General features: G+C 42.1%; 5 protein-coding genes, 1 long non-coding RNA gene and 1 pseudogene across 41 annotated transcripts; 5 read left to right on the forward strand and 2 right to left on the reverse strand.

Annotated features, from left to right (window-relative positions):
• Positions 1 to 63,134: 63,134 nt before the first annotated feature.
• On the forward strand, positions 63,135 to 131,005 carry SOAT1 (sterol O-acyltransferase 1). Of its 2 annotated transcripts, none has more exons than XM_003357556.6 (16): positions 63,135 to 63,338; positions 73,680 to 73,805; positions 92,171 to 92,229; positions 111,851 to 111,999; positions 113,714 to 113,773; positions 115,382 to 115,489; positions 116,416 to 116,698; positions 118,287 to 118,365; positions 118,907 to 118,988; positions 119,746 to 119,791; positions 121,183 to 121,312; positions 123,278 to 123,375; positions 124,370 to 124,468; positions 126,158 to 126,293; positions 127,327 to 127,472; positions 129,301 to 131,005. In XM_003357556.6, exons 2-16 carry the CDS (start codon positions 73,688 to 73,690, stop codon positions 129,355 to 129,357), a joined length of 1,650 nt encoding a protein of 549 aa, XP_003357604.3. In that variant the 5' UTR covers positions 63,135 to 63,338; positions 73,680 to 73,687; the 3' UTR covers positions 129,358 to 131,005. The 2 variants fall into 2 exon arrangements, with proteins under 2 accessions (XP_003357604.3, XP_020919395.2); XM_021063736.2 differs by having other exon boundaries at positions 63,135 to 63,180.
• An 8,219-nt stretch (positions 131,006 to 139,224) lies between these two features.
• AXDND1 (axonemal dynein light chain domain containing 1) lies at positions 139,225 to 228,492 on the forward strand. Of its 8 annotated transcripts, none has more exons than XM_084977805.1 (26): positions 139,225 to 139,270; positions 139,634 to 139,825; positions 141,108 to 141,280; positions 141,686 to 141,789; positions 153,961 to 154,081; positions 155,173 to 155,414; positions 157,872 to 157,928; positions 160,721 to 160,823; positions 162,587 to 162,708; positions 170,462 to 170,602; positions 171,861 to 171,965; positions 179,695 to 179,815; positions 181,554 to 181,655; positions 182,473 to 182,636; positions 184,825 to 184,900; positions 186,024 to 186,258; positions 187,485 to 187,686; positions 189,383 to 189,476; positions 196,821 to 197,020; positions 197,961 to 198,057; positions 207,929 to 208,039; positions 219,107 to 219,220; positions 220,118 to 220,222; positions 222,959 to 223,041; positions 223,918 to 224,147; positions 228,195 to 228,492. In XM_084977805.1, coding segments are annotated over exons 7-26 (2,478 nt in total). In that variant the 5' UTR covers positions 139,225 to 139,270; positions 139,634 to 139,825; positions 141,108 to 141,280; positions 141,686 to 141,789; positions 153,961 to 154,081; positions 155,173 to 155,414; positions 157,872 to 157,926; the 3' UTR covers positions 228,266 to 228,492. The 8 variants fall into 8 exon arrangements, 7 of the variants coding, with proteins under 7 accessions (XP_084833931.1, XP_020919396.2, XP_084833929.1 ...); XM_021063737.2 differs by having other exon boundaries at positions 155,173 to 155,258; XM_084977803.1 differs by having other exon boundaries at positions 155,317 to 155,414.
• LOC106505013 (glutathione S-transferase kappa 1 pseudogene) lies at positions 144,017 to 144,816 on the forward strand (annotated as a pseudogene).
• A 1,440-nt stretch (positions 228,493 to 229,932) lies between the features above and the next one.
• Positions 229,933 to 356,521, forward strand: TDRD5 (tudor domain containing 5). 14 transcript variants are annotated; one of them, XM_084977792.1, is made up of 19 exons: positions 229,933 to 230,108; positions 230,899 to 231,735; positions 265,136 to 265,373; positions 266,728 to 267,135; positions 268,944 to 269,137; positions 294,991 to 295,074; positions 297,217 to 297,273; positions 310,364 to 310,517; positions 312,612 to 312,820; positions 315,219 to 315,439; positions 318,176 to 318,388; positions 318,884 to 318,950; positions 329,278 to 329,478; positions 330,267 to 330,425; positions 332,440 to 332,604; positions 337,694 to 337,876; positions 338,598 to 338,741; positions 347,111 to 347,321; positions 352,182 to 356,521. In XM_084977792.1, the coding sequence occupies exons 3-19, from the start codon at positions 265,142 to 265,144 to the stop codon at positions 352,427 to 352,429; spliced, it is 3,150 nt and encodes a 1,049-aa protein (XP_084833918.1). In that variant the 5' UTR covers positions 229,933 to 230,108; positions 230,899 to 231,735; positions 265,136 to 265,141; the 3' UTR covers positions 352,430 to 356,521. The 14 variants fall into 14 exon arrangements, with proteins under 14 accessions (XP_084833918.1, XP_084833925.1, XP_084833915.1 ...); XM_084977789.1 differs by lacking the exons at positions 229,933 to 230,108; positions 230,899 to 231,735 and adding an exon at positions 263,984 to 264,119; XM_084977791.1 differs by lacking the exons at positions 229,933 to 230,108; positions 230,899 to 231,735 and adding an exon at positions 263,986 to 264,032.
• Positions 237,023 to 255,519, reverse strand: NPHS2 (NPHS2 stomatin family member, podocin). Of its 6 annotated transcripts, none has more exons than XR_002335953.2 (8): positions 255,198 to 255,519; positions 251,068 to 251,171; positions 249,708 to 249,780; positions 247,435 to 247,517; positions 244,900 to 245,103; positions 242,306 to 242,365; positions 239,090 to 239,168; positions 237,023 to 237,935 (listed from the first exon to the last, which is right to left on the reverse strand). XR_002335953.2 is itself a non-coding variant. In XM_003130341.5 (8 exons), the coding sequence occupies exons 1-8, from the start codon at positions 255,457 to 255,459 to the stop codon at positions 237,657 to 237,659; spliced, it is 1,140 nt and encodes a 379-aa protein (XP_003130389.3). In that variant the 5' UTR covers positions 255,460 to 255,519; the 3' UTR covers positions 237,023 to 237,656. The 6 variants fall into 6 exon arrangements, 2 of the variants coding, with proteins under 2 accessions (XP_003130389.3, XP_020919400.2); XM_003130341.5 differs by having other exon boundaries at positions 242,310 to 242,365; XR_002335954.2 differs by lacking the exon at positions 242,306 to 242,365.
• Positions 356,522 to 399,979: 43,458 nt separating the features above from the next.
• On the forward strand, positions 399,980 to 479,123 carry LOC100524515 (protein FAM163A). 8 transcript variants are annotated; one of them, XM_084977806.1, is made up of 6 exons: positions 400,905 to 400,981; positions 441,217 to 441,451; positions 470,391 to 470,482; positions 474,335 to 474,355; positions 475,453 to 475,567; positions 475,994 to 479,123. In XM_084977806.1, the coding sequence occupies exons 5-6, from the start codon at positions 475,475 to 475,477 to the stop codon at positions 476,399 to 476,401; spliced, it is 501 nt and encodes a 166-aa protein (XP_084833932.1). In that variant the 5' UTR covers positions 400,905 to 400,981; positions 441,217 to 441,451; positions 470,391 to 470,482; positions 474,335 to 474,355; positions 475,453 to 475,474; the 3' UTR covers positions 476,402 to 479,123. The 8 variants fall into 8 exon arrangements, with proteins under 8 accessions (XP_020919404.1, XP_084833932.1, XP_020919405.1 ...); XM_084977807.1 differs by lacking the exon at positions 400,905 to 400,981 and adding an exon at positions 440,204 to 440,248; XM_084977808.1 differs by lacking the exons at positions 400,905 to 400,981; positions 441,217 to 441,451 and adding exons at positions 467,380 to 467,611; positions 468,822 to 468,967.
• Positions 468,032 to 483,582, reverse strand: LOC146400161 (uncharacterized). 3 transcript variants are annotated; one of them, XR_014816358.1, is made up of 6 exons: positions 483,474 to 483,582; positions 483,133 to 483,337; positions 482,853 to 482,952; positions 474,208 to 474,345; positions 472,274 to 472,413; positions 468,032 to 471,988 (listed from the first exon to the last, which is right to left on the reverse strand). It is a non-coding gene; the product is annotated as an uncharacterized LOC146400161 (long non-coding RNA). The 3 variants fall into 3 exon arrangements; XR_014816359.1 differs by lacking the exons at positions 468,032 to 471,988; positions 474,208 to 474,345 and having other exon boundaries at positions 472,305 to 472,413; XR_014816360.1 differs by lacking the exons at positions 468,032 to 471,988; positions 472,274 to 472,413; positions 474,208 to 474,345 and adding an exon at positions 481,789 to 482,054.
• Positions 483,583 to 496,510: the final 12,928 nt, after the last annotated feature.

A 496,510-nucleotide genomic window follows, 5' to 3' on the forward strand; every position in this document is an offset into this window, starting at 1 on the left:
ACTCGCCTTGGTTGTCGGCACTCTACGGTCTCATTGGAGAAGCAGTTATGACCCCATTCCTCATATTATATTACCATGAATCCTCTTGAGCTCCTTTACCGTCTAACCACATGTGTGTTTCTGTTTTCCTTACATTGCTTGACAGTAAAGCTAATCTTCCTTCTGGCATGCTTTATATACCGTGCACGTGGTCAGGTCTTCTTTTGATGACAAAGGAGAAAAATAAAACTACCTTTGACCCTGTTTCTGAGTCAGAACTTACTCATCTTTAACTTATGTTGTCTAAAGAGACTCAGGCAGAAGTGTTTTTAATGTGCACATACACACGCAAAGAGAGTATATTCACTTATCATTTCCCCTCTACTGTGCATTCTTGTACCTTAATATTGATCCAGTTTTTCACATTCTCAGAGAACTTGATAATTATTCTTTAGCTATTCAATTAGCTTCCCTATTTCCTTTATAAAAAGTATCCATCTTGGAGGTACAACAGCTGAAAATTTGCTTTAAATTAAAGCAGAGAGTATGGGAGCCATTGCAAAAAAGCAGCAGAACAATTGGGAAGACAGGTTTTGGGGGAAAGGTAGATGCCGCTGTCCTTTACATGTCTTTCGTAGAATCAGGCTGACCTTAGATGAACCATCTACTGACATTGATACTCACCCCTATAAGAGTAGTATGAAATTATTCCATTGCCATGCAGGATATGACCAGAAATAACTGAAAATGCTCACCAAATGGGAACAGAAACACTATGCTTTAGCATTGGCTGCAATATAAATTTTCCATTCAGATCAAAGTTTTCCTATGTTTAAAATACTGTTTTCTCCTTTTAACTACCAAAGTGTTTGTAACTACCCCAAAAAAATCACTGATGAGGGCTAAAGTTGACCATAGAACCAGAATTTGACTTGTTGGGTTTTATTATCTGAGAGAATTTAATTTGGGGCTTATGTTCTGGTGTCTCTGCTAATTCAAGCATAGCATAAAATGGATGAGTATAGTATAGCACAGTGGTTAAGGGCAGGGACTTGAAGCCAGACTGCTTGAGTTCAAAACTGAGCTGCGGTACTTAACCTCTTGCTCTTGAGCAAATACGCAACCTCTTTGTGCATCACCTCCTCGTCTGTGAATTGATGATAAGAATACCTACTTTATAAGGCTGTTGCAAGAACTAAATAGGTTAATGTAAATCAAGCACTTAAAACAGTATTTGGCATACAATAAGGGTCATACAAGCACTTACTACTAGTGCAAAAAAAAAAAAAAAAAAAAAGAAAGGTTTTTTCAGAAATCCATCAACATTTCCAGGCCTCATTTTTTCAAGTGGTATATGCTTAGATCATGGAACAAATTCTACAGAATTTATTCAGGTGATTCCCCTCCACCACCTGTCACCTTGTATTTAACCAAAAACACCAATCAACCAATAAAAATACTTGTAATCATATACCGCTTTACTAGTCATTCCTACCTGGTATCACCAGTTACCTGCACATGTGAACTTTTTTTTTTTTTTAAGGGCTGAACCCCAAGGCATATGAAAGTTCCCAGGCTAGGGGTCAAATTGGAGCGTCAGCTGCCAACCTACCCACAGCCACAGCAGTGCAGGATCTGAGCTGCGTCTGCAATCTGCACCGCAGCTCTTACATGTATGAACTATTACATGTGAAATGTTACCTCTCTTTAGCATCTGATGATTCCTCTACCACAGTTCCTTAAAATTCTGCCTAAAACAAATATCCTGTAAGTGAAGACTTCGGATACACGCATTATCTTATAGATGTTTTTCAAAGTGAAGTGGGAATTTTCAGAATGGGGACAGAAAGTGGTAGACCCAGGAGAACCTACTTAATTAGATGTGGGACACCTTCTTTCATGTCAATATAACCAAGCCAAAGTGACTCACCTGATTATTACAATTAAACATTAAAACAGTCCCAAGTAGGAAGGGCTCATTGAGTTAAGGATCAATCAGTCAATCCCAAGTAGTACTAGCTCAAACTGAATTGAGGGCAGCTATGAGCTCCAGGCAGGTGCAGAAACCAGATGAGAAAAAAAGGAGCAGGGATGGTGCCCAGTAACATGGGGTCAGTCTCATCTGAGTAATGGCCTGTGAATGGCATGAAAAATCAAACATGTTATCAACACTAACAAGACACATTGAAGACATGGATGCCCATCCTCTTTACTTTCCCTATAATATCAGCAATATCACTATTTCCCAAAGCAAGGAGCCCATAAGCAATGCTTCGCTGATCCCCGTCTTTACTGACCTGGATTTCCAAGCTATTGCCATATTCTTACCTCATCTCCTAGCTTGACTTCCTTCTCTACATCTAAATGGATATGCTGTTCATTTAGACTCAGGTCACCTCTCTGCCAATTCCCTTGCAACTAACCTTTTCTTTCCAGGCTCCTCACCTTTCACACCAAGCCGTTCAGTAAAGTAAAAATACTTCTTCCTCTTGTTGCTTTGACTGTGCTTCCCCTCCCATTCATTATGTACAATGTCTACATTTTTCACCTAATGTTCCAAAATTATTTTCCAGGATACCCTGGGTGGTAACTGCCTAGTGTTCATCAGCTCCTGTGCCTCCAAACCCCAGCCCTTCTATGGCGAGCATAAACATAGACTTTTATCCAATAAGCCTAGGTCTAGGATGTCTTCTTTTTTAGCTCTGACTTTTGCAATACTCAGAGTCTCCCCACTATGGTTCCCAAATGACTCCCTTTACAGTATTTTACTCAGATCCCGCTTCTTAGGAAAATCTCAGACTTATCCGTAGAGACACAATAGTTTCCCTGTACTCCACTTGGTCCAAACCTAAAACAACCACAGCTGGCAACAATTCTTTGCCTATAAAATTCAATTGCCTTCCTCTATAGCCCACAAATGTGATTAATTTTGACTTATGGCTCAATGTCATAGGATTGGAAAGAACCTTAGAGGTCATCTAGGATAAGCTTTCGGAATTCTCTCTACAATAACTCTAGTGAGGGAGCTCATTTATTTTGAAGGGTTCTAATTGTTAGAAAGTCCTTCCTAGGAGTTCTCGTTGTGGCTCAGTGATAACAAACCTGACTGGTATCCATGAAGATGCAGGTTCGATCCCTGGTCTCACTCACTGGGTTAAAGGATCCAGCCTTGCCATGAGCTGTGGTGTGGGTTGCAGATGAGTCTCGGATCCCTCGTTGCTGTGGTGTAGGCCAGCAGCTACGGCTCCAATTCAACCCCTAGCCTGGGAACTTCCATATGTTGCGGGTACAGCCCTAAAAAGACCAAAAAAAAAAAAAAAAATTCTTCCTAACCATAAACTGACACATGCCACCCTATAACTTGCACATGTTTCACCTCTGGTCCTAGTTTTACCGAGTAGCGACAAAGAACAAATCTCACTTTTTTTCTACACAACCCCCTTCAAGTATTTGGGAGCTGTCATATTTCTCAAAATATATTTTTTTAGCTCTGTAATGCATATGCTTGTATACTTTTATTAACCTCTGTCTATATTATCTACATGGACTCAAAATGTTTATGTCGATAAATTGAGAGAAAAAGTAATTTTATATGTAGCATTTTTCCTTTTTCTTTTTTTAGATTTACTGAGATTTAATTGGTATATCATTAAGGCATACACCTTGATGATTTGATACACTTAGTTTTTTTGTTTGTTTTTGTTTTTGTCTTTTTGCCATTTCTTGGGTCGCTCCCACGACATATGGAGGTTCCCAGGCTAGGGGTCCAATTGGAGCTGTAGCCACAAGCCTACGCCAGAGCCACAGCAACGCGGGACCCGAGCTGCATCTGCAACCAACACCACAGCTCACGGCAAGGACAGGTCCTTAACCCACTGAGCAAAGCCAGGGATTGAACCTGCAACCTCATGGTTCCTAGTCAGGTTTGTTAACCACTGCGCCACGATGGGAACACCAATACACTTAGATATTGCAAAATGGTTACCACCATAGAGTTACCTAACACTTCCAGCAGGTCACATAATTGCCTTTTCTTTTTTATGGTAAGAGTTCAGGATCTATTGTCTTGGCAACATTCAAGTATATAATTCAGTATCATTAGCTATAATCACGATGGTGTACATTACATCCCCAGAATTTATTCACCTTGTAAGCAGAAATTTACCATTTACCCAATACCAATTCCTCTCCCCACCCCTCTGGCCCCTGCTAACCATCATTCTCGTCTCTGTTTTTATGGGCTTGGCTTTTTAAGATTCCATACATAGGGAGTTCCCATTGTGGCGCAGCAGAAATGAATTTGACTGGGAACCATGAGGTTGCAGGTTCGATCCCTGGCTTAACTCAGTGGGTTAAGGATCCGGCGTTGCCGTGAGCTGTGGTGTAGGTCACAGACGTGGCTTGGATCTGGCATTGCTGTGGCTCTGGTGTTGGCCGGCAGCAGCAGCTCTGATTAGACCCCTAGCCTGGGAACCTCCATATGCCACAGGTGTAGCCCTATAAAGACAAAAATAAGTAAATAAATAGGGAGTTCCCGTCGTGGCTCAGTGGTTGGCGAATCCGACTAGGAACCATGAGGTTGCGGGTTCGATCCCTGGCCTTGCTCAGTGGGTTAAGGATCCAGTGTTGCCATGAGCTGTGGTGTAGGTTGCAGATGCAGCTGGGAACCCACGTTGCTGTGGCTCTGGTGTAGGGTGGTGGCTACAGCTCCGATTCGACCCCTAGCCTGGGAACTTCCATATGCCGTGAGAGCGACCCAAGAAATGGCAAAAAGACAAAAAATAAATAAATAAGTAAAAGGATTCCATACATAAGTGATATCATACCATAATTTTCTTTTTCTGGCTGACTTATTTCACTTAACACAGTTCCCTCAAGGTCAATTTATGTTATTGCATATGGCAAGACATCTTCTTGCCATTTCCTTCTTTCTCATGGTTGAATAAAATTCCATTGTACAGACAGGCAAACTTCATTTTATTGCACATGCCTTTATTGCAATTCACAGACATTGCGTTTTTATAAATGAAAGGTTTGTGGCAACTCTGCAACACACAAAACTCTTGGCGCCATTTTCCCAACAGCATTTGCTCACGTTGGGTCTGTGTATCACATTTCTGTAATTCTGGCAACATTTCAACTTTTTTCATTACTATTATATGTGTAATGATGATCTGTGATCAGTGGTCATTCGTGTTTCTACTGTGACACTGAAGGCTCAGGTGATGCTTAACATTTTTAGCAACAAAATATCTTTAAACTAAGGCATGTACATTGTGGCATTTTTTAGATAAAGTGCTATTGCACAGTTAAAGGACACCGGAGTATAAACATAACTTTTCATATGTACTGGGAAAACAAAATAACTGACTCTCTCTTTTGCAATATTTGCTTTATTGCAGCGGTCTGAAAGGAACCCATAATACCTCTGAGATATGCCTAATTATACCACATCTTTTTTACCCATTCTTTTTAAGCTGTTTGTGCATGCAGTACTTCGGGGTTTGTTTATGTATGGTTTGTCTCCACATTGTTGCATTAAATTTTTAAAGGCTTATAGTGTGCCAAATATAGTTCCATTTACAGATTGACATTTTAAAAGTTTTTTTGGATGACAATGAGGAGGAGGATTCTTATCTGGCTGGAATAGAATGTCATTCTCTTTGAAGATAAGGAGATGGATTGCATAAGTTCTTGCTGTTCCTTTTAGCCCCAAGGGTCTATGATTCAATATTTCTTTGATTTAAAAACTTCATAAATTATGAAGAGATTATTTCAAATAATTGGTAAAGTGCTATATAAATGTTAGTAGTAGCAATAATATCTATTCATTTTAAATTAATAAATTAGAGATTTTCTCATGTGGCACAGAGGGTTTAGGAATCCATGTTGTCTTTATGCAGGTTCAATCCCCTGCCCAGGGCGGTGGGTTAAGGACCCAACATTGCTGCAGCTGCAGCTGTGGCTTGAATTTGATCCCTGGCCCTGGGAACTTCCGTATGACATGGGTGCTGTCGCCCCAAAAGTAAGTAATCAATTAGCATTCTTTTTTTTTCTTGTCTTCCCTTTTGCTTTTTTTTTTTTTTTTTTTTTTTTTTTTTTTGCTTTGTAGGGCCACACTTGCAGCATATGGAAATTCCAAGGCTAGGGGGCTAGGGGTTGAATTTTGTAGCTACAACTTCGAGCCAACATCACAGCAGAATCCAAGCCACATCTGTGACCTACAGTGCAGCTCACATCCCTGACCCACTGAGCAAAGCAAGGGATCAAACCCACATCCTCATGGATACTAGTTGGATTCGTTTCCACTGCACCACAGTGGGAACGTCCTCACTCCTTTTCTATAGTGACAATGAAATCGCTCACTAAACCATCCATTTAACATGTAGCCTATCACTACCTAGTGTGGTGGAACTAAGCCTGCTTTATAATTTATGTGAAATGGGTTTTTTTTTTTTTTTTTCAGTTAGCAATTGCTGAATAAGAAACTATCCCCAAAACCTAGTGGCTGAAAACAACAGTGATTTATCAGTCCTTGCAATCTTATGGATTGTTTGAATAGTTCTGCTGCTGATTTCGCCTGGGTTCACTCACGTAACAGCATTCAACTGGAGGCTCAGCTGAGCTGGAAAGTTAGCAATGGCCTCGTTCTCATATCTGGCAGTTGGCGCCACTGTCTCAGTTCTCCTCCACTGCCCTCTTGTTGTGGGATGAATGTTGCCCCCCTCCCCATTCACATGTTAACACCCTAAGCACCAGTACCTCACAATGTGACTGTGTTTGACTTCGGGGACCTATAAAGAAGTAAATAAGTTGAAACGAGGCCCTTAGGATGGATCCTAATTCAATACAACTGGCGTCCTTCTAAGAGGAAGTTTGGATTTCACACTGTGGTACAACAGGATCAGCAGCTTCTCTGGAGCACTGGGACACAGGCACAGTGGGTTAAAGGATGCAGTGTTGTCACAGCTGCAGTGTAGGTCACAACTGTGGCTTGGATCTGATCCCTGGCCTGGGAATTCCATATGCCAAAAAAAAAAGAAGTTGTGAAGACACAAGGAGAAGACAACCATTTACAAATCCAGAAGCCTCAGAAGAAACCCACAGTGCTGACACCTGGGTCTCAGACTTCCAGCCTCCAGAACACCGAGAAAATAAATTTCTCTTAACTCACCCAGTCTGTGGTACTTCGTTATGGCAGCCCTAGCAAACAAATGAAAACAATTTGCCCTACTGGATAATGAGAGATGTATTAGGTTGCTAGGACTACTGCACCAAAGTACTATAGACAGAGTGACTGAAACAACAGAAATATATTTTCTCACAGTTCTGGAGGCTAGAAGTCCAAGACCAAGGTGTCAGCAGGGTTAGTTCCTTGTGAGGGCTATGAAGGCAAATCTGTTTTCTGCCTCTCTCCTAGCTTTTGGTGATTTCCTGGTAATCCTTGGCGTTTCTTGGTGCATAAAAGCATCATCTATCCCCTGCACCACAAGGGGAACTCCAACACCATCTTAAGTGATCAAAATAAATAACATCAGGAAGTCCCGTCTTGGCTCAGTGGTTAACGAATCCGACTAGGAACCACGAGGTTGTGGGTTCAATCCCCGGCCTTGCTCAGTGGGTTAAGAATCCGGCATTGCCGTGAGCTGTGGTGTAGGTTGCAGATGCTGCTCAGATTCCACGTTGCTGTGGCTGTGGGGTAGGCCAGCGGCTATAGCTCCGATTCGACCCCTAGCCTGGGAACCTCCATTATGCCAAGGGAGCAGCCCAAGAAATGGCAAAAAGACCAAAAAAAATAAATAAATAAAATAAAATAACATCATAATGACTAATCAAAATCATGCTTCCACTGGAATTCCCTTTATGGCGCAGCAGTTAATGAACCTGACTAGGATCCATGAGGATGTGGGTTTGATTCCCGGCATTGCTCAGTGGGTTAAGCATCCAGCATTGCCATGAGCTGTGGTGTAGGCTACAGACATGGCTTGGATCCCAAGTTGTTGTGGCTATGGTGTAGGCCAGCAGCTGTAGCTCCACTTCGACCCTTAGCCTGGAAACTTCCATATGCCAGCGGGTGCAGCCCTAAAAAGCAAAAACTAAAAAAGAAAGTCGAAGGAAGACTGGGGAACTATTTCAGAATGAGAGAGACTAAAGAGGCATTACAACCAAAAGATGACACAGGTGTGCAATAGGGTGTGAAGTAGAAGGTACCTATGTTAATTTTCTGTTGTTGATGGTTGTATTGTAATTATCCAGGAGAATGTTTCTAGGAAAGGCATACTAATGTGCAAGGACTAATGGCACATTGCATGGGCAACTTACTCTCCAAGAGTTCTGTGGGCAAAGAATGTCCCCTGTCTTTTCAGTAAAGAAAGAATGTTGCAGCCATAAAGCCCTCAGCCACTGTATCCACTCCTGCTCCTCGCCCCAGGGGCACACAGAGGGGAATTCGGGATGGCCCTAGAGAGTTAAGATGCATATCAAAGAAATACTTTTAACAAGCCCAGACTCTTGCAACTTCCCATACATAGAAAAGCTCTAAAATCATTAACTTGAGATGTCTGTTTCTTGTGTATGATTAACAGTAATCTTTGGATGTTCCACTACTTTTTTTTTTTTTTTTTTTTTCAGCAAAAATTCTGCTCTATCCTGGCTCCCCCCCTTACCTCTTTGGAACCGTCACTCAGAGCTGTCTGAGGTCTTCCAGAGCTATAGTCCTTGGTCATGTCCTCAAATAAAAGCTACTTCTCAACTTTTAGGCTGTGCGTTTTTTTCCCCCCAGTGGACAGTTTAAATGCCTTACCCCCAGCATCCCAAAAATCAAGATATATAGATCTATGAAACTGCCCTCACTGACTAATCTAATAACCTTATCAAGAAAAGAAACAAGGGCAGTTTAAAATGAACAATGGTACATTAGAATTGTTTGAATGAAAATTGGCTGTTGGAGTTCCCGTGGCTCAGTGATTATCGAATCCGGCTAGGAACCATGAGGTTGCGGGGTAAATCCCTGGCCTTGCTCAGTGGGTTAAGGATCCAGCGTTGCCATGAGCTGTGGTGTAGGTGGCAGATGTGTCTTGGATCCTGCATTGCAGTGGCTGTGGCATAGGCTGGTGGCTACAGCTCCAAATAGACCCCTAGCCTGGGAACCTCCATATGCTGCGGGAAGCAGCCCTGGAAAGGGGAAAAAAAATTGGCTGTCTTCAGTGGTTACTGCTTTATTTGATATATGCTGACAAGTTATCTATTAATTAGGGTTTTTTTAGAGATTGATATTACGGTCTCAGAGGAACACATTTCTGAAAATTGATCATTGCCAGTCTTTTTACTTATGTCTCTCTGACATTTTAGGGAATGCTGCCAGTGGAGAGGGATCAGTTTTCCCAGTTTGCAGGGGCTCATCCCCATTCTAGCACAGAAAATCCCCCTTGATGTGATACCCCTCCCCAAGACATGAAGTTTCCATCCACACTGGTGCAAAGTAAAAGCCTGCAAAAATAGAGGCTAAAAGCAACACTGTTTTTAGTGTCAAATAGCTCTGACACAAATTACCCCACTAGTGTGGTTGTTGGCTGTTGTTTTCACACCTGAAGGTGATGTTGGCAAATTTGATTAGCAGTTCGCAATAACAGGTTATCCATTAATACTTTAATCTGAGTGGGCAATGCAAATACCTTGTAACAATCCACTTTCGGCTTTGCCTGTTAACTAATTATTACGCTTTATATCAAGAGAGTACTAGTTTAACTTTTACAACTGTGAATTGTGGCCATATTTTGTAAAAATTCCGATAATGAAAAAGAATAATTAGTTTATTTTTTTTTTTTTTGGTCTTTTTGTCTTTTTAGGGCCACACTCGTGACATATGGAGGTTCCCAGGCTAGGGGTCTAATCAGAGCTGCAGCCTCCGGCCTGCACCAGAGTTACATCAATGGGGGATCTGAGCCACATCTGTAACCTACACCACAGCTCATGGCAATGCCAGATCCTTAACCCACTGAGCAAAGCCAGGGATCGAACCTGCAATCTCTTGGTTCCTAGTAGGATTCATTAACCACTGAGCCACGACAGGAACTATGAAAAAGAATAATTATAATACCTACACCAGCATGACCTAAACATCACTGAAAAAAAGAAAAGCTAAACAACTGTGTTATTTTAATGGAGGTGGTAGAAGGACCCATATAATAGGATTAAGAAGGTAAATAACCAAAACAGAGCATAATGCAAAATTTGCAGAAGTTGGGATTGAACATGTAAAATGGAAGTGAAAGTTCTGATTTTGAGAGTCTCACAAATCCCGAAAGAGAAAGGCAAGTACTTCTAAAGCACCAAAAGATTTCTTATCTCCCCCAATACACCAATACTCAATCTAAAATGGGCTGCGCTGAATGAACTTGGCCATCCCAAAACAGCTCACATAGATTAACAAGCATTATTGTATCTTTTCCTTGATTGCTCTGTGAAACTGAGCAAGTTATATTTCCTAATTCAGAAATGTCTTGGCAAACAGAGAAAATCTTGATAACAGATACATTGGTCTGTACAGGGTAGAGCTGATTCTGACAGGTGCTACCAAAGTCATCCTGTCTAGAGTATATCAAGTGATGCCTTAAAAGTCACAAGAGCAGCAATAACCAAAAATGTTCTCCCTGGCTCTTAAGAATTTTGAAGTTTCTTTTCTTTTCTTTTTTTTTTTTTTGCCTTTTCTTGGGCCGCTCCCGCGGCATATGGAGGTTCCCAGGCTAGGGGTCCAGTCAGAGCTGTAGCTGCCGCCCTACATCACAGCTCACAGCAATGCCGGATCCTTAACCCACTGAGCAAGGCCAGGGACCGAACCCGAAACCTCATGGTTCCTAGTCGGATTTGTTAACCGTGACGGGAACTCCAAAGTTTTTTTTTTTTTTCTTTTTAGGGCTGCAGGTGTGGCATATGGAAGTTCCCAGGCTAGGGCCGAATCAGAGGTACAGCTGCCGGCCTATGCCACAGCAACATAGGATCCAAGTTGTATCTGCAACTTACACCACAGCTCATGGCAATGTCAGATCCTTCAACCACTGAGTGAGGCCAGGGATCAAACTCTCTTCCTCATGAATACTAGTCAGATTCATTTCTGCTGCACCACAATGGGAACTCCCAGGAATTTTGATTTTTAAAAAGGACTTTCAAGTGCTACCCACCCACCAGAATGGCTACAATGAAATATGACAAAACCAAGGGTTAGCCAAGGTGTGGAGCGACTGGAACTCTCAGGCACTGCTGGTGAGAATGTAAGTTAGTGCAACTGCTTTGGAAAACTGTTTGGCAGTGTCTGCGGGAGCTAAACATATGCATATTCTATGAAATAATTCTACTCCTGGGCATATTCCCAGCAGAAAAGTATACATTTATCAACTGAAAGACACGCCTAAGAATTTTCATAATAGTCCATAAGCTGGAAAAGACCCAAATGCCCCTCAACAGAGTGGATAAACTGCATGACTATACAGCAAAGGAAATAAATGAACTGCTGTGAACCACTGTGACATACTACACACATACACACACACACACACACACACACACACACACACACACACACACACACATGGGTTTCAAGTCATCTTCCTGATTTGGATAAAGATTTTAATGGGGTGGGAGGATATATATACATATAAAAAGATTATGTCTTATCCAAATAAAAATTATACTCTGATAATCCTATCTGCATGTTCAGCAGATAGTATAAATGTATATATTGGCAAATTCCAGTCTATAAACTTCTTGCCAAAGAAAATTAAAAAAAAAAGTTACCTGCTAAGTATCCTGCACTGTATATCTTGCACGTGGCACTGCTTTTTCTTTTAAGTGTGATTTGTATACCTGTGATATTGAGGCTTTTGGGGGGCGGGGTGAGCACAGCATATGGAAGTTCCCAGGCTAGGGGTCGAATCAGAGCTATAGCTGCCAGCCTACAGCCCAGCCATAGCAACACAGGATCTGAGCTGCTACTGCGACCTACACCACAGCTCATGGAAACACCTGATCCTTAACTCACTGAGCGAGGCCAAGGATCAAACTGGCAGCCTCATGGATATTACTCAGGTTAATTGCTGCTGAGCCATAGCAGGAACTCCCCTTGAGGATTTTTTAATACAAGTATTTTGTGATTTTTCAGTTTATTTAAAACATGCAGAAGCAATTAATGAGATATTAGACATGGAAAGAGACAGTGCCTTAGACATAGGCTTTCAAGATGACTGTCATTGATGCCTGCCCTAGAAAAGATGTTGGCCTGCTATAATACATTTTCAAAATGTAGGACAAGAAGAATATCCTCTAGTTTGCAAATTCATTAAGGATGAGAATGGAGAAAAGGATTATATTAAAATAGAAATGTTTATGCTATTTCTCCAAAAATGTTTGATGATCTTTATTTATTTTTGCCTTTTTAGGGCTGCAACCACGGCACATGGAGGTTCCCAGGCTAGGGGTCCAATTGGATCTACAGCTGCCGGCCTACGCCACAGCCACAGCAACATGGGATCCAAGCCACATCTGTGACCTACACCACAGCACATGGCAATGCCAGATCCTTAACCCACTGAGCAAAGCCAGGGATCGAACATGCAACCTGATGGTTTGGATTTGTTTCCACTGTGCTACAGCGGGAACTCCATGATGATCTTTAAATAAGCCATAAAGAGCTCTAAGAAAAGGATAAACTGACTACTCCTGAGTTGTTCACTGTTACGTGTAGGTTGCAACAATAACAACCAAAAATCACGCAGTATAAAAAGTGATTCTTTTTTGGAAATAAGACTGCTTCAGAACAATAAAAAAGTAAACAGAGGAGTTCCCGTCGTGGCACAGTGGTTAACGAATCCGACTAGGAACCATGAGGTTGCGGGTTCGGTCCCTGCCCTTGCTCAGTGGGTTAAGGATCCAGCGTTGCCGTGACCTGTGGTGTAGGTTGCAGACGCTGCTCGGATCCCGAGATCTGTTGCTGTGGCTCTGGCATAGGCTGGTGGCTACAGCTCCAATTAGACCCCTAGCCTGGGAACCTCCATATGCCGTGGGAGGAGCCCTAGAAAAGGCAAAAAGACAAAAATAAACAAAAAAAAGTAACCAGAAAACAATAGCCAAGTGAAACACAAGTTTCTAAATTTCATTGCTAACACCGTAATTTATTTGGAATTCCACTTTCACTTCCCAAGTTAAATTACCTTATTTTAATTTTCTATTATAGTTGATTTACAATGTTGTGTTAATTTTTGCTGTATAGCAAAGTGATTCGGATATGTATTATACCCACACAAACACACACACACATTTTTTTCCGTAAGGTTCACCACAGGATACTGAATGTCGTTCCCTGTGCTATACACTAGGACCTTGTTGTTTATGCATTCAAGGCATAATAGTTTGCATCTGCTAACCTCAAACTTCTACTCCTCTCCTTACCCTCTTCCCTCTCCCCATTGGTAACTACGAGTCTGTTCTCTATGTCTGTGAGTCTGTTTGTATTTCGTAATTAGTTCATTTTTGTCATATTTTAGATTCCACATGTAAATGGTATCGTATAGTATTTGTCTTTCTCTTGTTGACTTACTTCACTTAATATGATAATCTCTAGGTCGTCCATGTTGCTGCACTTGGCATTATTTCATTCTTTTTTATGCCTCAGTAGTATTCCATTGTATACGTACTGAATCTTCTTTATACATTCATCTGCTCTGCTGATGGACAGTTATGTTGTTTCCATGTCTTGGCTATTGTAAACAGTGCTATGAATATTGGGGTGCATGTACCTTTTCAAATTATAGCTTTGTCCAGAGGTATGCCCAGGAGTGGGATTTCTAGATCATATGACAACAGTATTTTTAGTTTTTGGAGGAACCTCCATACTGTTCTCCATAGTGGCTGTCCAATTTACATTCCTACCAATAGTATAGGAGGGTTCCCTTTTCTACCTGTCCTCTCCAGGATTTATTATTTTTAGATAGCAACTAAAAGAACTCCTAGAATCATTTTTAAATTGTCTGATCTGTTGTTAATTAGCTTGATTGTGGTAATCATTTCACAATGTATACATATGTCAAAACATCATGTCAGAAGTTCCTTGGTAGCCAAGTGGATTAAGGATCCGGCATTGCCACTGCTGCAGCATGGGTTCTATCCCGGGCCCATGAACTTCTCCACGCAGGTGTGGTCAAAAAAAAAATTAATGCAGCAAGTTAAAAAGGCTAGATATAAGTAAGGGTACATAGGAGTTCCCATCGTGGTGCAGCGGAAACGAATCTGACTAGGAACCAGGAGGTTGTGAGGGTTCGATCCCTGGCCTTGCTCAGCTCAGCTCAGTAGGTCAAGGATCTGGCATTACTGAGAGCTGTGATGTAGGTTGCAGACGTGGCTCAGATCTGGCATTGCTGTGACTGTGGCGTAGGCTGGTAGCTACAGCTCTGATTAGGCCCCTAGCCTGGGAATCTCCATATGCCATGGGCATGGCCCTAAAAAGACAAAAAGACCAAAAAAAAAAAAAAAAGTAAGGGTACATAAACTTAGCAGCTTTCCTTTATGGGAGTGATAATGAGTTAGAAATAGAATTATTTCTAAATAAATAAATACATACACACCCACATATATATATATAAAATAAGTTGATTAGAAATGTGTTAAATAGGAGACAAATATAAAGCTATAATAAAGAACACAAAGATTAACTTGATAAACAGTTCTTTTTGAGGAGGAAGACATTATTACAAGGTATATAACTTCTTTCTAAGAAAGTGTTTTACCCCAATTCTTTTTTTTTTTTTTTTTTTTTCTCCTTCTCTAGACATCAGCTGCCCTAAGACAGCTGCTTTCAGTATAATTTCTCCTTCCATTCCCAGGCTAGGTGTCAAATCTGGGAATCTGAGCTGTAGCTCCGGCCTATGCCACAGCCACAGCAACACTAGATCCAAGCCACGTCTGCAACCTACACCACAGCTCATGGCAACCCTGGATCCTTTAACCCACTGAGCAAGGACAGGGATCGAACCCCCGTCCTCATGGATACTAGTCAGGTTTGTTACCGCTGAGCCAAGATGAGAACTCCCGTTTTACCCCAATTCTAATAGAAAAAGCCTTTGATATAAAATAAACACCTATTTAAAGATGTTTTATATGAAATGAATAACATATTTGCATAGCTTACACACACACACACACACACACACACACACGCATTTGGGGAGGGGGCAGTCTGCCATAGCAGTGTTCCATTTTGACTCTCTAAAGAGCTGGTCATGACTCTAGCCATTCATTCACTAAATATTTATTAAGTTCTTCCTATGGGCCAAATGCGGTATTAGGGTCTCAGTTTACAGCTGTCAAAGGCCAACAAAATTCCCTTCTCAAGAAAACTACAGTTGAATGGGGTATTCAGCTGAGATAACAGACACTATCATATACTGTGTGCTAAGTGCTAAGAGAGAGGAAATGGCCTAAGAGCACAGAGACAGGGCAAGGAAGGCTTCCCTGGGAATCTGGAGGATGACGATGAGTCAGACAGGGGTGCTAAGGGTTGGGGAAAGGGCAGAAAGAAGCATCCTCCACGCCCTAAATAAGGTCAGTGAGAGCAAGCACAAGCGGGAGCTGTGACGTTTTCCATCAGACTCCCCCCCTTGCATCAGCAAATATTTGTGTTTCCTGTGTCCCCTGTGAGAGATACAGAGAGCAGTGGATAATCATGTGAGTGATTATAACATCGTGGGAATCTGAGACCTAAAAAGTTGAATATCAACCCAGGAATAAATCAGCAGAAGAGATGTCACAGCTTGTTGAGTACAAATGCAGTTAACTTTTTAAGAGACATAGCTCAATGCTTTTATATTACAATTTGATTCTTTTTTTAATTTTTATTAAAAACATTTTTTTTGCCTTTTTAGGGCTTCACCTGTAGCATATGGAAGTTCTCAGGCTAGGGGCCAAATAAGAGCTGTAGCTGCTGGCCTATGCCACAGCTACAACATCTTCGACCTACACCACAGCTCACGGCAATGCTGAATTCATCAACCCACTGAGCAAGGCCAAGGATAGAACCCAAATCCTCATGGATACTCGTACTAGTCAGATTTGTTCCCGCCAAGCCACAACAGGAACTCCTACAATCTGATTCTTTTGAAAAGAAAAAATTAAATGTGCAAAGTGAAAAAACAACATAATGAAAATCCATATTCTTCCCCACTTAGATTCACCAACCATTGACATCTTGCTACACCTGCTTCATCTCTCTCCATGTGTTTCCCTTTTGCCTAAACATCTGAAACTAGGTTTCAGACATCCTCCTATATTACCCTTGAATATATCAGCCTGCACCTAAGAACAGAAACATTATCTCCTACAAGAGCACAGGGCCCTAACTACACCGAGGAAAAGCATCATGAACTGAATCACATCACCCAATATCGACTCAGCACTCAAATATCCCCAGCCCCCAAACGCCCTTCATAACTGCCCCCACGACCTATCACATTTAAAAGTTCTTCCATTGGAAGTTTTCTTCTTGGCTCAGTGGTTAAGGATCCTGACTAGGATCCATGAGGATGTGGGTTTGATTCCTGGCCTCACTCAGTGGGTTAAGGATCTGGCGTTGGCATGAGCTGTGGTGTAGGTCACAGTCGAGGCTCGGATCCCGTGTTACTGTGGCTGTGGGATAGGCCGGCAGCTACAGCTCCGATGAGAGCCTTAGCCTGGGAACCTCCATATGCTGCAGGTGTGGCCCTAAAAAGCAAAAAAAACAAAAAAAAAGTTCTTCCGTACTCTGCAATGTACTTCTACTGTGTCTGGAAAACAAATGTAACCACTTTGGGCCTGTTTCCTCCCCCATAAAGATTAGTGACACATTAACATTTATTCGTTTTGGACTTACCGGATCTGTGATGAATGGTTTATGATTGGGTCTGTGAAGAAAACAATTTGGAAAGCATTTCAGGATAGGGAATCACGTCCCAAAAGCAGCCTCTAGGTGTCCTCCTTGGATAGAGGAAACCTGTAGCTATTTGCTTTCAAGGACTTTTGCAGAGCAGTTATTATTTGAAGAGATACATTTTCCTTTAGTCAACATAGATTAAAGAGTCTAATAATGCCTCCAAGTTTTATTTTATTTTATTTTTATTTTTTTGTCTTTTTGCCTTTTCTAGGGCCGCTCCCCTGGCAAATGGAGGTTCCCAGGCTAGGGGTCTAATTGGAGCTGTAGCCACAGGCCTGTGCTACAGCCACAGCAACGTGGGATCCCAGTCCAATCTGCGACCTACACCACAGCTCATGGCAATGCTGGATCCTTAACCCACTGAGTGAGGCCAGGGATCAAACTCACAACCTCGTGGTTCCTGGTCGGATTCGTTAACCACTGAGCCACGACAGGAACTCCTCCAAATTTTAAATAGAACATAAATAAGCTACCTTTATATGGTTCCACAAACATTTGGGACACAAACGAACTAGGTTGCAAATTGGGCAATGTGAGGATAATAAAAAAAGTCGCAGAACAAAAATAAACCAGTCTAAATATTCAGACTTGTTTCCCCCACTTCTGTCCCTTTTTTAAATGATTTTTTAATTGCTCAATATTGTGCTTTTGTTATAATTCCTCAGTTAAACGGGCAGATGAGAAAATGGAGGCAGAGAGAGATTAAATCGCCTGCCCAAAGGTCGCGTACCTAGTAATTAACAGAGCTAAATTTGACTTTTTTTTTCTTTAGGGCCGCACCTGTGGCATATGGAGGTTCCCAGGCTAGGGGTCCCATTGGAGCTACAGCCACCAGCCTACGCCAGAGCCACAGCAACGCCAGATCCAAGCCATTTCTGCAATCTACACCACAGTATATGGCAATGCTGGATCCTAAACCTACTGAGTGAGGCCAGGGATCGAACCTGCAACCTCATGGTTCCTAGTTGGATTAGTTTCCCCTGTGCCACGATGGGAATCCAACAGAGCTAAATTTGAACTCAGGGAGTTTGGTTCTAGAGGTCATGGATTTCTGCTTGTAATGATGCTATCAAGCCATTACAAAGCGATGTGATCATCTTCAATTGTCCTCTTTTTCTTCAGAAATACTACAAAGTCATAATATAATATACGAATAAAACAGTGTGAGAAGTCACTTACTCTTCCTGTGTTAGATAAATCCAAAGCACTTGAGTGCATTTTAAGAACTTTTCTTCCTAATTTGCTAAAATTTCATGTCACTGTACCTGAGCCCGAACGTGAAGGTTCTTATTTATTTATTTAGTCTTTTGTCTTTTCAGGGTCGCACTCATGGCATATGGAGGGTCCCAGGCTAGGGGTGCAATCGGAGCTGTAGCTGCCAGCCTAGGCCACAGCCATAGCCATGCCAGATCTGAGTTGTGTCTGCGAACTACACCACAGTTCACAGCAAAGTTGGATCCTTGACCCACTGAGCGAGGTCAGGGATCAAACCTGCAACCTCATGGTTCCTAGTCAGATTCGTTTCCACTGTGCCATGACAGGAACTCCAAGGTTCTTATTAAAAATGGAGTTGGCCCCCAAATCCGAAGTTGGCCCTAGCAACCCCAGGTTTTTAATGAGTTTGAAGCAGGTAGGATTTACAAGCCAGTCAGAGCTCCTGCACTAGCTCACTGAGGGGAAGGACTCCAGGGAGTCGGAAGGAAGGGGCTTGGAACGAGCAGAGTTGATTGAACTGTCATTTACCCATCTGGATTCTTTCCCCCACTGATAAAAATGTTTTAAAATCAGAAAGTAAAAGTTAAATTTACCAGAGTTCCCATTGTGGCTCAGTGGGTTAAGAACCAACACAGAGGTGGTGAGGATGTGGGTTCAATCTCTGGCCTTGATCAGTGAGTTAAGGCTCCAGCATAGCTGCAAGCTGTGGTGTAGATTGCAGCTCAGATCTGGTGTTGCTGGGGCTGTGGCACAAGCTGGCAGCTGCAGCTCTGGTTTGACTTCTAGCCTGGGAACTTCCATATGCTGCAGGTGTGGGCATAAAAAAAAAAAAAAAAGAAAAAAAAAGATAAATTTACGGTATTCAAAGTCAAAGCAAAATAAATTATTTTGATGTCCATTTTTTTTTTAGAAGAAAAGAGGCCTTCAGGAGTTCCCATCGTGGCACAGTGGTTAACGAATCCGACTAGGAACTATGAGGTTGCGGGTTCGATCCCTGCCCTTGCTCAGTGGGTTAACGATCTGGCGTTGGCATGAGCTGTGGTGTAGGTCACAGACGCGGCTCGGATCCCGCGTTGCTGTGGCTCTGGTGTAGGCTGGCAGCTACACCTCCGATTAGACCCCTAGCCTGAGAACCTCCATATGCCGAGGGAGAGGCCCAAGAAATGGCAAAAAAAAAAAAAAAAAAAAAAGAAAGAAAAGAGGCCTTCAGGACTGGATCAGCTCCAGTTTTGTTTTTTTGTGTTTTTTTTTTTTTTGTCTTTTTGCTATTTCTTTTTTTTTTTTTTAACTTTATTTTCCCACTGTACAGCAAGGGGGTCAAGTTATCCTTAGATGTATACACTGCAATTACAGTTTTTTTCCCCCACCCTTTCTTCTGTTGCAACATGAGTATCTAGACATAGTTCTCAATGCTATTCAGCAGGATCTCCTTGTAAATCTATTCTAGGCTATTTCTTTGGGCCGCTCCCGCGGCATATGGAGGTTCCCAGGCTAGGGGTCAAATCGGAGCTGTAGCCACTGGCCTACACCAGAGCCACAGCAACGCAGGATCCGAGCTGCGTCTGCAGCCTACACCACAGCTCACGGCAACACTGGATCGTTAACCCACTGAGCAAGGGCAGGGACCGAACCCGTAACTTCATGATTCCTAGTCGGATTCGTTAACCACTGCACCACGATGGGAACTCCGGATCAGCTCCAGTTCTTATCACTTACATCTCACATAGACTATAGCATTTTTTGTTTGTTTGTTTTTGTCTTTTTAGGGCCACACCTGCAGCACATGGAAGTTCCCAGGCTAGGGATCGAAAATCAGAGCTGTAGCTGCCAGCCTAAGCCACAGAGAGCAATGCTGGATCCCAGCCATATCTGTGACCTACACCACAGCTCACGGCAATGTTGGATCCTTAATCCACTGAGCAAGGCCAGGAATCAAATCCAGATCCTGATGGATACTAGTCAGTTTCGTGTCCACTGAGCCACAATGGGGAACTGCTGACTATAGGGTTCTTTTTGGCTTATTTCTGGGACATTCTGAACATGACCGAGACAAGATCATCTTTTTCCTGGAGAAAGGACATCAGTATACGTTACTTACAAGGACCTGTACAGTCATATGGACTTTTCCATCCACATTTAACACTAGCAATGCTTTCATTCATTTTTTCAACAAATATTTATTGTTTGGAGTTCCTATCGTGGCTCAGTGGTTGGCGAATCAACTAGGAACCATGAGGTTGTGGGTTCGATCCCTGGCCTCCATCAGGGGGTTGGGGATCCGGTGTTGCTGTGAGGTGGTGGCTATAGCTCTGATTGGACCCCTAGCCAGAGGCTATAGCTCTGATTGGACCCCTAGCCTGGAAACCTCCAAACGCCACAGGCAAAGCCCTAAAAAGGTAATAAAATAAAAATAAAAATAAAGTTGGGATACATATCATATCCTTTACTAGGCTTAAATATGTAGGAGATTTTTTTTTTTTTTTTTTTTTGGTCTTTTTGCCATTTCTTGGGCCGCTCCCGCGGCATATGGAGGTCCCCAGGCTAGGGGTCTAATCGGAGCTGTAGCTGCCAGTCTACGCCAGAGCCACAGCAACACGGGATCTGAGCCGTGTCTGCGACCTACACCACAGCAACGCTGGATCCTTAACCCACTGAGTGAGGAACCGCAAACTCATGGTTCCTAGTTGGAGTCGTTAACCACTGCGCCACGACGGGAACTCCAGTAGGAGATGTTTAATCAGTAACTGTGAGTCCCTGCCCCTCCCCCCTCACTTTAATGAGGTAAACACTGGAAAGTTATCTTGGTCACCTTTTCTAATTGACCTTGAAAGTGACCCCACCCAGCAATCACACATCCACCAAAGACAGTGTACAGAGACCCCAGGAGGCAATCAGGGCATCTGGCTTCAATGGTGAGTAGGTCAATAATCTGGAAAAGATAGTGTAATTAGGACTTTTGTGTTTGGGAGTTGAAAATAAAAATATTCCTGGCCTGGAATTCCTGTCGTGGCGCAGCGGAAACGAGTCTGACTAGGAACCAAGAAGTGTGGGTTTGATCCTTGGCCTCGCTCAGTGGGTTAAGGATCCGGCGTTGCTGTGAGCTGCAGTGTAGGCTGGCAGCTGTAGCTCTGACTAGACCCCTAGCCTGGGAACCTCCATATGCCGTGGGTGTGGCCCTAAAAAGATAAAAGACAAAAAAAAGAAAAAAAAAATTTCTGGCCTGTTGAGCTATGGCTCACCCTTGTAAGAGAAAAGCTCTGGGTCACAAGTGGTGAACATTTCAACCCACTCTGACTAAGGTGACCAAACATCCCAGGTGGTCTGGGACGGGGTGAGGTCCTAGGATGAGGGGTTTCCAGTACGAAAACCAGTCAAATTCCAGGCAAACCAGGACAAGTCAATCATCCGGATGCAGTGTCCTTGTGGTGTCTGGCCTATGAGGTCATGGATCTGGGAAAACCAGACACCAATGTAACTCTGTTTGTGTGTTTGTTTTGTCTTTTTGCCTTTTCTAGGGCCACACCTGTGGCAAGTGGAGGGTCCCAGGCTAGGGGTGTAATCAGAGCTGTAGCCACCGGCCTACACCAGAGCCACAGCAACGCAGGATCCGAGCTGCATCTGCAACCTACACCACTGGTCACGGCAGCACTGGATCCTTAACCCACTGAGCAAGGCCAGGGATCAAACCCACAACCTCATGGTTCCTAGTCGGATTCGTTAACCACTGCACCAGGACAGGAACTCCAGGAAATCTTAACTATTTTGAGATAGTCCATCTGTAAGCCATAGAGACACCATGGCCACACGAACACACAATGGTTACCTTACTTGCCAAATCACACCCTTGAGGGGGAATGAGGGGAGTGCTGCTCAAAGTCTCAGAGTGTGCGCTGTGGAGCAGAGTTCCTTCTTGAACCTGGATTACTTGCCTGTGTCCAGATGGTCATGGAAATTGAGAATGGGCGTGTAGAAAATTTTATAGCGGTTGGACAGAATAATTTGTTGAATTTAATAATAAAAACATCAGCTTGTAAAAAAAAAATCAGGGACTGCCCAATCCAATGTGCTATTAGTTAACACCAGTGGTTTTTTTTTCTTTTTGCTTCTTAGGGCCGCATCCACAGCATATGGGGGTTCCCAGGCTAGGGGTTGAATCAGAGCTGTAGCCTCTGGCCTAAGCCCCAGCTATCAGATTCGTTAACCACTGCGCCACGACGGGAACTCCCCATCGGTTTTCTTATATGAGTTAAGACTAGCTATTTCCTTAGTAGTTTTCTAACTTCAGTGTATTTCAGGATCACCTGGAGGGCTTGTTGGGCCCCACTCCCCGTGTTCTGATCTGGGGTGGAGACTGAAAATCTTGATTTCTAACAAATTTCCAGGTGATACTGATGCTGCCGGTCTGGGGCCATACTTTGAGAGCCACTTAGTCTTAGATGAATCCTCTAAATCTCAGAGGTTTAGGGAGTTCCTGTTGTGGCTCAGCAGTAAGGAACTTGACTAGCATCCATGAGGATGCAGGTTTGATCCCTGGCCTTGCTCAGTGGGTTAAGGATCCAGCATTGCCATGAGCTGTGGTGTGGGTCGCAGATGAGGCTCAAATCTGGCATTGCTGCAGCTATGGTGTAGGCCAGCTGCTGTAGCTCCTATTCGACTCCTAGCCAGGGAATTTCCTAAAATGCGTGGCCCTAAAAAGAAAAAACATATATATCAGAGGTTTAGCATAATATTCATTCACCCAAGAGCAAAGGGTCCTTTTTTTTTTTTTTTTGCCTTTTCTAGGGCCACACCTGTGGCATATGGACGTTCCCAGGCTAGGGGTCGAATTGGAGCTGTAGCCGCCGGCCTACACCATAGCCACAGCAACGCAGGATCCGAGCCTTGTCTGCTACCTATACCACAGCTCACAGCAATGCTGGATCCTTAACCCACTGAGCGAAGTCAGGGATTGAACCCGCAACCTCATGGTTCCTAGTTGGATTTGTTAACCACTGAGCCACCACAGGAACTCCCAAAGTGTGCATTTGTTGTAAAATGGTTCTCTTAGGCAGCTCTCCTCTGAGTGGTGACTCAAGGACCCAGGTCCCATCATGTGGTTCTGCCATAGTCAATCCTGTGTGCCCAAGGTTGCTCGGGGAATCATTACCTTCCTGCCATCAAAAGAGGGGGTGGGGGTACCAGCAGGAAGGATCCCTCCTGGGTGGTTTCTGGGCATCAAGCCTGGAAGTTAGCTTATTATTCAGACACATGGCCACAGATAACTACAAGAAAGACTTGGAAGCGTTGTCGAGCTATGTGCCCAGAAAAAAACATGGGTTTGGTCTCTGCCACAGTCCTTTCTTCTGGCCATCAAATATCCATTTCACCCTTTTTAACCATACATAGAATACAATCCTCTTTCTCCACCAAGGGAAACAACTCAAAGCCCCTTTCAGTCATCACATCAAGCTCAAAGGCCAGGATCTCTGGGTGACACACAATTTTCCTCTACATCTGGATGTAGCTTCTCAGGATCTCATGACTTTTGAGTCAGGAAAACAGGTTTTCTATAAATTGTCCTCTCCCTTCCCCTACATTCAACGGCAGAGCTGAAACATACCATCCACAGTAACACAATCAAGCAAACAAAACTCCCATTCAGGAAAAGGAAAAACAGGTGATACACACAGCTGCTAGAGAGCAACTGTGAAAACCAGCTGGGCAAAGCATTGTGACGACCTCTGTCTTGGGGTGGGGGAATTTCCTTGATTAGACCTTGGTCTTGCTTTTTTGGAAGAATTCCTGTTCTCCTTCTTCTCTGTAGACGCTGGCTCCGTATTCTGAGAGGCTCTTCCTCTTCCATCGTCCTTCATGGTCACATCTGAAGTCCACGTGGGGGAGCTTGTCACCTCTGAGGGCTTTCATGGCATGCTCCCTGCCCATGCAAAGGTGGAGACTTCGGCGTTGTTATAAAACTTCCTGGTGGAGTTCTCACCATGGTGCAGTGGGTTAAGACTCCACCTGAGGAGGCCTCAGGTCGCTACAGAGACATGGGTTCGATCTCAGATCGGCAAAGTAGGTTAAGGATGCGGACACCACAGCTGCAGCTCAGATCAATTCAAGGCCCAGGAACGTCCATCTGCCACAGATGCAGCCATAAAACACACACACACACACACACACACACACACATACGAACACACACTTCCTGGACAGGCAAAAGTTTTCATAGACTAGGATTGTGGGTTCTTTGTCAATACATTTTCCTCAAAAACCTGGATATTCTGACCTATTTGCTTTCAGAAAGACTTAGATGCCACTAACTATACCCGAAATTATTTGCTAGACTGAGGGTTCCCAGATAAATTCTTGGGTGTCCTGTATTTTCATTTGCTAAATTAGTCAACCACATCTAGGTCCAGCTCTCAGGGCTGTTTTATTTCTCTGCTTCTTCAACCTCATGGTTTGCTCTTTCACCTAAAAGGTGGTTACCTTAAGGCTTAGCAGAGAAGAGAACATCCTTAATCCATTTGCCACACAGCTGTAGTTTTGTTTACTTAGCAGTCTTAGCCTTTTCACTCAAGGCTTTTTTTTTTTTTTTTTTTTTTTTTTTTTGCCATTTCTAGGGCCACTCTCTCGGCATATGGAGGTTCCCAGGCTAGGGGTCTAATTGGAGCCGTAGCCACCGGCCTACGCCAGAGCCACAGCAACACGGGATCCGAGCTGCGTCTGCAACCTACACCACAGCTCACGGCAACGCCGGATCCTTAACCCACTTAGCAAGGTCAGGGATCAAGCCTGCAACCTCATGGTTCCTAGTTGGATTCGTTAACCACTGAGCCACGATGGGAACTCCTCAAGGCTTTTTTTAAATCTTACCCCTTACCACTCAGTTCTAGAGTGTGTTCATTTCTGTCAAGAATAACCCCTAACTGAGAGCAGAGACCTCATCTCACACGCACTAGCACTCAAACTCTTTTCGACCACCTGCCCTCAGCCAAGATTCTTCTTTTTTTTTTTTTTTCTTAAGGGCCACACTCGCAGCATATGGAGGTTCCCAGGCTAGGGGTCTCATTGGAGCTGTAGCTGTTGGCCTACACCAGAGCCACAGCAATGCCAGATCCGAGCCGCATCTGTGACCTACACCACAGCTCACGGCAATGCCGGATCCTTAACCCACTGAGCAAGGCCAGGAATCGAACCCGAAACCTCATGGTTCCTAGTCCGGGTTCATTTCTGATGCGCCACCACGGGAACTCCCAAAGATTCTTGGCCCGAGGGGTTCTATAGCTTGGATGATGTATTAGGTCAAGTTCTCTGGAAGCAGACCCTGAAATGAGGATTCCTATGCAAGTGACTTATTAAAGAGGAACCAGGATTGAGGAAACAACAGAATAATGACAGGACGCAATTTTACGTGAAGTTCCAATCTCAGCTTGACCCCACAGGGGACAAGTTACACCTCAAAGCAAAGAAGCCAGGCTGTTGGACATCATTACCAGTCAGTCATTGGCCATGACCTGCCCTCTAAACACCCATGTATTTCCAGATTTCTGCATCTGTAGACAAAGGGCTGGAGTAGTCCGGGGTAGTACTCGGAAAAAAGTCTCAAGTGAGAGCTGATAAAGCAAAGGTAATAGGAACTATATGGTTGGCAGATGGAAGCCCTAGAAAGGATCGGAGAGGATGGAGCAGAGCATCAGCAGTGTCCACCAACATAGGGAATAAATTAGCATCTTCATTTTCACTAGCCCTCAATTGACAGTTAGCATTTCCTTTATTCAGTTATGAATGGAGGCAGCAAATCACAGTAGTATTAGCAGTTCGTGATACTTGTATCTCATATTATAGTTGTTGCATATGTGTCATAACATATTTCAAGGTACTGTTTGCACTCACATGCACATCACTACTTTGAAATTGTGATGGTCCCCAGATTTGCAGTCGGCAACCTGTTGACCCAGCATAGCCTCAGGTCTGATCAGACTCTAGAGGCCTGAGACCTGGAAAGCCAATGATGTAAGTGCCAGCCTGAGTCCCAGGTCCAAAGACCAATGTCCCAGTTTGAAGACAGTCAGACAGAGAGTGAATGAATTCTCAGTACCGTTGACTTAAAAAGTACAACCTGAAAGTTTGTGAGTTAAATTTTATTGGGGGCAAAATTAGGACTTAAGCCCCAGAGACAGTATCTCAGGTAACCCTGAGAAACTGCTCCGAGGCAGTGAGGGATGAGCTAGGATGTACAGGAGTTTTTGCAACAAAGGGCAGAGAGCAGGAAGAAAAGCAGCCTAGGCTCACCGAAATCATTCCTTTGAAATGCACCTCAGCTCTCGGGGCCAGTTTCTTGAATTTTTACAGCCTGCGGGACTCACAAGCTCTCTCCCTTGGAGGTGACGGCATGCACGGATGACTGTGACCGTGACATTCTTTGTTTTATCCTGAACTACAGACAGACCCCTTTCCAAAGAGGAAAAGAGGAACTATCAGGATATGATAAAGGTGATGGAGAAGTGTACGCAGAAAACACATATTTTACGAAAGTTTTTTTGCTGATCTCCTACTAGTCATTAGGAGCAAACATAAGCATGAAGGATTTTGTGTTTTTCTAGAAAAGAGGAGATGCAAGAATTGGACACATAGGAGTTCCTGTTGTGGCGCAGTGGTTAACGAATCCGACTAGGAACCATGAGGTTGCGGGTTCGGTCCCTGCCCCGGCTCAGTGGGTTAACGATCCGGCGTTGCCGTGAGCTGTGGTGTAGGTTGCAGACTCGGCTCGGATCCCACGTTGCTGTGGCTCTGGCGTAGGCCGGTGGCTACAGCTCCGATTAGACCCCTAGCCTGGGAACCTCCATATGCTGTGGGAGCGGCCCAAGAATAGCAAATAGACAAAAAAAAAAAAAAAAAAAAAAAAGAATTGGACGCATAAAATCTTCTCCTAAAAATCTCTGACTATCTGGGGGCTCCCGTCGTGGCTCAGTGGTTAACGGATCTGACTAGGAACCATGAGGTTGCGGGTTTGATCCCCGCCCTTGCTCAGGGGGTTAACAATCCAGCGTTGCCATGAGCTGTGGTGTAGGTCGCAGACGCGGCTCGGATCCCGCATTGCTGTGGCTCTGGCGTAGGCTGGCAGCTACAGGTCTGATTAGACCCCTAGCCTGGGAACCTCCATATGCCTCGGGAGCGGCCCAAGAAATAGCAACAACAACAACAAAAAAGACAAAAAGGAAAAAAAAAAAAAAGAAAAAAAAAAACCTCTGACTATCTGAAGACCTATTCTTCCAGTTTTCCCAGAGCACAGAGTGACTCTGATTTTCACCCTGAGCTCTGCTCAGGGGGGTGCTGTGGGTCAGCAGCTGCACTGGCTCATAATTTAATCCATGTAGAGGCTGATGGCAGGTGCTAAACTTAATTTTTTTTTTCTTTTTAGCAAGGGTAATCTTTTCAGCAAGGGCAAGCTCCTTCACTCCATCCATTACTTCAAACACTAATCTCAGAAACACCCTCACAGACACACCTAGAATGTTTAATCAAATATCAGGGTACCCAGTGCCCGGTCAAGTTAACACATAAAATTAACCATCGCACATTCCTAGCTCTTATTATTTAATAGATTAATAAAGATGTAAATATGGTACTCTATCACGTTTGCTTTTTGAAAGTATTTTGCTAAGCATTTGTCAGTAAGATTGGTTTTCTAACAGACGTTTTATTTCATTGATTTAAAAATATTACTCTGGAAAGGTGGGGTCGTTAAGTTTCAGCCAAACTGCCAAAAGCATACATGGCACCATAAATAAAAAAGGAAAGGAAGGAAGGAAGGAAAGAAAAGAGATAAAAAGAAAGAGTTAAAAAAAAAAAAAGGAGTTTCCGTCGTGGTGCAGTGGTTAACGAATCCGACTAGGAACCATGAGGTTGCGGGTTCGATCCCTGGCCTTGCTCAGTGGGTTAATGATCCGGTGTTGCCGTGAGCTGTGGTGTAGGTTGCAGACTCGGCTTGGATCCCATGTTGCTGTGGCTCTGGCGTAGGCCGGTGGCTACAGCTCCGATTCGACCCCTAGCCTGGGAACCTCCATATGTCGCGGGAGCGGCCCAAAGAAATAGCAAAAAAAAAAAAAGAAAGAGTTCCTGTTGTGGCACAGTGGAAACGAATCCGACTAGTATCCATGAGGATGAGGGTTTGATCCCTGGCCTGGCTCAGTGGGTCAGGGATCCAGCGTTGCCATGAGGTGTGGTGTAGGTCACAGAAGCAGCTCAGATTCCATGTGGCTGTGGCTGTGGCATGGGCCAGCAGCTGTGGCTCTGATTTGACCCCTAGCCTGGGAACTGCCATATGCCACAGGTTGCAGCCCTAAAAAGAAAAAAAAAAAAAAAGATGAAAAGAAGAGATTAAACCTCTCCACCCCACAACTACGAATTCATTTGGGTACACTGTCATCCTCCTAAGTTATTTCAAGTGACATCAAATCTTTTGTTATTGCATAATACACATCTCCATTTTTCTAGGTTTTCTATCTGATTCCTTACCTGTCACTGCTGATCCACTAAGCTAATGCCACCAATTTTAGGTTTTGGTTATGGTAGCTTACAGGGCTTTATGAATGGATTTATGCCCTTTTAAAAGAGATCCCAGAGAAATCCCTTTTCCCTCTTGCTATGTGAAGGCACAGCAAAAGATGGCCGAATATGAACCAGAAAGTGGGGCCTCACCAGACATGGAATCTGCCAGCACCGTGATCTTTGGCTTCCTAGCTTCCAGAGCAGTGAGAAATACATTTCTGTTGTTTATAAGCCACTCAATCTATGGTAATCTGTTATAGCAACCAAGCAGGCTAAGAAAGTAGCACTCCATCCACTTCAAAATACCAATGCTTGGAGTTCCTGTTGTGGCTCAGTGGTTAATGAATCCGACAAGAAATCATGAGATTGTGGGTCCAATCCCTGGCCTTGCTCAGTGGGTTAACGATCCGGCATTGCTGTGAGCTGTGGTGTAGGTTGCAGACTCGGCTTGGATCCCATGTTGCTGTGGCTCTGGCGTAGGCCGGTGGCTACAGCTCCGATTCGACCCCTAGCCTGGGAACCTCCATATGTCGCGGGAGCGGCCCAAAGAAATAGCAAAAAAAAAAAAAGAAAGAGTTCCTGTTGTGGCACAGTGGAAACGAATCCGACTAGTATCCATGAGGATGAGGGTTTGATCCCTGGCCTGGCTCAGTGGGTCAGGGATCCAGCGTTGCCATGAGGTGTGGTGTAGGTCACAGAAGCAGCTCAGATTCCATGTGGCTGTGGCTGTGGCATGGGCCAGCAGCTGTGGCTCTGATTTGACCCCTAGCCTGGGAACTGCCATATGCCACAGGTTGCAGCCCTAAAAAGAAAAAAAAAAAAAAAGATGAAAAGAAGAGATTAAACCTCTCCACCCCACAACTACGAATTCATTTGGGTACACTGTCATCCTCCTAAGTTATTTCAAGTGACATCAAATCTTTTGTTATTGCATAATACACATCTCCATTTTTCTAGGTTTTCTATCTGATTCCTTACCTGTCACTGCTGATCCACTAAGCTAATGCCACCAATTTTAGGTTTTGGTTATGGTAGCTTACAGGGCTTTATGAATGGATTTATGCCCTTTTAAAAGAGATCCCAGAGAAATCCCTTTTCCCTCTTGCTATGTGAAGGCACAGCAAAAGATGGCCGAATATGAACCAGAAAGTGGGGCCTCACCAGACATGGAATCTGCCAGCACCGTGATCTTTGGCTTCCTAGCTTCCAGAGCAGTGAGAAATACATTTCTGTTGTTTATAAGCCACTCAATCTATGGTAATCTGTTATAGCAACCAAGCAGGCTAAGAAAGTAGCACTCCATCCACTTCAAAATACCAATGCTTGGAGTTCCTGTTGTGGCTCAGTGGTTAATGAATCCGACAAGAAATCATGAGATTGTGGGTCCAATCCCTGGCCTTGCTCAGTGGGTTAACGATCCGGCATTGCTGTGAGCTGTGGTGTAGGTTGCAGACTCGGCTTGGATCCCATGTTGCTGTGGCTCTGGCGTAGGCCGGTGGCTACAGCTCCGATTCGACCCCTAGCCTGGGAACCTCCATATGTCGCGGGAGCGGCCCAAAGAAATAGCAAAAAAAAAAAAAGAAAGAGTTCCTGTTGTGGCACAGTGGAAACGAATCCGACTAGTATCCATGAGGATGAGGGTTTGATCCCTGGCCTGGCTCAGTGGGTCAGGGATCCAGCGTTGCCATGAGGTGTGGTGTAGGTCACAGAAGCAGCTCAGATTCCATGTGGCTGTGGCTGTGGCATGGGCCAGCAGCTGTGGCTCTGATTTGACCCCTAGCCTGGGAACTGCCATATGCCACAGGTTGCAGCCCTAAAAAGAAAAAAAAAAAAAAAGATGAAAAGAAGAGATTAAACCTCTCCACCCCACAACTACGAATTCATTTGGGTACACTGTCATCCTCCTAAGTTATTTCAAGTGACATCAAATCTTTTGTTATTGCATAATACACATCTCCATTTTTCTAGGTTTTCTATCTGATTCCTTACCTGTCACTGCTGATCCACTAAGCTAATGCCACCAATTTTAGGTTTTGGTTATGGTAGCTTACAGGGCTTTATGAATGGATTTATGCCCTTTTAAAAGAGATCCCAGAGAAATCCCTTTTCCCTCTTGCTATGTGAAGGCACAGCAAAAGATGGCCGAATATGAACCAGAAAGTGGGGCCTCACCAGACATGGAATCTGCCAGCACCGTGATCTTTGGCTTCCTAGCTTCCAGAGCAGTGAGAAATACATTTCTGTTGTTTATAAGCCACTCAATCTATGGTAATCTGTTATAGCAACCAAGCAGGCTAAGAAAGTAGCACTCCATCCACTTCAAAATACCAATGCTTGGAGTTCCTGTTGTGGCTCAGTGGTTAATGAATCCGACAAGAAATCATGAGATTGTGGGTCCAATCCCTGGCCTTGCTCAGTGGGTTAACGATCCGGCATTGCTGTGAGATGTGGTGTAGGTTGCAGACACAGCTCGGATCCCGCGTTGCTGTGGCTCTGGTGTAGGCTGGCAGCTACAACTCTGATTCGACCCCTAGCCTGGGAACCTCCATATGCCCCGGGTGCGGCCCTAGAAAAGGCAAAAAGACAAAATACAAACCCCCCCAAAAAAAACAAACACCAAAAACAAAATACTAATGCTCTGTATTAGTTACGGTAAAACTCTGCTATAATGAATACACACTTAATCTCAGTGGCTTAACAATAAAAATAAGTTTATGTAGTGTTCATGGTTCATGGCACATGGCCATTCTAGCTGATTCTCCTGGGCAGCTCCCACTCAGGTGGTGATGTGGGTACCAGATCCCTTCCATCTTGTGGCTCCGTCATCTTTACCAGATGGATTTCCTTAACCAACTAGAAAGAAAAAGGAAAGAAGATTGTGCTTGAGAGGTTTTTATAACTAAAATTCAATCTTATCACACCACCTAACTGCTAGAGAAGCTGGGAAATATAGTATAGCTCTATGTCCAGAGAGAAGAAATGGGTTTGGCGTAGGATTGCCCGATGAAATATAGAACACCCAGGTAGATTTAAATTTCAGATAGTAAAAAAGAAAAAAAAATAAATTTCAGAGAGTAAAGAATAATTTTTTTTTACTATAAGTATGTCGCATGTAATATTGGGACCCTCTGTATTTTTACATGCTAAATCTAACAATTGTAGCTTGGTGATCTGCTAACAGTCTGTCACAGGAAGGATGTTAGATGGAGCTTTTGAACTGCTTAAGGCCTTGTGTTAATTGAAAGCTCAGGGGGGGGAAGGAGCCTGAAGAGAGGGCAATTGTAGACTTCCTAATAAGTGGGATTGGGACTAGGGTAATTTATTTGGGAAGATGAAAAGGTGAGACAATATTTGTATTATGTGTTCATGGGGGCAATAAATTATATTACCAGGAGACTTATCCTGGGATATTTATGAATTTCCACCTAGCACATACTAGTATTATGGATTAATGGAAACTTCCCACATGGGAAGTGTTGAATTTTTTTTTTGGACAATGGTTATGATGCAACAGAGAGGCTAGAGCACGGGAATGGGTGTAGATACTTTTAAAGATCTGCTACTGTGGCAGATAGAGACTAGTGGTCTGTGGTGAGCCTGACCAGACAGAGGAAGTTCCCGTCGTGGCACAGTGGTTAATGAATCCGACTAGGAACCATGAGGTTGCGGGTTCGATCCCTGGCCTTGCTCAGTGGGTTGGGGATCTGGCATTGCCGTGAGCTGTGGTGTAGGTCACAGACGCGGCTCGGATCCCGCGTTGCTGTGGCTCTGGCGTAGGCCGGTGGCTACAGCTCCGATTCGACCCCTAGCCTGGGAACCTCCATATGCTGTGGGAAGCAGCCCTGGAAAAGGCAAAAAAAAAGACAAAACCAGGCAGATATAAGGTGGTTGGCAGAATACCCAAGAGAGAAGACACGATAATATTAATTTCTTCTTTGTGCTCTCCATCCCTGGTGAGTTTTGTATAGGCAGATATAGAAAAGATAGTTTCTTAAGTTTCTTTCTTTCTTTTTCTTTTTTTCTTTTTTCTTTTTTTTTATAGTTTCTAAAGTTTCTAACCCAGGATCCAAAAATTTCTAAAACTAACAGCACTCCTCCTGAAGCATGGACTGGGCCAAGTCTTGGTGTACGTGAAAACTCGAATTACCCCAAGCCTGGGCAAGCCATCAGAGACATGCTCAACATGTTATGTTGCAACAGTCTGTGGGAAAGGCCATTCAGCCTGTGATAGAAATAATGATTTCCAGAATCGGAGGGTATTATCTGGAATGACCTTTCCATCCCTGGGGAAAAAAAAAAAAAGAAATACTACTTTAGGACTGGAGTTCCCATTGTGACTCAGTGGTTAACGAATCCAGCTAGGAACCATGAGGGTGCAGGTTCGATCCCTGGCCTTGCTCAGTGGGTTAAGGATCCGGCGTTGCCATGAGCTGTGGTGTAGGTCGCAGACATGGCTCGAATCTGGCGTTGCTATGGTGTAGGCTGGCAGCTACAGCTCCAATTAGACCCTTAGCCTGGGAACCTCCATATGCTGTGGGAGCAGCCCTAGAAAAAGGCAAAAAGACAAAAATAAATAAATAAATAAGATTTTAGGACAAATGACTGAAATCCTACAAAAGAAGTAGATGGTAGAAGGAGACCAGATCTCAATATAGTGTTCCAGGGGTGGTGCCCTAAAAATTATTGATGATGACCCTGTGTAGAAAATATCTTTATGAATTGGTGAAGAATTAGGTTCTTTTCTTTCTTTCTTTCTTTTTTTTTTTTGTCTTTTTGTCTTTTTGCCTTTTCTAGGGCCGCTCCCATGGCATGTGGAGGTTCCCAGCCTAGGGGTCCAGTTGGAGCTGTAGCTGTTGGCCTACACCAGAGCCACAGCAACACGAGCTCTGAGCCACATCTGCAACCTACACCACAGCTTGAGGCAACGCCAGATCCTTAGCTCACTAAGTAAGGCCAGCGATGGAACCTGCAACCTCATGGTTCCTAGCCGGATTCATTAACCACTGTGCCATGACGGGAATTCCAAGAATTAGGTTCTTAAAAGTATTTGGGAAAGCAATTTTTTCCATTAAAAAAAATTGGGATTGGCATTCCCATTGTGGTTCAGCCGGTTAAAAACACGACTAGAATACATGAGGATTCAGGTTCAGTCCCTGGCCTCACTCAGTGGGTTAAAGATCTGGCATTGCCATGAGCTGCAGTGTAGGTTGTAGACACAGCTCGGATCCCACCTTGCTGTGGCTATGGCGTAGGCCACCAGCTGCAGCTCTGATTTGACCCCTAGCCTGGCAACTTCCATATGCTGCAGGTATGGCCCCAGGAAGACCAAAAAAAACCCAAAAAAACAAAAAAAAATTAAGATTATATACAGTAAAACTCACCTTTCACTGAACACTGTATGCTAGTATAATTCTGTGAGTTTCGAGTCATTTAACTTCCACCAAGTTCAAGATACGGAAGTGTTCCACCTCCCAAAAAGCTGTGTCCATTTGTAATCAATCCCTGCCAGTCTCTGGAATGTACTGAAATGTTTGCTGTCCCTACTACTTCTGCCTTTTCCAGAATGTCATATAAATGGAATCATATAATGTGTAACTTTGGGAGTCTGGGATTGCCATGAGCTGAGGTGTAGGTCGCACGCAGACTTGGCTCAGATCCCAAGTTGCTGTGGCTCTGGCGTAGGCCGGTGGCTACAGCTCTGATTAGACCCCTAGCCTGGGAACCTCCATGTGCCATAGGTGCAGCCCTAGAAAAGGCAAAAAAGACAAACAAACAAACAAAAAAGAATATAGAGTATCATCAGCTCTCTCTGGTCACAAATTTAGGACTAGACTCATAGAAAGGCATCTCCAAATTCGAAAATAGTAAGACAGGAGCTCCTGTTGTGGTGCAGTGGAAAGGAATCTGACTGGGAACCATGAGGTTGCATGTTCGATCCCCGGCCTCACTCAGTGGGTTAAGGACCCTACATTGCTGTGGCTGTGGTGTAGGCTGGTGGCTATAGCTCCGATTAGACCCCTAGCCTGGAAACCTCCATATGCCGTGAGCGCAGCCCTGAAAAAACAAAAACAAACAAACAAACAAAACTTAAGACATCAAGAGCAGTTAGAGGCATTGCTCCAAAAACTTTCTCCAATGGATACCATTGAAAAATCAAGTCAGCTGCCAGCCACAGCCACAGCCACAGCCATAGCCACAGCCACGAAGGATCCAAGCAGTGTCTCTTAATGAAGGGGAGAGATGTAGGCTAAAACTGCGATAACTGCCTCCAAGATTTCTAAAATTAAGGAGGCTTCTGAAAGAAGAAAAGCTCTAGTCCTCTTGAAAGGGCCATCAAGGCTCACTCTAGAATCCCTGCAGTCTGTTAGGATTGTTTAACCACAGTTCTGAACTTTGGGAGTAATCCTTAAAAATTCAAGGCCAGAAGGAACTTCCCGGCTATGTTGATGCTTTTATTTGCTCTGGAAAAGATGAGTATTTATAGAAGGCTGCACAAAGGAGAACCATAAAAACTAAGGTATGCTTTGGAGTTTTTAAGAAACAAGAGTGAACCAGACAAAAGAAGATTCCCAAGGCTGCTATATGCTTTTCCTCCCCTCAGAGACAGCAAAGGACCCAAGATGAAGAGAAGTGGCTGCAACGCTCACAAAATAGTAGAAAATAGTCAGTATGGGGACTGGCCACATCCAAACTAAATATCTCCTACTTGGCTGTCTGAAGGTATTTACTGTCCATTCTTTAAATCCCATGGCAGGAACCAAGGAAAGTACAGAAAGGAGTGAAACCGAACACTGCCTGTGGGGCTTCTGGGTGCAAACGCCTTTCAGTGTCCATTTCTTTTTTTTTTTTTTTTTTTCCTTTTGTCTTTTTGCTTTTTCTAGAGCCACTCCCGCGGCATGTGGAGGTTCCCAGGCTAGGAGTCTAATCGGAGCTGTAGCCACCGGCCTGCACCAGAGCCACCACAACACAGGATCTGAGCCACGTCTGCAACCTACACCACAGCTCATGGCAAGGATGGATCCTTAACCCACGGAGCAAGGCCAGGGATCGAACCAGAAACCTCATGGTTCCTAGTTGGATTCGTTAACCACTGAGCCACAATGGGAACTCCCTGTCCCCCACTTCTTGTTCTTAGGAACTGAGCCTCATTCAGCCACCATGACCTTCCCAGGGTTCCTAGGGAGAGGTTCAGACAGTTGCTGATCCGAGAAGGGAGAGGATGCAAAGGCAAGAAAGGAAGGGTCGGAATTCCCATTGTGGCACAGCGGAAACGAATCCGACTAGGAACCATGAGGTTGCGGGTTGGATCACTGGCCTCACTCAGTGGGTTAAGGATCTGACGTTGCTGTGCCTGTGGTGTAGGCTGGCGGCTACAGCTCCGATTTGACCCCTAGCCTGGAAACCTACATATGCTGCAGGTGCGGCCCTAAAAGGACAAAAAAAAAAAAAAAGAGAAAGAAAGAAAGAAAGAAAGGGTCAGGGACAGTTTAGAGTCCTTCCTTGTCCTCCCTGGCTTAACTGTACCCTAAACACAATCACCCCTAAACTAAAGATTAGGCACCGTGAGAAAAATTGCCTTTGGGTTAAAGATGATGAGAACATGTTTTTCAGGAACTTTCCCAGTTTGTTCTAATCTCTGATCAATATGCCCTTTTCACAAGTACTGTTATTCTAGGCAATAACCCAGAAAACCATCCTCATGATCATACTGAGATATCCTGACTCTAGGGGTGTGTGTGTGTGTGTGTGTGTGTGTGTGTGTGTGTGTGTGTGTGTGTGTGGCTCATTGGTAGAACAACACTAGTATCCATGAGGACATGGGTTCCAATCTCTGGCCCTGCTCACCGACTCTAGTTTTGATGACTAAATTCCCCCAAGGAAAGAAGAATGCATGTTTGTCCTAATCCTGCTTCCTATCTGAAAACATGATTTTTCTCCTTTTTACTATAGAACTCCTCACAATTCTAAGGGGGGGTGGGGGTACAGTCTTTAGGGCTTTAGCCTGCTGTGACCTTCCTTTGCCTGGCAAAGCAATAAAGCTGTGTCTCTCTCCTTTACCCAAAACTCCGTGTCTGCGTTTCAACTCGGTACCAGCAGAGAGAGGCGGAATTCCAGCAATAGGAGGACAGACAAATATAAATAAGGAGATATTTTTTCTCTTCTATGGGGGCCAGAGGCTTAAGCAATGGTCGTAACTCTGAGGATGGAGGCTTGGTTGGAATTTCAGGCTAGAAAAACAATGTATTTGTCTGTTTGGAGTTACATTTAGAAGTAAACTTCCAGGGAGTTTCTGTTGGGGCTCAGTGGTTAATGAACCTGAGTAGCAACCATGAGGAAGCATGTTTGATCCCTGGCCTCGCTAAATGGGTTAAGAATCCGGCGTTGCCATGAGCTGTGGTGTAAGTTGTAGACACAGCTCGGATCCTATGTTGCGGTGGTTGTGGCGTAGGCTAGTGGCTGCAGCTCTGATTCAACCCCTAGCCTGGGAAGCTCCATATGCTGTGGGTGTGACCCTAAAAAGACAAAAGACAAAAGACAAAAGACAAAAAAAAAAAGAAAAGAAAAGAAGAAGTAAGTTTCCAGGCTTCCAAAGAGGAAAAGAGAAAAATTATCCAGAGCCTTGGATCTGTAAAGTGGTAAATATTTGAGCACATCCTGATTCTGGATCCTGGGCCAGATTACAGCCCTTAAGGCAGCAGTGCCTATGAATGGAGGAGATTATTATGAACAAACATCTTGCTAGTGCCTTGGCAGAAGCCAGAACTGAGGATTAGCCAGCTCACTGGAAAGGCCAGCTGCCTCTTGCTATTAGCATTCCATTTCATGATAGCAGCAAGAAATTCTGTCCACAGGTTACCCTGGATTCTCCAAGCATCCTAGACAACAGGGATCCAGTATCCAGGATCCAGGAAAAAGTAGGGCATGAATGAACCTCAAATTTGGAGACTAGGGAAGTTGGAACTCTGGTTACATTTTTTTTTTTTTTTTTTTTTTTTTTTTTTTTTTTTTTTTTGCTTTTTAGGGCCGCACCCACGGCCTAGGGAAGTTCCTAAGCTAGGGGTTGAAATGGAGCTTCGGCTGCCGGCCTACATCACAGCTACAGCAATGCCAGATTCTTAACCCACTTAGCAAGGCTACGGATCAAACCTCAAACCTCATGGTTACTAGTTGGATTCGTTAATCACTGTACCACAGAGAGAATTCCTGGTTACATATATTTTTACAAAACCATGTTATTTGAAATTGGATTGTGATGATCATTATACAACTACAGATATGAAAAAAAAAAAACGTTATATGTAGCTCTGTACCCTCAGAATGTTTTTTTTTTTTTAATTTCTGATTTAATTAAATCTATTGAGTGCCCATTATATACAAAGGACTGTTGGGAAAAGTCAAGTTCATGTAATAATCACCTATACCCTAGTAACTCAAAACATCATTACCATCAGTAATACACTTATGAAGTACTAATCACTGTGATCTATCCAACAAACCATTCCATTATTTCTTTTTTTTTTTTTTTTTTTGTCTTTTTTTTTGTCTTTTGTTGTTGTTGCTATTTCTTGGGCCGCTCCCGCGGCATATGGAGGTTCCCAGGCTAGGGGTTGAATCGGAGCTGTAGCCACCGGCCTACCCAGAGCCACAGCAACGCGGGATCCGAGCCGCGTCTGCAACCTACACCACAGCTCACGGCAACGCCGGATCGTTAACCCACTGAGCAAGGGCAGGGACCGAACCCGCAACCTCATGGTTCCTAGTCGGATTCGTTAACCACTGCGCCACGACGGGAACTCCCATTCCATTATTTCTTTAAGAATTATTCCGGGGAGGGAGTTCCCGTCGTGGCGCAGTGGTTAACGAATCCGACTAAGAACCATAAGGTTGCAGGTTCCATCCCTGGCCTTGCTCAGCGGGTTAAGGATCCGGCGTTGCCGTGAGCCGTGGTGTAGGTTGCAGACTCGGCTTGGATGCCAAGTTGCCGTGGCTCTGGTGTAGGCCGATGGCTACAGCTCCGATTAGACCCCTAGCCTGGGAACCTCCATATGCCGCAGGAGCAGCTCAAGAAAACGCAAAAAGACAAAAAAAAAAAAAAAAAAAAAAAAAGAAAGAATTATTCTAGGGAAAGTGAAGTCAGCCATACAATGAGACACCAACATCAAATGCTTTCACTGACAGGTGGAATCTGAAAAAAGGACAGATTGAACTTCTTTGCAGAACAGATGCTGACTCACAGACATTGAAAAACTTACAGTCGCCCGAGGAGACAGTTTGGGGGGTGCGGGGATGTGCTTGGGTTGTGGGATGGAAATCCTGTGAAATTGGACTGTGATGATCATTATACAGCTACAGATGTGATAAATTCATTTGAGTAATAATCATTAAAAAAAAAAAAAAAAGAATTATTGCAGGGAGTTCCTGGCCTCACTCAGTAGGTTAAGGATCTGGCATTGCCGTGAGCTGTGGTATAGGTGGCAGATTTGGCTTGGACCTGGCATTGTGGGGGTTGTGGTGTAGGTCAGCAGTTGCAGCTCCGATTTTGACCTCTAGCCTGGGAACTTCCATATGCTGTGGTACGACCCTAAAAATAGACAAAAAAATAAAAATTATTCCAAACAGATTTAATGAGATCATATGTACTAAGTACCAGCCATTGGACTTGGCTCAGGTTCAGAGGACAAAAAAGTGGACAGACAGCCTTTTTTTAAAAAAAATTTCATTGAAGTATAGTTGATTTACAATGTTATTTTCTGCTGTATAGCAAAGTGACTCAGTTATACATATAAATATATTCTTTTCTATTATGGTTTATTTATTGAATATAATTTCTGAGCAGATAGTCTTTTACTTCAAGGAATATTTTATAACCATTATATTTATATTTACATATATGAAATTTAGAGCCTTGATTATAAACATTGTACACACTGGATTGGCTTTATAAAAGGGAGGAATGCATATAGTAAGAATAACAAAATGTGCTTATACACATTTAAAACCACATGGCCCAGTGTCTGACACATATTGGTTGCTCAGAAATATCTATCTATTCTATCTATTCATTTAGAGTTCCCGCTGTGGCTCAGCAGTAATGAACCCGACTAGTATCCATGAGGATGCAGGTCAATCCCTGGCACCACTCAGTGGGTTAAGGATCCGGAGTGGCCGTGAGCAGCTGTGGCATAGGTGGGCAGCTGCAGTTCTGATTTGACCCCTAGCCCAGGAACTTCCACATGCTGTGGGTGTGGCCCTAAAAAGACACCCCCCCCCAAAAGAAATAAATAAAAGGAAAAAATATCTATTCATTTACCAAATGATTGTATTTGAAAATACTCTGGTGAAAAAAGTTTTAGAGGCATATTTGCCAGTTTTAGAGGCATATTTGCTTTTTTTTTTTTTTTTTGCTTATTAGGGACGTACCTTTGGCATATGGAGGTTCCCAGGCTAGGGGTCGAATCGGAGCTGTAGCTGCCAGCCATAGCCACAGCCACAGCAATGCAGGATCTGAGCCTCGTCTGGGACCTATACCACAGTTCATAGCAACACTGGATCCTTAACCCGCTGAGCAAGGTCAGGGATGGACCTGCGTCCTCACTGGATGCTAGTCATATTCCTTAACTGCTGAGCCATGATGTGAACTCTTGCTTTTTATTTTTTAAAATATGAAAAAGGATGGAGTTCTCTTGTGGCTCAGTGGGTTAAGGATCTGGTGTCGTCACTACAGCAGCCTGGGTTTCTGCTATGTCACAGGTTTGATCCCTGGTCCAGGTCCAGGAACTTTCACATGCCATGGGTAGGGCCAAAAAAAAAAAAAAAAAAAAAAAGGACAGATTTCAACATGCTTTGGTCTGGCTCTCACACTGAAGGGATTTATTTTATACTGTCTTATCCTTGATCTGTAAAAAGGGATTACAAATACTATCAGAAAAGGGACTTCTCAGATTTCCCATCATTGCTCATTGGTTAACAAACTAGACTAGTCTCCAAGAGGACACAGGTTTATCACAGGTGTATCTCATTTGACTCTAACTTCTTTGCATCTGCCTTTGTCTATCCAAATCCAGACGTGGGAGTAGACATATAGTGGGTGGGCGAATTGCAGGATAGGAGAGTATGTTTCACTGACTTAACAAAAGAAGGGCTCTTGGTTACACCTGGAATATGTTCAGAAAATAGATGAATTGGAATTCCCGTCGTGGCACAGCGGAAACGAATCTGACTAGGAACAATGAAGTTGCAGGTTCCATCCCTGGCCTCGCTTGGGGGGTTAAGGATCTAGCGCTGCCGTGAGCTGTGGTAAAGGTCGCAGATGAGGCTTGGATCTGGCGTTGCTATGGCTGTAGCGTAGGCTGGAAGGTGCAGCTCCGATTCAACCCCTAGCTTGGGAACCTCCATATGCCGAGGGTTTGGCCCTGAAAAGATAAAATAAAATAAAATAAAATAAAATAAAAAATCAAGAGTCAAGTCCAGACTATTTAATTAACTACCTGAATGAAGTTGAGTAATCCCTTTAAACCTGCTTGGTTTTGGTTTTCTCATTCATGAAACAAAAAGGCTGGGCGATGTCTGTCTCATTTAAGGGCTATCATTCTGTGTTGTCAGTCACTCACTTGTCACCACGTTAGCTCTAAATTCTATCTTGGAATCTTTATTTTTTTTAGAAGACATTTCCTATAGTCTCAACTAGCATGCGCATTTAGCAAACTAACTTCTTGCATTTCACAACTGCATAAGCAAATTGAGAAAAAGCAGTGGTCCTTTATAGATTTTATTTTATCATATAGATAGGATATATACAGGCATCATATTCTCTTTCTATAAAAAGGAATTCCTGTTGTGGTTCCAGTTGTAGTGCTCCTGGGAGCAAATCTGACAAGTACCTTTGAGGATGAGGGTTTGACCCCTGGCCTCCCCTGGTGGGTCTGGGGTCTGGCATTGCCATGGAGCTGTGGTTTAAATCACAGACGCGGGCTTGGATCCCTCGTTGCTGTGGCTGTGTTGTAGGCCGGCAGCTGGAGCTCTGATTCAACCCCTAGCCTGGGAAGTTCCACATGCAGGGGGTTCAGCCCTAAAAAGAAAAAAAAAAAGTAAGGAATAGAATTGCTATTTTTATTAAGATGAGGTTTTCTCAGACTGACCCAAGGCAAGACTTTTAAAACTATGAGGTTCATTATAAGCAGCCTCTCACCTCTTTCTTCACCTCCTCCCACTTATTAATACTGCCTTTGTCATAACCCTAAATGCTCCTGCTTTCATAACACTCTACAGGTGCCTAACACCCACTTCTCTTCCTAACTTCTCATGTTTCACTTTATGTTCACCCTTTAATACCATACCTCATTACCGAATTCCTTATTACTTACCCAAAAGATCAATGTCCATTCTTAAAGTTCCTAATTCAGTGGGAATGGTGAGAAAAACTCTCTGATTAAAAGAGTTAATGTTAAGTTGTGAATAAACCCGCAATTTGTTTCAGAAAGTATAATTGGCAGACTTTCAGACTCAGCAGCAGAATAAAATAATTTTAGGGAGTGGAGGGAAATTTAGGCAAGTATAAGTGGCAGAAAGGGCTTTTCTCCTTCACAACCTTGTTAAGTATGGTCCTAGGACCAGCAGCAATGGAATCAGCTTGGTTCTTATTAGAAATTCAGAATCCCAGGCATTCCCAGCCCTACTAGTCAGAATCTGCAATTCTTACAAGAGAGGAGAAGGGGTGAGAGTTTCTTTACACATTCAATCTTGGAAGCATCAGTTTACAGTATTTCACATAAGTGAAAAACGTCTCCCTTCTCTAGCTCAAAGTTGGCCAACTGTTGCTTACAAGAATCTGTATTCAAATGAAGACCCATTTTATATTTCTAAGTGGGTCTTCCCTTTTTTTTTTTTTTGTCTTTTTGCTGTTTCTAGTGCCGCTCTCACGGCATATGGAGGTTCCCAAACAAGGGGTCCAATCGGAGCTATAGCCGCCGGCCTACACCAGAGCCACAGCAACTCGGGATCCAAGCCACGTCTGCAACCAACACCACAGCTCAGGGCAATGCCAGATCGTTAACCCACTGAGCAAGGGCAGGGATCGAACCCGCAACCTCATGGTTCCTAGTCAGATTCGTTAACCACTGCACCACAACGGGAACACCTTTTTTTGACTACCCTGAGGCATGTGGAGTTCTCTGGCCAGGGATCAGATCTCAGCTTCAGTGGTGACCTGCACCTCAGCTGTAGCAATGCCAGATCCTTGACTCACTGTGCTGGTCCAGGGATGGAACCTGCATCCCAGCGCTCAAGAGATGCCTCCGTTCTCCTTGCACCACAGCAGGAACTCCCAGTCTAACTTTTGACCCAAGGATGGGATTGCCACCAGTAAAGTCTCCATTATAATTTAGTACATTTGAAGAGGAGGAGGTATTACGAAAAGCTCTCATTTAACACAGTATTGAAGGGAAGACGTATAGCAACTGGAAATTAGAAAACTATGTAGGACATGCAGATGCAATCGTGAAAGCAGAAGCCAGTGGCTGATAAAAGGTTTTAATCCACATGACAATCAAAAGAGAATAGCTATGCAATTGCTAGGGTTGCTATTGGTAAGAGAGTAGAAGTTTAGCTTGTATATATGGCAAAGGTATAAATGAAGGTAGCCAGTCCAATCCAACTAATTCTACAGGGTCCTTTTCCAATTGCATCTCCTGTCCTCTGAAAGGCCTTCTCTGACTCCTCCAACAATGCTGCCATTGTTAAGGTTACCAGCTGGCCTGTTTGCTCAGGACTATCTTGGATTTCTCTCTGAAGATTGTGTGTGCCAGGAAGCCTTTTAGTCTCCAGAAAATCAGGATCGTTGGTGGCCCTTCCCCCAGTCCAAGCTGGAAGTATGGCTCCCAGTTTTGAACTTTTACAGCTCTTGGAACCGCTCACCATTTTTTTGGCACTTCTTTTGTTTTACATTGTAGTTATTTATACACAAGAAATGTTTCCCAGAGAAGCATTCTCTTATAAGTCACTTAAGGACAGAACGTGTCTTTCATGATTTCTTTTACTTGACACAGCATGAAACTAGTGTCAGGCAACATGAACCACTTAATAGTGTTAATGGAGGAGTTCCCATCATGGCGCAGTGGTTAACGAATCCGACTAGGAACCATGAGGTTGCGGGTTCGATCCCTGCCCTTGCTCAGTGGGTTAACAATCCGGCGTTGCCATGAGCTGAGGTGTAGGTCACAGATGCGGCTCGGATCCTGCGTTGCTGTGGCTCTGGTGTAGGCTGGCAGCTACAGCTCCGATTGGACCCCTAGCCTGGGAACCTCCATATGCCGCAGGAGCGGCCCAAGAAATGGCAAAAAGACAGAAAAAAAAAATAATCTATAATAGGAATAAAAAAGGTTTATTGGGAGTTTTCTCATAGAGCAGTGAGTTAAGGATCTGGCATTGTCACTACAGTGGCTTGGGTCACTGCTGTGGCTCAGGTTCTGTCCCTGGCCTGGGAACTTCCACCTGCTGTGCGCATGTCCCCCCTCCCCCAAAAAGAGTTTTATTTGAGGCAAACTGAGGACTATAGTCAAGGAGATAACCTCTCTGATAACTGGGAGGAACTGCTCCAGAGACGCATAATTTCCAACATGGTTTTATGTCTTGTTGGAACAAATCAGGGATACATTCCTTCAAAGTATAAAAAAAAACAGGTCAGTATGTTCACAGTGAGTTAGTTTGATCTTGGCACTTGGGAAGGGAATCTTCTCATTGAAGGAATACCAGCATTGATGTCCAAGGAAGGGAAACATTTAATCTTTATTTATTATTCATTATTTTTATTACTGTTTTGGCTGCCCCCATTGCATTTGGAAGTTCCTGGCTGGGGATCAAACCCGTACCACAGCAGCAACTCAAGCCACAGCAGTGACAACACCAGATCTTTAACCCACGGCACCACTAGAAAACTCCCTTAACCTTTATTTATTTGTTTGTTTATTTATTTATTTATTTTTGTCTTTTTGTATTTTTAGGGCCGCACCCACGGCATGTGGAGGTTCCCAGGCTAGGGATCCAATCAGAGCTGTGGCTGCCGGCCTACACCACAGCTCACGGCAACACCGGATCCTTAACCCACTGAGCAAGGCCAGGGATTGAACCCTCAATCTCGTGGTTCCTAGTCGGATTCATTAACCACTGAGCCATGACAGGAACGCCAATCTTTATTGTTAACATGACCATTCTTCTGGTCAGTGCACTCTTTTCTTTCTTTTTTTTTTTTTTTTTTTTTTGTCTTTTTGTCTTTTGTTGTTGTTGTTGTTGCTATTTCTTGGGCCGCTCCCGAGGCATATGGAGGTTCCCAGGCTAGGGGTTGAATCGGAGCTGTAGCCACCGGCCTACGACAGAGCCACAGCAACGCGGGATCCGAGCCGCGTCTGCAACCTACACCACAGCTCACGGCAACGCCGGATCGTTAACCCACTGAGCAAGGGCAGGGACCGAACCCGCAACCTCATGGTTCCTAGTCAGATTCGTTAACCACTGTGCCACGACGGGAACTCCTCTTTTCTTGAATAATTAAAGCAGATGTACAATGCATGTTTGATAGGCCACAAAAAGACTCTTTTAGTTAGCATAAAATTCAAGTTAACTCATGTATAAGCCATGATTCCCTATGTGAAAATTTCTTTCAGCATTTTTGCCTTTGATTGCAAGTTTTCAATAGAAAGCATTAAGGATCAAAATACTTGTCTGATGTCAGAGTGGTTACTGACTGTCCTGTGTTCATCATGTCCCTCAGGCCTCTTTTTTTGTTGTTGTTTATATGTGTATACGGATTTACCTAGTTATTCACACTGGGGGAAATAATCAGATACAGTGAACAAACACTATATGCCAATGGGGAATTTTTTTTTTTTTTTTTTTTTTTTTTTTTTTTTTGCTTTTTAGGGCCGAAGTTACAGCATATGGAGGTTCCTAGGCTAGAGGTGGAATTGTAGCCACAGCTGCCAGCCTACACCACACCCATAGCAATGTAGGATCCAAGCTGAGTCTTTGACCTACACCACAGTTCACAGCAATGCCAGATGCCCGACCCACTGAGCGAGGCCAGGGATCAAACCTGCATCCTCGTGGATTCCTGTCAGATTCGTTTCTGCTGTGCCACAATAGGAACTCCTGGGGAAATATTTTATAGGCTGTACATTATCAATTGTATTGAATTGTCACACACATTGTATGCATGCTTTTAGCAGTAGACTTAAAGCAATTAGTGATACATATTATGATAGCTAGGAAAGGAATAATAACACATACTATGACAATGATAATCATCTGTAAAACCAAGCAGAAAAAATTGTCTATTTCTGAGGGGAATCAACTGCACAGAGCCTTTAAAGGGTTAGTTTTTCTTTCTTTTTTTTTTTTTTTTTTTGGTCTTTTTGCCTTTTCTAGGGCCACACCTGTGGCATATGGAGGTTCCCAGGCTAGGGGTCTAATTGGAACTGCAGCCGCCGGCCTAGCCACAGCCACAGCAATGCCAGATCCGAGCTGCATCTTTGACGTATACCACAGCCCAGGGCAACGCCGGATCCTTAACCCATGGAGCAAGGCCAGGGATCAAACCCGCAAGCTCATGGTTCCTAGTCAGATTCGTTAACCACTGGGCCATGATGGGAACTCCATAGTTTTTCTTATATCTTGTAACCATTTTGCTTTTTGAGAAATTTTTTCTTAGGGATGTCAGTTTCTCCAGAGGTATTGATATAAGTGCAACAAGTAGTATGAGTAATATCACAAATACCTTCTGGTTTATCCAGTAGAAAATCTAAAGCAACCCTCTTAGCTAATATTGCTTGTGCTAAGGAAACACAATAACACTAGAACTTACTATCCATAAAGGTATATCGTTGCAACATAATTTTTATCTATAAAATTATCCTTATTTCTATCACATATAGTCAAATTAAAACTAGTTTGTTTGCAGGAGTTCCCATGTGACTCAGTGTTGTCACTACAGTAGTTTGAGTCACTAATGTGGCATGGGTTTGACCCCTGGCCTGAGAACTTCCACATGCCATGGTGTATCCAAAAAAAAAAAAAAAAGAATGAAAAAAGACCAATTTGTTTGCAAAATAAGTCTAGTGGCAATAAACTTGGCCTGATTATTTATGTAAGTGTAATTGATCATATAGACTCATTGGTTAATTGATATATTGATACACAGCCACACAGAATGTGTAAGTTCCTAGGCAAAGGATTAAACCCATGCCACAGCAGATGACTCAAGCAGCTGCAGTGACAATGCTGGATCCTCAACCCGCTGCACCACAAGAGAACTCTAGGTTCTTTTCAATTTTGCTATGCTAAAACTTTTCATAAGGAATCTCAAACTGAACTTTTTTTTTCCTCCAATTTTGGCTGCCCAAAATCATACAGAACTCCAGGGCCAGGGATCAGATCTGAGCCGCAGTAGAGAGAAATGACAGATCCTTAACCCACTGTGCCAAACTGAAGATCGAATCCACGTCCCAACACTCCCAAGACACCACTGATCCCGTTAAGCCATAGCAGAAGCTCCTAAAATATAATCATTCCAGTTTGTTTGGTTTGTTTTGTTTTGTTTTTTTAGCTTTTCAGGGCCGCACCCATGTCATATGGAGGTTCCCAGGCTAAGGGTCAAATCTGAGCTGTGGCCGCCGGCCTATGCCACACTCACAGCACTGCCAGATCTGAACCACGTCTGCAACCTACACCACAGCTCATGGCAATGCTGGATCCTTAACCCACTCAGCAAGGCCAGGGATCGAACTTGTCAACCTCATGGTTCCTAGTCAGATTTGTTTCTGCTGTGCCACAGCGGGAACTCCAAACCTAAAAACATTTATCCCATTTATCTCCATTTCATTATTTATGAAAATATCATCATACCAAGTTAATTTTCTTGGTGACAAATTTTGTAGCAGAGATAAAATGAACTCATTGACTTTTAGTAAATACAGGTACAATAAAATATTATTCTTAATTTTTTAATAAAATTTTTGAAGTATAGTTGACTTATAAAGTTGTGTTGGTTTCAGGTGTACAGCAAATTGAATCAGTTATACAAACACATATATCCATTCCCTTTCAGATTCTTTTTCTATATAGGTTATTATACAGTATTGGGTATATTTCCCTGTGCTGTACAGTAGATCCTCGTTACCTATTTTATGTACAGCAGTGTGTGTATATGTCAATCCCAACCTCTTAATTTTTCCCTCCCCCATTAGAGTTAATGTTGATGACCGTGAAGGTATGTCTGTATTAATCAAACCAACAAGCTAAGCTTGTTTCATTCATTAAAAATTAATCCTAAATTACCCAATCCTTGAAAAAAACTGGGTTAGTTTTTTGTTTTTTGTCTCTTTGCCTTTTCCAGGGCTGCTCCTGTGACGTATGGAGGTTCCCAGGCTAGGGGTCGAATCGGAGCTGTAGCCTCCAGCCTATGCCAGGGCCACAGCAACGCGAGGTCCATGCCATGTCTTCGACCCACACCACAGCTCATGGCAATGCCGGATCCCTAACCCACTGAGCACGGCCAGGAATCGAACCCACAACCTCATGGTTCCTAGTCAGATTCGTTAACCGCTGCGCCACGACAGAACTCTGACTAGAGCTCTTTTATAAATTAATTTAGATGATATCATTCAGAGGTAGAAATATATTTATAACTTAGGCAAAGATACAAATACATCCTTATAGAAACAAAGATCTCACAGTTTTCCTGGCTTCAGTTTTAAAAGGCTTCTTTTTTTTTTTTTTTAAACTTTTCTTTTTTTTCCGGTTGTAGGATCTACTAACTGAGCCAAGGCTGTAGTCTCAGGCAGTGTGGACTATGTTTGCATTTCAAGGACATGCTAAGAGTTTTTAAAATTTTATTTATTTTTTGTTTTTTTTGCTTTTTAGGGCTGCACCTGTGGCATATGGAAGTTCCCAGGCTAGCAGTCTAATCAGAGGTACAGCTGCCGGCCTATACCACAGCCACAGCAACTCAGGATCCAAGCCACATCTTCGACCTATACCACAGCTCATGGCAATGCTGGATTCTTAACCCACTGAGCGAGGCCAGGGACAGAACCCCCAACCTCATGGTTCCTAGTCGGATTTGTTTCCACTGGGCCACGACAGGGACTCCTAAGACTGTTTTAAATGTGATCACAACTTGGAGTTCCTGTCATGGCTCAATGGTTAACAAATCTGACTAGGAACCATGAGGTTGCGGGTTCGGTCCCTGCCCTTACTCAGTGGGTTAAGGATCCGACGTTGCCGTGAGCTGTGGTGTAGGTTGCAGACACGGCTCAGATCCCGCGTTGCTGTGGCTCTGGTGGAGGCCGGCGGCTGCAGCTCCGATTTAACCCCTAGCCTGGGAACCACCATATGCTGCAGGAGCGGCCCAAGAAATGGCAAAAAGACCAAAAAAAAAAAAAAAAAAAAGTGACCACAACTTAACTTTTCAATCAAATCTTTCACTCCTCCGCTGTGTTCCTGAAACAATGGTTGATGCAAGAATGTCCAGAAGGTAAAAGAAGTCACAGAATGAACATGGTACATTTTCCCAGAGACTAGGGTTTACTTAGACTTTTTCTGAGAGTCAGGGTAGGATGTAAAGTGTGAACTTCTGCACAAATGTGCTTTGTCAGATTTTTCATTTCCGGCATTATGGTGGATTAGGTGTCTAGAGAAATCCTACTAGTATAGAACACATCTGTATACACACACACACCTACACACACATATATACATATGGCTGAATGGTAGGAAAACTTGAAATCAGCAATGCAATCAAACAGTCGTGTTTTCTACATGGGTGGCCTAAAGCTCGAGTTCTAATAGGTGTAGTGGGCAAGAGAAAAAACTAAGCCTTGCCCCCTTATGGTGGAAGATTGGATAGAAAACCCTACATCGATCTGAGAACCCCAAAAAGATACTTTCCTTCAGCTTTTAAACAAGGAAAAACATTACCACACAGAAAAATTTGTCAGTGTCTCTTGTCTGTCTCAATCTAGGTTTTTTGGAGGAAAAACTTGACTTTGGTGGAATTTCTGAACGATGCAAAACACAAAATAAACAAAAGACTCTAGCTAAGAATGTAGTTTAAAGTGTGCTTGAAAATAAATAAAAAATAAAAAGGGAGTTCTTGTTGTGGCTCAGTGGGTTAAGAACCTGACCAGTATCCATGAAGATGCAGGTTCAATCTCTGGCCTTGCCCAGTGGGTTAAGGCTTGGATCCTGCATTGCTGCGGCTGTAGCATAAGCTGGCAGTTGCAGCTCTAATTCAACCTCTAACCTGGGAACTTCCATATGCTGCAAGTGTGGCCTTAAAAAAATAGAAAAAAAAAAAAAGAAACAGAAAAAGAAAGTGCACTTGGATTTCTGCTTCTCCACCTGGCAGAAGTACTTGCAAAACAAATTCAAATACTCTCCGGGGAAATGCACTTTGGTGATAGCCATGCTGACAGGGGTGAAGTGACATATCTCAATGTGGTGTTGATTCGCAGTTCTCTGATGATTGGCGATGTTGGGCATCTTTTCATGTGCCCGTTGGCCATCTATATGTTTTCTTTGGAAAAACATCTATTCAGGCCTTCTGGCTTTTTTTTTTTTTTTTTTTTTTTTTTTTTTTTTTTTGCTTTTTAGGACCACACCTGCACCATGTGGAGGTTCCCAGCCTAGGGGTTGAACTGGAGCTGTAGCTGCTGGCCTACATCACAGCCACAGCCACTCCAGATCCAAGCCGCGTCTGAGATCTACACCACAGCTCATGCCACACCAGATCCTTAACCCACTGAGCAAGGCCAGGGACCAAACCTACATCCTTAGGAATCCTGGTTGGGTTTGTTAACCCTTGAGCCATGATGGGAACTCCTGCATTCATTTTATTTATTTATTTATTTGTCTTTTTGTTGTTTTAGGACCACACCTGCAGCATACAGAGGTTTCCAGGCTAGGGGTCCAATTGGAGCTGTAGCCGCCAGCCTACTCCACAGCCACAACCATGCTAGATCCGAACCGAGTCTGCAACCGACACCACAGCTCATGGCAATGTGGGATCCTTAACCCACTGAGCAAGGCCAAAGATCAAACCTGCAACTTCATGGTTCCTTGTCGGATTTGTTTCCACTGCGCCACAACAGGAATCCCCTGCATTCATTTTAAAGATAAAACATGAGGCATTCCTGTCTGTGGCTCAGCAGAAGCAAATCTGACTAGCATCCATGAGAATGAAGGTTCAATCCCTGGCCTTGCTCAGTGGGTTAAGGATCCAGTGTTGCTGTGAGCTGTGGTGCAGGTCGCAGACGCAGCTTGGATCCTGAGTTGCTGTGGCTGTGGTGTAGGTGGGCAGCTGCAGCTCTGATTCGATCCCTAGCCTAGGAACCTCCACATGCTGCAGGTGCCACCCTAAAAAAAATACTAAATAAATAAAGATAAAATATGGGATTTCGCAGACATTGAGTGGAGACATGGGGACAAATGCTTAAATTTCTTGAGGAATAGGACATTCAGGTTTATTCTTTCTCTGTAAGGAGCTATTCTGGCAAAACAGTTTGGAGAGCTCTGGGTCTCTTGGCCAACTTGATGACTCATCATTTCCTGAACACATCCTATGTCTTCTTTCACACTTTTGCTTCTCCCAAACTTTTCAAGTCACAACATTTACTTGGCACAAAGGAGGAGGTGACAGCCAACTTGTTCTTGCCCAGAACCAGCACGATTTTGATCTACATTCTGTCTTCCCACAGAAGGGAGGTAATTCTCTAAAATCTGTGCAGGGTTGCCATTTGACGTGAAATCTGAAGACGTGAATCCATTGTTTCATACTGACCCTGCAACTCAGCTGATTAGGGTGATTGTTTCCAGTTTATAGCTGTTTGGTGAAATTAGTTGTTGCTTAATATTTGTTATTTAAAATGCATTCAGGAGTTCGTGTCGTGGCTCAGTGGAAATGAATCTGACTAGTATCCATGAGGATTCAGATCTATCCCTGGCCTCACTCAGTGGGTTAAGGATCTGGCATTGCTGTGAGCTGTGGTGTAGGTTGCAGACATGGCTTGGATCTGGCATTGCTGTGGCTATGGCCTAGGCTGGCAGCTGTAGCTCCGTTTGGACCCCTAGCCTGGGAACTTCCATATGCTGCAAGCGTGGCCCTAAAAAGCAAAAAAAAAAAGTAGTCAGCTTTGTTGGAGACCACTGAAACTGCTGAACTCTGCAGTAAACAAATTTGGCGCACATGCAAAAGCACAACCACTAAGATGGCTTTATCATTACCTGCCCCTGATTTTGCTCATTAACCACCATCCCTTTCCTTAATAGAAATCATGTGGGCTAAAGCCTAGGGTCTTTGTTCTTCGGAACAGAGTGCCTCCTGGTCCCCCCACTTTCTCGATGGAGAAGGGTCTTGTGTGTTTTATTATGTGTGCCGCCCCTCTTTCAGGGTCTCCTGTTGTCCTGCAGCGCTGGATGCGGCAGAGTGGTGCCCAGTGTGGGGCTGGAAGAGAAGGGCCGCCAGGAACAGGAAAAGGTGAAAGGGCGGACGGCGGAAACGGTAGCCTTGCACTTGACGGAGTGGCGACCGTGAGTGGCAAGTAGAAACCTGAAACCAGGATAACAGTGGGGAAAAAGCAATCACAAGAAACTAAACATTATATTCAGTTACTTAAATGTATGACAAAACAGTTAGGGAGTCAGGTAATAGAGTCTAAGAGAAAGGAATCGTTAGGAGCCGGGGTCAAATATAATCCTTGGTTTGCAGCCGAAGGTACTGTGGACCCAGAATATTGGGTTCGTGTAGGAGAAAATTTAAAGCGCCCCCATCAGTCTGCGACCTTTCTCTTTCCGTTTTCTCTGCATGGGGACTAGTAAAACACGTTTTGGAACCCCTGCGAGAGCATAAATTTGAATCCAATCTCTCTTGTAACTGACAGGTTTTACACAGCTGTACCTTATCCACAGCTAAAACTTCAAAATGGGAAATATGACGTCTCTGTTTTGCTAGTTTGTGTCTTTGTGTGTGTGTTGTGCATGTATGGCATTGCCAAAATTAATTCATAAAAGAGCTCTACTTGATTGGCTTAAAGGAAATGAAGCGCTTACATCAATTCTCAAAATACCTAAAGTAAGCTAATTTTTGGTTCATGTGAACTGCAAAAAATTCAATACTCAAGACTTTTCTTTTGTCCTTTTTTTAGGGCCGCACCTGCGGCATATGGAGGTTCCCAGGCTAGGAGTCTAGTCGGAGCTGTTGCTGCTGGCCTACACCAGAGCCACAGCAATGCCAGATCTGAGCCCCATCTGCTATCTACACTATAGCTCACAACACAACTGGCCACAACAGGAACTCCCCAGTATTCGAAATTTAATATTAGGTGTTAATATTAAAGTTTGTTGATCTAACTAATATAGACATGTCTTTAAAGTCATCAACATTAAGTATAATACCTTGCTGTACCTAGGTTTAATGGAGGAATGTAACTGCATTTTATTAAGAGAAAAAGTCTGTCTTATAGCTTATTTTGAATAGAAAGAGAGGGGACAGAATAATATGTATACAAAAAGTGATGGAAGGGTTGCGGGAAGTGGACAATGAGAAGAGAATTTTGTGCAGGGTTGGGATTAAGTTTAAAATTTCAGTAAACTAATTTTAAAAGTAAGCAAGTGCAAAACTTGAATTTGGATTCAGTCTCTGTTAAAAGAAGGTTTTCTTAAGTCAGGGCTATGGGAAATCCAAGATGGCTCCTTGGCAATGCCGATGATGCAAAAGTAATGGTTCAAAAACGTGTTTTCCATTTGGGGTACACTTTCTACAGTCCTAATTTGGCTATATTTGGTAAAACTGAGGGTAATTTTAAAGAAAAACTTTTGATTCATATTCTAGTTTTGTGTATTGAATTAGTGTTTATTGTCTAAAACTCACCTCCCAGATAGTTCTGTGCCACTGTTACATTATTAGAAACTTTAGGGTTTTTTTTTTTTTTTTTTTTTTTTTTTGTCTTTTTGCCTTTTCTAGTGTGGCTCCCGAGACATATGGAGGTTCCAAGGCTAGGGGTCCAATCGGAGCTGTAGCCGCCAGCCTATGCCAGAGCCACAGCAACACGGGATCTGAGCCGCGTCTGTAACCTACACCACAGCTCATGGCAATGCTGGATCCTTAACCCACTGAGCAAGGCCAGGGATCGAACCCACAACCTCATGGTTCCCAGTCGGATTCGTTAACCACTATGCCACGATGGGAACTCCCATTATTAGAAACTTTAACTGAGTTACTGAGAAAAATGCTCTAAGCTTGTTTAGAGTATTGTTAAGCTGAAGGCTGTAATCTGTCTCTGGGCGAATATCAGATGTCCCTTGATAAGCAGGAGAATAAATACATACATTCTGAAAAAGTATCATTTTTTTTGTTGTTGTTGTTGTTGTTGTTGTTGTTGTTGCTATTTCTTGGGCCGCTCCCGCGGCATATGGAGGTTCCCAGGCTAGGGGTTGAATCGGAGCTGTAGCCACCGGCCTACGCCAGAGCCACAGCAACGCAGGATCCGAGCCGTGTCTGCAACCTACACCACAGCTCACGGCAACGCCGGATCGTTAACCCACTGAGCTAGGGCAGGGACCGAACCCGCAACCTCATGGTTCCTTGTCGGATTCATTAACCACTGCGCCATGACGGGAACTCCCCTGAAAAAGTATCATTTAAAGCGTTGTCTTCAGTCTAGATAAAAGGTTTCTTAACAGTAATTGTTAAGTGCCATATGCACAAAGTGAAGAAAATTAACTCAAATTTAGATTTCTCACTCAAGAAGGGCCTCTACATTGGACTAGTCTATAGAGAAAACTACTGACTTCAAACTCACCTTAAAACAAGGCTCTTATAAGAAAAACACCAATGCATGGAGAAAAAAGACATTGGAAGTAGACCACTATCCCAAGATTGTCACACTGGACTGGTATGGTTATTTGTTTTACTTCTGATTAACCCTGATGGGTTTCTCCCTTCCAAGGCTCTTATTATTGTTACTGGGTGGGATCCCCCACATCTGGCCAGTTGATAACCTGCTCCGACCGAGGCCATACATGTTTTTTTCTAATGTTACTCAAGTTTAATCAGCAACAAGTGAGACATCAGCCAAGGGCTATAACTTTGCCAGGCTATATTAATTTAAATCTAAAGGCTCCTTTATGTCTTAATACCACAGCAAACATTAAAACCTACTTAGAGGAGTTCCCGTCGTAGCGAAGTGGAAACGAATCCGACTAGGAACCATGAGGTTTCGGGTTCGATCCCTGGCCTCACTCCGTGGGTTAAGGATCTGGCGTTGCGGTGAGCTGTGGTGTAGGTCACAGACTTGGCTTGGATGTAGCGTTGCTGTGGCTGTAGTGTAGGCCGGCAGCTGTAGCTTCGATGAGACCCCTGGCCTGGGAACCTCCCTATGCCGCGGGTGCAGCCCTAAAAAGCAAACAAACAAACAAATGAAAACAACAACAACAACAAAAAAACCCTACTTAGATAAAAAATACCACATCAAACATTAAAACGTACTTAGATAAAACTACACTCTTCCTTCAACAGTACCGATATCAACCTAAATTCCAAACCTCTGTTTAATCTTATTTTTCTTTTTTTTTTTTTTTTGTCTTTTTGTCTTTTTATCTTTGTTGTTGTTGTTGTTGCTATTTCTTGGGCTGCTCCCGAGGCATATGGAGGTTCCCAGGCTAGGGGTTGAATCGGAGCTGTAGCCACCGGCCTACGCCAGAGCCACAGCAACGTGGGATCCGAGCCGCGTCTGCAACCTACACCACAGCCGGATCGTTAACCCACTGAGCAAGGGCAGGGACCGAACCCGCAACCTCATGGTTCCTAGTCTGGTTCGTTAACCACTGCACCACGACGGGAACTCCTAATCTTATTTTTCTTTTCCTTCCCAGTCTCCATACTAGAAACCCATCACGTCCAGCCACCCAGTACTCGTCCCCCTGGCCAGCAGGAAGTAGCTACAGAAGAGAGGATCGTCGCCCCATCCCATACAACCAAAGGCTGGAATACTAGGTTCCCAGGAGGAAGGAGACAGACCCCCAGCTCCCAACAATGACTGTTCAACTTGGAGACCTGCTGTGGACATGGTCTGACAATCAGATTGATCCATAGAAACCAGATGAACACTCTGCCCTCAAAATGTGCTAGGACTGTTCTTATGCAGCAAATAAAAAAGGGAGGAGTTCCAGTCGTGGCTCAGTGGAAACGAATCTGACTAGCATCCATGAGGACACAGGTTCAATCCCCGGCCTTGCTCAGAGGGTTAAGGGATCTGGTGTTGGCGAGAGCTGTGGTATAGGTGTGCAGCTGCAGCTCCAATTCAATCCCTAGCCTGGGAACCTCCATATACTGTGGGTGTGGCCCTAAAAAAAAGCCAAAAAAAAAAAAAAAAAAAAAGGGAGAGATGTTGGAGACCACTGAAACTACTGAATTCTGCAGTAAAATTTGGCGCACATACAAAAGCATAACCACTAAGATAGCTTTACTCTTACCTGCCCCTGATTATGGTCATTAATTCCCATCCCCTTCCTTAATAAAAGTCAAGGAGGCCAAAGCCTAGGGCCTTTGTTCTGCGGAACAGTGTGCCTCCTGGTCCTCCACTTTCTTGATGGAAAAGAGTCTTGTGTGTTTCGTTATGTGTGCTGTCCCTCTCTCAGGGTCTCCCGTTGCCCTGCGGCGCTGGACGAGGCACAGCTCTGACAACCTATTAGGAAATAGGGGTCAAATTTCTAACAGAGGCTATTGATTATATTGCTAAAACCACCACAACTTTTACTTGAATTTTTACTGGTAACTTCTGTAGATTTAGGTTTTGGTGGGAAAAAAAAAAAAAAAAAAAAAAAAAAAAGGAAGACTGTTAGAACATGGCATAAAGAATCGGATCAGTTTTAGAGAATGGCTTTTTTTTTTTTTTTTTTTTTTTTGTCTTTTTGCCATTTCTTGGGCCGCTCCCATGGCATGTGGAGGTTCCCAGGCTAGGGATCTAATCAGAGCTGCAGCCACCGGCCTACGCCAGAGCCACAGCAGCGCAGGATCCGAGCCTCGTCTGCAACCTACACCACAGCTCATGGCAACGCCGGATCGTTAACCCACTGAGCAAGGGCAGGGATTGAACCCGCAACCTCATGGTTCCTAGTCTGGTTCGTTAACCACTGAGCCACGACAGGAACTCCCTGGATCTTGTTTATTACTGTTCTCTGTTCAATTCATTTACACGTACTGTTATCAGTATTGATAGAGTCCAGTTTATGTCTACCATTAAAATTGTTTTCGACGACTCATTTCCAGGCTAGGGGTTGAATTGGAGCTGTTGCTGCCAGCCTACGGCACAGCCACAGCAACTCAGGATCCGAGCCGTGTCTGAGACCTACACCACCACTCACAGCAACGCTGGATCTTAACCCACTGAGCAAGGCCAGGTATCGAACCTGCATCCTCATGGATACTCAGGGGATTCGTTTCCACTGCGCCTCACAGGAGCTCCTTGCCCACCATCTTTATATTTCAGTTTGCTTCATTAACTTTTCAACATATTTATCAGTTGGCTTTTATTGTGCTGAGTGCTTCCAGAATTCATAAACAAGAAAGGAGGCCCATTGTCCAAGAGTTTTCAGGGAGATACCAATCAAGGTCATCCTGATTTACACTCTTGCCTCTTTTGTTCTTATCTTAGTCACAAAATCTTAACTCTAGATAAGACTAACTACGTTCATTTTTTGTTTGTTTGGTTTTTTTTTTTTTGGATTTATGCCTTTCCTAGGGCCACACCTGCGGCATATGTAGGTTCCCAGGATAGGGGTCTAATCAGAGCTGTAGCCACTAGCCTGCACCGGAGCCACAGCAACACCAGATCTGAGCCGCATCTGCGACCCTACACCACAGCTCATGGCAACGCCGGATCCTTAACCCACTGAGCAAGGCCAGGGATCGAACCTGCAACCTCATGGTTCCTAGTTGGATTCGTTAACCACTGCGCCACGACGGGAACTCCCTATGTTTTTGTTATGCCTCAGTGCCAATGGAGAAATGACACTTGGAATGGGATGTTTATTGCTTATTTGGTAACATTAAGGAAGAAGTGCCCCTTTGAAGAAATTAGATGTTTGTACTTTAAAACTTGGGAGTTTTCTTCTGGCACAGCGGGTTAAAGATCCAATGTTGTCACTGCAGTGGTTTGGGCCACTGCTGTGGTGTGGGTTTGATCCCTAGACTTCGAACTTCTACTTGCCATGGGTTCCCCTCCCCCCACCCAAAAAAAAACAACTTGATTTGGTTCTTGTTCACTTTTCCTTTCTGCCCCCCTGCAGACCCCAGTGCCTTCTTGTGACAGGGCTCAGTCCCCAGGTGCAGGCCATTGTTATTTTCCTTCCCCACATCAAAATTTAGCCACATCCCTTGGAGTTCCCGTCGTGGCGCAGTGGTTAACGAATCCAACTAGGAACCATGAGGTTGCGGGTTCGATCCCCGCCCTTGCTCAGTGGGTTAACGATCCGGCGTTTCTGTGAGCTGTGGTGTAGGTTGCAGACGCGGCTCGGATCCCACGTTGCTGTGGCTCTGGCGTAGGCCGGTGGCTACAGCTCCGATTCAACCCCTAGCCTGGGAAGCTCCATGTGCCGTGGGAGCGGCCCAAGAAATAGCAACAAAACAACAACAAAAAAAGACAAAAGACAAAAAAAAAAAAAAAATTTAGCCACATCCCTAGGTGGTAGAACATTAGATGGCTTTTATCTTTGTGCTTTTTTGGATTTGATGATTTTCTGCAATAAGCCTACATTATTGACATAACTAGCAAAAAAAAAAAAAAAAAACAAACAGTACAGCTGTTTTATTGTAAAACTGCACAAAATTTGATTGCTTCTTGTTCAGTTACTTTATGTCTCAGTGGAGGTGGACTAGTCCAGCTTAAATATTAACCTGAGTAAAGCTTACTCTTCCTTCTTCTCCAGGATGCATTTTCTTTCTTTCTTTCTTTTTTTTTCCTTTTTCTTTTCTGGCCACACCCAAGGCATACAGAAGTTCCTGGGCCAGGGGTCGATTCCAAGCCCCAGCTGCAACCTACACCACAGCTGCAGCATGCTGGATTCTTAACCTACAGTGCCAGGGATCAAATCAGAGTCACACAATGTGGGATCTTTAACCCCCTGGGCCACAATAGGAACTCCAAGGATGCATTTTCTTTTTTCTTCTTCTCCTTTTTTTTTTTTTTTTTTTTTGCTTTTTAGGGCTGCACCCTGTGGCGTATGGAAGTTCCCAGGCTAGGAGTCGAATCAGAGCTACAGCTGCTGGCCTATGCCACAGACACAGCAGTGCCAGATCCAAGCCTTATCTGCGACCTACACCACAGCTCATGGCAATGCTGGATGCTTAACCCACTGAGCGAGGCCAGAGATCGCACCCGAATCCTTCTGGATCCTAGTCGGTTCATTAACCCCTGAGCCATGAAGGGAACTCCAAGGTTGCATTTTCTTACTGCAGTCAGCACTAACTCCAGCCCCCCAGCCTAAGCTGGAAATCATGAACACATCCTGGACCACCACTTCCAAACACTCTAATTATGTCAACTATTTCTTTAAATATCTCTCAAATATGTCCCAACCTTCCATCCCACTTGCTACTGTCTTCTTCGTTTAGGCAGGTATCATCTCTCACCTGTATTGCTGTAATACCCTTCTAATTGGTCTCTCCACCTCCAGACGCACTTCGTCTAGTTCCATGTCCTAAATCCTGTTCCCTACTTAACTTCCTTCACTGGCTCCCCACTGTCTATAGGAGGCTGCCTCAGAATGTCTCAGCATGGTCTCCAGATTTCTTTCTTTCTTTCTTTCTTTCTTTCTTTTTTTTTTTTTTGTCTTTTTGCCTTTTCTAGGACTGCTCCTGCACCATATGGAGGTTCCCAGGCTAGGGGTCTAATCGGAGCTGTAGCCACCAGCCTGTGCCACAGCCACAACAATGCGGGATCCAAGCTGCGTCTGCAACCTACACCACAGCTCATGGCAACACTGGATCCTTAACCCATTGAGCAAGGCCAGGGACTGAACCCGCAACCTCATGGTTCCTAGTCGGATTCGTTAACCACTGAGCCACAACGGGAACTCCATCTCCAGATTTCTTAAACCCTGAAACCAACTTTGTCACTTGCCACTTCTTGGTTAGTAGCACACACTTCAACCATGTTCAGCTACCTTTCTGTATCCCATATGGCCCCGGCTCCCTCTTGTTTTATTGGTCCTTGACCTTGTTTTTCTTTTACTTGGAATGTCCCTCCTCCAACTAAACGCCTTGCCTGCCAACTAAATGCTTCTTCCTACTGGTTCAGAAAGCTGCAGTCAGGCTTCCTCCATTCAATCTTCCTTCAAGAGTAGAAGAATGTGATAATTATTCCATCTGCTCCCACTGTATCCAGAAGATAACAATGTCAACAATAGCATAGAAACGTGTGAAATAACTGTTAATCATTATCGAGCACTGTACTTAGAGCTTTGCGGGTATTAACTCATGTCATCCTTACATTGCCTCTGTAAGGCAGGCACTTTTATTACATTTTTTACTATGATACTTGTCCTATTGTCTTGAAATGGCTTAGTTATTATCAATCTCCCCCGCAGACAGTGGTTCTTATTCATCAGCATAACCCCTAGCAACTAATCTAAGTTCTGTAACACAGCTTTTGGAATGTAATGAAGTCAGCGTTCGCATTTATTTATTTATTTATTTTTGTCTTTTTGCCATTTCTTGGGCCGCTCCTTTGGCATATGGAGGTTCCCAGGCTAGGGGTCTAACTGGAGCTGTAGCCACCGGCCTACACCACAGCCACAGCAACTCGGGGATCCGAGCCACGTCTGCAACCTACACCACAGCTCACAGCAGCGCTGGATCCCTAACCCACTGAGCAAGGTCAGGGATCGAACCCGCAACCTCATGGTTCCTAGTCGGATTCGTTAACCACTGAGCCGTGATGGGAACTCCGAAATCAACATTTGTATTTAATCCAGCCTTGACCTCAAGGATTGAGTGATATGAGATTCTGACCAGTAGTGGGAGAGGCTCGGAGTTTGGGCGGAGGCTTTCAGGGTCCCTCCAGTCATATTAAATGGTCTTCCCCCTTCAGCTAGATGACATTGCCATCCTCCTGCTTTGCTTAAACAAGCCAACTGGGAGTCACCTTGTTCCTTTCTTCACACATGAACCTCAGGAAAATATTCCGAGATGACCCAACTTCTTTTTTTCCTCTATCAACCACCCTAATCCAATTACCTTCGCATATCCCATGGACTGGTCCAATAGCGCCTGACTGGAGCTCTGGCTGCTTTCTGTTCTCGTTCAGCCCCCCTCCAAGTCATTCTCTAGAAAATAGGTTGACTTAAAAATAAGACTTGAAATCATTTAGCAACCAGAAAATCCAAACAATATGATTAGGCTTCTGCTTAACTGGCCAACCTCAATCTCATACTCTCCACAAAAGCCTTCTGTTCCTCAAAAAAGCCAAAGCTGTTCAGCATCAGCACTTTCACACCCCTGTCCTCTGTCTAGAATCGCTTTCTCCTTCCCCATAATTGGCGTAGCTGGCTCCTTCTCCTCATTAAGTCTTTGTTCAGATCTTCTTTTCAAAAAGTCCTTTCTTTTGTTTTCTTCCATCACTTAACACTATTATCAATTATTTTATCAACTTTTTTTTTTTTTCAATTTTAGCCACACCTGAAGCATATGGGAACTCCCCAGACAGGGATCAAATCCACAACTGCAGCTGCAACCTATGCCACAGCAGTGGCAATGCCTGATCCTTAACACACTGTGCCACGTCGGGAACTCCAAAACACAATTTTTTTTTTTTTTTTTTTTGCTTTGTAGGGCTACATCCACAGCATACGGAGGTTCCCAGGCTAGGGGTTGAATCAGAGCTACAGCTGCCAGGTTACACCACAGCCACAGCAACGCCAGATCCAAGCAACATCTGTGACCTACACCACGGCTCATGGCAACACTGTGTCCTTAACCCACTGAGGAGGCCAGAATGGAACCCACAACCTCATGATTCTTAGTTGGATTCATTTCTGCTGCACCACGACAGGAACTCCTCACAATGTTTTGTGTTTTTTTTTTTTTTTTGAATGAATGAATGAATAAATTGAACAAAAGAAAAGACAGGAATCTTCTTGGTACACATGTATATAGTGGCCATCAGTCTCAAAGAAATGAGTCCCTGTGTTCCTACTGCTCTTAAACTGGTGGGGAGAGTGAAGGACAAAAGCCATTGGAATTTGCCAGATCCTATTATCATCCAGTTGGCAGAATTAGCAATCATGACTGTAGACATATATAAACTGGATGGGTCGGCCCAGCCTACACTGATTCAATGCTGAGGCCCATTCTGCTTTGGGATGAACAGTGCTGGCCACTCTGGGTGTCCAGGGGAATTTATGCAAATCTTCCCCTTGTTTTTGTTTGTCTTTTCAGGGCCACCCCTGCAGTATATGGAGATTCGCAGGCTAGGGGTCAAATCAACTGTAGCCTCTAGCCTACACCACCACTCACGGCAATGACAGATCCTTAACCCACTGATCAACACCGAGGATCAAACCTGCATCCTCATGGATGCTCATCAGATTTGTTTCCACTGAGCCAGGGATGGGAACTCCTACAAATCTTCCGTGTAAAATGTGCAGAGTGTAGTCAGTACAGGGAAACTTGATCCATTTGTGCAGGGCAGTCTGATGGGGTCCTGGGAGACATCTCATACAGTTTGCTGTAGGGCTGGACTGATAAGGCAGGATAGGGTAGCTTGCTGGCTGTGAGTGTGGCACTCCAGTCTCTGCTGCCCTCATCACCCCCTTTTTACCTATCTTTAGTTTCACCCACACCTTTGCCTTCATAAAATCTAAGGGACCTAAACAGATACAGTCTAACTATTGCTTCTAATCTATGTCCCAAATCTCTCGGCAACATAGTTTTTCTTTGATTATGAAGTCCCCTTTTAATTTATAATTGGCCCATTTCTCTTATCTTACTGTCTCTTTATCTAATTTGCTGAAGGACACAGTTAAGAACAGTATACAAAGCATTAAAGCATTCCATGACTAGCCTCTGGCTAGTGCGCCTAGGTGAGGTCAGCGCAAACTACAACGATCTACATACGGTCTCAAGAAGGGCACCGAGCTCGCCAATCCTGCGCAACCACGCAGGGTGCATTTTCGGACCTACAGCTTCTAATCTCCGTCGCATTTCTGCTACACATTGGATTGCAGGGGCAGAAATGGAAAAAAAGGCTGCTGCGGCCGGCGTCACGTTCTGTTGGCCCCAAGCGCCTCTTGCAGGGGACCCCTTGAACCCGCGAGCCGAGGAAGGGGCGGGGCGCCCGTGGGCGGTGGGCGGAGCCTGGAGGCCGCCCGGACCACCAATAAAATCCTGAGCCGGCGAGGGCCGTGCGCGTTACGCTGCGTAGCGGGCTGCGAGGCTGGGGGCGGAGGGGCTGGTGAGTTGGAAGCTTATTCTTGGTCTGCGGTTGGTTGCGTTGCCGGCCTGGGGCAGCCGGAGTTCGGCTGCGAACTGACCTTCCTGCAACCCACGCTGTGACGGTTTCCCGGCTTTGCTCTCCTTGCTCAGGTCCCTGTTGTCGGGCTCCGGCCCCAGGTAATGCTCATGCTCCCCGGCTCCCTCCTCACTTCCCGCCTCGGTCCACCCACTTCTGCCAGAGAGGAAGGGGACAGAAGTGGTGGCTGCAACTCTGGCCGGGCCGGCCTGGCCTTGTCCCGGGCTCAGGGGCGGGGGAGCCGGGGGAGCGGGAGACTGCTTGAGTCCTGGGCAGTTTGGGGGATGGGACAGGCGGGAAAGTTAGCTTCGGGAGCCGGGTTTGTTTGGTGTCCCCCCCGGTCTTGTGGCATCTCTCAAGGCAGTAGTAAAGAAAGTTATGAATTAGAACACATATTATTCCTTAAAAAAACGAAACCAAAAACGCCCTGAGGAAGTCAGCTTTTGATTGATTTTAGGAAAAACGTGTGTTGATGGTACTTCAGGACATCCGAAATCTGGGTACCAAAATCTTAATCAAGCTCATATTTTATCTTAGTAAATATTAGTAAATATCCTTAGTATTAGGATGTAATTAAGTTTCTGTAGTTTTTAAATGTTAATAGCCGTGCAGTTTAAATGATATATGTGTTTAGATGTTATTTGTAAGCGAGAAACAGCTGTAAACTATGCTCTCCATGTTTATATATAAAGTTTATTATCACTTAATATTTAAGGGGCTGCTATCTGTTTAGACTACTTTTCTTCAGAGTGCTTGCCTTTCCCTTGAGTAGAAATCAACTTGAAGCATTCGTCTTTTTTCCCTTGCTTCAAGTTGAGCGGTATCAATGGATGAATGAATGGCTACGGAAGTTGTGTGCTGTCTGGGCATGAAAATGGATTTTAGAAGGAGCTCTGATGCATTCAAGAGTCACCATTTAAAAATGAACGTTTCTCATTGCATGATGTGCTGAGAACTCTTCGAAGACTTCACCTTCTTAGGATAAAGATCAAAACGCTGCTGCCATGCTTGTCTTCAGTTCAGTTTGGGTTGCTATTTTCCTGGTTCTCTAGGGTCACTGGTTTTATTTTTATTTTAAGAAAGCTTCTTTCTCTTTACTATTTTCTGGTTTTTAAAGGTTTCCTCCATCTTTAATTCACTCTTCTCTCCTTCTCATACCTTTTTCCTCAGTATCAACCCAAACAAATGTCACTTCTTCAGTAAATGGATACTCTGCCTGTTCATCTCTCCTAGCACTCTATTTTCTTTAGCTGCATTAATTGTAATGGGCTCCATTAGTTACTTAGATGCTTCCTTTTCTCTAATGGCATGTAAATTTCATGAAGGCTGGGCTAGTCCTAATTTAGGTCTTCATTCTCAACGCCTCAACCAGCACCTGGCACAATGAAAGGATGAATGAGTTGGAGGACAGTGGAGGGGAATTTTGAATGGAAAATGTTAATTGGGGAAGGTTCCTGTTTCCTTTGGGAACGAAATGGAAAATAGTTTTTAACAAAGGCGGTTAACAAAATTTACTTTTGGAATTTATCCTCTAGGAGAAATGATTATACGGGCCATACAAATGCACGTAAGAATTTGTCTGGGTTCCTTGGGTTTGCTAATTGACATATTGACCTAGTTCTTTTTGATATGTAAATATTGTAGGTTGTACTAGACCAAATTGTTGTTTGGAAGCCAGAGGGAAAAGTTTGTTTTGGATTGTTGTCTTTATCTGCAAAGTATCCTCTCTCCCCCCCCCGCCCCCCCCCAAACATAGCAAGAAGGCTTTAATAGTAGGTATATGGCAGGCTGAAGTGGACACTTCTTTCTAACATCATTCACTTCAGTGGTTCAATCCAGTTATTTTCATTTTGCTTCTTTTCCTTCTTTTTTTTTTTTGTCTTTTGTCTTTTGAGGGCCCCACCTGTGGCATATGGAGGTTCCCAGGCTAGGGGTCTAATCTGAGCTGGCCTACGCCACAGCCACAGCCACAGCCATGCAGGATCCGAGCTGCATCTGGAACCTACACCACAGCTCACGGCAACGCCGGATCCTTAACCCACTGAGCAAGGCCAAGGATCAAACCCGCAACCTCATGGTTCCGAGTCAGATTCATTTCCACTGCACCACCATAGGAACTCCAGTCATTTTGCTTTCTTAAGGCAAGTTAGATACCACCACACTGAATATTCTGAAACCAGTGAACTGATTGGATTCTTAAGAAATGATTGTTCAGGAGTTCCCGTCATGGCGCAGTGGTTAACGAATCCGACTAGGAACCATGAGGTTGCAGGTTCGATCCCTGGCCTTGCTCCATGGGTTAAGGATCTGGTGTTGCTGTGAGCTGTGGTGTAGGTCGCAGACTTGGGTCGGATCCCGCGTTGCTGTGGCTCTGACGTCGGCCGGCAGCTACAGCTCTGATTAGACCCCTGGTCTGGGAACCTCATATGCCGTGGGAGCGGCCCAAGAAATGGTAAAAAAAAAAAAAAAAAAGATTGTTTGGTGTGTGTACAGTTCCCCCCCACCCATACCTGCGACATGCAGAAGTTCCCAGACCAGGGATCAAACCCTAGCCATGACATTGACCCAGCAGTGACAACACCAGATCCTTAAACCCCTGAGCCAAAGGGGATAGCTTTTTTTTTTTTTTTTTTTGGCATTTAGGGCCACACCTGAGGCATATGGCTAGGGATCAAATCTGAGCTGTAGCTGCCGGCCTATGCCAGAGCCACAGCAATGCCAGATCAGAGCCGCATCTATGACCTACACCACAGCTCACAGCAATGCTATGTCATTAATTCACTGAATGAGGCCAGGGATCGAACCCACAACCTCATGGTTCTTAGTTGGATTCGTTTCCGCTAGCTATTTTTAAAATAGCCATCTAATCAGCTTGGTCACTTTGGGTGTAAATGTTTCTACTGCCACTTACTGGCATATGACTTTGTGTTTAGTAGTATTTCCAAGTATTTTAGATCTTTAAAATGGAAGTGTTAAGTGAGGTATGATGTGTACTCACCCTGGCGCCCAGCACTGTAGATATTACTGGCTTGGTAAACATTAGTGCCTGGTTCTTTTATTTCTGGACATCTTGAGAGACTAGTCTTATGATCATGATTTTTACTTCCTCAATTCATTTTGCAACCCAATCCAATTTATTTCTTTGTCCTTCTTCCTGAAACTGTGCAAGTAAATGGTAGCTATTAATGTCCCCAAATTGTGAAATATTCCCTGGCCCACCCTCTTTTTTTTTCCGCTCCTCTGCTTTTTTCCTTTTATCTGTGATATCTGTGATATTGACAGATATTGACTTTTTTTTTTTGGTCTTTTTGCCATTTCTTGGGCTGCTCCTGTAGTATATGGAGGTTCCCAGGCTAGGGGTTGAAATGGAGCTGTAGCCACCAGCCTACACCAGAGCCACAGCAACGCGGGATCCGACCCGTGTCTGCGACCTACACCACAACTCACAGCAACACCAGATCCTTAACCCATGGAGCAAGGCCAGGGATCGAACCCGCAACCTCATGGTTCCTGGTCGGATTCGTTAACCACTGAGCCACGACGGGAACTCCAGATATTGACTTCTTGAATCCTCTAACTTTGGAACTTGCTTGTTCCTGGTTTTCCTTGAATCTTGCCTAGGCCTTGCTTTTGTTGTTGTTATTGTTGTTGTTGTTGTTTTTGTCTTTTTAGAGCAGCATCCGAGGCATATGGAGGTTCCCAAGCTAGGGGTGGAATCAGAGCTGCAGCTATAGGCCTGTACCACAGCCACAGCAATGCTAGATCCGAGCGACCTACACCATAGCTCATGGCAACGCTGGATCCTTAACCCACTGAGCAAGGCCAGGGATAGAACCTCTGTCCTTAAGGTTACTAGTCAGATTCATTTCCACAGAGCCATGACAGGACCTCCTTGTTGTTGTTGTCGTTTTGTGATTTTTGCTTTTTAGGACTGCACCTGTGACATATGGAAGTTCCTTGGCTAGGGGTCGAATCAGAACTATACCTGCCAGCCTACGCCACAGCCATAGCCATGCAGAATCCAAGCCGTGTCCGCTCTCGGCAGTGCTGGATCCTCAACCCACTGATTGAGGCCAGGGGTTGAACTGGATGTATTATTTTGAAGGCAGAGAAAAATGGACTGACTGTTGGATTGGTTAAGGAAAAGTAAAGTATCAAGGATAACGCTTAGGTTGGTGTGTTTGTTAAAGAGTTGTTAAAGTTTGTTTCTTAAAGAGCAAAGAGTTAGTGCCAGTCTCATTAACTGGGTTGGGAAAGACAGAATGGAGTTGGAAGGAACATCAGTATTTCAGTTTTGGTCACGTCAAATTTGAGATGTCTGGGAGTTCCCGTCATGACTCAGCAGTTAATGAACCTGACTAGTATCCATGAGGACGCAGGTTCGATCCCTGGCCTAGCTCAGTGGGTTAAGAATCCGGCATTGCCCTGAGCTCTGGTGTAGCTCGCAGACATGGCTTGGATCCCTCGTTGTTTTGGCCGTGGTGTAGGCCCCCAGCTGGCGCTCCAAATGGACCCCTAGCCTGGGAACCTCTGTATGCTGTGAGTGCGGCCCTAAAAAGACAAAAGACAGAAAAGGAAAAAAAAAGAAAACATTTGAGGTGTCTGTAAGATCTCTACCTACATAAAGGCATCAGGTAGGCCTTTGGATAGGAGTCTGGAGCTCTAGGAGGTCTGGGCCTGGTTAGGAGAGGAAGGGTATCAAAGAATTAGTGAGTTGGTGGAGGTCAGAGGGTTAGATGAGCTGGAGCTCAGAATTATGGACATGGTGCAATTATTGGTAACAGTAAGTTCCAGGAGAAGACGTGACTGGGAACAGCTTTGTGGAGAAAGGAATAAGTCGAGAAGCTTGGAGGCCATGGTTTGGATCATTTTACATGGATGTTGAAGTGAAAGAGGTGTGTGTGGGGGTGGGCAGTGAACGAGGTGTCCGCGTCCTCAGTAAACAAGGGAGTGACCGGGAAGGCAGTGCATACTTAGAAGGAGAAGCATCAGATGTGATAATCTGACCGAACTATTTAAGAAAAGGAAGGGGAAACAGTGACCTGAAAGTAAGCGGATAACTCCCCTTCCTGTCCTAATGGGATGGAAGAAAAAACTATGGTACTATGTTCGTCGGACATACGTGGCGTATGGAGGTTCCCAGGCTAGGAATCTAATCGGAGCTACAGCTGCCAGCCTCCGCCAGAGCCACAGCAACTCGGAATCTGAGCCCGTCTGTGACCTACACCACAGCTCATGTCAATGCCAGATCCTTAACCCACTGAGCAAGGCCAGGGATCGAACCCGCAACCTCACGGTTCCTAGTCAGATTTGTTTCCACTACGCCACGACCAGAACTGCTATTTATTTATTTATTTTTATTTTTTATTTTTGGCCGTACCTGTGGCACGTGGACGTTCCTGGGCCAGGGGTTGAATCTGAGCCACAGCTGTGAGCTACGTCACAGCTGCGGCGACCCCAGATCCGCAATCTACTGTTCTGACCTGGAGATTGAACCCCTGCTGCCACAGATAAACAGCAGCCAGACCCTTAATCTGCTGTGCCACAGCAGGAACTCCTCATGTTCCTATTTTAGACGAGTGGTCAGAAAGTTCCGCTCTCCTTCATCTCACTTGGGTGATTTCAGGAGTCTTAGGAGGATGATTGCAAAGGAGGTTCCTTGCACACATGCTTGCCCTCACTGTGATCTGCTGTCCGCAGAGGCCAAAGTGATCTGTCGGTGTAGAGAGGGAACAGATGAACTGAATGCTGCTGTCATTTCCTTCTGTCTTCTGCCACAACAGCCATGTACTGTTGGCTGATACGCCCGGCAGGAGGAGTTCGATTCAGATGTCATCTCATGATCTCAAGATTTACCTAATCGGAGAATTTGGTCAAAACTGAGTTGTGATATTTTAAGTAGTAATCTTTCCTAACATCTGTGTCATAGACAATAATAAAATTTGTTAATGTTTTCTCGGAAGCCACGTGGTGCTGAAGCAGCATCTGAGAAAGTATCTAATTACAGCATTTTATTTACCCTCAGCTAGCACATTGTGAAAGCAAACACAAGTAGAATTTGAGGGATGATAAGGCTTATGTTTATAGTGTCCTGTAGCATACGGGAGGTGGAAATGTAGGGATCAGGCCATTTAATTTTTAAAATTTGGTTCTTAAGAATACAAAGTTGGCATTCTAGTATTATCTTGCTCTCTTGGCTGTGGGAGCTCTGTGCAGTGGTATTTTTTCATTTTCTAGGTGATGCACCAGAGTCAGAGGTTGGAGGATTTACCCGAGGACACAGTATGGGAACAGAGATGGAAACTTAACTCTCGGTATTCTGATGCCAAATCTTGTGCTTTCCCTACTGTGTTATGGTTTTGTCTTTCTGTGAAGTGGAGGAAATGGATGCCAAAGATATTAGTATAAACTGTGTCATGGAGATTTTTGTGACGTGTTGGTGCTTTTTTAAAATTTTATTTTTGATAGGCAAGAAATAGATTTATGAAGATAGGATGCTTGTGAGAGATGCAAACAGGTAGGCAAGGAGGTTCTGCCAAGAACTGGCGCTTTCTTTGGCTCACGTCTCAAATGAAACTATGGCAGTGTAATTGTGCAAACTCAGTACCTGTGCTTTAGTTTGGTTTTTTTTTTTTTTTTTTTTTTTTGTCTTTTTGCCTTTTCTAGGGCTACTTCTGCGGCATATGGAGGTTCCCAGGCTAGGGGTCTAATCGGAGCTGTAGCCACCGGCCTACGCCAGAGCAACAGCAATGCCAGATCCAAGCTGCATCTGCAACCTACACCACAGCTCACTGCAATGCCGGATCCTTAACCCACTGGACAAGGCCAGGGACCGAACCCGCAACCTCATGGTTCCTAGTTGGATTTGTTAACCACTGCGCCATGACAGGAACTCTTTGTGCTTTAGCTTTTGAAGTCAGGTTTATTCTCTAAACTAGGTTGATGGTTCTAAATCTTATGACCAACAACTCCTTTAATATTTTCATTATTTTATAAGGTACCCAGATTTAAGTTTTTTTTTTTTTTTTTCCTTTCCCCTATAGGCCTATTTAACAGCACTTATTTGTCTATTAAACTTGATTTATTAAGGCATCTTTTCACCTTAAAAAAAATCAGTGTATGGAGTTCTCTTGTGGAACATTGAGTAAAAAAAAGGACAGAGGAGAAACAGCTTTCCAAAGACAGGAAAGAGTACATGGGACGATATGGTGACCGAAGATATTATTGGGGGGATAAAATAATAGTACCTACCTTAAGGACTGTATTGAGATAAAAATACATGACAAGCACATAGATACTCAAAGTAGAGTCCCTGGTTTTTTTTGCTTTTTAGGGGCACACTCGGGGCGTATGGAGGTTCCCAGGCTAGGGGTCCAATCAGAACTACAGCCGCTGGCCTTTGCCACAGCCACAGCATTGCCAGATCAGAGCCGCATATATGACCTACACCACAGCTCACGGCAACGTCGGATCCTTAACCTCCTGAGCGAGGCCAGAGGTCAAACCCTCAACCTCATGGTTCCTAGTCAGATTTGTTTCCACTGCACCATGATGGGAACTCCACCAGAGTCCCTGTTTTTAATTCCACACTGTTAACCCCCGTATAATCCCTTTTTGAAACATCTTGATTATTTGTGCATCTTTCTTTCTCTGTTCTGATTTCTTTTCTACTTCTTGATGTCTTACTTGAGGGCATCCCCGAGTTCATTTGTAAGTTCTCACTTCTCTAATTTTTTTCCGCTGGAGAATTTGATGTGCTTCTGGCTTCCTCTGTCACCGTTACACAAATGACTTTCCATATGAATGAATTGCACTGATCTCTTTCCTAGGTTCCTCCTTTTAAGTGGATCTTATTGGTCTAAAATTTCTACTTAATATGTTCATCTACTGTTCCATAACTGTTTCATTTGTGTGATTTCAGAAAAAATGAGGGAGTTCCCGTTGTGGCTTATCAGTTAATGAACCCGACTAGTATCCATGGGAACATGGGTTCGATCCCTGGCCTCGCTCAGTAGGTTATGGATCCAGTATTGCCCTGAGCTGAGGTGTAGGTTGCAGACACAGCTCAGATCCTGCGTTGCTATGGCTGTGGTATATATAAGCTGGCACCTACAGCTCCTATTCCACCCCTAGCCTGGGAACTTCCATATGCCATGGGTGTGGTCCTAAAAAGACAAAAGAAACAAAAACAAAGAAACTAAAAAAATGAAAGGTAACTGTTCCAGATGTATCAGATTTTTACTTTGCTAAGCAGTGATATTTAAGAAAACAAACTCGTCATGTGCTTATTTCACACAGGAAAGGACATTTTAACATAAATGTCCATAACCTTAGAATTGAAAAAGTGTAGTGAGTACTTCATTATTGTTCATTTTATTTCAGACTAATGAAAACTTGATAGTAAAACACTACTTTGGCATAAACCTTCTCCTGTCTTGTTACTGATCTGCCTAAAATTTGATTTGGGGCCTATTTTTCTTTTTAGGACCACACCCACGGCATATGGAAGTTCCCAGGCTAGGGGTCTAATTGGAGTGTAGCTGCTGACCTACACCACAGGCACAGCAACACTGGATCCTTAACCCACTGAGCGAGGCCAGGGATCAAACCTACAACCTCATGGTTCCTAGTCGGATTCATTAACCACTGAGCCGCAATGGAACTCCCAATTTTGGGCTTATTTTTCAATGCATACAATGGCTTACCACTGCCCAGGTGATAGAAGCCCTAATTCGTTAGTCCTTGACAGTTTGATTCCAGCTCTCATTTCTGGTCTTTGCCGCTCATCATATTTCTCTGTTACCAACTTAAAAAAAAAAAAAAAAAAAAAAAACCTCAAATAGTGGGTGGTGTTTGTAGTTTGGATCTGACGCAGGTTCAGATCTGGCCCTGTCCGTAGCTGTGTGGTCTTGGGCAAGTTACTGTATGAGCATCAGCAAAGCAATCCTGGGTCTCCTGGAGCTGCACTGGTACAATCAACACCCATTAGGTCTTGGTGTTGCTGTGAGCCAGCCTGACACTTAACAGCTGGGTCTTCTGGGTGTTCTCTTGGACACAAACCGTTTCACTGAACGTCAGCATCCGACAAGACTACGACAGATCATGGAGAGAGCATAATCCTGACTTAACACAGATAAAAACATGAACCACATGAATATCAACCAAGTCATGAAGTAGCCAGCATCCTCCTCTCCAGGCTGCTGGGGATGATGGTTGCTGGTTCATCAGTTACAGCTTTAGCCTCCGTCTAGTCGGTTCCCCCATGGAGAGACCTGGGTGGTGTAGCCTGTCATCCCATTGTCCTCGCTTCTGATGGCCCTCAAGCCAGAATGAACCCCTGCTTCTTTGGACCCTCCTCCAAAATCGCTTAGCCACATCCCCAATCCTAAATAAGTCATTTCTAATACTCTCTTACTGAGATGCCCCCCAGTGGCCCAGAGTATGTGTTCCTAATACATGCAACTCTTTCAGCCATGGGTATGTTCCTGGTGTGTGGGTGGGGAGCCTTGACAGTAATTACTTGGAGCCTTAGTTTTCTCATACATGAAATCTTTTTTTTGCAGAGTTAGGAAGATTAGAGGAGAAAACTTACTGTACCTAGTAGAGTCCTGGCAGTTAGTAGATACTCAACAAGTTTCTTTTTCCGTAGTGAAGGAGCCTGATCAGTCATGGTTGCCTGAAAGGGCTTATAGGGACCTTGTTTTCATTCACCCTTTCTCACCCACAGAGTGAGTGCTCTGCTCTCATCCCCAGGGCTCAGTTCACATACTTTTTTTTTTTTTTTTCTGTGAAACCTTTACACCTCTTAGTGATCTCTTCTGTCTCTGAACATGAGGTACATGTTGTTTTTACCATTGCCTCAACTTTTTTTGTTTGTTTGTTTGTTTGTTTTTTAGGGCTGCACCCGAGGCATATGGAGGCTCCCAGGCTAGGGGTCCAGTGGGAGCTACAGCCTACGCCAGAGCCACAGCAACATCAGATCCACGACACGTCTGCGACCTACACCACAGCTCATGACCAACGCTGGATCCTTAACCCACGGAGCGAGGCCAGGGATCGAACCCGAAACCTCATGGTTCCTAATTGGATTCGTTCCCACTGCGCCACAACAGGAACTCCCCATTGCCTCAACAATTGATTATACTCTACTTTGACACATCTTTGGATTTACTTTTTATTTAATTCTTAATTTTTCAGGTACTTACTATGCCTTATTTGTTCAAGAATGGGGCCTGTGTTTTGAAACCTGCCCGTTACTTTACAGGGACTAATTTCTTCATCTTCGTTAACAGTATCTTGTACTCAGAAAATGCTTAAACATGATGAAAGTAAAACAAAAAGAGGAGAATATATCATTTGCCACCTCCCCTGCATATGGTGATGTTGTGAGATATGCCTAAGCCAGGTACTTAGTTCGGGGCTTTTTCTGTCTTCTTTCCTAGACACCACGATGGTGGGCGAAGAAATGTCTCTGAGAAAACGCCTGTCAAAGTCCAGCGAAAATGCTGAGGGAAAGGAAGGCGACCAAAGAAACCGTTCAGAGGAGTCCCTAGAGCCCCGCAGCAACGGTGAGACTTTTACTTTTTTTTTTTTTTTTTTTGGTCTTTTTATCTTTTCTAGGGCCACTCCCTCGGCATATGGAGGTTCCCAGGCTAGGGGTCTCATCGAAGCTGTAGCCACCGGCCTACACCACAGTCACAGCAACTCGGGGTCCGAGCTGCATCTGCAACCCACACCACAGCTCACAGCAACGCCGGATCCCCCACCCACGGAGCGAGGCCAGGGATCGAACTGGCACCCTCATGGTTCTCCGGATTCGGTAACCCCTGCGCCACGACGGGAACTCCGAGGCTTTTACTTTTTGAGGTGAACGACTGAAACAGAGAACAAATTCAGTGTTCTAGAACAAGGATTGCCATCTCTTTAGCTCTCTTTGTTGCAAATGGATATTCGGTAGGTACTGTTGAGGTGCAGAGGAGAAAACTGAATTGGAGAATACGTGCCAGTCACAGACACCTCAGTGCCAGTGACACGGGTGTGTAAATTGCTGCACTTCTCATAGAAGTGAACTTTATTGATGTAAGTGGTGTTTGCAATGTATGCTTTAAGATTTATGCTAAATATCTGGTGGTGAAGGAGTTAGAAAAATAAGCCCTTTTAAATTAATTCAGTGAACATTTTTGGGGGGGGGTATCTGCTATGTTGTAGACTTCCTTCCTTCCTTCAACTCCCTAACTTGTCAGTAATTATGGGTGCCCTGCTAGATGCTAGGGGTATAGCAGTGATCCAGTGCAGATGTATTTGCCTTCAGGGAGCTCCACGTAATGAGAACGCCCCTCCCTCTCATTAGCATAATTAGGTTCATACAAATAATTGTTGCTCATTACCTTTAACAGATATAAGGGGCATAATTAGCAGGGTATCTAGCCTCGGTAGTTCAGTACTCCGTTATAAATCTTGGGGGAGAGAGAGATTAGGGAGTTTTACTAGTTGTCCTGCCTAAGTTGCTCAACATAAGAATGCAGAGAGGACTGTGACACGAGAGGACTGTGACACCGGGCTTGTTGTTAAGGTCAAGGTTTATGCTTAAGATTCATAGACATGTAACTGATGTCATTTATTGCATCAGGCTGTTTGTTTTATGCAGTGACATTTGTATAGGTTTGATTTCAGCAAGGGTTTGAAATTTGAGACTTATTTAGTTAACAAATAGGCGTGGAACTTGCTAAGATGGGTTGTCTTTGGCATCCTGAGACTTTGCTTTTCCTACTTGAACTGTGAATACAGCAGCTGGATATGGGAATATAGATGTTGCTGCTTAAGTTAGCATGATGAAGTTTATTCGTAGACTCTTAATTAGCTAATTGTGAAATATTTATGTTGTTTATGGGCTAGTTTTAGTGTGACATAAGATGTGAAATTTGTGCAGAAGGGTGAGCCAGCATTGGGTAGCCTTTGCCTTCCATGATTTAGGGACTGGAGGCTAATTCATGTTGTTTTTTAACTGAAACGTTTCTGTTATCAAATACGATTTTCTCTTTACCTCTTTGTCTTTTTTTTTTTTTTTTTTTTTTTTTTGCGTGGCATGCAGCAGTTGATGTGGAATCTCAATTCCACACCAAGGATTGAACCCAGGCTGCAATGGTGAAAGTGCTGAATCTTAACCACTAGACCACCAGGGAACTCCCTACATCTCATTAAAAAGAAAAAAAAACAACAACAACTTTTCAATTGTTCTAATGTCTATATGTTTTCAGTACTCCTTATTGTCTTAATTCATTAAGGTTTTTTAGTTTTTTTTATTATAGTTGATTTAATTCATTAAGTTTTAATCATTCCAGGCTTTAATGCAGTTAATAAAAGTCAGATTGTTTAGCTTAAAACAAGAAGTAGGACATTGTCCTTGGTTTAGTGTAAGTAATACTGCTCTGAAATAGAATGTGTTTTTCCTTTTTTTTTTTTTTTGGTCGTTGTTGTTGTTGCTATTTCTTGGGCCGCTCCCGCGGCATATGGAGGTTCCCAGGCTAGGGGTTGAATTGGAGCTGTAGCCACCGGCCTACGCCAGAGCCACAGCAACGCCAGATCCGAGCCACGTCTGCAACCTACACCACAGCTCACGGCAACGCCGGATCGTTAACCCACTGAGCAAGGGCAGGGACCGAACCCGCAACCTCATGGTTCCTAGTCGGATTCGTTAACCACTGCGCCACGACGGGAACTCCTGTTTTTCCATTTTAACATTTGTTCACTTTAGGGAGTAAGCAGATGAGTAAAATGTGACCTTTGAGTATTGAGGGCTTAAAGAACCCCACCATGCCAGTCATTATGGCTTACCAGCTGAGACCAGGGGCATCAGCACCACCTGGGAGCCTGTTAGAAATGCCCCACCTCAGGAGTTCCCACTTCGGTGCAGTGGGCCGATGATCTGGCTTGTCACTGTGGAGGCGCTGCTTTGATCCCTTGCCTGGTGCAGTGGGTTGAGGATCCGGTGTTGCTGCAGCTGTAATGTAGGTCATGGCTGTGGCTGGGATTCAGTCCCTGACCTGAGAACTTCCGTATTTGGTGGCCGAAAAAGGGGAAAAAAAATAAATGCCCCACTTCACACTTGCTGAATAAATTTCATTTTAAGGAGTTCCCCTTGTGGCTCAGTGGTAACAAACCTGACTAGTATTCATGAAGATGTGGGTTCCATCCCTGGCCTCACTCAGTGGGTTAAGGATCTGGCGTTGCCATGAGCTGTGGTTTAGGCTGCAGTCGTGGCTCGGACCTGGCGTTGCTGCATCTGTGGTATAGGCCAGCAGCTGTAACTCCAGTTTGACCCCTAGCCTGGGAACTTCCATATGCTGAAGGTGTGGCCCTAAAGAGACCAAAAAAAAAAAAAAAAAAAAAAAAATCGTTTTAATAAGATTCCCAGGTAATTTATATGCAGGTTACAGTTTGAGACACAGTTCTTAGTGTGGCAGTTCTCAACTGGCACGTGTATTAGTCAGGGTTCTCCAATGAAGCAGAACTAATTGGATGTATATAAATATATAGAAAGATTTATTATGAGAGATTGGCTCAGATGGAGGCTGAGAAATCCCACAATTTACTGTCTGTGTGCTGGAGGCCCAGGTACTTTAGAGCTGCTTCCACCTCTTGGTTATTGTGAATAATGCTGCGGTTGTGAATGTAGGTATCAAGTATCTCTTCAAAACTCTGCTTTCGATTCTTTTGGATATATACCCCGAAGTGGGATTATTGGATTATATGGTAGTTCTATTTTTAATTTTTTGAGCAACCGTCACAGTTTTTCCTGGCAGCCATACCATTTTATAATTCTACCAGTGGCACACAGGGCTCCAATTTAACCACCTCCTCACCAACACTTGATATTTTCTGTTTGTGGGTTTCTTTTGGCTGCCCCCACAGCATGTGGAAAGTTCCTGGGCCAGGGATGGAAGCCATGCCATAGCAGCAACCTGAGCCCCTGCAGTGACAACACTGGATCCCTAACCTGCTGTGCCACAAGGGAACTCATTTCGTTTAGTAGTAAGCTGTCCTAATGGGTGTGGGGTGCTAACCTCATTGTGGTTTTGATTTGCGTTTCTCTAATGATTAGTGGTGTTGAGCACTTTTCACAAGCCAATTGGCCATTTGTACGTTGTCTTTGGTGAAATGTCTATTCATGTCCTTTGGCCATTTTTTTGGTTGCATATTTGATTTGCTTTTTTGTTGTGAGTTGTACTTCCTTATAATATTCTGGAAATTAACCCCTTATCAGATGATTTACAGATATTTTCTCCCATTCTATAGGTTGCTTTTTCACTTTGTGTGGTTTTTTTTGTTTTTTGTATTGTCTTTTTGCCTTTTCTAGGGCCACTCCCACAGCATATGGAGGTTCCCAGGCTAGGGGTTGAATCAGAGCTGCAGCCGCCGGCCTACACCAGAGCCACCGCAACATGGGATCCGAGCCGCATCTGCGACCTACACCACAGTTAACGGCAACACTGGATCCTTAACCCACTGAGCAAGGCCAGGGATCGAATCCGAAACTTCATGGTTCCTAGTCGGATTCGTTAACCACTGCGCCATGATGGGAACTCCAGCCCTTTCACTTTGTTGATTATGTTCTTTGATGTACAGAAGTTCTTAGGTTTGGCATGATTAAATTCATTTGTTTTTCTGTTTATTGCCTGTGGTTCTGCTCTCCTATCAAGGAGATCATTGCCAAGCCCAGTGTCACAAAGGTTTGCTCCTATATTTTCTTCTAGGAGTTTTACTGTTTGGAGTCTTACATTTAGGTCAGTAATCCATTTGTGTTAATTTCTTTTTTCTTTTTTTTTAGGACGGCATTCGCAGTGTATGGAATATCCCAGGCTAGGGATCAAATCAGAGCTGCAGCTGCCTGCCTACGCCACAGCCATAGCATCACCCGATCTGAGCGGCATCTGTGACCTACATTGCAGCTTGTGGCAATGCTGGGTCCTTTAACCCACTGATCGAAGCCAGGGATTGAACCCACATCCTTGTGGACACTTATGTTGGGTTCGTAACTTGCTGAGCCACAGTGGGAGCTCCTTGAGTTAATTTTTGTATACGGTGTAAGATAAGGGTTGAACTTCACCCTTATGCCTGTGGATATCCACATCAGTTTTAGGAGTATTGACATCTGTGGTAGGCGGAAAAATGACCCCTCCCTCCAAAGGTCCTAAAACCTAGAACCTATGAATGCTACTTTATATGGCAAGAAGAGGGGCAAAAAGGTCTTTATAGAAGTTTTTATTTTATTTATTTTATTTTATTTTGCTTTTTAGGGCCGCCCCCGAGGCATATGGAAGTTCCCAGGCAGAGGATTGAATAGGAGCTACAGCCGCCGGCCTATATACCACAGCCACAACAACTTGGGATCTAAGCTGCACCTGCGACCTACACCATAGCTCATGATGATGTTGGATCCTTAACCCACTGAGCAAGGCCAGGGATCAAACCCTCGTCTTCATGGGTTCTAGTCGGGCTCGTTATTGCTGAGCCACAATGGGAACTCCAAGTTGCGAATCTTGAAATTTACCTTGAGTATCCTCTGGCCCTGAATGCAGTCTGTGTATTGTAAGTGGAAGACAGGAGTTCTGGTTTATTTCTAAATATTTTGTTCCTTTTGCTGCGATTGAGAGTGGTATTGTTTGCTTAATTTTTATTTTCTGATTATTTGTCATTAACATGTTGAAAATGTAGCTGGTTTTTGTATATGGATATGGTATCCCGCAACCTTTATTAGCTCTAAGGTTTTCTTGCCTAATGGCCCTTGCTTGAATTTCTAGTACAATGTTGAATTGAATTGGCAAGAGTGGACATTGGACATTCTTGTCTTGTTTCTGATCTTAGGGAGAACGCTCTCAGTCTCTCTGTTACTTAGGTTAGCTGTGGTTTCTGTAGGTGCTCTTTATCAGGTTGACGAAGTTTTCTTTCTCCTAATTGATAGGCAGTACCTATTCTTGACTCCCTTTTATTTTGCTGCATGGTTCATTGGCTAGCTAGTTAATAAATATAATAATAACCGCAAATAGTTTATCATGTGCCAAGTACTGCTTTAAATGTTTTACATCTATTAACTCAGTTAATATGCTTTTAGTTCTATTCAGTGTTCTTTGAGCTAAGTATGTAACTGAACAGAGAGGACATGTGTTTTATAAAAAACTGGAGAGTTCCTTGGTAAAAATTTATGAAAAACAAGTTCACATATTTGTTATTCTGCTTTAGCCCCTTCATCCCGTATATGCATCTAATTCTAAAACTGACACGTACGGAGTTCCCGTCGTGGCGCAGTGGTTAACGAATCCGACTAGGAACCATGAGGTTGCGGGTTTGGACCCTGGCCTTGCTCAGTGGGGTTAAGGATCCGGCGTTGCCGTGAGCTGTGGTGTAGGTCGCAGACGCTGCTCGGATCCTGTGTTGCTGTGGCTCTGGCATAGGCTGGCAGCTACAGCTGCGATTTGACCCCTAGCCTGGGAACCTCCACATGCCGCGGGAGCGGCCCAAGAAATGGCAAAAAGACAAAAAATAAATAAATAAAACTGACAAGTCCATGTAGAGCTTTGATCAGCTGAGTAGATTGAGAATACATCCCTTGTTTTCTTAGGATAAAAGCAAAACATGTTTGGGAGTTCCTCTCGTGGCGCAGCAGAAACAATCCAACTAAGAACTATGAGGTTGTGAGTTCGATCCCTGTCATGAGCTGTGGTGTAGGTCACAGACATGGCTTGGATACTGCATTGCTGTGGCTCTGGTGTAGGCTGGCAGCTGTAGCTCCTCTTCGACCCCTAGCCTTGGAACCTCCCTACGCCATGGGTGCAGCCCTAAAAAGCAAAAAAAAGCAAAACATGTTGGTTCTAGAAAGTGCAGATAAGCCAAAGTTCAAGTGTTTGTGATATTTCCTTGGATATATTCCTAGAAATTGTTTTTAGTTCAAAGAGAATACATGCTCATAAGATTTTTGGGGGTAGGTATTGCCAAATTATCCTCTGGAAGTATTGCTCTCCTAGTAGGAATATGTGCCTGTTTCTTCAACCTTTCTTCAGTCATGGAAAATGTGATCTTTTGAATAAACTCTGGCATTTTGAGAGATGATAGAGTTCAATTTACTTGAACAAGGCTTTGTACAATGAGATATAATTTAATTACCAGCAGCAATAAAGTTATTGAATATTAATTGGTACTTTTTATAGCTTTTAAGGTCAAAAGATTGAGTTTGAATATCTTACAGAAAGACTTCATTTTAGAAAGAGATTTCTATCTTCCATTATAGAAAGATTAGTTAAAAGAAATGGGAGTTGCTAGCTGAACTTGCTTTGACAGCTTTTTAACTTTTTTTAAAGGATTGTTCTAAAAAATAACGCTGGAGTTCTCTGGTGGCCTAGTGGTTAAGGATTCAGCATTCTCACTGCTGTAGCTGGGATTCGATCCTAGGCCCAGGAACTTCTAGGTGCCACAAGCATGCCCCCAAAATAAATAAGTTAAAAAAAAATTGTGAAAAGATTTCACATGCTAAGAGGGTAAACAAAGTATGATCAGTGGTTAATTTTTTCTGGGGTGTGATATATTTGAGGCAAATTTGTGTATTAGGATTGCTAAAAACCATTTGAGTAGTTTTGCGCAGGTATAATGGGTACATTCATTTTTAAATAATAAGACATAAAGGATAACTTGATTATTTTAAAGAAAAGAGGGCCTGTCGTAGTCTTTTGCTTCTAATGGTTTGTCTTTTGTCTTATCCCGTTGTATGTCACCAAGCCTTGGAGCAGGAATATAACTGCAAATTTTAAGTGTTCGATGGGGAAAATAAACAATCAGCTTTATTTATTTATTTATTTATTTTCATCTTTTTTTTGCCATTTCTTGGGCCGCTCCCGTGGCATATGGAGGTTCCCAGGCTAGGGGTCTAATTGGAGCTGTAGCCACTGGCCTACACCAGAGCCACAGCAACATGGGATCCGAGCTGCCGTCAGTGACCTACACCACAGCTCACGGCAACGCCAGATCGTTAACCCACTGAGCAAGGCCAGGGATTGAACCTGCAACCTCATGGTTCCTAGTCAGATTTGTTAACCACTGCACCACGACAGGAACTCCAACAAGTCAGCTTTATGACACTTTTTAGGGTGGTGTTGCTAAGGAGTATGTGGGGATATAAAACTTGAAGAGCTCATGTTTTTTTAATCTTTGTTTTATCTAGAACATTCTGGAATTTAGATAGTTTTAATAACTTTATTAAAAGTTGAATCTTAGGAGTTCCCGCTGTGGCACAGAAGAAGAGAATCTGACTAGGAACCATGAGGTTGAGGGTTCAGTCCCTGGCCTCGCTCAGTGGGTTAAGGATCTGGTGTTGCTGTGAGCTGTGGTGAAGGTTGCAGACACAGCTTGGATCCCGTGTTGCTTGTGGCTGTGGTGTAAGCCTGCAGCTGTGGCTCTGATTGGACCCCCTAGCCTAGGAAACCTCCATGTGCCGCTAGTACGGCCCTAAAAACTAGGGGGGAAAAAAGTTGAATCTTGTCATTCTAGGCTCTTAGAATAAGAATTGCCTTTAGCAGTCTTTTAATTATGCCCTTACTTGCAACACATACATCTGAGATTAAAGTCTGGTTTACTGCCTTTTAGCCAACAGGTTATTCTAGTGTTAGTTAAGCCTTCCTGGTTATTCTAGTGTCAGTCTAGTTGCTTTTGATCCATATAGAAGGCATTGTAACTCGTTTACTACTAATAGGGTTCAGGGATTAAGACAGCTATCTTATAAATAGGAATTAAATAAATATAGCAACCAAATGGTATAGGAGACCAGCTGGGGAGGGAATAGGGGAATATTGCTTTAGGGTTTTTTTTGTTTGTTTTTGGGTTTTTTTTTTTTTTTTTGTCTTTTTAGGGCTGCACCTGTGGCATATGGAGATTCGCAGGCTAGGGGTCGAATCAGAGCTCTAGCTGCCGGCTTACACCACAGCCTCAGCAATACCACATCCGAGTCATGTCTGCGATCTACAGCACAGGTCATAGCAACGCTGGATCCTTAACCCACTGAGTGAGGCCAGGGATCAAACCTGCATCCTCCTGGATGCTAGTCGGATTCGTTTCTGCTGAGCCACGACAGGAACTCTGGAATATTGCTTTAGAATGGAGGGAAGTGACTCACTGCGGAAGTAGAAGTTGCATTTGGCCTTGGAGGAAAAGCCTGGAAAGGGGCTTTCAAGTAAGCCGGGACAAAAGGTATGGGTTTTCAATGGTATGGAGTTTAAGTCACTGCTGTGTTATGTGTATGGTGTTTTGTTTGTTTTTAGAGAGAATTGGGAGGAAGAGGGGGAAGATGGTACAGAGATGGATTTGTGGTTTTTTTCACAGATAGGAAGACGAAAGTAGAAAGGCAGGACAAAGTCAGAAAATGGGGCTTGGTGTCTTAGTGTGTATGTAGTCACTACCAATATGGATGATTTATAGGCTGTCAGATGTGCTCAGATTTTTTTTCTTACACAAAACCAAGGAGAGCAAATGTGAAAGCGCTCTGTATGAGTCTGTAGCGCTAGGTTTACTCGGAGTATTCATTTGCCATCTCACTGTGGTGTTGGCAATTCTTCTGCTAGATCCTTTCTGGTTTCCTGCTATATATAGTACATCAACTGAAAATTTTATAATCTACATCAGACCTTCTGATGTTTCCATAAAACATTATCTCTGTTGATTTTAAAATAAGATCATAGGATATTGTGAAAGTTTAATGGTAGTAAGGATAATTCTCTTATTGCATATCTGGTCAACCTGCACAGTTGACACAGGTAGGATGGTAAAACAACACAACCAAAATTAACTCTGGTTGAGTAATATAGTTCTGGATTATTTTGATTATAGAATAGAAATAGGTTTATAGCTTAAACTTGTAGACCAGTGGATGTACCAATCACAGTTTATTGCTTTTATAGATTACTCATACTTTTACGATTTTAATTGGTTGTCCTCATGATAAATAGATTGGGGCTCTTTCCTCTTCAGTTGTCCTTGTTCAAGAAAGAGAAGATTGGTTTCATTAAAAAACAAATTGCTGCAGTTCTCTTGTGATGCAGAAGATTAAGGATCTGATGTCGCTGGGTCAAGGCTTGGGTCAGTGCTGTGGCGTGGGTTTGATCCCTGGCATGGACCAAAAAAAAAAAAAAAAACCACACCCAAATTGCTGAAAAACTCTTACAGATTTTACAGTTCAAAGTAATATATGCTCTTTGAAAAGAATTCAACTACTATAGAAAGTCATAAGGTAATAAGGAATCATTTTTTGTACATTCGGGACCATATTTGGGACCTCTTCTGTAACTTGCTTTTTCTAAACTTCGTAAATCTTAAATATCTTTTTATCCAATATATGTAAATGTGATTCTTTTAAAGGTCTCTGTTTAGCAATTCTGTTGCACAAATGCTTGGTAATTTAACTCATCCCTTATTGATGTGCATTTGGGTTGCTTCCAGGGTTTCAGTATTATAAACAGTTGCTGCAGAGAACATCCTTGAAATAGTATCCTTGCTTAAGTGTGCCAGTGTGCTTATAGAATACATTCTTAAAAGTGAAATTGCTGGATCAGAGAGTTTTGCATCTGAAAATTCAGATATTACTAAATTTCTTTTTAAAAATGTTATACCAGTTTACACTCCCACCCATATTGTTTCCCTGTGGGTTTTTTTTTTTTTTTTTGGTCTTTTTGCCATTTCTTGGGCCGCTCCCACGGCATATGGAGGTTCCCAGGCTAGGGGTCGAATCGGACCTGTAGCCACTGGCCTACGCCACAGCCACAGCAGCGCGGGATCCGAGCCGTCTGCGACCTACACCACAGCTCATGGCAACGCCGGATTGTTAACCCACTGAGCAAGGGCAGGGATCGAACCTGCAACCTCATGGTTCCTAGTCGGATTTCGTTAACCACTGCACCACGGTGGGAACTCCAGTTTCCCTGTATTTTTGTCAGTGTGTTTTAACAATCTTTTTTTTTTTAATTGCTAATATGAGGGGTGCAAATTTGTTCCCTTTTCCATGTATTTTTTTAATTGCTAATTTAATTGCTAATTTGAGGGGTGCAAAATAGCATATAGCATAAATTTGTTCCCTTTTCCATGTATTTTTTTAATTGCTAATTTAATTGCTAATTTGAGGGGTGCAAAACAGTATAGCATATAGCATAAGTTTGTTCCCTTTTCCATGTATTTACTGTATTTTTTCTTCAGAAGCCCTGTGCATTTCCTTTGCCCATTTTTGTTCCCTATCCGATGGCTATTATTTTTCTTTTATTCTGTGAAGAATTCTCCCTTCCTTCCTTACCTTCCTTTCCTCCCTCCCTTCCTATTTGCCTTCCTTTCTTCCTTTCTTTCCTTTTCTTTCCCATGCCTGCTGAATGTGGAGGTTCTTGGACCAGGGATCGAACTTGTGTCACAGCAGCAATCGGGATAGCTGCAGTGACAAGCTGGATATTTAAGCTGCTACACCACAAGGGAAACTCACAAGAGTTCTTTCTTTATTAAGGAAATTTCTTCTTTGACTATCATATACTGTGAATATTTTTTAACCAGCCATTTGTCTTTTGACTTTGCTTATAGCGTGCCTTAACATGTTTAATTCTGGAGTTCCCGTCGTGGCGCAGTGGTTAACGAATCTGACTAGGAACCATGATGTTGCGGGTTTAGTCCCTGCCCTTGCTCAGTGGGTTAAGGGTCCGGCGTTGCCGTGAGCTGTGGTGTAGGTCACAGACGCGGCTCGGATCCCTCGTTGCTGTGGGTCTGGCGTAGGCCGGTGGCTACAGCTCCGATTGGACCCCTAGCCTGGGAACCTCCATATGCCGCGGGAGCGGCCCAAGAAATAGCAAAAAAAAAAAAAAAAAAAAACATGTTTAATTCTTAGGTAATCACCTAATTCTTTCATTGCTTTTAGATTTTTGTTATGCTTAGAAATCCATTCAAGATTATGAAAAAGGAAATGGGTGAATTTTTTTTAGTTTTATGGTTGTCTTTTAGATTCAGATATTTGAGCCATTTGAAATTTACGTTGGTAAATTTAAGTGATAAATGATAAGTGAGTTAGGAATCTAATTTTTACAGTTTTTCAAAATGACTAGCCAATTGTTTCAACATTATCTATTAAATCTCCTTTTCTTCTTGATGGTCTTTATAAACTGACCCTCATTTCTAGTTCACATTCCATTTTTATGTAGTATTGTAGCTTTGTGATTAGTAGAGAATTTTGAGAGGTTTTTGAGGTCAGTGGAACTATAGAGGATGTACATGGATTATACTTTTTTTTTTTATCTCCCCTTTTGCTTCTGAGATCAGTAAATGATTGACTGTCAAGGGCTACTCTTAAACCTGCCATTCAGTGGACATAAAAGACGGCTTTCCACCAAAAATAAATAAATAAATAAATAAATGAGGATGGCTTTTACTTGACACTTTTAGATGACTTGTATCTCTGGAACAAGGTGAAGCTGGGATAAGGTCTTCCAAGGCGTGGTCAATGAGAGTTTTTTAGAAAATAATCAGTATTTTAAAATGAGTTAGAACTTCTCTAGGCAGTAAAAACCTGCTAGTCAGTGCCTACACATTAGCTAATTCTGTACTTGCCACAAGGAGACAAAGACAATGCTAGTTAAAAAAACTGAAACTTGAAAAAAGTAGTTATTTAGTCACTGCCTGGTACTCCTTAGTCATCTTTAGGAAATTCCTTCTTTTTTTTTCTTTTTTTTTTTGGCTGCATCCTTGGCCTGTGGAAGTTTCTGGGCCAGGGGTCAAACCTAAGCCACATCAGTGACAACCTCTAGGCCACCAGGGAACTCCATCTTTAGGAATTTAGTTACTATAGATAAAGCCCTGATTTTTTTATTTGTTTATTTTTTGTTCTTTTAGGGCCACACCTGTAGCATATGGAAGTTCCCAGGCTAGGGCTCTACTAGGAGCTCTAGCTGCCCGCCTATGACACAGCCACAGCAATGCAGGATCCCCGCCACAGCTGCAACCTACACCACAGCTCATGGCAATGCCAGATCTTTAGCCCACTGAGTGAGGCCAGGGATCGAACCACGTCCTCATGGATACTAGTTGGGGTTCATTAACCACTGAGCCATGACCATAACTCCAATAATGGGCCTATTTTCTTAATTATTTCTGTGGTGCATGGCAATTTAAAATCAGAGAAAACAGATAGCAGTCAGTATCTGGGTTTGGGATCTGGCATGGTAGGTCCAGGAAATTGGTGATAGTGATAAATTAGGAATAGAAGTATTGACAGGGAGTTCCTGTCGTGGCGCAGTGGAAATGAATCCGACTAGGAACCATGAGGTTGCGTGTTCGATCCCTGGCCTTGCTCAGTGGGTTAAGGATCTGGCGTTGCCGTGAGCTGTGGTGTGGGTTGCAGATGCAGCTCGGATCCCATGTTGCTGTGGCTGTGGTGTAGGCCGGCGGCTACAGCTCCGATTGGACCCCTAGCCTGGGAACCTCCATATCCTGCAGGTTCGGCCCTAGAAATGGCAAAAAGACAAAAAAAAAAGTTTTTATCCAGTGAGTGAATGTATAATTGAGAGAATAAATGAGTTAACTTTTTTTTCTTTTTATGGCCACGCCTGTGACATAAGGAAGTTCTTGGGCCAGGGATTAAATCCAAACCTCAGCTGCTACCTGAGCGAGCTACAGCTCCAGTGATGCTGGATCCTTAACCCGCTGTGCAGGGGTTGGGGATTGAACCTGTGTCCCAGTGCTCCTGAGACCCAGTGCTCCCAAGATGCCTCCAGTCCTGTTGGAACTCCTTCAGTTGGATTCCTAACCTATGGCACCATGGCAGGAACTCTGAGTTACCAATTTAATAAACTTGGTTATTTGTCTTTTCCTTCTGGGTGACACTGGCAGTAAATCTGGCACAGTAGGATAGTTACAGAAGCAGATGTGGTGAAGAGCCATGAAGAAGCAGCCCGAGTAGAGAGGTCCAACTCCCGGGGCTTGTTTAGTAGGCTGCATTGCTTTCATTTCAGTTCTACTGAAGGTATCAGTTAGTAGCACAGTACAGTAACTGATCGCTCTTACTTGACATAAAGATTATGTATGGAATAGACTCTCTTTTTTTTAAAGTGGTAAAGCATGTGATAATTTTGCCAAGGTCTTCATCAAAATGGTTCAGATTAGATTTCTCATACTTCAGGAGTTCCCATCATGGCTCAGTGGAAACAAATCTGATGAGCATCCATGAGGACGCAGGTTTGATTCCCGGCCTCGCTCAGTGGGTTAAGGACCTGAGCTATGGTATAGGTTGTAGATGCGGCTTGGAGCTGGCGTGCCTGTGGCTGTGTTGTAGCCCTGCAACTGCAGCTTCCATTCAGTCCCTAGCCTGGGAACTTCCATATGTGGCAGGTGCAGACCCCCCTGCCCCCCAAAAAAGATTTCTGATACTTCAAAACGTAATTTTTTTTTTTTTTTTGGGGCCATGTCTGTAGTATGCGGAAGTGCCTGGGCCAGGGGTGGAAATTGTGCCACAGCTATCACCAGAGACACAGCAGTGACAATGCCAGATCGTTAACTCACTGAACCACAGGGAAACTCCAAGGAGTAAACTTTTTCTTTTTGGGGCCACACCTGCAGGATATGGAAGTTCCTGCTCTGGGGTCAAATTGGAGCTGCTGTCACTGGTCTATGCCACAGCCACAGCAACGGCAGATCCAAGCCACATCTGTGACCTAAGACGCAGCTTGTGACAATGCTGGATTGATTCTTAAGCAAGGCAAGGGATCGAACCAGCATCGTCATGGATGCTAGCTGGGTTCTTAACCTGCTGAGCCACGACTGGAATTTAGGAGTAAATTTTTAAATATTCAGTTCAGAGTTATAGACTTGACAAGTGTGAAGGAGTGTTTCTGAGGATAAATGTTACAAGCCTGATTTCTTGGAGATCAGAGAGTTAGGAAAAAATGAAATCTGGTTTTCTTTAAGGATTTACCATTGGGTCTACTAATTAGATATTGCCAGTTAACTATCAGTGATCTTAGTGGATGGAGGTATAAATTGCATGACCCTCACTCAGTCCTGGCTTATCACTATTTCAGGGTAATTATTTTAGAACTGTAGAGACCTTGTGGTGACTTAGTGGTTGGTGTATATAGTTCTTTATATCATTGAATGTTACCTTTTAGGCATTATTCATTTGATTTTTATAACATTAAATTTAATTTAAATTTGGGGGGTTAGCAAGAAAGTAATTTTTTAAAATACTGTATGAGATTAATTTTAAGGTCACGGAAAATGAGTTGAATTGGCTTTTTTTTTTTTTTTTTTTTTTTTGTCCTTTCTAAGGCCGCTCCTGCAGCACATGGAGGTTCCCAGGCTAGGGATTGAATTGGAGCTGTAGCCTCTGGCCTACGCCGTAGCCACGGAAACGAGGGACCCGAGCTACATCTGTGACCTACACCACAGCTCATGGCAACACCAGATCCTCAACCCACTGAGTGAGGCCAGGGATTGAACTCGCAACCTCATTGTTCCTAGTTGGATTCGTTAACCACTGAGCCCCGACGGGAACTCCTGAATTGGCATTTTAATATATTTTTCTTTTTGTTGTTGTTGTTGTTTTGTTTTGCTTTTTAGGGCCGCACCTGTGGCATATGGACGTTCCCAGGCCAGGGGGTGAATCAGAGCTACAGCTGATGGCCTACACCAGAGCCACAGCAGGGCCAGATCCAAGCCACGTCTGAGACCTACACCACAGCTCACAGCAACACTGAATCCTTGACTCACTGAGCAGGGTCAGGGATTGAACCCGTATCCTTGTGGATACCAGTCAGATTCCTTTCTGCTGAGTCACAACGGAAACTCCAATATATTTTTCTTTGACTTATATTAACTTTACTGCCCTTTGGAGTGGGGCCTTCAGAAACTCTTAAGTGAGAAAAAAACTTGTTTTGTTTTCCAGTCCCTGACTCGGTCAAAGCCAGTTCATAACAATGGTTATGTTATTTATGGATAGACAGATTCTTTTTGGAAATGATGCACAAGTAGTGAGAATTAATCTGATTTAATGTCTTCTTCCCCATCCCCTTATGGTTATGAATGGGAGAAGCTTATGTATTCTTTTATTTATGAAGTAATAAATAGCTTATTTATGAAACCCTGGTCTCATCATGGATAGTAGAGAACTAAATAAAAAAAGTCAAATAAGTATTTGTCTTACTCTCATTTCCTATCTAATAAATCACCAATTTCTGAATATCTTCAAAATATATCCTCCCCTATCCATTCTCATCGCCATTGTTTTGGCTTATAGCAACATCATTTTTTTTTCTTTTTTTTTTTTTTTTTTTTTTAGCTGCTGCAGTGACTGACAATGCCAGATCCTTAACCCTCTGCCGCAGGAGAATTCAGGCAACGTCATCTCTTGTCTAGACTTACTGCATTTCTCTTACGTGATCCCGTCTTCCTCTCCTGCCAGGGAGTGGGATTTGCTAATATCAGATCAGTTACTTTTCTGCTTAGAATTCCTAGTTTCCTCAAAGCCCTTGAGATACACACAGATGCTTCATAATGTGACCTCCAGCCTCCTTCCCAGTCATAAACGCTAAATGCCACCACTTTCAACAGTTGAAGATACTATTTCACTATCTGTAGGCTTCTGTTGTTTATGTTGATGAGTCAGATATTCAGCATAATTGCAGTTCTCTTGAAGGTGATATTTTCTTTCTGGCTGCTTTTCAGAGTTTTTTGGTTTGTTTGTTTTTAAATCTCTGTTACAGAGTTTCGCTATATATCTTAGTCTGCTTGGGTTTCTTTGGTCTTTATTTGAGGACTGGCATTTTTTAACACTTCTGGAAAGTTCTTAGCCGTTATTACTTCAACTTTTATCTCTCCTTAGCACTCTTATCAGATGCATTTTAAACCTTCACGTTTTCCATACTTTTTTTCCAAGTGATATATTGTGAAAAGGTACAGTCTAAATGTCTGTTAGAAGATTACATTTCTATTTCAGCCATAAAAAAATAGAGTGCTAGACCAATAAAAATGATGTAGAAGGATATGTAATGAGGAATTCCCGTCGTGGCTCAGTGGAAACAAATCTGACTGGTATCCATGGGGACGCAGGCTTGATCCTTGGCCCCACTCAGTGGGTTAAGGATCCGGCCTTGTTGTGAGCTGTGGTGTGGGTCAGAGACACAGCTCAGATCTGGCGTTGCTGTGGCTGTGGTGTAGGCCGGCAGCTACAGCTCCGATTGGACCCCTAGCCTGGGAACCTGCATGTGTCATGGGTATAGTCCTAAGAAGCAAAACAAGCAAACAAACCAAACAAAAAAAAACCCCTGTTTTTATTTGTACCAAGCATGTGTGTTATAAACATCACTGTTACCAGTGTTTATAAACACTTCTCTAATTGTATTACAGAAAAGCTATCATACCCAATCCCTGAAATAACACTCTTCTCAATTTCTTGTTTGCACAGCTCTTTTTTAACTTTATTGAGATAATTGATACATAACATCCTATAAGCTTAAGGTGTACAGTGGCCAACACTTGAAAGTGTTTTTGATTAAGGCCGTCTTAGTGGATCTGAAGTGATACTTCTTTGTGGATTTGATTTGCATTTCCCTGATGCATTTCCCTTTTGAAAGACTGAGCATCTTTTCAAATGGTGTGACCATTTGTCTATTTTTTTTGGAGACATGTCTGTTTAGATACTTGCATTGGACTTACTTGTGTTTATTAGTAAGTTTTAAAAGTTCTTCACATTCTGGTTGCAATTTCCTGATCAGATTTGCAGTTTTTTCCCTTCATTTTGTGGGCTGTCTTACTTTCTTGATGGTGTCTTTTGCAGGAAAAAAAAAAAAAAAAAATTTTTTTTAAATTTTCATGAAATGCAGTTTTTCTAATTTTCCTACCATTGCTTGTACCCTGTACCTATCATAGGTGCAGAATCTCTTCAGAGAGTCTAACTTGCTATACTATCAGGAGTGGATCTTACAGCATCCTATGATTTATATAGTTGTAATTACTATGTGTACATATAGTTTTGGTTTTTTTCCAACTAAGCATTGTCATGTATAAATTTTCTGTTAATATTGGTCATACTTCATTTTTAAGAGCTGTGTCATGTTTTGTGGTTGTACTGAAGTTTATTTACATAGTCATCATTTTTGGCTTTTTTTTTTTTTTTTTTGTCTTTTTGCTATTTCTTGGGCCGCTCCCGCGGCATATGGAGGTTCCCAGGCTAGGGGTCCAATTGGAGCTGTAGCCTCCGGCCTACGCCAGAGCCACAGCAACTCGGAATCCGAGCCACGTCTGCAACCTACACCACAGCTCATGGCAATGCCCGAATCCTTAACCCACTGAGCAAGGGCAGGGACCGAACCCGCAACCTCATGGTTCCTAGTCGGATTCGTTAACCACTGCGCCACAACGGGAACTCCATTTTTGGCATTTTTTTAATCTTATTTTTTTTATTCAAACTTTTTTAAATTAAAGTGTTGTTGATTTACAGTGTTGTGCCAATTCTATTCGATCAGGTTCTATCCCAGGGATTGGATATAGTTCCCTGTACTATACCGTAGGACCTTATTTATCCATTTTGCTTATTATTTTTTTTTCTTTTTATGGTCACTCCTGCGGCATATGTTCGTTCCCAGGCTAGTGGTCAAATTGAAGCTGCAGCTGCCAGTCTATGCCACAGCCACAGCAGTGCTAGATCTGAGCTGATCTGTGACCTATGCCATAGCCTTTGGCAATGCTGAATCCTCAACCTACTGAGGCGAGGCCAGGGATTGAACCTGCATCCTCACAGACACTATGTTGGGTTCTTAATCTGCTGAGCCACAGTGGGAACTCCCATTTCGCTTGTTTTTCACCTTCATGATTTAGATAATTCTGATAGGTAGCTGTCTCTATCAATTTAAAAATTACGTTTTTTTTCTTTCCTTAGGTCAGATTAATTTAAAACAGTTGATAGCAAAGAAGATACAATTGACAGCAGAGGCAGAGGTAAGTAACTCCCTTTTCCAGAAACAAAAGTATAGAATTGTAAAGGAAAGAGTTTCATTCAGTACAGTTTTTGTTTTTTATTTTTTTACTTTTTGTATTTTTGGGGCAACCCCATGGCATATGGAAGTTCCTGGGCTAGGGGTCAAATCAGAGCTGCAGCTTCCAGCCAGCGCCATAGCCACAGCAATGCCACAGCCACAGCAAGTCAGATCTGATCCATATCTGTGACCTACGCCGCAGCTTTTGGCAACGCCTGATCCATAACCCACCAAGCAAGGTCAGGGATTGAACCTGCATTCGCTTGGATGCTAATCAGGTTCTTAACCTGCTGAGCCACAACGGGAACTCCTATTCAGTACAGTTTTTAGTGGTATATTATTTAAAAGATGATTTACCTTTTTTATCAGTTGATACTACCTTACTATGGAACAGGAAAATAAGGTCTGCCGTCTTGTCACCCTACATAAGAACTAGATTGTTTTCTTCTGTGCTGTCATCCATCACTCATTTTCTGGCTTTTTCCAGTAAAACTCGGTTTTAGTGAACATGATACAGTTGAATGCCTGTGCAGGTGCCTTATGAAAGTATCTGTCATGATTTATAGTAAATAATAGGCTCCCACTAAACATTGAATCTGATTCTGGAAGTAGATTTCCTGTTAGGGATGTGGAATAAGTATCAAGTCACAAATAACTAAATCAAGTCATTTCAGGCAAACAGTCTACAAGTCAGAATTAAGCAGTACCCTCAGGAAATTCTGGAGGACAGAGCACTTAAAAAAAAAAAAAGAAATCTAGGATTTCCCATCGTGGCACAGTGGAAACAATCCAGCTAGGATCCATGAGGTTGCGGGTTCGATCCCTGGCTTCACTCAGGGGTTAAGGATCCGGCATTGCCGTGAGCTGTGGTGCAGGTCGAAGACGTGGCTCCGATCTGGCATTGCTGTGGCTGCGATGTAGGCTGTTGGCTACAGCTCCAGTTAGACCTCTAGCCTGGGATCCTCCATATGCCATGGGTGCGGCCCCTGAAGAGACAAAAAAAAGCAAAAAAAAAAAAAAAAAAAATCAAATGTAATATTGGCTCTTTCTGAATGTAAGTCAACTTCAGATGGAGGGCAGCCTCTTTTTTTTCCCAATAAGAAGTTCACTCCCAAAAGTTATTGGGCAACTTGAATATGTAAACATCTGATGATGTAGATGAAATAGCCCTGTTTTGTCTTTAGTTACATGTGCATGTGTGCATATATACATTTATATAGAATACTTTAAATTTAGATTTTTTTAGTTATATTTCATGCACATATGCAGGATTGTTTACACTCACTTTGATATTTGTGTCTTTGTTATTGGGAGAGCTAGTTTTTCAGTTTTTTTCCAATCCTGAGGTATAATGATTTTTGCTGTCATCTCATTTGTGGGAGATCCAACACTGTTTTGTTATCCAGCCCTTTTCGAGTCCAGGGATGGTGCTCTCACTGGAAATTTTAGTACAAGTACCTGTTTTCATAACATTGAGATAACTCTCCCCCACCCCCAGTGTCAGAGGTATAGAAATATGACTTCTCCAATGTAACCACTTTACATTGCTTTATAAAGTGGTATTCAAAAGGTGTATTTATACACTTGAAATTGTGGGTCTAGATTCCTAGTTAATCGTGGGTTACATTTTGTTTTACTTGTTTTTCCTGATTCCACTAGGTCACCTGTGTAAGACTTTAATACAGTGATCACGCTGTTTTCTGGTGAATGTCTTTTCCAATTAGTAATTTGTCTTTTCCAATTAATAATTATCAAAGGTTGTGTATTTATTTACTTACTTGGGCTGCACCCGCAGCATATGGAAGTTCCCAGGCCAGGGCTACAGCCATAGCCACATCAGACGCGGGTCCAAGCCGGGTCTGTGATGTATGCAGCTTAGTCCGCTGAGTGAGGGCAGGGGTCGAACCCGAATCCTCAGGGATACTAGTCGGGCTCATTACCGCTGAGTCACAATGGGAACTCCAGAAATTTTTTAAAGACTTGATTATTTGGTAAGTAGTACTTGTACTTATCTGAGGGATAATTTATAATTTCAGCTAACAAAAGAAAACGTCTAATATATAGGTACGTGTGTTGTTTTTAAGGACCCATTCTGGTAAATGTAGTCATTAAAACAAGGAAATTTTGCTTTAATGGCTTACTAGCATATTCCTGACCCTTGCTCCTCTAAACAGCTGGGCACCCCCGATTCCTGTTCTGATTCTCCTCTGTTCCCCTTTTGCTTCTTGTCCCTTTCCCAGCAAGAATACAAAGGCCTTACTGTGTTCTGCTTGGAAGGGGAATTTTCAGATAAGTTTAAGGGCAATCCATGCCTGCTATCCTTGCTATTTATTTAAAAAATCCGAGGTACGAGGGGAATTTTTTTTAATAGAGCATCACAAACCCAAAGAGGAACAGAAAGTAGAGGGGGAAACAAAGGGATGGGGGCGGTGGGGAGGGACGGAGGGGGCATGGAGGGGACGGTTGGTTCCAGGATTTAAGTAGAAACTTTGTTTTGAAGAGAATATCCTACTACTCTGCTTTCTATATTGTGACTCAAATTATTATATGATTTAGTTGGGTCAGTTGGAAAGATGGGGAGAGAGAAAGAAATGGATGACGTAAGGGAAGAGAAGCTGCGGGAAAGGTGGAGGTTGGTTTAGCTACTTATTTATTACTCTGTGCTGGGTAAGATGTGTTCCTGGTATGGAGGGGGGACCCCAGCTTGAACAGAGGGATGATGCTTAAACGGTTAAGAAACTTCCACTGTTTCTTGGAAATGATACTTGATTGGCATCTGTGCCCCTTGGGGTATGATAGAAAGGAAAACAAAATTTGGGCCAGGTTGTAAAGCACTGCGTTGCTATAGCTGTAGCTCTGATTCGACCCCAAGCCCAGGAACCTCCATATGCCACAGGGTTCGGCCCTAAAAAGCAAACAAAACAAAACAAAAAATACCCAACTTGTAATGACGTCCTCCCTACTTTATACTTCTAAGTTCTGAGTTTATACCCTTGGCATATGCTTCACATGTATTATACACTGCTTTGATCTGCATGAATCACCCAAATTCCTTTGATGAGCTCATAGGTGATTTGACTTAGGAGAGTTTTAACTGGCAATTTGATATTTAATGAGTTTGAACATCTTGCCATTATTAATTAATTAGAATGCTTTTGAGGGGAGTTCCCATTGTGGCGCAGTGGTTAACGAATCCGACTAGGAACCATGAGGTTGCGGGTTCGGTCCCTGCGCTTCCTCAGTGGGTTAACGATCCGGCGTTGCAGTGAGCTGTGGTGTAGGTTGCAGACGCGGCTCGGATCCCGCGTTGCTGTGGCTCTGGCGTAGGCCAGTGGCTACAGCTCCGATTAGACCCCTAGCCTGGGAACCTCCATATGCCGTGGGAGCGGCCCAAAGAAATAGCAACAACAACAACAAGACAAAAAAAAAAAAAAAAAAAAAAAAAAAAAGAATGCTTTTGAGGGAAATAGATTTGGAATGCTATGCTGATAGCAAAATTGAAGATACTTTATCGAGTTCGGAGACAAAGAGACTAGATAGGAAGCTACTGTAATATTTTAGTATTCTAGACAGTAAACAGAGGGGCAGGGAGGAGAAAGGAAGTATGTTTAAAAAGTCCTGTTATGGGAGTTCCTGTCGAGGCTCAGTGGTTAATGAACCTGACTAGCACCCGTATGGACGAGGGTTCAATCCCTGGCATGCTCAGAGGATTAAGGATCCAGCATTGCTGTGAGCTGTGGTGTAGGTTGCAGATGAGAATTGGGTCCCGAGTTGCTGTGGCTGTGGTGTAGGCCGGTGGCTACAGCTCTGATTCGACCCCTAGCCTGGGAACCTCCATATGCCACCAGTGCAGCCCCAAAAAGACAAAAAGACCAAAAAAAAAAAAAGTCCTATCATGGGCTACCCCTTCTACTAGTTGATTTATGTACATAATCTTATTTACTTAAATTATCCCATTTACAACAGTGATATCTGGTTACATTTTATTGTTGTTTTTATTGGTTACATTTATTAGTGTGAAATGACCACTGAAGTGACAGGTACGTGAATATTGTTCAGAGCCACGAAACTTACTTGTTCTGTTCTTTTGTGGGAAAGTAAAGCTGTATAAAGTAATTTTAAAGACACATGAATGTCAGAATTCTTTCTCTTTATTTGTAATTTGGCATCATGTTCCAACCCAACTGGACACTCTTCCCTTAATGTTTTTGTGTTTTTTTTTTTGTTTTTTTTTTTTTTGTCCTTTGTCTTTTTTTGTTGTTGTTGTTGTTGTTGTTGCTATTTCTTGGGCCGCTCCTGAGGCATATGGAGGTTCCCAGGCTAGGGGTCTAATTGGAGCTGTAGCCACCGGCCTACGCCAGAGCCACAGCAACGCGGGATCCGAGCCGAGTCTGCAACCTACACCACAGCTCACGGCAACGCCGGATCGTTAACCCACTGAGCAAGGGGCAGGGACTGAACCCGCAACCTCATGGTTCCTAGTCGGATTCGTTAACCACTGCACCACGACGGGAATTCCTTCCCTTAATGTTTAAAGTGAGAACGCTGGACTAGGTGTCTCCAAATTCCCCTTCAGCTCTTAACAGTCTGCGTCATAATTGCCTAGCTAACTTAAACTTCGGCTTTTAAGTCTCTACTTTCAGTTGTAAAGAGTAGTCTACAGATCTTATCGAACAAGTCTTTTGGCACAGCAACCCTCGAGTTGTCAGATAAAATACAGTTACTTGTTAAATTTGAATTTGAGATAAACAGCAAAACGCTTGTTCCTCATCATACAATGTTTGAGCCGTACCTAGTCTTAAAAAGTTAGTTGTTTATCAAATTTAAGTTTCACTGGATGTCCTAAATCTATTAATCTGTTTTTTTAGGGGGTCCTATATTTTTATTTGGTAAATACGGCCACTGACAAAGAATGCAATGAACATCTGTAAATGCAGATAAAGGAGCTTATGTTAAGGAAGGGTGCATGGAGAAGGTTGTCAAGTATTGGGCAAGCTTTTTGGTCTGAAGGGAGGAGAAATGAGAGAGGTGATGACATTCAAGGGTTGAACTGATTGAATCTCTCAAGGTCACTTCTAGGCCTACATGCCGTCATAAAAAACGTGGAAGTGATTAAAAAAAAAAGTCTGCTTCGGGTCATCCGGCATTGCGTAACTCTGCATCATGACCTTTTGAAATCCTTAGAATTGTGTTGTAACACATCTTTAAAGATCTTGGAACAGTTCAAGGGAGATTCAAATGATTAGGTTCCAACCAACTGCATTGGAACTAAATTCTCAACATTAGTAGAGGAATTAGCTGTATTTAACATGGTGTCCGTGATGTATTTTTTCTTTTGGTGGCACATAACAGAAAACGACTTTGCCTTATTTAAATGTACAAGGAAGTGTGTTTGAAAGATTAATAATGTATCTCACAGACTCCTCAGAGAAGCGAACACTCAGGCTTTGGAAAGGTTTTCGTTTTTTTTTTTTTTTTTTTTTTGTCTTTTTGCTATTTCTTTGGGCCGCTCCCACGGCATATGGAGATTCCCAGGCTAGGGGTCCAATCGGAGCTGTAGCTACCGGCCTACACCAGAGCCGTAGCAACGCGGGATCCGAGCCGCATCTGCAACCTACACCACAACTCACGGCAACGCCGGGTCGTTAACCCACTGAGCAAGGGCAGGGACCGAACCCCCAACCTCATGGTTCCTAGTTGGATTCGCTAACCACTTCGCCACGATGGGAACTCCTGGAAAGGTTTTCTTTTAGTGGCCGCATTTCAGCTCTTTCTGATTTTTTCAGTTAATAAGGTTTCCAGTCCCACTTTCTAAGCTCAGAATTTTTGATCTATGAGGGAGAGAATTGGATTTTATCCAGAAGGGCAGGGCCATATAGTACAGCCCTAACCTGGACACTGGCTACTTGTCCTCACCTTTGCAGGCTGTTTCCAGAGAAAAGTGAGTATGTTAAGAAGAGAAAAAAGGGTTTCTTTACTCTCAATATTTGTAGAACGCCTGTTAATGTATCTTTTTATAGAGGAAATGCTAAGTCTAATGTGAAGATTGAAGGGATGAAAAATTACTTTTTATTTCTACTTCTTTTTTCTTTTTCTTTTCCTTTTTTTTTTTAAGTGGCCACACCTGTGGTATATGGAAGTAGCCAGGTCAGGGGTCAAAGCAGAGGTGCAGCTGAAGCCTGCGCCACAGCAACAGCAACACCAGATCCATGCTGCATCTGTGACCTTCTTTGCAGCTTGCGGCAACGCCAGATCCTTAACTCGTTGAGCAAGGCAAGAGATTGAACCCACATCCTCATGGAAACATCAGGTCCTTACTTAATCTGCTGAGCCACAGTGGGAACTTCTATTTCTGCTTCTTAAAAATGCATATTTGGGGAGTGCTGGTTGTGGCACAGCAGAAATGAATCTGACTAATATCCATGAGACTGTTGGGTTCGATCTGCCCAACCTGCCAAGACTGTAGGTGATAAATACAGTTCCAGACAGCTTTTGAAACCAACTCCTGGCACCAAAACCCTTACTCATGTCACTGCTCACTGTATTCAATGTGTGTTATAAAGCAGAAAGTGTGTATCTAAGAAAAACTGCATAGCCTTGACTTTTCAAGGGAAAGAGACTAAAGATTACTATGAGTGACTGCCTTATGCTAGATACTCTATTAAGAGCTTTTATATATTATTTCTAGTCTTAAAACAATCTTTGAAGTGAGCAATATAATTCCTATCTGACATACGAATAGTTCTCGCTATGGCACAACAGGATCAGTGGCGTCTCTGGGGCTCTGGGACGCAGGTTTGCTCTCCGGCCCAGCACCGTGGCTTAAGGATCCGGTGTTACCGCAGCTGTGGTGTAGGTCGCAACTATGGCTTGGATCTGATCCCAGGCCTAGGAACTCTGTATGCTGCCAGGTGGCCAAAAAAGTAGGGAAAAAACAAAACAAAACAAAAACACTTGGGAGTTCCCGTCCTGGCTCAGGGGAATCTGACTAGCATCCACGAGGACACAGGTTTGATCCCTGGACTCGCTCAGTGGATTAAGGATGCAGTGTTGCTGTGAGCCGTGGTGTAGGTCGCAGACACGGCTCAGTTCCCACATTACTGTGGCTGTGGCAATAGGCTGGTGGCTGCAGCTCCAGTTCAACCCCCTAGCCTGAGAACTTCATATGCCGCAGGTGCCTCCCTAAAAAGACCAAAAAAAAAAAAAAAAAAAAGCCCAAATAAAAAAAAAACTTCAGGGAGTTCCCGTCGTGGCGCAGTGGTCAACGAATCTGACTAGGAACCATGAGGTTGCAGGTTCAATCCCTGCCCTTGCTCAGTGGGTTAAGGACCTGGCATTGCCGTGAGCTGTGGTGTAGGTTGCAGACTCGGCTCGGATCCCACGTTGCTGTGGCTCTGGTGTAGGCCGGTGGCTACAGCTCCAATTAGACCCCTAGCCTGGGAACCTCCATATGCCGCGGGAGCGGCCCAAGAAATAGCAAAAAAAAAGACCAAAAAAAGTAAAATAAAATAAATAAATAAACTTAAAAAAAAAAAACTTCAGTTTATCTGACCTCAGTTCACATTTATATTATATGGCTTTTCACTATAATTTATATGAAATATTTTCTATGTGGTTATTAGCACTGTAAGCCAAAAAAGTAAAACAAACCAAAAAAAAAAAGTCTATAATGTACGTGCATATAGCCTGGAAATGACAGGTAATCTAACAGAAAGGTGTTGTTTAGTTTTAGTTCTATTACAGACATTTCATTTGAAGGCATCAGTGTAGAAGAGGTTTACAGCACTAAGCAGTGCACTATAATAAACTCCTCTTCCATAGTCAAAAAAGTCTTGAGTATAACTGTTACATAATCCTGAATACAGGAAATCAAAGGTTCAGGCTAAACTAGCAACTAGTGAAATTAGAGCTCTGAATTTTAATCCCTTTTTGTTTAAATTAAAATCCATTCTGGGCTATCTGCAATTTTAATTAGACTACAGTATCTTTAATATCATGTTGTTATCAGTCTAAACTGAGCTGAGACACATCTGCCTTAATCGACTTACGTAGCTCCCGCATCGTAACTATCCAAATGGTATATTTTACTGTTTCTCATCAGCATTGCCTACCTCCTTCACTTTATTATCAGCCACTATTAAATGCTAGAAAATTAGAAAGGAGTAAAAATACCTTCCTAGTAGTTAATATATGATACATACATACAAATGACTATCATGAAATCATTTTTTTAGGAGTTTCCTGGTGGCTCAGTGTGTTAAGAATCCAGTGTTGACACTGTTGTGACTTGGGTCACTGATGTGGCACAGGTTCGATTCCTGGCCCAGAAACTTCTGTGTGCCGTGGGAGTGACCAAAAAAAGAAAAGAAAAGAAAAAAAAGAAATCATTTCCAGAACAGTAAATGTTAGAAAAGGAAGTGCATTAGTATGCAGAATATTACCAATGAGTACTTTTGATGTTTTGGATTCTTATTAACTGTAGAGAGTAACTATTACCTGTAAAATCTTCAGTAGAGCTCTAAAATCATGTACTCTCTGACGTGATTCACAAGTACCAGTGTACGATGACATCATTTTATAGCTTTGAACAGACATTTTAAAGGGATCTAATTCAGGTGTTCCTCATGCTTAGCCATTTTATATATAGTATTCTCAACATGAGAACAGAAACAACGCCTTCACAATCTCAGCACCTAACACAGTGCCTGACAAAGGAATGAAGTAGGTGTTCATGGAACTAAATGACTGAACATTTCTAAGGGGCAATACGGTAGCACATGTCTTTATTCTGCAAATACGTGATGAAATCATAAAGAACAATGGACTCACTTTCCCAAGTAGATGAGACACTAATATGTCTATGTATTTAAGTAAAATGAGAAAAGGCAGAAAGGGAAATAGAATGTAGTCACTCTTAAACAGCCAAAAGAAGGTAACATTTGACCAGAAGATCGGGGGTAGCAAACTGCAATGGACAGTTGTTTTAGTGACTGTTAATTGTCAATGTATCATTTCCCACCCCCATTCTTAGTACTAGAATCCCTGATTTTCATTTGGGCACTTAATTACCTAGAATAAATAAAATTTCCCAGTGTCCCTCTGCATGTAGGTGTGGCCAAGAGACTAAGTTCTTGCTAACGAGATACAAGAAGAATTGGTTTAACAAAACTTCCATAAAACATTTCTTGCCAATGAGATACAAGAAGAATTGGTTTAACAAAACTTCCATAAAACATTCTTAAAGTACACCTGGTACCTTTTCCTTGTCTCCTTTCTTTCCCTACATCAATTCTTTTCCTTGAAACTCAGATGAAATGATCTGAGCCATTTGGACAATGAGAAGGATTACAACCGACAAGTGGTTAGGCAGGGAGTAGTAGAATCAGTCACCATAGGAGCTGTGGGAGTTCCTCTCGTGGCTCAGTGGAAATGAATCTGACTAGTATTCATGAGGATACAGGTTCGATCCCTGGCCTCACTCAGTGGGTTAAGGTTCCGGCGTTGTCGTGAGCTGTGGTGTAGGTCGCAGACACAGCTCAGATCCCGAGTTGCTATGGCGGTGCTGTAGGCTGGCAGCTGCAGCTCCTGTTAGACCCCTAGCCTGGGAACCTCCATATGCTGTGGGTGTGGCCCTAAAAAAAAAAAAAAAAAACCCAAACATATGAGCTTTGGACATCTCACCTGGAAATCATTTACCCAAGAGGAAAATACGCTTCTGTCTTGCTAAGCCGCAATTGTTTATGTTCATCTTGTGCCACTGTTGCAACACAGTCCTAATCTCAGTTTATACAACAGTACAAGAATTTCTGGGCAGAAAACATTTTGACTTCCTTTCTAGGAGTCTGCCGACAAATCAAATAAATTGGCACTATCCAAAAACTTTTATTTTTTTGGCTGCGCTTATGGCATGTGGAAGTTCTCAGGCCATAGATGGAACCCGCACCACAGCAGCAACCTGAGCCACTGTAGTACCAACCCCAGATCCTTAACCCACCCGCTGCAAAAACTCCTTTAGTTTACTCAAACAAGTGATAAACCACAAGAAGTCCTCATTTGCGGACGTGCCATTTGAGTCTTACTCATTACAGGTTGCTCATTTAATGGTGGGGCATTAGTGATGTGAAAAGCAATACTAGAAATGATATGTATAAGAAGCAAACAAAAGATAAATATGTTTTGGACTTCACGTGTGGCTCACAACGTAACTACTCGGCATTGCTTCTGCAGTGGCTGTGGCTCGACCCCTAGCTCAGGAACTTCCCTATGCCACAGGTGTGGCTACTTGTTTAAAATATTTATATATTTTTGTTTTGTTTTGTTTTTGCTGCACCTGTGGCATGTGGAAGTTCTGAGGCCAGGAATCAAACTTGGGCCTCAGCAGTAACCAAAGCCAAAGCAGTGACAACACTGGATCCTTAAGTCACAGAACTCCAAATATGCATTTTTTAAATAGCTTTTATTTTTATCTGCTTATTTGTAAATATTTTTGCATTTTAGGCAAATCTAAAAAAAAAAAAAAAAAGCTAAGAGCTGGCTGTACAGTGGTTAACTAAAAGACATGGTTTTACGGTCCAGTGGAGGAGGCAGACGTTAAGACAACAAAAAATAGAATACGTAGCATTTCAAGTGCCATGAAGGAAAAGAACAAGATGCAATAACTTTAGATTGAATTGTGAGGGCAGACCTCTCTTGGGGAGTCAATTTAAACAGTGTGTTCTCTATTCTATTGTGTTCCCTGCTTTACCCAGAAAGGTCAGGTTTCTGGTTCCATGGCACTGTGAGATTAAAAGATTTTCTGTGCAAAGCTAGGAGGTGAATCAGAGAAGGAAACAAGTAATTCATGGATCAGCAATATGTCCTGTGGAGTCAATATATTAAAAATGATATTTAAAAAAATTTTTTTAATCAAGCCAGGTGGAAGAGCTGCACAGGGCAAGGTATGGGGAGAGGGCTTGGAGCTTCCATGCTCTCTGAGCCCTCCGTTCTGCCTGCATCGCCATGAGTATACATTTTCACTCTGTTTTTCTTTCTCTCATCCTCCTTTTATTTTTTTCATGCCTCTGTGCCTTTGAAAAGATTACTTTATCTATTACCCAGCCAGTTTTTTTCTCATCTTAAGACTCAGTCCCCCCCCCCCCAAAAGACCCAGTCCAAAGTAACCTGTTTGGAAGCTTGTTTACTTTATCTATTACCCAGCCAGCTTTTTTCTCATCTTAAGACTCAGTTCCCCCCCCCCCCACCCCCGCAAAAAGACCCAGTCCAAAGTAACCTGTTTGGAAGCTTGTTTAGAAGCATTTTCTTTCCAAGGTGCAAATCTGAATATGTTTATAAACCTTGTGCTTAAAACATCATCAGTTTCCAGTTGCCCTTAGGATAAAATGAAAAGTTCTGTAAAATGACTTCGAGACCTGTCATGAACTAGACCCTGTTTGTTTCTCTAGCCTCACCTCTGATCACCCGTGTGTGCCTTCACCGTGTTCCCACCGTAGGGTCTTTGCCTATTGGTGGTGGGTTCCCCCGTCTTAGAATCTTAGAGATTGTCTCCTGCAGCTGCTTCTTTTAAAAACGAGATTCTCTGATAGATGATCTAAGCACCCTGCTTTTCTTGTTACCTGCCGGCCTCCTTCCTTCTGTTATGGTGCTGAGACCGTCATAGTCCATGGGCTGGGTGAGATGAGATTGAGAAGATAAGCAAATTAGAAGGTCTAACCTTCAATCTCCTTTTCAGTTTACTGAGATGAGACATTTTTTGACAGGTTTATTGTGCTCACCTTCTGAAGTTCTAATGAGTGCCCATTTCCTATAATAAAGAACTCGGAAGGCGGCGGGGGTGGAGTAGTCTTATCCTGCATTTTCGAGTAATTCCCTCTTACAAGGGGGTTGACAGTAATAAGCAAGCAGTCACTCTTTATTTCCTTCAGTACTTGGATACCTGCAAAGAAGAGGCTGGAGAATCTTAATGGTGTCCACAAAGTTTTTCTTTGTTTCCAAGTGGCAGCAGCTTTGATCAACTTTAATTCCTCAGAGAAAGAGAACAAAGGCATGGGTGACGAGAAGAACTAACAAATCCTTCTAAGAAAGAAATGGGAAACTCTTTGAGCCAAGTTGAGGATTATAACCTGGGAGCAACCTCTCGGAAAGTGCTGAGAACTGTTCTGCCTGTGAGAGCACAAAGACAGTGAGATAAGATTTGGAGGCAGAGGGCTGTACATGGAGTGTGTAAACGGTTGATAATCTGTCATTCAATGTACACTTCCAAAGCAAATAGTGGGTCATCGGGTCTCTTACAAGATTAAGAAGGAAGGTTATCTCCTAAGGAGATCTGGTTAATGCAGATGCACAATACATGCTAAAGGGGAGGGAGGAGGTCAAAACAGGCAAAGAAAAATTCTGTGTTTCAATCTTGCCATAAAATGTGCATTTTATGTCACTAGCATTAAGAAATACCTTCGTGCTATTGTGGTTGAACGTGCCTGATATACTACTCTAAGGCCAGACAAGGGAAAACGTGAGACTTAGGAGCGGAGAAAGGTTTATTGCAAGGGCCCAGCCCAAGTGTCACCTGAAAAAATAGGTTCAGCTCATGATGGGTCTCCAGCCAAAAAGACACAACCCAGGCAAAAAGCAGGAGAAGGAAGGATGTGTTCCTTGGAGCACGTGAGGATCTTTTCCAAAGGCAGTGTCCTCCCGACAGCAAAACAGGGGACATTTAAGCCAAGGGTATATGCATATTCATGAAGGGGCTAGAGCAGAGCATTTAGCATAGAATTGGGGCAAAGACCAACAGAGGCGAAGCTTTCGTTGCTTGAAGTCACAAGGGTTAACATCATCATTCCATTCTCCACCTGGATGGAGGCCTTAGTTCCTGCAATTCTCAGCAGTATTACATATATGCTTGAGAAAGAACTAGGACCATTTTATGGCTGAGCTGGTGTTGCTTGACTCCTTTTCCTTTGTTTCTGTATTCCCTCACTTCTGTTAAGATCATTAATTCCTGAGATCTCTTCAAGGGCAAGCATGGTAGCCAGGCTTGTCTGTTTTTGTCTTTTTAGGGCTGCACGTATGGGCACGCGGAGGTTCCCAGGTTAGGGGTCGAATCTGAGCTACAGCTGCCGGCCTACACCACAGCCACAGCAACTCGGGATCGAAGTCACGTCTGCAACCTACATCACAGCTCTCAGCAATGCTGGATCCTTAACCCACTGAGCAAGGCCACGTGAGGGAACCTGCGTCCTCATGGGTATTGGTTGGGTTTGTTAACCACTGAGCCACGACTGGAACGCCTCTTTGTTTTATGGCCACTCCGGTGGCATATCAATCCAGGGGTTGAATCCTGTCCACCGCTGTGACCTACAACCCTGTGCCTCTACAGCAACCCAAGCCACTACAGTCGGATTCTTAACCCACTGCACCATAGTGGGAACTGCCTGTGGCCAGGCTTAGATCACAACAAAAAGGCTCGGGCCAAAAATGGCTTCTTTGTCAAGAAATGCCTGCTTCGTTTTCTCCTCTTACACTGTCTGCTTACAGTAAGGAGAATGGGTGGCTTGTGCCCCAAAGACCTGAACTCCTGATGGTTTTGAGAAGTTTTAAAGGCAGCATTTGGGTTGATGGCTGCAGGGTGTGTGACTTTCTTCTGATAGGGTGGTGGTGAGGAAACAGGGGAGCTGTTCCAGGAATCTCAGTCATCAGCCTTCTGGTTGAAACTAGTCCTGGGTCTGCGCCTGTAGGTATGACCATCCTCCGCCTGGGTGGGGGCCTTCGTTCCTGTAGAACTTAAAGATCCAGATTGTTTGGTATACCCCTTGAGCAGGAACTCTGTTTTACTGTTGAGCTATCTTTCTTGACTGCTTTTCCTTTATTTCTGCATTCCTCCCTTAATAACTGCATGAGTCTGCCCTTTGGGATTCAGGGAAGGTCTCGGAAGGTCTAGGAAGCTGAAGCCTTCTTCCTACAGACAAAGAAAGGGATACAGAAAGGCTTATGTCCTCAGAAGGGCTCCCCCCTCTTCTATGTCCTCGGTTTCACTGTCACTGAAAGAATAACTCGCAATGTCAAGGTTGTGAGTTAAAAGTTTTATTCAGGGACCTTACTGAGAACTCTAGGCCAGGAAGTAGTCTCTCAGTGGCTCTGAGGGGACTCTTCCAAAAAAGGCAGGAAAGGAGCCGGGATATGCATGAGATTTTTTGCCTGGGAAAAACATGTGATCAAGCAAAGAAAAATGACTGCTGATCACAAAGAACAGACCTCTCCAGTTAATGATTTTAGTTCTTTGCTGCATCTGAGAAGATGCAGGAATCTGGGTTCACTGAAATTCGTCCTTGGGTTTTCAGTACACATCTTAACTGTCTAGGGGTCTGTCTATCCTAAGCTCAGAACGCTTCCTTTTTTTTCCATCCTTAACTCCCCTCGAGGTGCACTACCACTTAGTCCTTAGGATAACGGGGTGGTGTGCACCTTTTTTTGTCCTTTACAATGCTCTGGAGATGCCTGTGATTTTTATTTTACTTTCTCTTTTCTCTTTCTCTGTTCCCCTGTCACTCTGAACTCTCCTTTCTTGGCGGCATTCAGTGCAGCATTACTAATTAATGTCTTTCTTTGTTGGACAGTAAGCTTGGGAGGTATATGGCTGTGTGTATCTTGTTCACCACCAATAGCTACTGAATAGTAGAAGTACTTCTTGTTATTCAAATCTGTATGGTCCCTGGAGTTCCCGTCGTAGCTCAGGGGTTAATGAATCTGATTAGGAACCACGAGGTTTCGGGTTCGATCCTTGGCCTTGCTCAGTGGGTTAAGGATCCGGAGTTGCTGTGGGCTGTGGTGTAGGTCGAAGATGCAGCTTGGATCTGGCGTTGCTGTGGCTCTGGCATAGGTTGGCAGCTACAGCTCCAATTCGACCCCTAGCCTGGGAACCTCCATATGCCGTGGGAGCGGCCCAAGAAATAGCAAAAAAAAAAAAAAAAAAAAAAAAAGCATAAAAAAGGATGACTGCTAGTCAGAGACACCTCAAGTTAATAATTTTAGTGCCTTTCTGTGTATGGGAAGATGCAAGAATCTGGGATTCTTTGGCAATTTTCCTTAGATTTGCATCTGAACTATGTAGGGGTCAGTACGTCCAAAGCACAGAATGCTTTTTGTTTTTCTCCACCGTGGATTCCCCTGAAGGGTACACAACTGTAGAACCAGAATGGTGGGCCGCATTCTTTGTTTACCTGAAGTGTTTTGAGGATGAGGAGAAAAGTCAGGGAAAAAGAGAATGGTCCCCTTGATAAGGAGGGTGAGGTCAAGGAGATTGCTGCTGGTTCTGGAAATTCCAGGTGTTTTGGAATGTAAGTCAAAGGCTCATCTGGGTGAGTAGCAAGTTAGACACAAGAGCTTGTGCCTTAAGAAGTTGAATATATTGGAGTTTCTGTCATGGCTCAGTGGTTAATGAATCCGACTAGGAACCATGAGGTTGCAGGTTCAGTCCCTGGCCTTGCTCAGTGGGTTAAGGATCCGGCGTTGCTGTGGCTCTGGCGTAGGCCGGCGGCTACAGCTCCGATTCGACCCCTAGCCTGGGAACCTCCATATGCCATGGGAGTGGCCCTAGAAAAGGCAAAAAAAAAAAAAAAAAAAAAAAAAAAGTTGAATATATTCAGATTGAACGGAGCAGATTAAGTTCTGATTTCAGCAGCTTTTACTAATATTGGTATAAGGTTCATTATGTGATTTTTTTTTTTTCCCCCTGCTTTTGGTCTTTTTAACCTGATCAGTAATTAGGAAGGGAACTGGTCCACAATCTGAGGAATCCTAAAAAAGTAGTGAGTTGATTCTCTTTTCCACATCTTGAGATTCCAGGTTACTTTTTTATTTTTGGGGGGCTGCACCTGTGAAGTGTGGAAGTTCCTGGGCCAGAGATTGAACCCCTGTCACAGTGATCTGGGCTGCTGTAGTGACAATGCCAGATCCTTAACCCACTGTGCCACAAGGGATGTCCTCCAGGCTTCTTTTTATTCTTTTGTTTTTTACTTTAATTTTTTTCCTTTTGGGCTGCACCTGCAGCATGTGGAAGCTCCCTGGACAGGGATCAAATCTGAGCCACAGCTGTGGTAATGCCAGATCCCTAACCCACCGCGCCCAGCTGGTGATGGAATCCGTGTCTCCATAGAGACAACATCAAATCCTTAACCTGCTGCGCTACAATGAAATTCCCAGGCTTCTTTTTGATGTTGAGTAAAATTTCAGTGGACTGATGTGAATAAGGGGTCACCTGTTAAGACCTTACATTGTTTATTTAGCCCCTCTCCTGCCACCCTCCCCTTCTTTCTTTCTTTCTTTCTTTTTTTTTTTTTTTTTTTGTCTTTTTAGGGCCACACCCGTGGCATATGGAAATTCCCAGGCTAGAGACCGAATCAGAGCTGTAGCTGCCGACCTACACCACAGCCACAGCAGTGCCAGATCCGAGCTGCGCCTTTGACCTACACCACAGCTCATGGCAATGCTGGATCCTTAACCTACTGAGAGAGACCAGGGATCGAACCTGCAACCTCATGGATGCTAGTCAGATTCATTTCCACTGCGCCATGACAGGGACTCCTCCCCTTCTTTTCTGACCTCAACTCTTGCTTCAGCTCTAATGTCCAGTTTCCTTGCATTTTCTCAAACATGCCAAGGCCGTTCCTGCCTCGGCTTTTTACACTCAGGCTTCTTCCTCGTACTTTCCCACAGAGACTGACCAAGTCGCCCTCTTACCTTCTTCAGATCTTCTCAAACTCCCATCTTTTTAAGACTTTTCCCTAACCTCTCTCTGAGGTTCCCCCAGTCCCTCTGCTTTATTTCTTTAATGAGGAAAAAACTTTTTTTTTCTTTTCCTTTTTTTTTAGTCCCCCCCCTTTTAAATTTTATTTATTTATTTATTTATTTTGGGTCTTTTTGCCTTTGCTAGGGCTGCTTCTGTGGCATATGGAGGTTCCCAGGCCAGGGGTCCAATTGGAGCTGTAGCTGCCAGCCCACGCCACAGCCACAGCAACTCAGGATCTGAGCCGCGTTTGCGACTTACACCGCAGCTCACAGCAATGCTGGATCCTTAACCCACTGATCAAGGCCAGGGATTGAACCCACAACCTCATGGTTCCTAGTCGGATTTGTTAACTACTGTGCCACGATGGAAACTCCTTTAGTGTCCCTTTTTTGGAGGTTTTGCTTTGTTTCTTTGAGTCTTTTCATTGATGGTTATATTGTTCAGGTGACACTGAAGGTAATCTACTGTGTATTGTTTATATGTGTATATCTTGTATTTTCCATCTCTATCAGCTGTCTTCTGAGGGCTGGAATTCTTAGTGTGTTCTCACTATTCAGGACCCAAAAGGCATTTAGAAACTCTGGGAGATAGCAGGGTTTTTTGGTTCTGTGTTTGTTTTTGGTTTTGGTGGTATACGGAAATTCCTAGACCAAGGATCAAACCCACATCACAGCAATGACAATGCCAGATCCTTAACCCACTGCACCGTAAGGGAACCCTGGGGATATTTTATTACTATTATTTTTTTAGCCACACTTATGGAAAGTGGAAGTTCCCGGGCCAGGGATCAAACCTGCACCACAAGCAGTGGCAACACTATATCCTTAACTCACTGAGCCACAAGGGAACTTTGGGAGATAGCAGTTGGAAAAGTCTCATATAGTTCTATTAGAAACATTGATATTTTTAAATTTTTTCTTTCTTTCTTTCTTTTTTTTTTTTTTTGCTTTTTTTTTTTTTTTTTTTTTTTTTTGCTTTTTAGGGCCCCTCCTGTGGCTATGGAAGTTCCCAGGTTAGGGGTCGAATCAGAGCTACAGGTGCTGGTCTACACCACAGCCACAGCAACACCGTATCTGAGCCACATCTGCAACCTACATCACAGCTCACAATAGCACCAGATCTTGAACCCACTGAGCAAGGCCAGGGATTGAACCCAAATCCTCATGGATCCTAGTTGGCTTCCTAACCGCTAGGCCACGAGGGGAACTCCTTTTTAGGCTTTACTTTTAAAGGACTTGGTCAAACTCATGTTGAAACAGAATCCAGGAGTTCCCTAGTGGCTCAGTGCGTTAGGATCCAGCGTAGTCTGTGCTGTGGCTTGGGTTCTTTCCATGGCCTCTGAACTTTTACATGCTGCAAGTACAGCCTAAGTAGGTAAATAAACAAAAAAAGAAAAACCAGAATCCAGAAAAGATATAACTTCATATGTTTTAGGTTCAATCCAAATAATATTGTTAGAGGAAAGAGCATGTTTTTTCCTTGAAAAATTAATAAGTAAAAAAAGTAACACTTCGTTTTCCTTTGTGTAGAGAAGTCTTGCCGATTAAAAAATACCCAGATTTACAGATTTCCCATTGTGGCTCAGTGGGTTAAGAACCCACCTAGTATTGACAAGGATGGGGCTTTGATCCCTGACCTTGCACAGTGGGTTAAGGATCTGGCATTGCTGTGAGCTGTAGTGTTGGTCGCGACATGCCTCAGATCCCAAGTTGTTGTGGCTGTGCTATAGGCTGGCAGCTGCAGGTCTGATTAGAGCCCTAGCCTAGGTAATTCCATATGCTGCAGGTGTGGCCCTAAAAAACCAAAACCAAAACAACCCCAAATTTGCAATTTGAGCATCCATGAGGTGGCCTAATATAATTTTTAGAAGTATATATATTTTTTCTGCTTTATACTTTTCAAAAAATGTTTTTAAAGAAATGTTAAAAATTGGAATTCCCTGGGTGGCCTAGCAGTTTAAGGGTTTGGCATTGTCACTGCTGTGGCTTGGGTTCAATTCCTGGCCTGGGAAGTTCTGCATGCCTTGGAAGTGACAAAAAAAAATAGCTGTAAAAATGTTGGTATCATACAAAAATGACATTACTTGGAATATAAACACTGGATACTTGGGGCTAAGAAAGGGGACTTAAAATTATGTCATGGTGACGTATTAATGATTTTTATTTTGTTTTCCAGATAAAAAACTGAAGAGAAAAAAATAGACTCTCATGTTTAGCGGTTCCGTTGTTTCGTTTTTCTGTATCATTTGTTGGAGTTTATTTATTTATTTATTATTTATTTATTTATGTCTTTTTGTCATTTCTGGGGCCACACATGGGGCATATGGAGGTTCCCAGGCTAGGGGTCCAATTGGTGCTGTAGCCACCAGCCTACGCCAGAGCCACAGCAACGCGGGATCCGAGCCACGTCTGCAGCCTACACCACAACTCACGGCAATGCCAGGTCCTTAACCCACTGAGCAAGGGCAGGGATTGAACCTGCAACCTCATGGTTCCTAGTAGGATTCGTTAACCACTGAGCCACGACAGGAACTCCTGGAGTTCGTTTAGTAGGTGATTACTTTGATTATGCCTAAAAGGGTGTAGAATTTTGAAAAGACAAATCATCATGTTGCTTTTTCAGTAGCGTTTACTGAAACTACAGGTCAGCTATAGAATAATCTTTTCTGTTTTCACTCTTGAGAATTCACTTAACATGCACTCCTTTTGATCCAGCTCCGTTTCAGGGAACCCTTTAGAAAATTGTTAATAACCGTAAGCTGGTTCGCTCCTAACGTTTTCCCGTGTTTGTTTTAAAATTCTAGGAATTGAAGCCCTTTTTTATGAAGGAAGTTGGCAGTCACTTTGATGACTTTGTGACCAATCTCATTGAAAAATCTGCCTCATTAGACAATGGTGGCTGTGCTGTCACATCCTTTTCTGTCCTTGAAGGAGAGAACAACCACAGGGCGAAGTAAGTATGAGTATTCCTTTCTCTCTTTTTTTTTTTTTGCTGCAGCATATGGATGTTCCCAGGCTAAGGGTCGAATCAGAGTGGTAGCCTCTGGCCTACGCCACAGTCATGCCAGATCCAAGCCGAGTCTGTGACCTACGCCACAGCTCACGGCAACACTGGATCCTTAACCCACTGAGCGAGGCCAGGGATCGAACCCAAAACCTCATGATGCATAGTCGGATTCGGTTCCGCTGCGCCATGACGGGAACTCTGAGTATTCCTTTCTTTCTTAATGCACCCACTTACTCCAGCATAGATCAGTGGTCAGACTATGGACTGCACTAAAAATGCCTGAGTTCACATCCTAGCACCACTTTTTCTTAGCCGTGTATTGCCTTGGGCAAAAATTATTTTAACCACTTGAAGAGTGTGTTTCTTCGTCTTAACATGTGAATTATTACAAACATGCATACCTCATGTATGACTGTGCTGTCTTATAACAGCCAACACTTGCTGAGTGTTTTGCATTTAAACCAAAAAATGACCCTATGAGGCAGATCCTCTGTCTGCAAATTACAGATTAGGAATCTGAAGCAGAGAGCAGTTAAAAGTTGCGCAAGATGGCACAGCAAGGGTTTGAGCCCAGAGTCTGGCTCCAGAGTCCATGCTCTTTACTCTGGTTATACTGCCTCTTCCCTCTCTGTCATACTCCATATACTACTTGCATTAAAGTACAGTATGATTAGTATATTGTCTTTTTGCCATTTCTTGGGTTGCTTCTGTGGCATATGGAGGTTCCCGGACTAGGGGTCTAATCGGAGCTGTAGCTGCCGGCCTTCACCAGAGCCACAGCAACACAGGATCCAAGTCGCGTCTGCACCTACACCACAGCTCACGGCAATGCCGGATCCTTAACCCACTGGGCAAGGCCAGGGATCGAACCCAAAACCTCATGGTTCCTAGTCGGATTCGCTAACCACTGAGCCATGATGGGAACTCCAATTAGTACCTGTTTTTTAAATTGGTCAGTTATTCAGAGCAGTAGAGGGAAGGCTGTCAAAGGCCACTCTGTGCTAATTTGCCATTTGCTCTGTGGTTCCCTGGGGTTATGCCTCTGTGGTCTCTGTCAGTCTCTGCTGTTCTGGAGGACAGTTTTGACCAGAATAGCCGGCTGAGGTGCAAGTGGTACTGCAAGAAGCCCGAAAGAAGGTGATAACATTAGATGTTAAAATGGGAGGTTTTAATAACCGAAGTCAGCCTTTTAGGTCAGGAGGCTGTTGAGGGTGATTGGAAGGGCTTAGGGGAGGGTATGATAAGCATCGATGCAGTTTTGAAGGGGAGATACTATCAATAACAGTATTGATCCAGTGAACTGGAGTAAAGTGTGGCTGGAGGCTTGTCCTTAGGGGTGTTGAGAGAAGGAAGTGTCATCAGCCTGTGATGCCAGGAATGAATTCATTTCCCCACAGGCTGAGCAACTTCAAATGCTCCTCTGGTTAGGTTTGTGAATATCTCTTCCTTCCTAATCAGACATAGCTGACTCATATCATAGCATTGTTCAGAAGGAGTGAGTGAGATGACATGCACAAAACCCTTGACACAGTATCTGGGTCATAGTGAGAAGATAATTATAAGCTGTAGTTGGTTATATTCCTTCTCTTAACCATAGGTTTAAATTTCTTGTAATATTTGAAATCCTCGTATTTTGTGGTAATTTTTGTGTTTTCCCCAGAGATCTGCGAGCACCTCCAGAACATGGAAAGATTTTTGTTATAAGGCGATCTCTCTTAGAGTGAGTATTTATAGTTGCTTTTGTTCATTATCTGTTTGAATTTTTAAAAAATCAAACTACCTGGGAATTCCTGTTATGGCTCAGCGGGGTGATAACTCGACACAATGTCCATGAGGATACAGATTCAACCCCTGGCCTCACTCAGTGGGTTAAGGATCCAGCATTATCACAAGCTACATCGTAGGTTGCAGATGCTCCTTGGATCTGGTGTTATTGTGGCTGTGGTGTAGACTGCAGCTGCAGCTCTAATTCAACCCTTAGCCCAAAAAACTTTGATATCCTGCCAGCATAGCCATAAAAAAAAAACAAAAACGAAAAACAAAAACCTTCTGATTGTTAGAATTACTGTGTAATCTATGACCGTTTTTAACCAGCTTTCTCTGTATTCATATAATCTATTTGTTTTGATACTTCATTTGGTACATTTGCTTCTCCTTTGTGATCTTTTGTTCAGTCATTCAGATCCTATTTCTTTCTGATTTTGGGGTTCTGTATCTAAGGTCAAAGGAGGAGTTAGAGTTAAGAATGGTTACTGGTTCTCTGATAAATTCCTTCAATTTATGCTGGAGAGAACTGGTTACCAAAGAGCTACTCATTAGATGAACCACTTAGAGAGTTTTGGTGCTGCAGCCCTCTTTTTTTTTTTTTTTTTTTTTTTTTTTGGTCTTATTAGGGCCACATCTGAGGCATAGGGAGGTTCCCAGGCTAGGGGTCAAATAGGAGCTATAGCTGATGGCCACAGCAACTTAGGATCTGAGCTGCGTCTGCGACATACACCACAGCTCCTGGCAATGCCAGATTCTTAACCCACTGAGCAGGGCCAGGGATCAAACTGGAGTCCTCGTGGATACTAGTCCGATTCGCAAACCGCTCAGCCACGACAGGAACTCTGCAGCCTTCTTGATATATACATTGTTTCATCTCTTTGGTGAGCCAGTTTAGAGACTTGATAGTCTTCTCAGATTTCCTTATTTTAGAACCCTAATTGTTGGGATTTTATGGGGAAAAAAAAAAAAGGCAGTGTCAATTAATTGTGGTAACCTCATTTGCAAACTGAAAATTAAAAGCTTTTTGAGTAGGAATGGATATTTCTTTTCACCTGCTCGCTGAATAGCTCATTTACTCAGTCATTTATTCATTTGAACACTGATACTCATTCGTAATATTCTTTTTTTTTTTTTTTTTGTCTTTTTGTCTTTTGTTGTTGTTGTTGTTGTTGTTGTTGCTATTTCTTGGGCCGCTCCCGCGGCATATGGAGGTTCCCAGGCTAGGGGTTGAATCAGAGCTGTAGCCACTGGCCTACGCCAGAGCCACAGCAACGCGGGATCCGAGCCTTGTCTGCAACCTACACCACAGCTCACGGCAATGCCAGATCGTTAACCCACTGAGCAAGGGCAGGGACCGAACCCGCAACCTCATGGTTCCTAGTCGGATTCGTTAACCACTGCGCCACGACGGGAACTCCCGTAATATTCTGAGTTGACTGTTTGACATGTTTTTGGAGCATGGACTTTTAAACATCTTCTCAACTGCTTTAACAGTAAAGTCTTTCATGTGTGGTGTTTTAATATTAAATTTCTCTTAATCTTATTTGAACTACATTTACAGTGAGCTGTTAGAGGTGGACCACATCAGAACAATATATCACATGTTCATTGCCCTCCTCATTCTCTTCATCCTCAGCACACTTGTAGTAGATTACATTGATGAAGGAAGGTAAGACAAAGAAAAGGGATCTCTGCGCAGTTGATCCATGGGGTGTTGGGAGTTTTCACTGTATTTAAATTGTGGCAAAAGGTGATTTGGTTAAATTTGCTTCAGACAAATCCCCGAGCAGCTGATTTGAAGGTCAGCTTTCTCTCTCCTGAAAAGTGCAACTAAAAAGAATATGAGTTTTATTTTAACTGCTTTTATTTTGTAAATTTTACTTTACTTTTATTTTTAAACTGTTCCGTTTTAATGGACCATATCAGTAGTTTATAGGTCACTTTAATATAAAGAATCAGAGGGCAGCTAAAAATGAAGTAGAGTTGCTTTTCAATGTTGTGTTAATTTCTACTGAACAACAGTGGTTCAGTTGTAGGTATACACATATCCATTCTTTTTCAGATTGTTTTCCCATATAGGTTATCACAGAATATTGAGTAGAGTGCCCTGTGCCATAAGCAGGACTCTTTGACCATCCATTCCATGGGTAACTGTGTGCATATGTTGGTCCCAACCCCCAATCCATCCCTCTCCCCAGCCTTTCCCCTCACTATTGGAATATTTCATTTTTTTAATTTTTATTTTTTCCATTATACTTGGTTTACATGAATATTTTAAACAATAACTTTGTCATATTTTCGAGTTGACAATGTGTGAATATGATAACTTAATCTTTGTGACGTTTAGGGTCTTATTTTAGGTTCTTTTAGGTATCTTATGTTTAAAGACCCTATCATCCTGGGGCTTTTGGAAAATAGCTAAGACGTGCCACTGAGGCTTAGGAACACAACTGTTATAGCCATGATTTCAGTGTATGAGTGTTGTTGTATTTCCCCGGCGTGAGAGTTTCAGGTCTGAAAAGTTTTTCACTTGACGAATCAAATGCAGATTAAAAATCCACGTCCGTGTTCTTTCTCTGTGCTTTTTCTCCCCAGGCTGGTGCTGGAGTTCAATCTCATGTCTTACGCTTTTGGCAAACTGACTGTTGCCATGTGGACATGGTGCACCATGTTCTTATGCACCCTGACAGTTCCCTACTTCCTGTTTCAACGCTGGGCCAGAGGCTATGACAGGAGTTCTCATCCGCTGGTCTATTCTGTCTTCCATTGCTTCCTTTTTGTGGTCTTCCAGGTTGGAGTTCTGGGCTTGGGGCCACTTTATGTTGTCTTAGCATATACACTGCCACCAGCTTCCCGCTGCATTGTTATATGCGAACAGGTAAGGTTTCGAGTGTTGCCCAGTGCAATGCTATGCCTGGTTAATAACAATAATAATGATGATAGTAAAAATTCTGGTTTTTTTTTTTTGGCTTTTTGCCTTTTCTACGGCCGCTCCAGCGGCATATGGAGGTTCCCAGGGTAGGGATCTAATCAGAGCTGTAGCCACTGGCCTACATCAGAGCCACAGCAATGCGGTATCTGAGCCGTGCCTTCGACCTACACCACAGCTCACGGCAATGACGGATCCTTAACCCAATGAGCAAGGGCAGGGATCGAATGTGCAACCTCATGGTTCCTAGTTGGATTCGTTAACTACTGCGCCACAACGGGATCTCCCAAAATTCTGTTATTTTTGTTGTGTGTAGTTTTCATATCTAGCCCTTCATGCCATTATCTATAAATTTTTTTTTTTTTTTTTTTGGTCTTTTTGGTCTTTTTGCTATTTCTTTGGGCTGCTCCCACAGCATATGGAGGTTCCCAGGCTAGGGGTCTAATCAGAGCTGCAGCCGCCGGCCTACACCAGAGCCACAGCAATGCAGGATCCGAGCCGCGTCTGCAACCTACACCACAGCTCACGGCAACGCCAGATCGTTAACCCACTGAGCAAGGGCAGGGACCGAAAAAAGAACAAACAAAAAGAACACCTTGACTTTTGTAGTGTCAGACTCATTGTTTTGTCATATAACTGTCTAAAAGATTTATTTTGGGGAGTTCCTGTTGTGGCTCAGTGGTAGTGAACCCGACTAGTATCCATGAGGGTGTGGGTTCAATCACTGGCCTCGCTCAGTGGATTAAGGATCTGGCATTGCCGTGAACTGTCTCGTAGGTCACAGACATGGCTCAGATCTGGCTTGCTGTGGCTGAGGCATAGGCTGGTAGCTGCAGCTCCAATTTAACCCCTAGCCTGGAAACTTCCACGTGCTGTAGTTGCGGCCCTAAAAAAAGATAAAAAAAACAAAACACCACAAAGGTTTGTTTTGTTAATATGCCCTTCAAAATTTTCTGACTTACGTTGGCTGTCTGTAATACTCTGACTGATGGAAAGAACAATTTCCTTGAACAGCCTTTTAATTTCTTTATTTTGGTCTTTTTTGCCTTTTCTATGGCCACACCCATGGCATACGGAGGTTCCCAGGCTAGGGGTCTAATCAGAGCTGTAGCCGCCAGCCTATGCCTCAGCCACAGCAATGCTAGATCTGGGCTGCATCTGCAACCTACACCACAGCTCACAGCATTGCCGGATCCTTAACCCACTGAGCAAGGCCAGGGATCAAACCCGCAACCTCATGGTTCCTAGTTGGATTTGTTAACCACTGAGCCACAACGGGAACTCCGCCTTTTTTAATTTCTTAATTTGTAACATGCCTGTAATTGATGGTGCTGTTAGAGGCAAGATAATTTGAGTAATAAGGACATGTCCTTCTTTAGAGTTTTACATTTGCGTTAGTTCATAAAAGCGAGTTTGTGTTGGTATATACGAATTTCACAAGTTCGTTATGTGATTATAATCGAGTGCTGTTCAGTGGTTGCTTATAGGAGACAAGGCAATGATAGAAAATTCATCTTTTTTCCTCCTTCCTTTGTAGATTCGTTTGATAATGAAGGCTCATTCATTTGTCCGAGAGAATGTGCCTCGGGTACTCAACTCAGCCAAAGAGAAATCACGTATGTAGTTCTATAAGTCAAAGGATTGTTCATAGAATATTTCAGCCTTTGAAATAATACATGTTTGATTTTAAATATATGGGATCTGAAAAAAAAAAACCCCACAAAACCTGTTGGGAGGGGGAATACACACACACACACACACACACACACACACACACACACACACACGATCTGTATTGATTTGGAAGACTTTGTTTCCTCATTGTTCCTGTTTTTTGTAAGAGGTTTAAAAGCATTGATCGTTTGATTCGTGCAACTTGGCATTATTTTATAGAATGTTAGTAGACTCGTTATATACCCTTCTTAATTTGCTGCCTCAAACTCTGAACGTTTTCTCTAAGTCACAGGAATAACTTAGTTTACAGGGATTGGTAATGTTCAATTAATTTAGGAATAAGAAGTCATCATTTTGGGAGATCAGAAAGAAACACTGTGAGCTAAGAGATGCAGTTTTTTGTCTTCCCTATCCTGTGCTTATTTTTCCCCTTTCAGTTTTGCAGAAAGCGCCTTCAGTCTGAGTATAGTTTTCCTTTTCCAGGCTCTGTTCCAGTCCCCACAGTCAACCAGTACTTGTACTTCTTGTTCGCTCCTACCCTAATCTACCGTGACAACTATCCCAGGTAAAGGCCCTGTGAAGTAGAAATGGGGCAGCATCAGCAGTGTGCCATGGGTGGGGCGAGGTAGGTAGACAGGTACCAGTTCATTCATGTAGGGCTACAGAGCAGATAGTGGGGGTTTGAATTTTTCTGCTGGCATGGCAAACCCCAAATTGTGATTCTAGCAATCAGATTTGATATTAGTAATTTCTGGCAGTATTATACAAATATTTCCTGTGTTAAAAATGATGTTGTTGGAGTTCCTGTCATGGCGCAGTGGTTAATGAATCCAACTGGGAACCATGAGGTTGCAGGTTCGGTCCCTGGCCTTGCTTAGTGGGTTAAGGATCCAGCATTGCCGTGAGCTGTGGGGTAGGTTGCAGATGCGGCTCGGATCCTGCATTGCTGTGGCTGTGGTGTAGACTGGTGGCTACAGCTCTGATTAGACCCCTAGCCTGGGACCCTCCATATGCCACAGGAATGGCCCAAGAAATGGCAAAAAGACCACAAAAAAAAAAAAAAGTTGTTATGTATGGGAAAATATTGTGATGATTTCTCCCCTTTTTTAAAAAAAATTATTTTTTAATTGAAGTGTAGTTGATTTACAATGTTCTGTTTGTTTTCAAGTGTACAGCAGAGTGATTCAGTTATATATATATATATTTTCAGATTCTTTTCCCTTATAGGTTATTAAAATATATTGAGTATAGTGCTCTATGAAGATTTTTCTTTAAGTTCATGTCTTTATTTAGAAAAGTTAATTTTGTTTCTTCCTTTTCAGAACTCCCACTGTAAGATGGGGTTATGTGATTATGCAGTTTGCACAGGTAAATTTGTTTTTAACTGCCTAATGGTTGCTTGTTGGTGGGGAATGGGTGTTTGAATATAATAATAATTTAATCTCTTTAAGGTATTGGCAAATTCATGTCTGCAGGGAGCTCTAGAACTGTTACTGAAGTCTTTAAACTATTCCCAGTACAAGAGTTCCCATTGTGGCTCAGTGGGTTAAGAACCTGATGTAGTGTCCCTGAGGATGTGGGTTCAACCCCTGGCCTCGCTCATTGGGTTAGGGACCTGTTGCTGCCACAAGCTACAGCATAGGTTGCAGATGTGGCTTAGATCTGGCTGTGGTATAGGCTCTAGCTCCAGCTCCAATTCAACCCCTAGCCTGGGAACTTCTGTGTGCTCTAAAAAGATAAAACTATTCCCTGTACAGTAAATGTATTTGCTTTACCAACACATCAAAAGTAATTTTGTACAATAAAATCATTTATTTTAATTAAAATAATGTATGCATCTACATTAATTTGCCCCTGTCTGGAGTTCCCATTGTGGTGCAGTGGAAACAAATCCAGCTAGGAACCATGAGGTTTCAGGTTCGATCCCTGGTCTTGCTCAGAGGGTTAAGGATCTGGCATTGCTGTGAGCAGACACAGCTCAGATCTGCTGTTGCTGTGGCTGTGGTGTAGGCTGGCAGCTCTGGCTCCGATTTGACCCCTAGCCTGGGAACCTCCATATGCTGTGGGTGTGGCCCTAAAAAGCAAAATAAATAAACAAAGAAATAAAATCCCCCTTTCTACTTTTTTTCTTTTGTTTTTGGGTATATATCTGTGTGGATGTGATCTAACACTTCTCCAGCCCCTTATTAGAATTATATATTTGAAGAAGTTCCCCTTGTTTTTTTTGGCCGTGCTCTAGACATTCAGAAGTTCCCAGGCCAGGGATCGAACCCAAGCCACAGCAGTGATGATGCTGAATCCTTAACCGCTATGCTACCAGGGTACTCTAAGAAAATCCCATTTTAAAATCCTGTGTTACTATAGCGGCTTGGGTTGTTGATGTGGCACAGATTCAGTCCCTGGCCTGGGAACTTCCTCATACCTCAGATACGGACAGGGGAAAAAAAAAATCCCTTGTTAATCAAATACCCATTTATGAAGTTGGTTCTTTTATTATGTGTTTTATGTAGCAGGAAAAGCAGATTCCAGAGTCTGATCTGTTAAAAATACCCTTTGGTAAAGGATTGGGAATAGGTATGGTAGAAATTGGGCTTGAGTACCATCTTTGAAGGATTGTAGTTGCTTACTAGTGTTCAGTGGAGTATCTATGTCAACTTTTGTTTATGGGTCACATGTGAATCTTCTTTGGAAGGTAAAAATCACTTTTCATCTTCCCCTGTCAAGCCATCATTAATCTAATTATCTTTGTTATGTTCCAGGTTTTTGGTTGCTTTTTTTACGTGTACTACGTCTTTGAAAGACTCTGCACGCCCTTGTTTCGGAATATCAGACAGGAGCCCTTCAGCGCTCGTGTTCTGGTCTTGTGTATATTTAACTCCATCTTGCCAGGTAACATGGGTACTGGTTCAGTTGGCCATTTGTAGAATTGCAAGGAAGACAGAAAGCTGTTGCATGTGAGCACCTTTGATTTACCTGCTTTTCGCTATAAACTCTACAACGCATCTCTACCCATCTTTGGCCTCTTTCCATCTATCTCACGTACTTCTGGTCTCTGGCCTATTTTCCCATTCATCTTCTGCCTTCCACTCAAGTTTTGCTTTCTCTGACAGTAGATAGTCCACATTTATGCTTTATCATCCCATTCACTCTTCCGTCATCATTGTCTTGCTCCTGATCGGACCAGGCTCTTGAAATGGCCCTTATTAAACTCACTAATCTCTTCCAGTAGTTGGTGTAGCTCTGTTTGATCAAACTCTGATCTCCACGACACCTTCGATGCTGTTGACCACATTTTGAAATCTCTCTTGCCACTCTCTTCCTTTTCTGCCTTTCTGGCCATACCCCAGTCTCCTAACTTCATTCATTCTGTTCTTTTTTTCTAGAGATACCTGATTACCTGTGCCAGGTGCCGGGGTCATAGCAGTGAACCAGACAGACATATTCTTTATTCTCTAGAAGCTTGCAGTTTAATTACATGTACAGTTTCCTTTACTTAGTCTTTCTCTTTTCTCTACCCATTAAATGTTGGTATTGTTTGCTGTCCTGCCATGGTCTCTCTTCCTTACCCTCTCTCCCAGACTTCTAGGCATCCTCCCTCATGGCCTCTCAGGATTTACTCTGATAAGTTCTTTTTTCTCTTCCTCTGATAGAATGTATGTTACATACATGTGTCTTTCTAACTGTGCTGCAAGTTTCTGACGATCCAGGATTGTGTCTTAGCGCCAGTGAGCCAGTCACCGTGTCCTTTATTATCTTACACATTTTTTGGAATAAATAAGTAAATAAAAGAGATGGGCATGTGAATGGATGTTTTACAATATAGTATGATATCTACTAAAGTGCTGATGAACTTTGTCTCCTGCTGGAGATGACATGTAACATTGTGTCTTGAAAAACAGAGGACGGAGTTCCCATCGTGGCTCTGTGGTTAACGAATCCGACTAGGAACCATGAGGTTGTGGGTTCGATCCCTGGCCTTGCTCAGCGGCTTAAGGATCCGGCGTTGCCGTGAGCTGTGGTATAGGTTGCAGACACAGCTCAGATTCTGTGTTGCTATGCCTGAGGTGTAGGCTGGCGGCTACAGCTCCGATTAGACCCCTAGCCTGGGAACCTCCATATGCTGCAGAAGAGGCCCTAGAAATGGCAAAAAGACAAAAAAAAAAAAAAAAAAAAAAAAAAAAGGAAAAGAAAAGAAAAACAGAGAGGTGATTGCCTGGCAGAGAGACGGTGGAAAGTTGTTTTCAGGCAGTGGGATGGGTTCAAAGGCTTGGAGTATTTTATTTCGAATGGCAGAAGTCCAGCCATGGATGGTGTCCACAACCCTGCGAGGAGAGGCAGCAATTAGTTCACCTTGTCGCTGTTGACATTCTGGGCTGGATGATTCTTTGTTTTGGGAGGCTGTCTTGTGCATCGTATGGTATTAGCCACTTCCTGGCCTCTAATAACAAGATAACCATAGCACAAGGCTATTTTGAATTACGAAAATCAAAAATGTCTCCAGAATTTTCAAGTCTCCCATGGGGCAAAATCGCCCCCAGTTTTAAACCCCTGGTTTAGAGGAATGGATGAAGGGCAGATTTTTAAGGGCTTTTCATACCAAGTTAAGCCACATATCTAGGCATTTCTGTTAAAAGTAGGTTGGGTCATTTGCCATCTGTAAAACCTATTGGAAGTTATTTCTTTATAAGATTGAAATAATTAATGTTACAATTTCACTATTTCTGGAATGAGTAAGCTGGAATAATAACTTATTTTGTAGACTAATTCCAGCTAAGCAAATGGTGACAGATAATGAACTGATTGGCATGTGAGCTGTTTGGAAAGACTCTTAATATTTATTCGTCTTATTTTTAGCTGCGCTGATACTGTTTCTTAGTTTTTTTGCCTTTTTGCACTGCTGGCTCAATGCCTTTGCTGAGATGTTACGCTTTGGTGACAGGATGTTTTATAAGGTAATGTGTGCTCGGACTCATCTTTCTTTTATTTGTGACCTTATTGTTAAGTATTTGAGCATTGTTGGTTACTAGCTTTTTAATGTAAGCATTGTGAAATCATTTTTATCCCCACAGGTTTACCAGAATTAAGTCTGAAATTGTATTACTGATATAATTGGCACCATCTTGTCTTTTCTTCTACCTCTGATATTTGCTCCCTTATTAGTAACACATTTGATTCCTTCTGGATCCTGTTTTGGTGATTACAGCAAGAAAACCTGTGTCGTGAGGGCATTCTGAGATGTTGCTAACTTTTAATTAATTTGAAATTGCCCATCTGATGCTGTAGTAATGATCTCAGCAGATTTATTCAGTTTAAGCTTGTTGAACAGGAGTTCCCTTGTGGCTCAGCAGGTTAAGAACCTGACATAGTGCCTTCAGGATCTCTGGCCTTGCCTAGTGGGTTGAGGAGCCAGCGTTGCTGAAAGCTGTGGCATAGGTGCAGATGCGGCTCAGATCCGGGTTGCTGTGGCTGTGGTGTAGGCCAGCAGCTGCAGCTCGGATTTGACCCCTAGCCCGGGAAATTCCATATAATGCAAGTGTGGCCCTAAAAAAAGAAAAAAGAAAAAAAAAGAATCCAACTGCATTGGCTCAGATTGCTGTGGAGGTGTGGGTTTGACCTCCAGCCTGTCACAGTGGCTTAAAGGATCTGGCATTGTTGCAGCGGCAGCATGGGCAGCAGTTCTGCCTTGGTTTCAGTCCCTGGGCCAGGAACTTCCATACGCTGTGGGTGTAGCCATTGAAAAAAACAAAAAAAACACCAGGGAACTTGATCATACATAGAATTAATGTCACATTGAACACTAGTAACCAAAATGCATTTTAAGATTTTTCTGATGTCAGTGTATAACAATTTATCATAACAAATACTGCAAATATGTACATATATTCTTTGGGGGTTTTGCTTTGGTTCTGTTTATATATGGTTTTATACCTTTGCTTTTTAACTCAGGATTGGTGGAACTCCACATCGTATGCTAACTATTACAGGACCTGGAATGTTGTGGTCCATGACTGGCTGTATTACTATGCTTACAAGGACTTTCTCTGGGTAAGCAGCAAGATTTAGCTGGTGGTGTTCAAGAAACGGAGATTCTTTTCTGGAAAGTATTAGTATCGTGCAGCTGGAAGAAGTTAAATTTAGTTGTTCTCAGTTCTCTCGTGAGGTGTTGCTGTCATCGCGCAGCAGAAACGAATCCAACTAGGAACCATGAAGTTGCAGGTTCGATCCCTGGCCTCTATCAGTGGGTTAAGGGTCTGGCATTGACGTGAGCTGTGGTGTAAGTCGCAGAGGCAGCTTGGATCGCGTGTTTTGGTGGTTGTGGCATAGATTGGCTATAGCTCCGAATTGACCCCTGACCTGGGAACCTCCACGTGCCGCAGGTGCGGCCCTAACAGAGGAAAGAAAACAAAAAAATCCTCTTGTGAGTCATTTATGTCAGAGAAACCTTCTGCTTTGAATAGTACTGCTTAGAGACCAGGATACAGTTACTAGGACTAATGCCATGTGTTTTACCCTGACTTTTATTTTACATAATTAGAAAGTAATGCACGGAGGCATTTGAAGAAGTTGAACAGATCCACCAGTAATGAAAAAAAAGTTTTTTTGAACCTCATTGTCAACAAATAATCTTCCTTTTGTTTTATTTGCTTTTTTCTTTTGTTATTTACTTTTTGTTTTGTTTTGTTATTTGCTTTTTTCTTTTGTTTTATATTTTTGTTTTTTATTTGCTTTTTTAAATTTTATTTGCTTTTTTTTGTTCTTTTTGTTTTGTTATTTGCTTTTTTCTTTTGTTTTTTATTTTTGTTCCTCTGTTAGAAGTGGAGAAACTACCTATGTTTGAATTTACAACTGTTCAGTATAGATTGACAGATGTCTTCAAGACATTCTTTAGAGCAGAATGTATTCAGACTGACGGAAAATGTGATCTCGAGGCTCGTGGTTGTTTAAGGCGGCATGTCTGGATTGTAGGTTTCAATTCTTAGGTAAGGGCACTCTGGCTCAGTGACAGCCGGTTATGGTGCAGATAGCACTGGTACTCGAACGTTGTTTCATTTATAACTGTGGTTTCACATCTTAGTTTTGTTACCTGTAAAAATGATACCTGCCCGGTCTACCATTCAGTGTTGCTCTAAAGGTTAAGATTTGATGTGTCCATTTATAAATGAAAATTGTGTTTTGAAGTTCCCATTGTGGCTCAGTGGAAACAAATCTGACTAGGAACCATTAGGTTGCGGGTTCGATCCCTGGCCTCACTCAGTGGGTTAAAGATCCCATGTTGGCGTGAGCTATGGTGTAGGTCACAGACGTGGCTCAGATCTGGCGTTGCTGTGGCTCTGGCGTAGGCTAGTAGCACAGCTCCGGTTAGATCCTTAGCCTGGGAATCTCCAAATGCCACAAAAGACAAAAGACAAAAAAAACCCACCATTTTCTTTTCTTTTTTTTTTAATCAACCATAGTGAGTTACACATAGAAGTTATTAATGTTTTTGAAAATATGCCCAATCTTCCAACATTAATGGTTTCGAAATGCCTTATTTTAGTAAAATAATGATTTTTAAGGATTTTTTTTTTGGTAATTATTTTAGTAGGTTAGGATTAATTTAAGGAGTAGACGTAGAAAATCAAATATGAGTAGAATTAAATAGGTGCCTTTAGTGTGTATTAATTGTAAGACTTTTGTAGCTCATGTTTAATTACATTTTTAAAATTGCTTTTTAATATTTTCCTTTTATCCTAGTTTTTCACAAAGAAGTTCAAACCAGCTGCCATGTTTGCTGTCTTTGCTGTGTCTGCTGTAGTGCACGAATATGCCTTGGCTGTTTGCTTGAATTTTTTCTATCCAGTGCTCTTTGTGCTGTTCATGTTCTTTGGAAGTAAGTATCTTGACATCTCATGAATATGGAATATGACACTAAAAGTGAAATTTAGTGGGGGTCCCTGGTGATCTAGTTAGGACTTGGCACTTTTACCACTGCAGCCCAGGTTCAGTCCCTGGCCTGGGAACTGAAATCCCGCATCAAGCTAATGCATGCCATAGACAACCCCCCCCCCCAAAAAAAAGAGAGAAATTTAGAAAATAAAACAGAAGATTGATGTAGAAAACTAGATGATAAACAGTAATACCATTTTGAGGCAGTGTTTGTTTATTAGATGGTAAGGCCATCAATTTTGAGTGATTATGCACAGTTTTGTGGCCAGGTGCTTACACTTTGATGCAGGGAATGAATAACCCCTTGAAGACTATTGGTATCAGTGATGTGATAGCTGATAAAAACTACAAATAATTGGAGTTCCCGTTGTGGCTCAGTGGTTAACGAATCCAACTAGGAACCATGAGGTTTCGGGTTTGATCCCTGGCCTCGGTGAGTGGGTTAAGGATCCGGCGTTGCCGTGAGCTGTGGTGTAGGTTGCAGACTCGGTTCAGATCCTGAGTTGCTGTGGCTCTGGCGTAGGCCAGTGGCTGTAGCTCCAATTCAACCCCTAGCCCGGGGAACCTCCACATGCAGCAGGAGCGGCTCAAGAAATGGCAAAAAGACAAAAAAAATAAAACTTTGTCATTCTTAGACTCTGTCACTGTTCACCTCCTGAAAAAAACAAAAAACCTAACCTTTTTTTTCATGGAGTGGAGAGGGACAATTAGAACATGAATGATTCCATGAAATATGTTTTCACCTGTTCTGAATACTGTCTGATTTCCAAATAATCACTGATTAATACATTTCAATGCTGAAGCTTTATTACTATTTTTTGTTTATAGAACCAGTAGCCAGAATCAAACCTGTATATACACAGTTGACGCTGTTGTGATAATTAAGCAATTATTTATAGCAGATATCTGAGAACCTTCACCTCCTGGTAGGTTGTGTTTTGATGACGGTAATTTTTTTGTTATCTTCCTTACTTTAGTGGCTTTCAATTTCATCGTCAATGATAGTCGGAAAAGGCCGATTTGGAACATTCTGATGTGGACTTCCCTTTTTGCTGGCGTTGCCGTCCTCCTGTGCTTTTATTCTCAAGAGTGGTATGCACGGCAGCACTGCCCCCTGAAAAATGTGAGTCATCAGCCAGGCTGGAGTAGAAAAGTAACCAATTTGTCCCCTGGTTGGGAGGGTTGGGGGGCAGTGTTAACAGGAGGCGTAGGGGGCATTATGATGAATTAATATGAAGGGGAGAGAAATGTGGAGTAAAAGCATTGACTTAGAATCTAATATTGCTGCGCTGTCCTTGAGCGTTTCTTTGATTTTCTTCCCATTGAGCTCTCCTCGTTCTTGGTTCACGTCTTTTTTTCTTTTACTGGTTTTTCTTGAGCTCCTGTGTACTGAAAATGGAGGTCTCCTCCAGGGTTGTCTCAGTGGCCTATGTATTCACTCCCAGCCCCAAATAATCTGTTTTTTCTTCTTCCTTTTTATAAAAACGTCCAGCTAGACTCACGTGCCTAAGAACCCATTTACCTTGATTCTTCTGTTGTTGTTGGCTCTTTTGTAGTTTCGTAAGAGTCTCATTCTTCAAGCTATAGCCTTCAGCTGCTTATGGATAACTCCTAAATATTACAGTGTGTGGGGACGGCCCTTCTTATTTTTTTGTTGTTGTTGTTTGTTTTTTTGTTTTTTTGCTTTTTAGGGTCACACCCAAAGCATGTGGAGGTTCCCAGGCTAGGGTCACATCGGAGTTATAGCTGCTGCCTACATCACAGCCACGGCAATGCAAGATCCAAGCCACATCTGCAACGTACATGAAAGGTCACAGCAACGCCAGATGCTTAACCTGCTGAGCAAGGCCAGAGATTAAACCTGCATCCTCATGGATGCTAATCAGATTGGTTAACCACTGAGCCATGACGGGAACTCCAGGAGTGGGCCTTCTTGATATATCTACCTGGGTATTTCTTGCAGGTACCTATAAGATACTTTCTAATCAGATGAATCAATTTCTTTCCCACAGCTTCTCCCACTGTCTACCCTGATTTTTTGGTGCCTGCCCTAACGCCCCTTCCTTATTTCCTGTGACTCCCTTGGTGCTCTTGAACTAACTGTTCTGAACTCTGACTCTGGTCACTCCACTCTCTGCACTCAAATATTACCTGTCAGGTTTTATTTTTATTTATTTTATTTATTTTTTGTCTTTTTCTAGGGCTGCATGTGCGGCTAGTGGAGATTCCCAGGCCAGGGGTCGAATTGGAGCTGTAGCCTCCAGCCTACGCCAGAGCCCAGCAATGTGGGATCCGAGCCTCGTCTGTGATCTACACCACAGCTCATGGCAACGCTGAATCCTGAACTCACTGAGCAAGGCTAGGGATCGAACCCGAAACCTCATGGTTCCTAGTCGGATTTGTTAACCCCTGAGCCATGATGGGAACTCCTGTCAGGTTTTATTTTATCAAAATCCTATTTGGATACAAGATCATCCATAAAGCTTTTTCAAATTCTTGTTCCAGTGTCTTTTCTATTTCTGAACTTTGGTTGTATTTCTTCTGTTCCTCATTTAGGTAATTCAGTAATTTTAAACCTTGTATTGTAGTAAGATGTATATATTAGCATCCCGAACCTACCACCATATGGATTTTGAGCTGCTAAAAATAGGGCTAAGCCCTGCTTTTAAGATAAATAAATAAAATGCGAGACCAGAAAAAAGGTAGTGCCGATTTGGAATTTGGTCAGGAGTCTGTGCAGTTAGTAGAGTTAGTAAATCCATAACCATAGATAAAAATGGTGACCATCATTTGACTCAGTCAGCTGCTTGTAGCTTAAATGTTCCTGAAATGCGGGTGGGGATTTGGGAGCTGTGCAGTGTGCAACACTAACAGCCTCTGTCCGCCTCATAGCTCGTGCATACAGTGCACACACACAAACCGCTCTTCCACTATGTTTTTTCCCCTTGAAGCCTACATTTCTGGATTATATCCGGCCACGTACCTGGACTTGCCGCTACGTGTTTTAGAAGCTTGGACTTTGGTTCCATCCTTGACGCTGAAGATTGGGTATCCTGCCTGATTTGAGGCCAGCATCTGTTTCCAGCTATTACTGAAGTTATCTGTATTTTTTGGACCACGCCACACCTTCCAAATGGCTCACTCCACTCCTAGGCCATCTGCAACTGAGCTATTAGAAGTTGACTGGACGCTTGTACAGTTCTTAATTTTTTACAGCTGTCTCATAGCTGATGTAATGACAGATTTTTGCTGGATCACATCAGCTTAAGCCTCGGTGATTCTGTTTTGTTTCATGACTCCATCTAATTAGAGACAGAAATATCATGTTTTCTTGGCCACTGCCTTTAGCCAAAACACTGATGAAGAAATCATTTAAATACCTCTGGCTTAGAAATTTTTTCATTACACTGTTGAAATGTATGCTAATGAACCATTCAGCTGGGAAAGAAAATAATGTGGAATGTTTTGCTGTTTCTAGTAGAAAGAGAGAAAATACCTATTTTTCCAAAGATAATCTTGTTACACATCCTAATTTGTATTTTTTTTTAAGTTTAGCTCTATTCAGTTTTTACCTTCTTTTGCTGTACAGTAAATGTCATGATCTTTGCGAAGCAACATTATCCCTTTCACCTTGAATTTGAGTTTGCGTCAGTAATGTTATATATTACGGGGAACCTAAGTAGAAAGGGAAGAAGAAAGAAGTGGCACAGAATGAAGAAAAATGTTTCCTCTTATAACTTCCAAAGTAATTTTTTAAAAAGAACTTGTGCAGTCAATTGTCTAAGTTATTTTATCATGGAACTTAGGTGGAAGATAACTTTTTGTTTCAACTTTAGGGTAATAACTTCTTTGACGTTTTTTAGAAGTAACCTTTGGTACAGTTACTTCAGTGTCTAATAAATCCTGACTTGAATTATTTTGCAGGCATATAAGTAGTAATCCCCACCACCATTATTATTAAAGGGAATATAAAAGATCCAGAAGCTGGCTTCTGCCTTTGCTCCGTTGTTAGACTTTTAATGGAGCTTACCTTAGGTGCAACCAAATATAACCATTTCCAAGAAAACATACTTTATTGTGTAGTGTTCCCATGTTATAAGATGCCTATAACACACAGTACGGTGTGTGGGAATTACTTTGGTTGTTTGGATGATGTGTGATTATGCTTGTAAAGATTGAGCTGTGGAAAGGCTGTTGGAGGCCAAGAAGGTCAACTTTCCATCCAAAGAAGTGAGACTTATGAATTACCCAACATATTACTGTTATCGGGAGGCGCCTACTTGAGAAGCTATCTTGGTATTCTAGCAGCCCTGCTGCTATCCATAAAGTTTTGGGAACTCTCTTTCAAATTGTTTTCAAAGTCAGTTTGAATCTCACAAGAAGGTAAGTAGAGTTTCTTAATAATCACAAGTTAATTTGTACTGCAGGAACCCAGCTAGTCACCATACCTTTGGCCCAGTTGAGTTTAGTTAGGTATGTCCAAAAACCTCGGCAGACAAAAGCATACCTCAAGTATACCTTACTGTTCCCAAGCACTGATTATCTGTATAGTGGTTATTATAATTGTCATGGAATAACCTCCAAATAAGACTGCTTTAATACAGCTCATTGTTTCTAGCACTTTTATTAAAAATTAAAATCAATCAATGATTTGAATTTATAAGTACGTTATTAATACAATGAGAGAACTGAAAAATTCCCTTGTGGTCTGGTGGGTTAAGGATCTGGTGTTGTCACTGCAGGGGCTCAGGTTGATACTGTGGTGCAGGTTTGATCCCTGGGAACTTCCACATGCTGCAGTTGTGGCCAAAAATAAAACAAAGCAAAAAAGGCTTTAAATACAATGAGCGAGCAGAGAAGAACAGATTGGTCTAAGATCTGGTTATGAATAAGCCAATCTATTGAGGTGAGAGAATGGAATTCTTTTTTTTTTTTTTTTTTTTTTGCCTCTTCTAGAGCCATTCCCATGGCATATGGAGGTTCCCAGGCTAGGGGTCTAATCGGAGCTGTAGCCGCATCTGCAACCTACACCACAGCTCACGGCAAAGCCAGATCCTTAACCCATTGAGCGAAGCCAGGGATCAAACCTCATGGTTCCTAGTCGGATTCATTAACCACTGAGCCACGATGGGAACTCCTCCCACCCTAAATTTAATGCCCAGTTTGGAAATCAATAGATAAAATTGATCGTCTTATGCTAGTAGGGAGGCTGTCCAATCTATATAATTTACTAAATTCTTAATAACATTTCCTTTTTCCCCTATAAAATATGAAGGCTTTTTAAAACATCTGTAACTTGTTTCTATACTGCTTTTTTTTTTAAAATGCTTTCCTCATATCTACATTATGACATTCACATTTTTGTTGTCAACATACCCTTCCCAGTGGAGTTTAGCCTTTAAGCTAGCAGATACTTGACCATGCTTTGTGGTGTTCTTTTGTTTGTTTTAGTGAAGTGATAGGTATACTTGGTTTTAAATAACTTTGAAACCTGGGGCAGTTTACTGCACCCAGTTGCTTAGGGATGCAATTTGAATTCCCATGTGCAAACCTGACACTTGCCCAGTGGGAGGAGAACTCAAGCCTTAGCCAAGGCTCTGCCATTTGGGCCAGAGCAACAGCTTCCTTCCTGTGGCAGTACCTTTCCAGCAGGTCCATTGAATTCATAGTGTTCTGAACGCTACAGAGAAGTCACAGGAGTCTGAAATTATTATAAATTTTACTTTCTAATTAACGACCTTTTTTCCTAATTCATTCTTGTTTGCCCTTTCCCTACATTCTTATCCTTCCCACCTCCTGTATCTTCATCAGATTGCTGCTATCATCAGTTTGTTTAGGTCATACTGTATTAGCATTAACTTCACAGTTTTTTAAACTTTAAAAAGCAAACATGCACACAGAAGGGCAAAATATTGCCTCTGTGAAGAATGTGGTAAATAAAAAATATTTGGAAAAAACCTAGTCTCTTGGTGTTTTTTTGTTTGTTTGGTCTTTTTAGGACAGCACCCACAGCCTATGGAGGTTCCCAGGCTAGAGGTCACATAGGAGCTGTAGCCTCTGGCCTACACCACAGCCATAGCAACGCCAGATCTGAGCCTACACCATAGCTCACGACAATGCTGGATCCTTAATCCACTGAGTGAGGCCAGGGATCAAACCTTTGTCCTCATGGATACTAGTCCGATTCATTTCCACTGAGCCACGACGGGAACTCTGGAAATGGATATGGGTTTCTAATGAAAAGTGAAAATCTGTTGACTGGGAAGTGTGCCTTTTCAGACAAGACTTAGAGAAACATTTTGAAATAAGATAGGTTTCCTCCCTTGCCTCCAAAGAATCTCATTATAGGAAACTTTTATGAGTAGGACTTGATGTCACAATATTCTTTACTAGAATATGTAGAGTAGTAACAGCCAAGAAGTACTTGCTAGTTTGTGTTCTACTCACCTACCTCTGCAGTGTCAGAAGAGTTAGAAGGGGGAAGACCCTTCAGAAATTAGATGTGCCTCTATTTCTTGAACCATGTGGCTATTTGCCTCTAGGGCTGAAGCCACAATGTGATTTTTCTTGATAGATTTACTAAAGTTTAGGGTCCTGTTGTCCTTTTAGGTTCAGCTTGTGCTTGGACCCAAGTTAGCTACTACGTTCATGAGTCTGGTTTATAAAACCGAAACTCCAGTTTGTAAATATAAGAAGTTGCACATGGGGTGGCACGCTCAGATGGTCACTGAATTTGCTCTCTATAGCAGTCCAGCTTATTATATGCTGGGAATTATGAATTTTTTGCCTCGATGTCAATACCATGTACTATGCACTGAAGATGCACCGGTGAACTGGACAAAAAGCACTTTTCTTCCTCTGGACATGTCTGCTTGGAATCTGAAGGGAGGCAGTGCTGGAGAAATTGCATAATGACCTAAAACTAAGACAATCATTTCAGTTTTAGAGATACCATTGTTTTATGAAAGGAATACTAGAAGCTACTTTACACCTGGGAAGTGTTTGGCTGAATAGTGTCTAGGTTTTTGTCTCAGTGTCTCCTTTTAAACATTTGTGATTCATACCTTCGCTTTTTAGCTCTACTAAATACAAATGCTGGCCCACTTCCCACTCAGACGCCTTCAGGGAGCTTTGCATGCTATATTTAAGTGCCCACAGATGTGTGTATAACCCCTGCCCACACTTAGAAAATGAGTTGGTGATAGACTGGTACATGAACACACCCAGTGTTTGTTTATTCCCAGTTCAGGACACCTTTGGTGATTACACTCAGTGGCTTTTTTTTTTTTTTTTTTTTTTTTCTTTTTAGGGTCACACCCAGGGCATATGGAAGTTCCCAGGCTAGGGGTCAAATCAGAGCTGTATCCTACAGCAGGATCCGAGCCGCATCTGCAACCTACACCACAGCTCACAGCAACACCAGATCCTTAACACACTGAACAAGGCCAGGGATTGAACCCGTGTCCTCATGGATACCAGTCAAGTTCATTAACCACTGAGCCACGACGGGCACTCCTGACTGGCTTTCTTCTGAGATGTTTTGTCCACCTAAAGTCCTGGAAGACCCTACTGCTGAGAAGGTGTTAAGCTGCCACAGAAGTCAGCTGACTTCAAGAAGCAGTTAGCCTTGTTTATAACTGTCACTTTTACTACGTCTTGATAGTTTTTATTTAGAAAAATTACCTGCATTTTGCCATGGTATTTTCCATCAAAGACCTCAATAGTCTTAGAACATTTTTTGTTTTATGTTGTTACCTGACAACATTTTTGCATTCCCTTGGTATGATTTAAACTTTTGAGAGGAGTTTCTCAAGAGTAGCAGTTGTATTCTTCAGTAGCTCTGGTCTTACTGTAATGGTCTTATGTTATCTCTTCTTGTGCTTACTTACTACTTCATATACTTCTACAACTTTTTTTTGTCTTTTTTGTCTATTCTAGGGCCGCTCCGACGGCATATGGAGATCCCCAGGCTAGGGGTCTAATCGAAGCTCTAGATGCTGGCCTACACCAGAGCCACAGCATTCGGGATCCGAGCTCTCGGCAACGCCGGATCCTTAACCCACTGAGCAAGGCAGGGATCGAACCCGCAACCTCATGGTTCCTAGTCAGATTCGTTAACCACTGAGCCACGAGGGGAACTCCTGACTGGCTTTCTTCTGAGATGTTTTGTCCACCTAAAGTCCTGGAAGACCCTACTGCTGAGAAGGTGTTAAGCTGCCACAGAAGTCAGCTGACTTCAAGAAGCAGTTAGCCTTGTTTATAACTGTCACTTTTACTATGTCTTGATAGTTTTTATTTAGAAAAATTACCTGCATTTTGCCATGGTATTTTCCATCAAAGACCTCAATAGTCTTAGAACATTTTTTATGTTTCATGTTGTTACCTGACATTTTTGCATTCCCTTGATATGATTTAAACTTTTGAGAGGAGTTTCTCAAGAGTAGCAATTGTATTCTTCAGTAGCTCTGGTCTTACTGTAATGGTCTTATGTTATCTCTTCTTGTGCTTACTTACTACTTCATATACTTCTACAACTTTTTTTTTGTCTTTTTTGTCTATTCTAGGGGCCGCTCCGACGGCATATGGAGATTCCCAGGCTAGGGGTCTAATTGAAGCTCTAGATGCTGGCCTACACCAGAGCCACAGCAATGCGGGATCTGAGCTCTCGGCAACGCCGGATCCTTAACCCACTGAGCAAGGCAGGGATCGAACCCGCAACCTCATGGTTCCTAGTCAGATTCGTTAACCACTGCGCCACAACAGGAACTCCCATACTTCTACAACTTTAACCCAGATCTTTGCTCAGGAAGTGGTAGGTGTAATCACCACACCATCGTACCTGATAAAAAATGAGAATTAACTGGAGTTCCTATCGTGGCTCAGTGGTGAACGAACCCGAATAGTATCCATGAGGACACGGGGTTTGATTCCTGGCCTTGATCAGTGAGTTAAGGATCCAGCATTGCCACGTGCTGTGGTGTAGGTTGCAGACAAGCTCAGATCCTGTGTTGGAGTGACTGTGGTATAGGCCATCAGCTACAGCTCCCATTGGACCCCTAACCTGGGAACCTCCATGTGCCACGAGTACAGCCCTAGTAAGACCAAAAAAAGAGAAAAGTAAACTTTTTTTGTTTTGGGTTTTTATGTCTTTTCTAGGGCCGCTCCGGCAGCATATGAAGATTCCCAGGCTAGGGGTCCAATGGGAGCCGCAGCCACCAGCTTACGCCTGAGCCACAGCAGCGTGGGATCCGAGCCACGACTGCAACCCACACCACAGCTCACGGCAACGCTGGATCCTCGACCCACTGAGCAAGGCCAGGGATCGAACCCGCAACCTCATGTTCCTAGTTGGATTTGTTAACCACTGCGCCATGACGGGAGCTCCGAGAAAATAAACTTCGATGTCTTTTTCTTCCATAGATCCAATCACTTCCCAAATCTTACAGGTTTTACTTTTCTTGTATCTCAAATCTGTTCACTTATCCCCATCTTATCAGTGCCCTATGTTAGGTTGTGGTTAAACTTAAGAATATGAAAAATGAGTTACTTTGTTCTTCTAATACTTAAAGGCTTGATAAACCATATATAAGCCAACACTGGAGTTTTGGCACCTTGACTTTCATTCTTCTGGTTGTAGTTTCAAACTCTAATGTGGAGTTAACATCAGTGAGGAGGGAGGAAAATGAACTTTGGAGCAAAATTACCTTCTACCTGCTGTGCATTGCTTCTGCGCCTTAGATTTCGATGGTTGCCAGGCCTTAAGGTGAACTGTATGTGTGCTATGTGTGTGTATTTTAGTTCTTGGAAAATCTAGAGAAATATTAGAGTGATGGGAGATAGGGCTAAAGGCTAACATAGACTTTTTGTGTGTCTAAAAGAATTAAAAGGGGCCATCGAGATTGTTGTTTGTTTTCAACAATTTGCCTGTTTTTATGAGCTATTACCCTGAAAACCAGAGACTTAAGCCTATAAACGCAGAAGCAATAGAACATTTCAGTTGATTTTCATACATCATGTATTGAAGGTGTTTGTGCCAGACACTGCCTGACTGAAACTTTTCTTCCCTCCTGAAATTAATTTTTTAGACTAGAGGCATCTGGATGCTGGGATTCCACCAGCATTACTTGGCATCAAGGTTCCATTCCTAAGACGAAATGAACCTAAAACTGAGCAGAACCCTGTGAAGCCTCCTGGCGGACAGATACCACTCCCTGCCCCCCCCCCCCCCCAGTTCCCCACGTCTTATTTGTAGAAAAGCATTAGCCTTATAGGCCTTCCTTGGGTTCCAAAGAGCAAATTTAATCAGAGAAGTGAGAAAGTACAGAAACAAAGGAAAACTGTCAAGTAAGGTAAAATAGTTTAAAACAAAAGTCAAGGACCCTGAGTTCCTACTCAAGGGCTGATAATATTCTGAGCCATATCTAAGTTGTTTTATAGATACTCAACCCCCTGCCAGATAGAAGAAGGTGACCCCTGCTGACGGAAACACATAGATCCCAAATAGTTTTGAGGCCAAATAATAACTCAGGTCATCAGTGTAGGAGCTTGGGCTTCGATGCCTTCTTTGATATGGCCATTGATTAACATTTGTGGCTTAAGGGCTCCAGGGAGTAACATCCCCACAGGCCTGGTTTACTATAGGGAGTGTACCTACACCCAGATGGACATTAATCTCTAATCCCCTAGGGGTCGAGAAGGGCAAAGAAACGATGAGACTTATGGGACATCCCCCCACCCCAAAACCCCTATTGGACAAGGACTGATAGAGGTAATTGGGCAAGGCCAATGGGGGACCCATTGGACCCCACGTTGGTACCCCCCATCTTTAAGGGATAAAAACCCCTATAAGACAATAGAGAAGGGGGACTCTTCTTCCCCCTCCCAGCTGTCCTGGGAGCTATTTGCTTTCCTGTAACAAAGACTTTGCTTGCTTGATGCCTGTGTGTTTTCGAAGTTCATGCTTCAGCTTCATGAGCAAGAACCCAGATTCCGGTAACATCTTTCCGGCAGCAGTTTGAAATTACAAGGGTGATGATGTTGACTCCTGAAACATCACCCAGTTACCTCACTGCCAACCAGAAATCAATCAGAAAAATGCTCATAAGTTGATCAGTCTTCCTGTGACCCTCTCCCTCATCTGGCCTTTAAAAACACTTCCATAACAGCCATCAGAGAGCTTTTGAGCCTGTTCTTTCTTGGCACCTGGCAATAAACAGGGTGCTTTCTTTCACAACCGGTCGTCAGTAAATTGGCTTTGCTGCCAATTGGGTGAGCTGACCCAACTTCAGTTGAGTAACAATCTGGGTGGTGGAAAGAGGGGGGTTCTCAGCTCCTCCATTTGAATGTATTTATCTCATTATTTCCTGAGAGCAGATATTTAAGCAGTAGGACCCGACGATTTTATTTGGAATGCATCTGCCTGAAGTGCCATCTCCTGACCAGCCTCCAGCCAAAAAAAATGTCTGGACATAAGAATGCCTTCTGCCTGCCAGGGGAGTTTGGTGAGGGTGTGGGGGTGGGGAGGGCAATGCTTAAATATCCAAAGAAGATGCCAAGGACACGGGCAGCATCTGCATTTAATGCCTCTGATCTCAGAGAGACAGCAGTGAGTGGTATCTTGGAGCAAGATTTTAATTCTTTGCTCAGGAATCGAACCTGGGCAGCATAAGTGAAAACCAGGACTCCTAGCCACTAGACCAGCTAGAGGGTAGAATTACCCTGATTCTTGCCCCCTTTTGAAAGTGTTGCCGAAATTCAGCCTCTCCACTGTTGCTGAAAAGAAACACAGAGCGTTTGGGGTGAAGGAGAAAAATACAGCTTTATTGCTTTGCCAGACAAAGGGGGCCCCAGCAGGCTAATGCCTTAAAGACTGTGCCACCCCCTTGGGAGAGATTAGGAGGTGGTTTTATAGTTTGGAGAGTGGCAAATCTATAGGGCTGTAGATAAGGATCAGGGTGGATGGCCAGCTAGCATTGTTTCTCAGGGCGGGTTAAGTTTAGTGGCCCCAGGACTGGTTCTGGTGGTCCTCCTTCTTCCCAGAATGAAGAATGCTTCATCAAGTAGTTCTTCTACTTGCTGGGGGTTTTAGTTCTACCGAAAGGTTCAAAGGTATTGCTATGTATATTCCTTGAGGAGGAACCAGGACCCTGCCCCAGGGCTGCACTACTGTTATCTTGTCTCCCTGGTCTCTGCATCCCCTTCCTTCCCTAATTAGCAACGACCCTTTGGAACTGAGGGAAGGTCATGAAGGCTGAGCCTTATTCCCTAAAAACAAGAAATGGAGGACACAGGAAGGCTTGTGTGCCTAGGAGCCTCACAGGGCCCTGCTCCGTTACACTGCTTCACCTCAACTGATGGGAACCCAGAGTTTTTCAGTATCCAATTTCCCCTTGAATTTAGCTTTTAGAAAAATAGGCAAAACAGCACAAAAAGCACGATAGAGCGACGTGAAAAAACTTTTCAGGGATGCTTGCTCAAGTCCCAGGGCGCCTGGGGTCAGGAACCAGAGAGGTCAACAGTAGAGGTCCAGAAGCAGGTGCCTGCGGGAGAGAAAGGGCAAGATGTCGTGGGGGTGCAGGGAGCATCCCCAGCCACCCCTAGCGCGTGCGCACTGGTGCAGGTCTGCGGTCCAAGCCCAAGGATTCACTTTCTGACCCTGTGAGAACGGTCCGATTAAACATTTTTATTTTCCACGGCTGCCGAACTTAATGCTATGATTTAAAACACATAGGCTCCCCGAGAGATTGTTGCGATTCTTAGCCGGCTCCCTCCGCCGCCGCAGTGGGCGCGGACGCCGGCACCGCCGAAGGCAGCCCCGGTTGAGGGTTGCTTAGGCGCGGGGTCCTGGGTTTCTATGACGACGCGCACGCGTTTGGGGAGAGGCGAAGCGACAAGGTGTCCGGCGGGAAACACAGTTTATGGGTACGGCTTGCAAGTGTCCGTTTTCCATCATTTCTGAGGCAGTAACATTGCGAACTCTGCCACCCTCGAGTCGGTGGGGCTGCATGCACGAGGCGCGGCCTGTGGGGGAGGCCGGGGTCGGAGACCACTCGCCTCGAGCGGGGGGCGCCCTCCGTGGTTGGAGGGGTGGTAAGAGCACGTCTCTCCTGACTCTGATCCACCCACAAGCTTCTTTGTTGCCTTGGGAGAGCCCAGAAGTGTCCCCACAGAGGGAGAACCCATTGTAGATGAATTGTAAACGCCAAGGGTAACATAAACACTTGTTTGGTGGGGACGGGGGTACTTGTCTCACTTTGGTGGTTTTTTTTTTTTTTTTGCCTTCAGGTCAACGTGGCAGCCCTGCCAAGTCCCAGGATGCCGCTGATTAAGTTTCTAGGTTAGCTTTCTGGAGGGATATTTCAAATTACGAAAGAGAGTGATAGGAGGCATTGCTTATTATGTCGCTTCCGAAAACGCCTTCCACATCAGCATCTGAGGGCAAACATTTGAAAATCTCTACATCCAAGGAAGAGAGAGGTAAAGTGCTTCAAGGATCTCACAGGGATAAATAATCATGGTCCTAGACAGAAAGCACAATACGTTGTGTGCCTTAATCTGAGATTTCAGGATACCTTTTTAGCTCCGTTTTTCAATACAGTTGTTTTAAAAAAATCAAAAGCCATTTTATAGTATTTTTGAGTCGGAGTCTTGTTTCACTGCTCCCCAGAAGGACTGTGTTTGTAGTTTTTTTTCACATGCTGATGAGTTTTATGTATATATACATACAAACACACACACATATATATATTTTGGTCTTTTTGCCATTTCTTGGGCTGCTCCCGCAGCATATGGAGGTTCCCAGGCTAGGGATCTAATCGGAGCTGTAGCCACCAGCCTACGCCAGAGCCACAGCAGTGCGGGATCTGAGCCACGTCTGTTACCTACGCCACAGCTCACGGCAATGCCGGATCCTTAACTCACTGAGCCAGGCCAGGGATCGAACCCGCAACCTCATGGTTCCTAGTCGGATTCGTTAACCGCTTCGCCACGATGGGAACTCCTATATTGTTTTAAATTCAACTTATTTTAGGAGTTCCCGTCGTGGCGCAGTGGTTAACGAATCCGACTAGGAACCATGAGGTTGCGGGTTCGGTCCCTGCCCTTGCTCAGTGGGTTAAACGATCCTGCGTTGCCGTGAGCTGTGGTTGCAGATGCGGCTCGGATCCCACGTTGCTGTGGCTCTGGTGTAGGCCGGTGGCTACAGCTCCGATTCAGCCCCTAGCCTGGGAACCTCCATATGCCGCGGGAGCAGCCCAAGAAACAGCAGCAACAACAACAACAAAAAGACAAAAAAAAAAAAAAAAAAAAATTCAACTTATTTTAAATACCAGCAGTTTTGTGAAACTATATATATATATATATATATATATATATGTTTTGGCATTTGATACCTAGGTTTGCTTATTTTGCTAGCTGCTCCTGCAGCATGTGGAATTTCCCAGGACAGGAATCGAGCCTGACCTGCTGCAATGACAACACTGAACCCTCAACCTGCTGCACCACAGGGGAACCCCTATATCTGTGTTTTTGAACTGATGTCTGATATAAGTGTGAGTAGGACAGACAATATTAGTTTTTTTTTTCCCTTGACTAGATGATTTTCAGTGTTTTAAATATTGTTGCTATTCTTGACAACCAGAAGCAATTTTTTTTTTTTCTTTCTGTTAGTGACAGATAGATGGGATTGATGAGGCAGCCTGGGAATCTCTTAACTCTCAAAAAAACTATAGTAAGCTTTTCTTTCCCATTCTTTTCTTAGGACTTCCTGAACTAAGGGAGAAAAAAAGTCTGGTGGATTGGTCAAAACCCCTTCCTCCTTCCCTTCAGAACCAGTTCATCCCTGAAGAAGTTCTACTTTCTCTGACCTGTGCAGCCAATGCTGGTCCTTGTCCTGAGAACTTACTGCCCCCTAAGAAAATTAAAACCCCAAAGGTGTGTATATACATTTATAAAGGACTTGGGAACATTACCTTTTGGTGTCCAGTTCATCAGTTATTTATTGAGCCTATGTTATATGTTCCAGATTGTCTTAAGACAATTTTAAAATTAATTTCCTAGAATGAAAACTCTTTTGCATGAATATTTCCAAGGAAATGCTTGAATATTTCTGTTAACCTGTGTAATTTTCATAAATGATCACTACTCCTCTCAGTCTTGATATTCTTCTTTCACTATTGAATTAGCCTAGTTTTGGTCTTTCTTCCTAGTACTGAATAAGAGTTCCGCTCTCTTTTCCATAATGTATCCAGATGCCCTTGTAAATACTTAAAAAACAATTAATAATAGATTTCACCGACTACAGCGCCCTCTGCTGTGTGTTCATGTTTTTCTTCTTAGGTTACTCTTCCACGCCGTGCTGACCATGTTTGGCATAACCCTATTCGAAGAAATAAGTTCAAATATCTGATTGACCATCCTGTTTCCCTAACGGGAGCTGGAAGGTAAAGAAGGAGGATAGTGGGGTAGAAACAAATGAATAGGGTAATGATCTCATTTTGTATGATTGCCTTAGGAGGAGCAGAATTGGATAAAAATCAGAGAATCATAGATTTTTAAAGATTGCAGTGTCTTTGGAGTTCCCGTCGTGGCGCAGCGGTTAACGAATCCAACTAGGAACCATGAGGTTTCGGTTCAATCCCTGGCCTTGCTCAGTGGGTTAAGGATCCGGCGTTGCCGTGAGCTGTGGTGTAGGTTGCAGACGCGGCTTGGATCCCAAGTTGCTGTGGCTCTGGCGTAGGCCGGCATCTAGAGCTTCGATTAGACCCCTAGCCTGAGAATCTCCACATGCGTGGGAGCGGCCCTAGAAGAGGCAAAAAGACCGAAAAAAGAAAAAAGAAAAAAAAAAAAAGATTGCAGTGTCTTTGATGAATCTGAATACAATCTAAAGAGGGCATGAGATTGCCTTTTTGTGTATGGTTATTTTCAGGATGGTAATAGGTGTTGGCTCTTCTGACTTTTCACTTGTTTAAACTTGTTTTTGCATGCCTTTGTGTCCTTGTCCCCTTACTCTCCTATTCCTTGTTGTACCCTAGTAGAAGGGACAGTATATGCTTTTAGGGCCTGTTATATTGGCCCATCTGAGAAGAGCTAAGTAATATAGCTTCATGATGTGAAAAACCTTGAAAAGCAATTGCTTAATCTGTGGTTTTCCTCAAAGCGAACCCTTAAACTTTACACTGTTTTTTTTTTTTTGTTTGTCTTTTTAGGGCCACACCTGCGGCATATAGAAGTTCCCAGGCTAGGGATCAAATCGGAGCTGCAGCTGCCGGTCCACAGCCACAGAAACATCCAAGAAAGATCCAAGCTGCATCTGCGACCTACACCACAGCTCATGGCAACACCAGATCCTTAACCCACTGATCGAGGCCAGGGATTGAACCCGCATCCTCATGGATACTAGTGGGGTTCGTTATTGCTGAGCCATCATGGGAATTCTCTACACTGTTTTGTATCAACCAGCAAGTTCTATTGTTGGGTTCTCTTTCCCCCACCCCGACCCCTGGCCAGGGATCGAATCCAAGCTATAGCAGTGACACAAGCGGCTGCAGTGACAATGCCAGGTCCTTAACCCACTGTACCACTAGGGAATTCCTATTGTTGTTTTTATATAATTTCTAAAAATATTCAAAATGTCAGGAGTTCCCATTGTGGCACAGTGGAAACAAATCCGACTAGGAACCATGAGGTTGGGGGTTTCATCCCTGGCCTCGCTCAGTGGGTCAAGGATCCGGCGTTGCCATGAGCTGTGGTGTAGGTCGCAGATGCGGCTTGGATCTGGGTTGCTGTGGCTGTGGTGTAGGCCAGCAGCTGTAGCTCCGATTCAGCCCCTAGCCTGGGAACCTCTGTGGGTGCGGCCCTAAAAAGACAAAAAGACAAAATAAATATTTACAATGTCAACATTTCCCCTGTGAAGATTATGATCTGCTAATTTTCCATGTGTTGTTCATTTATCAGTTTACTCCCTCCATGCTTCTTGCTGAAATATCACTTATTAGTAAGTTCACAGTTAACTAATACTTGGGTAGGTTATTTAGTCTTGCTGAGTTCCATTTTCTCATTTGTAAAAAAAGAATGATAGCCTTGCTCTCTTTTGTGTACCTCCTGGGGATATAGAAAGCACAGATGAGATAATGAGTCCAAAGCACTTGTAAAACTTTACGGTGCTATTTAAATATGTTCTTACTCAGCCATGTCTCAGTCCTAGAAAAGGTGGCAGAAATTCAGGCTGTTGACTTTTGTGTCCTGGGGCTTTGGTGTTGTAAATATCTGTATTTTACTCTATGCCTTCAGATATGGCTATAATTATTAATATCATAACTAGTGACTATAAGCCATTCGAAGTACTTGGAAAAAATAATTAGCTATATCTGAATGTGGCGATAAACTGACATTAAAGTTTTAACGTCAAATGACCTATGACTTGGAATTTTTAAAATGCGAAGACCTGTCATGCGGTAGAGAGGATAACGGCCTCCCTGAAATGTCCTCCCTTCAATCCTCAGAACCTATAGATGCATGTCTTATGTGGCGAAAGGGACTTTGCAGATGTGATGAAGGTTAAGGACCTTAATCTTGAGATTATCCTGAATTATCAAGATGGGCCCCCAAAGGAATCGCATGCTGCCTCACTTCCTGGGCTGCGACTGCTTTGCAGTTGTCCTCTGCAGCATGGGGCCCCTACTGTGACCCCTGGAGCTCTTCTGTGATGTGCTATCCCCCTCCTCCTGGCTGGCCTTCAAGGCTCTGTGCTGGTACAAGAACATCTGGAATGTCAGCCTCGAGCTTAAGTGCAGGGATCATGAAAGACAGCAGAAACCAGCTGCCAGCTATGCCTCCCCGCAAAGCTCTGTACTTGAAAGGTGACATTAAGCTCCTGGGACTGCATCTCCAGGTTTCCCTCCACTTCCCGAGAGATTTCTTCTCTGTGACCCTTGAAAAAGGAAGTTTGACAGCCATGCACTTCCTCATCTCAGTAAAACTGGAGCACCCGGCGATGTTGGAGAAAGTGTCCGGGGAACAGTGGATGCACATCTGGTCACGGGACGAAGACATCACAGAGCCCCAGAGCTTCCTGTCCACAGAAGAGAAGGCTGGCATGTCCACAGGACAGGCCCAGGACTTCCGGAAAGGGTCTCAACACCACAGGTGAAGAACCAGCTCAAGGAGACCACTGGGGCAGCCCACAGACCTGGGGTCTTTGGGCTGCCCATCCCTGTGACCCACCTGTATGACAGAACCCACATGCTGTCTGGCTCTGACCCGATGGAGTTGCTGGCACACCTGCTGGAAGAGAAGTGGATGGCCCTGTGCCTCCATCTGTAAATGCCAGACTTTAAGGAGCCCAAGGAAGCAAAGCTATTGGTATGAAACAGCAGACACATCTGCTCACCCCTTCACTGCAGGGCCCTGGGACTCTGGTTTCCTATCTGACAGGTTCTTCTGGGGCCCTGGGAGAGGCCAGGGAGGGGGCTCTGGTACATCATCTACTGTTAGTCTCATGGCTGCTGTTACTTCAGTGGCTCATGAGAGCTCCAAGCTCTGCTTTCCACAAAATAAACCTAACGCCATTCAGCAGCCTGTTAAAAAAAAAAAAAAAAAAAAAAAAAGATGGGCCCAACCTAATGGCCTGAGTCTTCAAAGTGGAAAAGGAAGGAAGGCGAATGGGACAGAGAGAGGAGACAGAAGACAGGACAGATTCGAAACATGAGAGGAGTTAAGTCTGCCCCTCCTGGCTTGGAAGATAGAGGAAGGGAGGACACAAGCTAAGAACGCCATTGGCCACTAAAATCTGGGACCAGCTTTCAGCTGACAACCAGGAAACAGCAATTTCAGTCTTAGACCTGAAAGGAACGGAGTCGTGGTCACCCAAACAGGCACAGAAATGAATCTCCCCTGGAGCATTCAGGAAGGGACACAGCCCTGCCAACAGATTTATTTTATCCTAGTGAGACCTGTGTTGGACTTCTTACTTCCAGAACTGTAAGATAATAAATTTCTGTTGGTTAAGTTGCTGATTGTTATGGCACCAGTAGAAAATCCACGTGGACACAATGAATAGTATTCTTAACAAGGGGTAACTTGTTCACCAGCCTTAAATATTCAGAGCACAGCCGTAAAATGCAAAGCGATCAAGCACATAGGCTCTGAGTAATATTTTTTGATGGCTCTATCAACCAGAATTCAGTGCAGAAAATAAATACTCTAGATATTTTAAGCAAAAAATTGAGTATTTACAAAGCTGTTGGAAGGGCTGAAGGAGCAGGTGTGAAGTGATGCCTTTGGGAATAACTCTCAGAAGAGGATGGAATTAATGCTTCATGGAGGCTGCTGCTTCTGAGGCTGTCACAAAAGTTTAAGGGTATGCTCCCTTGATTAGACATTTGTGCAAAGAAGATAAAAATGCCCAATAAGTACATGAAAAGATCTTCAGCATCATTAGCCTTAAGGAAATGCAAATCAAACCACAGTGAAATACTATTTCACGTGTAGTAGGATGGCCATAATGAAAAAATAGACAATATCAAGTGTTGGTGAGGATATAACAAAATTGGAAGTATCATACATTACTGATGGGACTGTAAAATGACATAGCCTCTTTGGGAAATAATTTGGCACCTCCTCAGAAAGTTAAACAGAATTACCATTTGACCCAGTAATTCTACTCCTAGGTATATACACAAGAGAATTGAAACTTTATGCCCAGAAACTTTTACATGGGTATTATTGGCAACAGTATTATTATTATTATTACTTTTCTTTTCCTTTTTTTTTTTTTTTTTTTTTTTAGGTCTGCACCCGCAGCATATGGAGGTTCCCAGACTAGGGGTCGAATTGGGGCTGTAGCTGCTGCTCTACACCATAGCCACAGCAATGCTAGATCCTAGCTGCATCTACAACCTACACCACAGCTCACGCCAATGCCAGATCCTTAATGCACTGAGCAAGGCCAGGGACTGAATCTGTGTCCTCATGGGTACTAGTCGGATACGTTTCCGAGAGCCATGACAGGAACTCTTCATTATTTTTGTTTTTTGTTTGTTTTTTTTTTTTGGCCGTGCCTACAGCATGCAGAGGTTCCCGGGCCAGGGACTGAACCAGGGCCACAGCAGTAACAACACCAAATCCTAAACCATTAGGCCGCCAGGACACCCCAGTAGCATTATCTGTATAGCCCCAAAGCAGAAACAACCCAACTGTCCATCAGTTGATGAAAATATAAATGTGGCACATGATGGAAGATTATGCAGCCTTAAAAAGGAGTAAAGTACTGATACATGCTATAACATCAATGAACTTTGAAAACATTATGCTAACTGAAAGAAGGTATTCCCCAAAGGGCATATATAATATGTTTTTGTTTATATGAAGTGTCCAGAATAGGCAAATCCATAGAGACAAAACGTATATGAGTGGTTTCCAAGAACTGGGAGTGAAGAGATTGGGGAATTATTGGTAATTGCTAAGGGGTTTCTTTCTGGGGTGATGAAATATTCTGGAATTAGATACTGGTGATGGTTGTACAACTTTGTGGATATACTAAAAACTTTCACGTTATGAATATACTAAAAACATGTAAATATACTTTTTAAAAGGATGAATTTAGTTCCTGCTGTGGTACAGTGGGTTCAGAATCCCTCATTGTCACTGCAGTGGGTCAGGTTGCTGCTGTGGCACGGGTTTGACCCCTGGCCCAGGGTTTTCCACATGTGCGGCCAAACAAGAAAACAAATAAAAACTAACCCCCAAAAGGAGTTCCCTGTGGTGCAATGGGATCAGCCATGTCTGTGCAGCACCAGGACACAGGTTTGATCCATGGCTGATGCAGTGGGTTAAAGGATCCAGCATTGCCACAGCTGCGGCCTGGGTTGCAGCTGCAGCTGGGATCTGATCCCTGGCCCGGGAACTCCATATGCCTCGGAGTGGCCAAAAAAGAAAAAAATTAAATGATTTTTTTTGGTATGTGAATTATATTGCAATAAAAAATACCCCCTTAGCTGTGATCCAGGGATCAGGAGACTAAAATCAATAAGCTGTCACTGCTGGCTGCTGTTACTACACTGCTTCTCTGGAGCTGGGTAGCAGAAGGATGAATCCTGAATTGCTGCTCAGGAAAATTACTTTGCCATGATGTTTCTGGCAGAATCAGCTAAAACTTGGCAGGAAATTGGCTTCTGCCTCACTTTTATGTCCAAAATCTTGAAAAGTGTGTCTACTCATGGAACTTAGTTCATACTCAGGTCCTCCAATCTGGGAAAGCATTTCCTTCCTCTCTGGTCCAAAGAGGGTATCTAACACACAAGGGCCTAATGTATTCCGGTACTGTACTATGGTTCAGAAGCAACCAGGCAGTCCTCAGGAAACTTCTAGCTTCACAGAGTTCCTGTCATGGTGCAGTGGAAACAAATCTGACTAGGAACCTTGAGGTTGCAGGTTCAATCCCTGGCCTTGCTCAGTGGGTGGAGGATTTGGTGTTGCTGTGCCCTGTAGTGTAGCTCGAAGATGCAGCTTGGATCCCGTGTTGCTGTGGCGGCTACAGCTCCAATTGGACCCCTAGCCTGGGAACCGCCATATGCTGCAGGTGTGGCCCTAAAAAGCAAAAAAAGAAAAAGAAACTTGTAGCTTCATAAGTCATTACCAGAATTATTGAAAGATTATATTATGTCATAGGTTCTGACAGAAAGGTGCAGAGTTTTAAATACATTTTAGGAAGACTTAATTTTGCTTAAAAAGGATACCTCAGTTATTTGGAAAATTAGTATCTCTAAAATACCTTATTCCCTGATAACTTCAGATCAAACCTGTGTTTATTGATGTATGTATATAAGTCAACCAGTGATGATTTGGAGAACAGTTTGAAGTATGAACTCAGTTTGATAATCGAAGGGGTTGGAGAAAGGGATGAAAAATGTCTTTTTTTTCCCCCACCTCCCCCCCCACCCCCATTACCTTGGCTAGAACCTCCAGTACAATGTTAACTAGAAGTGTTAAGAGTGTATGTCTTGTCCTATCCTTGACCTTGGAGGGAAAGCTTTTGTTCTTCATTAGAAGTATAATGTTAGCTGTGGGTTTTATCAGGCTGAGCACCATACCTCTGTTCCTGGTTTGAATGTTTTTGTTATGAATGGATGTTGGATTTTGTCACATTTGTTTTCTCCCAGTATGACTGTGCATTTGTTCCTTTTAATCTATTGGCATAATGTATTTTTTTCATTTTATTTTATTTTTATTTATTTTTCCACTGTACAGCATGGGGACCAAGTTACACACACACATATACATACTTTTTCCTCCCATTGTTGTGTTGCGATGTAAGTATCTAGACATAGTTCTCAATGCTACACAGCAGGATCTCATTGTAAATCCATTCCAAGAGCAATAGTTTGCATCCGGTAACCCCAAGCTCCTGATCCCTCCCACTCCCTCCCTCTCCCCCTGGGCAGCCACAAGTCTATTCTCCAAGTCTATGATTTTCTTTTCGGTGAAAACGTTCATTTGTGCTGTATATTAGATTCCAGTTATAAGTGATATCATATGGTATTTTCTTTCTTTTTCTGACTTATTTCACTCAGTATGAGAGTCTCTAGTTCCATCCATGTTGCTGCAAATGGCATTATGTCATTCTTTTTTATGGCTGAGTAGTATTCTGCTGTGTATACATACCACATCTTCCTAATCCAATCGTCTGTCGATGGACATTTGAGTTGTTTCCATGTCTTGGCTATTGTGAATAGTGCTGCAATGAACGTGCAGGTGCATGTGTCTTTTTTAGGAAAGTTTTGTCTGGTTATAAGCCCAGGAGTGGGATTGCTGGGTCATACAGTAGTTCTATGTATAGATTTCTAAGGTACCTCCATACTGTTGTCCATAGTGGTTGTACCAGTTTGCATTCCCACCAACAGTGCAGGAGGGTTCCCTTTTCTCCACAACCCCTCCAGCACTTGTTACTTGTGGATGTATCAATGATGGCCATTCTTACTGGTGTGAGGTAGTATCTTATGGTAGTTTTGATTTGCATTTCTGTGATAATCAGGGATGTTGAGCATTTTTTCATGTGCTTATTGGCCATCTGTATATCTTCCTTGGAGAACTGTCTATTCAGGTCTTTTGCCCATTTTTCCATTGGGTGGTTAGCTTTTTTTGCTGTTGATTCTTTTTTTTTTTTTAACTCAATGAATTTAATTAATTAATTAATTAATTAATTAATTTTTGTCCTTTTGCCTTTTCTAGGGCCGCTTCCTGTGGCATATGGAGGTTCCCAGGCTAGGGGTCTAATCGGAGCTGTAGACGCCGGCCTACACCACAGCCACAGCAACGTGGGATCCTAGCCTTGTCTGCAACTTACACCACAGCTCATGGCAACACCAGATCCTTAACCTACTGAGTGAGGCCAGGGATCGAACCCTCAACCTCATGGTTCCTAGTCGGATTCGTTAACCACTGCGCCATGATGGGCACTCCTTAACTCAGTGAATTTTATTACATTTATAGTTGTACAATGATCATCAAAGAATTTCTTTTTTAAAATTTTTTTATTAATGATTTTTATTTTTCCATTATAGCTGGTTTACAGTGTTCTGTCAGTTTTCTACTGTAGAGCAAGGATTTCTTAAAAGTCTAATAAAATCAGGTTTTTATGTTATGGCTAAGAATCAGGTTTTTGTTTTCTTTGTTTTTGTTTTCTCCTTTGGCTGCACTAGTGGCATGCGGAAGTTCCTGGGCCAGAGATCAACCTGAGCTGTAGGAGGTCCTGCTGTGGCACAGTGGGTTAATGATCTAGCTTATCTCTGTGAAGATGTGGGTTTGATCCCTGGCCTGGTGTAGTGGGTTAAGTAAGGATCTGGCTCAGATTCAGTCCCTGGCCAGGGAAGTTCCATGTGCTGCAAGTGCCCCTGAAAAAGAAAAAAGAAGTAGTTGGAGTTCTCGTTATGGCTCAGCTGGTTAAGTAGCATGGATAGCACCATGGATACTACCCAACTAGTATCCATGAGGATGCGGGTTCAATCCTTGGTCTCACTCCAGAGGGTTAAGGACCCAGCATTGCTGCAGGCTTCGGTGTAGGTTACAGATGTGGCTCGTTTCTTGAGTGGCTGTGGCATAGGCTGGCAGGTGCAGCCTGGGACCCCTAGCCTGAGACCCCTAGCCTGAGAACTTCCATGTGTCTCTGGTGTGGCCCTAAAAACCAAAATAAAACTTAAAAAAAAAAAAAACAAACCCTGCCATAGCACAACCTGTTGCATTGACAATACTGGATCCTTAACACACTGAGCCACATGGGAAGTCCAGAATCAGGTTTTTTGTTTTTATATTTTTTTGTATTTATTTTTTCAATAAAAAATATTTTCTAGAAGAGTAGAAGCACGTGACTTACCATGAGAGTTTTATGAAAAATATGTCTATTTTTGACAAAAATTATATTCTAACAAATAAGATATTTCCTCTAAAAATAAAGATACCAATAATTCAAGAATAGAAATATAAAAGGCTTCTAAAATTACTCTTTGAGAAAATTTGAATGACAGTTACAAAACCAATATTTCCTTTATAAAGAAGTAGATTATGGAGTTCCCACTGCGGCTGAGTGGAAACGAATCTGACTAGCATCATGAGGATACAGGTTCGATCCCTGGCCTTGCTCAGTGGATTAAGGATTCGGTGTTGCTGTGAGGTGTGGTGTAGGGATTGCAGACACAGCTCAGATCTGGCATTGCTGTGGCCGTGGCATAGGCCAGTAGCTATAGCTCTGATTAGACCCCTATGCAACCTCCATATGCCCGAGGATGCAGCCCTAAAGACACACACACAAAAGTGGATTATGTATATATATATAGATGAAGCATTCAATGTTTTTAGCTAACAAAACAGTCATATTGGCCAACCTCTCCAGCAGTTACTGGTGTGGTAGAAACTGATGTCCCAAGATTCTGAGAGTAGCTTAAAAAAAATAACTTTATGCCATGTCTTTGACACATAAAAACTGTGTGTGTACACATATAAGGTGTACAACTTATGTTTTGATAAATGTATATACATTGTAAAAGATCACTACAATCAAGCAAAAAGAATCCATTATCTCTATATAGTTACCATTTGTGTATGTTGAGAAGATTACGATTTATTCTTGGCAAATTTCAAGTATACAATGCATATTGTTAACTTATTATCACTATGCTGTACATTGGATTTCCATTTTACATAACTGAAACTTTACTTGTCTTTTGTCTTTTTAGGGCTGTACCCACGGCATATGGAGGTTCCCAGTCTAGGGGTCTAATTGGAGCCACAGCAATGCAGGATCTGAGCTGTGTCTGCGACCTACACCACAGCTCATAGCAATGCCGGATCCTTAACCTACTGAGTGAGGCCAGGGATTGAACCCACAAACTCATGGTTCCTAGTCGGATTCATTTCCGCTGCTCCACGACGGGAACTCCCCTGAAGCTTTGTACTTTTGACCCAGTTTCACCCTTTGCTCCTACTTCCCTCCTCTCACATAAGCGTGAGACCATGCAGTATTTATCTTTCTCTGTTTGGCTTATTTCACTTAGCATAATGGTCACCAGTTTTCATCTGTGTTGTCACAAATGGCAGGATTTTCTTCTTTGTTAAATCTGAATAACATTGCATTGTAGGGAGTTCCCATTGTGGCTCAGTGGTTAACAAATCTGACTAGGAACCATGAGGTTGCGGGTTCGATCCCTGGCCTTGCTCAGTGGGTTAAGGATCCGGCATTGCTGTGAGCTGTGGTGTAGGTTGCAGATGCGGCTCGGATCCCTTGTTGCTGTGGCTCTGGCCTAGGCCGGCAGCAACAGCTCCAATTAGACCCCTAGCCTGAGAACCTCCTATGCCGTAGGAGCGGCCCTAGAAAAGGTGAAAAGACAAAAAAAAAAAAAAAAAAAAAAAGAAAAGGCAAAAACATTGCATTGTTTAAGTATGTATTCCACATTTTCTTCATACACTTATTTGTCAGTGGGCGTTTAGGTAGTTTCCATGTCCTAGCTATTGTCAATAATGCTGCAATTTGGAAGTGTAGTATCTCTTCAAGATCCAGATTTCCTTTCTTTGGAATATGCATCCAGAATTGGGGTTGTTGGATCATGTGGTAGTTCTATTTTTTATTTTCCTTTTTTGAGGAACCTTCATACTGTTTTACATAATGGCTGTACCCATTAAAGCTGGGGGGAGAGGCAGAGAGAGTTGAAAACTATGTGCAGTAAGTGGCATGATTAAAACTTCTATAGGGAGGAGTTGCTGTTGTGGCGCAACAGAAACAAATCTGACCAGGGACCAAGAAGTTGCAGGTTCAATCCCTGGCCTCGATTAGTGGGTTAAAGATCTGGCATTACTGTGAGTTGTGGTGTAGGGTGCAGACTCGGCTTGGATCTGGCATTGCTGTGGCTGTGGCGTAGGCCAGCAGCTGTAGCTCCAATTTAAACCCTAGCCTGGGAACCTCCATATGCTTCAGGTGTGGCCCTAAAAAGCAAAAAACAAAAACGAAAACAACCCCTGCTATAAGCAGGTAAATCTGGCAGAAGGATGTAGAATATACTAGCGAGACACAAGAATCCACATAAAAAGCAATGACAGCTTCGACTAACGATTTGGCATTGGCAAGAGACAAGAGGACTAACCACTGGGATGGTGGAGGAGTGACTGTGAAATTAATAAATGTTAGTGAAAGGTGGATCTTGAGGACAAAGGATGGGATCAATTATGGATGCTGAGATTTTGATGAGTAGCGTGGTGGTGTTGACAGGATTAGTGAATACCGAAGGGTGAAAAGTTGGAATGGAGGAGAATTATGGAGCTGTACCCAGAGGTAATAAATGTGAGATTTGTTAGCATTGCCAAGGGAAAGAAGAACAGAGGGATGAGGACAGAAAGTTGTGGCGCATTTCCATTTAGAAGGCAGGAGGTCGCAGAGGTGCCCGAGAAGGAGTCATTGGGACGAAAGAACTGGGAGAATCCAGTCACACAGAGGATAGAGGAGAAGAGGGTGTTTTTAAAAAGAGAGGGGATCAAGCCTGGAAAATATTCCAAGAAAACAGTAGACCATGAGAACTGATGACTTCGCTGTAGGAAGTCATCGTCAGCTTTTTGGAGTGTGATTTCACAAGAGAAATAGGGATGAAATCGGATGGCAGGGAAATTTTAAGAAGTCTAATGTTTCGCAGCAAGTGAGTCATAGATCAATCAAGGTAACTTGACCACACCATGTGGTCAAGGGAAGATTTTTTAGAAGGAGAGACTTGAGTTATAGACCAAGGGGAATGTTCTGAGAGAGGGGGAAATACACAGAAATTATGATTGGGGAATGAGACCCCCAAGGATGTGGGCGAAGATGAGATCAAGGACAAAGGGAGGAAATCATTCCAGGAAGAGACTGCATCCGAACCTGACATTGAGGGAAAGGCGGCTGGGAAATTTGAGGTGGAGAAGAGGAAGAATGTGGGAGAAAACGTCTAATGCCTCAGCCTTCGTGGTAAAGTATGCGGTAAGGGGACCCGTCTTGTGTCCCTTTTTACCCACCAGAAGGTTGTGGGTGTGGACCTTACCACTTTTATGCAGGAGCCAAACAAAATTTATTTTGTCAATATCTTTTTCTTATCTTTTAGGGATATTTCGTTTCTGTATGATGTTAAATATGTGAAAGGAGAGACGAGGGAGAGCGCGGTTTGTCCCCCGCAGATGGAACGTTCGTCACAGTCACACGATGGCGTCATTGTGCCTCATAAGGTAAATAAAGTACTTAACAAATTATTTCCCCATCCTCTCTCTGCTTAAAAAAACCCATCTCCCCCAGATATAAGTCCATGTTATAAGGGCCTGCATTATGTTTTCATAGCGCTTCCTAAGTATTTCCAGACAAGGGCATTTAGCGAGAGAAGATCAGATATCTTATTTTAAGCCATTCTCCAAACTACAGTTACTTACTGTAATCTAGAAAATGTAGTATAGGAGACAGTGTTTTTTAAAAAAGAAACCCACAGTTTTAAGTTGTAGAATTCTTGAAACTAACACAACATTGTAAATCAATTATATTTCAGTTTTAAAAAAGGCAAAAAATTGTAGAATTCTTATTTTTGGCATATTGCTAAGGTGAATTTTAAATTCTCATTAAATTTTAAAGTCAGGGAGTTCCCGTCGTGGCGCAGTGGTTAACGAATCCCACTAGGAACCATGAGGTTGCGGGTTCGGTCCCTGCCCTTGCTCAGTGGGTTAACGATCTGGCGTTGCCGTGAGCTGTGGTGTAGGTTGCAGACGCTGCTCGGATCCTGCGTTGCTGTGGCTCTGGCGTAGGCCGGTGGCTACAGCTCCGATTGGACCCCTAGCCTGGGAACCTCCATATGCCGAGGGAGCGGCCCAAGAAATAGCAACAACAACAACAACAAAAAGACAAAAGACAAAAAAAAAAAAAAAAAAAAAAAATTTTAAAGTCAGTAGATTTTTGTGTAACTAATACTAAAACCAAGACTGTTCTTAAATTTGTGGGTTTTTTTTTTTTTTTTGGTTGTGCTCACAACATACAGAAGTTCCTGGACCAGGGATCGAACCCATGCCACAGCACTGACTCAAGCCACAACAGTGACAATGCCAGATTCTTAATTGCTAGGCCACCAGGAAACTCCCACGGTTGATTTTTTTAATTTGCGCTCTGCTAAAAGTTACTGCTCTCTGCCATGACCCATATGAATATTGTCATTTCTCTAATCAAAATCTCTTAATAAATAGTATCCCTTTAGGGTAGGAATTAGAATTTGTGCACTTCAGTTTTTTTTTTGTTTGTTTAATCGACTAATGTTTTTATTCTTATTGTTCTTTCTAAGCCAAAGAAACTAACAGATACTTTGATTCCTGAAGAATTTCACATTGTGTCAAACACAGGCGTTTCAGGTTTGGAGTGTTACGATGAGTGAGTACCATGCTATATACGGAATGTCTGAGAAGTTGAACTGTTTCTTATTTCCCAGACACAGAGAAATCTGAGCGGTTCATTCATGTTCCCAGGCAATATCTACACTGAAATGGGTAAACATTTGGCCTGTCATCCTCATGCAATTTAAGAAAGGTATCAAACACTAATGAAAAAAATCTTAAAGTTTGACACAACAAGGATTTCCTGTATAATGCAAGAAACTATATTCAATGTCTTATAATAACCTATAATGGAAAAGAATCTGAAAAAGAATTAAATGGATATAGTTCACTTTGTTGTATACCTGAAGCTAACACCATATTGGCAATCAACTATATTTCAGTTGAAAAAAAAAGAGTTTGGGATTTCCGCGATTAAATGGTTCTCTGTCTTTTCCTGTTGTTTACTTTTGAATTAAAAAAAAAATAGACCTTTGTTTTGAATGCTTGCCATGCCTTTTTAGGAATGGTTTTGAGCCGTGATAAAGGAAAGTATTCCTCTAAGCTGGAATGTTAGAATGCATACCCTAAGGCTTAGCTCTAGACTTCAGACTAGGTATTTCCAGTTTTCTTTGGTTTCTACTTATGGGACTAAGAATGAGACCTTGCTTTTCTTTTCTGAAACAGCACTTAAATGTGTCCTAGTTTAAAAAACTAGGAGTTCCTGTCGCAGCTCAGCGAAAATGAATCTGACTAGCATCTATGAAGATTCGATCCTTGGCCTCACTCAGTGGGTTAAGGATCTGGCGTTGCTCTGAGCTGTGGTGTAGGTTGCAGATGCGACTTAGATCTGGTGTTGCTGTGGCTATGGCGTAGGTCAACAGCTACAGCTCCAGTTTGACTCCTATCCTGAGAACTTCCATATGCCCAGGGCGTGGCCCTAAAAAGCCAAAAACAAAAACAAAAAACAAAAAACCCAGAAAACAAAACTAGAACTTTGGACTAGATTTTATAGTAAAATATCTAGAAACTGTCACTGCTTTTACTTTATCTGACATGTATGTTACATGGCATTTCTTTCTGAACATGAATTTCAGAACAATGTTTTGCCAGAGGGACTAAATGGAACTCATTTTTTGGGCAGCTTTTAATTTTTATATAATTTCAAAATTCTAAAAAATGTTACATAAATAGTACAAGGGCCTCTCATATACCCTCTATCCTGACTCACTGTTTTCATTTTGCCTCATTTGCTCAAATACACACACGCTTAAACTATTCAAAAGTAAGTTGGAGACATCATGACCCTTTGCCACCAAATACTTTAGTATATATTTCCTAGCAACCCACTAGTTTTAGATCTTTTTTTTTTTTGTCCTTTTAGGGCCACACCTGCAGCATTTGGAGGTTCCCAGCCTAGGGGTCCAATTAGAGCTGTAGCCTCCGGCCTACACCACAGACAGAGCAACGCCAGATTGAGCTGCATCTGTGACCTACACCACAGCTCACAGCAATGTTGGATCCTTAACCCACTGAGCCAGGCCAGGGATCAAACCTGCGTCCTCATGGATGCTAATCAGATTCCTTTCTACTGAACCATGACAGGAACTCCAAGTTTTAGATGTTTTTAATGACTTTTTAGCTCCGTCATTTCTTAAATGTTTATCAGTTGCCATTTTATAATACAGACTCACAGATTTCTATTATTTTCTGTGGGTTATAATTCCTTGATATCATTGACGTTCAAGTTTTTCCTGGTTTTGCCAATGTGAGCCCCTTTGAGCTGGCTCTTCTTTTCCTTAGGCATGTCCCCATCATTCTTTGAATGTTTTCTTGTTTTCTGGCTCAGTATGATTTTTCAGGTTCATGTTATATTTCCCAACTCCCGCTCTAGAATGAGCTGTGAGTCCTTTCTCCAAGGGAGTACCATTTCCTCTTAGTGGACAAGGACACTTAGAAACCAAGATCTGGGTGTTGGGTGTGCTCTTTGCTCCTAGGGTTTTATTGTTTCTAGGCGCTCACGCACACTCCTTTTTGAAACTTTATTTTGAGTCTTTATATTCCCTGGAGATTTTTCACTAATACAAATTCTGAAAATTCACCTTATTACCCAATACCCAACTGTGTTCCATTAGGGGGCAGAATCAGAGGAACTATTTTTAACTAGGGAGAGAAAAAGGTATATAAATAATAATGAATTTGAAGGATTATTATGAGGTTCTCAATGTGATACCCATTTAGGTACAAACAAATACTTCCAGAGGACAGATACATATGCTGCACGCCAGGAAAACTGGGTTCTCCTTCTATCTCTGCGTATTAATTTTATAAGCTGTTTAGTCACCTAACTTTGTTGGCTTCAGTGTTCGTACAATACTCTTCCACCTTTGATTTTTCTTTTTTTAATGAATCGGAGAAACTTTTGTATTGTGAAATATTGAGGAGTATGATCAAAGCTCTTTAAAAAATGTTTACTATGATAAGTATCATAGCTGTATCTGGAGATATCTAAGACTCTTTAGTTATAATCTTATGGGTAAAACGATGGGCCTTTCTGATGGCCTCCAAGGTTCTCAGCTCTATGAGGTCTTAAGTTTTTCATGTTGTGTTATGTGATAAACAGGCCAGATAATTTTCTTACAGTAACATTTACCTGTCTTGCTCATTGCAGCAAATATACTACTCTCCTCACAGACAGTGAAAATAGACTATTGCTCTTCCCGTCCATGTAAGTACAGTTTGTTTTTGAAAGTGTTTCTTAGAAAGAATAACATATAAATATATATTCCTTTTTTTCTTTTTGGCTGCTATGGCACATGGAAGTTCCTGGACCAGGGATTGAACCCATGTCACAGCAGTGACATTGCCGGATCTTTAACCTCCTGAGCCATCAGGGAATTCCTGTCTTCTTTCTTATTGGTAGTTTATGACACAAAAATATTAAAAATTACAGCAGATACCCAAGATAATAAATGCCCACAATTCTACCATCTAATCATTGTTTTCATTTGTCCAATTGTGTATTGATTTTCTACATATTTAAAATTTGTAGTAATATTGAAGTACTGTAAAATGCTTTCTTAAACGGTCTTAAATGGTTTTTTTGTTTTTAAATTTTATTTCATTGTGGTAAGAATACTTAACACGAGATCTGCCCTCTTAGCAATTTTTTTTTTTTTTTTGTCTTTTCTAGGGCCGCACCCGCAGCATATGGAGGTTCCCAGGCTTGGGGTCTAATTGGAGCTGTTGCTGCCGACCTACGCTAGAGCCACAGCAATGGAGGATCCAGGTTGCGTCTGCAACCTACACCACAGCTCACGGCAACGCTGGATCCTTAACCCACTGAGCGAGGTCAGGAATCGAACCCGCAACCTCATGGTTCCTAGTCGGATTCGTTAACCACTGTGCCACGATGGGAACTCCCTTAGCAAATTTTTAAGTGTGTAATACAATGTTGTTAATTATAGGCACACTGTTGTATAGAAGATCTGTAGACCCTTTTGCTTAACTGAAATGTTATGCCCATTGACTAGGAATTTCCCATTTCCTTTTTCTCCCCAGTTCCTTGAAACCACCATTCTACTTTCTGATTCTATGAGTTTGAATATTTTATTTTATTTGTTTTTATTTTTAAATTTAATTTTATTTTTTTTTTGTCTCTTTGTTATTCTAGGGCCTCACCCACGGCATATGGAGGTTCCCAGGCCAGGGGTTGAATCAGAGCTATAGCTGCCGGCCTACGCTAGAGCCACAGCAATGCGGGATCCGAGCCTTGTCTGCGACCTACACCACAGCTCATAGCAACACCAGATCCTTAACCCACTGAGCAAGGCCAGGGATCGAACCCGCAACCTCATGGTTCCTAGTCAGATTCGTTTCTACTGCGCATGACAGGAACTCCGTATTTCTTTTTCTTTTTTCTTTTTTTCTTTTTAGGGCTGCACCCACAGCATATGGGGGTTCCCAGATTAGGGGTCCAGTCGGAGCTGCAGCTGTCAGCCTATACCACAGCCGCAGCAACAAGGAATCTGAGCTGCATCTGCAACGTACACTGCAGCTCATGGCAACGCCAGCTTCTTAACCCATTGAGGGAAGCCAGAGAAGGAACCCGCATCCTCATGGATACTAGTCGGGTTCGTTAACTGCTGAGCCATGAAGGGACCTCTGAGTTTGACTATTTTAGATTCCTCATATAAGTGGAATCAAGCAGTATTTGTTCTTCTGTCACTGGCTTATTTCACTTAGCATAATATCCTCCAGGTGTATCCATGTTGTTGCATATTGCAGAATTTCCTCCATTTTTTAATGGCTGAATAAAGTGCCTTTGTATGTGTATACCACATTCTCTTTATCCATTCATTCATCGGTGGATATTTAGGTTATTTCTACATCCTGGCTCTTGTGAATAGTGCTTCAGTGAACATGGGAGTACTAATATCTCTTCAACATTCCTGATTTTAGGTCTTTTGGATAAATATTCAGAAGTGAGATTGTTGGATCATATATAGAATACTCTTGCATTCTACATTTAACCACTGTTAGTATTTCTCCATTTTGCTATAGGCTTTTCTTTTTTTTTTTTTTGCTTTTTAGGGCTGCACTAGCAGCATATGAAAGTTCCCAGGCTAGGGGTCAAATCAGAGCTATAAGCTGCAGGCCTACACCATAGCCACAGCAACATGGGATGTAAGCTGCATCTGTGACCTACACCACAGCTCACAGCAGCACCAGACCTTTAACCCACTGAGCTAGGCCAGGGATCAAACCCACATTCTCATGGATACTAGTTGAATTCGTTTCCACTGTGCCACAATGGCAATTCCTGCTATAGGCTTTTTTTCTTCTTATTGCTACTTTGTCCCTTTTCTTTTTTTTTTTTTTGTCTTTTGTCTTTTTGTTGTTGTTGTTGTTGTTGTTGCTATTTCTTGGGCCGCTCCCGCGGCATATGGAGGTTCCCAGGCTAGGGGTTGAATCGGAGCTGTAGCCACCGGCCTACGCCAGAGCCACAGCAATGCGGGATCCGAGCCGCATCTGCAACCTACACCACAGCTCACGGCAACGCCAGATCGTTAACCCACTGAGCAAGGCCAGGGACCGAACCCGCAACCTCATGGTTCCTAGTGGGATTCGTTAACCACTGCGCCACGACGGGAACTCCCCTTTTCTTTTTTATTGTGAAGTAGGCAGTATGAACAGTTTAGTGTTTATTGCTTCATATTTTTCTATGTTCTTATAATCCTACACAGTAGGTGTATAGAATTTTTTTTAATGGGGGAAACTAATTTTTTCATGAAAAAAAGGATCATACTGTTTGCATTTTTCTTGTTTTGTTTTGCTTTGAGTTTTGTTTTACTGTGTTATTGATATCTCGCTAGATTAGTATATGCAGGTCTAATGCCTTAACATTTCATTACTTGTCCATAGTATGTGCACTTTCTTTTATACATATTATATTCATTTTGCCATTTGAACATGACCTATTGTAACACTAATTACATGTCTTCCATCTCAATCTTTTAGGAAACCTAATAAAAGAATAGAAGTGGTCCAGCTGAATGACGTGATGGATACTATGCTGGAGAGGGCTGGTGTAGACAATCAGGACTATATAGGCCCAACCAAGGTAATTGCAAAGATCAGTGTAAACTAGTGGTTAAGAGTATGTGTTTTGGAGGTGGAGTGTCTGGATTGGAATCCTGGCCCTGCTGTCATTTATCAGCTGGTGACTTTGGGCAGTTCATTAAATGTATTTGCGCTTGTTTTCCTCATCTATGAATTACAGATAATATTAATTACCTCATAGGGTTGCTGTGGAGATTAAATGACATAATGAATTTAAAATGCTTGTAACAGTGCTTGGCATATGGTAAACACTGTATAATTAATTGTTAGTAGTATTATTACTGTATTTAATTAAATAGAAGGCACCATTGATTCTAAGATTCTTATTTAATATCCCACTGAAAAACACTGCCAATTAAATCTTCTTACTACTTAAAATTTTTATTTTGCAACTAATGAAAGAGCTCTTTTAGTCTTACATAGATATAGATTTTTTCTTCATGGGGCTGTTTCTCTTTTGTTTTGTAAATTCTTATTTTTATAGAATTTGGAACTTATAGGCAAGTTCAATATAAGGTGCTCCTATGTAACCTTTACATAAATTCACTAATTGTTTACATTATGCCCTGTTCACTTTATCATTCTCTCTCCTTCTCTGTGCATCTCTACGTATATGGTTTTTTTCTGAACCATATTTTATAGTAAACTGGTAACCTCATGCCTCTTTACCACCAAATATTTCAGGGTGTATTTCCTATGAATAAGGACATTCTCTTATATAATACAGTTATCCATAATGCAGTTATCCAAATCAGGAAATTTAACATTGCTATGATACTATTATCCAATACAATTCATATTCAAATTCCAAATTTTATCATTTGTCCTTCTAGTGGCTTTATGGCCATGTTTCCCTCTATTTGGGGATCCTAGGGTCACACAGTACTTTTAGTTGTCATGTTCCTTTAGACAACTGTAATCTGAAATGGTTCTTTGTTTTTCTTGACCTCGACATCTGTAGAAAGTTCCTCAACCTTGGTTTGTCTTATGATTCAATTCAGGTTTTGTACTTTTGACAAGTATAACATAGCAGTGATATTGTGACTTTCTCAGTGCTTCATATAAAGAGGGGCATGCTTTAACATAGCTTTTCTTTTTCCCCATTTTTTTTTTTTTTTGTCTTTTTGCATTTGCTAGGGCCACTCTCTTGGCATATGGAGGTTCCCAGGCTAGGGGTCTAATTGGAGCCGTAGGCACCAGCCTATGCCAGAGCCACAGCAACGCAGGATCCGAGCCACATCTGTGACTACACCACAGCTCATGGCATTGCCGGATCCTTAACCCACTGAGCAAGGCCAGGGATAGAACCCTCAACCTCATGGTTCCTAGTCGGATTCATTAACCACTGAGCCATGACGGGAACTCCTTTTTTTTCAAATGTAAAATAATTTTTATGGCAGCAGGAGCAGCGTATGGAAGTTCCCAGGCCAGTGATTGAATCTGAGCTGCATTTGCGAACTGTGTCACAGCTGGGGCAATGCCAGATCCTTTAACACATTATGCTGGGCTGGGGTTTGAACCCACGACTCTGCAATGACCTGAGTTGCAGCAGTCAGATTCTTAACTCACTGCACCACAGCAGGAACTCTTAGACATAGATTTTTTTTTAAAAAAGTTTCATTTTTATATATATTTACAAAGGAAAATGTAAGTGAACAAAGTGGTATCTAAACCTTATTCACATTCAGAGTGCTTACCTCCTAAGATTTTTTTCTACTGACAAGACTATAATAAATACTAGTTATCTTACTCATCTTTTACCAGATGCACAAGCTTCTTCACATATTGAAAAAGGAGCAGACCATTTACAATACAGTATTTCATGAACTTATTCGACAAGTCAGTGTGGACTGTGCAGATAGAGGAGAACTACTGTCCAAAATCAGGTGAGAGCTGTTTTTGGAGTATCCTAGTTTCCTAATGAATTTTTTTTTACAACAGAATATAATTTATTGCAAAATAGTGATACATCTTACTTTCATAGGAAACAAAACCCTTTATGACTGCTTTAATACTCACTTATGCTATTTCTGTACATAAATGGCTATTAGATTTATCAGCCTGTTTTGTAGCATAATTCTTTTTTTTTAAGTTTTTAAAATTTATTTGATTTTTTATTTTTTTGCTTTTTTTAGGGCCGTGCTCACGGCATATGGAGGTTCCCAGGCTAGGGGTCTAATTGGAGCTGTCGCCACAGCACAGCAACACGGGATCTGAGCCATGTCTGTGACACCACAGCTCACGACAACACCGGATCCTTAACCCACTGAGCGAGGCCAGTGATCGAACCCACAATCTCATGGTACCTAGTGGAATTCGTTTCCACTGTGGCACGATGGGAGCTCCATGTAGCATTATTCTTAAATAGGTTCAACAGTTGGCCTACCTTAGGGTCCACTGTAACCAACCAATTCTGAAATCACATGCCAAGGTTTTACTTAAACCGGTGAATCACTTTTCCTATTGAAAATCCTTAAGAATTTTATATTAGAATTTTTTTTATATCTGCTGTTAAGAAAATCACAAAAGTACGCTTCTCTATTCTGTTGTTAATAAGGGCCCTAAGTGCATTTCTATTATATATTCTATAATAAAAATATATTTGTTGAAAACTTCCTTAAGGTGATTTCTAGTCAGATGTTTGACACCATATTCTTTTACGATTGGAAGTCAAGTGCTGTGTGAAAAAATGGAATAAGTGTAGATTCTGGAGACACACCAGTGTGGTTTTAAATCATTATCTAGGTGTGTGACCTTGGAAAAAAATCTATACCTTGGTTTTCTTATCTGTAAATGAAGATAATAGCGACTGTGAAAATTTTCATTTATTTGTCCATTTGTCAGTCAATGATATTGAGTGTGTACTCTGTGTCAGGCGTTAAGATACTTCATAGAATTGTGCTGAGGTTTAAATGAGAGCACAGAAGTAGGTGCTCAAGGCATATGATGATTTTAGATGATGATGTAAATTCTATTATTAATTACTATAATTCTTCTTCTTATGACTACGGTACTTTCCAAAAAGCTGAAAGGAATGGTGGAATTAAAATACGGAGTTCAAATTATACATCTGCAGCTTATTTGCTATGGAACCATAAGCAAATCATTAGATCTCTCTGAATGTCTTTTGTCCTGAATGGAAATTAATAGTGTAAATTTGCTCTATTTTCTCACTGTCTGATTTATGGAAACAGAGTTCCGATATCTGACAGTGCTGAGAAACCAGGAGCAAAGCAAACCAAGAGACTGGTCATGATTAGATACGAAGGAGTGAGTTGTTGGAACAGCATCCAGAGCTACAGAATACCAAAGTAGGATGAAGATAGAGACAATTGAACACTGAGTTGTCAATCTGAGAACAAAGCCAGGAGGGACAGATGAGGAATCATTGCGAAGGAATGAAATGACTAACTGTGTATCCAGACCTTCCTTTTATGAGGAGTAGGTGTGAATGGGACTCTTCCAGTTGCTTTCAGCCTTTGGTTTCCAGGGGCCAAAATAAGGTGAAGCCCTATTCCAAGAAGTCTAGGCAGAAAGAGATAGGCAGGAAAATAAAAGCCAAAATCCTTTAAGAAAAATTGAGCCAGACCCCAGGCAGACAAAAACACTAACTTCCAAGTGTTAGAGGTAGGATCAAAACAGGGCTTCAAAGCAAAGGATTTAGGATGAGAAAAAGTTGGAGTTAAGAATACACCTTGCTCAGTGGGTTAAGGATCCGGTGTTGCCGTGAGCTGTGGTGTAGGTTGCAGACGCGGCTCAGATCCCGAGTTGCTGTGGCTCTGGCATAGGCCGGTGGCTATAGCTCCGATTGGACCCCTAGCCTGGGAACCTCCATATGCCGAGGGAGCGGCCCAAGAAATAGCAAAAAGACAAAAAAAAAAAAAAAAAAAAGAATACAAAGTAGGGGGTGGGGGGGCAGCAATGAGGTTTCATGGTGGTTGCTGCAAACACTCATGATGTGCTTATAAAATGGTGAAATACTCAGTAGGTTGAGAATAATCTAGTGTCCAGCATTTCATTGTGGGAGGAGCTTTTTATTTTTTTATTTTTTTGTCTTTTTGCCATTTCTTGCATCATATGGAGGTTCCCAGGCTAGGGATCGAATCGGAGCTGTAGCTGCCAGCCTATTGCAGAGGCACAGCAACACGGGATCCGAGATACATTTGCAACCTACACCACAGCTCACGGCAATGCTGGATCCTTAACCCACTGAGCAAGGCCAGGGATCGAACCCGCAACCCCATGGTTCCTAGTCAAATTCGTTAACCACTGAGCCATGACGAGAACTCCTGGGAGCAGCTCTTTTGAAGGCCCAGGGTCTGCCTTCAATGAAGAAGAAGGAGACCTGAGCCTTCTTACAGAGTCCTCCCTGCTTCACAAGATTGTTGAGAGGATCTAACAGACCTCCCCAGTAAAACGGTAACACTGTGCATGTCCTGGAAATAACTATCAGCTCCTAGTCTCCCCTGTGTTTGCTTGTCACACTAGTTTTCTGCGCTGTCTCATTGAGTGCTTTTGGATCAGCTTAGCGTGTCTCTGCTTTTCAAGCAACTGTCTCTGAGGCCTGTTGCTCTAGAAGGAGGATTTCAAATGAAACAGAGGTTCATAATAACCATTTTTTTATAAGGAGGCGAATAACTGCCAGATTGAGTATGAGCTGAATAAGACTTTCACATTGCACAGAAATAGGGCTATTGCAGTAATTCTTTTTGGTTGACGCTATAAATATCTTTGGGTGCAGGCAGCTAACTTTCTTTCAGTTGTTATTTTAATTTTTCCCAATATTTTATTATGAGAATTTCCAAATACCTACATAAACATTGAAAGAATTTTACTGTGAGCACACCTATATCTAGATTCTGCCATTTACTTTATTTTTATTTTATTTTATTTATTTATTTTTTGTCTTTTTGCCTTTGCTAGGGCCGCTCCTGCGGCATATGGAGGTTCCCAGGCTAGGGGTCGAATCAGAGCTGTAGCCGCCGGCCTATGCCAGAGCCACAGCAACGCAGGATCCGAGCCACATCTGTGACTACACCACAGCTCATGGCATTGCCAGATCCTTAACCCACTGAGCAAGGCCAGGGATAGAACCCGCAACCTCATGGTTCCTAGTTGGATTCATTAACCACTGCGCCACGACGGGAACTCCTAGGTTCTGCCATTAACTTTATACTCTACTTGCTTTATTGCTTGTCTGTCCATATAGCCATCTTCTGTTCATCCACCAATGTCACGAACTTCAAAGTAAAATGCAGACATCAGTGTATTTCCCTCAAATACCTCAGCATGTATATATTAACCAGAGTTCCTTTTTTTTTTTTTTTTTTTTTTTTTTGCTTTTTAGGGCCACACCCATGGCATATGGAGGTTCCCAGGGTAGGGGCTGAATCGGAGCTACAGCTGCTGACCTACACCACAGCTCACGGCAACGCCAGATCCTTAACCCACCAAGCAAGGCCAGGGATTGAACCCTCAACCTCATGGTTCCTAGTCAGATTTGTTTCCGCTGTGCCACGACAGGAACTCCTTTTTTCCTTTTTAGTGTAAATTTAACATGTAATAAAATGAACAAATCTTGTCTGTGTTTGTTGACTTTTGACAGATCCATACACTTAAATAACCCCAAACCATATCAAGATATAGGGTATTGACCATCACCCCACAAAATTCACTAATGTTCTTTCCCTGTAAATTCCCATCCGTGCTTCTCCAGAATTTCTGACGTCTTTGCGTCTTAGACCAGTTTCACCCACTTAGGAACTTCATACACATGGGATCGTACTACTTTTTGATGAGTAGTATGAGAAATCACATGTACTATTTTATGTAAGGCTTCTTTCATGTAGCATGTTTTTGAGATTCATCCACATTGTTGCATATATAGGTGGTTTGTTCCCTTTTGTTGCTGAATATTATTCCATGGTGTGAATGGAACAAAAAAACAGCTTATCTGTTTTCCTATGGTGGATACTCGATTGTTTCCAGTTTGGGGCTGTTGTCAATAAAGCTACTGTGAGGAGTTCTCTTGTGGCTCAGTGGGTTAAGGATCCAGCGTTGTCCCTGCAGAGGCCCAGGTTGCTGCTGTGGCATGGTTTGCTCCCTGGCCCAGGAACTTCCACATGCTGTAAGCGCAGCCTAATAAATAAATAAATAAAGCTACTGTGAACATTCTTTTAGGAATCTTTTTATGTAAATGTGTTTTCATTTCTTGGGTAAATACCTAGGAATGGGATTGCTAGTTTGTAAAGTAAGGGTTTTTTTAAAATGAAAAAAAAAAAACTTATTTTTATAAAACTTTACAAGGTTATTTTCCATTTGTAGTTATTATAAAATATTGGCTATATTTCCCATATTATACAGTATGTCATAAAGTAGGTTTAAGTTTATTGTTAGAAGAAATTGTCATACTTTTCCCCAAAGTGTTCGTATCATTATTTACTCCTACTTGCAGTGTATGAGAGTTCTGATTGCTCTAAGTTTCTGCCAGCATTTGATTATTTAATTCTTTTTAATTTGGGCCCTTCTGGTGGGTGTGTAAGAGTGTTGTTATGGTTTTAACTTACATTTCCCTATCACCTCTTGATGTTGAGCACTCTTTTGTGAGCTTATTGACCATTTGTTATTTTTCTGAAATATCTGTTCAAATTTTTGCCTAATTTTAAATTGAGGTGCTTTTTTGAATTTTTTTTATTAAAGTAGAGTTGATTTTCAGTGTTTATGCCAGTTTCTGCTGTACAGCAGAGTGACCCCGTCATACATATATGCACATTCTTATTCTCATACTATCTTCCATCGTATTCTCTCCTAAGAGATTGGATATAGTTCCCTGTGCTCTACAGTAGGACCTCATTGCTTATTTATTCTGGGTTGTCTTTTTATTATTGAGTTCAGGAGTTCTTTATATATATAATTTTATGTTTACATTTAGTGTAAATATTAATGTATTTAAAAATACATATACAGTTGACCCTTGAATAACACACGTTTGAACTGTATGGGCCCACTTACACATGGATTTTTTTTTCTCCAGTAAATACAGTACTACATGTTCCACGGTTTATTGAATCCATGGATTTGGAACCTTGGATACAGAGGGCATTCGAGCATCCTTGGATTTTGGCGTCATAGTGGGTCCTAGAACCAATATCCAACAGATACCAAGGGATGACAGTTCACGAATTTTTGACTGTGCAAGGGTGGGCACCCCAACCCCTAAGGTGTTCAAGGGTCAACTGCATTTAGTATTTTCTCCCAGTTTGTTACTGGCCTATTCATTTTTTTAATTTTTTAAAATTGTATTTAATTTTTTGTCTTTTCTAGGGCCGCTCCCAAGGCATATGGAGGTTCCCAAGCTAGGGGTCTAATCGCAGCTGTAGCCACCGGCCTACACCAGAGCCACAGCAACGCGGGATGCGAGCCGCATCTGCGACCTACACCACAGCTCATGGCAATGCCGGATCCTTAACCCACTGAGCGAGGCCAGGGATCGAACCCGCAACCTCATGGTTCCTAGCCGGATTTGTTTCCCCTGTTCCACGATGGGAACTCCCTATTCATTTTTTAAAAAATGTGCTCACATGACTTTCTTTTGAAAAATGAAAGTTTCATTTTAAGAATAGTTTTAGATCTACAGAAGAATTGAACAGATGATATAGAGTTTCCGTATACACCCCTCTCTCCATGTATAGTTTCCCTTATTATTAACACCTGTGTTAATGTGGTACCTTTGTTATAATTAATGAACCAATATATCAATATGATTATTTAAGTTCATAGTTTACATTAAGATTTATTCTTGTGTTATACAGTTCTCTGGGTTTTGACAAATGCTTATTTCGACCATGAAAAGGAGTGAAGTACTGTGATATGTGATGTTTCATGGGAGAACCTTGAAAACATTATGCTAAGTGAAAGACGCTACTCACAAAAGATCACTTCTTATATGATTCCATGTATATGAAATGTCCAAAGAGGCAAATCTAGACAGAAAGTAGATGAGCAGTTATAGGAACTGAGAGAAAGACTGGAGAGGTGTTTTGAGGGAGTTCCTTCCTGCTCAGAGAGTTAAGGATCTGACGTTACAGCTGCAGTGGCTTTGGTTATAGCTGTAGCACAGTTTGATCCCTGGCCCAGGAATTGCTGTATGCTGCAGGTGCAGCCAAAAAAAAAAAAAAGTGTTTTGCGATGATAAAAATACTCCAGAATTAGATAATGCTGAATGTTGCACAACTTTGTAAATGTACTAAATACTTCATTATACACTTTAAAAGGGTAAATTTTATGGCATATAAATTATAAATCTCAATAAAAATTACAGTATTCCCTGATAGTCATTCCATCAGTGATTTCTCATTTATGTTGCCCCGGTTACTTTGTGTATCAAATTTCACATAATAAAAAGTTTAAGCACCTTCGTTTTTTTTTTTGGAGGGGGCATGCCTATGGCATGTGGAAGTTCCTGGGCCATAGATTGAAACTGCTCCACATCAGTGACCCAAGATGTGCAGTGACAATGCCAAATCCTTAACTTGCTGTTCCACAGGAGAACTCCTAAACACCATTTTTTATATAAGCATAATATCTACTTTCCTATAACTTTTACTAGCTAATCTTAATTTTATACTCTAAAAATCCTCAGAATAAGTCCGTTCTTTCCTTCTCATTTATTTATTTATTTATTTATTTATTTATTTATTTATTTATTTTTTTAATGGCCGTACCTGTGGCATATGGAAGTTCCCAGCTCGAATTGTAGCTGCAGCTGCTGGCATACACCACAGCCACAGCCATGCCAGACCGCTGACCTGCTGAGTGAGGCCAGGGATTGAACCCAAGTCCTCATGGATGCTAATTGTATTTGTTTCTGCTGCACCATAACAGGAACTCCGAGGCTTTGTTTATTGTTTATTTTTAAATAGTTGGTCTCTTTTTACATTTTGGTCAATTTGAGAAAAATGATTTTATACATGAATTTATTTATAAAAAATACTATTTATAGGCATTCCCGTCATGGCTCAGTGGTTAACGAATCTGACTGGGAACCATGGGATTGTGGGTTCAATCCCTGGCCTTGTGCAGTGGATTAGGGATCCAGCCTTGCTGTGAGCTGTGGTGTAGGTCGCAGATGCAGCTCGGATCTGGCGTTGCTATGGCTGTGGTGTAGGCCGGCGGCTACAGCTCCGATTGGACCCATAGCCTGGGAACCTCCATATGCTGCAGGTGCGGCCCTAGAAAAAACAAAACAAAACAAAACAAAAATACCATTTATAAAAATTCCACTATGTTCAAGGCACTCTGTTAGATGGTCTTAAATGTATAAATATATGATATAGTTTATATTTTCTTAGAGTTTATAATTTAGAAGAAGAAATAAAAAAAGTCCTTATTTTGTTTTACACCTCAGACATTATATTCCAGATAATCATGACTAGTTCAAGTTCTCCACAGTTCATTCTCTTGTATGAACATGGCAGGAATTCACAGCCTGGATCCTTTTCTTTTTCAGCCTTGTTTTTTCCCACATATCTTTTGTGAGTGTCTATTCATTTTTTCCCTAACAGTACTTTCTCATGTATTTTCTGGCTCCCTTTTCCTTTTCTTCTGCGTGACACCTTGTTTTCCTTCTTTCTCACGCAGAGAGCGGTATGTGCAAATGCTCGACCAAATCGCCCGGCAGATGATTGACTTCTACAAAGACATGGTAACTCAGCGAATGATGGACCAGCGCATTTTAGAAGAATTGTACAATTTTAAGAATGTTATTGAGGAACTGACCAGGTAAAAACTGTGCTTATCAAAGGTCTTTTTTTTTTTTTTTTTTTCTTGCTTTTTATGGCTGCACCTGCTGCATAGGAAGTTCCCAGACCAGGGCTCAAAATGGAGCTCCAGGCCTAAACCACAGCCACAGCAACGCAAGATCCGAGCTGCATCTGCGACCTACACCGCAGCTCACAGCCGTGCCTGATCCTTAACCCAGTGAGTGAGGTCAGGGATCGAACCCTATTGTCCTGGATATTGTTCAGGTTCGTAACCCTCGGAGCTACAATGGGAACTCTGTATCAAAGCTCTTCTAAAGAGATTAAAAAAATATTCAGGGAAAGTAGAATGGTCAAATGTCAGGACTTTCTCATTCTCTTTTCATGTTTAGCAAGAGAACAGAAAGGCCTGAATAGAGATGTGGAGACATGGGTTGTGCAGGTCCACACAAAACTAGAGTTCTGTGTGTATTTGAAAGGGAAAAGTCTCTTGTTCTTCCTGCCAGGATAGCGAAGTTTATCTTAATCTGGTTTACAGAGCAGTACTGTGATTATGGCTGTTGAGGTTCAAATCCCAAAGAGAATAAGCACTAAATAGCAGTCACGTTTAGTGATCATCTAACCTTGTGGCAAGATACAGTGGCAAGAATGAAGAAGATAGGCTGTGTCAGAGGGCAGGGTAGAGGGGCCTTAAGGCTTTGCCTACGAGCATCTGCCTTCAGTCCACTCTAGAGAATCCTCCAGATCCTCTTTCTGCCTGTTCCTAGCCAGTCTTATTCCATTGCCAAACCTGGTTAAGAGTCCATCTGAATGAACACTAGATTTCAGTTTGGTTTGTAAGGTTGAAAAACTTGGCAGAGATCTAAACGTGATTACTAAGAAGATTCCTGTATATAAATCTGATTTCCTGGGTAGAAACTTTTTTATTTTTTATTATTACTATTATTATTATTATTATTAGTCTTTTTGCCATTTCTTGGGCCGTTCCCGCGGCATATGGAGGTTCCCAGGTTAGGGGTCCAATCGGAGCTGTAGCTGCTAGTCTATACCAGAGCCACAGCAATGTGGGATCCGAACCTCGTCTGCGACCTACACCACAGCTCCTGGCAACGCCGGATCCTTAATCCACTGAGCAAGGCCAGGTATCGATCAAACCTGCAACCTCATGGTTCCTAGTCGGATTCGTTAACCACTGCACCACGATGGTAACTCCTTTTATTTTTTAGAAACTTTTTTAAAGTCTTCGATTATGAATGTAAAATTTGTTTGCTTTATTTCAGGGAGCTGTGTCTGGTTCGGGCACATGATGTGAAATTAACAAAGGAAGCAGAGAAGGCCCACAGGGATTTGGCACAAGCTCTTTTAGATGCTGAAGAGAATGCCAAGTGAGTTACCAAATGTTAGCCATTATGTCATATTTGCTTCATACCTTATTTCAAGACGTAAAATTTTATAGGAACACTTAAAAGTTTTTTTCTTTAATTATAACAGTGCCTGAAGGAGTTAATATATGTAAAGTTGATTGCATATATTAACTCCTCCATGTGCTGTTGCACTACAGTGCATCTTGTGTCTCCTTGTGTGAGAATTTTCCAGTGGGATATACCTAGGAGTGAAATTACTGTGTCATAGGATATGCATAGCCTTGTCTGGCTGGATATTACCAAAGCCCCCACAGTGTAGTGGTGTCAGTACATATTCTAATCTGAGTATGAGCTTTCTCTTTTGCCCATATAGTATATCAGTGTTTGATACAAAAATGTATCTGATTTTTATTTGCATTTTCCTAGTTAGTAGTGTGAGTCTAGTTCTTTTTTAGATTTTAATTCATTTTTTTGAATTTACCATGGTCCTAATGTTTTTATGCTATTTTAGGGGTTAGCAGACTTTCTATAAAGGTGAGATATGGTTTATAATAACAACTACTCAATCAACTCTGCCTTTGTAATATGTGCCATTATAGTGCAAAAGCAGCCAGGGACAATACCAGAACATGGCTGTGCTCCAATAAAACTTTATTTATTGACACTGAAATCTGAATTTATAACTTTTTTTGGGACGGTCTTTTTTGTCTTTTTAGGGCCATATGGAGGTTCCTAGGCTAGGGGTCGAATTGGAGCTATGGCTGCCAGCCTATGCCAGAGCCATAGCAACACATGATCCGAGCCGCATCTGCAACCTACATCACAGTTCACGGTAACCCCGGATCCTTAACCCACTGAGTGAGGCCAAGGGTCGAACCCGCAACCTCACGGTTCCTAGTCAGATTCGTTTCCACTGTGTCATGACAGGAACTTCCTGGATTTTTAACATTTCTATGTGTGACAGATTATTCTCTTATTGTTTTTAATCATTATTAAATATAAGAAGTAAATATGTAAAAAATTAAAAATTAAAATTCTTAGCTCATGTACTATACAAAAACAAGTGGTGGGCCAGGTTTGACCTGTAGGCTGTAGTTTGCTGACCTTTATTCTATTTCATTTTCATAATCTATTTCATTTTCTGTTAGAGTTCTGATTACTAGGAAGCTCTTGAGTGTATAGCAAAAGATATGTTTAATTGCAGTTTAATTTCTTATTTAGTTGATTAAAAATATTAACAGAAGCAGCACATGTGCCTTATAAGAAAATTGGAAAATGCAAGGGGAGTTACCATCGTAGTGCAGTGGAAACAAATCCAACTAGGAACCATAAGGTTGTGTAGTCGATCCCTGGCTTCACTCAGTGATTTAAGGATCTGGTGTTGCCAAGAGCTGTGGTTTAGGTCGAAGACGAGGCTCGGATCCCGAGTTGCTGTGGCTGTGGTGTAGGTCGGCAGCTGTAGCTCCAATTCAACCCCTAGCCTGGGAACCTCCATATGCTGCGGGTGTGGCCCTAAAAAGCAAAGAAAAAAAAAAAGAGAAAATACAGACAAGCAAAAATAATTTAAAAATCACAATTTCACCGTCTATAGATTACTAGTTAAATACTTCACAGTACTTAAACTTTGTGTATATTCTTGTGGATCTTTTCTTTGTGTACATGTGCACACATGCATTTTTTTCTCTTTTTTGACCATGCCTTTGGTATATGGAAGTTCCAGGGCCAGGGATTGAATCTAAGCCATGGCTGCAACCTACACCACAGTTGCAGCCATGCTGGATCCTTAACCCACTGTGCCAGGCCAGGGATCAAACCCATGCTGCCTCAGAGATGAGGCCAGATCCTTAACCCACCGTGCCACAGCAGGAACTCCATACATGCTTTTTAAAAAAATTTTTTTTAATTTAAATTTATTTATTTATTTATTTTTTTAGGGCCACATCCATGGCATATTGATGTTCTCAGGCTAGGGGTCTAATCAGAACTACATCTGCTGGCCTACACCACAGCCTCAGCCATGCGGGGTCCCAGCCACTTCTGTGACCTACACCACAGCTCAAGGCAATGCTGGATCCTTAACCAACTGAGCAAGGCCAGGGATCACACCTGTGTCCTCGTGGATACTAGTTGGGTTTGTTACCACTGAGCCATGATGGGAACTCTGCATTTTTTTAACCAAAATTGTATTGTACATACTATCAGACTCCTGTTTTCTTAGGTCAACAATCTATACTTATTTCAGCAAATTTTTACTTCATAAATTATCCAGCTTATATTTGAATTTTTAAAATTATTCCCAAAAGGAATTTTACATTGAGTTGTCCAAACTAGTACCCAATCTAGGACAACACAATTGCATCTTATTTTATGGCCTGATTTATTTATTAATTTAATTTAATTTAATTTATTTTTTTTGTCTTTTTGCCATTGGGCCGCTCTTGAGGCACATGGAGGTTCCCAGGCTAGGGGTTTAATCAGAGCTGTAGCCACCGGCCTACGCCACAGATATACCAGCGCAGGATTCGAGCTGCATCTGCAATCTGCACCACAGCTCAGGGCAAAGCCGGGTCCTTAACCCAGTGAGCAAGGGCAGGAATCGAACCCACAACCTCATGATTCCTAGTCGGATTCGTTAACCACTGAGCTACGACGGGAACTCCCTGGCCTGATTTAAAATCTGGCATTGTCTTTTGCTTTTTAAAAAAATTTAATTTAATTTTTTTGTTTTTTAGGACTGCACCCATGGCATATGGAAGTTCCCAGGCTATGGGTTGAATTGGAACTACAGCTGCTGGACTATGCCACAGCAATGCAGGATCTGAGCTGCATCTGTGACCTACACCACAGCTCACTGCAGTGCTGGATTCCCAACTCACTGAGCAAGGCCAGGTTTCAAACACGCATCCTCATGGATTTGTTTCCACTGTGCCACAACAGAAATCCTTGCCTTTTTAAAAAAAATTTGCTAAAGAATGACTGTATTTTCTAAATGTCAAGAAAAACACACATGAATACAAAATATAAATTCAAACATATATTCTCAGTTCTATTTTATTCCTTGCTAGAATGACAAGGGTAACCTCATCATTTTTTGCCCACTGAATGTACTACTGTTTTCCGTAGGTGATTCACCCTTGTTGTCTTATTTAGTAAATAACTATTCTGTAGTTTATCTTCTGTCTTCTTACCTCTAATACTATCTCTCTGTGCTCTTTCTGAGCTGATGATCTTGCTTTCTAAAACGTAGAAGCAAACTGAAGAAAACTCAAGCTCTCACCCCTCCATCTACCCACCCACCTGCACCTGTGCTCATGCGTTCTATCTCTCTTTCTCTTACAGTGGATGAACTGTTTGCTTTCTGAGGCTGATCTCTCCATTTGTACTATTACATCTGCTCTTACCTACTCAAGATATTTTCAGCAAATATTCCCTCTTTCTCCTGTTTCAATTTTTCTCTCTCCATTTCATTTGTCCCATCAGTAGACACGTATGCTATAATCACTCTTAAAAAAAAACAGCAAAAGGAAACAAAATCCTCCAAACCCAAAAACCAAACTTAAAGACTCTCAAGTCTCTTAGGACAACACATCCTCTTCTAGCTATGGCCCCCTTTCTCTGCTCCTCTAACAACAGACTTCTTGAAAAGTGGTCATACTCATTATCTCTGCTTTCTGTCCTCCCATTATCGCTTGAACCCCCACCTTTGCACCAGCCTGCACTTGTCAAAGTTGCCAGTGACTTTCATATTGCTAAATCCAAGGGTCAGTTCTCAGTTCTCATTTCACTTGACTTAGCAGCAGCATTTGTCATAACTGACCAGTTGCTTTTACGTAAGACAGTGTCTCAGTATTTTATGCTCTCCTAGTTTTCTTTCTGCTTCACTGTTGGCTCTTTCGTAGTGATGTATCTCTTATAGTTTCCTTTCATCTCATCAATTTCTATTTATTTATTTTTAAGTATATTTATTTCAGTATAGTTTATTTATTTATAATGTGTTAGTTTCTGGTATACTGCAAAGTGATTCAGTTATACGTGTATATACATATTATTTTTCATATTTTTTCCATTATGGTTTATCACAGGATATTGAATATAGTCCTATACAGTAGAACCTTGTTGTTTATTTTACATATAGTTGTTTGTACCTGCTAATCCCAACTCCTAATATATCCCTTCCCTACCTCCTTTCCCCTTTGGTAACTGTAAGTTTGTTCTTTATGTCTTCATCTCACCCGATTTCTAAATGCCGGTGCACTTATTCCCTGGATCTTTCCTCTTTCTATATTCACTTCCTAAATGAATCCATTCAGTTTATATAGTAGGCACTAAACAGATATTTGCTGAATGAACTTAAGAAAATAAACTAGAACCTCTTTTGTGTTAATCACCGTAACAATAAAACATCTTCAATTTTTTTTTTTTTTTTTTTTTTTTGCCTTTTCTAGGACGTCTCCACGGCACATGGAGGTTACCAGGCTAGGGGTTCAATCAGAGCTGTAGCCGCCGGCCTATGCCAGAGCCACAGCAACGCAGGATCTACACCACAGCTCATGGCAATGCCGGATCTTTAACCCACTGAGCAAAGCCAGGGATCGAACCCGAAACCTCATCGTTCCTAGTTGGATTTGCTAAGCACTGAGCCACGACGGGAACTCTTAAAACATCTTCTAAAACCAGAGAAAAGTGGAAGAAAAGAGAGGGGAAAAAAAATCTCTTTTTCTTTAAACATTGATTTTGAAGTAGGATGGTTCAGTTTTTTTCTGTGTGATTAGAAATTATAGATAATACCTTTTTTTTTTTTTTTTTTTCTGTCTTTTTGCTCTTTCTTGGGCCGCTCCTGCGGCACATGGAGGTTCCCAGGCTAGGGGTGTAATCGGAGCTGTAGCTGCCAGCCTACACCAGAGCCACAGCAACGCGGGATCCGAGCCGCGTCTGCAGCCTACACCACAGCTCACGGCAACGCTGGATCGTTAACCCACTGAGCAAGGGCAGGGATTGAACCCGCAACCTCATGGTTCCTAGTCGGATTCGTTAACCACAGTGCCACGACGGGAACTCTGATAATACTTTTTTTCTTTCTTTCTTTCTTTTTTCTTTTTTTTTTTTTTTTTGCCATCCCACAGCATATGGAGTTCCTGAGCCCACGATCAGATCCAAGAAGCAGTTTTGACTGATGCTGCAGGTCTGGCAACATCAGATCCTTAATCCACTGGGCGAGGCCAAGTATCAAACCTGTGTCCTGGTGCTCCAGAGGCATTGTCAACCCCATTGTGCCACAGTGGGAACTCTAATATTTTTTTTAAACTAATTATTTTGTTGAAAATTTGGAAAATGTAGAAGCATATCAATAAGAAAATAAAGAACATTCATAATTCTTTCTTTTAGAGTTAACTACTATTAATATTTCACTTTATTTGCTTTTTAGTGGCATATGGAAGTTCCCTGGCTAGGGGTCAAATTGGAGCTGCAGCTGCTGGCCTACACCACAGCCACAGCAATGCAGGAGCTGAGCTGCGTTTGTGACCTACACCACAGCTCATGGCTGTGCAGGATCCCTAACCCACTGAGCAAGGCCAGGGATTGAACCCACATCCTCATGGATACTAGTCGGTTTTGTTTCTGCTGAGCCACTCTGGGAACTCCTACTATTAATATTTTAATATATTTTTCTTTTATATACATATTTTTAATAAAAATGAGATCAAACTAAATAAATGCTATTATCATTTGGGTTTTCTTATTTTATGTTGTACACACATTTATTTTTTTCCTATGTTTCAGAATATTAAGAACATGATCTTGAGTTCCCGTTGTGGCACAGTGGAAACAAATCCGACTAGTATCCATGAGGATGTGGGTTTGACTCCTGGCTTTGCTCAGTGGGTTGGGATCTGGCATCGCCGTGGGCTATGGTGTAGGTTGAAGACATGGTTTGGATCCTATATTGCTGCGGCTGTGGCTTAGGCTGCCAGCTACAGCTCCGATTTGACCCCTAGCCTGGGAACTTCCATGTTTTGTGGGTGTGGCCATGAAAAGCAAAGCAAAACAAAACAAAAACATGGTATTTAATTAGCTACAGGGTATTTTCTTCATAGAGCTACATTATGTATTTTATTTGGCCAATCACTTGTTGTTGGACATTAAGGTTGTTTCTGAATTTTTTCTTTTGTTATTATAAACAAGGGTCAGTAACGCCCTTTTTAAAATTGAGGTCTTTCAGGGAGTTCCCATTGTGGCTCAGCAGAAATGAGTCTGGCTAGCATCCATGAGGATGCAGGTTCCATCCCTGACCTTGATCAGTGGGGATCCTGTGTTGCCATGGGCTGGGGTGTAGGTCACAGACGTGGCTTGGATCCTACATTGCTGTGGCTGTGGCGTAGGCCGTTAGCTGCGGCTCCTGTTCAGCCCCTAGCCTGGGAGCCTCCATGTGCTGTGGGTGCGGCCCTAAAAATACAAAAGACATAAATAAATAAATAAATAAATACATAAATAAAATTGAGGTCTTTCAGATAGTAAGGTACATAATTCTTAAGGTTGTAGCTTATTGAAATTTTATACATATATTTATCTATGTGCTACCTAGGGTGATTAATTTTTTCTCAGTTTTTTTTTTTTTTAACAAGTGAAAGCCTCTAAATAGAATAAGCTTTAAGAATTGATGTTGGTGGTTCATGGCTTTCACCAAAATTAGAAGAATTTTATGTCATTGACCTTTAACTCTTACAGAAAAGTTAGTATTACTTAGGAGGAAGTGCTTCAAAAGGATTATGAAAGGCTACCAGTTACTTTACAACTTCTGTGTTTGCATTTAATCTCAGAAAGGCTTTTAATTCTCGGAGTTCCCATCATGGCTCAGTGGTTAACAAATCCGACTAGGAATCATGAGGTTGTAGGTTCGATCCCTGGCCTTGCTCAGGGGGTTAAGGATCCAGCGTTGCCGTGAACTGTGGTGTAGGTCACAGACGTGGCTTGGATACCATGTTGCTCTGGCTGTGGCGTAGGTCGGTGGCTGCAGCTCCAATTCGACCCCTAGCCTGGGAACCTCCATAGGCTGTGACTGCGGCCCTAAAAAAAAAGCAAAAAAAAAAAAAATCTTTTAATTCTAAAAGAAACTTCAGTGTAAGTTAGAAGGAAAAGTATATTCTGGTAGGCATGAAGAAAAATGGTTTAAGAAAAAAAATTATATTTAAGCTTTTGATTGGTACAGAATTTCTTTAAATCTTATACTAATTACATATTAAAATTTAAAAATATAGTGGCTCACAATTCTTGGTCTTTGTGCCATTGTACCTTTTTAATAAAGAATTCTGAATTCTATGACATAAAAGTCTAAAAGCAGCTATATTACTGCTACTTGTATTCTAAATTTTTCATTAATATAGTGTTATACCATTAGAATGCCATTGTATAATTTATTCTAGTAAATAAAGAATATGATGAAAAGTGTTTGGAGCAGGGAATGATATATTGAACCTTTTACTTTAAGACCTTTGTTAGATTTATAAACGAAACGTGAATGTTTTATCTTCTTTTTCATTGTATATTAGTTTTACTAATATATCGAGCAATTATACCATAATTACTCTATGATGAGTTTTAAAGATGTAAAACTTATACCATAATTACTCTATGATGAGTTTTAAAGCTTTAAAACTTATTTTAAAACAAAGCTATTTTCTAAAATGCTTATTTTAGAACAAAGTTATTTTTAATAGGTATTTATGTAGCTGTTTATTAATTTTTCTTTCAGAATTGTAGAAGAATATCATGACTTATATACATTACAAAGAGGAAGAATGGAGAGTGATATTAAACAATTAATGATGGAAAGAGATGTCTGGAGCTCAGCCACATATGACTTGTCCATAAAGGTTAATTCATCTGAAATCAAAATTTCTTTTTTTCTTTTCTTTTTTTTTTTTTGTCTTTTTAGGGCCACACCCATGACACATGGAGATTCCAAGGCTAGGGGTCAAATTGGAGTTGCAGCCACCGCCTATTCCACAGTCACAGCAATGCCAGATCCAAGCTGCATCTGCAATCTACACCACAGCTCATGGCAACGCTGGATCCTTAACCCACTGAGCAAGGCCAAGGATCAAACCCACATCCTCATGGATGCTAGTCATGTTTGTTAACCGCTGAGCCAGGACAGGAACTCCCAAAATTTCTTTTTTTGACTGAATAAAGTTTCATTTTACAATTGTCAATAATCTAGATAGAAAATTAAAAGATGAAGATTTATATTTAATTGATGAATAATGCAGCTATTCTATTATGGGCCTTGAAAAAAAGTTAAAATTTTTCTTTGTTTCTTCTCTATTGCCCAATTAAGGGATCTTTTTTCTTTTTTTCCATTAGAACCTATGAAGTATGAGCAGGAATTCTTTTTCTGTTGCATATGAACGTGTTTCAACTTTATACTGTTAATAAACTAAGAAAAACTTTTTTTTAAAAACATAGTCTAAGCATATTAAGATCATTAGATAACTTACTTTGGTTCTATTGCCTTGGTACCCAGTATGACAACCGTATTGAAACATGGCAGCCTGTGGACCATTCTAGTGATGCTCTAGGAAAGTAGCAAAGTTGAACAATATTCTGTTTTTCTAAAATGTTTACTGGTTGGGTGCCTGATTTCACATCTGAGACTTATAGTATTAACAGCAAATTATGACCCTCTGCAGATTCATTTTTTGTCCTGTTTTCCTCTGGAATGGTCAGATATCATCTAGGACACAAATATTCCGTTCTGATGATTTTTTTTTTTTTTTTGGTCTTTTTCTAAGGCCACATCTGTGGCATATGGAGTTTCCCAGGCTAGGGGTTTAATTGGAGCTGAAGCCACTGGCCTACGCCACAGCCACAGCAGCACAGGATCTGAGCCAAGTCTGCAACCTACACCACAGCTCATGGCAACGCCAGATCCTTAACCCGCTGAGCGAGGCTAGGAATCGAACCTGCAACCTCATGGTTCCTAGTCGGATTTGTTAACCACTGAGCCACGACAGGAACTCCCATTCTGATGAATTTTTAAAGGGATATTGTTGGGAGTTTCGTCGTGGCATAGTGGTTAAGGATTTGGCATTGTCGCTGCTATGGTGCAGGTTCAGTACCTGACCCGAGAACTTCCACATGCCATGGGTTCTGCCAAAAAAAAAAAAAAAGAAGAAAGAAAGGAAATAGTTATTTTTTTCATAAAAAACTATGTTATGATATATAATGGGTTTACTAATGTTTAAGTGAATTAAATGTATTTTAAATCATCTCAGTTTTAATTTCCAATGCAATAAATAATAATAGATATAATCCATATAAACAAAAGCTTTTTGGAGTTCTCTGTAATTTTTTAGAGTGTACAGATGTTTTGAGATAAAATCGTTTGAGATCCTCTGTTATATACTGTATTCAATTTCGTTCCAGTTCAGTAATTTTAGAAAACATGAATTTGTGATTCAAATTAGTTCATGACTTAAATAAGAAATTGTGATTGAATTGATGATGCACTGAAAAAATTGATATGTGATATTGGTTTAGGTTTAGTTTACTATATATCATAGTGGTTTGTTAATGTTTTAGGTTCCTAATTTTTGTACTTTTTAAAAATAGGTAATTGAAAGAAATAAAATCATATTGGCTAAAAGACTTTACCTCAATGAAAAAGGCTGGAGTAAATATGCTAAGCATTTCATCATATTGCTGTCAACTAAGGTAAAGCTCAGTTCACCTAAGTCTGTTACGGGTTGAGACTATAAGACACCTTTGTTAATTTATAGATTAAATTTTAAATATAGTTTAATATTTGTGCTTTATTGTGGGAAGAATGAAAAATCCAAGGAAAAGCAAATAAAGTCTCTTTTTTATGTTTGTCTTCTATCCTAATTAGAGCTATTTAAGCAATTTAATAACATCGTACATGTTACAGAGTTATAGTGCTTAAACAAAAATAGAGCTGTGTTCATTGAAATAGTTGCATTATTGATGCATTCTATGCATTTTTATGGGAAAAAACAGTGAGCCTACCAGGTTGAAAAAGAAGGACATGGCATTTAGTATGTTTCTAGAACCAAAGCATTTACACTGGCCATTTCATTTAATTCTGATAACAATCCTGTGGGATATAGATTAGGGTCTTTATTTTATGCATAAGAAAAATTAATCTTGAGTTAAATAACATCCCCCAAGTTTAGCTAGCCAGTGAATGGCAGGGGTTTACTTTTTGTAGTTTGGCTTTGAAATTCCTCCTCTTTCCAGTTGCTGTACTGCCTGCCACATCCTATGAGGAAATTGGCTCATGTTGCAAAGGAGAAAATCTTGTTCCTAATACTCTTTTTACTGTGGAAAATTCACCACCAAAGGAACTGTGTAATTGTGTCACTGATACTTTGCAGGAGGAGTATCTTTTCAAGTTTTGGATTTATTTTCTATGAATGTCTCTCATATTATTAATAATGGCCTGGTGTATGGTAGTAAATGTTTGTTACATGAATAAATTAATAAGTGGTTTAATTCCATGCATTTTGTCCAGGATACTGCAGACCTTGCACTGTTGCAGAAATTGACACAGAAGTGGAGAAACTTGGTTAATAAATTTAAACAAGAAGTGGAACAAAATGAAGAGTCTGTAAAGAAGACCTTGCAAAGCATTAAGGATGGCCTTGTCAAATGGCAGCACTTCTTCAGAAATGATAGGTGGGTCTCTAAGAAACTTGTTTTTCTGGTTATACTACATCATGTTTGATAACTCAGTTCAGTTCTTCCTCTCACTCTTTTTCTCTATCTCTCTTACCTTGTAATTACTTTGACATTGATTTTGGCAAGGTAATCTGCTGTCATTGCAAGGACACAGTCCTGCAGGGGCTTGAATAGGAATATCTAGTTCTTTTTTTTTGCTTTTTTAGGGCCGCACCCTCAGCATATGGAAGTTCCCAGGCTAGGGGTCGACGTGGAGCTACAGCTGCTGGTCTACGCCACGGCCACAGCAGCACGGGATCTGAGCCGCATCTGCGAACTGCACCACAGCTCATGGCAACTCTGGACCCTTAACCCACTGAGCGAGGAGAGTATCTAGTTCTAATCATTTCCAATCATCTTATCCCTCTACCCAACTGCTGCTGCCTCCATTTAAGTCCAACTCTTTTTATCTTTTCTTTCCTCTCTTTTTGTTTTTTTATTTATTTTTTATTTTTTTTGTCTTTTGTCCTTTTAGGGCTGCACCTGCAGCATATGGAGGTTCCCAGGCTAGGGGTTAGATTGGAACTGTAGCTGCCAGTCTACACCACAGCCACAGCAACACAGGATCCGAACCGCATCTTCGCCCTTTACCTCAGCTCACCGTAATGCCGGATCCTTAACCCACTGAGCGGGGCTAGGGATTGAACCCACATCCTCATGGATCCTAGTTGGGTTTGTTAACCACTGAGCCATGATGGGAACTCCTCCTCTCTTTTTATTTTATTTTATGTATTTATTTTTTTTGTCTTTTCTAGGGCCGCATCCGCTGCATATGGAGGTTCCCAGGCTAGGGGTCAAATCAGAGCTGTAGCTGCTGGTCTATGCCAGAGCCACAGTATTGCAGGACTTGGAGCCGCGTCTTCGACCTACACCATAACTCACGGCAATGCCGGATCCTTAACCCATTGAGCAAGGCCAGGGGTCGAACCCCCAACCTCATGGTTCCTAGTCGGATTCGTTAACCACAGCGCCACGACGGGAACTCCATCCTCCTCTCTTTTTAAAAATCAATTTATGAAGGTCCCTGTGGTGCAGTGGGTTAAAGATCTGACATTGTCACTGTAGCATCTCAGGTCACTGCTGTGGTGACGATTCTATCCCTGGCCTGGGAATTTTCACATGCCATGGACACAGCCAAAAAAAAAAAAAAAAAAAAAAAAAAAAAATTTAAGTCATATTATTGCTTTTGGCAAACTTGAATATCAGGATCCATTTGCAAGGTCTGTAGCATAGGGCAGGTGCAAAGATGTGGAATCAGTGGCTGGCACTTACAAGGGTTGGATTGGACATTATTTATGCTTTGTAACAGTTAGAAAACTGACAATAGAAGAGGCTGCTTATAAAGTATTTAAGTGGAGGCTGGATGACTAAATCACAGCCAAGGTTAGTGGGAATTTATCTATACTTTGAATGCAGGCTGGACCCTGCGATTTCTACAAATTTATTTTTTAAATTTAAAGATGCTTTCTCTGTTGAGAAATCACATTTAGGTACCATTCCCATCTCAAATTGAGAACAGTGGCCTCAGTTTTTCATCCTCTGAGAAGTTTCCCAATTAGTAGATTTGGAAGGTGTGGGAGCTGAAGTGGTACATTTTCCAGGCTGGTTGCTGTGCCATTGCCCGCTCTGCCAATTGTTGATTCTGCTGGGAGGGGAGCACAGGTGGCAGTGGTTCTTTTCTTTTCTCCTCAAGAACTTCTTTACCAAGAGCTTTCTTCATGTGATACTTCCAAAGATATTAAAGGAAATGCTTTCTTACCAGAAGGTGGGGCTCCTGAGCTAACTGTTGGGTCTTGATTATTCTTTGGGCTTCCTCTCTATTTACATATTGTTTTGGCAGCTGTGTTCAACAGGAGTTACTCTTATGATGACCTAATTTTGAATGCGAAGGACTCAGAGACCACCTTTTTAATACTTTCATGGCCTCTGACCCTGTAACTTGCTTACTCAGGTCTGATTTTGGTCTGAATTTATATTTATAAATTTCAAGATGAATGCCCAAGAGTGAGAGGCTGAACCTAGAAGGCATTACTGGGAGATCATTGGTGAGAAACATAACATTAGTTGTTATATATGAGTGGATTCATAATTTTCTTTGTTTATATCTTATTCTGAGGCCATGTTCTTGCTGTTTTTCCTTTTTTAGTGGAAAAAACATTTTATCCCCTAATAAAGAAAATGTATCTGAATCAGTTGTTCTAGACTTCAAACAGTGGCTAGAGGTAAGACTTTCTAATAAACAATCGGTAACCAAAATGCTGTCTGTAAACTTGCCACTCCTCACTCCTCACTGAGTCACATTTCATTCTTTGAAAATGCCAGACTAAGTCTTATAAAAGACAAAGAAGCATCAGGACTACAGGGGCTTTTTAAAAATACTCTTGGAGTTCCCATTGTGGCGCAGTGGTTAACGAATCCGATTAGGAACCATGAAGTTGAGGGTTCAATCCCTGGCCTTGCTCAGTGGGTTAAGGATCTGGCGTTGCCGTGAGCTGTGGTGTGGGTCCAGACTTGGCTCAGACCCCTAGCCTGGGAACCTCCATGTGCCTCAAGGAGCAGCTCAAGAAAAGGCGAAAAAGAGTTCCCATCGTGGTGCAGTGGTTAACAAATCTGACGAGGAACCATGAGGTTTCAGGTTCGATCCCTGGCCTTGCTCAGTGATCGATTTATTAGACTTCAGGTTAGACAAACAAAAACCTATACAATCTAGGAATTTTCATGGGAATCATGTAAACAGAAATGTTACATCCTACCAAAGCAAATAGTAATTAAACATCCTCTGCTCTCTGAGACTTAATGCTTGTCGATTTTTTTTTTTTAACCTACATAGGATCTAATATAATTATTTTCATCCTGGGGAGTTCCCGTCATGGCTCAGTGGTTAACGAATCCAACTAGGAACCATGAGGGTGTGGGTTCAATCCCTGGCCTTGCTCAGTGGGTTAAGGATCTGGCATTGCCCTGAGCTGTGGTGTAGGTTGCAGACGTGGCTCAGATCCCACATTGCTGTGGCTCTGGCATAGGCCAGCAGCTACAGCTCCAAATAGACCCCTAGCCTGGGAACCTCCATATGCCGCGGGAGCAGCCCTAGAAAAGGCAAAAAGACAAAAAAAAAAAAAAAAGTTATTTTCATCCTGGTATACTATGGGTTGGTTATATAGAGTATCAAAATTAATTTAAATTCACTTTAATTTTGATAATAAAATGTGTGTCATATAAAGGAATGGTATGAAAAATAACAATAGGATATGTAATTTCAAAATAATTGGGAGTCACCTGAATAGACTTTGATGAAATCATTAGTGAATAATGTGCTAATTTCCTCATCTCTCTTTCACTCTCTAGATACTGACTGAAGACAATGACAAGTTTTTTGGGGATCTTCTAGTGTCAAAATATGATTCTCTAAACATCATTAAGCATTTACAGGAAAACTGGGCAGATATTGGGCTTGGGATATTTAATCGCCATAAAAGTATGGAGGGGAAGATACCATCAGAGCAGAAGCACATGGAGGAAATTATGAAAAGCATAGCAAGACTCTACAAAGAATTTGAAATAAGAATAAATGGTGATAATGGTAAAAAAAAATGATAATGATAATTAGATGGCTTGACAGCATAAAGCATTTTATTTTATTTTTTGATTTTTTTTTAGGGTGCACCTGCAGCATATGGAAGTTCCCAGGCTAGGTGTCAAATCAGAGCTACAACTGCCTGCCTGCACCATAGCCACAGCCACACAGAATCTGAGCTGTATTTGTGACCTACACCACAGCTTACAGCAATGCCAGATCCTTAACCCACTGAGTGGGGCCAGGGATTGAACCCACATCCTCATGGATACTAGTCAGGTTCATTCATTACTGCTGAGACAAGACGGGAACTCACCATAAAGCATTTTAATAGTAATTATTCTTTTCAATACATTTAATATTTAAAATCAATAATATAATTTTAAAAATCAAGCAAAATAAGGCACCGAGCATTACACACAATACAATTCATTCATCTATAGTATACGATTTGATGAATTTTAGTATATTTACGGTCGTATGCAACCAGGTGGTAAATGGTTTAAAGTAAATGAGGAAGTCAAAATGATGAATGAGAGTGAAATTAATAAATCATTTTGAATAGTCCTAAAAGATTCAAGTTTACTGATGAAGGCAGTGAAAATATTTTTATCAAGGACAAGACAATGTTTGCTTTTTAATTATTTCTCTTTATGTGTCTCTGAGATGGGAGCATTTTCATTTCTTAAATGCAAATTGACATTAGACTAAGATATAGAGAGGGTATTTTGCCATGCTCTTACAGGTAATCAGTCAAAGATTAGGATCTAGACTTGATCTTTATTCAACCAAAACAAACGTCATGTAAACCTGGAAAATGACCTAAAACATGACTCAAGAACTATGTCTCTTCTTGTTTCTGTTACTAACTATCTTATAATCACCAAGAAACTGTTTTTCATCCTTGTCTTAATAGGATGACTCACTGACCTTTAACAGAAAATTTTAGTTCATAGTTTCTGGGTGTAATTCATTTCAGTCTCAGCTGAGAAGACAGAGTAAAAACTGTCGTCATAGAAATAGTCCATCAGTCAGAAAGGCACTGATTACAGTGTTTATTCACTAAATATATATTTAGGAACTACAGTTTGTAAGATTCTCCGCTAATTAAGCTGTAGGATAATAAGAAAAAGAAAAAAGATATGCCCCTGCCCATTAGATTTCATAACTTACTACAGAAATAGTAGACTTAGAAATACTTCTAAAAGTTAATGCTTTTCTCACTTTTCTAGGTCTCTCTAAAATTCTTCCAAGTTTGATTAGTTCTCTTGAATTCTGTTCTTTGAAGCTGGGAAGCCTTGCGGAGGTTCCTGAAATGCTTCTTGAGGAATGGGACAGACTTAATGAAAAAATTGATGAGATGAAATCTCAGTTGGATGTATTGTTAAACATTATTGGTGCTGTCCCACAGTACATAGATGTGGACTCTGGCTTGTAAGTTCCTATAGCTCTCTGCTGGGTGGGAGAAGGGAATCCCCACTTCTCAGCTGCATTTTCTCATACCCAGTCCCAGCAATGGGTATTTGGGGTCAGATAAGAAACCATAACATCCTATTCCTCCCAGGAAGAAAGCCCTCTAACTGGGAGCTGGAGGGCGAAGGAGTCCTGCATTCTTTTTTTTTTTTTTTCCAGGGTGACACCCGCAGCATATGTAAGTTCCCATGTTAGGGTCTGAATTGGCGCTGTAGCTGCTGGCTGTGAACTGAAGTTGGCACTCGCCATCAGCCTCTACGTGGGTTAAATCATGAGGCACTACAGCTGCTGATCCGCGGCACCCCCTGAGCAGAGCTCTGTGCTCTGGGGAAACTGGAAGAACAGGTCTTCAGATAGTCAGAGATTTTTAGGAAGAGAATTTATGTGCCCAGCTCTTGCATCTCCTCATGTCTCGAATAACACGAAAGCCCTTCGTGGTGATGTCTCCTCCTTGTGACTCGTAGTAACCCTCACGAGCCTAGCAACAAACTTTTATAAAGTGTGTGCATGGCTGCACGCACTTCCCCCTCACCTTTATTGTATATACTGATATTCTTTCCCCCTGCCTCTCTGGGGAGGCATTTCACCGTCCTCTGCGAATGCCGACACCTCCAAGGGTGAGAGCCTGGGTCCTCCTACAGGTTGTGAAAACTCAGGATACTGGCCCCATAGCTGAGGTGCATATTAAAGGAATGATTTCAGTGAGCCCAGCCCTCTTCTGTTCCTGCTACCTCCCCTTTGCTACAAAAGCTCCTATATATCCTTGCTCCTCCCTCACCGCCTCGGAATGGTTTCTCAGGGCTACCTGAGATGCTGTCCCCCGGGCTTAAGTCCTGATTTCCCCCCAAATAAAGTTTAACTCTCAGCTTTCAGGTTCTGCATTTTTTTAAGTCAGCACAACCTACACTACAGCCATAGCAACACCAGATCCCAGCTGCCTCTGCAGCCTATACCGAAGCTCAGGGCCACTGGATCCTTAACCCACTGAGCAAGGCCAGGGATGGAACCCCCGTCCTCATGGACACTCGGGTTTGTTTCCACCGAACCACAGTGGGAACTCCTGGGAGTCCTGTATTCAGTCTAGAGTGGAGTTTCTGCCTCACTGAGCTGAGAAGGCGAGGAGTCAAATTCTATAGACTCTTGCCTTTTGTCCTGAATCTTCATAAATTGTGTTGAATAGATGCTTCTTCAGCTGTCCTTAGAACCATTTCCAGAGGCTTTCAGTGGTTTGGTTGGTTGTTTGTTTGTTTTAAGTAATTTTCACTAGTTTCGCTGGGGAATGGGTGACCTTTTCTCCTCACACTGTCATGTTGGAATTTGATCTCTTGAGAGGTTTTAAATTCATTCTCACTCTGTAGCCTCAGTGGTTCTAGAAGTGAATGGGAAGGGTGTGAGTGTGAGTTTTTATCGCGTGGACCAAACACTGAAAATAAGATCTACATTCCCCAAGTGCATTATACCACTGGCTACCTACCTGGGGTTAGGAAGGCTGTCAGGGAGTAAGCCATTCATTCCACTAGGTAATTCGAGGCTTTGATTCACCTTTCTCTGAATTCTTAAAACAGTTGTCAACCCCTAAGTTTACTAGGCTCAGGCAAATAAAACTTTTATCTGATGGCTACTTTCATACCTTTTTTGGACTTGCTTTTTCCTTCAGGGTACTCCAAGCACATGTATCTAACGCGATTCAACAGTGGCTTTTGAAGATAAGCAATGAGATTAACAACGGTAACATGGAACTTCAGCGCCAAGTATGTACTTGCAGGAATTTGTTAAATTGTTTTTCGCCTTAACTGGGGCTTTTCTTCAAGGAAAAACAAAGTCATGCCAATCCAATTGAAGCAGAAGGTTGGGAGGGCAGAATGGGTCCTAATGTAATTACTCAAATAATTTTCAGTAGATTTAAAAAAAAAATTTTTTTATTGGAGTATATATAATTGATTTTCAATGTGTTAATTTCTGCCATATAGCAAAGTGATTCAGTTTTATATATATATATGTTCTTTTTCATTAGGTTTATCACAAGCTATTGACTATAGAGTTTCCTGTGCTCTATAGTTGGACATTATTGTTTATCAATTCTATATATAATAGTTCACATCTGCTAATTCCAAATTCCCACTCCATCCCTCCCCCACCCCACCTTTCCCTCGGCAACTACAAGTGTGCTCTCTCTGTGAGTCTGTTTCTGTTTCAGAGATATGTTCATTTATGTCATATTGTAGATTCCACGTATCATATGGTTTTTGTTTTTCTCTTTCTGACTTACTTCACTTAGCATAGTAATCTCTAGGTCCGTCCCTGTTGCTGCAAATGGCATTATTTCATTCTTTTTTTATGGCTGAGTAATAAAATGTGTCTATCTATCTATATCCATCTATCTGTCTATACACAAATATATACACACACCCACACACACACCACATCTTCTTTATCCATTCATCTGTCAGTGAACGTTAGGCTGTTTTCATATCTTGGCTAATGTGAATAGTCCTGCTGTGAACATAGGTGTGCATGTATCTTTTTGGATTATAGTTTTGTCTGGATATGCCCAGGAGTGGGATTACTGGATCATATGGCAATCCTTTTTTTTTTTTTTTTTTTGTCTTTTTTTTTTTTTTTGCCATTTCTTGGGCCGCTCCCACGGCATATAGAGGTTCCCAGGCTAGGGGTCTAATCCGAGCTGAGCTGCCAGCCTACGCCAGAGCCACAGCAACATGGGATCCAAGCCGCGTCTGCGACCTGCACCACAGCTCACGGCAACACCGGATTATTAACCCACTGAGCAAGGGCAGGGACTGAACCCGCAACCTCATGGTTCCTAGTCGGATTCGTTAACCACTGCGCCACGACGGGAACTCCGGCAATTCTATTTTTAGTTTTTTGAGGAACCTCCATACTGTTTTCCACAGTGGCTGCACCAAATTACATTCCTTTCCATGGATTTCTAAATGTGGTATGTTCCTGCCTCTGGAATGAAGTTTCAGAGATGATCAAACGTTTTTGAGTTTTAATTATTATCTTTATCCTTTATTCAATATACTGAAACTTTTTCCTTACGTAACCTTAATCATTTTAAGAATTCATCTTGGTGCCCCTGACTGGCTAAAGGGATGACAGAAGCCTGTTTCTAGGAGGAGAGGGCTACAATACTATTGGTCTGTAGTTATTAGAAAAAATAAGAGAATTGTCCTGCAATTCCGAAGAACAACCTGTAGACTTCTTAACTAGCACAACATGAAATAATAATTTCCAAAGGATATCTTGATTTATTCTATTTAGTTCTACCTCTAGTCTTATAGTTAAATTTACAGACGAGTATTACAAGTAAACAATATGTGAGTATTTGATCTTACAAAATAGATTAAATTAATATAGGGTTTTTTTGTTTTGTTTTGTTTTTTGGTCTTTTTAGGGCTGTACCTGCAGCATATGGAAATTCCCAGGCTACGGGTAGAATTGGAGATGTAGCTGCTGGGCCTACACAACAGACACAGCAACTCGGGATCCAAGCTGCATCTTCGACCTATACCACAGCTCACGGCAACACTGGATCCTTAACCCACTGAGCGAGGTCAGGGATTGAACCCGAGTCCTCATGGATCCTAGTTGGCTTCGTTAACCACTGAGCCACGATGGGAACTCCTAATTAGTTTTAGTATTGCTTAAATTAGGAATTTAAAATGCATAGATCATCATGTCATATGGACATATTACTTATGAAAAATTATCTTGAAATTTATGTGCATGTTGTAAACATAGAGATACTAAGAGTTGAGGAGCAAATATATTAAGACTGGAAGTATGAATCCGGCGATCCCCAGGCTTGGGAAAAAATTCTATGATTTAGAAAACAACCAAAATTGAGGAAAATGGGGTTGGCATATGCACATTGTGGTATATGGAATGACTGGCCGACGGGGACCGGCTGAATAATACAGGGAACTAGGCCCAATGTTCTGTGATAATCTGTATGGATAAAGAATCTGAAAAAGAGTGGATGTGTATACATGTAAAGCTGAATCACGGTTGTACAGCAGAAATTATCACAACATTGTAAATCAACTATACTTCAGTAAAACTTTAAAAAATGAAAAAAAAAAAGAAGAAAAAGTGTAGCAGAATGCCTGTCACATAGTGGGACTCAATAAATATTTTTTGAATGGAGTAAGGAAAATTATTCTGGCATTGTTGGTGTTCTATAGTGTTGCTATATTAACCCCTTCTTTGGTAAAGTACTCAGTTTACCATTGGGAATTATCTCCAAAGAATAAGATTTTTAATTTTTAATGTTATGGAATTCAGTTTTTATAATACAGAACTATTGGAAAGTTTCTTTATATGCTTCTTGTATTTTATATACTTCTCCATTTTAACACTGTAGGATTATAATGTAATTAAACTGCAAGATTATAAATTCCTCAAGGACCTGTGTATATTCATGTTAACTGGTATAAGTATTTAAAAATGGGAAAGTTGGTTTTTTTTTTAATCTTTTTTTCACCCACCATTCATTTTCCTTTCTGATCTATTTTCTTACTAACAGGGTTTTAAATTTTTGTGTTTTTTTTATTTTTTATACTTTATGCCTTTACTCCATCTAATCTGTATTGCTTGGCAATATAAAACAGTGATTTTCAAAAAAAAATTTTTTTTGGCCACACCCACAGCATATAGAAATTCCTGGCCCATGACTCAAACCCGCGCCGCAGCAGCAGTCCAAGCCACTGCAGTGACAGTGCCGGATCCTTAACCCATTGCTCCACAGGAGAACTCCTCCTATTCAAATATTTCTTAAAATGTACCTCTGTCAGCAAAAAAATCTTTGAGTGAATTATATCTAACTTACCGTTTCTAACTTCTATGAAAGAATTACTCTATTGCCCTTGTTTTGTACATTGTAAAATATACACAAGTAGTCAAAAGAGAGGAAATGAACAGTATTTTAAACTAATGTTTAATAATGGTTAAAGAAACCGGTGTGATTGAGCAGACTTTATAATTTTCTATCATTTCAGGTTGATACTTAGTGATAAAGCCATTTGAAGGTTGCTTCCAAGTTCCATTTACTTTAATACTTGTTAAGGACTGTCATTGTTGAAATAATAGCTCACAAAGAATCAAAACTGAAGAAGTGCATTATTGGCTGTATTCATTAAATAACAATACTCATTTTCCAGTTCTATCAAGCTGTTATGTAAAGATTTAAAAAAATTGATTAGTAAATATGTCCATCTACCATTATGTCAGTCAGTTGTTCTTATAAACATTAGGCAGTGTAGCATTTCTTTATTCCAACAAAAGATTCCAACCAATTGAAATACTTTATTCGTAAGATTTTGAAACAATTAGAAACTTACTTTCAGATTTTCAGGTTTATAAATTTGAATTTTAAAAAGAGAGCTATGTGTTGTATTCAGGAGTGAAATCACACCAAGATGGAAATCCTTCCAACTATCCATTTTCAAAATCACCTTCCAATAACATAATTTTTTTTATTCATTGTTAACCATCAATTATATTTTGAAAGGACAAATTAGCTGTCATTTTTTTTTTCACATAAACTAGGAGATGGCTAAGTTGCTACTTACCATCCCTAAGAAGTTTAGTAAATTTAGAAAAAATCTTTTTATAAAAGAGAAACTGTTACTCATCTTAACATTTTTCTGGAGTTCCCGTTGTGGTTCAGTGGTTAACCAATCCGACTAGGAACCATGAGGTTGTGGGTTCAATCCCTGACCTTGCTCAGTGGGTTAAGGATCCGGCGTTGCCATGAACCGTAGTGTAGGTCGCAGATGTGGCTTGGATCCCACATTGCTGTGGCTCTGGTGCAGGCCAGCAGCTACAGCTCCAAATAGACCCATAGCCTGGGAACCTCCATATGCTGCGGGAGCGGTCCTAGAAAAGGCAAAAAGACAAAAAAAAACCCATGTTTTTCTTAAGAATTTTTTTATCAGAATCACAATAAATCTATGGTTTATTATAAAAATTATTTTAATGAAAGAAAATGATTACATATCTTTGTGAAAGTGAAAGATATTTTTCTGTGTTTAATTTGATTCTAATTTTAAATTCACCAATGACCTATTGCATGACCTTGATTCTACCATTTAATCTCTCTACTATAACTTTGTTTTTTATTTTTTATAATGATTTTTATTTTTTCCATCTAATGTAACTTTGAAATGAAGATAATAAATTTCTATTTATTTTATTGGGATAGTCTAAGGATTTACTAATATTTTATGTAAATAAAATGAGTTCTTCCAGTGACAATATCATCCAGGCCACTGGTATGAAAAAAATAATTTAGGGACTTCACTAATTCTCTAAAAGGAATTAATTTAACTGAGAAGCAGCAGGGGCTTAACTAGTGGGGGAAATATCTTTGACTTCTGTAAGAATCTAGTAGGATTTTTAAACTCTTTCTCAGGAAGAGTTGCCTTTACCTGATGTGTTAGTTCAGGTATAAAAATACACTAGTTAAGATTGTTTTAGGTCATTTTCAACCTTTCCTTTTGAGGTGGGAAGTTTGGGTTTTATTTTATTTTATTTATTTTTTTAGTGCCGCACCGCAGCATATGGAGGTTCCCAGGCTAGGGGTTGAATTAGAGCTGCAGCTGCCAGCCTACACCACAGCCACAGCAATGCTGGATCTTTAACCCACTGAGCAAGGCCAGGGATTGAACCTGCGTCCTCATCGATGCTAGTCAGATTTATTTCCACTGAGCCACTATTGGAACTCCAGGTTCGGGTTTTAGTACAAGGATAGACTGCCAAGCTTTATTTATTTATTTATTTATTCACTCATTCATGCATTCTTTTCATGGTTGTACCTGCGGCATATGGAAGTTCCCAGCTTAGGGGTCGAATCGGAGCTGCAGCTATAGGCCTGCACCACAGCCATAGCAATGGCAGCACCAGATCCAAGCCGCACCTCCAACCTACACTGCACCTTGCAGCAATGCTGGATCCTTAACCCACTGAGTGAGGCCAGGCCAGGGATCGAACGCGCATCCTCAGGGATACTAGTCAGGTTTGTTACTGCTGAGCCACAATGGGAACTCCTCAACAAACGTTGACTTCCTCCCAGCTAAGTGCTGTGTGTGATTTGAAGGATAAAATGATGGTCCATGCTTTGAAGAGACTCACAGACTAAATGAGGAGACAGATATGCAAACAGTTACGATAGAGACATGTACAAAGTACTATAGAAACATGGGATAAGGAGTAAATTAAAGCCAGTGGAAGTTAAAAAGTATTTTCAGAGTTGATCATATTTAAGCCACTTAGGAGCTCAGCAGAGAAAGGCGGTGGGATATTGAAGAGAAGGTGTCGACATTCACATCTCATAAAGTTTTTTGCATCTTATTTCTGAGACCCAGCTTTAGCAAATGCCATTTGCAGATTCCCAAACTTTCTCTGTTCTCATTGCCTTTTGTGCTCCAGTATTTTCACACTCCTAAGCCGAAAAAAAAAAAAAAAAAAAACCAAAAAACCCACACAGTTCATTTTTACATAGGTAGGTTCAAACAACATACTAAATGTCCTAAACATTAGTAACTTTTAAATAAGTTACACATGTTAAAATAGTTAAACAAGCAGGCCATTGGGCTGGGGTAGCTCCAGTGCCTTTGGTAGCCTGTGTAAACAAACTAAGAAAATGAAACTCAAGAACAACAAATTCTAAACTGTCAACTAGATCTCGAATATGAAAAAAATGAAACTCAGGAACGCTATCATAATAGCCAAATAACTATATTTTCCTAAATAACGCAAACATTAAAGTTACAGCTTTAATTGCTTTGCTTCAGTGTCTTGTCTATAGAAATCTCTGTCTTAACTCCTGCCCACAGGGAGCTTCTAACCATTTTTCAGTTTTGGCACTGCCTGATGGAAATTAGTGTTTGCTCAAGAAACTTTGTAAAATTTGTGTCTCAGTTTAACTTCATTGAAAGAAAAAACTTTTAATTAATTATAAATTGAAGTATATTGACTTATTAGTTTTAGGTATACAACATAGTGATTATATATTTTTGTACATTGCAAAATGGTCACTGTGATAAATTCAGTTACCATTTGTCACCAAAGTATTACAATATTATTGACTGAATCCCCTATGCTATACATTACATCTCATGATTTATTTGTTTTATAACTAGGAGGTTTTTTGTTTGTTTGTTTGTTTGTTTGTTTTTTAGGGCTGCACCCGCAGCACATGGAGGTTCCCAGGCTAGAGGTCAAATTGGAGCTACAGCTGCCAGCCTGTGCCACAGCCACAGCAACACAGGATCCAAGCTGCGTCTTCGACCTCCACCACAGCTCACTGCAACGCCAGACGGATCCTTAACCCACTGAGCGAGGTCAGGAATCTCCAACCTGCAACCTCATGGTTCCTAGTCAGATTCATTTCCGTTGCGCCATGGCGGGAACTCCCAATAACTAGGAGTTTTTCCCTCTTAATCTCCCTTGCCTATTTTACTTATCTTCTCATCTCACCTTTAAAAAATCCTTTATTCTCATTTAATCAGAATTATTTACCAATGTAATGTATGTGCTTTTGATCCGTACAACCTCTCCAGCCTTGAAATCAGAGGACATCTCCATCCTCATTTCCAGAACTGCCTTAATTTTCACACAGTAATAGTTTTTACCCTGCAACTGCAATCAAACCAGCTTTCAGAGATAGGATGTCATCACAAGTGGTATAGTGTAAGGTTGAAACTGTGAACCACTTCATATTCATCCTGTGTTTGGCAGTTGACACATATAAGTACTGTTTCCTTTAAGAATTTAAAATCCCTTGGTATCCTTGAGTGTTCCTTGTGAAGCCCTGGGATGCCTGGTGCACATTTGTGGAAACGGCGGCCCTAATTGATTAATACCCTTGACCAGGCTAAAGAAGAGGAAGAGGATAGAGGATAGCAAAAGAAAATAAGGTTACATTAGTTGAGTAGTGATGATTTGATTTCATTAAGAATGATAGTTTGTTGAAAATTGGACGCGGGTATGACAAGTCCTATGTTTAAATTTATGTGTCTTTTACTGTTTAATTTCTTTTAAATGGGTCATTTATATAGTAATTTTTTTAACAGATGGATGAATTGCATATACCCATGATCCAGTGGATGGTAAATTTGCTTATTTTAATGGTACCTGACTTTCCTGATCCAGACACTGTCATAAAGTTGGAGGAGAAAAGTGCTGAACAACGTGACCTAGGAATTGCAAAGCTAGAGCTAGATGCAATTGCCCTGACGAAAAAGTTGTCTCAGTACTCCAGCTACTTGAGCAGGTGAAACTATCTGGTTATTTTATTACTGCCCTTTTGAAGATTAAATGTGACATAAAGCAGAAGAGGAATTGGCAATTAAGTAGTAGCAATAAGGGATTGTTTTAAAATCTTGAAAGAAAGGCTAGTTCAGTTTTTAAACAGCTTCAACCCTGTTGGAATATGAGATTTTGTTGTTTCCTCAATGTTTCTAAAATTCTTTTGAAAACAGTGTTAGCATTGGCAGGCTGGGAATTGTGTATATATGTGGGCTGAGAAGTGAAAAACTGAAACAAGCCACTTACTTGCATAAGTAAATTGCATCTTGCATTTTTGCACATACCATGGGGAGCATATTATGAAGAAGCTTGTAGTTTCCTCTGTAATTCCATGCAAAGCTGAGTGTATCCTTTTATATGTTTCACTACACACCAACCAATAAACATCTCTTAAAACAAAAAGTGGGAAAAAAAAGTGAAAAAAAACTTCTATCTGAAAAACTAGAAGATTCTTGTCAAAGAGAACATCTATAAAGTTGTAATTTATTATCTAGAAAGCATTCTGTCACTATGCTTCAAATTCAGTAAGTAGCTTTTACAGTCTAGCCAATTTCCCCTTCATTTCCATTCAGTGTTACCAGTGGTCAAGAGTGGTGGGAATGGGGAGTTCCCTCGTGGTGCAGTGGGTTAAGGATCCTGCATTGTCACTTAGTGGTCCGGGTCACTGGTGTGGCACAGGTTTGATCCTGGAAATTTCCACCCACGAGTGAGGCAAAAAAAAAAAAAAAAAAAGGTGGGAATGGAGGGGAGGAAGAAGAGAAACTGAGCAACAGATGGAGTATTCTCTGGTGAGTCAGTAACTTAATTATTATGGTAAACTTCCACTGTATCTGGATTTAAAACACTTAGAAGAGGAACCCACAATAAAAAGTTCATGTTCTGTATGTGCACTTTTTCCCCCCCAGTTGTTGCAAAGACATGGTAGCAGCTATGACACCGAGTAAAGCAAGTCACTCAGGAAAACATCCTAGCAAGGAGCTTAATGACCTGGATGAGATGAAGGTAATAATTCTGTATACCCCTTGTTTTGTGTGTTTTAAGCAGACTTTTTAGGTTTAAATGATGTACCACAATGGTGCATATTTAAATGTGCAATTTGATAATTTCTCAAATGTACATACACCTGTAAAATAATCGCTATGATTAAAAAGGAACATATCCAACAAAGTTTCCTTGTATCCCTTTATAATCTCTCCTTGCAGTCTCATCCCATTCCAAGGCAATGTCTGATCCACTAACACCAAAGATTATTTTTCATTTTTTAGAGTTTATATAAATAGAATCATACAGAATGTGTACTTTTCTTGTCTGACTTAGAAATATACACTGATTTGTCTGAATACAGTGGTGGTTTGTTACCACTGAGCACAATGGGAACTCCTTGTTGACTTGTTAATGATGGGAATTCCGACTGGTATGAGGTGGTACCTCATTGTAGTTTTGATTTGTATTTCTCAGATGTTGCGCATATTTTCATGTGCCTACCGGCCATCTGGATGTCTTTGAAGAAATATCTGTTTAGGTCTTCTGCCCATTTTGTGATTGGGTTGTTTGTTTTTTTGTTGTTCAACTGTATGAGCTGTTTGTATATTTTGGAGACTAGGCCCTTGTTAGTTACATCGTTTGCAAAGATTTTATCCCATTCTGTGTGTGTGGTTTTTTTTTTTTTTTTTGGTTTCCCTTGTTGTACAAAAAGTTTTGAATTTAATGAGGTCCTGTTTTTTGTGTTTGTTTTTATTTGTTGTTGTTTTGTCTTTTTGCCTTTTCTAGGGCTGCTCCTGTGGCATATGGAAGTTCTTAGGCTAGGGGTCTAATCGGAGCTGTAGCCACTGGCCTGTGCTACAGCCAGAGCAATGTGGGATCTGAGCCACGTCTGCCACCTACACCATAGCTCACAGCAACACCGGATCCTTAACCCACTGAACAAGGCCAGGGATCGAACCAGCAACCTCATGGTTCCTAGTTGGATTCGTTAACCACTGAGCCACGATGGGAACTCCTATTTTTGTTTCTATTGTCATTTTTTTAGGAGATGGATCAAACAAGATGTTGCTCTAATTTATGCCAAGAGTGTTCTGCCTATGTTTTCCTCTAGGAGTTTTATAATATCCAGTCTTATATTTAGGTCTTTAACCCATTTTGAGTTTATTTTTATGTATGATGTTAGAGAGTGTTCTAATTTCATTCTTTTACATGTAGGTGCCCAGTTTTTCCAGCCCCACTATAAAAGAGTCTCTCTTTCTTCCCGTATGTTCTTGCCTCCTTTGTCATAGATTAGTTGACCATAGGTGCTTGGGTTTTTTTCTGGGCTTTCTATCCTATTCCATTGATCTATAGTTCTGCTTTTATGCCAGTTCCATACTGTTTTGATAACTGTAGCTTTGTGGTATATTCTGAAGTCAGGGAGCCTGATTTCTTCAGTTCTCTTTTTCTTTTTTCAATATTGCTTTGGCTATTCAAGGTCTTTTGTGTTTCAATACAAATTTTAAATATTTTATTCTAGTTCTGTGAAGAATGTCATTGGTTATTTGATAGAGATTGTATTGAATCTGTAGACTGCCTTGGGTGGTATAGTCATTTTGACAGTATTGATTCTTCCTATCCAAGAACATGGTATATCTTTCCATCTGTTTGTGTCATCTTTGATTTCTTTTATCAGTGTCTTATAGCTTTTAGAGTAAGATCTTTTGTCTCTTTAGGTTGCTTTATTCCTTATCATTGATTTTTAAAGTATATTGATTTCATACCCTGTGATCTTGCTAAACTCACTATTCCTGCTAAGATGTTTTATTTTTTTCAGATTCCTTAGAATTTTCTTTGTAAATAATTATATCATCTGCTGATAGGGGCAGTTTTATTTCTTCCTTTCTAATCTATATGCCTTTAATTTCTTTTTCTTGCCATTATACTAACTAGACTCTTCAGTACCAGATTGAGTAAAAGTGGTGAGAGCAGACTTCCTTGCCTTATTACATCTTAGAGAAAAAATATTTATTCTGTCATTGTTAAGTATAATGGGAAATGTAATCTTTTCGTAGATATCCTTTATCATATTGAGGAAGTTTTATTTTTATTCCATGTTGGCTGTAAAAACTTTTAAAAGTAATGAAGGAATGTTGAATTTTTTTTTTTTTTTTTTGTCTTTTTGCCATTTCTTGGGCTGCTCCTGTGGCATATGGAGATTCCCAGGCTGGGGGTCGAATCAGAGCTGTACCACCGGTCTACACCAGAGCCACAGCAACTCAGGATCTGAGCTGCATCTGCAACCTACACCACAGCTCACGGCAACACCGGATCGTTGACCCACTGAGCAAGGCCAGGGATCGAACCCACAGCCTCATGGTTCCTAGTCAGATTTGTTAACCAGTGAGCCACGATGGGAACTCCTGAATGTTGAATTTTATCAAATCCTTTTTCTGCTTCTACTGAGATGGTCAATGAGTTGTCTTTTTTAGTCTTTTAATATGATATCTTAAAATGATTGATTTTTGAATTGAATGTTAAACCAACCTTGTATTTCTGGGATAAACCCCACTTTATCATGAAATATCCCTAAATTCAGTTGGTTGAATTTTAAAATGTTGGTATTGAAGTTTATGAGGGATATCGATTATATTATTTTGCTTTGTTTCTAATATCTTTGTTTGGTTTTGATATTATAGTAGTGTTAGCCTCTTAGAATGACTTGGGAAATGTTTCCTACTCTCCTATTTTATACAGCAATTTGTGTAGAATTATATATTATTTCTTCTCTTTGTCTTGAATCTTGGTCAGTTTGATTAATATGTGTCTGGGTGTATTCCTCCTTGGGTTTATTTTATATAGTATTTGTGTGCTTCCTGGATCTAAGTGAGTAATTCCTTTCCCATGTTAGGGAAGGTTTTGGCTTTTATCTTCTCAAAGATTTTCTCTGGCTCTTTCTCTCTTCTCTTTCTGGCACCCCTCTAATATGGATATTGGTGCATTTAAAGTTGTCCAAGAGTTCTATTAGACTGTTTTCATTTCTTTTCAATCTGTTTTTTCTTTTCTGTTCTGTGTCAGTGATTTCCAGCAGCCTGTCTTCCACCTTGCTTATCTGTTCTTTTGCCTCCTGTATTCTGCTGTTGGTTCCTTCTAGTGAATTTTTTATTTCAGACATTGTATTTTGCATTTTTGTAAATATTCTATTTCTTTGCTCAGTGTTTCTCATAATTTATCAATTTTTGTTTCCAGTTTATTTCCAAGATCTTGAATCATCTTTACTATCATTAGTCTAGTCTTTTTTGTGAAGGTTGGTAATCTCAAGATCACTTAGCTCTTTTTTTTTTTTTTTTTTGGAGGGGGTTCTTATTCCTTTATCTGAATCATAGTTCTCTGCCTCTTCATTCTATATAGATTTTTTTTTTGGTATGGTCTCCTTTTTTTGCAGGCAGTACGGTTGTAACCTCTCTTGCTTCTGATGTCTGCCCCCTTTGTGATTGAAGTTGGTACAAGGGCTTGCTGCAGGCTTCTGATGGGAGAGACTAGTGCCTCTTCAGTTCTCTTTATTTAAAAAAGTTAGGAGTTCTTTTGCTGTGCAGTGGGTTGAGGATCTGGCGTTGTCACTCCAGTGGCTTGGGTTATTGTTGTGTGCGTTCAGTCCCTGGCCTGGGAACTTCCCCATGCCATAGGTACGACCAAAAAAAAAATAAAAATAATAATTCCCATTTCCTTAGGGTTATCTTTATTTCAAATTCATTCCCATCCTGAGTACTACTGTCTTCCTCTTATCTCCTGGACAACCTCTGTGGTACGTGAATCTTTATGACATCAGACTCTGGGACTTGTATGGCCTTATCCATATCCCATAAGGTGAATGGTAGAAGATGGTTCTCCCTAGAAGCCTTGTCTAATCTATACTGTGATGCTGTATGGCTTGTAGCACACCCCAGCTATATTCTAGCAGTTGAAGAATCTTGCCAACCTACTGAACTGATATTTGGATGACATTAACTATAGCTTCCCACAATCTAATATTTTCTGGGCTCCCTTCTGATAAATGAGAGTTACATGATGCTGGACTGCGTTCTGGAGTGGGAACCTCTTAAGTAAGCATCCTTTGGAGTTTGATCACTCTTACTGATGGTTCTTACTCCACTCTTCCACAATAACCACCTAAATAAATTACTTCTTCCTGAATTCTTGGGGATTATTTAGTTCCCCAAGAGCATCAAGGCAGTTCAGTATAACTAACAACCCTATCTACCTCCCACCTGATTCTGGTGTATTCAGTCTGACCTCACACAGCTGTGCTGTAGTTAATGCTGGAGGCCATTTTCCAAAAGGACTCAGTTCTTGGGATCCACACCCTTGTCCCTATTTCTCTTTTTTTCTTTTTCTTTTTAGGCTCTACCTGTGGCACATGGAAGTTCCCAGGCTAGGGGTTGAATCAGAGCTGCAGCTGCCAGCCTATGCCATAGCCACAGCAACACGGGATACCAGCTGCATCTGCAACCTGTGCCACAACTTGTGGCAACACTGGATCCTTAACCCACTGGGCAAGGTCAGGAATCAAACCCGCATTCTCATGGATCCTAGTTGGGTTCTTAACCCACTGAGCCACAAAGGCAACTCCAGCCCTGTGCCTCTTTCTGAAAGAAGTTGATCTCAGTTGCATAACATTTCCTGCTTCCCTTGGGAATGAGAAGTGCTTAAATCTTCATTTGAGGCTTAGAAGCACTATGTCAAAGAGTCCTGGCATCTAGTGAAAGTATACTGGGACCACTACAGCCAAACCAGCTGCTAAAAACCCAGAAGAAACTTAGCCCCCAATAAACTGGATAGATGTCTTTTTTCATGTACATGAAGGTTGATCATCTGTAATGTATATGGCATCCAGATTTACAGCCACTGATACCCTGGAATTTGGTCATAATCTGAGCAAATGGCAGACTACTTGGTCATTTCAGAAGGCCTAGATTGGTAAAAGACACACGTGGATCAGCACTTGATCTTGCTGAGGATGTGTAGGAGGATAAATCTCCTCTCAATACCAAAGAAATATCTACCATGATGGAAACAACAGGACTGCTAGCTAGAGCCCTTCAGTCCAGCTTCTGGCTGCAATTGACTCCCTCCATGCCATTCTTTCCTGTCTCTGTCCTGTGTAATCTGTCAAGACCCTGCCATCCACCTTGGCCTACAGTAACCTCCTATGTGTTGCCCAAGATAGTATTTCCAGCTTGAGGATTTGGCCCTCCAAAAGAAATATGACTTTAAAGAGTGGTGCTAGGGATTTGCCTTAGTGTTCCAGCAGGCAACTCAGGGAAGTCCCAGCTTTCCCACCATTTTGGGGGGACGTAGAATGGATGGGTTCATTACCACCATAGTCTCAGTATTCATAAAAGACTATCTCTTCTCCTGTTTTGTGTGTGTGTGCGCGCGCACGCACCTTTTTTAGGGCCACACTCCAGGCATTTTTTTTTGGAAGAGCTACTTTTTTTTTTTTTTTTTTTTTTGTCTTTTTAGGGCTGTACCTATGGCATATCGAGGTTCCCAGGCTAGGGATCGAATCAGAGCTGCAGCCACTTGCCTACACCACAGCCACAGCAACGCCAGATCTGAGCCGTGTCTGTGACCTACGCCATAGCTCGTGGCAATGCTGGATTCTTAACCCACTGAGCGAGGCCAGGGATCAAACCTGCATCCTCATGGATGCTAGTCAGATTCCTATCCGCTGAGCCACGATGAAAAGCTCCTTCTCCTGTTTTTGATCCACTACATTAGGCTTAACACTTAGGACCATCCCCTCTTAAATCCTCCTTTACCCCAGGCGTGAATTTTAGTCCTTTTACTTCACATCAGAAACATTTATTTACACAGCCCTGAATCAGACTTTATCAGAATTAGAGTACTGATGGTAGGAGATTCATATGTATCGACTGGTAACAAAGCTATCCTCATCTATAGCTGGTCAAAAGTGATGTAGAAGGTTTTGAAGAAAAACTTACTTCTATGGAAAACTTGCTTGACTCTATAGATTACCTTGAGACGTTCATCAAAAGAGTCCTACTGATATTTTCTCCATCAGAAGTCCTATGATAATATTTTCAGTGTCTCGGAAGTTTGTAAAAAATGGCTAGGATCTACTTCATAGAATGCAGATTCAGTTAGAGAATAGTTTATTTCTCATGAATGGAGAATTAACTCTGAAGAAATAAAAATTTTTAAATGCCATTACTATTTTCAAAATTAATGAATGCTTTTGTTCTGGGTACAATAAAGTTAAATAATATATGGATCAATTTTTGTAGCTGGAAGGATCTTTAAGGGCAGTGTTGTGATGGAGGTTCATGCTGGCTCACAAGGGCTAACTGTGCAGAGTGCTTCACAACTCTGTATTCAGTGATAACACACTTAATTGATGAATACCATTGAAATTGTCAAGGCGGGAGCATATGCTATAGAAATTAACAAACGCTACACATTAGGGGTTCCTCCCACCAGAGAAGGTTTTCACCAGCTCCCCAGTGCACAGAGGTCATCCAAAGTACATCAACAACCTCATTTTGTTGTTGTTTGTTTTTTCTGTTTTGGCCACCCCGATACATATGGAGTTCCTGGGCCAGGGATCAGATCCAAACTGCAGTTGTGAACTACTCTGCAGCAGTGGCAACACTGGATCCTTTAACCCATTGTGCCTGGCTAGGGATTGAATCTGGTGTCCTGGTGCTGCAGAGACACCACTGATCCTATTGTGCTACAGCAGAAACTTCCCTCGTTTGTTTGTTTTTGTTTGTTTGTTTTTAAATAATTTTATTTTTTCCATTATAGTTGGTTTACAGTGTTCTGTCAATTTTCTACTCTACAGCAGTGACCCAGTCACACATACATATGTACATTCTTTTTCTCACGTTATCCTCCATCATGCTGCATCACAAGTGACTAGATAGAGTTCCCAGTGCTGAGCAATAGGATCTCATTCCTTATCCATTCCAGATGCAATAGTTTGCATCTACTAACCCCAGATTCCCAGTTCATCCCACTCCCTCCCTCTCCCTTTTGGCAACCACAGGTCTGTTCTCCAAGTCCATGAGTTTCTTTTCTGTGGAAAGGTTTATTTGTGCCTATATTAGATTCCAGATACAAGTGATATCATATGGTATTTGTCTTTCTCTTTCTCACTTACTTCACTTAGTATGAGAGTCTCTAGTTCCATCCATGTTGCTGCAAATGACATTATTTTGTTCTTTTTTTATGGCTAAGTAGTATTCCATTGTGTATAGCTAGTATATCTTCTTTTTTTTAGTCAATAATTTATATCAATTATTTATTTTAAGATAGTCAAGAAAGTACATACATAGTGATTTTGTAGAAGTCACCATATTTGACAAAAACCAATCCTGATGAGTCAAAACCAAAGATAAGTATTTATCATTGGAGTAAGGAACTTAACAGGCAACCAATATACATGGAAATTCCTGACCTATGTAGCTCAAGTGATTGCTTATACCCAGCCCTGTGTCCCATCTCTAGCACCTACACAAACACACTTTGTCCAAGAAAGAAATTTTGAAAACTTACCTCTTCCAAGATTTTTTTTAAATTTTTTAATTTTTAAATAGTTATTTCCCCAATACAATTTTTTTTCTACTGTGCAGCATGGTGACCCAGTTACACATACATGTACACATTCTATTTTCTCACATTATCATGCTCCATCATAAATGACTAGACATAGTTCCCAGTGCTACACAGCAGAATCTCATTGCTAATCCATTCCAAAGGCAATAGTTTGTATCTATTAACCCCAATTCCCAGTCCATCCCACTACCTCCCCCTCCCTTTTGGCAACCACTAGTCTATTCTGCAAGTCCGTGATTTTCTTTTCTGTGGAAAGGTTCACTTGTGCCTTATATTAGATTCCAGATATAAGTGATATCATATGGTATTTGTCTTTCTCTTTCTGACTTACTTCACTCAGTATGAGAGTCTCTAGTTCCATCCATGTTGCTGCAAATGGCATTATGTCACTCTTTTTTATGTCTGGGTAGTATTCCATTGTGTATATATACCACATATTCCTAATCCAATCCTCTGTTGATGGACATTTGGGTTGTTTCCACGTCTTGGCTATTGTGAATAGAGCTGCAGTGAACATGCGGGTGCATGTGTTTTTTTAAGGAAAGTTTTGTCTGGATATATGCCCAAGAGTGGGGTTGCTGGGTCATATGGTAGTTCTATGTGTAGATTCTAAGGTACCTCCATACTGATCTCCATAGTGGTTCTACCAGCTTACATTCCCACCAGGAGTGGAGGAGGGTTCCCTTTTCTCCACACCCCTTCCAGCGTTTGTTATTTGTGGACTTACTGATGACGGCCATTCTGTTTTTTAATAGGTGAAACCTATTAAGAGTTTATTGAAGAAGTCACAACCAATTAGGTGAAATTAGGACTAGAAGCCAGTACTTTCATCTCCTTTATTTGATCCTCTTTTCTGCTATTCAATAAGATATCATCCTAACCCTTTGAATGCAGAATTTAAACTTACCAGTGACATTTGCAAAGCTGTAGTAAACTTACTTTACCGCTATAGACTTTTATTCCTTGTCTGTAACACAAGGGTTTGGATTTTTTTTTTTTTTTTTTTGGTCTTTTCCAGGGTTGCACCCACAATGTATGGAGGTTCCAAGGCCTAGAGGTCGAATTGGAGCTGTAGCCGCTGGCCTTCGCCAGAGCCACAGCAACTCGGGATCCAAGCCGAGTCTGCGACCTACACCACAGCTCATAGCAATGCCGGATCCTTAACCCACTGAGCAAGGCCAGGGATCAAATCCGCAACCTCATGGTTCCTAGTCGGATTCATTAGCCACTGAGCCATGATGGGAGCTCCACAAAGGTTTGGATTTGATTTTTTAAAATATTTGGCTCTGACATTTTACAGTAATCCCACAATTAAAAATAAATCTAATGAGAAAAATATGAGACATATTACTGCTTTTTATGGTTTATTTCAGGAACCTAACCTGTGTAATTATTTCACCACATGGTACAGTTTTTGTTTTTGTTTTTTTTGATGGTGTAAGTGACAAAATCACCTTCCCCAGAGAAATAACCTTCCCTAGTTCCCTCTGCTTTTACTCGCTAATGAGGACTAATGCATCTTTTAAACACTGAAACCAGATCTTAGCTGTGAGGAGATCTCAGTAAAGTTAATGTAGTTTCGCTATCCACTGTAGGGGGATGAGACCTGCTGTAGACCGATACTGTATCTCAGTAGATAAGGGGTGAGCGCCTTTTCCAAAAAATGTTTCAAATCTTTAAACATTCACTTTATCAGGGACAGGAGAAGTAATATTTTTGTAGTGGTAGAGCCCAGGCTACCTGGACTATAATCCAAGCACTATGCATAACTGTTTATGTGACCCTGAGTGAGATATTTAACTGCTCTATTCCTTAATATCCTCATCTAAAAAAATGGGATTAATAATAGTCTCATAATGAGGATCAAATGAATTAATAATGCACAATCTTTAGAACTGAGTCGGCATATAATTAAATGCAACTAAGTGTTTGCTGTTGTTATCATTATCCAACTTATAGTTGACCCTGCTAACATTTATTATGCCTTGGTAAATTCAGCCAGCTTTCTGCATCTAGTTTTATAGCACTTCACTACTCTTTGTCCTATTACAACTCAGATCCCAGACACTGCCAGTAAGAGATGATATGATTTGGCTCTGTATTCATAGAAAATCACTTCTTCATAAATCTTTGAGCTGAACTGAAACAAAGTTAATTGAATGGAGCTGTATTTAGAGGAATTGTTCTTAGCAGCTCCTGGAGAGAATGGATAAATGAGTTGGGGTAATCTGATTTTTTTCCTCTTAGTGATTTACCTTTTATCTCTTCTCAGAGAGAATGTTATGAATGGATCACCACGTGCTCTCACCTCCTTTCTGGCCTCAAAGGCAGAAAAATAAAGTTATTGACACCTGAAGAAAAACGTCACCTACTTGGAGAAGGGGTATTTGCCATGTGTTTGCACTGGTCACTATTTATGCTTTTCCTGTATTTCAGTAGATAAGGGTACAGCAGCTCCCCCAGTGTTCTGCCTCCTCACTCATTTACTCTATCGGAAGAGATTCCAGGGGAGGGTAGCATCACCCAGACGTCCCTCCTCACTTTCTTGGAGGATGGTTTGTCTCCTACATTATGGAGGAAAGGATGACTTTCAGAGGGGAGCCGCCTGCCGCTCCCTGAAGCATATCCTCAGACCCCTCTGTTTCTGCTCGCACCCTTCCCCCTCCCTTCCGTCTCAGTCTTCCCGTCCAAAGTCATTGCTTCCTTTGAGTTCTTAATCCCATGCACATTGTCCTCTCTCTTTTGCGTCTTTAGTGTCTTCCTCTCTAGTGGTTCCATCTAGCAGTGCATAAACAATCTATAAATATGGTCTTTCTCCCATGCAAAAAAATGTCTCTTGATTCTCTCTCTTTCTTTACTATTTCTTTCCCCCTTTCCTGTCACAATCACTTTTCTTAAAACTCTGCAAGTACTGTAAGGTCACTGATGATTCCTCATTACCAGATCCAAATATCTCCAATCCATATTTAACTGATTTCTCTGTAGCATTTGATCCTATTAACCATTCACTTTTTTTGGTAATCTCTCCTTACAAGACAGAAATTCCACTTTTCTCTGTTATTTCTTTTCATGCTCCTTCTTGTAGTCTTCCACCTCTGCCTGTTTCTTTTCTTTTTTTTTTTGTCTTTTGTTGTTGTTGTTGTTGTTGTTGTTATTGTTGCTATTTCTTGGGCCGCTCCCGCGGCATATGGAGGTTCCCAGGCTGGGGGTTGAATCGGAGCTGTAGCCACCAGCCTACGCCAGAGCCACAGCAACGCGGGATCCGAGCCGCATCTGAAACCTACACCACAGCTCACAACAATGCCGGATCGTTAACCCACTGAGTAAGGGCAGGGATCGAACCCGCAACCTCATGGTTCCCAGTCGGATTCGTTAACCACTGCGCCACGACGGGAACTCCTCTGCCTGTTTCTTAAATGCTGACAGTCTGTCCTTGACTTGTTTTCCCTTCTCATTCTACACCCTACACATTACTGTGTTAATCCCATAGTTTTAACCACCACCTGCCCCCTGAGGGTCCCACGTCAATGAATATCTTTTACCTACTGGCAGTCACAGATGTTTACTTTTACTTCAGTCTCTTTGAGGGAGTTCACCTCTAACAAAGTCTGAAGAAGCGCCCATTGTTGTCAGAGCCATAAGCTGTACAGGTATGATCTGACGGCATCCGTGGTCTAAGAGGAAGGTTCTGTCTACACACGTGCAGGACCTTTATTTCACATTTAAACACTGAAGAAACATCACCTTTCTAAATTATATACCTTTAACAAATTCTTGTTTTTCCTTGCTGCCCAGATCTTGGCCAGAATTATTTTGAATTAACCACTGAATTATTTCATCGACATTATACATCTTAAATTACAATATACGTTTGAGAAATTAATGAAGTACACTAGAAATGAGCGTGGCTGCACATCAGCTCTAGGAAAAAATTGAAGAACTGTGCAGAATCACAGGGACTTAAGGGAAAGGATTTTAAAGGTGTTTGACTTCACCCAACCGTCTGATGCATGAATCTTACTGTAACACCTACACTTCATCATTATGCCTGTGTTCGAATATCTGAGATGACAGAGAACTCCTTCAGTTAGTCCATTCAATTTTGATGAGCAGTGGCTATTAGAACATCATTCTTTTATTGAACTAAATAATATATATTTCCTTGTAGCTTTTTTTCTACTCGTCCTAGTTTAGTCTTTTATGTTGATATGAAAAGCGCAATTCGTCTTCTACATTATAGTATTTCCAACCATTTGAAAATAGCCACATTCAACCCGAGTCTATTTCTGGGTTTTCTATTTATATTTACCTGTCTATTCAGGAGTCATCACCACAGTCTTTTAATTATTGAGGCTTTGTGGTATATTTTTATATCTGGTAAGGCCAATGCTCCTTACTAATCTTTTTCAGGTATTTTATGGCTATTCTTCTGTATTATCTACCTCTAGAAAATATATGATTCTTAAAAACTGGGATGATATTAAATTTATCTTTTTTTTTTTTAGGGCCACACCCATGGCATATGGAGGTTCCCAGGCTAGGGGTCGAATCGGAGCTGTAGCCACTGGCCTACTCCACAGCCATAGCAACACAGGATCTGAGCCATGCCTGCAACCTACACAACGGCCCGCGGCAACACCATATCCTTAACCCGCTGAGCAAGGCCAGGGATTGAACCTGTGTCCTCATGGATGCTAGTCGGGTTCCTTAACCACTGAGCCATGACGGGAACTCCTAAATTTATATGTTAACTTGGAACAGATGTGTTTATGATGTTGAGTTGTCTGGTAAAGAATATGGGATATAGAATGTCTACTTTTATACCTTTCAGTAATGTTTAATAGTTGACTCATTTTGTATTTTGCACATTTTTGTAACATATGCTTGAGTATTTTATTTTTTTCAGATTTTTTTTTTTTTTGGTCTTTTTGCCTTTTCTAGGGCCACACCTGCAGCATATGGAGGTTCCCAGGCTAGGGGTCTAATTGGAGCTCTAGCTGCCAGCCTACTCCAGAGCCACAGAAATGCGGTATCCGAGCCATGTCTGCAATCTACACCACAGCTCACAGCAATGCCATATCCTTAACCCACTGAGTGAGGCCAAGGATCGAACCCGCAACCTCATAGTTCCTAGTCAGATTCGTTAACCACTAAGCCACGACAGGAACTCTTCAGATTTTTAAGTGAGATCTTGTTTTCCGTTTTACCTCCTAATTGGTAACTCTGTATATATTACGGATTTCTGTATTTTAATTTTATATATGGTGACTGTACTAAATTAATTTATTGCTTTTAGTAGTTTTTCAGTAGATTGTTTTGGGTTCTCCAGATATTCAATCAAATCACCTATGCAGAGATAGTTTTTTAAATCTTTCTTTCAATTATTATGCCTTTTTTTTTCTTGTCTGTTTGCATTGAATAATTCCTCTCCTCTTTCCTTCTGCCTTAACTTTTAGAATTTTCATTAGTGAGGATCTACTGAAAACTCAAATTTTGTTTTTCTGAAAATATTTTTATTTCACCCTCATTCTTAAATTTGTTTTGTTAAGTATATAATTCTAGGGTGATACTAATTTTTCACAGAACATAGATACTATTTCTACTGTTTGCTGGGTTTGTTACCAAACTAACAATTGAAAATTCAGCTGCCGGAGTTCCCCGCTGTGGTGCAATGGGTTCAGCAGCTTCTCTGCAGCACCAGGACACAGGGTCCGTCTCCAGCTTGGCACGTGAGTTAAAGGATCCAGCATTGCCACAGCATAGGTTGCAGCTGCAGCTCAGATCTGATTCCTGGTCTGGGAACTCCATATGCCACAGGGCAGAAAATTCAGCTGTTGCTTCTTCTTTTTTTTTTTTTTTTTTTTTTTTTTTGTCTTTTTGTCTTTTGTCTTTTGTTGTTGTTGTTGTTGCTATTTCTTGGGCTGCTCCCGCGGCATATGGAGGTTCCCAGGCCAGGGGTTGAATCGGAGCTGTAGCCACCGGCCTACGCCAGAGCCACAGCAACGCGGGATCCAAGCCGCGTCTGCAACCTACACCACAGCTCACGGCAACGCCGGATCGTTAACCCACTGAGCAAGGGCAGGGACCGAACCCACAACCTCATGGTTCCTAGTCGGATTCGTTAACCACTGCGCCACGACGGGAACTCCCATCTGTTGCTTCTTTCAAAGTTAATCCATCTCTTCTCTTTGTCTACTTTTAAGATAGTCACCTTGGCATTTTGCAGTTTCACTCTGATACATGTAGGTTAAAATTTTCTTTTCTTTTCAAATTTTGCTTGGGATTTTCTTGGTTTTCTAAATCTTTGGCTTGGTATCTTTCATTAGATCTGGAAATTTCTCAGTCATTACCTCTTCAATTACTGTTTCTACACATACAATATTTGCTCTCTTTTTTTCCTTCTAGAACTCTGAATGGATAGATATAGGAATCTATCTCCCATGTATTTTAATCTTCTTTCATATTTTCTATTTCTTTGCCTCTTTGCATTGCATCCTGGATGACTTCTTCTGGCTTACCTTCCAATTCACTAATTTGCTCTTCAGCTGAGTTTAGTCTGTATTAAAGCTTTCTATTGAGTTTTATTTTTTTAACTTTTTTTCATTTTATAATGATTTTTATTTTTTCCATTATAGCTGGTTTACAGTGTTCTGTAAATTTTCTACCGTACAGCAAGGTGACCCAGTCACACATACATGTATACGTTTCTTTTTTATCACATTATCATGTGCCATCGTAAGTGGCTAGATATGGTTCCCAGTGCTATACAGTAGGATCTCATTGTTTATCCATTCCAAATGTAATAGTTTCATCTATTAACCCCAGATTCCCAATCCATTCCACTCCCTCCTTCTTCCCCTTGGCAACCACAAGTCTTTTCTCCAAGTCCATGAGTTTATTTTCTGTGGAAAGGTTCATTTGTGCCATATATTAGATTCCAGATATAAGTGATACCATATGGTGTTTGTCTTTCTCTTTCTGACTTAACCTCACTTAGTGTGAGAGTCTCTAGTTCCATCCATGTTGCTGCAAATGGCATTATGTCATTCTTTTTTATGGCTGAGTAGTATTCCATTGTTTATATACACCACATCTTCTTAATCTAATCGTCTGTTGATGGACATTTAGATTGTTTCCATGTCTTGGCTATTGTGAATAGTGCTGCAGTGAACATGCAGGTGCATGTGTCTTTTTCAAGGAAAGTTTTATCTAGGTATATGCCCAAGAGTGAAATTGATGGATTATATGGTAGTTCTATGTGTAGATTTCTAAGGTACCTCCATACTGTTCTCCATAGTGGTTGTGCCAATTTACATTCCCACCAAGAGTGGAGGAGGGTTCCCTTTTCTCCACACCCCTTCCAGCATTTGTTATTTGTGGACTTATTAATGATGGCCATTCTGACTGGTGTGAGGTGGTACCTCACAGTAGTTTTGATTTGCATTTCTCTAATAATCAGTGATGTTGAGCATTTTTTCATGTGCTTGTTGGCCATCTGTATATCTTCTTTGGAGAACTGTCTATTCAGGTCTTTTGCCCATTTTTCCATTGGTTGGTTGGCTTTTTTGCTGTTGAGTTGTATAAGTTGTTTGCGTATTTTAGAGATTAAGCTCTTGTCAGTTGCATCGTTTGAAAAACTATTTTCTCCCATTCCCTAGGTTGTCCTTTTGTTTTTTTTTTTTTATGGTTTCCTTTGTTGTGCAAAAGCCTGTCAGTTTGATTAGGCCCCGTTGGTTTATTTTTGCTTTTATTTCTGTTGCTTTGGGAGACTGACCTGAGAAAATATTTGTGAGGTTGATATTAGAGAATGTTTTGCCTATATTCTCTTCTAGGAGTTTGATAGTGTCTTGTCTTACATTTAAGTCTTTAAGCCATTTTGAGTTTATTTTTGTGCATGGTGTGGGGGTGTGTTCCAGTTTCATTGATTTACATGCAGCTGTCCAATTTTCCCAGCAACATTTGCTGAAAAGACTGTCTTTTTCAGAGTTCCTGTCATGGTGCAGTGGTTAACAAATCTGACTAGGAACCATGAGGTGGTGGGTTCGATCCCTGCCCTTGCTCAGTGGGTTAAGGATCGGCATTGCCGTGAGCTGTGGTGTAGGTTGCAGATGCGGCTTGGATCCTGCGTTGCTGTGGCTGTGGTGTAGGCCAGCGGCTACAGCTCCGATTCGACCCCTAGCCTGGGAACCTCCATATGCCAGGAGCAGCTCTAGAAAAGGCAAAAAAAAAAAAAAAAAGACTGTATTTTTCCCATTTTATATTCTTGCCTCCTTTGTCAAAGATTAATTTATCATAGGTGTCTGAGTTCTCTGATTATTCTTCTTCTAATTCTTTTAGGTGGTGGGTTGTTGATTTTATATTTTTCTTCTTTTCTGAAGAAGGCCCGTATCACTATGAACTTCCCTCTAAGGACTGCTTTTGCAGCATTCCATAGATTTTGAATGGTTGTGTTTTCATTATCATTTGTCTTGAGGTATTTTTAAATTTCCCTTTGATTTCCTCATTGACTCATTGGTTTTTTAGTAGCATGTTGTTTACTCTCCATATAGTCAGTTTTTTTCTCATTTCTTTTCCTGTGGTTGATTTCTAGTTTCATGCCACTGTGGTCAGAGAAGATACTTGAAATAATTTCTATAGTCTTAAATTTGTTGAGGTTAGCTTTGTGCCCCAGTATGTGGTCAGTCATTGAGAATGTTCCATGTACACTTGAAAAGAATGTATATTCTGATTTTTTTTGATTAGATGTCTGAAAAACATCAATTAAGTCTAACTGTTCTGTCGTGTCATTTAAGATCTCTATTGCTGTGTTGATTTTCTGTCTAGAGGATCTGTCCATTGATGTGAGTGGGATGTTTAAGTCTGCTACTATTATTATATTCCCATCAATTTCTCCTTTTATGTCTGTTAGTATTTGCTGTGTGATCCTTCTATCATTAGGTAGTGTCTTTCTTTGTCTTTCTTTATGACCTTCATTTTAAAGTCTGTTTTATCTGATATACGTATTGCCACTCCTGCTTTCCTGTCTTTTCCATTTGCATGAAATATCTTTTTCCATCCCCTCACTTCCAATTTATATATGTCCTTTGCCCTAAGGTGAGTCTCCTGTAGGCAGCACATTGTAGGCTCATGTTTTTTATCCAGTTTGCCATTCTGTATCTTTTGATTAGAGCATTTAGTCCATTGACATTTAAGGTAATTATTGATAAATATGTATTTGTTGCTATTTTGAACCTTGTTTTCCAGTTTATTATATATGTCTCCTTTGTTCCTTTCTTTTTTTTTGTTGGATGATTTCCTTTTATTTTATGCTATGTCCTCTTCTTTTTAGTTTTCTGAATATATTGTTTGGTTTTGATCTGTGGTTGTCCTGTTTTTCAAGTATGTTAATCCCTTCCTATTCCTGCTTGCTTTTGCTTGATAGCCATAAAGGCTCAAACACATTCTAAGAAAAAGAATCTCAATTTTCTTACTTTCCTTCCCCACATTTTACGATTTTGATATCCCTTTTTAACGTCATCATGTTTATCCTTTTGCTGTTCTTTACGCTTATGGTCACTTTTTGATCTGTATACTGGCTTATTTGAGTGAATACTTTCCAGTTGTGATCTCCTCCATCCTATTTCTTCTACTTCTTTTTTATTTAGAGGAACCCTTTCAGTGTTTCTTTTAGAATGGGTTTAACATTGCTGTACTCCTATAGTTTTTGTTTGTTGAAGAAATTCTTTATTTCTCCTTCTATTTTAAATGATATACTTGCTGTGCAGAATATCATTCTAGGCTGCAAAATTTTCACTTTTAGACCTTTGAATATATCTTGCCACTATCTTCTGGCATATAGTGTTTCTGTAGAGAAATCAGATGGTAGCCTTTTAGGAATTCCTTTATAATTAATTCTTTGTTTTTCTCTTGCTGTCTTTAGAATCCTCTCTTTATCTTTTAACTTTTGCCATTTTATTATAATATATCTTGGTGTGGGCCTATTTGGGTTCAACTTGTTTGGGGCCTTCTCTGCTTCCTGTGTCTTGATATCTGTTTCCTTTAGATTTGGCAAGTTTTCAGCCATAATTTCTGCAAATATATTTTCAATCCCCTTTTCTTTTTCTTCTGCTTCTGGAATCCCTATTGTGTGTAGATTGGCCTGCTTTGTATTATCCCATAGATCTCTTATATTGTTTTCATGTTTTTTCTTTTCTTTTTTTTTTTTTTTTTGTCTTTTTTGTTGTTGTTGTTGTTGTTGCTATTTCTTGGGCCACTCCCGCGGCATACGGAGGCTCCCAGGCTAGGGGTTGAATCGGAGCTGTAGCCACCAGCCTACGCCAGAGCCACAGCAACGCAGGATCCGAGCCGCGTCTGCAACCTACACCACAGCTCACGGCAATGCCGGATCGTTAACCCACTGAGCAAGGGCAGGGACCGAACCCGCAACCTCATGGTTCCTAGTTGGATTCGTTAACCACTGTGCCACGATGGGAACTCCTTTTCATGTTTTTTCATTTGGTTTTCTGTCTACTGTCCTGACTGGGTGATTTCCATTATCCTTTTATCTTCCAAGTCACTGATTTATTCCTCTGCATTATTCATTTTGTTCTTCAGTGCCTTTAACTCAGCTTGTGTCTCTGCAAATGAATTTTGTAATTTTCCTTGGCTCCTCCTTATATTTTCTAGTTCTTTTCTTTGTCTTTTTTTTTTTTTGTTGTTGTTGATATATTGTTGCTATTTCTTGGGCCGCTCCCGCGGCATATGGAGGTTCCCAGGCTAGGGGTTGAATCGGAGCTGTAGCCACCGGCCTACGCCAGAGCCACAGCAACGCAGGATCCGAGCCGCGTCTGCAACCTACACCACAGCTCACGGCAACGCCGGACCCTTAACCCACTGAGCAAGGGCAGGGACCGAACCCGCAACCTCATGGTTCCTAGTCGGATTCGTTAACCACTGCGCCACAACAGGAACTCCTCTAGTTCTTTTCTAAAGTGATCTGCATTACTGTTCATATCTGCTCTTAATTCCTTCAGTATTATCGCTATCTCTTTTTTTTTTTTTTTTTTTTTTGGTCTTTTTTGGGCTGCACCCATGGTATATGGAGGTTCCCAGGCTAGGTCGAATCAGAGCTGTTGCTGCCGGCCTACGCCACAGCCACAGCAATGCCAGATCTCAGCTGGGTCTGCGACCTACACTGCAGCTCACGGCAATGCTGGATCCTTAACCCACTGAGCAAGGCCAGGGATCGAACCCCCAACCTCATGGTTCCTAGTCAGATTTGTTTCTGCTGTGCCAAGATGGGAACTCCACTATCTCCTTTTTGAACTCAGTGTCTGTTAGACTGCAGAAGTCTGTTTCACTGTTTGTACCTTCAGGGGAATTTTCCTGTTATTTTCCCTGGGAATAGTTCCTGATCTTCATTTTGCTTATATTTTTCTTGTTCTGTGAGTTTTTGGGAAAACAACCACTGTAATCTTGGAGGGCTAGTTATATGTGTGAGCACCCTTAGGTATTTTATAGCACCTCTGGCTTATTATTTATTTTTAGGGTATTGTGTGGGCTTCCAGGGAGATGGAGGCAATGGACAAAGCTAATAGCCAGTGCCTGGTTGCTGGGCCCTTGACAATGGCCCAGTAATTTTTTTTCCTAGGAAAATCTTTTAATTAAGTTTACATAGCAACAATTGGTCGTGACTGTAGACATTAGTCAATTAGAAGATACGAGAGAAGGAGATGGAGCAGGAGGTCGAGTGGGGTCCCAGGGTGCAGTGTGTGTGTGTGTGTGTGTGTGTGTGTTAGAATCAGGGAGATTGAGGGTTGTGTGCAAGACTTGGAGAGAGGGAGGTGTGTCTCTGTTGCTCGTGGTGGCTTGTGGGATGAGAAGGGTCTGGTGCTCCTACTGGAGCCCTTGAACCTGCAGGAGGAGGGCAGCTGGCAGCGACTCAGAGAGGGCTAGCCCTCTGCATCCCCAAATTGCGCCTCAGTGGATGATCAGAGGAGCGTAGTGGGCCGGGAAGACAGTTGGCAAGTGAGAACACTGCCTTGAGAGAGGAGATGGCCCGCAGAGAGGCCACTCACTGCAGAAGGCAGAAGGCTGAGCCTCAGCACCAGCCCAGTGATTTTTGAATGCATTTTTCTCTTGTGAGCATTAAGCTTATATCTAGCTTTTATTTTATAAACATTGCTGCAATACACATACGAAGGGCTGTCTTTAGGCAATATCTGTACAGACTCCATTGAGGTAGTCAACATTGTTGGCTCTTTCTCACTTCTCTTTTTCTTTCCTGGTAGTCCTCTCACACTTCTGAGTCCATTTAGAGCCTGCTTTGTAGGCTCCTCTTTCTTCCCTGGCCCTTTATGTGATCTAGGTTCCTGTCTTAAGGCCTAGTCCTCTAGTCATTTCATAAGTTCTCCTTTGGTGATATAATTTACTTCCTTGGCTTTAAATGAATGCAGATTGCTATTAAATCTATATCTTTAGCCCAAATCCCTCCAATCTAAACTCCAGATCCACAAATTTAGCTACTTACTAGGCATTTCCACTTGGCTATCTTAGTGGTGCCTCACACTCACATAGCCTAATCTGAATTGATCTATCTTCCCAAACCTGCTTATCCAACTTTGTTCATTATCTCAGTGAGTGGCATTATCATCTGTGCAGTGGCCTAAATCATATACCAAGTGACATTTAAGATGCTTGTTTTCCCTAACCATCTCATATCCATCTAATCAATTGATTACTCAGAGTTACTTCCTAAAAATCTCTTGAATCCTCCTCTTCTTCCTACAACCCTGTGTTGTTCATTCCCTAGTGTTGTCTTTTTCTTCTCCCTTCTCTTCCTCTTGCATTCCCCACCTCCCTTCCTCCTTTCCTTCCGCCTTCCCCTCTTTCCTCTTCTTTCAGTCTACTCTCCTGTTGGTAGAGTGATTGTTTTAAAATACAAAACAGGCCAATCAGTTTATCTGTACCTCACTTCCTTCAGGATAAATTCCAATCTCCCTGGCAAAATATTCTAGCCTTTCCTCTGTGATCGTGCCCTTAACCATCTGCCTCTTAAATTTCTGTCCTATTGAGCGACTTTTGTTCTCAGAGCCAATCGTGCACAAATAACATCCTCTGCCTAGAACTCCCTTGTACCATCTTTTTTCCCCCTCACTCATCCTCCAAGAAGAAACTCAGACATTAGGTCCTCAGGAAACCTTCCTGACAAACTCTCTCTTTCACTCCCACCCTGCTGGATGAGGTGCTCCTACTCTGTCACTGTATGTATCCATAGCATTTTCTTGTTCATTAAATTATAAACTGCTTAAGGGCAGGGACTGTGGTTATTAACCATTGTGTCCTTATCACTAACTCAGAGCCCATTTGCAAAACAATGGTCATTAAATATTTTTGAATGGAATAATTGCTAATATTGTGCTAAAATATTTACATCCACTGAACTATAATATGATATTGTTTTATTTCACAGGACACTGCAAAAGAATTACTTGAGTCTGAAGCAGACAAGCCCCTTAAACATAAAGAAGAAAATATGGAGGATAAGAAACTTGAAGTGGAAAAGGAAGAAGAGAAAGCAGAAGAGGTAACATTATTTAGTATTTTTTCCCTTCTCTCTCTTTCTCTCTCTCTCTCTCTCTCTCTATATATATATATATATATATATGGGTTTTTTTTTTTTTTTTTGTCTTTTCTAGGGCCACACCATGGCATATGGAGGTTCCCAGACTTGGGGTTTAATTGGAGCTGTAGCTGCCAGCCTACGCCAGAGCCACAGCAATGCAGGATCCATGCTGCATCTGTGACGTACACCACAGCTCATGGCAACACCGGATCCTTAACCCACTGAGTGTGGCCAGGGATCGAACCCGAAACCTCATGGTTCCTAGTCGGATTCTTTTCCATTGCGCCACGACGGGAACTCCCCTCAAACTTCTTTTGACCAGAAGTTTCTGTTTTACTTCTAGTACAGTACTTGGCATAAAGAAGGCAAAATAAATGGAAAACCTTATTGTTTGGCCACTAAATCTGTCATACCTTTTAAATCTCCTTCCCTTATTCTGTGACCTTAATTCAGGGCCTTTCCTCTCTATTTGATCATTTCTTTTTCAGCTTTCAAATATCATTTTCTTTTGTGTCTAGACAGAATGCAGGGCCCGTTTCTGGGTGCACATAGTCTTGGCGCACACCTCCGTGCCAACAGTGGTCATATGCACCCTAATTATGTTACTGCTCCTCTTTCCTGCTGTTCTGTGAGTTCCTGACTCTGGAAGAACCCCTCTTTGTTTTTCTCACAGATCTCCCCCTTCCCCCTTCCCCATCCCCCTTAATCTCCTACAGTTTCCCGTGTGTCGTTCAAAGTGCTCGTTGAATGATTAAAGCAAATGGAAAACCAAAAGCTTCAGACATGGTGTCAGGCACCTTACTGTGCCACTGTGTCACACCAGCTCACTAACAGGTCCTTGGTGTTTCTGTGCCCTAGAAACCTTCCGCATCCACAGAGAAGGAAAAACTAATTCGATACATTGGAGTAGATGAGAATATTCATTCGCAACCTCTTTTTGGAACAGATATATTGTCTTCCTGGGTACGTATCTGAAACCCAAAAGGAAATTCAAAACTAGAGGGAAAAAAGCTAGGATATATAACATTACGTAAAAATTATAAGGATCTAACATAACCTTTAGCTTCTCCAAAATAATTCCTAAAGATATATTTTCCAGATTTTTTTTTCTCTCAGCATCATCCCTAGAAAAACCTTTGTTTTTTTTTTTTAAACTTAGCTTTACAAAAACTCCTCATTCTCCTCTTTAAATGTCATTTTAAAATCAGCACATAATCCCTTTCCTTAACTTAACAGTATCTTGATAATAGTTGACCAATTTTTAAATATATTCACTCAGCAGACTCTGTTGATAACTGTGAAAAGCATGTACCCCCAACCACAAGACTTAATGGGAAATTGGAAACTTTTAGACAGTGGCTATGGAAACTCAGCAGGAAAGCAGATTTAAAATTCTTTCACACGGAGTTCCTGTGGTGGCGCAGTGGTTAACAAATCCGACTAGGAACCATGAGGTTGCGGGTTCGGTCCCTGCCCTTGCTCAGTGGGTTAACGATCCGGCGTTGCCATGAGCTGTGGTGTTGGTTGCAGACGCGGCTCGGATCCCTCGTTGCTGTGGCTTTGGCGTAGGCCGGAGGCTACAGCTCCAATTCGACCCCTAGCCTGGGAACCTCCATATGCCAAGGGAGCGGCCCTAGAAATGGCAAAAAGACAAAAAAAAAAAAAAAAAAATTCTTTCACAGAAAGTTCTAGGACCATTGAGACTTAAGTCAGCTCTAGATTGGTATCTCTCTGTGAAGGATGCCATGATTTTAGGAGTCTAGGGGTGGGTTTCATTCCACTAATCCCCTGAAATATGCAACATTTTGTGTGTATGTTCATACTGTGCATTTTCTTGGGGAAGGTGGGGGATGCGCCGGAAATGAACAGACATCATCAAATTTCAGAACCATTTCACTGCTGGGGTCTGATCCAGCTGAGTAGGTGCTGGTGTGTGTATATGGGTGGGAGTTGTGGTGAGGGTACTGGTGGATGGCAGCTAGATCATTCACATGGCAGCCTGGTCCAAAGCAGAAGCGCAGATCACAGGGAGGTATGTCTAGGGAGGTCATAGGAAATAGGTGCCAACTCTGGGAGGAAGAACTGGGAGATACCATGTGGAGGGTCAGGTAGGAGCCGGCACAGTTGGAGTGAGAGTGGTATATGGGGGCGCACAATCCCATTCTCCCAAAGTAATGCCTTTCCAACACATTTTTAAAGACTGTGTGTTGGAGTTCCTTGATAGCCCACCTGAGGACAGTGTGACCCAGAAAGTCTATCTCCAGGATTTTTTTTTTTTCCCCTTGTCTTTTTAGGGTTGCACTTGTAGCATATGGAGGATCCCAGGCTAGGGGTCAAATCGGAGTTGTAGCTGCTGGCCTACACCACATCCACAGCAACACAGGATCCAAGTGGCATCTGCAGCCTACACCACAGCTCACGGTAACACTGGATCCTTAACCCACTGATCGAGGCCAGGGATCAAACCTGAGTCCTCATGGATACTAGTTGGGTTCGTTAACCACTGAGCCACAACAGGAACTCCTATTTCCAGGCTTTGAGAAGTTGCTAATACTCTACTAGAGATCTGTGAAGACCAAACTGTCTTAAAGTGCCATCCAGATGTATAATTACTTGCAAGTTCCTGGAGGTAAAGAATCAGATTCATCCTGTGGGGGTGATGTCTGTTTGACACAGTTTCTTTTCTCTGGTTTGCTTTTAGAAGAAGCTAGCACAGTGCAGTGGGATGTGTGAGTGAGGATGAAGAGGCCTAGATGGGGGTTTTGCTTTCACCCACTCCATCATTCGGTGACTATGGCAGCTTCCTATCCTCTCAGACCTCCTTTTCCATCTATAATGTGGGGATTCCTTTTACCTGCCTCTGTTTAGGAAACATGGGTAAATGACATTTTTAAAAGTACTCCCTTCTGGGGAAACGTCCTTATTTTGTTGTTGTCTTTTTAGGCCATACCAGAGGCATGTGGAAGTTCCCAGGCTGGGGATCCAATCCGAGCTGAAGCTGCTGGCCTACACCACAGTTCACAGCAACACTGGATCCTTAACCCGCTGAGCGGGGCCAGGGATGGAATCCGTATCCTCATGGATAGTAGTCGGGTTCATTACCACTGAGCCACAGCAGAAACTCCAGAAATGTCATTTTTAAATATGCTTATAGTTTTTGTCTTCTAAATTTTCTTTTTATCCTTTTCTTTTTATCCTTCTAGAATATATTTAGAATCAAAATAAATAAAAGAGGTTCTTTTTTTTCATATTTTCACCGCTTTGCTATTTATGAAATTCCCCAAGGAACTGAAAGATCTTTTTGGATTTTGTAATGTTAAGTGATTAGTGAAATAAATTATTAATAAGTGTAGTTAATTTCCTTGACTTAATTTTATTTATTAGAGAAACATGTTTACCTTTCTCTTTATTTTTTAAACCTTTTCTTCTTTCCCTATTTCTTTTTGTCATTATTTTCCCTGTTTCTTCTTTACAACTCTCATCAAATTTATATCCACCCAAGTATGAATAATTTGCCAGCTGGTATGCTCTTTGGCCATAGGAAATCCCTATTCTTCTCTGGTTTTAAGAGTGTATTTAATTATCTACTACATAAATATGAATAAGAGGAAAGAAGGCTTGGTCCAGAGTATTCTGAAGAAGAAGGCCATTTACTTTGGGGACTCTCAATTCATTCAAAGTACATACTTCCTTTGTCAGAGAGAATCAGCTGATCAAGGTACATTGGCCCCAGAATATCTTGAAGTAATGGCTATCATTGAACACATGCAGGAGAAGATATTGTAAGTATTGAGACACCACAATGGTAAGAAGATACAGACTGCTGGCCAGGAGGTCTGGCTGAGAAAGGTGCACTTATAGGCCTACCTTTGGCTTCCTTTTTCCTGCTAGTTTAGTGGGAAGGGTATCTTCAAATCTTCTGCTAGGGGCAACAAACTGTGCTGCTCCAGTAGAGACAAATGTCCTCCGTGGAGATGGAGGAAGTTGTGTGTGTGTGTGTGTGTGTGTGTGTGTGTGTTATGTGAAGTGGGGGATAGAGGGTTAGAAGTGATCCACTTCAGTATGTTTCTAGGAGAGGAACTAGAAAAATAAATGGAAACTGGGAGAAACTATTGTGTGCAAGAAACGAGGTTGCATAACCCCCCAAAATAGGAAGAGCTGTAGAGCTAAGATGACTGAGAACCCCAAGAGAGCATGTATGGATATATAACGTGTGCTCTAGCAGTTGAGAAACACACTCCAAACTGGTTTTCTTGATTGTAAGATTTGGTTTTGAAGGTGCTGAAAAAGCAGGAAGACTATTGGATTTAGTTTGTTGGGTCACATCCATAAAGAGAAGCCAAGGTTAACTACTGAAAAGGGGTTCCTTAGCTATTGATGGAGAATTCCAAATATCGCAAAGTCGCATTTCACTGAGAAATGAAAAATAGGTTGTGTTCTTAAGTCACACCTTGACGGCAACTCTGATGTTACTCTCAGAGTGGCTTCTACGCCAGTTCTTGGCTAATCATTGAGGCTGATGCTCCCCTTATCTTTGTTGTTCCAATACATTCTTCTAAGACCATTGCCTTCTTTTAGACGATGAGTTTCTAGATATGAGAGATACTTTTTCAGACCTTTCCATTTTATTGTGTTTCTCCGGACTTGGTCCACATCAGAGAGGTTGAAAGCAGAGCCAGGGAAGCAGAGGAGAAGTTCGATGATGTAAACGAACAACTTCATTACACGCTTATACGAAATAAAGAACTGGAGAAAGAACTGGAGGAAGTATGGATGAAGTATAAAGAGAAGGAGTCTGAAGGAGAAGAAGAAGAAAATGAAAGAGAAGAAGAAAAAGAAGAAGATGAGATAAGGCCAGGAGAAAGAGCCTCAAAGTCTCCAAAGAAAGGTGAGGATTGCTTTCTTATTTTGCTTTATTTAGATTGTATTTATGAGCAAAAACTTGATTGGGTCATAAATATTTTAGAAAAGGATCAATATCTTTAGCAGTAATCTACTAGTTTATACTTCTCCTAGGAATGTACTTCTAGGGTTAGGGTTAGGGTTAGGGTTTAGGTACTTCTCTTAGGAATAATCAATATAATTATTCTATAATTTTTGTGTTGAGACAGCTCACAAAAAGGAAAACCATATAAGTAACAGTGGGAGACAATAAACAAATGAGAGATATAATATTTACTTATAAAACTGACAAAGATTTCTAAAGACAATACAATACTGGCCAGAAGAGGTAAAGTAGTTAGTTTTACAGATAATACCTGTGGGTAGACAAGCAGATACAACTCTTTTAGAAAATAATTTGAGAGTATACATGGATATGCCTTAAAAATATACATATACTTTGATTTAATAATCTTACTCTTGAGACTCTAGTCTAAGGAAATAATTCTTTTTTTGTTTTGTTTTGTTTTGTTTTGTCTTTTTGCCTTTTCTAGGGCCGCTCCCAAGGCATATGGAGGTTCCCAGGCTAGGGGTTGAATCGGAGCTGTAGCCATTGGCCTACGCCAGAGCCACAGCAATGTGGGATCCGAGCCTCGTCTGCAACCTACACCACAGCTCACGGCAACGCCGGATCGTTAACCCACTGAGCAAGGCCAGGGAAAGAACTGGAAACTTCATGGTTCCTAGTCGGATTTGTTAACCACTGCGCCATGATGGGAGCTCCAAAGGAAATAATTCTAAATACAGAAACAAAAATTAATGCACAAAGATGTTCAGTGTATCACTGTATCTGATAGGAAAAAATAGAAACAACCTATCTCTTCAATCATGGAAGAAAAAAGAAGAAAAAATAAAATTTGCCATATTGAAATACCTGAATATTATACAACCATAAACATGGTATTTACAGGAAGTTTGTAATGACATGAAAAATTCTTATGTTAAAATATCAAATGCAATGGGAGTTCCCATTGTGGTGCAGTGGTTAACGTATCCGACTAGGAACCATGAGGTTGCGGGTTCGGTCCCTGCCCTTGCTCAGTGGGTTAACGATCCGGCGTTGCCGTGAGCTGTGGTGTAGGTTGCAGACGCGGCTCGGATCCTGCGTTGCTGTGGCTCTGGCGTAGGCTGGTGGCTACAGCTCCGATTCGACCCCTAGCCTGGGAACCCTCATATGCCGTGGGAGCAGCCCAAAGAAATAGCAAAGAGACCAAAAAAAAAAAAAAAAATCAAATGCAAGAAACAGGACATGACACAATTTTTTAAAGCCAGAGAAGAGACCAGAACAAAATATTCCCAAATGTAGCTAAAGATTGCCTCTGGTTGATGCAGGTTTATGGGGAATTTTGTCTTTAATTTTTGGTACTTAGTAGATTTTCTGTGATGAAAATAATTTATTCTACAGGAAAAGCAGTTCAGCTCTTTGTTTTCTTATCTCTAATTTGTAATCTGCCCTCAAATAGTTCTTTTTTACAAGAAATTATTCACTTATTCTTTTTAGGGCTGCTCCCACAGTATATGGAAGTTCCCAGGCTAGGGATCAAATCTGAGCCACATCTGTGACCTACACCACAGCTCATGGCAACGCTGGATCCTTAACTCACTGAACGAAGCCAGGGATAGAACCTGCATCCTCATGGATACTAGTCGGGCTCTTAACCTACTGAGCCACAATGGGAACTCCTTCAGGTAGTTCTTAGTATCCCCAATATTGGAGGCTATTTTATTTATTTATTTATTTATTTATTTATTTATTTATTTTTGTGTTTTTAGGGCCGCACCCGAGGCATATGGGGGTTCCCAGGCTAGAGGTCTAATCAGAGCTGTTGCTGCTGGCCTACACCACAGCCACAGCAACTCGAGATCTGAGCCTTGTCTGAGACCTACACCACAGCTCATGGCAATGCGGGGTCCTTAACCCACTGAGCGAGGCCAGGGATTGAACCCGAAATCTTATGGTTCCTAGTCAGATTCATTTCCACTGCGCCACAATGGGAACTCCAGTAGGCTATTTTAAAATGTTTGCTTTCATCTATAACCTGTGGTCTATTCCAAGGACAACTCCTAGTGCCAGGATAGTACTGGGAAGATACCCTCTTTGTTTCTCTCTGTCCCCCCATCTCCACCTGTGCTCCCAGCAAAGGCATTGAGTTACCCAGCCCCTCATGGTCTCCCACCACAGCTGCAGTGTATCCTATCAATACTGGAGGAAGCGTCTGAGCCCGTTTTCTCTCCTATAAACTCTAAACTGGTGAAATATTAATTGTTCCAGGTGTGAAAATCCTTTCGGTTGAGGTTCAACTGTATGTGAGGTAGTTTTCATCAATTCAAACTACTGGAATTCTCTTCGTGGCTTAGCGGTTAAAGGTTTTTTTTTTAATTTATTCTGGATATAAATTAATCCTCAAGACTTTTATGGAAATGAACAAAACTAAAATCACTCATTCCATGTTGAGGTAAATTATTCCACGACTGGAGCTCAGCAATTAATAAATCTGACTAGAATCCATGAGGATGCAGTGGGTTAAGGATCTGGTGTAGGTTGCAGACGCGCTTAGATTCTGCATTGCTGTGGCTGTGGGTAGGCCGGCGGCTACAGCTCCGATTAGACCCCTAGCCTGGGAACCTCCATATGCTGCGTGTGTGACCCTGAAAAGTAAAAAAAAAAAAAAAAAAAAAAAAAAAAAAAAAAAAAAAAAAAAAATTATCTTCTCATACTATGGTGTAATTTTATCTTGATAATTTGAGAACTAGACCTTTCCCAGATTACAGAAGAATAAATATACAGACCACACAAAAGGCTTACATGTTAAACTGGAGGGATTATCTCAACATGGAATGAATAACTTTAGTTTTGTCTGTTTCCATAAAAGTCTTGAGGATTAGTTTAAATCCAGAATAAAAAAAGTTTTAATGATTTTAGGTAGCAGTTAACTATGTGCAGTTAGGCCCCAACACACAAAGAACAACCTACACAAGCACATAGCTACCCTTCTCCCCATCAGATCCACCACCCCATCACAGTCATTGCTGGGAGCTCAGAAGGAGAGCCTTGCAAAGCTTAGGGGAACCGGCTGCTAAGCAAGGCCATCCCTGTGCCATTCAGGTGATCTGAACCTTTCTCCAGAAAATCCACAAGTTAGACATTCCTTAGGGTTAGCAGGCAGCTCCTTTAAAAACTGCAGACACCTCTGGAGCAATCTGAGACTCAAATGGGTCTATTTGTATGTGTTAGTATAGGAAGATCACGTCTCTCCTGAGAGTTGTGCAGTGAAGGAAGGCAAAGTCATATGGTAAAGGAAGGAGCCTTGTGAATGCTGAGTAAAGAGAAGATGTGGATGGAGTAGGGAGACGTTTATTTATGTTTCATGTCATTTTTAGCAATTATTAAGTCACTGTGTTCTGAGCTGTGAATGGAGACGAGGGTTTACGAAGATGAGTATGGCTCAGTCTCTGACCTCAGTGAGGCCTGTAGTTAGGAGTGGGGGCAGAGAGGGCGTGAATAAAGTGACCAAATGTGGGAGGGAGATGGCAGCTGCCAGTCGGAAGGATTCCAGGTGTCGTGGAGCCGCTGGGGAGAGCAGGCTTGCCAGCAGAGGTCCTCCTGCTATAGAGTCTGCACATGGGAGACTGCAGAGAGGGGCCAGGTACAGGGCTGGATTTGGGAGGATTCTGCAGACTGGCTCTGTTTGAATGTCTTCCCCACCAAGCTTGGGGAATGTACAGGAAGGAAGGAGGATATATTCTTGCTCTTCTCCTTCTCTCCTTGACCACATAGTGCTCTTTTCCAGGACCACTAACGGACTACATCTAAACTTTGAGAAAAATGCATTCTCAACCCCAGTAAGCAACATAGAGTCAAATTTGGGGCACATAGTTTTAGCTTGGAGTTACTCATCTAGAACAGAATTTCTGAAAAGCTTCCTAAAGTCAACAGTTCTTAGTACACGGGTATAAGATACTGTTACCACAATAATTGTTTTTGTCTTTTCAGATTCACAGAGGAAGGAGAGTTCTAAATCCAAAACCCGAACTAAACCCCCTTCCAGGATGAAATCCAAATAGCAGCCAGATGCTGGGCTTCACCACAGCTCCCCTCACTGAACTTAGCCCCGATATCTCTGCACTTTTGAGCTGACAGTGTGGCCTGATTGGAGGGACTCCCTTTGCAGCAGCTTCCGGAAAAGCCATGACAGACAAGTCAGGGGCATTTTCTCTTCAAAAATCACAGTGATGGCTGTAGGGAATGGGTGCATTAGTTTATTTCCAAGATTAAAAATAGCTTGTGCAAAGCTTTTCTAGTCTCTGCAATTGATTTCCCAGCAGAAGTCTATAAAAAGTATCAGTTTCTGTCAAGGAAATAATGCTTTTTGAAGACTTGGAATTCTGCAGAGAAGAGTAGCAAATAAAAAGCATTATTTTTTCAATTTAGAAGGATCATGATAATGCTCTAGGTTCGGCAGCATTTTCAGATTTCTTATTTCAGGCATTCTTAAGATTTATCTGGTCTTCTCCTTAACCCTGCAAAGTAGATGGAGGAAACAATATCATCCCCATTTCTCAGAAGATGAAATTAAGGTCCCAAATGGTGTAAGATTCCCCAGGGTCACAGAGCTGATGGATATCAGAGCCTTCAGCTTGCCGAACGTGTATCTGGATTGTCTGACAACGGTGATGGGCCTCCAGGCCATTGCTCAGATAGCTTCCTTTACAGGGGTCAGTGTTGCTGAAGATTCATTCAGAGTCTTCTTTGTTTGCTGTTATTGCCTCGTTTGTCTGTTCTGTTTGTGACTCTGGATCTGTCTAGGCACTAGAGATGGACTGAGCTACAAAAATATGTTGCAAATGACAAATGGACGTTCTGGGCTATCACTTAGCAAGGGGTCCCTCCTGCCTCCCTGCTCCTGGCTCCCTTGCCTTTGCTTTCTCTCTCCCTGGCTCCAGACACCTACAAGATTTCTGCACCTGCTTTGCTTCCACATGTTTGATATTTCTTTGGATTTATCTCCTGGAATTTTAGGCCTCTGCCTGCTCCTTAATCCTCAGAAACCCTCTGACTTAAGAGCCCTCAGCCCTCTTTAAGCCCAACCCATGGTAAGGCCTGCCTTTGCCCACACATCATCAAAGTGTGTGTAGGATGGGTTTCAAAAATGCTTGGATGCTAAGCCTACTGGATGACTCCTTAATTCTGGAGAAAGAAAACATGAAATTCTCTGGACAGGTGACTCTATTCACAGCGCAACTGAAAGCCACAGCTTAGGCTTCTTGGCTCACGCTTCCAACTACCACTTGCTGGGGCAGAGCTAGCCCTATGCTTTCACTTTCCTAAGAGATTCTTGGATAATTTTAGCAAATTTGGGGGCTTTTGGTGGGATTTCAGAATACTTAAAAAATTAATTTCCTACTTTCAGGAATAAGTGGTCTTTTCTATATAAATCAGCAGCCCCGATCCCTGAACCCGCAGTCTTGCTCCACAGAGCATGTCAGCTCCATTGGGTAAATGGCTGTCTTCGAGGTCAGAGTTATGCCTGATGCCCCTACAAGGAGAATGAGGTGTTGGTACCATAGACCTAGTTGGGGTGGTTCGGTTGTGAGCCACAGAAACCCATTCTTGCAAACCACAAGTGAAAAGATAATCTATTGAAGGCATGTTAGGGAGCTCAGGGTATTTAAGGGAAGTCTTAAAAGAACCAGGCTAGGGACAGATGGAATCAAATGGTTTTAAATTTCAGAAGCAAGAATTGCTTCACCAGTTGCTGCCACCAAAGAACTCCAGTCATTTTTACCATCCTTACATTCTTCTTAAATGCCCCGTAAGGGAGAAAATCTACCTTATAGTCACAGACCACCCCATGGATATGCCAGAGGTGATGAGAAGACTTCAAGGATCTCTCCAGCTTCCTTAAAGGTAAGAAGCACACCTTGTACTATTTCACCAAGATGGAACACGGGATGGGGGAAGGAAGTGCCCAAAAGAAAATTGGGGCTAATGTTAGGAAGGCAGAAGAAAAAGGATGCGATAAGGGAGGTACCTCTACTGGTGCTCCCTGAAAGTTATCACGGGCAGCTCCACTTTCCCAAGTAGCTGATTCGTGGGAGGTTTTTAGATAGACCTTGGGGCACTGCCACACCTTCTCAAGGTGACCCCGAGGTGGTCTCCTGAGCAGAGTGGAGGGAGGAGTTCTTGCCACACTTCTCCAGCAATCGGGTTGTCCTGCTTGTGCTGAAAGAGGTCAGCCACTCTGTACTGTCAGATGTCCAGACAAAGAGGTGCTGACCTCACTTCCAGAAAGCTGGCCTGGCCCTCCTGGAGAGGAAACTGGATGGGCCTCGTCACATCCCTCTGTGTCACAGCCCCTACTCTCAGTGGTGATGTGTTCCATGTCCCTGGGGAGCCAAGGTGGGAGGGTCTCAGGGACCTTAGGGAGTTGGGAGAGCGAGTCCACAGCCCACAGGCCTGGCTCTTCACCACACACCCAGACCTGCTCCATGCATGTGGGCAGAGTTCTGGTCCTTGGTTATGGTGCCACCAACTTGACTGTGGTCAGGCCACTTGTCAGGTACTTTCTGGCACACAGTGATGGGGATTTCTTCTTGTTCTTGGCCTTTTCGAGCTGGATAGCAATGATTTAGCCATTGCCTGGATAACCTACATTTTGCATCTCACTTTCAATGACTGTTGAGAATTCTGCTTGCAGGCCTCCAATCCCTAGAGCACTACCTGCCCACTTTTTGAATTCCAAACAAGTGTGCCATCTACCAGCAGGCATTTCCCACAGAAAGCGGAGGAGCGTCTCTAAAATTAGGAGTAAAACTGCTGCCTGGGGCCTGCATACCTCCAAAGCAAGAGTGCTTGCTGGCTGAGCCTGCGCCTGAGGTCCCCTGTAACCACAGCGATGTGAAGCAGTGTGGAGTTCATCAGCACCTCTGCCTCTGCCTCAGGAAAATGGACAGCTCATCTAGTCCGGTCTGCCACAGCCTCAAGACAATCTCTGATTCAGAACTGTTGAGCAAGTCCACTAACCCCTTTAACCTCAAAGACGAACTCTGCCGTGTACAAGTTTTCAAAAAGCAGGACTCCCTGGATGGTGCAACTTGCTGAGATGGTGCATCTAAGAGCAAGACCAGAAGGCAGCCTTCCGGAGGTTCCTTAAACAATCCCAGTGTGCAGCAGTGTCATTTGGCCTGGACACTGTTCCCGTTGCTCTGGAATGGCTAATGAAAGGGCTCCTGCACGCCTTTCTGGATGGCAGTGGCTTTTCTTTGGAGAGTGTCCTCTTGTACTTGCAGACTTGGCTCCCATGAGCCCTTGATCTGACAGAGGAATATCTATAGACTACCTAGGCCAGCTGTGAGGAACACTTTTGAAAGTCTGAAGTTTAGCAGTTCCCATCATCTGTCAAACCAAGGCAAACTGCTTTGTGGCAGACCAGGTATTCCCGTCCCAGATATCCAACAGATCCTGGAGTTCACAAGGTACAGCTGGAAATACATCCCCCATTTTCCACTCTGGCCACCCAAATAGTCAAACCTAGGTAAGGAAGCAGAGTGTGTCTGATTTCTGGCTGCAACTTACTGCTCATCAAGTCCTTTCTTCTGTCTAGCTTTTGCTTTACTGTCATGCTAACGAATGCTACACCTTTGAAACAAGTGCTTGAAATATTGCGTGTGTGTGTGTGTTTGGGGGCAGATTCTGATACAGGAGAAATCATATGTAACTTCTTAAGCTGGTTCTGTCTAGGAACAACCACCCTGGGGACAGGAGCTCCTTTGAAACATGGGGACAACCAGTTTAGGGGGCCGGGCTCCTATTTAGATGAGCCCAATTTTTGTCATTTAGAGCTACTCAGAATAAACCAGAAAAATAGTAATAGTCATGATTTATCAAGCATTTACCTCATGTAAGCACCCTGCTAAGCACTTCACACATATTATCACATTTAGTCATAACAACTCTGTGAGTTTACTTTTATCCCCATTCATAACAGGGTAAGTTGCATGTCCAAGGTTACATGCCTAGTGAGTTATAGAGTCTAGATCAAATCTGGTGTGTCTGACAGTAGAGTCCAAGCTCTCAGTTCCAGTGCTGCTTTTCCTCTCCAAGCTCAGAAAAAGCTAGACGTGCAGTTGATGAACCCTCCTTAAAAGGATTTGACCTCCACATTCTCTGCTTATGGCTCAGCTCAACCACTGAGCAAACGCACTGACGTGCAAGCCAACATTCTAGAGGACATCAGAACCTTCACAGTCCTGACAGACTCTGCCAAAGACCATTGTTGCAGCCAGGAGCAATCTAATGAGGCGGGACATACTCTGTCATGCAGACATGGTCTCCAAGAATATGGAATGCAGAGGCACTGGCAGAATGACTCCCCGGATTTAGGGGAGTCCAAACTTCAGAGCCCCAGCATTACCTTGATATCAGGGTGGCCCTTGAAGTTCTAAGGAAGGCCTGCAATGCCCCTTTAAAGCAAACCTCTCCATTTTTTGGATAATAAATTTATAAGCTCTTTGTATGTTTTGGTTATTAACCCCTGGGGGTCTCATTATTTGCCAGTATTTTCTCCCAGTTTGTATGTGTCTTTTCAATTTGACGATGATTTCCTTTGCTGTGCAAAAGTTTTTGAATTTGATAAGGTCTTATTTTTTTATTTTTGCTTTTAGTTCTTTTACATTGAGAGACTGATCTAAGAAAATGTTGCTATGATTTATGAGAGAGAATGTTTTGCCTATGTTTTCTTCTAGTTTTATGGTGTCATGTCTTACATCTAGGCCTTTAAACCACTTTGAGGGTTATTTTTGAATATAGTGCGAAGGAATGTTCTAATTTTGCTGATTTACATGTAACTGTCCAGCTCTAGCAACACCATTTGTTAAAGACTCTGTCTTTTTTCCATTGCACAGTCTTGCCTCTCTTGTTGAAGATTAACTGATTGTATGTGTGTGGGTGTATTTCTGGGCTCTCTATTCTGTTCCATTGATCCATGTTTCTTTTTTTATGTCGGTATCATGCTGTTTTGATTACTGTAGCTTTGTAGTGTAGTGTAGAAGGGTTATAGCTCCAGCTTTGTTTTTTTTTCTCAGGGTTCCTTTGGCAATTCTGGGTCTTTTGTGGTTCCATATACATTTTAGGATTATTTGTTCTAGTTCTGTGAAAAAGAATGCCCTATTTCTGGTGATATGGGAATCTAACAACCTACGGTACACCAGGCCTCAAGTTATATGCCGGCACAATAAATGCAGGTCTAGACAGACAAGATTCACGTTAATCCCCAGTGCCCTGAAATACCATTGTCGTATCATTTGTTTGTCTTAGACTCGTCCCACTCTCACACCCATGTTGCTTGGTTGTGGTGGACTCCAATACCAAATTAGAACATGTTATCCCCTTTTATCAGCTTACAGCCTGCAATAGACTGAATGTTTGTGCCCGCCCCCCCATTCATATGTTGAAATCCTAATCTTCAGTGTGATTGTATTAGGAAGTAGGTATTAAGGTGCTATTAAGAGGTGATGGTATTAGTGTTGGGTAGGTGATTAGGTCGTGGATGGTAGAGCCCTCATGAATGAGACTAGTACCCTTAAAGAGACCCCCCCGGGAACTCTCTTCCCCATTATGCAATGTGAGGATATAGTAAGAAGGTGGCTGGTTTTGAACCAGGAAGTGAGGCCTCACAAGATGCTAAATCTGTCTTGTACTTCTCAGGCTCCAGAACTGTAAGATATAAATTTCTGTGGTTAATAAGCCACCCAGCCTATGGTATTCTATTATAGAAGCCTGAACTAAGGCACTGCCAATCTATTAATAAATAAAGTAAATTTCCAGAGGAAAATGATTCCCTAGTACATATCCTAGTTTTGGATTATACTCGGTGAAAAGTAACCAACAACCCTTGATGTCATCTTAACTCCAGTAATCAGTATGCTGGGATGGGTATTGGTCAACACAGTGGGAAATACTTCCCACCTCAGAGACGCTCTAATTGTCATTGGTCTCTTAGATGGGCTGGACCATCTATGACAATGTCCTAGTTGATCCACAAAAACAAACTGCAAATCCTAATAGAGTAGATATTCTAAGAAATCACCCAGGAGTCCACCGCCCACCAACTCTTATTCTATCACTGCCTCATCAGCGCTTGCTTTCTTCTCTCTGGTACCAAGTTCCTGACTTTGGCGTTTCATTACCTGTCTTTGGTTTACTTGGATTTGACGGGTTTTTGGATTCCACATTTTGTGTTTTGGCACTTCTGCTCAGTTTAGAGCTTTGCCCACTCCTTTGGCTTCAGAATCTTCTGTTGCTTCCAGCAGAAACTACTCCATCCATGGCTTCAGCACTGCCACTGTCCCCAAAGCAAACAAATATAGTCTTTGGGAGTAGGGACTGGGGAGGCTTTTCTTCTAGTAAGATGTGGAAGTATGTTTTTAGAGTTTGACAAAACAGCCTTCTGATACAAAATCGAAAGCTATAGTCTCAATATTTAGCAGCCCTGTAAGCAGATTGTTATATCAATAAATTAATTTGGCATGGTTGTATGGATATGTGGGTTTTGAAATCATCTAGTAGTCTTGTATAATCTTGGGAAGATGCACTGCTTGGCTAAAGTCCTAAACTAGCAAGACTGAACTAGAACATGTGGTTTTCCCAGCTGTGAATGGAGGTGAGGAAGCGGCCCAAAGATGTATGACAGAGATGACCCTAAGGTTGGCGTCATTATATCCTGCTTCATTACACTATACTGTTAGGAAGTTTTTAAAATGAGGTAATGCTGTTTATAATGTTCTCTGTGCTTCATGTGAACATTATATTTTGACTTCTGTATGTACTTACCACCAAAAGTTTAGTTTTCATCTGTCGCTATACAGTTGATCCCCTTTACCCAGTATAAAATAATAGCACCAAATTACACGAAGAATAAAGAGGCAGTTTGAAGGACATAGACATTTCCAAAGAGTGAGGCACTGGGGACGGTTACCACAGTTTCTCTCTATCAAAGAAGCCTGTAAATCGCCATTATATGTAGCCTTTTACCAACATCATGATTTTAGTCATATTTTTGCAATTTTTGTAATTTTTTCCTCTTTTTTGGCTGCACCTGTGGCATGTGAAAGTTCCCAGGCCAGGAATTGAATCTGAGCCACAGCTGCCACTTATACCACAGCTGTGGCAACACCAAATCCTTAACCAGCTGTGCCATAGCAGGAACTCCTTAGTAATTTTTTCCTACCATTTTCTAAAGTTTTATTGAAGTATAGTTGATTTACAATGTTGTGATAGTTTCTTCTGTACAACAGAGTGATTCAGTTATATATACACACACATACCTTCTTTTTCATTCTTTCCCCACAGAATATTGGGTAGAGTTCCCTGTCCTGTGGAGCAGGTTCCTGTTGGTCAGTCATTCCATATACCACAGTGTGCATATGCCAAACCCAAAGCCCCAGTCCATTCCTCCCCCCAGCCTGTCCTCTTTGGTAACTCTAAGTTTGTTTTCAAAGTCTGTGAGTTTGTTTCTGTTCTGCAAATAAATTCATTTGTAGCCTTTTTTTAGATTCCACATATAAATGATATCATATGTTGTTTATCTTTCACTGTCTGACTAACTTCACTTAGTATGGTAATGCCTAGGTCCATCCATTATTTCATTCTTTTTTATAGTTGAGTAAAAGTCCATTGTATCTCTCTACCTCATCTTCGTTATCCATTCCTCTGTCAATGGATATTTAGGCTGCTGTTGCAGATAGTGCTGCTATGAACACTGGGGTGTATATATCTTTTCAAATCATGGTTTTCTCAGTATATATGCCCAGGACTGGGATTGCTGGATCGTATGGTTGTTCTATTTTTAGTTTTTTTAGGAAGCTGTATACTGTTTTCCTTAGTGGTTGTACCAATTTTCATTCTTACCACCACTGTAATAGGGTTCCCTTTTCTCGTCACCCTCTGCAGAATTTAGTGTTTGTAGACTTTTTGATGATGCCTATTCCAGCTGGTGTGAGGCTGTACCTCATAGTAGTTTTGATTTGCATTTCTCTAATAGTTGGTGATGTTGAGCATCTTTTCGGGTGTTTTTTGGCCGTCTGTATGTGAGAAGCATTTACTTATATGTTCCTGCTGAGATTGTAAGTATCCAGGGTAACTTCCTAGATGAAGATTCTGATGCCCTTCTATTTTGGTTATCTTTCAGAAACTCAGTAATGTTTTAGTTGATTTTTTAAGTTTACGGAGAATTTGGTATATACCTCACTATGCTTTCTTATTTACTTGGCTAATATTTTCTGTAGATATATATTTCTAATTGTGTAGGGCAAGTTAATGGAAAGATTTAAATTATACTACAGGAATGTGTTTATATTAAGGAATATCTGTATTAGAAAAGAATACTTCAGGGCATGTATACATCACATAATGTTATTAGTGTTTAATAAATAAGTAGCTGGTAGGTTCTATACTGAAAATACATCAGCCCCATATTTATAGCGATGCTTCCTCAGATTTTAATCAACATGTATCTGAGAAGCATTTTTGGCCTTTTATTTCTCTATTTAAAAAAAGAGTCTCAGAGTTCCTGTCGTGGCTCAGTGTGTTAAGAACCCAGCTGGTATCCATGAGGATGCGGGTTCAATCCCTGGTCTTGCTCAGTGGGTTAAGGATTTGGCATTGCTGTGAGCTGCAGTGTAGGTTGCAGATGTGGCTCGGATCCCATGTTGCTGTGGCTGTGGTGTAGGCTGGCAGCTGCAGTTCAGATTTGACCCCTAGCCTGGAAACCCATAAGCCTCGCGTGTGCCCCCCGCTCCAAAAAGGAGTCGCTATAAAAATAATTCGTTTTCAATTCTTTAATAGGTATACATTTTATATCTAGCCCAAGTACATCTCCTTTTTCTTTCATTCACTCAGAAACACTGAAACATTTAAGTGTCACTGTGGTGCAACTCTCAGGGTAGGTGCACATAACTTGGGGTGGAGTGTACAGGATTGAGTGTGGTGGGGGTGCCTTTGAGTTTGCAGTGTAGCTGGAGAAAGCCTGCACCTTACGTACAAGATTACAACGGTGTTTGATAAGCACATGATGGGGCACGTGGAAAGGGCTGTGGGAGCAGCAGAAACCTTCCCAGAGGGGCCAGAGGGTGAAAAGGACATTTGAACTACATCTTCAGAAGTCAAAATTTAGCCATATATAGACTCAAAATTCTTTCCAAAGTAGAATGCAGGCTAAGGCTCTTTCCCCAATTACTCAGATTAGATGATCCAGCTACACATGTCATGTGGCTTCTCTGTCATGACATGATTTCACTGTCTTTCATGTATGTTGTTGCATGGTGACTTTGTGCATTCCAAGGACATTCCACATGGCAACCAAAGAAAGGGCAGGAAGTGAGGACAGAGGGCCTCGCACAGGGATGTGGCAATTATATGGCAGCCCTCTTTGCAGTCACATTATCTTTTTTCCTTCTCCTATAACATGGGAGAGTCTTTCTTTTTAGGATTCAGTGGCTCAACATGTTTGGAAGGATTTGGGAAGGGGATGCTTCCTTGAGTTCTATTGCTTGGAGAAGACAGGACATTTAGCAAGTCAAACGGCAAAGGTAAAACCACGGTGGAAGGTTTCTCTGTGGACAAGGACTGAAGGGTGTGGAGGTATCGAAGCTGAACAGCGGCTGGAGTGCCTGATAGAATCTCGGCTGCCATCCTCAGGGATTCGGATGCAGCCTTTTCCCCCTCCGCAGCAATCATCTAGACAACAGGTATGAAGAAAAGCAAAGGGATTTTTTTTCTTCTTGGCTCCATGAAGTTTTAATCCTATTTACCGGGACTTAACAAAGAAGCTCTAGTTATCTACTGTGTGACAGGTGCTGCTACGCAGAGGCGAGCAGACCTTTTCTCAGGGATCTTGATCTCGGGAAGGAGATCCTGCTATCCATTGCAGTTTAGGGTGGAACTTGTCAGGGGCCTTGACACGTCCAGATGAAGTGTTAGGAGAGCTATTATGTCTGGCGGGTCTTGAAAGATTAGTAGGATTTTGCCATATAGAGAGGAGGTTGGCCAGCATTCCAGGCAAAGACATGGAATCTTGAAAGAATAACACCCAATTTAGGTAAGCATTTCAGAAGAAAAAGCACCCAGCTTGCCACCCAAATGTCCGCTGAAAATGAGCAAAGAGGGCTAGAGTCAGAGACCTAGAAGCAGCTCTGCCCAGAGGGCCACCTTCCTCCCTTCTGCCTCCACCAGCGCTCCAAAGTTTTCCACCCTCTTAGGTAGTTAGGGGTTTGTCTTCTACTTTCTGTTCTTTGAGAGAAATCCACCTCCCCTCTAGCTCTCATTTTCCTCCAGCCAACACACCTTCCCACCCACACCTCCACCCTCAGGGGCTGCCGGCAGCCCCGTTTTTGCTTCTCACTGGCACGCCAGAGCAGTGGCTCCGAGCAGCACAGCCTTCTCTCGGCTCTGGCGTTGAGGGGATTGGGCTCTGGTCATGGCCATCCCTCCAGAGCTGGTGCAGAGCTAGGGATACAGATCTGGGTGTCCTTCACCTAAAGGGGGCAGGTGATTGATATTACCCAGGGAACGATGCCAGTGGAGGAGAAGAGGGGTGGAGGGCAGGGAAGTGCCTTCAGGGAGAGAGAGTGAAGGCAAGACTCAAAGACGAGGAAGAGCTCACCGCTACCAAAGAAGAGAGATGCTGCGCTGGGCGGCAAGGAGGCTATTAACACACTCTAAGAGAGCCGTTTTAATTGAGTGGTGTGGACCCAAGCCAGCCCCTCCCCACAGCGCCCGGATGAGTAGGTCAGGAGCAAAAGGGAAGTGTTGTTCCTGAGCAGGCCTCGGATCCCCCGGAGCTCCTCAAAGAACAGCCGGGCGGGAGAACGGCCTGCTCAGGGCTGGCTCACCCGCACTCTGGCCTGTCTCTGTGCTTCGGCTTCCACCGCCAGCGAGTGCTGCAGCCCGGCCGGCAGCCTCACGTCCTTACTGAAAGAGAAAGCACGTGGCTAGGATGGTATGTGGCACTGCTCTTAGCAGCCCGCTTTCAGATAGACCTACCACCTCTCTACAACACGTCACAATGCACAGCACATTCTGATTTACCAGCTTATGCCTCCCTAGACTTCTGTGCAGACAGCAAGCAGAGAAGTGTCTCAAGGGTCAGTGCCCCACATGCAGATTTTTATTATCACTGATGCTCTAGCAGAGTTTTCTCTTTACAATTAAAAAAGAATTGTATTGATGTACTATGATGATTTTCCTACAGAAAGTTTCATCTAAATCCTAGCTATTAAATTTGAATCATGAAAAACAGCCTTGGAGAGCCAGGCTATTAATAACGAGGGAAGTCATCTAAGTTTATAAAAGAAGTGATTTTGAAAAGAGTAGAACTGACCAACTAGGAACAATACTTAATGTATTGCATAAAAGATACGAAATTGCATTTTCCCTCTGTTTGTAACTATAATAGATAGAAAACACTTTGGCTGTTCCTCAGAAAGTTAAATATGGAGTTACTGTATGATCCAGTAATTCCATTCCTATGTCTATACCCAAGAGAACTAAAAACATGTCCACACAAAAATTTGCACATGAGTGTTCATTGCAGCGTGATTCATAATAGCCCCAAAGTGGAAGTAACCCAAATGTCCATCAGCTGATGAGCAGATAAACAAAATGTGGTATAGCCACACACTGGAATATTATTTAGGAATGAAGCACTGATTCATGCTTCACTTTGTATGAACCCTGAAAACATTATGGTAAGTGAAACAAGCCAGACACAGAAGGCCATGTATTATGTAATTTTTTCTAATATCTATAAATTAATTTTTTTGTATTTTTATTTTGTAATCAAATTTAATTTTTATTAGGATATGTTTGATTTACAATGTTGAGTCAATTTATGCTATAGAGCATAGTGACCCAGTCATGCATACATATACTTTTTTTTTTTCATTTTATCTTCCGTTATAGTCTACCCCAAGAGACTGGATATAGTTCTCTGTGCTATACAGTAGGACCTCATTGCTTATTCATTCTAAATGTAATAGTTTGCATCTACCAACCCCAATCTCCCAGTACATCCCCCTTCTTTCTCTCTTCCCCTTGGCAACCACAAGTCTGTTCTCTATGTCTGTGAGTCTGTTTCTGTTTTGTAGATAGGTTCCTTTGTGCCATATATTGGATTCCACATATGTGATATCATATGGCATTTGTCTTTCTCTTTCTGACTTCACTTGCCATGAGAATCTCTAGTTGCATCTATGTTGCTGCAAATGGCATTATTTTGTTCTTTTTTATGGTTGAGTAGTATTCCATTTTTGGGACCTTTTTAGGGCTGCATGTGTGGCATATAGAGTTTCCCAAGCTAGGGGTCAGATTGGAGCTATAGCCCTTGGCCTACACCACAGCTCACAGCAACATCCGATCCTTAACCCATGGAGCAAGGCCAGTGATCAAGCTTGTGTCTTCATGGATGCTAGTCAGATTCATTTCCGCTGAGCCACGATGGGAACTCTGTGTACCACATCTTCTTAATCCATTCATCTGATGATGGACATTTAGGTTGTTTCCATGTCTTGGTTATTTCAACTAGTGCTGCATTGAACATAGGGGTGCGTGTATCTTTTTGAATGAAACTTTTGCCTGGGTATATGCCCAGGTGTGGATTGCTAGATCATATAGTAGTTCTATATTTAGTTTTTGGGACCTAATTAAACTCAAAAGCTTTTACGTAGCAAAGGAAACCATTAAAAAAACAAAGACAACCCACAAAATGGGAAAAAAATCTTTGCAAACGATGCAGCTGACAAGGGCCTAATCTGCAAAATATACAAACTTAGACAACTTAACAACAAAAAAAAACAACCAAATGGAAAAATTGGCAGGAGACCTAAATAGACATTTCTCCAAAGAAGACACATGGATGGCCAGTAGACACATGAAAAAATGCTCAACTTCACTAATTACTAGAAAAATGCAAACCAAAACTACAGTGAGGTACACCTCACACCAGTCAGAATGACCATGATTAACAAGTCAACAAATAAATGCTGGAGAGGGTGTAGAGAAAAGGGAACGCTATCACACTGTTGGTGGGAATGTAAATTGGTACAGCCACTGTGGAAAACAGTATGGAGCTTCCTCAGAAAACTAAATATGTAGCTATATTTCTATTAAATTTCCAGAATAGCCAAATCCAGAGAGACAGAGAGTAGATTAGTGGTTGTCAGGGGCTGGGGTTGAATAGGCAATGAGGAATTCCTGCTTAATGGATGCAGACTTTCTTTGGAGGATAATGAAAATATTCTGCAGTTAGATGGCAGTGGTGGTTGCATTACTCTGAATATACTAAAAACCACTGAATTGTAATTTAAAATTGTTAAAAATGGTGAGTTTTAGGTTATATGATTTTTAGCTTCAAAAATGTTTAACTCCTGGAGTTCCCATTGTGGCTCAGCAAGTTAAGGAGCCAACATAGCGTCTGTGAGGATGCAGGTTTGACCCCTGGCCTTGCTCAGTGGAGGAAGGATCTGGCATTACTGCAAGCTGCAGCATGGGTTGCAGATGGGGATGGGGCTTGGATCTGGTGTTGCTGTGGCTGTAGTGGGCCAGCAGCTGCAGCCCAAATTTGACACCTGGCCTGGGCACTTATATATGTTGAAGGTGTGGCAGTAAAAAGAAAAAAAAATGTTTAATCTGGAGTTCCTGCTATGGCACAGTGGGTTAAGACTCTGACTGCAGCAGCTTGGATCACTGCAGAGGCGTGATTCAATCCCCAGCCCACTGCAGTGGGTTAAAAGATCTGTGTTGCTACAGCTACAGCATAGGTCGCAATTGTGGCTGGCTTTCAGTCCCTAGCCTGGGAACCTCCAGATGCCAGGGGTGCAGCCCTAAAAAAAAAAAAAAAATTAAATCCATAGAGAGAAAATATGAAAGTAATTTGCCCAGATGTTACAGTGGTTGGGTTATGGCTATGAAATAATAAGTACATTTTTTCTTCCAAGTTTACACTATTATGACCACAGTACTCATTCAATGAAAATAGTTTTTCAAATAGAAATTTTGAAATAAAATCATAATATTTCCTCTTATATTGTTCTTTCTGGTTAATTTCCTACCCACATTTCTGTTCTCTCCACTTTGATTCCCCAAATACAGGTCACTGCATCCAAGGCAACCTGTGGAGGCAAGAGTAGGGATGTCAGTGAGAGCCTCTGGGCGGGAGGAAAGCTCCCCTCTGCACTGACGGCCATTGTCTACACGGAGAAAGCACATTTCTTCTGAAGGGTCATTATGTACTGCCCTGTTTTAGCATCAGAGCGCCTTAGAGAAGGTTGTTTAACTTGCACAATGCCCCCCAATAAATGTCTGTGGAATTAAAGGCAGTAAAGTCAGCTGACTAATGGCTCCTAAAGACATCCCTGTCCTAGTCCCTGGAACCTGTGACTGTTCCCCCAAAGATACTTTGCAGATGTGATTAAGTTCAAGGTTCTTAAGATGGGGAGCTTATGCTGGATCTTCCCCGAGGGCCCTAAATACAACTGCAGGTGTCCTTTTATGGAGTTCTCATTGTGGTTCAGCCGATTAAGAACCAGACATAGTATCTGTGAGGATGTGGGTTTGATCCCTGGCCTCGCTCAGTGGGTTAAGGATCTGGTGTTGCCGTGAGCTGTGGTGTAGGTCACAGACGTGGCTCGGATCCTGCGTTGCTGTGGCTGTGGTGTAGGCCAGCAGCTGCAGCTCCACTTTGACCCCTAGCCTGGGAACCTCCATATGCCATGGGTGGGGCCACAAACAAACAAAAACTGTAAGAGATTAAATTGGTGGTGGTTTAAGCCACCAAATCTGTGGCACTTTGTTACAAAAGCAGTAGGAAGTAACAGTGGTGAATTTGTTACATTTTTTTTTTCAAAATCATTTACTAGAGGACCAGAGCCTTTAATCTCTCATGTGACATTTATTCTCTTCCATATAATATTCATTTACAGGTGCTTTTACTTCCTTCCTGGTGGTGGCCCTCATCTCCCCCATCTCCGCATCCCAGGAGTGGGAAAAAAATGGACTGTGGGTTCTGGAAGGAAGGTGGAACAGGGCATGGAGCTCCCCACATGGGTCATGCTCTTTCTCCTTTTGACCTATTTCTGATGATTTCTTAGTGGCTAGATAAAGAGTTAGCTTCGAGCATTGGGAACCTTGAAAAGACTAATTTGGGGTGGTTGGAGAATTGATGAGAGGAAGGAATGTTGAAAAAGGAGGAGGAGGCATCTTAAAGAAGACGATTTTGCCTGTGGGGAAAAGGCCAGTATTCAGTGCAGAGGAACAGCCCAAGAGGAGGTGTGATAGCATGAAAGTGCTCAACCCTGGAGAAACACTAAATAGGCTGGAGTTTTAGATACACTGGGGGAAGGCTGGCAAGAGGTGAGGCTGCAACAGTTAGGTCATTTTTTCACTCATCCACCCCCGCCCCCCAAAAAAACAACCAGTATCTGGTTGCCATGTGATAGCCCTGTGCCAGGTACTGAAGACAGAAAGATGAATAAAATATGACCCCTGACATTTTGGAGTTCATGGTCTGGGAAGACAAATGCACAAATACATACATTACAATTCAGTATAACAAGGGCAAGCTTGAGTGTCAAGCATTTGGCTCTTACCCTTTATCCTTTGGAAGGGAGGGATGAACAGGAAGAGAGGCAGGAGGAGGACAGAGGGGAGCGGCCGTGAGTGGATTTTAAATTCCAGAGCAGCAATTCCCCTCTATCTCTTATTCTAATTTATTCTCTTTTCAGCTTCTCCTATTTTTTGAGTCCTTCCCCTTTCCATTAGGATGCTAACACGGGTAACGAATTGGACAAGTCACTTCATTTTCTCAGCTGTGTCTGTTCAGGCCCCATCAAGCGCAATCCTCCTCATCAAGCACATTCAGGCCACCCTTAGTTCCTTCTCTTGGAGGTCCCTCTTCAGCTGGACATGATTCATAACGTCCTAACTCAGTTCTGAACCTGGGTGTCCCGTGGCCTTAGTGACAGGCTCTGTCACCGGGGGTAAGAGCCAGCTGACCAGCCAGCTGTCCGGAATCCTGCTTTGTTCTTATGTCTTCTGAATACCTTTGCCACCTTGTCATGGTGGGCATCTGGTGTAGGTGAGGTTGCTGAGCTCACTGCCTGCGGGCTAGATGAGGCTGCTTGTGAGACAGCTCTTGCTTTTCTCTCCTTCATTCCAACTCAATCAAACCTAGACGGTTGATTGGGGAATTAAATCATGTAGGGGTTTATGACATCTTACCCCTTTTCACCTGAAAGTCTTAGGTGAACTCACCATTATATAACTTTGCTCATTTCCCTAGAGAGTAAGGTCTCAGGATCCATTCTTTATCTCTTTGTATCCCACCACCCCCTCCTGTCCAGCCCCACCTACCCTCCCTGCCAACTTCCACTCCCACCAACTCCTGCTCGGTGGGGACTTTACAATGAGTCTGAGGCCACCAGGGGAGGGTTGAGAGCAAAAGTGTGGCAGTGACCGACTAATCAGCACAGATGAGTGACTGGCTCAGGGTCAATTGAGCCACCTCTTACTTAACTGTCAGCTCCTTATGGGATGGTAGGTACCTTTAATAGTAAATGTGTGGCACATGGGAAATTCAGTAAGAGGCCAATGCAAAAAGGAATAAAGGGGATATTTCGACATACTTGGCGTTACTTCATCTCTGTACCTTTACATCTTGAGCAATGCTCTTCCTCTCCAGGAGAATTTCAGTGAGGGATCGATGTGCTAGGAGACGCTTCATGGTGGTCTGCACAAGGAACTGGACTGCTTTGGACACATGAGCAAGACTGCTTAGGAGAAGAGAGGCATTTTCCATTCGGTAGTAGCAGATGGCATCTATCTCCATTACAAACATATCTTTGGTGACAACCTAGGTAGAAAAACATTTGGGTTGAGAGGTCTGATTCTTGGCTTCCTTTCCCACATAGGGATGGAGGAGCTACATGTGTTCAAAGGGTATATTCTCAGCTAAGACGATAGCGAGAAAGAGAGTGTGTAGGTGGCTCACCCTTGAATCACTGTAAGCATGTTTTTGAAAATGATGGAGCTTTTATTAAATACATGAAAGAACTCATGCTTTTAAAGAATCCTGTTGTAAATCCTTTTGTGAAAAATCAGGAATAATTTTCTTATATGAAAACATTCGGTTGGTTGCATATGAGGTCTTTGAAAATTGATGCCAACCCGTACCCCTCCAGAAAAAAAAACTCTGCTAAAAGAGCAGACATGTTCTGGAAAACAAGCACTCTAATGTACTGTGTGTATACTTGGAGGGCAGTTTAGTGCCACATATCAAAAGCCCTAAAAGATGTATGTGCACAACATTTTCATTTTTTGTCATTTTAGACACAAGGATATATTTTAAGGATTTAGTTGCAAGGATGTGATTCACAATATTGCTTATTATAACAAAAATGGAAATAACTTAATATCAACAATAAGGAATTAGTTGACTAAACTGCATAGAAACTCAACCAGTTGAGTAAATTGAGTAAAATCTGTCCAATGAAATGCTATGTGTCTGTTTAAAACAGAGGTAAGACAGAGCTAACATATGAAAAGACAATAATAGATTGTTGAGTGAAAAAAAGACGTTTCAAAATAGTATGTATGGTATGAAATAAATGTCTCTCTCCCACACACTCCTGTCCGAAATATAACCAGATATATAGAAAAGTCTGAAAGGATACATTCCAAAATATCAACTCTATGGGTCATGGAATTGGGTGCAGTTTTATTCCTTTTTTACATTTATTATCTAAAATTAGCCTTTTAAAAGTATCTAAGTTTTATTCACATTTCCACTTACCAAAGCAAAGAGTGAGAAAGAACCTCAAACTGAAAGTGGGAAACAATTTAGGAAAGGCTTATAAATCTGAATTAGTAACAAGAAAGTCTAGATGTCTCTACTTTTAACTTTCAATTGTGGTAAAACACACATAACATCAAATTTACTATCTTAACCATTTTTGAGTGTACAATTCAGCAGTGTTAAGTACATGCACATTGTTTTGCACCCAGTCTCCAGTACTCTTTATCTTGCAAAATTAAAACCTAATGAACAACTCCCTGTTCTCTCCGCATCCCAGCCCCTGCAACTACCATTCACTTTCTGTCTCTAAATTTAACTACTCTAGATGCCGTATATAAATGGAATCACATCGTTTTTTGTCTTTTTGTGATTGGCTTGTTTCACTTAGCATAATTTTCTCAAGGTTGATCCATGTTATAGTATATGTCAGAATTTCATTCCTTTTTAAGTCTGATTATTATTCCATTGCAAGACTATACCCCAGTTTGTTTATTCAGCCACCGATGGGCATGTGGATAGCTTCCACCTTTTGACCATCATGAAAAAATGATGCTATGAATATAGGTATACAAATATCTCTTCACTACTCTGCTTTCAATTCTTTGGGATACATACCAAAAGTTAAATGGATGAATTATATGGTAGTTCCATTTTTAATTTTTTGAGGAACTGTCATGTCTTATATAGCAGCTGCACCATTTTACATTCTTACCAATAGCATACAAGGGTTCTAATGTCTTTACATCTTTGCAAACACTTACTATTTTCCTTTTTTTTTCTTTATAATAGATGTGAGGTAGTATCTCATTGTGTTTTATTTGCATTTCTCTAATAATTAGTGATGTAGAGCATCTTTTCCTGTATTTGTTGCCCATATATATATCTGCTTTGGAGAAATGGCATTGAGGTATAGATGCTATATACCATATATGGAGGGCAATCTGCTTTACTCAAAGTCAACTGATTTAAATATTAATCTCATCTAAAAAACTGTCTTAACAGCAACATCCAAATGTATCTGACCAAATAGTTCAGTATCCTGGCTTAGCCAGATTGACACATAAAATTAAACATCACAAAGGCCTTTTGCCCATTTTTAATTGGATTGTTTGCTTTCTTGTTGTTGAGTTATAAAATTTCTTTACATATTCTGGATATTAACTTCTTATCAGATATAACGTTTGCAATTTTTTTCCTATTCTGAAGGTTGCCTTTTCATTCTGTTGATTGTGTCCTTTGAGGTATAGGAGTTTTAAAATTTGATGTAGTCCGTATCCTTTGCTTTCCTACTTTTAAGCAAAATTAGTCATTTTTCTCTCAGCTAGAACTGGTAGCTCAGCCAGGGGAAATGTAGAGAGAAAGTAAAATCCACCACATGGCCTTACTTACCTCGTGAAAGGGTATCTCCAAGGTTTGGAGACGAAGGTCAACCTTGTGGTAGGTATCCAAGCAGGGCAAAAAGAAGAAAAGGCCTAGAAGAGAGGAAAGGAGAATAGTTATGACAGGTGTGTGGGGTTCCTTTTTTTGGGCACCAAATGTAGTCAGTTGCACCCTGCATTGCATTACTTAGCTTCCAGCTACACATAGACCACTGAGCCATCCCACATCTACCCCATAGTGTGTTTGTTATTGCTAAGGTTACCATGTAATTTCTTGTTCAGTCTCAGACACTTTGGAGGATGTCATTGTTAATTTTTTTACAAGTGTTTTTTTAAGCTTTATTGGAGTATATTTGATTTACAATGTTGTGATAATTTTAAAAGCACTATTACACCAGGACAACAAGCACAAACAGGGATTATCCCCAGCAAAGTGAGCTGTATGGTCACCTTGGTTGTTGTGCTGATCCATCCCGATCTTGGGTTACATATCTGTCTCCTTCACCAGATTTAAACTCTAAAACAAGAGTGTCTTATGCATTGTTGTTAGCCGTAGTGCCTAACTTTGTCCCTTTTAAGTGCTTTTAAAATTGTTTTTGAATTCATGTGTGTTTTAAAGAAACCTCCGTGTGGTATTTCTTAAAATGTGAGCCCCACAGGTAATCAGAATAGCAATGTCATGATACCAGCCTTCTGGTTGTCTAGTTAGTCCTCACCCATCCAATGTAATGTATAGGGCCCATGTGCAATCAGTATTTTTAGATTGATTTATTGACATTTTTTGAGATCCCACTGGACACTGTAGGCTCCTACAGGAGTCAAAGCTTTGTTGGAACCACCGGCTCCTCAGGGAGACCATGATCTCTCTGAGAAGCCACCCAGCTTCTAGCCCTTCTCAGCCCCAATGAGAAAGATGCCGAAAACTAGAACCAGAACAAGGTGGTCCCTGTCCAGCATCTTCAGGGCCTGGTTCTGCTTTGGTGGGGCCCCATCTGCTGGTTCTGAATCTTCAAACTCTGATTTGTGTCTCCTCGTCTGATTTCTATTCTCTACCTGTCTCTGTAGACCTCACTTGGAACTTGGACCTTTCCTCATATATGCACAGGGACTTTACTCCTTCTCAAGTCTTCCTGGCTGGCTTGGATCTTCAAACCCCAACCATCTGACTTTTTACACTAATGATACATCAACCTGTGTCCTATAACCTGCTTGGCCACCAACTCTGCAAGACTTTAAGGTCCTAGAGACCACATGTCATTCATCTTCGTATCCCTTATATTTAAACAAGGTCTGAAACACAGGACGTGCTCCACCCAAGTTTCTTAGATTCCATTAACTGAAGGCCAGTTTGATACTTGGATGCTGAACTTTGCCTGTCTGGCATGGTTTGGTTTGATCCCCTGGATTCTGAACTAGCTTAGTTTCACCCTGAGAATTCATAGACTCAGACCACATACACAATCTACTCAAACTAGTACTTGCCATAGGTCCTAAGCCTACTTGCTACTCCAGCCAGCCTGGCCCTGGTATTTGGCTTTCTGCATCTATTCTCTCTCAGTCATTATGACGTGGTAGTAATGCGTAATACTCTCTGAAGAATTTCTTTTCTTTCTTTCTTTCTTTTTGCTTTTCAGGGCTGCAACTATGGGATATGGAAGTTCCCAGGCTAGGGGTTGAATCAGAGCTGCAGCTTCCAGCAACGCAGGATCTGAAATACATCTGTGATCTACAATACAGCTCACAGCAATGCCGGATCCTTAACCCACTGAGTGGGGCGAGGACTCAAACCCACATCCTCACAGATACCCGTCAGGTTCATAACCACTGAGCCACAATGGGAACTCCCTAAAGAATTTCTTAAACCTGTGTTACAAGCAGTAGATTAGAAAACGAAGATAGGGAGTTCCCGTCGTGGCGCAGTGGTTAACGAATCCGACTAGGAACCATGAGGTTGCGGGTTCGATCCCTGACCTTGCTCAGTGGGTTAATGATCCGGCGTTGTCGTGAGCTGTGGTGTAGGTTGCAGACGCGGCTCAGATCCTGCGTTACTGTGGCTCTGGCGTGGGCCGGCAGCTACAGCTCTGATTGGACCCCTAGCCTGGGAACCTCCATATGCTGCGGAAGCGGCCCAAAGAAATAGCAAAAAGACAAAAAAAAAAAAAAAAAAAAAAGAAAACGAAGATAGGAATCAAGTTACTTCATGTAATCTGTGGGCTAAATTACAAATACGCATGGATTGAAGAAATTGGCAAGTCTCTGGGGGGTAAAAAATGTCATTCTCACCAGGGCCTTTGGCTCTTCCAGGAAGCAGATGTCCCAGTCGGAATATAATTACTCTCTCATACTCCTGTACAACCTAAGGGGACATTTAATAATTCTGAATCACTCTAAGAAAGAAAAACGAAGTCTTCAAAAGACCTTGGCATGAGAATGATCCTAGGTATTAGAAATCTCTTGTTTTGAAAACCAAGAAAAACTTGTTAATACTTACATTAATGCAATAGAAAATAGAAAAGCATTAGAGAAAATCAACTGGACCAAAAGTTGGTTCTTTGAAAAGATCAACAGACAAATATTTAGCCAGACTGACCAAGACAAAAGAGAGAAGATTTAAGCTGCTGAAAGACATCATTACTCTCCTTACAGAAATAAAAAAGATGATGAGAAAATACTATGAACAACTATACGCCAACAAATTAGATAACTTTGATGAAATGGACAAATTCCTAGAAAATCATAAACTACCAAAACTGACTCAAGAAGAAAAGGAACATGAAAAAGACCCAGAAGTAAAAGATTGAATTAGTTGTTTAAAATTTTCCCACAAAGAAAAGTCCAGGACCAAATGGTGAAATCTGCATGAACAGTGAAACTGACAACCGCCCCAGCAGCATCTGCAGAGGTCCAGCCATAGGCATGCTCTTCCCTGGTACTCCAGCCAGTGACTAAGAACGGCAGGGATTCAAGGGCCTGGCCGTTTCCATTTCTGCCCATTGTGAGACTCATCTCTGAGGCACACTCTGCTCTGGAGTTCCCTTTCAGGCTGGCCAAGACTTTCTTGGAGGTGTCCCACAGTCTCAGGCTCTCTCTGTCCAGTCCTTCCTTCCCCTTCTCATCCCAGGCGTCAGATCTGCATTATTCTTGAAGGCTTTCCCTACCTGCTCTTGTTCTTTCTCCCTTTAATCTTTCACAAACAATGGCGCCCCATAAGTCCCTTTTACTTCTGCCTGAGAAGTTTCCAGGAAGTGTCAGGAGTGGACAACATAACCTATTCTGGGCCAGTCTTTGTGTAACAGAGCGTAGATGATCTAAACGTAGCTTTTGCCCTCAGTGGCTCTCCAGGCAATGGGAGAGATCGGGTATCCACAAATATTATACATGTGATAGGTGCTGGAATGGCTGCAAAAATAGGATGACACAAGAGCACAACGTAGGGAGTGACAGTCTGGAGGAGTCAAGGAAGGCGTCACAGTTACCACTGAGCAGGTATAAAGGAGTAAGAACTCTCGTGGAAGGTGAGTGGAGGTGAGGGCATTCCATACAGAGCAGACAGCATGTGCCAAGATGCAGAAATAAGACCGGGCATAGTGTGGTCAGCAAGGGGCACCAGGAAATTACTTATTGGATCCTCCTGGAATCTCACCTTTATGCAGAACCAGATGGAAAAAGGGAACGTCACGATGATGAAGAGCAGGGATGTGAGGACAAGAAGCCACTCACAGGCCCCCAAACTGGAAGATTTGGTACCTTAAAAAAAAGCCAAAGAATAATTATATTGGAGCGTCATCATATTCACTGACTAACACTTTGTTAGCACAGTCCTTGGTATCAGGGTCAGATTAAAGACTTTGCTGGAAATAGTAGAATGAGCTAGATATCTGCAAGGTCAGTTCACAGGACCTGGGGTGCCATCTGCATAAAGGGCTGGTCCATGAAGATGGACCAGGCTCCTGGAAAGGAAATAGTGGTTATGCTGGAACAAGCACAGAATCCAGAGGTCTGGGTTCCCGTTCTGGCTCCACCATTTTCTGTCCAAATGACCTTAAGCAAGGCACACAACCTCCAATTTCCTCATCTATTTAGGGACATACTGTCCACCTCATAACTATTTTCGTAGTAACTATCTGATGGGACATCTCCTAACTCTGGCATGAGGATGAAATGCCATATAAACATAAGAGCACTGAACTGTATTTTTTTCACAGGTCTAGTGCTATTATTTGACATGATTTAAACCACATGTGTCCAGAGTTTTATCTCCCCCATGTGCCACTTGCCCCAATTCTGAAATTCCTCAGTGAGAGCCCTTTCTTTGGGTTAAGGTGTAGATCTTTAGATAGTCTTTGAAAATCACCCATATGGGGTAATATTAGCCCATTTGTGCCTAAAAAAGGGGTGTAAGGAACTGGAGTACAGACCATCCAGGTTGCTTGGGTGATAAAGGGAATGTTATCAGGGAAAGTTGATCTTAGGAACAAAAGCTTCTTGAGGTCTTGTCTTGTTTATAAGTCCCCAAGGCTGGAATAATGCTTGACACATACATAGTTGTTGAATGTAGGAAGGAGAAGAGGATAGTGAAAATGATTAAAATTCAGTAGTTACAGAAATATTGAGAATTTTAATCTCGAGGTATTAGAAAACTGGCCAAAGGTATACTACTTGTGAGTTAAAATCTCAAGGTGACTACAGACTAGAAATGGTGAAAAGTCTATATTTAAGAGATGGGAGGAAATGGATAACCAATCAGTAGCCCTGAAATTTTTCTTTTTTCTTTTTAGGGCTTGCACCTGCAGCATATGTGAGTTTCCAGGCTAGGGGTCCAATCGGAGCTGCAGCTGCCGGCCTACACCACAGCCACAGCAACGTGGGATCTGAGTTGCATCTGTAGCCTATGCCACAGGTCACAGCAATGCTGGATCCTTAACCCAGTGAGTGAGGCCAGGGGTCAAACCCACATGGATACTAGTCGGGTTCTTAACCTGCTGAGCCACAATGGGAACTCCTGAAAATTTGATTTCCAAGTTTGGAAGATAACTGGAGAGATCATCATCAAGTTAATGTGCAGATTATTTGAAGAGGGAAGATATGCAAGCTGTATCAACACAAAAATAATCTCAGCACCAAATGCCAGAGTATGGTGGTTCCCAAATGGTGTCCCACGGAACACTAAGCACACAAAGCAAGAATTCCCAGAGCAATATAAGACTAAGAAATACTGTGTTCCTATATCTCAATCCTGGAGCTTCCCAATATTCATTGGCATATTGAAGCTAGGAGAATCTCTGCAGCAAAGAAGCATTCTTAGCCTTGTTTAATCTAGTATCCACCAAACATTTAACCAAGCAATGTTCTCTCCAAGTGAATTCATTGCATTATTTCTCATGCAACCCACTTTGGGAGATGTGGTTTTTGAGAGATGTAGCCCTACTAACATCATATTAGTTTTTTAGTTTTGTTTTTGTTTTTGTTTTTTGCTTTTTTAGGGCCGCACCCACAGCATGTGGAGGTTCCCAGGCTAGGGGTCCAATTGGAGCTACAACTGCCGGCCTATCCCACAGCCACAGCAACACAGGATCCAAGCCGAGTCTTTGACCTATACCACAGCTCACGGCAATGCCAGATCCTTAACCCACTGAGCAAGACCAGGGATCGAACTCGTGACCTCATGGTTCCTAGTTGGATTCATTTCCGCTGTGCCATGACGGGAACTCCCACATTAGCTTTTACAATGTTCTTCCCTAAGAGCAATAACAGTGTTGTTGCTATGTTTAACTAGTCTTTAAATATATTTCATTTGCCAGTGGGAACCATTGTAAGTAAAAATAAATAAATGTACCTATAGACAAAATTTACATTTTATAAGTGAAGAAAGTCCTCAAAATTTCTTCAAACAGGACTTAGTGATGTGAACAGAAAACTAATATCTATACTCAAAACCAGACTTGAAGCTTGATTCACAAAATATTATTCTCTTAGAATGAGTTCCTTGAATATCCAATTTGTTCGGTTTAAGTGAACTGTGACACATGACATGGTAAAGCAGGAAGGGCCTTTAGATACGACATAGTCCAAGAATCCCCAACATTTCAGCAGCGTGAAGGTCCTTTTCGTTTCTCCCAAATCTTAGGTAGCCCAGTGACAGGAGTGTGGTGCTAAGTGAGGATGGGGAGAGGGTGCTGCTCTTCCCCTTTCCTCTGGGGGCCACAGAAACCTCTCAGACTTGGGCTCAGCAAGGGTGCCTCATACTTACTGTGACTCATTCTTTGCTTGGGAGGCCTTGGGCTCTGGTCATTTATAGCTGGAGAGACTGAGCGAGGCCCACATGGTAAAGCTACCAGCCCAAGGCTGTAGCAAGCTGATGCAGTGCTGGTACCCTGACCAGCAATGAGGGTCAGCACCCTGCAAGGATGGGCTTTCAGTAAGACTGTCTCACTCTAGAATCTGGCTTCTCTACTTCCCAACTGTAGGTCTTGGGTAAGTTATTTAATTTCTCAGCATTTTTTTCCTCATCTGTGACATGGGAATGACAACACTCAGTAAAAGACCTAGTGTGTACCAGGCGTATAATAGGGGCTCCTTAAAGGGGGCTCCCTTCCTTCCCTACCCGACTTGTGTGGTCTGAAGCACAATACTTACAGATCTTGAAACTCAGCGTTACTGTAGCATTGAACCCAAGAACGTTTTAATGACCAGAAGTTTCTGACTGATGAAAGGACATCGATTAGGCAAAATAGTATTGACATGGTCCACATAAACTACACCCCAACTGCTGGATCTTTCTCAAGACATAGCTTTCAATGCTACACCATATAGTGCAGTGTAGGGAGTCAGGAAATGTTAAAATATCACAGTCAGTGGGAAGTAGTACAATACACTATTCCTTATTTACCTTCCTTTAAACTTCCCTCACCTATAATTAAGGTGTAAGGTGTTTCTTCTAGTCACTATATAAAAAAAAAAAAAAAAAAACTGGAAGCAGATGCATTTGTTCCTAAGAATTGCTTTACCTGCAAAAGCCAAAGAGACACCTTTCCCCAGGATGCCCTCCTTTGGTCTAAGCTGCCTCCTTTAGCTTGCAAGGATTCTGCTCTGAGTATGTTTTGTTTTCCTCCGGGCTTTGTGAAAAGTGCTTTGGCTATCTTAACTCATTTTATCCTCACAATTACCCTTTTAGGTAGGTTCTGTTGCTGTCCTGATTTGACAGATGGTTAAGGCCCTGACTACTATCACAGGCTCACTGAGATTTAAATGTAAGATCTGGCTTTTCTCTACTTGGCTCTAGTGTCCCTACTTTTTAGAAAGAATGATCACCCCAAAGAAAGTGTAAAATGCTTTTAGGCAAGTCTGAGGGGGTGGGGATGAGGCGAGAAGGAAAAGCTACAGAGTTGCTCAGAACCACCAGCTCATGCATGCCTTTACTTAAATTAGGTGCCCATATACCCTTCCACAGCCACAAAACCAGCTGCGGAGTTCCTTGGAATGTTGATTGTTCCCCAACGGGGACCACACTCCTTCCCACCTCTCATCCATGGCTGGCCCCTGAGAACAACGTGTTTAGTTGATAATATTTGCATTTCTTCTGATGCATTTTGGTCTCCATTACTGGGGTGGGGTGGGGTGTCGGTGGGTCCTAATTCACATTTTCCATTAACTGGGAATCTGAGCAGGTCCACGCCCTCAGTGCGGTGACTCATTGTCCCTCACCTAACATCCCTTGGGTACCACTGGGAAAGGCCGCATCCCCCTGCCAGGGCCTCAACCTTCCCTCTGTACCTTCCTCTGGCCGCTCACTCTCCAGCAGCGCCACCACTTCGGTGCCCTCCTCGCCAGAGCCCCGGACTTCATCCACGTCCACCACGGTGGCTGCCGGCGGTCGGGGCTCCGCTGGGCTCTCTGCGCGCCCGACGGCCGGCTGCTCCCGGCGCCCGCGGCCTCTGCTGCCCTTCTGGGCGTTTGGCTTCTTGTTCTCCTTGTGCGGGGACCCGCCGCCCCTCCGATGGGCCTCTCTGGAGGAGCTCCGAGCCCTCTTCTCCATCCTTAGAGCAGCCGGGCTCCGGGAGCTGAGCGCGGTCCCGGATGCGTTGCTGGCGGGGATACAGGCACGTCCCAGCGGGGACTTTAAACACTTTGGGCGGGGGCGGGACCCGGCGGGGCGCGGGCGGGGCTCTGCTCCGGGTGAAAGGCGACAGCTGGTTCTCACCAGAGGACAGGGCCCGCTCCCCAGGAGACTTGGTGTCCCCTGCAACAATGAGTTTGTCTGAAAGCCCATTTATGGCGTTTAAAGCTGTGTTTCTAGAGATGGAGATCTGAGCTGAAGTACGACGGAAATGCGCAAACCGCTGAAGGTGTGATGGCGTTTGCTCCATGATTCGTAAATATAGGATGGAATAGAGTATGCGGTCTTCGCGTATGGCTAGAGAGCTCAAGAGAACAGAAAAGGGCGTCACGTTAGGGTAACGTTAAGGTAAAAAGGGAAACCTCTCCCCAGGCATCTCCTCTTCCCCCTAAGGTCTTCCCAAGGGTGCCTTTCTTCTCCGCGCCCCCGCCGCCCCAGTTTATTTTAGACTCTGGCCCTGTTCTTTCTGCTAAGCCTTTCACGGGTAAGGACTACTCCTGGGAAGATTCAACTCTCTGATTTTATGCAATGGGTTGATTATGTAAGGAAACTCAATAAGCAATAAAGTGCAGTTAGATGGCCCATGAGAAATAAACCTCTGTGAGTAGGTATTTAAAATGGAGCTTATAATGTTGACTCTTAAAACATAAATACTATGTATATCTTAAGCATTTAACTAACAATGTCAGTAGCTTTAATATGCGTTAAAAAGAACTTAGAGGTGCAGAAAATAAAAAAATAAAATTGGGAGTTTAAGGAAAATTCTTTCAGGCTTCTTCTCTCTGTCTCTCTTATTTATATTTCTTCATTTTTACTAATTGTTATTTTTACTAGTGCGTAAGCCTATCGATGTTGCTTCTTGAAGAATCAGAAGGGAAGGGATCTGATTTAACTTCTGCTTTTAGGAAAGGAACACTTTTGTCTTTGGGTAGGCCCTGTTCCATGCTTCCTTGATGAAAGGAGGAGTTTTGCTTTTTTAAGGTTTGCTTTTTAAGGTCCATCCAGCAGCAAAGTTGGGGAGCAGTCCCACCTGCATCTGAGGAGCTTGAAACATTGACTAGATCTATTTTAAAAAAATTCTTTTAAAAATGTGGTTCTCACTGAATGGGAGGTTGGTTTAGGTAACCGTTCAAACTTAAGATTTATGATTCTACTCAAATAGCTCAGACCACATTATGGTAGAAATAATGTTCGCTTATTTTTAAATTTTTCAATATTTATTGAGTTCACCTAGGGATAGCTTTCTTTCCTCTCAAAAATCTTATTAAAGAATGAGGACCTGAAGTAACTCAAAACGAAATCTGGAAAAACCATTCCACTCCTTTCTTCCATATGTTTCAAGTTAGGCTCCTGGTGGTAAAGTAATTAAATGATTAGTAATAAAGTAATTTAAATAGTGTTGTTTACTCTCTAAACCTGATTATTACATAAGGGAGGACAAATATTTCTTTTCAAGTGCCTGAATCAATTAATAGTTCCTGCCCAGAGCACTACATTGAGAGAAATTCTGAAGCTGTACTTGGCCCATAGGAGGGAAGAATATCATGATTATTTAATATTTACTCAAAATTAATAGTTGCTATTAAACATAACTAGTTCATCATCCTGTGAAGATTTACCTATTTGGAAAAGCATGAAACTAGCACTTATTATTTTCTCAGTCTTTGATTCTGTTACAAGTTAATCTGATCTAGAGTCCTAGCTGTAGATTCTTAAACTAAAATTGCACCTCAATTTTTGACTCAAGAATTGGCAGGATATCTGGCCAAATGACATTCTCAAAGCTGCCCCTGTCTCCCAAGAAGATAGTGGGATTTCTTTTCTTTCTTTCTTCCTTCTTTTTTAAATGAATTGAAGTTCCCAGGCTAGGAGTCAAATCGGAGCTATATCACAGCCACAGTAACACTAGATCCCAGCCGTGTATGCGAACTACACCACAGCTCTCCGCAATTCTGGATCCTTAACCCACTGTGTGAGGCCAGGGATCGAACCTGCATCCTCGTGGATACTAGTGAGGTTCATTACCACTGAGCCACAACGGGACCTCCAAGAGGAATTTCTTATAGGAGAAGAATTGGTGAGAAGGGGCTGTACTTGATGTTGGAGCCCATGTGGGTCACTTGTTCTCAATCTCCTTTGCTGTTATGTAATCATTACTTCATTTTCTACATCCATATGTAACAGTAACACAAACACCTGCTTATAACACAAATCTATTGGGATTATGAAGGACAATGACAACATCTGCGAAAGTGTGTAACATTCCATGTGAAAAAAGTCAACATGGCATTTCAAAGCTGGAGGAGTTTGGGAGTGCCGAAGCCCCATCTACTCATAATGACGTTGCTGTTTTCTTTCAGATTCCTTTTTAATTGAAAGTGTAGATCATCCCTTTGCTGAAAATATTATATGTACACATCTTTCAGCTCTTAATACTTTAGGCCTTGTTTGGGTTTGTTATGAGGCTGATGTCTGTGGGAATGGAATTATTAGAAGAGGGGGAGGACCAGTTAAAGTTGCTGGCTTTGAGCTTGTTTCCAAGACCAAGGTCATGAAAGATTTCAAAGCTTTTTAGATGACTATATTTATTCTCATTTAGTGGTTTTAAATTTTATATCCATGTGGATTAATTAAGGGTGAATATTGATTTATATGACTTACTGGAAAAACTGGAATAAAATTATCAGTAGATAAAATTGAAAGTTTTATCTTTTTTTTTTTTTTTTTTGGTCTTTTTTCCTTTTCTAGGGCCACTCCCGTGGCATATGGAGGTTCCCAGGCTAGGGATCTAATCGGAGCTGTAGCTGCCAGCTTATGCCAGAGCCACAGCCATGCGGGATCCAAGCCTTGTATGTGATCTACAGGCAACACTGGATCCTTAACCCACTGAGCAAGGCCAGGGATTGAACCCACAACCCCATGGTCCTAGTCAGATTTGTTAACCACTGAGCCACGATGGGAACTCCAGAAAGTTTTATCTTTTTAAAGCTAGAAGAAACTATGGGGACTTAAATTTGACTTTTTTTTTTTTTTTTTTTTTTTTTTTTGTCTTTTTGCCATTTTCTTGGGCTGCTGCCATGGCATATGGAGGTTCCCAGGCTAGGGGTCCAGTCAGAGCTGTAACCGCCAGCCTATGCCAGAGCCACAGCAACGCGGGATCTGAGCCATGTCTGCAACCTACACCACAGCTCACGGCAACACCGGATCCTTAACCCATTGAGCAAGGCCAGGGACCGAACCCGCAACCTCATGGTTCCTAGTCGGATTTGTTAACCACTGCGCCATGATGGGAACTCCAAATTTGACTTTCTTAATTTGTAGATAGCAGAGAGACCAACCAGGAGGGCACAGTAGTGGTCTAGTGATGCTGATGAGAGCTTTATACTGGCTTTGGCAGTGGGGATGGCTTGGATTCAGGAAATCTTTCTGAGGCAGATCATCAGCAGATTTGGTGACCGCATGAAGTTATGAAGGAGGGGGTGGTGAGTGCTTATAAGACTTGAGAAAGAGATTTTGACCTTTATAGGCTGAGCCTTTGGTCATAACTGCAGGCACCTCTGTCAGACCCATTTCCCCTAATTATTCTGCTCTCAAGCATTTTATGTCCTGGCCTTCTTTGCCTGAAGATGCAGTTGTCCACTTGTAAGGTGCAGATAAGACCAGTTTGATTTTTCTCTCATTAATTCACTTCACAGATACATAGGGAGCACCTACTGGATGTTTTGCACTGCTTTCCTCGCAGGATGTAAAGACATGCCCTTGAGGAATTTAGTCTAACAGGGAGAAATAGATGGGTAAACAGATATGGTGATAAAGTGTATATGTTATGACAGAAAGATCTACAGCAGGGTTTCTCCACCTCAGCACTCTTGACATTTTGGACCAGATAATTCTTTGTTGTAGGGGGACTGTCCTGTGCATTGTAAGATCTTTCATATTGTCCCTGGCCTCTACCCACTACTAGATGCCAGTAGCACCTCCCCTCAGTTGCAGTGTCTCCAGACATTGCCAAGTGTCCCTTGGGGGACAGATTGCTGTAGGCGTTGAACCACAGATCTATATGGTACCATGAGGACACAAATGATGGGTAATAATGCTACTTGGGAGGAGTCAGAGGAGGCCCAGTTTGAGCCACATTAATAGATGGGGCTGGTGATCCTCAAGTGAATTTCAATAACTGGGCCTTCCACAGGATCAAATGGCTGCATGAAATTCCTCATCAAGGCTTTTTAGTAAGCTTTAAATATTCTTGTTACCATGGATGAGAAACGTGTTCACACAATTATAAGCTTTATTTATGTTTTTAATAATTTTCCAGATTTACGGCAGTATCATTGACAAAATTGTCTATATTTAAGGTGTACATATATATTGTGAAATGATTACCAAGTTTTTCAAAACCATTTTTTTTACAACAATTTATAACAGTGGAACAAAGACTCGGATATCTTTTCTTTCATCCGCAAATGTAATTTTGATGATTTCCTGTGATGATACAAGTAGATTTCAAATCCAAACTTTTTCCTAAGGAGTATTTCAGAATAATGGTGGAACTTCAGGGAGCGCGGCAGGTGCAGGGCAGCGGGAGAGGAAGCTGCTGAGAATGCCAGGACACGCCCTGGGCAGGCTCCCTCCCCCGCCGTCCAGGGGCCTGGCTTAGACCTGTTGTTGCTGCTGCTGTGCAGCCTCCTTGCCCACCCGAGCCTGCACCACCTGGAGGGGAACTTTGTCTGTGGACTTGCAGGGGGCAGATTCTTGGCAGTGCCCAGCTTCTAGCAGCAGATGCAGTGAGTGTAGAATGGCTCTTACCTTGTGACCTCGGAGGCCAGTGGGCAAGTCAGTAGACCCCACTTGGTTGCCTTCTGAAAAGTCTGAGGTTACCTTTGACGAGAGTCCCCAGGGCCTCCTTTCCCCCCATACCTCAAGCTACTGAGAAAATGCCTATTAGACTGATTGCTGATTACACCTGTAATCTATTCATGGCACATGAGGTGAGAGGAGTTGGGGTTCTCATATTAGCGGGCATCAGAATCCCCTGGACGCTGGAGGACTTGTTAAAGCACATGCTGGGCTCCTCCTCCCCGCTTCTTGAGCAAGTCTGGGATGGAGTCTGAATTATTGACATTTCTAACAAGTGTCTAGGCTCTTCTGCAGCTCTGGAACCACAAGTTGAGGCTCACTCTCATAGAGAGTGAAGTGTTTTCTAAATGCCCCATTTAAAGCAGCCTCTTCTTACTCCCCATTGCCCTGGTTGCTTTTTCTTTTTTTTTTTTCCCTTTTGTCTCTTTAGGGATGCAATGGAGGCATATGGAGGTTCCCAGGCTAAGGGGCCAATCAGAACTGTAGCTGCCAGCCTATACCTCAGCCACAGCAACTCAGGATCTGGGCTTTGTCTATGACCTACACCACAGCTCACTACACCACTGCTGAGCCATGATGGGAACTCCATGGTTTATTTTTCTTAAGAGAAGTTATCATTACTTGATATTACATACATTTGCTTTTCGTCTTTTGTAAAGTTCAGGAGAACAGGAACTTTTGTTTTGCTGTTGTAGTTCCATATTCTAGAACAGTGCTTGACACATAGTAGGAACTAAAAGATATTTGTTACTTGAATAAACATGGTGTTTTGGAAGCCATCTGCCAAAGCTGAGCCCATGAGAGTGACAAAGGTCATTGAGGAAGAGGGGGAAGAGTAAAAAGGAGAAGGGCCAAGGACAGAGGCGGGTGTGCATGGACATTTAATGGAATAACATAAATAGGAAATAAGAGCAGGAAGCTAGGTACCCAGCCCAGTGCAGCAGCATCACAGACATCCATGGAGGAGAGGTTTTTCAGAAATGGAGGGTATACCGAGGTAAACAGCAGAGATCATCTAAGATGAAAAGACTGAAAAGTCCTTAAGATTTGTCAATTAGAAGATCTGTCATTAATGATTTTGGTAAAACTAACTTGAGATGTCCAAAGTAGCAGGCCGATTACTTTGGACTGAGTAGTGAATGGTGGATGAAAAAGTGAGAAGAAATGACTGTTTATTCAAGGATTTGGCCATGAAGGACTGGCTGGAGGATATAGGTTGAAAGTATTTGTCTCTCTTTCTCTCTTTGTGTTTGTTTCTGTTTTGTAAGATAAAAAGGATTTGAGCATAATTTTGTTATAGGAGTCTGCAAAGAGATAATGAATATACAGGACTGTATAATAATAACCAAAGGTCAAGGTCCTAGAGGAATTAGGGGGAGAGACCCAACAGTAGGATGGACGGGTGGGATGGATGGCCCATCCACTCTCCAAGACCAGGATGAAAGATATAGGGGGGCTAGTTTAGAGGCCAGGGGCTGGAAGTTGAGGGGTGTCATTTTCTTTGGGAGTCAGAACAAAGTTATTTTGTAGTGGTGAGGCAGAAGTATGTAAAAAGCCTAATACGGCTGGCAAAGGCTTGGAGTAATTGCTCTGGGAAATAGAGTTGAACAGTAACATCATCTGGCCCCAAATTGGGCATAATGTTTGGGAGGAAGGAATATAAGTTGTATCATGAGCTTCTAACTTACCTATTCCTTCACTGTGTTTTCGAAAGATTCTCTCATGCTGTTACCAAAAGTGGGGTCCAGCAGCTGGGCTCTCTAAAGCCAATAAAGAGGCAAGGTTGGTGGAAAGGAAAGTTCGCTTTATTTCGGAGGCCTATGGGGAGGGGTGGGGGGAAGGACTGCTGGCCAAAGGCTGACTTCCCACCCACCAACGATCTGTGGGCAAGAGTTTTTATAGGTGGAGGGAGGGGGCTACATGCAGAAACAGCACAGTCAACTCTGTCAGTCATCTTGAAATTGGTCACTCAGTGGTCTGACCAGCATCGTCTTGATTATTTTAAGTAGTTTGTCTTTAGTTCCAGGGTCAGTTTGTTCCCATTTCCTTGAGGCCAGTTATCAAATTGTGGCAGCTTATGTCATGGCTACAGTCTGTTATCATGTAGTTAACTTCTTCCACTTGGTGAGGGTTTCAGTATCTGTAGACAGCTCACAGGATATGGCTCAGAATATTATCTACAGCTCTCGAGAGAGAACTAAAGGTCCCTGGCTTTGCTTAATGACTGAACTATTATTTGGTCTTGTTTGGCTCTTTTCCTTTGCGTCTGTATTTTCTTATTTCTCTGATTTACCTTATTCTTTGGCTAAAGATTTTCTACAGACAAAAGGCAGGCGGAGGACATGGGGGGAGGACCATAGGGTCCTGCTCTGTTTCAATATTTGTCATAGGGCGTATATTAAAGTTTCAGAAGCTTAAAACACATGCACACACAGACTCATTATTGGCTGTTTTCTAAGGCAAGAATGCTGGTAGGAGCAGCTGCAATGGAAATACACTCCCAGATGCAAGTAGAGTGGGGAGGAGACCAGGTGGAGACAGTTAATTATCAGAAGAAAAGTGGGGTCTGGTCATCATAATAGGCTGCAGGATGGAAAACACATTGGTGACTCACAGAGCTCTCTGGTTGTGGTAATTAATTGTAGGATCCCAGGGAATGAACTCAGCAAACAACCCGCTAAGTCTTTTTGATTTGTGTAACTACAAAAGCAAACCAACAAAACATTTCTACATCTGCGGAACAGAGGCCTCTCATAAGTGAGGGACATGACTTGTCATCTTATTCCCAGAATAAGATTCCCAGATCCTAGACCCAGAGCTTTTGGAGTGTAGCCTAAATATTCTTAAAGAAGGATGCTGCTGAAACACTAAGTACTGCAGACCTTTCCCTCAGCCTTTCCTCAAAGGCCTTGTGATCCCTATGGCTAACTAAAAACACAACCACAGCAACATCAGATCTGAGCTACGTCTGTGACCTACACCACAGCTCAAGGCAATGCCGGATCCTTAACCCACTAAGCAAGGCCAGGGATCGAACATGCATTCTCACGGATACCCGTCAGATTCGTTTCTGTTGAGCCACGATGGGAACTCCAAGTCATGGGATTTTAGATGGAAGAGAAGGTGGATGTGTGTGCTCTGGTTTCCTTCTTGATTTGAATTCCTTGATTATCTTTTGTCTTGTTCCTTTAATTAGAACATACATTTAAAAGTGGAAGTCATTATAGACTATACCTCTCTAACTACTGCTTCCTAGTTTTCAGCGATCTAAATCCGGCTCATTCCACTTATCCAATAAATACGTCCTCTTTAGTTTCCCAGCATTTTTTTTTTTTAAAACTCCACTGGCACCTGGAATGTTTTCCATTCATTTAAGAAGGCCTCCTCCCTCCACCCATTCCTCTGTTCACGGAGCCTAAGTTGCATCTATCTAGCTCAGCAGTGATTCTCCACAAAGCATCCGAATTGCCTGAAATTTCCTCCGAAAAGACCTAGACCTGCTGAATAGAATTTTGGCTGATCGCACCTGGTCATCTTCCCCCCACCTCCCTTAAATAAGCCCCTCACAGCTTGTTCTGTGCCACACCCAGGCTAAGAACCTTGAGGCCTCCTCCAACTCCCGCTGCCTGCTGGTAGGGCACCACAGCTCCCAGGGAGGTGGTTGGACGGGTTTCTCGCGCCTCTGCCCCACCTCCTGTCTTCCAACCACTTTGCAGGAGGTAGGCGCTCTGCCATCCCGGAAGGCTGCTTCCGCCCCCTGGGAGCCGGTGGCGGGGGAACCCAGGCTGGACAGCAGACTGGCCAGGCTTGCCCAACCGTCGCGCCCGCCGCGCGCCCTCGTGGCAGGAACGCGGCGCCCGCGACGCAGCCGGCCAGCCCTCCCGCACCAGTGCGCAGGCGCGCACGCCGCCTCGCAGCTGCTCTTCCGCGGCCGCTGTTAAGGAGAACGCCTTTGACTTGGCCGGACCTGCAACGGCAGCGCCGGCGCCGAAGCCAGGGTGAGGGGCGGCGGGGCAGGGCTGGGCTGCAGAGCGGTGCCCCGACTTCCTCCCTCCGGCCTTCTTCACCCCAGGTTGTGGGCAGTCCCTGGGGTAGGTGGAAGGACAAGGCCCCACGCCGCTGGGGCCCTTGAGGGACGTTGGGGGAGGGGCAGGGGACGACCCCTCTCCCCCCTACCCCAGCAAGAAGTAGGGAGGCTGCAATGAGGTCATTGATTCTGGAAGGGGACAGGGAACCTCCCTGTCGGTTTAGGCTGGAGAAAATCTGCCTGTGCGAGCGTCTTTTTGCGGCACCCTGTCCTTGCACAGGGGGAGGCCGTATTGCGTCGGCCTCGTTCCCAGTCCTGGTTCCCAAAAAGTCGAATAGAGGGTCTGTCTGAAACGGAGTTTGTAGTGTAGAGTAAGACAGCACACACGTCGAGTTAACCCGGAGTTGATGCTTCACCGAAAACCGAGCCAGGAACTTGGACTTCTCACACATTAGCCCGTGGCAGGGATTTCTGGAGATGCACGTAGGTTAAGCAACCCAGGTTGGGATTTAGAGTTTGAAATGTGTGTGGACTTTGCCAAATGATATTCCAGAGACCCCTCACCGTGTCGCTTCTGCCTCATTACCTTTAAAACGTACATCTCAGTTTGTATTCCCCTATTGGCCATTTTGAACTTTTTTTTTTTTTTTTTCCTTCTTGGGTTTGCCTGCTTTTCTTCATGAGCAATGTTTGATTTAAATCTCGTAGGACGAAATGTCTGAACAAGAGCGTGTACAGGAATGCCTGAGGAAGGAAATAAGGTCGCTTCTCATTTCCACCAAAGATGGTCTGACCCCACAGCAATTGGAAAAGGAATATCTTTTGATGGTTGGCAACCATTTACCACTTCGAATCCTTGGTTATCGGTCCACTATGGAGCTAGTGTTGGACATGCCTGATGTTGTCAGTGTCTGTCCCTGCGGGGATGGTACTGTAATACTGAAAGGTAGGTTTGGAGTTCCCATCGTGGCGCAGCCGAAGCGAATCTGACTAGAAACTATGAGGTTGTGGGTTTGATCCCTGGCCTGGCTCAGTGGGTTGAGGATCCGGCGTTGCTGTGAGCTGTGGATGCAGATACAGCTGAGATTTGGCATTAATGTGGCTCTGGTGTAGGCTGGCCACTACAGCTCTGATTAGATCTCTAATCTGGGAGCTTCCATATGCGGTGGGTGTGGCCCTAAAAATAAAATGAAATAATAAAAAATAAAAAATGAAAGGTAGGTTTGAGATTTGAAGGTCTATGAACTTTCTAGTAGTAACCACTTAGTAAGGAGTTGTTCTAGCTCTGCAATTTCCCTGAATCCCAGGGAGGAGATTTTAATTTTTTGAGAGAGAAGGGCGAACATAGGCACCTTTGAGTTCATAGGCAGAGTTACAGCTTTAGCACAATCAAGAAACCTTTCCCCTGGCCAACCAGGATCTGCTGTTTACCATAGGGAACTCTACCCAATATTCTCTGATAATCTCTATGGGAAAAGAATCTGAAAAAGAATGGATGTGTGTATGCGTATAGCTGAATCACTTTGTCGTACAGTGGAAGTTACCATTTACCGTTGTAAATCAATAAAACTTTAAAAAAAATGGAAAAAAATTAACCAGCAAAACATGAGAAGCTTTTCCCAGAACACTGTGCATTCGCAAAAACTACATTTTGGGAGTTCCTGTTGTGGCGAAATGGAAATGAATCTGATGAGTATCCGTGATGATGTGAGTTTGATCCCTGGCCTCCTTAAGTGAGTCAGGGATCCCATGTTGCCCTGAGCTGTGGTGTAGGTCGCAAATGCGGCTTGAATCTCCCTCAAGCCTTTGGCTGTGGTGGGCAGCTGCAGCTCAAATTGGACCCTTAGCCTGGGAACTTCCGTGTGCCTTGGGTGTGGCCCTAAAAAGAAAAAAACAAACCTACATTTTTCATACGATTTAAGATTATTGCATCTCAAGTCAGGACAAATATAACAGTGGGAGTTTTAAATTATGAAACCATGTTTTAAATTTTGTGAAGCACAGAAAAACAATTGTAAGGAATTTATTGTTTATCTCCAGAGTTTTCAGATCTTTCAGGAGTTAATTAGCAGCAGTGATGATTAATTGGGCTTTACTGATCTCTCTTCATCCTCTAGTAGAGAGGCTAACAAGCTTTTGCCTAAAAATCGAGAGGTGGCGTAACTAAGGGTTCATGTTTATCATGCTACTTAGATATACAGCTCCTTGGAGAGTTAAAAATTACCTAAGCACTGATGCAAAGAATAAAGATGGGAGTAAGTTTTCACCTAAATGTGATTTCTCTTTCCACGCTTCTCCAGCCATTCCAGATGAATCCACCAAAGGAATAGCAAGTTTAGTTGCCAAACAGAGGAGCAGCCATAAGGTCCGAAACTGCATGCAGAAGGGAAGGGCTGGTGTTTGCTCTGGGCCCAGCTCTCGCCGGCGAGTACCTTACCGAGGAAGGGTGCCCCCTATTCTTCCAGCTGTCGTGAAGAGTGAGTTGAAAGACCTACTGGCACTATCTCCCGTTCTCCTTTCTGATTTTGAAAAGGCATTTGCCAAGCGATTTGGACGATCCTTCCAGTATGTGCAGTATGGATTCCTCTCCATGTTTGAAGTGCTGAATGCTGCTTCAGACGTCATTTCTGTAGAACAGACCCGAGCAGGTTCTTTGTTGATGCTGAAGAAGAGCGTATCAGAGGAAAAGCAGAGAGGATGGCCTGCAAGTAAGCATGTTAGCACTGGTACCTGTATTGCGAATCAGCAAATTCTGGAGCAGTTGGGGTACATGTATATTATGTATGTAATGGCTAAGCTCCAGCAGTTTGTTGAAATTGAATCCCAACTCTACCACTTGCTGGCTGAGTGATCTCAGGCAACCATTCTTACTTAAAATGTTTAAGCATTAGTTCTCTCATATCTGGAATAGAAATAATGCTTGCCTTTTGGAGTCATGCTAAGGATTAAACGAGATGAGGTCTGGCATTTAGTAAGCTTATACTAAGTGGAAACTATTACTATGAAGACACAATATCAGCTCTCTCTAGAGTGCCGTAAATAAACATTAGTTATATGTGTTCATATAAAGAAGATATAACTTGGAAAACAAAAAATTTTAAAAATGATACTCGTTGGTAGCATTTGCCAATCTGATCTTTGCTGTCACTGATCTTTGATATCCCGGCAGGCACTGGGACAATTGATGTGGTGTAAGAATAAACCGCCTTATCTGTATAGCATTTTACCGTGAATTCTCATATGATAGACAGGTTGGGTCAAAAGCTGTCTTATAGATAAGGAAGCCAAAGCTCAAGAAAGTTAAATGACTTGTTTGAAAATCTCTTGGCTAGAGAAGTGGTACAGCTACGATTAGATACTGAACTCGTAATACTGCACATTCAGTGCTTTTCCTACCCAATCGCTGTCTCTCTCAGAGGCTCAGAAGACTAATGTGATCATTTGTATATTGTCTGCCTAGATCTTGACAGTATAGAATCTATACACTGAGCCTGTTGGAATTTTATGCCTAGTTCAGATTTTTCTTTTTCTCCAAAATCTCTATTTAGATTAATATAAGTGAACCATAAGAATATCATGAGTTTACAAACCAGTATTTAAAATATGCTGGGAAGCATAATTTGACAAACATGTGCGAAGGGTTTTATAGGCTCTAGTCAGGGAAAGCTGTGGGGGCCCCTGAGTGTTTTGAGTCTAAATCTCAACCTTCCTTCTCTTGAGGTGCTCAAACTTGAGGAGACTAACTCATGCTATTAAACTTACATGAGGTCAAGTGGTAGAAAGCAGTTTGCCAATTTATTGAACAGTAGGGGGTGGATATTCCTTCCCAGTGACTGGATTGTTCATGTTCCCCATCCATGGTCTCTTATTCCTCCTCAGGATATCTTGGAAGTAATTGCGTGCGTGTGTGCGTGTGTGCGCGCGTGTGTGTGTGTGTGTGTGTGTGTGTGTGTGGAGGGGGGCTTGATCTTAGAGTAAAGAAGGAACTAGGCCATGGTGGGGGTCCAGTGACCTATCTTTCATGTTGTACAGCAGAATATACCTCTCCTGTGATATTCCCATCCCTATAATTCTTGGGGGAAAAAAGTCTGTACCCTGGAATAATATCGTTTATTCTGTAGTTTTTCATTCTCCTCCCCCCCCATACTGCTGTAGTTATCTAGTTTGAAAAGCGTAATTCAAGCAGATTCCTTATTTGAATACTTTTTGGTCTCTTAAGATACAGCTTTTTAGGTTTTTACTTATTGAAGTCTGCCTCTTTATAATTATATTCAGGTGTCCTTAAGAGGCATTTTGGATAGCCTTAATCATTCAGTAACACTGTTATAATCTCTTGGTTTTCTTCTGTAGATGACTAATCCCTTTCACTTTATGTAAATTTTGTTGGCTTATTATGAAAATGTAAGCTTACTTAAATTTTAGTTCTAAGCTGAGGGCTTAACCTCTAGATATAACCACCAGAAAAAAACCTAGAAATTGTGACAATTTTTCTCTCTTCTTCTTTTATTCACATAAGGTAAAATATTTACCCAGCCTTTTAGAATGAAACAACAAGGCTCATATCCCACAGGCTGTCCAATAACAAAGGCATGCTTTTCACAACCCACTTCAAACATGGAACCACTGAAGCAAATATTGGACATGGAAAAGACTTCTAGGTCAAATGTAGTGGAGACTTCAAGACTGAATCACACTGAAAAATTAAACCAGGTGAGATATCTTGAGTTTGCAGATAAAAAGACACCAAAAAATGTGTTTAAACTCAATGGTTATTAGCTCTTATGGAAAAGCTGACCTTTTAAAATTCCAATCATTCACTTATTTCAGATTTAATATAAGCATTTTCTATGGTTCTGAGGATTAGTAAGAAGTGAGAGGTGGCAGTGAAAAAAAGAATACAATTTTATCAATCCCATGGTTTCTACTATTTTCTGCAGATGACTCCCAAATCTGTATCTCTAGTTCCAGTTTCTCACCAAAGTTATAGAAGCATATTTGCAACTTACCTCCTGAATATCTTCACCCGAATGGCTGGCCCTGAGCACTGCAATCCTGGTATTTTTCTGTGACTATAATGCTGAAGGACTTTGAGTAAAAACCACTAGAATAGAACCAACACAAGCATGGTTAAGTTAGCAAGATAGGAGTTCCCCTCATGGCTCAGTGGTTAATGAACCTGACTAGCATCCATGAAGACGTAGGATCGATCCCTGGCCTTGTTCAGTGGGTTGGGAATCCAGTGTTACCGTGAACTGTGGTGTAGGTCACAGATGCGGCTGGAATCCAGTGTTGTTGTGGCTGTAGTGTAGGCCGGCAGCTGTAGCTCCAATTCGACCCCTAGCCTAGGAACCTCCATATGCTGCAGGTGCAGCCCTAAAAAGACAAAAAAAGAAAAAGAAAAAAAAAAGTTAAGTAGAGCTCAAAATAAACACATGGAAATTAAATTTAAGACATAAAAGTACTTTTTTCTGTAATTTCAAAAAATTAGCTTCAGTAACATAATTTATATCTAGTAAAATTTGCCCTTCAACATGTATGGTTTGAGATTTAATGTATGTATCTAGTTTGTATAATCATCATCACGATCAAGAAACAACATTTCTGTCATCCCTCACAGTTCCTTCGTCCCACTTTGTAGTTGATCTCTTTCCCCAGCTACAGCTACAGATAACCACTGCTGTCTATAATTTTGACTTTCCAAGAGTTTCATATATCTGAAATTAAATAATGCCTAGCCTTTTGTGTCTAGCTTCTTTAACTTAACAGGATGCTTTTGAAATTCATCCAGTATATATATGTAGTTTGTTCCTTTTTCTTGTTGAGTATCATTCCACTGTATTGGTACACCTCAGTTTGTTAGCCATTCACCATCGGATAATATTTGGGTTGTTTCCCATTTGGGGTATTATGAATAAAGCCACTGTGAACATTTGCTTACACTTTTTATGGACGTAGACTTCATTTCTCTTTGGTCAATACCTAGGAGTAGGAGGGTCATGCAGTAAGTAAGTGCATGTGTAACGTGTTAAGAAGTTGCCAGCTATTTCCAAAGTGGCTGTATAATTTCACTTTCTCATGAGCTACATATAAGAGTTCCAGTTGCATCTTTGTTAATATTCGGTATTATCAATTTAAAAAATATTAGCCATTTGAGTGGTATGTAGTAATAGCTCCTTATGGCTTTATCTAAATTTCTTTAATGATGAGTAATATTGGATATCCTTTCTTAAGTATACTTGCTATTATATCTTTTTTGAAGTGTCTCTTCATATTTTTTTGATTATTCTTAAAAAATGAGTTTTCTTTGTATTGAGTTGGAAAACTATTTATGTATTCCAGATATAAGTCCTTTATTGGAGACATGTTTTGCATATGTTTTCTTCTGGTCAGTGCCTGCTTCTTCATTTCCTGAATCCTGTCTTTTGTGGGGAAGTCTTTAATTTTGATGAAATCTTTTATTTTTTCTTTTGGCTCTTGCCTATTTAATAGATCTTTGCTAAATCCAAAGTGACAAAAATGTTTTCCTGTGTTTTCTTCTAGAAGTTTTATGATGTTAGTTCTTAGGTCTTTTATCCATTCAAGTTAATTTTTACATAAGGTACCAGGTATGTGTTGAAGTTTATACATATGAATAGTCAATTGTTCCAGCAATGTTTTTGGAAAAAACCTCTTTCCTTATGGGATTACCTTATTTCTTTGGTACCTCTGTCAAATCTGTTGATCTCATGTTTGTGTAAGTCTGTTTCAGGACTCTGTATTCTGGTGCATTGATCTGCATTGATCTGTTCTTTTGCCAGTTATCACCCTGTCTTTGATGACTGTAGCTTTATAATGAAATTATATGGATGGATCCTACAGCTTTCTTCATTTTAAAATTGCTTTTGCTACTCTAGTTTTTTTTGTTTGTTTGTTTTTGTTTTTTTTGTTTTTGTTTTTTTTTTTTTTTTTAGTCTTTTGAGAGGATAACACCCTCGGCATATGGAGGCTTCTAGGCTAGGGGTTGAATTGAAACTGTAGCTGCCTGCCTGCGCCACACCACAGGAACACAGGATCCAAGCCATGTCTGCGACCTACACCACAGCTCACAGCTCACAGCAATGCCGGATACTTAACCCACTGAACAAGGCCAGGGATCAAACCCACATCCTCATGGATATTAGTTGGGTTTTTACAGCTTAGCTACAATGGGGACTCCATAAAGGGTATTTTTGATTTTTTTCTTTTCTTTTTTCTCTCTTTTTTTCTTTTTTCTATTTTTTTCGTATATTGACCTGATATCCTGTGACCTTGAATTAAGGTACTTAATAAACTCAATTCTATAGTTCAATCCAGGCAAGAAAATTTTACTTCCATATCATTCTATATGACTTTTTTTTTTTTTTTCCTTAGCTTATGACATAGGCTAGTTTCTCCAGTATAATAATGATTAGAAATGGTGGAAGTGGACATTCTTGACTGGTTCCTAACTATAGGGGAAAAACATTTATTTTTCATCACTAACTGTGATGTTAACTAGCATTTTTATAAACGTCTTATATCAGTTTGAGGTAATATTCTTGTGTTCCTGGATCCTGAGAATTTTTTTCTATGAATGTATATTGAATTTTTTCCCATCCATTGAGATAATTATAGGATGTGATATTGTGCCTTATATAGTAAAAAAGGTGTATTTGGTTTTCATCCTTTTTTGGCACAGAGCTTCTAAAACCTTTGGATTTCCTAAGTGATTTTGTTATTTCAATGAGGTGGCTTTTGGAAAGCACCTAAGGATGGGAGTTGGTTGCTAGTGGAGCCAACCATGTAATTTGAAGATTGGAACTTTCAATCCCATCTCGAACCTCCTGGAGGGGAGAGAAGTTGGAGATTGAGTTCAGTCTTGGCCACTGGTTAATCAGTCATACTGATAAAAGGATGCCTCCATAACCCCCCTCCCCCAAACTGGATTTGGAGAGCTTCCATGTTGGTGAACACATAGAAAATTGGGGAGAGTGGCATGCCAGTTTAGGAAGTTCTGTGCCCCTTCCCCCATACCTTGCCCTATGCATTTCTTCCATTTGACTTTTCCTGAGTTATATATTTTTATTTTTCTTTTACTTAAAAATTTGAGATATACTTGATATATAACATTATATTCGTTTCAGGCATACAACATGATCAGATATATGTACATATTGTGAAATGATAACTGTAATAAGTGTCATTAATATCCATCACCACACACAGAATTTTTTTTTCTTATGGTGAAATCTTTTAAGATTTACCCTCATAGCAACATTTAGTTATAGAATACAGTGTTATTAATATATAGTTGATATACATTAATAGTTGCCATGTTATACATTACATCTCCAGGACTAATTAGTTTATAACTGGAACTTTGTACTTTTTGACCACCTTCACCTATTTTGCCCGCTCCCAGTGTGCTGCCTCTGGCAACCACCCATCTGTTCTTTGCTTCTGTGAGTTTGGGTTTTTGTTGATGGTTTTTTGGTTTGTTTAACAGACTTTACATATAAATGAAGTCATATAATATTTGCTTGTCTGACTTATTTTACTTAGCGTGATGTCCTTAAGCTTCTTCCCTTGTTGTTGCAAATGGCAGGAATTCCTTCTGTCATATCAGTGTTACTGCTGATATACATATCCCACACATTCATCCTTCACTGGACACTTAGGTGGTTTCCATGTCTTGGCTATTGTAAATAATGCAGGTACAGATAGCTTTTTGAGTAAGTGTTTTTGTTTCCTTTGGATAAATATCCAGAAGTGGAGTTGTTGGATGATATGGTAGTTCTCTGTACTGTTTCCCATAGTGGCTGCACCAGTTTACATTCCCACCGGCAATGCACAAGGATTCTTTTTTCTCCACATCTTTGCCAACACTTGCTATATATTGTCTTTTTGATAATAGTCATTATAACAGGTGTTAGGTGATATCTTATTGTGGTTTGGTTTGCATTTCCCTGATGATTACTTATAACAAGCACTTTTTCATTTACTTGTTGGCCATCTGTTTGTCTTTGGAAAAATGTCTCTTCAGATCCTCTGCTCATTTCCTAATTGAATTCTTTTTGGTTTTTGTTTTGTTTTGTTTTTTGTTTTTTGTTTTTGGCTGCCGAGTTGTATGAATTCTTTGTATATTTTGGATATTATTAACCTCTTTTTTTTTTTTTTGTCTTTTTGCTATTTCTTGGGCCGCTCCTGAGGCATATGGAGGTTCCCAGGCCAGGGGTCGAATCGGAGCTGTAGCCGCCAGCCCAGGCCAGAGCCACAGCAACGAGGGATCCAAGCTGCGTCTACCACCTACACCACAGCTCACGGCAACGCCCGATCATTAACCCACTGAACAAGGGCAGGGACCGAACCCGCAACCTCATGGTTCCTAGTCAGATTTGTTAACCACTGCGCCACGACGGGAACTCCATTATTAACCTCTTACCAAATATAAGGTTTACAAATATTTTCTCCCATTCATTTATTTTGTTGATGATTTCCTCTGCTCTGCCATAGCTTTTTAGTTCGATGTAGTCCCACTTGTTTATTTTTGCTTTTACTGTGTTTACTTTGTGTTAAATCCAAAAAATCATTTCCAAGACTGATGTCAAGGAGCTTGCCATCTAAGCTTTCTTCTAGGAGTTTTATGGTTTCAGGTTTTACGTTAGGTTTTTAATCTATTTTGAGTTATTTTCTGTGTATGGTGTGGAGTTATATGTCATTTTATAATAAATCAGTAATCTAGTAATTAAAATGTTTCTCTCAGTTTTGTGAGTCATTCTAACAATTTAAATTGAACCCAAAGGGGGGATCTGGAAATCTGATGTGCAGCCACTTGGTCAGAAGCTCAGGTAACATCTGGACTTGGAGTTGTCATCAGAACTCAGTGGTTGGAAGTTCAGTCTAGTTAGAACTGGCCCTTAACCTTGGAATCTGAATGCTGTCTCCGGGTAGTTGGTGTCAGAATTGAGTTGAATTGTAGAATTCCCAGCTGGTGTTGGAGAACTGCTTGGCTGTGGGGAAACACGTACACACATATTGTAATTGGAATCAGAAATCTATAGAGCGTTTCTTTTTTAATCTGTTATTTATAAATTACATTGATCTTTAAATAATGTTAAACCAACCTTATGTTGCTTGATGAATCCCACTTGGTCATCATATATTATCCTTTTTAAATACTGGTGGATTTGATTTGCTGATATCTTGATAAGGACTTTTGCATTAATGGCCATAAGGTATATTCTGTAGTTTTCTTGTCATGTTTTATCAGTTTTGGAATCATGGCAATATAGGCCTTTTGAAATGAGTTGGGATGCTTTCCTTCTTATTTTTGTTTTTTAATTTTTAAAATTTTGGGTTAAAAATTTTTTTTTCTTTTTGTCTTTTCAGGGCTGCATCAGAGGTGTATGGAGGTTCCTAGGCTAGGGGTCTAATTGGAGCTGTAGCCGCCGGCCTACGCCACAGCCACAGCCATGCCAGATCTGAGCCCCGTTTGCAACCTACACCACAGCTCACGGCAGCACGGGATCCTTAACTCACTGAGCGAGGCCAGGGATTGAACCTGCAACCTCATGGTTCCTCGTCAGGTTTGTTTCTGCTGCGCTGCAACGAGAACTCCTGTTTTTTGGTCTTTCATTAAACGTTGCACAGAATTCATCAGTGAAGCAAACTGGGCCTGGATTTTTTGTGGTGTGTGTACTGACTTTAAAGTAGAGACTCAGTTTCTTTAGTAAATAAAAAGCTATTCAGATTATCCATTTCTTCTTGAATGAGCTTTGACACTTTATGTCTTTCAAGAAGTTGCCCCTCTCATCTTAGCTGTCAAAGTTGTTGAAATAAAATTGTTCATAATATTCACCCAGTGTCTTTTTAGAGCTGTAGGAACTGCAGTGCAGCTTCTTCTTTTGTTCCTAGTATTGATAATTTGTGTATTTTCTTTTTCTTTTTTTTTTAATGATCAGTCTGGCTAAAGATTTATCCAGTGATTTTTTTTTTTCCCAAAGAACCAAATTTTGGCTTTATTGATTTTTTTCGTTTCCAATTTTAGTTCTGTGTTTATTGTTTCTTTCTTTCTATTTACTTTGGGTTATTTTTCTCTTGGCTCTTAAGGTAAATATTTGGTCATTGATTTTGATCCTTTTTTTTTTTTTTTTTTTTTGGCCACAGTCACAGTATATGGAGGTTCCCAGGCTAGGAGTCCAATCGGAGCTGTAGCTGCCAGCCTACACCAGAGCCACGGCAATGCAGGATCCCAGCAGCATCTGCGACCTACACTGCAGCTATGGCAACACCAGATCCTTAGCCCACTGAGCAAGACCTGGGATTGAACCCGAGTCCTCATGGATACTAATTAAGTTCATTAACCACTGAGCCACGATGGGAACTCCTGTCCTTCTTTTCTAATATAAACACTTAAGGCTATGTATTTTGTCTAAGTACTACTTTAGCTGTATCTCATAAATTTTGATACAATATATTTTCATTTAGTTCAAAATATTTTCTAATTTCCCTTGTGATATCTTTTTTCTTATGGATTATTTAAAAGCATGTTGCTTAGTAGTTTCCATTGGGGCTCAGTGGGTTAAGAACCCGACTCGTATCCATGAGGATATGGTTTGATCCTTGGTCGTGCTTAGTGGGTTGAGGATCCAGCATAGCCACAGGCTGTGGTGTTGATCAGAGACGCAACTCAGATTTGGTATTGCTGTGGCAGTGGTGTAACCTGGCAGCTGCAGCTCTGATTCTACTCCTAGCCTGGGAACTTCCATATGCCACTGGTGTGGCCCTAATTTCTATACATTTGGGGACTTTTGAGAGATGATGCTGAGTTCTAATTTAATTCCATTGTGTTGAGACAACATAGTTGGATTTCATTCCATGTGATTTATTGAGACTTAATGTGGCCCAAAATATATTTATGTGGGTGAGTGTTTCATATCTGCTTTAAAAGAATGTTTGGGTAGAGTGTTCTCTGCTGTATTTGGATGGTGTGTACTGTAGATATCAATTAGTACGTTGATTATGGTGTCATTCAGCAGTTGTGTACTTTTAGTGATTTTTTTTCCCCCTGTTTTTCCCATTTCCCAGAATATGTTGAAATCTTCAAATATAATTGCTGATTGAGCTTCAGATATTTTAAATCTCTTTTAGGTGCGTACATATTTAGGATTGATATTTGTTCCTGAGGAGTTTCCCCATTCATCATTATGAAATGTTACTCTTTATTGCTCATAAAATTTCTTCTTTTGAAGTCTGCTTTGTTTGATATTACCATAGTGATAACTAGCTTTCTGTAGGTGTTAGCAGTGTGTATCTTTTTACATACTTTTTTTTTTTTTTTTAAGAGCTGCATCTGTGGCACATGAAAGTTCTCAGGCTGTTGGTCGAATTGGAGCTGCAGCTGCTGGCCTGTGCATACACAGCCACAGCAATGCCATATCTCAGCCGCATCTGTGACCTACGCTACAACTCATGGCAATGCTGGATCCTTAACCCACTGAACAAAGCCAAGGGTCCAAACCCACATCCCATGGATACTAGTAAAGTTCTTAACCTGCTTAGCCACTAGGGGAACTCTCCATACTTTTATTTTTAACAGACTTATATTTAAAATGTGTTTCCACTAGACGTATATAGTTGTCTTACTTTTTTATCCAGTCTGTCAATCTCTGTCATTTAATGGGAGTGTTTATACTATTTATATGTAGTATAATTACTGATACAGTTGAATTTAAGTCTGATTTTTGTGTTTTTCCTCCAATTTCTCTTTTCTTTTGGATTAATGTTTGCAAATAAACTTTTTAGAAAAATTTTATATTCATAGCAAAATTGAAACAAAATTACAGCGGGTGCCCATATACTCCCTGCCCCCACATTCACACAGTTTCTCCCACTAGGAGCATACTGCAGCAGAGTGGTACCTTTGTTTCAGTTATCAACCTCCATTGACACATCATAATCACCTGAAGTCTGTAGTTTACATTAGGGTTTATTCTTGGTATTGTATATTCAGTGGGTCTTGACAAATGGGTAATGACATATATCCACCATTGTAGTATCACACAGAATAGTTTCACTGCACCATTCCCCCAGATCCTTGGTGTTGCATCTCTTCTTCTCTCCTTCCTCCCTAGCCACTAACAAACACTGATCTTTTTACTGAATCTATAGTTTTGCCTTTTCCAGAATGTCATATAGTTGAAATCATATAGTATGTAGCCTTTTCATATTGCCTTCTTTCACTTAATGGTATACATTTAAGGTAAATATGTGTCCTTTCATGGCTTGATAGCTCATTTTGTTTTAGTGATGAGTAATATTCCATTGAATTCATATACTGCAGTTTATTTACCTACTGAAGGACGTCTTGGTTGCTTTTAGGTTTTGGCACTTATGAATAAAGCCGCCCATCCCATTGTGCCACAGTGAGAACTTCCACCTGTATTTTTTTTAACTCAATGAATTTATTACTTAACATTTATAGTTGCACAGTGATTATTACAACCCAATTTTATAACATTTCCATCCCAAACCCCCAGCCCATCCCCCAACCGTCCCAACTTGTCTCCTTTGGAAACTAAGTTTTTCAAAATCTCTGAGTATCTATTCTGCAAAGAAGTTCATTGTATCTTTCTTTTAGATTCCACATATAAGTGATAGCATATGACATTGGTGTCTCACTGTCTGACTAATTTCACTTAGCACAATAGTTTCTAGGTCCATCCATGTTGCTGCAAATGCCTTTATTTCATCGTATATATATACCACATCATTTTTATCCACTCCTCTGTTGATGGACATTTAGTTTGCTTCCAGGTCTTGGTTATTGTGTATACTGATGCAGTGAACATAGGACTACATGTATCTTTTCTTTTTTTATTTTTTCGTTTTTGTCTTTTTAGGGCCACACCTGGGAACTCCTAGTTCCCAGGCTAGGAGTCAAATCAGAGCTGTAGTTTCTGGCCTACACCACAACCACAGCAATGGCAACACCAGATCCTTAACCCACTGAGCGAGACCAGGGATCAAACCTGCGTTCTCATGGATGCTAGTCAGGTTCATTTCTGCTGAGCCACAAAGGAAACTCCTACATGTATCTTTTTGAGTCATGATTTTCTCTGGATAGATGCCCAGGAATGGGATTGTTGGATCAAATGGTAATTCTGTTTTTAGTTTTTTGAGGACTCTCCATACTGTTTTCCATAGTGGCTGCATCAGTTTACAGTCCCACCAACAGTGTAATAAGGTTCCCTTTTCTCCACACCCTCTCCAGCGTTTATTGTTTGTAGACCTTTTGATGATGGCCATTCTGGCTGGTGTAAAGTGGTACCTCATAGTAGTTTAGATTTGCATTTCTGTAATAATTAGTGATGTTGAGCATCTTTTCATGTGTTTTTTGACCATCTGTCTGTCTTTGGAGATTTGCCTGTTTAGATCTTCTGCCCATTTTTTTGATGGGGTTGTTGTTGTTGTTGTTGTTGTTGTTTTGTATTGAGCTGCAGGAGGTGTTTATAAATTTTGGATATTAATCCCTTGTCAGTTGCTTCATTTGCAAAGATTTTATCCCACTCTGTGGGTTGTCTTTTCATTTTGTTTAGGGTGTCCTTTGCTGTGCAAAAACTTTTAAGTGTAATTAGTTCCCATTTGTTTATTTTTGCTTTTATTGTAATTACTCTAGTAGGTGGATCTGAGAAGATATTTTTGTGCTTTAGGTCAGAGAGTATTCAGCCTAAGTTTTCCTCTAAGAGTTTTATATATCTGCTCTTATAGTTAGGTCTTTAATTCATTTTGAGTTTATTTTTGTGTATGGTGTTAGGAAGTGTTGTAATTTCATTCTTTTACATGTAGCTGTCCAGTTTTCCAGGCACCACTTATTGAACAGGCTGTCTTTTCGCCATCGTATATTCTTGTCTCCTTTGTTATATATTAGTTGACTGTAGGTGTGTGGGTTTAATTCTAGGCTCTCAATCCTGCTCCACTGATCTATATTTCTTTTTTTGGGTTAGTACCATACTGTTTTGATGACTATGGCTTTGTAACATAGTCTGAAGTCAGGGAGCCTGATTGCTCCAGCTCCATTTTTCTTTCTCAGGATGGCTTTGGCTATTCTGGATCTTTTGTACTTCCAAACAAACTTTAAATTATTTTGTTCTAGTTCTCTGAAAAATGTCCTTGGTAATTTGATAGGGATTGCATTGGATCTGTAGATTGCCTTGGGTGGTATAATCATTTTGACAATATTGATTCTTCCAGTCCAAGAGCATGGTGTGTATTTCCATCTATTTGTGTCATCTTTGATTTCTTTCATCAATGTCTTATAGTTGAAGTACAGGTCTTTTGTCTCTTTAGGTAGGTTTATTCCTAGGTGTTTTATTCTTTTTGATATGATGGTGGATGGGATTGTTTCCCTCATTTCTCTTTCTCGTCTTTCATTGTTAGTATATAGAGATGCCATCGATTTCTGTGTATTAATTTTGCATTCTGCAACTTCACCAAATTCATTGATGAGCTCTAACAGTTTTCTAGGAGTGTCTTTAGAATTTTCTAGGTATAGTATCATGTCATCTGCCAACAGTGATAGTTTTACTTCTTCCTTTCCAATTAGGATTCCTTTTATCTCTTTTACTTCTCTGATTGCTGTGGCTAGGACTTCCAAAACTATGTTGAATAGTAGTGGTGAGAGCAGACATCCTTGTCTATTCCTGATCTTAGCAGGAATTCTTTCAGCTTTTCACCATTGAGAATGATGTTAGCTGTGGGTTTGTGATATATGGCTTTATTATGTTGTGGTCGGTTCCCTCTGTGCCCACTTTCTGGAGGGTTTTTTTTTTTAATCAGAAATGGGTGCTGGTTTTTGTCAAAAGCTTTTTCTGTATCTATTGAGAGGATCATATGGTTTTTACTCTTAGGTTTGTTAATGTGGTATATCACACTGGTTGATTTATGGATATTGAAGAATCCTTGAATCATGGTGTACAAACCTTCTAATGTATTGCTGAATTTGGTTTGCTAGTGTTTTGTTGAGGATTTTTGCATCTGTACTCATCAGTGATATTGGCCTGTAATTTTCTTTTTTTGTAGTATCTTTGTCTGGTTTTGGTATCAAGGTGATAGTGACCTTGTAGAATGAGTTTGGGAATGTTCCTTCCTCTGCAACTTTTTTGAATAGTTTCAGAAGGATGGGTGTTAGCTCTTCTCTAGGTGTTTGATAGAATTTGCCTGTGAAGCCATCTGGTTCTGGATTTACGTTTGTTGGAAGTTTTTAAATCACGGTTTCAATTTCAATACTTGTGATTGGTCCATGGATCTTTTCTGTTTCTTCTTAGATTAGTCTTGGAAGATTGTGCTTTTCTAAGAATTGTCCATTTCTTCTAGGTTGTCCATTTTGTTGGCATATAGTTGCTTATAGTAGTCTCTTATGATCCTTTGTATTTCTGTGATGTCTGTTGTAACTCCTTTTTCATTTCTAATTGTATTGATTTGAGTCCTCTCTCTCTTGCTTGATAAGTCTGGCTAAGGGTTTATCAATTTTGTTGATCTTTTCAAAGAACAAGCTTTTAGTTTCATTGATCATTTCTATGGTTTTCTTTGTTTTCTATTTCATTGATTTCTGCTCTGATCTTTATGATTTCTTCTGCTAACTTCAGGTCTCATCTGCTCTACTCTCTCTAGTTGCTTTAGGTGTAAAGTTAGCTTGTTTATTTGAGCTTTTTCTTGTTTCCTAAGGTAGGCTTGTATTGCTATAAACTTTTCTCTTAGAACTGCTTTTGCTATGTCCCATAGGTTTTAGATTGTTGTGTCTTTGTTTTCATTTGATTATAGGTATTTTTAAATTTTTTCTTTGATTTCTTCAGTGATCCTTTGGTTGCTTAGTAGCATGTTGTTTAGTCTCCATGTATTTGTGTTTTCTGTAGTTTTTTTCTTGTTGATTTCCAGTCATAGAGTATTGTGGTTGGAAAAGATGCTTGATATGATTTAGATTTTCTTAAATTTACTGAGGCTCGATATGTGGCCCAGAGAGTGTTCCATGTACACTTGAGAAGAATGTGTATTCTGCTGCTTTTGGATGGAATGTTTTATAAAAATCTCTTAAGTCCATCTGTTCTAATGCATCATTTAAGACCTGTGTTTCTGTGTTGATTTTCTGTCTGGACTATCTGTCCATTGCTGTAAGTGGGGTGTTAACGTCCCCTGCTATTATTGTGTTATTGTCAATTTCTCCTTTTAAGGTTCTTAGCAGTTACCCTATATATTGAGGTGATCCTATGTTGGGTGCATATATACTTAAAATTGTTATATCTTCTTCTTTTTTTTTTTTTTTTTTTGTTGTTGTTGCTATTTCTTGGGCCGCTCCCGCGGCATATGGAGGTTCCCAGGCTAGGGGTTGAATCGGAGCTGTAGCCACCGGCCTACGCCAGAGCCACAGCAACGCGGGATCCGAGCCGCGTCTGCAACCTACACCACAGCTCACGGCAATGCCGGATCGTTAACCCACTGAGCAAGGGCAGGGATCGAACCCGCAACCTCATGGTTCCTAGTCGGATTCGTTAACCACTGTGCCACGACGGGAACTCCTGTTATATCTTCTTGGATTGATCCTTTGGTCATTATGTAATGTCCTTTCTTGTCTCTTAAAATATTCTCCATTTTAAGGTCTATTTTGTCTGATATGAGTATTGCTACTGCAGCTTTCTTTGGCTTCCCATTTACATGGAATATTTTCTTCCATCCTCTCACTTTCAATTTGTATGTGTCCCTAGAAGTGAAGTGGGTCTCTTGAAGGCAACATATATATGGGTCTTGTTTTTGTATCCATTCAGCCAGTCTATGTCTCTTGGTTGGGACATTTAATCTATTTACATTTGAGGTAATTATTGATATGTATGTTCTTATTGCCATTTTATTAACTGTTTTGAATTTGTTTTTGTTTCTCTTTTTTCTTCCCTTCTCTTGTTCTGTTCTCTTGTGGCTTGATGACTATCTTTAATGTTGTATTTGGATTGCTTTTTGTTATTTGTGTGGGTGTCTATTGTAGATATTTGGTTTGCAGTTACCCTGATGTTTTTATATAGGAGTCTATATATATATATAAGATTGTTTTAAGTTGTTGGTCTCCTAATTGCAGGTGCATCTCCAGTGCCTTGCATTTGTACCCTCCTCCTTTCACAATTTCTCATTTTTGTAGCATATTTATGTGTAGATGATTTCATACCTTTACTATATGTATGTCTTTACTAGTGAGCCTTGTCATTTGTAATATTTTTGTTTCTATATTTTAAATTTAAAAAATAATTTTATTTTTCATCTTTTTAGGGCTGAACCTGTAGCATATGGAGGTCCCCAGGCTAGGGATCAAATTGGAGCTGTAGCTGCCAGCCTATGCCAGAGCCACAGCAACACTGGATCTGAGCTGAGTCTGCAATCTATACCACAGCGAATGGTAACACCAGATCCCTAATCCACTGAGCAAGGCCAGGGATCAAACCTTTGTCTTCATGGATGCTAGTTGGGTTCGCTAACCACTGAGCCATGACAGGAACTCCAATATTTTTGTTTCTAGTGATGGCCTTTACTTTTCCACCTAGAGAAGTTCCTTTAGTATTTGTCATAAAGCTGGTTTTAGTGGTGCTGAATTATCTTGGCTTTTGCTTGTTTGTAAGCTTTTGATTTCTCCTTCAAATCTGAATGAGAGCCTTGCTGTGTAGAGTAATCTTGGTTGGAAATTTTTTCCTTTCATCCCTTTAATTACATGGTGCCACTGCCTTCTGGCCTGCATGGTTTCTGCTGAAGAATCTGCCAGTAACCTTATCGGTATTCCCTTGTATGTTACTTGCTTTTTTTCCCTAGCTGCTTTCAATATTTTCTCTTTGTCTTCAATTTTTGTCACTTTGGGAAATACTTGTCTCAGGGTGTTCCTCCTTAGGTTTATTTTATATGGTACTCATTGTGCTTCCTGGATTTGAGTGAATGATTCCTTTCCCATGTTAGGAAGGTTTGAGGCTGTTATCTCCTCAAATATTTTCTCTGGCCTTTTCTTTCTCTCTCCTCCTTCTGAACCCCTGTAACACAGATGTTGTTGTGTTTGACATTGTCCCAGAGTTCTTTTAAACTGTCTTCATTTCTTTTCAATCTTTTTTTCTTTCCCACATCAGTGATTTCCACTACTCTCTCTTCCATCTTGCTTATTTGTTCTTCTGTGTCCTGTTCTGCTGTTTGTTGTTTCTAATGAATTTATTTCAGTTATTGTATTTTGCATCTCTGCTTGCTTAATTCTTAAATCTTCTATTTCTTTGCTCATGTTTCTTATAATTTATCAGTCTTTGCCTCCAGACTGATAAATAACAAGATCTTTATTTCAAGATCTTGAATCATCTCTACTATCACCAGTCTAAAGTTTTTCAGGAAGGTTGGTAATGTCCAGATCACTTAGCTGTTTTTTTGGGGGGGTTTCTTGCTCTTCTGAGTCACAATTCTCTTCATTTTTTATAGATTTTGGTGTGGTCTCCCTTTTTTCAGGCAAAATGGGGTTGTAGCCTCTCTTGCTTCTCATCTGTGCCCCCCTTGAGGCCCTCAGCACCAAATGCTCCAGGGGCTCCTTCTCCCAGTGCCAGATCCCCAGGCATGGGGACCTGATGTGGTGCTCAGAACGCTCACTCCCATAGGTGAGTCTCTGTGATATAGATACTTTCTAGTCTGTGGGCTGCTCAGTGGATTTGGGTTAGTTATATTGCATAATCACCCCTCCTACCATCTTGATGTAGCCTTCTCTTTGTCTTATCCAGTAGAATATCTTTTTTGATAGTTTGCAGTCTATTTGGTTGAAGGTTGTTCAGCAGTTGGTTGTAATTTTGTTGGTTTTATGAGAGGAGGTGAGCTCCAGTCCTTCTATTCCACTGTCTTAATCTGGTCTCCCCAACCTGGATATTTTAAGAAGTCTTTGCATTCTTCCCAGTGGGAACACAAAATTTTCTCAGCTCTATGTGAGATCTGGGTATTGTTTGCTCTGTTGTTTCTTATTGTTTGTTTCCCCAGCCTCAGAGAACATCCCCTCCCCCACTATATACAGATAGTAATAATCCAGAAACTTGAGGGGTCCCTTTGTGGATTTCCAGAGCTGTATCTCTCTGTGCCAATCCTTTTTCTCTATACCTACCTGTATATTAGTATCCTTGTCCTCCCCAAACTCTTGCTCCTCAGTTCATGTGTTTCTGTTACCCCTTTCTGTGCCACAGCCTGAGAACCCTCCAGGCTGCCAGGTGGGACAGTTTAGGGCTCACTGCTCAGTTCTGTACTGTTATTGAACATCTGTAACTTAATGTTTTCTAGTAGTTTATGGAGGGAGGGTGTGATTTATAACTTTGTTTTGAAAGGTGAGTTTTTTTTAGTATAAAAAACTCAGCCTAAAAAAGTTACTTATAGTTCTGTTGCTTTAAAAGGTAGTGTTCATTACTATTCCTTTCATGAGGATGTCCCTATTTTTTAGGTTACTTTCATTTTTCATGACATTACCTGTACTAGAGAGACCTGACACCAGCCTGCTCATCTTCCTTTGTAAGGAGACTGATTGTATGCTTGTCAGTATCTTTTTTTTTTTTTTAAGGGCCAAACCTGTGGCATGTGGAAGTTCCCAGGCTAGGGGTCAAATTGGAGCTACGGCTGCTGGCCTATGCCGCAGCCACAGCAACACCAGATCTGAGCCAAATCTGTGACCTGCATCACAGCTCACAGCAACGCCTGATCCTTGATCCACTGAGCAAGGCCGGGGATTGAACCTTCATCCTTATGGATCCTAGTTGGGTTTGTTAACCGCTGAGCCATGATGAGAACTCCAATATCTTTAATTTTTGAAATTCTGAAAGATTACAATGAACTGTCTAACTGTTGGTTTCTTTTTCATTAATTTTTTTTTCTGTCTTTATAGGGCCACACCCGTGGCATAATGGAGGTTCCCAGGCTAGGGGTTGAATCGGAGCTACAGCTGCCAGCCTACACGAGAGCCACAGCAACACAGAATCCAAGCTGTGTCTGTGACCTACTACCATAGCTCACGGCAACGCTGGATCCTTAACCCCCTGAGCGAGGCCAGGGATCAAACCCGCAACCTCATGGTTCCCAGTCGGATTCATTGCTGCATCCTTGGTGGGAACTCGCCTCTTTTTAATTAATTTTATCAAAGAATATTTGCATTTTTTAAAAATAATTTTTTTTTCCAAACTGATGTTCAGAAAAGTACTAATATATTATGGTATGTTCGTGTCTGTTTTCTCCATACATTCCAGTTAGATTACTCAAGATTTCATGCAGTTTTTAAAAACTCAAATGTTAATTCTTGAAAGATGGCTAAATACAAAAATATTTTCTCTGACCAAAAGCTACACATGGTCTAGTTGTCCATTTTGGATTACTGACAAAGTTGACTTTTAAAAATATTTATTAGCCACGTTTATTTATTTTAATGAATTATTTGTTCTCTTCCTTTGTCTATTTTTCTCATGAGATATGCTCATGAGTTGAAAGTTTACTTAGTGAATTTTTACTGAATGAAGTGCAGGAATTTTGGCTGTCATATGCTAGAGATGTATTTTTCTAGATTGACATTTTTCTTTTTTGAAATAGAAGTTCACAAGGTAGAAATATCAAATCAATTAGTCTTTTTATCTTACTTTTGCCTCTGATCTCATATCTGCAAAGCTCTTTCCTGCTTGAAGATTTAAAAGAGCTTTCTCTTTGTTTTGTGGCTAAAAGAAAACTTGAAGTTTTAATCTAGCTGGATTATAATTTGGGAATGTGTAATTTTGTGCTTCTGTGCCAGTTCTACTCTGTGCCAACTGAAAAAAAAGACAAAACACCCAACGCAACTTAAAAGGTACAGTTATGTTTTACTTGGGGACCTTACTGAGGACTGTAGCCTTGGAGACAGCTTCTCAGATAGCTCTGAGGAACTCTTGCAAAGAAGTAAAGGAGGATCCAGGATACATAGATGTTTTGCTGGGGAAAAGCAAACCCCAAGAAGTTGAACATAAAAATATGATGGTTAATCACAAAGAACAGCCACCTCAAGTTAATGGTTTGAGTGCTTTTCTGTGTATGGGAAGATGCAAGAATCTGGGCTCATTGAAATTATTCCTTAGAAATGACTCTTAACTGAGTTCCTCTTGTTTCAGCAGTAATAAACCTTACTAGTTTCCATGAGGATGTGTATTCAATCCCTGGCATGGCTCAGTGGGCTAAAGGATCAGTGGGTTAAGGATCTGGCATTGCTGTGAGCTGTGGTGTAGGTCACAGACGGGGCTTGGATCTGGTGTTGCTGTGTCTGTGATATAGGCCAGCAGCTGTAGTTCCGATTAACCCCTAGCCTGGGAACTTCCATATGCTGGGGCTGCGACCCTAGAAAGAAAAAAAGAAATGACTCTTGATGTTCTAGGGGCAGTATTCTGTTTTTCCTCATCCTGAATTCCCCTCAGTGCACACCATCAGTGGGGACAGATGGGGAAGTGGGGGGTGTTGCTGGATGGCAGGCAGCATTCATTGTTTACTGGAATGGCAGGCAGCATTCTTTGCTACTGAAGTGATAGACAACATCTGTTTACAACTGTTTTAATTTTGGTACTCTAAAATTTACCATAGTGTTATGTTAAGGCAAATCCCCCTTAATTAGTCTCTTTGGACTCTTTTTCTGTTCAAGGTTTTTTTCCCCTTGAAGTTTACAATTTCTCATAAATTCTAAAATTTCAGTGAGATTTCTTTTAGAATTAAGTTTTAAAAAATTTGGAGACTTAACACATTACATTAAATGTATTCATTCAATAACATGTTGCAGTATTTATTCGGCATTCTGCTCTTGAGAATAGATATGTAGTTTTTTCATTAGAGTTTGGCACAGTTCTTGTGTTTTCTTAGGTATTGTACAGTATGATAACTTTTCTTGTCATTGGGATTTGGGATTCTAACTGCTTATGGCTTATGAGAAAAGAAACTGATTTTTTTTTTTTTTGCTTTGCTTTTTAGGGTCACATCTGTGGCATATGGAGGTTCCCAGCCTAAGGGTTAAATCGGAGCTAAAGCTGCTGGCCTGTGCCAGAGCCACAGCAATGCAGGATCTGAGCCACATCTGCAACCTACCCCACAGCTCACAGCAATGCTGGATCCTTAACCCACTGAGGGAGGCCAGGGATCGAACCCACAACCTCATGGTTCCTAGTTGGATTCGTTTCTGCTGCGCCACGACAGGAACTCCCTTGAAACTGATTTTTAAAAATATTATTTTGAAACTGGCCACCTTATTGAGCTAAAGCTGCTGGCCTGTTTTAATAATGTTCTCATAGGTTTTCCAAATATATCATGGTAATTTTATGAATAATAAGTTAATGTTTATAAAAAGTTTTCTTTGTTTTTCCCAACATATACAGTTTTTGTTTTCATTTTTCTAAATTTATTGTACTGATTAAAAGTTCCAGAAGCAATATTAAAGGGTGATAATGCATATTTCTTTTTTTGGAGACTTTATAGAATTGAGTGGGAAAACTTGGCCTTTAACTGTCAGAATGAGGCAGTAACAAGTGCGAAGTTTGGGACATCTGCTCCTGGCACGGCTCCAACGAAGACTCGTGAGAGTGATACAGAGACACTTTTCTGTATTTATTTTCCTTTCAGTTTCATCCTATGTTTTGCAGCCTCAGGAATTTCTTATAGATGCAACCCAATAACCATATTTCACTTCCAGTTGAAGTTTTTGCCACCAGAACTGTTTAAATCTTGTTTTAAGGCGTTGGTTTTAATTCCTAATTCCTATATTTTAATTTCCTAGTGGGATAAACTACATAACTATCAGATTTCATATAATTCTATTTATAATATAAAAAGTACAACTTTGTTTCTTAAAATTATAAATGCATCAGTTTGCTAGGTGTTTCCTCAAAATTCTGAAGGCGTATATATGTTTTTTGTATTAACAGAAAAATGATAGATATATAACAATATTTGATTTAAATTGTAAATTTAGACAACTTTTTTAATCATATGTATTTTTTCACAGTGAACATACATTATTTTGTCATAAGAAAACCATGTTATTGGAGTTCCCATCACAGCTCAGCATTAAATGAACCTGACTAGCATCCATGAGGATGTGGGTTTGATCCCTGGCCTTGCTCAGTAGGTTAAGGATCTGGTGTTGCCGTGAGCTGTGTAGGTCGCAGACGCAGCTTGGATCTCGTGTTGCTGTGGTGTAGGCCAGTGGCTACAGCTCTGACTGGACCCCTAGCCTGGGAACCACGATATGCTGCGGGTACGGCCCTAAAAAGACAAAAAAGAAAAACGTATTATAAAAAAGAAAAAAAATCAGTTTCTTCTTTGTAAAATGAGGACTGGAATTTTTTTTTTTTTTTTATAGCCACATCTGTGGCATGTGGAAGTTCCCAGGCCAGAGGTCAAATGAGAGCTGCAGCTGCAGCCTATGCCACAGTCCTGCACCCTTAACCAGCATTTTAAGAATAAGCATTTTAAAGCCAGGCGAACATGCATTCCCACATAGACAGTGTTTGGTCCCTAACTCACTGAGCCGCAACAGCAGTTCTTGGAATTTTTTCATTTTTCAACCATAAGAATAGACAGGTTTGCTCATTAGTATTCTACCTTTCCCCATTGTCCTCCTTTATTTCACAAAAGCAAATGGTTAGAATAATTTAAGCTCTGTTTTTGCAAGACATGCAATCTTTTGACCACATTCTATTCAATTTCCTTGACCTTCCCAGTGGAAGTTTAGATGAATGAGCATGTGAATGGGCAGTTACAGCTTAGCTGTTACCTTTCGAATGAATGAAGCCTCAGATGCTCTGTCCAGCCCAGCTCTTCAGGATTCTCTGCCTTAGTGTATGGACCTATGCCACAGCTCTAACAATAGTGTTCCTTTGCTTCCTGTTAAAAGGTTATTGCCTGTAAGAATGTTTGGTCAAGTATCAGGGATCTGGCATTTCTTTGTTCTCTATCCTTACAACTAACAGTACTATCAACCAAAAAATTAATAGTCAACCTAAGAAAGAAATAGGAAATTTTATTCAAGACAACCTGAGGATTATAACCTGGGAGGCAGTCTTTCAGAAAGGTCAAGGCACAGTTGTATCAGTTTTTGAGACAAAGGTTTATACATCAAAATAATATATCACAGCTTACATAGTCCAACAGGGTGGGTGGTGGGTTGCTATGACCTCCTACAGAATTGAGAAAGGAGTGTTATCTCCTAAGGAGGAGTTGCTTTGCCAGGAGAAAATTGCCTTTTTTTTTTTTTTTGGCAAGTAGGTGTTCCTGTGTCTTCTAAGGGGATCTAGATAATATCTAATGCACATGAAGAGTGCACACTAAAGTGGGGAAGGGGGAGTAGTGGCTCAAATGGGCAGAGAGAGAATTTTATGTTTAATTTTTTTGTCCTGTTTTAAAATAATTTTATTTCATCAATATCCCATCCTACCCTACTTTTAGAAACCTTTAACATTCAGTGTGAGATTTAAAGTAGGTAAACATGGAATTATAAAAGAAGTTCTGGTGTTAAATGAATTGAAAATCATGGCTTAGTCTTAGTTTGCAACTACTTTCTTGCCTTGTCTTTTTAGGGCTGCACCCATGGCATATGGAGGTTCCCAGGCTAGGGGTCTAATTGCAGCTGTAGCTGCCAGCCTGTACCATAGCCACAGTAATGCCAGATTCAAGCCACATCTGCGACCTACATACACCACAGCTCACGGCAACGCCGGATCCTTGACCCGCTGAGTGAGGCCAGGGATCAAATCTGCAACCTCATGGTTTCCAGTGGGATTTGTTTTGGCTGCGCCACTATGGGAACTCCTGCACCTACTTTTAATTTGCGCTCAAACAATTGATAGTTTTTCATAAATTGGATGCTGTGATTGGTATTGCAAAGAAAAGAAGCTTTTTAAATTTCACTTGATGACCTAGCTCAACTGTCTCTTAATAATATCCTCAACAAATAACAGGATAAAAGCAGTTGCTGTCAGGAGCCCTTTAGTGGTTAGTGCAATTCTTCAAGTTTCATCCTGTGGCCAACTTAGGGTAGCTGCTCCCTGACTGTTTTCTCATGAGTTCAGATGAAATTTTTAGGATGGCAAGTCACATTCGTTACTACTTAGTTTTTAGTCATATGAGATACCTAACAAATATTTAAGCATTTGAAAGTATCACTTCTGCATGTGTGTCTGTGCCAGTTTTGTGATCTTTATCAGAAATGTATTAATATTTTACCATATGGCCAAAAGATCTGTGGTATAGTCCTCTAAGATATAGCTTCTGTTCCTTTCTGCTTTTAGCTTCATGCATCTTCTTTCCAAAATGCTTCCACCCTCATATTTCTAAATATCATCCAGGTGCCTATATTTTTAAAAAGATTTTGTTGCAAAAGTAATACAGATCACAAAAGATAGGAAATACAGAAAAGCACAGAAGAAAATTAAAGTCACCTATACTTCTTGCTTTTTAGGGCTGCACCCATGGTATATGGAGGTTCCCAGGCTAGGGGTCTAATTGGAGCTACAGCTGCCAGCCTACACCACAGCCACAGCAGCACTAGATCCAAGCTGTGTCTGCGACCTACACCACAGCTCACGGCAATACCAGATCCTTAATCCCCTGATGAGGCCAGGGGCCAAACCCACAACGTCATGGTTCCTAGTCGGATTTGTTTCCACTGTGCCATGACGGGAATGCCAAAATCACCTATATTTTATCACCCAGAAAAGTTGACTTTTTTAAAAAAATAAAATGGGAATAGTTCTGGTGCAGGTTTGTGACTTGCTTTTTTAGTCGTAATTATGAATTGTGAACATGCTATGTTGTTAAACATTGTAATGCAACATAATTTTTAGTTGCAGTATGGATATGCCATACATTTTTTAACTTGGGAATTTGGTCTGTTGTTAGTTTTTGCTATTAAAAATAACCGTATTGATGAAAATCTTGCTCAAATTTACGCTTATCTTGATTGCTCCACAGATAAAGTTCTAGAGGAGCAATCACTGCATCTAAAGAAATGTGTACCTCTATGACTTTTCATTTATGTAGTTGGGTTGTCCTTCATAGAAGTTGTTTCATTTAACACCTAAGATGTGTGTGAATGTGCTTCTTTCTCTGGACCTTTGCTAATACTTGGTATAAATGAACACTTCTTCAGAAAACCCTCCCCTGACCTCTCCCCACTAACTGTAGTTGCTTTCCTAACACTTTCAGGTGCATTATTCTTTCATGACATTCTGGGGTTTTCATAATATTTATCAAAATTGTAATTATATAGTTATATGACTTTCATGTTGGTTTCCCAACTCTAGACTGTAAGTTCCATGAGGCCAGTGATCATGTCTAGTTTATTTACCCCTGTTTATTCAATGCTGAGAGCAATGTGAAGCACATAGTATGTGTTCATATTTGTTGAATGAATAGGTGGACATTATTGTAAAAGTAATATTCCAATTTGATAGGCAAATAACTATATCTGACTGTCGATGTCTTTCATCCTCTAATGCCTTCAGGCAAACTATTTTATCCTTTTCCCTAGAACTTTATGCTTTTATTGGCTAGCCAGTGTTAATTTCTATCAATTGCCTGTTCATATCTTTGTCCATCTTTCTGAGGAGTGTATCTTTATTCAGGACTCTTCCCTGCCTCCTCTCTGGTCCTGTAGTCCCCTATCTGAATATGGCATATATATATATGTGTAATTATCTATATGTAATTATTCCCATCTTTATGCCCTTATTTATAATCTTTAGTTTATTTGGTTTATTGTCCATTTTTTTGTGTTTGGTATGTAGGCATTTGAGATTAAAGCATTTTTGAAATCAGGGTCCCCTCTTGATTCCTTTCTTCATGTCAGTCGCTGATTACCTCCCACCCTACTTCCCACCACATTATCACTTCTTTTCTCTACTTAGAGATAGTCCCAAAATATTCCCAACTTGGTATTTTAAAAATCGTCCTCATCCCATTCAGTTTAAAGTCAGCTTAATTTAGTCAGTTAGTTTGAGGCCAAAAAAACGTTTTTTTTTCTTGAGATACATTATGTTCCCAATGAAGAGCCTATTATTTTGACGTCTTAGCCTAGGCTTGGCAAATATTTTCTCTGAAAGGCCACACGGTAAGTATTTGAGGCTTTGAGGGCCAAATCCTGTGTGTCGTAACTACTCAGCTGGCCTTAGTAGTGCTGAAGCAACCTTAGACACCAGGCTAATAGGTGAATTTGGCCACAATCCAATAAAACTTCATTTATGGACACTGACATTTGCATTTCATAAAAATGTTTGTCACAAAAATTATTCTTATTCTTTCCTCAATCATTTAAAAATATTGAAACCATTCGTAGCTCATGGGCTGTACAAAGACGGATGGTGGGTCAAATTTGATCCATGGGCCATAGTTTGCTGACCATGTCATAAGCCATGCTCCATAGAGACAACTCATGTTTGTAATCACCATCCTGACACTTGCCTCCCAGATTCTTGGAACTGATTAAAAGCCAGCAAAAATCCTCCTCTGTGTTCCAAAGTCCTTTAGTGTTCTGTATAAAACTTGAAGTCTCTGAGGCTTTTCCCTGGTCTATTTTTATTCATCCCTGTAGAATCATCACTTCCTTCCTCTCTATTATATTCTTCCCTAATTTCTGTGGAATCCACCTTTGTATTATCGTTTCTTTCTATTCTCACTTGCTTGGCACCCTGGTTAAAACTCTGCAACTGATTGTCACGCCTCCAGTCTAATTTCCTGCTGCCAGATTAAAGTTCTGAAAATTCTCTCCCTTGCTAAAAACCTCTAGCATCAGTTTTTGTGTAGGTAACCAAGAAAAAGTCCTTGGTTTGGCCTTTAAGGAGCTCCTGCGGTATGACTTCAGTCCATCTACAGTATTCTCTTCCACTACTTCTCTAGGGCCTTCAGGCAAACTGTTTTATCCTTTTCCCTTTGTGCATCATGTTCCTTCCATTTTCTTTCCCTCTCTTCCACCTTCCTCTGCAGTATTCTCCCCATCCTTCAAGGCCCCCCTAGAAGGAAGCCTTGTGTATATATTGATGCGATGTATCCTTCTGCACTTTTGTACTTCTGTAATGGTGCTCAGAGTCAGCCTCAGGCCTCATTTCCCTACTTAATCGTCACTGGCTTGGGAGGAATGACACTGTCAGAGGTGACTTTTTTTTTGTCCCCTGAAACACCTAGTGCAGTGACAGTTTAATAAGTTGTGTTGAATTGTCAAATGGTGGGATGTGAAAAATCAGTTCTCTTTAGATTCTCTATTGTTCACTTACTAGGAAATATCTTGTAGCAGGTCCAAAGAAATGTAAAGAACATACGACCAAGGGCTGAGGCGTTTTGTGAAAGTTAGTAATCTAATCGTAGGACTCTAATCCCCCCTTATTAGATCCCACTTTCCTGTCAAACTTAGGAGATACTGAGATTATCTTCATTTTTCAGATTATCTTCATTTTTTGGTTTTTACAAGCCGACCTTTTTTAAGGTCTCAGTTTGTTCATAATGACAGGCCAAGTGACATATGAAGAAATATCTAAAAAATAAAAAGTTTAGAAGGTAAAAATTATGCGATAGGATTTTAGGTCATTTGTATTTTTCTTTTATTGTCTTTTCTAATATATATTTTTAACATCTACTTAACAGCTTTAAACATAACTCTATGATATTTCACTCCAGTTGGGTCTCTACCCTGTGGCTGCTTACTGGACCTTAGTGTCTGGATGTATTCCATGCTCCTAACCGCCAGTGCTTTCAGCCTGTTTTTTCAGTTATTCCCCTGCATCATCTTTTTACCTTATTGGGGCCTCTCTATGCCATTGCCTTCTCTTTGCTAAAATCCTCTGACCCTGCCATCTTAACTCAGGGCTCTCCTATCATTACTCCCTACCCATGGAGTTTAGATAATCATCCATTATTTCATTAACTTTATTTTTCCACTTTCTCGGCTGTTTGAGCTCCCTTCCCTTTCCTACTGTTCTTAGAAGTGGACCTTGCTTCTGAACTCACAGAGAGAATACTGAAGCCATCATGTAATAATTCTCTCCATCTGCTCACACCACATTCACTGAGCCTTTTTGTATCCCTCCTGGTTCTTTCCTCCTTCATTTCTCTAGTAGCGGAAGAGTAGGGCGAGACATTCCCTGGCTCACTATCCTTCCCGGCTTCCAAGTCCCTTCCACCGTCCCATCTCTTGCCTGCATTAGGCGTTCACTAAGTCTGTTTTTAATAAACATTGAATATTTTTATAAACAGAAGAAAATTAGTAACAAAAATCTTTCCTGGTAAGAGTGTGGGATTTCATAATTGAAGATGTTAAAACCTAGAGAATGTTAATTATCCCAGAGAATTTCAGTGTTTAGTTTTATAAGGATTCTTTCTACTCTAAATATATAGTGTGAAAAGTTATAGTGCCTCTTAAGAACAGTATCCATTTGATTGAAATACATATCCTGTGATAGATGTTTCCTTTACAAACTGTTCAGATATATCTTTTACTTTTTTTTTCCTACTGTAACTTGAACTCCTCCCCCCCCCCTTTTTCATAGTTGGAGAACACCTTCAAATCAGTTATTGCACAAGTTGGACCTGGAGGGACTATCAATCCAGAATTAAAACATAAGATAAAATTTGTAAGTATTTTCTTTTTCTGGGAAGTGGATGAGAGTAACTGATTATACACTTGGGTGTCATTTGTGGTTAAGTTTAATTTGCCTACAGGTATTTAAATTTTATATTTATACCCGATCTTTTCAGATTTACTGCAAATGGAGTGATTGTTTCAGATCAGAAAAAATAAATTACATATTCCTAAACATTATTAGTGTTCTCAAAATTATTTAGAAAATATAAGTTCTTCCATAAATTCTCTTTTTTTCTTCCCCTCACCCCAATAAATCATTGTTATAACAGTTCAAGATCTTTCCAATGCCAGTTATATATATATATATATGTCAAATATTATTCTAAAAAATGCATGGTATCCCATTATGTTGATATACCGTATTTCACTTAGAGATCTGTTATTGATTAACACTTGGTTTATTTCTAACCTTGGCTATTAGAAACTACTGCAGTTAGTGTCCTTGAACATTAGCAGTAGACTTGCCAAAGGTATGGGATGTATTAACTTTTGATAAATATTACTAAATTGCCTTCTAAAAGTTTTGAACAAATTTATACTCCCTCTGACTCTGAAATGTCACTCGCCAAACATGTTGTTTTAACTTACACCTCTTGACTTTTACTTTGAGCATCTTTTCCTATGCTTAGTAACCATTTATATTTCTTATGTGACTTGCCTGTTCATGTCCTTGGCCTAATGTATTCTTTCTCCTTATTAATTTGTGAAAGCTCTTGAGCTCTTTTGTGTTGAGCCAAACGGTATGTACACTTAAAATTTTGGTGGGAGCTGTTAATTCTGATTTGAATGATCACTGTCATTATACCTAGCATTACCTTATATTAGTCTATTTCACCTGTTGTGGTTTTACTGGGAGAAATGCAAAAACCTTGGTGCACTCAGTATCTGTTTTTTTTTGTTTGGAAATTTGACAAGTGTCCAACAATTATTTATTTAAGGATGTTCAATATGACTTTTTTATGGTAACAAAAAGTAAGGGAAAATATTCTTTTTTTTTTTTATAAATTTTTTATTTTCCTGCTGTACAGCAAGGGGGTCAGGTTACCCTTACATGTATACATTACAATTACATTTGGGAAAAATATTCTTGATAAAGGATTGATTAAATTATCCACTCAAACTAAAGGATATCATGTAGCTCCTAAGAAAATTGATGTGTATCTCAATTAATTTACATGGAACTATCTTCTTGATATATTGTTGGACTTTAAAAACAAGTTTTAAAGGATAGTATGTTTAATATTGTCCTTTCATGTGAAGTTGTGAATGATGTGAGTGTGTGTGTGCCTAAAGAGGATGTTTTCTGAAAGGCAGCAACAGCTGTCTCTGGGTCACAGGATTTTGGAATAGTTTTTACTTTGTATTTTTCCAAAGCTTGAATTAGAGTTTTTAATAAAATACATAATATCTGGAAAAGTCTAGGAAAACACAAAGCTTTTTATACTTTGTTGTGGTAGAGTTAGTCCACTTCTAGGAATTTATCCTAAAAATATTTGTACAAGTGTGCAAGATAACAAATATGATGATAATCACTGCAATATTTGTGATGATGAAAAGTAGGAAATAGCCATAAGTAATCAGGTAAATTTAATTATATTGAATATTTGAAAACCCTATAGTTAGTAAACATGTGATCTATATTTCCTGATATGGAAAGAGGTCTATGGCATGATATCAAAAAACAGAAACAGTGACCTTATTTTTATATTAAATAAAGGTATTTTAATGTGCATTATCTGTGGATATTTTCTCTTTGCTTAAATATATTTTCCAGCATTTTCTATAGTGTCCATTGCATTTCTTTGTACCATTTAAAAGGCTTGAAATCATGCCATAGAATATTTATTTAATGTGAGCTAAAGCTAAATATGTTAGTTGAGCTTAAGAGCTATAGGAATTTGTGGAGAGTTGTGGTATTACAATATCATGATTTCTCAAATCTGGAAATGTTGGAAGTCACTGCCTTTTTTGGAAACCAATTTTAAAAAATGCTGACTCGAATTCATTCATTCAATAATGACATTATTTTTGCCTTTGTTACTATTTAAGTTACACTGTCTTATTTTAATATTTTGTCTTCCAGCATTCCAGTAGTGTTTGTTTATGTTACATTTCATTTTCTATTTATCAGGTTGTATCCAAGTTTCCAGAGGGTTTGCTTATTTCTAAACTGCTTAGAGAGTTTGAGGTGAGTGTTGTTGTTGTGGTTTTCTCCCCTACCAACCATGGTTTTTTATGGCTGGCTTATTTTTCTCATGATTGATAGATATTTTGTTGCCACTCTTTGAATCCTCCAAGTCTGTGCTCTAGAACTCAACATCTTGTTTTGCACTTTGATGGCCTCTTCTTTACTTAAAACAGTTAAGAATATTATTCTTAATAAATACTTGATTATGCATAGGATGGGCTATTTTACCACCATTGTAATGTTACTAGAATAAAAATTATTGTTAATGTCTGATAATACCAAGTGTCAGTGGGAATGTGGAGAAACAGAATAGCTCATATGCTTCTTGTGGCACAAAGCCCTTTGGCGAGCATGTTGACAGTTTCAGTTTACTTGAAGATGTGCACCCCTGATGGTTCAGGAGTTCCACCACTACATATGTACTTTAGAGAAACTCTTAAACATGTGCACATGAGAAGACATACATAAGACATGCACACTGCAGCATAGTAAAACATTGGAAGCAAATTAAATGGCTAGTAATAGGAGAATGGATAAATAGAGATTGACATTTATACAATAGAGTAAAATGTAATATGAAATAAATGAACTAGATTTTTTTTTTTTTGGTCTTTTTGCATTTTCTAGGACTGCACCTGCGGCATATGGAGGTTCCCAGGCTAGGGGTCTAATTGGAGCTCTAGCTGCCAAGCCTACGCCAGAGCCACAGCAACGCCGGGTCCTTAACCCAATGAGCAAGGCCAGGGATCAAACCTGCAACCTCATGGTTCTTAGTCAGATTCGTTAACCACTGAGCCACAGCGGGAACTCCGTAACATATAACACGGATCATTTTTGGAACTATCAAAATAATATTGGAATATTAGTGAAAAAATAATATTGCAGAATGATCATTCAGATACTGCCATTTACTCAATTTTTAAAAATGGTTAACTTTGTACTAGGCTTTGTTCTAAATGCTTTTCTTATAATAGTTCATTGTTTTCACAACAGACTGAGGCACAGAGAAGTAACTTGCCTAAGGATGAGGTAGCCAGTAATGAGTGAGGCCAGAATTTGAAACCCTGCAGTTTGGTTTTAGTATCCTAACTCTTAACTACTAAAGCATGACACTATCTATACTAAAGTATACACCATCATGTATTTGCATATATGAACACATATTGAGAGGTAATGTATAGCATAATGATTAAAATTCATCACCTGTATGTGCTATTTTATAGATGATAAAGTCAAGATAGAGTTTTGTGAAGTTTAAATAGCTTAAAATAATTAGAACAGTGCCTGCCACATAGTAATTGTCCATAGTAGAAGAAAAAGAAGAAAACTTAGGAAAGATACATATCATCCTCAGATAGTGATAAAGAAAATTTAAATTCTCAGTGTTTTAAAGAGGTGAATCTTTTAGAACCACAGAATTTATTTCAGTAGGCCCACGTGAAAGCTAAAACAAAAGGTCTTGATGTTTTTTAGATTTGCAAATCAAGTCAGTTATTTAATAATGAAATTATAAAGTCTGAAATAGAGTGACAAAGTAATGGAATATGACTCAATTATCACAAAACTAATGGGTAAAAATAAACTGCCTATGCCATATTCATAGCTCAAAGTGAGTGGTTTTCTACCACAGGCATTTAAGCAAAAGTATATTTCTGTAATAAAAATTCATGGTAATTGTAATGTATACATGTAAGAATAACTTGATCCCCTTGCTGTACAGTGGGAAAATAAAAAATTAAAAAAACAGGGTGTTAAGATTACAAGTCAACAATATTAGAAGAACTAAGACAAACCTTTTAATGTTACAGGGAAGCTCTTTGTCCTTCTTAGTAAGCAGACTTAGGCAGAAGTTCAACATTATTAAAAATACATAATATAGATTTAATTTAACTTTTATTTATAGAGACACTTACTAATAACTCTTACTTATCCAACATGATGTAAAAGCTATCTGTATAATTTGTTTTCTTGAAATATCTGGTTAACAGTCTGCCATTCTTTCAAGATCTGTTATTAAGTTGCTGACTGAAGGGAAAATAATACAGTAGCTGTGGCATGGGTTTTGGATCTTCTGAAGCTTTGCATAACAACAGTCAGAGAAACTAGATAGCAAAACCAAAAATCCACAGACAATATTTACAACAAAAGTGGGTAATACATCACCTATGGATAATTGTTGGAGAGTGATCAGCAGCATCCACAAGAGCCTCATGATATTAACGTCTGTGCCAGGAGAAGACAGAGGGAAGCCAGGGAGCCAATGTCTGATTGACCTAGGGAACAGAAGAACTACAAAATAAGCATCAGGTATTCAGTAGAATGTACAGCAAGCCACTTTAAAAACAGCAGCTGAAACTGAATGGTGCTGCGACCTATCTAATAGCAGAGAGTGTTTCATAGTAAGACTTAAATGGGGCTGAAGCACCATAGCCCCTGAGAATTCTTGAAACTGACCAGCTAGAGCTCCCTTCCAGACACTAATGAGAAATTGAGCAGGATATGGACAATAGAAAGAAGTTCCCGTAGTGGCTGAGCAGAAACAAATCTGACTAGTAACCATGAGTTCGCAGGTTTGATCCCCAGCTTTACTCAGTGGGTTAAGGATCTGGTGTTGCCTTGAGCCGTGGTGTAGGTCGCAGATGCTGGCTCAGATCTGGCATTGCTGTGGCTATTGTGTAGGCCAGTGGCTACAGCTTTGATTGGACCCCTAGCCTGGGAACTTCCATATGCTGCAGGTGCAGCCCTAAAAAGACAAAAATGAAAGAAACGGATCTAGATGTAAGGAGGATTAAGAGAAAGAGCCAGGAAATTTCAAAATAAAGCTACTATATATTTTTAACAATATGTGAAAGCAATAGGAGGAGCTCTGTGAAGCAGAAGGCAATCCAGAATGATGTCCTACAAGTCAGTAAAAAGAATTTCGTATAAAATGTGCAACAGAAGAGGGTCATGGTCAAATCTCATCATTTTTAGAAAAAAGAGAACAAGGAGCAGAATAACATATCTATAGACAATGAAAGCATGTCAGAAATACATGTCCCTAGTAGAGATCAAAACTGAAATCTGCATTTTCAAAAATATATATTAAGAAAGTGATACAAAACATGATAGAACAACATAAATCTAAATTAGGCGAACTTGGAATAAGGTGAACAGTACTCAGGGAAGAATTATAAATAAAAAAAATTATTTCAGAAATGAAGGGTACAGTTCAAAGATTACAAGAGCAAAAAATTCAACTAATGCCTTAGGAAAAACAGTATGTAAAGAAGAGGAACATTTTGAAAATCAAAAGGAAATGAAGGCAGCACTGGGAGTCCATGCACAAAGGGCTCTGTCACTGAGGTTTTTGTAATAGAATGAGAAACCCAGGCATGCAAATAAATTAAGATAAATAATACTATGTCTGAGTGGTCTGTATTGGAATAGGCCTACAGATAACTATTGTAAATTCTAGAGAAAATATACAAAATCACTCCCTGAAGGTACTTGAAATTGTCTCAAAGCAGGCAGAAACTGGAAAGAAGTCAGCACCTGGAGGAGGGAATGTTAGCTTTTTATTTGCCTGGATTTTGGCCTGATGTTGGGCCCTACACAGTCTCTGGAATTGGAGATTTGGATAGAAATCATAAATTTTATTGGCTTAAGGAACCAGAGGATAGAATTTGGAGCTAAGTAGCAGCTGAAAAATGAGGAGAGAAAGCTTTGGATTGAGAGAGCCACAGAGAGGGAGCATCAAAATCTGCACATAAATTCTGCTTAGATCTCTGACTTTAGAACTGCACGTGCCTGGGGCAGACTCAAAGCAGTCTAGTAAGGCCCGAGAACTAACACTGTTTCAGCTGTTGCCCACCACAGTGAGTCAGAGTTTGAGTTTAAGTTTAGCCAGGTTAATCCCCTGTTAAAACTAAGCAAAAAGCAGTACTCTTAGAAGGAGCATACACGGTTCTAGAGTATCAACAGCCTATCTATTACGATGTCCAGGATACAAAGCAAAATTATTAAAGAAACAAGAAAATGTGACCCTTGGTGAAGAGAAAAAGTAATCAATGGAAACTAATCCTGAGATGATGCAGATGTTGAAGTTAGCAAAAAGCATTTTAAAGGAATTCTTAAAATCACATTTAAAGGGGTAAAAAGCAATTTCTGTTCATATTGAATGAGCAGATAAGAAACCTCAGTGGAGAAAAAGACTGTAAAGCCAGATGTTTTTTCTAGAGCTAAAAATAAAATATCTGAAGTAAATTCACTGCAACATCTTAACAATAAATTGGAAATGGCAGAAGAAGCATCAGTAAACCCCAAGACAGATTGGTAGAAATGATCCAATCTGAAGAAGAGAGAGAGAAAATGGATAAAAAATTTGAAAAAGCAAAATCTGGCCTGATATGTAATTGTGAGGAGAGAAAGATGGTAAGGATAAAAAAATGAAAAACAGAAAAAAATATTTGAGAAAATAATGGCGGAAAATTTCCTAAATTTTGTGAAAGAGTTTTACAGACTTAAACTCAGAAAACCCCACAAAATAAATACAAAGAAAACCTTACATAGGCACATCATAGTCAAACTGCAGAAAACCTAGACTAATTAGAAAATCCTGAAAGCAAATAAAGTGACACATTGCCATAGAAGGGAATGGTGTTACAAATGATGCTGACCTCATTAGAAACAAAGGCTAGAAGGCAGTGGAATGACATCTTTAAAGTTCTTACCCATCCCCCGCACTCTGCCCAAATTTTTATTTTCAGTGATAGTATCTTTCAAGAACGAAGGTAGGAGTTCCCATTGTGGTGCAGTGGTAACGAACCTGACCAGTATGCGTGAGGACACAGTTTCCATCCCTGGCCTCACTTAGTGGGTTAAGGATCCAGTGTTGCCATGAGCTGTGGTGTAGGTCACAGACGTGGCTCAGATCTGATGTTGCTGTGGCTGTGGTGTAGGCTAGCAGCTGTAGCTCCTCTTCTGACCTCTAGCCTGGGAACTTCCATATGCTGCAGGTGTGCCGCCCCCCCCCCCCCCCCGCAAAAAAGATGAGGGTAAAATAAAGAAATTTTCAGATAATTAAAAAATAAATACTTAATCATAAACAGCCATGCACTATAAGAATTTCTGAACATTCTTCAGGCTGAAGGAAATGAAGCCAGCTTATATTTGAATTTACAGGAAGAATTAAAGAGCACTATAAATGGTAAATATGTGAATGTATATAAAAGACTTCTCTTTTATTAACTAAATATATGGCTGTTTAAAGCAAAAATTATAACACTGTATAATTGGGTTTGTAATGTGGAGGTGTAGTACTTGTGAAAACCATAGCATAGTGAATGGAGGGGCAGTACATGGAACTATAGGTTGCAAGTTTCTTGTATTTTATGTGAGGTAGCACAGTAAGACTAAAAAGTTAAGGATGTATAAAACAATAAATAATGCAGTTATTCTATAAAGCCAGTAGATAAATTTAAATGGAATTGTATTAAATACTTAATAAACTCAAAAGGAAGACAGAGTTTACCATTAATTAAGCTGTTTTGCTTGAAAGACAGAAAAGGAACAAAGTTTGAGACAAGTAATTTACAGATTGGATCAGCAGAAACTAAGTAGCAAAAATGGTAGCTGTTTGGGAGAAAATATTTGCACACAATGTGACCCACAAGGGCTTAATCTCTAAAATATGCAAGGAATTTATACAGCTCAACAACAAAAAAAAACAAACTAAAAAAATAAATGGGCAAAAGACCTAAATAGACATTTCTTCAAAAAGACATATAGATGGCCAACAGACACAAGAAAAGATGTTCAGCATCACTAATCATTAGTGAAATGCAAATGAAAACTACAGTGAGGTATTATCTCATACCAGTCAGAATGGCCATCCTTGAAAAGTGTAAAAATAATAAATAATGGAGAGGTTATAAGAAAAGGGAACCCTCCTATACTGTTGGGAGGAATATAAATTGGTACAGCTGATGTGGAGAAATGGTATGGAGGGTTCCTTAAACAACTAAAAATAGAGTTACCATATAATCTGGCAGTCTCACTCCCCACTCCTGGGCATATATCTGGAAAAGGTGAAAACTCTAATTCAAAAAGACAGATGTTTATAGCAGCACAATTTATAATAGCCAAGACATGGACACAACCAAAGTGTCTATTTAACATATGAATGGATAAAAAAAACGTGGTATATATAAATACAGTGGAATGTTATTTAGCCATAAAAAGAATGAAACAATGCCATTTGCAGCACATGGATGGAGCTAGAGATTATCATACTAAGTGAAGTAAGTCAGATCTGTATATGTATCATACGATATCATATGGTGGTATCTAAAAAAAAAAACCTTAAAAAATGGTACAGATGAACTTATTTACAAAAGAGAAACAGACTCATAGATAGATAAAATAAATTTATGGTTACCAAAGGGGAAAGGATGAGAGGGATAACTTAGAAGTTTGAGATGAACAGATAAATGCTACTGTATGTAAAATGTATAAACAACAAGAACCCATTGTGTAGGATAGGGAGCAATATTCAGTATTTATAATAACCTATAATGGAAAAGAATCTGAAAAAGAATTTTAGATAGATAAAATGACTTTGTTGGATACCTGAAACTAACACAATATTATGAATCAACTATACTTCAGTTAAAAAATGGTGGCTGTAAACTATATTAATAATTTAATTAATGTAATAAATATTATAAATAATGTAATTGTGGGATGGAATGAAAGAGCAAGATGTAACTAAGTACTGTCCACAGGAAATACACTGATAGTAAAAAGATACAGATTAGTTGAAAGTAAAAGATGAAAAAGATATACATATAGGAGTTCCTGTCAAACTGACTAGCACCCATGAGGACATGCGTTCGATCCCTGGCCTCGCTCACTGGGTTAAGGATATGGTGTTGCTCTGAGCTTTGGTGTAGGTCAGATCTCACGTTGCTGTGGCTATGGTGTAGGCCAGCAGCTACAGCTCCAATTAGACCCCTAGCCGAGGAAACTCCATATACTGCAGGCATGGCCCTAAAAAGACAAAAAAAGAAAAAAGAGAGAAAAAGATATACATTTAATAAGTGTAAAAGAACTGAGTGACTAAAAAAAAATCAGGTAAAGCAAACTTCAAGGCAAAGTGTATTATCAGAGATAAAGGGACATTTCATAAGGATAAAGTTAATCAGGAAGACACTACAGTCAAATATATGTTCACCTAATACATCATCTAAAAATGACAGAATTATGAGTTATTTCCACAATTATAGGGATCCTCTCCTTCTGGCTATCAATATAAAAAAAATGAATAAGAACATAGAAAATCTGAAAATCTGAACTATGTGCTCTACCATTTGATCTGTTTGACTTTTTTTTTGGCTGCAATTATTGGCATCCATAAATTCCCAGGCCAGGGATTGATCAAACCTGAGCCACAGCAGTGACAATACTGAGTCCTTAAACTGTAGGTCACCGAGACTTCCTGTTTCAGTTTTATATAGCACTGTACCCAACAACTGCAGAATACACATTCTATTCAAATACACTTGAAACATTTGCTGAGACAATAGAGATATATTGGCCATAGAAGAAGTCTCAACAAATTTCAAAATACTGAAATCTTACAGAAAATGTTCTTTAAGGTGGTATTAAATTATAAATCAATATAAATTACCTAAGAATTAACCCTCTAGATAATTTGAAATTAAATAATACTCTTCTAAGTAACTTATTAAAGACTGAATCAAAAGGGAAATTAAAAAATATTTCCAACTGAATGATAATGAAAATATATCAAAAAATGTGAGATACAGCTAAAGCAGTAGTCAGAGGGAAATTTATAGCTCTAAAATGCCTAAATTAGAAAGAGAAGAAAGGTTTAAAATCATCATTGACCTAAAGGTCTGCCTAAGGCTAGAAAAAGAGGAGCAAAGTAAACTCAAAATAAGTAGGAGAAAAGAAATAATAAACTCAAGAATATAAATTAATAAAATAGCAGCAGTTAACAAAGCCAAATACCGATTCTTTGCAAAATACCAAAATTAATAAATCATTGGCTAGTTATATTAGGAAAAAAGAGAGGACAGAAGTACCAATGTTAGGAAAGAGATAATGTCATTATAGAGCCTACTATAAAGACAATAAAGGAATATTATAAACAACTGTGCCTATTATTTTACAACTCAGATGTAAAATTCCTCCAAAGATACAATTTACTCAACTGAAGCAAGGTGAAATAGATAATCTGAATATAAGTACCAAATAAGTGAATTTTTGTTACTTAAAAACAAAGTGAAACAAAGGCCCATGTGGTTTCATTGATGAATTCTATCAGATTTTTAAGGAGGAAATTATGTTAATCATACATTATTTCTTCCATAAAATAGAATGAGTTAGGGAGTATTTTCTTGGAATACATTATCCTGCTTCCAAAACTTGACATAGGGTATTACAAAAAAACCAATTTAGATCATGTTTCTCATAACATAGACTAAAAAATCTATTACAAAAATAATGACAAATTGAATCCAGCAATATGTGAACAAGAACTTTTTCCTTTTAGCAATACAGATTGGAGAAAAGAAATAATTGTCCAAAAGGAATTATTGTAATTCACCATATTAACAGAATAAGGAAGAAAATCATGTCATTTTAGTAGATGCAGAAAAAGAATTATCCTAGTTTAATATCCATTTGCAGTAAAAATTCTCAGAAAAGCAGGAATTTCCTCAGTCTGATGAAGGATATCTCTGAAAATTCTGTGCTTGTCATACCTAATGTTAAGACCCTCGACACTTTCCTGCTAAAATCAGGAATAAGGCTACCATGTCCATTTGCACTGCTTGAATTCAGTGTTGCACTGGAGGTCCAGTAAATAAGAAAAGGAAATAGGAAGGCACAAAAACTTGAAGTAAAACGGTCGTTATTTGCAGAAAACATGATTGTGTACATAGAACATGCTAAACAATCCATGAAAAGTTGTTAGAACTAGTAAGTGAATTTATTAAGGTCAAAGATAGAAGTCTTTAAAAATTAAATTGTATATCATATATGTTAATAATATAGATTAATATAAAAGTCTATTTCCATATGTATGCAGCAGACAATTGGAAAATGAAATTTTAAAAACTCTATTTACAATTGTGGCAACATAAGTTATTTGAAATAAGTATAACAAAAGAAACATAAGGCATCTATACTGAAAAATACTAAGCATTGCTGAGAGAAATAAGACTTAAATCGAGAACAATAACACATTCATGGGTGAGAGGACTCAGTATTGTTATTAATCTATAGATTCAGTATTCCCATTATAATTCTTGTAGGCTCTTTGTAAATATTGACAATCCATAAATTTGTCATATGTGATAGTGCATAAGGAATTCAGTTCTTACACACTCAGCTGATTTAAAACAGAAGTGTCAAAGGAATTCAGTGGGGAAAGGAAATTATTTTCAATAAGTGATGCTGGAACAGTTGTTTATATAGGGAAAAAAAATGAGTCTAAACCCCAACCTCACACTATGAACAAAAATTAGAGGTAATGTCATAGACCTAAATGAGAAAAATAAAATTATTAAAGCTTCTAGAGGAAAACTTTTTTTTTTAAGGGCCACACCTGTGGCATATGGAAGTTCCCAGGCTAAGGGTCAAATCAGAGCTGCAGCTGCCAGCCTACACCACAGCCACAGCATGCCAGATCTGAGCCATGTCTGCGACCTACACCACAACTCACGGCTACAAGGGACCCTTAACCCACTGAGTGAGGCCAGGGGTCGATCTTACAACCTCATGGTTCCTAGTTGGATTCGTTTCTGAGGCACCACGATGGGAACTCTCCAGGAAAACTTTATTTAAAGGCTGAGGATATTTAAGAGTTTCTTAGGACATGGAAAGTAATAACCATTTAAAGAAAATTGATAATGAGACTTTTAAAATTCTATTCAGGAGACTAAAAATTAACAGATGAGGAGGGAAGAATTGGGAGGGTGGGTATAGCGTATACACACTACTGTGCAAAATAGGTGATTAAGGAGAACCTACTATATAGCACAGGAAAATCTACTCAATAGTTTGTAATAATCTATATGGGAAAAGAATGGATATATATTTGTGTGTGTGTGTGTGTATATCACATGGATATATGGATCTATATGGGTATATACACAAATATATATCCATGTATATATGTGTGTGTATGTGTTCCATATATATATATATAGGTGTGTATATGTTTATAGGTATATATATGTATATATATATAGGTGTATATGGATATATATATGAATATACAGCTCCGAGCTGTGTCTGTGACCTACACCATAGCTCATGGCAATGCCAGATCCCTAACCCACTGAGCGAGGCCAGGAATCAAACCCGTGTCCTCATGGATACTAGTTGGGTTCATTACCCCTGAACAACAACATGAACTCCAAGAATGGATAAATTTATATGTATGACTAATTCACTTTGCTGTTCATCTGAAACTAATATAATATTAAAGTCAACTATACTCTGATAAAATTTAAATAAATAATCATTGGAAAAAAATGACCACTGGGAAAAAATTTTACAATTATATATCTGGAAAAAGGACTCATATCCAGAATAGAGAACCTTCTATAGTGCTATTACAGAAAGCCAAACAACTCCATTAAAGAAGATTTGAACATACACTTCACAAATGTAGGTGTATGAGGGATTAATAAACACAAATGATGATAAGCCTTTACATTTTTGGAGCAAGTATAAAATGGTACTTCTCTGAAAACTGTTCTGACATTTTGTTATAAAGTAAATATGTTTACTCTTTGATCCAGAACTATACTCTCAAGATATTTATCTAAGAGGAATCAAAGCTCATGTCCCCTGAAAGACTTGTACAATAATATTTTTAACAGTTTTATGCTTAATAGCCTAAATTGGAAACAACCCTATTGTTCTTTGTATGAAAATGAATAAAGAAATTGTGTATTCTTACAATGAAATACTGTTAAACTGCTGAAAGGTAAGCCAACATGGATGAATTTGAGAAATACTTGCTGCTGAACTGTAGGTTACCTTCTCTATGACGTTCTAGAGTAGAAGCTAATAGATTAAGCTAATCTGTAGTGGAAAAGAGAATTGTTTTTTTCTGCGAAAGAACTTGCTGAGGTGATTGAAATGTTTCATATCTTAAATGTGGGTTTAGGTTACACAGTTTGAATTTGTCAAACCTAATTAATTCAGTGGTAAACGTAAGTTCTATACATTTCACTGCATGTAAATTTTACCTTAAAAAGACTGTTAACCTCAGTTAATAATGGCATGCTGACATGTTTGGGAGTAAAGAGTATTCATGTCTGAGGTCGTGTTGAAATGAATAAAAAAGATAGTTTGGTAGGTAGATGGGTATATAGATGATAAAGCAAATATAGCAGAACACTAGTAATAATATAGGTAGTGGATTTTCACTGTCAGAGTATTTCTCCCTTTCCTGTGTTTAAAATTTTTTATAAGAAAATACTAGGAAAAAATGAACAAGGAAAGAAAGATTAAAGCGAAAGTAAAAGGTATTGAAAACAGGTGGAGAAGAGGCAGCATATGAATAATAAAACCAAAGGTGGAACAGAACAAATACTGAAAACTATAATTTGAGTAAACTTACTGAAATGGAAAACTTGAAACTATATGTTGAAGGAGCACACTGCATACCTGAGAATACTGACCCAGAATGACCGACACCAAATTACTGAACTTGAAGAAAAAAGCTAATTATCTGAGCTAGATCTAAAAGAGCAAGTGATTTATAAGGGAGACAAATTTAGGTTATAGACATTTTCCCAGCAATGTTTACAAGAAAAGGGATTTTAAAAAGTAAGGTATTTCAAAAGAAAGTAAAAAGTAACATATTTCATGGAAAGAAAATATGAGCCAAGGATTTTATGGCTAGCAAAATTGAATTTCAGCTATGCAGAGCTAGGCAAGCTATTACTGCCATACAAGAATTCAAGAACCGTTGTTCCCATGAGCTTTTCTCACAAAGTTTACTGAAGAATGAACTTCAAATAATCAAAGTCACTAGAGAAACATCAACAAAAAGAACTGACAGTGAGTGCCACTTAGAAAACTAAGACTAAATGAAGGTTAGAAAGGAGAACATAGTATATGATGGCTGTTACTCTGACAATGTAAAGGACCATCATGCAAAATGGTAGAAAAAGGATGAACATAGGTAAAAAATGTTCATTGCTTTTATTAATTATACTGGTAATGGCAATAAGAGTACTGTTTTTCTGAGACTTGTATAATGAGGTATAGAACATATTAGTAATTATGGGGTAAATGGGTGTAACTATGAGGTAATTTAAATTGTATGTACAAGGGTATTCTAATTGCATAAAATTGAACCTGGATCATCTTATCATCCCAGACCAGCAAGGAAACTATTAAAGACTAGGTTCAGCTCAGGAGGACTTAGGAATCCATGTGAAGTGGTTTTTCAGGTTTGATTAAGGATAATAATTGCAGTGGTTTGAAGCCCATCAAATGTGTTTAATTCCTTGAGTTCATATGATATTAAAATCTAATTGGTTATCATGGAAGATGATAGAGAACCATTTCATTTTCTTGGAAAATGGTAAAGAAAAGAGAGTCAGTCACTTATTCTGGCTTTCCTAAATGAACTAGTAAGAAATGAGGGGAGCATATTCGCCACAAAATTTTTTCCAATAAAGTGATAAAAAAGGATCTGTGGAATGAGAACATCACTATGTTAAAACTCTCAGTAAAATAGTAGATCAGGCATTGACCAATAATGGCTCCCAACAAGATCAAGAAAGAGACAGCCAGACATTATTTGTGCCTCTTTTTAGAATATGGCATCACCAATAGGCTTGTCCAAGTGGAGGAACTTCTAACTGGCCTAGCAGTTTATGGTGAGGGATTATAGGTCTCTTGGTTTGTATAATACTTGTTTGGAAGCAAACATTTATTATAATGCCTGAGTTCACTCACCCTTACAATTTTAGTTTGGCCAAATCCAAATTAAAAGTATTGTCCATGGGCATCTGTATATGTTATATTCCTGTTTTGTTTGTTATTGTTTTGGTGACAGGTAATTTTTAAAGAGCCACTTTCACCCAAAAAACTGGGCTTCTTAAATGTGACAGAGCTTGTTGGATCTCTTAGTGACATTCTTCATGTTGAGTTCAGGGAAGGAGAACAAGACTTGCTGGTGTTTGATGCTGATAGGAAGCCTCTGCCACCTGGTGAGTTTATAGTATAAGTAAACCCGATTTTTAGTTGTTTCTGGAAGGACAAGGGAAAAAAAAAGCACTGATTATGTAATAGTCTTTTTGTGTGTGTGTGTCTTTTTAGGGCCGCACTGTGGCACATAAAGTTTCCCAGGCTAGTGAGGTTCCGCTGGCCTACACCACTGCCTCAGCAATGCCAGCTCTGAGCTGCATCTGCGACCTACACCATAACTCACGGCAATGCCAGAAGTAAACTTAAGAAACTCTGATGGTCTTTATTAATAATACAGCAGTCTTATTACAGCACCTATCACCAGAATGGAGGTCATTATATACAAAACATCTTCAAGGCCAGTGTGTGAGCTGTGTGATTGATGTGGTTACAGTACAACCATTGTCCAGATTTGGATAATTCTGAAAAAATAAGTTTTCTGAAATAGTATTCTGATGGGGAAGCACTCAATAGTTTAGTGATTCTTTGGCTGTTTAGGAATACGTGGAGGTTCTTAGAAATACTTGAAGGTTCCTGATAAGTGGGTGTGCATTGGGACTCAGCAGTTGTATTTTTTTAAAACATTTTGTTTTGTGATAATTTTAGGTTAATAGAAAAGTTGCAGAGATAGTACAGTGTGCCCATATGCCCTTTATCCAGCTGCCCCTAATATTGACATCTCACATAACCATGATATGTTTATCAAAACTAAGAAATTATCATTGGTACATCACTTTTAACTAACTTTGGGTTTTATTCTGGTTTTACTAGTTTTGTTCCTTTTCTGTTTTTGTCCCATTGCATTTAGGGCTCTGGTTTTTGTTTTTGTTTGGCTTCGTTTTTTTTTTTTTCTTTTGAGATTTTTATTGATGTTATTGTAGATTCACTTGTAGTTATTAAGAATGAATACAGAGAGATCCCATGTACTCTTTCCTCAGTTCACTTAATGGTAACATTTTGCCAAACTGTAATACAGTGTGGTACTTGTATTTTTATAAATTTCAACAAGTACCTATGGTGGACAGGTTTTTATTTTCTTGGTGTTTTTTTTTTTTTTAATAGAATGTGAATGTATCTTTGTTGATTTTTTTGGATTATTAAAACAATATTCATTCTAAAGAAATTCCAGTAGCACAGATGAGTAAAAAGTTGAAAACGAACATTTCTCATTTCACTCCCTCAAAAAATGCCATTAGAATTTTTTATAGCTTTCCAGATTTTAAAAAAATGTGTATGTGAGCCTAACTACACTTTTAAAGAATTACAAAAGCAGTATTTGCTTGTTTAAACAATTCCAATAATGCAGAAGTAGTAACTAGTAGTAATAGTTTTAGTGTTTTTTTTTCTGGATCTTTTCTAATTATTTATCATATGTATAATTTTCTTCCACAAAGCAGCATTGTATATAAATCCTTGCTTTTTATACTTTGTAGAGATATTTTTCCATATCCGCATATACAAGTTTATTTCCTCCTTTTTAACTGTATATGTAATTGTTTTATGTAACTGTATTAGAATTCATCTAGACAGTCTCACATCAGTGGACATATAGAGTATCCATTTTTTCCGTTAGAAAAAAAACACAGAGATAAACATTCTTATACCTACATCTTGTACAGTTATTAGTTTATTTCTTTAGGAGTCATCATAGTTTTTACGTTTGTCTGGGGTCTTTTTTATGTCAGCCTCTTATGGTCATACACATGTAAATTTGAACAAAATGTGTGATTTGTTTGGGAATTCCCTAAAACTTAAGGCATCATATTATGGAATATTAAGTAGTTACATGTATTGTATATTGTAAAGGTGAAGGTTCATAGCTAAAGTTGAACAAGAAATAAATTGAAATCAGGATGCTGAAAAATAAAACCTTTCACCAAAGTTTAAAAAACTTTATCAGACTTACCTTCTCCCCACACCATGAATGATTTAAGATTTGTTTCCACCTGGACCTCTCCTTATATCTCTCATACTGAAAGATTTACAGAGAAGTTCATATCTCTCATCTTTATTATCTGCCCAGGGCCTGGTACATAGAATGTATTAGTAACAGTTTACAAATTATGTATATGTATACCTACATATATGTATATAGGCTGCTGTATTGCTCATTTCAGATGGAGCTGCTTCATCAGTCAGAAATTCATGTTTAGTTCATTCAGACGAGAAAATAGAAGCCAAAGCTTCTGTGTCCAGTCCCCCTAGAAATTCACTGTCTACTGCTGTTATCAAGGAGACAACATGGGATTGCCCTTCAAAAAACCAGAGAGAGCCAGAACAGAAGATTTTTAAGAAGCCTAATCTTGTGGTAAAGCCTTTACAGCTGGTGAGTAGGGTTTAACGACTGTGCACTGGAGATTCATTATTATGGAAAGTAATGGAATGTTTCTTTAGAATAAACTTCTGTTTGAGAAAAGTCTTATTTCTAGATCTGTAATTTCATAAAAGAGATCGTAACTTTGATCTGAAGTCATCTTATGCAGCATTTATTCTGATTTCCAGTCTTTTTTAGAACTAATGTTCCTTGAGTCTCATTTCAGAGTTTTCAGATGGCTTTAAGGATTGGACACTTGGCTTGGGATGACACTGCTCTGTTGTGTTTCAGTAGCTTAGAGACCCTCCAGGCCTTGGAGGGAAGAATTGAGGAGCTTTGTTGTAGCTGTCTGTCTCAGCACTGCTGCAGGTCACCCCTGTACCTAGCCTCAGTTATTGGGTGATTTTTTTTTTCCTCCTTCATTATATATCCACAGAGACTTCTCCCTTTTTGTGTTTTCATTCCCTATTATTTTGTCATTGTTAAGGAATTAATTGCTAACTTTTCTTCCGTTCTGCTCTTTACATCTGGCTTTTGGTTTGAATTTCTCTAATAATTAGTGATGTTGAGCATTTTTTTCATGTGCCTGTTGGCCATCCTTATGTCTTCTTTGGAGAAATGTCTACTTAGGTCTTCTGCCCATTTTTTCAATTGGGTTGTTTGTTTGTTTTTTTGCTGTTGAGTTGTATGAGTTGTTTGTATATTTTGGAGATTAAGCTCTTATGGGTTGCATTGTTTGCAACTATTTTCTCCTATTCCATAGGTTGTCTTTTTGGGTTTTTTTGTTTTGTTTTGTTTTTATGGCTACCTTTGCTGTGCAAATGCTTTTAAGTTTGCTTAGGTCCCATTGGTTTATTTTTATTTTGATTTTTATTGCCTTGGGAGACTGACCTAAGAAAAGAAACACTTGTATGGTTGATGTCAGAGCATGTTTTGCCTATATTCTCTTCTAGGAGTTTTATGGAGTCTTGTCTTATGTTTAAATCTTTAAGCCTTTTGAGGTTTTTTTTTTTTTTTTTTTTTTTGTGCGTGGTGTGAGGGTGCGTTCCAGTTTCATTGATTTACATGCAGCTGTCCAGTTTTCCCAGCACCCCTTGCTGAAGAGACTGTCTTGTTCCCATTTTATATTCTTGCCTCCTTTGTCAAAGATTAATTGACCATAGGAGTCTGGGTTTATTTCTGGGTTCTCTATTCTGTTCCATTGGTCTGTATATATGTTTTGGTACCAGTACCACACTGTCTTGATGACTGTGGCTTTGTAATATTGCCTGAAGTCTGGGAGAGTTATGCCACCTGCTTGGTTTTTGTTCCTCAGGATTGCTCTGGCAATTCTGGGTCTTTTATGGTTCCACGTAAAATTTTGGATTGTTTGTTCTAGTTCTGTGAAGAATGTCATGGGTAATTTGATAGGGATTGCATTGAATCTGTAGATGGCTTTGGGTAGTACGGCCATTTTAAGAATATTAATTCTTCCAATCCAGGAGCATGGACTATCTTTCCGTTTCTTTGCATCCTCTTTAATTTCCTTGATTAATGTTTTATAGTTCTCAGCATATAAGTGTTTCACCTCCTTGGTCAGGTTTATTCCTAGGTATTTGATTTTTTGGGGGTGTGATTTTAAAAGGTATTATAATTTTATATTCCTTTTCTCATATTTCATTGTTATATAGAAATGCAACTGATTTCTGAATATTAATCTTGTATCCTGTTACTTTGCTGAATTCATTGATCAGTTCGAGTAGTTTTTGTGTGGAGTCCTTAGGGTTTCTGTATCATGTCATCTGTATCATGTCATCTGCATAGCATGACAATTTTACCTCTTCTTTTCCAATTTGGACACTCTTTATTTCTTTTGTCTAATTGCTGTGGCTAGGATTTTCAATACTATGTTGAATAAAAGTGGTGAGAGTGGGCATCCTTATCTTGTTCCAGATTTAAGTGGGAAGGCTTTTCACCTTTTCTCCATTGAGTATTATATTTTTTGTGGGTTTGTCATAGATGGCTTTGATTATTTTAAGGTATGTTCCCTCTATACACACTTTGCTATCATGTTTGCTATCAGTTTTTATCATGAATGTTTTTTTAATTGAAATATAGTTGATTTACAATGTCATGTTAATTCAAGGTGGGTGTAAAGCAAAGTGATTACTATATTTTTTTCAGATTCTTTTCCATTCTAAGTCATTACGAAATATTGAGTATAGTTTCCTGTGATATATAATATGTTCTTGTTGGTTATTTTATATATAATAAAGAGTATATGTTAGAATTTTCATTTTTCTAATTTGCCAGGGGATTCTGTTAAAGGTGGCCCATGAAATATACCTGAAGAAACATTGTCATAGAGTTTGAAATGTCACCCAAATATTTATAGTGGTTTCTTTGGTTTTTTCTTTTTCTTGACTTGTAGCAAGTAGAAATTAACAAATCACAGCTCTGCTTGGCAATGGCAAATCATGATATCCCACCAGATGCTGTAAGGGACAAGAAATTATGCAGACTGCCACCATTAGATACCAGTACTCTCGTGGGGGTCTTTGTGGAGTATATCATCTCTCCTAGTCAATTCTACATCCGAATCTATAGCAGGGATTCATCAGAGTTACTTGAAGACATGATGATTGAAATGCGGTAGGAGTCCATTGTTTTCAATGTATTTATCTATTTCATTCTAAATCAGTTCTCAAACATTTTGGTCTCAGGACTCTTAAAGATTAAGGCCCAAGAGAGCTTTTGTTTATTAATATTTATTGTATAGAGATTAAAGCTGCAAGAATTAAAAAATACTATTAAAATAATAGTAAATTGTTTATCTGAATATAGATAACATTTTAATGAAAAATAACTGTTTTGTGAAAATTAGAAGAGTGCATTGTTACGTTGTTGCTGATCTCTTTCATATCTAACTTAGAAGAAAATTGGATTTCCATATCTGCTTCTGTCTTTTAATTTCTTGAGATACATTATTTTGGTGGGAGCATATGAAAACATCTGGCCTCACACACATAATGTAGTTGGGAAAAGGAGTATTTTAATAGACTTTTCAGAAAATTGTGACTACTCTTTGGTAGTATACCAAAACTTGACAAGTGGTAATTTCTTTTTTTTTTCTTTTTACGACTGCACCTGTGGCATGTGGAAGTTCTTGGGCCAGGGGTTGAATTGGAGCTGCAGCTGCTGGTCTACACCACAGCCACAGCAACATCGAATCTGAGGCCACATCTGCGACCTATGTTGCAGCTGGCAGCAGCAACGCCAGATCCTCAACCCACTAAGGTTAGGGATTGAACCCTTGTCCTCAAAAAAGCAATATTGGGTCCTTAACCTGCTGAGCCACAGTGGGGATTGTGACAAGTGGTAGTTTCTTAAAGTTAGTTACAATGTAGAATTTGAACTTTTCAAATTCTGCTGTGTTAAAATGCATTTTATGCTTTTGCACTTTGAATATATCTAGGATTAGCTATGTGATTGCAAGCTCCAGTGCAAAATTAAAATGCAAGACTCCTTAAAATTATTAAGAATTTCAGGAGTTCCCGTCATGGCGCAGTGGTTAACGAATCTGACTAGGAACCATGAGTTTGCGGGTTCGGTCCCTGCCCTTGCTCAGTGGATTAAGGATCCGGCGTTGCCGTGAGCTGTGGTGTAGGTTGCAGACGCGGCTCGGATCCCACGTTGCTGTGGCTCTGGCGTAGGCCGGTGGCTACAGCTCCGATTAGACCCCTAGCCTGGGAACCTCCATATGCCTCGGGAGCGGCCCAAGAAATAGCAACAACAACAACAAAAAAAGACAAAAAAAATTATTAAGAATTTCATGACAACAGTAACAGAGCATTAAAAAATAGCATGGGGACTTTCTAAGTGTAGACTCAGTGGAACTGGCCCTGAATTTTACCACCATCTAAGATTTTAAAACATCATGCATTGGTCTTTTGGAAAATACTGGTTCACTGAGTTACATATATCTTCCAATGTTGACATGTTTCATCACACGGTATATTTTAAAAAATCACATTCATTAATATCATCGCTGATATCAAAAAATTATTAAGTATTAGGAAGCCATCAAGCTCATGGTGCTGGATGCAACTTTTTTCCAAAAATCGTAATTTTCATTTGGAGGCTTTGAATTTTGTCATTGACAGTTAAGTGCTGTGTTTTCCTGGAAATGACAAGCTCACTTCGTTTTTGAGAAAATACTATGTCATATACCCAAGTTTGAATAAATGTAATTTGTGAGTGGACCTTTGAAGCAAAAATAATGTTTAAGAAAAGTGTCTAGTTCATCTTACTAATAAAAATAATGCTACACACTCATGTACACATGCACACACACACACACACACACACACATGCAGCAACTACTTCAGTTTGCAGCTGAAATGCACAAGTGCTTTTCCTTAAGGCAACTTGGGAAGTATTTTACTTGTACTTCTATTTTTGTTACAGAGAATATTTAAAAAGTCATCACTTAGTAGTTGAGATTTAATAAGCTTAATAACTTTTATTGCTTTATCAAGGACATTCTTAAGTGAAATGGGTCTCTTTCTTTTCTTCTTTATTTACTGTGAATGCATGGCAGTGAAAAATAAATGATTAGTGCAGTTTGATGGAGTACATTTGCCTTTATTTAGCAAAAAGCCACCTGGAATTTATTTTTCAGCAGTGAAAAATAAATGAGTACTAGTGCAGATTGACGGAGTACATTTGCCTTTATTTAGCGAAAGCCACCTGGAATTTCACCCTTGCTTTTACACCATCAGTGCAAATGTTATCACAGTGAAGAGAGCACATAACTATTTTCATAATACTGAAGTATTAAAGTAGCTTCTATCTTATGAACTTTTTGAGAGGATGTAGGGTTCCAGGAGTCTTTGAGCTACACTTAGGGAACTACTGCTCTAAATTATCTTTGCTCTACTGAAATATGATGTCCTTTTTTAGTAAACCCATGTAAAATGTTTGTCTTCTCAGTCTCTTTAGATTTATTCATGAACAACAATGTCTAATTTTTACATTGGTGTCACATATAAGAATGACTTATTTTGTAGCTCTCCAAAAGCATTCCATGGTTTTTTCCTAAGTTTACTACATTATATGGTCATCTCCCACTCAAGAACTCCTGGCATAATGTTATGTAGTAGTCACTTAGAAAGTTTCTATTTGAAGAAGTTTGCTGATAAAGAGAAGGGATTTGGATAAGAGAAAGAAAATTAATTGGTTTAATAATAAGCATTGCCAAATCAGAAAAGGTGAGGATTTTTTTTCTTTGCTTTTTGCTGAGACTTTCCTATCCTTGGTACATCAAAAACAAATGATCTTTAATTTTTCCTACCCCTGTGGGTTTCTCTATATTGTGGAATTCTTCAGGCGCTGTTACTCTAATCAGCTGGTTTCTGATCGATATACCATGCCAGAGTATTTTATCCGACCAGGACACCTCTGCTGTGTAAGGATTTCTGAGGATAAATGGTGGTATCGGGTCATTGTCCATCGAATTCTCGGGAAACAGGAAGTTGAAGTGTTCTACCCAGACTTTGGAAATATTGGAACTGTTCAGAAGAGCTCCCTGAGGTTCCTTAAGTAAGTTAATAAATTTAATAAGGAACTAAGTTTTGAACCATAATGCTAAAGCTTTATGGTATTAGGATCTCTCTTCCTTTTCTCCTTCATCCCTCCCTCCTTTTCACCCTTCTTTCTTCTCAGTGCAGATTTGGCAAAATGGTCACTTAATTTCACAATTGAATATAATCTCTTGCATCTTCACATGACTGTGAATCTGAATGGACAGATCCATGAAACTAAATTTTAATTTCTACTAAGAAAATGGTTCTTTGGGTCATACTAAGAGGTGAATTTATATAGCATGAAGGTTGAACTGTTCCTCCCTGGTTTTCAAAGACTGCTACATTTTACAAGTTTATTTCTTAGATTGCTTTAAAGTGTAAGACATTAATTTTAAAATGCAACAATAAAATACACTGAAATGGTGTAAAAAGCTTAAAGAGTGGATAAGAGATTACATAAAATGCAGTTTTAAAATATGATTAAACATCCATATTTGATTATCTGTTGCAGGTTCTGCTATACAAAGCTTCCGGCTCAGGCTATCCCTTGTTCTTTGGCTTGGGTGAGACCAGTAGAGGTATGTTTGTGTGTTTTCAGTTTAATAAGCAAACATTTGATGCCAAGAATAATTCTAGATTTTCAGGATACAAACATATATAAAACATGGAGTGAGCCCTCAAAGAAATCGTTGTAGACAGCATGTGTTTTGCCTTTATTCTCTTCTAGGAGTTTTATGGAGTCTTGTCTTATGTTTAAATCTTTAAGCCTTTTGAGGTTTTTTTTTTTTTTTTTTTTTTTTTTTTGTGCGTGGTGTGAGGGTGCGTTCCAGTTTCATTGATTTACATGCAGCTGTCCAGTTTTCCCAGCACCCCTTGCTGAAGAGACTGTCTTGTTCCCATTTTATATTCTTGCCTCCTTTGTCAAAGATTAATTGACCATAGGAGTCTGGGTTTATTTCTGGGTTCTCTATTCTGTTCCATTGGTCTGTATATATGTTTTGGTACCAGTACCACACTGTCTTGATGACTGTGGCTTTGTAATATTGCCTGAAGTCTGGGAGAGTTATGCCACCTGCTTGGTTTTTGTTCCTCAGGATTGCTCTGGCAATTCTGGGTCTTTTATGGTTCCACGTAAAATTTTGGATTGTTTGTTCTAGTTCTGTGAAGAATGTCATGGGTAATTTGATAGGGATTGCATTGAATCTGTAGATGGCTTTGGGTAGTACGGCCATTTTAAGAATATTAATTCTTCCAATCCAGGAGCATGGACTATCTTTCCGTTTCTTTGCATCCTCTTTAATTTCCTTGATTAATGTTTTGTGGTTCTTACCTCCTTGGTCAGGTTTATTCCCAGGTATTTGGTTTTTTTTGGTGAATTTTAAAAGATATTGTATTTTTGTATTCCTTTTCTAGTATTTCAAGATATATGTTTTTTTAAAGAATCTTCTCATGACATCATTGTGGGAGATGATTGGAGTGGGATGGAACAGGAGGCATTTCCATCATATAGATACATTTGTTTATGTAGTTATAATTATGCACATAATTTTGAAGAAAGAAAAGGAAAAAACGTAACTTATAATTCCCCACTCAGATACATTCAGTTTAGAAATTTGATGTGAGTTTCTTCCAGTTTAGTTTATTGGATATTGGAGATGAGGGTTTTGGAGGGTTTTGTAATAGTAATGTAATAGTAATCACATTATTTTATATTCCATTTTTCTACTCATCATTATAACAAATATATTTGTATGTCATAGTTCTCAATTTTAATATGTTCATAGTAATCCATAAGGTAAGCGAGTATTATAGCCTGTTTAACTGTCCCTTTATTGTTAGACTAATTCAGTCTGCTTCTGATTTTTATTATCAATAATGTATGGAAAGTATGTATTTTGTGCAAGTCAGTACCAAGTATTGTTTTTTAGGGTGCGTTTTAGCCCTGACTAGGTTTCTTTTTATAGCTTCCATCAGAAAGGTCAGGAATAAATTTGTAACCTACTTACAGCCAATGTCCGTTACTCTCATATTAGCCAAATGGCTTCCATTTTTGGTTCTTTTTGTTGTTTCCTTCACAAATTGCTTCTGGATCACTAAAATAGCTTATTCAAAGAATTGTCATGATTGGATCCTTCTTGTTCAGATTTAAGCCCAATTGTCATTTCCCCAAGAAGGACTTCTTTGACCAGCCAATTTAAGATGTGCCCTTCCTCTTCAGTTATTCACTGTCACTTTGTTTTACTTGCTAACATCAGCTGGTATTATCTTAATTGTTTGATCATATACAACATCGTAAGTTCCTGAGCCCAAGGATATTGTCTGTCTTGTTTACCACTTTATCTCCAGTGCCTAGATCAATGTTTGGTCCATAGTAAGTGCTCAATAAATTTTTTTTGACTGAATGAATGTATCTCTCTTTATTTCTTTATCTTTTTTCTGGTTTCAAAAATAGTTAATGCACTTGGTAATGGTAGAGTAGCAATAGAGTGGCACAATGGGACTAATAGTCTTAAACACAAAATCCAAAGCAGGCAGAAAAAGAGAAGTCTACCCTTGGATGTCAAATTGCAGTAAGAAAGATTAGGAGTTTTTCAGCTTCTTTCTTGAGGTCATGCCCCAGTCTGCAATCTTGCTGGATTGAAACGTTAGAGGACATTGTTGGGGGCTAGCAGAACAGCTAAAAGTTAGGGGGTAATACTCGAAGGAAGGGGCCATAGGGTGGGTGCATTCCAAAATTAAGGTATGGATACAGTCTGCCCAAATCCTTAGATGACAGCTAAACTTTTCAAGCTCTGGGAAGAACCTAGTGGCCTTAGTGAAAGATCACTGGCTTACCTGTTCTTTCTTCTTCTCACCTTGCATGCCTTAGTTTGAAGAGATTTTTAAATTATTCCACTGTGTTATTTAAGTGATGACTCTAGGAAATAAAACATATGTGAATAGCAGTGCAAGGACGTTAGAACACTAACTCCTTTAATGTCCTCTTCTGATTTTTGTTTTGTAATCAATGCTACTATTTTTAACCTCTCAAGGAATTGACTGTATAAAATAATAATAATGTCCATTTAGGTATAGTTAACATATTTCTCAGTTTCTTAGCTGTTCTTCTCACTACTCAAACCTTCTGTCTGGGGACATTTTCTATTTGAACTGTATTATTTAGTATTTCATTTTGTGAGAGAATTTACTGACGGCAGACTTGGTTATGCTTACCTGAAAATATAACTTTGTACTTCTTCTTTTTTTTTTGTCTTTTGTCTTTTTAGGGCTGCACCTTTGGGATATGGAGGTTCCCAGGCTAGGGGTCCAATCGGAGCCGTTGCCGCCAGCCTACACTAGAGCCACAGCAACGCCAGATCCGAACCATGTCTGCGACTTACACCACATCTCACTGCAATGCCAGATCCTCAACCCACTGAGCGAGGCCAGGGATCAAACCTGCAACCTCATGGTTCCTAGTCAGATTTGTTTCCACTGCGCCACGAGGGGAACTCCTGTACTTTATTTATTTTTTTTTTTTTTTGTCTTTTTTTGCCATTTGTAGGGCCACTCTTACGGCATATGGAGGTTCACAGGCTAGGGATCGAATCGGAGCTGTAGCCCCCGGCCTACACCAGAACCACAGCAACACAGGATCCGAGCCTCTTCGGTAGCCTACGCCACAGCTCACAGCAATGCCAGATCCTTAACCACTGAGCAAGGCCAGAGATCGAACCCGCAACCTCATGGTTCCTACTCGGATTCGCTAACCACTGAGCCACAACAGGAACTCCTCCTGTCCTTGTTCTTAAAAGATATATTCAGTAGGTGTAGAATTCTAGGTTGGCAGTTAATATCTTCAGCCAATTGAAGAAATCATTACACTGGCTTCTGGTTTCCCTTATTATATTTAAGTCAGCTATCCATTAATGGATGTTCCTCTGGAGGCAATGTCCTTTTTTTCTGTGGCTGTTTTTAATTTTTTTAGCTGTTTTTATGATTCCATATTTTTCTCTTGTGTTCTTCAGATATTTTTAAAAACAGAATACGTTTTTATTTTATAGATATTTACTCTTTGTATAAAAGACCTTTTCACTTATCTAGGAGATTTTTTTAAAGAATGCTACGTTTTTAACTATTTCAAAATCAAAATCATATTAAAATTACCTGCTAATGAAATTGAAACTTGAACATTTTCTCTTTAGAAAACAAAGCTCCTTATTATTGAGGTAACATTGATTTATAAATTACATAAGTTTCATGTGTATAGCATTTTATTTCTGCTTCTATATACCCTACCACATGCTCACTGCCAAAGATTTGTTCTCCATTTGTCATCAGACAGTTGACCCCCTTCAGTCATTTTGTCCTGCTCCTTTCCCCTTCCCCTGTGGTGGCCACTACTGTGTTCTCTCTATGTCTGTTTCTGTTTGTTTTGTTTTAATTTTGTTTCTGTTTGTTTATTTTTTTTATATTCCACATGAGTGAAATAATATGGTATTTGCCTCTCTCTGACTATTTTTAGGTAGCATAAAACACTCAAGGTCCACTTACATTGTAGAAGACATCATCTTCTTAAATAGCTGAGCAGTATTCCGTTATATATGTACCACATCTTTTTTATCCATTTATTTGTTGATGGACAGGTTGTTTCCATGTCTTGGCTATTGTAAATAATGCCACAGTGAACATGGGGGTGCAGATGTCTTTTTGGATTTGTATTTTCATATTCTTTGGATAAATACCCAGAAGTGGGATAGCTGGATCACATGGTAGTTCTATTTGTAATTTTTTGAGGATTTCCATACTGTCTCTGATAGTGGCTGCACCAATTTACATTCCCAACAAAAGTGTATGAGGATTGTTTTCTCCACATGCTCACCAACACTTGTTAGTTGTTGCTTTTTTGATAATAGCCATTCTGACAGGTACAAAGGGATATCTTACAGTATTTTTCTTTTTGGCTGCCCCATGGTATATGGAGTTCTGGGGCCAAAGATCAGATCCAAGCCTCAGTTGTGATCTAAGCCACAGCTGTGGCAATGCTGGATCCCCATCTCTGCAAATGAATTTTCCAATTTTCCTTGGCTCGTCCTTATATTTTCTAGTTCCTTTCTAAAGTAATCTCCATTACTCTTTATATCTGCTCTTAATTTCTTCATATTCACCCTTAATTCCCAGTATTTTCACTATTTCCCTCTTGAACTCAGTGTCTTTTAGACTGCAGAGATCTCTTTCATTGTTTACTGCTTCAGGTGAATTCTGTTCTTTTAACTGGAAATGGTTCCTGTGCTTCTTCATTTCACTTATATTTTTCTTTTCCTGTGATTTAGGGAAGCTAACTACTGTAATCTTGGAGGGCTCTTTCTATGCAAGAGTGCCCCTCTGTATTTTGTGGGGGGTTGCTATTGAGTTTTGGAATGGGAGTTTGGATATTTGCTGTCTCGTTCTTTGGTGTGAGCAGGCTGTTATCCCCTTGAGTGTGTTTCCAGGGAGAGGGAGGCAATGGCAGGGCTAGTAGTCAGTGCCTGGTTGCTGGGCTTTTCACGGTAGCAAGGACCTGCAGGAAGGTGGCACAGGCTACTCCCAGTTGCAGGGCCCTGGGAAGTGGTAATGAGCCTCAGGCAGATTTAGATGGTGCCTGGAGCACTTGGCAGTGGCAGGGTGTGTGAGTTCCCAGGGGGAGAAAGCAACAACAGGCATTGTTTGGTCACAACGCCTTCCCCTGAGGTACTTTCTGAGGTGATTGGGGCCACAGATGTTGCCCGTTCGTGGACCCCTGGTGGCGGTGGCCCACTTCTGGAGTCAGAGATAACTGTGGTGGTTCGCCCCTGCCACCTGTATGCCATGCAAGAAGCACCTTGTCCCACTTAGCCCATGTAGGAAGTGCTGCACAGGCTGCTACTAGTTGCAGGCTCCTGGAAGTGACAGCGATTGGATATGTGTGGGCACTGCCCAGAGCGTTTGGCAGTGGTGGCAACAGGGCAGGTGTGTTCCCAGGAGAGTGAGAGCAACAACAGGTGGTGCTCGGTTGCAGGGCCCTCATTTGTGCCAACCTCTGAGGTGACTGAGTTCACAGGTGGGGCCTGCTCACAGACCTCTAGTGGTGCAGGCCACGCCCTGCTCTGGTTTCTGAGATGCCTGCTGTGGTGTAACCCCGCAGACTATAGATCACACAAGAGGCTCCACGTCGTGCTTAGCCCCCCGCTGCCCTTAGCCCTCACAAGAGGTGCCCAGCCACCCAGGGCCCACACAAGAGGCACCCAGTCTCCTGTAGCCAGAGCAAGGGAGAGAGATTCCTATTGCGGTCCTCCCCTCCTCCTCTCACTCTCCCCAGCAGTAGCACCTGGCTTCTTCTGCAGGCCCACATCTCCTCCTGGGTTCCCTCGGCTGTGGTGTTCTGCTCCCCAGCCTGTGGCACGCCCCTTCTTAGCCCCTCAAGCTTCCCCCACATAGCCAACCCTAGTCTGCTCCCTGGAACTGACCTCCGGAGCCTGAGTCTCAGCACCCAGCCCCCGCCCGAGCGGCTCAGGCTCTGCCGTCTGGGTGATGGCGCAGATGATCTGTGTGGCTCTCACTTTGCGCTGCTTTTCTCAGGACTTGGAGATCCCCCTGTCTCAGTTTATCTCCCTGTAGGTTAGGTGGCTTCCCGGGGTGTGTTTTCCTTTTCTCTTTAACTGCTCCCTCTCGTGAATGCTAGTCCTGTCCTAATTCCTTTTCTCCCTCTTTTTCCTTTTGTTCTACCCAGTTATGTGGAGGGTTTCTTCCCCTTTTTGAAGGTTTAAGTTCTTCTGCTAGCATTCAGTAGATGTTCTGTGCGAATCATTCTACATGTAGTTGTATTTTTTTGATGTGTTTGTGGGAGAAGGTGAGCTTGATGTCTTACTCCTTCTCCAGCTTGATCCTTCCCTCTCTCCCTGACGTCTTGATCCTTTCTTTGTCATTCACTTTTGACAATTTTAATATTAGGTCTTGGAGGATGTCTTTTTGCATAGAGGTAATGAGGTGTTCTCTTGGCTTTGTGAGCCTTCATATCCAGTTTCTTCCCCACGTTTGTATTATTTGAATAATCTGTTGTCTTCTCCCTCTCTTCTCCTTCTGCGATACCCATTATCCTAACGTTGCCTTTCCTAAAAGAGTTGGATAGCTTTTGTAGGATTTTCGCATTTTTAAATATCTTCTCTTTCCTCTCCTGCTTATGTCATTGCTAGATTTCTGTCTTCAAGATCACTGACTCTCCTGCTGTATAGCATCGAGAACTATGTCTAGATACTCATGTTGCAACAGAAGAAAGGGTGGGGGAAAAATGTAATTGTAATGTATACATGTAAGGATAACCTGACCCCCTTGCTGTACAGTGGGAAAATAAAAAAAAAAAAAAGATCACTGACTCTCTCTTCCATACAGTCTGCTCTTGTTCCTGTGCTTTCTAATGCATCCTTCATCTCATTTACTGAGTTCTTCTGTTTGGTTTTTTTCTAGAGTTTCATTCTCTTTAGTAAAGTTCCTTCTGTTCATTAATTTTATTCCTGAGCTCATTAAACTGCCTTTTTGAGTTTAAAAAAAATTTTTTTTTATTCTTAAGGTGATACCCATGGCATATGAAGGTTCCCAGGCTAGGGGTCAAATCAGAGGTACAGTGGCCAGCCTACACCACAGCCACAGCAATGCAGGATCCAAGCCAAGTCAGCGCCCTACACCATAGCTCATGGCAATGCTGGATCCTTAACCCACTGAGTGAGGCCAGGGATTGAACCTACAACCTCATGATTCCTAGTTGGATTCATTTCTCCTGTGCCATGATGGGAACTCTTTGAGGTTTTGTTTGTTTGTTTGTTTGTTTGTTTAGCTTGGTTGACTTTCTTTACAACAGCTGTTTTGAAATTCTGTCAGTTGAATCACAATATTCTGTCTTTGGTTTCTGGAGAACTGTCATTTTCTTTTTGTGATGTAGGGTTGCTATAGTGCTTCATGTTGCTTGATGATGAATTTTTCCTCTGCCAGCACATTTGATGTTAAATGGGAGTTCCTGTTGTGACTCAATAGGTTAAGAAACCAACCCATGAGGATGTGGGTTCAATCCCTGGCCTTGCTCAGTGGGTTAAGGATCCAGCATTGCTGCAAGCTGTGGCACAGGCTGCAGATGCAGGTCAGATCTGGCATTGCTATGGCCGTGACATAGACCAGCAGCTGCAGCTCTGGTTTGACTGCTAGTCCAAGAACTTCATATGCTGCAGGTGTAGCCTTAAAAAGGAAAAAAAAAAAGATGTTAAATAACAGGTTAGGAGTTAGAGTCCTTTGTTTTTTGTTTTCTGGTAGGTGGTGCCGCACACATTTTTTGTTTCTTTTACATGAGCTGCCACTGGTTATATTCGAGTGGCAGTTTCCCACCTCCATCTTTTCTGTAAGTGGTGTGGCTCCATGCCTTCGTTGCTGCTTTCTGTGCCACTATGGGCATTGCTGCCTTGCTTCTTCCAGATTTGCTGTGGTCACCAGGCTGGTGGGCTCTTTCCTTGCCTCTGGGATCCCCTGAGTCACAGGATCTGCTTTTGGAGGTGGGGCATTAGTGGTGGGAGTCATGGGCACCTCAGAAGCTGGAAGGGCAGGGACCCAGGCCCTTCCCCCACTGCTTAACAGTTACCTGTGGCCATGGGTGCCAAGTGTGGTCAGGTGGCCAGAGTTGTGTCACCGCCTTCCCTGCTGCTACTGGGTTCTCTGAAACCGTGGGCTCCACCACCTCCTTCAGGGCCAGGATTGTAGGCCCTGACTGTGCGGTTCCCTCGCCTCTTCTCTGTGCTCCAGTTTGCTTACCTTTGGATGTACAGATGTGTGTATTTCTCCAGGGCCCTATTGTGTGGGTCAGAGACACCTTTATTGAGTTATAGATGTTTCACTGGATATAGGTGAAAGGGGAGAGATGAAGGTAGTTTTTCTACTCTACTTTGTTTCTGAAGTCTGAAAAACATATTCTTCACTTTTAATGTGTTTATTCTCATTTGTCCTACTTTGTTGTTCACTGGACTTCTTTTTATCTGTACTTTGTTATATCTGGCTTTGTTATATCTGGCTAATTCCCAGCCATTTATTTCTTCAACTATGATGTTTTCCCTGTATTCATATTTATATTCCCCCTGTCTCTGTTCCTGCCTCTCTTTTTCTGGCACCATAATTAAACACATGTGAAATCTTCTGAATTTACCTTCTATATTTTTTAACCGCTCTTCTGTATTTTATGTATTTCTGTCTTCCCATATTGCATTCTGGGTAATTTTTCTAAATCATCTTCCATTTCACTGATTTACTCTTGAAAATACCTAACCTACTATTGAATTAACCCTATTAGGGTTTTAATTTTGATAATTATATTTTTACTTTCTAAAAGTTCTTTTGGTTCTTTAATTCTGCTAGATCAGTTCTTAATAGACTGTACATCTCTGCAGAAGCTTTAAAATTATTTTCATTTTTTTCTTTGTTTTTACTTTAAGCATAGCAAGTTCAATTGTTTCATAATTCATCTAGAAATTCAAATACATAAAGTTTTTGTTTTGTGTTATTTTGTTTCTCTTTGTTCTTACATGTGATTAATTTTCTCTTTAAGTGCTTTTTATCATTGCCTATGTACTGCTCATTGACTTTTAAAAATTTTTGTAAGAATATCTGAACACAGATTAAGATTGCCTATCACAGAGTTCCTATCGTGGCACAGCAGAAATGAATCCAACTAGGAACCATGAGGTTGCGGGTTTGATCCCTGGCCTCACTCAGTGGGTTAAGGATCCGGTGTTGCTGTGAGCCATAGTGTAGGTCACAGACTCTGCTTGGATCTGGTGTTGCTGTTGCTGTAGTGTATCTGGCACCTATAGCTCCAACTGGACCTCTAGCCTGGGAAAACCTTCATATGACGCAGGTGCAGCCCTAAAAAGCAAAAAGATTACCTATCCCCAGAGAGATTTACATTTGCTTCTGCCAGGTATCTAGCAATGTAACCAATCTGAAACCATGTTATTTTAAATGAACATCCTGAGGGTTTGTGTACCATCCAGGTGGTATGAAAGTTGAGCTGCAAATCTATGTGAAGGCTAGGTTATTTCTTTTCCCCCTTATCCTAAGCTTGTTACCCCTAGGAACTTAACTTAATAAGGGAAAGTTCTACTCTTCAATCCCTCCATGGATAGACACTGGTTTTGATTTCTGTCCTCTTTGACCTGTGAAACCATCAAAACCAAAGTTCACAGTTGCCTGAATTGGCAATTAACTTTAAGGCAAAGTAGTTACCTATTTCCCTTTAATTTTAGCCTGATAATTTGTAACTCTCTTGTCAGTTCTTTGCTGATTTTTGGACATATTTTAAAAATATTTTTTAAGGACTTCCTTTTGTGACTCAGCAGGTTAAAAACCCAGCCAGTATCCATGAGGATGTGGGTTCAGTCCCTGGCCTCTCCTAGTGGATTAAGGATCCAGCTTTGCCATGAGCTCTGGCATAGGTTTTAGATGCTGCTTGGTTCTGGTGTTGCTGTGCCTGTGGTGTAGGCCAGTAGCCGCAGCACCAATTTGACCCCTAGCCACAGGTGTGGCCCTAAAAAAAAAAAAAAAAAGCATTATTCAAAAAATTTTTTTATTCTAGAACATTTAGTTGTTACTGTGAAAGAATTGGTCTAGTAATCTGACTCAGCCATTTCTGAACATGAAAGTTATCATCACATAACAATAATTTTTTCATAAGCCCATTCTCATCATTTTTCCTTTATTCTGACTTTTCTCATTCCCAAATCATAATATCCTCAAGTGTGTTATTCTGGTGTTTTCATGGTTTGATTTTTCCACTGAAACGTCTAGTTCATTCATTAGAAATTCATTTTTGTAAATGATTTTAATAATTCATGTTTTAATCTGTCATCTGAATCTCGTATCTTGATTGTGTTTCAGGAACATTGGACATCCAAAGCTATTTTGCACTTCCAGAAGTTGTGTGGTTTGAAGCCATTAGTGGGGGTAGTGGACGAATACGTAGATGGAATCCTTAACATTTTTCTGTGCGATACATCCTCAAATGAAGACGTCTATTTCCATCATGTCTTGAGAACAGAGGGCCATGCTATTGTATGCCGAGAAAATGTCCCTTCTAAGGTAGAGCAATCGGGATGTATTTTGTAGTGTATGTTATTCAATCTCAACACTTCAAGGTGTAAGAGCATTTAGTAGAGAAAGTGATCTGATTTTGTAACCTTTAATCTTAGAGACATCTGTGAGTTTCTCGCCTTCTTAATGCAGAGCACTTTGTAAATTTTCAGATGACCATGGAAAACTACGTTTGACTTATTGTCCTTTAGAAAGAGAATGCTTTTATTTTAAATAATTGAGGATTCTGTCTTACTCCCAAGTATTTAATTCTCTAATGTTTTCTTAGATAAGAGCAACACTCTCTTATTTTGCAGTTATTCATAGCAGTGTCTACATCACCATTAATATTACCATTGATAAGTTTTTTTTTTGTCCTTTTTTGTTTGTTTAAGGGCCACACTCATGGCACATGGAGGTTCCCAGACTAGGGGTCAAATTAGAGCTGCAGCTGCCAGCCTACACCACAGCCACAGCAACACAGGATCTGAGCTGCATCTGCAACCTACACTACAGCTCACGGCAACGCCAGATCCTTAACCCACTGAGCAAGGCCAGGGATCAAAGCTGCATCCTCATGGATACTAGTCAGATTCGTTTCTGCTGGGCCATGATGGGAACTCTGCTGTTGATAACTTTTGTGACTGGGAAAAACTATCCATGTGGGAAAAAAAAATCTAACTATTAAATTTTAGAAGGTAATATGTTTCCACAACATTTTAAAATTATGACATACTAAACTTTTTCACTTTTTCTCTGAGAAACTAAACTCTTCCTTCTTCTTTGTTCAACCCTAGGGTTTCAGAGACCTTAACCCTTTAGCTTTATACACTAAATGCAGTGCAGGGCCAGATGACATTGTCCTCCCAGAGCGGGCTCATCCTTCCCAGCGGCACTGTTTTCATGAAGACCAAGAGTTAAGTCCACGATCAAGAGACAGTGAATTATATACCCTGGTAAGAGGTTTCTGCAAATATTATTATAATTCTTTTTTTAATTGTTAATATTAAACAAGTACTTATAGTATGTCAAGCACTGTAAAAGGCCCTTTGTATTATTTAATACTCATAAAATCCTTGTGATGTAGTGAGGATAATTACCCTTATTTTACAGGTGAAAAGACTGAGTCTTAATTTACCTTGTTTCTCATCCTCTGCTGATTTAAACCTTGACTTCAGGCATGCTGATTCCTGCATGATTTCTCTCATACACTGAATTCTGCTGTTGTCTTGGGCAGTCATGGCCTCACCGACATTGACCCAAATGCTGTTCTTCTTCCCTCTACGCTCCTCAGATTCTTCTTGAAGTGTTCTCATTTCTTAATTTCTCTGTAAACCTTTTGGCAACTCCTACACACAGTAATAATAGTATTGTTATGTATTATTCTATCCCACAGTAGTAATAATAAAAAAATAACAACGGCGACACTTACTGAACTCATACTCTATGGCAGGTACTATTCTATGTACTTGCATGTACTAGTTAGTTTAATCTTCGTAACCACTATACCAGGTTGGTGCTTTTGTATCCCTGTTTTATTTAAATTTTTTTTTTTTTTACTTTTTAGGGTTGCACCTGTAGCATACGGAAGTTCCTAGGCTAGGGTCAAATCGGAGCTACAGCAGCCGGCCTTCACCACAGCCACAGCAACACAGGATCTGAGCCAAGTCTTCAACCTACACCACAGCTCATGGCAACGAGGGATCCACGACTCACTGAGCAAGGCCAGGGATCAAACCTGCATCCTCGTGGATATTAGTCGGATTCATTTCTGCTGAGCCATGATGGGAACTCCTGTATCCCTATTTTAGATATAAGTGAAACATGTTAATAAGTAGTAAGTTAAATGGTTTTTCAACAAACAAGCGGATAAACAGAAATGCCTCATAGTCCTCATGGCGGCAAGTACTGGACTAAGAATATGGGCTATGTTCAGTTTGAAAGCCAAAAATTTATTTTTTTGAACACAGCAGGCCTTTTCCTTTGAATAAAATATGAAAATACTGTTTTATATTGGGATATTTTATGTATATAACTTTTTAAATTATAGGGGTAATGCTTTTTTTTAGTGGATATTTATTATTTGAAAAGAAAAAAAAGAAATGCCATTTAACTATTGGGAGGTTAACCTTACTCTGAAAAATATGTATAAATGCTTACTGATGCATGTTTAAAGCAGTATCAACATTTTAGATTTCTAGTTGAAAATTAGTTAAAATTAATTGGGCTTGTTTGGCCCATAAAACTTTCTGAAACCTGAGTTTTTCTTAGTTATCATTACTTAATTAGAATGGTTATATTTTCTTATTCTTAAATAGTGAATTGAATTCCAGCTTAAAATTTTTTAGATTATCATTGCTCTGTTGATGTCTTCAAAAAATCATAGTTCAGTCCTAAAAATGAAATAAAGCCATCTTTTCTGCAAAAGAGATAAGGCCCAGAGCTCCTCTATCCCACTCCAGCCTGTCTTTTAACATATCAAGACTCCCATATGCTACACACACAGGTATGCACACAAACACCTGGTTCTTTCTAATTCCTACTCTTCTTTTAAGCATCCTAACAGTTTGTGTTATCTCCTTTATTGCATCTTCTCAGATATCCTCCTCCCTCAATAATATTTTGGTTATATTTCTGTTTTGGCTCTACATTGAAGGCTTCATTGTGATTATCTGCCTTCATGCTACATTTTGAGTTCCTTTGAAGCTGGAAACTGTTGCATTCACCTTTATATCCACAGAGCTTCTTGTACACATTTCATAATATGTGCTCAATAAATGTTGACCTGAACTTGTTTAGCTACCTGGGAAGACCTAGGGTTGTAGATTAAGTTAGTAAATGATATATAGCATTTGCATGAGCCTTAGCAAAATATCCATCACTTCCCCCCCTCCCAGTTTTACAGACATGTAGATTTTGAAAACAGTGTTAGTATAGAAAATAAAATAATTTCTCTCTCATATCTACTAGCAAGATATTAAAGATGAAAAGGATTTCAGTCACCTTAAATCAGTCACCTCAAAGGAGCCATTAAAGGATTCTGAATTCATTTCTTTGAAAACTCAAGTTAAGAACTGTGAAGAAGATCCAAATTGGTCCATCCCAGAGCTAAAGGATCTGAAAGAAGACAGTGAGGTAAGAGAAGGGAAGATAGTTTTTTTTTTACTGTACTTAATATAATTAATTCATAAGTGAAGGGGACTGGAATAAAATAGCTCTTTAAACCCTACTGCTTTCTGTTCCTTCAGAGCATCTTTCACAGATGAATTACAGTCGCCAAGACCAAAGTTGCAGCAACATAGCCTGTGCCACAAAAAAGAAAAGCCGTTATCTGACTTTGATATGTTAATTACTATCCCATAGCTCTGGGCAGTCTTCAGGAATTATGCAGTGATTAGAAACTAGTATTGAGAAAACAGAATTTGGAAAACTCATCAGAAAAATGTTGACAACTTTTTTGGAGGACCTATTTTAGTCAAATATGTATAAACGCACAGCTTTTTAAAAAAATCAGATGTTTTATGTACACATAGCTTGGAGTTCCCCATAACCCACCCCTTCCCTTACAATTTCCTCTTTCTCAGAGCAACCATTTCCATCTCTTTTAGCTGCTTCTTTTGGAATTTACCTCTCTTTCCTTCACTAAGTAGCTTTCTAAGATTGTTATTTCCTGATTTTTCAGCTTTCAGTATGCATGGCCTTCTCACTGTGAGAGATGAGGGTTTAGTTTTCTTTTATCCCTTCACTCCCACCACACACACAAATATCCCTTCTGTTTGCCTCAACACCATTTTAGTAATATAGTTATATCAAACTTTCCACTAGATCACTATTCAATATTTATTTGAATTATGACTGTAAATTCTATTTATAGCCAAGTCACGGCAAGTTTTCCTTTCCTCCATAACTTTTATTTTCTCTAGTGTTAATATTTCTTTCTTTTAAAATCAACATACAGAAAAAATTGACTTTGTTTTTGGAGTACTGTCCAATCAGTTTTAATATATGTATAGATTTGTGTGAACACCACCACAGTCAGGATGCAAGAAAATGGTTCTGTCACATAAAAAGGAAAACTCCCTGGTGCTACCCCTTTATAATCACATCTCTCCAAATCCCTAAACCCTAGCAACTCTTTGACCTGTTTTCTGTCACCGTAGTTTTATACCTTTTTAGTTCTGTCATGTAAGTGGAGTCATATGGTATATAACATATATGTGTGTGTGTGTGTATATATATATATATAATTTTATGTGCTTACTCACCATCCACACACATATATATATAATTTTATGTGCTTACTCACCATCCACACGTATTTCTTGGTGAAATGTCGTCATCTTCGTCATCATCTTCATCGTCTTCGTTGTTGTCTTCTTCATCTTCGCCTTTGTCTTCTTCATCTTCGCCTTTGTCTTCTTCGTCTTTGTCATCTTCGTCATCATCGTCATCTTCATCATCGTCTTCATTGTCGTCTTTGTCATCATCTTCTTCGCTGTCTTCATCATCGTCTTCGTCGTCTTCGTCATTATTGTCGTCGTCTTTGTCTTCGTTGTCATCTTCTTCATCTTCAACTTTGTCTTTGTCTTCTTCGTCTTCATCTTTGTCTTCATCTTCTTCGTCGTCATCTTTGTCGACATCTTCATTGTTGTCTTTGTCGTCATTGTCTTCGTCATCGTCATCTTCATCATCCTTGTCATCGTCTTCATTGTCTTCTTATTCTTCGTCTTTATCATATTTGTCATCTTCGTCTTCGTCGTCATCTTTGTCTTCATTCTCGTCTTCATTGTCTTCATCTTCATTGTCTTCTTGGTCTTCATTTTCTTCGTCTTCATTGTCTTCTTCATCATCGTCTTTGTCTTCATCTTTTTTGTCTTCTTCTTCATCGTCATTGTCATCTTCTTCTTTGTCGTCATCGTTATCATCATCGTCTTCATCTCTTCATCGTTGTCATCATCTTCATCTTTTTTTTGTCTTTGTCTTCTTCATCTTCATCGTCTTTTTCATCTTCATCGTCGTCACCGTCATCATCATCGTCTTCATCTCTTCGTCATGGTTGTCATCTTCGTCTTCTTCTTTGTCTTCATCTTCTTCATCGTCTTTTTCATCTTCATCGTCGTCATCATCTTCATCATCGTCTTCATCTTCTCTATCTTCGTTGTCATCGTTGTCTTCTTTGTCTTCGTCGTTGTCGTCATCATCTTTGTCTTCTTCGTTGTCATCATCGTCATTGTCTTCGTCTTCTTCATCTTCGTCGTCTTCGTCATCTTTGTCATCTTCGTCATCATCTTCTTTGTCGTCATCGTTGTCATCGTCTTCTTCTTTGTCTTTGTCATCATCGTTTTCATTGTCATCTTCTTGTCTTCTTTGTCATTGTCATCTTCGTCTTCATCGTGGTCTTCTTTGTCGTCCTCATCATCATTGTCTTCGTCTTCTTTGTCATCGTTGTCATTGTCTTCATCGTCTTCTTCTTCTTTGTCATCTTCATCATCATCGTCTATGTCTTCCTTGTCTTCTTCGTCGTCGTCATTGTCATCTTCATCTTCGTCATTGTCTTTTCTTTTTCATCTTCGTCATTGTCGTCATCTTCTTTGTCTTCTTTGTTGTCTTCTTCTTCGTTGTCATCATTGTCTTCGTCTTCTTCATTGTCATTGTCATCATTGTCTTCGTCTTCTTCGTCGTCTTCGTCATCTTCATTGTCGTTGTCTTCATCGTCTTCATCATCTTCTTCGTTTTCATCATCTTCTTCATCATCTTCTTCGTCATCATTGTCTTCTTCTTTGTCTTCTTTTTTGTCTTCTTCGTCGTTGTCTTTGTCTTCATCGTCTTCGTTTTCATCTTCGTCTTCATCATCGTCTTCGTCATTGTCTCCTTCTCCTTCTTCTTCCTCCTCCATCTGTGGCATATGGAAGTTCCCAGGCTACAGGTCAAATCAGAGCTGCAGCTGCCGGCCTAGGCCACAGCCACAGCAATGCCAGATCCAAGCCATGTCTGTGAACTATAGCTGATGGCAACACCGGATCCTTAACCCACTGAGTGGGATTTCTAAGTATTAAGTTAGATGGTTACTTTTCCCACTCTTGAATAATGGGCCTTAGGTAGGAGGCATTGTGAGCAGTGCACCAGCATGCTCCTGTATGGCACCAGAGCTATATGCTCTATGTGGGTTATGTGGGCTTTTCTGTTGTGACATGGTCCACTACCGTGGGTGCACTGGTAGGCAGGGCTGGCTCCCAGCCTCGTTGGTTGCTAGGCCCTGCCTTGTGTGGTGACTGGTGAGTTGGGCTAAATTCTGGGTTGATTGGCTTTGCAGTGCCAATCCACTAATGGTGGAGCTGATTCCTAGAACGGCTGGCTGCATGGCCCTGGGCATTCCAGGGTTGGTTTCAAGCTGCAGATGGGCAGGGCTAGGTTCAGGTGTGACAGCTGAATTTTAATTAGTATGTTTAGAAAATTTACATCTAATAAAATTATAAATGTTTTGATTTTGAGTCTATCATTGTATTATTTTTGTTTGTTTCTCCAGCTTTTCATTCCTTTACTTCTCTTTTTCTTTCTTCTTATTGTATTTTTTTGTCTTTTTTTAGAGCCACACTCACAGCATATGGAGGTTCCCAGGCTACAGGGTCTAATCAGAACTGTTGCTGCTGGCCTAGGCCAGAGCCACAGCAACGCCAGATCTCAGCCGCATCTGTGACCTACATCACAGCTGGATCCTTAACCCACTCAGCAAGGCCAGGGATCGAACCCGCAACCTCGTGGTTTCTAGTTGGATTCGTTAACTACTGCATCATGACGGGAGCTCCTAGCTTCATTCTTGAAGGGTGTTTTTGCTGGATGTAAAATTCTGGTTTGCCAGTTCTTTTCTTAGAGCCTTTTAAAAATTTGATTCCACCTCTTTCTGACTTTCATGCTTTTTGAGGTAAGATCTGCAGTGTTAAAATTGCTGTTCCTCTAAAATAATATGTCATTTTTCTTTGGCTTCATTCAAGATAGTTGTGTTGGAGTGACTGTTGTGGCTAAGTGGGTTAAGGACCCAACATTGTTTCTGTGAGGAGGTGGGTTTGATCCCTGGCCTTACTCAGTGGGTTAAGGATCTGGTGTTGCCACAATCTGTGATGTAGGTCACAGATGCAGCTTGGATCTACTATTATTGTGGATGTGGCATAGGCTGCAGCTGCAGCTCTGATTTGACCCCTAGCCCAGGAACTTTTATATGCCATAGGTTCAGCTTTAAAAAGAATTTTTAAAAAAAGATAGTTTGCCTTTACTTTTCAGCAGGTTGACTGTAATCTCTGTAGGCATGGATTTCTTCAAGTTTGTCCTGTTTGAGGTTTTCTAAGCTTTTTGAATCTGTAGGTTTTATATATTTCACCAGATGTGTGAGATATTTCTTTAAATAATTTTTCTGCCCTGCATTCTTTCTCTTCTTCTTTTGGGACTTTGCTGACTCAAATGTTAAACCTTTTGGTATTAAGTCATAGGTCCTTGAGGCTGTATTTTTGTACATTTGTTTGCTTGTTTTCCTGATTTTATTCTCTGTTGTTTATATTTAATAATCAGATTGAATCTGTCTTCAAGTTCATGCATTCTTTACTCTCATCTCTGTCCTGCTATTGAAAAGAGAGTGGCAGAGTTCTATTGTCAATATAAAAACCTTTACTTAATTCCACTGTTTTTATTACATGCTCGTACCATCCTCAGCTTTACCTTCCAGAAGAGCACTAGTCTTTTCAGCAGAAGGAAGAGGTATGGTTTCCTTGGTTTTTTAAATAGAGGAAGGTATCTGGGGACACCTGCTTCTTTCACAGACTTTTAACTAGTGTTTTTGTTTTCATTCCCACTTTACATCCTCAATTCCAAAAACTTTGTAGTAGCAATTCCTGAACTTTTTCAGTATCTGTAGCATAAGTTTGGGTCGATTCTCAGTTTTTCCTGCTACAAGCTTAGGATTTTACTTTCTCAGGATTACTGAATAAGTTGTCACTTCTATGCTTTCCTGTATCCAGAATATAGGAGGTGTTTTTCTCCTCTTACATTCTCTTTGACCATAAGTTTATACCTTTAATATATTTTATTTTGGTGAAGGGGAGAATAATAAATTTGTACTCAAACTGCCATCTTTACCTGGAGTCAGGAAAAAATTGTAAATCTAAATTTTAAAATATATTCATATAGGAACCATAAATTAAAATTTTTTTCTTTGTCACCTGATACATTCTAGGATGAGATTCCCACTGGAATGCCATGCCTGGAGTCAGTAACCATAGGTGATGATATTTGGGATGAGAACTGGTTACCTTTGCAGGCTAAAATGGGAAAAGGAAGTGATGCTGCCTCCTATTTATTTACCTCAAGCCTTGATGGAAAGAAACCATATTCATCATGTAAAGAAATGCCACAGGAGGTTAGATCCTTGGGAAAACATAAAGCAAATCACTACTGAAAACGGAAATACAAACGTAATTGTCTAGGCCTCAAAAAAGCTATACATTCTAAAATTCAAAAGGATTTCTCAGACAGTAATTCAGAAGAATGCATTATTCCCCCCAAGGATGAGTGTTAGGGATGGGGACAGGATGAAGCGGCGGAGAATAAACCATGGACTTATTGTGCCCATCTGCCCTATCAATCATTATGGTTTTTTGTTTTATCACAGGCACCTAGTCAGGACCTTAGGATCTAGAAATAAACAGTTTTCTCTAATTTTATTTTTGTTGTGTTAGCCTCTACAGTGAGAATATTTACTTGTAATGGGCCCCATGTATTTAAATTTTAACTTATTTCCCACTGGCTATTAGAAGAAATATCAACACTTTAGCTGCTGCTTGTTATTTGTGCCATTTAAATACTTGATCATGAAAATCATCTAGCCATGAAAACAGTATTAAAGAAAATACTGCAGAGTTATATTTGTTTTTATGAGATCTATGTATTCAAAGGAATTCCATATGTTGGGTATGAAACAATAAAGCAAGGGGGAAAACTCATGCTTATATACAAAGTTAATGAATATCTTTTATTGCTTAGTATACGTTGCTTCCTTGCCTTTATGTAGTCCAAGTTACCCTGTTTGGATCATATGGCACTATGTCTCAGTTATTGTTGCAATTTTTTCCTCTATGTAGGAATGGTGTTTTTCTGCACCCAAAGATATATGGGATGATTCTTGGCAGCCTTCAGGCTTTGTGAATGGAATGAAAGTAGAAGTTCAGAAACCAGAAGGACTGGGTGCTCTAGAAAAAAATACTGGCACAACCAGGATTCAGAAGGTAATTGTCCAATGAATGTTATTGTGACAGGTTTTCATGAGGAAGTGCTTTCATTTTTAGCAAGTCAAATTCTAGTTAATGATCCCTCTCTTGGCATTTACTAGAATACATATACATAAAATGTATATTTATTTAAAATTTTCAGTTAATATAGTTATTTATCTCTTCAGAAGAAAATTCTGAGCCTATAATTAAAAAATTAAATTATTAAATCTCTAGGGATAGAGAAAATAGGTATTTTCATTTAATTTAATCATAACTTTTAAGTTCTGTATGTGACCTATCATCTAGACGAGTTTTTCGTTGTATATTGCTTTGGAAGAAAGCACTCACCCTGGAATGAAGTTCATTTGTTTCATGTTTCTCAAATATATTATGAATGTCCTGAAAATAGCAGGACAGTTTGTGGGAATCATGAAATGTGGCTGACATGAGTCTGTACTTTTATGCATTACATTAAACATGAAGGATTTGAGTCTAGGAGATTTGTTGAAAAGCAGATTTGTGGAAGTTAACCTTTCTGGGTGATGTATTTTCTACAGAGTATGGTTACTTTGCATGTGAACATTGATAAAGTATGCTGTATTACATAGAACAGTCTGTTCCAGAAATGCAGATTGCTTAAAGCCACAGATTTAGTTTTAGAATAAACTTATATTTTGTTTCTCAGGTATTTTTATTTTAAGATATAATAGCTTTATTGAAATGTAACTCACAAACATATAATTCATTTAAAGTATGCAGTTCAAATGATTTTATGCAATCAGTCCATTTTAGAACATTTTTATCACCCCTTCAAAACAACCCCTACTATTGATTAACAGTTATGTATCCCCCATCCTCCCCCAGCCCTAGGCAACTACTAATCTGTTTTCTCTATATATAGATTTGCCCGTTTGGGGCATTTCATATAAATATTATATAATGTGTGGTTATTTGTGATTGGGTTGATAATTTCCTTTGCTTTGCAGAAGGTTTTTAGTTTCATGCAGTCTGCTTGTTTACTTTTGCTTTTGGTTTTGTATCCAGTAAATCACTGCCAAGACCAGTGTCATAAAGTTATTCCCCTATGTTTTCTTCTAGGAGTTTTATGTCTTATATTTATGTCTTTAATCCATTTTGAGTAGGTTTTTGTGTATAGTATGATATTAAGGATCCAGTTTTATTCTTTTGAATGCAGAAATCCAGTTTTCCCAACATCATTTTTTGAATAAACTATCCTTTCCCCATTATGTATTCTTAGCACACTTATCAAATATCATTGACCAAATATGTGTGGTTTTATTTATGGGTTCTTATGAGTCTGTTCCATTTGTCTGTATGTTTGTCTTTAAGCGAATATCATACTGTGATTACTGCAGCTTTGTGGTATATTTTGAAATTAAGTGTGATCCCTCTTTTTTTTTTCTCAAGATTTTTTTTTTTGGCTGTTTGGATCCTTCATGATTCCATATGAATTTTAGTACTGTTCTATTTTTGTGAAAAAAAAAATGCCATTTAGGGTCTAGTGCTTAGGACTTGGCACTTTTACAATTGCAGCCCAGGTTTAACCCCTGATATTAGTACCGAGATCCCACATAAAGCTGCCACACGCTGTGGCAAAAAAAAAAAAAAAAAAAAAAAAAAAAGGCCTTTTAGATTTTGATAGGGATTGCATTGACTATATATCACTTTGAATATTATGGACATTTAATAATATTCTTCCAATTCATGTATATGGAATGTCTTGCCATTTATTTGTCGTCTTCCACTTCTTTCATCAGTGTTTCACCATTTTCATTCTATAGATTTTTCACTTCCTTAGTTAAATTTATACCTTGATATTTTATTCTTTTAAATGGGTTTGTTTTTAGTTTTCTTTTTGAATAGTTCATTGTTACTATATAGAAATATATAGTATTTTTTTTGTTGTTTGATTTTTGTTGATTTTATGTTTTCCAACTTTACTGAATTTGTTGATTTAGGTCTAACAGGTTTTGGTGGATTCTTTAGAGTTTTCCATATATAAGGTCATGTCATCTGTGAACAAAGATTATTTTTTCCTTTCTGAATTGATGCCTTTTATTTCTTTTTCTTGCCTAATTTATTTGGGCAGGACTTCCAGTACCATGTTAGGTAGGTGTGATGAGAGTGGGCATCCTTGCCTTGTTCTCAATCTTAGAAGAAGAGTTTTCAGTTTTTCACTGTTGACTATGATGTTAGCCGTTGGCTTTTCATATATGGCCTCTATTATGTTGAGATACTTTTTTGTATACCTAGTTTTTGAGAATTTTTATGAAGAAAATGTATTGAATTTTGTCAAATGCTTGTTTTCTGCATCAGTTGAGATTATGTGATCTTTTTATCCTTTCTGTTAATGTGGAATATTTACATTAATTGATTTTTATATATCAAACCACCCTTGCACTTCAGGGGTATATTCTACTTGGTGATTGTGTATGATTCTTTTAATTGTGCTATTGTATTTGGATTGTTAGCTAGTATTTTGTTAAGAATTTTTGTGTCTGGAGTTCCCCTCATGGCACAGTGGAAATGAATCTGACTAGGAACCATGAGGTTGAGGGCTTGATCCCTGGCCTTACTCAGTGGGTTAAGGATCTGGTGTTGCTGTGGCTGTGGTGTAGGCCAGCAGCCATAGCTCTGATTCGACCCCTAGCCTGGGAACCTCCATATGCTGCAGGTGAGGCCCTAAAAAAAGACCAAAAAAAAAAAAAAGAATTTTTGTGTCTGTGTTCATCAGGAATATTAGCCTGTAGTTTTCTTATCTTGTACTGTCTTTATCTTTGGTATCAGGGTAAAGCTGGCCTTATAAAATAAATTTGGGAATGTTCCCTCTTCAGTTTTTGGAAGACTTTGAGAAGGATTGGTATTAATTATTCTTTAAATGTTTGGTAGATTTCACCAGTTAAGCCATCTTATCTCGGGTTTTTCTTTGTTGAGAGGTTTTACTGATTTAATTTCATCACCAGTAATATGTCTATTCAGATTTTCTATTTCTTCCTTTCCATTTTCTATTTTCAGTATGTCTTCCAGTCTCAGAAGATTGTATGTTTGTAAGAATTTATTCATTTCTTTCATGTTATCTAGTTTGTGCACAATTGTTTGTAATAGTCTTTCATTTTTTTTATTATTAAAAATTTTTTTTTTTTAGGACCACACCTGCAGCATGTGGAGATTCTTAGGCTAGGGGTTGAATCAGAACTGCAGCTGCAGGCCTGTGCCATAGCCACAGCAATGTCAGGTCCAAGGCATGTCTGTGACCTAAGCTGCAGCTTACTGCAATGCTGGACCCTTAACCCACTGAGGGAGGCCAGGGATGGAACCTGCATCCTCATGGATACTAGTCGAGTTCTCAACTCACTGAGCCACAATGGGAACTCATTCTTTTCTGATATTATTTGTCCTTTTTTTCTTCATTCATCTAGCTAAGTGTTTGTAAGTTTTGCTTGTATTTTCAAAAAACCAACTCTTGGTTTCATTGATTTTTTTCTGTTCTGTATTTTATTTATTTATGCCCTAATTTTTAATATTTCCTATCTTCTGCTAACTTTGGTCTTAGTTTGTTCTTTTTCTAGTTCCTTAAGGTCTAAAGTTGGCTTGTTTATTTGAAATCTTTATTCCTTTTTAAATGTATCTTTTATGCTTTATTCCTAGAGACATCCCTCTTATATTCTTTTGCTGCCTCCCATAAATTTTGTTTCCATTTTTATTTATGTCAAAATATTTCCCACTTACCTTTTTTGGCCCATTAGTTATTCAGGTGTATGTTTTTTAATTTACTGTATTTTTTATTTTAATCTTCCTTTTTGATGGATATTCTCTCTGAGTGTTGCAGTTTAGGTTGACACTTTTTTCCCTCAACCCTTTGAAGATGTTATTCCTTTGTGTTCTGGCTTGTGTTGAATTACCAGCTGTCAGTTATCGTTGTTCCTTTGAAGGTATGTCTTTTTTTTTTTTTTTTTTTCCTCTCCTGGCTTCTTTGAAGATTTGTGTTTCTTTGTTTCCAGCTATTTAATAATTATATATCTTGATGTTATTTCCTTTGGATTTATTCTGCTTTTGGGTCCTTGAGCTTATTGTATCAGAAGATTGATACCCTTTATCAGTTTTAGAAAATTCTGGCCCATTTATCTAGTCAGACACTGCTTCTGCCTCATGATCTCTCTCCTCCCTGCTGGCATTTCAGTTATACATATATTTAAACTTTTGGCTGAGTCCTACATACCTACTGGGCTCTGATTTCTCATTCACAGCCTTTTTTTTTAATAGTGCCTTTTATATTGATTTTTCCAGTGCACTAATAATCCTGCCTTCTACAGGATCCAGTCTATTAAATCCACACATTGAGCTCTTAATTTCAAACAGTATTTTTCAGTTCTAGAATATTCATTTAATTTTTTAATAGGTTCCAATTCTCTGTTTAAATTCTCCATATTTTCATCAATTTTTCTATCACTTCCATTTTCTTGAACGTGTTAATCATAGTTGTTTTAATGTCTTTTTCAGCTAATTTCAACATCTGAATCACCTTTGGGTGTGTTCGTACTGTTTTTTTTTCTCTATTTGATCTTGTCATTTGATCCTCTTTTTGTCATTCAGAGTAGTGGGGTGGGCACATAGAGGGAGGATACCGCATGTTTCTTTTTTTTTTTTCTTTTTTGGCCATGCCTGTGGCATATCAAAGTTCCTGGGCCAAGGATCAAATCCAAGCCACAGCTGTGAACTATGGCACGGCTGTGGCAGTGCTGGATCCTGAATTCACTGTGCCAGGCCAGGGATCAAACCAGAACCACTGCAGAGAAAACACTGGATCCTTAACCTACTGTGCCACAGTGGGAACTCCTCATGTTTCTTTTTAATTCATTGATGGACATTATGGATAAAAAATTGCAGAGGCTCTGGATGATTGTCTTCCTCCAAGGAGGGTTTGGTTGTCTTGTGCTGGCAGGTACGAGACAGTCCCCTTATATTGGGGCTTGGTTTAGGTTTCGTTGATACTGCTCTATTTCACTTTTGTCCTTACTCCTTAGATGTGGCTCTTATTTCTAAAGCATGATTCTTTGGAGATGTCAGCTGAATGCCTGAGGAGTTGTCAGAGCTCCTCCACCTTTGTGACGCTCAGACCCCATCCTTTATCTCCTCAGCTTAATCAATATATAATTTACATACCATACGGTTCACCCATTTAAATTGTACAACTCAATTGATTTTAGTATATTCACTAGTTTAGTAGCATGTTGTGCATCTGTCACCATAAGAATTTCCAAACAGTAATTCCTGTCGTGGCTCAGTGGTTAATGAATCTGATTAGGAACTATGAGGTTGCGGGTTCGGTCCCTGCCCTTGCTCAGTGGCTTAACTATCCAGCGTTGCTGTGAGCTGTGGTGTAGGTCTCAGACATGGCTCAGATCCCACGTTGCTGTGGCTACAGCTCCAATTGGACCCCTAGCCTGGGAACCTCCATATGCTGTGGGAGCGGCCCGAGAAATGGCAAAAAGACAAAAAAAAAAAATTTCCGAACATTTTCATTGCCCCCCCCAAGAATTCTTAAGGGCATTTCATAAATTGGAATCCATACAATATGTGGTCTTTTTAAAAAAAAAATTTATTTTTAATTTTTGTTTTTTTATGGATGCACATATGGCACACGGAAGTTCCTAGGCCAGGGATTGAATCTGAGCAATGACAGATCTTTTAACCACTGTACCAGGCTGAGGATCAAACCCATGCCTCCCCTGCAGTGACCTGAGCCACTGTAGTCTGATTCTTAACCCACTGCACCATAGCAGGAACTCCATGTAGAATTTTATGTCTTCTTAGCATGATATTTTCAAGTTTTATCATGTTATAGTGCATATCAGTACCTTTCTTCTTTTTATGGCTGAATAATCCATTGTATGATTGACCATGTTTTGTTTGTCCATACATCAGCTGATGGACATTTGAGTTGTGTCTGTTTTTTCACTATTATGAATAATGCTGCTGTGACATTTGTGTGTGTGTTTTTATGTAGACATATGTTTTCAGTTTTCTAAGAGTAGAATTGCTAGGTCCTTTGGTAACTCTGTGTTTAGTGTTTTGAGGAATTGCCATACTTTTCCAAGCAGTTGCACCATTTTACATTCCCACCAGCAATATAAATGTTCCAGTTTGTTCATATCTTTGCCAACACTTGTTATAATATATGAAATATAACAAATATAACATACACTTACATGTTTTTTAAATTATAGCCATCCTAGTGGGCATGAAGTTTTATGGTATTGTAGTGTGGGATTATGCTTTTGATTACATACATCTGTTAATGTTTCAGAAATCATGAACATGTTTCTTGAAAATCTGCTCATCTCTAGTTACATAAAAGTACATTTTCTGACAACTTTGAGGGAGACAGTCATTGATGACTACAAAGGGATAAATCTGGTAGAGCAGTGCTTCCCAAACTATAATGTTCATACAGATCACCTGAGAATCTTGTGAAAATACAGGTTCTGATTAAGCAGATACGGGTTGGGGACTGAGGTTCTGCATGTCTTACAAGCTTCCAGGTGATGCTGAAGCTGCTTGACAGTAAATGAGACTTGGAGCAGCAAGGCTCTAAACCACTGTTTGGAGGAAGAGACTCTTGTCCTTCAGTTCAGTGATTAAACTGGTTACAGGTGCTTGCTTTCAAAGTTGCATACGTATTTAGAAGACATTCACCTGTGTTCTTTTTTCAGAGTGAAAAGCTGTCAGAATGCATCTTAAATATGTTTTAACAATTTGTCTTTCTTCAAAATCATATTTTTCAGGGAAGAAAAAAGTGCTTTTAGAAAATTGTTTCTGATTTTTATTGTTATTAAACTACTGAAGATAGGCAGCAGTAAGCTTTTGTCTGGGAGTTCTGTAATCTAGGGCTTATTCTTTACCACAAGTTTGAAGAAGTTGGCTTTTGGAGTCTCAGCTTATCCGTCTGCACATATTGATTTGAACCAGTGATCTTTCCAGCTCTAAAAGTTTGTCATGTTAATGTTTCTTAATTATCACTGAATCAGTAATGAAAGAACTTCATTTTAAGTGAGAAAAAACTTAAAGGATAACTGACAAATACATGTGAGTTACATAAACTAAGCAAAAAATTGAATCTAGGTCTTTGCTTTCCTACAGTAGCATATTGTATGGTAGGATAATTTGTGGAATTTTAGAGTTTTCATTTTTGCTGCCAAAAAGGGGGGCACACATACACAGCCATTTGTATATAACATAATTGTAAGTCTCATCTGTGCCAGCCAAGTTTGAAAATGAACAAGAGTTTTGTCACGGAAGAAAAAAGGAATTCAGAAGAACACCGACTGATATTAAATGTCTACTACATGAGCCTAAAGAAACATAAAGCCATATTTTCTGTTTATGTAATTTTTGTTTCATTTTACTCTAGATAGATCCCAGGCCAGAAGCCACTTATGGGGGTTTGTTATGGCCTGGTCCTGGTGGGACCCACCTGATCATGTTAAGACTGGTTAACAGAGCAAAAGATAAATGCTCTGAGTCACTGTAGACTGTACCTATTTCAGTAGTGACTCTGTGGTAGGGTATAGGCTCTATTGGTTAAAATTTGGCACTTATTCACTTTAGCCCCAATTGAGTCTTTTCTTGGGAAATTCATATTTTTCTCTCAAACTCTGATTCTTAGTACTCCATTTTGTCACACCTTCTGAGGAGTCTCCCTTTAAGTCCTTTGTGTTGTCCTAGTGTGTTTTCATGCTGCAGAATGCAGTTAATGCCTCCTTCATGGCCACCTGCAGCACATGCACTGTTTCCCTAGCTGAGCATCTGAGCTCCTAAGGGACAGGGACCATCTTCACTGGGAGGTGGTGTGATGAAGCAGAACATACGCCAGCCTGAGTTCACATCTCTGCCTGTCACTTATGGTTGATGTTGGATAACTTGCTTATTAATTACCCTCTTATAAAAAGCATATGCTAAGTGAAAGAAGTCATAATAAAGAAGATATAACAACACCTAGCCTAAAACAATGATCTGATGTTTGAGTGAAGAAACACATGCCAATAACCTAGCACTATGCCTGATAATGAGTAGTCAGTGAATGTTATTTCTCTCATTTCCTGCCATACTTTCTTGGCGGTGTGTGGTAGACCTGAGTACATGTTTGCTCATAATATGTGTTCAATAAATGCTTCTTGAATTAATGGTTACTAAGAGGACTTGTTTTCTGGAAAGTATCTAAGTTCTTCAAAGTGGGGAGGTTTTACTAATTTTGTATGAAGATGTTTGTCTTTTGTATATAAGTAAGGAAACAAAATAGACTTAATTCTTATTATCCTAACAGTTACTTTTCATGCTTTTGCCCCATTTTCCCCATTCTGTAGCAACCAAACTTAAAGAGTTCCTCGGAGTCTTCCACCTTACCCAAATTGGAGGAGTTCTACCTCTCTCTTATCCAGTCAGAGCATTCGGCAGAAGGGGACCAGTTTGAGCCCAGCAGCATTCAGACTCCGCCAAAGCAAATTCAGCTGTCCACAGCAGCACTCGGCCCAGCTCCTGCAGTGGTCAATTCCCCACAGAAACACTCTGGTTCAGGTAAGTTGACATGCAGTTGCCATGTTGCTAAAAATTTTCATTTATCTTTTTCAGATAAATGCTGGCCTTTATGTTTGTCTTAAGTCCTCATGTTATTTCTGGGCTCAGTTGTTCCCTTTCACTCTGCCACACCTTTTTTTCTGCAGCTGGGGGGATGGTCAGGTTTATGTACAATTAAATTTGTCAGTTTTTAAGCGTGCAGTTCTGTGAGTCCTGACGAATGTATACAATCTTGTAATCAGCAGCACAGCCATGATATAGAGCATTTCCATCAGTCTGAAGTTTCTTTGTGGTCCTTTTCAGTTATTCCCGCCCACTGTTTGCTGGCTTTTGGCGTGTTACTTCCCCTTTTCTAGAATTTCATATTCAAGGAGTCAGGTAATATGTAGTTTTTTTTTTTTTTTTTTTTTTTTTTTCATCTTTTCAGGGCTGCACCCACAGCACATGGAGGTTCCCAGGCCGGGGGTCAAACTGGAGCTGCAGCCACTGGCCTGCCCTACAGCCACAGCAATGTAGGATCCGAGCCGCATCTGCCACCTACACCACAGTTCACGGCAACACTGGATCCTTAACCCACTGAGCAAGGCCAGGAATTGAACCTGAGTCCTCATGGATGCTAGCCAGATGCATGTCCGCTGAGCCACAACGGAAATTCTGTGTGTCGTTTTTATGTCTTGACTGCTTTCATTTGGCATAATGTTTTAGAGATTCATTGATGTTGTTGCCAGTGTCTAGGGTTTGTTCCTATTTATTGCTGAGTAGTACCCACTTGTGCAGACATACCACCATTTGTTTATCTGTTCATCGGATGATGGACATGTGGGTTGTTTCCAAATTTGGGCCATATGAGCGAAGCTGCTATGAGCGTTCTCATACAGCTCTTTTGTGTGGGCTTGTGTTTTTTGTTTCTATTCAGTAAGTACCTAGGAGTAGAATTGTTGGGTCCTATGCTAACTGCATGTTTACTGTTTTGAGAATTGCCAAAATGTTTTCCACAGTGACTGTACCATTTGATATTCACACCAACAATGTACATCAGTTCTGATCGCTTCATCTCCTTGCCAGTGTATTCTATCAACAACCTTTTAAAATTTTACCATTCTAGTCGGTGTGCAATGGTATCTTACTGTGGTTTTAATTTACGTGCTGTATTTGCCAGTGATGTTGGTCATCTTTCCATGTGTTTATGTGCTCTCTGTATATCGTCTTTAGTGATTGCCTATTCCAGTATTTGAGCATTTTTTATTGGATTATCTCCTTTTTATCAATCTGTAAAAATTCTTTATTCTAGATATAAAACTTTTGCCAGATACATGTATTACAAATATTTTCAGTTATATGGCTTATCATTTCCTTAACTGCATCCTTGGGAGAGCAGAAATTTTCCTTTTGATGGAATCAGATTTGTTAATTTTTTCTCTTATGGTTTGAACTTTTTGTGTTTTATTTAGAAATCTTTCCTAACTCAAGTAAATAAGACTTTCTCTTACATTTTTATTAATTAAAAGTTATATAGTTTTAGGTCTTATGTTTAGGTCCGTGATCCAATTTGTTAATTTTTGTATGTAGTGTGATATAAGGATCAGTGTTTATTTTGATTATGTGTAAATATTGTTTTTCCAGCATAATTTTTGAAAAGACTGTGCTTTCTCCATTAAACTGCCTTAGTGTCTTTGTCAAAAGCCAATAGGTTGTAATGTGAGGGTCTATTTCTGGGCTTTCTGTTACGTTCTATTAGTACTGTCTACCTTTATATCACTGTCTTGATTTCTGTGGCTTTATAATAAGTCTTAAAATCATACAAGTTGGTTTTTTCAAATCGTGGCTATTGTAGGTCATTTTCCATGTGAATTTTAGGATTAACTTAATTTCTAAAGAAAGCCTGCTAAAATTCCTATTGGGATTTTTTTTTTAATCTTTAGATCAGTGGAAAGAATTGTGACATCTTAACAATATTGAGTTTTCTGATCTACAAGTATCATATAACCTTTTCTTGTTCAAGGTTTAGTATGTCCTTTCCTATTCAGCATATTTTTCACCTTCAGAGTTCTCTAGGATTTTGTTTGGGTCTCTTTTATATCTTCCATCTTTCTCCTCAGCATTCTCATCATTCACCTCTTGAGTAACTTGGAGTATTTATGGCAGCTGTTTTAATACCTTTGTCTTGTGATTCTAGCGTATGTATCATTTCTGCATTCTGTCATCTGTCATTTCTTTTAAAAAAATTTTTTTTTTGTCTTTTGTTTTTTTAGGGCTGCACCTGTGGCATATGGAGGTTCCCAGGCTAGGGGTCGAATTGGAGCTGTGGCTGCCAGCCTACACCACAGCCACAGCAACGCCAGATTCGAGCCTCGTCTGCAACCTACACCACAGCTCACGGAAATGCCGGATCCTTAACCCACTGGGTGAGGCCAGGGATTGAACCCGCAACCTCATGGTTCCTAGTCGGATTCATTTCTGCTGTGCCACAATGGGAACTCCTCCTTTTTTAAAAAAAATTTTTTTTGTGTGTGTGTCATCTGTCATTTCGGAATGGCCTCTACTGATTGGTCTTTCTCTTGATTACAAATCATATTTTTTTGCTTTGCATATCTGGTATTTTTTTTTATCAGATGGGAGACACTGAATTATATACATTGTTGGCTGAATCTCTTTTTCTTCTTTCCTCCTTTGCTTCCTTCCCTTTGACCTTCCCTCCCTCCCATCTAACTATTTATTTATTGGGTGGTGTAATTAAATTACCTGAACCTGGTTCGGTTATTCCTCTGTTTATTTTAGGTTTCATTACACGGGTTTAGAAAAGCCTGTAGTCTCTTAGCCCTGCTAGGCTGTACTTTTCTGAGGATATTGATGGGACTTGATGTCCTATGTGTCATGAGGCCTTTATGCTAAAGCTGGTGGGAACACAAACTGTTTTGCTCTAGTATAACCTGCAGTGATTGCTCTGCGTAATCCCTTCAGGTAGGTTTTCTCCCTGGCTTTGGTGGTTTCCTCACATGCGTGAGCCAGATCACTACCCAGCCTGAGACTCAAAAGGACCTCTGCGCCGTCTCCAGCTTCTGCTCCTTCTGCAGCTACCTCGTCACTTATACTTTCCACTCACAAATTCCAGACACCTTGGCCTCTGTGAATTCCAGACTACGTCTTCTCAGCCCCAGCCTCACTGTGGATTCTCCCCCCCTGTAAAGCCTGGACTCTGCCTTGACCATGAGCTCAGGCACTTCCAGGGCTCACTTCATTGGTTTCCTGTCTCTCAGGGATCACTGTCCTGTGAGCTAGAGCTTATTGTTCAATGGCTGAGAGCTGTTGTTTCATATATTTTTTTCCAGTTTTCTAGTTGTTTAAAGCAAGAGAGGTGATTTTTCAACCCTTGTTCAGTTAGCACCATGTCTGGAAGCAGAAGTTTTTGCTGTTCTTTTAAGTTCTTTCATCATTGTCCCTTATTTCATATTTTTAAAGTCTGAGCTCACCAAAGACTCCCTAGAAAGTCCCATTATTTCATTAAAACTCGCCATCTCTTTTCTGCTCTAGTGGGCATTAATGGTAGTCTTGTGGTCAGAGTTTTGCTTTTTATAATATCCTGTCAAATCCTCCTTAGCATAATTTATCACATAAATGTATGGCACATGCTCTGTGCGAGATACTAAAGATACAAAGGTGAATAAAATATTGGCCTATGGCTGCTTTTTCTCTCGATTCTTTTGAAATCTGTGATTTTAAGTCTAGAGCAGTGCTTTTCAAAATGTGGTTAGGAGTTGCCATTGTGGCTCAGGGTTCCCAGCTAGTATCCATGAGGACGGAGGATTCGATCCCTGGCCTCGCTCAGTGGGTTAAGGACCCAGCACTGCCGTGAGCTATGGTGTAGGTCACAGAGGTTGCTCGGATCCCATGTTGCTGAGGCTATGGTGTGGGCCAGCAACTGCAGCTCTGATTTGACCCCTAGCCTGGGAATTTCCATATGTTGTGGACGCGGCCCTTAAAAAAAAAAAAAAAAAAAAAAAAAAAGATGCTCAAAATGTAGTCAGCTTGCTGGTACTAGTCAATGAAGCATTTGTGATGATGGACAATGAAATAGCACATTGTTTTTATCTCACTTTTTTTTTTTTCCCCTAAAGCAGGACTTTCTTGAAGGAAGCAGTTGTTGGCTTAGATTCTGGCAAAGGCTCTTTCTTTCCTTGTAGGCAGATGACAATTCATAGGCCAGTTTCTCAGTAGCCCTGCTCTAGAGAACACATGTGGAAGTCTAGTATCCCCTTCCTTAGCCATTAGGAACTCTCACTGGAGTTCCCAGCAATTTATTTCATTTAAAAGATTCTTCCTTCTTAGTTAAACTAATTCCCAAGGAATTCTTTTTATGGCTGATAATTAGTTTTTGGAATTTCTTAGCAAGCACGGTCTTGGTCAGTTTTGTTTTTACCCTGGCAGACTTGGAATTGGAACCACTTTGGCAATAGAAAATACCCATCAGACACCATTTTGCTCACTGCTAGAAGGAAATAGGGGAACGTAAGGATTCTTCCCTGGAATTGGAATTGGAATTGGAATTCTATCCTGTTTATTTTACAATGTCCTAGAAAGAGATCTTCCCTTCCTTGTTCATAAGTACATGTTTTGTCCTCTCCTCTTTGCCCTCATCCTGACAAGAATTCATTTTGTCTCAGTGCACGATTTTCCCATCCTCTTTTCCTTTCCATTTGTTGACTGGTTTCCGAGTCTCATTCTCTCAGATTTGCCCTTGATGGTCGTTACCACCTAACAGAAGATGATTGTAACACAGATCGGTAAAGGTCTAAAATAGGAGAGAGAAGGCAGTGAGTATGAGAACCTCTTGAAAAGACCTGTGTTTTCTTTCTTTTTCAGTGGAAAGCTCTCCAGAGAGCCTAAAGAATGAAGATTTTTCTAGTAGCCATGCTATTACAGTGTTCAAAGATAAGAGTCAGGGAGCCATGGACCAGCTCTCTTTGATTTTGTCTCCTGAGCACCAGATTTCTCAGAAGCTCTACATTCCTCGAAGTACAGCCACTGCTGCCTTAGGAGCTGCTGCACGGTTAGCCACTTCCAGGAGCCTCCTCCACTGGTACCCCAGTGTGAAAAGGATGGAAGCATGAGGGAGGGAGGAAGGGAGGAAAAAATAAATCAGATACTTAGGATGGGGTGACTTCCCAGGCCAAAATAAGAAGGAGGTATTGAGACAAAATCATATTTTGATAGTTGATGCCTTTGTCTTTCTGCGTGACTCTTTCTTAGCTTAATTATGCTGGCAGTCCCCTTTCTTGTGTAAGCATTAATGTTTAATGTTAATTTTCCTTTTTATTGATGTTTATTATTCTGTATAGTTTTGTTCACCTTTGTTCAGTGTAGTAATTTAAAAGAGTTTTTAGGGTTTTTTGTTTTTAAGTTTCTGTAAATGTTTTTGCTTGTGTATATCATGACTGTTAAATGTAAACTGAAAAACTACTGTTTTCATGATCCATATTTAGTAAGACAAAAATTCTCACATCCCTATCCCCAGAAAAAAGGGTGTCTGAATTTAAGGCTGCTTTTTCTTATTTGAAAACTTCTTTATCATAGAAAGAATCTAGGGTTCCAATCTTTACCATTATAATTTCTCTGGAATACTGAGATCAGTAAGAAAATCCACACCAAGAAGTTTTGGTCATGTGAAAACTTTTACATTGTAAAAGAATTAAGCTTTTTTTTTTTTTCAGTATAGGCAATTTCTTTAAGACTAACAACAAAATTATAGAGACGGATTGTTGAAACTTCACTGGGCCATCTCTGTAGTGGTCAGAGTTCCCAGGAGGCTTAATGTAACAGTGGTTTAATAGTGGCATTGTGGAAGCCCTTTATGACATGTTGTTTTCCGAAGTCCAGTTTATTATATGACATTCTGTTTAGCTCATAGTACCAACCATCAGAGAAAAGAAAAGACTGAAAGATGAAATTAAAGAACGTGAATGCTACAGATTTCTTTGTGGCAAAATACCAGACTTAACCCCAAACTTAAAAAATCCCATACAGAACCATTTCTTAGTGGTAAAATCAGAGCAAGAGGTAGGCATTACTAGCACACTGCACATGTCTAAGTTCTCATCTTTCTAGCCGCTCTTCCAAGGCCTCCTGTTTTGGCGTTAAATGGGAGAGCTGGCCCTTACTGCCTTGTTCTTCTTCTACAGTAAGGAATATCTTCTCTTTCCTTCTCACTTGATCAGCAAAATGTCCACTGAGGAAGGGAGTGATATAAGAGCAAATATCAGAGTGCATTTAAATGTACAGTTTAGTGGTTGCAACTTCTTTCTTAAAATGAAGTAATCATGAGACAAAGTTACACCCAAAGTCTTAACTCCTGAGTGTTGTGATTTTAAAATCTTAGAGAAATCCTGTTTAGCGCAGTACAATTTAAAAATTCATGTTCACCTTTAATTCCAGGATATCTATAAAAGTGATGATACGCTAATTGACACCTCCCCCCCCCCAAAAAAAAATCTGGAGACATCGTTGGTAATTGACCCAGGCAGAGTAATATTTTCATTTGGGTTTCTGTGACTTTATATCTGACGTCTTTGTTGGAGAAAACACTTGAAGAGCTATATGGAGGGTCAATGAACACTTAGATACCACATGACCATTAAATGTTAGGCATGACACTCAACTGAGATATGAACTGGCAAAGCTCTGTTTTTCATATAAGTTTGGGTAATTATCCACATTTTGTGTCTAAAGAAGAAAATTCATTTTGGATGATGCTTCTCAGAATTTTAAGTGTGGGTAATATCCTTCACTTCTCCAGATGGACATTCACTGGGTTTCTGGAAGTGAATCTAGTAGAAGCAGTATTTACATGTTTAGTACATCAAGCTGTAACCCTCTCTATAGTAGCACAAAACTACCAGTAAGAACTGTATTAACATTGGGTAATGTGACAGCAGCTAATTTTACACATTGCCAGTTAGATAGGGATTATGGAATCACTGTGCGAAGGCTCTTTCAGAATCCTGTTCTTTACAAATAGCCAGATAGAGGATCATTTAGACGGAGCTATCTCAAACTAATGAGTGTCAGCACTCTTTGAAAGGAGCCTATTTAGTATTGAATAGTTAACATCCTATTTGAATTAGCAGAGTGAAGAATGAATCTTTTTTTTTTTTTCCCTAAGAATGAATCTTTGAGAGGCTTGTACATTTTGGCTCTTTGTCTTTGACTAGGGCGGCCAATCTGCCAGTCTGTTTCCCTGTCTTCTCCCAAAAGGTGGGCTTTGGTATTTAACTGAAATAGCTCAAAGCAACAGACACATTTAATAGATGAATTGAAAGTGAGTAAATAGGTTTCTGTGTATGGGCAGGAATAGGCATAAGAAGTATTCAAAAGATTGGGAGCTGGTCATAATTAAGGGTTAATTATATTGTCAAAAGATGGGTTGACATCTGCTACGCATAGAACAGCCCTCCCTCCCCACACTTTTGGTGTTAAGGAGCTGTTAGCAGTAGTGGAGGTCCCTAAGAATTGCTGACTGGGTGTGGGAGCCGGAGGTGTGTGTGAGGGAATGGGGGTGAGAACACACAGGAAAATCCTGGTAGTAAGCTCCTAGGGAGGAAAAAGAAGCGGCTTTACTGTTAGCCACTCAGGTTGTGATTCCAGTGGCTTGTATCCAATACCCCCTCTCCCATCCAAACACAAAAGAGGGCCATTCCTGTTGCAATGAGCTGTGCCTTTTCCCTCTCACTCTCACATATTTGAGATACCAGTTGTCCATTTCAAGGCCTCGGCATAACTAGAGACTTCTGTCTGCAGCCAGACTCTGTCTAACCTAAAGACTTAGAACTGTGGACTTTTGTTCTGGAAGGAATCTCAGATGAGGAAATTTGAAGCCTAGAAAGACTGACTTGCAGATGATCACACAGCAGACATTCCTGTGTCTCCCATGTCACTCCTAGTTCAGCACCCTTTCCACAGGAAAATAGGGCAACTCCAACTTGGGTGGATGATTTGATGCCGGAAGATATGGTTTGGTAGGTAAGTCCAAAGGAATGCTGGTTCTGATAGACAGCTGAGCAACCCCTGGCATTGGCGAGGAGAGGGATTGATTTACAAAGATTTCATGCTCTTGAATGTGGATATAGCTGTAATAACTGGCCAGTTCTACAGCTGTAGACTCCGAAAGGGGGCCTCTTCAGGGGTAAGAAATTAAAATCTTAGAAGTCTTTCTGAGGCTTCCTGTTAACATTTATACTAGGTAGAAAGACCTTTCTCACGAACTTCTAATGTCTTTTCAGAATTAAATTCATCGTATTTATATATGCAGTGCTACAGTTATTCCTAATTTTGCAGGGGCCACCACTAAGACATTTGTAAGATTTCATTTTCTAGAGCCCATTCGGATCTTGATGTTTTTCCAAGATGCCAGCCAAGGTGGATATCAGCTAAATTTGTCCATGTGCTTTGAACATAGCCCTGTTGCTAACAGTTAGGTGTCATTTGTCTCATTTAGTCACCAGTCAGCCTAGTCACTTTTTGGTGTCATTGGCCTGTTGGAACCAGAGTACTGTAAAATCTTCTCTTCCTAACCATGGAGACACAAATCGTTTCAGCTTCTCAGTGGAAAACTTCTCTAGTATTAGATCATCATGTGCCACTTTTCATATGAAATTGGGTGTTTGACCAACCCCAAATGTTGGTAGAGAATTTATTCGCAGTGAAATTTTCTTGGTTAGAAGCATAGATTGCAGGAAGTGCTTTTATTTTTCTGTTCAGTACAAGCTTTGTTTTGTATTTCCATTAAAATTTTTTAAAATGTTTTTTAAAACGTCTGGGAAGATGATCATAGGAAACATCATTTACTTGATTATTATTTCTTGGTGTGACTTAGGTAAACAATTTGAGGAAATGAAAATATGATATTATATGTGCCCTCTAAACTTGTTACAGAGCTAATGGGAAGTTACTGGGATCAAAAAATTGTGATTAGCTTTATCTTTGGAGTTTGTAACTGCCTTTGGTTTGATTTATTTAAATATTATTGAAGTTGGAATTTGTTTTGTCAAAAATGTTTAGATGCATTTTTGGGTAGCTTTGGTTGTGATGATTCTGCAGGAATGTAAGTTTCACTTAAATATGTGACCCGTAAGAACTTAGTTGCGTAAAGTACAAAATTTCCTTGTGCAGTTCTGAAAACAAAGATCTGATGTTCTTCTCTACTGAAATATTTGTCTTCATTTTTGGCACAACCTCTTTGTACTTCAGATACTTTGGCCTTTGTAAACCTTTGCTATATTGTAGATAAATACTTTTATTCCAGGAGGTTGGAAATTCATTCACCCTGGAGCCTCTTCTTAAGTATCCGGCAGCCATATTTCAAAGACTTGTTTTCTTTCTCTTGTACAGAGAACCTATCGAACTCTTATAAAGCCATCTTTCAGTTTCTTAAATTCTCTTTGAGACCGTTGCACACACTGAATACCCAAGCTCATTCCATCTTTTGGTTGTAATTCAGCACTCTTTCGGTTGCTTTCCTGATTTCCTGATTCCGCTCTCAAGGTCTTTGCTGCAGCAGCTCCTCTTCCTGGAGCAGCTTATTTCCAGGTGGTTCTCAACTCCATTTGAGTGAAGTTTGGTACAAAATTTTACTTAATCTGTCATTCCATAGGACCATAGACACCAAAGACTAATTCATTTCCTCCTAGAACAAATTACTCCTTGACAAAAGCATCCTGTTACTACGGTATGGTTATTCGTATGTTTTAATGAAAGTTTTTCTTCTAATATCATATATATATAACAATCCCTGTCAATCAAAGAAAACTGTGGATGTATCATTTAGAATAACACCAGGCAAAATATATCCCCACAGGATGTTGCCTATTTCCTCTTCGTGACACCTTGCTCTTAGTGGATACCTGTTTTCCTTTGCTAAGAAGGAAAATACATGGTATGGGCCAGAGTCAAAAGTTTATCCTTTCTTTTCTAAATTTTAAAAGTAATAACATTTCAGTACTGATCAGGGTCCAATTGTGCCTCCTGAATATCTCATTAGTCCAACTATTTAGCTATTGCCACCACCTGAAGCAAATTGAGAGGAGAGGAGTAGGGTGGGACATTTGGCTGTAATTAAATAATAATATCTTTCTAAAAATCTCACATTTTAGGCAGTAGAACATCTGCTTGTGATCAAGTTGACTCATTTTCAACAACTTTTTTTTTTTTTTTTTTGCCGTTTAGGGCCGCATTTGTGACACATGGAGGTTTCCAGCGTAGGGGTCGAGTCAGAGCTGTAGCTGCCAGCCTACACCACAGCCACAGCAACACAGGATCTGAGCTGCATCTGTGACCTACACCACAGCTCACAGCAATGCCAGATCCTTAGCCCACTGAGTGAGGCCAGAGATAGAACCCACATCCTCATGGATATAGTCAGATTTGTTTCTGTTGCACGACAATGGGAACTTCTTCAACAACTTTTTTTGCAGTTGATACAGATATATCTTTGCTAACCTGTTCAGATTCAGAAACATAATCCACCAAAACCCTTTGGTCTTTAGTTTCTACATGGAATAGATCCAACAGTTGACTTTACCCAGATTCATGAGGCTCAGCAAAGTTGCCTCAAAACTTGAGTTAAGAGAAAAATGGTGAATTTTAAAACCAAATCAATTCTAGCAAACTTCATGTAGTTATCAATAAATCCGCACTCTGTACTGGCTTTGCTTAGAATCTTTTCAGATTTACAGTCATCCCACATGTTGTGGAAATCAATTTTCAATGTCAATTTAGAGTTCTGTGGAATTCCTCTCAAGTTTCTCGGCTATGTTGAAAGAAATTAATGCTCATGGATGCTACCTTGTCCTTGTACCAGATCTAATAAAGACTTGAGACATAGTCTTATTAAAGACCATTTGCTTGAACAACTTGGCAGAACCATTTGTTTGATGTGAATATATATGTTTAAGAATTTCCAGGAGTTCCCATCGTGGCGCAGTGGTTAACGAATCCGACTAGGAACCACGAGGCTGCGGGTTCGACCCCTGGCCTTGCTCAGTGGGTTAAGGATCCGGCGTTGCCGTGAGCTGTGGTGGAGGTCGCAGACTTGGCTCGGATCCCACGTTGCTGTGGCTCTGGTGTAGACTGATAGCTACAGCTCCGATTCAACCCTTAGCCTGGGAACCTCCATATGCCACGGGAGCGGCCCTAGAAAAGGCAAAAAGACCAAAAAAAAAAAAAAAAAATTCCCAAGTTCTATGTGCTCTGTATCAGTGATCCCTAAGCTTTCATGGGGGTGGAGTGTCATTAACTTTATTTTAAATAAATGTCAAACACCGAGGACTGTCTCCCCAGAATGTGCACATTCACACAAAATTGCTCCCTATTTTCTGGGAGACCTTGACTCCTGAAACCCACTTGACGCATTCTTTTTTTCTTTTTTTGTCTTTTTTACAGCTCATGGCAACACTGGATCGTCAACCCACTGAGCAAGGGCAGGGACCGAACCCGCAACCTCATGGTTCCTAGTCAGATTCGTTAACCACTGCGCCACGACGGGAACTCCCACTTTACACATTCTTAAACCAGAAAGGGTCAGGAAAATTGCTGTCTTACTCCTGGCCTCACCCCCACCGCTGGTGTCTGTCACCATCCACTAGTTGCCTCAGATGTAAACCTAGGAGTAGAGTCCATCCTGGCTGCTCTCTGCCCTTCATCCCACATCCAACCCATTTTAAAGGCCATCAGATTCTACCTCCTAAATATAGTCCTTCTATTTCTCTGTAAAGCTACTGCTGCCGCCTTAGGCCAGGCCACCTTCATGTCTTTTCTGGCCAGTGGTGGACATGCAATTAGTTTTATTGAGTGAGCGAATGAGTAAACAGGGCAGAGAATAGGATATAATTAAGATCAATTGAAATCATGGTCTTTTTTCTATAAGACTGTATTCTGAAAGTTTATTAAACAGAAGGCTATCCTGGGAAGAGTCTAATCAAACGCAATCCATTTAAACTTTGCATTTCTAATTGAAGAGCACAGCCTCTGGGTAAGAGAACTGAGTAGAAGGACTTGGAGGTATTTTGTCTAGGTTATTCTTCTGCACAAACCACATTTGGGTTATTTTCCTGGTTTGGTTTGTGAAAGAAAGTGCCAAAATAAAAAAAATTTTTCATAGAGTTTGATATTTGCCACTTCTCAGCAGCCCAGTTTCTTAGCCTCCTCTCAGAAAAATTTGATATACCAAATTGGCTCCTTTTAGCTTATCATTCTTTATTCTTGGAGGCACACCTCTGACTTCCCAGCTTATTTTCCAGAAAACCCTTTCAGCCATTACAGACCCCAGTTCAGTAATCAATCAAAAGAAATTGGTTTAAAAGTGTTCTCGGAGTTCCCCTTATGGCTCAGTGGGGTACGAACCCAACGTTGTCTCTGTGAGGGTGTGGGTTCCATCCCTGGCCTCGCTCAGTGGGTTAAGGATCTGGTGTTGCCATGAGCGGTGGTCGCAGACATGGCTCGGATCCTGTGTTGTTGTGGCGGTGGTGTGGGCCAGCAGCTGCAGCTCTGATTCAAACCCCTAGCCTGGGAACTTCCATAAGCTGCAGGTGTGGCCTGTAAAAAGAAAAAAAAAAAAAAAGGTGTTCTTTAGGGTTAATATATTAGGTTGGACATAAATCACTTTTGCAGACTTCCTGGTGGCCTCTCAGTTGAGGCTAAATTGAGTTGTGTAAGAGAGAGGGAGAGGTGGAGACAGACAGGGAGTAGGCAGGCTCGTGGCGGCTGTGTACCAAATAACGGACTCCAGAGCCAAAGCAAAGTGAAAGACACCAAAGAATCTGCTGTCCTTACCAAAGACCACCTCTTTAGTTTTTGATGACTTTTCAGCCATTTATTCTTTTAACGAATATATTGACTTTGAAGATTCATATTGTGAGGGTTTTCTTGTTTTGAATTCAGTGTAGTGATTTTTAAAGAGTTCACTAATGTGGCTAAAAAGAAATGAGCAGGGAAACTGCTACCGGCTTTAACCCTGTTAAGTGGCAGAGGTTAAATCAAAGATTTACCCTGAAAAATAAAATGTTCATGACTGACCGTCACTAATATTACGGACCCCACAGGAAGTGGACCAATTTGTTAGCTGGGCCCTAGAGTTTAATTACCTGGAGGAGCTTTCGAAAACTTCTGTGGCTTGGACCACATCATCCTCCAGAGCTTCTGGTTTTATTCGTCTCAGGTGTTCCAGTGAACAGAAAGGGCTAAGAACTACTGTCCAGGAGGGTAATCCCAACCACAAGAAAAACTACATGCCATGTCCTGGCCTTTCTCACCATAAGCATTAAGGTTTAAAATGATGGTTCTTGGAGTTCCTGTCGTGGCTCAGTGGTAACAAACCTGATTAGTATCAATGAAGATGCAGGTTTGATCCCTGGCCTCACCCAGTGGGTCAAGGATCCCGAGTTGCTGTGAGCTGCGGTGTAGGCTGCAGATGTGGCTGGGATCCTATGTTGCTGTGGCTGTGTCATAGGCTGGCAGCCCCCTGCCTGGGAACTTCCATATGCCATGGGTGCGGCCCTAAAGAAAAAAAATTAAGTGCTGGCTCTGAAGGGAAAGGTGAGAGGAGCCTGCTATCTGCTCCTGCCTGCCCATTTCCTCGTCCCTTGTCTCATTCTGACGGAGCCCACCGTCTGCCACCCACTCCTTGCCCTCCCACTCACAGAGACGTGAGCCACTGTGACAGACAAGAGGGTTGTATCCCTTGGCGGTACTAGCGTGGGAATAAGAAGTGCAGAGCTATTGTGTTAGAAAGTCTTTTTTTATTTTAAATAAATAGGGTAGTGATTGACTACTGGAAATTTTAATATGTATTTAAAGGTAAGAATGTTTCACTGGAGATCTGCCCTCTAAACAGATTTTTCATGTGCACATTACAGTATTGTGAGCTATGGGCACGATGCTGTTCAGCAGATCCCTAAAACTGATCTTTTATTACCGAGGTTTTAACCTCATTGACTAGCAACTCTGCATTTCCCCCAAGCTGGTCTTAATGTGATTATCTGATATCTAAATCCCTGGTTCTTTTATACCCCCTGGTGGCATTTTCCCACTGAACATTATAAAGTGATATCATGCTTGAGTTGTGGTGCCTTTTCTTTCTTCTCTCAGCAAGAACCAAGTGCTACAGCAACATGGCAAGTTTTGAAAGGACATGCCCAACCCTGGAGCCAGCAGTAACTGTCTTCTTTTGCTATTTGTTAACCAGTTATCATTTTATTTTGACTCGACAAGATAAACTAATACAGTTGGGAACCCTGATGGGAAACCTTAACAAAACTGAATTTCCTGCCGTCTTTGGAAGGAGTCTGTGTAGGAGAGTTGGAGTGGGCTGGTGTCACAAAAGGCATCAGCCGAGGCTTTGTTGGTGATGCCTCCCAGGCTTTCCTTCCAGACCAGACACAGCTGAGCTTTCGGGACAGCTGCTCAGTTGGGACTGCAGGAGCAAACATAGTGTGTGAAAACCTTGTGGGAGTTTTAACTTGGGGATTATAAATCCAGGATTTCTCTACCTGAATTACGTCCCCGAGTAGATTTGGTGAAGGGAATTTCACAAAGCTGGATTTTTAAAAATCCGTTTTGTTTTAAAAGCTAAGTATGGGAGTTCCTGTTTTGGTGCAGCGGAAACCAATCTGACTAGAAACCATGAGGTTGTGGGTTCCATCCCTGGCCTCATTCAGTGGGTTAAGGATCCAACATTGCTCTCAGATGAGGCTCGGATCTGGTGTTGCTGCAGCTGTAGTGTAGGCCGGCAGCTGTAGTGTAGGCCGGCAGCTGTAGCTCCAATTCGACCCCTAGCCTGGGAACCTCCATATGCCACAGGTGCATCCCTAAAAAGCAAAAAATAAAAGCTAAGTACTTTGTTCTTCTGAGATGAGTTTTTTTTTAATAATGATTTTAATTTTTTCCATTATAGCTAGTTTACAGTGTTCTGTCAATTTTCTACTATACAACAAGGTGATCCAGTCACACATACATGCATACATTCTTTTTTCTCACATTTTCATACTCCATCATAAGTGACTAGTCATAGTTCCCAGTGCTATACAGCAGGATCTCATTGCTTATCCATTCCAAAGGCAATAGTTTGCATCTATTAACCCCAAATTCCCAGTCCATCCCATTCCCTCCCTCTACCCCTTGGCAACCACAAGTCTGTTCTCCAAGTCCATGTTTATCTTTTCCATGGAAAGGTTCATTTGTCCCATATATTAGATTCCAGATGTAAGTGATATGTGGTGTTTGTCTTTCTCTTTCAGACTTACTTCACCCAGTATGAGAGTCTCTAGCTTCATCCATGTTGCTTCAGATGGCATTATTTTGTTCTTTTTTATGGCTGAGTAGTATTCAATTGTGTATATATACTACATCTTCTTAATTCACTCATCTGTCGATGGACATTTGGTTGTTTCCATGTCTTGGCTACTGTGAATAGCAGGTGCATGTGTCTTTTTCAAGGAAAGTTTTGTCCAGATATATGCCCAAGAGTGGGGTTGCTGGGTCATATGGTAGTTCTATGTATAGTTTTCTAAGGTACCACCATACTGTGCTCCATAGTGGTTATACCAGCTTACATTCCCACCAACAGTGCAGGAGGATTCCCTTTCTCCACACCCTCTCCAGCATGTGTTATTTGTGGACTTAGTAATGACAGCCATTCTGACTGGTGTGAGGTGGTACCTCAGAGTAGTTTTGATTTGCGTGTATCTAATAATCAGTGATGTTGAGCATTTTTTCATGAGCTTGTTGCCACCTGTATATATTCCTTGGAGAAATGTCTATTCAGGTCTTTTGTCCATTTTTCAGTTGGGTTGTTGGCTTTTTTGCTGTTGAGTTGTATAAGTTGTTTGTATATTTTAGAGATTAAGCCCTTGTCAGTTGCATCGTTTGAAACTATTTTCTCCCATTCTGTAAGTTGTCTTTTTGTTTTCTTTTTGGTTTCCTTTGCTATGCAAAAGCTTGTTGGTTTGATTAGGCCCCATGTATTTATTTTTGTTTTCATTTCTGTTGCTTTGGGAGACTGACCTGAGAAAACATTTGTGAGGTTGCCGTCAGAGAATGTTTTGCCTATGTTCTCTGAGGTTAGGTTTTGCTGTCTCCTCACTGCTAGGTGGCGCTCTAGGACAGGAATTTTGTTGCCAAGCCTGATGCTAAAAATGCTTTGAAGTCCTTTCTCTTTCAAAGCAGTGTAGCATTTCAGTGTTGGAAATGGATGGATCTTGCAACTCCCTTCATCCAGTCTATCTTTTTACTTGAAAAAACAAGTAAAGTGCCATAAGTGACTTCTTTGGGAAGAAAGGGTCTTAGAGCAATTCTCATAGGGTGCTCATACCACAGTTTAAAGTTTCTCCTCCTAGGAGTTCCCATCGTGGCACAGTGGTTAATGAACCTGACTAGGAACCATGAGTTGCGGGTTTGATCCCTGGCCTTGCTCAGTGGATTAAGGATTCGGTGTTGCTGTGAGCTGTGGTATAGGTCACTGATACGGCTCAGATCCCATGTTGCTGTGGCTCTGGTGTAGGCTGGTGGCTGCAGCTCCGATTAGACCCCTAGCCTGGGAACCTCCATATGCCACGGTTGTGGCCCTAGAAAAGACAAAAAAAATTTTAAAAAAAAAGTCTGTCCTCCTGCACAGCAAAGGAAACCATTTTAAAAAAAAAAAAACACCAAAAAGACAACTTGAAGAATGGGAGAAAATAGTTTCAGATGATACAATGGAATACTACTCAGCCATAAAAAAAACAAAATAATGCCATTTGCAGCAACATGGGTGGAACTAGAGACTCTCATACTGGGTGAAGTAAGTCAGAAAGACAAACACCATATGATATCACTTATATCTGGAATCTAGTATATGGCACATTTGAACCATTCCATGGAAAAGATACTCATGGACTTGGAGAACAGACTTGTGGTTGCCAAGGGGTAGAGGGAGGGAATGGGATGGACTGGGAATTTGGGGTTAATAGATGCAAACCATTGCCTTTGGAATGGATAAGCAGTGAGATCCTGCTGTGTAGCACTGGAAATTATATCTAGTCACTTATGATGGAGTATGAAAATGTGAGAAAAAAGAATGTATGCATGTATGTGTGACTGGGTCACCTTGCTGTACAGTAGAAAATTGACAGATCACTGTAAACCAGCTCTAATGAAAAAAATAAATAATCATTAAAATAAAAAAAAATAAAGTTTCTCCTCCTAATTTGACCCTACTGGGAGCTGCCACAGAGCTTAGACTCTTAACACTTTATTGCATGAAGTGTCCATCTTTACTGCATGAAGTGGCAGAGAAATGTCAACATAATCATATTTGGAAGCTGTAAGTACTGATTCTACCTTGCTCCACTGAAAAAGTTCTAAGGAAAAAAAGTCCCCTTTCCATCTTTATTTTGGACTTTCCAAGCAGATATGTTTCTACCTCTTTTATAAATTTCTGAGGTAAAAAATTGTAAAATTCTTACAATTTAAGCACATTTTGAGTCTTTGAGAGGATTTTCTTATCCTAGGCCCTTAAATTTTGTGTGTTTATGTTTTCTCGGGGAAGGTCCCTGGCTTCCTCGGATCCTCAAGAATGATTAAGAGTGCCTGCAGGAATTCTGCAGCCTGAGTTAAGATTATATATAACCTCTCAGGTTCTCTGGGGAGCTGGCAAACAACTGTTAACCCTTGTGACTTCACTCTCAAGTGAAGACAAGCAACTTCTGTGGTGCAGAGAATGGGTTTAGCTCACAAGAGGATCTCAAGTCAGTTATGATAACCATCACTTCGTAGGGCTTTGCACATCACAAAGCAGCAGAGACAGCTGCCATCAAAAGTTAATGAGTTTGCTGTGAAACATGGAAGAAAAGGTAAGAAGCAGAATGGCTGATGTTATGTAGCCAGTTTGATTTGCTGCCTGTATAATTATAAAAGTCCAATGTATGCAAAACATAAAAGGATTGTTTATGCATTTATCTTACACCTATTTCACTCTTACCATAAGAAAAAGTATTGGAGAAAGGGCATAAAAAGGAAAAAAGTTAATGAGGTTGTATCACATTAACCTAAGGATGGTATCTAAGACAGGAAGTCACTTTATTTATTTATTTATTTATTTATTTATTTATTTATTTATTGTCTTTTTGCTATTTCTTGGGCCGCTCCCGCGGCATATGGAGTTTCCCAGGCTAGGGGTCTAATCGGAGCTGTAGCTGCCAGCCTATGCCAGAGCCACAGCAACTCGGGATCCGAGCCGCGTCTGCAACCTACACCACAGCTCACGGCAACGCCAGATCGTTAACTCACTGAGCAAGGGCAGGGATCGAACCCGCAACCTCATGGTTCCTAGTCGGATTCGTTAACCACTGCGCCACGATGGGAACTCCAGGAAGTCACTTTATAAGTTCAGCACCCTGTTCACTTCTGGGCAGCACTACATTTATAAGAGAGGTAGACCCGCCTTCACAGGATTGCTTGAATAATAGAGCTTTATTGAGTTGATATAATGTTATGATTTATATAATGTTATCTGTAAAAAGCTTCTTGTTATAGATTATCTGCTTTATGCAGATGATTTCACTTACTCATTTCAACAACACTAGAGAGGAGGTACTATTATTATTCCTGTTTTACAGATAAGAAAATTGAAGCATAGAAAGGTTTAAGTATCTTGCCCACACTGGACAGAAATTAATATTGTGCCCTAACTGTTCATTTACTAAGTATCCCATACCCTCTACACATTTCATTTTCACAGCATCCTATTACTGTTCCTGTTTTCCAAGAAGAGAAACTTGAGGCTCAGAAAATTAAGTAGTTTACCCACAGTCACGTCTAGTAAGTGGCAGGAACTAAGTGTCTGATTCCTCCAGAGTCTTTGTCGTCTTCCATCATGCTTCTCCTCTTCCCTCCTAAACCACTCCCGTTCCACCCACTGCATTCTATCAAAAGTGCTCCTGTGGGGGCTCGTTGCTGAATCTAGTCGTTAGCTCTCAGTTCTCATCTTGCCTGACCCATCATTAGCACCTGACGCCCTCTCTCTCCTTCCAGGGCATCATGTTCTCTAGGGTTCCCTCCTACTCATTGCTCAACACTGGGCATCTCCTTTCCTGGCTCTTCCTCTTTCCCGCTGACCTCTTAGTGCTGGAGGACACGAGGCTTCCCTCCCTTGGTGAGTTCCACCGTTCCCATGGCCTTAGTTGTTGTCTATATGCTCCCACATACATATCTCTGGCTCAGACCTCTCTCCTGAACTCTGCGCTCAAATGCCCACTTGACCTCTCTGCTGGGATATCCAAACAGCATCTGGAACTTCGCAGGTCCAAAATGGAACTCGTGATCTTTGCCTTCCTCTGCACCCGAAGCCACACCTTGTCCATCGTCTTCAGTAACCCACGTGATTGCAACCCCCTCTATCTCACTAGGCAAAATCCGGGGAATTATCACCAAGTCTTCTCTTTCTCTCGTACTCCACACCTAATCAGCCAGGGAATTCTACTGGCTCTACTTTCAAAACGTATCTGGCATCCATTGCCTTCCCACCACCCCCACTCCTGCCACCTGTTAGGAATCATGTTTAGCCTGGGTTACTTCAGCAGCCTCATCTGACTTCCCTGCTTCCTGCATTTCTCTTCCACCCTGTTCTCCACAAAGCACCAGAGAGAACCTCTCAAACTGTTCAGTTGGAAGGAATCTTTCCTCTGCTCGAGACCCTCCAAGGGCTCCCAGTCTTACTCAGAATCCTAATGGACCTCACAGGGCATTGCCAGATAAAATGCAGGATGCTCAGTTAAATTTGGATTTCAGATAAGTAGCGAATAATTTTTTAGTGTGAATATGTCTCATGCAATGTTGACATAATTATACTTAAAAATATCATTGTTTATCTGAAATTCAAATTTAGCTGGAATCTATAGTTTGACTTGCTAACTCTGCCAGTCGTACCTCCAAAGGCCCCACCTGATGTGTGCTCCCATTACCTTCCTCCTCTCATCCCCACAACCTCCCCCTTGCTCGCTCCTTTCCTCCCACACCGACCTGGCTTTCCTCGAGTGAAACAGGCACCTTCCGCCTTTGGCTTTGTCTTGGCTGTTCTCCCTCCAGTATCTGCATCTTCTCAAAGAGGTCACTTTGAAAATTTCTACCTGACCCCTGACTCCTGATCTCTCTTACCAACTGCTCTACATTTTTCCATAGCACCTAACTTCTAACATAGAAATTTTATCGTCTGTCTCCGGTAACCAGAATATGAGCTCCACCAGCGGGTATTTTTCTCCAGTTTGTGCATTACTATGTTCCAAGAGGCTGAAACAATAGCACAGAGGTACATGCTAAGTATTTGCTGAATGAATGAAAGATTTGGAAAGCTTATGCTCCTTTCCTTTGCATTTTTTTCCCCTTCTGTTTCAACTTGTTTTATGAGCAATATTTGAAAAACCTGAGAGGGTATAGCCTGGAGAAGAAATTATTGGCCGAGGTGGGGAATGTACTTACACCCCAGCATGGTGGTCCTGCAGTTCTGGGATATTCTGTCAAGATGCAGGACTGTCCATGTCTCTCTGTGCAGGCAGTTACCCTGTCCCCACACCCTCAGCACCCTATTTAACAAAAAGCTGTTTATTTTCTATATGCCAGGCCCCATGCTGAACTCCAACAATATGAGAAGAAACAAAAGAATTCCTACCTGCAAGGACCTTAGAGTGGGTTTGAGGTTCCTGCCTGTCTGGGAAACAGAAAGGGAATTGGGCCTGACTGGGCCCATCTGCCCCCTTTTCAAAGAAAGCACCACAGCTTGCAGGCATCCTCTCTCTCCTCTTCTCCCCCTGGGTTTTTTCCTACTCTGGTAATCCCCAGAGGGAGAATCAAAGTGACTATTAAGCAGGAGCAGTGAGAAGAACATCTGCTCTAACCTCACTGTGACCCTGCTGTGCTCCACAGAGATAAATTAAAGCAGGCGCAGGAAGCCTGTTGGCGTCAGTCTCCAGTGACGCCAACAGGAAGGTGGAGCGGGAGAGGGAGGATGCGTGAGTGCACACAGGGGCACTGGAAGCAGATTTGCTGCTGAAAATCATTTCCTCCCAGAGTGTCCCAGGAGAGGGAAAAAAAATCCTTACAACCAGGATAATGATGTTTACTCAATAGCTTGGTATCAATTTTCAACCTACCTTATTTCTGTACTGTTGTGTTCCTGAATTACTGATTAGAGAAATCATCTTTTTTTTTTTAACTCTTATTTATTTAAAAAAATGTTTTATTAGGATCGATTAGAGAAATCATCATCTTCATATGCAAATGCTAACTAAAGAATTCTAGAGTGGTTTGCAGACGTGTAGTAGTAGGTGCAAACTAGAAGATGGAGCAAGACGTATCTTTGGGAGAGGATGGCTTTCTCTTCTCTCTTTCTAGGTGGATACTTCAGCATGTACTGGTCACTCGAGAGGGCTGTCATTTTCTAATTCAATGAGAATTTACTATGGACCTGTTTGACACAGGCTGTGAAACGTCCTGTTTCCATGGTATTAAATTTACTAAAAGAGCTCATCCTTTACTAAAAGAAGACAACTCCCTCTTGGAATTGATCAGGCGGAGAGAGGGTGAAGAAAAGTAGACCTTGGCATCAACTAAATGCCAGGAGCAAGAATTTGTTCTTTCTTCTTGTTAAAACTGACTAGATGATGGAGTTACTTGGTGGCCTAGGAGTTAAGGATTCAGCCTTGTCACTAATGTGGCTCAGGTTCGCTCCCTAGCCTGGGAACTTCCACATGCCATGAATGTGACCAAAAACAAAAAAAATAAAACACTGACAGTGGTAGCTGGAACTCAAGGCACTTTTGACAACAGAGTTCTGGAGGGAAATCCTAGATCTGGTGGCTCTTGTAAGGATAATTGGGGGTGAGCCATGCTGACCCTTGGCCACTCTGGAAATTTCATTTTCAGCTCTTCTCCCTGACCCACAATGGGTGCTGCCCTGCCCTCCCCCATCATAGCACATGCAGGCCCTGCTAGGTGGCACTGACCTTTGTTCCATGTTTGGAGGCAGGATGTAGCTATTGAGTGTAAAACTTTACCCATCGTTCCTAGTAACTATCAGTGTCTTACAGTGAAATCTAATCCCCTGACTTACTTCACTCAGCATGAGAGTCTCTAGTTCCACCCATGTTGCTGCAAATGGCATTATTTTGTTTTTTTAATGGCTGAGTAGTATTCCATTGTGTATATATACCACATCTTCCTAATCCAATCATCTGTTCATAGACATTTGGTTGTTTCCATGTCTTGGCTATTGTGAATACTGCTGCAATGAACATGCAGGTGCATGTGTCTTTTTCAAGGAAAGTTTTGTCTGGACATATTCCCAAGAGTGGGATTGCTGGATCATATGGTAGTTCTATGTATAATTTTCTAAGGTACTGCCATACTGTTCTCCATAGTGGTTGTATCAGCTTAAATTCCCACCAACAGTGCAGGAGGGTTCCCTTTTCTCCACACCCTCTCCAGCACTTGTTATTTGTGGACTTAATACCATATGATATCACATATCTGGTATCTAATATACAGCACAAATGAACCTTTCCACAGAAAAGAAAATCATGGACTTGGAGAACAGACTTGTGGTTGCCCAGGGGGAGGGTAGGAGGGAGTGGGAGGGATTGGGAGCTTAGGGTTAACGGATGCAAACTGTTGCTTTTGGAATGGATTAACAATGAGATCCTGCTGTGTAGCACTGAGAACTATGTCTAGATACTTATGACGGAGCATGACAAAGGGAGAAAAAAGTATGCATACATGTATGGATAACTGGGTCCCCATGCTGTACAGTGGGAAAAAAAAATTGTGTTGGGGAAATAACAATTTAAAAAAAAAAGAAATATAGCCCCCCGATTAAGTCTTCCCTCTTTATATGTTTATAATGCACACATAAGGCAAAGAGAATCTACATTCTGTGCATATTTGCTTCAACAACTTGATTTTCCCATCAGTCCTTTATGTTTGGCTTAACGTAATGTTTTTCTGTTTCTTGGTAATAATGTCTTAGGACGATGTATTTTAAACTTGTTTTAGCACTGGGCATTTATCCTTCCTTTCACCTTGATGAAGTGGGAATCTGGGAATAAGTAAGATTCCAAAAAAATTTTTTTAATGAATTAAATAATTTTACTGGAAAAAATTACACCTTGAGTAGCAAGCAAGAGCACTGTTTTCAATCAGCTTAGCAGATCACATTCCAAAAATAAAATGCTCATGGCAGGCCCAGCAGACCACCCACAACCATCTGGAACATTCCAGCTAAATGTTTAGCACCATTACTTTCATTTTAACAATTAGTAAAATATCCACTGCTACAAAAACTAGGATCAGATAGGATCCACTTACACCTTTATCCCAAACCCCAATCTTCTTCCCAGGAAACTTGGCTATCTAGCAGGGGAATGTGACAGAACCAAGTCAAAAGGAATGGCTAATGACTGTACGAGTTTAGATGACCCTTCTTGGAGGCTTTTGTGGGAGAGGCAGTTAATGAATGAAGACAATGAGGCTCTAACCCTGCGGGACTAAATAGGTGCTTCTTAGATCCTGTGCTTCAAAGTAATATGAGAATTAACTAAAATACTGAGACTGTGCCAAGAAGGAAGCATCCCTTTATTCCTCATCATAACTGAGACAACTTTCAGTTCTTAATCAATCTTCCGCTTTTCCAGACAAATGCCAGTATTTCCCTTGTTTCTAATTCCTCACGTATGGTAATGTGAAGTGATATTATCTTAACTGTGAAAAGATGGTAAATTTCTTCATCGCTTTATTGCAAAACATAAATCACATGCAAAATGAAAGATGGCTGTTAAAGATTTATTCCAAGATAAATCTCTAGCTCCCCTAAACTCAAAGGACCTCTTGTAAACTGAGGAATAGGCTCTGAGAAGAGACACTAAGCCAAGTGTGAATAAATGTCTAGACCCTTGGTCTTGGGTGGCTCAAGCTCCCCCTCTTGATTCAGTCAACACATGTTTGACGAAGACTTACCTAGTGTGCGAGGCATTGTGTGAGATAATAAAGATCATTTCTGTCTTTAAGGATTTCACAGGTGAGAGGGTGGACAGGGTTGGGGGAACTTGCAAATAAGCAACCATAGTGGGCATGGTAAATGCCCTTTGGAGCACATTTAGGGATCCTTGGCAGCATGGAAGGCTTGATCCAGCCTAGGGTTGGAGAGCAGGATATCTTGCAAGGAAGACTTCTCCAAAGTCATCACCTGTGCTAAGTTTTGAAGGTCATACACCTGTCTCTGGTTTTAGTGTATAGAAGGTATTTCAAAAACTCAAAAGAGCATGGGCGGTTCAGTCGTAGAATTTTCAAAAGCACAAAAGAAAGAAAGGAAGTATGGAAGTTGCCTGAGGTGGAGGAGCTAAAAAAAAAAAATAAGTTTAAGGAAAATTGCCCCAAACTGCTAAAGAAGGTAAAAATGCTCTCAGGCTAAGAGCATTTTCTAATGAGCCTATCTGACTTTGTTTGCATAACTGATTGCGGCCCAGACGTTTTTACAAGTCTGTAAAATTTATAAGGTTATTTCTTTTCTGCCAATTTAAAGAAGGTAATTCTAAAAGTTATAGTTGATTGTTCTGTAGGACATTAACCAATTTGAAACTGACTTAGCAAGTTTATTTCACCATTATTTTTTTTCTTCATTAATTATAAAAACCCCCAAGTTTTCACATTGCCTTTGAAAACAGCTTCACTCTCCTGGTGGTTTCATCATTAGAGTTAATAAAACTTTGAAATGAGCTTATTATTTTTTTTTGTTTGTTTAAAAACCAGTTTTTTGGAGTTCCCGTCTTGGCTCAGTGGTTAACGAATCCGATTAGGAACCATGAGGTTGCGGGTTTGATCCCTGGCCTTGCTCAATGGGTTAAGGATCCAGTGTTGCCATGAGCTGTGGTGTAGGTTGCAGACGCGGCTCAGATCTTGCGTTGCTATGGCTATGGCATAGGCCGGCAGCTACAGCTCTGATTCGACCCCTAGCCTGGGAACCTCCATATGCCACTGGAGCAGCCCAAGAAATAGCAAAAAGACAAAAAAAAAAAAGGTTTTTTAGTATTTTGGGAATTACACTTTGATAGATAAGTATGATCAGAAGGTAAACAGTTCATTATGAAAGCATATACTATATGCAAAGTGTTTATTAAATAAAGGTCTTGAATTTAATGATTAATTACTCAACTGTCATTAGCTACATTCTGTTCTGTTTTTCCATCATAAGAAAAATAGTGATATTCAGTAATGATCTATACTCAGTGCTTTCATCTAAGCAGCAATCTCAACTACTGTTCTCTCACCTGTGTGCACTAATAGGGATCATTTTTCACCATCTAGGGGTCTTATAGAAATGCTAATTTGTGGGTTTTTTTTCTTGTGATTTAAAAATTCTCTTGGCATATACATGCACAGAGATTAATTTGAGAAAACCAGAACCATATAGTACCAAGTGGCAATTAAGAAAAATGTACACCTGCCAGGAAACCACCTTACATCCTACTGGAACTAGTGAAGTGCTATGATTGGGATGCTTTTTTTTTTTTCTTTTTATGTCTATACCTGTGGCCTATGGAAGGATGTTCCTGGGCTAGGGGTCGAATGGAAGCTGTAGCGGTCAGCCTACACCACAGCCACAGCAATGCCAGATCCGAGCCACTTCTGCCACCTGTGCTGCAGCTTGTGGCAACACGGGATCCTTAACCCACTGAGCGAGGCCAGGGATTGAACCCGCATCCTCATGGACACTGTCAGATTCTTAACCCACTGAGCCACAATGGGAACTCCTAAGCAACATGCTTTTAAATAATTTTGTACTTCAAAAGATAACATCAGGAGCGTGAAAATACAGCCCAAAAATTGGGAGAGAATTTTTGCAAATATATATGATTAGGGACTTGTGTCTAGAATATATAAAGACATCTCCCAATTCAGTAACAAGAAGGCAACTAGCCCAATTAAAATGGGCAGAGGATCTAAACATTTTTCAAAAAAAAAAAAAAGATAAATGGCCAGTAAACACATTAAAAAATGCTGAACGTTATTATCAATTAGAGAAATGCAAAGCAAAAGCACAAAGTAATACACTACCATGGCTGTAATAAAAAAGGTAATAACAAGTGTTATGAGAAGGTGGAGAAACTGTAGCCCTCATTCATTTCTGGTGAGAATATAAAAGGATGCAGCTGCTTTGAAAAAGTTTGGCTAAATATGGAACTACCGTATGATGTGACAGTTCCACTCTTAGCTATTTATCCAAGAGTAAATGAAAAGTTATGTCCTTACAAAACTTGGACATGAATGTTGATAAGAGCATTATTCATAATAGTGAAAAAAGTGGAAACAACCTTATGACTGGAGGGGTAAACAAAATGTATATCCACACAGGGGAATATTACTCAGCCATAAAAGGAACGGAGTAATAATTCATGCTACAGAATAGATGAACCTTGAAAACATGGTAAGTGAAAGAAGCCAGACACAAAAGGCCAAATATTGTATGGTTCTGTTCATGTGAAATTTCCAGAACAGGCAAATCCGTAGAGACAGAAAGTCAATTATTGATTGCCAGTGGCTAGGGGATTGAGGGGGACAGGGAGTAACTATTAATGATCATGGAGTTTCTTTTTGGAATGACAAAAATTAGATAATGGCAATGGTTTCATAACTATGAATATGCCACTGAATTGTGTACTTAAAAGAGGTGAATTTTGGAGGTGAATTTTGGAGTTTCTGTGGTGGCTCAGCGGTAACAAACCTAACTAGGATCCATGAGGACATAGGTTTGATCCCTGGCCCTGTTCTGTGGGTTAAGGATCTGGTGTTACCGTGGGCTGTGGTGTAGGTCGCAAAGGTGGCTTGGATCCTAAGTTGCTGCGGCTGTGGTGTAGGCCGGCAGCTGCAGCTCCGATTTGACCCCTAGCCTGGGAACTTTCTATATGCCGCAGACACGGCCCTAAAAAAGACGAAAAAATAAAAATAAACAAATAAAAAGGTGAACTTTATGGCATGTGAATTATGTCTCAGTTAAAAAAAAAAGTTAACAAAAAACAGCCCTTTGATAGGAGCAAAAGCCTATATCTGATTAAGAGGGCACTGTTGACTTCATAGACTCCAAAGGAGGCTCAGGACAAACACAGTGCTATACAGTGATGGAGCAATAAGAGACATGGATCAGAATCACCTGCAGAGCTTTTAGAATATACAGACAACAGGCCCACTTTCAAATTTCCTAAATTAGTGGATCTGTGGTGGAATCATGAGTGTTTCCATGCCCTAATCCCCATCTTGTCCCTAAAGTGTGGATAAGACCAAACTATGACTGTGTATATTCCTGCTTTAGATGTTCAGTTATTAGAGGACAAGATGAGAAATTAGAATCAGGAAATCCAGATGCCTCTGATCCTAAATTATTTCAGTTCTATACCACGGTTTCTGTCCTACACTCACCAAATGCTGTCCATTCCTCACATTTCATGAAGAGTATTTACAAAGCATATTGGTCACTGATACTTCTTTTCTCAAATTCATGCCAACATCTCAACTGTCTCAGGTATGTAAAAGGTACTCAATAAATGTAATTTGTTTCCCTTCTATATATCTACTTATGTCTGAACCCCTAAATCTTTAGGAATGAATAGCTTTCCCTAACAGTAGCTTTGGAATTTGCAATAGCAGCTCTTGTAAAAACACTTGGAGTATTTTTTTGGAATAAAACTAAGTTAGACAAGGAAGTTCCTGTCATGGCACAGTGGAAATGAATCCCAGTAGAAACCATGAGGTTGCGGGTTAGATCCCTGGCCTCGCTCAATGGGTTAAGGATCCAGCGTTGCCGTGAGCTGTGGTGTAGGTCGCAGAGGCAATTTGGATTTGATGTTTCCATGGCTGTGGCGTAGGCTGACTGATTGGGCTCCTAGCCTGAGAACTTCCATATGCTGTGGGTATGGCCCTAAAAAGCAAAAAAAAAAAAAATTCAACAAAGATTAATATTGGTTAATCTAAAAGTAAATATGGGGAGTTCCCATTGTGGCTCAGTGGGTTACAAACCCAAACTAGTATCCTTGAGAACACAGGTTTAATCCCTGGCCTCACTCAGTGGGTTAAGGATCCAGCATTGCTGTGAGCTGTGGGGTAGGTCATAGACACAGCTCGGATCCTGCCTTGCTATGGCTATGGTGTAGGCTGACTGATTCAACCCTAGCTGGGAACTTCCATATGCCGTGGGTGCAGCCCTAAAAAGCAAATAATAAAATTAAATATGAATTCTAGTGAAAATCAGAAATCTCCTTCATCACTGAATGGCATTGTGTGTGTAAATCTGTTGCTCACCACCTCAGCCTTGGCAAGTGTCAGATCACGAAGTCTCTGGGGTTGTCCCAAACACAGCGGGTCCCAGAAAAAGAAGAATGTCTCATGACAAGAACCCTGTGGAGTGCTTCAGTCTGTTTCCATGATTTATGATCCCCTTACCTCAGTGGTGATTCCTGCCATTTGGTCCAGACCTATAGAGGCCATGTCTGACATTTTGGCAGAGAGAGGGGTATGTACCATCTTGAGTCTATCTTGGGCTCACAAGTCACCTTTCTTCCCTGCAAAGTTATCAGCTGCTTAATTTTCAATGAGACATTTGCATCTGTGCCTGGAAACCAAGGCCAGGTTTAATAAAACCTGAACTGGTTCCCAGTTTCCAAGGACGATCAACATCAAGGAACCCCACTATATACTTGCCCAGGACTTTAGGGTAGATGAAAAATGCCAGTCTTCCCACGTGTAATATTTTCAAAGATTCATGAATGGCCACTGACAATGTCTAGCAAGACAACTGCTAATACATCTGGGTTAGAGTGAGATGGCAAGAAAACCGAAACTCACTGTCAAGGTGACTACAAAGATCACTTCCCATCTGTCTCCAGTCCTCTTCCTCTAAAACAACATGTAGGGCACTTTGGTATGGCCCTGCGAAAGTAGGACAGAGGCATGAATGACTTTTCAAGATTCTTTAAGCTCCCCTAGTGTACGATTCAATGTTTGGGGAATTGTGTGCAGTTATTATTTTTATAGCTAATAAGATACACATTGTACAAAACTTAAAAGATTCAAAAGGATCTACTGAAAAAAAAAATGTCTCCATCCCATCCATTTCCCTTAACCTTCCAGCCTCTTATCCCAGGGGCAGTAGTTCCAGGCTGTGTTTTAGGTCCTGGGGTAAAGCATTCCTTGATGAGCTTCCATTCTGGTGTGGAGAGACACAAAATAGCTTTGGGTCTTGATAAATCCTATGCGAGAAATAAAATAGCCTGAGAAGGACCAGCCTTTGAGGCTCTCAAGAAGAGCTTGGTTAGCTCTGCCAAATGTTGCCAAAATGTCAAGTATGGAGCAATCATGGTAGTAATGGGTCTACTCAATTTCCCAACATGAAGATGGTTGGTGACCTTGACATTAGAGGGTGGAGATAGCAGCTCAATTGTGATGAGTGGAGGAATGAATGGGAAGCGAAACAGTGGAGACAATATTAATTTGCTCCAGAGATTTACTGTGAGTTGGCAGAGAAATGGGACAGTAGCTGGAATGCTGTTGCACAGGTTAAGTGACATAAAGTGCCCATAAAGTGATGAACCAAATGCCTGGCACAGAGTGAGCGAGCACATATCTATTCTTAGTATTGTATTGCCTGTCCCTGGTCCTTTCCATTTCTACTCAAAACTCATTTTTCCTAAAAATATTTTCCATCTATTATTGTCTCATGTGAGCCCTGGGAATGTACAGTGACTCAGAGAATCATCCACAGTTATGATGATTGTATCTCTGGCAACTACAGACACAAGTTACTGTTCCAGAAGTTGTAAAAGGAAGGGCCTTATGTTTTAAGTGGCTTGTCCAAGTGCATGTGATGCTGGCAGGGTGAGGTCAAATGCCAACTCATTGCAGCTTGGAAGAGCGTTTTGAAGGGTGCTGCCAAGTCCCAGGTTTCAGGCAGTAAGTGATCTTCCTCCTTTTTCTCTCTTCTTCTGGGTCCCACCTTCAGCTCCATCACAGTACAGATGTGAATGCATTGTCTCTAGACAGATTTTGTGTCATTTCCATATTTTCCTGTGGCAATTAGGGGTGGTGGTGGTGGCAGGTTTGTGGTTTGTTTGCTTTTGGTCTTTCGTTTGTGCAATGTCTGCCAAATGGATGCATCTCCCCAGTTGTCACTGTGTATGATCAGCTAAATGGCCAAAGCTGAGTCCTAGGGATAGAAAGACAGAGCAACTTGGGTAACATACAACTCAGGTCAGCTACCCTAGAAGAAGGGAAAGAGGGCTGATGGAGTCCGGCCTAGGTCACTGTAGTCCTGCTCCTGAGGCCATATTCATTTCAAAACCCTAAGCATACATGCAGCAGGTCAATCCCATTAAAGAATCAGTTAATCCCAGACAATCCCAGACTCTCAGTAAATGCATCTCTTTGTACCCAGGTGGACAGCTACTGTTCTGGGAAGAGAGGAACATTCCTTCTCATCTTCAAGGTGACAGAGTCAGAATGACTCTTCTCTTTCTCCTCCTGCCAGCTGAAGGGCGGTGTCCTGAAGCCTGGAGTCATGGCTTCTTAAAGCTCTCCCCTTCCCCATTGTCTCTTTAGCCTTGTCTCCTGTTCAAACACAATTTGGTGGATATTCATGATATGACCCCATATATGTGTGGCTTTAGTCATGGCCTTGCACTGACATATAGTTGTTCTGAATGTCTTATTTTTCCAACTATAAGTGTGAGCCCCTTAAACGTCTTTGAATTCCCTTAGGCTGAGTATATGGTATAGACACTCTGCAAATATTTCTGAATGAGTTTTCATGCATTCCTTTAGCCTCACAGATCTTAGAGTTGCACTGGAGAGGCAAGGGATACTCAGGTGAAATAGTTCAATAGCAGGGCAAGGCGAGAATTCAACGCCAAAATGGCAGTGGAGACCCAGAAGGGGCAGGGCCAAGGATGTCAGAGGAGAAAAAGTCACAAGGCTCGGTCGGTCTGAAAAGCTCTGACTTGCCCTGAGAGAATAAGTCAGTAGTTGCTTTTAAAGTTGTCCTGGCGTTACAGTGAATCTGGCTGGCATAATAGTATTACTGCAACGGTCATTTTGGTTTTTGTACACTGATCTCTCTGCTTCCTAAGAAGTATTTGTTCTACAGACAAGCCCAGCTCCTGGCCCCCAGAAATCAGCAAAGTTTACTTCCATCCTCTTTTCCCACTTTCCAAAGCCCTCTCACCACTATTCTTTTCTCTCCCTCTCTCTCTCTCTCTCTTTTTTTTTAATAAAACCTCTGTTTCTATGAAAAGATTAATCTTATGGTTGAGCTCTCTAAAAGAAAGAGCCGATGGCAGGAGAATGGGCAAGGAGAGGATGCAGATGCTTTCCTGTGCTGTTTTCTGGGTGCTGCACTTGTGCTTTTAATCCTGCTGCTGTCAAGCTCCATTAGGAGATTAGAGCATCAGCCTCCTACCTTTGGGGCCTGGCCTCCCATCAGCCCTGGCTGAAATGAGGACGTTGTTGGAGACTGGTAATCAAGAAGAAAGACAGGTCGGGTATTTGTAAAGAGCCCTTCCTCACCATCCGTACAGCCCAGTTGCCTTTCACATCACATGGGGGCATTTATCTTCCTCCTTGTGAGCACTGACAGCCATAAGTGAAGCCATCAGGATGCCATCTGCCAGCATCCATAAAGGGATTTTAAAACAGTAGTAGAGGATCAAGGCTGAAACTCTGTAACCCTCATATACCATGGAAAAGGAATGGATTTCCTTTTCCTGGGACTATGAAACAGTGCTGGAGGAGGAGAGAACCCTTCTCCTCCAAAGCAGACAAAACAGTCAAAAAATCTTGGTGATCATGGCGTGACAGATGTTACAGCCAGGCAGCCTTCATATCTGGCCTCTGATGTGACTTTGGTGGGTCAAGACATTTGCACCCTTGCCTCGGAAAGCTTGGAAAGCTGGCAGCAAGCTTCTGGGGAGGAAAAGGCCCCCTGCTTTCCTTTCTTTGCACTTGATACAAAGTAGAAACCAGTGCCATAGAAAGAATCTATGGGGGGATGTTTGTTTCTCAAGCTGAAATTCACACCTTCGTTGTCATCAGCAGAAAATATTAAGAGCCCCACCATGCTTGTTATTATGGATCTAAAACCAGAATCCGTATTTTTTTTCTTTTTGGCCACACCCGCATTAAATGGAAGTTCCCCGGCCAGGGATTGAACCTATGCCATAGCAGCAACCTAAGTCACAGCAGTGACAACTTTGGATCCTTAACCCACTGAGCTACAAGGAACCTCCTGGAACCCATATATTTTTGTGTGAGCCCTTAGTGTAAAAAAGCGCTGACTTACACTCAGCAAATATATGAAAAAAAAAAAATAGGTGGAATATAAAGCTTGAAATCATTGTTGGGAGGGAAACAAATAGGAAGATTATGACTGTTTATCCCTATCTTTTCTCCAGAGCTAATTACTAAAATCAATGCTGCTTTTTTGAGGACAGCTTAAAAGTTTACCTAGAAATGCATTTGCTAAAGCCAGGTATTTAATTTGGAATTTTAATTTATTGGTTAAAATTTAACTTGCAAAAGAAAAAGGTCTATATTAATGCCTACAATTAGGTTTAGTGATAGAAGCCCCAACACACTCATTTTTTTGAAATGGTTAGTTGTGCTTCCTTCATTAGGTTGAAGCAAAAGCTTTTCTAGGACAATTGGTTAGACAAACATATTTAGCATTGAGATAAGTGCAGACAGAATGGCCTCAGAAGAAAGAAGGAATATAGATTTATCAGGTGATATGCCAGGAAGAGCTGTAAGCGTGAGTTTGGATGTGAAGTAGCAAAGCAAAGTCTGAAGGAGCAGCAAATGTCCAGATGACAATGAGCACATCCCATCTGCTGTGAGAGCCTGGGAGAACAATACTGAGCTAAGTACAAAGATTTAGGGCTGTGTAGCACTGGGAACTATGTCTAGTAACTTAGGATGGAGCATGATAATGTGAGAAAAAAGAATGTATACATGTATGTGTAACTGGGTCACCATGCTGTACAGTAGAAAAAAAAATGTATTGGGGAAATGAAAAAAAAAAAAAAGATTTAGGGCTTTTCTTTAGACAGCAATGATAACAGTAGGAGAGCAATCTCAAAAGAAATTTCCTGAGGAAATAGGACAGTTTGGTCTATAAGACATGACATAGGAGAAAGCAATTCATATAGTAAATTTTTAACCATAACTTTTAGTGTAAGAAGAAAATATTGATTTGCGGTACCCACCTTGGGCTGAGTAAGCAATGCTCTGAACTTGGGCCATTCCAGCCAGCCTCAGCATTGCCCAGATTGTGATGTTTAGAATGGCCTCATCGTGAGCTCCTGTGTCTTCAAGCAGTTTGCCAATTAGGAGAACATTATTCTTTTCTCTTGTGCTCGTCGACCTGTTTACAAATATGCCATATAGGGGATTTCCTATTGTGGCTCAGTGGGTTAAGAACCCGACTTAATCTCTGTGAGGACGTGGGTTCAATCTTGGGCCTCAGTGGGTTAAGGATCTGGCATTGCCATGAGCTGCAGTGTAGGTCACAGACACAACTCGGATCTGGTATTGCTACTGCTGTGGTGTAGACAGGCAGTTGCAGCTCTGATTTGACCCCTGACCTGGGAACTTCCACATACTGCAGGTGCAGCTATAAAAAGAAAAAAAAAAAGCTGTATTTAGTCATTTTAGGGGGCAAATATTACATCCTTTTTTTTTGTTATGATGTTGCAGCCCTTTTTTTTTTCTTTTTTTTTCTGCTTTATTGAGCTATTATTGACAAAAGTGTACATATTTTAAAGTGCACACCTGATAGTTGGATATACATATACTTTGTGCAGTGATGACCACCATCAGATTAATTAACATGTCCGTCACCTCCCATAGTTACCTTTGTGTGTGTGTGTGTGTGTGTGTGTGTGTGTGTGTGTGGTAAGTTCTGCACTCGTAGCTAATTCTAAGTCTACAATACACTGTCATTAACTGTATTCACTGTGCTGTACCTTATCCCCGGAATTTACTCATCTTACAACTTAAGGTTTGTGCTCTTTGACCAGCATCTCCCCATTTCCCCATATCCCAGCCCTTGGTAACCACCATTCTACTCTGTTTCTGTGAGTTCAGCTTTTTAAGATTTCACATGTTAAGTGATATTATGCAGCGTTTGTCTTTCTCTGTCTGACTTACTTCACTTGGCATAATGCCCTCAAGGCCCAGCCATGTTGTCACAACGGTACAATTTCCTTCTTTCTCACAGCTGAATAATATTTATATCATTCGTGTGGGTGTGGATGTGGGTGTGTGTGTGTGTATCACATCTTCTTGTATCCATTCATCTGTCAATGGATACTTGTTTTCATATCTTGGATATTGTATCTAATGATGCCATGAATGTGAGAGTGTAGATAACTGAGAGGTATTAATTCTGTTTCCTTTGGCTATATACCCAGAAGTGAGATTGCTGGATCATACCATGTTCAATTTTTAATTTTTACAGGAAACTTTTATATTGTTTTTGATAATGGCTGTACCAATTTATATTTCCATCGATAGTATACAAGAGTTCCCTTTTCTTCACATCCTCACCAATACTAGTTTTCTCTTGTCGTTTCGATAAAAGTGATAAAAGCCATCTTAAGAGGTGTTAGGTGCTATTTCATTGTGGTTTTTTTGTTTTTTTTGTTTTTTTGCCATGTGGAAGTTCTTGGGTCAGGGATCAAACCAGTGCCATAACAGCAACCCAAGCCACTGCAGTGACAACACCAGACCTTTAATCTGCTGTGCCACCAGGAAACTCCTCATTGTGGTTTTAATTTGCATTTTTCTCATGATTAATGATGTGGAACACCTTTTAACATACCTGTTGTCCATTTGTATGTTTTCTTTGGAAAAATGTCTACTCAGGTCCTTGGCCCATTTTTAATCAGATTATTTGGGGTTTAGTTTTGATTTGTTTTGTTTTTTGCTATTGAGTTGTATAAATTTCTTATTGTGTTTATATTAATCTCATATCAGATAGATGGTTTGTAAATATATTCTGTCATTCCATAGGTTGACTTTTCACTATGTTTACTGTTTCCTTTGCTGTTCAGAAACTTTTTAATTACATGTAGTTCTACTTATATTTGCATTTGTAGCTTATGCTTTTGGTGACATATCTAATAAATTACTGCCATAGCCAATGTCAAGGAGCTTTTTCCATATGTGTTTTCTTCTAGGAGTTTCCAGTTTCAGGTCTTACATTTAAGTCTTTAATCCATTTCAAGTTATTTTTTTCGAGCAGTGTAAGAAATCCAGTTTCATTCTTTTGCATGTGGAAATCCAGTTTTCTGGAAACCATTTATTTAAAAAGACTGTCTTTTCCTTTCCACCTATTGCGTGTCAAGGATTAGTTGACCATACCTACATGTGTTTATTTCTGGACACTCTGTTCTGTTCCATTGAGCTTTTTTTTTTTAAGCCAATACCATACTGTTTTGATTACTATTGATTTGTAATATAGTTTGAAATCTGGGAGTGTGATGCCTCCAATTTTGTTCTTTCTCAAGATTATTTTATTCAGAGTCTTTTGTGGTTCTATACACAAAAGGATTGCTTGTTCTATTTCTGTCAATAATATGCCATTGGAATTTTTATAGATATTGCATTGAATCTGTATGCATTCAATCATTTAGGGTGAGTATGGATATTTTAACAATATTAATTCTTCCAATCCATAAACATGGGGTATCTTTCCATTTATTTGTGTATTCTGCACTTTCTTTCATCAGTGTCTTAGAGTTTTTGCATACAGATGTTCCACCTCCTTAGTTATACTTATTTCTAATCATTTTATTGATTTTGAAGCTATTGTAAATGGGATTGTTCTCTTAATTTCTCTTTCTGATGTCTTGTTAATGTATAGAAGTGCAACTGATTTTTGTATGCTGATTTTGTATCTTGCAGTTTTTATTGAATTTGATCATCAATTCTAACAGTTTTTTGGTGGAATCTAGGATTTTATATATATATGCAAAATATGTATATATGGTTATATCATCTGCAAATGGAGACAGTTTTATTGTTTCCTTTCCAGTTTGGATGCCTTTATGTCTCTGTTTTAAAAATTTTATTTACTTTTATTTTATATTGGCATGTAGTTGGTTTACAATGCTGTTAGTTGTTTGACTTACTTCACTTAGTATGATAATATCTAGGTCCATCCATGTGGCTGCAGATAGCATTACTTCATTCTTTTTTATCGCTGAGTAAAATTCCATTGTATAAATGTACCACATCTTCTTTATATACATTTATTGGTGGACATTTAGATTGTGTCCATGTCTTGAGTGTTGTAGATAGTATTGCAGGAGTTCCCGTCGTGGCGCAGTGGTTAACGAATCCGACTAGGAACCATGAGGTTGCGGGTTCGGTCCCTGCCCTTGCTCAGTGGGTTAACGATCTGGCGTTGCCGTGAGCTGTGGTGTAGGTTGCAGACACGGCTCGGATCCTGCGTTGCTGTGGCTCTGGCGTAGGCCGGTGGCTACAGCTCCGATTCAACCCCTAGCCTGGGAACCTCCATATGCCGCAGGAGCGGCCCAAGAAATAGCAAAAAGACAAAAAAAAAAAATAGTATTGCAGTGAACATTGGGGTGCATATATCTTTTAGAATTATGATTTTCTCTGGATATATGCCCAGGAGTGGGACTGCTGGATCATATGGTAGTTCTATTTTTAGTTTTTTAAGGAACCCCCATACTTTTCTCCACAGTGGCTGTATCAATTTGCATATCCACCAACATCCCTTTTCTTTACACTCTCTCCAGCCCTTATTGTTTATAGACTGATGATGACCAGTGTGAGGTGATACCTCATAGTAGTTTTGACTTACATTTCTCTAATAATTAATGGTGTTGAGCATCTTTTCATGTGCTTTTTAACCATCTGTATGTCTTCTTTAGAGAAATGTCCATTTAGATCTTCTGCCCATTTTTTGGATTGGGTTGTTCATGTTTTTTGATATTGGGCTGGATGAGTTGTTTGTATATTTTGGAGACTAATCCTTGTTGTTCACTTTGTTTGCAAATATTTTCTCCCAATCTATAGGTTGTCTTTTCATTTTGTTTATGGTTTCCTTTGTGGTGCAAAAGCTTTTAAGTTTAATTAGGTTCCATTTGTTTATTTTTGTTTTTATTTTCCTTATTCTAGGAAGTGGATCCAGAAAAATATTGCTGTGATTTATGTCAAAGAGTGTTCTACCTATGTTTTCCTATAATAGTTTTATAGTATCCTGTTTTACATTTAGGTCTTTAATCCATTCTGAGTTTATTTTTGTGTATGGTATTAGAGAATGTTCTAATTTCATTCTTTTACATGTAGCTGTCCAGTTTTCCCAACACATTTATTGAAGAGAATTTCTTTTCTCCATTGTATATTCTTGCCTTCTTTGTCGTATATTATTATTATTATTTTTGTCTTTTTGCCTTTTCTAGGGCCGCTTCCTGTGGCATATGGAGGTTCCCAGGCTAGGGGTTGAATCGGAGCTGTAGCCGCCGGCCTGCACCAGAGTCACAGCAATGCGGGAACCCAGCCGCTTTCTGCAACCTACACCACAGCTCACGGCAATGCCGGATCGTTAATCCACTGAGTGAGGCCAGGAATCGAACCTGCAACCTCATGGTTCCCAGTTGGATTTGTTAACCACTGCACCACAATGGGAACTCCTGTCGTATATTAATTGACCATAGGTGTGTGGGTTTATTTCTGGGCTTTGTATCCTGTTCCATTGATATATATTTCTGTTTTGTGCCAGTTACTATCCTGTTTAGATGACTGTAGCTTTATGGTATGGTCTGAGGTCAGGGAGCCTGATTCCTCCAGCTATGTTTTTCTTTCTCAGGATTGCTTTGGCTATTTGAGGTCTTTTGTGTTTCCATATAAACGCAACCTATCTGCAAAAGAGAAACAGACCCACAGACATAGAGAACAGACTTGTGGTTGCCAAGGGGGAGTGGGGAGGGAGTGGGATGGACTGGGAGTTTGAGGTTAGTAGATGTAAACTACTAAAATTATATTTGAAATGGATAAGCAATGAGGTCCTACTTCATATCACAGGGAACTATATCCAGTCTCTTGGGATAGACCAGATGGAAGATAATATAAAAAAGAGAATGTATATACATACATGACTAGGTCCCTTTGCTGTACAGCAAAAATTGGTATATTATAAATCAACTATACTGTTAATAATTTTTTGAAAAAATAGAAAATAATTTTGTTCCAGTTCTGTGAAAAATGACAATTGTAATTTGATAGGAATTGCATTGAATCTGTAGGTTGCCTTGTGTATTATAGTTATTTTGATGATACCGATTCTCCCAGGCCAAGAACGTGATATATCTTTCCATTTATTTGTGATATATTCAATTTCTTTTATCAGCATCTTATAGTTTGGGGATTATAGGTCTTGTGCCTACTTAGGTAGGTTTATTCCCAAGTATTTTATTCTTTTTGATGTGATGGTATATGGGATTGTTTCCTTAATTTCTCTTTCTGGTCTTTCATTGTTAGTGTATAGGAATGCAAGAGATTTCTGTGTATTGATTTTGTATCCTGAAGCTTTACCAAATTCATTGATGAGTTCTAGCAGTTTCTGGAATGCACTGGGAAGTGTTCCTTCCTCTACAAATTTTTGGAATAGTTTCAGCAGGATAAGCATTAACTCTTCTCTAAATGTTTCATAGGATTCACCTGTGAAGCCATCTAGTTATGGACTTTTGTTTATTGTTTTTATTGGAAATTTTTAATCACAGTTTTAATTTCAGTACTTATGATTAATCTGTTCATATTTTCTATTTCTTCCTGGTTCAGTCTTGGGAGATTATATACCTTTCTAAGAATATGTCTGTTTCTTCTATGTTGTACATTTTATTGCTAGTAGTACTCTTGTATGATACTTTGTATTTTTGCGGTGTCAGTTGTAACTTATTTTTCCTTTTCTAATTTGATTTGAGCCCTTCCCTTTTCTTCTTCATGAGTCTTGCTAAAGGTTTATCCATTTTGTTTATCTTTTCAAAGAACCAGCTTTCCATTTCATTGATCTTTTCTGTTGTTTTCTTTGTCTCTATTTCATTTATTTCTGCTCTGATCTTTATGATTTCTTTCTTTTTACTAACTTTGGGTCTTGATTGTTCTTCTTTCTCTAGTTGCTTTAAGTGTAAGGTTAGGTTGTTTGAGATTTTTCATGTGTTCTCAGGTAGGCTTGTATTGCTATAGACTTCTCTCTTAAAACTGGTATTGTTGCATCCCATAACTTTTAGATAATTGTGTTTTTGTTATTTGTCTCTTGGTATTTTTTTATTTCCCCTTTGATTTCTTCAGTGATCAATTGGTTGTTTAGTAGCATATTGTTTAGCCTCTGCATGTTTGCATTTTTTACAGTTTTTTCCCTTATAGTTGATGTCTAATCTCATAGTGTTGTGATGGAAAAGATGCTGGATAGGATTTCACTTTTCTAAATTTACTGAGGCTCACTTAGTGGCCCAGCATGTGATCTGTCCTGGAGAATGTTCTGCGTGCACTTGAAAAGAATGTGTATTCTGCTGATTTCAAATAGAATGCTCTATAAATATCAATTAAGCTCATCTGGCCTAATGTGTCATTTAAGGCCTGAGTTTCCTTATCGATTTTCTGTCTGGATGATCTGTTCATTGATTTAAATGAGGTGTTAAAGTCCCCCAATATTGCCATGTTACTGTCAATTTCTCCTTTTATGGCTGTTAGTAGTTACCCTGTATATCGAGGTGCTCCTATGTTGGGTACATATATATTTACAATTATTATATCTTCTTGGATTGAGCCTTTGATCATTATATGGTGTCCTTCTTTGTCTCTTGTAAGTCTTTGTTTTATGTGTCCCTAGATATGAAGTGAATCTCTTTTAGACAATGTATATTTGGGTCTTATTTCTTTATCCATTCATCCAGTCTATGTTTTTTAGTTGGATCACTTAATCTGTTTACATTTAGGGTAATTATTGATATGTATGTTCTTCTTGCCATTTTGTTAATTGTTTTGGATTTGTTTTTACAGCCTTTTTTCTTCCCTTCCTGTTTTATCTCTTGTGATTTCATGACTAATTTTACTGTTGGATTTGGATTGCTTGGATTGCTTTTTCTTTTGTGTGTGTGAATCTATTGTACCTTTTTGGTTTGTGGTTCCCATGAGTTTTCATATAGCAGTGTGTGTGTGTGTGTGTGTGTGTGTGTGTGTGTGTGTGTGTGTGTGTGTGTGTATTATTATTTTAAGTTGCTGGTCTCTTAATTTCAAATGCATTCCTAATATCCTGGATTTGTACTCTCCTCACGATTGCTGGTTTTGCTATCACATTTGTATATGGATTTCTTACCTTTATTGTATGTTTGCCTTTACAGATGAGCTTTCCCAATTGTAATTTTCTTGTTTCATTGTGGCCTTTTCCATGTAGAGAAATTCCTTTAGCATTCATTGTAAAGCTGGTTGGGTGTTGATGAATTCTGTTAGCTTTTGCTTGTCTGTAAAGCTTTTAATTTCTCTGTTGAATCTGAATGAGCCTTGCTGGGTAGAGTATTCTTGGTTGTAGGTTTTTCCCTTTCATTACTTTAAATATAATGTACCACTCCCATCTGGCCTGCAGTTTCTGCTAAAAAATCAGCTGATGACCTTATGGAGATTCCCTTGTATGTTATTTGTTGCTTTTCCCTTGTTGCTTTTAATATTTCTTCTTTGCCCTTAATTTTTGTCAGTTTGATTAATATGTGTCTTGGTGTGTTCCTCTTTGGGTTTATCCTGTATAGGATGTTTCCTGGACTTGGGTGACTGTTTCCAGTGTTAAGGAAGTTTTCAGCTATTATCTCTTCAAATATTTTCTCAGGCCCTTTCTCTCTCTGTTCTCCTTCTGGGACCCCCATAATGTGAATATTGGTGCATTTAATGTTCTCCCAAAGATTTCTTAAACTGTCTTCGTTTCTTTTCATACATTTTTGTTTATTCCATTCCATGGCAGTGATTTACACACCATTCTGGCTTCCATATCACTTATTTATTCTTCTACCTGATTTATTCTGCTATTGATTCCTTCTAGTGTATTTTTCATTAAAGTTATTGTATTATTCAACTCTGTTCTTTATATCTTCTAGCTCTTTGTTAAACACTTCTTGTATCTTCTTTATCTGTGCTGCACGATTGTAGTTCCTCTTGCTTCTGGTGTCTGCCCCCTCCTGGGTAAGGCTAGTCCAGAGGCTTGTGCAGGCTTCCTGGTGGGAGGAACTGGTATTTGCCCACTGGTGGGTGAAGCTGGGTCTTCACCTCTGATGGGAAGGACTGTGAAAATTGGTGTGTTTGTGTTGGTTGTGGGCTCAGGAAGACTTTAAGTATCCTACTTGCTTATGGATGGGGCTGTGATCCTTCCACATTGGTGGTTTGGTCTGGGGCATCCCAGCACTAGAGCCTGAAAGCTGTTGGATGGAGGTAGGTCTTGGTATCAAAATGGAAGCGTTCAGGAGAGCTCATGCCATTGATTACTCCCTGGTACCTCTGTCTAAGTGTCCTTGTCCCCACAGCAAGTCATGGCCACCCTCTTCCTTTCCAGGAGAACTTCCAAGACCAGCAAGTATATTTGGCCCAGGCTCTTGTGAAGTCAGTGCTTTTCCCCTGGGTCCTTGTGCACATGAGATGTTGTGTGCACTCTCCACGAGTGGAATTTCTGTTTCCCCCAGTCCTTTGGAGTTCCCATGATCAAGCCCCATTGGCCTTCAAAACCAAATGCTCTGGGGGCTACTCCTCCCATTGCCAGACCCTCAGGCTGGGGAGCCTGACAGGAGGCCCAGAACTCTCTTGTCAGAGAAGCTCTGTGATATAAGTATTTTCCAGTCTGTGGGTTATCTACCCAGTGGGTAGGGAATATGATTATATCAGAATGCACTCTTCCTTCCATCTTTTTATGGCTTCTTTTTGGCCTTTGGATGTAGAATATCTTTTTTGATAGGTTCCAGTCTTTTTTGTTGATGGTTGTTCAGCAGTTGGTTGTGATTTTGATGTTTTCATGAAAGTAAGTGAGCTCAAGTTCTTCTCTGTACCATCTTGTCTGCACCTAAATGTCCTTCTGCCTTTATCTCTTTTTATTTACTAATTGCTCTAGTTAGGACTTCCAGTACTATGCTGAATAAAAGTAGGCATCCTTGTCTTGTTCTTGAGGCCAGCATTACCTTGATACCAAAGCCAGAAAAGGACACTACAAGAAAAGAATATTACAGACTAATATCCCTGATGGACATACGTGCAATAATCCTCAACAAAATATTAGAAAGCAGAATTCAGCAGCATATTAAAGCATCATTCATCATAATCAAGTTGGATTTTTTGTTTTTTGTTTTCTTTTTATGATCACGCCTGTGGCATATGGAAGTTCCCAGGCCAGGGGCTGAATCCAAGCCACATCTGTGACCTACACTGCAGTTTGTAGCAATGCCAGATCCTTAACCCCCTGAGTGAGGCTGGGGATCAAACTTGCATCCTAACAGAGAAAATGTCTCATCTTTAACCCACTGAGCCACAGTGAGAACTCCAAGTTGAATCTTCTTTTTTTTTCCTTTTTTTTTTCTTTTTTTGGGCCACACCATGGCATGTGGAAGTTCCCAGGCCAGGGATCAAACCAGTACCACAGCAGTGACAATGCTGGATCTTTAACCCACTGAGCCACAACGGAACTTCACTATCAATTTGGATTTATCCTCAGAATGCAAGGAGGGTTCAATACATGCAAATCAATAAATGTGACATACCATATTAATAAATGAAAGATTAAAAACTCATATCATCATTTCAGTAGAAATCACTTGACAAAATCAAGATCCTTTCATGATAAAAACTTTTGACAAATTAAGTATAGAAGGAATGTACTCAACATAATAAAGGCCATATGTGACAAGCCCACAGCTAACATCATACTTAATGATGAGAAGCTGAAAGCTCCAAGATCAGGTGCAAGACAAATAACAATATATTTTTTTTCATTTCATCATGACATTTTGTTTAATCATTGAGAGCACCTGTGACAAGATGCTTTTATCAGTAAACCAGGAGAATAAATAGAATATCCTTGATGGCAAAGAAAGACTATTGCACCTACAATGTTCCTAGGTCTACTCAGATCTTTTGCATAACTTGAGTAAATCACATACCATGTCCCCCTGTGAAAATAAGCTAATAATCCCAGTTCACATGGGCCTTGAGAAGCTCCCAAACAAGTGAATTAATTACCAAATATATAATTGTGTTTAAAAAGATAAATAAGTTAATATATTGCCTATGTTTTAGGTGGCTTAAACAGACCAAGGCAAACTCATTCTATTTCTTTAATCGTTCTCCGTTAATTTAAGCAATTACAGGGACCACTTTAAGAGTTTACGAATCCAGTGATGCAACTAAGGGATTAATCTCTAAAATATACAAACAACTTATACAACTCAACAGCAAAAAAGCCAACAACCCAACTGAAAAATGGACAAAAGACCTGAATAGACATTCTCCAAGGAAGATACACAGATGGCCAACAAGCCCATGAAAAAATGCTCAACATCACTGATTAATAGATACATGCAAATAAAAACTACTCTGAGGTACCACCTCACACCAGTCAGAATGGCTGTCATTAATAAGTCCACAAATAACACATGCTGGAGAGGGTGTGGAGAAAGGGAATCCTCCTGCACTGTTGGTGGGAATGTAAACTGGTACAACCACTATGGAGCACAGTATGGTGGTACCTTAGAAAACTATACATAGAACTACCATATGACCCAGCAACCCCACTCTTGGGCATATATCCAGACAAAACTTTCCTTGAAAAAGACACATGCACCTGCATGTTCATTGCAGCACCATTCACAGTAGCCAAGACAAGGAAACAACCTAAATGTCCATTGACGGATGAATGGATTAAGAAGATGTGGTATATATACACAGTGAAATACTACTCAGCCATAAAAAAGAACAAAATAATGCCATTTGCAGCAACATGGATGAAACTAGAGACTTTCATACTGGGTAAAGTAAGTCAGAAAGAGAAAGACAAATACCATATGATATCACTTATATCTGGAATCTAATATGTGGGACAAATGAACCTTTCCATGGAAAAGATACTCATGGACTTGGAGAACAGACTTGTGGTTGCCAAAGGGGAGAGTGAGGGAGTGAAATGGATTGGGAATTTGGGGTTAATAGATGCAAACTATTGCCTTTGGAATGGATAAGCAATGAGACCCTGCTGTGTATCACTGGAAACTGTGTCTAGTCACTTATGATGGAGCACGATAATGTGAGAAAAAAGAATGTATACGTGTATGTGTAACTGGTTCACTATGCTGTATAGTAGAAAAAAAATAATGTATTGGGTAAATAAATAATAAAAATTTATTTAAAAAAATAAGAGGTTACAAGTATGAATAAGAAATTTCTCCTTAGTTACTGAATTATGCCAGAGCTCTCTTGTGAATAAAAAACCGATTCATCCTTAAGTTTCTTCTGGTGGCCGATGCCAAATGTAAATTGGATATCAACTTTGCTTCATATGGAAGCATAGATGCCATAAAGCTCTTTGGTGCTGGGTAGAGCTCTTAGGGAATGAGCATTGGTACTCTATCCCTGAAGAGTCACGCTTTTTAACCCCTGGTTGGCTGTGCCAGTTACTTTTACTTTGACTGAGAAAGTACTTTGCTGTGGTTATAATAATTTCAGCACATTGTTTTGATGAGTAATATTCATACCCTCCCAAGAAAAGAGACTGAGCACATTCAATCTTGAAAGCAGCCACATTGGCTGTAGAGTGGTTGCTTAGTCTTGTGCATGGGCCAGTTTTGGCCATGAAGGCAGGTGGGAGGAGCCAGAGGAGAGGATGTGGACAGAGGGATGAGACATGATTAGAAAGGCCACCAAGAGTGTGATACAAGTAAAAAGAGACACTTGAAAGTGATGTGAACACGAAGCATACAAAGGAGTCAGGGACCCTGGCAACTATTTTTTAAAGCTACCATTGACTGTATACTAACAATGCACAGGCAGTGGGCTAGGCAATCTCCATATGTGCCACCTGAAAGGTGGAAAGTATCTGTCTCCCATTTTGCAGCTGAGGAACTAAGATTAATAAAGATTAAATTTTGGGGTTAGTAGATGCAAACTGTTACATTTAGAATGGATAGACAGTGAGGTCCTACTCTATAGCATAGGGAACTGTATCCAATCTCCCAGGATAAACCATAATGGAAGGAATATATAAAAATGGATATATATGTGTGTATAACTAAGCCACTTTGCTATACAACAGAAATTAGCACAACGCCATAAGCCAACTATAATTTGTAAAAGTGAAAGAAAGATTAAGTAATTTTTTCAAGGTTAATCTGGCTATGAAAAGATCCAAACTCAGTTTGTTTGATTAAAAGGTTCCTGCTGTTAATAAATTCACTATTGACTCTACTATTTTGTTTTTGCAGTATGATTATTTATTTTTTGACTTTATAATGATTTTTATTTTTTTCATTATAGCTGGTTTACAGGGTTCTATCAACTTTCTACTGTATAGCAAGGTGACCCAGTCACACATACATGTATACATTCTTTTTCTCACATTATCCTGCTCCATCATAAGTGACTAGATATAGTTCCCAGTGCTATGCAGCAGGTGCAGTATGATTATTTAAAATACAAGTGAATAATTCCTGATTCCCAAGAAGTGATTATAAAATAAAATATTTTTTATCTAAAGAGAGGGAAGGTGTTTTCGGGGAACCCAGGAGAGGGAGACAGAAGAAATTGCACAGTTGAATAAATTTAAATGAAAGATAAAATTCAGACCTTCACTGAGGTAGCATACCCCTTTTTGTTGGATAACTAATTACACCTTAAAAGAGTTCCAATTCCAAGGTCTTATGAGAGAGGACCACCCTCCAATATTTCTGGGAGTTTGCAGAACTCGTTTTCTCACATTTCTCTCTGTCTCTGGGTTCATAGACTCACACATGCTACCTCCTTCCTGACTCACATTGTAACTGGGACAGAGCCAACTCTCTTCACCTGTTCTTGCACACCCACAAATCACTCGCAGGAATGCATATTGTGAGTTTAGAAACTTTGCTAAAGATTTGGAGGAAGAAGGTCACAGGATAGGGTGACATATGCCTGTGTCCCCTCTTCCTGGCTTCCTCTTTGTTCTTTACATCCCAGGAGCCATAAAATCTTCCCTTTGCCTCATGGAGAAGAGTTTTTCGAAAATCAATTTCCCTCCTAAATTTAGAAAGGAAATTTGGTGCTTTTCCTTTTTATTAGCATAACACACCCCAGTAGAGATTGATTGGTGCGGCAAACATGTCAATGTCTTTACAGCAGAACGAATAAATATTGGCCCCATGCTAAACCACCGTCTGCTTTGGGTTGGGATCCTACAGGAGTTACATTCTAGTGTAGGGAGCCTAGAAGTGCACCTGAGCTTAGGTGTTGGCTGGATTTAGTGACTCACCTTTTTTTTTTTTTTTCCTAGGGTCACATCTGTGGCATATGGAGATTAGGCTAGGGGTCTAATTGGAGCTGTCGCTGCCAGCCACAGCAATGCAGCATACATAAAGATTCTAATCTATCCGGACAAAACTCTACTTAAAAGAGACACGTGCACCCGCATGTTCATTGCAGCACTATTCACAATAGCCAGGACATGGAAACAACCCAAATGTCCATCGACAGATGATTGGATTCGGAAGATGTGGTATATATACACAATGGAATACTACTCAGCCATAAAAAAGGATGACATAATGCCATTTGCAGCAACATGGATGGAACTAGAGAATCTCATACTGAGTGAAATGAGCCAGAAAGACAAAGACAAATGCCATATGATATCACTTATAACTGGAATCTAATATCCAGCACAAATGAACATCTCAGAAAAGAAAATCATGGACTTGGAGAAGAGACTTGTGGCTGCCTGATGGGAGGGGGAGGGAGTGGGAGGGTTCGGGAGCTTGGGCTTATCAGACACAACTTAGAATAGATTTACAAGGAGATCCTGCTGAATAGCATTGAGAACTTTGTCTAGATACTCATGTTGCAACAGAAGAAATGGTGGGGGGAAAAATGTAATTGTAATGTATACATGTAAGGATAACCTGACCTCCTTGCTGTACAGTGGGAAAATAAAAAATAAAAAAAATAAAAAAAAATAAAAAGATTCTAAACAGCCTCACTATTGCTTAAGATTTGCCACCAAATCAGGTCATATCAGCTCAGATTTTGTTCTCAAATGAGATCTTCCCTAAAGTGATGTTCAGAAAATTTTGAATTTCAAATTGTGGATAAAGGGTTGTAAAACTGTATGAGAGAAAGCCAGTGAGCTAGGTTTTATAATCTAGCCTCTTTCTAGAGGCATCTGTGGTCTTAATCACTGATTAAACAGTACTTTTCATTTTTAAAAAGATATACTTAAATCCTATCTCTGATTTACTAGATAGCTTGAATATCAGATGGCAGAGTTGGTCACATGGAAGAAATTAAACTAATGCTCCTTTTTGAAACTTCCACCAGAGCAACCTGTCTTTAGATAAAATGAATTTTTGTTTTTCAGATTATACTGACAACACCAAGATTGCTTTGGAAAAAAACAGCCTCCTCAGATAAAGGAGGAGGAATGTTTCCCCTGGCCACAGAGACTAGGTTAGGGTCTGAGTTTTATCTCACTCCTATTAAGTGATGCAGTCTCTCTCTGATGGGTCCTTTTATTTTATAATGAAAGTCAGTAGAAAAATATTATCAACTTTACAACCTAGTGTTTTATTTACCTACATCTCTTGCATCCAAGAGAGCAATGAATATGGGCAATTACCTTTTTCCTTGATGTAGTCCTATAGATCTCTAGCAAAAATAAAGAATTTTTACCCAAAATCAGTCCTCCCAGATTAGAATAAAAACAACTTTACACATGGAACTGAAGACTTTCTGCTTCTGATAGTAGCAGATCCATCCTCCTGAAGGGTAAGCTGAAGATAACTAAAAGGTTGGATAAAACATGTTTAAAGTCTTCTAAAATGCTATCAAGTTAATGAAGAATTACTAGCTTTCAGCCTCAAGAGAGGGTAGAAATTCATAGATGAACCTTACATTTGGGACTGGTTAGAGGTCAAAAGTTGGAGCCCATGGTCCAGTAAAGGTACGGATGCTGCTAAACCACCTTCTCTCTGCTTTGGGTTGGGATCCCAAAGGAGTTACATTCTAGTGTAGGGAGCCTAGAAATGCACCTGTGCTTAGGTGTAGGCTGGATTTAGTGACTCCTTTTTTATTTTTTTATTATTATTTTTTTTTAGGGTTGCATCTGTGGCATATGGAGATTCCAGGCTAGGGGTCTAATCAGAGCTATAGCTGCTGGCCACAGCCATAGCAACGCAGGATCTGAGCCACATCTGCCACCTACACCACAGCTCACAGCAACGCTGGATCCTTAACCCACTGAGCAAGGCCAGGGATCAAACCTGCCTCCGCATGGATGCTAGTCAGATTTGTTAACTGCTGAGCCACAACGGGAACTCCTAGTGACTCACTTCTAATGAATAGTATATGGCAAAGGTGATGCGCTTTCTCCACACGATCTTTCCATCCTGGGTTTCTTTTTTAAATTTTTTTATTTACTGAGGAGTAGCTCATTTACAATATTGTGTTAGTTCCAGGTGTACAGCATGGTGATGCAGTGTTTTTTATATTCCATTAGAGGTTATTGCAAGATAATGGGTATCATTTCCTGTGCTCCTTGTTTCTTATCTATTTTGCATATAGTAGTTTGTATCTGTTAATTATCCCGTTCCCCTAACTTGTCCCTTCCCTCTTCCCTCTCCCTTTTGGTAACCACAAGTTTATTTTCTATGTCCTTGAGTCTGTTTCTGTTTTGTATATACATTTGTTTGTATTATTTATTAGATTCTACATACAAGTGATATCATATGGTATTTGTCATTCTCTGGCTGACTTATTTCATTAAGCATAATATTCTCTAGACTGATGACCAGCAATGGTAGAGAAGACTTGAACAAAACTATAAACAGCTAGATAAAACATACACCTACAGAACACTCCCCACAATAGCATTCCTCTAGTGCAAATGAAACATTCTCTAGGATAGACCATATGTTAGGACATTAAATAAGTTGCAATAAATTCTAAATATTTAACATCATAGAAAGGATGTTCTCTTACCAGAATGGAATAAAATTAGATAACAATAACAGAAATAAACTTGAGAAATTCACAAATACGAACAAGTTAAACAACATACTCCCAAATATCCAATGAGCCGAGGAAGAATTCAAATGGAAAATTGGAAATTTTGAAATGATTGAAAATAAAAACACGAAACACCAAAACTTATGACATGCAGTGAAAGCAGTGCTTAGGGAGAAATGTATACCTACAAATAGCTATATTAAAAAAGAAGAAAAATCTCAAATCAGTTACCTAAACTTCTACCTCGGGAAACTGGAAAAAAAGAGCAAACTAAATCAAAAGCAAGAAGAAAGAAATAATAGAGATTAGAGTGGAAATAAGTGTGATGTAAAATAGAAAAACAATAGCGAATCAATGAAACAAAAACCGTGTTTTGATAAAGATCAACAGGGGAGTTCCTTGGTCGCCTAGTGGTTAGGACTTGGGGCTTTCACCACTATGGCCCAGGGTTCAATCCCTAGCTGGGAACTGAGATCCGACATCAAGCTGCTGCACACCGTGGCCAAAAGAGAAAATAAAGAAAAAGATCCAACAAAATTGATGAAGCTTTAGCTAATCTGACCAAGAAAAAAAAGAGAGGACTCATTATGAAACTCAAGAATAAAAGCCAACCACTGTTGATATCACAGAAGTAAAAAGGATTATAAAGAAATATTGTGAACAATAACAAGACCAAGTGAGCTTTATTCTAGGGATGCAAGGCTGGTTCAATTTTTAAAAATCAGTCAATGAAATTCACCATACTAACAGGCTGAAAAAAAAATCTCATAGTTATATAAACCACTATAAAAGCATTTGACAAAATTCAACACCCATTTTTGACAAAAACTTTCACAAAAATAGGAACAGAAGGAAAAATTGCCAAGTTTATTACTACAGCTAATGATGAAAAAGACTGAATGCTTTCTCCCTAATTCTTAATCAAAATATCAGCAAGATTCTTTGCAGATATAGAGAAGATTATTCTAAGATTTAAATGGAAAAGCAGAGGAATTACAAGATCTAAAACAATTTTGAACAGGAAGAATAATGTGGGCAGAATCAGTCTGCCCAATTTCAAGGTTTCTTATACAGCTGCAGTAATCAAGACCCATAATAGAAAAAAGTAGAAAATCAGACCTTATCAAAATTTAAAACTCCTTTTGCAAAGGAAGGAAAGAGGGAATATCTATGTAAAGAGGATGAAAAGACAAGCCACAGACTGGGGAAAATATTTTCAAACCGCATATGCAACAAAGGACTAGGAACTAGAGTATATAAAGGACTCTCAAAAACTCAACAGAAAAAAAAAATCCAGTTAGAAAATGGCCAAAAGACATAAACATTTCACCAAAGAGAAGATATAGATGGGAATATAAATGGCAAATAAGTATTTGAAAAGATGTTCAACATCATTAGCGATTAGGGGAATCTAAATTAAAACCACCACGTGCTATCATACTGATCTATCAAAATGGCTAAAATCTTGAAAAAGTGACAACACCAAATGCTGGCAAGGATGCAGAGAAATAGGATCACTCATACATTGCTAGTGGAATGGAAAAAAATGGTACAGCTGCTCTGCAAAACAGGTTGGCAGTCTCTTTAAAAACTAAGAATGCAACTCCCATACAATCCAGTGATTTCTCTCCTGGGCATTTATCTCAGCAATATGAAAACTTATGTTTACACAAGAACTTATACACAAATGTTTATATCAGCTTTATCGTAATAGCTCAAAACTGGAAAAAAAAAAAGATGTCTTTCAATGGGTAAACGAATGTACCCAAGGGATGGTATATCCATACCTAATAAACAAACCTGGATGGAGCGCCAAAGAATTATGCTGGGTGGGAAAAAAAAATCCAAACATTATATACCGTATGATTTCATCTGTAGAACATTCTTGAAATTACACAATTTTAGAAATAATAAGTGATTTCTAAGGGCTAGGGGTGGGAAGCGGTGCCAAGGAGAAGCAGATGTGTCTACAAAAGGGAAACTTGAGGGATTCTGGTGGTGAGTAAAGATTTGACCAGGCATTTCACAAAACAGAAAATTCAAACAGCCTATAAACATGTGTAAAAGTGCATAGACTCAGTAACAAGGAATATGGAATAAAAATCACAGTTTTGATACGATGACACATCCACTAGATTGGCAAAAATTAAGTCTAACAATACTAGTTTTGACAAGGATTGAAGCAGCTGGAACTACCATATATCTCTGGTGCGAGTGTAAACTTTATGACTACTTTGGAAAACAATTTGGCATTATCTGACAAAGTTAAATGTAAGTATACCCTATAGCCCAGCAATTCCACTCCAAGGTATATACACTACAGAAAAGTTTGCCCTTGCACACCAGGACATATACAGATATAAACAAAAATGTAATTAACTATTCTTTGTAATAGCCCCAAATCTAATTACACGCAGCAAAAACAGATGACCTCGTAATCAAGTGAAAGAAGAGGCCAGACACACAACAAAATCTTTATGCTACATTACTCCATTTATAGAAAGTTCAAAAACTAAACTATAGTGTTCAGGGATGCATAATGAGGTGAAAAAACTATAAAGATGTATATACAGAAGTTCTTACCATAAAGTGAGGATAGTTGTTCCTTTAGGGAGAAGGACTTATGAAAGGGAATGGGATCTGGGTTGATGGCAATGACCTGGGTGGGAATTGCAAGGTTTGATGGATGATGATTCCTTCGGCTGGATGTACGGGTATGTTGTCTCCCTTTTCCTCCGTGGGTAATTGTTTATAAAAATATAACGCATCTCTTTAGATTTCACTGTTGTGCCTTTGAGAAGAAATGAGAGAAGAATGTAGGTGTGAGGTTTTAACTGTGTGAAAAAAAAAAAAGGCAGCACAGGAAAATCTGAGGTCAAAATTTAAAACTTGTGAAGAAAGGGTAGGTGGATTGTTGAGGCAACAGCAAATCTACTGAAATGATTAGGTGGGTAGCTTGCCTATGGATAGGTTTTTTGTTGTTGTTGTTGTTTGTTTTTAATGCTTTAGAAGTAACAAAATTTGCTCCAAGTGCTAAATTTCTTACTCCCCTCTTTTACAAGTTGGACCTGAGCTGAGGGACTGTGGGTCTTCAATTTTTTTTTCTCCAAATTATTCGTTCATCTTTGCTTTGAATTCTCCAGGCTATCCAGGGTATGAAGAGAAATATGTCTGATGTGGAGGAGATGGCTCCCCCTTTGAGCTTAACCTGTGGGTGAACCCCTCCCTCCCTCTTCCCCAGTCTTCAGTCCAACCAACACTGGGAGGCAGGGTCAGGAGAAAGATAAATAGACCGAAAGCGACAGTTTCCTTCCATCTCATCCCGTCAAGTTCGAGCAGCTCTTCTAATCTACCGATGTCAAAATTCGTTGTTTGGGGTACAGCACATAAGCAATTCGTACAGTTTTAAAATTTTACAAGAGGATGATATGAAATCTCGAGCGCCGTTAACGCTTTCTCTTTGTGTTGGGGGTGTGGAAGAGCATTGCTTCTTTCCTGCCTTTTTCTGCCAGATCCCACCATCACATCTCCGCATACACACTTACTCCCTCCCTGCCCCGCCAGGAGGACCAGGTACCCCTCAAGGCGGGGACATCAGGTGTCACTGGACTTCCAGGGACCAGTGCAGGCCGGAAAGAGGAAAACAGATGAGCCTTTCAGGTGACTCTGGAGGCAAAGTCCCGTGGACAGCGACACACCCTGGTTCCTAAGACTCTCATTCTCCCAGGATTTACCGTGCTGGATCCAACCTGTACGTAGCACGCCAAACGCCCTGTGCAAGCTTTCCTAGAGCATCCAAGTTTACATTTCTTAGCCAAAAAGGTAGTGGAGCCAAGGGACGCTTCTTTGGATGGCAACAGCCTGTGCTGTCTTATCCCTTCCCTTCGTCCTCGAGCAAGCCTCGTCTGCTGCAGGGGATTCTCCCAGGACTGGAGCCAGCGCCAATCAGGGCGCTCAGTACCTGCCCCCAGCGCCGGCACCTGGAGGAGCTAGGAGTTCTCGGCTCCGAGAAGGGCCAGTTCTCGAGCGCAGCGGAGGGCGGAGGAACCTCACGTGGGCCTTCCCGGACCGGGGCGCCGGGAAGGAAGCGTACAGACCCTGTGAGAGCGAACTCGGGAGTCGCCTTTGGAGCGGAGCGGCTCAGCTAAGGTAACGGGTTAGGCGCTCTGCGGCGCCCGGGTTCCCCGAAGGGAGGGGGCGGGACCGGGGCGGGACCGGGGCGGGACCGGGGCGGGCGGAGGACTTTGCCGAGCGTCGGGCTCCGCGCGGGGCTGTGTCGGGCCAGCGGGTACTTTCGAGGGCTTCTCTACAGCCAGGTAAGCGCGCCCCGGGACCGCCGCTTTCTGCCCACGCCTAGCTTGGCCGTGACCGTGGCGGCGTCCGGCTGGCTCTGGGTCCGCCTTCGCCTCTCCCGCTCTGCACTAGAGCCATTCCTTCTGAGGGGCGCGGCCGGGCCCGGGTGGGGGTGGGAGACGGCTCCGGCCTCGTGGCCAGGCCGCTGGTCGCGCTGTCTCCGCCCCGGGGCCGGCCTTGCCGGGTCCCTACCCCCGGTCGTGCCTCCGCCGCCCGCCTCAGCCCCGCCTCGCCGACCTGCTTCGCGGCGCCTTTCTCCCTGCCGAACCCCCCCCCCGCCCCCCACGGACGCGGCTGCTACGCGTCGGTGCCCGCGAGCTCCCGGGGACCATGCGGCGGCCCTGGCCCGCGACACGGCTGGCTGCGCGGGCCGGCCGGGCGCGCGTGAGTGAGCGGGGCTCGGGGCTGGGACTGAGGGCGCGGGTGAGTGGGAGCCGTGCGTCCGTGCGGCCCGGTGGGTCCGAGCGCGCTCCAGGGCAGCCTTACAACATGGGCCCCGGGTGCTGGTGGTTTTCCTGAAGTTTCACACAATAAGGCGGGCGGAGGTGCGTTCTCCGCGCCAGGTCGGCCTCTCTGGTCCAGGACCGCTGCGGACCGACCGCCTGCGTCAAGGACAGAGAAACTGGACTCTCAGCCGGGCCGCTCTCCGCTGGCTCCCGAGGCCCCAGGCCCGGCGTCCCGCGCCCCATCCCGCGGGGCGGTGCGCGGGCGAACGGGCGCGGCGGGCTGGGCTCGAGGCGTCGGCCCCATCGCAACTCCGGGAGGAGGGTTTGCCCCCAAGAGTGAGATGCGGAGGTGAGCGGAAAACAGTGTCGGGGCTCGCCCTGCCTTCTGCGGCTCGCGTCCCCTCCACCTGGAGTCTGGCTGGGATGGGCGGGTAGCGTGCCCAGCGCGGCGCCGGGGGAGACCGCCTGCAGGTGGGGCGAGGGGGCTGCCTCGCTGCCCTGCTCCCCGAAAGACTGCGAAGGCGGCCAGGGGTGGAGATCTGTCTTCTCTGTCACTGCCCTTGGGCGCTTTCCACCGCCCGCGTTGTTTGTCTCACTGGGGCATTGCTTTTCTCTGGGTACAACGGTGAGGCCCTGAAAGTTTGGCTTAACTAGTTTGACGTGGCGGGGCCGAGGGCCGAGGGGACAGGTCTCCACCCTGTCGGCCCCGCAGTCACTTGAGGCACTTTCTCTCGTCCTTTCCAGCCTGCCCAGCGTCAGATCACACTCAGGGCCTGACTTGAGGACCCGCGTTGCGGGGAGGGTGGTTCTCACCAGCAGGGCTAGGGGTTCGGTTCTGAGGAGGCAGCAGTGTACCTGGCAGGGGTGGATGTCTACGCAGTCTCATCTCTGCGCCGCGCCCGGCCTGAGGTCTCTGAGCCAGACCTACATGGTTTTATACCATGTGAGAGACTAACGATGGGGGACTTCAGATCCTGCACGTTCCCTCTGCCTGCGATTCCCTGGGATCTGGAGTCTTAAAGGGGGAAAAGGTAGCTTGCTTTCTGGACTGATGAAGTGCTTGAAATTACCTTCAGATCTTGGCCCATTCCTTCAAACTGACAGAAGTGGGCCAAGGGAGAGAAAGAGCAAAGGAACATTCTCTGAAAGCGGTTATAATGTCTCAGACCTCTCCCGGGAGGCTCCAGCTTCTATGCCTGAGAGGATTTAAACCAGCGTGGAGAACAGGGAGATAGGGGGTCATGTCGGCACCCGGGCGGGGAGAGGGAGGAGGCTGAAATGTGGCTTTCTGAAGTTCAGTGTTAGGCAAATCAGCAGCAGCCTCCTCCCCACAGTTCCCCCACTATCCTAATTTCTGCCATTCCAGGGGGGCGGGCAGTGAAAGGAGATGGGACCCGTGTAAATGTGAAAAGCCACAAGTTCTTTCTGATGAGGGGGTGTTTCTTGCATAGATAGAAACCCTAGTTGTCAACATCACTGCCACTCCTGCCAGACCTAGAAATCTGTGGTTAGTAACCTCATCAGAAATAGTGCTTGGGAAAGGTAAGATGGGCTCTGGTGCTGATGAAAACACCTTCCTGTTTTGCCCAAGGATCTCTGTGTTGTCTCTTACTTGACCATCTGTAATTGGAAGTGAGCTCTGCTTAGACCAGAGAGCCCTCAGTCTGGATACAAACATCATCTGGCAGCAGAGGCGCCTGGCACAGAAACAACCCACCCCCTTACCCAGAGGCCCAGAGTGTGATTTTAGTGACATCTCCTGCTACCTGGCAAAGTAGGCTGAGGTGGCTTAAAGGAGGAGCTGGGGATGCTCTGGGTGGCCACTTAACAAAAGAGCGTTTCCACCCTGACCGGGCTGCTCCAGGTCCTGGCCGTTGTGAGAAGTGCACTGAGGTTTAGAATCTGGCCTGAAATTATTAGCCCTAATGAACGCTGCTGCTGTTTGTTAAATACCTTCTATGCACCAGAGATGAGGCTTTGCAAAATCAGTATTATGAGCCCATATTTCACGTGAGGAGATTGAATTTGGGAGAGGTTAAATAGTTTGCTGTGACCATGAAGCTGGTCAGTGGCAGAGCTGTTCTTGGAACCCAGGTTTCTCTGATTCCAAAGTCTCTGCTTGTTCCACAGGGCCACTCTCCTCCCATTAAGAGCAGGCACACATGTGGTAGCTGAAATTTTAGACCGTTATGAATAAAGACTTATTTGGGAGTTCCTGTTGTGGGTTAAAACCTGACACTGTCTCTGTGAGGATGCAGGTTTGATCCCTGGCTTCACTCAGCAAGTTAGCTGAGAGTGGCTGTAAGCTGTGGCACAGGTCATAGATGCAGCTCAGATCCAGGTGGCTGGGGCAGTGGTGTCAGCCAGCAGCTGCAGATACGATTTGACCTCTAGCTTGGAAACTTCCATATGCTGCAGGTGCAACCATTAAAAAAAAAAAAAAAGATTGTTATTTGTAGGTGCAAGAGATATTTGTGACCCCATTTGACTCAGGGAGACGCTGGCCTGGTAAAATTGGATGCTTTTCATTCCCTCTAGGACTCAGGCCTTTACTCCATACACCAAGGGTTAATTTCTTTGATATGCGAAATGCAAACTACAATGTGTATTTATTTACCTTTCAGCTAGCAAAAATCAAAACGATTGATAAACTGATGAAGTTCTGAAAAAAAACTCTTTCATATACTGCTGGCTGGAAAGTAAACTGGTATAACTTTGGAGGACTTTTTAAAAGTTTTTTTTGTCGTGAAGGTCACAACTTTTATATTTTTTCAATTTTTATAGCATTTTTAATTACTCAGTTACATTTATAGTAGTAAAAGGATCACCAAAACCAAATTTTATGGCATTTCCATCCCAAACCCCCAGCGCATCCCCCCACACCCCCATCCTGTCTCATTTGGAAACCGTAAGTTTTTCAAAGTCTGTGAGTTAGTATCTGTTCTGCAGAGAAGTTCATTCTGTCCTTTTTTTAGATTCCACATGTAAGTGATAGCATTTGATGTTGGTGTCTCACTGTCTGACTGACTTCACCTAGCATGATAATTTCTAGGTCCATGCATGTTGCTGCAAATGCCGTTATTTCTTTCCTTTCAAGGGCTGAGTAATATTCCATTGTGTGTATGTACAACATCTTCTTTATTCATCCTCTGTTGATGGACATTTAGGTTGTTTCCATGTCTTAGCTATTGTATATAATGCTGCACTGCACATCGGAGTACATGTGTCTTTTCAAGTCACGGTTTTCTCTGGATAGATGCCCAGCAGTGGGATTGCTGAATCAAATGGTAATTGTACTTTTAGTTTTCTGAGGAATCTCCCTGTTGTTTTCCACAGTGGTTGCACCAATTTACATCCCCATGGAGGGTGTTTTAGAAACATCTATCAAAAAATTAGAAATGCCCATGCCCTCTGGCCCAGTGGTTTCCTTCTCAGGCATCTAATTTGCCATTGTTCTTGCGTATGGTCACAAAGACGTAAGTCTATTATAGTATTGTTTGAACTATGAGAGGACAACGTACATGCTCTTCAAAGGGACACTTGTTAAATATCTTGTGGTGCTTCCAGATAGTTGAATACTGTTCTGTTCATCCATTAAAAAAAAAAAAAGATTTAGGAAGCCTACTATCTAATTGATATAGGGCAACTTTCAAGATATGAGATTAAGTGGACAACATATATAGCATGTTTATAATCTGCTAGTCTTCCTGCTATACAAGAGAAGGAAGAAGCCACATTTTAAGATATTTGCTTGTATATGCATAACCACATACACAAAACCTAGTGGTATCTGTGGCTTCCAGGGAGAGTGGACCTGTAAAATCTTTTGTACATTTTCACTTTTGAACCACGTGAATGCATTAACTATTTAAAGAAGAAAACAAAACACCTCTTTTCCTTGCCTTGCGCCCAACTATTCCCCCAAGCTCTTCTCCAGCTGAACAGGGTGGAGCAACACCTCCCCCTCAGATTGCTTGAGAGGTTTCCTTTGTGATAAAAGCCAGAGGGCTGTGAGAACACATAGGGCCTACAGGCTCTGGGCCATCAAAAATTCCTATAATTGTAACTGTGCAGGTTTTGTTTGGAAAGCAAAGATGTCTCTCTGAGCCAGGTGGGCAAGATAGGGCCCTCCAGCCTTGAAACTAATGTGAAGAAATAGAAACTGTCCTTCTTTTTATTGCCCTAGGGGTCCCCTATGCAGGATAGGATAAAGCATCAATGCCCAGATAGCATTGGGTAAGGGAACAGGAGGAACACCGTAGTTGGACATCAGAGAGAGCAGAAGAAGTCTATTTCTGGTGTGGCGTTTGGGCCTCAGAAAGGAGAGGAAGAGAGATATGCTTGAAAGAAAAGTTTGAAAATTGTTCTGGGGTCCATGGCTGTATTGCCCCAGAGGAGGAAGGATGGTGATTGATGCGGTTGTCACTGCATCAGTCAGTGCGTCTCCTGATGCCTCTAGGGGTACTTCTTATTTGCACAGATGCCCAGATCAGTACCCGCCCCCCATCCTGGAAACCACCAGATGTCCTAAGGGAATAGGGGCAGGTATTAGGCACCACCTTCCCTCCTTCAGGTGGGACAGGCTGTTAAATAGAAGAAGCAGTGGAAGACAGACTTGCTTCCAATCACATGGGAAGGGGGCTTGCAGCAGTGTTAGGAAGGGAAGCTTTCAGTGGGAGCATGCTCTGTTCTAGTTACTCTGCTAGGCACTCTGCTTACCTTATCTCATTTAACCTTTTGATCAGGTACATGTGAGAACCCAGGCTCTTTGCCATCAAGCAACAACACTTTGATGCTCTCTTTTCAACGACTTTGCCATTCTCTGCACAGTAACCTGTGACACAGGCACGGTGGCATCACAGAGGGGCTCGCAGACTCAGTTTGGGTTATACCAGCATGTAGCTGAGCATTCCATGCTTTGATGGATGAGCTGGAATCTTTGCAGGCTGGATAGGTTTGTATAAGGCACGGTTCAGGGACAAAGCAGTCGGCACTCGTGGTTTGGATTTCCATCTTGCTTCTATCTCCGTGTGTGCATTAGGGCTGGGCTGAGTGATGTTCCCCAGGGACGGAGGGAGGAGGAGGGGTTGTCTCTGCTTTGGTCCAGATGCCACTGGTGTGGACGGCTGTGAGGAAGAGCTTGGCAGGTCCTATGTCTGTACCCAAAGAGGAAGGTGAGCAGGGTGGCCCCTGAACCTTAGGACTGTGCTGGGAACCTGTCATCTGTCAGCTGTTTGAAGGGGAAAAAAAAAAAAACAACCAGCCTGAGAGCTGAGAGCCTTGCTCAGTGCAAACCTTTCTTCTCCCACGCAGCTCACTGGCTCTGGCTCACCTCTGACTCCCATTCCACTTCAAAAAGAAACAGCTTGAGTTTTTCTCCAAATAAATTCTGGAGCACACAAGCAGCAGCGCCTTCTCTGTGCTGCTGTTGCTAACAGGGGTGAGGGCAAGAAACTGGAGTGGGCTCTCAGCTAAGGCTGCCAGAACCTAACCAAGAAGGAGAAAGCCAGACACCCCAACTATTTAAAAAGCAGTCACCTTATGACACACTCAAAAATGATATTTACGTTAGTCCTGGTAGTGGATGATCAGCCAGAATTCCAGTCAGAAAATGTCCATTGTCCAAGGCACTGGGAAGATAGGAAGATGAGCAAGGCCTGGTCCCTGGGTTCTAGTTGCCTGCAAGGAGGTGTGGGAGAGTGACACTCATGTCACCAACAGGACCCTGCAGACTAAAGAAGTAAATGCCGCGTGAAGGTACAGGTGACATGCTGTCACACACAGAGGGGCTGAAGTGAATCAGGCTGCCCCAGTAATTCTGATGGATTATGACGTTCCTTTTGGAGGAGGTGATGTTTGAACTGGGCCTTGAAGGTTAAATACGATTTTGATGGACAAGCTCAGGAGAAAGGGCAGAGCGACAAAGAGAACAGCTTGGGTCAAGGCCCAGGGTTATGATAGAATATGGAGTGTTTGAAGATACACTCATACCAGTAATGTCATGATTTACTCAGCTTCTGCCACAGACAGAATACACAGCATTTTTAGATACTTAGAGAAGAAAATTTTATATCTTTATTAGATAGGCAATCTCTGGGGTTTTTTTGGTGGTAAAATCCACAGGGCTTGATGGATTAGATATTAGAAGAGGAGCTCACATGGACAAGACCTGTAAAGCTATAATAGGTTTAAATCAGATTCGTTTTAGTTTAAAAAAAAATTAGCGGTGAGTGGTATTTTACATATGTAAAGTCAGAGTTCCCATTGTGGCACAGCAGAAACGAATCTGACTAGGAACCACGAGGTTGCGGGTTCGATCCCTGGCCTCACTCAGTGGTTTGAGGATCCGGCGTTGCTGTGAGCTGTAGTGTAGGTCACAGATGCGGCTTGGATCTGGCGTTGCTGTGGCTGTGGCCTATGCAGGCAGCTGTAGCTCTGATTCAACCCCTAGTCTGGGAATCTCCATATGCTGCGGGTGCAGTCCTAAAAGACAAAAAGACCAAAAAAAAAAAAAAAAAAAAAAAAAAGAATGTAAAATCTTCATTTTTGTTGTATCAAGCTGCGGTGTCGCTGAGTTTTTCTTGGGGAGGCAGCAGAGCAAAGCAAGAAGAGTACTGGGGATAAGGATTTCAGTTCTGTGTCTTTATTTTATTCATTGGTTTATTCACTCATTCACTTATTCCTGCATTCAGCGAACATGATCCATGTTCCTGGACCACACACTGGGCTCACTAGGGAGAGAGAAAGAGAAGGAGAAGCCACAGTTGTACCCTCCAGGAACTTGCAATGGAAGAGACCACAGGAGAAGGTGATAATGCCATGGTAAAAATAGAGACAAAGGGCTATGGGAAAACAAGATTTTCTCAGTAAATATTGGTTTCTAAAACCAGTAACTAACGGAGTTCTCTCGTGGCGTGGTGGATTAAGGATCCGTCACTGTCACTACAGCAGCTCAGTTTCTGTCCCCAGTCTGAGAACTTCCACACACTGCACCTGTGGCCAAAAAAATATAAATAAAGAAAAATAACGTGAATAACCAGTATGGTAAAGAGTACGAGAGGCCACCGAGAGAACAAAATCAGAACCCTGAAAACTTTTCTTTGGATTTGGCCAGTGGGTCTCGCTGTTCATGTCATGAAATCCCTTGGAATCATGGTGGCCTTTGGAGAACACCATGAATTATTTCTATATGAAAATGGCTGAAGGTGTAATTTTGAACTAAACCAGAGATCTCGCCTTCTCTGCCAGATTCTACCACAGACATAGAATGATAGGTGTCACGTTTTAAGAAAACTTTCTGAAACAGAAACTTTAAATGGAGGGGATTATGTCAGCTCATATATTTTTCCCCTAAGAATTGGGGAAAGACTGCCAGGTTTCTAATTTCGTGCAGGAAACCCTCATTCCAGCTGGTGGAACATCAGGACTCTGCAGGAGCACAGTTTTGGCAGTTTGAAGCTTGTTGGTGACTTTACCAAGGGCAATTTCAGAGAAGTAACGAGGCCAAACGCTACTTCAAGTTGAGTTGAAACGTAAGGATCACATTTTCAAGATGTCAGCAAGTATTTATGGAATGTTACAGGGGTTGCAGTGTCGAGGGGAAACACAAACCAAAAGCAGTTAAAGCCCCAGCCCTCATGGGGTAAACAAAGTTGTCATAAGGGAAATGTAAAATGACACTGTAATAAAAGCTATAAAACAGAGGCATGGGGTGCATGAGAGAATTGAATGGGAGGTCTGGGCCATTCAGGGAGGGCCTGGGAAGTCATCCTGAGGGAGGGATGATTGAGCTGAAACCTGAAGGGCGAGCAGGAAATAAGGAGGTGAGGGGACCTTGGGAGCCGAGAGAGGATCTTCCAGGAACGGGTAAAGGCCCTGGCTACAGGGAACATGGCATTTCCAGATGCCCGAGGCCAGTGGACGAGAGTGCGGGAAGTGAGAGGGAGAAACGCCCGAGATGGGCAGGAGGGCTAGAAAGGTGTTAGAACCTGCAGCGTCTTAGCAGCCACAGTGAGGATGTTCCTGTTGATTCTGAAGCAGTGGGTCCTCCCTGAATTCCTTAAGCAGGAGGATGACAAAGCGAGACTTCCCATTTCAAAAAGAGCACACTGGGTGCATCATGTGGGCCGTCTGTTTAAGGTGGCCAGAGGTATACGTGGTGAGACCTGTTTGGAGACTCTTGAAGAAGTCCAGGTGAAGGATGGCAGTTGCTTAGATGGGGACGTGTGTAGTGGAAATGGAAAGAAGTGGACAGATCAAGAGGTTTAGAGGGTAAAATGGACAGGAAGTGATGCTTTGGATGTGAGGGTTGAGAGGAAAGTATTGAGGATGAGTCCTAGGCTTCCAGCTTTGTGTGGTGGATGGTGGTGCCATTCCCTGGGATAGGAAATAGGGAGGGAGAGCAAGACTTTAAGGCCTCATGTGTTCAGCCTCAGCTGTGTGGTACCTGAGGAGACTTTGAACCGTCTGAGTGGAGAGATCAAGAAGGCAGGTGGATATATAGGCAAGAGTTTTGAGACGTCTGGGCAGGAGATATGCCTTTGTAAATATCAGCATCTAGGGTTAATTTAAACTATACCTGGAGTTCCCGTCATGGCTCAGTGGTTAACGAATCCAAAGAGTAGGAACCATGAGGTTGTGGGTTTGATCACTGTCCTTGCCCAATGGGTTAAGGATCCGGTGTTGCCGTGAGCTGTGGTGAAGGTCTCAGACTCAGCTCAGATCCCTCGTTGGTGTGGCTCTGGTATAGGCCAGTGGCTGTGGTGTAGGTCTCAGGTGTGGCTCAGATCTGGCATTGCTGTGGCTGTGGCGTAGTCTGGTGGCAACAGCTCCGATTAGACCCCTAGCCTGGGAACCTCCATATGCCACGGATACAGCCCTAGAAAATAAAAAGAAAGAAAGAAAGAAAGAAAGAAAGAAAGAAATTATGGCCTGGACGAGGCTGCCTAGAGAGCAAGGAGGGGCTTAGAGGAGAAATTAATTTTGAGGAGAGGGAGTTCCTGTCATGGCTCAGCAGTAATGAACCTGACTAGTATCCACAAGGACTCAGGTTTGATCCCTGGCCTCTCTCAGCAGGTTAAGGATCTGGCGTTGCCATAAGCTGTGGTGCAAGTTGCAGATATGGCATGGATCCCACATTGCTGTGGCTGTGGCATAGGCCGGCAGCTCCGATTGGACCCCTAGCCTAGGTACTTCCATATGTAGCAGCTACTGCCCTTAAAAAAAAAAAAAAATATATATATATATATATATATACATAAAAAATATAAAAAAATATAAAAAATAAATAAATATATATATATATATAAATATATATATATATATATATTTTTTTTTTTTTTTTTGAGGAGGGGAGGATGAGCCTGAAAAGTAAAAAGAGAAGGATGATCCAGGGAGGTAGGAGAAAAACCAGGGAATAAAACCTTCATGAAAGCCAACAGCAGAGTGTTTCCTGCAGAAGAGAATATGTAGAGTGTTTCCTGCAGAAGAGAATATGTAGGTGCTGCTGAGAGGTCAACTAAAACGAGGACCAAGGAAAGTCCACTGGCTTTAGAAACATGGAGATCACAAGAAATTTAAACAAGAGCTTCAGTGATGTGATAGGCAAAAGTCAGATTGCAGTTGGTGGAGAAGAAAGTAGAAAGTGAGGAAATGAACACTGCATGTACAAATATGTCTTTCCAGAGGTTTGGCTGTGGTAGAGAGAAAGGGTAGTTTCATTCTGTTTTAATAGAATCGAGCACATTTAAATGCCAGTGGAAAGGATCCAGTTGAATGGAGAAGTTATAGGTTAAAGGAGAGATAATTCATTATGTGAGATTCCTTAATAAGATGAAAGGCCAGCATTGAATGTGCAGGTGGAGGGATGGGCCTTAGGATGGAGAGGGACTGCTCTAGGGGCTCGCTGGAGAGGAGGAGGCTAGGATAAGGGCAGATGTGAGCATGCTTATAAGTGGTGATGGGAAGACGAGGGCGTTGCTCTTGATGAAGAGAAAGAAGGGTGGATAGAGGGGACCCAGGAGGAAGGAAGAAGTTTATTTTAGAATGGGCGTGAGAGGGAGTTCCCTGGTGGCTCAGTGGGTTGAGGATCCAGCATTGTCACTGCTGGGGCAAGGACTTAATCCCTGGCCTAAGAACTTCTGCATGACAGAAAAAAAAAAAAATGGATGGGCAGGAGGACAGTGAAGTGAGAAAGGGTGAAGAAACTAGAGAAGATAATATTGAAGCCCTTATCAGCTGTGTGACATTGAGCCCATTTTCTTACCTGTAAAATGGGTATAATAACCATGATGCTTACTCCACAGACTTGGGAGAACATAGAAAGTGATCAGCAAATACAGGGTGTTATCTTAACTTTTAAGCTCACTGTCAGTGGCTAGCCCAGTGCTAAACACATACTTGGTTTTAGTATGAAACTGTCATCCACACTCTCAGACAGTTAGTAGCTGAGAAGTAGATGGACATCTCTTCATCTGTCACTTGTCTCATGTCCCATCTCTGAGGCCGCGGTCTCATTCTTCTCCAAGCACTTGGAAGCTTTTCTGCTACTTAATGCTGAGGGATTTGTATGTGGTGCTTAGCCAGGGCAGATTCTATTAGGGGATTTAATGGTATGGGCAGGGCATTGGGCCAGGGTGAAAAGAGAAGAGGTTCAATTAATTCAAGAGCCCCATCTCCTCTGACCTCATTCATATACAGAGGACAGGCCATCTGCAGAACTCATTCCTTCATTCCTTTCATAATGTCTCTTGATGAAGCCAACTTTGCAACAGGCCTACATCCGGGCTGAGATGAATAGGAATTGTTCCTATTCTTATGATATTAATCTGATCAGAAGAATGTTGTAATGACTGTATCACATGCTGGGCGCATAGGACAAAGAGGCCCTCGCTGTGTGCAGACTAGGCAGGGAAGGCTTTCCAGAGGAGGTAGTGTGTGAGCTATGTTGTGAAGATGAAAGTCTTTGCAGACCAGAAGGGAAATAGACAAGAAGGGAACAGTTTTGCAGATAAAGATGGAAGTTTTGGGTAGAGGGAGGCCCAGGATGCTCAATAGATAACAGAAGGGCTGGAAACTGCATAAAATAATCCAATAATACTAGAAGAGGAAATGTTAGGTTATGGAGATGAGCAACTGGACAGAACCTGGCATACTTCCTCCTGGGCTAAGGACCTTCAGTTGACCCCGAAGAGATATGGAACCCCTGTAGATTTTTGAACAGAAGCAGAGTGATTGGTCAGGAGATAGTGGTGGCGGTCTAGGTGAGGGTTGACCAGAGAACATTTTCAGTGTTATGAGTGCAAGGTACGGCCATGGTAGTGGATGCGTGAAATGAAACTAAGCCACTTGTGTGAAGGAAGTCATGGCAATTTGACATTAGGGAGTTGGAGAGGTCTTCCTTGTGTTGAAACTTTCTGGGATGATGACAGAACCTTAGATGAAGGGGAGACAGTTGCTAAACTCCTCAATGAGTGAGGGAGCATCAGTGCTGGGACAAGGGGTAGAGTGAAGAATAATCAAATAGCATGGACCTCAAAGGAACATGGACTTTTGCAAGGTAATGGAAACAAACCACTCCAGACTCTACTTTCGGAAAGTAGAATAGACTCATGAAAAATTTTAACTGTTGGGAGTTCCCTTTTTGGCTCAGTGGTTAAGGAACCCGACTAGGATCCATGAGGATGGGTTCAGTCCCTGGCCTTGCTCAGTGGGTTAAGGATCCGGCGTTGCCATGAGCTGTGGTGGTCACACATGTGGCTCGGATCCCATGTTGCTGTTACTGTGGCGTAGGCTGGTGGCTGCAGCTCCAATTTGACCCCTAGCCTGGGAATTTCCTATATGCTATGGGTGCAGCCCAAAACTAGCAAAAAAAAAAAAAAAAAAAGAAAAAAGAAAAGAAAAGAAAAAGATTTTAACTGTAACTTATTTCCAAGGTGAGACCGCCACCACAAACAGCACATATTTGCTAGATGCCAGGCCACTGAGTACTGCCTGAAGACACTGTACAACATTGCAAATGGGTACACACAGGTTCAAGATCTCAAAAATCAGCTGCGTCTTCATGATAACTGCACAAGCCATGACGTCCTTGGTGGAATCCCTTCCCTAGCCCCTCAGAAAACCACTTCCAGCCTCTTTGCCAAGATCTTGCTAATACCGAGCATGTCCTCTCACTATGGCAAAGGAGTTGGGCACCCCTCATCTCAGGGAACTGGTTGTTCAACACCTGTCTCCTGTTGGAAGATGAGTTTCATTTCCAACTCACTTCTCTGTGGGGCATCCACTCTGTACCCAGTGCTGTGCTGGGCACTAAGGAGGTTTCAGAAAACTGTCAGCCATGATCCATGCCCTCAAGGATCTTATAGTCCAATGAAAGAAGCTAGACCGGTACACCTGGAATAGTAAGAGGCAATAAAAGGCCTTGTCCCTTTTAAGGACCAGCTGGTTGGATACAGGCCCCCAGGAGAGGAGCTCCGTGTATTGCAACTATATAGCCAAAAGTTCAGGGGGGTGAAAGAGAGTAAGGAATCTGAAATGATCATTAGATGTTTGGATGGAGGAGGAGGCCTGGGAAGTGGTGCCATTGAGAGAGACAGGAAGTACAACAGAGGAGATAGGTGGAGGGGAGGCCAAGACCTCCGATTTGGAAATGGACAGTCTGTAGGCTTATTTAGGCAGAGCAGATGTGGGACTCATCTGTCTATGTTGATGCGGTGGGAAGTTCTGAGCATGTATTAAGAGTAAATGTTTTAACAAAGGGACAAAAGAGTTAATGCGGAGCCGAATAAGGACCGTGGTAATAAAAGGGTAGAGAAGGGACCTACTCTAGAAACATCTTGGAGAAGAATGGATAAGATTTGAGGATTGACTGGATGTGAAGGGAGAGAGGAATGAGACAGGAGTGACTCACAGGTGACTGGGCTTGGGGAACGGGGTGGAGGGTGGGACCACTATGTAGGAGGAGGAATGCGGGAGACCAGCACTTTGCAGAGAAGAGCAGGTAAAATCATAAGGTCTGTTTTGGAGCATTCAAGTTGGAGTTTGCTGTCAGATTGCTAAGCATACAGTGTCTGGGAGCCACTTGGTGGTTCGAGTCTGAAACACAAGGAAAGTTCAGCCCAGATACGTAGCTGTGGGAATTGTCCATACACAGGGGGTGCCTGAGGCAGGCATGGTGGGGGCAAGGAGGGCATCTTGGGAAAGACTCAGGTTTATGAGGGGAACGGTCTAGAGGAGAAGACAAAGGAATAGTCAGAATGCTGTGTGTTGAACCAGGAGAGGTAGTGTCACAAATGGTTGAAGAGGAGAAAAGTGAAGGAATAAAGAGGGAGTCATAGGAGTATCTCAAGTAGGAAGAAATCGTCACTAGCAGATTGTTTGGGAGGGGAGTATGGAGGTCATGGAAGATGGGTGAGAGCAACTTCGGAGTAGTGGGTGGCAGGTGAAAACCAGATTTCAGTGAGTTCAGAATGAGTACGTTGTGAGAAAATAGAGAAGCCAGTATATGCAAACCTTTGAGAAGTTTGCTACCAGTGGGCAGAGACATGCAGCCACGGTTGCATGATTATCATGAGGAAGTGGAGACAGAAAGTGTATTAGCTTTGTTGGGAAAGAGAAGCAAGGTAGTTGGGACAGTAACTGTAGGGGGGGGCCGTGAGAAGAAGCCATGGTTGTTTTAAAGAGTAGAAGCGACTTGATCAGGGCCGAGGGGAGAGAGCTGAGCAGAGAAGAGGGGAAGGTCCAGGCAGAGAGAATATTCAGTGGCACCTGGACTGATCAAGAGAAGGAATCTTTGGAGGGAAGAGGATGAGGGTTGGGATAATCCTGGATAAGATTTGGGGGTTTGGCTAGGGTTGGGGGAAAGACGAGCAAGTAGTTTGCCCTTGATGGAGTCAGTACCCTCTGGAATGGAGACAAGGTTTTGTGCTAAGAGAGAATGGGGATCTAGTGAGGGCATGAGAAGAAGAGCAGAGGCTTGGAGCAGTTCCTAAGGGGAGTGGAAGTACTGTGAACTAAAGGCTTCCAGACGACTGAATAAGGATGATCACATGGGCAGAAATGGGAGTTGTTCAAGGGAAAATTGAGGGGAGAATGCCAAGGTTGTTTAGAGCATGTTAAATTCAAGATGGTGCCAGGAAATCCCTAAGAACAAGTCCCACCGGTGATGAGAATATCTTACAGTATGAGATATTCTAAAAGCCAGCATCCTCTCCAGCCTTCAGGCCCTGCTAGCAAAGCTGTTTAGCCCAGGCGCTGGGCAGAGTCTCCCCTCAGACAGAGGAGGTGGGAAAGCCAGGGAGGTGTTCGGTAAGGTGCTGGAGGATGACGTGGATGTGGATGCATTTGGGACTGGCCTTGCTTGTTCCTGATGCCTTCCATACTCAAAGGTTGGCATTTCTGGTCCTGGGACCAACTTTACTTTATTCAGTAGCATTTATTTAGTGCCCACTGCGTGCCCACCAAGGAAGACACTGGCTTAGGCAGCTCAAAGCCTAGTAGGGAGACAGACACAACATGATGGCAGAGTGTGGAGGTGCCGTGAATCTATAAGCAGGAGGTGTTGTGGAGGTCTGTGAAGGGGGAGCTGACCCCGCCTGCGGGGGAGGAGAGGAGGCAGGCGAGGACTGGAAGAGGTGATGCCTAGATTGATTTATAATAAATAAGTTACCAAGTGAAGCAGAGGAAGCGGCCGTGCTAGGCCTAGCACAACCCACCCAAGAGCCTGGCAGGCAGAAGCATAACAACCAGAACAAGGGCAGGTGAGAGAAGAGGCTGCAGGGGTTGGCCAGAGCCAGACCAGGATGGCAAATGCAACCTCTGGGCCTCCAGGGGCAACAGACAGCGTGGTGCAACCAGGAGCAGATGAGAGGCCTGGGCTCTCCAGCTCCCTGTCTGGTCTCCTCCGGTGCATCCCCCTCTTGGTGCCGGAGGGCTCTTCCTCAAGTCTAGAACTGCTTAAGATCCCTCAGGGTACCTTTTGTCTTGTCTGTCCCCAAAGATTACCCACCATGTCTCCTGTATGCCCTTGCCCCACTGGGCTCCTGCCACACCAAGTGGCATTTGGTCTTACAAGCCTGCCACTCTCTCCTCTGCCATGTGCCTTCACGCCTGATGCTTCCTGTATCCTCAAAAAAATTCTAAAAAGAGAAAGCACAAGATTGTTCTCACAGAAGTTAAAATAACTAGTACCAACTGAAATATTTACTCATCAGAGATTTCTTTAGTAAAATGAGCAGCCACTGAAAATGGTGTAGAAACACTTTATGTGAGAAGAGATACATGATCTATAGTTAAATTATGAAGTTTCATGTCCACAGTATAATCCTAGTAAGCTTGTGTGTGTGTGTGTATGAGAGTATAATAAAATGTTAACAGGGTTTACCTCCAAGTGAACAGAGTTACAGGGGATTTTAATTTTTAATCTTTTGACATATGTATTGTAAAAATTTTCTAATACGCAATTATTCCTCTTGTGATAGGAAACAAACAACAAATAAGCTGCTCTAGGGATCTGGTTGGCAGTGTTCCCAAGAGTGACTGACCTCTGGCTGGTTACCCTGACTGCTCATTGTAGACACGGCAGTATTTTTTCTCCGGGAGGACTGCAAGCGAGACTAATACATTAAGTGCTTTCAGTCCCGAAGATGACAGGAGCCAGGAAAGCATAAAGTCTTGTTACTACGACAGCCGGTAGCCTTGATGTCTGTGTGTTTATTTATTAACAGGACTTTCTGTATCCATCCTCCAGCCAGTTTCAGGAGCTTCACAGCTGACTTTGATACAGATCACATTCTCAAAATGGAATAGCGCATCCGTCAGAAGAAGGACAAGGCCAGCTCACCCCCAGAGGATTAAACAACAAGAACACTGTCCTAGGAAGCAAATGACCATGAAAGATAGTGACTAGGGCTCATGAGGTGTTCGGAGAATAGTATGTTGACGAGCTGGATTCTTGTGTCATTTTCTTTAAGCTAACAATTACCGAATGTCTTTTTTTTTTTTTTTTTTTTTTTGTGCAGGCATGGAGTGTAGCTTTGTCTACACTTTTTTCCCTTTAAACTTCACAACAGTTCTGTTCACGTCTTCGAGTTATTCCCATTTTAGAGCTGTCAGGATGAAGAACTAGTTAACAAGAGCTTAGGTTTTGGAGTTCCCGTCATGGCTCAGTTGTTAACGAGTCTGACTAGGAACCATGGGGTTGTTGGTTCAATCCCTGGCCTTGCTCAGTGGGTTAAGGATCCGGCGTTGCTGTGAGCTGTGGTGTAGGTTGCAGATGTGGCTCGGATCCCACGTTGCTGTGACTCTGGTGTAGGCTGGCAGCTATAGCTCTGATTAGACCCCTAGCTTGGGAACCTCCATATGCCGCGTGAGCAGCCCAAGAAATTGCAAAAAAAAGACACACACACACAAAGACCTTAGGTTTTAACACAGCTGTTTCTTCACTGAACCCCTCTACTCCATCATACACACACACACCCCCCTCTGTACATAATGGATGCAACTTAAAGGCAGAGGATTTTAAAGCTTGGAAAATGACCTATTGATTTTGGCTTGCAAGTTACTCATCATGGAGTGGATGCCAAATGCTCCTGTTGGATGGATGGATGGATGGGTGGATGGGTGGATTAACAAAGAAAGAATGATTTTGAAAAGGTTACATAATCAGGGATTTCCAGTTGTGGCTCAGTGGGTTATGAACCCAACTGGTATCCATGAGGATAGGTTTGATCCCTGGCCTTGCTCAGTGGGTTAAGGACCCAGCATTGCTGTGAGCTGTGGTGTAGGGCGCAGACTCAGCCAGGGTCTGGTGGTGTTGTGGCTATGACTTAGGCTGGCAGCTGCAGCTCTTATTTGACCCCTAGCCTGGAAACTTCCATATCCTGTGGGTGCAGCCCTAAAAAAGAAAAAAAAAAAGAAAGAAAAAGTCATATAATCATACAAAGGCAGAGAGAAAGAATAGCATTAGAAACCTGTCTCATAGATCGTTTCTGCAAATGGATGTAGCCAGGATTCAATAGGTCTATCGGTTCCTTACCCAGACTTATAGGTATACACCTGTAATGGGAGTAAACATCAGGAGAGTGGGTTTTCAAGTGCTGGAAAGAATTGGGATCACACAGGTATGTGGGTCAGTCCGTCCTATCACAGTTTGGGGGAGGAGAGGCGCTAGCTTGGTCCAGTTCCCATGCACACAGCTTAGATGTCTGCTCTTCTCTTTTGCAGACTGGTTACTGAGGTCCTGCTGTGTCCTAGCAGTTTGCCTATGTCGCTCTGTTCTCACGTCTGGGGACACAGGAGCAAGGAGCCCCAAGCAGTGCTGCTTCCTGGGCCACTTGTGAGAGAAGTGCTTTCTTTTCTTTTTTTAAGGTTGTATCAAACTGACAGCCCTCCCTTGGCTCAAATGAAGAGCTGTTTTTCTCATATGTGTGCTGTCAGCCTTAAGAAGGCTCAAGATTAGTTACTGGGGTCAGCAAGTAGAAAATGAAGGAAGCATTGATTCACATCTCTTATCTCCTTAGTCATCTTTCTTGCTGTGCATAGAAAAAGCTCCCAAATTCCTTTGTCCAGCTCTGCATTCGTAGGCAACAACAGGCATGAGGGTCTTTGCCTCCAGACCTCTGTGAGAAGAGAAATACTTTGGGCAACACGATGGTTTTTTTTGTGATAGCTCACACCTTGCTTGGAAAGAGTGCACACCGACTTTAGATCACAGAGCAACGCCACTGAACGAATTGTGAAAAGCCTGTGAGTGATGGGGCTGCAGAGCCCTGGGCTGGCTAGTTTCTCCTTCTGAAAAAAATGGAGGCAGTTGGGATGGACTCCCCTTTTCCCTGTTCTCTTTCTTTTTTTTTTTTTTTTTTGTCTTTTGTCTTTTTGTCTTTTGTTGTTGTTGCTATTTCTTGGGCCGCTCCCTCGGCATATGGAGGTTCCCAGGCTAGGGGTCCAATCGGAGCTGTAGCCACTGGCCTACGCCAGAGCCACAGCAACGCGGGATCTGAGCCGTGTCTGCAACCTACACCACAGCTCACGGCAACGCCGGATCGTTAACCCACTAAGCAAGGGCAGGGACCGAACCCGCAACCTCATGGTTCCTAGTCGGATTCGTTAACCACTGCGCCACGACGGGAACTCCCCTGTTCTCTTTCTGCTCTAAGAATGTGCACTGTTTAATCACAAGTCTAATGAAGTTAATCAGGGAAGACCTGAGGGAGCTGACTTCTGAGGACGGGCCTCGGACACTGGGCGAACTGCTGCTCAGCCCGAGAGCAGATGCCGTCTCTGGGGGTAGATTGTGGCACGTCCCATTTTACAGATGCGGGAAGTAAAGGCCAGACCTCCCCCAGAGGCCCCCTCCCAGCCCCAGCTGCCCAGATGGCAGGGAAATCCTAATGCCTGGACCTGTGCAGCAGCTGCAAGGCCACTGCCTTCCCTTGTCTTCGAAGAGGCAGTTTCCCGGAGGCCTCAGCCAAGTGTGTGAGGGAATCTGAATTCTTCTCCTTGATCTGGCCTCAGACTTTCTCCCTGGTACTTCCTCGCCAGCCCCATCCAGTTTGGAATGAGGAACAGCTTTGTGTGTGTGTGTGTGTGTGTGTGTGTGTGTGTCTTTTGCCATTTCTTGGGCCACTCCTGCGGTATATGGAGGTTCCCAGGCTAGGGGTCGAATCGGAGCTGTAGCTGCCGGCTTACACCACAGCCGCAGCAATGCTGGATCCAGCCTCGTTTGCAACCTATGCCACAACTCACGGCAACACCGGATCATTAAGCCACTGAGCAAGGCCACAGATCGAACCCACAACCTCATGGTTCCTAGTCAGATTCGTTAACTACTGCGCCACGACGGGAATTCCAGGAACAGCTTTTAAAAATTATTTCTTTTAGGAGTTCAGGTCGTGGCTCAGTGGAAATGAATCTGACTAGCTTCCATGAGGACGCAGGATCCATCCCTGGCCCCACTCAGCAGATTAAGGATTCCACGTTGCTGTGAGCTGTGGTGTAGGTGGCAAATACGGCTCAGATCTCGCATTGCTGTGGCTGTGGCATAGGCCAGCAGCTGTAGCTCCAATTTGGCTGCTAGCCTGGGAACCTCCATATGCAGTGGGTGTGGCCCTAAAAAAAACAACAACCAAAAAAATTTTTAATATTTTAATTTTAAGCCTTTTTCTGAAAAATTCTGGAAAAACATCTTGAAGTTGTTTATGTTAGGTGGAAAATCACGATGGATACCTACACATTATACTACAATAATGTCAACAGTATTTTATTTTATCTTTGGCCACACCCATAGCACACAGAGATTCTCTGGCCAGGAATCGAACCCGTGCCATAGCAGTGATAACGCTGGATCCTTAACCCTGCTGAGGCACCAGGGAACTCCTAAAAATTATTTCTAAAAGATCACACACACATACACACTAAGTGAGCTCTTTGTATTTTTTTGGGGGAAATCATAAATGGAAACCTGAACGAATCACATGAGTTTCCCAGGGGATCAAAAGAAGCAAGATTCACAGAACTGGCTGGCAGTATTGCAGAAAATAGAGCCGATGGAGACCCCCATGTGGGTGTGGGGTGACCTTGACGGGGGAAATACTAGCCAGTATTTTTATCCACCCTTGTTCTCTCAGGACATTGATGTGTTACATGCACCAGCAGTAGGCTCCTGTTTATTCTCATAATATCTGGGCAGAGGGATGGGGAAGACAGCGAGGCAGATAAGAGTATATCCAGGTGAGGAGGAGGCACACTGAGCCATCGAGCCATGGAGAGCAAGCCTTGTTGAAATTCCTATGGACAGGCTTTGGCGTTCCTCGACTAGAACAGGTTACCCACGCTCGGATGCAGTGCTCTAACAGCTCAGATTTTATCATCGCAAGGATTTCCCGTTACATTTAATTTCCTTTTCTTCTGTTTCTCTTCTCTTGTTCTTCTGTGGGAGGTGAGGTGTCAGGTATCCATAGGACCACCAGCTTGCCCAAGACTTGTAGTTTTAGCCCTGAAAGCCTCACATCCAGGGAACCCTCTCAGTCCTGGGCAAACCAAGCTGGTTGGTTACCCTAAAAATATGTCATGGCTTCAAAAGAAACTCCTGTGGAGGCAGAGTGTTTCTGGAGATGGTCTCATGTGGGTGTTGAAGTGTGGGCTCTGGGCACAGGGCAAGAGTGCAGATCCTGGCTCTGGCCTGCATCCATTCCACACCTGGGACAAGTCACTTGACCTCTCTGTGCCTCGGTTCCCCTCTCTGTAAAAAGAGCGTAATGACAAATCATGTATGTCGACACAGGTAAAGCACTTCTATTTAAAACATTGCCTGTCTCATAATAAGAGTTCTGTAAATGTTAGCTGCAATTATTATTTTGTTCATGAATTATGACGATCACAGAATTAATGGGATGCCTTCTTAGATTACAACTCCGTGACTCCCAAAGTTAAATGCATTTCATACCCCATTCCGTCCATGTCCACCTCCCCCCTTTTCTGTGTCTCCCCACAAAGGTGTCAGCTGCAGTCCCTGAGTAGATGCCACTCTCCTTCTGGAGGTGAGGAAGTGGGGTGTGATGGCTAAATGTAATGTACCTCTCAGATGTCAGCATGCACACAGTTCACCCAGGGATCTTGTTAAATCTTGTTACATGAGGATTCGGATTCAGCAGGTCTGGGTGAGGCCCAAGATCCTGTGTTTCTGACAAGCTCCCAAGTGATGTTGCTGGTCCAAGGACCACACTCTGAGAGCAAGGCCACTCTGTGTGTCAGCCTGCGTGAGTCTGAGCAAAAGCCTGTGAAATCCATGCCCAGCAAGTTCCTGAGACAAGAGAATTAGCAGTGGAGGCAGGGGGAGTGGCTTAGATGTGCTTAGAAAGTGAGGGGGCTGCTCAGGGAAGGGAGAAGCCAGCAGGGCAGCAAAGCTCTGGGCTGATGGTCAGATCTGGTAAGGAGCATTGCAGAGAGTTTACATACTGGTTAAAGAAAGGAGCTTTGGGAATTTTTTGCTGTTTCTCAACATCAGAGCTGGTTCAAGACTACTCTTTTTGGAGTTCCCACTGTGGCTCTGCAGTAATGAACCTCACCAGTATCCATGAGGATGTGGGTTTGACCCCTGGCCCCGCTCAGTGACTTAAGGATCCCGAGTTGCTGTGGCTGTGGCGTATGTCGGCAGCTGCAGCTCTGATTCAACCGACCCCTAGCCTGGGAACTTCCATATGCCACAGGTTCGACCCTAAAAAGCAAAAAGCAAAAAAAAAAAAAAAAAAAAAAAAGAAGAAGACAAGGACAATTTTAATTTTAATCAGACCCCCTCCTCTACTTGTGTCTATGGTTTTGCTCTCTTGAATGGTAGACAGCGAGGTGTGATGCCCCAGTAGTGCCCAGAAATGACGCAAGTGAGGAGGGCTGCAGAAAGGTTCAGAAGTGCTGGCCTGAAGAGACAGGAGCCCTAAAGCTGGGACTTCAGTGTCCCACCCAACAGTCCCTCAGTGACCTTGCCTGGGAGGGGTCTAACACTTTCTCTGTCCCCTCAGACCATGAGTCCGGATCTGTTCTCTGCTTTGGACTGATGGACCCAATTCTCCCATATGTTCTGCGATCAAAATGAACGGCTGACTCCTCACATTTGAGGCACCATTATGCTTTTCCCAAAGCCCGAACTGGAGTCCTCGTGCCATCCTCCCCCACTGTCTTCACTCGGAGACTCTACCAGGCACCAAGATAATAACCAGCTAGTGCAGGGCATCTGCCCTCTGCTCTCTGGCCTGTATAGCTAGAGGAACCTTCCAGGAGAGGTCAGAGAGAAGGAGCTGGAAGGCCAGTTCTGCTCACTGCTGCCTGGATTCCCTGAGGCCAGACTTGTGCTAACTTGAAAAATGGCCTTATGATAATGAGAGCTAAAAGCACTCTGCAAACCCTGGTCCCCTGGGAAGAGATTCAGGGACTCAGTCTTCCCCGCTCCCTCCCTTCCACAGCGGCTTTCAGCATCCCGCACTTTTAATCTCCCACATGTCTACCAAGTAGACTACACATTTGTATCTGTCACTTCAGATCCCCCCTGCATGGCTGCTCCCGGCCAGCTGGGCTTTCTCCTTTCTTCCCAGAATGTTCCCCCAGGACAGCCCAGCCCGTGATAAAGGCTTCCTCTTTCTTTTGTTTCTTTGGTGAATCCCAGCCAGAACCTTACAGGAGCTCTTCAGCCCATTGGCGCCCCCTTCCTGCAGCCTGCTGGGGTGCAGCCACGTGCTTCCTGATGGATTCTGCAAAAGTTGCCCCTTTGCAATACAGCTTCCCTCCCACCCCATTTCCCTGAGTGGCTTCCCAAGGGGGGGTAATGGACTTCTGAGGCGCCTCCCAACACAGATCCGAGAAACAATATGGCACGATTGTATTAATTTCTGCAGCCAGAATGGACCGCGGGAGTTTATGTGTATCTATGTGTGCATATATATGTGTGTCTCTGTGTCTGCATGTACATGCACATGTGTGTGGTGAAAAACATTACATGAAATTTATTTGTTTACTTTGTCTTTCTAGGGCTGCACCTGTGGCACATGGAGATTCCCAGGCTAGGGATCGAATCAGAGCTGTAGCTGCCAGCCTACGCCAGAGCCATAGCAACGCGGGATCTGAGCCGTGTCTGCGACCTACACCACAGCTCACGGCAACACCAGATCCTTAACTGAGTGAGGGCAGGGATTGAACTCGCAACCTCATGGTTCCTGGGTTGGATTCGTTTCTGCTGCGCCACAATGGGAACTCCCATAGCATGAAATTTATATCTTAGCCATTTTAAAGTGTACAATTCAGTAATGTTGAATATATTCACATTGTTGTGCAACAGTTCTCTAGAACTTTTTCATCTTGCAAAACTCAAATTCTGTACACACTGTACACCAATTCCCCTTCTCCCTACCCTCAGCCCTTGGCAATGACCTTTCTACTTTCTCTTGTTGTGATGGTGACTCCTATGTGTGGAATGATGTAGTATTTGCCCTTTTGTGACTGGCTCGTTTCTCTCGGCATAATATCCTTGAGGTTCATCCATGTTGTGGTATGTGAAGAATTTCCTATTTTAAGGCTGCGTAATATTCCGTTGTGTGTATTCACCACACTTTATCTGTCTATTGATGGACTTTGGGGTTTCTTCCTCAGGTTTTTGACCCCTTATTTTGCACCTGATCACCCACATAAACAAGGTGACTTGCTGCACAACCAGAACACACAGCCCAGTCAAATGTCTGTTTGTTCAGGATTTTATCATTGTCTCCAGGATTTTATCATTGTCATCAGCATTCAGGGAGCTCTGGTCCAGCCTGAAGTTACTGTGATCAGCCCTCCAAGATTTTGACAGGCTGCAGAGGCAGGTGATGACATCCAGGCAAGTCTCGATGACGTGAGTCTGTGAGAACATCTGGCTTCGGCTTTGGTGTGGTCAAATGCCTATGTGTATGTGCACTGATTTTTATGATATTAGGTGATTCTTGTTCATTTGTTTAAAAGTGTTTTGTTAGGTGTTTTGAAAAGAACTGCTCTTAGAAATGCATACCAAGGAGTTGCTGTCGTGGCTCAGTGGTTAATGAATCCAACTAGGAACCATGAGGTTGCAGGTTCGATCCCAGCCCTTGCTCAGTGGGTTAAGGATCCGGTGTTGCCTTGAGCTATGGTGTAGGTTGCAGACACGGCTCAGATCCCACGTTGATGTGGCTCTGGCTTAGGCCGGCGGCTACAGCTCCGATTCGACCCCTAGCCTGGGAACCTCCATATGCTGCGGGAGTGGCCCAAGAAATGGCAAAAAGACAAAAAAGAAAAAGAAAAGAGGAAAAAGAAATGATGCCAAAATATTTATAAATTAAATGTATGGTATCATTTAATAGACAGGAGAAGGTATGGAAGAAACAGGCTGGGGGCTCTTTATACCATTGTCTCTACTTTTGTATATGTTTAAGTTTTCTATAAATAAAAAAATGTTATTGTTTAAAAATCTTTTTTAATCTTACCTGTGGATAGGGTGGCACATGCCCACTCTCTGAGAACTTAGATTCTTGCTGAAAAAGGAGCACTTTTGTCTGTTATCCATTGTATATTATAGAGAATACTGCCGCCAATGGGCAGATAACTTACAAACAGAAAAAGAAACCCTACAGGGTGTGGAGACGATACCAGGGAATGCGTGTGTAGCCTTGTGGCAAAGGGTCCATGGCAGGAGGGCTCATATCTCTCTCCAAAGCATCGCAGGCCCTGGGCTCGGTTCTTTCATCCCGAACCTGGGGAGCTTCTCCATTAGACCCTCCTGTCAGCAGTCACCAGCTTCCTAGCTTTCAAATATTTGACCACAGTATGTGGGTTCGGTCCCTGCCTTTGCTCAGTGGGTTAACGATCTGGCATTGCCGTGAACTGTGGTGTAGGTCGCAAACACAGCTCGGATCCCACATTGCTGTGGCTCTGGCGTAGGCTGGCAGCTACAGCTCTGATTCGACCCCTGGCCTTGGAACCTCCATATGCCGTGGGAGCGGCCCAAGAAATGGCAAAAAGACAAAAAAAAAAAAAAAAAAAAATGCAACAGGTCTTCCCACTGCCCTCGAGATGAAGTCCACACTCCGGTGAGCTTTACGGAGCCCTTGGGTACCCGACTCTAATTGCCTTGCCTGCCTCATTTTTCATCCCCACCCCCTCTTTCCCAGTGCCCCAGCCACCCTGAAATTCTTTCAGTTCCTCTAAATGCTGTGCTCTTTCTCATTGCCAGGCCTTTGCACATGCTGTTCTTTCTGCCTAGATACTCCCTCCAACCCGCTGCTCTCTCTAGGTAACTCTTACTCATCCCGCCAAACCTCCCTGCCTCCTACAAGTATCTTACGCGAGTCAGTTGGTGTTCCTGCTCTAAGCTCATCATGTAAATCCCTCATCAGAGCCCTTGGCCCCCTTGGGGTGTTCTATAAATATTTTTTTGAATGGACAGAATAAATTTGATTTAAAAGAAAGGAAAAATATACAAAATGTGTATTTTTTTTTCTTCTGGGCCTCACTATGCTGCTTCTCTTAGAGCTGCTATCCCTGTTCTCTCCTTTGCAAAGTTTCCGTCCTTCCCTCCTTCTCTCATCTTGTCTCTGGCCTGTGCTTCCAGCCACATCTCTTTTCTCACTCAAGACCCTGCACCATCACTGCCTCAGTTTTCCTAGTATCTTTGGTCTGTCCCTCTCTTCCTCGTTCTGCCTTGTGTTCTTTCCTTCTGTCTATCCCTGTGCTTAGATATCCATCTCTTATAGAATCCCCCCTGCCCTTCTGACCCCCATAAGTTAACATCCGGGTTCTCTGCACCTTGCTCATCACAGCTCTCCACTCACTGTAGCCCCACCCCTGTCACCAAAGCCACCAGGCCCATGTGGTCACAAGTCATAAGTAGTTATCCCCTTGACCACTCTACTGCCTTGGATGCTGACAACATCCTCTTCTCCTGGGCATGCTTTCCAAGCTCCCTGGCACAGCATCAGCCTGCCTTGGCTTCTGTGCTTGTCCACGCTGTCTTACTCTTCTGTTGGTATGTCTCCACCTTCCCAATCTCTGAATGTACATCTTTTTGAGATTCTATCCTCTGCCTGGACTAGCTACCCAGCTGCTCCATAAGACCCCTCTAGGCAGACAGCAACCAGGTCATGGTCTCCAGGCCAAACATTTCTCCTGCTCTTGTTTTGCATTTCAGTGTTTCTGAATATGGCTAAACTCAGACTGCTCCCCTCTAAATGGCACCTCCTCCAGACATTCTCTTTCTGTCAGCAGTACTCTCATTCTCTGGTCCCACAGGCTCAAAGCCCACAGCTGCCTTTGGCACCTGCCTCTGTTCACATCTGGTCAGCCTCTAAGCCAGTTCCTTCTCCTGACCCCACGGTTCTCACATCCATCTCCTTTGAGTTTTTCCTATCCCACCCTTAGTTGAGGTCTCACTGCCACTAGCAGAAACCATTTCCCCTCTTCCTCCTCCCCTAGATCCTTTATTTTCCCCTCCAGTCCATTGTACACTCTGCTGCCAAGTCCATGCGTTTGAAGAAGTTGTTCTCAAGGTGTAGTCCTTGGACTGGCAGCTTCCATATCACATAGACTCAGGCTCCATCCAAGACCTACAGGTTCAGAAACTCTTTGCTGCCCAGGAATCTGTGCCAAGTGATTCTGATGTGTATGAAAGTTAGCCAGCCACTGCCCTAAAACATAGCAGTAAGCAAGTTTCTTCTGCTTTAACACCTAAACATTTTGTTTAGTTAGGATTCAGTTCATCTGGATATCACTTTTAAAAGTGGCTTAAAGAAGATGGAAATCTCTTTCACAGACTTAAAAGAAATCTGGCCATGGACAGTGCACAGATAGAGCAGCTCCGTCATATCATCCAGAACCCAGGGTCCTAGCTGGGTGAAGGGTATGTGGGATATCTCTATGATTTCTTACAAATTGCATATAAATCTACACTTATCTCAAAATAACAAGTTGAAGAAACAAAAGCAAAACTGGGATTCTATCTAATGAGAAGGTGGAGATGTTGTAAGGAACTAGTGGTCTCTGTCATAAGCCTAACCCATTCTGCTGTAAACAAGCTTAGCATCATCAAGGCTTTTATGATCTAGCAGTAAGGTACCTCCCAGGTGACCCATCTCCTCCCACTGTAGGGGAGGAAAACCCCTCTCTGCACTCCTAGGTTCAACAGCTGGGTCTATGAAATAAACTGACAAAAGGCAGCTTAATAGGAGAAAATACATACAGATTTATTATTTTTTAATATTATGTGCATGGGGGCATCACGGGGGAAAAAGGTAAATATCCAAAAAGGCAATGAGATTTGAGAGCTTATATATGGTTTTAATAGGGGAAGGGGAGAGGGAATGTAGGAACTCAGAGGAGAGTAAATGATTTTTAGGAAGGATGGGCCCTTTGAAGAATAGATGGAAACTATGACCATTTGGGGCAAGGTCTGTCTACATGTGATATTGACTAATAATTTCCTCTCCTGTGATAGGAGTTGGTCTCCGCGGTTGAAGAAACTCTCTGGGGATTTATGACCATTGATTCCTTTTGGAGGATCTATCTTTAGGCAGATAAAGGGAGTTCAGAGAAAGCTCCTCTAGGCATTTGATGTTTTTCAAGTGCCCTTAACTCAAAATAATCAATATACCAACGTGGCAGGCATATTTTATTAAAGTTTAGTTGATTTATAACATGGTGTTCATTTCAGGTGTGCAACATAGTGATTCGATATTTTTATAGAATATATTCCTTTTTTTTTTTTCTTTTTAGGGCCACACCTGCAGCATATGGAGGTTCCCAGGCTAGGGGTGGAATCGGAGCTGCAGCTGCTGGCCTACACCACAGCCACAGCAACACAGATCCAAGTCATGTCTGCGACCTGCACCACAGCTCACAGCAACTTTGGATCCTTAACTCCCTGAGCAAGGCTAGGGATTGAACCTGCGTCTTCATCGATGCTAGTCAGATTTGTTAACGGCTGAGCCACGATGGGAACTCCTATATTTTTTTTCCATTTAAAGTTATTGTAAAATATTGGCTACGTACCCTGTACTGTACAACACATCCTTGTATCTTATTTATTTTATACATGGAAGTTTGTACTTCTTAATCCCCTACCCCTATCTTGCTTCTCCCCACCGCCATCCCTTCCCACTGGTAACCACTAGTTTATTCCCTGTGAGTCTGTTTCTCTCTTGTTCATTCATTCATTTATTTTGTTTTTCAGATTCCATATGTAAGTGATAATATACAGTATTTGTCTTTGATTTATTTCAGATCTACTGATGTTGTTGCAAATGGCAAAATTTCATTCTTTCTTATGACTCATATTCCATTGTGTGTGTGTGTGTCACATCTCCTTTATCCATTCATCTGTTGATGGACATTTGGGTTGCTTCCATATCTTGACTATTGTATGAACATTAGGGTGCATGTATCTTTTTGAATTAATGTTTCTGTTTTCTTCAGATATACATCCAGGAGTGGAATTGCTGGATCATATGGTAGTTCTATTTTTATTTTTTTGAAGAACCTCTATACTGTTTGCTATAGTGGTTCACTAGTTTATATTCCTCCCAACCGTGTACTAGGGTTCTGTTTTCTCCACATTCTCACCAACATTTTGTTATTTGTGGTCTTTCTGACAATAACCATTTCGATGGGTACCAGGTGATATCTCATTGTGGTTTTGATTTGTGTTTCCCTGAAGATGAGCAGAGTTAAGCATCTTTTAATGTGCCAGTAGGCTATCTGTATGTCTTCTTGGGAAAATTGTTGAATCTATTCAGGTCTTCTGCAGTATTATAACGGATTTTTTAAAATTGAATTGTACAAGCTGTTTATATATTTTGGACATTGACACTTCATCAGACATATCATTTGCAAATATTTTCTCCCATTCAGTATGTGTCGCCTTCTCGTTTTGTCGATGGGTTCCTTTGCTGTGCAAAAGCTTTTAAGTTTAATTAGGTCCCATTTGTTTATTTATACTTGTGTTTCCTGTGCCTGAGAAGAATGATTTAAAAAAATGTCTACAATTTATGTCAAAGAGTGTTCTAGCTATGTTTACTTTTAGGAGTTCGGTGGTTTCTGATCTTGCATTTATTTTTGTATATGGTGTGAGGAAATGTCCTGATGTCACTCTCGTACATGTAGCTGTCCAGCTTTCCCAGCACACTTATTGAAGAGGCTGTCTTTTCTCCATTCTTGTCTCATTTGTCAGGTTAATTGACCGTGAGTGGATAGTTTATTTCTGGGCTCTCCAGTTTGTTCCATTGATCTGTGTGTCTGTTTTTGTGCCAGTACCGTATTATTTTGATGACTGTGTCTTTACAAAGTGGCATATTTGGGGGTGGCATGTCCTGAACAGCTTTACTGTGTTCATGTTTTAAAGCATAAGCCTCTAGAAGACAGGCTCCAAGGGTGTTTGTGAAGTCTTTGTCTCTTCACATGATCCTGTATAGAGCCAATGAAACAGATTTTTTTTTTTTCGCTCCAGGAGCTTCCTTTCTGAGAAAGCATCAACATTTTCAGGTGTGTTGCCTGCCCACCTAACAGAGAATGAAAAGGGCCAGTCAAAAGGGGCGATGAGCAAAAAAGGAGTGTTTGGATCCTTATGTTGCTGTACTGATGACAGTGAGAGCAGAAAGTACCAAAGTGTCTTTGAAGATGACTTTTTTTTTTTTTTTTTTTTTTGCTATTTCTTGGGCCGCTCCCACGGCATATGGAGGTTCCCAGGCTAGCGGTCGAATCGGAGCTGTAGCTGCCAGCCTACGCCAGAGCCACAGCAACACTGGATCAGAGCCACGTCTGCAACCTACACCACAGCTCACGGCAACGCCGGATCCTTAACCCACAGAGCAAGGGCAGGGACCGAACCCGCAACCTCATGGTTCCTAGTCGGATTCGTTAACCACTGCACCACAACGGGAACTCCCTGAAGATGACTTTTAAAGAATTGTCATCTTTCTCCATGTTCTGGTGGTCTTTCTGAAGGCATGATCCAGCACCAGCTGCATTCTCACCTGTGCACAGCTTTGCTGAGCTTACGGTGCCCCCACAGGAAGAGATGAAGCTGCTTCTCAGGAGCTTCTGCTCAACCAGAATTCTGCCCAAAGGCTTTTCCAACAGCTTTCGGAGCTGCCCCAAAAGGGGCAAAAGAAGGTGCTGAGGAGGGGGATGAAGAAGGGAATTTCAGGGCCTGGAGGGAGCCACACCATGACAAAGGGCGCCTTGGTAGCAGAAAGGTACTGAAGAGAGAAAGAATAGGGGACCCAGGCACAGACCTGGGAGAGTGATGAAGACGAACAGGTCAGGCAGTGGCTGCGTTAAAGAGCCTGGAAAGGGAACCTGGAGGCCTGCCTGGCAGAGCTGGCCTTGACCCTGAAGGACAAGCATGGTGCAGGGCAGAGGCCACCGGCTATGGAGAGGCCTCCCAGCTCTGAGCTGCAGGATCCCAGGGGGGTTCAGGGATGGCCTTTTGGGGTTCCATGAATTCCTAGAAATGGTAGAGGCAGAATTCTGAGTATACGCTTTTCCCGCTAGGAGGAATGTCCCTGGCTTACATCAGACTCTCCACCGGATCCATATCCCCTCAAGGCTGCAAATGCTACCCAGCGATGGAAAGACAGGGAGCTTTGGAGGAGGAGTGCATGAGAGTTGTAGGCAAGCGCCAGGTGGAGCAGGGAAGTAGCCAGAATAGAAAAGCCTATGAGAAAGTGTTAAGCTCTGGCTTGTAGGCCAAGCTGGTACCAGCAGCCCTGATCCTTCCAGTTCCCTGGGGGGTTAGATGTCCCGACCTGCCCTCAGTGCAGGCAGAAGTCATAGCCAGGGCAGCGGACGGCCTGCTTCCACTCCCAGGCCCCGGGGGAGCCTCTCTTCACGCAGATCCCTCCTGCTCTAATCCTTTAGCTCAGCTTAGTGAATGCTTCACACTCAGGCAGACTTTCCCTGAGCCTCGAGACCTGTCTGTCCCACTGAAAGACACTCCCCAAGCCCCCTGCACTTCACTGGCAAAGCCCCAGCACTTGGCCTTGTGGCTGGTGTCTGTTGTTCCCTCTTCAGATCAGCCTTCCTCTCGCATCCACAGTTATAGCCCCAGCAGTGGGCTGGCCCACTGCCTGACGTATGATGGACATTCCATATTCAATAATTATTCATTGGATGGATGGAGGGATAAAAAAACAACAGTGTATGTTGCCTTATGGGTGAGGACATGACATCCAGGGAATAGTGTGATGCCCCTGAGAAAAACAGCTGAGCTGCCCTTTCTTCTAGCAGGAGAGAGCAGGACAAAGTTGAATCTGACTTGGTGAAGTACCACCATTGAGGTGAAGCCAAATTCTTCCCACAAGATATACCCCAGGGGGTTCTTGGCAGGAAAGACTTAAACTCATTGATTCTGCTATAAATTCAAAAACAAATGAGGCTGAATGAATTGATGGGGTGGGGGGACATTAGGGAAATACTTACACAAGGGTCATGAATTCATTAAAAAAAAGCCCACTTATTTTGTGGTCTAGTTAACCAGTCTGTATTTTAGGAATACTCATTGTTGGCCGGGTGCTGAAGAGATTAAAAACAGGGTAAACCCAAGGTAGGACTCTCATGGACAAAAAAGTACCTACAACTTTACCTCCTAGCATTCACTATCCTTCTATCACTATTTTTTTCACTTACAAATTTTATTCTTTGATTAATTTAAAATCTTTTCATCTTGCTTGATTTTTTTTTTCCTGCTGGTAGTTCAGAAATGTAGTTTTTCAGAGTTCCCATTGTGGTGCAGTGGTTAATGAATCCGACTAGGAACCATGAGGTTGCAGGTTCGATCCCTGGCCTTGCTCAGTGGGTTAAGGATCCGACATTGCCGTGAGCCATGGTGTAGATTGCTGACGAGGCTCAGATCCCCACGTTGCTGTGGCTCTGGCACAGGCCGGTGGCTACAGCTCTAATTAGACCCCTAGCCTGGGAACCTCCACGTGCTGCGGGAGCAGCCCTAGAAAAGACAAAAAGACCAAAAAAAAAAAAAAAAAGTAGTTTTTCTCCTAAAAAAAAATGTAATGATATTCTTAGAAATTGCCCTCTGATTTTCTTGTCAGTCTGTTTCAAGGAAATCCATGTGTTCAGTACACTTGCTCGTATTTAGCCCACACCAAATGGTTGTTTAATCCAAATATCTGAGCAGCAGCTATGGTTGTTTAATCCAGATATCTGAGCAGCAAACTGAGCTGATCCTTCTGCTCAGCTCTGCCCTGTAGGGAGGTATGTGTTGGCCCTCTCATTTCCATGAGGATGTCAGCCCTCCTTCTGCTCTGCTTTGTTTAATTTATTGAAGTGAAATTCATGTAACATAAAATAACCATTTTAAAGTGTAAAATTTAAGTGGCATTTAGTACATTTACAGTATTATGCAACCACCACTTCTAATTCCGGATTTGCATCACTCTCAAGTAAAACCCAGTACCCGCTAAGCATTTTCTCTCCAATCTGCATCCTGTCTCTGGGGATTTACCTGTTTTAGAGATTTCACATAAATGAAGTCAAGCAATGTGTGACCTTTTGTGTCTGGCTTCATTCATTTAAGTGTCTTTGAGGTTTGTCCATATTGTAGGGTGTGTCAGAATGTCTCATTCTTTTTAATGGCTGAGTAATATTCCACAGTTCATATGTATATATGAAATTCGATCCATTTTTTAATCCATATTTTCCCATATTTTCTCCATTCATCTATTGGGGCTGTTTCCACTTTTTGGCTGTCTCCAGTGTTTGGCTGTTATGAGTGGTGCTGCTCTGAACACACATGCACTTGTATTTGTCTGCGTGCCTGTTTTCATTTCTTCTGGATGTATACCTAGTAATGGAAACTCTCTTAAGTTTTTGCCCTAAAATTTACATGAATTTAAATTCTGCTGGCAAATGCTTATCAATAGCTCAGTGAAGAGAAATATTACTCATGACAGGTTTTGAAGTGTTAATTTTTTGATTTGAAATCCTTTTGTCAAACAGGTGACCCCCAAGCCCTAATAAAACAGAAAAGCAGAGATGCGCCTGGTGAGGCAGATGAGGAGGCCAGAAGCTCTATGAGATCAGCCTTCATACAACACCACCCACCTCCCTAGGACTTGAGGAGGCTCCCCCAGACTCCTCTGCTCTGGGAAGCAGCCATCAGAACCACTGGCTCCCCCAGACTCCTCTGCTCTGAGAAGCAGCCATCAGAACCACTGCTCCAAAAGTGCTAAGCCCCAGATCAAGCTCCCCCATCAGAGAGCTGCAGATTTAAAGAACAGCCACCTTCAGCTACACTCCCTTTCAGAGAGCTGTCCTTTGGCCCTCAGACTGCCCTGGGAGACATAGGGAGAAGCAGCTTTTTATATATGTAATGATGTAGTAACAATTTCCCCTGTAGATCTTGGCTTTTAAGAGGGTCCTCAGGAGAAACTCCTCCAAAGCCTTGTCAGAGCAAAAGCTGAGCTCCTCCTAAACTGTGATGTGTTTTAACTGACCCTCTTTCCCTTTTTGCTTTGGTTGCTGGGAAGCTCAGAGTTAAATTTGTAGCCCACAACCAGCCATTCTATATATCAACTTTTTGATTGGCTACACACCATTATGCTACCCTCCTTGCTATCTTCATTTCATTTTTATTCTCCTGGATGGTGTGCATTTCCGAAGCACCTAAAATCCTTTTTGAGTTAGGATATAAAGAATCATTTTCTCATCTTGATAGTCATGAGTCTACATGTCCTCCCATCATTAGAACCCTGGTTGGCCCAAGTTAGATCATGATGAGGCCAGGACAGCCCCCTCCCACCCCACTGGCCCTGGCTCCAAGGAGACACTGCCCTTACCCAGGACAGGACAGGTGAAGGTGGGTGGGTCCAGGCCCTTACACATCATCAGTTTGCTCAGTGAACCCTGTGCACCTCCCTGTGAATAGCACTTTGGGAAAAATGCGTAATCTCAGGCCACCAGGAATTCCAGCAGGCAGGACAGCATGTGCATAAATGACTGCGTTTAGGACAGAAAAGTGGAGTGAAGTATCACATGCCCTGGGGGCAAAAAGGGGAAGAGAGTTATCTGACCAGGAGTGCTGAAAAAATGAAGATTTGAACTGAGTTTTCTGACAAGTGGTGGCAGGAAGGAAGCATTCTAGGCAGTGGGAATCACTTGAGCTAAGGCTTATAGGCAGATCTAAGCGAAGGTACATAAATCAGTGTAGCTAGACACGCAGGCTGTAAACTCGAAGCCCTGCAGGGGTGTGCGGTTAACATGTATAAGGTGCGTGTGTGCGTGTGTGTGTGTGTGTGTGTGTGTGTGTGTGTTCATGAGTGCCAAGGGGCTTGTAGCGGAGCCAGGTACCACCTACCCCATCTAGTGACACTGTCCTTTCAAACACTGTGGGGCATCACGAACCAGCCAGTCAGACCCACATCTGATGGCTGTGTGACCCAGGCTCCAGACTAGGGTCACAGGACTTAGGAAGGAGGCGCGTTAGGAGAGATAAGAGGAACCCAGGAAGGCTGGGCATGTTTAGGTTTTATCTTAGAGGCAGAAAGAGTCTTCAAGAGATTTAGCAGGAGAGCAACATATTGTATGTTAGAAAGTAACTCACAAAACAGTGCTCTCAATTCACACTCATGTTTTGAAAATGATAGAAAATATTATCAGTGACTATCCTAGGTATTAAGAATCTGGGTGGGTTTTCTTTTCCTAATACTTTTTATCTTTACTCATGGTTTATGTTATTACAAAAGGAGTCAATAAAAGTTATAGCAAAATAGGAGTTCCTGTTGTGGCTCAGCAGTAGCAAACCTAATTGGTATCTATGAGGATGCAGGTTTGATCCCTGGCCTCAATCAGTGGATTAAGGATCTGGTGCTGCCATGAGCTGTGGTGTAGGTCACAGATGCAGCTTGGATCTGGCGATGCTGTGGCTGTGGGGTAGGCTGGCAGCTGCAGCTCCCATTCAACCCCTAGCCTCCTGGGAACTTCCATATGCTGTGGGTGCAGCTCTCAAAAGACAAAAAAGAGAAAAGAAAAAGAAAAAAGTTATAGCAAAATAAACCTTCAAAATATATGGGGGATAATTTGTGAGGGGTCACAAGGTTCTGAGCTGGGGCACTGGCAGCAGAAGTAGAAGGAAGGAGGTGGCTGTGAGCCTTTTTAGTTATTTTTATTTTTATTTTGCTTTTTAGGGCCACACCTGCAGTATATGGAGGTTCCCAGGCTCGGGGTCCAATCGGAGCTACAGCTGCCGCCTTACACCACAACTGCACCAGATCCGAGCAGCATCTGTGAGCTCCCCCACAGCTCATGGCAACACCAGATCCTTAACCCCCTAAGCGAGGCCAGGGATCAAACCCTCATCCTCATGGATCCTAGTTGGGTTTGTTAACTGCTGAGCTATGATGGGAACTCCTGTGAGCCTTTTTATTTTATTTTTTTTATTTTTTTTGTTTTTTGTTTTTTTGCCATTTCTTGGGCCGCTCCCACGGCACATGGAGGTTCCCAGACTAGGGGTCGAACCAGAGCTGTAGCCGCCGGCCTACGCCAGGGCCACAGCAACGCAGGATCCGAGCCGCGTCCGCTACCCACACCACAGCCTTGAGCCTTTTTAAAAGAGGGAGTTAGCCTGGGCTGAGAGCAAAAAGAGAGAGAGGGCATATGATTGCATGTGGGCTGGAGCAGCCAGGATCATGCCTTCACTTTGTGGTAAAGCAGCCCCTGGAGAAACCAAGTGTCCCTGGGGCCCATTGGTGTCCCTGCCTCCCTCGTACTTTAATGAGAACTAGAGAGGTTGGGGACTGTGGTGGCTCTTGGCTGGCACAGAGAGCTGCTTCCTCCCAAAGGCCTTAAAAGCCTCAGTGGGACTTTGTTAGTGGGTCTCAGAGAAGAAGCCCAGGCAGTGACAAGATGATGTTTCAGCTAAATGAATAGACTGAAATGTTCCAGGGAACATGGTCTTATGTTCCGGGCATTTGAGACTAAAAACTGAACACTAATATGCCTTCCCATTTCCTGCTTATCTGCTCTCGTTGGCTTGTGCTGTCCTGTACACAAACAGATTTATGTTGTCTTCAAGTGGAGTCCCAAGGCCTTTATAATGACAGGTGCCGTTTTAACTCCGGGAATCCACATGAATGATAAACTGGTGATACGTGACCATGGCCTTGGTTAGAGGCCTGACTTCACCACTGGCTGGGGGTCTTGGGGAACGTTACCTCAGTAAATTGAATTTCCGTTTATTTGTGCATTAAATAGAATCATATTGTCATTCCTTACATCATAGAGTTTCTTTGAGCCTTATATTAGATGATGTGAAAATACTATGTAAAGTATAAAAATCTACACATACTATTTCTTTCTGGAAGATATATGGTTGTTTTTACAAAGACTACATTCCTTTAAGAATGCCTGGCCTTGGAGTTCCCGTCATGGCGCAGTGGTTAACGAATCTGACTAGGAACCATGAGGTTGCGGGTTCGGTCCCTGCCCTTGCTCAGTGGGTTAACGATCCGGCGTTGCTGTGAGCTGTGGTGTAGGCTGCAGACGTGGCTTGGATCCCGCGTTGCTGTGGCTCTGGCGTAGGCCAGTGGCTACAGCTCCGATTCGACCCCTAGCCTGGGAACCTCCATATGCCGCGGGAGCGGCCCAAGAAATAGCAACAACAACAACAACAAAGACAAAAGACAAAAAAAAAAAAAAAAAAAAAAAAAGAATGCCTGGCCGTGACCCAAAGTTCCACCTTCCCTCCATCCCTGAAGCAGAACATATGAAGGGCTGGGGCCAAGCAAGTGCCTGTGAATATTATGATACAAGCCATGACACACTTGACACACACGTTCAAAGGAGAGCCCTGTCGGTGATGGACTGAAAGGGTCAGGACTCTGAGAATGTACATTTATGAGTAAATATCTCGAAGGTGACCATAACTAGTAGGAGATGATACTCTGTAAATTCACAGTCATGCTTCTGTTCAGAAAGGGAATTATTTACTGTTTGATTGTGCCCTTGGAGGCACAGAAGGAATCGCTGATCTTGGCTCCCTAGAGTGAAATGGAAACCTTCGACTATAAAACATACTTGTGAAATTTTAAGCAATGTCATTTACCAGTGACTATAATCAAGACAAGAGGTCAGCTTAATCAGTTAGCTGAGTGACCAATAAGAAGGAGTGACGTATAGGAGTTACCGTTGTGGCACAGTGATCAACGAATACAACTAGGAACCATGAGGTTGCGGGTTCGATCCCTGGCCTCGTTCAGTGGGTTAAGGATCCAGCATTGCCCTGAGCTGTGGTGTAGGTTGCAGACGCAGCTCAGATCCCGCGTTGCTGTGGCTCTGGTGTAGGCCAGTGGCTACAGCTCCAATTGGACCCCTAGCCTGGGAACCTCCATATGCTGCGGGAGTGGCCCTAGAAAAGGCAAAAAGACAAAAAAAAAAAAAAAAAAAAAAAAGGAGTGACACATAAACAAAGCTGAACGCATGAGACAGGTGATTGTTCTTTTCTGTGGTCCTCAGTTGATACGAGGATGGTTAACCACGCACATACTGTGCCAGTGGTTCTCCGAGTGTGGACCTGGACCAGCAGCATCGTCATCACCTGGGAACTTGTTAGAACTGCGTGGTCTCAGCCCTACCCCCCAGGCCTGCTGAATCAGAAACTCGTGGGACTGGGGCCAGCAGTGCATTTTAACGAGCTCTCCATGGGATTCTGGTGTTGGCTAAAGGTACCAGTACCTGTCCCCAAACAGTTTGCATTACCTATCTTTGAGGTTTCTCAGGTTTCCTTAAAATTCCTTGTTCTTTATGCCAAAATAACTAACGTTCTCAACACCAGTTAAACTTCTCACGCTAACTAGTTATATCAGCTAGACTAGAGCTCTATGCCCAAACTTAAACCAAAGAACTGGGAGCGTAGTGGTGGTAGTGGTGCGGGGACAGAGGGCACTTGTCAGTCACAGAGTGTGAAAGGCACTGAGGAACCTGCAGCATGTAAGTGCTTTGAGATCTCGGAAGAGCACAGATGTGCCTCAGCAGCGGTCTCTTGGTACCCAGTCATGGAAACATGTGGCGTTAGGGTGGGGTGGTAGGTATGCAGGATGACTTAACCCCAGTGATTGAATAGAGACAGAAAGGAGGTTCATGCTGTTCCAGGCCTGGGGAAGAGAGAACAGGACAGGGTTTCCTTTCGGGGTGATGAAAGAGTTCTCGAAGAAGATGGTAGTAACGATTGTACAACATTGAGACTAAGCTAAAACACCCCTGGACTGTACCCTTTGCAATGGTTAAAACGTGAATGTTATGTGCACTTTATGTTATGTGAATTTTGTCTCAAAAATGTTTTTAAAAACTGCTGTTTTGGGAGTTCCCGTCGTGGCTCAGTGGTTCACGAATCCGACTAAGAACCATGTGGTGGCGGGTTCGATCTCTGGCCTCGCTCAGTGGTTTAAGGATCTGGTGTTGCCATGAGCTGTGGTGTAGGTCGCAGGCTCGGCTTGGAGCCCACGTTGCTGTGGCTCTGGCATAGGCCGGTGGCTACAGCTCCGATTAGACCCCTAGCCTGGGAACCTCCGTATACCTCGGGAGTGGCCCTAGAAAAGGCAAAAAGGCAAAAAAAAAACAAACAAAAAAAAACTGGTGGTTTGGTGGGGAGGAGTGCGTGTACTTTTTTATTTCTGCTTCTCCCACATCCAGCCACACTTCAGCATGGTGCATGTAATCATTGATGCTCAAAGCGCTCTCTGTTAGTTGGCTGACTGCTCTGGTCCCCGAGAAAAGGGCCCTAATGCGCAGGCACCTCGGGATTAACGTGGTTGGACTGTGGTCCCTGACGCAAGGATGCTTTTTCCTGGAGTACATCCTCACCTCTAGTCGGAGAGGTTCCCCTGGGAGAGTGGAGGGGAAAAGTGAGTTCAGGCTAGAGAGAAACGACTTTTCACTTTGAGAGCGAGTTGTTTCCAGCTCCCCGTGATGAGCACCCATCTGTTGATGCCGTCAGAGGCAAAGCTCGGGAGGCCAGCTGCTGCTGCTTGATGTGGGGAAGGCGCCTGTCCAGGGCTGACTCCTGCCAGCCGCAGACAGCCCCAGGGACCCTGGCGGGATGACCTCACGGGCCTGAGTGGAGCGAACATCTCGGACAAGGACCAGGCCCCTCTGCTCGCAGATATAATCAGCTTTGATGGGCAGAGGCTGAGGCGTTTTTCTAATTAGCGCAGTGAGAGGATTCTGGCAGGGGCAGCAGTGGGGCTTAATTTAACAGACCCGGACTCATTGAATTAGCCAGTGGAGAAGGGGGTGAGAAGGGCCCCGATGTGAGGGATGCTGGAGCCAAGATGGGGAAGGGGAGATGGGGACGGTCCACCAGGACACGTACACTGAGGTCTGGCCATGTGGTCAGGGGCCACTTTTCCATGTCTTCTCGTCTGGGGAGCAAGCTGTGTAAACAGGCATGGGCCAGAGCCTTGTCTGGTGCTGCCTGCGGGGTGGGGTGGGGTGGGGGTGGGAGGGGGCTCTGTTCATGGGACCCTGACTTCTCAAGAGGCTATTGCCAGGGTTCTGGACAGGGTCCTGCATCCACCCACCTTCCCAGGGACCTGCAGCTGCTGCTGTCTCCTCCCCTTTCTAGAACCCATAGTTCTAGGCCCGCCCCACCAGGCAGCCTCCTGGTGTGAGACCAAGGAAAATGAGCACCAAACAGATGTTTAAAGGTCCTGAGTCCACACCTTCCTCTTGCCGAGGAGGAAACTGTTTCTTAGAAGTTTAGGAACTTGCCCGAGACTGCCTGGTTGATCAGAGGTGGTGAGAGTTGCAATCCAGGCCTCCCTCTGTCTTCCCTTCTTACCCCTCAATATCCCATTGAAATAGTAGGAAAAGATAATCCTATTTTACATAAGAAAAGGAGGGCACAGAACGGTTTTTACATTTGCCCACTTGACAGAGATATTAATACTGCGTAGCAAATCCAGAATCAGATCCTAAGTCTATATGAACCCTCAACCCCCGTGCAGGATGGCCACTTTTTTATACTTTGCAAATTCTCTACCTTCAAGCCTATAGGGAACTAATTGTACTTCCTGATGGGCTAGGCCAGGTGGCTTATAAGGAACATTTTACTGATGATGCCACCTGACTCTGGAATTTGCTCAAACACTGGTAATTTCACCGTCAAGGAATGCTAGCAGTAGAAATCTCTAAGGAAGGAGAGATGTGCAAGCGAGCTTCCTGCTTCCTCTGGCCTCACTGAGGCGCATCCATCTACATAGGAACCGGAGGTTGGCGCTGGACTGTGGTGACCAGGCTGGAGGATTCCTAGAAGGCTGGGGCAGTCAGGGCCAGGCGGAGTTGGCTACATTCGAAGACAAGCCTGCCCTACACCCACCAGAACCTGGGGCCTTCCAGAACCTCCTGTCCTCTCCAAGAATGACCTGGCCACAGCTACACTTGTCCCTGTCCTCACCTTGGGCCAGTGCTTCCTCTTTGAGAGCCATGGTGGAGAAGGTAAGAGTGTGGGATCCAAGCCACTGCTTAGTTCACGGCCCAGCTCTCTTGCTTCCCAGTGGAGTGACCAGAGCTAAAATTTAGTTCAAGCTCTCTGAACCTTTTGTCTGAAAAGAAAGACAGTTGTGCATCATAGCATTTGTTGTGGGGGTGAACTAGATTCGCAGTTGCCGCAGTGCCTGGCACATGGAAGCGATCCCTCTGCTGTAACTCCTGCCGTTCCCTCCCTGTTCCGTGTCCACCATTGCCCCAAATACCTACATACCCAAACCCAGAGAAAACATGACATGGCATCATCCCTTAAGGGGCACATCAACTTGTGAAGGCAAAAAAAACTGCGTGCATGAAACCCAAAATTAGAAAAGCAGGCTGACGTTCATGAATTCCTGGTATATGCAGAGAAAGGACAAAGATAACTGCATTGCTTTGATATAGGAGATAGCCCAGCATTGAGACGCTCGCCGTGCACGAGAGCCGGCTGTTCAGTGTTTGGGGCATTCCTTCCAGTCTCCGTTCCTTGTGATTATTTTATTTCATCGACTTAATAAGTGACTTGAATCCTCCCCATCCATCCGTGTGTCTTCAGTTCTGCCAAGCGAGCTAGACTCTTCTGTGGCTTGGCTCCCAGGCAGGTTGTCCCGCATGTGGAAAAAAGAAGCTGCCCAACCTTAGAAACTGGCAGTGGACATCACTGCGGGAGGACAGATAAATATAGACCATCAAGGGATTATTCATTTAGAGCCCAGCTCCTCAGACATCTCCCTGCCATGATTCACTAAATCAGTTCAAGATGGCATAAATCAGTGTGTCAGGGAGGCTGGGGAGAGAACAGGTCTGACCTTTCCTGCTGCCCCCAGGCCACGTCCCCTCCACCCACCCCCAGCCCTCACTCCCAGCTCCAATGAGATTTTCTCCTCCCTTGCCTGGGATAGAAGTTACTACAGCTTGTGTCAAGAAAACCAATTAAGAAACCATAAATTGCAACCGACTAGAAAGGTCATTGCACAGGCTATAAATACAGGCGTTGCTAAACTGAGTGGAAGTCTCTGTGAAGCCCATTCTCTCCTCCACACCCACGTCTTCCCTCTGAAGCTTTCCTTTGATAAATGGAGAGCAATCCAGCCAGGGCTCAGACAGGCATACCCTGGGTTTGCAGGGGGCAGGCAGCCTGCTGTCTGGAGTATACCTGGGAATTCTGAGCACTGGTCGGACTCTCCAGCTCGACTCCAGGTTTTGGGGGGTTTTTTTGGTTTGGGGTTTTTCTTCCTAACAATCATTCCTTCACAATGCATAAAAGGTATAGGAATTCCAGGTAAAAACTTGGGACACACCGAAAAGCACAATGGGGAAATAAGAACCCATACCCCACCCCTTGCAAACAAGTCCAACATTTTGGGATATATTCTTCCAGGCTTTCCCCCCATGTTTATTTTTCTTTACAAAAACATGTTTAAATAGTGTCATTTAGAGATACTATTTTATGGCCTGCTCACTCAGCAGTATTTATGTTAATGTTATTTTTCCATAGTATTCTCTGTGGACCAGAATATATTTAACTTTCCCCTGCCATTAAGCATTTAGCTTGCTTCCAGATTGTCCCTCATATATAATGCTACAGTGAATGTTATTGACTTAAAATTTGCATATAGCTATAATTACTTCTTCTGGGTAAATATGTAAAGTGGAATTGCTGGGCCCTTGATTTTGAAGACTGGAACTGATACATGTTGTCAAATTGCCTTCTAGAAAAGTCAAACCTGTTTTCACTTCACTAGCGTAGGCTGGTGACCATTTTCTCACACCCTTACCAAAAACATGACCGTCAATAGGTATTTTTTGATCTTGACCAGTTTGTTGGGTTGAAAAAAAAAGGTGTCATGTCTTAATCGAAACAGCCACTTAGCACCTCCTAACACATCACAGAGGCTCCCAGAACCACCGAAAGCTTAACCTGGAGAGGACGCTCCTTCCTCCCACCCTCAGCTAGGCTTTCTGAGGTCCTTACCCTTAGGAGGGTGGCAGTAACAGCACCGGGGTCCCAGGTTCCCCCGGGGCAGACCTAGAGCCAGCACAGTGTAGCGGAAGGGTCCCTATTCTGATCCTTCCAAAGAAGGAGGACACTTTAGGGCTAGCCACCACCCTGGGCTACAGGCCCGAGAGTCAGGCACAAAGTAAAATGCACACCTTAGCAGGAACCTAACCTCAGCTGTGGATTCAGGCTCAGTCTTCTGCTTCCCCTTCAGAGCTTTCAGCTTCGCAGCAAAGAGGGCTCTCTGAGCTTAGTCTCACCAGCCGCACGCATGTGCAGTACGTAACCACCTGCTAAGCCCTTTGACATTAAACTCTATCATTTAATCCTCAAGACAACCCAGGAAAGAAGAGACAAATATTATCCTCATTTACAAATGAAAATATCAAGGTTCAGAAAAATTGAGTAACTTTCCTGGGCTCATAAGGAAAACTAGGATTTAAGTTTAGACTTCAGACCCCCAAACTGAGCATTTCTAGTGTGGCCTCTGACATATCTGGCATCCCTGGCATTTCTCAGCCTAGCATCTCTGTCTTCGTCCATACGCATTTGTGTGAGTTTCAGGACCCAGGAGTGCTTTCTCAGAGGTCCAGCTGTGCAATGGGCTGGCTGGGAAAGAAGGGTGCCTGAGCCCTCACGGCAGCCCCACCAGCTCTGCCTGTACCCTGACCACATCAGGCCCGCTGCCAGGAAAAGAGAGCAAGGCCTGCTTAACCGTCAGGACTGTGGGAGGATGAATTAGATAAAGTCCATTAAGCAAACCTTGATGTCCTTTGACTTACAAAGCAGTATTATTAATAATGTTGGAAATGAGATTATTTCAGAAACATTAAGTGGTCATAGAACAAGTGGTATCAAGCCCAAAGCAGAGTCTTCCAGTTCCTAAGTGATCTCTTTAGACCAAGACTTCTCTTAATGTGTAGTAAATACAGTGAGCTTTTTAGCTGTGCGATTAGGTCTGAGCAAGGAAAGCTCATCAACACATCTGTTCTTGAAACTGGCTTGATCTGAAGTGAACATACATGACAGCTCAAGGTACCTGCATGCATGCATGCATGCATTCATTCATTCATTCATTTGTTGTTTATAGAGCACCTGCCAGGCCTGAGGATTCAGAAATGAACAAGGCACAGCCTCTGCACCAAAGGCTCCCTCCCCCACATTCTTGTGCAGTTAAGTAGATCTATAATCAAATAACTACATAACCCTGAGAGCAGCGCTGATAAAAGATAGACGGCATCTGCTACAGGCCTGGGCTGAAATCAGGAAACACTTCACTGAGGGGCTGTGCATGAGGAATGGAGTGGAGCTGAGAGTAGGGTCTAGACCGCACCCTGTAGCTCCCCCACATTGCCTGGCTTTATCTTGGGGGAGTCAGGGAAGGAGGCAAGGAACGCCCTGATCAGAAGTGTTTTAGGGAACTCTGGTGGCAAAGTGGAGAAAAGACTGGGAGGGGAAGGCCTGGGGACAAGAGTCCAGTGAGGAGCCCGCTGCAGGGCCCAGGTGACAGGCGGTGGGCGACAGTGGCCCTTGGCCTGGCCGTCACGAGCAGCTCACCATGGAAAGGCCCGTGGGAGCATGTAACAGTTCAGCTGCCACCTGCAGGGTTCTGGTTCCTTTGCTCTGGACAGAATCTAGGGACCTGAAAGGTAACAAAACTCCCCAGGTGTTGCTGGTGCCAGCTTGGCAACTTCTGGCCTTTGTGTCCTCCAGCTTGGAGATGCTAGGAGACAAGTTAATATATGGGCTTTGGAAACTAAAATGTTATGCAAACCTGAGTGATGTGTTTCTTGGGATTTTTTGTGTAAAAGTGATTTTGTCCAACACCACCTGATCACTTCTCTCAGCATACAGTCGGTGGCGGGCTTGACCTTCAATCTCTGACCCTGCATCTGTTTTTCTGGTCCTCCAGTCTCTAACAGTCCAGGCAAAAAAGTATTCTTCTCCAGCCAAGGGAAACAAAGAGGAAACCCATCTGACAGTGACAAGATGTCCTTGCTGCCCACTCGGCTGTTCATGTATTTGGGGAATCCAAATGACACCCCTCTGGTTTTGACTAAGAACATTACGCACAGACTGTCTTGTTAACCATTCAGAGCCTAGTTACCGCCTCCCAGAGGGGCTTCCTTGACCTAAGCTTCACAAGAAAAGCCTGCCCTGGCCAAGACGTGCTCTTCCACTCCCCCTAGTCCCATCTTCTATGTGTAAAAGCTTGTGAGATCTCCATGGGCTGAGTCCAGAGAAACGCAATGTGGTGTGTGAAGCTTTTTAAATTCTTTTTTTTTTTTTTTTTTGTCTTTTGAGGGCTGCGCCCATGGCATATGGAGGTTCCCAGGCTAGGGTTTGAATCTGAGCTGTAGCTGCCGGCCTACGCCACAGCCACAGCAATGCGGGATCTGACCTGCATCTGTGACCTACACCACAGCTCACGGCAGTGTCACATCCACGGCAGTGTCGTTTCCGCTGAGCCACAATGAGAACTCTGATGTGTGAAGCTTTGAGGCATACAGTTTTAGGTACCAATCCTGGTTGTGCCTCTTACCAGTTGTGTGGATTTAGACAGGTAATTTAAATTTCTGAGCCTCAGTTTTACCATCTCTACAATGGGGGAAATAAGACATATATCCCAGGGATCTTGCAGGATTGGAATGAAGCGATGCATGCAATGGACAGGGTATGGCATTGTGCAAGAATACTGAACTGCAGAGCTGCAGCTTTGAGGGGGAGAAATGTCACAGTAAGTGAAAGGGCTCAAGAAATCTGTAAACAAGGCACTCTGGCTCTGTGACTACTTTCCCATGCAACCCCGACCTTCCATCCAGCCTGCCTCCCTTGCCAGGCAGACTGCAGACCTGGCTCAGAGAACTGCCCCCTCTCTGGGCACTATGTTCAGGCCTCAGACCTGCTGCCCTCCCATGTGCCCTAAAACAGCCTCCTTAGTTGGCACACCACAGCCGCCTACCTCTAGCCCCATACACATACTCATGCAGACGGCATGGTCTCCTTGCAGAAACATCACTCACCAGGAGTTCCCGTCGTGGCGCAGTGGTTAATGAATCCGATTAGGAACCATGAGGTTGTGGGTTCGATCCCTGGCCTTGCTCAGTGGGTTAAGGATCCGGCGTTGCCCTGAGCTGTGATGTAGGTCACAGACGCGACTCAGATCCCACGTTGCTGTGGCTGTGGTGTAGGCCGGCAGCTATAGCTCTGATTAGACCTCTAGCCTGGGAACCTCCATATGGTGCAGGAGTGGGCCTAGAAAAGGCAAAAGGACAAAAAACAAAAAACCCAAAAACATCACTCACCAGACCCCTTTCAATGAGCCCAAAGATGGCTCTGGTTGGTCATTAAATCGATTTAAAATAAATGAAAATTTCCAGTTACTTCATCTCAAAGTCTTTCAGTGCCTTCCTAGGAGAGGAGATTAGATTCTTCTCTCTCCTCTTCTCCCATCTTCTTTCTTCTTTCTCATCTTTTTTCTCATTTTCAAACATTGTGAAGTCCTGGATTTGATGATCTGGGAAGTTTGCATTGAGGTGCCCCTTAAAAGGAAAGATTAAGCTGTCTTCTGGACCAGACCTGCAAAGACTAAAAATCTAATATTTGTATAGTGATTTAAGTTTACAAAGTGCCATCACATTATCTTAGTTGGTCCACATGGCTGCCCTGGGAGGAAGGTGAAGTCATTCTACAATAAAGTAGTCTTACCACCCCCTTTCTGCAGCATGACAACGTGGGGGCTCAACACAACTAGGAGCCATGTCCAAGGTCACACAACTAATAAATGGCACACAGTGTATTTAAATGCAAGACATCTGACTGCCAGGATTCACAAATAGACCAATCTGGTTTGACCTGAAGACTCATATTTCGGGGGGAGATAAGGGTGAAAAGAAGGACTGGGGGGGGTGTTGCTGAACAGGCAAGTTTGTGTCTGTGCAGTGGGCAGTGGTGAGTCCAGAATGTTCTAGAGGAAGGAAAGAACATAACCAAAAATGATTTAGGAAAAGGCGAATACAGCAGTACACAGAAAAGATGGAAAGAAGAGATTGGTAGGAAAAGGACACCCTTTTGACATGTGACCCTCAACTCAGATGGCAGCAGTGGGCATAGAAAGGAGGAGACAGATGATTAAATACAGGAGAAGTTAAAAGATGTCAGTGATCAGACCAAGGTTCCAAGCCCTAATACCATCAACAGAAGTAGGAGGCTCTAATAATAGCTGACATTTTTTTTTTTGAGGAGATGTTATGTGCTAGTCACTGAAACATTAAGAGCTTTTTACGAATCTTTTCCTCCTAATGGCCCTATGACATAGTTATGATAATTTTTTAGCATCCCCATTTTAGAGATTTTAGACATAGAAAACTGATGCCCAAAGTGACTACATGATTTGTCCAAGATTACAAAGCTAATAGGCTGTGGACCAGTGTTTCAATCCAATCTGGTCCACAGTTTCTAGAATCTATATTTTTAACCCAGCCCTATACAGACCTTTCAACCCACCTGCAGATATAAGCTGGGGTAAAGGGAACTTTGGTTTGGTGAACAAGACAAACCTGGCCTCTGTAGCTGCTGTCCCCCCTAAGAGGCCAAACTCGTCCTTCTGCTGATCTGGGTAGATAGCAGTGAGCCCTCCCAGAGACTGGGATTTCTGTCTAAGATATTTGCTATAGAAAAGGTCTACTGTCAGGGGCGGGGAGGGCGGTGGAGAAGGCAACTCCATTTCAGATTCTGGACAGACTTGGGGAGATGGTGGCCTTTGAAACATCCGAGAATAAAGAAAGAGAAGCGATCAGTAGAAGAAAGTTGTGGGATAAAGGAGGAAAAGTCCCCAAAGCCCAGAACATTGTTTTAAAGAAAGGACATTGTATGGGCAGCCAGACAGGGACAAAAGAGCAAAAACAAAAGGAAATGCATTTGTTTCCACCAGCTATCTTGTCTAGGTTTTTCTAGCAATATTCCTTTTTTAGGCCACTGCACACAAAATCTAATAGCCTCACAAAGCTTCCCTCCTGGCCAGCTCAGAATTATCCATCCTGGATGTCTTGTCCCAGACAGATTTTAAACTCAGGTAACATAAACATCCAAAAGAAAGGACAGACCCAAGGAACTTAATATCATGGAACTCTGGTATTGGAAGTAGCCATTAGACCCAGGCAAGAGAAGCTCCCGCCCTGGCCCTCCTTGGCCATGCCCTTCCTATCTGAGGACAAGTCTGTAGGGTCAAAGGAGGTGTCTGTGTCTTCCCTTTGGAAACCATACCTTTGGAGCTCTCTGGTAGCCTCACGGTTAAGGGTCTGACCTTGTTACTACTGTGGCTTGGGCCACTGCTGTGGTGTGGGTTCGATCCCTAACCTGGGAACTTTGGCATGCTGTGGGCACAGCAAAACAAACAAACCAAACCTTTGCCCTGTCCAAACAACCCTGAGCTGCTTCCCACCTGTTCAGGCCTCTTCTCCTTTGTCTGTCCCTCCATGGGTATGCGTATTTCTGAGCAGTTCTTTGGGGACAGTGAACGGAGCCTAGACTTTCAGGCTGGAGTGTCTGCACTCCATGCATACAAGGCCCCTCAGGGGCGTAGGAGCAAGTCTGGAGTGGAAAGAGGAGGAGATGGGCTGCAGTATGGCAAGTGGGCCAGTTGTCCCTGTGCTGTCTCCCTGCAAGCATGGAGCTCCAAGTAGTCTTGGCATTCTAGAATGGAACCTGGATGTCCAGGTGTCACAAAGTCTATTCATCGAGGCAGGAGGACAGAACACTCTATTTCACAGGTGTGAGCTTCATTTTTAACCTTGAGATGTTTAGTCATATGGTGTGTGGCCTGCATTTGTCATCTGAGCCAAGCTCGGGTTCCCATCAAATGCTAAAACACCTCCAGTTACGAGTGGCGTTGGCCTCCCTGCCTCCTGAGTCACTAGACCACTCTGTCTCAGCAGCTTCTCACTTCTAAAAAGTGCTCCTTTCTTTGGAGTGAAAGTTGACTTTCCTTTTCCAGAAGTAACAGTGGTGTGAATGGAAGGCTTACTCTTTTGAGCAATAGAGTGCAGAGGTTAATGAGCTTCGGTGCCGTATAGACCAGGGTCCAAACCCTGACGCTGCCGCTTACTGGATGGGCCAGTTTCTTAATCTCTCTGACCTTCAGTTTCCTCATTTGTAAAATGAAATATTCCCACTTCAGACAATTGTCATGGGTAATAAATATCTATGGTCAACATTATTCATTCCTTTCTTAAGGTAAAATTGACGTATTTGTCTCAGGTGTACAGCATAGTGATTCCATATTTATATACATCATGCAGTGATCACCACCAGAAATCTAACGTCTGTCCCCACACCATAGTTACAATTATTTCTTGCGATGAGAACTTTTAAGATCTACTCTCTCTTAGAAACTTTTGAATATTCAATGCAATATTATTTTTTTTATTTTTATTTTTTGTCTTTTTGCCTTTTGTAGGGCCGCTCCCGCAGCATATGGAGGTTCCCAGGCTAGGGGTCTAATCAGAGCTATAGCTGCCGACCTACACCACAGCCACAGCAACACGGGATCCAAGCCGCGTCTGCGACCTACACCACAGCTCACGGCAATGCCAGATCCTTAACCCACTGAGCAAGGCCAGGGATCAAACCCACAACCTCATGGTTCCTAGTCGGATTTGTTAACCATTGCGCCACGACGGGCACTCTTCAATGCAATACCATTAACGATAGTCACCACGCTATGCATTAATTCCCACAACTTACTTATTTTGTAACTGAAAGTTTGTACCTTTTGACCACCTTCGCCCATTTCTCCCTCCTTCCCAGTCCCCACCCATCCGTTCTCTGATTCTCCGAGGACATTTTCCAGTCTTGATATCTTAATAGAAGGCCCAGTCCCAGGAAGGAGCGACATAGTTAGTGCCACTAAATAGTGGCTTGCTTGTTAGTATTGCCTCGGTGCTCTCACACTTTTTCTCCTTGTGAGGAAGCTGGCGTTCCACCTAGAAAACCTGAGAACAAGTCTGCAATACCACATGCTAGTTATGGGAGCCTGGGTGCATCACGTGTTCTCTCTGAGACTCAGTTACCTAATCAGTGAAAGGAGTTGATGATGACCCCATCACCTTACAGAGCCCTGAGAGCAAAAAGCTCCTCCCAAATAATGACCTTCCATTCATTCATGCTGTAAACATGCAGGCCCCATCTACTCTGTATTAGGGGCTGAAATAGCAAAGTGTGCCCCAGATCCTCCCTCAAGGGCTCCACACTCTCATGGATGAGACCCAGAGATAATAAGAAGTTTTAAAAATAATACCGTGTGGAGTTCCCGTCTTGGCGCAGTGGTTAACGAATCTGACTAGGAACCATGAGGTTTCGAGTTCGGTCCCTGGCCTTGCTCAGTAGGTTAAGGATCCGGCGTTGCTGTGAGCTGTGGTGTGGGTCACAGACGTGGCTCGGATCCCACGTTGCTGTGGCTCTGGTGTAGGCCGGTGGCTACAGCTCCGATTAGACCCCTAGCCTGGGAACCTCCATATGCCGAGAGAGTGGCCCTAGAAATGGCAAAAAGACAAAATAATAATAATAATACGGTGTGGTAAATGCTGGCCATCTGACAGAGGGGACAGAGGGGACACCTGTCTCTGTTGTGGCAAGGTTTCATGGAGGAAGTGGCACTTAAAAAAGGTGGAGAGGGGAGTTCCCGTCATGGCTCAGCGGTTAACTAGTCCGACTAGGAACCATGGGGTTGCGGGTTCGATCCCTGGCCTTGCTTAGTGGATTAAGGATAGAGCGTTGCTGTGAGCTGTGGAGTAGGTCGCAGATGCAGCTCAGATCCCTCTTGCTGTGGCTGTGGCGTAGGTTGGTGGCTACAGCTCCGATTTGACCCCTAGCCTAGGAACCTCCATATGCCGAGAGAGTGGCCCTAGAAATGGCAAAAAGACAAAAAAAAAAAAAAAAAAAAAAAAAAAAAAGGTGGAGACAGCGGGGAGGGGAATAGCATAAAAAAGAAAGCATGGAGTCGCATGGTTTAATGGAACCAAGAGAAAACATCAAAACAACTCTTTCTTTCAAGGGACGGGTCCTCAGGTATTTGACAACAGTTATCATAGCCTCTCGTCCCGTCCTTTCTCCAGTATCTTTTGGGCAAGCGCAACAAGCCCAGTTTCGTTAATGATTGTTCTCTTGATTGGCTGCGAACATGATCCGTTCCCTCTAGGCCCCAATGGCAGGGAATACATAAAGGTCTATGTGGGTCACATACATCACCCTAAGCAGTCTGTTAGCTATGGCATAATTAAAACCTTATTTTAAAGCTGCTTACGCTTTCCAAAATTCCAAGTATCTACAAACTACACTACAAATCCAAGGGTTCATCAGTCCATTCACATAGTAGGTTATGGGCTTGTCTCACCCACACAGAAAAGTACGTGCGTGAATAGAGGATGAAGCGTAGATAAGAGGAAAAGCACAAGTAAATGTTCATGCAGAAACTCTGTGGACTGCTGGCTTAATGCTCTTAGGAGACAGCGAAAACCTCAGCAGTAGATGGTGTCTTATTAAATCTCAAGGGATCCTGGTGAGATGGGTCAGAGACTAGTATTTCAGGTGTCATTTTTTTTAGCTCTCTTAGGCTCAAAGTTCTCAGAACTGGCTTTGATGGAACTGGGTGCTTTTCCATGATTGTAAATTAAAAAAGGCAAAATGAACAGAGGACAAGTTCCCTGGAAGGAAACCACAGCCTGGCCCTAGGAGCTGGAGGCCCTGCTGCTGTCTTAAATACCGCACTGGGCAGCAGGCAGATGGCAGAGCCCTAGGTGGTTATTGTTGGCTGTCTGACCCTTCACAGGTGTTCATTCTCACTGTTGAGTATGGGACATTAGTCGCATGAACGAAATCCCCTTTAAAGCCCCATCTCTGGATGACAACAGCCTGGTCCTTGAAGGCTAGTGAGGGGGATCCTAGCACTAGTCCTGCTGGTTTCGTCCATGGTGGCCATAGCCAGCCTCTCTCAAGGTAACAGGAGGCTATGGTGGGTCAAGACTTGCCTAGGACAGCAGCTGTCCTTGTTCCCACATTCTCATCCCTTTTCTGCTTCTGCCCAGCCCTGTGGAAGTACTGCAGCTGCCTGCTCAACCTGCTGGCTCAGGACCTTGTCCTTGTTGTGACCTGGTAGGGAATTAAAGGAAGACACTGGGTGTTCATTACAAAAGAATTAGAACCTCGGACAGTGGTTCTCACACTTCATTGTAAAGGGAAATACTTGAAAGGAGGGTGACTATCCTGGTTTATGCCAGTTGTCCCAGCATAATTATTAATAGTTGCTCCTTTTACTCAAAAGGTGCCAGTTCGAGCCATAAATTGAATAATCACCTTAAAATTCATATCACCAGCTGTCATCCACAGAGAGTGTGGTTTACTAGATCTAGGGGTTTCTAGGAATCTGGATTTTTTTAAACTAGTACCCTGGGCATTAATGTTGCAGGTGGTAGTCAGGCATGCTTTAGGAACTTCTTATACTGTTGTAATAGCACTAACTTAAAAAAAAAAAAAAGAATAAAAAACAAAGAAAAACAGAAAGAAACTACAAAACAGCCAGAAAACAGTTGACAAAATGGCAACAAGCACATATGTTTCAACAATTATGTTAAATGGACTAAATTTTCCAATCAAAAGACATGGAATAGCTGAATATTTTTTAAAAACAAGACCCATCTATATGCTGCCTGCAAGAAACTCATTATAAATGCAAGGACGCAGACTGAAAGTGAAAGAATGGAAAGATATTCCATGCAACTGGAAACAGAAGAAAGTTGGAGCAGTTATACTTATATGAGACAAAAACAGACTTTAAAACAAGACTATGGAGTTCCTGTCATGGTTCAGTGGAAACGAATCTGACTAGGATCCATGAGGACACAGGTTCGATCCTGGGCCTTGCTCAGTGGGTTAAGGATCCGGTGTTGCCATGAGCCGTGGTGTAGGTCACAGACTCGGCTTGGATCTGATGTTGCTATAGCTGTGGTGTAGGCCAGTGGCTATGGTTCACATTCAACCCCAGTCTAGGAACCTCTGTATGCCATGGGTGTGGCCCTAAAAAGGCAACAAACAAACAAACACCTGTAATAAGAGACAAAGAAGGGCATTTATGGTAAATATAATGATATAAGGTCAGTCCAACAGGAAAGTATAACATTTGTAAATACTTATACACCAAACCTACTGGCACCTAATTTATAAAGCAGATATTAATTGACCTAAAGGGAGAAACAGACAGCAATACAATAGTAGTAGGGGACTTTAATATCCCACTTACCTCAATGGATAGATCATCCAGACGAAAAATCAGTAAGAAAACATCAACTTTAAACAACCTGTTAGAATGAATGGGACTTACCAGATATTTACAGAACATGTCATCCAAAAACAACAGAATACACATTCTTCTCATGTATTCTTCCATGTATACATGGAATATTTTCCAGGATAGGTCATGTTAGGGCACAAAACAAGCCTTAATAAATTTAAGATGACTGAAATCATACCAAGTGTTTTTTCTACCACATGAAATGAAAAATTAATTACATAGAAAATCATGGACTTGCAGAATACACTTGTGGTTGCCAAGGGGGCGGGGGAGAGAGTGGGGTGGTTGGGGAGCTTAGGGTTAATAGATACAAACTATTGCCTTTGGAATGGATTAGCAGTGAGATTCTGATGTGTAGCCCTGAGGACTATGTCTAGTCACTTACGATGGAGCATGATAATGTGTGAAAATAGAATGCATACATGTATGTGTAACTGGGTCACCATGCTGTACAGTAGAAAAAAAATTGTACTGGGGAAATAACTATTAAAAGTAATAATAATAATTTAAAAATATATATTACCATTAAAAAAATTACTTACACAAATAAAACTGGAAAACTCATAGATATGTGGCATTTAGACAACATGCTACTAAACAGCCAGTGGATCAAGGAGGAACTCAAAAGAGAAATTTTAAAAATGCCTTGGAGTACCTGTTGTGGTTCAGCAGGTTAAGGACAAAGTTGTCTCCATGAGAATGCAAGTTTGATCCCTACGCTTGCTCAGGGGGTCACCAAGAAAAAAGAGAGAAGACTCAAAGAAATAAAATCAGAAATGGTAGAGGAGATGTTACAACGGATACCCCAGAAATAGGAAGGATCAAAAGACACCACTGTGAGGTTATATGGCAATGAGTTGGATAACCTAGACGAAATGAATAGGTTCTTAGAAACATACAACCTACTAAGACTGAACCATGTCAAAATAGAAAATCTGGACAAATTGCTAGTAAGATTGAATCAGTAATCAGAAACTCCTAACAAACAATATCCCAGACCAGACAGTTTCATTGGTGAATTCTTCCAGTCAAAGAAGAATTATCGGTCCTTTTCAAACTCGCCGCCAAAACTGGAGGAGGAGGGAACTCTTCCAAATTCATTTTATGAGGCCAGTGCTACCCATCCATCAAGGGATGAATGGATAAGTAAATTAGAGAGAGAGAAATTGTTCGTCCATAACAAAGAATGAAATCTTTCCATCTGCAACCACATGGATGGATCTTGAGGGCATTGTGCTAAGTGAAATAAGTCAGACAAAGAATGAGATATACCATATGATTTCTCTTACATGTGGAGTCTAAAACAAACAAAACCAAGTTCAGATGGGTGGTTACCAGAGGTGGTGGGAGATGTGGGGAAATGGGTGAACTCTTGTTCTGTTTCTTAAAACTTGAATAAATTGAATAATTTATAATTTAAAATTCTACAAAAATTGAGAATAAACAAATAGTAATCCCTTGCTTTTATGAAGAGCTTATATGATACTTTTATATGTATGACTTTGGTTTAACAAATATGAGTACCCACAGTACAGAACCCTCTCTAGATGCTACAGATAATACAAGGTATTTATTTAGATAGGCATCGGGAGGGTTTGCATCTGGAAAGGAATTCAGATACTACATGGGAATGAACTCAGGTAACAAGGAAATGCTAAAGGCAAAGGTTTATACAAGAGGAATTTAACCTGGGGCTTCCAGCTCAGGCCCGGGCTCTTTCCCCACATACTCACCCTGGAAATGTGTAGCCATGGATGCCATCCTGTAACCCCAGAGAGAAGCACCTGATGAAACTTAGCGAGGTGGCAAGGAGGGGGCATAGGGGAGGGTTATCAAAGTGGCCAGAATTACTGAAAAACATAAGAATTAATCTAAAGGGGATTTATAGAACAAAAGAGAGTTTATAAAAATTTATTATAAAACAGCATTACAGAAAGTGATACAAAAAGGGGGGTGGTATTTACAATCTTTAGCATCACTTCCACTCCCAGCCCAGCACTGTGTACTCCATTCCTTTGTTTCTTTACATTCAATTTTTTTCCATGTTATCCATATTTTACACAGATCCAAGCTGTGTCTGCGACCTACATCACAGCTCATGGCAATGCCGGATCCTTGACCTGCTGAGCAAGGCCAGGGATCGAACCCACAACCTCATGGTTCCTAGTCAGATTTGTTTCTGCTGTGCCACTATGGGAACTCCTCATTTTAGCTGTTTTAAGAGAAAGGTATTTAATACAGGAGATTAGGTGCTTATAAATCATTGACAGTCTTAAGGGGGCAGTCTCTAGGCTGAGCCCCTGTAAATGACCCCTGGAACAATAGCACCGCGTCAGGAATCTGAGGGATCACAAAGCTAAGACCAGAGCTGCTGACTGTAAACACACATGGCCTTAGCTGTAACCCGGAAGTCAGGAAGCTTCCACCGCAACAACTGGCTCCAGAACCACAGAGATCCTGCTAGATCCACCACTGCAAATAAATAAATAAATAAATAAATGCCACTAGCCCTGTCTCTTGAGAGTCACTGAGACTTGTGCTAACTCTGCTACAGTAACCTCCATGTGTCAATCACCTCGCGTGGCAGCAGAAGCCGCAGAAAAGTAGCTTTTGCCTTACTTCTACCTTCCAGATCTCGTGCGAGTCCATCTGATCGGCCACCCTTAAATCATGTCCGGAATCCTAACTGCCAAGGAGTCTGGAAAATGTCACTTTTAGCATTCTAGCCTCTGCCTTGCCGTAAAACCCGCAGGAGAAGGATGAACTAGATGTTGCATTTCAATCCACCAGACCAGTCCTTGATATCTACGTGGCAGAAAGAGGCTCTCAAGTGATCTCGCTAAGAAAGAAAGTCTGCAGCACTGTGACCACTTCTATCTATAGACACAGAAGCATCTGGCATAACTTTCAAAATCCCATACAACCCAGCAATGCCTTCTACATCTAAACTTAACACCCCTCCCCGAAGGTCTTGAAAATGTCCTGACCAAAGGGATGGTTCTTGAGCGGTACATCAGATGTGCTTGGCTGGGGGAAAGCATTCCGAGGGGAAAGAAGGGTCTCTGATCATATCTGAGGCCCTGTCCCACACCTGCCATCAATTTTAGTCTCGAGTAAGGGAACAAAGCCAGCACAGTGAGTCCAGCACCAATCAGTTCAAACCCTGAGTGCCCTCTTCAGATCTGGGGCTCCCCACTGGATGACGAATTAGACAAATTGGAGCTCATGCAGAAGATGGAGACAAGAATGATGAAGAAACTGGAAGCCAGGCTACTCGGGAAAGGGAGAAGGAAATATTTAGCCAGGAAAAAAAAGCAAAGCAGGGGAAATGTTCTGTCTTTTGTTCATTTATTCAATCAATAAGCATTTACTGAGTCCTTTTCATGCCAGGCGCTCTGCCAAGCAGGTGCAGAGATAAACACGCCATTCCTGCCTACATTGGGCTTGAAGTTTAGCAAAGGAGACAGGTCCATCTCAAAACAATTAGAAATTATGAATTATAAACTACGCAAGTGCTACGAAGGAGGGATAAAGTACAGAATGAGGAAGTGCTGAGTCTGCCTAGAGAAGTCATGGAATGCCTGAAAAAGGCAGATGTGTTCTTGATCTGATTCCTAAGGAGTAAGAAAAATTTGCCATATAGTTATGGGTGGAGAGAAGGTGGCCTAGGATGAAGGAACAGTGTTTATAAAGCTGCAGAGACAAGAGGAGAGAGGATGGCTTACCTGGGAAAAGACATGCATTTCAGTGTTACTGGAGCAAAAGTGCAAAGAGCTAATGCCAAGGACTAAGGATGGACTAGAAGGTAGGGACTGTGGCAAAGATGACTCAACTCTACAAATCCTGGTCCTCTTTCTTCCCAGACGCTCAGCCCTCTGCGCCTCCCAGCCTCCCTTGCACTTGGGTGCGGTCCATGCCTGGACTCTGACCAGTGGCATGTGAGTGGACGTGATGTGCGCCACCTCCGGGTCTGGCCCACAAAACCCTTCCTCCCATGATCCTCTACTCATCCTCTGTCGGACGACTGGAGGCAAAATGGGAGGACCCTGGGTCCCTGCATTACCACATGGAAGGCCACCTGCCAAATACCCAGGCCTCAGATGGGTGGGCTTCTCTTCACAGCAACTAGCTGAGCACAGATATATGGCATGCTGTCTGTCTTGAGAGGTTGACAAGACTGTCTTTTGAAGAGAGAGGGATCCATCATAAATGACCCTTGAAGGCAAACCAGCTTGAACAGGTAGAAGTTACACAGAGGCATATTTCAGCTCATTTCTTCCATTACTCAGGTGTTGTCTTTCTACCTTTCCCCTTTCCCCTACCTCATGCCTTCTCTAGAAAATTTAAGAAAACAAGGAAGCAGGCCACATCCGATCACAAGTTAGCTGTCAGCATCAGCATTTCCACCCAGTATGTTCCTTCTCATACTCTCCCTGCCACTCTCTGCAACACTTTGGTTGTTTTTCTGCCTTCTGGCCTCTGGCCTTCTGGTTGGATGTGCCTCTGTTGCATTAGCCTCTGTGGATCAGTGGGATGGAGAAGTCACATTTGCCTCCAACCTCCCATCCCCGAGACCTGTGCATGTAACAGTTTTGATTGGCAGGCTTGGGATAATTAGATGGGCACATTCTGCAAGGAGGAAAGAATTTATTATTTTGTTAATTTTTTTGCTTTTTTAGGGCTGCACCTCCTGCATATGGAGGTTCCTAGGCTAGAGGTCAAATCAGAGCTACAGCTACCAGCCTACACCACAGCCACAGCAACACGGGATCCGAGCCACATCTGTGACCTACACTGTAGCTCACAGCAACGCTGGATCCTTAACCCACTGAGCAAGGCCAGGGATCAAACCTGCAACCTCATGGTTCCTGGTTGGATTCATTTCCACTGCATCACGATGAGAATGCCCAAGGAGGAAGAAAATTTAAGTGGATGTTGAGCCAAGCCAGTCTCATACCATAATCCAAGGGGACAGAAAGCAAGTTCTCTCCCTTTTCTTCTTCCTCTTTACCTCTTTCTCAGAGGGGACCATTCTTTAGTCCACGACCTACAGGATTTGATTGTTCCTTAGGATTTGTCCCCCTGTCACTTCTTGGCAATGCAAGGACACCATGGTGTGGCAGCAGGCCATTTCCCAGCATCTGAGCCACCTGATCCAGAACCACATCAGGCATTTGGGGCAGGGGGAGGCTTCAGCAGCACAAGCCAGTCGAGGTTGATCTTCAGTCCTCCAAGTTGTCTGTCTCTACCTCTGCCTCTCTCTCTCAGGTAATGTGATGTGCAGGGGTGCCTACTGCAGTACCCCAGAGAGTTGGTGTTGGTTTGAGCTTGTGTGTGTATACACACACAATTCATCATATCTTCCAAGGTCAAATAGTTCTCAGAGACAGTTCAACCTAAATCCAAATTAAGGAGAAAATTTCCTAAACACAGCATCACCTATAAAGATTTCCCGATCTGCAAAAGAGAAATCATTTTATATTACCCAGAGCAGCTTCGATGTTTGGCTGGATGTCCTCCCCTGAGGGCTCTCTGTACCAAGAAAGGAGGCAGCAGCTCCTGCACACACCCCTTCCTCTCAAGGGCCCTGCGTCCCAGGTGCTCCCAGCCCTACCACCTGGACAGTGGAGTTCGACAGGGGAAGGACTCAGCTCTTCCTGCTGTTGGTAAGAGGAAAGTGAGAGGCTTCAGGCTTCAGTCATTTTTCCTCTTTTCTAATTTACAGACAATACAGTTGGGTGCCCTTTCCAGGTGGGAAAGCTCTGGGGCAGAAGTTCACATTTCTCCCCTTGTCATAGTCCAGCTCCAGCAATCTTCCCTGCCTTGGCTTCTTGTTATGAGGCCCTGAACTTGTTTAAGAAGCTATGGCCCAAGAGCTAGTGGCAAAGGGGCTAGTGGCCATGAGAAAGTCTACACTCATGCCTGAGAGTAAAAACAGACTCACAAGCCAGAGCCCCAAGGTCAGCTTTTAGGGGCAGGTTACATGGGTGTGTTCAGTGTGAGGAAGCTCATTAAGATGCTTATTTATGATTTGTGCACTTTGTGTATGTTACAGAGCAATGAAAATTTTAAATATAGGCTTGGAGTTCCCATGATGGCACAGTGGTAATGAACCCAACTAGTATCCGTGAGGACACGGGTTTGATCCTTGGCCTTGCTGAGCAGGTTAAAGATCTGGCATTGCCCTGAGCTGTAGTGTTGGTTGCAGATGTGGCTCATATCCTGCATTGCTGTGGCTGTGGTGTAGGCTGGCAGCTGCAGCTCCAATATGACCCCTCTCGTGGGAATTTCCATATGCCATGGGTGCCACCCTAAAAAAAATAAAATAAAATATAGTCTTACTGTATGGAAGCAACCTAAGTGCCCATCAATATGGGTAAAGATGTGGTATATACACACATATACGTACAATGGAATACCACTCAGCCATAAAAAAGAGTGAAATTTTGCCTCTTACAGCAACATGGATGGACTTGGAGGGTATTTTGCTAACCGAAATAAGTCAGAGAAAGACAAATACTGTATGATATCACTTAAATGTGGAATCTGAAAAATAAAACAAACTAGTGAATATAACAAAAAAGAAATAGGCTCACAGATAGAACAAACTAGTGGTTACCAGTTGGGAGAGGGAAGGAGGCAAGATGGGGTAGAGAATTAAGAAGAACAAACTACCATGTCTAAACCATGCATATATTCTGAATAAGCTCCAAGGATATATAGTACAACACAGGGAACACAGCCAATATTTTATAATAACTATAATGGAATATTTATATTATAAATCACTATGTTGTACACCTGAAACATGTATAATATTGTACATCAACTATACCTTAATAAATATATTATATAGTCTTACCAGTCTTAAAATTTATGATGAATCAAATTAATAAAAACAGAGATGAAAGACCTATACTCTGAAAACTGTAAGGCACTGATGAAAGAAATAAAAGAGGATACAAGCAGATGGAAAGATAGACCATGTTTTTGGATTAGAAGAATCGATATTGTCAAAATGACTATGCTACTTCAAGGCAATCTGCACATTCAATGCAATCCCTATAAATTACCAGTGGCATTTTTCAAAGAAGTAGAATAAAAAAATTTTAATCTGTATGGAAACACAAAAGACCCCGAATAGCCAAAGTAATCCTGAGAAAGAAAAATGGAGCTGGAAGAATCAGACTCCCTGACTTCAGACTATACCATAAAGCTACAGTCATCAAAATAGTATGGCACTGGCACAAAGACAGACTTACAGATTAACGGAACAGGATAGAAAGCCCAGAAATAAACTCATGCACCTATGGGCAATTCATCTATGACAAAGGAGGCAAGAATATATAGTAAAGACAGTTTCTTCAATAAATTGTCCTGGGAAAACTGGACAGCTACATGGAAAAGAATGAAATTAGAACCTTCTCTAACATGATACACAATAATAAACTCAAAATAGATTAAAGACCTAAATGTAAAAACTGGATACTATAAAACTCTTAGAGGAAAACATGGGCAGAAGACTTTTTGACATAAATTGCAGCAATATCCTTTTGGATCCACTTCCTAGAATAAGAAAATAAAAATAAACAAATGGGACCGAATTAAACTTAAAAGTTTTTGCACAGCAAAGGAAACCAAAAACAAATTAAAAAGAGAATCTACAGACTAGAAGAAAGTATTTGTGTGTAAATGATGTGACCATCAAGAGATTAATTTCCAAAATATACAAACAGCTCGTGCAGCTCAATATTTAAAAAAAAAAAACAATCAAAAAATGGGCAGAAGATCTAAATAGACATTTCTTCAAAGAAGACATACAGGTGACCATAAAAGTACATGAAAAGATGCTCAACATCACTAATTATTAGAGAAATGCCACTCAAAACTACGATGAGCTAACCTTATATCAGTCAGAATTACCATCATCAAAAAGTATAGAAACAATAAACGCTGGAGAGGGTACAGATAAAAAGGGAACCCTCCTACACTGTTGGTAGAAATGTAAATTGGTACAACCACTATGGAGAACAGTATGGACGTTCCTTAAAAAACTAAAAATAGAACTACCACATGATCCAGCAATTCCACTCCTGGGCATATATCCAGAGAAAACCATAATTTGAAAAGATACTGCTGTTCATAGCAGCACTATTTAAATAGCCAGGACATGGAAGCAACCTAAATGTACATCAAGAGAGGAATGGATAAAGACATGGTACATATATACAGTGGAGTATTAGCCATAAAAAAGAATGCAATAATGCCATTTGCAGCAATATTAAAAATGATGCAAATGAACTGATTTGCAGAAAGGCTCTAGCCTCTGAAAACAAATTCATGGTTACCAAAGGGGAAACATGGAGGGGAGGGATTGCCTAGGAGTTTGGAATTAACATATACACATTACTAATATGTAAGATAGTTAATCAACAAGGAGCTCCTGTATAGCCCTGGGAACTTGACTCGATATTCTGTAATAATCTATATGGAAAAATAATCTGAAAAAGAACGGCAATATGTATATTATAACTGAGTCACTTTGTTGTACATCTGAAACTAACACAACATTGTAAGTCAACTATACTCCAATATAAAATAAAAATTAAATTTAAAAAAGGCAATAAGCTCCGATTCAACCCCTAGCCTGGGAACCTCCATATGCCGCGGGAGCGGCCCAAGAAATAGCAACAACAACAAAAAAAAGACAAAAAGACAAAAAAAAAAAAAAAAAGGCAATAAGAACACTAGGGCATAGGTATAGGAATAACTGTAGGCAGATAGATAAATAGAACTGAATAGGCAATTCAGAAACAGATATGTATATAAATAGACCTGAAATTAATATGTACCAAAGATGATAATTTAATTCTAAGAAAATTGGACTCACCTGCCAGAATTGGCTCTCTATCTAAAAAAAAAACATCTAACTAAAACAGAAACCCTAAGAGTATAAAAACAGATCCCTGCAAGATGAATAATTAAATTTTAAAAATGAAAAATTCCTTACATAACCTTATGTGCAAGAAAACTTCCTAAGCCAAGTAGGAAAGAAAAAGTGATAAAAGATTTAGCTCCCTAAAAATGTAAAACTTTTCCTTGGAAAAGGACTCCGTACTGGGAAAAACATTTGCAGTATCTATGACAATGTGTTAATATACCTGGTGGGTAGTATTCAAAGATGACGGTAAGAAAAGTGAAAAGTAGTAGGAAGAGTGTATGAAATTAAGTGATTATTCAAATAAGAGGAGTTTTTAAAAAAATCCTTCTGATCCCCCCAGGTGAGAGACCCAGATGCAGGCAGGGCCTCGGCTATCCTAGGCCAGGACTATGTTGGCTGGTGGCAGAGGAGTGGCCTGTTAGGAACAGTTTGAGGAAGTGTGTATCATTCATGTTTCCTTCCAAATCCCTGTATTCATTGTGTCTTTTATTTAGGAAAGTGATAAAAACGCTAATCTGTCTCTTTTCAGCTTTACTTAAATTGGCATCCTCCCATTTCTCAGAGTTACCGGTAATTCCTACCAGTTATTTTTCTTTGGACACATCATCTTTCTTTATGATTATAATCCATAAAAGAAAAAGAAAAGTGGAGTTCCCTTTGTGGCTCAGCAGTTAATGAACCCAACTAGGATCCATGAGGACTCAGGTTCCAATCCTGGCCTCACTCAGTGGGTTAAGGATCCAGCGCTGCCATGACCTATGGTGTAGGTCGCAGATGCGGCTTGGATCCTGTGTGGCTGTGGCTGTGGCCGTGGTCGGCAGCTGCAGCTCTGATTTGACACCTAGCCTGGGAACTTCCATATGCCCATGGGTGCAACCCTAAAAAAAAAAAAAAAAAAAATTGCCCTGTGGCTCAGTCTGTGCAAAGTGTCTCATTTAAAGAAATTCAAATTCAATATGCAAAACCGATTTGGGAAGCAGTTTAAACCTTTACTGAAGATTTGGGAGAAATCTCGATTTCATTCATAATATATAAAAAAAAAAAACTTAAAAATCCTCTTTCCCCATCTCTGTCTCTCCCAATATCTCAGGCACATGGTACCCACCCTACGTCTCCTCCTTCTCTCCAGAGTGTTTTTCAAGTACCTTTCACACCAGCTCTTGAATTCTCCTCCTCTCCTCTCATGGTCTAAGTGTATTCAGGTCAAGTCATATCAATTCAGACAGCGTGGTACCTCCCAACTTATCTTTTATTTAAATCTGCCCAGGCCAGGCGATGAGCTGGTGGACATAGTTTAGCAGAAAGCAAAGGAGCAGGAAGGCTATGAACATTATATTTTTCCCTGTGGTATACACACAAAAAAGTGTGACACTGCTCTCTTCTAACCTGTTTTCTGAAAGAGCATGGCTCATCTGGATCAGCCTGTTCTAGAGGCTTCCTCATGGGTAAGCTGACCACATGCAGTTTTCACCTCCAGGTGCCAGAGGATGAAGTGGGACTCCTGTCTCCATCTCTGCTCTTTGCGGCTTGGGGTGGAGGTGGAAGTGGAATTGGAGGCTGCAATTTAGAATCAGCACAATCCTCCCCACTCCATCTCCAGAGTGCAAAGTGATAAAGAGTTAGCTGGAAGAGCCATCAAGGCCCCTCCCAAGGCCAGAGAAATCAGAGCATGTAATGCAGACAGAAATATGATTCATGGTGATACAGATGCTGTTTGCTTAGTTTTCCACCCTCTGCACAACACAAATTGATGAGTCAAGTAGGTCAATTTTTAGAGAAGTTTAACTTGGAACTTATAAAGATACCCAAAGAATGAGCTGAGATTTACCAAACTCAGAAGGTGGGCTGGGAACCATATATACTGTAGTCTGCAATGGACTTGAACGTGTGTGTGTAAACTATTAAGAACAGGTCATGTATTTGGAATTCTCGTTGTGGCTCAGTGGTTAATGAATCTGACCAGCACCCATGAGGATTCGAGTTTGATCCCTGACCTTGCCCTTCGATCCTTGTTAAGGATCCAGTGTTGCTGTGAGCTGTGGTGTAGGTGGCAGCTGCATCTCCAATTTGACCCCTAGCCTGAGAACTTCCATATGCCGCAGGTGCTGCCCCCAAAAGACAAAAAAAATATAAAAAGAATAGGACGCATCATATTTGGATATCATATTGGGATGTGAATTCCCATTCTGCTCACTGGGTAAGGGTGGGCGCTCCACTCTTTGTGGTGGGGGAGGGTATAGTTTTGTTCTGTCCAGCTGGCTGCCTTCCTTGCAGATCCTGCTGACTCTCCCATGGACCCTACCATGTGTGCTAGGTGTGCCCATGGGGGTTTGTGGGAGCCCTCCCATAGTTTCCATGGAGTTCTGTCCCCCGGAAAGCCTTGAGCAAGCCTCCCCCTTCATGCTCCCCTGAGTTAGAAGACTCTAGGGTTCCTCTGATGCGTCCCTCACAGGCTGGCTCCCTCTGGTCCACTTGTTAGGCTAACACTTCTTCCCTCCTCTCCATCTGGCCTCAAAAACCAAACTGTCCATCCCTTCAATGGCCTGGGTTCTTGTCTGGATCTCTTCCAGTCTGCTGACATCTTGCCAGCAAGCGAGACACCCCACAGATGCTTCTGCCTTTCCAGACAAGCCTGTCCAGCAGGCATCGGGCTGGAGGCCTCCTGCCTGGATCTCAGAACACCTTTCAGGAGTTCCCCGTCGTGGCACAGTGGTTAAAGAATACGACTAGGAACCATGAGGTTGCGGGTTCAATCCCTGGCCTCTCTCAGTGGGTTAAGGATCCAGTGTTGCCATGAGCTATGGTGTAGGTTGCAGATGTGGCTCAGATCCCGCGTTGCTGTGGCTCTGGCGTAGGCCGGTGGCTACAGCTCCAATTCGACCCCTAGCCTGGGAACCTCCATATGCCATAAAAAATAAAAAATAAAAATAAATGCTATTTCTTAAAAAAAAAAAAAAAGAACACCTTTCAAACAACAGTAGAGAGCAAATGCAGATGGAGAGAAATCCACACGTACAATGCAGAACAACACACCCCGTGAAGAGGAAAAGTGAACCCCTTCCCAGCACATGGGCTGTGATGCCCTGTCCCTCCAGCAAACAGTCAAGTCAGGAAGTAGAACGTGGGGTCAGAAGAGCTGGGGTGGCAGAGAGATGGGTCCCGTGACCCAGGGCATGTGTTCCCTGCAGAGCAAGAACTATAGTGGTCTGGGAAGAACGGTGTGGGCAGTGTGTCCCAGCTCTCCCTGAAATAGCTGTGTGACCTTAGCCTAGCCACTTCGCCTTTCTGAACTTAGTGCTTTCTGTAAAATGAGAGAAATCAAACAATTGCCATGCCTGGATATCAGACAAGAAGACTCAGGAAAACTCTGTTAGCAGTAATGAACTCCTCCCCAGAAAGGGAAAGAAGCCCAAGTCCAAGGTGAACCAAGCCCTTAACATGTTTGCTGGCCTCTGCAGCCATCTCTCTGAAGCAGAGAGAACAGATCCATGATCAGGAAGCCTGGCCCCAAGAGCTGCAGAGATGAGCTTTGTCTGTACAAAATAGCCTGCACCCAGCTACCATGACATGTAATTAAGTCCCACTATGTCCTATAGGTTATTAGCCCGTGGGGGGGTCGCAGGCAGAGAGCTTAGGGAAGGCTGTGAGGTGCGGCAGGTGGGGCTGGGGGTGCCCATAAGATGCTCCATGGCAGGACAGGTGGGCAGTGGCGGTGGGGGTGAGTGGGCGATAGGTGAGGAAGATGTCCCACAAACCTGGCATGGGTCTCTTTCTGTGACAAACATGAGTTGAGCATCTCCTGTGTCACCATGCTAGTGAAGGTCATGATCAGCAGACCTGGGGACACATTTTATCTGAGAGGCAGGTCAAGGCCAGAATGGAGGAGAATGACCAACTGTTTTCACACGTGCACACTGGGGTCATGTGTTCTGAGAATCTAGATAGGACTTAACTCTAACCCGCATTCTAAGGCTTATAGGAAGCCAAAATCTGTCCCAAGGGCCATCAGGCCCATGGTCACTTCTGACTCTAAACTCCTGTGACGGCTGAATGTGAGTGCATCTGTATTCCACAGATATGCTCCCAGGACTGAACTCAGCCCCTTCATTTGGCTGCAGTGAGAAAAAAATGTCACTCACATTTGTGAGTTACCAACAGTTTGCAAAGACAATGCAAAAAAAGTCGAGACCTCTCCAGTCTTAAAGCCTTCCTCACAGACCGACTGCGGGATGTTTAACTGACCACATAGTTACCGAAACATGTTTTCTTTATGATGAGAACCTGTAAGATCTTCTTTATGGCAACTTTCAAATCCGCAATAGAGTATTATGAATGCTAGTCGCCATGCTGTACATTACCTGTCTGTGACTTATTTATTTTATGAGTGGAATTTTATGTCTTTTGACTCCCTTCATCCATTTCTCCCACCTCCACCCCACCTCTGGCAACCACCGATCTGTTCTCTAGACCTTGGTGCTTGGGGGCAGTGTTTGGTTTGGGGATGTGTTCCTGAAAATGTAACGTGTTGATGTGTATGCTTGTACTTTTAATTTATCTAAGTAGTATTATACATCGTACTCTGGGTGGGTGTTTGTTCGTTTGTTTTCACTTAGCCCCCTGCTACGATTGATCCTGGTTGCTCTGTGTTCCTGGAGTCCATCTGGTCCATTGCTTTTCTAGAGTTGCCTTGTCCTCTGAGGTGTGCGTCTACCTGATTCCAGTGATGACCACTGAGCTTGCTTCCAATTCCCCCCCAGCAATGAACATCTTCACACATAGCCCCTTATGGATATGTTGAGAAATTTGGGGGACACAGACCCAGGAGCAGAATTTCTCTTTCGTGGGGTATGTGTGAACTCCATATGACCAAGGAGTGCCAGGTCTCTCCCTCAACAGCTGTCCTAACTACATCCCACCAGCCGTGCCCCTAAGTTCCCACATGTGCTGCAGCACTTGGCACACTGTCCAGCATCCTAATTTTTTCCAGTCTCCCTGTATAGGGTGATAGTTCATTGTGGTTTCAGTTTGCATTTCTCAGATTATTGTTTTGGCCATGCCCAAAGCACACGGAAGTTCTCCCGCCAGGGACGAACCTGCAGCAGAGCAGCGACCTGAGCCACAGCATTGACAATCCAGATCCTTTACCCACTGCACCAGAAGAGAACTCCCGCATTTCTCGGATTATTTATAAGTGTGGGCGTCTCTTCATTTTCTTGTCAGCCTTTGGATTGCTTTTTAAATAAACCACCTGTCCACTGCTCATTATTATATTGAGGTTTTCTTTTTTCCTTTGACGATTTGCAGAAAGTTCCTTGTATCTCTTAGCCCCCCCTTCCCAAACCACATGGCTCTTGGGCTGTAGTACTTCATCTGGGGCAGAGGAACCAATCTGACCACCAACTCATCCCACGCTTATCCCAGGGGTCCAGGCTTGGTATTGGCCAAATTAAAAGGATCCCTTTCCTCTGATCCCCTTGGCCAGCCCTGCCTGAGCACTGAGGTCCAAGAAGACAGGAAACAAGGGGGAAAAAAAAACAAACAAAAAACTGCTCCTCTTCTCCCAGGCTGTTAACCTGCTGTGTCAATTTCACGAGTTAATAAATGATTGGAGAAGGCTTAATTGCATTGGAAGAAATTGAGCTCAGCCGGTGCTTTGGCCCCAATTAACTTGTGCTCCTAAAGGGGCCGAGCAGGGTGCAGAGGGCAGCTGATCATTAATTACATGTGCTGGTGCCAGCTGCGGCAGCATTTCCTGCCACCATGAGGGGGTGAGGGAGGCAGTGAGGGAGGTCACCCTGCCTTGGGGCACTGAAGTCATTGAGGGCAGGGGCCCTTGAGAGAGAGCACAGACCCCTGCACCTTATGGGGAGGGGGAAACCTATTTGCAACACCTTCTGTCAGGGAGGCTTTTAATGTGCTCTCAGCCTTTACTGGAAGAATGGCCTTAAAGTCCTGCATCCTGACCTGTTTATTGGCTCCATCCCACCCGGAGACACTAGGTATCTTGGGTCTCCTCATGCTCCCCTCCTTCTCCTTCTGGCCTTCTTGCCCCAAGGACACAGCATCCAGAGCCAGTCTTGTTATGGGCAGCAGAGGATGATGCCACAGGCTCTGCAAGGTCACCCACCACCCCTGCTGCCTCCAGCTTGAAATCCTCCCAAAGACCTTCATTCCTGCATCACTTCCCAGAAGGGCCAGATGGTAAGACTCAACCGTGTTGAAGATCGATTCCTGGGCCCCGCCCCTGGAGACGCCGCTTCAGTAGGTCTGGAGTCTCTGTTTAACATGTGGCCCCGGTGATTGTTGCCATAAGCCAATTTGAGAAATCCTACTTCAGGGGTCACCTAAGCTCCTGGTGAGACAAGTGCAAAGGTTCTGGAAGGAGAGACCGCATCCTCATGACAGGGGCGAGAGGCTCTGCTCCCCAGTGCTTCTCCAGCTCTCTCTCCATCTTGCTGTGTGTGGTTAAGTAGGTCACTTGTCCTCTCTGAACTTGGTTTCTGCATCTAGGTAATAGCGATATTGGCCAGATCTCTTAGAATGCGTCCATTTCCACAAGTCATTTTTCTATAAGTAACTGGTTTGTTAAACAAGCGTGTTGAGTGGTTTATGCTCAAAAAGCAACTTTGATTTTTTTTTTCCTCAAGTAATCCTTTAAAGTGTATTCAGTGGGAGAAATTGGCTCCTTCCCCTAAATAGAAGCTTGGGCCAGCCCCATTGCTTTTTCATTCACTCTTAGGTGATAGTCTTATAGTCACTCTAAGGTACAGATACAGTTTCAGCTCAGAAATTAGAATGTCAGTCATGAGTGATACTCAGACTACTCCCCATCTGACAGCTTTAATCATTTCCTTTCCTCCAGTTTGAATCTGCTTCAGGCTGGAAGTGGCTGGGGTGGTGGCAATGTCCTCTGCCATCTACCCTCCCCCAACTCTTATCCTCTCTCCCACCATCCCCGAGAGCTGCTGTTTCATCAGCTGCCAGGATGGAAATGGAGAATTCTTACTGGTTAGAGAGCAAGGAGAAACTTCAGACTGGCTCTTGCTTTTGTGAATGCTTTGGGGGGCTCTTCTGGAGTTCCCTGCCAGGCCTTTACCCCAGGCGAGCGCATCACCTCTATTCCAGGAGTCCTTGGCAGCTCCTTGCTCAGCCCCTTGGCATCTGCAGGCCACCTCCAGCCTCCAGGACTCGGAGTTGGGGGGGGGGGTCCTTCTCGCTCCTCCAGGTGGCGCTCTTGGACCGGACTCAAAACTGCCAGCCCTTCCAGCACTGCCAATGGAGCATGAAAGAGGCAGCTGGACTTCCTCCCCTTAGCCTCCCTTCCCAGGGCAGACAGAGGCTCTTGTCCAGCATCCTGCTGTTGCATCAGGCAGAGGGTTCCCAGCAGTAGCACTGAGGGAAGGAAACAAGGACAGGATAGGATGTGGCCTTATAGGACTGATCTCAGATTTTTAGGCCGGGGGACCTCCAACCAAGGCAGCAGCGGAGATCAGGAAACAAGCCCCCTTGGGGACATCCACTCCAGAGTCCTGGGGTCACAACCAGGGGCCAGCATGCACCCCTCCGTCCTTTCAGCCTCCCTCTCCAGCTCTCACTGGCCCTTCTCCCCTCTCTTCTCTGGCAGGGACTGATGCCCTTGGCCATGACACACCCCCAGCTGCTGTCCACTCAGCCACAGCCTGCGTGACTGGGTCGTCGCTGCTCCAGCCATTTCACGTAAGTGTGAGGCACAGGCCACCCTCCCCCTAACCTCAGGAGATGGTGCCAAGACCCTGGATGGAGAGAAGTGTTGGTGGAGAAGGAGCTCCCAGAAAGCCCTGGTTACAGAGGGCAGACCCTGGGGGTCTGCAGTTGGCACCAGGTTTGTCCTCTCTGGCTGCCCTCAGCCCATGAATCAGTCCTCGCTGATTCCATCTATGCAGACCTGCTCAGCCCTGCAAGAAAACAGAGGAACCTTGTTCTCAAAGCCTCAGGAAGTTAATCGGGCAGCTGTTGTGACAAAACTCCATGCCACTTGCCTTTGGGTCCTGACTCAGACACTTGCTACTGTATGACTTTTATGCAAATTGCGTAAAGCTGTGGCTTTTCCTCCTGTAGGGTTTTTTTGGTAAGGCTCAAAGGAGGTGTAGTGGTTATCTTTTGCCGTATCACAAACCACCACATACTTAGCAGCTTGCAACAACCCACACCAATTATCTCACAGTTTCTGTGGGTCAGGAATCCAGGCGTGGCCCGCTGGTTGCAGTGTTTCAGGGTGTGTCCTGAGGCTGCGTTCAAGGCGTCCACTGGGGTTACCGTTTCATCTGAAAGCTTGACAGGGGAAGGATCAGCTCTTCTGCTCTCAATTATGTGATTGTTCAGTTCCTTTGGGACCATTAGATTGAGGGCTTCAGCTTTTGTTGTCTGTTGAACTGAAGGCCAGAAGCCACCCTCGGTTCCTTAACACATGGGCCCTCCTAACGTGGCAACTGGCTGAACCAAAACCAGCAAGGGAGAATGTCTTAGCCAGTAAGAGGAAAGTCAGAGTTTCATAGAGTCGACGAACAGAAAACATCCCGTCCTCTTTGCTGTATTCTATTAAGAAGCAAGTCACACTGGCACCCACCCTCCAGGGGAGGGAGGTACCCAAGGCATGATTGCTGGGGGGGCAGGCTCATTTGGGGCCATCTTAGAGCCTGCCTGTTGTAAATGGGGAGAGAAAGGGAAACATGTAAACTACAGAATACTGTTTAGATTCAGGGAGTTATTGTGATCATTTGCAAAGAGGAAATGAGCCCACCTGAAATCCCAGAGAGCCACTGGGGTAGGAATTTAAATGCTACGGTGCACCATCAGGGCCGGGCCCTGGCAAAGCTGCCTGGGATCTGGCTAGTTTACCACATGCCCTTGACATGTGCTTTCTTGGTTTATGACGATCAGGCCAGACCTAAGTGGCCACAAAACCTCCGGGCCTTCCTTTTCCCCACAAATAACTATGTCTGAAGGATATCTTAGAGTTTCCAAGGGGCCCTCACATACATGAATCTTTTCCCTTACAATCAGATTTGTGAACTGGGTTTTTTGTGTATCTCTCTTTTATAAGTGAGAAAGAAGTTCCGCTTCCAAGATGGGGTATCTGCTAGGTGGCACAGTTGGGTCTCGAAGGGCCTTCGGATCCATGGCACTGCCGCACTGCCCTGCGCCCCATTTCCAGGCCACTTCTGCTACACAGCCTTCGTGGTCCTGAAAGAGGGAGGGCTCTGTTCTTATATGGCTTCATTATTCTCTGTTTCCGAAAACACAGCCTGGGCACATCCCAGGGGACTAGGCCAAGACTTTCAGTAGTGTGGGCCACTGCTGCCTCCCCCAACTTGAGGTCCCTAGGCCTCTCTCTTGCTTAAGCAGCCCACATGGAGGGGAAGCAGGAGAAGGGGAGTGTTGTTGTGAAGATATATGTCGCCCCAAGGCTGAGGTTCACTTACCCCCCCCCAAAAAAAAGCCCCATTGCAGCCCTGAGGCATGGCTTACCTTGCTTGCATCAGAGCAAAATCAAATTGGTCTTCAACAAGGATGCTCTAGTCTGCAGCTGGAATGTGACCTGAGCGATACAACTTGCTGCCCCCTGGTGGTGGATCAGAGTCATTACTGCCAGGCTTGTGAAAGAAATGCTGCAAGGAGAGATTACCAAACTTGTTAGTACCTGCAGTGTGCCAGGCACTGTGTCTAATGCTGTATAAGACACAGCTCCTTACCCCACAGTACTCATAATTTAGGGAAGGAGTTAAAACGCTGCCACATGAAAGTTGACAAACATCCTACCAAGAAAGGATGTTAAAAGTGGCATGGTAGAAGTCCAGAAAGAGAAGGCATCGTGATGGGGCAGTCAGGGAAGGCTTCTCAGAGCCTCGAAGAAAGGGCAGGATTTAAAAAGATGGAGAAAGCGAGATTACGCTCCTCCCCTACTGCGACCCTTCAGGAGGCCCCATGGTCTCCAAGAGAGTTAAATCCCAATTCCTTGCCTGCCTTGCAGCCTCTCCAGCTTGATGCCCACCCACCCTCAACCTTTCCAGATTCCTTACAGTTGTTCCTGGAACCCCTGTATCCTTCCACACTCCTGGGCTGTGCATTCGCCTTCTCCACCTTGTCTACTGGCCAAGCCGCCCTGAGCTTTTAGGATTCAGCTCAAACAGAACATGTTCCATGGAACTTTTCCCCAGGTAGTTAGCTTCCCCCCTCCTGTGTTCCCACCGCCCCTGGTCTGGGCATCACTGGTTCTTATGTTAAGTGTCTTTTCATCACAGGGCTATAATCTTCTTAAGAACTGGAGCTGCCTGATGGGCAGAGGATTCCTGTGACAGGGAGAGAGGGCGAGAGGAGGAAAAGCTGAATTGGTAATGAGCAAGCAGGTTGGAGAGCCTCTGAGGCTCCATCTTAAAATCCACACCCAGTAAATGTGCCCCTGCAGTCCGCGTGGTCCCCAGAAGGTTCTGGAGGAAGAGAGGTGCAGGGGCATGATGAAGGGCTAACTGTGGGCAATGCAAAGGGTGCTCAGAGCTAGAACCAGCAAGATCCATCAGGAAACCATTGCACCAGGGCCAGTGTGTGATGCAGAGTCTTAATTAGGGAGAATAGAGGCTGGGGAAGCTGAAGCAGAATTTGAGGAATTGAAAGTCTGGGCAGCTAGGGGAACACACCACAGCCTTGTCAAACTCTTAATATGCAAATTAATCACCTGGGCCCTTGTTAAAATACAGGTTCTGACTCATTAGGCCTGCGGTGGGGCCTGAGATGTGAACCGGCTTCCATGCTGTGGTCCTCAGGCTACACTGTGAGCATCTGGGTTTTTTTTGTTTTGTTTTGTCTTTTTGTCTTTTTAGGGTCTATATGTCTGTGGCATATAGAAGTTCCCAGGCTAGGGTCGAATTGGAGCTACAGCTGCCAACCTGCCCCACAGCCACAGCCACACGGGATCTGAGCCGCGTCTGTGACCTACACCACAGCTCAGGGCAATACCAGATCCTTAACCCACTGATCAAGGCCAGGTATTGAACCCATGTCCTCATGGATGCTAGTTGGGTTTGTTAACCACTGAGCCACGACAGGAAACTCCTGCGAGCATCTTTGAGGGAGTTGGAAGCAGTGCAGGCTGCATGTAGGGCCCTAGGGCCACGGTGATGAGAAACAGGTGTCCTTGGCTGAGGAAAAGGTATTCCTTCCCCCTAAGAAGCTGGTGGTCCAGCCCCCATCAGCCCCCATCAGCCCCCACCTGCCTTTGACAGACAAAACCCTTCATGGCAGCTCTGGTAGCACCGTGAACAGAGAGGTTGGTGGAGGTGGGGGAGCCCACTTGGAGAGAGGGTAACGATCAAGTTCAGGGTGCCAGTGGGCATCTGAGTGACGGGTCTGTCTACTCGCAGCTGGAGACACGGCTGGAGACGCAGATTGGGGACCTGGAGGCTTACCCGTGATAGAGCGTGGGGAGAGAGCAAGATGACGCGAAGTAGAGCTCGGGGACTCATCTAACCCCTGGGGCCTTCTTCCGGTTCACTCTCTTCTAACAGCATCTCCGTCCCTTTTGTTGTCTTGCAGGTCACCGTTCCCTTTATGAACGTAAGTGCTCGCAGTCATTCTTCCGTCCTCAAGATGCCAAGTCTCCTCCCACCCTCCTGCGCCGTTGGCACAGCCAGCCTTGGTCCCTGTGTGCCTGGGGGGTCGGGAATCCCTGTTCAGTGGCCCGAAAGGGGAGTTGGCCCTCCGACAGCCTCACGTTTGGAGCTGGCCTCTGCCCCCTGAGCCCCCATTAGTGGGACTCATCTCCCCAGCCTGGCCCCAAACTTCCTGGCACAAGAATGCACCTGCATGCCTCTGGGCTCATCTTGCCCTTGTTTTCCCCAACAGTTGGAAAGAGAGGAGAGACACTCCCTGCAATCCACTGCCCCCCTACCCACAAAAGGAGTGTGAGTTGGAGCCAGGGCAGGACCCGATGGAACTTTCGAGGGGCAGACCTGTCCCCTCCACCTGGGTCAAGGCTCAGGAACCATTGGTATTTGCTCCTCAGAGGGCAGTGATTAAGAGCGTGGCCATGGGGTGAAGTAGGCTGGGTGGAATCTCAGCCAAATCAATCAAAGCCTCCGTTCACTGTGAGTGAAGGAGGGATAATTAATAACTGCCCCAGGGAGTTCCCGTCGTGGCTCAGTGGTTAACGAATCCGACTAGGAACCATGAGGTTGAGGGTTCAATCCCTGGCCATCCTCAGTGGGTTAAGGATCTGGTGTGGCCGTGAGCTGTGGTGTAGGTCGCAGACGTGGCTCGGATCCCAAGTTGCTGTGGCTCTGGCGTAGGCTGGTGGCTACAGCTCTGATTCAACCCCTAGCCTGGGAACCTCCATATGCCGCGGGTGTGACCCTAGAAAAAGGCAAAATGACCAAAAAAAAAAAAAAAAAGAAAAAAAAGAAAGAAAAAAAAAGAAACTGCCCTGAAAGGTTATTTTGAGGATTATCCGAGATAACCAGGGGAGTGCTTAGCACAGTGCCTCACACAGACTAAGCCTTCCGTGAACAGAAGGTGTTATTCTCTGGGTCGTAAGCCCCCCAGGTTAGGCTGCCCAGCCACCCTCTGTCTTCAGGAAGCCCCTGCTGTCCCTGCGCCCGGGGCCCTCCCTGCCCCGGCTGCTCTCAGGTCCCCCGTGGCCGCACATGTCTTTGCAGAGTTTGATGGGGCGTCGGGCGGATGACAGCGGGAACGGTTGTGATCACTGGCGGAATCCTAGCGACGGTCATCCTCCTCTGCATCATCGCCGTCCTGTGCTACTGTAGGCTCCAGGTCAGTCCCCTGGACCAGTGGCCGGAGGCCACCAGCACCCCACATCCCCTCCTGGGGGCAGAACCTGGAGGCCCACTGTGGGGGGGTGGAACTCGGGAGGCCTAAGTCAAGGGGGCTGGGAGTTGGGGGCCTTTAGAAGGGAGGGTGTACCTCCCACCCCCCACCCTGGGGGCACCCACCAGGGTGTCGTCTTGTGTCCCCCGAGCATCTGAGGTTTCAGGAGTGGTGGGAAGGGTGCCATTCTGGGGAGACTCTGAAAGCGGCTCCCAGGACCCCAGCCTGTGCTCAGTAGGATTCGTGTGTCCCTTTCTCTCCAGGGCCCATAAAGTGCCCGGCACGGGGTCCCCGGTGGGGCAGGGGCATGGCTGCCTGGCACCCCCAGGGGGAGCATTCAGCCCACGGCACCCCTCCCCGCTCTCCCCTCAGTATTACTGTTGCAAGAAGAGCAGAGCCGAGGATGCGGACGACGAGGAGGAGGAGCACGACCTGCCCACACACCCCCGAGGCCCCCCCTGCAATGCCTGCAGCTCCCAAGCCCTGGACGGCCAAGGCGGCCTGGCACCTCTCCCCAGCGAGCCCTGCGGCCAGCCGTGCGGGGTGGCTGCCAGCCACTGCACCACCTGCTCCCCATACAGCTCCCCCTTTTACATACGGACGGCAGACATGGTGCCCAACGGGGGCGGAGGCGAGAGGCTCCCCTTTGCTCCCACATACTACAAGGAGGGGGGCCCCCCATCCCTCAAAGTGGCAGCACCCCAGAGTTACCCGGTGACGTGGCCAGGCTCTGGGCGTGAGGCCTTCACCAATCCAAGGGCTATTAGTACAGATGTGTAACCCCTCTCACCCCCGACCCCCCCACACCGCAAGGCTACTGCCCCAGCAGGAGCCATGGGGGCAGCAGATGTCTCCTCCCACAGCCCACAAGGACCGGCTCTGTGTCTTGGCTTTCTTTGCCCCGCAGTGGAAGGCTCACCCAGATTCAGGCAATGGAGGGCATGGAGATCCAGGGCGGGGCCTGGCACATCCCTTCGGCAGCTTGGCCAGTTTCTCTGTGGGCCGTTCCTCTGGCCAGTGCCAGCATCACCGCAGCCCTCTCACTTCCCTCAGCCCCTGGCTGTACCCGACTCCGGGAGGAGGAGCCCCCAGTGCAGCAGAGGCTCCGGAGCCTTCCAGAGAAGTTGGGGGATGAATGGAGAAAGGGCAAGAAGAGAGGCGAGAACGAAGACGTTGGCAGAAGGAGGGGGTTCAGAGGACCAGGACTTGCGAACTCAAAGCCAAGAGCAAGTTCACGGTCTGGTTTTGTGCCTCGGCTGTCACAGAGACGGCAGGCCCTGCAGCTGCTCCAGCACGGATGTGCTTTCCTGAACACACCCCATCTGCACCTGCCCCCGCCCCTGATGGACCACGATGACTGGGCTTTCAAGGTCAGGTTTATAGGCAATTTGCAGGGAATGCCCCCCAAACGGCTGTTCTGTCTCCCCCACAATCCTCTCTTCCCTGCCTTGGGAACCAGCTGCCCCGGCTGGAGAACCTTCTTTACATTCTGTTCCTAGAGTTGGAGAGTTGGAGGGGCTTCGTGAGGGAGAGCCTGCGGGTGGTCTCCGGGGCCCTGGTCCGCTACACGAGCACTGTGCGTGGATGCAGCTGTGCGTGTGCATCCCCAGGTGTGTACACACACGCCTGTCCCCACCAGCACACCCCGGGGCTCTGCCGCCTTTGGACCAACTAGAGGGAAAAATCCACCTGCAGACAGCAGGAGCGAAAGCTGACTAAGGTGGCAGCCCGTCCCCACCGCAAGCAGCTGGCTGGTACAGGAAGAGCCTGCGGCATGTCCTGTGGGACATGCTGCAGCCTTGAGGCCACGGAGGCCGCTCAGAGACCTGGTGTTCTGCGTGGGCAGCCTGCCCTAAGGCCGCAGAGCAGGACTGCTTTCTTCCACCAGAGACAGCAGCCCCCACTGCTGAGGATTGAGGGACTCAATTAGCGATCAGATCCCATGCTTGCTGCCCTCCCTCCGCTGCCCCATTCCCCAGTCTCGGGACAGGGGCCAACTCACGGCTCTGTCACTCTAGCCCCAAGTCCAATTCCCAGTTAGAACTCAGCTGTGGCCTTCTGCTGTTTGAGTACATGCATCTGATGAGTTTTCCAGTTGCCTCTGCACTAAGGGGTGGCTGCCGCCCCCTTCTACAGGCATTCGTCATCCCCAGCCTCTCCTGAGTCACTGGATGCTGCCGAGCGTGGCAGCAGGGGAGCTGGCCACTCTGCTGAAATCTTGATTTTGCAGTTGGGGTGGGGATGGGGTGGGGCTGGAGGAGGGGAGGAGAAAGAGAACGCACCCCACTTTTGCCTCACTCTGGGTACTTGTCATCTCTATTCTCCATCTGTGATCAAGGCTCAGTGGGTTGGCAATCAGCGGCCCTGGCATCTGGTCACACGTGGGTCACTCATGAGCTCTAGGACCAACCACTTACCTTCTGAGACCCCATTTTCTCCAGGGAAATGAGACTTGCCCAGACGGACTCTAAGGGCCCCTTAGGGGTTCACGAAGCCAGGATCCCTGAAAATTTCTGCCAGCCAGACCACTGTCTCTTGCCCTAACCCTGGCAGGGGCTGGACGTACTTGCCAACTGCCTGCTCCTATGTGCAAGGATGCGTGTTGATGGATAACAGATCTACAGTAAAATACAAGATGAGCAGGCAAAACAATTGTAATGGTCAGCAAAAAGCAAACGTGTTTGACCCTCCCGCTGAGGGACCTCAGAGGGTCACCCTTCTCTTCTACCAGGAGGCAGCTCTAGGTGGGGTGATGAGCTCTGTCCCAGAGCCCAGAGGGACCATCTCAGGACCGCAACTTTAACACGCCCCCTCCCGCTGCCAGCTCTTCCTGGGCTAAGCCCACCCTCTTGACGTGGACCTGGCTGCTCTCACCGCTTTGATGACCAGCCCCAGTGCCTTGCTGCCCTGGCATTCCACAGCCACACAACCACAGCAGGGGCTGCCCCTCCTCCCTGAATGATTATGGTACCTCCTGCCTTGGGAAAAATCAAGACCCGGTCAACTCTGACCCGCTCCTTGGCTCTGATCTTTTGGGGTCCCCGAGTGAAAAGCATTTCATGCAACCCCATCTCCTATAGCTTTCCCAGCCTAAATCAACCCACAAATCAAAAATCTGGATTTGGGGCATTGGAGCAATGGTGACCACGGCTCTTTCCCGCCCCCTCCCTGCGAGCCCCACTTTGCTCAGGGCACAGGCTCAAGGTTGCCTGCCCACCTTCCTGTAACTGCAAGAGCCTTGCCCGTGGACAAGGAAGCTCACCCCCACTCAACAGCACTGTACTTATGAGCCGCCGAGGCTATGCTCTGGGACACTTTTTGGACACTTTTCAAATTGCACCCTAAACAGGAAGAGGAGGGGCCGGGAACCCCAGGCTCTCTCTGCCTTTTCTCTCCACCTCCACTTCAGTGCTCCTGCTACAAATTTCTTGTCCTGCATCTTTGATAACTTGGAGTCACAACCAAGCGAATGTCAAAATAAAGAAGGAATTTGACATAGAAATCCCCCAGGGGCCTCTGTTCTTCACCTGGGGAAGGGGCAGCTGGGCATAGACTTAAGAGGGAATGCCCCTTCTCATCACCCAAAATGTGCATTTTCAAACCCAGCTCTACCTGCCTCCTCTCCCTTCCTGCTTCCCTTCGCCGTGTAGCTCCCCACCCCACCACCCCTTGCCTCAGTGGGAGCTCACTTCCAGGAAGGATGTGTCATGTGTTGGGAAAGGCGATTTGTGCAGCCACTGCTGCCCTCGGAGCTGGAAGGAGCCCAGCCGTGACAGGGAGCCTCCCTGGGGAGCAGCCTGCGCCCACCTCACCCTCACTGTCAGGTCCTGTGGTGTCCCCACCTGTAGTTGATAGTTCAGGTCCTCAGCTCAGACCCCAGCAGAGATGGGAGAGGTGGGGAATGAGGACCAGAGAACCAGGATGTAGGTTCTGGGTGAAAGGGAGGAGTTAGGAAGGAGGAGGGTGAAGGCAGGTGTGTGGTGCTGTGAGAGTATGTGAGAGAAAGTGATGCTCCCTCCCCATCTCAGGACAAGGCGAGCCCTGACCACGGCTGACTGGACAGCAGGCCAGCTGGCCTGAGCATCAACATCCAGGCTTCCCGAGCTCAGGGTGCTCTGTCCCAAGCAGGAGACAGCTGCCGGCTGCAGCTCTGTCACTAGTTGTCCCCTGCGAACAAAAGCCCCGAGGCAAATTCTGTCATCACTGGCAAAGACTCCAGCCTTCAGCCACCTCCTCCATCCCCCACAGAGCAGCCACACCCTCCCCAGCCTTAAGTCAGCCTCTTCACTCTGTGGGGCCTCAGGCCACGTGGTGGGGCCACAGCCCTGCCCTGCAGAGTCCCTTTCTGAGATAGCCCTGAGCACGCCCAGCCATTTTCTACGCTCAAGTTTAGAAGCGCCGGAGTTCCCTGTGGCTCAGTGGGTGAAGGATCTGGCATTGTCACTGCTGTGGCTCTGGTTACAGCTGTGGCACAGGTTCCTTCCCTGGCCTGGGAATTTCCACCTGCCGCAGGTGTGGCCAGAAAAAATACTTTCAAGTGCTGCTCAGAGAATACTGATTACACCATCAATATCTGAGGCCAAGCTTCTTGACCAAAGCAGCAGCAAGAAGAGTCAGAACCAAGAGTTCCCCCACCTCCGGCTCTACCTGCTCAGGATGGAAAAGGCCCAATCATGGGCCCGACCTGGGCACGTCCTGGACGACAGTAACCTCTCTCTCCCTCCTCAGCCTGGTCCAGGCTGCTCCTCTCCCCTCCCTGGTGGCCGTTCTGTCCACCTTAGTCCTTCACCCCTGAAGCCCATCCCTCCTCCACCGCCTAGCATCTCCCTCCATGGAGAAGCGAGTAGCCCCTAAAGGGTGCTGCCTGCCCCTCAGGCCTCCAGGCGCCTCTATGATGATCCTCGGGGGCCTAGACCTTCGTGCCCAACAGCTGGTGCGGTGCTGGGCACCACAGTAGTTGGGAACGAGCTGCTGGGCACAAAGCGGTCACCTCCTCGCTCCCTGTGACATCCCAGCAGACACAGCAATCTTTTTTTTTAATTATTCTAGAGCATAGTGGATTTACAATGTTATGTTAGTGTTAGGTATACAGCACAGTAAATCCGTTCTTTTGTTTTGTTTTGTTTTGTTTTTTTGCCTTTTCTAGGGCCGCTCCCGTGGCATATGGAAGTTCCCAGGCTAGGGGTCCAATCAGAGCTGTAGCTGCCGGCCTACGCCAGAGCCACAGCCACGCGGGATCCGAGCCTCATCTGCAACCTACACCACAGCTCACGGCAACGCTGGATCCTTAACCCACGGAGCAAGGCCAGGGATCGAACCTGTAACCTCATGGTTCCTAGTTGGATTCGTTAACCACTGAGCCACGACGGGAACTCCGTGAATGAGTTCTATTCATACATTCATTCTTTCTTTCTCAGGCTCTTTTCCTGTATAGGTTATTACAGAATATTGAGTAGATTTCCCTGTGCTTGACAGGAGGTCCTTGTTCGTTCTCTGTTTTATATCACCATTCACTTGTATATGGAATCTAATAAAAAATGCTAACAAAGAACTTATTTATACAACAGAAACAGACTCAGAGATTTCCAAATCAGACTTCTGGGTACCACCAGGGAAAGGTGGAGGGGGCAGGATAAATTAGGAGTTGGGAATAATGGCACTTTTGTCCTGGCGGTCAGAGGGAGTTTTGTATCAGATTTCAGTTTGAACTACTGGGTGTGGTTAGGCAACTTTTTGGACCGCTCTCTGTCTTTTTTGTTTTTGTTTTAATACAATATTGTATAGTTCTATAGTACTCCCCAGGATTTTTTTTTAATCTTATAACCTCAAGTTTTATTTTATTGTTTTAAGTTGATAAAGATGTAAGTTCACATATGTTCTAAAACTCTGCCTTCTTACCTGCCCCCTGCTCCCACACACACTGTTTTGATGTCACAGTGGGTGCTTTTAATACTGTACCTCTCTAGGTCACTTGCTAGGCTTCTCCAGTCCGGAAGGAAATGGCTCTGGTCTCAGTTTTGCACTAATCACCTCGTGTTCTTACTTGGATGGTCACTTAGTCCCTCGGTTTCCCCTCCTGTGAAATGAGGGCTTTGGACTATAGGTCATTTGAGCATTTCATGTTCCCCTTTTAAGAAGCTTCTCGGCAAAGAAACTCCAAGCCAAAGTGTAAGGAACCTATGTGTTTTCGAAGTCCAGTCAAATGACGTCAGAAAGTTTCAGTAAAGACAAAACAACCTGATTGTCAAAAGTCTGACTCCTTTGTCACGTTCTGGGATCCGTGCGTCGCAGAAAGTTCTAAATGAAGCTGAGTGGCCAGACACCATCGTTTCCGTAGTGAGCCACGTGGTTCCCGCTGCAGCCGTGTCCACAGCTTTGAGTCCTGTGATCCAGCGACTATTCTAAGGGTCAACCAAGGTGCTCCCTCGCTGAGCTAGGTGGGAACGCCAAAAAGGCACCCACTGTGCAAAACAGCCATGACAGAGTAGGGCTTACAGGCAAAACTGTCCGTTCAACTAACATTTGCTGGAGATGCAACCCTAGGTGCTAAACATCGTGCCAGGAATGAGAGAGAGAGAGATGAAAACTACCACCCTGCCCTCAAGAGGACGGTACTCTAGACCAGAAAATTAACACGTATTTCACAGGTAAAATCCTAAACCCCCAGGTATTTACTTGCCCTGGACTAAAACGCAGAGTGGAGACTCAGAGGGCAGAAGATGGAGTCCCTTGTCCTCAGACTGGCATGGTCAAAGACTTCAAAGACAGGGTGGCGGTGGGGAGAGGGAGGATACTGCCCAATGAGACTCAGCGGTAACAAACCTGATGAGCATCCATGAGGACCCGGGTTCAATCCCTGGCCTCGCTCAGTGGGTTAAGGATCTGGTGTTGCCGTGCGCTGTGGTGTAGTTCACAGCCAAGGCTCAGTCCCCACATGGCTGTGGTAGTGGCTGTGGCTGGCAGCTGTAGCTCCAATTCAATCCCTAGCCTGGGAACCTCCATATGCTGCATGTGCAGCCCTAAAAAAAAAAAAAAAAAAAGGATGGGGCGGGGAGGGACGTCCCATCTGCTTGCCTCATTACTTTAGGAAGTTAATACCAACCTCAGCATGTCTTTCCTGCCAGACTTTGTCCTCATGTTTGCAAGAATGGAATCGCTAAGGACAGGGTCTTAGCTCAGGCTGACAATTACCATAGATAGGAAGCTTAAACAACAAACATTTGTTTCTCACAGTTCTGGGGGCTGGGAAGTATAAGGTCAAGGTGCTCTCAGCTTCAGTGTCTGGCGAGGGTGCACTTTTCCATTCCCGGATGGCCGTCTTCTCACTGTGTCTTCACATGGAAGAACGGATGGAGTTCCCGTCATGGCGCAGCAGAAACGAATCCAACCAGGAACCACATGGAAGAAAGGGACCAGAGAGCCCCCCACCCCACCCCCGGGGCCTCTTTTATAAGGGTACTATCATACATATGAGGACTCCACCCCAGGACCTATCACACCTAAAGACCTACCTCCTAATGCTACCCCGCTGTGGGGTAGGATTCCAATTATATACATTTCAGAGAGACACACGCATTCAATCCATAACAGATGGGTCCCAGGTCACTGGGGCAGGAAACCATTGACCAAGGCAATTTGTAGCTGATGAGGGCTGACTGAAGTTCCACCAGAGATAGGCGCAGCTAGCAGAGGATGAGCTAGGTGACAGGCTAGAGCCTAGAAGGTGGAGATACACAGTGACGTGAATTACAGAGACAAGAAAAGAAAGACGGCTCTAAGACGTGACCTCAGCTGTGGAGATCCAAGAGTCCTAGAGCTAGGGGACAGGCAGAGGTCACAGAGTCACCCTCACCTCGATGCACTGTCGCCGCGAATCATCAGTCACCAGCCTATAATAAAAACAGAGGAGAGTTTAATGCAAGTTGGAGACGGACTCTGAGATGGCTCTGAGGAATTGCTCCAGAGAAGCATGGTTTTCAGCAGTTTTATATCTTATCAGAGCAAAGAACATCAAACACGACAGGGGTACATGCCCTCAGGATTTCCAACAAAGACAGATTAGCACATCCACAGTGAGTCAGTCTGGCCTCAGCGCCTGGGGAGGGAGCCTTATCATCAAAGAGGTCCTGGCACTGACGTCCCAGGAAGGGAGGCATTTATCTCTATCTTCAAAACGGACATTCTTTACTTCTGGACACGGCACCCTTGTCTTGTATGGTTAGAGCCGACATCCAGTGGATGTGTGATGGGCCACAGACAGGCTGTCCCAATCTGCATGAAGTTCAAGCCAGATCCTGTGACAGCCAGACTGACTGCCCCGTCCCTCCTATGTGAAAGTTTCCTCCATCAGCCATCAGCAACCATCTGACCGGGGGAGTAAAAATGTCCAGTTTTGAGGGCTCACCAGACAATTTGGGGGTCTAAGAGGATTACTCCAGAGCGAAGCCAGCCCTGGCAGAGCCTGAGCCGACGGAGCTTGGCAACTACGACTGAGTCAGTCACAGGCAAAGGTTCAAGGGCAAGAGCTTGAACTTGCCTCCTGGTTCTCAGAAACCTTGAGCCCCTGCTGCTTCTCTGTCAAAGGGAAGCAAAGGACGGAGTCACAGAAACTATCTGGGGGAGGGGGGAGGAGACACTTAAAAATAAAAAAGGGGGTCATAACCCCCAGGTGAGTGTCAGTTTCTTAGACACAGCAGCCCTAAGACGTCAACAAGGACACCCAGGCGTGGCTGCAGGAAGGGCCAGAAGCAAAGGGAGGCTGCAAAGCCTGCTCCGGCTTTGGATTCTACAAGAGAGTCTGTATACAGCTTCTGGGCCAAATATAACAGACCTTGGTCATGCTTGCATTGGTGTCTGTACCCTACGGGGCTGACACAGCCACAGCCCTGTCACGTCCTCGACTCCCCATAGCCACAACGCCAGGTCACGGCCAGGCTGCGGCAGTTCTGGGGAGGGAGGGGAGGGCAGGAGGTGGCAGACCTTGGCAGGGCAGTCCAGATGGGGATAATCAGATCAGGTCGCCCCGCTCAAGACTCTGCCTTTGCCCACAGGAGAGCCACAGGGTCGCCTGGTGAATGGAACCCGTGCTCACTCCACTTCCCAATATTTTAAGAATATTACATTGGAGCACATTTTCAATGACGATGCATAGTTGGGCTTTTCCCCACAGGGGCATTTCTGCTCCTCGCATCTGCATCTGCTCTAAACATCAGATGCAACATACGATCCCAAGACCAATGGAAATTAAAAAAGAGGACAGAGTGAGGCATGGTTAGTGAAAGACCATTTACTAATTTTTTTTCAAACCCATAGAACAGAGTGGTTTACTTTTGCTTTTTAATATAGTGTGTTTTTTCTGTACGACTGAAAGTTTCTGTCAGCTGATGCTCCCAGGTGGGGTTGGTGCGTGGAGAGATAATTTAAACACTAAACAACATAAATCTAGACGTTCTCATTCTTCCTCTGCAAAAAGTCATCTATGGACCCAAACAAGACATCCCACTAGTCTTTTTTATTAATGGCCGCACCCACAACATATGGAAGTTCCTAGGCCAGGGACTGAATCTGAGCCACAGCTGCAAACTACACTGCAGCTGCAGCAAGGCCAGGTCCTTTAACCCATGGTGCCAGGCGGGGGATGGAACCTGCACCTCCCCAGCGACCCAAGCCACTGCAGTCAGATTCTTAACCCACTGTGCCACAGTGGGAGCTCCCATCCCACTAGTCTTAAGTGTTTTCTGTCCCATAAACTTATGCTCAATGCCGCCCACCAGGATGTGGGAACCCAGGATGGAGGGAGGGGCAGATGGTGAGGGGCTGCCCCCAGTTTGCTCTCCCCCTCTAGTCATATCTCTTCAAGGCTTTTCTGCAGGGCAGCTGCCGCCTTGCCCCTGGGCCTTATAGGGTCACCCCCTCAGATTTATCAGAGGAACATTTGCATTCTCCTTCTGTATTTTGTATCTGGGTGCTGGGCAAGAAAGCCTGTCGGGGAACAACCAGCCCCCAAACAGAGCTGGGAAGATCATCTACTGCAACAAGCCATCTGCAGGCTCTGCTGGGCTCAGTCACTTCTTTCTTTTTCTTGTTTTTGTCTTTTTGCCTTTTTTTCTAGGGCTGCACCCTTGGCATATGGAGGTTCCCAGGCTAGGGGTCAAATTGGAGCTGTAGCTGCTGGCATTGCCATGAGCTGTGGTGTAGGTTGCAGATGCGGCTCGGATCCTGCATTGCTGTGGCTGTGGTGTAGACCAGCGGCTACAGCTCTGATTAGACCCCTAGCCTGGGAACCTCCATATGCCACGGGAGCGGCCCAAGAAATGGCAAAAAAAAAAAAAAAGAAAAAAAAAGATTACACCCTTCCTGGTAATGGAAGGAGTTCGCCCACAATTGCAGAGAGGAGAGAAAAATGGGGAGAAAAGAGAGAGAGAGAGAGAATCACTCCGACATTTGAGCATGAAAAAAAACTGATGCTTTTGTAACACAAGAGTTAGGACTTCACTGCATGCGAGCTCTTCGACTTGAGAGGCACATTTTCCAGCCTCTTCTGGCCACAGTGTAATCATAAAAACAAGGCTGTCCAAACACAGCAGTTTGTTTGCTTTTTAGCTATGCAGACTACATGTCATGAAGATGCCAATTTGCCACCAGATCATTAAAATTTTAATACCGTCCCTATGAAAAATACTAATATCTTTTAGATAAGGTGATTTTAAAGTTCATTTGAGGAGTTCCCTGGTGGCCTGGCAGTTAAGAACTCGGTGTTGTCACTGCTGTGACCTGGGAACTTTTGTATGCCTGGGGCACAGCCAAAAAAATAAAAATAAATACAAACAAATTTAACATAAAAAAGTAATAATGGTAGGAAATTTCTGAAATAAGTAAGCCGCCACCAGTATTAAAGCTCCAGTAATTACAACTGTGTGGTCCTTCTGCCTAATGACCAGCTCAATGGATGAGAATAGAAAATTCAGAAACAGGCACAAACACACAGGGGAACAGAGTATGTGACAGGGTGGCATTTCAAATCAGTGAGGAAAAGATAGATTCGTAGTAAATGATGCTTGAACAGCTACAAGAATTCAGTGAAGCAGGTCACTCAGACTTTTTGTTAAATCTGAACATTCACTTTCAAGTATGTAAACCAAGTCCATAATTTAACAGAGTGAAAATCACCTTATGTGATAGGTTTGAAAATCTATCATTTAATTCAGTATATAGTCATTGCAAGAGTAAAATATGATCATAATTTATGATTATGAAAGTTGTTACTTTTATATTAAAAAATATGAACTTGAAAACAGTTAATAGGGAAATAAACTGACAGCCAATATGAATATCAAGAAAGATATATTTAGGAGAATAACATTGTATTCTAAGATAAACACCACTTATTAAATGTAAATAGGGGGAGTTCCCATCGTGGCTCAGCGGTTAATAAACCAGACTAGCATCCATGAGGACGTGGGTTCAATCCCTGGTCTTGCTCAGTGGGTTAAGGATCCAGTGTTGCCGTGAGCTGCAGTGTAGGTCGCAGACGAGGCTCGGATCCCGTGTTGCTGTGGCTGTGGTGTAGACTGGCAGCAATAGCTCCAATTCGACCGCTAGCCTGGGAACCTCCATATGCCGCGGGTGCAGCCCTAAAAAAAAAGAGACAAAAAAATTTAAATAGGGTGTTCCCTTGTGGTGCCGCAGATTAGTATTCGGCATTGTCACTGCTGCAAATCAGGTCACTGCCCTGGCACAGGTTCAGTCCCTGGCCTGGGAACTTCCACATGCCAAGGGTGCAGCCAAAAAAAAAAAAAAAAAAAAAAGTAAATAATAGCAGGGAGATGTAGGTCCAAAGGTACAAATATTCAGCTATGAGTTCTGGAAACCTAAGGTACGGCAGGGTGACTGCACAGCTACTTGTGTAATTGTATCCTGGAAATCTGCTCAGAAAATCAATCTTGTGTTCTTACCACAGACAAAAGATGACTATGTAAGGTGATGAATATGTTAATTAGCTTGACTGTGGTGATCACTGCACAATATATGTCTAGAAAATCATCATGTTATATACCTGAAATATATATGATTTTATTTTTATTATTATTATGATTATTTGTCTTTTTGCCTTTTCCAGGGCCGCTCCCGTGGCACATGAAGATTCCCAGGCTAGGGGTCATATCGGAGCTGTAGCCACTGGCCTACACCACAGCCACAGCAACAAGGGATCCGAGCCTTGCCTGCAACCTACACCATAGCTCACGGCGATGCCGGATCCTTAACCCACTGAGCAAGGCCAGGGATCGAACCTGCAACCTCATGGTTCCTAGTCGGATTCGTTAACTACTGCACCATGATGGGAACTCCAGGAAATACATATAATTTTATTTGCCAATTATACCTCAGTAAACCTGCGGAAAGTATAAATAATTCAAAGCAACTAAGAGAGTATCATAATTCTAATCTTCCTATGATTATGTGAGGTGCTATTCGTTAACAAAAGAGTCTGAACAACTGCATATAGTGTTTCGGTTTGTAACAGGGAAGAGTGTTTCTATTACAAGCTAATCCCTAAAGGGATGTTACCTACAAACTTCAATTATACATAATGGTCCATCTCTGGGCACCTTGCCTCCCAGGTGATAAGCATTAAGCTAAACTACCTTTGCAGAGCTCGCGGGCATCTTCCCGAGCAGACGCACCTGTGAATGACTTCGGAACGACATTAACACCTCCTTCCCCAAAGGCTCATGGGAACCAAGAAATGCTTAACTTTACGGCCGCCCCTTTTAGTACAAAAGAGGTCCGCCTGCTCGCTCAGGTTTCACGATGGTTGTTTGCAATACGGAGTTTACCGTTTTCCCAGTCTGCTGGCTTTCCCAATAAGGAGGCTGGTCCGTGTCCCAACAACTCGTCTGTCTCGCTGGCCTGTTCTGCAGCGAGCAGGACAAACTTGGACTCGGTAACAGGTATTTATTTCCATTTATATCATGAACAGAAGTCTTATTAGGAATTTTTCACAGCTTATGAGGCTGCACTAAAAATAGGTTGTTGGAGTCTCTTGGGGCACTGTGGGTTAAGGATCTGGTGTTGTCATTGCAGCAGCTCGGGTCGCTGCACTAGCATGGGTTCAATCCCTGGGCTGGGATACTTGCACATGCCTTGGGCACAGCCAAAAAAAAAAATAATAGGATGTCAACTTTGCCACCTCAAGATATCATGGGGAAGAAATACTTCCCAAATGATGTATAATGACACCCGTGGATCAGATATAATAAAGAGGTTCCCATTATGGCTCAGCAGGTTGAAGACCCAGCATAGTCTCTGTGCGGGGGCGGGTTTGATCCTTGGCCTCCTTCAGTGGGTTAAGGATCTGGTGTTTCTGTGGCTATGGTGCAGGCCAGCCTCAGCTGCAGCTTTGATTCAACCCCCTAGCCTGGAAATTTCCATACACCACAGGTGTGGTCATAAAATAAAAAAAAAAAAAACCCATAGTGTATGAACAAAAGTACAATATAAATACTACTCTTATTAAATAATATTCATTATATTAAACATGATTATTTAAATAATCATTATTAATCATTTAGTATTAATATTTATAACAGTGAGTGAGAATAATGAATATTATTATTTAATATAGTATTACTAATCCAAAGGGACGTTTGGTCATGTGAAAAGAAGCATGAATGGTTTTTGACAGCATGGTAGATTAATGATGAATTCATCTTTGCTTCTCCTTTTCCTGCTTTCTGAGAAATTTCTGAGAACTCTTCATCTCACTCAGGAAGCAATATGATGAAAATCTGATTGAAGAAATATACACTTATCTATGCTGGTTTTTTTGTAATTGGAATAACTATTTGGTAATCCTGCCCCAGACTTTCATCACTAAATAAAACCCATTGAACTGATGGCTGTTATAAAAGGACTTCCCTTCTTTGTTTAAATTTGCTAGTTCAGGCCTTAAGTTTAAAGACAACTCTATGGGAGGAAAGACTGTTACCTCGAGTTCACATGTGGTGATTATTGGGGGTGATATTTTTTAAGAAGGGGGAGGAGTTCCCTTTGTGACTCAGGTTAATGAACGTGACTCGTATCTCTGAGGGCATGGGTTTGATCCCTGGCATTGTGCAGTGGGTTAAGGATCTGGCGTCGCCATGAGCTGCGGTGTAGGTCACAGATGTGGCTCGGATCCCACGTTGCTGTGGCTGTGGTGTAGCCCCGCAGCTACAGCTCCAATTTGACCCCTAGCCTGGGAACTTCCATATGCCAAGGGTGTGGCCCTAAAAAGACAAAGGACAAAAAAAAAAAATGTGGGGGGGGGGGATTGTTTTTCTTCCTGTACATAGCAAAAATAATGTCAAAAATGGCACCAGGTTGCCAAGGAGGAGGGGGAGGGAGCGGGTTGGATTTGGAGTTTGGGATTAATAGATACAAACTATCGCATTTGGAATGGATTAGCAATGAGATCCTGCTGTGTAACCTGGGAACCATGTCTAGTCACTTACGATGGAGCATGATAATGTGTGAAAATAGAATGTGTACATGTATGTGTAACTGGGTCACCATGCTGTACAGTAGAAAAAAAATTGTATTGGGGAAATAACTATTAAAAAATAATAATAACAAAAACGAAAAAAAGAAAAAAAATGGCACCAGCTCCTCTGTTGCTGCTGCGGCTCCTGTTTATTCTAATTGCTGCTTAGATTTTCAAATCAAATACAGTTGCTCAAGTTTTGTTTTGTTAGTTTTTCTTTAGTTTCGAGTAAGCTTACTACATTCTTCTAAAGCCATTCACTCTAGATTTTACCTGGGGCATAGCCTACACATGGCTTCCCTTCTCTGTGAAACTCATAAATATGAATTAAAAATTAACACAATGTCATGCAATTATCATTGACAAGGGACCAGTGATGTAGTAACCAGAAGCATGTGATGCTTGTTCACACTATTCAGTAAAGTCTCTAGTGAGTAATTATAGTTCCACATCATGTAATGAAATGATTGTTTAGGGAGTTCCCACTGTGGCTCAGCAGTAACAAACGCAACTAGTATCTATGAGGATGTGGGTTTGAGCCCTGACCTTGCCCAGTGGGTTAAGGATCCAGAGTTGCTGTGAGCTGTGATATAGGTCACAGATGTGGCTTGGATTCTGCATTGCTGTGGCTGTGGTGTAGATCAGCGGCTACAGCTCTGATTCAGCCCCTAGCCTGGGAACCTCCATATGCCTCAGATGCAGCCCTAAAAAGACCAAAAAAAAAAAAAAAAAATCCCTGGCTATAAGCAGAAAGATAATAGAGCACAACCAAATTAGCCTTTTTTCAGCCCAACTACATGGAATTTAAGAAATTATGAAACTGGGAGTTCCAGCTGTGCCACAGAGGGTTAAGGATCCCGCACTGGCAGCTTAGGTTCAATCCTTGGCCCAGTGTGGTGGGTTAAAGCCTCAGATTTGAACCCTGGCCTGGGAACTTCCATATTCCATGGGTGCAGCCAAAAGTAGGAAAAAAAAAAAAAAAAAAGGAGAGAAAGAAATTATGAAACCGACTTGTAGCACACTTACAGGAGGCATTCAAACAAGATTTTTTTTTTTTAAGCTGCTCGAAACAGAAGTATTGAGAATTTGCAGTTAACAGTACGGATCGTATGGGTCTTGCCTGTCAGCCATCTAGGTTATATAACCAAACGGGTGAGCCCCATGGGGGAGTACTTAGTTCTAAGCACCCAGCAGCATCTGCCTGACTGGATGCAGGGCCCAGCTGGCCTGGGGTTTTAGCCCCACTCACCACTTTGTTCTGATCCTCAAAGATACGTCTCTTGTTTTTGAACCTGGCTCTTTGTTTTTAAATTTCCCTTGAATTATATTGTTATTATTTCATGTTTGGGGTTACAGAATGATGCTAATGCAAAGTGAGAGCTTAAAATGGCATCCCAGGTAATACAATAATAAGAGGTGTTATTATCATATTAGTTGATGGTTCATCTAAAGTATTGATTTGTACGTGAAATTAGGGATCTTTGAAAGTGTCAGGCTACAGGTCAAAAAAGATGATTTGTGTCTCATTTTTAGTGTTTGTGTGTATGGGGACCTCCTGTGGGCCCTAAATTCATGTGTCATGTGGGTGGATTCCTCGGTAAAGACTGCCATGCACATATGCAACAGGATCTGCCTAAAATAGCTAAGATCCTTCCCTCATTTAGCTTGATGAATCTACTTGGTTAAAGAAAAAAAATATCCAGGTGTTCCCATTGCGGCTCAGCACAAACAAATCTGACTAGCATCCATGAGGACGCAGGTTCCATCCCTGGCCCCGCTCAGTGGGTTAAGGATCCAGTGTTGCCGTGAGCTGTGGTGTAGGTTGCAGATGCAGTTCGGATCTGGCGTTACCGTGGCTGTGGTGTAGGCCAGCGGCTACAGCTCCGATTTGACCCCTAGCCTGGGAACCTCCATATACTGTGGATGCGGCCCTAAAAAGACAAAAAAAGAAAAAATATCCAATGGTGTGTGTTAAAGATGGTAAGGGGGACGTGATTCAGGCCCCTTGTAATAGATCCAGGGACCACTGCAGTGGGATATTCCAGTAGGGGAGAGAGATTGGATTCAACTCCAAATACATCTTGGGCAAGTAGGAGTTGAGAGCCAAGGGTCAGGGCGGGGGTAAGTGGATGGAAAGCAACTAAGAGGAAGCAGAGATAGTGGGGGTTCTGCCTAAGCTGACCTATCAGAATTCTTGCCAGGGTGATGAGACATGACCTAGGGGATGCTAAGGATGGGGAAGCAGCTTGCATATTCAGGGTAGGGGGTTCCAGTTAAACTGACTTAGCAGGATTCTTGCTAAAAATGTATTTTCCAAAAAAGTACACAGATAGGCCTCAGAAAATATTTAGGAGGCTGACTAAAGTTTGGTCAAGCAAAGACGCATTGTCACCGTCTGTATCAAACATTCCATGACCCGGATTGCAATTTCAGGCTTGACATCACTTTTATTGTGTGCTACTTAAAAGTACAATTCCTACAGTAACTCAATAATTCACAGCCCCTCTCTTCCTTATTGCAACAGTTTTTATGGTATTGAGGCCTCAGTCTGTTCCACTGTGTTTGGGCAATACACTTAATAGCCTCTAGTGGTGAGTTTATGTGTTTTTAAAAAATCGTGTCGGGGCAAACCCACCGTGGATGTATTTCACCTTCAGGCTCATCTTATCTTTTGACTTTAGCCCATTCCACTGAAAGCTCTTAAAACATGCTGATTCCTAAGAGTTCCTGTTTTTCCAAACTGCAAGAATAAATCTTTCAGATTTTCTTGTTTTGGTAGTTAACACTGGTATTACCTTACATAATTACCATTTTATTTATTTTTTATTTATTATTTTTTTGGTCTTTTTGCCATTTTCTTGGGCCACTCCTGCGGCATATGGAGGTTCCCAGGCTAGGGGTCGAATCGGAGCTATAGCCGCCGGCCTACACCAGAGCCACAGCAACTCGGGATCCGAGCCGCGTCTTCAACCTACACCACAGCTCACAGCAACGCCGGATCCTTAACCCACTGAGCAAGGCCAGGGATGGAACCTGCAACCTCATGGTTCCTAGTCGGATTCGTTAACCACTGAGCCACGACAGGAACTCCCATAATTACCATTTTGTGCGTGTGTGTGTATAATTATATATATATATAAAACTTTCAAATTTTTTATTGAAGTATATTTGATTTATAATGTTTCATTAATCTCTGCTATACAGCAAAGTGATTCAGTTACACATGTATATTCTTTTTCATGTTGTTTTCCATTGTGGTTTATCACAGGATATTGAATATAGTTCCCTATGCTATGCAGTAGGACCTCGTTTATCCATCCTATACATAATAATTTGTATCTGCTAATCCCAAACGCCCACTCCATCCCTACCCCATCTTCCCTCTCCCTTGGCAACAAGTCTGTTTTCTATGTCTGTGAGTCTGTTTCTATTTGTAGATAAGTTCATTTGTGCCATATTTTAGATTCCACATATAAGTGACATCATATGGTATTTTTCTTTTTCTTTCTTATTTCATTTAGTACGATAATTTCTGATTCCTTCCATGGCATTACTTCATTCTTTTTTATGGCTGAATTGTACATATGTACAATATTCCATTGTACATATTCCATTGTACATATGTACCACATCTTTTTTTTTTTTTTTTTTTTTTTTTTTTTTTTTTACTGCATCCACGGCCTGCAGAAGTTCCTGAGGCAGGGATTGAACCCAAGCCACAGCAGTGACAATGCTGGGTCCTTTAACTGCTGTGCAGTTAACTCCGTTAACTCCTCCATATGCAATCAGGGAACTCCTGTACATATGTACTGTGTTTTCTTTTTTCTTTTTTTCCTGTCTTTTTTTTAGGGCCACACCCGCAGCATATGGAGGTTCCCAGGCTAGGGGTCCAGTCGGAGCTGTAGCCGCTGGCCTATGCCAGAGCCACAGCAGTGCCAGATCCGATCCGTGTCTGAGACCTACACCACAGCTCACGGCAATGCCAGATCCTTAACCCACTGAGCAAGGCCAGGGATCAAACCCACAACCTTATGTTTCCTAATCAGATTCGTTAACCACTGAGCCACGATGGGAATGCTACCACATTTTCTTTATCCATTCATCTGTCAATGGATATTTAAGCTGTTCCCATGTCTGGCTATTGTGAACAGTGCTGCTGTTCACATGAACATAGGGATGTATGTATCTTTTTGAATTTTAGTTTTGTCTGGATATATGCCCAGGGATGGGATTGCTGGGTTATATGGTAGTATTTTTAGTTTTCTGAGGAACTTCCATACTGTCTTCCATAGTGGTTGCACCAACTTACATTCCCACCAGTAGTTTGGGAGAGTTCTCTTTCTCCACACCCTCTCCAGCATTTGCTATTTGCAGACTTTTTAATGATGGCCGCTCTGACTGGTGTGAGGTGGTACCTTATTGTAGTTTTGATTGACATTTCTCTAACAGTTAGTAATGTCCAGCATCTTTGCATGTGCCTATTGTCCATCTGTATGTCTTCTTTAGAGAAATGTCTTCTGCCCATTTTTCAATTGGGTTGTTTGGTTTTTTGTTAAGTTGTATGAGCTGTTTGTATATTTTGGAAATTAAGCATTGCATCATTTGCAAATATTTAATCCCAGTCCACAGGTTGTCCTTTCGTTTTGTTTATTGTTGCCTTTGCTGTGCAAAAGCTTGTAAGTTTGATTAGGTCCCATTTGTTTATTTCTGGTTTTATTCCCATTGCCTTGGGAGACTGATGTAAGAAAATGTTCATATGATTTGTCAGAGAAGGGGTCACCTATGATCTCTTCTAGTTTTATGGTGTCATGTCTCATGTTTAAGTCTTTAAGCCATTTTCAGTTTATTGTTTGTCCATGGTGTGAGGGTGTGTTCTAACTTCATTGATTTACATGCAGCTGTCCAATTTTCCCAACACCATTTGCTGAAGAGACTGTCTTTTCTCCATTACCTATTCTTGTCTCCTCTGTCAAAGATCTATTGACTGTAGGTATGTGGATTATTTCTGGGCTCTCTATTCTGTATGTCTGTTTTTGTGCCAATACCACAGTTTTGAGTGTGTCATATTGTCTTCACAGTATTGTCTGAAGTCTGGAAGAGTTCTGCCTCCTGCTTGGTGTTTTTTTGGTTTTTTTGTTTGTTTTTTGTTTTTTTTTTCCCTCGGGATTGCTTTGGTAATTCTGGGTCTCTTATGGTTTCATGTAAATTGTTGGATGATTTGTTCTAGTTCTGTGAAAAATGTCATGGACAATTTGATAGGGATCACATTGAATTTGTAGCTTGCTTGGGATAGCATGGCCATTTTAACAATATTAATTCGTCCAATCCAAGGGCATGGGGTATCTTTCTATTTCTTTGAATTATTTTCAGTTTCCTTTATCAGTGTTTTATAGTTCTCAGCTTGTAAGTCTTTTGCCTCCTTAGTGAGGTATATTCCTAAGTATTTTATCTTTTTTTGCTGCAATTTTAAAAGAAATTGGTTGTTTACATTCTCTTTCTGGTATTCCATTTGTTAGTGTAAAGAAATGCATCCCATTTCTGTATGTTAATCTTGTATCCTGCTACCTGAATTTATCAGCTCTAGTGGTTTTTGGATGGTCTTTAGGGTTTTCTATATATGGTATCATGTCATCTGCATATAATGACAATTTTACCTCTTCCTTCCCAATTTGAATACCTTTTACTTTTTGTCCGATTGCTGTGGCTAGGACTTCAATACCATGTTGAATAGAAGTGGACATCCTTCAGATTTTCAAAATTAAATTCAGACTTAGTAGGAAACTGCTCAATAAATGTCAATAAATTTGCTTTTAGTTTAGCGTAGATAGTGGGGGCAGAAAGCTGGGAGAAGGGTGGGTGAGGGCCTGAGACGGATATTCAGGTGTTAGTGCAAATTCTGGTTTGACAACATTTTAAGGTGGAAATTCTAAACACACTATGGCCTCTCGCACTCCTGACACACAACTGAAAGATGTCTGCCTTTAAGATTAATACATTCTTGGAGTTCCCATCATGGCTCAGTGGTTAAAGAATCTGACTAGGAACCATGAGATTGCAAGTTCGATCCCTGGCCTCGCTCAGTGGGTTAGGAATCTGGTGCTGCTGTGAGCTGTGGTGTAGGTCAGACATGGCTTGGATTCTGTGTTGCTGTGGCTGTGGCCGGCAGCTGCAGCTCCAATTAGACCCCTAGCCTGGGAACCTCCATATGTCCCTTCTAGGGTGTGGCCCTAGAAGAGGCAGAAAGACAAAAAGACAAAAAAAAAAAAAAAAAATACATTCTCAATCAGCACACCTAGGTTAGGAGCAATTCCTAGGGCTCTACTTACAAGCCCTCTCTCTCCTACTCAAGAAAGCCTCATTAGGTAGAA

The sequence above is a fragment of the Sus scrofa genome, chromosome 9, assembly GCF_054392235.1.
Source record: "Sus scrofa isolate SSC_HxYL_T2T_F1_AM1 chromosome 9, Sscrofa_HxYL_maternal_Yorkshire_Landrace_v2.0, whole genome shotgun sequence".
Taxonomy (NCBI): Eukaryota; Metazoa; Chordata; class Mammalia; order Artiodactyla; family Suidae; genus Sus; species Sus scrofa.

Bases quoted from the DNA above. Each gene is read 5' to 3' on its own strand.
- AXDND1 (XM_021063737.2), top strand. From the start codon at position 139,747: ATGTCGCTTCCGAAAACGCCTTCCACATCAGCATCTGAGGGCAAACAT. The intron at 154,082-155,172 runs GTAAATAAAGTA...GTTCTTTCTAAG, and splicing joins GCGTCATTGTGCCTCATAAG to CCAAAGAAACTAACAGATAC. The intron at 181,656-182,472 runs GTAAAGCTCAGT...CATTTTGTCCAG, and splicing joins TCATATTGCTGTCAACTAAG to GATACTGCAGACCTTGCACT.
- SOAT1 (XM_003357556.6), top strand. From the start codon at position 73,688: ATGGTGGGCGAAGAAATGTCTCTGAGAAAACGCCTGTCAAAGTCCAGC. The intron at 113,774-115,381 runs GTGAGTATTTAT...CTACATTTACAG, and splicing joins ATAAGGCGATCTCTCTTAGA to TGAGCTGTTAGAGGTGGACC. The intron at 127,473-129,300 runs GTGAGTCATCAG...TTCCCCTTGAAG, and splicing joins AGCACTGCCCCCTGAAAAAT to CCTACATTTCTGGATTATAT.
- LOC100524515 (XM_021063745.2), top strand. From the start codon at position 475,475: ATGACAGCGGGAACGGTTGTGATCACTGGCGGAATCCTAGCGACGGTC. The intron at 475,568-475,993 runs GTCAGTCCCCTG...CTCTCCCCTCAG, and splicing joins TGTGCTACTGTAGGCTCCAG to TATTACTGTTGCAAGAAGAG.
- NPHS2 (XM_003130341.5), bottom strand. From the start codon at position 255,459: ATGGAGAAGAGGGCTCGGAGCTCCTCCAGAGAGGCCCATCGGAGGGGC. The intron at 249,781-251,067 runs GTGAGATTCCAG...ATGTCCCCTTAG, and splicing joins CCATCTGGTTCTGCATAAAG to GTTGTACAGGAGTATGAGAG. The intron at 242,366-244,899 runs GTACAGAGATGA...TTGCCTCCACAG, and splicing joins GCATTGCTCAAGATGTAAAG to GTTGCCTTGGATGCAGTGAC.
- TDRD5 (XM_084977787.1), top strand. The intron at 329,479-330,266 runs GTAGAGCAATCG...GTTCAACCCTAG, and splicing joins GAGAAAATGTCCCTTCTAAG to GGTTTCAGAGACCTTAACCC. The intron at 332,605-337,693 runs GTAAGAGAAGGG...GATACATTCTAG, and splicing joins ATCTGAAAGAAGACAGTGAG to GATGAGATTCCCACTGGAAT.